The sequence below is a fragment of the Bos grunniens genome, chromosome 14, assembly GCF_055505025.1.
Source record: "Bos grunniens cultivar Pamir isolate PY7600 chromosome 14, Bosgru_T2T1.0, whole genome shotgun sequence".
Lineage (NCBI taxonomy): Eukaryota > Metazoa > Chordata > Mammalia > Artiodactyla > Bovidae > Bos > Bos grunniens.
This window is the reverse complement of record NC_141178.1, coordinates 79,952,423-80,518,857: the sequence shown is the minus strand read 5'-3', so window position 1 is coordinate 80,518,857 and position 566,435 is coordinate 79,952,423. Positions and strand designations below refer to the sequence as shown.

Below are 566,435 nucleotides of genomic sequence, written 5' to 3'. Positions count from 1 at the left end.
CACCTCCTGTGACCCCAGGACAGGTCAGACGTGGCCAGACTTAGGTCCCTGTTCCTCTGGGCAAGAGCAAGCCAGGCCCGGCCTTATCAAGACTGTGGACCCAGGACAGCCTTGCCCCCAAGCTCACCCGGCCCAGATTCCACTCTCAGGGATGGAAGCTCTGCTTTGCAGCTGCTTGATCCACATGCAAGCAGGAATGGCCCTGACACTTGCCACACCGGGTCTTATTAGTAACAGACCCTGAATAAGAAATGATGGGAATCCCTGGCTCCTTGGGCTGAAAGAGACCTGAGTGCTCAGGCTGGTTCACTCAGCATCGTTTTCCCTCATGAAGGCCAGAGAGACTCCAGAGCTGGGCCAAGCTGCTCCCAGCCCCTGGATGGTGCCCTTGCTGGACGTCCTGGGCGTGTGACGGGCGAGGGGCTCCGGGTGCTGGACCCGCCTTCACCTCCGTCACAGTCGCACCTGGAAACCAACGATGGGCACATCACCCTAGAGATAAAAAGGGCCCTCAGGACGCCAAGGGTCAAGTTATGGTCAGTGCCAGGAGGCAGGCACACGAGGCCACACGCTCCACGACTCCATCCACACGCCTGCTCTGCAAGGCTGGACCCAGAGAGCAGAGTAGCGGTTGCAGGGCTGGAGCGGGTGTTGCTGTGCACAGGGTTCCCGTCTGGGGCGCTGACAGAGTTCTGGGCCTAGACAGAGTGATGGGAGCACGACGTGATGAGTGGACTTAATGCCGCCGAACGTGTACTTTGAAGCGGTAGCTGTTACATTATGTGCATTGTGTGTTCCGTGCACTTTACCACAGTAAGAAAAAGAGAGCAAGTGCGGGGGACTGAGGCTCACGGTCGCGGGTGTCCCGTAGGGATTCACCTGGGAACCGACCCGTCTGCGTGGCCCAGACCGGGCCCCTTCTCTGTCCGCCACCATCTTGGAAGCGCTGGGCACAGCTGTCCCAGCCCTGTCCGGTCCTGTGGATAAAGTTGGAGGCAGAAACCTAGCAGTTAAATTTCCCGGATGTGGGTCGTCATAACACTCAAGTGCCCTCTTCGCATCTTGTGTGGGAGACACGGACCACAGTCCCTTCCAGCAGCGACGTGGGAATGGCTCGGAAGCCTGCGTCTTGTGCATGTGGCTCCCGCGTTTCCTGACCCGGGGAGCCTCGTGCAGTGTCTCCAGGGCATCGTTAGTCTGTGTCCCAAAACCTGGATGAACCACAGTCTCTGAGCTGGGGGATAGTGCTCTGAAGGCCCCTTCCCGAGGCTCCCCTTCCCCAGACTCTTCTCCCTGTGAAGAAGGAAAGCCCCTCACCAGCCCAGGTCCACCCCAGGCCTGGACTTGAACTCAGAAGACCGTTCACCACCAGGCCAGGACTGGGGGCCCTGGGATCCAGACTCTGACGTGTCCGGGTGCCCTGAATCCGGGGTGGTGGTGGAGTGGGGCTGGGGAGGGGTGACCTGGACTGTTGTCCTGGTGGCCCCAACATGCCCTGAGGGGCATCTCATGAAAGCAAAGCAAAGACATTGATAAGGAGTGTAAATGCCAAAAATGCCTTTGCAGATGTATGTCAGCAATTCTCTTTTTTTGCTAACCTGAGGACTCATCTCAGTTGGCATGTCCTTAGGTGGAAAGAGAAGCCCCTTCACAGAGCTGGGACAGTCTGTGATTAAGCTGGAGTATTTTCTGGAACTATCCCAGTTTTCAAGATCCACTGAGTAAAACCCACATAAGACGTCTGCACAGTCTCTTTCATCGTGAATGAGCATTAGTCCGTGAGGTAGCTAAAACCAATTTATTAAATCATTTCAAGAACTTCTCTAATTTTGATCAATCCTCATCTCGTTTCATTATCTCCAACCTTCCTATTTCCCATTTCCAACAGCAAAAAGAAAACACAGCACGTGAGCTGGTAAACTGATTGTTTTCAAGCAGTACATGCCTTTCTCTTTCTTTACATTCGTAAGAAAATCTGATTGTGATGTTTGACAAAATAAATGGATTTATTTCTGGTTTTTATACTCGATCCTCAATCTCAAAAGCCAAACAAACACATATCAGTATACACGTTCACACACATTTACCTGAAGAATGCCATGCTTCCTGTCAAGCTCCTTGCCTCATAAGTGCCTTATCATGCTAGGTACACGTCACATGGTATTATTATAAATTAAATAATATTAGAGAGCATATTGGGCTTCCCAAGTGGTGCTGGTGGTGAAGAAGCCACTGCCAGTGCAGGAGACATAAGAGACAGAGGTTTGATCCCTGGGCCGGGAGGAAGGCATGGCAGCCCACTCCACTCCAGCATTATCCACAAATCCACTCCAATATCCACAAAGAGCATATTGATCCATAACATAGACACATTAGTTATATTAGACCTTTATCAGTTTAATTTTGACTACTCTTAGTAATCTGTCTTACAAAATGCATTCCTTAATTTCATCCTCGGTGGGTTCTGTAATATTCCTGGAAACACGTATTAGCATTTGAATTGTGAAACGAACGAAGTCACCTTCTGACAGCAGCCTGCCTCTTTGGCCAACAGATCTAACAAGGAGGATGGGCTCTACCAATCAGATTCTACAGCAAATTTTTGCGTAAAATGAATACACTAAATCTCCAGCTCTGAGTTTGACAAAAAAATTTATTTAAAGAAGTGATAAAAATTGTTTAATTAAAAAACATTTTATTGGCAAAAGTGTAAATGAATGAACAGTATTGTATGCCCCTCAAACCTTGAGTTGAACTTGGTGCCTCTAAGAGAAAGAACAGTCATCTTCTGCCTGGGCCATGTCACCTGAATGACTGTCACTTTATAACCAGTGTTGAAGTTACTGGCGTGAGTCACCTAACCTTGTTCTTTTTTCCGGGTATCTCCCTCTGGCTCTTCTAACTCATGTTCAGTTATATATAAAATCTGAGGGCATTCTCTGGGAGTCCAGTGATCAGGACTCCGGGCTTTCACTGCCGAGAGCCCGGGTTCAGTCCCTGGTCAGGGAACTAAGATCCAGCAAGCCGCATGGTGTGGCCAAAAAATACGGAATCAGTTTGTCAGGTTCCCATTTTTAAAAAGCCCCTTGGGGGTTTGAGTTAGCTTTCATGGTGGAACCTCACTCAGGCAGTGCACAGCTCCACACCAGCTGGCGGCCAGCTGAGCCAGCTCCGCTTGGCCTGGAGGCTGCTCGGCCACCCAGGGGCCAGGACGAGGAGCAATCCTGGGCACGTGGTGGGGCGGGGGTCAAGCTCCGGGCCGGACCCCACAGCCGCACCTCAGGCCTCTTAGGACAGCTCTGCTGACATCCTGGTGGCCTAAGCGGGTCACGTGGTTGAGCCTGGCCTCCACGGAGCGAGAAACACGCCGTCCTGCAGGAGAAGGTCCGGGAGTGCTGACTTTGGTCGGTGTCCGGGCCCGCCAGGCCTTTTGTGCAGCCTCTGCTGACAGAGTCGTAAAGGCCCCCCGTGAAAGCCAGGTGCTTTCCAGCCCGGGGCTTTCCTCACCCTGAGGGCAGAGCTCACTGAAGGGCCAGCCGGGGACCGTCACACAGAACTGTCGCGGGGAGGTCGCTACTCGACTTCAGCATGTCACCTGTGAGGAGTCAGGGCCGCCACGCTGCTGAGAGAGTGCTCTCCACTCGCACCACTGACATGGACAGTGTCGGCACTGACCGCTCCAGAAACGAGCCTCGTCTCAGTCGGGCCAGCAGTCCTTCCTGGGTCCTGGAGCTATTCCCAAGGGAAGCCCCATTCGTTGCTTTAAAAGACGTGTTTCCATCAGGAGTGCACTTTTCATGGCTAAGAAATACTCCTCCAAATGTATGATATACTTGTGTTTTGATTGGTTGTGAACTGATAATTGTGATGATCAATAAATCCAGAAGAATTGTGTGTGTGTGTTTTTTAACACTTAGAGCCTCACAGGAACTAAAAAAAATTCAACATTTCAATTAATATACATGTTTGTGTTGTAGAGAAGTATGTCGTAGAGTGAGCCATATGACTCTCAAATGGTAGAGATGATTTCTGTGCGTAACAAAGATGTGGCAGGTCTCAGCGATGAAGAGGTTCCTCGTGTGCTGTTTGTAACGTATCGTGGTGAATGTCAAATCGATATGGTATTCATATCCCATCTGGTTACATTTAAAAGTGATACGACAGTTTTATTTTTAAGTGTCAATATTTACAGTATGCCAGAAATTGTATTCTTTGTAGCTATTTAAACTTATGCACTCTTTTAGGTGTCAACTTAATGTGTGAAGGGGATAAAACATATTTTAAATGACTTTAGGGAGTATGTGAACAAAACTGGGGACCAGTGCGTCAGTGAACCTCATGGTCAGAGGAGACCAGGAGACGGGCTACGGACCCCTTGGCGGGACAGCACCTCCACGGCTGCTGTCAAGGATCAGATGAAGCCGCTTAGTTCAAGTTTGGCCTGAGGACTGAAGGAGGAGATACACGTGGTGCCAAGAACAGACCCTGGGGCCGGAGGAAGCTCGCAAGGCCGGGAGGTGAACAACAGATCTTCGCTCAGCTCTGCTTTCTCAGGAAAGGCAGAACGAGACTCTTCTCCTCAACTCGAGAGCCCAGCAAGAAGGTGGATTGAGTCCCTGTCCTCTGTACTGCGTCCAGACGTGCCCCAGTTCTGGTCGGCCGGTGTGCACGGCCGTGGAGAGAGGAGGACACAGGGGCCCTCTGGTGGGTGCCGGGGGACGGACCATGACAGAGCGCCCACTGGCATTCCAGGCCCCACAGTAGGAACAAAATCGGTGTCCTCTCGCCATTGACCACACCAGCCCAGGAGGTCCCAATGGGGATGCCACGCTAATCCCACCAGGTTCAGGGTCCATGAGGCTCCACCCACGGCCTCTTTAGAGAAGACAGGCCATCTAGCTTCACCAGGATGACCTTCAGGAGACAGAAACCCGAGCACGGCTTGAAAGTGAAGGTGTTAGTAACTCAGTCGTGTCTGACTCCTTGCAACCCCATGAACTGTCGCCCACTGGGCTCCTCTGTCCATGGGATTCTCCAGGCAACAATACTGGAGTGGGTTGCCATTCCCTTCTCCAGGGGAATTTCCCAACGCAGGGATCGAACCCGGGTCTCCTGCATTGGCAGGCAGATTCTTTACCAATTCTTTACATTGACAAAGAGCCTGGTTCTAGTCAGAAGCAGAGGTGAGGTTCTAGATGTGGGCAGAAGACAAGCATGTGGGCCTGTGACTTCCTCCAGCATGAACACCCAGATTTACCTCTGGGCTCACTTTTCCTAACTCCCTCAAACCAGGCTAAGAGCAGCATGAGGGCAAGCGGTAAGGGCGGTCAGGATGGCCCCACACAGAGCAGGGTGGAGGGCTGAGGGATGTTCCCAAGGAGGCAGGCCACACCCGGCTGTGTCTTTACCCCCACCAGCAACAGGATGGCATGTGAAGCTTTTCACACTTTGAAAAGTGTGACGGCTGGATGAGGGCAGGCCCAGGGGCCTCGGGGGCCGATGTCAACAGGTAGGCCAGGAGTTCTCTGATGTTGAAGAGCTGACTTCTTCAGTCATAGAGATGGGTTGGCCAGTGATAGAGAAAAATGTCTCATATGAAACATTAAGGGAATTCCCTAGCGGTCCAGTGGTTAGCACACAGTCACTGCTGGGGGCTTGGATTTGTTCCCACTGTGATCTGTGGGAACAGACCACAAGCCGTGCGGTGTGGCCAAAAAAAAAAAAAAAGAAAGAAAATCTTTATCTACCCCATGAAAACAGCCTCCTGTGTTGCTGTGTCCGACTCTTTGTGACCCCATGGACTGCAGCACGCCAGGCTTCCCTGTCCTTCACCACCTCCCGGAGTTTGCTCAGACTCATGTCCATCGAGTCAGTGAGGCCATCCAACTTCACTGTACTGTCTTACAAAGTTGTTATTATTTCACCTTCCATGTGAGTCTGGAATGTCCCTGGAATTGAGTTGTGATGCATTTTTCCTTGTGGATCCCTAACTGTCCCAGCGCCGTTTATGAGAAAGCCATGGTCGCCCAGTGCTCCGTGGTGCCCGCTTCCTCATCAGTCAAGCCTGCTCACGTGCGGCTGCTCTCTGTCTTCTCCCATCCGTCTCTGTTGACAGGGCAGTGCCACTCTGTCTTAATCACTACGGCTTCATAGTAAGTCCTGACCTGAGAGAGCAAACCCTGCCACCTGGTTCTTCTTCTTAAGAGTGACGCGGCTGTTTTTGCCCTTAGTGTTTCCATACAAATTGCAAAATAAGCTTGTCAAGGCCCGTCCCCTGCCCCCACCCCAACAGCAACAACAGGAACAACCCACTGGGATTGTGGTGAATGTACAGATCGGTTTGGGGACAAGTGACATCTTTACGTTAGTGAGTCTAGGAAATGCTGTCTTTCTCTATTTATTTAGGTCTTACTAAATGTCTCAGTCACGTTTTACTGATTTCTGATGTATTTTGCACATCTTTTATTACATGAATTCCTAGATTTTTTGATGTTTCATTCTGCTTACATTTAATTTTAAAAATTGCCCCCAGTACATAGAATTGTGGTTAATCTAAAAATACTGACCTTACAGCCAAAAACCTTGGTGAATGAGATAGTTCATCAGTAGATTATTTCGAAGAAACATCACACTAAAGGATAAGAATGAGAGTCTAAAGCTGTTGTTGTGTTGAGTTAAAAATGTGTAGTTGTTAGCACTTTATGTGCTTTAATGTTTGCTAAATGGCTTCTCCCTATAGGAAAAATAGCTTGTATTTGTTTCTTTTGACTCCAGGAAACGCTACAGGTTGCATACACCACATCCGTGTTCACCCCCAAGGTCTTGGGAGAACATGCATCAGAAGTTGCAGCAGAAATGAGTCGGTGGCCTGGTGGGGACACGGTGGTCCTCTCCAGACACCTGGGCTGTCCTCAGGCTGGGACCAAGGGAGGCAGAGCCACCCACACCTGGCAGGTGGGACCCGGGCTCCTTCAGAGAGGACCTGGATCTTGCATTATGTTGAAGGGGTGTCAAGTAAGTGTGCCTGCTGGAAGGTGGAGATCAGTGGACATCAGCGAAGATCAATGTCCATGTCAAAAATGCAGCAGCTTAAGGAGAGACCGTCCATAAAGCCAAAAGGACTCACCTTGTCTGGGGAAGCAGAATGTGAGCTCACAGAGGGCAGAATGTGACGTGCAAGCCCTCTACCCGCTAGGCACCAGGCCGTCAGACCCCCAGAGCGTGGTGGTGGCAGGTCAGAAACAGGCCCTCAGCATGTCACCATGACACCAAGTGGTCACCTCCATGGTCTTCCTGCTGGTTCACCTCCAGGCTCTGTGGGGTGGACAGAGCTGAGGGCTCTAGAAGGCTCCCGTTGCCCAACCCTGGTCAGACAACGAGGCTATCTTTCGGCCGCTTCTGTTACCCTCCTAATAAAGGTGGCAGTCGGGAGAATACAGCCTGCACAGTGTACTAAGTAGCCGCGCGACACTTTGGGATGTCACGTATAAAGACATGCCAAACATCACCTGGGTCGCTGAACAGCTCAGCTACTAACTTAGTTCTTCCAGGAGAGCATGGCATCCCCGTGGCGTTTCAGCTCTTTTCAGATGATCAGCAGTTTGCACTCGATGGGTAATCCCATAAGACACCCAATGGGTCTGTTTAGTATTTCAGTGACAGATGAAGGAAACCAACAAATAAACAGGTAGAGCTCTGCCAGCGCATGTATGTTCCTGGTATTTTTTTTTCCGATAGTCCTTGATGGTAGGGATGGAACTGGCTACTTGAGCAGCGGGGAACGGGGGTTACAGAGAATGGGGGTGACAGGGTTGGTAGTTGACCTACAGCCCCCATCCTTGAACCTGAGGGGGACCACACAGGTGACATGCACACAGCTTCCGGGAAAATGACCTTGCTTGGGAGTTTGGCTTGTACTGTAACTCCCCAGAAAGTACTTTCAAACATCTTAGAAACTGTTTTTTTAGAGGTTTAAGTCTGGGACCTGACTTCTCCAGGCAGGAAAGAGACGTTTCTTGCAAGATGCACTGGCATTAATCTAATTCTGTCCTACGGTATCTGTGTGTGTTTGCAGGGGTGGGCTTCTAGCACACAAGAGTGTTTGTATTATTAACCTTTTTGCTTTGAGATTATTGTAGATTCACGTGCAGCTAAGTAAGAAATAAAATGGAGAGATCCCAGGTACCCTTTATCCATCTCCCCAAGGATAATAGCTTGCAAAACTACTGTACAATATCACAGCCAGCATATTAACCTTGACAAAGTCAAGATGCAGAACTTTTCGACCACCAGAAGGGTTCTTCATGGCACCGTTTCATAACCCACCATCTTCCCTACCACCCGTCCCTTTTCAGCTCCTAGCAACCACTAATCTGTTCTTCATTTCTGTTATTCTGTCATTTCAGGAGTGGCATATAAAAGCAATCATACAACATGTAAGCTTTTGGGATTGGCTTTTTCTCCCTCTACATAATTCTCGAGAGTCCTCCAAATGGTTGTGCATCATTTGCTCCTTTTTACTGCGCAAGAGTGTTCCATGGTGTGGACCAACCACAGTTAGTTTAGCCATTCATCCGCTGAAGGACATCTGGGTTGTTCCCAGTTTTAGGTTATACAAATAAAGCTGCTATAAATCTTCATATTACAGGTTTATGTTGTAAACACGAGTGGTCACGTCTCCGGGAGAAATGCCCAGGAGTTTGACTTGCTGGGTCATGTGGTAGCCGTATGTTTAATTTTTGAGAAACTGCCAGACTACTTTCCCTGAAGACCCTACCATTGGACGTTCCCACCAGCAAAGCAGGACTGATCCAGTTTCTCCAGGTTCTCCTTAGCTTTGTCGCCGTCACTGTTTTTTAATTCCGGCCATTCTGATAGGTGCATGCTGTTCCCTTATTGTGGTTTGAATTCCAATTTTTCTAGTGGTCAGTGATGTTGAGCCTCTTTTCGGGTGACTGTATGCACGGGCATCGCCTCTGTCGTGAGCATCTCTCCGTTTCTATCGCCCACGTTCCACGTGGATTGTTTGCTCCTCTACAGTGGAATTTTGAGAGTTCTTTCTATTTCTAGATCCTACCCTTTGTCAGATGTGCGCTGTGCAAGTATTTCCTCCTACTCTATAGCTTCTCTTTTTATGCTTTTAACAGAGGCTTTCATAGAGCTTTAATTTTGATGAAGTCTAGGGTATCCACAGTTGTTTTTATGGATTGTCCCTAAGAACTGTTTGGCTAGCCATAGAGCCCAAAGATTTTATCTCTCCATTATTTTTAAAGTTTTATAGCTTTATGTTTACATTTAAATCCTTCCTCTTACTTTGAGTGAGTTTTTTCGTGTCAGTGGCATCCTGGCTGCTCTTTCCTCATTATGTGGAGGAGCAGACACGCTCCGCAGTAAAGTTGTGTCTCCTGGACACAGATTAGGTCATAGATTAGGAAGCCCAGACTTCCGAGTTCCAGGGGAAGACAGCTGGCAGTGGGTGCTGCAAGGAGGTGGCCCTGCTCGTTTGTGTATTCAGGATTCTTGACTTAGCCTCTGTTGAGTGCATAAATGACAAAAGTGATTTATGTATTCACACTAACTGGTTTCCGTTTAATGTCGGGTTAGTGTGATGAAATTGCTTAGGAGTGTAAGCACATTTTTCCTGAAATGAAAAAATGTGTTTCATTTGTTCCTGAAATGTTTCATTTGTTCATTTTCCCCCCAAATGAAACAAATGTGTTTCACTTATTCCTGAAATGATAGGATTCAGGGAAATCCCTAGAATCAAAACTCAACACTGCATTCAACGCTCTGAGAAGGGCCGCAGCCAGTGCGCCTAGTCAGTGTTGCTTAACTCAGTGCTTCCCAGTTTATGTAACCTCCTAACCCCTCATTTATCACAGCAGAACATGTTTTTGGAAACTGTTTTATTTCAGTGCCCACGCTTTAGTCTTGAAGAGACAAAGGAACCCTGCATTGAGCGCCTATGGGCCTGATGACCACAGCAGCAAGCCTGGTGTTTACTGAGTGTCTTTTGCTTCCCTGCGGGGTTACTGCTCCAGATCCAGTGACTCCCACATGCAGACCTGGGGGATCCCTGGCTGTGACTACAGCCCTGCAGGTCTAGCCAGGCAGAGGGATCCATATAGGATTCAAGTATGTAGGGAGCAGTGAATTACATCAGGGAGAAAGACTGGGCCCCAGAAGACCCGCGAATCCACCCTGTGTGGTCAACACCCAAATGTTGGATGAAGACCTGGAGGAACAGAGATGGGCCTAGAAGCGTTTCACACACAGCTGAGTGGACTGGACTAAGTGGGTTAAGTAAACTCACTCCTCAGGGGAGAGGCAGAAGGCAGAGGGGCCTGGATTTTTTTTTCCCGTGGATGGTGAATACTGGCGTACTGGGGACACAGGAGAAAGAGCTGGGAGGAGGAGATAGGAGAGGGACGTGGCTTCACGAGGTAGGCCTGGAACTAGTGGGACACAAGGAGAGAGAAAGCAGCCGGATGCCTGCCACCCAGAGAGGTGGGCGAGGGGGTCCCCTCGAGGGGGAGTGGGAGTGGTGGGCAGACTTGCGCACTCTCTGCGGAGAAGGGCTCAGGAGACCTGGTCTGACTGGACTTTCAGAGGAGCCCTTGCAACAAAGTTACCGAACACAAGCCATCAAAGAAGCGGAAGGCAGAGCTCAAAGGAAGGGAGGCCGCAATTGTAGCAGAGTGGCGAGGCCTAGGAAGCTGAAAATAGTGCGGTGGGAACTCGAGGGAGCCGGGCGGAACCGAGCAGTACTAGGCGTGAAGGGTTCCTAACTAGAGTGACAACATTTATGATTATGATTTTTAAATGTCTTTATAGTGGAGAAGGCAATGGCACCCCACTCCAGTACTCTTGCCTGGCAAACCCCATGGACGGAGGAGCCTGGTAGGCTGCAGTCCATGGGGTCGCTAAGAGTCGGAAACGACTGAGAGACTTCACTTTCACTTTTCACTTTCATGCATTGGAGAAGGAAATGGCAACCCACTCCAGTATTCTTGCCTGGAGAATCCCAGGGACGGGGGAGCCTGATGGGCTGCTGTCTATGAGGTCACACAGAGTTGGACATGACTGAAGAGACTTAGCAGCAGCAGCAGTGAAATATAGCAAAGGTACAGAAAAGTATATACAAATAAATGGGCAGCTTAAGAGACTTGCATAATGAGCAGTGCTGTCAGGGGCAGGGCGGCTTCAGCCCACAGCCCCAGGCCTCTGGTGGTCTCAGCACCCCTACCCCTAGAAGGACCCCCGTTCTAACGCTTAGGTAACCACCTTTTCCTTACTTCAGCATTTTGCTGCTCAATGATGCTTCCCTGAACGATGTAGTTCGATTTGCCTAGTTTTAGAACTTTCATAAATGGACTCATGCAGTATCTTTTCTGGCTTCTTTCACTCAACCTTGGAGAGATTCATCCACTTTGTCCTACTTCGATGAAGGGTGTTCATTTCCATCGCTAGATTCCACCCGGTGAGCAAACATCACCTGTTTTAAGGCTGATGGCACATCTGGGTGGTACCCAGTCCCACCCTGGCGTGCCTTCTTACCCAGGCTACCTGGGCTCCTAAACACACATTCAGCTGAGCGAGTAGCTGCCTAGGGTCACCGTGGATTTGTGTTTCCACAGCATGACGGTCAGGTGGAGAGGTGGTCTGGGTCCCTATGAGGATGCGGGTGGTGGACAGAGGATTAGACAGGGAAGAATGGACACCTCTGAGGCTGATGCCATGGGACCCCTTCATTCATATCAATTATTTGGTGAAAATGGAAGCCCTTTTAAGTTTCTTTCTGGAGGACAGGTGGATTCTCTTGCATTTATTTAAGAATGTCCTTGAGCATTGCAGAGAGAGAAACAAACCTATTGGATGCTTGCAGGCACAACTCCTGTTCATCTTTGTACCATCCTAGGCCAGCGGAACACACGGTCACAGGCACTGGGTGTCAGATAATACTTGCTTACCCGAGGAAGAAAGGAGCAGGCAAGTATGTTAAAACGATGACAAGCAATTTCGGATTGTATTTCACCTTCCGGTTTCTAATCCCTCATCAAGCAGGGGAGAAAGGTGTTGACCTATGGCTGGCCTGCCTGGAAATGGCTCCGAAAAGCAGAAACTGGATGCAGGGGTTTGGCTGGAGGGAGAACATTTCTGCACGAGGGGGGCGAACACAGAGATGTACGGGGGAGCACGAGGGGGTCCGATATAGGGTCCCAAGTAAAGGAACAGGGGAGGCCCCGAGGGCTGGAATGAGGAGTTACAGTTTGATCTGATCACTGATAGCGGCTAAAATTGACCAAAACCTGAAGCTCTTTACAGGAATTCTCTAGGTAGGTTCTTCGCCGGGAGGTGGCGGTGTGGTAGTGTGCTAGGACCCGGGCGCGTTCAAGTTCAAGCTCCGGGTCCGGAGGAACCTTCGCGACATTCACATTTCCTTTATTGCATAAAAGAGCCCAGCTGCGATGCCAGGGCGCAGGGGTGCGGGCGGCACCGCGTCCACACGGGGCCCCAGCTCGCCCGGCGCGGCTGGGGCTCGGAACCGGGAAGGGTCGGCTCGCGCGCGCCGGGGAGGGGAGGGCTGTGTTTTCTTTTCTTTCTTCCCGGTCTCGGCAGCGGGGGTGGGGGGGGCAGCGCCGCGCCGCCCGCTCCGCCCAGTCGGAGAAGACGTCGCGCTTCTGAGTGGCTGCAGGGCACCCCCCCGGCCCCGCGTGCGCCCCTGCTGCGGGACCTCGCGCCACCCTCGCCGGCGTCCGCCCAGGCCGCCGCGCCCGCCGCGCCCGCCGCCCGCCTCGGCTGCCGCGCGGGCCCCGCCCTCCCGCTCCCGTGCCCCGCCCCCGCCGCGCGGGCCCCGCCCCTCCCGCACCTCCTCCTCTCCCGCCCCGCCCCCGGCCGCTCCCTCGCCCCTCCCCTCCCCATCCCCTCCCCTCCCCTCCCCTCCCCTCCCCTCCCCTCCCCTCCCCCTCCCCCGCCCGCCCGCCCGCCGCCGCCGCCGCCGCCTCCGCCCGCCGCCCCCTCCGCCCGCCGCCCCGGCCGCGTCGGGTAAACCTGTTTGGCGGCCGCGCCGGGGCGGATCGTGCGGCCGGCGGCTCCCTCGCGGCTCGCGGCGTCGGGGCCCGTGGCGCGCGCGCGGCCGCCCCTCGGCCCCGGAGCCCCTCGGCGGCGCCACCATGTACTCGGGAGCCGGCCCCGGTGAGTCCGCGCGCTCCTCCCCGCGGCGGTTGGCGGGCCGGGCGCGAGCGCGGCGCGGCGCGGGCGGGCGGGGGACCGCGGGCCGGGGGATCGGGGGTCGCGGGGGGCTGCCGGCCGTCCCCTCGGCCCCAGGGCGGACGCGCGGCCCCGGCCTCCTCCTCGGGCCCGAGTCGTCGGGGCGCCCCGCGCGGCCTGGGCCCTTCCCGCGCCTCGTCTCCGCCGCGGCCCGGCGGGCTGGGACCGGGCCGGAGCGCGGACTGGGCCGGGCGGCCCGCGTGTAGGCCCGAGGCCCGGGCGCCCGCCTGCCCGGCTTCCTGCGCCCGGCGCCCGGGCCCCTGCACCGCGCGGGGCCGGCGGGGCCGAGGCCGGGGCCGCGCTCCAAGCGCCCGGGGGCGGAGAGGCCCCGGCCAGGGGCGCCGAACTCGGGGTGCGGGCGGCGCGGGGAGGAGCGCGGCCGCTGGGCGCAGACCGAGCCGCGGCGAGCCTGGAGCGCTCTCAGTTTCGTTTTTCTTTTTGCCAGCACTTCTGCGGCCCCTTCTCCGAAGGAAAGTCTGGAAATGCTGAATTTTGGCCACTTCTTGCTGGTAGTTAGGACCGCGGACAGAGAGAGATAGGAAGGCGCCCTAAAACCCTAAACCTGCGCGCGTCTCATTTTCATTCCAGACACACAGGCTCCTTATTCAAGTGTTAATTGCCTTTTACAATTAACTAGAGGAAGGTGAGGAGATGTGCTGATTTCCTTAGCGTATTTTCTCACTAGCCGGCCTCCCTTTCTTTAGAAAAGTTCTGAAAAACTTAGAGCAGTAACACATTTTTTTAAGAACTTTTTTGGGGGGATGCAGAGTAGAAGGGCGATTAACTTTGCTGAGCCAAGAAAATGGTCAAATGTTGTTAAGCTTTTTCCCTTCTCCCGCCAGGCACGTGGCTTCTAAATTTCCCGCTGGCCCTGCCACTTGGACAGGGCATATCCTGTCCCCTTTGTCCACCAGGCTCCAGCGGGCTGCAGGCCCTGCCGGCTCGGTCCTGCCTTTTGGGGGTCCTGGCCCTCCCAAGCCTCCTGCTGCTGGGGCTTTGGCGGGACCCCTTCAGACTCTTCTGATCCATTTGGATCCCTTAACACTTTCTATTCACAAACAGTCCTGTGCCTTGTGAATACTCACTGTCCTGTTTTCTGATGTCACTTAGTTAGAAAGCTTCTCCAAGGCTGAGCCAGAGCAACTTTTAAATTGCTCTCAGCAATTTGATAGAAGAATGGTTTTAACTGTAATGGTTTTAACTGTAATCTGGAAGGTGACTCAGCCCTGGTGGGGAAAGGCCCAGGGCTCCAGTCACAGTCCTGGGGGCAGACAGACTTGGCTTCTTAGAACCCTGGGTGGGCAGCACCCATCCATGATGTGGCAGGGTAGCCCCCACACCTGGGTGAGTGCGAATCTCCCCGCCCATCCCTCTGAAGGAACCCAGCAAGTCTTAGCCACTACACTGAACATTTTTTCAGATTTTCAATGCAAAAGTTGGAGGCCCAGAAAAAGTGAAGAACCTTGGGGAAGGTCAACCTTTTGTGTTGTGTCTGACGTTAACTGATCCACTGGACAGCTTGCTAAGTTGCTGGTGGTCATTTTGAAGATGGACAGCAGAGGCACAGAGAGGCGATGAGGCTTTCAAAGGTCAGCCAGCCAGCGAGCAGGAGGACGATGTGTGTGATTCCAAGCAGACTCTCCATACACTCCCTTTAGAGAAGTGGCTCTGGGTTTTTTTGACCTTGATCCCCCAAGAAGAAACACCTGTTACATGTAGACTGGACCCAGTGCTCGGGTGTTAGAGTATAATTGAAACATGAGCTTCAGGAAGAACCGCTCGCCAGTGCTGTGTGCTCTGCACTGGGATATTTTCTTGTCTATTTTATTTTCCAAAAAGCTTTAGTTCTCTGCATCTCTAGGCTCGTTCCGGGTTCTCCATGGCTCTTGAAAGACTCTTGCTCTGATGTGGGCCTGTGCATCGTGGCCTGGTGGGGAGGGGGCCTCTCATTCACTGTTCGCAGATAAACCTGCTCTGAAATCAGACAGCTTTGGTTGAAAAAAATAAATGAGTCTATAGGATAGTTCTTAGCCAGTGAACGGCAGGATGGGAATGAACCCAAATTTCAGGCTCTACAAGCGTGCCGTAATTATAAGGCTGTGATGCAGTTCAGTTTTATTCTACACACTCAGGCTTTTAATTTTATTTAAGAAGGATATTTGGAATAGAGTCTCTTCGGTGAAACTCTTTTTAATGTATTTCCTAATTTAGAATAATAAAAAGACATTTGAACTGGATTGTAGAAAAAATTACAAATAGTTTTGCTACTTCCCATTTTAATACCCTTATTAAGTGACTAAGTAAATTAACTTAAAAAATAGAGTCTTGTTATGGACTGTGTTATGTCTGTTAGGAAATGCTATTATGTATGTGAATTGGTATCTGGACTCTAAAGTTAGGTAGTTACTATTAGTTTTTTGTTTTTGTTTATTTTTTTAATTATTCAAAAGAGTTAGTGGTTTAGGATGGGTGGATTCTCCAGTGACCCTGAACTTTCATAGATGAACAATTTTTTTCCCCCCCAAACCGCTTAGCGACCTTAAAAGGAATCTCAGTATTGCCTCCTGAAGGGGGCTAGTTGGTCCGTTTTTTCACTGTGCTCAGACTTCTGTGGGTTACATTCCTCACAGACCTGCTACAGAGTAACTTCTGCCACATGGAAGTCTTGTTGCAAAGTTGTCTGAACAGGATTGTGACTTTAAGAATGAGGGACTCTCACGGTGGTTTCTAGAGTCATTTCACTCCTCCTGCACCCTGCTGCTTCTCTCCCCCAACCCCAGTCATCTCAGAGAAGATCTGGGCCAGTCTCCCAGTAACCCTGCACCTTTGCCGAATAGCAGACGGCGCTTCGCCCTGGGGAGCTGCTGCAGGGCATGGCTGGCTAGCCGTCCAGTTTCCCTTGATGGCTCTGTTAAACCTTGAAGAAGGATTTAAAGTTAAGTGTGAAAGGAAAAAAAAAATGTGAAAGGTTCAGCTCCTAAAACTTATGCAGTTCAGAAGAATATTATTTCCTGTAACTTCAAGTTTGTGTCAGAGTTTTTAAAATGCCAGGAGGGTTTATTCTTTATAATCTGTTACGCAACACTACGGCAGAGTCCCAGTCTGATAAAATATATTTTTGTTTTGTGAATTGCTATCATGAACACTCAAAATGTATCGCTTGACTTTTAAAACAGTATCTATTGTGAAATAATCTAAGTACACAGAAGTAGAGTGACTGGTATCATATGCTCCCATTTATCCATCACCAGCCTCAGCAAATATCAAGATTTTCCACATTTGCCTCACATCTTCCCTTTCCCCCCTTTTCTCTGTGGAGATAGTCTAAAGTGGATTCCAGCCCTGTGGTTTCACTCTGAATGCTTAAGTACCGTGTCTGAAGGATGGGGGCATTTAAAACTCAATACTATTGCCACACTTAACAGTCCATAATCAATTTCTCTCATTATCTCAGAAGTGTGTTTACTTCCTGGTTGTTTTGGATCCTGAATTTTATTAAAAGTTCACACATGAATTTGGTTTTACGCCTTTGAGGATCTTTAGAGTCTCCCGCTACCCTCCACCCCACTGACTTGTAAGATCTCTTCTTCAGAGGATGACTTGTAAGATCTCTTCTTCAGAGGGTGTGTATCTTTTCCCCGTTTCCTTTAATTGTTTCTAGAAAGAAGCCAGCTGTTCAAGGTTCCTGGGCTTCCTTGGGGAAGGCTGATGAGACCCAGCCGCTTGTGACTTTAATTCAGACACACTTATCTTCAGCGACATTTTGGGGCCGGCCACTTGGCATCTTCAGCATTCATTGTGGTAGAGCCCACTTTTTACGCGGGGCTGTTTCCGCAGAAGGGCCGTGGGGTGAAGAGGGGAAGCGCTGCCTGTGCTGCAGCTTCGCTCCTCCTCATCCCCAGGAGGAGGGAAGGACCAGCCGGCTGTGTGGGGAGAACCACACGGCGAGTTTGCTCGCGTCGAGATTGAGGTTCTGGGCGGCTGAGGCAGTGCTGGAGGTGGAGGACGGGGTCTTGGGCTCAGGTGGACACGAGTTCATGGACTGGCCCACAGCCTGGGCTCGGTGAGTGGGACCTGGCGCCCTGGGGAGGGGGGTGCAGCCCAGCGCCCACCCGAAGGCTTTTCTCCACCTCTGCCCCTGAAAGTGAAAGTGAAAGTCTCTCATCGTGTCAGGCTCTTTGTGACCCCATGGACTATGCAATCCATGGAATTCTCTAGGCCAGAATCCTGGAGTGGAAAGCCTTTCCTTTCTCCAGGGGATCTTCCCAACCCTGGGATTGAACCCAGGTCTCCCATATTGCAGGCGGATTCTTTACTAGCTGAGCCACAGGGAAGCCCCTGAAGACCCAGGAAATTACATTTTGCAGATGTCCCAGCTGCTTGTTTTTTAGAAGGAGCTGGAGACCCATTGGTGCTGGGGGTCGGGGCGGGAGAGGACGTTGAGGTGAGCCTGGAGCAGCCCCCACGGAGCACCTTCACTGGGGATCAGCCCTGGGGAGGAGCCCACGACTGAAACACACCTTGGAGGTCAGCCTCCAGAGAGTGGGATTGCCGGCCGGGTGGGTGGGGCTTTGGGTGTGTGTCTAGGTGAGAGTGTGGGTGTGCTAAAGGGGCCTTTATGACGGACCATAAGCAGTTAAGTTTACCTGTGGTTCCCTGCTTGGTAAAGCTTAAAGGTCTGATTGAATGACAACCTCGCCTTTCATTAACTGTAGTTGTGGTTCATATTGCTGAGACTGCAGCTTAGAATTGGGGCAGAAGGAGGCTTCTATAGGTTGTTACTGGGGACTCCAGTGAATTCGCAGTGAAAATTGTTATGTATCCATCTTTAAGAACCCATAGCAACAAACAAACAGAACTGTGGCCGGGTTAAAACCAGCCACCTTAGGAATCCAGGTACTTTCTACCCGACTCTGTCTCATTGTATCTGAATCCTTCTTGTCTCTCGGAGCCTCCTGCCTCCCAGGCAGTCTCCCAAGGGGCATTGTTTTGGGGGTTTTTCAAGTTACTTCTCGGTGTTTCAGCTCTGAGCTCTAGTTCTTAGAGAGTTGCACATAAAAGGTCAAAATACTGAGGTTCATAGGTCAGAGTCATTTGAGATGTTCTGTCGGCTTTGACTCAAAGTAAAACAGTACAGCCTCTGAGAGTCGGTTCTCACAATGGCACGTTCATGTCGATGGAGGAGCTTGAGCCCGGCCGGCCATTCATGTGGTCGAGGGCTGGGTGGGGGCCTTTGTGTGTGAACTGGGGGTGGGGAGGCCCCTGCACTGGAAACTTGCTAAGCCCCTTCTCAGGCCCCCTGGCTCAGCCTTGCTTTAACTGAGCTTATGCAGGACGAGAAGGTGGCAGGGTGTTTGGCGTGACCAGGGTGCTTTGTGGCTGGGGCTCTGGGGGGCGCCTCCCTCTGAGTCTCAGAGTCTGGCTGATGCTCCTGACTCAGCAGCGCCCGTGTTTTTAGGGCCCTCGCCGCTGCTCTCGTGGGCCGTGGGCCCGTCCACGCGGCCGGCCGAGCAGGGCCAGGGAAAATGGAGGCCTCCTGGCCTTGCAGGTGGTGGCATCATCTGCTTTTTGTAGGAACAAAGGAGCAACAGAAGTACAAGTAAGAAGTGGAAAGAAAGCAAAGGAAGACGCTGAGCGGTGAAGAGCACAACTTTGGACAAAACCCAGGCCGTCGGTGCATCTGCTGGGAGCTTCTGGGAGCTAGGTGTCGTTGTGACGCAAGCCCAGAGCACGGGTCCAGGTCAGGCCGACCTCACTCGAGTCCTGGCTCCAGGACTGGGCGCGTGCTCAGCTTCCCTGGACCTCAGTCTCCTCCTCGTGCCGGGAAAGCGCCTGACGGTGGAGGTGTTCTGGTTGGGGAGAGGACGCGGGAGGTGCCTCCTAGTTATTGCGGTCCCCACGCCGCGGTCACTTTATCCTCGGGTCTCCTCTGCACACAGTGGCTTCTCCCACTCTGGTTCCGCCCAGTGACCGCTCCTCTCTGTGACCCTCCTGGCTGACCTCTGGGTCTTTACTTCGCAAGCCCTAAGAGCCACATCACTGATAAACGCCGCAGGTGCCGGGTGGCCACAGCTGCTTTGGAGGCTCAGTACCGGGGAAGTGGAAGGTTAGCCCTGATGCTCGAAGCTCATGTCCCTGGCAGAGTCATTCGGAGCAGACCCAGCTGTGCAGTGAAGCCTCTGCAGACAGGACTGGGCAGTGGATGGGCACGGCCTGTGGGGTGACGCTGAGGGAGCTCCAGGCTCTGTCTGCAGGTGGTGAGCTGGTGAGTCAGGGGACGTCGCTCTGCTCACAGCCGGGACCAGGGGACATTGCTGGGACCTTTGGTTCCCTCTGCGTTCCCCAAGCCGCCCCAACAAGTTGCGGCTTGTTAAATGTGAACGCGTGTGGCTCAGTCCACGAACCTCACATTAGACTTGGAGGGCATCTCAGGGCCAAGACTGGTAATTACAACTCAGCCTTGAGCTGGAGGCGTCGCAGGCTTTTGCGGGTGAATGGCAGGAGCTCATGTGAGGGGGAATGGAGACGCGAAGCAAGTCATGCACAAAAACGGTGGTTGTGAAGTGTGTCTGGGGCCCCTGCCCGGTGCGCTGCGTGGGGCCCTGTGGCACGGTGGCCAGTGCAGCTGCACTGAGAAGGCATCTTGGAGCAACCTGGGCCAGAAGAAGGGGAGAGACGAAAGTCAGGCTGAGCTCGGAGCCTTTGGGGGGACGTGGAGCCCAAGAGCGGCTGGACAGAGTTTTTTCAGTGATGGCTGTGGGCTGGTGGAGTCAGGGAGGTGGCCCTGAGGGGCTTGCACGGGGATGTTGAGCTGGGGTCAGCTGGAACGTCTGGGGAGGAGCCTGTGTGCCACCCCGCCCGCACCCAGGGGCAGCCCTGTCTCCCCAGGAGCCCTGGTCCCCATCCTGCCTCTTGGCTCGATACAGACCCCAGGTGTCTCAGGTCATTTCCAGCAGGCCAGAAGATTCCCGTGAGAGAAGGGGGTCTGTCTTCGCCTCCCCCGCCCCCTCCCATAACCCCTGGTTGCCAGTGTCCCGCACCACCTGCTCAGTGTCCAGATCTGTTCACAGTTGGTTGAACTGGGATCCAGGTGAGGCCCACATGTGACTGGCTGATGCGTCTCTTTGGTATCAGCTTCAGGGGAGAGCTTCATTGACATGGAACTCGTGTGCCTCTGTTGCTTAGTCGCTCAGTCACGTCCGACTCTTTGTGACCCCAAGGACTGCAGCCCACCAGGCTCCTCTGTCCATGAGATTTCCCAAGCAAGAATACTGGAGTGGGTTGCCACGTCCTCCTCCAGGGGATCTTCCCGACCCAGGGATCGAACCCATGTCCCCTGCGTTGGTAGGCAGATTCTTCACCACTGCGCCGCCTGGGAAGCTCAGTATAAAACGCAGGCTGTTTTATTTAGCACATTCAGACTTGTGCAGCCATCACCACAATCTGAGGATGTTTTTGTCTCCTGTCCCCAAAGAAAGGCAGTACGCGTTAGCTGTTGTTCCTCACTCCCCTACCCCCGGCCCTAAACAGTCACACTCTCAGTCTCTAGTCTTCGCCTTCCTCTTCCCCAGTGCTTACTATTGCTGGGGTGAAGACACTGGCTTGTGTGTGGTATCTTGACTCGCCGACTGGACTTGGCTGATGGGGTCTCCTTGGTGTAATTCAGTGTGTTTGTCCTGTGTGAATTTCCTGCAAGTTAGTGGTCAGATCCAAAGGCAGGTTCTACTTTTTTTGGGTTCTGGTGCTTTCTTTTTAGTGTGAATACTACCTGCTGTTGATTGTTAATCGTTAGGTTCCATTAATTCATTAGAGTTGGTACAACGCTGATGCTCTGTTTCCACAACAAAAGCTTCCCTGGCTGGCTGGCCGATCAGGTTGGCTCTGTCTTAAGGCAGAGAAGTGAGCAGCATGAATGAAGGCAGGGCAGCCTGCGGAGAAGAGAGGTGGTCCCGGTAGGTGGGCACTGGGTGTGACGTCAGAGGTTTGGGGGGGTGATGCTGTGGGTACCTAAGAGTGAGCTGAGCGTAGGGCTCTTTTGTTCTGTAGGCTCTGGGGCCCCTCTGGGAGCATTTGGCGGTTGTGTTGCAGGAAGGGGGTCTAGCCTGGTGGCAAGAGTCTTCGTCTGTGTCTGGTGGGGTCGTGGTCAGGTTCCCTGTTGGTGGCAGGGCAGTGCTGAGCAGGGCAGTGTGTATCTGGGGCGTGGCGAGGGCTGAAGACCACGCCCCCAGCTGACCTGCTGGCCTCTCAGTGCTGACCCCAGGGAGGAAGGAGCAGCAGGGGTCAGTTTTCTTTTATAGATATGCTAAATTTAAGGCGATTCTAAGAAATCCGGGAGATAAAAATCTGTGGCCTTCACTTTGCATCTTTATATAGCACCCAGTGCTATGGTGGGGGTCTTGTCCGGATGTCAGCTCCCTTTGCTTGCTGCCCAGGACGTCTTGGTTATCTTTTGTCTCTTTCTGGTGTCTACTGTAGTCTGCTTTCTTTTTACTCAATAAATCCTTATTGCAGTCAACTCTTGATTGTTCAAAAGTTAAACCTGTTGAATTGAAACTTGTGTACGCTCTGAAAACTCTGCCCGCAGCCCACCCTGGTGCTCTGCATCTGGAGTGGAGGGTGACCTCGCAGGGATGCTGTCGAGCTGTGTGGAGGGAAGTGGGTCACGGGGGCCACTTGCCAGTTGATTTGCTTAAATAGACAGTGGAAGCGGACATCCGCGCAAAGGTAGACGTGTAGCCTCTCAGAGGCAGGTGCTGGGTGGTCTTCCCTCCATGCCCCAACCTCTCCGCTCACCTCTGGTGATTAAGCCGGCTCCCAGTGTCGTGAGGGTCTCTGACGCTGAGCCACGCTGACCTGGCCAGTAGAGGCGAGGCAGTCGAGGTAACTGCCTCCCTCCTGGCTTCCTTAGATCTTGTCCAAAGCTGTGCCCTCAGGAGACAGGCCTGGAAGGCGCCCAGTTAGAAGCTCTGTGGGCACGTGGAGTGGGAGCCTGAGGAGGCACCCGCGCCTGGTTTTAGCCCAGTGTCTTCACGTGTAAACCAGGGCTGAGTGCCTCCCTTGCTGTGAGGGTGGAGTGCGTTAGGGCCTGTTCACGCCCAGGGCAGGGCTGGGCAGGGCTGGGCAGGTGTGGGATGTGGGTGGAGCTGTGGTTTCACCAGGTATGGGGTCCTGTGATGCAGGGCTGGTGAGCCACCTTCTCTCAGTGACGGGATTCTAGAGGTGCGTTAAGGAAAAGCGCATGTCTGGGTGAAAATTCTCCGAGAACTAGTGCTGTGAAGTAAATAGAAAAGATTGTGAGAAATTTGGTTGTAAAGCTACAGGAGCTCTGGGTGACATTTTCTTTTTTTTTTGTCTTTTGTCTTTAGAAGAAAAAGAAAGAACTGGCTTGGCTTTTTAAGGGATTTGAGTCTCATTTCAGCAGGAGGTATCTCACCTGAGATGGTGGTAGTCCTGGATGCTGGAGCATCGTGGCAAGAAAGGGGCTGAGCCCAGTCTGGGCTTATCACAGGAGGAGGGGGCGCCCAGATGGGTTTATCAGCGTCCACCACGGGAGCAGTGGGTAAGGGTGGTGCCCGCCCGGGTGGCCTGCAGGTTGACATCCCTGTGAGACGAGGCACACCCCGCTGAGCTATCTGATGGTTTCTGGTGTTTCAGCAAGCACTTATTTGAAGAGAAGTTTCTATTTTTTTTTGCGTGTTTTTCTGAAGTAAGATATTTTTAAGTCCGTGTTGTAGAGTGATGGCTGTTGATGAACTTTGCAGAGTTGCTTTCTGGGGTGGGGGTGGTGGTTCTCAGACTGGTGCTGCAGGGTGCTGGCTTGGCCTCCCCGCTCCAGGCCCCCTGGTCCCCTGCTCTGCACGCTCAGCACAGCTAGGAAGGTCTTCCCTAGCCTTAGCTTGGGGACGGGCCTGCAGCCCTTGTCCTCGGCTCTTTCTGTTGCTTGTGTGGTCTGCCCCAAGTGTGTCTGAATGTTAACAAAGGCAGAGAAAAAAGATCATCAGTGTTTCAGAGAGGCCGTGTTTTTCAGGATGTCATAGGCTCTTTTTTTGATTGAGAGGAGACGCACAGAACATGAGCCGTTTTAAAGTGGACCGTTCAGTGACGTCTGGTGCATTCAGCGTTAGGCACGCATCGCCTCTGTCTGGTTCCAAAGCATTCCCGTCACCCCAAAAGGAAACTCTGCCCATTAAGCGGTTCCTTCCCGTTCCCCACTCCCTCCAGCCCCAGGGACCACCAGGCCTCACTGCCTGTGGATCTGCCTCCGCTGGATATTTCACGTAAGTGGAGTCATGAAGCACGTGACCTTCTGCGGCTCTTCCCCGAGCGTTTTCAGGGCTCGTGTGTCTGTGTGTCGGCGCTTCGTGGCTGACCGGTCCCTTACGTGCTGTATCACAGTTTGTTTACCCGTTATCTGTGATCGATGGGCGTTTGGGTGGTTTCTGCCTCCTGGCTGTCGTGGCTACTGCTGCTGTGAACGTTCGCCTATGGGTTGGTGTGTGGCATATGTCTTCATTTCTCCTGGGCGCCTACCGGGAGTGGAATTGCTGGGTTTTACTCTGTGACTTTGAGAGGAACTGACGCACTGTTTCCATGGAGTGGTTTCGGGTTCTCTGCATCCTCACCAACACCGATTATTGTCATCACAGCCTCTTAGAAAGTGAAGTTAGTAGTGTAATATATCACGTCTGGCATATTTTATTACCAAAGTAGAAAAAAATATTAGATTTAGGTGCATTTTGCCCAGATCTACCTAATAGCTGTAAGGTAAATCCATTTCTTCGTGCTAGAGTTTAGAGGATGTTTGGAACCTGGACAACTAGATGAACGCAGTAAAGCTTCATAATGTAACAGGGTGGCAGAGCAGGTAAGGGTCCAGTACCCAGCTCCAGCCTGGAGCTGGAGTCAAAAGTGCTCACCTTCTGGGTACATACTGAGTGCCAGCTGTGTGCTGGGCGTCTTGCCCGGTGCCCAGGGAACAGTGCTGGGTGCAAACCGCGGCGCTCCTGCGTACCCCCACCCCCAGCTCACTGAGTCAGGAACACAGGGGAGCATCACCCAGTCACCAGTGATCCCTGGGGACGGTGGGAGGAGGGCACATTCCAGAGGGAACGTGATGGGCAGCCTGGCCTGTGGAGGGGTGGTGGCAGGAGACAGGGCCGGGGCAGAGGCTGCCCTGAGCACAGAGGTTTTCATCCAGAATGTTGGGGGCAAGCGTGAGAGACGCACAGCTGCCATGTGTGTTTCCCGGGAGCCCCTGGCTGCTGGTGGAAAACGGGGGGAGGGGGCTTGAAGATGCCCAAGACTGGCATGCTGGAGAGGCTCTGAGGGTGGCCGGCGGAGCACGTGGGGGTCAGGAGGCAGGTGGTCCGGAAGATGCCTGATTGCTTTGGGGCTTGGCTGGGCGGTGAGGCGGTGCACCAGTAGAGGTGGGCAGATTTAAGTTGAGTCTGCAGGCTTTGAGAAAAAATTTTGTGTATTTTTTTATTGGATTATAATTTTGAGAAAAAGTTTTAAAAGACTTTTTAATAAGGAAGAATTCAAATATTCAGAGGAGTAGAGACCACAGGAGGCCCGTGTCTCGGCACTCCGCCTGGCTGTGCGCTCAGCCTGGCATCAGCCCCGCCCGGCTCCCCTCCCTCGTTACCAGAAGCCTGGTGTCAGTGCGTTTGTCGGTATTCATTTACTGAGAGGCAGTGTCAGACTTAGGAAAGGAGCCAGAGATGCAGAAGTCCCACACCAGCGTCCCCGGTGTTACCCTTTTGTAGCGTTCGTGCGAGCGCCGTTACCAAAGTGGGGAAACTAGCTTCGGTCCGCTGCTGCGAGCTCGCCTGAAGGTCTTCCTCAGGCTTGGGGTCAGATGACTGCCCGCTTCCTGGCCAGCCCCTGGGCAGCCGGGGGCCGGCCTTGTTTGCCGTCCCGGCCCCTCACGCCTCTGCACTTGAGAAGGCTGGAGCCCCTCTCTGCCCCGTCTTTTGTGCCCTCCCCGTGGGCGCTCTCTCAGGCTGCGCTGTGTCTTCTCAGCTCACCCCCGCTGTTTTCTGGTGGCTTCCCTTCTGCACCTGCAGGACACTCCAGCCTCTGTTGTGGTTTTCCTGCCCCGCTTCTCAGTGGACATGGGATGTACATGTACTCACACGCCTGTACATACACATAGCTGTTTCTCTGTGTGTGCATCACAAACTGCATTCTCGCTGGCATTGCTGGTTTCAGTCTCGTGTCTCTGGGTTTACTCTAGCTGTCCTCTTTCCTTATTTACAGCTTCTTCATCAGATAGTTGGGTCTTCATCAGATAGTGAGAAGTCTAGGTCTCATTGCCCCCAGTGTATTTGCTCATTTGTTCAGGCTGAGCAGACATGGAAAGTAGTTTCAGAATTGCTGCCCGCCCCCGGGGAGAGACAAGCTGCTACCTGGAGAGCCGGTCTGCGTGTGGCCGCTCACTGTCTGGCCGGGGGCACTCGGTCAGTCCTCCTCCTGAGTTCTCTCTCTGCGCTCTTCTAGTAAATGAGAGATTCCGTTTAGGGGCTTTCCTGGTGGTCCAGTGGTTAAGACTCCAGGCTTTCACTGCTGAAGGTGTGGGTTCAATCCCTGATCAGGGGACAAGATCCACAGGCCACACAGTGTGGCCGAAAAGGGAATGAACTGGGCAGGCTCAGGGACCCCACTGTTGTAGGCGCTGCACTCGGAACCATCAGCGTGGTGACTGGGTGCCGCAGGTGGCCGCCGGGAGGGCCGGCCGTCCCCCAGGGAGGCGGAGGCGCTGCAGGAACAGTGAGGAGCCCGCACGCTGCCCGCTCACTGGCTCGCATGGACCCCGAGGGCCGGGGCGGCCTTCCTAGGCCAGGAGCGGCAGCACGCCCCCAGCAGGGCCCGCGCCCCGCCCCACCCGGGTCTGCCTCGGAGCTTTCTTACTGTTGGGAGGTGACCACAGGCGCTGCTGCCTTTTGGTTCTGTTTTGTTTTTTTTTTAATTATTTTATCTTTCATGATAAAAGGAATACATGCTTATTTCAGAGAATTTAGAAGATACTGAAACAAAAAGAGAAAAAAAATGCACGGGTAACGACCCTTGGAAGAAGTAGTGAATGTGTTTGCTTCCAGACGTTTTTTCCTGTACATACATAGATAGCTGGGGGCAGCCTACACTTAAAATTTTGCGTTTTCCCTTTTCACATAATACCATGAGCGCTTCCGAGGGCCATTTACATTTGTTGGAGGGTGTTTACAGTGATGTTTAAAAGATGACGGCAGGCGCTCGTGTGGGGCGGCGGCCTCCAGGGGCAGCCGCAGCTTGGTTCCTGTGGCTGCGTGCCCCCCGGCTGTGGGACCATCCTCACCACCGTCTCCCCTAGGGCGCCGTGCCAGCACTTCTGCAGAGACTTGGCAACGGTCTGGCGGGTCGGGGAGCTCGGGCACTCCGTGGCTGCAGGCCCCTCACCGTCCTGACACGCACTCGGAGCACACACCTCTCCTTCACCGTCCCCAGTGAAGTGCCGAGGGACGGCTGGGAGTCCCGTCTCTCGCCAACTGGAAGCTGCCAGAGGGCAGGACCACGTCTCCTGGCTGCATCCTCAGTGCTGTTGTTGGGAAGCAGGTCATTGGGGTCTATCTGGTGGATGGGTGTGTGTGTTGGAGACAGGCGGCTTAGCAGAAACGAAGTACAGGCTCTTAGCCGTGCCTACCCTCTGTGGTTAATTACAGACACCCTGTGTGTCAGGTGGGCTCCGGGACCCCTGTGAGTCCCCCTTAGTGGGCACTGGACCCCAAGGCTGAGAGCCGCTCCACTCCCCCAGGCCCTCCTCTTCTCAGGGGAGCCCCCTAGGAAGCGAGCAGGGCCCCTGCAGCTGCGTCCCAGTTCGCAGCATCTCGTTACTTCTGGTGCCTGTAAAATGGGGGTGATAACTATGTATTCACGTAGAATGATGTAGCAGAACATTTGCGACATACTGTATTATATTTTGTATGTAATATAGAGAGAGATTTAGTTCCAGCAAGTGTGGATTATGCATACTTACTCATAATTATCAACGTCATATAATTGTTTCCTTACGTGTGCTCAATGTGCCCGATTGTTACAGAGATCACATTTAACAGCCGTTTTATTGTGACGGTAAAATGAGTTAACATGCACAAGTGCCTGCTGGTGCCTGGGATGTGCTCAACGCATGTTACTTCTTATTACTGCGATGATTTTTTGTTTAGTTGCTAAGTCGTGTCTGATTCTTTGTGATCCCATTGAGTGTCACCCGCCAGGCTCCTCTGTCCATGGGGTTTCCCAGGCAGGAATACTGGAGTGGGCTGGTGATGCTGGCGGGTGGAAGAAATGTTGCAGCTTCTTTGAGGAACGTGCCCTTCTTAGGGGAATTTGAAAGTGACACTTAGAGATCCGCTTGTGCCAACGCTGCCTGGGGCTGCTGAGGGCTGCATGAGGTGGGTATGGCTGAGGAGGTGACGGGGTGGGCGGGAGGCTCCTCTCTGACCTGGACCCCAGGGGTGGATAAGTTGGACAGGGCTTGGTCACGGGGGTGCCTGTGCAAAGACACGGACCACCCAGTGCAGACCCCCAGAGCTCCCCCCCACTGCCCTGGTGAGCCCCACATCGCCGCACGTCCATCAGTCCATGGGATCGTCCGTTATGTTCCAGAAAGACTCGTCCACTGGGGGCGAGCTTCGATTTGGAGATTAGAGATTGCAAATCGGTATGGACGAGTGGTGTAGCCCGTGTCTCAGGAAGCGCCCTCTGGGGCCGGGAGCAGGTGCTCCTGTGCCTCTGCCTGGCTTTCCCGTCCTGGGCCCCAGTTGTTCGCTTGGACATTGTCAAAGCCATTTCTAAACAAAGCCCAGGAGAAGCAAAGCAGACCCGTTAGTGCTGCAACTCAATAGTGTGTTTTAATTTGAAGCAGACCTCCTTGTGGACGGCGGCCGTGGTGCACGGAAGGGGAGCGTCTCGGCGTGTCACCAAGCTGTGTGGGGAGCTGGAAACCGACCCTTGCAAGAAGCTCACCCCTTTTTCTAAATAAGCAAGACTGCTTCTACTCTAAGCGTGTTAAAGTTTCACCCAACCTGTGTTTACCTCCCCAAAATGTGCTGCGCTCCACAGAAAGCACTGTTCTAGCCTGGCGCGTGGTGCCCTCGTACCTGGTGCCGGCACGCCGGCTGCCGCTGCACTAGTGGACGGATCCCCGCTGCTTGGTCTCGGTTCTTGGATGGTGTTTCTGCCACTGCTCAGACGGTTGTTTCAGGGTCGTGCAAGGTGGGCCGTGTGCTTGGCGGCCCCCCGCCGGGGCCCAGGGCAGCACTGAAGGCCAGCTGTGGGGCCTGGGGACCCGGGTAGGTAGCTGGTGGAGGCTGAGCCCTGCTTGGCCACTCCTGGGCCGCCAGGACCTGAGTGCTGCGTGGTGGCCTGTCACCGTCCACTTTATTGCATTTTTGTTGATTTTAAAAGTGGTTTGTTTTCAGTGTTTGGCCAGTCGATACCTGTATCCTTACCACTGAGAGTGCTGTTCACAGCATGATCACAGGACTCAGGAAGCAGTTAATGGTGGACTGTGCTGAAAGCTATGAATGAGCGAATGGTGCTGGCCTGCAGGGAGTGGCCACAGGTCTGTGTGAGGAGGCGCTGTGAGAATCGCACCCGTGACGCGGCTTCAGCTGCCAGGTATGGACTGTGCAGTGCGGGAGGTCAGCCAGGTGAGTGCTGGCTGCAGCAGCTCGGTGGGCATCCTGCCAGCTGAGTACTGGGCACTCGGGTGCTTTTCGGGTGTGGACTCGACCCTAGTGGGACCTGTTAGCCGCCCCCACTGTTCTAGAGGAGAGGGAACAGAGGCACAAAAGTGCAGGCAGGGCACACGGTGGGAGGCGCCGGCCCCGGATTCGGGTCTGGGCAGCTCCCTGCAGGCCTAGGGCCTTGACCCCGAGGGCCCTGACAGGTGGCGAGGGCCCCGGGGTTGACGAGCACCCGGGAAGGCAGCCGCCTGGCTTCGCCGTAATTACGCGGATGTGCAGGAGGCTGTAAGGGCGTTCCGTGTAGTAGGGCAGACTTCATTACACAGTAAAAGGGGGAAATGGACTTAGCTTAGGTGGGTCTGCCTTTTCCAGTATTTTGATTAAAGAGCAGTTGGTTGGTTTGGGGGGTGGGGAGTGGAGGCGTGCTGTTTGGATTAGTGGATGCCGACTTGTGTTTTGCTTTCTTTGAAACCGTGGATTTCTGACTCTGGGCCGCGGTGCCCTGGTTTGCCCCAGAGGGAATCTCCGTTAACCACCCTTTACTGACATCTCAGGCTGTTTCTTTTTTCCTCGCACTGCCCCTGCTGCTCACCAGTCATTTTCATGTGCTTTGGTGGAGGGTGATGACCAGGATGGGGTGATGGGGGAGAGGCCTTATGAAAGCCCAGCTCCTGGATCTCAGCGCCTGTTTCCCCCACTTTTTACATCAGAACGAAGAGGACTATGCCTGGTGAGCCCCAGGGGCCCAGGTGCTGCTGCTCCCCTTGGCCTGCAAGACGGGCGCCACCCTTGGTATGTGTCATCTTAACGGGCCACTGTGCTGAGACCCGGTTCCACCGTGGGGCATGTTAGTGCAGAAGGTTGGGGGAGAGGGTGTGGGTTGATCTGAGGAACAGAAGGGCAGGCTGTGGCCCTTCTGAGAGTCCGAAGGGGCCTTCTCCTCTCTTCTGTGGTCTTGTGACCCATGGGGATCCCGAGCCTGGTGAGGAGCGCACTCCGGCCAGTGACCCTCCCATCTAGGTGCCCGTTGGGGATGCTGTTTGCTCCCTGAAAGTGGTGAAGAGAACCTGTTTGCTCCCTGAAAGTGGTGAAGAGAACCTGTTTGCTCCGATCTTGTCCTGGTGAAATGTTGTATATTTTGAAGTGGATGGTGTTTGTCTTTGACTTGCTGCTGCTGCTGCTAAGTCGCTTCAGTCATGTCCGACTCTGTGCAACCCCATAGACAGCAGCCCACCAGGCTCCCCTGTCCCTGGGATTCTCCAGGCAAGAATACTGGAGTGGGTTGCCATTTCCTTCTCCAATGCATGAAGGTGAAAAGTGAAAGTGAAGTCTCTCAGTCCTGTCCGACTCTGAGCGACCCCATGGACTGCAGTCTATCGGGCTCCTCCGTCCATGGGATTTTCCAGACAAGAGTGCTGGAGTGGGGTGCCATCGCCTTCTCTGGTCTTTGACTTGAGCACTTGATAAATAGTTGTTTAAACTGAAATAACTGGATACACTTGGAAGTAACGTGATGATTTGCCAAACCTCAAAAAAAAAAAAAAAGACAGGAAGTGTGCACACTGCATGCATTTCTATTACCGGATCCTGAGAGTTCACTGCCCACACAGACCGGTGCCCACCTTCCCTCTGGCCCAGGCTGTTGGCACTGGGAGAAAGCTAGCAGGGTTCATCCAACGACGTTTCTAAGTCGGTTAACCATTGAGGCCTCTCGTGTATCATTCCAGTTCCTCTGGAACAAGCGTGGACGGCGTACTTCTTTGTTTACTGGTGGTTGGTTCTGTGTTTACTCGGGTGACACTTTCTGTGTCCATTTCCCGTCTTGGTGGGTGATTTCCCAGAGAAGGGCTGTGGAGTGCTCAGCGCTCACATCAGGAAGACGCAGCACCGGTGGGGAAGCCGTCTCTGGTCGACGGTGCTGGTGGTGGGAGAGTGCAGCCGCCCCCGCTGGTCAGACCATGCAGTTTCCAGTGTTGCCCTTCTCCGCCTCTGCTGGGAGCCAGATCACACGTGGCCTGTCTGCAGTGCCTCCGTCTACACGGAGTCTCCGCTGTGTCACTGCCATGTGCTGCCCTTGGCTTTATTCCTGGAGAAGTGCAGGGTGGAGCCACCCGGGGGACAAGCCACACCCATAGAATGATCTGCTCAGGCCGTTCTGAAACCTTTTTGTTTCAGGACCTCTTTATATTCTCAACCTACCGGAGAGCCAAAAGACCCTTTGTTTACATGGGTTAGAGCCACCATTACTGTATAAGATATTAAAATTGAGGGCCTTAATTGATGGGCTGTAATGACCAACATTTAATGTATTGTGCTGAGAAGAAATCCGATATGTATTAATATATTTTTATGAAAGCATTGTTTAAAACTAAAAAAAAGAATGAGGAGTAGTATTGTTTCAGGCTTTTGTAAATCTCCTTTAGATTTAGCTTGATAAAAGCAGCAGTTAGTTTGTGGTTTGTGTCTGCTGGGATGTGATGTTTGGTTGAAGTATATGAAGAAAATCTGGCCTCACACTGATGTGTGGCTGGAAGGCAGGAGTGTTAGTGGTCTTCACAGGTGGTTTGCCACCACGCCAGAATGCAACAAGTCGTAGTTTCTTAAAAGCTAGTTGTCCTGCAGGGTCCAAAACTGGGCCAGGTGAAGCTGTCTGTAGCCGGTGGCCATGTGGCATCCGCCTTGTCACTGGAGGACATCGGGTCTCAAACACGCGGCCCCCAGACACAGGGAGGGGCCGTGCTCAGGGACATCACACCTCTGCTGCGCTCGCCACAGACCCCTAAGTGTTTGGGGGCTTTACGCTCACGGTGGCCAGCACATGTTTTCCACAATTCTAGTTTTCACTTTGAAGTTTGAATTTTATTATTGTAGCAAATACTGGCAACTGTTTTCCTGGAGGGACAGGTCCAGTTTTGAGAAAGCATCTGCCCAGCTCCCAGCTCCAGTCTCTGAGGAGAAAGGGGTCAGCCCACAGCTCGCCCTGGTGTGGTCACTCTTCCTCGAGATCCTGTTGTTCTTAGGGAGCAAGCGTTTCCTGTTTCTCTCTCAGAGTGAAAAGGCCTGAGTCAGCACTTGGTGAGGCACCTACTGCTCCTTTCAGCACATCGCCAGGTTAACCGCCTCCCTGCACCTCTCACCGGGAGCGTCTCTGCTGGGGGACCGGTGACAGTCCAGGTGGGGCGCTGCAGCTGTCCCTGCCAGCAGAGAGGGCGTATGACAGCTCAGAATTTGAGGGACAGAGCTTTAACCCCAGGAAGCCCCTCAGAAGGTCTTAGGGACCCCCCAGGAGTGCCCAGGAGCACTCGGGGAGAACTGCTGAGTCAGGAGAAGCCCGCGTTGCGTGGTCTCAGCCTCCCGAACCGTCTTATCCCTGAGCGTGTAGAGAGATGTTCCACTTTAATGAAGTGGTTTCCGACTTACAAGCATGTTTTCATAAAACTGCCCAAGAAGTCAGTCTGATTTGGAGTCTGAGTTCTTGTCTGTGTGGCCAGCTGGGACTGCAGCAGGGGTCTGGGGCTGGGACAGAGCTGGATGGCCTGTTCCGTGGAGCTGGTGTGGGTGGGAGGCCGCAGGAGTGACCGTCTCCGGCGTGGAAGGACACGGGTCATCCGTTGGTTCTTGGTGAAGGAGCGTGACTCTCCCTCAGGTCTCAGAGCTCTTTGTGAAAATAGGCAGCTCCTGTGAGTGGTGTCCTTAGTTCTCTGAATTCTGCTTGTGCTTTCTGAGCAGGTGTTCATGAAAGTTGTCTGTTATGAAAGCCCCTGTGTTTGCCAGCAGGTGCTGATGGTTTTTCCGACGCCCTGAGTACACGTTGCGTTTGGGTGTCCATCTGAGAGAGATCGTCAGTCTGGAAGTGCTACTGTTCCCGGCTGGCATGCAGACTGAGTTTAAAGCGTTTCTGTGGGCCTGGACAAAGAGCCTCCCCCTTCCTGCCACCGGTCTGCTTGCTCTTCATCACCTCTGTGTTTAAAAGTAAAGGATATTCGTAGGTGCAGACAAATGCGGTTCGACTCCACTTAAACGAGAATAGTCAAGTTCATAGAGTCAGAAAGTACACTGGTAGATGCTGGCTGGGGGAGATGGGACGTGAGTGTTTGATGGGGACAGAGTTTCGGTTTGGGAAGATGGAAAACTCCAGAGACGCGTGAGGGTGAGAGTTGTACCACCATGTGGACGTCCTGGGCACCACGGCCAGCTGCTGTGCGCTTAGATATGGTTAGAATAGTATGTTTCAAATTATGCGACTTTTACCACAATTAAAAAAAATTTTAAAAATATGCTTCCCAAAAATGAAAAAATGCTTTTCCATTAAAAAAAGCATGGTGTGTTTCCCCTCCCTCCTCAGGAAGCCGCCCGAGGTGCCCGGCCGGTGTCCTGGCGTGCGGCCCATTGCCTCGCTGCGTCTCACAGTGGTGGTTGCAGGCTTCTGCTCATGGCTTCTGACCTGCCCCAGGAGAAAATGGGCGTGAACGCTGCGACCTACATAGAGGACGCGTTGTAATTGATTGCTGACCAGTGGGCAGCCGCTCCGAGTGCATGAAAATTGCTGGTGAAGAGTTAATGCTGACGCACTGCCGCCTTGTCACAAGCCTGGCCCAGGGACAAGGGCAGGAACCTCGCTCTCAGTGGCCGAGGTCAGCACTGCCCCCTCCCCCAGCCACCCTCTGGGCTCCGGGTGGGGGCACCTGCTCTGGCCTGTCCCGGATGCCCAAGAGAGAGTGGACCAGAGCAGAGGGTTCCTGCTCTTAGGGAGCTTGCGATCTTGGAGGCAGATGGGTGAGCAGTCAGCGGGTAAAGGGTACAGGCTCATGGTCAGGAAAGAGCTCCAGACAGCAAGTCCCCGCGGGAGCCGGGAATGGCAGGTGCCCTGCTGGCGCAGTCCTGTGGGCCTGTGGCCGGGGCCCTGCTGTGGTCACACTGCTCTCTTGGACAGAACCAAAGGTTGCCGGCTATTTATGGAACTCGGTCTAACCCCTGGAGCGGCATCAGGACTGGGATGTCGCCCGGACCACCTGGCTGCTGGCTGCCCGCTGCTGGCGCAACCTCCCACCCCTCCTCCCGGCCCGGCACCTCCCCTCCACCACCGCCACCCCTGGAGCCGCCCCGCCTGCCCCCTGGAGCCGCCCCGCCTGCCCCCGGTCTCTGTGGTCTCAGTGTTGGTCCCGGCCCCCTTGCCTGTGGATGGAAATTCCTTCTTTTCAGGATCTGCTCAAAGCAGGTTTCCTATGAAACCCTGCCGAAACCATGAAACCTGGTTGGAATGTCCCGGTCTCCCGCACAGCCCACTGGCAACCGGCTTGTTTCCTAGTGTTTGTCTCCTTCCCGTCATGTCAGCCGTGACTTTGTAGGCCCGTCTCCCCCACGATGTGACTGGCCAGCCTGTCAGGGAGCCCATGATCCTGCTGAGCTGGTCAATGGGGTCTGGAGGGGTCGGTCCCAGGAGGTGGTGCAGGTGGGGCGTGGAGGGAGGCCCAGTGCAGCGCGAGGCGCCAGGTGGACAGGAGGGGCAGAGCGCTGGACGCGGGCAGACAGACAGGCCTGGTGCTGAATGTGGCTTCACGATCTGCATCTTGGCCACGCTGGTCCTGCGTGGGGGACCCTCCTTGAGGCCGTAAAGGCACCTGTTGAGGCGTCCAGGCCTTCAGGATGCTCTGCTCTCTGATTCTGCGGGTGACCCTGGGGTCACTCTGGAGCAGTAAGCCTCGCTCCTGCTCCCGTCCTGCCCCTTTAGTGTTTAGGACGCCTGGCGTTTTAGGGCTGGTAGATGGCGGGCTGAGAGTGCAGGACCTGCTGGTTTTCCTGGCACCCGTGCCTGCCTGGGTAGCTGCGAGCCACTCCGCTTGGTGAGGTTTCTGAGTGACCCTGTGTACCACCGGCCGTGACCTGCCCTCCGCCCGCGCCGCACCGCGCCCAGCCTGCGGGCAGCCAGCCAGGCCCAAGCCACTCCTGGGAGAGGGATGGAGGCCGTGTGTTGGGGTTTCCACTGACGACCGTGGGGACGACAATGAGAGGGGCTGCGGCTGTGTGCCCAGGGGTGAACGGGGCGGGCCCCGGAGGGGGCTGCAGGGAGGCAGGAGGCGGAGTCAGTATCATGAAAGAAACGGCTGAAAACCTGTGTTCTGACTGGCTATCTCTGTCCTATATGACACGGATATTCAAAAAGACAACAGGCTCGTTTTCTCAAGATGCAGCTTTCAGAGCCCCAGGTTAGCACTGTGCTTTTGCCTGTGGTTGTTGAAGATCTGAAGAACCTGCCAGAGCTGACGACCCTGCAGTGAGCGTGTCTCCACCAAAGACCCCGGAGCGGGGTGCTGCTCCTCTCCACGGGGCTCGGAGCTCGGTGCCGAGAAAATGTGCGTGTGTGTGTGTTATAAAGTATATACGACATAACATTTACCATTTTAAAGTGTATCGTTCGGGGCATTAACTGCAGTCAGAGTGTCTGCAAACCGTTGCCTCTCGCCTGGGTCCAGGACGTTCGCATCACCCCTAGCAGAAGCGCTGTGCCCACAGCCCATTCCGTGGTCCTCCAGCTGCTGGCAGCTGCTCCTCGGCCTTCTGTCTCAGGGTGTGTGCCTGAGTGGCCGTTCCATAGGAGTGGAACCAGCCGAGAGCTGGACTTCAGCATCTGGCTTCCTTCTAGGGTTCATCCAGGTTGTAGCAGGTGTCAGGCTTCATTCCTCCTTATGGCTGAACAGTATTTCACTAGGAATGGACCACCTTTTGTTCTATCCACTCATTTGTTGATGGAGATTTGGTGTTATTTCCAAACGTTACATTTTTTAATCATGTGATTCTTAGTTTGCCGTGCCTCTAAGCCTTGCCGTCCGTAAGTGTGCGTGGCTCCCGTCGGGCGCTCGTCTTGCCCGGGGCCGGGAGACTGCTGCCACCGGTCCCTGTTCTGAGCCTTGCCGTCCGTAAGCGTGCGTGGCTCCCCTCGGGGGCTCGCCCTGCTCGGGGCCGGGAGAGTGCTGCCACCGGTCCCTGTTCTGAGCCTTGCCGTCCGTAAGCGTGCGTGGCTCCCCTCGGGCGCTCGCCCTGCGCGGGGCCGGGAGACTGCTGCCACCGGTCCCTGTTTGCTCCGCGGGCGGGGTGGGCAGCTGCAGGTGCCTCCTGGTGGGCCCCCGAGCCCCTCCTCGGGGACTGGGAGCTGCCTGGTCCTTCAGGCTAATTAAAACGCGGTTCATGTTCTTCAGCGTTGTTCCTCTGTGTATTGCCAGGGGCAGTTGTAACCTTATTTTCAGTAAACCTTTCTGGGCTATAAGGTGTGTGTTTGCTTTTGTTTTGTTGCTCGCACCGCTTGGCATGTGGGATCTTAGTTCCCTTACGAGGGGTCAGACCCACGGCCCCTGCAGCAGAACCGCGGGGCCTTAAACACTGGGCCGCCAGGCAGGTTGCAGCTGTAAGGTTTAAGTCAAACTCCGTGAGCATGACTAAGCTATAAGCGCGAAAAAGCAACATATTCTGCCTAATTTGTTTATCATATTGGTCATAGTTAGTATATTTCAAGACCTGAAGGCCGGGGGTGTTAAACAGTGGGGAGAACAGTGACTTTTGACACTTGGCCGAGGACCTCCGCGGGCCTGGAGGTCTCCCTGGCCCGAGGGCTCCTAGCATGCCCACTCCCGCTCTGCTTCTGGGCCAGCCGGAGGCCTCTGAGCAGGCTTGCGGCTTCCGCCCCCTCCAGAAAGGTTCCCGTCGTTAAGCTTCACCGGCTGCATTGGTCACTCATCTGCCTGCTCACGCCTGCGGGCAGCTAACCCTGAGCCTGGACCGTGTGTGAGGTTGCTGTCGGCTGGTCCCAGGGTTCCCGCTGGCCTGGTGGCTCCACCACCACCATGTCACCCCAGGAAGGTCAGGGCAGGCTGCGCCCCTGAGGTGGGCGGGACCCCAGGTGCAGGCCATCAGACCCCCCTGCACGGCTCCGTGTGGAGACAGTTTGGCAAAACTGCCCTGAGCGAAGGTCTGCCCCGCGCTAGGACGCGCGGGTCCATTTGTGTGAAATGCCCTCGTAGGTGGAAGGCTGAGGTAGAGCCCATCAGTGGCCCCCAGGGGACAAGGGTAGGCGGGGCGGGAGGAGGCTGCTTGATGGGCGTGTGGCTTCTTCTTGGGGTGATGGAAGTGTTCTGGGAATGCGTGGTGATGGTTGCAGAACATTGTGGATGCGCTAAAAGCGGTAAATTGTACATTTTAAATGGTTAGGATGGTAAACTTTATGTTTCGTTAATTTTGATGTGGTTAAAAAACAAACCCCACCTTGATCATTTCGTGCACATTCATGACCCCAGATTTCCATATGTGGCCTTGAGCGCGAAAGCACCAGCACACTTGGCCTTGAAGGGTGCCTTTTTGATTCCTGACCAGCCAAAATGACATTTGGGGGTTCACCAGGATGCAGGAGACCCCGACCTTGCCTTGGCCAAGCTGCGGCCTGGCGTGGATGGGAGAAAGCTGTGGCTGTGTCATTTCAGGACGGGAGCCAGCACTCCGCACCTGGCACCGTCCACGGTCCAAGCCACGGGCCAGTGTCATTCAGCTTTTTTCAGTCTTCTGAAAAACGCAGAAACATATTTCTAGTATGTTATAAATTGTGAGCCTCTTTCTCTTATAGAAGAATTGATTAAAGAGACCCAACAGTCCTGTTTGATTTTCAACAAATTTACTCCTAGTTAATTATCCTGACTCAGAAAGACCGCGCCTCTCCAGGATGCCAGCATTTAGAAGTGAGGTCTCAGGTGTCTGGTTATGCAGATTGGGGGGGTTCCGATTTCTGTCATTTGGTGAGTTTGCTTTTACGTGTCCCCTCAGGGAGTTGTGTTGGCCCCAAGTGTGGGGATTACAGACGAATTAGTGCTCGGTTGAATTGGATTCAGCCGTGAGTATCAGCCACAGGAGCCTTGCTAAAGTGTGCAAGGAAATTTTATTTCTAAAGCTAAAGCTTATTTAGTCTTTTCAGATGCTCTTCTTGGTATAAGGACATTCTGGGATCTGTTTGGTAATAGCATTGTGATGCTTGCTATTCAACATGTGCTTTGTTTTATCAACATTCAAGTAACATTTCTTTTCGAAGTGTTGCGATTGTAAGTTAAAACAAACATCGGAGTATTCTTATAATAAAATCTGAGTTGAAACGCTTGGTTTCTAAATCTGTCACTAAGAAAGGAAGTATTCTTTTGCTGCATTACCATGGCAGTGTTGTAGACATGACCCTGTAGGTTACCCAGCCTGAGAATATTTTGATATATAACAAGAAACCATGTTTTATAGCAAAAAAAAAGATATAAAGAGAGGCTGAAGTTTTTCCTTCGTAATGTTTATTTTTAACCTTTGTTTTACTCTATTAAAAAGACTCGTGTTCATAGTAGAAAGTGCAGTGACAGTAGAAGGGTGTATTATTAGTTGGGGCACTTGAAGCCCTAAAGAGACCCCAGCATCACGGCTCCTGCAGGAATCCAAGCCTGTGTGTGAATTTCCAGGGGCATGTGGGCTTCCCGCTCTGTCCTGGGGGCCAGGCTCAGTGTGTCTCTACTCGGGGCAGACGAGGGGCCTGGAGGGGAGGTCCATGGAGTTCCCAGGGGTCCACCCACAGCTGACCTCCTGCCTACACACACCTAACCCTCTGCTGTCTGCACAGACCGTGTGGCTGGGCAGCATATGCCCACATGCCAGAGAGGAGCAGGCAGCCAGGCCGTGGCAGACAGCCAGCAGACTCTGCCATGGTGAGGGAGCGAGAAGGAAATGAGACTCTAAGTGAGCTGGTACATCAGGCCACTCCGGTCCTTCAGCCTGCTCTCCGCCACGTGTTGCCCTGAGTGCTGGGTGTGCCTCGTGCAGGGAGGACTCACGTGGAGCATGCCAGGCTGCGGATGCTGTAGAGGCCGCTTGAGCGGGAGCGGGTGGCGGAGCAGACAGTCCGCTGTTTCTAGTCAGGCGGTCAACAGTGTCCTCTCTTAAGAAGGAGAGAGCTAAACAAAGACCTGAAAGAGTGAGCAAGCCACAGGGATCACTGAGGAGAGAGGGTTTCCAACAGACGTGACGGGTGCAAAGGCCCGGGGGCAGGAGCCTGTGGGGCAAAGAGGGGAGAGGCCAGGGCAGCGACAGGCCAGCCCCTCTGGTTGAAGTGGGGGCCGTTGGGGCTTTGAGCAGCCGCACTGTTGGCCCTCCAGTCTGCAGCTGCTGCTTGGACACGGAGGGGGCCTGTTAGGACTTGTAGGGCCATCCGCCGGGAGATGACGCATGACGGCTGGGACCAGCGTGCCAGCAGCAGGGATGGTGAAGCTGAAGGCGTCTGCACGGTGCAGGTATGAGAGTGGAGGCTTCAGTCGTGGGCCAGGTGTGAGGGGCAGAGACGGGGCACCAGCACTCTGGCCTGGCCTCGCGACTGAGGTGAGGACGTGGGCTGGGGGTGGGTGTTTGTTAGTCATGCAGGGTTCTGGTGACCCTGCCAAGCGGGTTCAGAGGGCTTGGGGGAGGGCCAGCAGAGGTTCCTGGGGAGGGCGGGGTGGGCAGGTGCCGTCAGAGTCCAGGGGCCCGTCCGAGCAGAGGTGTTGCGAGGGCAGCAGGGGGCTTGGGCCGCATGGACCAGGGAGGGGCCTGGCGGAGATCAAAGTGCTGGCGGCCGCACGGCCAGCCGTGGTCGCGGGGTGCACTGTGGACGGACAGGGGGCCTGCGGGGCCGCAGGGGCCAGAGCAGCAGCGGGGAGGCAGGGAGGGGAGTGGGCGGAGAGCGCAGGGCTGTCGGGGGGTGGGGGCGGCCTGACTGGAGAGGGAGGTGAGGAACTGGGGGAGATGAGCCCGTGGGGCCAGCTAGTGGGCCGCGGGAGCGGGCAGTGGGCGCCAGAGACTGTTTCTGCCCCTGCCGTCTGTTGGGGCTCACTGAGAACGTCCTGAGCATCCTTCTTTAGAGGATGTTTCTCTGAGGCACGTCTGTAGGCTCAGGGCCATCCTCCGTTGATCTTCCTCTTCTCTGGCCGTCTGCTTGCCTCATCGCTGGTCTGTGTCTCTCTCCAGTGTCTTGCCTTTTATCTGTCTTGTTTAAGATGGGAGTGGGCACAGTGTGAGCTGGTGGGGGCGGGGGTGGGGGGTCATGGCTCCGAGAGGAGGAGGGCTGGGGGAGCACCCCGACTGTGGCCACTGGTCTGCGGGCTGGGGGTCGGGTGGTCCCGGTGAGCCTCCCCACTGCCCCGTCTTATCCTGATGGCAGGCAAGGGGCACAGCCTGGGATGGGGGTGCTGTTGGAGCCCCCTCCTGATGGCAGTTATTCCCTCTGAGGAACCAGGAGCTGGGGGCAGGTTGGGGGGCAGGGCGGAGGTGCCCGGATGTGGGCAGGCGTGGGCCGTGGGTGTGCACAGAGGGGTCCTGGGAGGCTGGCGGCCGCAAGGGGACCCTGGGACCAACTGACACGTGGTTTCTGTCCCCCCGCCCCAGGCCCAGTCAGGCTGGCGCTGCTTCAGCATCGGTCCTGGGCGGCAGGGACCCGCTTTCTGGGAGCTCACTGTGCCCTGGAGACGCCCTTCCTGGGTGCAGCCTCCCGGCCTTGCTTGCCTGGCAGAGGGGGCCCTCCTAGCGCCAGCTGTCTGTGCCGCCCACTGCTGTCCCGTGTCCCGATCAGGAAGGTGGCCGTCAGAGGACCCCCTCAGCTCCACGTGTGCTTGAAGACCTGCACATCCCCACGGATCTGAGGCGCGGGAGGTGCTGCTTGGAAGTCAGTGCTTGCCCCAGCGTCTGGTGCCGCAGATTCACTGGGTGGGGTCTAGACTGGGCACGGTGCGGGGGTCTCTGCTCTGCAAGGCCTCGGCTGTGGGGGGCAGTGCGGCGGCTCCTCACCAGGCTCCGGGGGGCCCGGTCCCCAGGGCCAGGACTGTCTGGGGACCTCCCCTCTCACATCTGGCTCCTGGGCCGGAGGGCTGACCTCCGCCTGGCTGCCCATGAGGGGCCTCTCCCCTGGACAGTGCATCAGGAGGAAGTGTCTGGATAGCCAACCTTTCCAGAGGGGGCGGGAGCTGCCCGGCCGTGGTGACCCGGCTTGTCGTCCCGGTATCGTTTCCGCTTCACTCCTCACAGCCAGCCCGGACACACAGGCTGGGAACATGGACCCCACCTGTACGTGCGGAGGGACTTGGCTGTTTTAAAACAGCTAGTGTGTTGTCCTTCCGAAAACTGCAGGCTTAAGCGGCGGCCTCGTCGTTGGCTGTGTTGTCGTTGGCTGTGTTATCGGCGATGGCCGTCGCATGCCGGGAATTCCTCAGTGATGGGGAGGCGCGCGGGGGGGGCCTGGTCCCTGTGCTGAATGGCAGCAGGAACGCCTCGCCCTCCCAGACGGCCCGGCCCCTGCAGTCCTGCCTTGCTGTGAGGTGCCTGCCCGCCAGGCCCTGGGAGCAGCCCCTGCCGGGCTCAGCGGGGCTCCTCGCAGAGGCTCAGGCCGCTGGCCTCTGCAGCGTCATCACGGGAGATGCCCCCCGAAAGCTGAACGAGGGGATGTTGCCCAGATCTTTTAGACACTGTGGTGTGTGCCGTGGGGGACTGAACACAGCTCCTCCATCACGACAAGGCCGGGTGGCGGCTGTTGCTGAGGGCAGGACTAATTAATTGAAATACCTTTCAAGTCTGATCATACCTGCTCCTCTTTTGTACCTTACGGGTGGTGCCTGTTTGTGAGTTAACTTCCCCAATCAGCAGGCGCTCACCTGTAGGGATGTAGTGGGTCCCTGCAGGCTTGTTTCCAGCAACGCTGCCGCGTTTTTAGTTCTAACGGCGTCTGTAGATTCCGTCTTGACTCGGTGTTGGTGGCCGTGTCACCTCGTGGGGCAGTTCTGTGTGTGTTGCGGTGACACTGTGTGTTTCCTTGTCTTTCGTTGCCGCACCTCCCAGCTCTGTTCACGTGGTGATTGCGGGCCTCGAGCTTTGGCTCTATCCTCAGAAGAGATGCTTTGCTGTGGGACTGTGTTCAGCAGGCTTTTTATTAAATGATTGTTACCGGGTCCAGGAAGTCCCACATGCTAAGTTGGAAGGCGCTTTTGTCTGTTTTGTTTGTTTTTATTTTCTAAATTGTGAGAAGATCTCGTTTTCAAACGAGTAAAAAGTTAAAATAAGCCATAGAGAGAACGTCTGCGTATGTGCCACCCAGTTCATCAAAGTAGCTCTTAAACGGTGTGAAGCGCTGGGGCCGCCTCTGTGTGTGTCAAACATCTCAGTTGGGGGCTGCTGCCCAGACCTTCTGGGCTGTGTGACCTCAGCACCCCGAAGCCGCCGATTCCCCGGGGAGAGGCAGCCCCGTGGCCGCACAGCTGTGAGTCTCCGTGCTCCTGGCTGACTGGGGTCTTCATTGTCAGCAGGGGTGTGAAGCCTCAGAATCACGCAGTCTTTTCCCTCAAACCCCAGTGCGTCTCCCTTCTAGCTGCGGGGCCCTGATCGTTCACTTCAACCCTTGCCATCTATAAAAGGGAGCCGGTGGTGGGGCGCTTCAATGAATTGTTAATTCCGGTTGAGAAAGGGAATCCAGTTCACTGTCGTACATCACGTGGCCGGTGTTCAGTAGGCAGCTCCTTCAGACAGGGTTCGCTCGTCAGTGGGAATACGGACGTCGTGACAGGGTGCCGAGCTATGGCTCAGGTCCAGTAGCTGTCACCTGGCATCTGCACGCAGGTCCGACAGCGTGCATCAGCCTGTGGGACGACAGGCAGCTCGGGCTGCGAAAAGCTCAAGTGCCGCGAAGGACGGACCTGGACTTGGACACACAGCGCGGGAGAAACATCCCGAGGGGAGAGGCGACCTGGGTGTGCAGGCGGAGCAGACGTGCAGTGGTGGGAGGTGTGCAGCCAGGGGGCTTGTGAGCCCTGGAGGTCTGTCTGCAGGGCTTCCGGTTCCAGGGGAAGAAGCAAGGAGCGGCTCACGAGAGGGTGAGGAGCAGAGCAGAGAGTCCACATGCTCTCCGCAGAGAGTGAGGAAGGGCTGGGCCGCGTGGTGGGTAAAGCAACCTAAAAAGGCAGTAGGTTGAAGAGGAAGGAATGTGAAATCACCCCACGTAGAGGTTTCAGTGGTGTTTGGTGTCATGCTTGATTAGAGGGAACTGTGTGTAACGTCACACCTCTGGGGACCAAGCCAAAATTCTGACCTGCCGAGTTCTGCTGCCTTGGTTCCAAGATAGTTCTTTTTGGTGCGGTGACTTCAGAACATCTGGCCATCACCCCTGAAGTCGCCTTCCAGGTAGGGATGGCGGGTCAGATGTGGAACCCTGGAGTTCATCCCTGCCCTGGTGTGGCCGCGTTGGGTGGCTGAGCCACGCCGCGGCACTTGGGGCTGTCCCTTCTTGTTCGTCTTCCTCCTCCTCCTGTGCTGGGCCTCGCAGAACAGTTGACTTGGTGGTGCAGCCTGAGCATCCAGGGCCACCCGTCAGTTCCCCAGATGGGCCGGTGGCCTGGCACCTTGGTTCTGAGTGACGGGCGTGTGTCAGCAGGCAAGGGGGCGGTGCTGACTGCTGGGTGGCAGAAACAGACATTGACTCTTTTCAAGGCAGCAAGGCTGAGACCTCACTCAGAAGCCCTGTGGGACACAACTGAAGCTTTTCATTCTCGATGCCATTTTTTCCTTCCTGGTGCTTTTTCTCTTAACATTCATCAGGCCTCACCGGGAGTGCTGAGAGATCGGGTTTTCGTGGCTTTGCATTATCTGGAGGTGTGCGGATGCTCCAAAATTGAAGTTAAGGCTTGATGTCAGGAGGCAGTTCCCAGGGAAGAGGCCCTGGCGCAGAAGCTGGTCAGCGGCCAGGCCCTCAGTGGGGTGGGAGGAGGGGCGGGGCGGGGACCGGCCCCTCAGCACTGCTGCTCACCTGTGTGTTTGCAGAAAGCAGTGCCACCCGTGGGCTGCCACCCGCCGGCCGTGTCGCCGTCCCAGCAGGCTGAGCGCTTCTCCTGGACCCAGCCCCTCCACGCCCCACCCCGCCCCGTACAGGTCATGGTCCCCAGGGCAGGCCTGCGGCGTGGGGATCCCCCGGTGCCACACGCAGACCTCAGATGATTTAGCCTCTGCGGCTGGAGAAGGGGGATCCCGGCCTGAGTCAGCAGAGCGCTGAGCAGGGAGCAGGCCTGCCCTGGGAGCTGCGAGCCACGTTCGCAGATGGGTAGTACCAGCTTCTGAGAGGCTTTTTTCTCATGTGCGGTTCCAGTATGGGTTCCGTATCTGGGCTGGAAAACCCAGACTGTGGCCTTAATCTTGTGTTTCAGATAACATGTGCGCAGGCAGCTTTGGGGCCCGGACGCCCCGGTTCCCACCCTGCCCCGGACAGTGGGTGTCCTTTGGCAGCTCCCCAGGCACTGCTCCCACCTGGGGTCCTGCCAGCCTCCTGGCTGCAGAGTGAGGCAGTGGTGGCCTGTCTTCCAGATGACGGAGCCAGGCACTTGCTGCCTCCCGTGGGCAAGGGGCTCCACCTGCCCGTCTCCCTCTGTCCATCTGTAAAACACAGATGGAAATCTTAACGGCCTGCCGCAAATTCTGAATTAGGGAAGTTTAGAATCAATGTGGACATCTATCAGATGGGGGTAATGATTGCCTACATCTTGTAATCAGTATTTTTCCAATAATAGATATAATGCATTAATGTACAAAATACAGAGGCGTGAAGACCAATCATAGTATGGCCGCTAGGGAATTATCACTGTTAGTATTTTATGATCCTTCCATAAGTTTTGGTGTTCATACCCCTGGGGTGTGTATATGCGTGTGTGTGTGCGTAAATAGAGGGCAAATGCAATTTATTACATCAGACACTGTTTTGGAACTTTCTCCCACTTGGGTGTTGTTCCAGGTAACAATCGTAGATGAGTGTGACAGGAAATTACCGTAGTGGTATTTTACGTCATTGTCAATTTTATGGTTTTGATTCTATGATAAATGCTCTTAGGTATAGACTTCCCTGGTGGCTCAGAGAGTAAAGCGTCTGTCTGCGACGCGGGAGACCGGGGTTCGATCCCTGGGTTGGGAAGATCCCCTGGAGAAGGAAATGGCAACCCGCTCCAGAACTCTTGTCTGGGAAATCCCATGGACAGAGGAGGATGATGGGCTACAGGGTCACAAAGAGCCGGACACGACTGAGTGACTTCACTTTCACTTTCATGAGTATTTTAGAATAAGTACCTAGATGTTGAGTTACTAGATCAAAAGGCACATGATTTTAAAAGATTTCTGAGACAGTCCTTCAAAATCACCGAGTTTGGATGACAGTGGTTTTTCCCCCCAAGTGCTAATAAATGCCAGATGGGCAAAAAATTACAGTTTTGTTTGTTTTCGTGTTTCTTTGACTAAAGGCTGAATATATTTTTCTATGCTTTTTGGCTGCTAGAGTTTTCTGTACACACTGTCCATTCATAGATGCTGCCCATTTTCCAGTTAGTCTTTAATCCTTAGAAATTTAAATTCTGTATCCAGGTTTATGCCTTCCCTGGTGACTCAGTGGTAAAGAACCCACCTGCCAAGCAGGAGACTCAGGTTTGATCCCTGGGTCGGGAAGATCCCCAAGAGTCGGACATGACTCAGCCACTAAGCAACAATCCAGGTTTATATTTTTAGGTTTGTGAATTTATCATGTCTAAATTTTGTGAGTCTATCCAGTGATTCCCTCATAGCTCAGTCGGTAAAGAGTCTGCCTGCATTGCAGGAGACCCAGGATTGATTCCTGGGTTGGGAAAATCCCCTGGAGAAGGAAATGGCAACGTGCTCCAGTATTCTCGCCTGGAGAATCCCACGGACAGAGGAGCCTGGCAGGCTACAGCCCGTGGGGTTGCAAGTCTGACATGACTTAGCGAATAAACTACCTACCTACCTAGCTAGTGATTCAGTTCAGTTCAGTCGCTCAGTCATGTCCGACTCTTTGCGACCCCATGAATCGCAGCACGCCAGGCCTCCCTGTCCATCACCAACTCCCAGAGTTCACCCAGACCCACGTCCATCGAGTCAGTGATGCCATCCAGCCACCTCATCCTCTGTCGTCCCCTTCTCCTCCTGCCCCCAATCCCTCCCAGCATCAGAGTCTTTTCCAATGAGTCAACTCTTCGCATGAGGTGACCAAAGTACTGGAGTTTCAGCTTTAGCATCATTCCTTCCAAAGAAATCCCAGGGCTGGTCTCCTTCAGAATGGACTGGTTGGATCTCCTTGCAGTCCAAGGGACTCTCAAGAGTCTTCTCCAACACCACAGTTCTAAAGTATCAATTCTTTGGCGCTCAGCTTTCTTCACAGTCCATACATGACCAGTGGAAAAACCATAGCCTTGACTAGACGGACCTTTATTGGCAAAGTAATGTCTCTGCTTTTGAATATGCTATCTAGGTTGGTCATAACTTTCCTTCCAAGGAGTAAGCATCTTTTAATTTCATGGCTGCAGTCACCATCTGCAGTGATTTTGGAGCCCAAAAAAATAAAGTCTGACATTGTTTCCACATCTATTTCCCGTGAAGTGATGGGACCAGATGCCATGATCTTTGTCTTCTGAATGTTGAGTTTTAAGCCAACTTTTTCACTCTCCTCTTTCACCTTCATCAAGAGGCTTTTTAGTTCCTCTTCACTTTCTGCCATAAGGGTGGTGTCATCTGCATATCTGAGGTTATTGATATTTCTCCTGGCAGTCTTGATTCCAGCTTGTGCTTCTTCCAGTCCAGCGTTTCTCATGATGTACTCTGCATATAAGTTAAATAAGCAGGGTGACAATATACAGCCTTGACGTACTCCTTTTCCTATTTGGAACCAGTCTGTTCCATGTCCAGTTCTAACTGTTGCTTCCTGACCTGCATACAAATTTCTCAAGAGGCAGGTCAGGTGGTCTGGTATTGCCATCTCTTTCAGAATTTTCCACAGTTTATTGTGATCCACACAGTCAAAGGCTTTGGCATAGTCAATAAAGCAAAAATAGATGTTTTTCTGTGATTAGAGAAATCGAAAAAATTTCATGTAGTCAAGCTTGCCTCTTGTGACCTCTGTCTCCCATCCTATAATTATAAAAGGTTATTCAATTTTAATATATGTCTTCAGATGTTTTTGTTTCACTTACAGATGTCTGTTTACAGTTGGTACCCATTTGGAACTTATTTTTAAAAATGTGTAGAAGCTTGCCTACGTTTTTTAACATCCAGGAAGCTGTTCTTGTCCTCCTGTCCACCTTGTGGACGTGCCACCTCCGCCCGCCCTGACCTGTCCTGGTGGTCTGCTTATAGCCTCTCTGTGCGTCCCCACCTGCCCTCCTTCTGAGGGCGACCGCCCAAGAACAGGGCCGTCAGGGTGCTCGGGAGACGCCCGGTGCGGGGGGCGCTGCTCTCGGGAAGGGCCACGAGCACTGTGCGTGGCCAGCTCACGCATCTCGTGTGGGTCACACACACCTGCCGTCTCGGGGGCCCGAGGCCGCACGCGGTGACAGTAGCGAGACCCGTGTCCGAGACCCGGCTTTGCCTTTTGTCACCCTCTGTCCCCTCGTTTCCCGTCTGTGCACCAGGGTTCTGCTCGCCTTCCCCCGTGAGGCCCGGAGGGGACCCAGCATCTGTGCCTGGGCCCTGCTGTGGCCATGGCTCCTGAGTCACTGTGGGGGCTTCGCGTGATGATATGCATGTTGCAGAGAAGTCGCGTGCTCCTTTCGGTGCTGAGAGGTGTTCTGAACTAGGACGGAGTGGTCAGTATGGAAGGGCAGGAAGCTGAGTTTTCTGAGCTTTCCCAGCTGCTTTACAGGGACGGTTGATTAGGTTCTTGTATGCTGCAGAGGATGAGAAGGATTTAGGTTCTTCGGAGAGAAAGACTTTCCCAAAGCATGAGAGGTGCCACATGGACTCCTCTGTGGGGGGCTCAGCGGGACCACTTGGGGTCAGCACGCAGCCTGTGACCTGGAGACGCCTGGTGTCAGAGCGGGTGGCTGTGAGGAGGACGTGCCGCGGTGCTTGGTCATCCCTGGCCTATGGAAGTGAGACGGGCAGGCTGCTGGCCGGAGATGGAATGATAATCTTCACCCTCATGAAGGCCTCGTGTTTTTGATCCAAAACACTTGACATCGAGTTATGCATCCATAAAGGCATCTCTACTAAGAGTTAGTGCTGCTGCTGCTGCTGAGTCGCTTCAGTCGTGTCCGGCTCTGTGCAACCGCATAGACGGCAGCCCACCAGGCTCCCCCGTCCCTGGGATTCTCCAGGCAAGAACGCTGGAGTGGGTTGCCAATTTCCTTCTCCAATGCATGAAAGTGAAAAGTGAAAGTGAAGTCACTCAGTCGTGTCTGACTCTTCGAGACCCCATGGACTGCAGCCCACCAGGCTCCTCCGCTCATGGGATTTTCCAGGCAAGAGTACTGGAGTGGGGTGCCGTTGTATATTCCCCTTTTCACCTGATCATTCGTTTGTTCATTTATTCATTGAACAGTTGCAGCAAGCCAGACGTAGTCTCTGCCCTGGTGATGCCAACATTGGTGGGAGAGGCAGTTACCAATCAGAGGATTACTGAGTAAATGTAAAATCAGAACTAGTCAGTGCTGCAGAGAAGTGTGTGGGAGAAAGGCACAGATAAGCCAGTGTTCACGTTTTTGTGGGTTTTTATGTAAAGAGCGTCTAAATGTTCTGACAAGCGCTTGAAAGAGCCGCTCGTCCACGCTACTGTCATAGCGGTCGTTTGGGGGGTGTTTCCATGGGAGGTAATTTACATTTTACAGGTGTTTCTTTAATCCTTCTTTGTATTTATTAGGGTATTTCTAACGTTGCTGAGTAGTAACAGATGGTGAATCAGAGGGGACAGTTTTAACTTAAGAGGGAAAGTTTATTAAAATACTTATTATGAGGGGAAAAACGTTTTCTTCTTACCGATCACAGAGGTGGTTTTGGGGACCATTCGTCAAAGAAGACTGTTTTAGATGCTGGTTGGAGTTTCAGGCTAAACCACACTAAAACCCACTGCCTCTTGCATTCTCCGAGTCTGCCGCAGACACAGAGGTGGCGGTCGGTGCGGGTACGAGGCAGCTGGCTGCTCGTCCTGTGGGCACCCCGAGCGCCCGTCTAGCTTGTGGCCCGCGGGACCTGCCCTCACCTGGACGCAGCTGCCTGTTGTCGGCTCTCTGCTCAGGCTGCCTGCGGGGCCCTCTCTTTGGGCTTCACCAGGAACCAGGCTGAGACAGGTGGGGATTTCCCCCGGGGGAGGAGGAAGTGAAGGGCTTACAGGAACTGTGGCTGTGCGAGGCTGACACATTTCCAGAGAACTGCCCTGTGCCCACGCTGGCTGCCTTTCTTGGGGGCTGTCCCCACCCCGTCTCTGGTCTGGGGAGGCCGCCCAGGGGGTCGCCAGGCTCTGCCCAGCTGCCCTTCCTCCTCATCCAGGCAGATGCTGACCAGACCTGCCCGAGGGAGGGAGGAGGAAGTGAAGGTGGGGGCGGCCAGGGTTGGGCCGGGGTAGGACCTGTGGGCCTGGGGGTATCGGGTGGAGGCCTGACAGTCAGCCTCTCCACCACGTGGTGTCCGTGGAGCCTCCCCCATGCCCCAGGCTGCTGCTCACCATCTGCTCAGAACCCTGGTGGCACCAGACGCTCCTGGTTTCCATGCTGCTGGGGGTGATTCCTCCCTCCAGCGACCGGGGCCAGGTTCTCCCTGCCCCGAGTGTCCCCTTTCCTTCATGCCCCCAGGCCTAGGGGGCACGAGCTGCCTCTGAGTCTGGAGGCGTCTGGGCCACAGCCTGGATCCCACCCTGCAGGGCGCCCGCTGGGTTTCTGTGCTCCCAGTGGGTGCGGGCGCCTGGGTCTGGGCCTGTGGTCCTGTAAACGGTGTGTGTTTGACTTGCCCTCCAGACGACAGTGTTCTGTCTGTGTTCTCAGAGCTTCGTCCCGAGGCCACTTCCACTTGCTCCACCAAGAAAGCTGATGTGATGATGTGACGCGGCTCAGCTCAGGCGACTGCAGGAGACCAGCCCGTGTGGGCAGGAGGTGGATTGCCCGGCGGCAGCCGCATGCCCTGGTTTTAGGGGAGAGTGCTGGTCTGACAGCCTCTGCCTTCTGGCCTGTGCCCTCGATGAGGCCTGGTGCGGGGGACGCACAGACCCTGGCGGTGGTCCTGCGTGGCCACTGCCTGACGAGGGACCCTACACGTCGCTCATTCCACGCGTCCGTGTCCTCCTTACAGTGACGTCCAGAAGCACAGAGGAGCTGATGTCCACCCCAGCTTGGCCCCAGGCACGGCATGGGAGGACTCAGTAGCTCTGAGCTGCTTTTATCACTTTCTCTTGCCCTCATGGTTTCTGGCTGTGATACCCAATATAACGAGCACAGAATTCTAAAAGGAAGGTAGAGGATGCGTGACTTTGAATGCTAATGCTCATTTTGAGATTCTGGAAAGAGCTTTACGATGGCTTCCTGGTGTTTAGGTGGCAGCTCTTTAATCCCAGCCCCACTGAAACACGGGTACCGGTGGGCTGGGCTTGTGTCCTGGAGGAGGGCCCTGCCCCCCAGCCTCCCACAAGGCTGTGACCAAGCGCAGGGAGCACAGAACAGCCAGTGAGTACAGCCCGAAACCTCGGTCCCCCTGCCAGTAGCCGAAGCTGCTTAGTTTAAGAGCCAGGATGTTCATTTGGTTATTGACTCTAATTTAGACCTTTCTTAAGGAACATTTCAGTCACCCGGGAGTGAACAGTCAGGCAGATCTTCTTGCTTTTGAAGGTCAGCTAACTCATAATAAGACGAGGCGGCAGGAACACCATGTGTGAGGGCGGGGCGGTGCAGGCAGCGCTGAGCCTCTTCTGGGAAGCCCTGGTGCCCGCCGCCTGATGGGTACTTCCTGTTTCCAGCCTTTCCCTAGACCAGCCCCCAGACCCGTCTCAACGTCACGGCCCCAGCACTTGCCCAGAGCCCCTCACTGTCCATGACTCAGAGCAGGGAGGTGGGAGGGGGGCTACTTTCTTTCTGTGACTCTAAGGTGACTCATGGCTCCAAGTTCTGTGATTTATTTCAAGTCGTGTGTGGTCAGGGATGCTGTTCTCAGCCTGATGGTGTTGGCTGGCCCCTGTTTGTAGCAGCAGACACCCCGTGAAGGCTGGAGTGAGGCTGCTGCGGGCCGTCTTCTCCCCATCAGATTCCAGGTCCAGTGCCTGACCTAGTGTAGTTTGCAGTTTTTGGAAAATTCAGTTCCACGGGCTTAAGTACTTGGAAAACGGCAGAAATGAAGAGCTTCTCTGAATGGTTGTGCTTGTCACCCTGCTCCCCAGGACACTTGCCTTGCTCTCGTGGCCCTGGGTGAGCTGCGGGCAGAGCCTCCAGGCCCTGGGGCGCTGCTGTCAGGCCTTATCAGAATGTCTGATTTCCAATTCCCGACTCTGCCGTATGGTAGGCGGCCTGTGTGATGAGCAGAAGCCTGGAGAGCCTGTTGTCATGGCAGCGGGTACATCGTGAGCTCACATCACATCAGGGATGGGTGATCACGGGGCAGCCATGGAGACAGAGGCCCCGTCGGCCCGTAGGGCTGTTCCCAGTGGAGGAACGTCAGACCTGCCCACCCTCCACGCCACCGCAGAAACCGCAGAGGCTTTGTGACGTAGTAGCCACCAAAACATCCTCTTCTCTGCTCAGAGACGAGGCCACCCTGTCCCCTTAGAGCAGGTGCTTCCCCGGAGTCTGTGGTCAGGAGCCCCTTTGTCAGCCTGGTGACACGTGTGATGAGTCCCTTTCCAGGGTAACGGTTTTTTAAGGCAAAAGCAGCACACGTAGGATGACAAAGGACACTGGTTGTATCGAAAGGTTTATCAGAACACCGGAAGCGACACCTAACACGTCACCACGTTTAATCACAGGCCCAGCAGCAGGTTGGAGCGCACCCGGCTTTGAAGTAGCACTGTGACTGCTGCCGCGTGACCGGCCAGCCTGCCTTTTCTGCTCGTCTGGGCGCACAGTCAGACCTCAGCAGGTGGCGGCTGTGATCGTGCTGCAAATGCTGACCGAGGGACCTCAGGGAGGCCGGAGGCGGCGCACGGCTGCTCTCCCTAAAGGGCTTGAGGTGGCGCGGCCTGGGGCAGAGCGCCCGTGCTCTTCTGGCAACAAGGCTGTGTCCAGGTCCCAGCTTGCCTGTTAGTCACCTTTCGGCACAATAGGTGATTGAAGTGTTCTTGTATTTTTCTACATCTTCTGTAATAAGTGTGTGTGTTGATAATCAGAGTGAAGACTACAGTACGGGAAGGATTCACCCAGTCCACCCACGTCTGCCATCACGGGCAGAGAAACGCGGCGGCTGCTTGAATGGAAATGATGCCGCACAGGGGCGTCCTGTGCTCTCGTCAGGAAAGGACCCCGCCGCCAGTCATCTGAGTGTTTGCAAGGAGGCAGACTTCCTTCTCCCGGATGGGGGCGGGGGCGGATCTTAGCTGACTGTGAGGTTGCCCGGTCGCTGTGCCCCCCGCAGGCTCTCCCTGGGCGGTGGGAAGAGCTCTGCTCCAGCCCATGCTGCTCCATGAAGTCAGTGGGCTCTGGGCACCTCCTCGGGCCTGTGACCCCGGCCCCCAGCTCCGGGTGGGGGTTGGGACCAGTGAAGCATTCCTGAGGGCTGGGGTGGGTCTGCCAGGAGGTGGTGAGGCGGCAGAGGTCCCTCGCCCTGCTCTGGGACCCTCCTCTAAACTCTGCGACAGCCCGGACCCTGGGGGCGGGTTTCTGTGGGAGGCCCAGCGTGGTGACAGGCTTGCTCCCTCGGGATCTGGGGAGAGCTCTCTGGTCTCTGTGACCCGGTTACTCACACAGGAAGTCGATTACTCACTAACTACACGCTTCCCTTTCACTGATTGAGCTGTGGCTCTAAAAATGGAGGCCTGAGACACGCGCGCTGGACCGTCAGCGGCCTTGCAGCACACTCCGGGTGCCCGCTTTGTCCCTGATGCTGACCCCTGCCCACCGCACCCTGGTCAGGAGTGGACACTGCAGGCTGAGTCACCCACGTGGCGGGGCTATGTTGGCAGCTTGCCCGCTGTGACAGCTGGTGCTCCTGGACGAGAACAGAGGACTCGCCCTCCTGGCCCCAAACGTGTGGCCCGTGCGGAGGCGAGCAGATCATTCCAGACCAAACCATCCGACTGGTTGCCGGATGGGAGATGTGCTGTGCGCATGGCCTGGGGTCGGCGAGGGGCGTGGGCTAGGGTGTCTGCCGGCAGCTTCACAGAGGGGTGAAGCTGCATTTCTCCATGAAGAGTGGAGGAGGTTTGAGAGAGGCTGGGAGCTGGGGACTTGTGTGCCCGGCTGGCATGGCAGGGCCCTCTTAGATGGAGATTGGCAGCGGGTGCCCTCTTGGGTGGCCAGAGCCGTGGCCACCTGGCTTAACGCTAGCTCGGTGGTGTCTCCTCCAGGAAGTCTGCCCAGGTGCCTGCTCCTCTCGGGCTGTTCCTTGGGCTTCCATTTATATGGATGTTTGGTGGTGCCCGCTCCTGGAGCCCTGGGCAAGAAGGTTGACCAGGGAGTTTGTGCTCCAGGGGGTGGGGGGCTGTGTCCCCTTCTCATCTGTTCTCTCTGGTTGCGGCCCCCGTTCCTGCTGTGGCCGTGGAGGGCAGACTTCGCAGAGCTCACCTGGGTGAGGCTGCGCTGGCTTCTCAGCTCCCCCGGGTCAGATGCTGCCCGTGCCCATGCGTCCCTCCTTCGGGGAGGTCGGCTGGCACCCCCTCCACCTCTCGAGCGTTGCTAGTGGATCCTCCTGCCCGTTTGGTGGTTTACACGCGGGACTCTCTGCGCCTCAGAACAATAGACCCATGGTGTCCTCGAGGGCCGAGGCTGTGCGGCTTTCACGTCCCTCGGCACGAGGGTTTCCTTCCCGAAGGTGCAAACACAGGTCCGCACCTGTTCCCTCAGCTCAGGGTTTACCCTGGGAGTTTATATTCCATACGCCTCCCCACGAATTGTCTGTGTTTTGGTTACTGAAGGCTCGAGGTGGGTAAGAAATGCCTTGCCCCGTTGCTTTTCTTAATACAGGTTAGCAGCGCACACTGGCTCCTTGCTTCATGGCTTCTCGCATCCAGGTGGTGGGTGTTGGGGCTGTAGGAGTGCTCAGCTCAGCCTGAGAGGGGGCACAGGCCGGCCATGTGCCGGTGGCTGAGCTGTGGGGTGAGGCGGGGGGCAGCCTGGGCGTGCGTGGTGTGGGCACATCGGCTGTGTCACTGTCCTGGCCTCGGATGGCTTCAGGGTTCCTAGGCGACCCCTTTACTGCGCAGCTGAGAGGCAAAGTCAGGAACCGCGAATTATCAGGGACCTACTGTGGAGCACAGGGGCCTGTACTCAGTGCTATATAATGACCTCTGTCCATGGGGATTCTCCAGGCAAGAACACTGGAGTGGGGACTCCCCTGAACCGGCCAGTGCTGAGGACACAGGCTTGATCCCTGGCCAGGGAAGAGTCCACAGGCCACGGAGCAACGAAGCCCGTGCTGCAGCTTCGTTGGGGAAAAGATTCTGAAAAAGGGTAGATATGTTTTTTTATATGGCTTTTTTTGATGGCTCAGGTGGTAAAGAATCTGCCCGCAATGCGGGAGACCTGGGTTCGATCCCTGGGTTGGGAAGATCCCTGAAGGAGGGCATTGCAACCCATTCCAGTATTCTTTTTTTTTTAATCGTAGGTGTCTGTTTAATTTTATTTGTGACTGTGCTGGGTCTTTACTGCTATGTGGGCTTTCTCGGGTTGCAGCCAGTGGAGACTGCTTTTCGCTGCAGTGCTCAGGCTTCTCCTTTTGGTGGCCTCTCTCGTTGCAGAGCACAGGCTCTGGGTGGGTGGGCTCAGTGGCTGCAGCGCGGGCTTCGTTGCTCCCTGGCCTGTGGACTCTTCCCTGGCCAGGGATCAAGCCTGTGTCCTCAGCACTGGCCGGTTCAGGGGAGTCCCCACTCCAGTGTTCTTGCCTGGAGAAGTGTGTGTGTGTGTGTGTGTGTGTGTGTGTGTGTGTGTGTGTGTGTAAAGGACTGAATTGCTGCACTGTATACCTGAAACTTACATGATCTTGTAAATCAACTATACTTCAGTTAAAAATAATTTTTTTAATTAAAAAAAACTGAAAGCGATTGGTAAGCTGGGACTCCCTTCCCTGAGGGTTGTGCTCTGGTTCCTGAAGTGCCCCGGGGCCAGATTTCTGTGGCTCTGTGGCTGGGCCTTGCCTGGGACACAAAGGTTTAACCTTGACTCCACACTCACCAGGTTCCTCTCCCCGGATAGAAGTCCACCTGAGAACGGGGGTCTCGTGCCCGTGGGCACTCAGTGCGGAGGGCGGAGAGTCTGTCTGTCCCCAGGGAGCTAGTGGGGGCCACTCCTTGGCATGGTGGGGACCCTCAGTGCGAGGGTCCGTGACCTGCTGAGTGTGGAGAAGTAGGCACAGTGATGCGCTGGGTGACCCGCACTCGGACGTGCTCCCGGGTGGCACGCGGGCCCTGTTCACCCTGTGCCCTCCGTCTCTGGGTCCTGGCACGCTGCGGCATGTGGGGCACACAGGCAGCTTGTTGCAGGGATGGGCTGTTGTGAAAGGCTGTGAGTGTGTCATCTGTGAAGTGACACTAGCCCATTGCAGAGACCGGAAGGTCTCCAGGTGGTTTGACTCAGAAAGATTTAATAACCCTTAGAGTATGTTTGTTTCCTCATAGAAAGAAACCCAAATAGAAAACAAGTAATTCAAGGACTCTCTGAGTTTTTTTATGTCAGAAATACAGTAAGAACAGCTTCTGTTATTTTTTGTAGAGTGTTTTTGTTTCCTGTGAACGTCAATAGGGACTGAACTACATGGAATTTTTTTTTTTTTTAATGAGGACTTTTTTGAAGCAAAGATATTTGAGTGAAAATTAAAGGTATTCTGTTATTGGAAATTTTTTTCATTGTTTTTTTTTTTCCCCCTAAAACCACAGCTTGAATTTTATTAATGGAATTACTGAAAATTTGAGTTGAGATGAAGTTTCTTTTATTTATTTATTAACTATCGGAGAAGGCAATGGTACCTCACTCCAGTACTCTTGCCTGGAAAATCCCATAGACAGAGGAGCCTGTAAGGCTGCAGTCCATGGGGTCGCTGAGGGTCGGACATGACTGAGCAACTTCACTCTAACTTTTCACTTTCATGCATTGGAGAAGGAAATGGCAACCCACTCCAGTGTTCTTGCCTGGAGAATCCCAGGGACGGGGCAGCCTGGTGGGCTGCCGTCTATGGGGTCACACAGAGTCGGACATGACTTAGGTGACGTAGTAGTAGTGTGGTGAGTGGGAGTACTCCTAAATTAATGCATTTAAGGGTCATGGAGGAGGGACACCACCATGAAGATCTTGGTCCCTTTAACGACCCTCTGGCCTTGTCTCCTTTGTTAATAATTCACATTGCTCCATCTTTAATCTCTCATCTGTAAAGAAAGAACCAAAATATACATAGCAAGTATGGTAACCAGAGAGGTATATAATGTGGTTTTTTTTTTTTAATTTTGGTGTATATGCTGCGTTTTTAAGTCATGAGCTGGCTTACTGTTGAGATGCCCCCTTTGTGGGGAGGTGGTCTTGGTCTGTGGTAGAGAAGGGGGTGATGAGCCTTGGCTTCCAGGCTGAGAGATGGCAGGTGTAGTCGAGTGCCGTGCTGACCCAAGCACAGCTGTCGGAAGCCCCTGGGAGAGGGGCGTCGTGGAGGAAGTGGTCCTTGGGATGTGGCATCACGGCATGTGCGTGAGTGTTGGTGTTGGGAGGCTTGGCTTTGTTGACTCGGTGTTGCGAACCCCCTCCTGCGTGACTCTGGTGGCCCGTCGCAGAGGACGCTGGCGAGCCTTCTCCGCCTGAGTTGGGCCTCCCCTGGTGTGAGTGCGGGGGTGGATCCGGTGTGTCTGGGCTCCTGTGCGTCAGGCGCTCTCAGACCAGATCCTCCAGCTGCTCGTGGTCCCGCTGGGGAGGCCAAGGGCCAAGGATACTGAGCACGCGTAGCAGACTCCTCTTGGAAATGGGACTCAGTGAGCTGCACACAGGCGCTGTGGGACTGAGCGAGCTGCTCAGGGCTCGTGGGCAGAGCCGGTGCATGCAGGGCTCGGAGGCGTGAGTTGGCTCTTGGGGGCGGGGTGGGGGTCTCTGCGGCAGGAGATGAGCCTGAGGCACCAATGCCTCAGTGTTGGGGCTGCGTGCTGGGGGCCAGAGAAGTGTCTGCACAGGGTGAGGGGGCCCCTGGATGACATGTCACCACCAGGATGACACGGGAACCCAAGCTGAGGCAGAGAGAGTGAAGTTGCTCAGTCGTGTCCAACTCTGCAACCCCATGGACTATAGCCTACCAGGTTCCTCCATCTATGGAATTCTCCAGGCAAGAATACCGGAGTGGGCTGCCATTTCCTTCTCCAGGAGATCTTCCCAACCCAGGGATTGAACCCGGTTCTCCTGCATTCTATGCAGGCACTTTACCGTCTGAGCCGAGGTGGATAGGAAAGGAGGCATTCAAGGGAAAAGCAGATGAAATTGATAGCACTGTTGAGCAGTCGGACGTGGAAAATGTGTGGGAAGGGTCTTGACAGCAGGCCGCAGCTCACTCACTGATGGAGGCTCAGGCCTGGGGAGGGTCTGAACTGCGAGGAGCCTGTCATCCTAAGAAGTGAGGAGGGCCGAGCGTGGTGTGCGGGAGGAAGGCACTGTGCAGTGTCGAGGCCGCCAGGGACGAGGAGCGGCGCGGCCCAGGGGGGCCTCGAGCCTGGTGCTTGGGGGGCTCTGCGACCAGGTGGACCCGGGCGGGAGTGGGGAGAGCTCCAGGAGGAGGTGGCGCCGTGGAGAGGGCGGGAGGGCGTGCCTGCAGGGCTGCGGACTGGCCCTGGGCGGGAGGCGGCGGGCAGCTGGGCCCTGGGTCACGGGCGTCCTCTTTGTGTTCCAGCGCTCGCACCTCCTGCTCCGCCACCGCCACCCATCCAAGGATATGCCTTCAAGCCTCCACCCAGACCCGACTTCGGGACCTCCGGGAGAACAATCAAGTTACAGGCCAACTTCTTTGAAATGGACATTCCAAAAATTGACATCTATCACTATGAGTTGGATATCAAGCCAGAGAAATGCCCGAGGAGAGTTAACAGGTATTCTGTTTTGTCTGTCTTTTAAGAGGGATCCACCCTTCAGCTCTCAGCAGATCCCTTGGGTCCTCTTTCCCTCGGGGGAGCTTGCATTGTGTTCTTTGCTCTTTAACGTGCTCGTGTTGAGATACAGTGAGTGCACGCCGTCGGTGTGCAGCTCAGTGAGGGTTCACCCCGGGAGGCTGCCCCGCGCCCCAGCCCTCCGCCCCCTACAGCATTCTGGCGTCTGCCCCTGGAGGCGCCCGGCGCGCGAGAGAGCCGCCTTCACCCTGCTTCTCTCACTCAGCGGGCTGTGAGCCTGATCTGTGGCTCTGTGTGAGTTAAGACCTTCTTGCTCTTGCTGCAGAGGAATGTGTAGTGAAGCGATTATTTCATCGTTCATTTACTCGTTCTTCCATTCGGTGCTCTGGCGCTCTGCTGTGATGAATGAAGCTCCCGGGAACATGCTCGTTCAAGCCTTTCTTGTGGACGTGCTTTCGCTTCTCTTGGATGAATACCTGGGGTGGAGTAGGTGGGTCAGAGGTAGTGCAGCTTTCGCTGCATGGGACGCGATTGCGCCGTCTCCCGCTCCTGGCAGCTGTGAGGCTTGCTGCTCCACCTGCCGCCGTCAGCGCTCAGCTGTTAGTCCTTGTGATTGTTGCTATTCCAGTGAGGGTGTAATGGTTTCTTCAGTTCAGTTTGGTCGCTCAGTCGTGTCCGACTCTTTGCGACCCCACGGACTGCAGCACGCCAGGCCTCCTTGTCCATCACCAACTTATTGTGGTTTAGTTTCCATTTCTTGATAACCAATGAACTGAGCACCTTTTCATGTGTTATTTTTTAGTAAAATATCTGTTGAGGTCTTCCCCCTATTTTATGGGTGGTATTTGTCTTGTTACTGATTTGTGGGCCTTTAACTGGTGTGTTCCAGGTTTGAGTCTATACTGGAAACGCTCTCACCTGGGCGAGGCTTATTTTCCTTTTGTCTAGTTACTGATTTGTGGGCCTTTGACTAGTGTGTTCCAGGTTTGAGTCTGTACTGGAAACACTCTCACCTGGGCGAGGCTTATTTTCCTTTTCACTTTCTGTTTCGGTTTCTTTCGCTGTCCAGTTGCTAAGTCGTGTCCAACCCTTTGCAGCCCCGTGAACTGCAGCAGCACATCAGGCTCCCTGGTCCTTCACTGTCTCTTAGAGTTTGCTTGGGGATACGCACCCACTGAGTCGGTGATGCCATCCAACCATCTCATCCTCTGTTGCCCCCTTCTCCTCCTGCCTTCAGTCCTCCCCGGCATCAGGGTCTTTTCCAATGAGTTGGCTCTTCTCATCAGGTGGCCAGAGTATCAGAGCTTCAGCATCAGTCCTTCCAATAAATATTCAGGGTTGATTTCCTTTAGGATTGACTGGTTTGGTCTCCTTGCAGTCCAAGGGACTCTCAAGAGTCTTCTACAGAAACAATTTGAGAGCATCAGTTCTTTGGCACTCAGCCTTCTTTATTGTCCAACTCCCACAATCATACATGACTACTGGAAAAATCATTGCTTTGACTATACTAATCACTGTCGGCAAGGTGATGTCTGTGCTTTTTAATACACTGCCTAGGTTTGTCATAGCTTTCCTTCCGAGGAGCAAGCCTCTTTTAATTTCATGGCTGCAGTCACCATCCACAGTGATTTTTGAAGCCCAAGAAAATAAAGTCTGTCACTGCTTCCACTTTTTCCCCCATCTTATTTGCCATGAAAGGAGGGGACCGGATGCCATGATCTTAAGTTGAGTTTTAAGCCAGCTTTTTCACTCTCCTCTTTCACCCTCAAGAGGCTCTTTAGTTCCTCTTCACTTTCTGCCATTAGAGTGGTATCATCTGCATATCTAAGGTTGTTTGGTATTTCTCTCAGCAGTCTTGATTCCAGCTTGTGATTCATCTACCCCAGCATTTCACATAATGTCCTCTGCATATAAGTTAAACAGTGGCAGTGTACGGGCTTGTCATACTCCTCTTCCAACTGGTTCCCGTTTTGAACCAGTTCCATGTAAGATCCTAATTGTTGCTTTTTGACTTGCATATAGATCTCTCAGGAGACAAATAAGGTGGTTTGGTATTCCCATCTCTAAAAATTTTCCAGTTTGTTGTGATCCACACAGCCAAAGGCTTTAGAGTAGTCAGTGAAGCAGAAGTAGACATGAGAGGTGTAGTAAACAGGATTCAAACCTGCCCTGGGAGAACCCCAAAGGATTTCCAGTCCATTTATCCTTGTGCAAACCTGCCAGTGATGAATCCTCCCAGCATTTTTTAAAATCTGAAAATATGCTTACTTTCTCCTCGTTTTTGAAAGATTTTTGCTGGATGTAGAATTTTAAACTGGCAGTTTCCCTACAGTACCTTAAATTAGATGTTATTACATTGACTTTTGGGCTTCCCTGGTGGCTCAGATGGTAAAGAATCTGCCTGCAGTGCAGGAAACCTGAGTTTGATCCCTGGGTTGGGAAGATCCCCTGGAGGAGGGCATGGCAACCCAGTCTAGTATTCTTGCCTGGAGAAGCCCCATGGACAGAGGAGCCTGGTGGGCTACAGTCCATGGGGTCTCAAAGAGTCGGACACGACTGAGGGACTGAGCATTGTCTTTTACTCCTCATTGTTTCTGATGAAACCTCAGGGATTTGTTTTGTTCTGTGTTTTTAATTGTAGTTCCCCAGTGTGTTTCTGCCTCCTTCCTCCAAATACTTTCTATTTAATTTTGCTTTTTAGCAATTTGACTGTGACCTACCTAGGTGGAGTTTTCTTTGTATTTTTCCTTCTTGGGATCCTTTAGTTTTTTACATTTGTATGCTTGTGTCTTTCATGTTGTTTGGGTGAAATACTGGCCGTCATTTCTTTAACTATTTCTCCAGTTCAGTTTCCTGTTCTCCTGCCAGGATTGCAGCTCTGTGTGTGTTAGACCATGTGATACTGTAACAGTTCCCCTTCTTTTCTCGGTTTGGGTAACCTTCATTGATCTCTCTTTAACATCACTTTATTCCTCCCCTCCTCTTTTTTGGTAATATCCGGTCTTCTGTGGTAACCGTCCAGTACATTTGTTTCATTTATATACTGTACTTTTTGGTCCTAGGATTCCCATTTGGTTCTTTTTCATAGTTTACTTTCTCTGCTATTTCTCATCTGTTCTTTCTCATCTTTTTTCTTGATGACTTTGAGTGTATTTGTAGTGATAGCATATTTATTATAGTAGCTCGTGTCTGCTAATTACAACATATGGGTCATCGCAGGGGTTGTTTCTATGGCAGGTTTTCCCTTAAATTACACGGCACCTCTCTTTGCTTACTCACTTGGATCGTGGATTTTTGTTCACTGAACATCATGTATTTGCTATTTTCTCTGGTACCCAGCTGCACAGATTCCTACCTCTTCTGCTCCTGTCTCCTCTGGACGAGACGGCTGCTGTCTATGCTCCTGTCTCATGCTGTGGTTTGGAAATTACTCCCGGCAGTGACCGTGTGATTCCCTCCCCCACTAGTCACAGTCCTAAACCGCCGGGTTTCCAGGGCCACAAATGCTCCTCACGTTTTCACTAGTTTTGTAGGATGGGAGGAAAAGTCTTCGTACTTTGTCATGGTCAGAAACAGCATTCTGAGTTGCAGTTTGAGAAGTCAGATTGGTTACCTGGTTTGTGCTGGTACCCTATAAAGTACTCTTGGCTGTAAATTTTTTCCTGATGAGTCTTTGTAAGAGAAAGAATGCTTGGGGGTTGTTTTCCTTTATCTGTAAAACTTAACAGTTGGATGCACTCAATGTGGCCGGTACACATTGGTTCACTTTTTAGAAAGTGACTTGGTGTACATGTTAAAATAAAAATAGTACACACCCTTTGACCCACCAATTCTATTTCTGTGTATTTATCCCCAAAAGACATGTCTCCAAAGAAACAATACTTGACAGTTATATGAGGTCCTTTAAATATGTGCTTACTAAGAAATGTGTGTGTAAACAGAATTTTGGGCACGACTGGTTGAGACGGCTTTGTTTACTAAAGGTCTTCTGGATCTTGAACGTGCCTTACATGCTTTGAGACGCTCTGTGAACGGGCTTGTCTGATTTTGAGTCTCCTTGGGACAGAATCCTGTGAGAATCTGTGATTTGGATGTACTCTTAGAGCCGGAACGAAGGCGTGGAAAAGCACGTTTCCTGAACTTTGGATTGGCGTGGCAGCAGTGGGCTCTTATTATGCCATCAACCACAGTTTACAGGAAGCTTTCTTTTATGAAAATAGGCGTGACTAAGGTTTTGTCATCTGGCAGCAGAAAAAGGCTGATGGTGATTAAAATGGGATGCTTTTACCTGACTGTACTCCCACAGACCTGTTGTCGTTATGACTGCAAGGTTCTGAAGTTGCCCCATGTCTGGAAATTGCCTTGAGTCAAGCAGGAAGTAGCCCAGATGAGTCTCAAGCTGCATTTTGTGGCCAGGCCCGCCCAGGTGCTGCGAGTGTGCCGTGCGGCTCCCCTGGGTTTAGAGCCACCTGGGAGTTGCTGCCTACTTCCATGTATGTGCCTTCAGCGTTCATTTTGCTGGTAATTCTGACGGACCTTGGCTCAGGTTCAATCTCAAAATTGTAATCAATCATAATAGCTTGGGAAAATGTCAGAAGTAAAGTTTTTGTATTAGAAGAACCCACGACATGCTAGCACTTTGACATAGTCCCGCTCTCCAACCATGCTACCATTGTGAAACCTCCACTGTGCCAGTGGGCTACTGTGGGGGCCGAGGGAGACGCGGCTCGTGTCCCCAGTGGGCAAGTGGACAGTGGCAAGGCTGCGCTGAAAGACGGGAGCCCGAAGTGGGAGGGAGTCAGACGCAGGAGGTCCGTGCCGCGGGCTGTCCCCCAGACTGACGCCGTTCAGGGAGTCCTCAGAATCCCATGTGCTTCCACGCTGCAGTCTGTGTTAAAGCACGTGTCAGTTCTGAGTTCCCGAAACTTGTGCAATGCACACAGTAGATAGTTAACATCCAACCCTGAGGCTTCATGCAGCCCTGGGAGGAAAATGCCGTCTACACACGTTCTGATGAGTCATGAATACTAGCCCAGTGCGCCCTCGTCCCTGGCAGCACAGTCACCGTCCTGAGTGGTGCTGTGGGAGGGGGTTCAGTATAAGGCAGGGCCCCTCAGGAGGCTTCCAGTGTCACTGTGGCTGCAGCTGGGCGCCGGCAGCAGCCAGTGCCCAGGGCTGGTCCAGGCCATGCAGGCCTTTCCGCCAGCACCGGAAACCTTGCCAGGAGGTCAGAATTAGTACTTCCGTTCTCAGACGCACAGGATGGGCGGCTTGAAGGAAGAAGGTGTGCTCCTGATCTCTGACTGTCCCTTCCCTCTTACTCCTCTTGAGCCCGGTCAAGTGGCTCCTGAAGAACACGGAGCAGGAGCTCAGTCTGTGCAGGGGAAGCGTGGGCGGTGCAGCCTGGCTGTGCGGTTTGCAGCCTGCTGCTCATGGGAGGAGATGTGCACCCGTCCAGACTTCTCAGAAGGTGGCTTAGTGCCCCATATACCTTTGACTCACCAATTCTGCTTCTAAGTGTTTATCCCAAAGAGATGTGTACAAGCACATCTAATATTGTCATGGCAAAAAGAGAGGGAAAAGAAATCGTTTCAAATCACCCACTGGGGATGGTTAAATAAACACACCGTAGAACACTGTGAAACCACGGACAGCAGGGAAATGGAGCTTCACAGCATGAATCCCACACCTGGAAACGGACAGCCATGTGGTTTGTCGTATTACGGTACAGAACGTGGTACAGCGGCGTTTCTGTCTCTCGGCTTGGTGCCCCTTTGTGTACGTAGCGACAAGGGAAGGTCTTACACACATACTGGGACAACAGCGAGCTCCAGAGCCATGTGTTTAAAAAAACAATACGTTGTTTGTTTTCTTTTTTTTTAATGTACCTATGTATTTATAGAAAATGCATAGGTTTGAAGATAATAAGGTTGCTTCCGAGAAGAGAACTGAAGTAGAGGTGGTCTGGGCAGACTTAGAGCATTATCCGTATTTGAAATTCACAATGAGAAGGTGTTAATGCAAAAATCTGTGTAATTAGAAATTAACCAAAGAATACATTAGAAGTGTTTAGCAACATGTATTTCTGTACCTGGGAGTTTGTATCGCTCTCAGCCTTCCTCACCTGTTTCACTCATCAGCCCTGAAGTCACATGTGTGTCTCCTGTCTCAGCGAGTCTTTCTGTTTTGTTAGGTCGCTTCATGCGTGCTCTGTCCTGTCTCTTGCTCCTTCTCTCAGAGGTGAAATGTCTGCATCTATGGCTCATTTTCTGGGTCCTCGAGCCTCTCCTGAGTTCAGCTTGTCTGTTCCTCCCTGCCTTAATCCTTCGTTATTTCCAAATACACTTTACAGTTTATTAAATCTTGTCAGATAAAAATTAGCCCCTCTGGATTTTTATTGAGATTGAAAGAGTGAATTTGTTTGGGAAATTGAATATTCCTGTCCATGAATATGGTTTGTCGGTTGGTGGTTTTGTTTTTAAACATCTTACAGTGTTTTCAGCGCCCCAATAAAAGAATCGTGTATGCCCCTCGGAACTAGCTGTCCCCTGTCCCTCATGCCCTGCACACTTGACTGTGGTGAAGTCCGCTCTTCATTGTAATAGACTTCATGCTCCCTTTAGGGAGGACCACATTGGTTTGACTGATTTACTCCAATCCTGGGGGAGAGAGGAGCCATGAAGGGTGGGGCTTTCTCTTATTTTGTTCTGTATCTGTGTTTATAAGTGAGGTTGTCCCATAATTGCCTCGTCGTGTTTAAGAGAAAAGTTGGGGGTTGTGCCCTCTTAATTCTGTTCACAATAAACTTGAATTCGGTTGGGTGATTTGTTCTTTGAATGTGGGTGGAACGTCCCAATAGAGCCATCTGGACCTTGAGTTGATGGTGAAGTCTTGACCAAGAAGATGGGGTCCTCGAAGCTTGGGGAGCAGTGGTCTGGAGACAGCGTGGAGGAAGTGGCCGCCTTGTCGTGGGTGGCCCAGGGTAGTCTGTGGAGCGGCAGGTGAGATTGCACCCCGGCTGCTGGTCAGGGCGGTGGGATGGGGGTCAGAGTGGCACCAGCTGTCCTGGTGGCTTCATACCTTCCGGGCTAGGCTCTCTCGGTGGGTGTCAGAGGCTTGGTGCGTTCCTCGTGAAGCCAGCGAAGCAGAGGCAGAGGCTTACAGCAAAGCTGAGCTCCGGTGCGCCTCCCCGTCCTCTGCCCTTGACAGAGTCAGGAGGTGGGCGTGCAGTGATGCTGTCCCGGGTGTGCAGAGAGGCTGGTGGGTGGACAGGTAGGCGAAGCAGGGCGAGGTGGGGTCACAGCCCGTTTGGTCCTCAAACCTCACAGCAGAACAGCTGCTTCGTGCCCACCAGGTTCCTGCTGCCCGAGGAGCTCACCGCCCCAGAATCTCTGTCGCTTACAACAGCAAACCTCCATGTCAGGTTCAGGGTTTTTGTTCCAGAGCCCAGACTGAAAAGGCAGCAGTACCCAGAGCGTGTTCTGCCACGGGTCACAGAAGCGCGAGGCCAGGCCGCGCCGGCCACCAGTGTCCGTGGGCCGGGGTGCTCTGTCAGAGGGCAGGGCCCTCAGCCTCAGGAGGGGGCGCACTGTCTGCTGGATGCGCATGCACAGTGAGGTCGTGGAAGGGGTTCTCCTGTGTTTGAGCCTCAGGGTGAGTGAGTGTAAACCACACAAGGGTCTAGTTTGGTTTCTTGTAGAAGTAAGTTGAAAGTCAGGTTATTAAAACAAGCCACAGGGCTTATCAAAATTGCTTAAAAACCATTGTCAAAAGAATGTCATCCTTGTATGCCCTTTGCCTGGTTTTGTTGACGTTTTGCTCCTATTCTGTCTTGTTTCAGGGAAATAGTGGAACATATGGTTCAGCACTTTAAAACACAGATCTTTGGGGATCGGAAACCAGTGTTTGACGGAAGGAAGAATCTCTACACAGCGATGCCCCTTCCGATCGGGAGGGATAAGGTGAGCTCATGGAGGCGGGTTGGATGGATCAGTGTGTGAGAGGTCAAGCCTGTTGTCCCTCTCGTCACATGCAGAGTCACTTCCCCCAGGGGCAGAGAGCCCCCAGCGGTCGTGTGCTTCATGGTAGGGTCCGAGGACGCCACCTTCTGTGGGCTGTGGTTTGCAGCGGCAGAGGGTGACATCATCTGAGTCCAGAGAGAGAAACTGAGAACATCCCGAAACCATGAAACTTTTAAATGTGAACCACACACGTGTGCGCATGCTCCAGGCCAACCCCAGATAGGAGCCTGCATCATGGGGTGGGTGTGTGAAGACCTAGAGAGAAGTGTGTTCGTGCAGGTGTAGACGAGTGCAATGTTGGCAGCAAAAGCAAGTGGTCACTCGGCTGTAACCAGCGATTCGTCCAAAGTGATACCACGATTCATCAACCTGGGAGTCGCGGTTGAGTTAATATGTCACCTCTCCTTATTGTCTTTATCCTTGCTGTGGCTTTATTTAAAAAGCAGTAACCCTTCTGCCTAGCAGCTGCCACTTCTTGGCACGTCTTCCAATCACTGGGCTGCCCTGCTTTGATGATAGGTGTTGTTTGTAAGAGAGGAAGACCAAAGAAGGCGTGGAAATCATTTTTACATGTACTGGGGGGCGGGGGGGGGAGAAGAACATCAAAACACAAACAAGTAATTGAACAATTATCCCAATAAGAATGTAAAAGCTGATTCCCTTAAGGAATGACCTATACAGTTAGCCTCTTACCAAGAGAGTCCCTGAGAAGAAAAATAGCTCAGAGCTTAGAGGATCTGAGATCTGAGGCTACTGCCTGTGACTTGCAAGTTCTCTGCAGACAGAACATTGTGGTTTTGCTTTTGCATTTTAATGATAATCTTAAAATGACTAAGCTCCTCTACTGGGCTGGATGGCCAGCAGGGCCGATTGTTTCAGCTCCCAGCAGCATGGCTAGAAATTGTGGTGCTCTGATAGGAGGCCTCCGTTAGGGCCGAGGCTGGGCGGGGCAGCGATGAGGACCCCTGGGATAACAACCTGCCTCTCACCAGCCCTGCCTGGTTCTGGGGACCTGATGCCAGCCAGTCAGCTGAGCAGAACCATCTCTTGCAAATGAACATGCTCTCTGCCTTTGAAATGGGGCTTCCCTCGTGCTCAAATGGGAAGGAATCTGCCTGCAATGTGGGGGACCCGAATTCTATCCCTGGAGAAGGCAATGGGTGGACCCATGCCAGTCTTCTTGCCTAGAGAATTCCATGCAATACATTCCATTTACAGTGTATTAGTTATAAAGTTTTGCGTCTAATTTGCATATTTGTTTTTCTTTAAGTTGTATAAGAAAGAAAAGCCTAAGGAGTTTACTCACAGTGTTGTCTGTTCGTATTTATAATTAGGGACTGGGGGGCCTGAGGAATATTTTCCTTGAGAAGGGATGGGGGAGGATGTGTGGTGGTCAGAGCTGAGACACGTCGTTGTCGACGTCGACACGGGCGCGGGGTGGTAGTGGGTGTGGGCCAAGTGCCGTCCTGTCCCTGAGTAGTGGTGGGGCCTCGGGTGAGCTGTCTCTCCTGCCACCCTGTAAAATGGAAGGTGGTGTGCTTGTGCCCCTGCCAGTGAGCAAATGCTCCCTGAGACGGCATCTCCGCTCTTCGTGTTTCCCCCATAGCCCTGGGGCCTCTGTTAAGTGCTGGTTCTGGTTCCGGATCTGCGGTGTCTTCAGCTTTAAGCAGCTCTCCTGAGTGATGCCCACCCAGGGCAGGGAGGGGCGTCAGGGTTTAAAGTACTTAGTTACAGCGCTGGGGACATAGCACATACTTAGCAGCTGCTAACAGTGACGGTTGCAGGTCTGAGGGTTTGCTTCTGTCGTCTTAACTGCTGCTCGTGTGGGGTGTCCGGTACCCACAGCAGCACTTTGGGCATCTCACCAGGTTTTGGTGGGCACTTTGCATGTGCGTGCACTCGTGTCCGAGTCTTTGCGACCCCATGGACTGTACCGCCAGGCTCCTCTGTCCATAGGATTCTCCAGGCGAGAAGACTGGAGTGGGTTGCCATTTCCTCCTCCAGGGGGTCTTCCTGACCCAGGGATCGAAGCTGCGTCTCCTGTGTTGGTAGGCCGATTCTTCACCATTGAGCCACTTGGTGTCTCCTAGCTTGAAGCCCACCCATCTTCATCCTTTCCTCAAGCGGGCTTAGAGAACCTGACCACAGCCTCAGGGTCTGGTTTGGGTGGAGTCTCCAGATTCCAGAGCCCTCCTTCCAGTCACCTGTAATGTCTGTCACATATTTGCAAGGTGCAGAAATTAATCTCTTCTTCCGTTTGGGAGCTCACGTGAGATGCTGCCCTTTTCTATTCCCATACGTTCACATCTTGAAGCAGTGTCGTCTTTTTTTTTTTTCCCTTTTATGTGTGCTTTTTTTTCCATACACTACTTTTTTTTGCATCACAGGCACTTGTGTAGTAAGAGGAAATCCTTTAATGTCCCCAGTTGCCCCTGGGGTGCGGCTGCCTGGGGTGTCCACACCATGCCTGGGTCCCGGACCCCTGGCGGGCAGCTGTTGTCCTCCACTCCTCATCTCTCTTGCCAGCCCTCCCTCCTCCGTGCCAACCCCGTGCTGGCTGAAAGCCCCTGCATGCCAGGTCCACCTTCCCTTCTCCGTGCAGGAGACCGAGGAGCTGTCTGGGCTGCTCGCCGTGCAGGTGTTGCTCCTGGCTTGTCGTCAGCAGGGATGCGATGTGAGTTGCGGCCAGGAGCGTGTTCGCTTGTTGCCCGTGGTGCCCTCCCTGCGGGTCTGTGGACATCTGGGTGAGCAGAGCCCGTGGCGAGCAATGCTCCCGGCCCTCTCTGCTGCTCCCTCCAGCCACACAGCGGCTCCAGGCGGGACTCTGCTCTGTCACCCCGGTGATGCTCAGACAGGAAGGACCCAGCGTGTGACTTGCGTCTGTCTGCAGAGGTCGGCCCTCGGGGCCGTCTTCCGTTTTCCAGGCCTGCTGTGATGCCTCTGCTGACGCTGCCCATGGTGAAAAGGTGGCAGGGGACGTCTTCCTGGTCACGGCTCCTGTGCGCTGGCGTCCTCGTGCGCTGACGTCCTCGTGTGCACGGTGTCTGTGACGCCGGGGGCTGCCCGCTGTCCTGCGTTAGAGACGATATCCCAGAGGAGCCGGCTGCAGAGGGCGGCCTCTTGAGGCGTGTCCGACGGAGAATGTCGCAGAGCCTGGAGCTTCTTCCTTTCCCTTTTTGCCGGGGACCGAGAGGAGGCTGGTCTGGACTACTTGAAAACAGGAGGACCTCTTCCTGAAGGGAAACGCCCCACCGAATCCCCACTTGGTGGGATTATGGAGGCATTTCTGAAGAATGACGTTAACAGGCATCTAATTTAGCACCGGTTCCCAAGCACGGCGGGCGTGACGTGCCCTCTGGAGTCAGTGTGTAAGGGGAGCGGGTGTGAGTCCCTGCCGCCTCCTGGCTGCGCTCTGCGGCCGCACTCACGCCTCCCCCACGCCTCCCCGGCTGCCCCCACAGCCCCCGTCCTGACGACTCCGGTTAAGCTGGTGCTCTCTTGACGGCTTTTGCCGGCTATGTGTGCACCCTTAACATGTCCTCTGTCTTGAGACGAATCTTCCGTCACTGCCCTCTGTGGCCAGCTTCTGTTGAGTGTTAGGTGCTTGAAATCCATCCCCTGGGAAGAACGGGCTCCTTTCTCACGCTCTGCTGATCCTTGGATGGAGCCTGGGCCGTGTCTGATTTGGGGCCTGCATGCGTCCTAGGCATGCAGGGCTCCACATGGTCTGGGTGCTGCTCTGGGGTGTCTGAGAGGGATAGCAGTGTAAGAGGCAGTGCTCCCTGAGGGCGGGGGGTGAGTGGGGGGTAGTGCAGGCGTTGGGGGCGGGGGCATGAGAGTGAGAGTGAGCCCCCCCTGAGGGCGGGGGTGAGTGAGGGTAGTGCAGGCATTGGGGGCGGGGGCATGAGAGTGAGAGTGAGAGTGAGCCCCGCCAGCCATCGGCAGGGCCTTTGACACTGGCCCCCGTCTGCCCTTTCGTGGTGGTGGTTGAAGCTGCTTTCTCTGCCTTCTTGGCCCTGGTGATGCTGGTCCCGTGGCACCTCTGTGCATGGGTGGGCACGGACAGCCCTGCAGCAGTGTTGCGGCCTGTTTGCCCGAGGCCGAGCCTGGGGTATGATGTCCCTGCTGTCCACATCCTCCACTGAGTGGCTATGGTCTCCCCGCGTCGTACTGGCGACAAGTCTAATCTGACAGAAAGGTTGGAAACGTCCGTCCATCTCGATCATTGTTAGTGTCTTGCTCTGTTTTGTCTCGAGTCTGTTCTGAGAAGGCTCATGCTCATGACTTATTCACTGTAAAACTAGCTTATGGACTCAGAGACCCAGGAAACAGGAACCCCCCACCCCAGATCCTCTGCAGTCTTCTCAGTCCCACCCGAGAAAGAATAACTGCCCAGGACCCCCAGAGAGCTGCCCACACCCCCTTCCTCCGTCCCAAGAGCAGCCTTGTTTGTGCCTGCGTCCCGCTTTCCCCGTCCTGGGGTTTCCTCCTTGTGGAAGCCACCCAGCCCCCAGCAGTGCTGGCCCCTGGCTCCGGCCGCCACTGTGTCTCTGCTCAGGCTTGGGAGGTCGGGGCCTCCGGGTGGGGGGCACGCCCGTCCCTGTGCCCTTGGGTGGAGGACTGGCTGAGTCTCGCTGACCTCGGGGGCTCTGGAAGACAGCTGGCCCCAGGAGGGGTGCGGAGCCTTCCACATGCAGACCCACCACCCCCAAGCCAGGCCTGAGCTCAGGGTCTCCCTCTCCGCCCTGTGGAGGAGCTGAGCAGGGCCGAGTGGGGAAACTTGTACGGAAACTGTGCTCTGCTGGCTTGGCCACGGGGAGGCGCCTTTCAGGGCCGTGGAAGCTCCCCACTCTGGCTTCCTCAGAAGAAAGCTTGAGTAGCCGTGTGCTCGGGTCCCCTCCCAGGTGGAGCTGGAGGTCACGCTGCCGGGAGAAGGGAAGGACCGCATCTTCAAGGTGTCCATCAAGTGGGTGTCCTGTGTGAGCTTACAGGCGTTACACGATGCACTTTCGGGGCGGCTGCCCAGCGTCCCCTTCGAGACGATCCAGGCCCTGGACGTGGTCATGAGGCATCTGCCGTCCATGAGGTGAGGACTGCCTGTGGGGTGGGGGCCGGAGGAGCAGGAGGGTCTGCCTCCAATGCCTCCGTTTCCTGAGAACGTGAATCTGCTCTCCCAGGATGCTCTGGGCCTGGGGGTCAGGGTGGTGGCACACACGGGTTTATAGGACGAGAGCAGCAGCAGTGCCTGTCAGGAAAACGCACTGGCGGAGTCTCAGTCGGGCACACACAGTCCCACTGGGGAAAGAAGAGCTGCCCAGGACCCCCAGGAGCTGCACTCACCCCCTTCCTGTGTCCCAAGACAGGCACACACACTCCCTGACTCCGGGCGCGTGGTCACTCCACCCGGCACGTGAGCTAGGTCCCGTCTCTTGGTCGCCCGTGCACCCGTGTTCCAGCGCTGTGCTCAGCTGGCCTGCGCCACGTGGGGGAGCCTTTGGGGGCCTTGGGGGTTTCCCACTTTGGCTCTGTCCTCTGGTGTTTTTCCCCCACTTATCACGGCATTTGAACCTGCTGGGACACTTGGACGGCTCGTAATTGACCACACAGAGGCTCGAGTTGCACAGGTGCCCGTGCGGAAGCTTGGGCTTCTCCTGGGGTCGCCTCTTCCTTCCACATGCGTCCCGCACAGTGGGACCTCAGGAACTGTGTGAATGATTAAGTATAAGAAAGAACACTTGAAACTGAAATGAACCTCCAAACTGCGCTTTCCCAACCCTGACCAGAACTCTGAGATGTGAGTGTAAGAGGAGGCGCCTTGAAGAGCCGGGTGGGTTTTCACAGGGGGCCCTGCTGTTCTGCAGACAGAGCAGGCTGTCCGTCAGGGCAGGGGTCCCCATCACCCCCAAATGTAGTCTGTCACTGCTCGGAACTGTTGCTGGGGGAGAAGGTAGGTAGGTGAAAGTAAAACAAAAACAACACCTAAGGGTTGTTGCCAAAGTGTCAAATCCATTTTTTAAGTGAGCAGCAGGAAGTGCTGTGATTGTTCCCCACCCCCCGAATCCCTCTGAATTAATCACCATTACCTTTATCATCAGGAAGAAAGTCTTTGGGAAAAGTGGAGAAAGAGGCAGGATGAGCACATCTGAGGGGAGGTCGAGAGCGGGCTGCATGTCCTGGGTGGTGGCTGCGTCTACAGGCAGCAGGGTCTTCCCTTGGGGACCCTCAGCCATACCGCAGCTGCTGACTGCTGCCCTGAGAGCGTGGGGGCCTCTAGCTCTGAGCTCTGGCGGGAACTGGCCCTGGGAGGGGTGTGGATCCTTCCACACGTAGACCCATCATCCCCAAGCGAGGTCTGAGTTCAGCGTCTCCCTCTCCGCCCTGTGGAGGAGCTGAGCTGAGGGAACGGGCGTGGCCCGGGGGCTTGGTCTACGAGAGGTCCTTGGCCTTCAGCTCCAGACGCCCTGAGGCCCGGGCAGGGCCTGTCCAGCTGGCCGACCGTGGCCACCTGCACTAGCACCCCAGCCCACTCCGCCCAAGAAAGGTGTGATGTGCTGGCTGCAGACAAGGCACCGAGGTGGGAGGGTCCTGTGGGAAACGGGAGGCAGGACCAGGCCACGTGCCCTCAGCTCTCAGGGGGACGTTCTCCCGCGTGTCCTCCACATGTTGGCCATCCTCAGGGTGTGTGCCCGCCAGCCCCCCTAGACGAGGCTCCTGTTCCAGGTACACCCCCGTGGGCCGCTCCTTCTTCACGGCATCTGAGGGCTGCTCCAACCCACTGGGCGGGGGCCGAGAGGTGTGGTTTGGCTTCCATCAGTCCGTCCGGCCTTCTCTCTGGAAGATGATGCTGAATATCGATGGTAAGCAGAGCCCCGGTGCCAGGGTGGGGTTCAGGAGCAGGGCCCCTGGGGCCAGTTCTGCATGCACCTGCTCGTGAGCAAGGGCAGCAGCGCTGAGGCTTGACCGTCAGAGCCTCTGCAGGGTCCCTTCCCCAGACAGTGGCTCGGTGCTGCGGGGGCTCCCAGCTGCCCTTGTGTTGGATAAACTTCAGCGAGATGGAGGCCAGGAGGTGGTCAGAAACTGCCAGAAAACCCACGACTTGTGGCTGTAAAGCCCAGTTTTACTCTCAGAGGTGACCTTAGCCTCTGTCAGCCCCTAGTGCTGCCCTGGCTAGAGTGGGCAGTGGCAGTCCGTGCCCCAGCGCAAGTCCCCACTGCCACACCCCCGTGCCGAGCCCGCTCCATGGTCAGGGGGTGCGGAGGCCAGGTGCCCTCCTGCCTGGCCCGGGGCTCGGCCGTGGAAGGGGCTGCACCAGGCAGACCCCGTCACGTCTGTGCTCTTCTCTTCCCGCCCACAGTCTCGGCAACAGCGTTCTATAAGGCACAGCCAGTCATTGAGTTTGTTTGTGAAGTCTTGGATTTTAAAAGTATTGAAGAACAACAGAAACCTCTGACAGATTCCCAAAGGGTCAAGTTTACCAAAGAAATCAAAGGTAAGCAGCTGCCTGCCTTAGACCCGAGGGGCACACGGCCAAGGGGGCCCACATTTCTCCTTGGAGGCAGGGTCAGTCAACGTCAGATTCGTCAACACAGGGACAGGGTGGCCCATGATGTCTGAGCGCGGAGCAGCCCAGGGCGGCAGCACGACTTAACCAGCGTCTCAGACGTTCCAGAACATTGGCTCCTCTCTACTTGGGGTGTCTGTACGCATCAAGCTTGGTCTCCACTCAAGGAAGTGCAGTCCAGGGCACCGTGGTCGGGCTGGGCCCTCCTGCCCGCCATCTGGTTGCTGAAACGCCCCGGAGCCTGGCCGTCAGCACCTGTGCTTCCCGGGGGTGTACAGAGGCCAGCAGCAGGGCTTTCTGCTAAAAATAGCCCCTCAGGAAGCACAGAAGGCCATGGGCGCGGACGCCACGCTCTCAGCGGAGCCCACGTCGTCCACTGTCTCTGAGCACAGTCCTCGGGCTTCGCCACCCCTGGGCCGGGGGCACCCCTGCGGGTGAGACAGCCCAGCCCCAGGCCCTGTGGGTCTGCGGGTGATGGTACCCTGAAATCCAGTGGTCTGTCAGTGGGGTGTGGTGACAGGCCAGGCCGAGTCTTGATGCTGAAGCCCAGCCGCTCTGTGTCCTCAGGTCTAAAGGTGGAGATAACGCACTGCGGGCAGATGAAGAGGAAGTACCGCGTGTGCAACGTGACCCGGAGGCCGGCCAGCCACCAGACGTGAGTGCCCCCAGCTCCCCCAGCCACCGCACGCGAGTCCCCCCAGGCTCCCCCCCAGCTCCCCCTAGCCACCACACGCGAGTCCCCCCAGGCTCCCCCCAGCCACCAGACGTAAGTGACCGTCCCTTCAGACTCCCCCCAGCCCCGGCCTCCTCTGTCACTCACAAGTCCAGACTCTGCATGGTGACTTCTGGAAGTGCGCCTTTGGCTTAGTCGATCCATACTTCACATCGTGGGATGAAATTATAAAATCCCACCTGTTGGAGGCAGTAGCGGGGATGAGATTGGATGTGATGGGGTGGGTGGGGACTCCTCGGGGTGGCTGGGGACTCCCCGGGGTGGCTGGGGACTCCCCGGGGTGGGTGGGGACTCCCCATCAGTTTTCCTGAATGTCACCAGTGCGACAAGGGCTGTGTGGGCTCACTGTCCAGTCCTCTGCAGTGAGCAGGGGCCGGGCAGGGTGGTGGGCGCGAGTGGACACTGCCTGGACTCGGCCTCTGCAGGGTGCCCTGTCACAGCACAGGCAGGCGGGGTCCCCGTCAAGGTAGCAGGTGTCCTGGCCACACGGGGGCCCTGCTGTCTAAGCCGTGTGGCCCCCTCACCCCACCTGGGGCCTCCTGGCTCTAGTGGGGACTTGTTAGTTTTATTTCGTGGTCATTCCAGGAGAAGCACCTGGTGTGTCGCTGGGCACTGGTTATAGCAGGGCACCCAGGGCCTCGTGCAGCAGGTGGCCAGGGTGAGCCTGTGTCCTGGTCCCCGTGCCCGGCACCCTTGGCCCCAGCCCAGCCTGTGTGACCGCAGAGGCCCGAGCAGACGCTGCTTATCCCTTTTGCCGTCCTGTCTGGAAGGTCTCAGATTGTCTGGGGCGGGCTCATGGAGCACGCAGCCTGTGAACAACTTTCAGAGTCGGTGCGAGGCGGGCTGGAATGCACACAGGCCGTTCTTCCTGGCTTTGTCTTTGTCCGGATCCTTTCCAAGTCCCCTAGATGTAGGTGTCTCTTGTGATTACTGCATATCGTGAGTGGGGGGGTATTTTTCCCTTTCTGACTCTGGAGATAAAACAAAAGTTTGGGACTTGGGTATGTTCCCAATGACCCAGAGGGCATGGTGTGGTTTTGACTGCTTTGGGTGGCCCTCCATCTCCTCCATCCCTGAGAAAGCAGACCCAGGAAGGCTGCGTGAGCAGGTGCGTGGGGCCCGCAGCGGGCTCTGGGCCTGAGCCGTCTCTCTCCCCTAGGTTCCCGCTGCAGCAGGAGAGCGGGCAGACGGTGGAGTGCACGGTGGCCCAGTACTTCAAGGACAGGCACAAGCTGGTTCTGCGCTACCCCCACCTCCCATGTTTACAAGTCGGACAGGAGCAGAAACACACCTACCTTCCCCTGGAGGCAAGCCCCCGCCCTCTGTCTCTGTGTGCTGGGCCCAAACTTTGTGACTCCCGCCACTGTGGGACCTCAGGCAGGTTCACAGACGTGGTCTAGCCTGTTTTCGCATTAATAATAAGATGGGTTTGGTAATTCATAGGATTTGTGTGAAGGTCAAGATCATGTGTATGTGTGCCCAGCAGACCCCTGGGACAGGAAGTGTAAAATCCACTACTTTGGATTTTGGAGTTTGAAGAATAATCGCCCGGGAAAAGATCAAATACTGAAATGGAGATCCGAGTTCTAACTATTTTCTGTTAGTGTTCTAAATTCTCAGTGCTTGTCCGGTTGCTTGAACATCTGGGCCATGGTTGGGTTTTTCCCGTCTGTGTCCAGAAGGTAGACAGCTTCCCTTCCCAGGAAGCTCTGCTAACGGTCCTGTCTGAGGACTGGGCCCACACAGCCGTGCTGAAGCCCCAGGCCCGCCCGCCCTGCAGCTGTGTCTCTTTCCCTGCGCAGTCCCCGGGCTCTGTCTGTGTTACACCGGGTTTTCTTCGGGGGTTCTGCTGTGGACCGGAGGGCCTCCTCGGGGCTGCCGTTCCTGGTGGATCTCAGGAACCAATCCCCGCCCCCGCCCCACCAGTGTCTGTGCTCAGCCCAGACCCGCCCGCTCCCCAGCCCCTGCTGACCCCAGCTCCCGTGTCTCCTCGCAGGTCTGCAACATAGTGGCAGGACAGAGATGCATAAAAAAGCTGACCGACAATCAGACCTCAACCATGATCAGAGCGACGGCCAGGTCGGCCCCCGACCGGCAGGAAGAGATTAGCAAGCTGGTGAGCGTCCCATCGTGGGTGCCGGCCTCGGGTGGGGACGGGGTCCCCGGGCATGGCACCCCGGTGCTCTGGACAGACGCGGCTTCTGGAAGGAAGCAAAGATCGCCCCCTGACCCTGAGCCTCTTCTCTCTTCCCTTTCAAGATGAGAAGTGCCAGTTTCAATACAGATCCATATGTTCGTGAATTTGGAATCATGGTGAAAGACGAGATGACAGACGTGACCGGACGGGTCCTCCAGCCGCCCTCCATCCTCTACGGGGGCAGGGTAGGTGGTGCGCTGGGCGGGGCCACTCTGCTGGTGCTGGGGGTATGTGCCGAATGCTGACGGTGAAGCAAGAGCGTCCAGCCCCCTTCCCCGCCCCTGGAGGTGCAGACCATGGTCAAGGAAGAGTTCTAACCCCCTTCCCTGCCCCCAGAGGCGTCGACCACGGTCAAGGTAGAGTCCTTCCTGCTCCTGTGTGAACCTGTAACAGCTGTTGGGCTTCGTAGAGGACTGGTTTCCTTGAACCTTTAAAGTTTCCTGAGTCCCCCTTTTGCTTTTCTAAAGGTAAACTTTATTACCCCACCAGACTTTTAAAGCCATCGTTCTTTGTGTGAGGGGGATGCGGTCAGTGATGAATTGTCCACAAGCTCCCTGCTGCCTCTCTGCTTTCTAACTGTTGTTGGGGTGGTATTTGGGCACAAGTACCTCAGTTTAGTTAATGCAAATGTTTGACCTCTGGCTCTGGTCAGTATGGTCCTGACCCTTGAGCCCCTTAGGGCTCCTGAGAAATTATTCTTTTCTCCTGGGCTTTTCTCCAGCAAGGTGGTGGGTAGGCGGGGGGAGGTGGAGCGCAACTTCAAAGGTCACAACTTTGGGAATTCCCTGGCGGTCCAGTGGTTGGGACTGGATACTTTCGCTGCCGGGACCTGGGTTTAATCCCTGGTCAGGGAACTGAGATCCTACACACTACGTGGCCCCCAAAAAGGAAGAAAACGCGGAAGTCACGGTGCTTGTCCATCAGGGAGCACCGTGGGAGCCTGCTTCCGCCTGACCTGACTGCTCCACCGGGGGGGCGGGGCCTGTAGCAGGCTTTCGTTTTGTTTTGTTTGCGGGTTTTTCCCTTTCTTATTTTAAAATGCAAGTTGTATTTATAAAAATGTTTAAAAGTTCAAAAAATGCAAAGAATTATAGGGGAAAATACCTCTTTTTTCCCCACATCCCAGTAGATCTCCCAGGAGGCAGTTCTCTTTGTAAAATCACCCTAGGGATTATCCATGTGTTTTTTTTACTCTTTCTTGTGTGCATAGCAACGTATTAAATACCCTTCTATACCTTGCCCCTTTTAACTTACTGTTTTCTCTTAGATCACAAGGAGGTCTTGGAGTGCGTATGACACGTGGCTCCCTCATTGTTCTAGAGTGTTGCTAGGTAGTCCCCTGTGGGGGGTATGCCCCCTGGGCCGTGGGTGTTTGGGGCTGCTCCCTGCTCTCTCCAGGAAGCCTCCTGGCTCCTCCTCAGCACCCTTGTGTGCCTGGGAGCCCAGACACTGCACCCAGGGCACCTTCCTACCTTCCTGCAGCCCAGTGGGGAGGCGAGTTCCCCTTTGCCTGCCAGAAGGAGTGAGTCCTGGTAAAGCCAGGACTGCAGGTCCTGCGTCTTTAGTGAAGGCAGGAGGCGTCTAGAGAACAAAACAGCTCTTTAACCTTGCAGGAATGTTAGAATCCTAAGGATTCGAAGTTTCTCATGCTTCTAAATGAACAAATTTTCCAAATCTCTTAACCATTATAGTGGGAGCAAACAAGTCTCATCACGGGCCCTACCCATTGTCCTGTCAGACAAAACATTAAATGTCCCCCAGCAACATTCGTTGATGTCTGGGGTCTGACAACAGCCCACCATGGTGGTGGCTCTCTCTCTTACAGAAGGAGGCTGGCCAGAGTAGGGTGCTAGTTTAGAAAAAAATATGAAACAAAAACATTCATTTCTGTAATGTTTGACTTTTACTGTATACTTGTATTACTTTAATAAGAAAAATAAAGTGTTTTCCATTAGAAAAACGGAGTAAATGAGCACAACTCAGACACACTGAGTCCTGCAGGGCCTTAGGCCCACAGGCTCTGCTCCCTCCAGCGGCCCTTCCTCCCGCTCCCTCGAACTCCAGCATCACTTGGAGGCAGCTAACAGATTCCTTAGGTGACAGTCAGTGTTGAGCCCTGGTCCTTTCTGGTGGAGAGATGACAGAATCAAGCAGACGCATCATCTGTTGTTTCTGTTCTCAAATGGGAGTAGCTTGAACAACGGCAGGCAGTGGGGAGCGGGGCACAGGGGGCTGTGACTCGGTCCCCACTGGCTTGTCCGCCCCCAGGCACGGGGCTAGGAGAAGCGCCCTGCTTCCGTGCCCTCCCTGGCTGCCCTGGCTGGTCCTGGAGGAGGGAAAATCCTTCTTTCTGAGACAGACGGCCTTCCTGTTCCTCCTGGCTACCTGTGAGGGTGGGTGGGGCTCTGGGCCCTCCCCGCTCCCCCTCCCGCCCCTCCATCCCTCTGCCCATTTTCCAGCCACCCTCCGCCCAGCTCACCTCCCCCATCCCACCTCTCCGTCCCTCCGTCCTTGGTCTGTGCATCCGTCCAGCCCTCCTGTGAGCACTGGTGGCCCCCGCAGGCCCCCACAGCGCAGACTGCTCAGCGCTGGAGGCTGCACACAGGCTCGGTCCTCAGCCTTAGGAGGCGCCCTCTGCTTGGGGACCAGCCACAGCGAGGACAGTGACAAAATCCAGGGTCAGAGGACTGTTTTCTTCTCACTCTGAACGTCTCGCCATTTGCAGAATAAGGCGATTGCCACCCCAGTCCAGGGCGTGTGGGACATGAGGAACAAGCAGTTCCACACGGGCATTGAGATCAAGGTGTGGGCCATCGCCTGCTTCGCCCCCCAGCGCCAGTGCACGGAGGTGCACCTCAAGTAAGGCTGCCGGCCGGGCCCGTGGTCCTGGGGGGCCGTGGGGAGGCCTGCTCCGAGGGGCTGGGGCAGGTCAGGCTCTGCGGGGAGGGCGGGGCTTGGCAGAGGACGTTGCTCGGGGTGGGCCGTCAGGAAGGGGGAGCTTTGCTTCTCAGACTTGTGGGAGTGAGTGTGCAGAGGTGCAGCAGGTTATGTGAGAAACAAAACAGTGAATGACGGCAAGTGTACGGTGAGCATGAAAGTCGCTCACTCATGTCCGACTCTGCACCCTGTGGCCTGTAGAGTCCAGGGGGTTCTCCAAGCCAGAATGCTAGAGTGGGTAGCCATTCTCTTCTCCAGGGGATCTTCCCCACCCACGAATAGAACTGGGGTCTCCTGCATTGCAGGCAGGTTCTTTACCAGCTGAGCCACCAGGGAAGCCCAAATATACTGGAGTGGGAACCTCTCTCTTCTCCAGTGGATCTTCCCTACCCAGGAATTGAACCTGGGTCTCCCATATTGCAGGCGGATTCTTTAGCAGCCAAGCCCGATAAGTGTACCAACTAGAGGCAAAGAAGAAAATTGTATTTACTGAACTAGCACTGTTTTTAAAAGCACTTTAGATTCACATTTCTATATCAGACCAACCTGACGCAGTGTCAGACACTTTGAAAGCAGCACCATAAACATGGAGTTTGGTTGCTCATGCTTCTGCAAGCAGCCAAGACCTAACAGGGAACAGAAGGCGCCTCCCACCTCCCTTGGGCGGGAGCAGGAGGGGCCCACGGAGCAGGGAGTCGCTGGTGGGCGTCTGAGTGGGCCTTGGTCCCAGGGAGCTGCGTCTCTCGGTGCTCTGGAGAGCTGGCATGAGGGACAGAGCCCTTTCTCCCACACCGCCGGCAGAGAGAGCGGGGCGAGTGGGGTGTACAGTCTGACCTCAGGCTGCCTCCCCCGCTCCTGTCTGGGGCCCTTGTGTCATTCTCCTGGCGCCAGATGGCCCCAGGGCAGGTGCACCCGTGGGCGTAGACGCAGAGACGCGCTCATGGGTTTCTTTAACTGCACTAACAGAGGTTGGGTGCTAACTGGCTGGGGTGGGTTGGCATATCCTTGCTTCATTGTAAAAGGCTGGGATGTTTCTATCCCTGCACTTAAAATAGAAGCTGTGGATCTGTCTCCCCAGCCCCGCCTGTAACGGGCGCAGCTGCTGGTGCTACTCTTAACTGTGGGCTGTCTTGTTTGCTCCCATGACCATGTCATCCGAGTCCAAGCTCTGTGCATGGGATAAACCAGGGGAATCCAAAGGGATAGTCAGTTCATGGCTCTCCTTGCCCTGACAGTGCTCGGCGTCTGCGGGCAAGTGGGCGGCAGCTGTTTGTGCCCGACTGTGAAAGAACAGCCCTGTCGCTGCCTGGGAGGGTCACAGCTGGTGGGGGTGGCGGGGCCACGATGTGGCATCTCCTGTTACATCGTGACTTTTCAGGCACCTGTGTGCTGAGCACATGGGCAGCCTCTGTGCGTTGTCTTGTTGAAACAGCCACATCTCGGGCTTCAGCAGGGACTCAGAGCTCAGTGAAAATGGCTTGGGGTCTGGATCTGTTAACACTGCCCTTTCTTGGGGCCTCTGGTGGGTCTGGATCATTGGCATTCTGGGTTCTTCTTCATGTAACGACCCTGCTCCTCCAGGTCCTTCACGGAGCAGCTCAGAAAGATCTCGAGAGACGCGGGCATGCCCATCCAGGGCCAGCCATGCTTCTGTAAATATGCCCAGGGGGCGGACAGTGTGGAGCCCATGTTCCGGCACTTGAAAAACACGTACGCTGGCCTGCAGCTGGTGGTGGTCATCCTGCCGGGGAAGACCCCCGTTTATGGTAGGTCTTGGTGCCGCCCCAGCCCCGGCCCTACGGATGCGTGGTGAGGCCTCCGCCACACCCAGGAGGAGCCTGTGTCTGAGCGAGACCAGGTGGTGTCTGATTGTGGCCACACATGTGCCCAGGGTCACCTTGGCAGTGTTATCTGAGGCCCCGGTTCCCCGAGATGGGCATCCCGAGGGGGTGCGGGATGCGGCAGGCGTGCGGTTACCTTGTCTGCTGCCGACACAGACTTCGACTGGATGAGAAATGGTCACGTGATGTGCACGCAGTAATCCCCTCGGGGGGGAAGGGGCAGTCCTCTTGTGAGCCGTGCCATCTCAGAATCCTCTGGGATTTGATCAGAGTCCTTTCTGCCAGAAGGCCGGTTGCACTTCCACCTGGCTCAGAGTTTCCAAGCCCTGGGATGGAGTCCCAGGCGCTGGTGGGGAAAGCTCCCGGGTGTAGACAAGCGATGGTGAGACGGGGAAGTGGGTGCATGTGCAGACGTCTGCTGGAAGCCCGGTGGGAACCGGAGGCCCTGTGCAGGAGGTGTGTGGGCACCACAGGGCAGAGGCAAGAGAGGCGCGGTTGACTCACTGACTGGCTTCCCCGTCTCCTATGGGCTCTGCATCCAGGAGCGGGAGGAAGCCCAGGTGACTCTTCTCGCAGGGTCTCCCGTCTCTGCTGGCCTGTCTAGGGAGCAGTTGCCCACTCGCTTCACAAGAGAACCCAGAATGGAGCGGGGTGTAGGCCTGGAGAGCGCTTTGGCATCAAGTTTCTATGGCCAGGGACTGAGGATTCACAGGTTTATATTTTTAACTACTCGAGCATTTGCTTGCTGTTTCGAGTGCCTGGGTTCCAACCTGGCCCTGTGCACACTGCCCTGTCAGCCTGGAGAAGTTGCAGAAACGCCCCTGACTGAGAGCGGGCCTCCCTGAGCCAATGGGGGACGCCCTGCAGCTGGCGCAGAGTTGGGTCCAGGCTTGGCCGCGTGTGCGGCAGGCGCGCGGGGTGGGCAGAGGAGCGCCAGGGAGCCGTGCTGAGCACCCCGTTCTCTCGGCAGCCGAGGTCAAGCGTGTGGGAGACACGGTGCTGGGCATGGCCACGCAGTGTGTGCAGATGAAGAACGTGCAGAGGACCACGCCGCAGACCCTGTCCAACCTCTGTCTGAAAATCAACGTCAAACTGGGCGGCGTGAACAACATCCTGCTGCCGCAGGGGAGGTGAGGCCGGTCCTCTGCCATGCATGGGGCACCTGTGGTGACGCCCTGGGCAGGGCGGTGCCGAGGCGGCTCTGCTCAGCTATGCTGAGCGCTGTCCCGGGCTTGGCAGGCGCAGGAAGTGAGTAGGACGAGGGTCTTGGCTGCTCCTGGTCTCGGGGTCCAGGTCCCCTGAGGACCGGTGCCAGCCCAAGGAGAAGGGCTTTCTAACCCCATCCAGAGGTGGGTCCCGCACGTGAGGTATGGCAGCTGTGTGGCCAGTGCCATGTAGACAGGAGGGCCACACCAGCGCCCCAGGTGCCCGACGGTCAGCTCCAGGACAGGGGGCTTCCAGAGCAGGAGGTGGCGCTGTTGGCCCCAGGCCAGGGCCGGGCACTGGGAGCTGAGCAGCCGTGATACAGTGGAAGGGGGCTCAGAGCGTGAGGGCCTCACGGGGGAGGTGACACGGTGCAGACTGGGCACTGGGGGCAGGGCTGTGTGGACACCGGGAGCAGCCTGCTCCAGAGGGTGCAGGCCGTGCAAGGGCCTTGGGGCAGCCTGCCTGCTGGGAACGTGGCGGTCATTCTGCTCAGAGACTGAGGGGCGAGCCTGTGGGGGCCTGGCACTCGCTCCAGGGGAACACAGCCGTGGGGGCAGGCTCACAAGTGCAGGTGTAGCCCCGCTGACCTTGTTCTGAAAGGCGACCCCAGCTCTGGCCCGCCGGCATTGTCCCAGGAGAGCTGCTGGTGGGAGCTAGGCCGGGGGCGCCCAGAGCCGTGAGTGGAAGAGGAGTCTAGATTGGCCCACCCTGGGCTGTGGGAGCGATGAGGTGACGCCAGCTGAGGCAGGGGTGCAGGGGCGGGTTGGGGGGAGCCTGTGCTGGAGAGCTTTGTTCAGGGCCCCTCACGTGCGGGTGGTATTAGAGCTTCTGGGCTGGAGAGCACCGCAGGGTGCAGTGTAGACAGGAAGGACGGCCAAGCCTGGGCCCTGCGGGGTTCAGGGTTGGAAGGTCGTGGAGGGAAGGGGAGCCCGTGCGTGGCCGCCACATGGCACCGACCAGCCAGGTGTGACAAGGTGTGAGGCTCTCGGCCACAGGGCTGGGGGACGTGTGCAGGTTGCAGGTGACCTTGCAGAGAGCAGTCCTGTTGCCATGGCAGCACAAGGCCCCGTCTGGAGGCAGGAGACGGGCTCAGCTAATCCCAGAGCTCTGCCACAAGGCGAGCCGGGGAGCCGGGGGCAGAGTGGACTGTCCAGTGGCTGGTGTGGTTGTGCCGGTTCAAGGTGTGAGTCAGAACTGCGTGTGTGGGTGCACCCGGGACCCGTCAGAGGAGGGGGAGGGCAAGAGGAAGAGCAGTGGGTACCTGGGGGGCTCAGCACAGGGCACCTGGGCAGCACGTGAGTCCGGGAGGAGAGAAGGATGAGGCATCAAGAAGGCTCCCGGTCGCACAGCCGGTGAGGCTGGGACCCGCCAGCTGTTGGAGAACCAGGCCCCCAACACCGCCTCTTTGGGGAGGTGACTGCTGGAGTGTGGCCAGCATTTAGAAGACCCTGGGAGAACAGCCTAGCTCCTTGCTTCCCTACTGGGACACATTCATCCCCCGAGAATATGTGGCTATGTCTGGAGACATTGGGGTGTTGGGTAGAGAGCAATGCGGCTGCCAGGCGCCCTGCAGTGTGGCCGCAGGTCCAAGGTTGGCTGCAGACCGTGGACTCTATGGACGCGATTATCTTGGAAACATTCAGTCATCTCCCCGAGGAGAACCCTCCTGTCCCTGGGCCCGGCCTCAGCGGCCGTCCACACCTGACCACCCTGGTGCAGTGTACACCTCCTGCAGCCTCTCCCGCTCCGGGTCGCTCTGAAGCAGGTCTCACCCTGAGCCTCTTTGTCCCCACAAGGTGTTCTCTGTCTGTGCCAGAGAGATGAGGAGTCTTTACAAGCAGAGCCCCAGAGTAGCGCTGGTGCCCGTGTCCTGAGAGGTCCGGGTGGCGTCCCCGAGCCGCGGCCCCTGACACTCGCTTCCCCCGCAGGCCTCCGGTGTTCCAGCAGCCCGTCATCTTTCTGGGGGCAGATGTCACTCACCCCCCCGCCGGGGACGGGAAGAAGCCGTCCATTGCTGCCGTGAGTATCGCTTCCCACGTCCCTCTGTCCATGTGTGTTCCTGCCTGCCCAGCATCTCTGTGATTGATTAGCGATGAAAGCGCAGTGGCTCGGCCCAGTGCAGCCCTGTGCCCAGCACGCTGACTGGGTCCCGCTGGTTGGCACCTGCAGGCAACTGCTTTCAGGCCGGCGTTCCTGAGGGACACTCCTCACTGCTGGTGCTGGGAGTCTTAGGGTGTCGCGTGTGGCTGTGCACCTGGCTTGGGGAAAACAACGTGCTTAGGAGAGTTTTGCACGCTGTCAGGCTCTCCAGGGGCCACCTCTGAGCTGATGTAATTCAGCCCCATCCGATACAAGCAGAAGAGGGGTTCTGAACAGTCGTGAGTTTTTTATTAGGTCCCTTGGGCAAACTTACATTCTTGGGGACGCATTCACATACCCCAGGGCCTTACACACAGACGCCACGTAAAGGTGGTGGGCTTGCCCGTGACGGGCCCTCGGCACCTGCTGACCCCGCTGCCCGCAGGTCGTGGGCAGCATGGACGCCCACCCAAACCGCTACTGTGCCACCGTGCGCGTGCAGCAGCACCGGCAGGAGATCATCCAGGACCTGGCGGCCATGGTGCGCGAGCTGCTCATCCAGTTCTACAAGTCCACGCGCTTCAAGCCCACCCGCATCATCTTCTACCGCGACGGCGTCTCCGAGGGGCAGTTCCAGCAGGTGGGCGCCACCGCGCTTCCTCCGCCCTGCTCTCCGTCCCTCTGCAGGAAGGCGTCTCGCATTTCTGTTCTGCCCCCAGGTTTATCTGGTCACTGTGTGGTAGGTGTGGGGGGTGCGGGGTGGTCAGGACCCTGCGGCAGGAGGGGAGGAGAGGCGGGGGCAGGGGCCAGAGTCGAGCGAGGCCAGTCCAGCAGGTTCGGTTCAGCACGCACCAGACAGGGCCTGTTCCGGCTCCACGCTTTGCCTCCTAGGCTGTGGGGAGTCTGGGCTGGGGGACTCGTTCTGGGGGCCAACTCTTCAGGGGAGGGGAGAGGAGAGACAGGGGCCAGTATCCTTGTACCCTAACCCCTGGTGCTACTCAGAGGATGGTAGGCATCACAGCAGGTTTCAAGGTGGGAATGCTTCTATTTTCAGTTCATTTCAGTCAATGAGTCACGTCTGACTCTCTGCAACCCCATGGATTGCAGCACACCAGGCTTCCCTGTCCATCACCAACTCCCTGAGCTTGCTCAAACTGATGTCCATCAAGTCAGTGATGCCATCCAACCATCTCACCCTCTGTCATCCCCTTCTCCTCCTGCATTCAACCTTTCCCAGCATTAGGGTCTTTTCCAATGAGTCAGTTCTTCGCATCAGGTGGCCAAAGTATTGGAGCTTCAGCATCAGTCCTTCCAATGGATATTCAGGCCTGATTTCTTTTTAGGATTGACTTGTTGGTTCTCCTTGCAGTCCAAGGGACTCTCAAGAGTCTTCTTCAGCACCACAGTTCAAAAGCATCAATTCTTCGGCACTCAGCTTTCTTTATGGTCCAACGCTCACATCCATACATGACTACTGGAAAAACCATAGCTTTGACTAGACAGATCTTTGTTGGCAAAGTAACAGCTCTGCTTTTTAATATGCTGCCTAGGTTGGTCATAGCTTTTCTTCTAAGGAGCAAGCATCTTTTAATTTCATGGCTGCAGTCACCATGTGCAGTGATTTTGGAGCCCCCAAAATAAAGTTTGTCACTGTTTCCATTGTTTCCCCTTCTCTCCGCCATGAAGTGATGGGACTGGAAGCCATGATATTTGATATTTGAATGTTGAGTCTTAAGCCAGCTTTTTCACTCTCTTCTTTCACTTTCATCAAGAGGCCCTTCAGTTCCTCTTTGGTTTCTGCCAAAAGCATGGTGTCATCTGCATATCTGAGGTTATTGATATTTCTCCCGGAAATCTTGATTCCAGCTTGTGCTTCATCCAGCCCAGCGTTTCTCATGATGTACTCTGCATTATAAGTTAAATAAGCAGGGTGACAATATACAGCCTTGACATATTCCTTTTCCTATTTGGAACCAGTCTATTGTTCCATGTGCAGTTCTAACTGTTGGTTCCTGACCTGCATACAGATTACTCAGGAGACAGGTCAGGTGGTCTGGTATTCCCATCTCTTTCAGAATTTTCCACAGTTTATTGTGATCCACATAGTCAAAGGCTTTGGTATAGTCAATAAAGCAGAAATAGATGTTTTTCTGGAACTCTCTTGCTTTTTCGATGATCCAGCAGATACTGGCAATTTGATCTCTGGTTCCTCTGCCTTTTCTAAAACCAGCTTGAACATCTGGAAGTTCACGATTCATGTATCGCTGAAGCCTGGCTTGGAGAAGTTTGAGCATTACTTTGCTAGTGTGTGAGGTGAATGCAATTGTGCAGTTGAACATTCTTTAGTATTGCCTTTCTTTGGGATTGGAATGAAAACTGACCTTTTCCAGTCCTGTGGCCACTGCCGAGTTTTCCAAATTTGCTGTCATATTGAATCCAGCACTTTCACAGCATCATCTTTTAGGATTTGAAATAGCTCAGCTGGAATTCTGTCACCTCCACTAGCTTTGTTCGTAGTGATGCTTCCTAAGGCCCACTTGACTTTGCACTCCAGGATGTCTGGCTCTAGGTGAGTGATCATACCATTGTGGTTATCTGGGTCATGAAGATCTTTTTTGTACAGTTCTTCTGTGTATTCTTGACACCTCTTCTTAGTATCTTCTGCTTCTGCTAGGTCCATACCATTTCTATTCTTTATTGTGCCAATCTTTGCATGAAGTGTTCCCTTGGTATCTCTAATTTTCTTGAAGAGATCTCTAGTCTTTTCCATTCTGTTGTTTTCCTCTATTTCTTTGCATTGATCGCTGAGGAAGGCTTTCTTATCTCTCTTTTCTATTCTTTGGAACTCTGCATTCAGAAGGGTACATCTTTCCTTTTCTCCTTTGCCTTTAACTTATCTTCTACTCCTAGCTATTTGTAAGGCCTCCTCAGACAGCCATTTTGCCTTTTTGCATTTCTTTTTCTTGGGGGTGGTGTTGATCACGGCCTCCTGTACAATGTCACGAACTTCCATCCATCGTTCTTCAGGCACTCTTATCAGATCTAATCCCTTGAATCTATTTATCACTTCCACTGATTTAGGTCATACCTGAATGGTCTGGTGGTTTTCCCTACTTTCTTCAATTTAAGTCTGAATTTGGCAATAAGGAGTTCATGATCTGAGCCACAGTCAGCTCCTGGTCTTGTTTTTGCTGACTTAATAGAGCTTCTCCATCTTCAGCTGCAAAGAATATAATCAGTCTGATTTTGGTATTGACCATCTGGTGATGTCCATGCGTAGAGTTGTCTCTTGTTTGTTGGAAGAGGGTATTTAGTATGACCAGAGCATTCTCTTGGCAAAACTCTGTTAGCCTTTGCCCTGCTTCATTTTGTACTCCAAGGCAAAAGTTGCCTATTACTCTAGGTATATCTTGACTTCCTACTTTTGCATTCCAGTCCCCTGTGACGAAAAGGACATCTTTTTTTGGTGTTAGTTCTCAAAGATCTTGTAGGTCATCTCATAACTGTTCAATTTCAGCTTCTTCAACATTCATGATTGGGGCATAGACTTGGATTACTGTGATGTTGAATGATTTGCCTTGGAAACGAACAGAAATCATTGTGTCATTTTTGAGAGTACATCCGAGTACTGCATTTTGGACTCTCTTGTTGACTATGAGGGCTACTCCATTTCTGCTAAGGGGTTCTTGCCCACAGTAGTAGATATAATGGTCATCTGAGTTAAATTCGCCCATTCCAGCCCATCTTAGTTCGCTGATTCCTAGAATGTCGACGTTCATTCTTGCCATCTCCTGTTTGATCACTTCCAATGTGCCTTGATTCATGGACCTAACATTCCAGGTTCCTATGCAATATTGTTCTTTACAGCATCGGACTTTACTTCCATCAGCAGCACATCCACAACTGGGTATTGTTCTGCTTTGGCTCTGTCTCTTCATTCTTTCTGGAGTTATTTCTCCACTGATCTCCAGTAGCATATTGGGCACCTACCAACCTGGGGAGGTAATCTTTCAGTGTCCTATCTTTTTACCTTTTCATACTGTTCATGGGGTTCTCAAAGCAAGAATACTGAAGTGGTTTGCCATTCCCTTCTGCAGTGGACCGCATTCTGTCAGAACTCTTCACCATGACCTGTCCAGCTTGGGTGGCCCCACACGGCATGGCTCATAGTTTCATTGAGGTAGACAAGGCTGTGGTCCATGTGATCAGTTCAGTTAGTTTTTCATGATTGTGGTTTTCATTCTGCCTGCCCTCTGATGAAGGATAAGAGGCTTATGGAAGCTTCCTGATGTGAGAAACTGACTGTGGGGAAAAACTCCGATTTTAAACCTGAGGAAACTGGGGATCAGACAGGTTTTGTGGCTTTGATAGCCACAGGCTTGCTTAGTGGTGGAGCTGGGTTTTGGACTCGGCTCAGCACCTAGGCTAGTAGAGTTTGTTTGCTTGTGTGTCTTTAAGTAGATTCTCTCCAATCCAGAAATAAGTTGTTGGATTGATTGGTTTGTGTGTGTGTTTCCCATCATGCCTTCAAGTCCACTGTGGATGGTAGCACTTAGAACATTCCAGACACCATGCTCTGCTTGTTTATGCATTATCTAACCTAAGCCATTTAACCACGAAACCTGGGAGCCATTTGCTCCATGATAGAAGTGAAGAAACAGGCTCAAAGAGACAGAATCACAACAGCTAACAGCAAGCTAGTGGAGCTATAAGACTTAAATATGTATCAAACGTACATGTGATAAAGGGAGTCATTTTAAGGTAACAAGAGGCCCCGAAACGTAGCAGTCCTCAAGCATGTCCTGCTTCCTTTCCTCAGGTTCTGCACCACGAGTTACTGGCCATCCGTGAGGCGTGCATTAAGCTAGAGAAGGACTACCAGCCAGGCATCACGTTCATCGTGGTCCAGAAGAGACACCACACGCGGCTCTTCTGCACCGACAAGAACGAGCGGGTGAGCGTCCCCGGGCCCCCCATCCAGCCTGCCGCACCGAGGGCCTGGTGACACGGGCGTCCCGGGCTCGTGGGGACCGGCCACAGGCACTGGAGCACGGTTCTCCTCAGCTTGGGGAACAGTTGGAACCTATAAACCCCACAGGTTGGGATGCGTCTAGGGGGGTGACTTTTATCCCATATAGAAATGACCAAAGGTGAAGCTGCAGAGCCAGTGAGCAGCTGTGGTCCTAGACAGCGTGGCGTAAAGGATGAGGTAGGATGTGGGGAGGTGGGAGCCCTCAGGGCAGCTGGGGTGAGCAGCTGTGGTCCTAGACAGCGTGGCGTAAAGGATGAGGTAGGATGTGGGGAAGTGGGAGCCCTCAGGGCAGCTGGGGTGCTCCTGGAAGGGGGCCTGGGACCTCTCCAGGGATCTAGTCTGGAGGAGCATCCAGACTCCCTTACGCTACCTGGCTTCTCCAGAGTAAGAACCGTGTGCGAGCAGGAGGCTCGAGACTTAAAGATGCGACTGCTGAGAATTGTCCACAGCTGGGGAGAGATAGGATTCCTTAGATTAAAACACTGTTCCTATTCCTAACAGGAGAATAAAAGTAAATCCACACCTAGACACATTGTCCTAAAGCTGCATGGTGTCCAAGTAGCTGCATAAGATAAAAGACCTCCCGGAAGGGAGGGACATTAGGTCAGACTGCCTACAGCAGGGCTGGACACTGGGGGTTGGTGTCCACGTGGAGCAGTCCCCTGAGGCCACCTGGCACCACAGTGCTGAACATGCTTCTGGCCTAAATGAAAGACATAATGCAAATTGAGAGTTAGTGGTGAGGAAAAGGGACGGATGGTCTCCTGAGAAGATACGACTGCTCTAAGCGCGGATGGATCTCATGCCATGGCCTAAAAATATGTAAAGGTTAAAAGGTGAAGCTCAACGGGCAGAATTTCAGCGAGAAATTGACAAACACACCACTAGAGAGGTCTGTGTTAACAGACCACTGTCAGAAAGTGAGAGAGGTACAAGTTAGTAAAGACTCAAAATGGGAAGAGTGGAGGAAACAAGCTGGGGCAGACAGAGCCCTGCCTGTGGTGGCCGAGCTCACGCCCAGAGCTGAAGCACGAGCTGGCCTCAGGCGGTCTCAGAAGATGGCCAGACCTCACCCTTCTACAAACCACATTTTCCGTTACACAGTTTTAAATCCGTAGTAGAAAAAAGCATAAGAAAGCTTAAATTTTTCAATTGATTATAAGGAGCACATGCACTAAAAAGGTGAAGAGAATAATCAATTGTGAAATGATCAGAAATGAACGAAAAGGAGAATTTCATATCAAACCCTGTGCAGTGCAGCTAACGCAGCACTTATGGGTGAGAGTATAGACACAGCTGCTGTGTTGTAAAACTAGAAAGACAGCCATCAGTAAGTCTGAATCCGCAGGAAGGATGTCAGCCCCAGGGGTCGAGGCACAGCTGAGGAGCTGGTGTGTGCAGCCCCCCTGCCACCTCAGCCTGCAGACCTCTCTTGCCAGGAGTCAGGGGGATCAAAGTCAGCTTTTTCCTGCACCCCACTTTCTCGAAATAGAAAATAGTGAACTAGAAAATGAATCGCCCATAGCACAGATTAACACAAGTGAGGCATACTGCGCTGAAGATTATATAAACCAATCAAGACTGAACAAAAGAGAGAATACTTGTGATGATGTTGGGAGCAGAGAGGGGGTGTTATTTGAATCATACTGGATAACAGCTTCATGATAGTACGTTGGAAAACAGGAGAAACAGATGCAAATACTCAGTTGTAGAACGACTTCAGTTACCAGAATCAGCTGAGGAGGACAGTCCCAGTCATCATCCCAAAGGCATCGGGCTCAGAGAGTTTTACGGGCAAACTGTACCAAGGCGTCACGAGTAAACCATCTTAATGTGTGGCACAGGCTGGGGAAAAAAGAGAAACTACTTGGCTTATTTGATGAAGTTCGTCCAGAGGTTTTTATAGGCAAGTTTTAATAAACCTTCAGAGAATAATCTTCTAGAAAGAATTTCAGAGGACAGAAAAAGTCTGGGGGATTCACATTAGGAGGTTAGCCTGATAAAATCACCAAACGTTGTCCAGGATGTGGGTGCTATGGTGAGGAGCACAGGGTCTGGAGCCAGAAACCCTGGCTCCAGTCCATCCCTGCAGCTTCCGGCTGCTTGACCACAAGCTGTCAGCGCCTCTGCCTGGACTGCCTCGTGAGAGTGCTGGGAGGGTGGCTGATCTGACACACAGCACTCAGCACAAGGTCAGTGCATCGTTAGGCCGAGGATTCTCCTGCCCTTTGGACAGGAGTGGAGACAGATAGCCAACTTGGAGCACAGTTTGGCAGTTCTAGAGATCTACCCTGGAGAAACCCACATGCTAGCATTCAGGGGGACATGTGTAAGAATATGCTGGCAGTGTTGTTTATAATAGTAACAAATCTGCCTGCTAACAGAAGAGTTTGTGGTGTGTTTATATACTGGCATTTACATACCAATGAAAAGTAGTAAAAAAACAAAACAGTAATAAACATTATCTGCCAAATGACTGTTTCTCAAAATTGCAATGTGGAACAAACACAGCAAGTAGCAAAATGCATAGGATACATGTATACAGGTTTTAAATGTGCAAAGTAACACAGTATAATGCTAATGGAGGCTCAAATATGTAACAAAAAGTGAGAGCTTGTGTGGGAGTAGTGAAGTCTAGATTTGAGACTGCAGCATTGAAGGGGGTGCAGAGGTAGGCACTCTTCTCAGATATTTCCTTTCTTTTTCACGTGTCTCTGAGGCATCGTGCACACATTCAGCAAGTGCTTGCAGAAGGTACACAGGGGTTATACGGGCGATTTTCTCTTGTATGTGATGTCTCTGCTTTTTAATATGCTGTCTAGGTTGGTCATAGCTTTTCTTCCAAGGAGCAAGTGTCTTTTAATTACATGGCTTCAGTCACCATCTGCAGTGATTTTGGAGCCCCCCAAAATAAAGTCTCTTAACTGTTTCCATTGTTTCCCCATCTATTTCCCATGAAGTGATGGGACCAGATGCCATGATCTTCATTTTCTGAATGTTGAGCTATAGTCCTGAGCAAATGCATAGTCCAGCTTAAGGCCTTAGGAATAGATGACAGTGTGGCTGAGTCTTGTTTGCTTGCTTGCATCACTTTGCCGTCCCCAGCCGCATCTAATGGGCTCTTGTGTTGCTCAAGGTTGGGAAAAGCGGAAACATTCCAGCAGGCACAACCGTGGACACGAAAATCACCCACCCAACTGAGTTTGACTTCTACCTGTGTAGTCATGCTGGCATCCAGGTGAGGACAGGGGGTGGACAGTCTCAGTGTGTCTGAGACGTCATGCATGCATTCAGCAAACGCTTGCAGAGCACAGGCCATGTGCCAGGCACTCGAGTGGGCACTGGGGACGTGGTGGTCAGCAGTGAGCCTGGGGCTCCGGCAGTCCTGAGGGGAGGCTGGCGGGTGATCACTGGACCGTGGGGGCTCAGCACCATGTGGTGCTATCAGGGGGCAGGAGAGATGAGGTCCGGTGGCGAGGGCAAAGGCCTGGCAGGCTCGACGGGACCAGGGGCGTCCCTGTGTGCCAGGGCTCGGCGAGCACTCGGGGGTCAGGGGACTAACTGAGGGGTGGGGTCGGCCTCGCATGCCCACCTCACAGGTGAACAGCAGGGCCACATGGGCATGCCTTGTCCCTCCCAGTTAAGAGACCCGCAGCCTGCCAGGAGCCATCCTGGGGGAGCGGTGCCCTGTGCGGCCATGCCTGCTGTCAGCACTGTGCCACCCCGATGCGAGGCTGTGCCCTGTGGGAGGGGGGCTCCTGGAGGAAGGGCTGAAGTCCCCTCCTGAGGGATCTGATCTAAACTTGGAGGATCACTGTGGACTCCGTACTTTGGACATTCCATGGGAACCACACACTGCCAAGGCCCTGGAACAGGGCATGGCCAACTGGCCGTGGGTGCGTCCAGCCTGCAGCCTGTGGGCACAGCCGAAGGCTGAGTGGGTTGTACATCTTTAAAGCGTTGTTGAAAAGGAGGAAGAGGAGTGTGGCTCAGAGAATGCGGAGACTCCCGTGGTGTTTCCTGTGGCAGCTTCCATGTCCGGCGGGCACCTCGCCCATACCGGCCACCCGGTGTCCATCACCATCTCTTTCCTGGCCTTCCGCCTCCGGGTGGTTCTCCGGCCCTCCACGGCCTCCAGTTCGGTTGCAACCAGCCTTCCCCCTTGCTTTCCTGCGCAGGCCGTCTCCACTGAGGGGATCTCACTTCTGAGACAATTCTGTGACAGGACGAGCCTCTGGGGCCCAGCCCCGCCCTGTCCTCAGCACAGCCTCTGACGCTGATGCCCCGCTGCCCGTGGGCCCCGTGACCACCCCGGGTTAAAAGTGGGTGCAGACTGTGGCTCCTCAGAGGACAAGCAGGCCTGACTCCCACTAGCTCTGGGAGCCTCAGCACAGACGGTGGAGGCAGCAGCACCCGAGTGGGGGCGTCAGGAAGGACCAGCCGGCTGGGTCATGTGGCAGCCGGAGAAAGCCCTTCCCCCTGCTGACCGGCCATGGGTGCCCTGCCAGGCAGGGCAGCGGCCCTCGGGCACCCCCACTTTGCGGGGGAGGAAGGGGGTAGGTGACCAGCCTACCTCCTTCAGTTTCAAATGTTTCCAGACTACACACACTGCACAAAATAAATACATGATCAAACTCCTATTTAAAAGGCAATAATGTATAACTTATTAGAGATTTTTTTCTTGTCTCTATAAATGAAACATCGTAGAGAACCTAAGGTATACAAATATTGTCCTCAGAACAGCTTCTTCTGTATTTTTGTCTTTCCTATGATTTCCTGTGCACAAGTGAATATGTGTGTGGTCTGTATTTTACCAGTAGGCGGTCATTTGATGATACACTGTAAGTAATAGAAACCTTTTCTCGTCACCGTGCGTCCTCCGTGACGCTTGCGCTGCGGGCGGAAGCACGGCTTCTCAGCACACCTGGGCAGGTGAGTCCTGGCCTCTCTGGTCCGTGTCTGCCTCTCACCCTCTGACCTGCTTTCAGGGAACAAGCAGGCCCTCGCACTACCACGTGCTCTGGGATGACAATCGCTTCTCTTCCGACGAGCTGCAGATCCTCACCTACCAGCTGTGTCACACCTACGTGCGCTGCACACGCTCTGTGTCCATCCCGGCGCCGGCATACTACGCTCACCTGGTGGCCTTCCGGGCCAGGTACCACCTGGTGGACAAGGAGCACGACAGGTGGGTGGCATGCCTCTCCTGCCAGGCTCGTTTCCGCAACAGGCTTCGGCAGCTGCTTTTCCAGAGTGGGACACGGGGTCCCCAGTGGCTGGAGCCGATTGTTACGCAGACACCCAAAAGCCAGCATCTTCGCCGCCACTCGCTAGCTGTGTGGCCGTCTTGCCAGAGGGCTGGTGTGTGGTCCTCACTTAGCTATCAGTGTGCTGCCTCGTGATGCATTAAAGGCTGCACTTTCTCTCTCTCTCTCTACCCCCCACCCCCGCAGTGCTGAAGGAAGCCATACCTCTGGGCAGAGTAACGGACGAGACCATCAAGCGCTGGCGAAGGCGGTGCAGGTCCACCAGGACACGCTGCGCACCATGTACTTTGCTTGACATGTTCAGTGTTTCCAACTGTGTACCGAGTAGGATTCACATGAGACCAGCTACACTCAGACCAACAAATGCCCAGCCCTTCCATGACAGCCAGCATCAAACATGACACGTCATCCATTTTAGTAGATTCTCCATTTTCCAGAATGCCTTCCGTCCCAGATTTCAAACTTGGATTTTGAACTGCAGACCTGTATGAGACCCCCATTGTCGTAGGAAATATGGTTTGCCAAAATCTTATAAGCTGCTTATTGAAATAGAGTCCCGTGTTTCCTAAAAATCTCCTAAAACCAGTCTATGAACTCAGGGCTTTAAAACATTTTTAATTTATTTGGTCATTCAATTTACTTATTTTTAACACATGATTCTCTATGAAATTGATGGGCTCAAACTAGCTGTGAACATTCTACAAGAGTGAAAGCAACACAAAACACGTTGTGGTTTTAAAGCCTTGAACATTCTGACGTTGTCACTAAAGTTTATTTCAGAATGATGCCGGCGTGCTCCTGATCTGGCTCCCACCAGCTGTCCGGGACCCAAGGGCAGGGGCCAGGCGAGACGCCCGGGGTCTCTCATTCTGCCACCGGCCGCCTTCCGCTCAGCTCGAAGGAGGGCGCGGTGGCAGAAGATGGGCCGTGTGTGTTTATAACATTTACAGGTCCAGAGAGATTGGCAGACAAGTGCCATTTTAATAAAAAAATTATTTAAAAAAAGAAAAAAGACAACATGCCGACAGTCTAATCATAAGAGCTGTCCTATAGGACTGTGACATTTATTTTCCAAAGTTTCTAAAGAATACGGGTCTGTGGTGATAAATACAGTACAATCCTTTTTCACTGTTATGTCTTTAATGTAAGAGAAAAAATATATATATCTGGTTTGCAGTATTAATGTGGTAGATAGATGCTGTTTTTCATTTTATTGACTACGGGGTGCTTCTTGTGATCTGTTCAGCATATCAAGAGAGTTCTGGAGCCCTGACCACCCCTTGTGGTTCTCAGTGCTGAAGTGCAGGAGTATGCGGTTGACTCTGAGTGCCCGCGGCCCGCCCCTGAGTGCTGAGTGCCCAGCCTGGACCCTCCGGGGGCCTGGGTGTGCTCCCAGCAGTCGCTCCCCCTCCCCCCCCCCCCCCCCCCCCGTGTGTCACTCAGCCGATTAAGCACAAATGGAATGTATGTGTCCTTCCACTCCCGGAACGAGTCCGTGCAGCAGCGTGCACCTCTCTGGGTGTGGTTTGTTAGCCAAGCGTCATAGGATCTATGCACTGAAACTAGAGAAGGCTGTTGGCGGTGGCCCTCTGCCGGACGCGAGGCCAGTGGTCTGCGCAGGAGCGCTGCCCTCCGGGGGTGGCGGGAGAGGCAGGCCCTTCTGCTAGGATTTGCGTCCTGGCCCCAGACGTGGTTTCGCCAATCGAGAGCCGTCGCACTAAGAGTAGTGTTGTGGGCGGCTCGACGAGCTCCGCTGCGCTAAGTTGGCTTTCTGTCCTCGCAGGCAGCTGTCACAGAAACCAAATCCACGATCAGTACAGAGTCCAAGGAGACGAGCCTTCCCCTAGCGCTGCGTCCTGTCTATAGGTTTCCTCGGGCCCTGCGATGGCCCCGTCCATCCAGGCCTGACACTGACCTCTGGCGCTGGGGTGTCTCCTGCTGGGCTGAGCGCCTGCCTCCGTCTTGTGCAGGGGCTCTGAGGGGCCAGGAGGGGTGGGGACACGCCGTGGGGGACGCTTGGCCTGGATTTTGGGGGCAGCGACAAAGGGATGACTATTTGTATCAGTATAGCTCAGAGTGGTGTGTGTGTGTGTGCGTGAACGCACACGTGTGTGCACATGTGGGTGTCTTATTAATGGCATTAGTCTCTTCTTGCTGTATCTTTTTTTTTTCTTTTTAAATGACAGAAGCCTCTGCTTAAAGAAATGTTGCAATTCCCTGTCATTTTATTATCAAGTGGCACTTTCTCCTATTCCGAGGGACACCAGTAAAGTACACTCTTGACTTAAATTACTGGGAGCATTCAAGCAAAGGAGGGTATCTTTTCACTAAAATATTTTTAAAGTCTTCAATGAGGTTAGTTTTCAGCCATGTTCAGTATCATGTAGAACTGTGTCTCTCCAAGGTATGTTTTACCACTTGCAACAGGATCTCGGGAGGTCGGGGCGGCGGTGGTAAAAAAAAACCTCAGTTTCCCGCGCTCGCTGCCGAGTCAGAGCCTCCAGGGCGGGTGGCTGGGCATTGAGTTTGTCACCATCAGCTAGGGGCTTGGGCTGCCTGGAGTCTGAGAACTTCTGATCTAGAACCTTCTGGAGAGGAAGCTCCCCCAGGCACCCCTTCTGGCAGTGCAGGAAGACGTCTTCCTGAGCTAATGCTTTGGGGAACACTACAGGCTGGCAGAAAATGAGACCTAAATTCTTAAAAAAAAAAAATCATTTTGAAGAAAAGTTTTCTTTCTAGAGGGCCAAAGTACTTTGAGAAGGGTACTTTTTACAGCCCTAGGCTTGTTTTATGAAGTTTTTACTAAAGAGCATTCGTAAACCAGACGTCTCCAGCTGGGGTAGCTATATACCTTGGTGCATGTCTGATGGCTCAGATTTCAAATGGCTGTAGTTACAGTTTCTCAGGTAAAGAACTGTTTCCCCAAATTCCTACCAATCCTCCCATTATTAAGATAAGTTCTGAGTCAGCGTGAAACCTCAGAGTACAGTAGAGTGAGTTCAAGCCCTGCTCACATGGAAGCCGAGAGGGGCCCCTGCCTGCCTGAGCAGGTCATGCCCACCCAACCCAGAGTGACCTCGAGGCCGCCCCGAGAGGGGCTCCGGGCACCTCCGGGCTCCGCCCATGTTTGAAGGGTTTCCTGAGGTCCGTGCAGGTTGCAGAGGTGTCCGCTCGCTGGCTTTGCCCCACCCCACTGTTAAGGAAGGTGTGCCTTGCTTTAAGCAGACTGAATGTGAAAATTGTGATGTAGAAATCTGGATTCATTTGCAAGGAAAACTGGGATTTATCTCATCTCTTTAGAAGAGGTGTCTGAATTAGATTCTTATCCTGGTACTCTTCCTAATGTATTTGGTAACATTCACCTGAAGAAAAGTTAATGTAGTCCCCTCCCTTCACCACTTCCTAGTCTGTTCGAGGGGCTCTCGCCCTGATTGCTAAGTGATGAAAGAAACCCAGGGAGCGATGTGGGTCGCCATGAGGAGAGCCCTCTGGCCCTGCTGAGATGCCATCCTGCTGCTGGTGTACTTCCTTTGATAAGCTCAGATGTCCCCGGTTCAGATAGATTTTGTAAAAACTGGGCATACCTGTACCTTTAGAAAGGGATTGTTTGGGTTTTGGTTTTCTGTTTTAAAAAGTCTTCACAGATACACTTGATACTACATTTTAGGGTCTGCCTCTTCTTTTCAAGATTGTGTTGCTTTTCGGTAGCATTCTCACACTCCGTGCATGGGTGTTTGCACCCTGGAACCACGAGACATCCCTGGCCACTTTGTGGCCTTCCCCGGGAGGGCCTGGTCAGAGGTCGAGTGATCTCTGTGTGCTGTGTGAAGTTGGCCGCAGTCAGTGCTGTGACTGATGTTTACCCCAGCGTGTGCTCCTTAAAAGAGACAATTCAAGTTCAGTTACTACAGCAGGGTTGTGGGGGGTGGGTATTGATATATATTGTACGTTACTGTTATTGTTGTTAAATGCAAATGTTGCTATTTATTTTTTTTTTCCTTTCTGCTCTGGTTTGATTTGCCTGATAATGGATATTCCCGTGCATGTGGTACCTGGTGAATATGATAGAAATTATTTCCCCTAACTTTTATAAATTACCTGATGTTTACCTTCGAGTTTGCTGGATGATTTATTTTTGAAAGCCACAAATGTAATTTTTCTGGATGAATTGTTTTTCTTATATATGCAGCGGTGTAATTTTGCATTGATCTGCAGGGTGATTTAAATTTTATTTTTACAAGGCAGTTTTTCAGGCAGATTATATATTTGATACAATACGTTAAGGGTAGGCCAGCCAAGCGTCCTGCAGCGGGGAGACCAGACTGCCTCGAGGAGGCCTCTGGAGGCCGGGGCGGCTTCTCTCGGCCGCTCGGTGCCAGGCAAGCGCTCGGCTTGCTTCATGGAGCCGTCCCTCGGGATCTGACGGAATCCTTGAGTGGGACTTTGATCTGTTGGACAGTTCAAAGGATTTTTTCATGGGCATTTTCCTACACCTAAGGCAGTTCCATTAGGAGGAGCTTTAGAAGCTGACATAATCCAGACAGTGGACAATCCCAGTGGCCCGGACAAGCCATAGAATTTCCCTGTGACCTCTAACTCATCTCTCACGCTCATGAGAAAAGGAATGTACAAATAAATAGAAACTTCCTCAGTGCTCATACACCTCACTTTCAGAATGCAGATACCTTATTTATATTTAAAGCCCTCCCCCAAAGCAACCAAGACTATTCTCTCCAGCTGCCGTGCCAGCAGTCGCGGCTGCAGTGACGTTTCTCAGTGTAGACACCGTGCACGTGTGACTATGTAATAGGGCTGTCCGTGTTACACACACATGCTGACTTTTTGTAAGGAAAATTTTCAACTCAAAATAATTGCACTGATTTTTTGACAGCTTCCTTTTTATTATGTCCAACTTTGCATCTGCTGTACTTGTTTGAAATGATTGTAAATAGACTTAGGATAGCAGAAATGGTGTGAGACAACGCGTTGCTTTGTTCAGTGACTCTGCCATGTTTTCCAGTGTTACGTGTTAGAGCTGTGTGGGCTGCCCGCTGCCCTGCCCCCTCTGCAGCCGTGTCTTTGTGTGCGTGTGTGTGTGTGCGTGTGTGTGTGTGTGCGCACATACGTGTTGACCATTCATGAAGGACAAGTTAGCCTCTTCGCCGTCTTTTTCTGGAAGGAAGTTTGTGGTCTATCGGAAGGAGAGTGTGCTCCCTCCTTGCGGTCTGAAGATTTAATTCTAAGAGGATTAGTTGTAAATCCCTTGAATACTTCTGGTCTGTTTAATTCCTTGTTATTTGCCATGACTCCCTAAAGCATTTGCTTCTACCTCCATCCAGCATTTGACAGCTTGGAGAGGAAGTGTCTGAACGGCCAATGTTATTAGCGAGTCACAGTCCCCTTGCTTCTCTTTGGTCAGCCGTCATTTGAAAGCCATGAGGTCGCTGTTGTGTCAGAACTGTCATCTGTGGCTTAATCTGTAGATGCCAGGCAGACCTGGACCCCAGTGCTGTCCGTTCCTCCAGGCCTCGTGCGTTGGCCAGGTGAGAAGTGTGGGCTCTAGCCCAGCATGTGATTCTACTTGTGGGCGGGCTCCCCAGTAGCAGACACACAGAGGAGCTTTCACACCCACGCAGCCAGTCACCTGAGTGTGTGTTCCCGTCACGTTGACGCCATCTCGGTGCCCTCATTTAACGCTTTTTTTTGGATGTTTTGCCATTTTGTTGTCTAAAGTGAATGTATTGGCTTAGCCATATCACTACAGAAGGTGGTTTCTCATAAGTACCTTTTAGTATAAAAATAAGTAAATTAACGCAGATAAAGGCTACCTCTGAATTCTTAACAGGTTCATGTTTGCTTTTAAGCTTAGCTGTCCACACTGAAAATAGCCAAAATGTTGCCTGAAAAAACAGAATCGTGAACACCTCTCTGTTCAGTTCTGGCTTGAACATTGCGTGCCATACTGTGACCCCCGGGCAGTCCCCTCCCCGCACCCGGCTGTCCGGGTGGACCAGGGACTCCTCAGGGCTGCCCGGCTCCGACGTGCTGGGACTCTCGGTGGCCGGCAGGAAGGAAGCGAGAGGGCCCTTCTGCGTCGCCCTCGGGTGCAGGGCCGTGGACGGTGGGACCTGGAAGGGACCCGCTGTCCTGGCATTTCCCTGTCCTATCTGATGTAAGGAAGCACTTTTTCTTTCCTGCTTTATTTATGAATGGGTTGAAAGTGGCTCCTTCTCTCTTCTCCCTTTTTGTACACTCTATAAAATCACAAAGGTGCTTAAACACCAACTCTCGTGCAAATAGTTCTTTTACAGCAGCTGCATGGTTTCAAAATGCAGTGCAGGTGTCAGTGACCTCTGACTTGGGAACCCTTGAGTGCTGTCACTCCATACTTTAAAATGAGCCAAGGTTCAAAAGCAAAATGTTCTGTTCAAATCCAAGGCCGTTTGTTGAGAGGAGCACAGGGGCCAGGGCAGCAGCATCCTGAATGGGCGGCGGTTCCCGCTGCCGGTGCCCCGGACCGGACGCCCCCTGCGGGGCGGCTGGCCTGGGAGAGCTTGACATCCCGTGTGATTTACCACTTTGCCGTCAGAAATGTGCTGTGCCCACACGCTGCTGTGGGATTATCAGGCTCACCCTCTGCTCCTTTGCATCTTTTCTTTAGGTTCCTCGTGTTCTCATCTTCAGAAGGTGAGCATTTGCTCCTAAGTCTGGAGGGACAGGCGTCTGGGTGGGAGGGGGCGGCTCCGAGCTCCTCTGGATGCACCTCAACCTTGACTTTGCCCCAGAGAGGTTCCAGGGGCACCATTAGGAGGAAGCCCTTGCCTTTAACGCCACATGCTGTGCTATAATTCCCAGAGCGCCAAGTGCCCTTTGCAGTCTTAAGAATGTGCAGTTCTGCAGTCGCGCTGTCCTACAGGCAGACCACCCCAAGGGGCATGGGCGTGGGGGGTGCCTATGGGGGTGCCCGCCGCGTCCACTGACCCACTTTAGCCCAGTGGTTGCTGGGCTCTTCAGTGACTCGGTTTGCAGCCAGAATCGCAGGCAGGGTTTTCCAGTGGCCCCCTGGGGTCCCAGCATGGGTCTGCTCCCTCCTCACCACTTTTGCGCTCATGAAAGGTCACTAAAGATGAGGGAACTGAAGGAGATTATTGGTGCTTTTGTTCACATGTTTCTGTCTTACTGGTTGATGTGAGAAATGCAGTGTGTTAGACCTTAGATGGCCCTGGTGGTGTGACTGAGGGTTGAGTCCTCACCTTCAGACAGTCAGAGGAGGCTAGTTACAACTTGCTTGGAACTAGTTACAACTTTCTAGTTACAACTTCCTTGGATGTGAGTAGTTCAGAGTTAAAGCTAAAACACCAAATACTGACTACCCCCCTCCCCATGTGTCTCTGGGAACTTCGTTCGTGTTCAGGCCAACCTCATTCAGTACTTCTGGAATCTTCAAGGTCCTCAGACCTGGGAGTCGATCCCAGGATCGACTTGACAGAACTGGGTGCGTGTAGGGAGCGCTGGGTTCCTCTGGGCTCCAGAGATGCTGGCAACAACCCTAGGTGTGGGTGAGGGCAGCCCCTCGCCCAGCAGGCAGGTGGTGCCCAGGCCTCCCTGGCCTCTGGTGGTGCCAAGTGGAGCACGTTCTGGAGACCCCATCTCAGCCTCTGTGCCTTTCGCGTCCAGTCCTCGGGGTCCTTTCGGAATTGCATCAGGCTGCGTTGTTGGAAGGAAGCTGGCCCTCTGCCCTAGAAGCTGCTTCTGCTCCTTGGCTCCCACGGACGGCCCCGTGCAGGAACCACTGGGTTCTGGCTGGGGGCTCCTTCCAGGCCCTGAGCACATCTGTCCACAGCACCTCTCTGTCAGTCAGGCGCTGACCGTGACCGCCAGCCAACCTGGGGGTTTTGCTCTCACAGTCACTCGTCGAGAATGTTGAGTGTTAACGGAACGAGACTGTTTTCAGGAAGGAACTGGAGCTGGCATTGTGTCTTTGTGAAATGCGTGTGAAGACTCGGAGGCCGGGTGCCGGAGCACTCATTGTGGTGGTTTGTAACGTGGGGGAGTGGTGTCACCTGGAGCTGTGCATGCAGGACTCAGGCTCTGCCGCCTCGAAGATGTAGGTTTTGGCTCTGACTTTTCCAAGCCAGGTATTGAGTTGAGCAGATTTCTTGGCTGATGGTCCAGTTAAAAGCCACCCTTCTCTGTCAGTGGATGGTTTTAAGTAGGGGAAATGACCCAATGTTATTTAAACTTAAAAGGCCTTCTTGGTGGCCATTCTTGGTCCTTCCCTCTCCCCTCACTCTCCCTCCTGAAAGGCAAAGGCGCCAGCCGGCATGGGGGCTGGACAGCAATGACTTTGGGTTCCTCTTCAAAGCCGGATACACATGTGACTAGAATCCTGGGAAGTCTGCAGTTTAGCACTAACTGAAAGTTGCCTCCTGAGTTTGATCGTGGATTTTAAATGTAGTTGTTCAAGATATCAACTCATGTTTTGTAATTATAGAGGCAAATGAGTTTTTACTTTTTAAAGAGTTTTAAGGGAATAATTGTGAGTTTCTGTGCAGCAAAGTGGCTAATTACTCATTAAACATAAGAATGTAGTGTCTAAATCCAGATTTTTTCTTACCTCTGGTACACTTTAGATTGCTTACCTAGTATGTATTGAGGGGTTTTTGACCCTGAGTTTTATCAACTTTTCTAGTTTTATTTTATTTTTATAAAATAATTGAAAAAAACCAAAAATGAATTCAAAAGTTCCATAGGTAGATCTTTCCCCTTAATTTCCCCCCATGCAAAAAAAAAAAAAAAAAAAATTTTAGAAAGACATTTTGAATCAAAATGTATTATGACCATGTAAAGTTTACTGTTTTCTAAGAAGCTGAGCAGCTAAAGGGCCTCATTCCAGGTGGTACTGTGTGTGCCGTCTGCGGACGCGGTTGCCTGTGCGGTGGGTCCACGTGGCAGTGTCTGTGCTTGGTGTAGAGACCGTGCAGTGCTGTTGTGTAAATGGACAGTTCCTGTATAAACTAGTGTTTATATGCATTGGCCTCTGTATAACTTTTCATTTGCTACATGAATTGTAAAATTAAATATGAAATTATAATACCTGCTAAATACGATTCTGAGGCTTCCTGTCCTTGTCTTTTAGTTTAATACCATTCTGTGTGTTTTGAGGATGTTCCATGCTTGCATGATGCTAGGTGGTAACGCCACTTTAAATTAAGCCTTAATCAGATATTAAATTTGTAAGTTTCAGAGTATGCAAAAATACTAGGCAGAATGAGTTTAAACTGTTCAGATCAAGATGCTATATCTTAATTCAGCAAGTCTTTTCTCCGGAGTTACAAAGGGAAACTTTCACTGATACAGCGCTCGCTCGCTCTCTGGTCTGGCTGCTGCCATTGCTTGATGAAAATGGACCATTGTGCATTTCTGTGGCAGTCAGTCAAAGACCTGTTCTGAAAGTCTTGAGACTTTGTCAGGGTTATTTTTAAATGTTTGATTTTTTTTTTTTTTTTCCCTCCAGTTTGAGATGTTTTTATGGCTGATGGAGAGTATGATTTGGGTATAAATCTTTGCAGACCTGCTCATGTTCTAAGCTTTCTTCAGGTAGTGCCACCTGTCATTGTTTCTGCTTACGATTAAATGGGTTTTTGTTTTTGTAAAAGCATCTTAAATTTAGACATAAAATGGAGGGGACCCAGCTTTCTTTACAATGTGGATCTACCTCAGTTAAACAGTTGGGTGCTATTTACTAAGCCTGTCAAACTAAATTGGAAAAAGTAACAAAACAGTGAAATATATAACTCCACACAAAGCTTGAAAACATAATTTCCGTTTATTTAATAATATTTTTATTTATTTTGTGCCTTTCGTGTTTAATCCTAATACATTGAAAAAATCAGTATGAAATTAAATATTTTATATTGTACATGGGGAGAAAAAGCCCAATTGGCCATGGAATCTGAGAGATCACCCCAGCTAACTACTAACACATATTGGAATCCCAACTGCCCTCTTGTGACAAGAAAAAAATTATGCCCAAGAGCAAATATGACGTTTTACAAGCAAATTTCAGACTCTTCTATGCATATATTTGTAGCTATCACTTCATTTTCTGTGCCAATGAAGGGGCGGCCAAAACAACTCACACACTCTTGTCCTTGCTTCTCTCATCGCGCAGGCCCCCACCCCCGCCCTGGGCGTATTTTATAAGTTCATTTCATAAGCAACGGATGGACTGTTGTCGACTGAGTCTCTCCCGACCTCCTGGTGGGGGTGCTGATAGCCATCGACCGAGGAAGGGAGAGCCCTTGGCTGTGGGGGAGGGGAGCAGGGGTGCTGTGCAGCACCCCAGGATTTCTGTGAGTTAGGAAAGCTTTCTGGCAGGTGAGAAAATAAGATAGGAGATCGATGACTTTCCATGCTTTTATATTTGGCAGTTTACAAGTCTAGACTTTTCCTACTATGGCAATCTTTTTTAATTCTTTGGAGGTAACACAATATTTTGGAGTCTTAAGAATTTGATTTTATACCAATAAGAAATAAAAATTAGGGATCTTTCCTGTAGTATATAGTTTTACTATTTTAAAGAGATCTCTGAATTTTACAAGAGAACCAACATTCCTTAGTGGCAAAACTCTGAAGGTTGATTTGGGAGGCTTTTTGCTGCAGGATCTCAAAAAAATTGGGATGATTCTAGTTAAATGTTTTTTAATTTTTAAACTTCCATCAGGTCAATACGTAAGCTATATTTTGTAAAGAGTAAATCATCCTTTAGTATGCTGCATGTAAAGATCAGCGTTGTTGCACTTTCTCAATAATAATAAATGCCCTACAATTGGCTCATCAGTAAGCATTTTGTTTTTTACCTAACAAGAGTACTTTGGGGCAGGTGATTAAATTTATATAGGTACCTCAAGAAAAAGAACCTGAATATGCTGCATTTTGTTTCTTTAGCTTGTATATGTAGCATTTTGTTCTGCTCTTATTTTTTTGTTTAGATATATGCTTTTTGGACCCCAACAGGCTGTTGAAGAGATCTTAAAGTTACTCTTGTAGGGTTACAGTATCTACAGTATCCTTTTTTTTTTTTTTTTAACTTACTGCAATATCTGGTTCAAAGGTTGCCCACCAGGAGATTAATACTTTACCCAAATACACCTGAGAAAAAGGATACCATGTTTATAAGCAGACAATAATGTTTCTAATCCTTTCTGTTCATGCTGCTTTCTTACTTTTCTCCATATCACCAAGAGGTTGGATGACTTACTTCTAAGGTCAGACTTAAACATCATGGCATCTTAATGTTTTCAACACAGACCTCACAAACTCGCCATTGAGTAAAGTAGCATGACCCTAAAGGTGTTGCTGGCGCTAAGCAGCCGCGTCCATCCGGGCTCTGAAGAGCCGGTCTCGACACTTCTGTGTTCCCAGCACTCACCCTAAACTGAACAGACGGGGAGTGGTCTTAATTGACAAAGACTAAACTGGTGAAGAAAGCTAAAGGCTGAGACACTGAGCATCTATGGTGGTGTTTAAGCTTAGCTGGGTCCTTTCGAGTTTGTTTTACAGCTTACTAGGTTAAGTAGTTTGCACTATTTTTGCAATAAATCCATGGAAAACCTAACAGTTATTTGTTTTGTTTCTTATTGTGTGTATATAAACTAATACTAAAAAGTTTGGCATAGTGTTTTTTTCACCTTACATAACCTTTAACATGCACAGAATGCTGTAAATCTGATAAAATATGATGTGAATGATATTTTATAAAGTTATTTTGTATGGTGTCAATTTTGTTTTGCCTCATACTATGTCAGCAAAAAAAAAAAATAAAATTCCTTGTATTTACAGCTGCCTCTCCCAAAGACCTTCTGTTACTCATGTGTTTATTTGGGGGTTTCCATCCACACAAGTTCAGATTCCAGGCCTCTGAGGTAGAAGCACCCCTTGGGTGACACAAGTCTAGGGCCTTATTTTATACGTTGGGCCCCTTGAGAACTGGGAGTCTGGGGATAAACCTAGGATTGAACCGGATGGAACAAATGTGGTATCCAGGATGAGGTGGGTGTTCCTCCTCTAGCAGCCGTGAGAAAGGGTGAAGTGAAAAGTCATTCAGCTAAACCCCAGTCAAGTGTGAACCCCTGAGCTCCATGCTGTGTGGGATACAGCTGACCGCATCTGGGGCCTGAGCCTGGTGGGTCACTCACCCTCTGCTCGGTGGCCTCCCTCTGGGCTGTCTGACTTCTGTCTGTACTGGAGAGAATATGTCGTGTTGAGAGATAAGGAAGGTAGGAATAAGAAAACAGGAAACTAGCTGAGAATCCCTAGGACAGACACTGAGCTAAAGCAGGCCAAAGTTTGTGTTTTAAAGCTATTTTTTTATTTTTAAGAACAATTAAATAATATGCGTTCACTATAGAGAATGTAAAAATTCAGATAAACATAGAAATGTTAAATTAACAGTAATCACAACACAAAATCACAACCACACAAAACCTGTACCAAATATTTATAGGGCTTTATTTCTAACAAAAAGGGAAATAAGAAAAAGTTTTTCAGATTTTTAAAAAGGAAAAAAAAACGGGGGGAGGGGCAAAGAACAGGAGCAACCCAAGTTGCGAAGTATCCATTCACCTGTGGAGTGGATAAACAAATGGTACATCCATACAAAGAAACCCTACTCAGCAGTAAAAAGGAATGGACTGCTGATACTGCAAGTGCACTACGCTAAAATAAAAAGTCCGATTCAAAGCCTACATACTATATGATTCCATTTATACGACATACGTGCTGGAAAGATGAGTGGGCAAACCATGGTCTGTGGGTGCAGTGTGGCCTGCTATGTTCTTGTATGGCATATAAACTATTGACTTTTACATTCTTAAGTGGTTGTAAAGAAGTCAAAAGATTCCATGAACCATGAAAATCATACAAAATTTAAATCTCAGTGTCCATAAGTTTTCTCAAGTACAGGCACGCTCATTCCTTTATGTGCTGTCTGTGGCTGCTTTTGAACTAGTAAGAGTTGTCTGGCAGTGAGAGATTCTGTAGCCCTTCCAGAAAAAGTCTGGGACTCCCTCTGCCAGGGCGTAGGAGGGGAGCACTGTGCCTCAGTGGCGGCGGTTACATGCTTGCCTCTGTGAGCGCTCAGGACTGCACGCTGGGGCTTCCCCGGGGGCTCAGTGCTAAAGCATTCACCTGCCAATGCAGGGGACACAGGTCTGACCCCCGGTCCAGGAGGATCCCACATGCCCATGTGCCACGACCATTGAGCCTTTGCTAGAGCCCGGGAGCCACAACTACTGAAGCCCCAACAGCCCAGAGCCCGTGCCCCGCAACACAAGAAGCCACTGCAGTGACTAGTCCATGCACCGCAGCTACAGAGTAGCGCCCCCGTTCGCCACGACTAGAGAAAAGCCTGTGCAGCAACGAAGACCCAGCACAGCCAAAAATAAATAAAATTATTTTTTTTTAAACCTGTACATTTAAAAAGTAGATTTTAAAATATTTTAATAAAATTTAAAAACAAGAGGGACAGAAAACAGGAGCGACTGCCTGGGGATAAGGTAAGGAACGAACTTCAGGGGGATACAGAGGAACATCTGGAGGGACGGAATTGTTCTGTATATATTGACTGCTGACACAACCAACAGAATGGACATTAAAGGATGATTTTACTGGATGAAAATTCAAACTCAGTTTTAAAAAAAGACTGAAAAGACACGAGCTAAAATATACCTTAAGTGAATAGAAATAGGGCTTATGGTTTTCTCTTGTGGATAGTAAAAACAATTACTATGAAGGAATAGTAAAAATGATGGAGATCTTCAATAATACAGAATGCTTTGTAATTCTTTTAAGAAAGACATGCTTAGGCAGAGGTAATATTTCTTAGTGTATTTCATTTAATAATGTGATATGAAATTTTTCTCCAGGAATAGAAGTATTAGAAAGTGCTTATTTTTGGACTTCAGTGGCTAAGACTGCATGCAGGCTTCCACTGCAGAAGGCTCAGGTTTGATCCCTGGTTGGGGAACTAAGATCCCACATGTTGGCCAGCCAACGCAGGAGACCCAGGTTCGGTCACTGGGGAATGATTCCACAAGGCTCGGGGCAACTAACCCTGTAAGCCATAGCTACTGAGCCCATATGCACCTAGAGCCCTGCTCTGCAGAGAAGTCACCACAATGAGAAGCCCACAGACCGCAATAGGAGTAGGCCCCTCTGGCCACAACCAGAGAAATCCTAAGCACAGCAACAAAGACTCAGGGCAGCCAAAACTACATTAATTAAAAAAATAGTAATAGAGGGTTCTAAAACTAGTTCCATAAAACAGTTTACTATAAAAATATATACAGCTTTTAAATCAGAACTACAATGAGGTATCATCTCACACGGATCAGAAAAAGTCTACAAACAATAAATGCTGGAGAGGGTGTGGAGAAAAGGGAACCCTCTTACACTGTTGGTGGGAATGAAAACTGATACAGCCACTATGCAGAATAGTATGGAGATTCCTTAAAAAACTAGGACTAAAACTACCATATGACCCAGCAATCCCACTATTGGGCATATATGCTGAGGGAACCATAACTGACATACACCCCAACGCTCACTGCAGCACTACTTACGATAGATAGGACACAGCAGCAACCTAGATGTCCACCAGCAGATGAATGGATAAACAAGCTGTAGTACATACACACAATGGAGTATTGCTCAGCTATAAAAAGGAACGCATTTGACTCAGTTTCAATGAGGTGGACAAACCTAGAGCCTATTATACAGAGTGAAGTAAGTCAGAAAAAGATAAATATTGTACATTAACACATAGATAAGGAATCTAGAAAGACAGTACTGAAGAACCAATCTACAGGGCAGCAATGGAGACGCAGACACACACAAGAGACTTGGACACAGCGGAGGAGGGAGAAGGTGGGATGATTTGAGAGAGTAGCACTGAAACATATACGTTACCATATGTAAAACAGATAGCGGGGATTTTCTGTATGTCACAGGAAATCCAAAGCTGGTGTTCTGGGATAACCTAGAGGGGTGCGATAGGGAGGGAGGTGGAAGGGAGGTTTAAGAGGGAGGGAACATATGTATACCTGATTCATCTTGATGTATGGCAGAAACCATCACAATACTGTAAAGTAATCTCCAATTAAAAATAAAATGCAAAAAAAATACAGCTTTTAATCAAGAAAAATTTATTTTACAGTTTAAAAAAATGCAGTATTTGGATGAATACAAAGTCAGATTGTCTTGAAATACAAAAATCCTACCTACAGACTACATATTTAGCTAAAACAGGATCTAGCTGTTTACAAGAACTAATTTCAAAATATACATATGTGAGTCGACACAACTGGTATTTTACAAGTTCTTGAAAATCTATCTTCAAACTAGAAAGTTAAGCAGAGTCCCTCTTCCTCTGGAGCTCAGCGCTGCAGATGGGCTGTGCCTTCCAGTACGCAGGCTGTTGGCAGTCCCCTCCCACTCCAGCAGCAGTGTGGGCTTGGGGAAGAGAGGCTGCTATCTGGGTTCCTTTCCTGTTGGCTATTTATGGCAGAGGTGCATTATGCTCCGTCTCAGCCAGGGAAGAACATAACGTAAGTGAAGTCTCTGAAGGGTGGACAGACTAACGCTTGCTTCACAGCCAAGGTGCTAATCCAGGAGGGTCCTCACCAGGCTCATCTTTGGGGTCAGGATTCCGCTTCGTCGTCATCAGTCTCATCGTTGTTATTCTCCTCCTCCTCTTCTCTCTTCTCTTTAAGCATTTTCAGATATTTACTAGCTAAAATCTTCTTTGGTAATATATCTTAAAAACATAAAGCTAACATCAGCAATGCAAATTTCAAAACGTGCTAGTCCCTGCTATGACCTCTAAAACAGGTTCCAAGACGAGACAAATTTCAGACTACACTTCTGGGGTGAAATAGCAGGAAACTAGCACTGCCTCCTGACTAATGCTAAATACCTGTTTCTATTTCACTGATTGCAAACTATGTTCTTCTCTGTGCTGGTAACTACTGGAAGCAACCCTGTCCAACCCACCTGACAAAGTGCTGGCCCCGAGGATCACCTTAAGCTCTTTTTGTTCCACAACAACAATGATGAGTTTCTGTTTCCCCATCCAAATAAGGAGGAGTCTGAGGGGTGGGCCTGCCTGGCTTGCCCAGCCACCCTGTGCAGGTTGCCAACTTAATTCGTGCTCTAGGTAAACCGCATTACAAACATACTCAAATAGACAAAACTAAACCTCTGGTCCTGTGCCAGGTAAACTGTGGCACCTGGAAAAAGCACCAAAATGTCTACTCCAGTGAAAGCAGAAAATAAGCGGAGGAAAAGCTGTAATTACTATTTTTTAACCAAAATATTTCAAAAGCAAAGTACCTGCAAGAAACTGAAAAGTTTCCGACTCTTCTGCAGTATTTGATAAGTCACTATAGGTGAGTGCTTTCTTTTCTTTTCCACTGCCATGTCTGTAGGAATAGGTGGCAAGATACTGAACAAAGAGTTCCTAAAACAAAATGAAAAAGTAAAATTAAAGGTGTGCTTTGAAAACCTACCACAGACCTCACTTTTTAATTACATTAAGTTTAGATGATTGCAGATTATCCTGGTTCATCAAATTATAGGAGAAATAAATGGAGAAAGGAGAAATATGAGGTCAGGAAGAGAGTAAGACTGAATTAAAGTTGGCAGGAAAACAGAGATTTCCTAAAAGTTTAGATTTCTAACTTACAAAAAATATATAAATATAACAATAAATCATAACTGTTTAATGCCCAACCTCTACAGTTAAAGAGGGGCAAGAGACCATTCAAAAATTCTCTGTGCTCAGGAACACACATTGTGTATAAATGTACATTGTGTAGGGTGGTCCCCCTACAACCCTAAGTCAACAACCTGAAGGTAAAAAATGATCAATTTCCTGTTCTACCCAGATACCTTCCCTAAGGCAACCACCTGAAATGAGCCTCTCTGTTTTTAGATCCATCTAATTGAGTTTTAGTAAGGGATTAAAGAAGTAATTGCAAAACTCTTAACTCCTTAATATCTACAGAATGAAATGGAACAAATATCCCCAAACTACTCAATTTCCTACTTCCTTTAGCTCCAGCTTTGACCAACATACCCTTGGGACACTATCTACCCAACTAACAGGGCTGGAAAATGGATTCCAAGGAAAGTTAAAGACTGAAGCAGAAACCTGGCCAAGGGTTAAAAACAGGAAGGTTCTGGCCTACCTAGACCAAATCAAGAGACAATTATTTGGGCCTAAAACTTTAATTCTGGCCCAGGGTCCCAATAGTCAAAGCTATGGTTTTTCCACTAGTCATGTATGGACCATAAAGAAAGCTGAGCATCGAAGAATTGATGCTTTCCAACTGTGGTGTTGGAGAAGGCTCTTGAGAGTCCCTTACTGCACAGCAAGAAGGTCTAACCAGTCGAACGTAAAGGAAATCGACCCTGAATATTCACTGGAAGGACTGACGCTAAAGATGAAGCTCCAATACTTTGGTCACCTGAGACGAAGAGCCGACTCTATTACAAAAGACCCTGATACTGGGAAAGACTGAAGGCAGAAGAAGGGGACGACAGAGGACGAGATGGCTGGATGGCATCGCCGACTCAACTACAGGGGACAGAGAAGGCTGGGGTCCCGCAGCCCACGCGGTCGCCAAGAGTCGGACACGACTCGTGGACTGTACAACAACTGGGCCCAGGAGACTCGGGACAGCGTGGGCAAGCGGCCAGGCCCGGCCGCACCTCCTGAGGAAGCCCTCTCCCTGAACTGTTTAAGGAGCTGGGGCCCAAAGCCACGAAAAAGACCGGAAGCGACAAAAGGAGGGGCGGTGGGGCCCCTAGTTCAGTGACGCTAGAGGAGGGGACATCAAAAACCGCCTACGCGCCAAAGCCTAGACCTCCCCCACGCGAGGGACGGCGGGAACGGGGTGGGCGTGGCGACAAGGGCGCGAAGGACGGCGGGAGCGGAAAGAGCGGGCGGCCAGGCGCGCGAAGGAGGGCGCGAGCGGAAAGAGCGGGCGGCTGGGCGCGCGAAGGAGGGCGGGAGCGGCACCGGGGGGCGGGGCGAAGGGCGCGCGCGGGAGCTGGGGCGCGCGCGATAGAAGAGGGGCGTAAGGCGGCCCTCAAAAGAAAAGGGGCCGCAGCGCAGGGGCCCGAAATGGACACGGCAGCGCGCAGGGCTCGGCGGGCAGGGCGGGGCGCAATGGTTTCGGGCGGCACCACCGCCGTCCCCGGCTCCTCAACTCCTCCCTGCGCGTCCCGCCTCACCGTGGCCTTGGCGGTGAGCACCAGCGCCTCCTGGTTGATGCTGGACACTTCGGGGGAGCTCTTCATGATGACCCGGATGCGGGACAGGGGCAGCGACACCAACCGCTGCTCCCCGCACTTATCCTTGCCCACGACCATGTCCGCCATCTCTGCGCCCCGCCCCCGCGGCGGCGGCGGCAGCCCCTACCAGCCGCAAGGTGGCCGGCCTACACGGTCGGTGTAGGAGAGCGACGTCCCACTGCCCCGTGGGAGTTGTAGTGTTGTGTGGTGCGGCGGCGGGGGCGGACTACAAATCCCGTGATGCCGCGCTCCCCCCGCGGCTGTGCGCGCGGAGCGGAAATGCGACCCGAAGCTCAGGCGGGGCGGGGGCGGCCGTGGGTGGGGAGTTCGGCCTTGGGAAGAAATTCCGTGAAGGAAAACAGCGTGAAAAGAGAGAAACTGGGGCAAAAAGGGAGAAGGCTGGGCAGTGAGGAGAGAAAACTGCCTTACTGATTAGAAAGCGCTACCGGGAAAAAGAGCCGCAAGGCAAAGGCCCTGAGGGAGGACCCTTTTAAGAAGGGTAAAATGACCGCTCTGTGGGCAGGTGTGCTAGGTGAAGTCCGAGAGGTAGCCAAGGCTAGGCCCTGTTGGATTTTACTCTAAGAAAAATGGGAAGTGCTTGAAAGATATCAGAGGGATGATGGGATGTGTCTTAAGTTTCAGAAAGATGCCTCTGACTTCTGAACGTGAATAGACCAGAGAGGAGTCACAAGGATAGATTGTAAAGGTGGAAGCAAAGAGATTGTAGAATTGAAGGTGATTGCAAGTGAGGAGTTGGATGCTAGTGTGACTGAAGGTGTCATGAGTTAGGAATGGTAGGAAATAGCCAGGGGCTAGATTAGACAGCAGGGACGGCATTGGCACCCCACTCCAGTACTCTTGCCTGGAAAATCCCATGGACCCAGGAACCTGGTAGGCTGCAGTCCATGGGGTCGCTAAGAGTCGGACACGACTGAGCAACTTCACTTTACCTTTTCACTTTCATGCATTGGAGAAGGAAATGGCAACCCACTCCAGTGTTCTTGCCTGGAGAATCCCAGGGACAGGGGAGCCTGGTGGGCTGCCATCTATGGGGTCACACAGAGTTGGACACGACTGAAGCGACTTAGCAGCAGCAGCAGATCAGATAGAGTCTTGTAAATCATGGAATTCTTTCCAGAAGAGTTGGGAGGCCCCACTTAAATTTTGCAAGGAATATTCAGGTGGCCATATGTGAATAGGCCACAGAGGAGTGAGAATGGAAGAGTGCAGGTAAGCTGTTACAGGGATGAAGAGAGGTGGTGGAAATAGTAGATTATAGTAGATTTGGGGGACCTAATTTGAAGATAGAGCCAACAGGTAATCTCTGGAAATTCAATTAACTATCAAGAAGAAAAAAGATTTTATTCAAGCCAGAGGATTATAACGGAGAAGCAGATTCTCAGAAAACTCTTGAGAGCCCTTAATACCTATTAGAAGTCAAAGGCATAGTAGGTACATTTTCAAGACAGAGAATTGTACATCAAAATGACATACTGATGTTTTACAGAGTTCACCAAGGATACACAACCCAGGTAAGCATGTGCAAAGCAAGTCACATGACCCCCTAAAGAGCTGAGAAAGCACAGTGTTCTTAGAAGAAGTTCCATTGCTAGCATCAAAAGAAAGGGAAAAAAAAGAGTTGATCTTCACAGTTGAGCAGGCATTCCTGCCTTTGAGGAGCTGTGGTGAATATGTAATGCAGGTACACACTGCACATCAGGGAGAGAAGGAGGAGGCCCAACAGAATTAAAAATTTAATTGTTTCCTTGTCTTGCCATAAAATGCAAATTCTACTTCATCATGGTCTTGCTAAGTGAAAGGATGGTGGTGAAAAGATTGCGTTAAAGGATGGTGGTGCTGTTTACTGATCTGGGGAAGCCTGCAGGAGGAGCACATTTGGCAGGGGTGTGGTTTAGAGCAAATTAAGTCTCAGTTTCGTTGAAACACTAGTGGCAGTGTTGACTGGCCGGTTGGCTATTCCAGCCTGGAGTTCAGGCTGGACCAGTGAAATACAGACCACCATTGTCCAGGTGGTAATTAAAACCAAGGACCTGAATGAATGTACCTGGGAGGAGAGTGTAGATAGAGTACAAAGATCTGAGGACCATAACCTGGGTTACCCCAACATTTTGAGATGAAAAAAAGATTCAGCAAAGGAAACTTGAAAGTGGCCATTGAGCAAAAGAAAAACCAACGGATTATGTATCCGTAAAGCCAAGTGAAAAATACTGTTTCAACGGGATTGAATACTGCTGGGAGGTGGAATAAGACTTGTCTTTCCACTCACAACAAAGGACTCTCTCCAAATCACTGTTTCCTTATTTGCAAAGATGAGACAGGAGAAGCGTACTCATCTTGGGTTAAAGGGTGTGAACATGCCTGGTGCGTAAAGATCAAAGCCATCCTCCCACCCATCCAGCACTACCTCCCTCTCAGGTCAGCCGTGAGCGTCAAAGGAGCTGAGAAGGAGGAAGTGCTTTGCCAACCGTGCAGCACTCTGCAGAAGCCTACACTACTGTGTGAATTTTCCGTGTTCCTGCTACAAGGTCCTTTCACCCCAAATCAAATTTGATTCCAAAATTCACATGAAAGGGGTCCGGAAGATTAAAAGTATACCTTGTTTAACCTTTTTGATTCAATTCTGCCTATCACTTAGGCAATGGTTACAAAATATAAAATGTGTACTCGCAGAGCGTTTTTCTGCAAATTTTCGTCGGCTCTGAAAACCACTGCCCTTCAGTCTTAATGAGAGGAGCCGAAGCCAGAGAACACAGATGCCCCAGATTACTGACGTCTGCAGTGCCAGAAGTCTTCACATCTCCCTTCAGCCGTGATGACCCAGCCGCCTTAGCACCTACTGTGTGCTTTGTGTCTAGAAGGAAAAAGCCAAGAACACAAGGACAGTGTCATCTTCACCACTGTGACCTCAGGTCTTGGGCAAGAGCCCCCAGTGCATGGCAGGCCCTTCTAGGCACAGAGGAAAGCTACAGGCAGTGAGCAAGACGGCTCTAGTCCCTGTTCTCACAGGGCATAGTTTCAAGTACAAGGAACATAAAAGTAACATCCCCTGTGGTAAATGCTATGAGAGTGATGGTATGGCGTGTCTGAGAAATGAAACTTAAGGTCAGACTTTTATGTTTATTTGTTTGGCTGCTCCCCATCCTAACTGGGGCCCTAGTTCCCAAACAAGGGATCCAACTCGGGGCCCCTGCTTTGGGTGGGCGGAGCCTTAGCCTCTGGACCACCAGCAGAGTCCCTAAGGTCAGATCTGGAGGCAGGAATGGAGCACTCTGACACGATAGCTCAGGTGGGAAAACACCTGAGCCGGAAGACGCCTTGGCAGATTTGAGGAACAAAAAGGCCAGTGTGGCTGGAGCTTAGCAAGTGAGGCAGAAAGTGCAGGAGACATGGTGAGCCAGGCAGGTGGGACCCACTCCAGTGGGCAGGTGAGAAGCTTGGCTTGCTTTCTGAGAATAGTGGAGAGCCTGAAGAGTCCTGAAGCTAGGGAGCAGACCCACCTTAAAAGCTCATCCTGATTGCCAAGGGGTGACTGACTGGCACCAAGCCCTGTGCCAAGCAGAGGCGAAGGCGCTGTTTCAGTCTGCAGGATTCAGCTCCAAGCCAAAGGAAAGCCTTCTCTCTGCAAACAGGCTACCCACAAGGGTCCTTGGTCCACACAGGAAGCAGACAGGCATCATTTTTAAGTTTTGTTTCTCTAGCAGGTTATTGTTTGTTAATCAGGTCTCAAGGAGAAAGAGGATTTCAGCATATTTGAGAGCAGGATGCGTTAAGTTTAGGAAGGAGGGTGGCAAGCATCTGGAGGATGAAGAGAGCCAGAATAATTCAAGGAGAAAAGGAGGGTGAGAAGCTCAGGTTGTGGAATTGGCAGGACACGTTGCTGTATTTGGCCATTTTGAGAAGTAAGGAGTGGGGCAAAGACAGAGATCTGCAGAAAGAGGGAATGTGCCCAGCATTTGTAAAAAAGGAAACAAGCTTGGAACCTAAGAGTGGGAGAAGGAAAGGATCTGTGATCCTCAGAACTTCCCTGCACGAGAAGCAGCACATGAGTTAGCAGATCATTCTGTTGTCGGTGCTCTCGTTCACCATGTATCCTCACAGCCTCTCAGGTGTGCCCGCTGCTTCTGCTGCCTCCCCACTGCACCTGCACCTGTACCCTGGGCACTAGGTAACTACGCTCCCCAGAACCCCCCACCAGCTGGCTTCTGGGAGACCCAGGTGAGAGGGTGCAGCACGGATGGAGGAGGAAGCATCGTTTATGGTTGTGTGAAGGTGTTGGCAGAAGGCAGGGATTTGGGGTGGGCGGTGGTTACAGGGAGTCACCTGCGCTGTGCATAGTGGGGTGGGGTTCCACTCTGTGGCAGCACCTCGGGCAGTCTATGGGGGAGTGTGGGCCCGGCCCCCAGCCAGGAGCAGCAGCAGCTTCCTCATCTCCAAGCTTCATCTCAGCGGTAGCTCCCTCATGCTCCAGCATATGCCCTTCCACACCCTCAAAGTCATTTCTCGGCTTTAAATCCCTCTCTCTCCCTGGAATATCTGAAGAAGTTTCTGCTTTCCTGATTGAACATTGAGACATACGTAGTTGGTACGGGAAACAGACCCACAGAAATGGGGATCTGGAGCTGATGATATGATTGTGCTAGAGCAGAGATGACCTCCCTGGCAGCAGGCACTGGCCAAACAGTCACTTAGGCTGTCACCTGCCACTGCCCCAAGGCAGTGGAGCCTTGTGAGATGCGCTTTTCCTGAGATGGGGGGATTTCAGAAAGAAAGTTGGAAGCTCTGACTGTAAACTCTCAGAACAAGCCCTCAGCCTTTCCTGATCTTTTGTAGCCTCAGGGCTGATGGGGCTAAAGGTCAGACCTGCCTATAGTCTTACCTGAGACATAATTACCACAGAAGTTGAAGTCATAAGTTCACCTGGGCTTTTCTGTGAAGTTAGGCTGTTTATTGGGAAGAGTGGGGTCGTGAGGCTTAGAAAAGGACAGTAGGGAGGATACTAGCAAAGCTTTAACCACCCCCACCCCTCTGAGCCTCTGTCACAGCAAACAGCCCCTCTGCCTGCCTGAGCTCACTCCCCCCTCATCCCCGAAGTCCTCTTAATGAGCTCACTGTGCTTACCTGGAGCAGGGATGCTGAGCCTTCTCAGGACACGCCTCTCATTAATAACAGTCCGTAATTGGAGTCAGATCCCAGCATGCCCCATGATGCATCAGCAAAGGCCAGAGATGTTGACACAACGAAAGAATTGCAGCATACTCACTGCTTTTATCATTGGAAACTTAAGGAGTGTGTGGGGAATGGATTCTAATGACATCAGTCCAGGTGGACAGAGCTTAATGTAATAGCTTAATTTAACAGCTTTGTCTGTTAAATCAATGTAATTTGATTGATCAGTTACATCAATGTAACTGATTTACCAGAGAGTCTGGATTCAGAAGAGATTGACAAACCACTTCAGTCTTCTTGCCTTGAGAACCCCATGAACAGTATGAAAGGGCAGAAAATTATGACACTGAAAGATGAACTCCCCAGGTCGCTGCTGCTGCTGCTACTGCTGCTAAGTCACTTCAGTCATGTCTGACTCTGTGCGACCCCATAGACGGCAGCCCACCAGGCTCTGCCGTCCCTGGGATTCTCCAGGCAAGAACACTGGAGTGGGTTGCCATTTCCTTCTCCAATGCGTGAAAGTGAGAAGTGAAAGTGAAGTCGTTCAGTCGTGTCTGACTCTTAGGGACCCCGTGGACTGCGGCCCACCAGGCTCCTCCGTCCATGGGATTTTCCAGGCAAGGTGCCCAATATGCTACTGGAGAAGAGTGGAGAAATAACTCCAGAGAGAATGAAGAGACAGACCCAAAGCAAAAACAACCCCCAGTTGTGGAAGTGACTGGTGATGGAAGTAAAGTCTGATGCTGTAAAGAGCAATACTGCATAGGAACCTGGAATGTTAGGTCCATGAATCAAGGTAAATTGAAAGTGGTCCAAGAGATGGAGATGGCAAGAGTTACCATCAACATTTCAGGAATCAGTGAACTAAAATGGACCAAAATGATGAATTTAATTCAGATGACCATTATAATCTACTACTGTGGGCAAGAATTCTTTGGAACAAATGAAGTAACCCTTATAGTCAATAAGAGTCTGAAATGCAGACTTGGGTGCAGTCTCAAAAATGACACAATGATCTCTGCTTCCAAGGCAAACCATTCAATATCACAGTAATTCAAGTCTATGCCCCAATCACTAATGCCAAAGAAGCTGAAGTTGAATGTTCTGTGATGACCTACAAGCCCTTCTAGAACTAACACCAAAAAAGATGTCCTTTTCATCATAGGGGAGTGGAGAATGTAAAAGTAGGAAGTCAAGATATACCTAGAGTAACAGGCAAGTTTTGCCTTGGAGTACAAAATGAAGCAGGGCAAAGGCTAACAGAGTTTTGCCAAGAGAATACACTGGTCATAACAAACACCCTCTTCCAACAACACAAGAGATGACTCTACACATGGACATCACCAGATGGTCAATACCAAAATCAGATTGATTATATTCTTTGCAGCTGAAGATGGAGAAGCTCTATACAGTCAGCAAAAACAAGACTGGGAGCTGACTATGGCTCAGATTATGAACTCCTTATTGCCAAATTCAGTCGTGAAGAAAGTAGGGAAAACCACTAGATCATTCAGGTATGACCTAAATCAAATCCCTTATGATTGTACAGTGGAAGTGATAAACAGATACAAAGGATTAGATCTGATAGAGTGCCTGAAGAACTATGGACAGAGGTTTGTGACATTGTACAGGAGGCAGTGATCAAGACCATTCCCAAGTAAAAGAAATGCAAAAAGGCAAAATGGTTGTCTGAGGAGGCCTTACAAATAGCTGAGAATAGAAGAGAAGCTAAAGGCAAAGGAGAAAAGGAAAGATGTACCCATCTGAATGCAGAGTTCCAAAGAATAGAAAGGAGAGAAAAGAAAGCCTTCCTCAGTGATCAATGCAAAGAAATAGAGAAAAACAACAGAATGGGAAAGACTAGAGATCTCTTCAAGAAAAAGAGTTACCAAGAGAACATTTCATGCAAAGATGGGCACAATAAAGAACAGAAATGGCATGGACCTAACAGAAGGAGATTATTAAGAAGAGGTGGCAAGAATACACAGAAGAACTTCTACAAAAAAGATCTCCATGACCCAGATAACCACAATGGTGTGATCACTGACCTAGAGCCAGACATCCTGGAGTGTGAAGTCAAGTGGGCCTTAGAAGCATCACTATGAACAAAGCTAGTGGAGGTGACAGAATTCCAGCTGAGCTATTTCACATTCTCAAAGATGATGCTGTGAAAGTGCTGCACTCAATATGCCGCCAAATTTGGCAAACTCAGCAGTGGCCACAGGACTGGAAAAGGTCAGTTTTCATTCCAATCCCAAAGAAAGGCAGTGCCAAAGAATGCTCAACTGCACAATTGCATTCACCTCACACGCTATCAAAATAATGCTCAAACTTCTCCAAGCAAGGCTCCAACAGTATGTGAACTGAGAACTTCCAGATGTTCAAGCTGAATTTAGAAAAGGCAGAGGAACCAAAGATCAAATTGCCAACATCCGTTGGATCATTGAAAAAGCAAAAGAGTTCCAGAAAAACATCTTCTGCTTTATTGACTATGCCAAAGTCTTTGTGTGGATCACAATAAACCGTGGAAAATTCTTCAAGAGATGGGAATACCAGACCACCTGACCTGCCTTCTGAAAATCTGTATGCAGGTCAAGAAGCAACAGTAAGAACTGGAAATAGAAAAATGGACTGATTCCAAATTGGGAAAGGAGTATGTCAAGGCTCTATATTGTCACCCTGCTTATTTAACTTATATGCAGAGTACATCATGTGAGATGCTGGACTGGATGAAGCTCGAGATGGAATCAAAATATCAGTAACCTCAGATATGCAGATGACACCACCCTTATGGCAAAAGCGAAGAGGAACTAAAGAGCCTCTTGATGAAAGTGAAAGAGGAGAGTGGCTTAGAACCAACATTCAAAAAAACAAAGATTATGGCATCTGGTCCCATCACTTCATGGCAAATAGATGGGAAAACAATGGAAACAGTGACAGACTTTATTTTCTTGGCTCCAAAATCACTGCAGGTGGTGACTGCAGCCATGAAATTAAAAGACACCTGCACCTTGGAAGAAAAGCTATGACCAACGTAGACAGCATATTAAAAAGCAGAGACGTTATTTTGCCGACAAAGATCTGTCTAGTCAAAGCTGTGGTTTTTCCAAAGTCATGTATGGATGTGAGAGTTCACTTAGTTCAATTCAGTCGCTCACTGGTGTCTGACTCTTTGTGACCCCATGGACTGCAGCATGCCAGGCTTCCCTTTCCATCACCAACTCCTGGAGTTTACTCGAACTGCCAGAGATGGACCATCAAGAAAGCTGTCACTGAAAAACTGATGCTTTTGAACTGGTGTTGGAGAAGACTCTTTTTTTTTTTTTTTTGGAGAAGACTCTTGAGACTGCAAAGAGATCAAACCAGTCATTCCTAAAGGGAATCAGTCCTGAGTATTTATTGGAAGGACTGATGCTGAAGCTCCAATATTTTGGCCACCTGATGCGAAGAACTGACTCATTGGAAAAGACTCTGATACTGGGAAAGATTGAAGGCAGGAGTGTTGCCCTAAAGGTCCAGGAGCAAGCGATGAGAATGAAAACAGAACACGACATCTGGCGCAATGGGTCAGGGGACCTGCAGCCTCTATTGGACTGAGGTGCAGAGTCCACTCTGAGTGCAGCTTTTATTCCTGATTGCAGACTACAAAAGTTTCTTTGATCCATCTTTCCCAAGACACTACACTGACATAGTCCAGATCTCCTTGTTTTTACCCCAGGCTGTTGCCTTCTAGTCTTGGGAACAGTCAGCAAGTGTGTAGGCAGTGTTCATACCTAACGCCAACCCGGTGTTCCAAGGTCCATACTTTCATGATCCCAGTCATACTCCCTTCTAGGTCTGGCCTTGGGGTTTGTAACAAGTCTATTAGTCTAAGAAAAATATGAAAAATAACCATCAAATCATGCTGTTTTTCCAGGTGCTATTTCTGTGTAATTTCTCAAGGCTGTGAAAGTACATTATTAGAAATTCCCACTACACAGGAGGAGAAGGGGATGACAGAGGAAGAGATTGTTGGATGGCATCACTGACTCAATGGACATGCATTTGAGTAAGCTCCAGGAGTTGGTGAAGGACAGGGAAGCCTGGCATGCTGCAGTCCATGGGTTTGCAAAGAGTTGGACATGACTGGATGACTGAACTGAACTGGACTCAGTGTGTATTCACTCCAACAGCTGGGAGGGGCTTGATCACTTTGCTTAGCTAAGCTGGAGGCTCTCTGACCTTAAAAGACTTCTTGAACCTCGTCTGAGTGTGCTTTTTTGACCCCTTCACCAGATAACCCCACAGATCTATGGCAGGGTGTCTGGGGGCAGATCCCAGGAAGAGAATCCTAGCACAGACTCTAAGGGGCAAGGAGCAAAGATACAGCTGCTGAAAATAACTATTCTCCATTTGAACAACAGCTCCAGATCTGCTGCTGGACACTGATAGAGACCAAATACCAGACCCCACGAGAGTATGTGAGCTGAGCTGCGTGCCTCACTGCACTGTCCAGGGGATGTTGATGAGGACAATGATGCCAGCCTTGAGCACATCTCTGGAGCACAAGGAAGTCACATGAATGTGTGGCTGAGACTCCAGGACACCTCCTCTGCCCCCCAAGCCCCCCACTCCCACAGCGATGGCCTCAGGAGATTCTCTGCGGGCAGAGGAGTGCCAACCTAGGACCCAGGTAAAAGACTGCTTTGTAAACGTGCTGGCACCAGGCACACTGGGAATGCTACACCAAGCAGCTTCACCCAGTGTGCCTGAAAGGTAGAGGTGAAGGGGCTCCTCTAGAAGGCCACCTGTCTGGGCAGAGAGAAACCAAAGGTCAGGATCCACACCAGTTCAGGGGCAGCAGCTAACAGATTGACAGGTGCTCTGGGACCTTGGAAAGAACAAGATTGGAGACTTACAGACAAAAGGGTCTGGGGAAGGGGTTTGTGGGTGAACTTGCCAGAATGAGGAGAGGTGTGAAGGTAAGTGTAGCCTGTATGCATGCCCACCTAAGGGCCCCTACATGGGAGGCTTCTGGTAAACAAGTGGCAAGGCGCCTCACTTGTGCACGTCAGATGTTCCCTGTCTGCAGCCACTCTGGCGTTGCCCAGTGCTTGCTCCGTTGAGCTTACATATAGTGGCCATGGCCCCATCTGGAGCTGATGCAGGAAGGATATCATTATGGACCTTCCGTTTTTCTGCTCTGTCATTCTTGGAACGTTGGTTTTAGTCTTCATGTTCATTGCCTCATGGTTCCAAAAGGGCTGCTGCTGTTGCAGACTTCACTGCATTAGACAGGAATGCGGGGAAAGGGCCACAAGCAAAAGGCTCTTTCCTCATTAGGTCTCAAGCCTTTGTCTTTTTCCAAAGGAAGAGAAGATCTCCTTAGGGGTCTTCTTCTTCAATCTATTTGTCATAATTGATTCACACTGAGACCAATTACTGTCTGAAGAGAAGGAGGCTGCTAGGATTGCTTTATACCAATTAAGATTTAACCCCTAGGGCTATCTTCCTGTGATCAAAGGATATCTGATCCCCACTGACAAAAATTGAGGGACTTGGGAGGTGAGGTTTGAGGCAAAGAATGATTGTAGATTAGAGAACAACCAGTATCTGCCAAAGTTGGCAACATTTAAAATTCTGGAGATTTCACTTGTACATCTATCTCGAAGAGTGGGAAAGTCAGGGGACATGACCCCACGTTGCTTCTCGGCAGAGTTGGCGGCTGTCATTAGATGAGTCACATGCTCTTGGGTTTGCCACAGTTCCCACCACTCTCTATCACTCACCTGTCTGCTTTATCATCTCCACTGCCTGCTTGATTCCTGGGAGCATTTGCCTTTGTGATCCCAGACTCAGGACATTGTTTTAGAGCCATCTGTTTGTGCATGTGTTTCTCCCACTGGACTGGCACAGTGTTTGGCTTGTAAGATGTAAATAAGTTGGAAAAGAAAGAAGCCCTTCCTAATAAGCCAAGCTATCACTATCACGTTGCGTGAGAGAAGTGGTAAGGCTTTCCCGTCACAAGGACCTAAATTACTAAATTACTAGCTCCCCCAGTCTGCCTGTCATGTTCCTCCCCTGTAAGCTAAGGGTGATCACACCTGCTCCCCGAGCATCACTGAGATGTCTGATATACAGAAAAGCTTGTATAATATAAACCTTATATGTGTAAAAAGCCCCAGGCAAAAAAAAACAAACAAACATAGAAGTTCCCTGGGCCTTCTCCAAGAAGGAGGAAAACTGAAGTTGAAATAAATTTGGAATGGGATTAGGCAGGAAGATTTTTTTAGAGCTGAAACTACATCTTATTTTGCTTTGCATGGCTGAAAGTGCTTAATAAATATTGAATAAAGATAATAATGATCATTTAGCTCAATAGAATATAATTATACAAATTGTAAAAATATAACTATGCCAGGCTGTCATTACAGATAATGGCCTGAATACAGGGCTAATGTGGGCAAACCAGAGCCCACCATGGTGACCGTTGCCAGCAGGCAGGCAGCTTGCAGAGCTGCTCCAGAGATTCCTGTGGGGAGCGGAGGGGAGGGGGCTGGCGTCTGGTGGTGGGGGGTGGGGGGCAGTCTGGGCCCAGAGGAGAGGCTGGCAGTCCAGCATAGAGTAGTGGGAAGTCATCAGAGAGTTTCCAGCAGGAAAGTGACAAGAGCTGACATATACTTTTTTGGGGATAAAATTTTTATTATGGCAAAATATAAAATTTACCTTTTGAACCTTTTTTAAGTGTACAGTTCAGTAGCATTAAGTGCATTCACCCTGTTGTGTAGCTGTCATCACCATCCATTTTCAGGACCTTTTCATCTTCCTGAAAAAAACTCTGTCCCCATCAAACACACACTCGCCACCCCGTCTCCCTTCAGCCCCTGCCCGCACCATGCTACTTTCTGTCTCTATGATCAAGCCTACACAAGGTCCCTTATATAAGTGGAATAACACAGCATTTGTCCTGTTGAGACTGGCTTAGTTCACTGAGCATAATGACCTCAAGACCCATCCATGTCAGAACTTCCCTCCTTTTTAAGACTGAGTAATATTCCATTGCATGGATGGAATTTGGTTTATCTGTCCAAGGGTGCCTGGGTGGATTTCACCTTTTGACTGTTGTAAATAATGCTGCTATGAGCATGGGTGTTCAAATATCAGTTCCAGTCTCTGTTTTTAACTCTTGAGTACCGAGAAGTCAAGTTGCTGGCTGTTGTTGTTTAGTCACTAAGTCATGTCTGACTCTTTCTGACCCTGTGGACTGCAGCACACCAGGCTTCCCTGTCCTTCACTGTCTCCTGGAGTTGCTCAAATTCATGTCCATTGAGCCACTGATGCTGTCTAACCATCTCATCCTCTGCTGCCCACTTCTTTTGTCTTCAATCTTTGCTAGCATTAGGGTCTTTTCCAATGAGTTGGCTCTTGGCAATGAGTGGCGAAAGTATTGGAGCTTTGGCTTTAGCATCAGATGTGGGTGGGGAAGAGAAAAGGAATCAAGAATGATTCCTTGATTGTGGATTAGAGCAAATGGTGGTGCCTGTTTCTGGGATGGAAAGAATGGAGAAGGGACAGGTTTGGAGGCAGGAATGTCCAGAGTTCCCTTGAGAGCACAGATACCTGGGAGACAGCCAGCAGGAAAGAATGGCAGCCACACCATGGACACCCAGGCTTGGGGCCCAGGGGAGACTGCAGGGCTTGGAGGAGGAATGAGTCTCAGGACTGGGTGGGTGACCTGTGGAGCCTGGAGACTGGCTGGGCAGTGAAGGTAAGAGAGTAGCTAGAGAAGAGAGGTCCAGGGAGTCAGCCCACCTGGTTATTTCATGCTTGGGGCCTGGAGGAGGAGGAGCTAGCAAAGGTGGCTGTAAGCTCCTGGGGAGATTATGCCCAAGCATGGAAATCTCAGCAAACCCAGGGGCTGGAGTGCACCCAGAGCTGGTGCCCTGCGGCTGCAGGAGGAGCCCATAAAATAATTTTTATTTATTTACTTTTCCGTTTATTTTTGGCCGTGCTGGGTCTTCGCTGTGGTGTGTGGCCTTTTCTGTAATTGCGGCAAGCAGGGGTTACTCTCTATTGCAGTGCACGGGCTTCTCATTGCTGTGGCTTCTCTTGTTGCTGAGCTCAGGCTCTAGGGCCTGTGGGTCCAGTAGTTGCAGCTCCCAGGCTCTCAAGCACAGGCTTAATAGTTGTGGCTCATGGGCTTAGTAGCTCCACGGCATGTGGGATCTTCCCAGACCAGGGATTGAACCCATGTCTCCTGCATTGGCAGGTGGATTCTTTACCACTGAGCCACCAGGGAAGCCCCCTGTCAGTGTGTTTAATTCATCTCTGTTTTCCCAGCGCCCAATATGGAGTCTGGAATGTGGATCTCTAGACAGACAGAAGAAGGGGTAATTTTAAGATTGTGTTTTTCATTACTGTTCTGTACCCTGATCCTGTACAATATGTGTGATTATTAAGAATAGCAAAAGATTTTAAAACACCCAGAGAAGTGGAAGTGGAATAAACATTGGCTTAGAATTGATAACAAAATGGCAAAAGCAAAATGCCTTCACACATGTATTGGATAGGGTGGAGGGGTGCCCTTGGTGAGCAGCACTGGGCCAGGGGCCGAGGATGCCGCTCTGCATGGAGAGGCACGGCCGTGGTCTCCAGTGTTGGAGAGAGTGTACAGTCACTGCTGCCCCCCCCGCCTCCCGCTGCTGCTGCTGAGTTGCATGGTACAGACTCTTTGGAGAACAGGTTGGCAGTTCTTAAAAAGTTATTACACGTGACCCAGCAGTTCCAGTCCCAATATTTACCCAAAGAAACGAATGCTTATGTCCACACAGATGATTGTCCCTGAATGTCCGTACCAGCTTTACTCATAATGACTAAAGATGGAAACACCCCAAATGTCCACGAACAGATGGAGTGTAACAAATGGTGGCACGTCCATGCAAGGGACTCAGCAACAAACAAAGAACCGCTAAGACACGCAGCAACCTGGACGAGTCTCGAAAGCATTATGCGGAAGAAAAGAAGCCAGACGCAGAAGGGGACATGCTGCATGCCTCCACCTATCTGAGATTCCAGGCCCGGCAAAGTGAATTTACGCTGACAGAAAACAGACCCTCAGTGGCCTGCCAGGGTGTGGACGGGGCTGACCGCAGGAGGCACGGTGGAAAGGAACTGTAATTTGATTGTGATGGTTGGTTACAAGGGTGTATACATTTGCCAAAATTCATTAAACTGCACACTTAAAATGGATGCCTTTTATCATATGAAATTATATCTTGATGAAGTTGGTTTTTTAAAAAAGGAAAGACTCTTATGGAGCCAGTGTGGGCAGAAGATGTAATTCAAGCAACGGCAGCTGTGTACACAGTCATGAACTGTGGTCAGGGTCCTGAGAAAAGTGCACCCCACAGAGGGAGCCCCAAAAAGCAAGAGGCTGAGACACCACACTTGGGGGAGGCAAAGTGAGTTTCACAGTAGGGATGACTCTGACCCAGAACTCGGCATCCTTCCTTTTTTTTGGCCATGTGTCACGCCGCACTGGATCTTAGTGCCTGACCCGGGATTGAAACTGTGCCCCCTGCAGTGGCAGCGCCGCACCTTAACCACTGGACCGCCAGCAAGTCCCACTCAGCATCCTTCTGGTCATCATCACAGGTAATCTTTTTCTTTCTCAAAAGCAACACTTCCTGAGTTTAGAGGAAAATGAGAGGAGGACCCACCCTGCTACCTCACACAGATCTTGGCCGCTGCCCCTCCAGACCTTCTGCCTGGAGCTGGGCCTTGAGGCAGAACGGAAAGGAGTTCCCCAGCTGCCTAGAGAGGGAAAGGCAAACTGGGCAGAAGGAACAGCCTATGTGAAGGCAGGGTGTGAAGTGTACTCCAGGCAGAAGCTCCACTAGGAGCCATGCTCCCGAGGCTGCCTGGGCTAAAGCCCACATTGGAGAGGACAGGTCAGGCTCTCAGCTGCGGTTGGGGCTGTAAAGAGGGAGTGGCCAGGACCCGAATTCCTGATGGTGGGAGGTGGGGAGGGGATGGAAAGGGGTTCAGGGTCTCGCTTTGATGTGGAAATCTTACCATCATCCCCATGGGTCCGTGCCCTCCCTCGGGCGTACAGAATTTACCTCTTGATTCACAAACCACAAAACTCTTCATTCCACCCATCAGCAATTAGGCTTAGAAATAATTGGGGGAATCATGTCCCCCAGGGCACTCATGTGTTGCCCACATGGCCTGATTCCTCTCCAGGCGGGCCTGCTGTCTCTGGGTCACTAACACCCCTATTGTCTCTCTCCTTTTTGTGTCTCTCAAGTGCAAGAAAGACCCAGCACTTTCCTGGGTCTGGGTTATGGGCAAGCTGGAAACAGCATGGCTTGTTTTGCTGGTGGGCCCTAGGTAGGCCAGAAGGAGACAGCTGGGGATCTGTCCTGCTGAGAGCTCGTGTGAGGTGGGGGGATTTCTCCTTCAGTGAGGGTTGCATGGAGCTTTCAGTCACTCACAGATCAGCCTGCACTGCGAACCTTCTACCCCAGCTCCTGGGAACTGAGCTCAGCCCAGCGGGAGGGATTTGCAAAGCTCTTGACCTCAGACCTAGAAACTTGCTCCAGGATCTGAATGCCTTTCAGTGCAGCGTTCTCAGGGGCCCTAGCCCTTCCTGACCCCACCAGTGGCCTCTGGGAGCACTTTTGAAAAATTTTTTTAATTAATTCATTTTTGGCCACACAGCTTATGTAATCTTAGTTCCCCCACCAGGGATTGAACCCAGGCCCCTGGCAGTGAAAGCCCAGAGTCTTAACCACTGGACTTCCAGGGAATTATCCGGGAATGCTTTTTGTCCTGCTGCTCATTTGGGTGCTCAGTTTTATTATTCCCCAGGAAGGAGTTTTTTGGAGAAGGAAATGGTAACTCACTCCAGTATTCTTGCCTGGAGAATTCCATGGACAGAGGAGCCTGGCAGGCTACAGTCCATGGAGTCCCAAAGAGTTGGACATGACTGAGCGACTATCACTCAGGGAGGGGTTTGCTGGTCTGTGAGGCAAGGGGCAGGTTGCTCTGGCTCTCTGCCCACTCCACCCCCCAGCCATAAAAGAACAGCCCCCACTGAAGCCTGGTATGAGGACATAGAGAGTCAGCCCCAGTGCCTGGCACAGAGCAGGCGGTAGATAAATATCTTACATTTTGCCCTGTGATTAAGCAGCTGAGTGTTTGCATATGTCCTGGTTTGTATAGAAGGTCCTGGTTTACATCTTTTGAGTCAGAGTGGTAATTAACAACTCCCCCCCCATCTCTCAAAAGTGTCCTAACTAGGCTGAAAAACAATATTGTTACCATTGCATGAGCCAACCACCTTGATCCTTTCTCATCTCAGAAGGAAAAGGAAGAGAGCTTGCTTTATGTCATTGTATAGACTGGAAGTGAGCCAGCATCCCACAGAGAGGGGTTCCAGATAGGTAGATGGCTTTCAGAGCTGGGCTGGGGTGCTAGAGGACACACCAATCAAGTTTACATTCCTTATGAGGCAAGATGCTTAAGCCTTTAGGGTAATCCTTGCTTTTTTTCCTTTTTAAAGAAGTCTTTTGAACAATATATATACATATATATATTGTATACATTGTAACAATATATATAATATATATTTTGTATAATATATAGTATATATTGTAACAATATATATACATATATATATAGTATATATTGTAACAATATATATACATATATAGTATATATTGTAACTATATATATATAATGTGTATATTGTAACTATATATATATACAACAATATATATATTGTGTATATTGTTACAATATACATCCATATATATAATATATATACATATATATACAATATATATCCATATATATGTATATATGGATATACATACACATATATGTACACATAACTATATATGTAATTTTTTTTTTTTTGGTAAGAATATCTCTCTTGGGACTCCTGTGCCTTAGTTTCAAGCAACAAGCAAACATGCAGGGAACTCCAGCTAACATGGTGAGCACGCTCAGGAAAAGCCAGTCGGGGGCAGAGGCGGCACTGTTGCCCCCTTAAGAGTTGGGAGGGCCATGTCAGCATCTCGGGCACCTGTATCATCAGGTTTGCCCATCTTCCCTTGGGGTCTGAAGGAGGCCTGAGCCCCAACACAGGGGATGTGAACGCCATGAGATGGCACAGAACTCCCTTCAGCCTAGAATCGTGTCGGCTCAGTGTGGTCACCCTGTGGGAGGTCCTGCTGATCAGAGGCTCTCAGGGTGATTTTCAGAGGGTTTCATTAATAAGGATGATGAGATGAAGCAGTGGTTCCTTAATGAGCAAGGCTTCCATAGAAAGGCTCTCAGACACACCTCGGGGGTTCAACTGCTCTGACTTACTGAATGGCTCTCTTGTGTTTGTATCTGAGGCCTCCAAAGGCCTTTGATCCAAGAACTCTACCCCTGGAAATGTCTCTAAGGAAATCACCTGAAGTTTTGAAGGATCACTGTGCACAAAGATGTTCATAACAGTATGGTTTATGACAGTGACAGTGGGACAGTTCAGCTGTCCAGTGATAGGTATTGGGTTAAGCACGCTGTGGTGTAGCCTTGACAGCTTCAAGTACTGTCATGCCCTCCACTACCTCTTCCCATTAATCTGGCTGAATTTGTTTTTAGGTGGGGTATGGGGGAGAAAATGGAATTATTAATGTCAGAAATAAAAACTTCATGTAAACTTTTTAGAAATGATGTGTACCCATAACTGGCAATAGCATGGGAAATGCTTTTGTTAAACAAGAGCAAGGCTATGACATCATATACACACTGTGATCATAACCAGGTTGGCTGGAAACTTGGGGCAGAAAAAGCTTTGGGGAAAAAATTTTCCATGATTATCCCCAAATTTCTGCATGAGTTCAATATTATTGAATTGTTAGGTAGTTAGAATAGGAAAAAGGAGTCCAGAATGGCAGTGGCTAAAAGACAAGGAAGGGAGAAGCCCGTGAAAATAGAACAAAGGAAGGTCCAAGGGCCGAGTGAGGACCTCAGGTAAAGCAAACAGCTCTCCTGGCCAGCCCAGTTTGCATAGGGCAGGCCCAGGGGGAGGAAAAACATAAAAAGAGGAGCCAAAATTGGGCCGGGGACCTCTTTTCTCTTCTCTCTTTTGGGTCGACATGCCCTCATGCCTCGAGGATGTATTTTCCTTTACTTTCTAAATGGAGCTGTAATACTGGTCTGTCCGAGGGCCATAACACTGGTCTGTCTGAGGGCTGTAATCCTGGTCCGTCCGTCGCTTCAAATTTTTATTGCAACAAGACAGAACCGAGGAAAATTACAAACTCCCCTGACAGAATTAACCGGACATATTAAAATTCTTTACTGCTATATATCATGGAGAACTATATTCAACATCCTATGATAAACCACAGTAGAAAAGAATGGTAAAAATGTGTATATATATATATATATGACTGAATCACTTTGCTGCACAGCAGTAATTAGCACAACATTGTAAACCAACTCTACTTCAATTTAAAAAAATAATAAAAATTTGCACATTTATAGTCATGTAATAGAAACTTCTAGTAATTTTGCATCATGGCTTTGAAAATGTCTTTAAAAGACAAATGAAATATGTTCAGTAAATGAAAAAAAAAAGAATATGTCTTTAAATTAAAACACACATGAGACAAAATTATGTATGGTGGTGATGAAAATGTGACAAGGGGTTCGCAGGAGCCTTGTCGCCTTGTGAGTTCCTGAGGAGCAACAGCCCAGGATTTGCTAATTCAGTGACTTAAAAAACTACCTCCAGTAACGAGTGTCAACTCTTGTTATAGCTTCCCAGGTGGCTCAGTGGTAAAAAGTCCACCTGCTAATGTAGGAGACTCAGGTTCAATCCCTGGGTTGGGAAGATCCCCCTAGAGAAGGAAGTGGCGACCTACTCCAATGTTCTTGCCTGAGAAATCCCATGGACAGAGGAACCTGGTGGGCTACAGTCCATAGGATCGAAAAAGAATCAGACGTGACTGAGTGACTAAACAAAAACAGTATCACAAAGCAAACAAAGCAGTCGTGCTCTAGCGGTGAGGTTGCCAAGCCCTACTCCAGGGCCCTTCTGTGAAATGGTGACATCCCTCGACCGCCACGTGGGATCCACTCGCCGACCCTGCAGCTGGCCGTGCCCCACCACATCCCTGGCGTGTTCCTGAACTCTGTTGCCTCTCTGTGTCCTCACCTGTAAAATGAGATTCACACGTCCCTAGTGGAGAGACAGCTGTGTAACCCCTACCCTCCAGGTGCCCAGCTCTTACCTGTGCTCAGCTGATGTGTCCCCTCCAGAAAGATGACCCTCTGTCTCTCACCAGCCCTGGGGACATGAAGGCACGGACACCTTGCCTGGAATCACGTGACACAGAACAGGCGGGATTAGGATTCAAATTCAGGGCTCCCTGACTCTGAAGACGGTTCCTTCTGCTAGGTGAGTCTTCTTGTTCTTTCTGCATCTTTTTTGGACTCACTCACAAGCTACAGTCTGTGTAAGTTGGCTCCTGGAACACCCCCTTCTCTTTTCTGAACTGCAGCCGTAAGGCCCACACCTTCACTGAGGAAAGTTTAGAAATTAAAAAAGGTTTTCTATATCCCTCCACTACCCCAGCCCCATGATTTTCACTTGTGTGAATTCTCTCCCAAGTGTTTACCACGTGCACATGTATTTTATGTGTTGCCTTCTTGCGCTTTGCCCAATTCGGCATCCTGCATGTTTGCTTGATATTAAAGTATTTCTCTTGCTCCTTTTGGACTTCCTCGTGGCTCAGATGGTAAAGAATCTTCCTGCAATACAGGAGACCTGGGTTCAGTCCCTGGTGGGGAAGATCCCCTGGAGAAGGGAATGGCTACCCATTCCAGTACTCTTGCCTGGAGAATTCTCTGGATAGAGGAACCTGGCAGGCTAGAGTTCATGGGGTTGCAAAGAGTCGGACACAACTGAGCACACACACACAGAAGTAGAGATCAGGGAAGAAACAGCTTTTAAAGCTGAAACTGTTTCTTTCAATCAACAATCATGTGAAAAATCCCAGGGCCACAGTGCCTGAGAACATTCTTCTTTGAGTTACTAAATTGATCCACCCAAGGCTGCCTTCAGAAACCATCTCCTCCCATCTTATGAAATGAACTACCTGCGTTTTAGTGAGAAACCCTTCATTATCGAGACAGAAGAACACAGGGTCCAGGCTTAGCTATGAATTTTCTGTGGAAATAACACTTTTTTTTTAGTGCTCTCTCTTGAATCTCTATTGAAGATATTGACTGAAGTAGATTTATTTCAGGAGTGGAAAAATAAGAGCATAAATCCACCCAGACCCAGGCTCTGGAGAGCTGCCGCCCAGCTGCTCCAGGAGGATGCAGGGCTGTCTGGGCATCAGGAGGCGCCTCTGGATAGAAGTGGATGTGTCTGCTGTATGTCTACTAGTTGTTCCTTACACGATGTGATCGACTGAGCTATGACCTCCAGAGAGACTGCTGCCCGATCCTGGGAACCTGTAAATACATGAGCCTGTGTGGCAAAGGGGAACTCTCACTGCAGATTAAGTCAGGCTTGCTCATCAACTGATATTAACATAGGGAGATTATCTGATATTAACCATGTGCCCAATGTAATCACAAGGGTCTTTAAAGGCGGAAGGAGGGCTCACGAGGCAGACCTCAGAGGGTTCAATTCAGTTCCACTCACTGTAGTCAAGCATGTGTGTGATAAAGTCAGTCACACGAATTTTTTGGTTTCCCAGTGCATATAAAAATTGTTTATACTGTAAAAGCCTATTAAGTGTACAGTAGTATTATGTCAAAAAGGGTACATATCTCAGTTTAGAAATGCTTTATTGCTGCTGCTGCTGCTGCTGCTAAGTCGCTTCAGTCGTGTCCGACTCTGTGCGACCCCATAGACGGCAGCCCACCAGGCTCCGCCATCCCTGGGATTCTCCAGGCAAGAACACTGGAGTGGGTTGCCATTTCCTTCTCCAGTGCATGAAAGTGAAAAGTGAAAGTGAAGTCGCTTAGTCGTGTCTGACTCTTAGCGACCCCATGGACTGCAGCCCACCAGGCTCCTCAAAAAGTGCTAAATATCATTCGAGTCTTCAGCAAGTCATCATCTGTTTTGCTGGTGCAGCTCACTGACCATGGTACTGGTGGCTGAAGGTTGGGGTGCCTGTGACCATTTTTTCCAACAAGACAGCAAAGAAGTTTGCTGCACTGATTGACTCTTCCTTTCACAAACAAGTTCTCTGTAGCAGGCAATGCTGCTTGAAGACTTTTACCCATAGTAGAGGTTCTTTCAAAACTGGAGCCAGTCCTCTCAAACCCTGCCATTGATTTATCAACTAAGTCTATGTCATATTCTAAATTCTTTGTTATCATTTCAATATCTCACTAAGTTAGCTGTCTTGTATGGGAGCAATTCGTGGTGCCCCAAAACAGTTATGGTCATAACGCCAAAGATCACTGATTGCAATCATAGTGAATGTAATAATAATGAAGAAGCTCAAAATATTTGGGGAATTACCAAAATGGGACACAGAGATACAAAGTGAGAAAATGCTGTTGGAAAAATGGTGCCAATAGACTTGCTCTATGCAGGGTTGCCACAGACCTTCAATCTGTAAAAAAAGAAAAAAAAAAGCAACATTTGCAAAGCATAATAAAGAGAAGCACACACACAAAAAGAAGTGTGCCTGTCAAGATCATAGAGGCAAGCTGAATGGTGTTTGCCAGCTGTGATGACCTTGAGGGGTGGGATTGGGGGCAGCCTCAAGAGGGTGGGGATATATATATATAATTATGACTGATTCAACGGACATGAATTTGAGCAAACTCCTGGAGATAGTGAAGGACAGGGAAGCCTGGAGTACTGCAGTCCATGATGTCACAAAGAGTCAGACAAGACTCTGACTGAACAACAGCAAATGATTGATTCACGTTGTTGTACGGTGAAAACCAACATAACAGTATAAAGCAATTATCCTGCAAAAAAAAAAAAAAGAATGGTGTTTGCCAGGGTAGGAGGCATGGGAAGTTAGTGTTTAATGAGTATGGAGTTTCAGGGTTGCAAGATGAAAAGAGTTGGGAGCTGGATGGTGGTGATGGCTGTACAACACTGAATATACCCAGTGCCTCGGAGCTGCACATTTAGAAATGGTTATATACTAAAAACTACTGACCTGCACACTTTAAAATGGTGCATTTTATTTCTTTATTTGCTGTCCTCCACGGCATGTGGGATCTTAGTTTCTGACTAGGGGCTGAGCCCCCTTTAATGGAAGTATGGTGTCCCAACTACTTGATCACTAGGAAAGTCCCACTACATTTTATTTATGTGAATCATAGCTCAATTTTTTTTTTTCTTAAAAAAAAGGGGGTCTGAGACAACAATCCCTTTTTCCTGTCTCTGGGTTTGCTATATAAGGATGTGATGCCTAGTGTTGCTGCAGCCATCTTGCAACCACAAGGGACACTGGTCTTGCAGACAGAAGCCAAGCACAAAAATGGGAGGCCCCTGAAATACTGACCTACACCCAACTTTTGTAATGTGATGTGGAGGTCCCGACTGTCAAAGCCGGTTGTAGGCTCTTCTGTTCCTTATAGCAGGGAGGATCCCTCCACAGAGTCCTGAGCACACCGTGCACCGCCAGGGGTCTCTCCCACCTCAGGAGCAAGTCTCACTGCCAGGGGCTGGGAGGAAGCAACATGCTCTCCTTGTTTTGCTCCTGCTGTGTCTCCTCTGTTGTTCCTCTTCCATCCACACCTTTACCCACCTTGAAGACAACACTGCCTTCTTGGTTGGCCTTTCTGGGGCCCAGGAATAGAGCTGACTAAGTGTCCCTCTCCCCCTTCCTGGGAGCATGGCCTGGGCCTGATTTGTTAGGCCTCCTTGCAGAGACTGGCTCAGGCCCTGGCACTTAACTTGTCCCCAGGAATTGCTTATTAAGAGCCCTAGTCAACATGCGCGTGATGAGATGAACTCAACCTTGTCAGCAGGTGGGAGAAGTTTGAGCCGGAGCATCTACTCCTCAGGCCTTAAGGGATTTTATCCCTATGCTGCCCCCCTGAGTTCACAGAAGCAGCAGGGCAGCTCAGACTCAGTGGAGCCTTGAGCCCAAGGTACGCAGCTGCTAGCGGGCAAACTGGGTTCAGACACAGCTCTTGCCAACTCTTGCCGACTCTGAGCTCTGCAAAATGAAAGTGACAGTACCTGCTATGCCGCGTGCATTCGTCCCTGCACGCTGAGCTCTGCTGTCCCTCTTCTGCTCTCCCTACAGCGCGGTGAGGCTGTGGTGTCAACTCCATCATACAGACCAGGAAATGGGGTCCCAGGAGAGTCAAAGTCACCCAGCAGGTAGGTGGCAGCGCCCAGCACTAGAGGCTGGTTGGGGCTCCAGAACTGCTGCCGTCCCCACCTGAAGAGTCCTGGCTCAGGACCTGGGACCTTCAGAGCCTGAGTGGGGGCTTACCACCAGGCCGCATGACGGGGGTGGGTTGTTGGCCAATCCTACGCTCTGGCCTCACTGAGGATTCGGGGGTGACTCGTGTTGACCTTACTGTTTGCTAACTGTAGGCTGACATGACATCTCTGGTCTTTGAAACCCGACAGACCTGGGCTCTGCCTCTAACCAGCTCTGGGGTGGGCCCTGGACACACTGCTTTGGGTCTCAGGGCGCAGCCTCCTGGAGGTGAGGATGATGGGTACATATAGGGTGCTGCGAGGGTCAGGAGTCAACAGGGACAGCCCCAAACCAGCTCCCTGATGGTGGCTGTCATCTTGTCACCAAATCGCTTCCTCCCCTCAGGGCTGGTATCTGCTTATTCCCTGTGCTGGGCTGGACAATGGGCCCCAAAGATGCCCCAATTCCCCCAGAATCCACAAATATGCTATTTTACACAACAAGAGGGACTTTGCAGACATGATAAAGTTACAGACCATACGTTGGAGAGATTATCCAGGATTATCCAGATGGGCCCATTGTAATCATGCTGAGCCCTTAGAAGAGGAGGAGGAAGGCAAAGAGTGTGGGAGAATTAGGAGGACAGAAAAGAGGCAGAAGCTTGCAAGAGGGAGACTGAGCCAGGCACTGCTGGCTTTGCTGATGGAGGAAGCAGCCTCGGGCCTGGCCGACAGCCAGCAAGGAAACGAGGCCTCAGTCCTACCATCGCGAGGAGCTGGATTCTGCCAACAAGCCGAATGAGCCAGGAAAGTGGATTCCACCTTGGAACCTACTGGACTTCCAACTACTGTGAACTGCGAGCTAATACATCCGTTCTGTTTTAAGCCCATAAACGTGTGGTCGTTTGTTATGGGAGCAGTAGAAAATGAGGCCCTCCCCCACCTCCTTTTCCACTGGGGATGAGGGTCGGCCCTCATCTCGGCCTTGAGTTGGTTCACAGCATGGGACTCCCACCCCTGCTGCCCTGGATCAGCGTGTATGCTCACTCTCCATGGTCTCCAGCTGGAAGACAGGCCAGCAGGACCATGGAGCCCTACAGAGGCCAGGCTCCCTTGGCTTTGTGCCCAAAACAAAGCTCTAGATATGAGTGTACTTAAAAGTCAAGTGCTGACCCACTTTTTCCTGACTGCTCTGGCTCAGACAGGTCCCTCTGAAAGGAAATTCACTTCCAGTACACACTGTTCCCAGGACTGACATCACCCACCTCAGCTGGGAGGAGCAGCAATACTTACGAGAGCTCTCAGGGGCTTGTGTCCAACATCTGATAATGTAGCAAAGTCCTGCAAAAAGCTGTTGCTTTTTTTTTTAAACTGCGTCAGCCTGGTGATGGCAGGGCTGGGAGTTTGGCCTGAGTTAGAATCTCCAGCAAAGAGAAATGCGTGTGGTGTTTGATCCCCAGCACTCCAGCCCTCCTGCACAAACCCCTGGGAGACCACAACTGTGGTCTGGCCTGGCTTCTGGCAGAAGTGACTACCCTTGCAGCCTGGCAGGGGGCTGCTTCAACGGTAGACAGCCTACTCTGGGAGACTGAGCCTTCCCAGTGACCACATGTCTCTGAGTTCTATCCAGGTTCTGGGTTCTATCCAGGGTAGCTCTGCTGGTTCCCTATCAGAGGCTGGCACTGGTGCTGGGATCCAGAGATGCACCAGCTAAGGTCAGGGAGAGGATGTGGACTTTGCAGTTGGCCGGCCCTCTGCTCACTACCTGGGGACCTGACAGTGAGCCTCAGGTGCCCCATCTGTAAAATGGGACTTATGTTAGTTTCTTAAGTTTAACAAATTACCACAAACTTGGTTGCTTAAACAACATGTTTTTTTCCTTAAAAGTTCTGGAGGACAGAAGTCCTGAAATCGGAGTGTTGACAGGGCTACGCTCCTCTGGGAGGTTCTAAGGGAGAATCATTCCTTGCTTTTTCCTGCTTTTACAAGCGCCTGCATTCCTTGGCTCACAGCCCTTTCCTCCATCTTCAAGGCCAACAATATTGGGTCCTCTCTCTGACCTCTGTTTTCATCATCACAGCTTCTGTGACTCTGACCCTCCCGGCTCCTTTTATAATGACTGTGATTCCATCAGGCCCATGCTGTCTAGTCTCCATCACAAGATTCTTAATTGAAGGACATCTGCAGAGTCTCTTCAGCTGTATAAAGCCACCTGCTCAGGAATTCTGGGAATTATGGTGTTGACACTTCTGATACCACTGTGCTGCCTCCCACAGGGATGATCACGCACATTTTGAAGGTTGTGAGGGGGGAGGGTTCATGACACATGGTCTACTAATTTGTTGGGATACCTTTTCTTAGTCCCCATTCACAAGTGGGAAGATCCCACTCTGAGTCTGGACCCCATGCCCTGGTTCTGTGTCCCAGGGCACATGGTGAACTGTTAACGCCTGTTCCCCTCCTGGGTTTTTAAGTCCCACCCTTCATCCAACCTCAGTCTTGTTTCTTCTGTCTCTGATCAAAAGAGTTATCTTGTTTTTTTTGTGCACTATTATTTTTATTCGTCGTTCAGTCACTAAGTCGTGTCCGACTCTTTGCAACCCCATGGACTGCAGCCGGGCAGCCTTCCCTGTCCTTCACTATCTCCCGGAGTTTGCTCAAAATCATGTCCATTGAGTTGGTGATGCCATCCAAGCATCTCAGTCTCTATTGTCCCCTTCTCCTCCTGCCCTTAGTCTTTCCTGGTATCAGGGTCTTTTCCGAAGAGCTTTGTCTTTGCATCAGGTGGCCTAAGTATTAGAGCTTCAGCATCAGTCCTTCCAATGAATATTATGGTTTGATTTCCTTTGGGATTGCCTGGTTTGATCTCCTTGCTGTCCAAGGGACTCTCAAGAGTCTTCTCTAGCACTACAGTTCGAAAGCATCAGTTCTTCACTGCTCAGCCTTCTTTACGGTCCAACTCTCACATCCGTATATGGAGAAACCCTAGCTTTGACTTTACAGACCTTTGTTGGCAAAGTGATATCTCTGCTTTTTAATGCACTGTGCACTATTGTATATATATAAAATAAGAAACATATATATAACTTAAAAAATTAAAAATAGAAATTATTGTCCCTGTTCAGGTGCCAAATATATGTGGCACCTATGTATATGCCTAAGCCTATTGGCTCTAAGAATTACAAATATTTTCTTTTTCATTGACTTATCATTAAAGTTACTATTGGTACACAATTGACTAAAACCTTATAAATGTTAAAGTTGATAACTATTAAATTAATATAAAGGTAAATTTTATTGGAAATTTATCAAAATAAATATTTTAAAGTTATTTTATGAACCTACAAATATTTATTGTTGCTTGAATGGGAGAGGTTATGCACCAATCATATCTCTAGTTTTATCTTCTGTATGTAAGTGTGAACTTTGTTCACATAAATGCATATGGGGATAGAGAAAATTGTTATAGCAGTGTCTTTCAATTCTCCACACTTTTGCAACAAAAATCAGGTGGTGATATAAGATGTCAAATCATTTTGAGTGATTTTCAGCTAACAACAGCTTTGATTTTGCTGAAAGAAAATAACTGAAACTATTAATTTGCAAAATGATTTGTTACCAGTAGTTAGAATCATTCATGTTCTTAATTTCTGGAAAGTGAAAGTGAAAGTCACTCAGTCCTGTCCGACTCTGTGATCCCATGGACTAGTCCATGGAATTCTCCAGGGCTGAATACTGGAGTGGGTAGCCTTTCCCTTCTCCAGGGATCTTCCCAACCCAGGAATCGAACCCAGGTCTCCCACATTACAGGTAGATTCTTAAGCAGCTGAGACACAAGGAAAGCCCAAGAATACTGGAGTGAGTAGCCTATCCCTTTTCCAGCAGATCTGCCCAACCCAGGAATTGAAACAGGGTCCTGCATTGCAGGTGGATTCTTTCCCAACTGAGCTATCAGGGAAGCCCAAAATTAATTTGGATATAAGATGTAGGGGAGGTCTAATTCCAGGGCAGTAATACCAAGAATTGGCACATGACTCTTAAATATACTTGTTCCTGTTTAGCTTAGAGGCACTTCGTTCAACCCAACATGCTCAGAAGAGGCTGGGAAAATGGAATTATTATTACTTCCAGTTCGCTTCTGCCAAGCTAAAAAAAATTAGTATAAATATACAATATCCAGTGATATTTAGGGAAACGTTAATGAAAATAATTGTCTAATGAGTCTGAATAACAGTCATGAAAATTTTCTTAAAGTGAAAGTACATATACCTAAAGGTAACATTGACCTGTCAAAAGCAAATGAAATCTTTTTTTTTTTTTCAAAAGGAAACTTTCGATTTCTTATCTCATTGAAATCGTATAAAGTATGCAACTGAGTTACAGACTGAGCTGCAGGAAATTGTAAGTACTCATGAATCCTTTCTTATATCCGAGAATGGTAAAAACGGAGAAGCTACATAGAAGGCTGGTTTTCCCCAGCATGCTTTTTTACATATCGCAAGAATTCTAATTGTAAGGAAAAATTCTCCAGAACTTAGAAATCAGGTAGGGAGATGACTGTGTCCTGCTGAGTATTTTGCAGGGCTAGGCTGGTGGTGTAATTTGGGGCTTTTTTAAAGTTGTAAGGGTGGGTGTTATATTTTAGAAAACTGATAATGATACAAGATTCTTCAGCGATAGCAAAGCAAGTGAATGCTGTCTTATAGAGATGCAAATGAGAAGATTACAATCCAAGCCTCACAGCTTTATTTTGTATTCATTTTACAGTCTTATTCCTGTGTTATTTCTTTCAGAGAATAATACATTCACTTCTCTCTCTCATATCCTTTCTTTTGGAAATGGTTTTATTAGCCTGCTGTTTCCTTTATTACGGAGTTAAGTTTGATGTGGGTTCATTTTATATGTTTGTTATCAATTTTATTGAATACATTATTGCATACCTAAAATGTATCCATTTTATCCACAGAATTCAGCTAGGTTTGATAAATGTATATACCCATATAACCATGCCATAAAGTATCAACCCAGCCACCATCAACCCGAAGTCCCTTACCTCTTCCCAGTCAGCTCCAATCTGGGCCCCAGGCAACACTTAATTAGATCTGCCTTTTCTAGAGTCTCATATAAATGAAGTCATGTACTCTTCTACATCAAACTTTGTTACCAGCACCTCTAGGGGAGTATCACAGCACATCTAGGGGAGTATCACACTGAATAAGAATATTCAGTGCTCTGTAGTATTCCAGATTTCCTACTGAGGAACTTGGGCTCATTTCCTCTTTGTAAGAATTACGAATGAAGTGCTGTAAACACTCCCAGACATATATTTCTGTTCCTCTTCCCAAGAGGGGGATTGCTGGGCTATACATTGCATGGACATGCAGAGTGGAAAATGCCAAACCTTATTCCAAAGCATTTATCCCACGTGATGCTCCCATTAAATCTTCTGTTGTGTGGAGGGCCCCAGTGGGGAACCTGGAATGGGAGGTCCTTTCCATGAGCACACGCAGGTGGGGAGCCAGGAGCTCACGCACAGCTTTGTGGGTTAGTCCCCCTACCCAGCTCTCTCCTTTTCAGTCCCTGTCTCTTCAACCCAGTGAACCTACTGGTCTTTGAGTGACCACTCCCCATGCCACAGACCAGACCTGGGCTCCCGACACAAAGCCCAGGTGGTTGCAGAGCTGACATCACTTGCTTCTCTTCTGTCAGGACACAGTCCTGAGCCGGCTATGGTCCAATGCCTGAAATCCATTTTCTTCTTCCTCCCAGTTTTGTAGTTGTTCACAGTTGGAGGGTCAGTATGGATGCTGTTCTTCTCCCTATGTATGTTATTCACCTTTTGAACATTATACTTTTATATAATTTTAAGGTAGATACATAGTTAAAGCATGGATGGGGCTTTGTCATGAAAAACGTGGGTAAAATTACTATCTCTTTTGATATTATCTGCAGTTTCTCCCTTGGCTCTTACAGACGCTTCCTTAGGTGGGTAAGGAGATTCTATGCTCCACTGCAAATGGACTCTAAAGTGGATCAGTTTTTTTTTTTAAGTTTTTTTTTCATGTGGACCATTTAAAAAGTCTTTATTGAATCTGTTACAATATTGCTTCTGTTTTATGTTTTGGTTTTCTGGCTTCGAGGCATGTGGGATCTAAGCTCTCTGACCAGCAATCAAACCCACACCCCTTGCACTGGAAAGTAAAGTCTTAACCACTGGACCATCAGAGAAGTCCCTCAAGTGGATCAATTTTAGGAAAGACTGTGGACACTGGGATTTTTGATGGAGGAACTGAGTTTCCTGGAGCAATGAGACAGTGCATACAGTTCTTAGAATAGTGTCTGTCATATGTTGAGGGCTTAATAAAAGATAACTGTTATTAGGTCAATACAGTAAAGGAGGTGAGTTTACACTGAAGCCTGCCTCCTTCATAGTAGCTACTTGATCCCTTGAGGTCCCTGGGATCCTTATGTTATCCTTGCCACTGCAAGGTTCTGACTGTGAGTGGGTCAGATAGGTGAATAGGGTAGAAAGTCTTAGGACAGAGAGATGCAGAGAGGGGGTTGAGGAAGCTCCAAGGACACAGGAACCCACTCTGTTTGGGGAGTTGGGTAGCTTTGTAGAGGATGAAGGACTGAAATGCAGATTCGAAGAGTGAGCAGAAATTTGCCAGATGGGCATGGTAGGGGAGAGAAAGGGAAGAGTGTCTGCGAAGTCGGAGGCATGGGAAGAATGAGGCTCAGAAAACGGCAGCAGTTAAGCCAGGCTCAACCACAGCAAGAGTGGGGTGGCAGCAGCAGGGGAGGCCGGACTGGCAGGCAGGGAGCAATTTTTAAAACAACTTCGTTGAACTGTAAGTTACACGGCACACAGCTCACCCATTTGAAGAGTACAAAGCACTGGCTTTTAGTATGTTCCGAGTTGCCTGCAATTTTTGAAGCCCTTGTACATCCTATTGAAGGTGGCTTTCTTGGGGCATCCTGAAGTGTCTTTTGGGGGTTGTGTGGGTGCATGAAGTCTAGGGGAAGCTGGAGCAGCAGTGGGTCCAGGCAGGAAAGAAAACAGGCAGCAGTCCTTGTGTGGGGCAAGGCCAAGCTCCATCAGGTTTCCTGTGGATTGTGAGGGAAGCAGAGGAGGACCCCGTAGAGCCCCCCACCACAGACCATGCTCCTATAACCTGGGGCCATGTCTTAATAGTCAAAGCAAAGGGAACCATGAAATGCCTGAGTATGACCCTGGACCAGGCTGAGGCTCCCAGAAGCCCTGCCTTCCTGACATACCACAAGGAGGCCAAGTGCCCACAGCTGATTTGAGAAGTGCACTGAAATGAACACTTTTTAAGAAGTTCTTAGCTTTCTTGTCAGAGGTGGTACTTTTTTTTTTAATTTTTTTTTCTTTTTTTATTATTATTATTTTTTTAATTTTATTTTATTTTTAAACTTTACATAATTGTATTAGTTTTGCCAAATATCAAAATGAATCCATCACAGGTATATATGTGCTCCCCATCCTGAACCCTCCTCCCTCCTCCCTCCCCATACCATCCCTCTGGGTCATCCCAGTGCACTAGCCCCAAGCATCCAGTATCGTGCATCGAACCTGGACTGGCATCTCGTTTCATACATGATATTTTACATGTTTCAATGCCATTCTCCCAAATCTTCCCACCCTCTCCCTCTCCCACAGAGTCCATAAGACTGTTCCATATATCAGTGTCTCTTTTGCTGTCTTGTACACAGGGTTATTGTTATCATCTTTCTAAATTCCATATATATGCGTTAATATACTGTATTGGTGTTTTTCCTTCTGGCTTACTTCACTCTGTATAATAGGCTCCAGTTTCATCCACCTCATTAGAACTGATTCAAATGAATTCTTTTTAATGGCTGAGTAATACTCCATTGTGTATATGTACCACAGCTTTCTTATCCATTCATCTGCTGATGGACATCTAGGTTGCTTCCATGTCCTGGCTATTATAAACAGTGCTGCGATGAACATTGGGGTACACGTGTCTCTTTCCCTTCTGGTTTCCTCAGTGTGTATGCCCAGCAGTGGGATTGCTAGATCATAAGGCAGTTCTATTTCCAGTTTTTTAAGGAATCTCCACACTGTTCTCCATAGTGGCTGTACTAGTTTGCATTCCCACCAACAGTGTAAGAGGGTTCCCTTTTCTCCACACCCTCTCCAGCATTTATTATTTGTAGACTTTTGGATCGCAGCCATTCTGACTGGTGTGAAATGGTACCTCATAGTGGTCTTGATTTGCATTTCTCTGATAATGAGTGATATTGAGCATCTTTTCATGTGTTTGTTAGCCATCTGTATGTCTTCTTTGGAGAAATGTCTATTTAGTTCTTTGGCCCATTTTTTGATTGGGTCATTTATTTTTCTGGAATTGAGCTGTAGGAGTTGCTTGTATATTTTTGAGATTAGTTGTTTGTCAGTTGCTTCATTTGCTATTATGTTCTCCCATTCTGAAGGCTGTCTTTTCACCTTGCTAATAGTTTCCTTTGATGTGCAGAAGCTTTTAAGGTTAATTAGGTCCCATTTGTTTATTTTTGCTTTTATTTCCAGTATTCTGGGAGGTGGGTCATAGAGGATCCTGCTGTGATGTATGTCAGAGAGTGTTTTGCCTATGTTCTCCTCTAGGAGTTTTATAGTTTCTGGTCTTATGTTTATATCTTTAATCCATTTTGAGTTTATTTTTGTGTATGGTGTTAGAAAGTGTTCTAGTTTCATTCTTTTACAAGTGGTTGACCAGTTTTCCCAGCACCACTTGTTAAAGAGAAGAGGTGGTACTTTTTTAAATGGAGGAGAAAGAGTCTCCAGTTTAATGTCAGGAGTGGAACACAGCTCAGAGATCCACGGAGGCTGATTTTGACCAAGCAGCTTGTGTGGAATGGTTTTTTTGAGCTGCCCCAGTGATGGGATGGAAGGATGAGAGGAAACAGGTCTGCATGAACGTACTGGCTGTTCTTCCTCTTCCCAAGCCACAGGAGTAGCTGCCTTCCAAACCTGGCAGTGTTTTCACAAACACTCATCACAAGGCCACACCTCCAGTGTTCTCATTCAGCACCTTTGAGTCAGGCCAGGAAATCGTGGTGCATTTTTAACTGCTTGGACTTTTTTGGGAACTCTCTGTGTGATGATTTTTAAACAACTACAAACTTAATTTTCAAGTACAGTATAAATACTTTATTTTCCTAAACTGTTTTACAGTAAGTGGCTGCCCAACATGCCTAGCTTAGTGTGGATTTTCCACAAACAAGGGCCTTCTGTTGTAGTCCACCACACAGCAATCCAAACCGGGAAATTAGTACATTATTACCACCTGATCCTCAAAGCTCCATTCAGGTTTCACTAGCTGTTCCATTTTTGTTTTTTTTTAAAGCAAAATGATCAAGTCCAGGGTCACAAGTGACCTTTAGTTGTCCTGTCTCGTCAGTCTTCTTTAATCTGGAACAGCTCCTCAGTCTTTCCATGATTTGCATGAACTGGACACCTGCTTTTGAAGACTGCAGACTAGTTACACTGTAACATGTCCCAAATTTTGGTTTCTTTCTTGTTTCTTAACAATTAAATCCCAGTTGTGCATCTTTGGCAGGAATATCACAGAACTGGTGCTTTGTCCTCTTGGTTACATCCTATCAGGTTGGGGGCGTGATGTAGATATGTCCGGTTACCATGGACTCAGTTTGGTCCAAATCCTTAAAAAAATTTTTTTGTAGATATAATATTGACATGTAACACTGTATAAATTTTAGGTGCACAACAAGTTGATTTGATACATTTCTATGTAAAAATAAGATAACCAGCTTAGTGTTAGCTAACACCTTCATCATTTCTTATTGGTGGTGAGCGCATTGAAGATCTGGTCTCTTGGGAATTTTGAGAATTGTTCACTATAGTCATGATGCTGTGCCCTAGATCCCCACTTCAGTTCAGTTCAGTCACTCAGTCGTGTCCGACTCTTTGCAACCCCATGAACCACAGCATGCCAGGCCTCTCTGTCCATCACCAACTCCCAGAGTCTACCCAAACTCATGTCCATTGAAATGGTGATATCATCCAACTATCTCATGCTTTGTCGTCCCCTTCTCCTCCTGCCTTCAATCTTTCCCAGCATCAGGGTCTTTTCAAATGAGTCAGTTCTTTGCGTGAGGTGGCCGAAGTATTGGAGTTTCAGCTTCAACATCAGTCCTTCCAATGAACACCCAGGACTGATCTCCTTTAGGATGGACTGGTTGGATCTCCTGGTAGTCCAAGGGACTCTCAAGAGTCTTCTCCAACACCAAGTTCAAAAGCATCAATTCTTCAGAAAGTGCTCGGCTTTCTTTATAGTCCAACTCTCACATCCATACGTGACTACTGGAAAAACCATAGTCTTGACTAGATGAAGCTTTGTTGGCAAAGTAATGTCTCTGCTTTTTAATACGCTAACATATTAAAAATTGCTAGCAAATTAAAAATTGCTAGGTTGGTCATAGCTTTTCTTCGAAGGAGCAAGCGTCTTTTAATTTCATGGCTGCAGTCACCATCTGCAGTGATTTTGGAGCCCCCCAAAATAAAGTTTCTCACTGTTTCCACTGTTTCTCCATTTGCCATGAAGTGATGGGACTGGATGCCATGATCTTAGTTTTCTGAATGTTGAGCTTTAAGCCAACTTTTTCACTCTCCTCTTTCACTTTCATCAAGAGGCTCTTTAGTTTTTCACTTTCTGTCATAAGGGTGGTGTCATCTGCATATCGGAGGTTATCGATATTTCTCCCCCCTTACTCATCTTCTGAAAGTTTTGTACCCTTTGGCCAAATCTCTCCTTTTCTCATACCTGCCAGCCCCTGGTAACCACTATTCTATTTTGCTTTTTGGGGGGTGATCTGAATCTTCTTTCTCTGTTTTAGAAAAAGGGAAGAAATGACAAAAGTATGGGTAATTGAGATTTTAAAAAACCCTTCTACTTAATTAGTTATTTGAATTATCTATGTTATTTGAATAATTCAAGTAAATCCTGTATTGAGTTGGCAGATACTGTCTCGGTCTTTCCTTTTAAAAATTAGCTTCAATACTGTAATATTTGGCACAAATGATATAAAGAATAACATAACTCGAATTGTAGTAACTTGATATGTAATATACAACATATATTTCCAATTGAATTATTTATTATTTTATATGTAGCATATAAAGCATATTATACAGTAAGTTTAAGTCTCAAGAATTGTCACTGCCCATTTAGCCAATTCTTTCTTGTAAATTCCTTCCTAACTTCAGTCTACGCTGAATTTGCCCAGGACTGACTGACCCAGGCTCACCCTGACAAAGTGACGAAAACTCAGGTCTTGGAGGCAGTTGTTGAGGCCATCCTCAACAATTCAGCAGTTCAGACCAGACACAACGTTTGCGTTCCTAAAGTAGCTACTTAGCTTGTTCCGGCATCTGGTGGTCAAACGTGGGATTGCAGCTACTCATACGTTGTTAATGCTTCTCGAGATTTTTCTTTTCTGTTTTGAATATTTTTCCTGGTTTAAACTTAACTTTGAAATGTAAAATCCATTTTTAAAAAATTTGGATATACTAAAACTTATAGTTACATGTTTTCTCTCTCTGTATGTCCCCACCATGCACCAGTGAGAACTCTTTTTAAGTACTGGCTGCTCACATTTATAATCTTTCAGTCTTTGATAGAGCTTCTTGGGGTGTGTATGTGTGTATGTATGTGTGTTTGGGGATGTTTTTCTTTCATTAATTCTAAAATTTTGTTGCTAATATATAGTAGGCACTGAGATTGATGCTGGTAGGAAATAGAATGGTAAATTAAGCCAGTGCTTCTGATTATACTCTATGAAACAGGAAACCTCTTTATTAAACGTTAAAGGGAGGAAACCTAATATTGTAAGTAATATTTAGTGACCACCTGTTATCTGCTAGATGAACACATTACTTCCCAGAAAATGTCACAGCACATGTGCATCATTCAAAATGCACTAAATAGTAAATTACAATCATTACTAGGCTGTTAGGTAATCATTTTTGAGATACTTGTGGATTTAAACTCACAGGTGAAAGTCTGATGAAGAACAGGTTATTTATGTGATCTTAAAGTATCTTCGGAGAAGGCAATGGCACCCCACTCCAGTACTCCTGCCTGGAAAACCCCATGGGTGAAGGAGCCTGGTAGGCTGTGGTCCATGGGGTTGCTGAGGGTCGGACACTACTGAGTGACTTCACTTTCACTTTTCACTTTCATGCATTGGAGAAGGAAATGGCAACCCACTCCTGTGTTCTTGCCTGGAGAATCCCAGGGACGGGTGGGCTAACGTCTATGGGGTCACACAGAGTCCGACACGACTTAAGTGACTTAGCAGCAGCAGCAGCAAAGTATCTTCAGAAGATCCACAAGTTACTTACTTATTACAATTAAAAAAAGAGTAACTTTTATAGTGGAGAAACTTGACCCACTGCACAGTAGCCAAATGTTCAGAGTTAACATCACAAACAAGACAGTCCAACCTCATGTGCCTTCTGAGGTGATACACTAAGGGTTCATGTCACTTCTGTGGTCTGTTTTGCAAAAAACACATAGCTTGAATCTAATCATGAGAAAACGTTAGACAGACTCAGAATGAGGAACGTTCTACAAAATAACTGGACAATATTCTTCCAACATATTAAAGTCATGAAAGACAAAGATTTGAGAAACTGTTCCAGATAAAAGGAAAGTAAGAGTGAAAAAGGTAACCCAAAAAGGTAACAAGTTCTTTGATGACAAAGAGCTGGTGTCTTTAAAAATGATTTATTTTTGAAATCAATGTATTTTGAATAATTTTGAAATCAATGTATGTATGCTTTCTAAAGGAGGAAAAATATGGCAAAGTTAAAGGAAGAAAAAGCATTTATCACCCACACATCTGTCACAGACCAAGGCTGCCTGGGGAGACTGAGAGGAGTGTCATTTCATGGTGCAGGGATGTGCTAGGTGGACGGCATTCTGAACTGAAAGAAACAATACAGAAAAGACAAGAATCGTGCAAAGGCACACCTCAGGGAAAAATAAGATAGCAGTGGTCTGCTTTGAGGTCGGGTGGCTGGAACTAGAAAACTGAGATGCATAGGTGGCGGCAGGACTTCGCAGGAGGGGGACCACTACTCTCTCCCACACGCCAGGGTCCGCAGACCCTAGCACGCGGCTCGGGAGTGAAGAAGGAAGTGCAGGCGAGGGCCGTTCCCGCCCAGTCGGGTCTCCTCACAGCGAAACCCCCACCTTCACACAGCCGGGCCTCCTCACACCCCGCCCCCTGGAGGCGGTTGACGCACTTGGGCTCGGTTTCCAGGGCAACCAGAGACGGGCCTCCGTCTTTCCGCTCGCCCTTGTGCGTCACTTCCGGCCACTAGCCGCCAGTCCCCGGGGACCGGGGGGGGGGGGGGGGGAGGGCCCTATTGGGACAGCCTTCGTTCCTCTGGGGCGTCGTGGTGGGGAGTGGCGTTAGTCGAAATGATTTTTCGGTTCTGCGGCGGGGAGGCAGGCGGAGCTTAGTTTCAGTCTCCCAGCCAATCGCTTTCAAATCCGCTCCCTGAGCGCCGCGGGAAAATGGACGTCTAGTCGCCGCCAGGCCTAGAGCAGAAGAACTCGCACCAAGGCGGCCGGGGGCGGGATCCGGCGCTCCGGGGTTTCCGGGTAGCTGGATGAGCGGGGGCGGGGCACCAGGGGGCGGGGCGGGCGAGCGAAGGCGTTGATTGGCCGCTTCGTAGCCTGCGGGGTAGCCGCCTGGACTCCTGCGGCCGGCTTGGGCGTTTCATTCACTCACTCACTGAATGGATTGGTTCGTTTGGCCTTCCCTGAGAGGACGGCGAGTCTGAGTTTGTGCTAGGCTCTGGGGGTTCAGTGAGGAGTCGATCTCCAGGACTCCAGGATTTGGTTGACAGTCTGCGGAATCCCCTCCTTTCTTCCTGTGCCACCTTAATCGCCTCTTTCCACCTAAAGCCTGGTGTGATGGGCTTCTTGGATAGGGAGGCGCCACCCGGCCTCGCTCAACTCCAGGGACTTTCCCTGAAGGGTCCCCATCCCTGAAGGCAGTCTCTGAGCAGTGGAAGGTGTAAGGTGGAGCCCTGGTTAACCGCTCAGTTACTGAGCCACGTCCATTACTTTACATTCACCTCTGAAAAAAACCGCTCAGTCGTGTCCGGCTCTTTGCAACTCCATGGACTGTGCCTGCCAGGCTGCTCTGTGCGTGGAATCCTTCAGGTCGAGAGTAGTAGAGTGGGTTGCCCTGAAAACAAAATATAGTTATTTTCCGGGGGTGGGGGTAGGGGGTGGGGGTAGGTTTGTGAGGTTTAAAATGACCTTTGCTGCTTAGTTTGGGTTTGAATCCCAGCTTTGTCCCTGATTAGCCTGTGTGACTCTGGGCCACTGAAGAGGCCTCTGACCAGCACTGGGTGATACTCAAGTCTGGCTAATTCTTTTTTTTTTTTTAACTGAAGTATAGCTGATTCACAATGCTATGTAAATTACTGCTCTAGAGCCAACTGATTCAGTTTTATATATATACACACACTCCCCTGGTGGCTCAGAGGGTAAAGCCTGCAATGCAGAAGACCTGGGTTCCCTGGGTCAGGAAGATCCCCTGGAGAAGGAAATGGCAACCCACTCCAGTATTCTTGCCTGGAGAATTCTGTGGACGGAGGAGCCTGGTAGGCTACAGTCCACAGGGTCGCAAAGAGTCGGACACGACTGAGCAACTTCACTTCATATATACACACACAGATTCTTTTTATACAATATTCTTTTCCATTATGTTTTACAATAGGATATTGAATATAATTCACTGTGCTATACTGTAGGGCCTTGTTGTTCATCCATTCTGTATTTAAAAGTTTAAATCTGCTAACCCTAACCTCCCATTCCATTTCTTCTCCAACCCCCTCTCATTGTGCTTCACTTTGTATGATAATCTCTGGTTGTGTCTCTGTTGCTGCAAAGGGCATTATTCTTTTTATGCCTGAGTAATATTCCGTTGTATATATGTACCATGTCTTCTTTATCCATTCCTTTGTTGATGGATGTTAAGTTGTTTCCACGTCTTGGCTATGGTGAATAGTGCTGCTGTGAGCATGGGGGATGTGAGAGTTGGACTGTGAAGAGGCTGAGCGCCAAGAATTGATGCTGTTGAACTGTGGTGTTGGAGAAGACTCTTGAGAGTCCCTTGGACTGCAAGGAGATCCAACCAGTCCATTCTGAAGGAGATCAGCCCTGGGATTTCTTTGGAAGGAATGATGCTAAAGCTGAAACTCCAGTACCTTGGCCACCTCATGCGAAGAGCTGACTCATTGGAAAAGACTGTGATGCTGGGAGGGATTGAGGGCAAGAGGAGAAGTGGACGACAGAGGATGAGATGGCTGGATGGCATCACTGACTCGATGGATGTGAGTCTGAGTGAACTCCGGGAGTTGGTGATGGACAGGGAGGCCTGGCGTGCTGCGACTCATGGGGTCGCAAAGAGTCGGACACGACTGAGTGACTGATCTGATCTGATGAGCATGGGGGTGCATGGATCTTTGAATTTTGGTTTTGTCTGGATATATGCCCAGGAGTGGGATTGCTGGGTCAATCATATGTTAATTCTAGTTTTAGTTTCCTAAGGACCCTCCATACTGTTTTCCACAGTGGCTGCACCATCATATATTCCCACCAACAATGTAGGAGGGTTCCCAAGGCTGGCTAATTCTAAGGTGAAGGATTTAGTAAATCCAAACCAAAATTTTGGCTCCAGGTCTATAGCATCCTCTTCAGCTGACATATTAGTAATAAAATTGACTTGTAAATATCCATTGTCTGATTCTTTTGTCTTATTTATCAATCCTTCCACACTCAGAAAGAGGAAAAAGAAGTGTTACTGCTTAGTCTCCGCATTAGAACAACCGGCCTTATAGAGCTATTGTGAGGTTATATGAGAAATTTGTACCAAGTGCATTGTACTTTCCCTGCTGGGTAAATGGTGGCTACCCTGACTGTGTTATTTTGATGGAGTAGATGTTGAAGTCCCACTCAAGTGGCTGATTGTTCATGGTGCTAAATAAACAAACATCCTTTTTCATGGCCTGGGCCCTAGAAAACCCAGGTGAGACATGGCCCTATGGGCAAATATTTGAGTGGACTGTATGGCAGAAGAGAGCCCTACAACTTAGAAAGGAGTAAGGAAACCCGGCACCCCACTCCAGTACTTTTGCCTGGAAAATCCCGTGGATGGAGGAGCCTGGTAGGCTGCAGTCCATGGGGTTGCTAAGAGTCGGACACGACTGAGTGACTTTGCTTTCACTTTTCACTTTCATGCATTGGAGAAGGAAATGGCAACCCACTCCAGTGTTCTTGCCTGGAGAATCCCTGGGACGGGGCAGCCTGGTGGGCTGCCGTCTCTGGGGTCGCACAGAGTCGGACACGACTGAAGTGACTTAGCATAGCATTTAGCAAGGAAACCTTTATCACACTGTCAGTGGATCAGAAAACCTGAGAGGTGATGGGCTTTGCGAAAGTGAGATGATCACATCACCTGACCAGAACGCTTTTAGCCAGGACAATAGCATAAACTGGGATTGTCCTAGGCAAATCAGGATATATGGTCACCCTATCCTAAGGCCATACAAGTAGCACATGAGAGAACTGGGACAGAACTGAGATCTATCCCACTCCTGAGAGTGACCTTATGACGTGATCACTCCCATTTTGTAGGTGAAGACACTGATGTTATATAGGTAGTAAGTAATGGAGTTTGTGCTCTGATCTTTGCTTTTGATGGGTTTCAGAGGTAATTCTTGGAGAAGGCAATGGCACTCCACTCCAGTACTCTTGCCTGGAAAATCCCATGGACAGAGGAGCCTGGTAGGCTGCAGTCCATGGGGTCGCCGAGAGTTGGACATGACTCAGTGACTTCGCTTTCACTTTTCACTTTCATGCATTGGAGAAGGAAATGGCAACCCACTCCAGTGTTCTTGCCTGGAGAATCCCAGGGACGGGGCAGCCTGGTGGGCTGCCGTCTATGGGGTCGCACAGAGTAGAATACGACTGAAGCGACTTAGCAGCAGCAGCAGATGCAGCAGAGGTAATTCTCAACTCCACCAAGCCTCACTGGGCATTGGTCTTCATCTTTGAGACCTTGTGACTGGGTATTTCAGGGAAGCAGACTTGCCTCATTTGAGAACTTTCTAACAGGGCTCTGTATCATTGCATGAAACTTTCCACCCCCATTAGGACTTCTGTTTCAAAGCCTTTGACTGTGTGGGTCAATACCAGACCACCTGATCTGCCTCCTGAGAAATCTGTATGCAGGTCAAGAAGCAACAGTTAGAACCAAACATGGAACAATGGACTGGTTCCAAATTGGGAAAGGAGTATGGCAAGGCTGCATATTGTCACCTGCTTATTTAACTTATACGCAGAGTACATCATGGGAAATGCCGGGCTGCGTGAAGCACAAGCTGGAATCAGGATTGCTGGGAGAAATATGAATAACCTCAGATATGCAGATGACACCACCCTTATGGCCGAAAGTGAAGAGGAACTAAGAGCCTCTTGATAAAGGTGAATGAGGAGAGTGAAAAAGTTGGCTTAAAACTCAACATTCAAAAAACTAAGATCATGGCATCTGGTCCCATCACTTCATGGCAAATAGATGGGGAAACAGTGGCTGGCTTTATTTTCTTGGGCTCCAAAACCACTGCAGATGGTGACTGCAGCTATGAAATTAAAAGACACTTGCTCCTTGGAAGGAAAATTATGACCAACCTAGACAGCATATTAAAAGGCAGAGATTACTGTTGACAAAGATCCATCTAGTGAAAGCTGTGGTTTTTCTAGTAGTCATGTATGGATGTGAGAGTTGGACCATCAAGAAAGCTGAGTTGATGCTTTTGAACTGTGGTGTTAGAGAAGACTCTTGAGAGTCCCTTGGACTACCAGGAGATCCAACCAGTCCATCCTAAAGGAGATCAGTCCTGGGTGTTCATTGGAAGGACTGATGCTGAAGCTGAAGCTCCAATACTTTGGCCACCTAATACGAAGAACTGATTGATTGGAAAAGATCCTGATGCTGGGAAAGATAGAAGGCAGGAGGAGAAGGGGACAACAGAGGATGAGATGGTTGGAATGGTTGGATGGCATCACTGATTTGATGGACATGAGTTTGAACAAGCTCTGGGAGTTGGTGATGGACAGGGAAGCCTGGCATGCTGCAGTGTATGGGGTTGCATATAGTTAGACATGACTGAGCGACTGAACTGAACTGAGGACTTCTGTGGAGGGGCTCTGGTGTGGCTGGTGAGGTTGCACTTGATTTCAGATGATCCTTCCAATCCAACTTTTAAGAGTCTAAAACTCCTTGAGAGCAGATTTGGTGTATTCTTTGAACTCTCAACGTTCAGAGGAGATGCTCAGGAAATGTTAAAACGGTGTAAGGACTATAACTGCAGAAGCAGGATATACCTGAAACAAGTCTAGGCACCTCCATTTGATGGCTGGGGTGCTGTGGCAAGCCTTTACAGTCTCTGAACTTTGGTTTTCTCATAAAAATGCAGAATAGTTTCCTTCCTCCCTCACAGATTTGATAGGACAATAAAATTAATGTGAGTACATCGAAAACAGAAACATTGTACTAAAATAGCAATGTTTCCTCTTGCCAGCATTCAATCTTGCTTTCCAAATTGCTTCTCTTATCCATTTATAGATAGAATGAGAACAGAGAAGGACTATGGGAAGAGCACAGATAATAGTCAGACAGCCTCAGATTTGAATCCTAAACATTACCAGCCACTTGTGTGCCAAGTAGAGTGTTCTTTCTGGACCTCAATGCTAAGAATAGCTACCTGGCATGGATTTTTTTTTTTTTTTTTTAAAGGAAAGGAAAGTGAAGTCGCTCAGTCATGTCCGACTCTTTGCGACCCCATGGAGGGTAGCCTACCAAGCTCCTCTGTCCATGGGATTTTCCAGGCAATAGTAACTGGAGTGGATTGCCATTTCCTTCTCCAGGCTGGCATGGATCTTATGAAGACATTGTGTGCTAAACATGGATTTCTATTCCTGGCACATAGACCTCCATTAAAAGGTGGCCTCTTTTAATGTCTGTTTTCTGTGTTCTATAACTGTCAACTTATGCTCTCAGGGCCAAGAAGAAGCCACTCTGGGTAGCTTTACGCAGGGTCCTGGAAACGTACTCTCAGCCTCTGGGCGCCTGTGTTGAAAATCCTTCCTGGCTGGTGTGCAGGAAATACACTCCACGGGTTTTGCCCTGAAGATGTGTTCTGTTTATAATTCATTCCCGCTCCTTGGAAAACAATTCAATAGAATGCAATTGGTTTTCCACTAGCCCAGGGCAGGGATGAGGAATAGCATATTATTATTTTTTAAAAATATATAAATAATAAGTCATAAAACAGCACTGGGCACACAGCAGAGTCAATAAATGCTTGTTTGGGTAAAGTAAAGTGATGGCTCTGTTATTCCATGGCTGCTGTACTGGCTGAACTATTTCTGTCCTCCATTACAGTTTTTTTTGTTGTTGTTGTTAAAAATAAACACATGCATACGGTAAAAAATTCAAACACAAAAAAACACAAGGGAAAGAAGGTCTCCCTCATCCTCTTTTCTCTCAAACCTACAAATTGTAGGTTTGAGAGAATTTCTTGTGTATTTTTCAATTATGCTATGCACATTCCAACCTACGTATGTAAACTCCTTTTAAAGTTTTGTTTATTTTTTAACCTAGAAGGGTTTAAGTTCTTAAGTGGCTTCTGCCCTACCTAGACAGCTGTGTGCAGCAACTATGACAGCCGTTCCACACCCGGGGGCTTATTCCGAGCCCTTGACCGGACCTCTAGAGTCTGGAGTGGTTTTCCCAGGACCGGTGGGGACCAGGCATCTGCCCTCGAGCAGTCTGCTCCAGGCTCCGGCTCTGACCTCCTCATCCCCGCCCAGCCCGTGTGTGTGACCAAGCAGTTAAGTCAGGCCCGGGAGGCACCCTGAATCGTCTCCCAGACAGTAAAAGGGGAACTTATTCTCGCCCCAAGGTAGCTCTAAGCATCGCTACCACGCCTGCTGGTGCTTGATCTCCGGAGCGACTGGAAGCCCGGCTCGGCGCGGGCGCTGGGATCGTGATCCGGTAGGGACTTTGCGGGGGGGGGGGGGGGGGGGGGGCTGCAAAGGGCTCCACTCTTGAGCTGAAATTTGAGCTGCGCGCCCTGAGAGCAGGGAAAGGGGCGCAGAGGCAGGACTTGGCGCTTCCTTTTGGGTGCGCCGCCCCAGGAGCCACAGTTCTCCTCTCCGTCGCAGCTGCTCCCCTCCCGCCCTTCTCCCTTCGTCTTCCTCCCCTCCCTGCCCCCCGCGACCACCTCACTCCTCCTCCCCTCCCCCGGCCGTCCCCCTCGCCCCTCCCTCGCGGGGTCCGCGTCGCCCCTAAAACCTGGCGCGGGCCTCCGGGCCCGGGACCGGCTTCGCGCATGCGCAGGGGCGGCGCCGGCCCGGCCGCCAGTCGGAAGCTCCAGCTCCGAGCCCGGGGAGCGGCCGTAGAGGCTGTCCGGCCCCGCCGCCCTTCCCGCTGTTGGCACCTGCTCCGGGCCCGGGGCCCCGGCTGCGTAAGTGCAATAAGGGGGTGCCCCTGGGCAGGGGACCGGGCCGGCCTCGGGAGGGCTGTCCGTGGGTCACGGCGCGCGCGGGGGCGCCGGGCAGCGTGTTTCCTGCGGAGGGGCTCGACTCCGCCCGCACCTGCCGCGGCCACCTGCCCCGGCCCAGTGGCCCGGCCTCCCCCGTCCGCGCCCGCGCCCGTCCCGCCCCGGCCCGCACCTGCCGCCTCTCGGGCCCGGCCCAGCCTCCCCTCCGCGGGCGCCGGCCGTCCCCGGCCCCTCCCCGGCCCCCGGCCCCGACAGGGGGTCTGCGGACGCGGCTGGGACCGCCTGGCTCTCGGTTTCCTCTCTTCCTCCATCTCCTCTGGGTTCTAAGTGGCTCAGATCCCCCGCGGCGGCGTCAGGCACAGTCTCCCGCGGTTGAGCTCCTGAAATTGTCAAGTCCAGCTTCACTCGGCCGAGTCTCGGAAATGCAGAGCCGGTGCCCGCCTGGGTCTCCGCCCCCAATCCATCTGCCCCGCGCGAACGCCTTTCCACGCTGAGTGTGCTGGTGTCAGGGTGGGGTGCTTGTGGATTCCACTTGTTCTTACAGAGGGATCCACAGTGCCGAACGCAGGCTCGGGTTAGTTAAAAATGAGCAGAAGGCTGTGACCTCCTCCTCCGTCTTGTCTGCTCCTCCCCACCCAGTTTAAAGGCAACTGGCGATTTTGAAAAGGTAGTTACAGTCTCTTCCTAGTCCGGCCCAGCTAGTGTTCCCTAGTATGAAATAACAGCACTAGAGACATGATGCTGGAGACCCAGGAATCTTGCAGTCCTTAAAAGATCCCTTGGCCAGGTTTTTTCTTAAATTGTAGGGCTGTCCAGTGGAATAGAGGGAAAAATAGTTAAGAAATATTTTATCAAGTAACAGCTTTATTGAGAGAATGTGAATACGGTAAAGTCCACCCATTTAAATTGTACACTTAAGTGGTTTTCAGTGTATTCCCAGTTGTGCAACCATTATTAATCCAGACCATTTTCATCACTTCAAATAGAAATTCCATACCCGTTGTCAGTCTCCCCTCCTGCACCCGCGACAGCCACAAACTTACTCTCTGTCTCCAAGGAGTTGCATATTTGGGGCATTTCATGTAAATAGAATCATGCAATTTGTGGTCTTTTGTGCCTGGCTTCTTTAACTCAGCATAATGTTTTCAGGGATCACCCATGTTGTAGCAATGTTAGTACTGTTTATGGCTGAGTAGGATTCTATTATACGGATAGACTGCATTTTGTTTATCCGTTTATCAGGTGATAGAAGTCTCTGTTGTTTCCACTTTTTGGCTATTATGAATAATACTGCCATGAATGTTCGTGTACTACTTTTTGTGTGGACGTGTATTTTCAAATCTCTTTGGTATATACCTAGGAGTGGAACTGCTGTTTATATGGCAACTCTATGTTTAACTTTTTGAGGAAATACCAAGTTGGAGAAATATATTCTTTTTTAAAATAAATATTTATTTATTTGGCTGCACTGGGTCTTAGTTGCCGCATGTGGAGTCCTAGATCTTCCTTGCAGCATGATCTGTAGTTACAGTGTGGAGCTCTTGGTTGCGGCATGTGGGATCTAATTCCCCAACCAGGGATCAGACCCAGGCTCCCTGCATTGGGAGTGCAGAGTCATAGCTACTGGACCACCGGGGAAGTCCCTGAAGAAATATATTCTTAATGTTTTAATATTCATATTAGATTAGTCTCAGACTAATTGGTGATGGACAGGGAAGCTCGGCGTGCTGCAGTCCATGGGGTCGCAAAGAGTCGGACACGACTGAGCGACTGGACTGAACTGGAGTCTCAGACACCAGAGCTGACTCAATGCCAGGGCTCATTTCATTAGATTCTTTCTCCCTTGAAGAAACCAGTGGAAAAACATGGACTCTGCAGCCAGTTTGCCACTTACAGATGAGGAGACCTTGAGCAAATGACTGAGCCTGGTTCTTTATCTGTAAGGCTGAAGATAGGAATGCTTGTTTCTTGATTGTTGGGGAGTCTGAATATGATCTGATAGATTGTAAAGTGCCTAGTGCAATTTCCTATTCCCACCTTATATGAGACAAATTTATTCCAGTGTTAGTTGCATATTTTGAATCTGTGGCAAAGGTGAACAAGAACTTTGCTGATAGTGAGCTCCTTCAGGGAAAACGTTCGTCAGTTTTTATTTTTGCCCAGATAGTATGATGGAAAACTGGTGCCAACTACTCTCGCTATTGTTTTATAAAAGCAAGAGTGTTTGGGAGTTTTTTGGTGGTCCAGTGGTTAAGGCTGGGTGCTTTCACTGCCCTGGCCCAGGTTCAGTTTCAGGTTGGGGAACTAAGATCCTACAAAGTCGTGTGGTTTGGCCATTTTGGGGAAAAAAAAAAAATCAGAACTTTTTTTTTTGGCTGCAGCCCGAGGCAAATGGGATCTTAGTTCCATAACCAGGGATCAAACCCACACCCCCTGCCTTGGAAGCGAGGAGTCTTAACTACTGGATCGCTAGGGAAGTCCCCTGACTCTCCCCAAAAAAGAATGTTTTAACAGCAAAAAAATGAGAAAGTTCGTAACCTAAGAATGTGCTTAGTCGCTCAGTCATGTCCGACTCTTTGCGACCCCAAGGACTACAGCCCACCAGGCTCCTCTGTCCATAGGATTCTCCAGGCAAGAATACTGGAGTGGGTTGCCATTTTCTTCTCCAAATCTAAGAATAAATAACAATAATAGTTAACATTCATAAGACACATACCAAGTTTAGTTTTATGGAACACTTAAACATTATTTGTATTTTTCTCATTTTACCTCAGACCAGAGAAATTGAACACCTCCTATCCTCAAACTGTGTCTGAGATCCACAGGCCACCTGTCTTCAGGCAGATCTACACCTGTAACTCACGTGCCTTTTTTGTGCAGCAACTTCTTTGCTCATAGAAGCAGGGTGTTTTGGGATCAGCAGAATCATCTCCTGATAGAGGAGAAGAGCTGGGGCCAGGCCCCGAAACTAGCCAACATGCTGAGATCCACTCTGTAAGCTTTTTGAAGTTGGATCTTCTTCCTTTTTAAAAAAAATTTTATTTATTTTGAGTTGAAGGATAATTGCTTTACAATATTGTGTTGGTTTCTGCCATACATCAATATGAATCAGCCACAGGTATAGATGTCCCCTCCCTCTTGAACCTCCCTCCCCATAGGATCTTCTTCCTTTTTTAACTCTTCTGTGAAACGTTGGACGTTTATGTACAGTTTAAAGAAGGGCAAGACGAGCACCCGTGGGTCTGCCATCCAGCTTAAGAGACAGAACACCACTGCTACTTCTGCAGCCCTGCGGCTTCGCTTTCAAATTGCATCCTCTTTGCACCCAAGTAACCACTGTCCACATTTATCTTTTTCTTTATAATTTTACCATATGTGTAAACAACACATTGTTTAGTGTTGCCTGCTAAACTTTACATAAGTGGAATGGTGTTGCCTGTATTAATCCATAACCTGCTTTGTTTGCCCATCATGTTTTTGAGACTCATCTTTGTTCCTCTAGGTCGTTCATTTTCACTGTTCGAAGTATTCTGTTGTGTTAAAAGACCACACTTTAGTTACCCAGCCTCCTAACAGTGGACAGCTTTGTTTTCTCCAGGTCTTGCTTCTATAAACCTGCCCACCACATGCCAGAGTTCCTTTAGCAAGGCAGTTGCCGGGCCCGGGACGTACCAGTCTACACGCCCACCTGTCAAATAGGAGTTACCTTTGCATCTACATCTATATCTACATCTTTGCAAATATGGTGGTTTTTATACTTAAAACATTTTGTCTGTATACCCATGTTTATAATAGTATTATTCATAGTAGCTCAAGTTAGGAACAACCCAAATGACTTTCAATGAATGAATAAATAAACTGTGTTATATACCTTTATACATAAATGTATATACTATTCCAGGGAATATTATTCAGCATTAAATAAGGACATTCTGATACATGCTACAACACAGATGAACCTTGAAGACATTGTGCTAAGTGAAATGAGCCAGTCACAGCACGGTTCCACTGAGATGACGTGCGTAGAACGGTCTGACTCATAGAGACAGGACGTAGATGGTGGGACTGGGACTGGGGTTGAAGGGATGGGAATTAGTGTTTAATGGGGACAGAGCTTCAGTTGGCAAAGGTGAACACATTCAGGAGATGGGTGCATAACAGTGTGAATGTTGAGAGAGCTTGTGGACCCTTTGCCCAGTTTCCCTTAATGGTACCGTCCTGCAGAGGATGAGATGGTTGATTGGCATCATTGACTCAATGGACACGAATCTGAGCAAACCAGGAGATAGTGAAGGACTGGGAAGTTGGGCGTGCTGCAGTCCATGGGGTGGAAAGAGTCACACACGACCTCGCGACTGAACAACAACCTCCATCTTGCAAAGTTACAGTACAGTATTGAAACCAGAGTACTGACTCACTAATCCGTTGAGGTTTGTCTTATTATCCACATTTTTATTCACGATTAAACTGGGGCTTAGAGAAGCACACAGGCTTGTCTGGGTCACTGACATGGCTAGTGTGGAGTTGGGGTGGCACGGGGATTCAGATTTCCAGGCAGTGGTATGATGATGCTCTGTGGACGGGGCAGCATTCATCTGCTTGTTTGACCATTCATTTAACAAACATTTATTAACTCTTATGGGCCAGATGCTTTCGTACGGGTTATCTAACTGAATTCCTCAACAGCACTGAGAATCAGGTAATATTGCTTTCTTTCTTCCTCTTTTAAAAAAATAATTACTGGAGTATAGTTGATGCTGTTTTCTTTTTATATCTGTCAAAATTGGCACAGCAAGGTTATAAAAACTCTCCCAAGGAAACTCGGTTTATGAAATAAGGGATGGTAACGGTGTGTAGTTCCTCCTTCTGTCTCACACTGTGCTTGGCACTTTGCAGTTTGCACCCTTCCTTAATCCAGATATCTTCTTAGAAGGCAAGTTTTATATTCCCCCCATTAGTTTTCAGCTCAGGAGCTCAGGTGGCCTGGAGTAGAGTCCTGCTCTTCTGATTCCACTGCGAAATCCTCATGATTTCTGCTGAGAGGCTGAGGAAGCAATTCCTTCCTTCCTTCATTTATTCACCCTTCTTTGAGCACTGACTCCACACCCATGTCTGCTGAGGTACCGGGAATGGAAAACCTGAGAGGCTCCTTTTAAACTGCAGGGGCTCCAAGCTTGCTCTAGGAGCAGGGTACTGTGGTAAGAACTATAGTAGCGGCACGCAGAACCCCCGAGGACAAACGGTACCTCGCCGCTTGGCTTGGGGCTCGGCCAGTCTTCCAGCTGGGGGACGCGGGCATCCCCGCGTGCCGGAGTGGGAGGCAGCCTGCAAAACCCGTGCGCAGCCTCAGAACCCCTTCTTCTCTCTGGGCAGGGTCTTCACCATGAGCGTCCCTGACTACATGCAGTGCGCCGAGGACCACCAGACTCTCCTCGTGGTGGTCCAGCCCGTGGGGATCGTCTCGGAGGAGAACTTCTTCAGGATCTACAAGAGGATCTCGTCGGTGAGCCAGATCAGCGTGCGCGACTCGCAGCGCGCGCTCTACATCCGCTACCGGCACCACTACCCGCCCGAAAACAGCGAGTGGGGCGACTTCCAGACCCACCGCAAGGTTGTGGGCCTCATCACCATCACCGATTGCTTCTCGGCCAAGGACTGGCCGCAGACTTTCGAGAAGTTCCACGTGCAGAAGGAAATCTATGGCTCCACGCTGTATGACTCGCGCCTCTTCGTGTTCGGGCTGCAAGGGGAGATCGCGGAGCAGCCGCGTACCGACGTGGCCTTCTACCCCAGCTACGAGGACTGCGCGACGGTGGAGAAGCGCATCGAGGACTTCGTGGAGTCGCTGTTCATCGTGCTCGAGTCCAAGCGCCTGGACAGGGCCACGGACAAGTCCGGGGACAAGATCCCGCTCCTCTGTGTCCCCTTCGAGAAGAAGGACTTCGTGGGGCTGGACACAGACAGTAGGTAAGTCGGCCTGGAGCCCAGGCTCCAGAAAGGGAGGAGCAAGTGGGAGGGTTCCCTGCAATGGTGGAGGGGGAAGGGTGCAGTCCACTGGGTTTCAGACTTTCTAAAATTGAGTGGGACAGACTTTGGTTGGGGGAGATCCTTTTAGGGTTAGTGTGACACTTAACTCCCCCTTTTTAGCCCAGACCCCCCGGTGGGACCCCTGGAGTGGCTGTCCAGAGGGTAGCCACTGTCACTAGGACAGTAGAGGAGGCTGAGCTGAGATGAGATGGGCTGAGGGTAAAAGGCAGGACAGGTGCTGAGACTTAGTCTGGGAAGAAGAATGTGGACTTAGTGTTTTTTTTTTTAATTGCACGTCAAAATGATAATGTTTTACATATATGAGATCAAACAAAGGCCATTATTAAAATCAGTTGCAAGTGTTTGTTTTTTACCTTTTTAAATGTGGCAGCTGGAAAGCTTCATTCATGTGGCTTGCATCTTATTCCTATCGGACAGCGCTGCCCCAGGACGCGTTGTGAAGACTGTTATTCAGCCTCACCCCTTCTGTGTGTAGAGTGGGTGCTGAGCCCCAGAGGCAGCAGAACTCCAGCCTGCTGGGCTGGAGCTGGGCCCATGCCTCCTGCCTCCCAGGCCAGGCCCCTCCTCCTGCCAGACGCCCCGGCGCCAGGTCCCCCACTTAGAATATCAGAACCACTGCAGAGACTCCTAAAAGAGCTCCTGGTGCAGAGGACAGCGTGTTCATGGTCTCTGCGTCACAGGGATCACTCAGTCCTCATGTTAGCCCTGTGCTGCAGTCATCAGAATCGCAGATGAGCTCTGCGGGGTCTCTGCTTGCCCTCTGCTCTGTTTCCCCGCGATGCTCCCACAGAAGAGAGCAGAGACGTGGTCCCCTCACTGGCAGGAGCACTGCCGCCTGGGGCGCTGAGCCTCTCCCGTCCTCTGCAGAGCTCACGTGCTGGTCCCGCAGGCGAGGATGGAGGGCATGATGTGGGCGCCGCTGTGTCCACTGCAGAGTAGGTGCTCAGGGTTTCCTGAACTCACGGAGGTCGAACCTGACTTTCTGGTTGTTGATAACTTAGAGGAAAAGATGTCAGAGAACCAAGGGAAGAAGTCCAGGCCAGCTCTGCGGGGAGAGGCCCATAGGCCCTGGGCTGCCCCTGGAGGTGGTGCCTGGCAGGGTCTGCAGGGGCCTCCCTCCCGCACCTGGACTCGTTGTGTGGCCTCAGGAAGGTCAGGGCGTGTCACACCTACAGCTGTACTTGCTGCTCGCATGACCCTGTTGTCACCATGCCCGCCCTGCCCTCCTGCTCCTTGCGCCCAGGTGGCAAGGTTTACGAGCCCGGGCACCACCAAGGAGCAGAGCTGCCTGCACCAGACCCTCCAGACCCTCCAGATCCACCAGACCCTCCAGACCCTCCAGATCCAGCAGACCCACTCAGACCCACCAGACCCACTCAGATCCACTCGGATCAGACCCACTCAGACCCACTCAGACCTATCAGACCCACTCAGACCCACCAGACCCACTCAGATCCACTCAGATCAGACCCACTCAGAGCCACTCAGACCCACCCAGAGCCACTCAGATCCACCAGACCCACTCAGACCCTCCAGACCCACTCAGACCCACTCAGACCCACCAGACCCACTCAGATCCACTCGGATCAGACCCACTCAGACCCACTCAGACCTATCAGACCCACTAAGATCCACTCAGACCCTCTCAGATCCACTCAGATCCACTCAGATCAGACCCACCCACACCCACCCAGACCCACCAGACCCACTCAGATCCACTCAGACCTACCAGACCCACTCAGACCCACTCAGACCCACCAGACCCACTCAGACCCACCAGACCCACTCAGACCTACCAGACCCACTCAGACCCACTCAGACCTACCAGACCCACTCAGACCCATTCAGACCCATTCAGACCCACTCAGACCCACCAGACCCACTCAGACCCACTCAGACCCACCAGACCCACTCAGACCCACCCAGACCCACCAGACCCACTCAGATCCACTCAGACCCACCAGACCCACCCAGACCCACTCAGACTTATCAGACCCACTAAGATCCACTCAGACCCTCTCAGATCCACTCAGATCCACTCAGATCAGACCCACTCAGACCCACTCAGACCCACTCAGACCCACCCAGACCCACTCAGATCCACCAGACCCACCAGACCCACTCAGATCCACTCAGACCCACCAGACCCACCAGACCCACTCAGAACCACTCAGACCCACTCAGACCCACCCAGACCCACCCAGACCCACCCAGACCCACTCAGATCCACCCAGACCCACCCAGACCCACTCAGACCCACCAGACCCACTCAGACCCACTCAGACCCACCAGACCCACTCAGACCCATTCAGACCCATTCAGACCCACTCAGACCCACCAGACCCACTCAGACCCACTCAGACCCACCAGACCCACTCAGACCCACCCAGACCCACCCAGACCCACCAGACCCACTCAGATCCTCCAGACCCACCAGACCCACTCAGACCCACCCAGACCCACCAGACCCACTCAGATCCACTCAGACCTACTCAGACCCACCAGACCCACTCAGACCCACTCAGACCCACCAGACCCGCTCAGACCCACCCAGACCCACCCAGACCCACCAGACCCACTCAGACCCACCCAGACCCACTCAGATCCACCAGACCCACCAGACCCACTCAGACCCACCCAGACCCACCAGACCCACTCAGATCCACCAGACCCACCAGACCCACTCAGATCCACCAGACCCACCAGACCCACTCAGACCCACCCAGACCCACCAGACCCACCCAGATCCACCCAGACCCACCAGACCCACTCAGACCCACTCAGACCCACCAGACCCACCAGACCCACTCAGACCCACCCAGACCCACCCAGACCCACCAGACCCACCCAGACCCACCAGACCCACTCAGACCCACTCAGACCCACTCAGACCCACCAGACCCACTCAGACCCACTCAGACCCACCAGACCCACTCAGACCCACTCAGACCCACTCAGACCCACTCAGACCCACCAGACCCACTCAGACCCACTCAGACCCACTCAGACCCACCAGACCCACTCAGACCCACCCAGACCCACCCAGACCCACCAGACCCACTCAGATCCACCAGACCCACCAGACCCACTCAGACCCACCCAGACCCACCAGACCCACTCAGATCCACTCAGACCCACTCAGACCCACCAGACCCACTCAGACCCACCCAGACCCACCCAGACCCACCAGACCCACCCAGACCCACCAGACCCACTCAGATCCACCAGACCCACCAGACCCACTCAGATCCACCAGACCCACCAGACCCACTCAGACCCACCCAGACCCACCAGACCCACCCAGACCCACCAGACCCACTCAGATCCACCAGACCCACCAGACCCACTCAGATCCACCAGACCCACCCGACCCACTCAGACCCACCCAGACCCACCAGACCCACTCAGATCCACTCAGACCCACCAGACCCACTCAGACCCATTCAGACCCACTCAGACCCACCCAGACCCACCAGACCCACTCAGATCCACCAGACCCACTCAGATCCACCAGACCCACCAGACCCACCCAGACCCACCAGACCCACTCAGATCCACCAGACCCACTCAGATCCACCAGACCCACCAGACCCACTCAGACCCACCCAGACCCACCAGACCCACTCAGACTCACTCAGACCTACCAGACCCACTCAGACCCACTAAGATCCACTCAGACCCACCAGACCCACTCAGACCCACCAGACCCACTCGGATGCACTCAGATCAGACCCACTCAGACCCACTCAGACCCTCCAGATCCACTCAGACCCACCAGATCCACTCAGACTCACTCAGATCTACTCAGGCCCACCAGACCCACTCGGACCCAACCAGACCCACCCAGACCCACTCACATCTACTCAGACCCACTCAGGCCCACCAGACCACTCAGACCCACTCAGACCCACCAGACCCACTCAGACCCACTTAGATCCATTCAGACCCACCAGACCTACTCCGGCCGGCCCCTCAACTCACCTGTCACCTCCTACTGAGCCCCAGGTGTCAGGTGGGGTCTGTGCCGAGGTAATGGTCCCTGACAAGGTGGGCCCGTGCGTGCACCTGCATTCCCCAAATCTTAGTGCCTGTGGCAACAGCAGGACAGACTCGTGGGTGAGCAACCAAAGCTGAGGGCCCCGACCCCTCGACCGCTGCCTTCTCCTTGTCACACGAGGCCCCAAGGGACATTTTTGATCATCAACTTCTTGAGGTTGTGGACCCAAAGGTCTGCAGGCCGAAATGTTGAGAATGCCTGTTTTGCCTCTTGGGATCTCTGCTCACAGTCTGGCGGGAGGAACTCGATTCAGGACACGTGCTTGGCACATGGTGGCCAATTCTGTCCCAAGGTGTTTACCCAGAGCCTCCGTGTGCCGGAAAGTCAGCAGCGAACGAAACCTCCCTCCCTCCCGGTGGGCCCATTCGGCTCTCACTGCCCCCATGAACACTCAGCCATCGTGTGGACTCCGGTGAGATCATGACGCCAGCGACCTCAGCGGAAGCGTTTGCCTCCAGGGTCACTGTGTGTCCCTTGTCGCCACCACGGGTCTCAGTTGTCTCATTTTCAAGACAGTGATTCAGTTCGGGAACAGAGCCTAGAGCCACAGTGTCTCCCGCAGCTCCCGGTAGGAGTGACAGGAAGAGCCCAGCCTGAAAGGGGATCGCATTTGTGGCTCGGGAGGAAACGTCCAAATGTAGGTGGAGTTTTGGTCTGAAGCGCGGACCTCTCTGACCACGTGGACGGGCTCCGCGGCAGGTGCCTCCAGCCGCAGGCCCAGCCTTCCCGGGAGCCGCGGGAGGGAGGGCGCGGGGGCGTTTACCGTCCGGCCACACGTGCCCCGGCCTCATCAGAGCCCATGTCGGTTCTTGAACGTGCTGTCAAAGTTGTTTTTGTTCTGGTGTGTTTCTAATTTTCGCTGTTCCTCTTTCTTTTCTTTTCCTTTGTTCTTTTTCTCTCATACCGCCCTGTGAGTGTGTTGTTGGGTCTGAAAAGGTAGGCTGTGCACGGGTTGCCCTGGAAATAGCCGGACTCCCCCTCTGCTGCCGCCTCACCGCCTGATCGCTTTAGAAAACTGAAACCTAACTGCTGCCTTGATCCATGTCTCATCCCGGTCATCGTTTTATTTTCGAATTCTTTTTGCTTTTTTAGCACATAACCCACTGGCCTTAGATAGCTGTACAAATTCTTGCTTTGGGGAACCTGTTTGGTCTCACATTTGGTGACAAATGAGCACTTTAATTTTTTTTTTGTTTTTGTTTTTTTTTGTTTGAGGAAGTGAGATGCTAGTTGATTTAAGTGGCTGCGAGGGGTTTTTCCTGGAATATTTTAACTTGGAAAGACAAAGTCTGCTGCACCTTGCTTGACCCTGGCTTTCAAACAAACGTGCCAGGCACGCGAATCTTGGCTGTCGCTGTGTATGCATGACGGTGCTTACTGGCCAGCGGTTGCCGGTGAAGACACGCCCGCCTTGGACGAAGCTGGCCGTGGAGGGATGCTGCTGGAGGGAGCAGTCACCAGGTCTTCTTTCACGCTCACGTTGCTTGTGCCATTTACTTTGTCCCAGTGACTTTCTGTCATAAAAGGGCAGAGGCTAGTCTGCTAAAGGGCATTTACCTTTATAAGGGCAGTTTTCCTGGGGATCGGGGAAATATGCCCTTCTCCTAAATCGCTAGCTGCTTTGGATCTGATGGGCACAAGGACCTGTACAGGTGACCATGGCTTCCTCTCTGCTTTAGCCAGGTCTGTGGTTTAGCTTAGCATACGGACAGGCCCTACCTGTACCAGCCTTTACTTTTAACCCATGTCGGTAAGAAGTAGCTGGTTGTGTATTTGTTGAGGCTCACGGCCACCCCTGATGGGCATGTCATTAACTGGTGGTGGTAGACCCCCAGCACACACAGTCAGCTGTGAAGGGAGATGCCTTGGCTGATTGAGGACCTTGCATTCTTGCCCTGGTCATCTCACCTCCTGGGGAGGGGTTTTGCTGCCATCGCTGTGCTGGCCAGGAGGCCTTGTTTCTCCTTCAAGGGTCTGGTCCAAATGTGGACACTTTCATTTTTTGTTGACTTTGTCTCACTTGAGAAAGGCCAGATTCCTGAAAGGGTCCAACCCATCCTGGGGTCGGGGGGCTGCAAAACAGAAGGAAGTGTGGTAAGGACAGGTCGAGGGCGTGTGGTTGGGAAACGCAGGGTGGGATCCTGTGATGGCTGGGCAGTGCCCTGGACGCAGGGCCTTTCCTGTGGCTCGCAGGGCCCGGGGATGGCAGTGACTGAAGCCTTGCCTCGATTCCTGCACTCTCACCTGCTCACTGGTGGATGTGTCCACTAACCCTTCAAAGTTCAGACCGTGGGAGAACCATGAGTCCTTTTTCCTGGGCCTCCTATAAGAGACTCAAGTGCCTTCCTACGTGGCTGGTGCCAGGGAACACGTCCCTCTTCAGGGAGCACCCTTTGGAGGACTGTGACTCAGCACACACTTGCTCTGAGCTGGCTGGGTCCGGGTCCCTTGGAACCAGAGCTGAAATATACTTTGAGATAGAAATGGCAGGACTGATGACAGCGCAGGGGTCGGGTGAGGGACAGGGGAAGTCAAATGTGACATCAGGGTTTTGACTCAGACAGCTGGGCGTGTCCTGGGGCTGTTAGCTAAAATGGAAGTTTGAGACCGTTACTGAAACTGGGAGTACCTGCTGGTGGTTGGGTTCCAGAGTAAGTGGTAAATGTGTTTTTCAGAAGCCAGTCAACATTCAAGTGATGGTTTCAAAGAGCCTGGGGCTCAGGTGACGGAGCTGGACTCGAGGCGTGCATCGGGGGTTGTCAGTTTCAGCATGTGCTCAAAACCGTGAATGGCGGGAGCGCGTCCAGAGAGTGTAGACTGAAGGTCCAGGGCTGAGACAAGGTTGGAGGGTCAAGGGTCATGGAGGTTTTGTGTGGTGGGCTTCCCTGGTGGCTCAGCTGGTAAAGAATCTGTCTGCAATGTGGGAGATCTGGGTTCAGTCCCTGGGTTGGGAAGATGCTCTAGAGAAGGGAACGGCTACCCACTCCAGTATTCTGGCCTGGAGAATTCTGTGGACTGTATAGTCTATGGGGTCACAAAGAGTCAGACATGGTTGAGCGACTTTCACTTTCACTTTCTTTTTGCGGTGTTTGGGGTTTTAGTAGCAGCTGCCATTTACCCTTAGGGCCTGGGAGGTGGGGCAGCCTCTTAAAAAAGTCAGAAGGGAAAGACAGATGTGCATCTTAGGAAGATGCTGTGGCAGCAGATGGAGGAAGCTGGAGCTGGAGTGGCATGGGAGGGCGGAGAAGGTGGGTCACGCTCACCCTTGAGGTCGGGGGGAAGGCCTGGAGAGGTGTAGAGCCCCCAGCGGGTTCAGTGGACACGAGCAGTTCACACCAGGGATCTGATGACAGAAAAGATGCATGCTGGGAGGAGGGGCTGCCGTGCGGAAAGATTGTGGGTAGTTCTGGAATAGTCTTTCCTCTCAAAATAGGCTTAAACCCAGATCTCCTAAGAACACTGATAGTTACTATGGAGGAAGCAGTTCTTTTTTGATCCTACTGTGGTGGATACAAAGATGAATAAGACAGTCTGTCCCAGAGGCTTGATACTTGTTAGGGGGAGTATGCCAGTTTAAAAGGGGAGAAGGGTGGGGGTGGGAAGCTAGCAAGGTTCTATGTCAGGCACTCCCCCGCCCCCATATTCCATTCACACCACATGGATGCCATCTGAGGTGGGGGTGGCAGCCCCCTTTTGCAGAGTGTGGAGCATTCTCAGAGAGGTGAAGCCACCAGCTCAGCATCACAGGGCTAGTGAATGCTAGAGCCGGATTCAGGCCTTTTCAGCCCGCAGGGTGTGCTCTCTCTCCTAATCCTGTTACCTCCCTGTTGTGTCTGGAGGGTCAAGTGGACCAGTTTGAGCCTCTCAGAGAAAGCCTCAGGCTTGGGGGCCGCAGGTCTGTCTCACGGAGCTCAGCCGTGTCTGATGGTTGGGCAGCACCTGTGTGCTTTGCACCCCAGAGCGAGTGTTGGCCCCGCTCCTCCGGTGGTGACATGCTTGCAGAGGACGCACAGGTGCAGTCATCCTTCGACCATTCTCAGTGTGTGGTGGAAGCTGTCCAGGCCTCCCTTGATCAGCTGTCCTCAAGAGAACCTAACTCTTCTGCAGGGTAGGCTGGGGCTCTCTTTATGGAGCGAGGGTTTAATATCCAGTGTTAGCATAAAAGAGTTCAGATGGAGAAAACCGGCGTTAACTATTGATGTTCAGATTTCGCAAGGTGAGATGCAGCGTCAGTTAGTGGCCCGTGCAGCATCTGAAATCCAGTACAGAACTCTGCCTTTCTCATGTTCTAGTTAGAGCTGTCCGTGGACAGAGGAGCCTGGCAGGCTGCAGTCCACGAGGTCGCACAGAGTCAGACACGACTAAAGCGGCTTAGCACGCACAGGGTAGAGTTGTCTACTTTGGAACTTCAGCTCCACCAAAGGGGCGCCTGCCAGTGTGTTGATGTGATTGCATTTACACAGTGCATGTAATCGAGGCTTTTTCAGCCCCTAATATTCTAGTCCAGAATCATGGGCTGTAGCGGTCACTTAATTATGCAAATACTTGTAAGACTACATAATACCAAAAGCAATAAGAGATTACCTTCATCAGAGTTCTTTTGGGTTTTAGTTGCAAAGTGTGGTTGAGCAACTCTGGTTTCTCTTTGGATTTGAATATGTAGTTTCTTTGCAAGTAAATTGGACTTTGGATTAGAATGTACCACGAGCCATGTAAGTAGTACCCAGATCACACAAATACGACACATTTTCTTCCTCTTTCTGATCATAAGTAATGGGAATCACTCGGTGTGTACTGAGTTGACTTGGCCTCAGTGTTCAGTGTGGTGTGAGCGTCTCCTTGGCAGTGTTTATAGCTATGTTAGGTGCCTCCAGAAAGGAAGCATCTCGCTTTATCTGGGGAGGCCAGCAGCTCTGTGGCTGTGCTTTAGCCATGATTGATTTGAGGCCTTTATGACTGAGGGCTTATTGGGTTGTTATTAATTTTTCTATCAATCCTCAATTCCAGTTCCTTTAGCCCTAGTGTTAATAACTCGTTAAGAATAAGGAAATAACATGAGTCGGTCTTTGGAGTATTTAGAGCATATTCACATTTTTGCCTAAGGTCTGTTGCTCATGGCTTTAAAAGTCACCATTAGTTTTAAAATTTACAACAAATTACAACCTGTTTTGAATGTTTGCATTTTGCATTGACTTTACATTTATTTGTTGCTGTGGCCTCATGTGGTTTTCTTTGTCATACTGTTTGCCCGTGTGTTTTGTTTTTCCATATCCATGAGCGGTGGCCACACAGTGTAACAATGCTAATAATGTGTTTGTAAGAACTCTGAACTTCCAGAGAGACTTAAAAAAAACCAAACCTGACATAATTTTCAAATGATCCATGAAGAAAGAAAGGATCCATGTCTTTTTGGAAGGAGAATTTATTGTAAATTCTGCCAAAATTGGCGTAAAATATTTTGGTTGCCCACAGCATAGCTGACTAGAAATAGAATTGTCTCAATTCCTTTCTGTGTTTCCCACTGTCTTTTCAAAGGATTATGAACAGGATTGCTTGTAATCTCGAGATGGCCCAGTCTTGGGGCGCACAGCACCCCAAGAGTGAAATAATTTATGTCCGTCTATGCTAGAATTTTATGGCATTTTGGAGACTTTCTCCCAAATATTAGGATTCATTCTATTTTTATATAATTCAAAATATTTTATATTGTTGTGTTGAATCATATAACCTTTATATGAAATACCATAAACATATTTAGATGACTTCTTTTTGCAAAAATCGTGTATTTTCAAAGCCAGCTCTTTCTGATCGCAGTGACTGCACCGTTTATTTTTGAAACTGTCCTGGGCTATATTTTGCTACAGCAGACATGCACCTTTGTAAGTTTCAGAGATGTAATGATTTACTTTGTTTAGAGAGGTAAGACAGGATGCTTTAAAGCAAATTTTAGTCTAACAGGAAAGGAGTAAAGTCTCTTAAGAAAAAGTGTAATTCAGAATCTGTTGAGTCAGTGTCGTGGTTGGGTCTGTAAGCTGCCTCGTGTTAGGAGCCCAGTCATGTGAGCGGAGGAGGCGAGTGTGCCTTTGCAGGCTGCATCCTTTTCTGTTTAGAACAGGAGACACCACGGGGAATGGGCCATGCGCTGCCCACCTTTGGGAGGGAGAGGCCCCACAGGTGCAGAGGCTGGAGGCAGGGAAGGCTTCCTTGAGAAACTGAGTCAGAATGAGCCCTATGGCCAGTGGGTAGTAGCTTGGCAGAAGAACCAGGCCCCTGGGGAAGCTCGGGAGGGCAGGGGGCAGGGGAGGGGGGCTGGAGCTGTACTGGGGAGCCTTGCAAGGCTTTGAAGTGGGGGGGGACCTAACCAGACGCATGCTTTGGTGAGGCCCCTCTAGGGGTGGGTGTGTGTATGTCACAGGCACGGAGGTGAGGCCCCTCTAGGGGGGTGTGTGTGTGTGTGTGTGTGTGTGTGTGTGTGTGTGTGTGTATAGCAGGGTGGAGGTGAGGCCCCTCTAGGGGTGGGTGTGTGTGTGTTGCAGGCACGGAGGTGAGGCCCCTCTAGGGGTGTGTGTGTGTGTGTGTGTGTGTGTGTAGCAGGGTGGAGGTGAGGGTGCTCCTGTGTGTGTGTGTGTGTGTGTGTAGCAGGGTGGAGGTGAGGCCCCTCTAGGGGTGGGTGTGTGTGTGTAGCAGGGTGGAGGTGAGGCCCCTCTAGGGGTGGGTGTGTGTGTGTGTGTGTGTGTGTGTGTGTAGCAGGGTGGAGGTGAGGCCCCTCTAGGGGTGTGTGTGTGTGTGTGTGTGTGTGTAGCAGGGTGGAGGTGAGGGTGCTCCGGAGTGGGAGGGGCGTTGGAACACAGGAGGGGCCGTTGAGGTGGCTGGTGGGGCGATGCGGGTCTGCTGGGGCTGGTGGGTGGGGTAGGTGTAGTGCCCTCCTTGGGGAGGCCTGTCCACGGGGGCTGTCCTGGCAGAAAGGTGGGGGTCAGGCTCACGTTCCTCTTCTCTCCTCTGCCTTATGTGGTGATCTTAGTTCAGCCAGTGTTGGGAACAGAAAAGCTCCATTCCAGAGTTAGGACGGGGTTTAAGTTTGTCCTGGGATCTGTACATTCATTTAGCCAGAAGCCTCACATCTTTTGGATTAACATAGGGGTTTTTAAGTTCTTGATCAGATTGCTTTCTTGGCGAGAGGAAATTTAATATAGCTGCTGTTTTGCTTGAAAAGAAATCTTACCTTTAAAGAAATTTAATATTCAAAAGAACAGGAATATTTAAAATGAAGAAGTGAGATATTGGTATGGTTTCTCTGGTTTCTGAGTTGATATGGAGTTAGAAGCTGTTGCATTATTTAGTAGCACATCCTTGCCAATATTTAAAGAGCTGTTAGCGAGTATTCTGGGTCCCACCACTCAAAGCAGCATTAAAGCTTGCTCTGAACTCGTGAAGATAAAGGTCTTGTTTGCAAAAGCCAAACAGTTGGCTTGTAATATGCAGCACAGCTCTCTCTATAAAATAATAATAGGTTTGAAGTTAAGAACGTGGAAGATAATTGATTTTTTTAAAAGGCCGAAACAAACTTTCTTGTGCTAATGTTGTGATTGGAAAATTTGAAAAGGAAAAGCCCCCTCTAATATTATCCACAGGAAATACATGAACTCTCTTGCGCTTAGAAAATAACTTGGCTTATATTACTGACAATGATGGTGGCTGGCTTTCAACCGTAGAGCGTAAAGTTGCCTTCTTAGCGCTTTTTTTTAGTGAGAGAGTTGAATAGTGCTTAGCCAGCGTGCTTTGGGGGCCGAATCCGGGCGTTGGCAGTGATACATTTCCGTTCACCTCACCTTTCAGACATTACAAGAAGCGGTGCCAGGGCCGCATGCGGAAGCACGTGGGGGACTTGTGCCTGCAGGCCGGGATGCTGCAGGACTCCCTGGTTCATTACCACATGTCGGTGGAGCTGCTCCGCTCGGTGAATGACTTCTTGTGGCTTGGAGGTAAGAGGACCTGGTGAAGATGATCACATACACCATGGTAGCAACTGATATTTGGGAAAAGAGAAAACCTTGGAAAAATGGCTCTAAAAACATAGGGTGAGGGCGGGGAAGCTGTCCACTGAGCTGACTGCAGTGGGGAATCTTCGGGGTGACCGCCTCACCTTTCCACTTGCCCTTTCCCACGTGCGGCTGCATTTCCGTCCTGCTGGATCCAGGATGGAAACTCTCCCTAAGATGCACTGAACTTGCTTGTTGCTTTGTTTTTTTTACTTTTTATTTATTTATTCTTTAAAACTTCCTTGGTGGCTCAGTGGTAAAGAGTCCTCCTGCCAGTGTAGGAGTTGCAGGAGACATGGGTTCTATCCCGGGGGCGGGAAGATCCCCTGGAGAAGGAAGTGGCAACCCACTCCAGTATTCTTGCCTGGAGAACCCCACGGACAGAGGGGCCTGGTGGGCTATAGTCCATGGGGTCGCAAAGAGTCAGACACGACTGAGTGACTAAACGACAGTTTTTTAAAGCACATCTTGCCCTCCGCTTAGAATGCCACTCCCCACGTTAGTCATCTCTTACACTCATTCTTCAAAACCTCATCTGTCAGCTGATGAATAGATGAACAAAATGCGGTGCTTGGATATAGTGGAACACCATTCAGACATAAACACCAGTGAGATAGTGTACCACCACAACACGGACGAACCCTGATAACATCATGTCGAGTAAAGGGAGCCATACACAAAAGGCTGCACAGTGTATGACTCTGATGACCTGGAATGTCTGCACAGGCAGACCTAGAGGCAGAGAGCAGATAACTGGTTGCCTGGGCCGGGAGCGGGGGAGGCGGGGGAGGTGGGAGATGGGGATGGGGAGGGTCTGCCAACGGGAGTGGGCTTTCTCTTCAGGAGATGGAAAGATTCTGGGATTAGGCAGGGCAAGCGTTGCACAGCAGTGAACGCACAGAACTGCTGAATTGTACGCTTTTGACTGGGGGAATTGTATCTCAACTAAAAAAACTTTAAAAGCTGCTTCAAAGGACAGCCTCTTCTGACCCCTCCACGCAGTGGGTGCAGTGGGTCTTGTACAGAATCCCGTCTGCATGGAGTTTACTTTCCATGCTGGGGCTGCCTGTTAGCATGTTTTTGTCCTTCAGGGACTGTCTCCTGCAGGCGGGAGTGGGAGGCGTGGTCTGTATGTGTCCATCAGCTAGCGAGTTGTAGGTGTTCCACAAATGCTTGTTAAATGAGTGCAGTGCCAGTGAGGACTGATACAGGGCTCTTTCCTGGAAGAGGCCAGCAGTTCAGAGGGCCCGTCAGCCACTTACAGTAAACACAAGTCAGAGGGAAGCTGTGAAGTTCTTCAATAGAAGATTAGTGGCGTCCCATAGGACACACGTGGAGAAGGGAATGGCAACCCACTCCAGTATTCTTGCCTGGAGAATCCCATGGGCGGAGGAGCCTGGCGGGCTACAGTCCATATAGGGTCGCACAGAATTGGATGACTGAGCAACTAACACAGGGATAGAACACACTAAATGTAAATTTTAAAATGGACTTGAATTTTGTAATTTGGCTTCTTAAAGGAGATAGGGAAAGAGAAGGAAGAGATGGGGAAAAATGAGAAACTGGTAGAGGACTAAGCAGGAGGGATGGCGAATGGGAGTCTTCCTGTCTCCTTGAAGGAGAGGTCTGTAACGAGTTGTCCCGGGCTGGTGGAGTAGGGCTGCAGCTTAGGCACTTGCCCCCGGAGAACGCCACTGGGCCCCCGACCCACCTAGTGAGGACGGCCGTTGGGTTCCGTGAAGGCGGCGTGAGTAGGGGCACCGCCACTGTGGCCTTTTTCATTCTGGGTCCCTCAGAAACACACAGGGGGGTGTCCCAGGGACCCCAGGACGTGTGACGTCACAGCAGATTGACCACAGAAGCAGGTGTGAGAATCCAGCACACTTGTCTCCAGTCAGACATTAAAGAATTTGTAAAAAATGCAAAACAGTGTCACCCTTCCAGCATGCAGTTTTGTTTTGAAACATAGTTATTGTTCATTGAAATTTAGCATGTAACGGGCTTATTCTTTTCTAAAAGGTTTGAACACGTAAATATTTAAATCTTTTTCTAGTTTTATTTTCAAACACGGTAATTATCTGTAGATGTAACCTGCAGAAAAAAAGCATCCAGGAGTTCTGAGACCAAAAAGTTTGAGAACCTCTGAGCTGCTGGATAAAGACGCTCACTGCACAGGACTTGTGGGGCGGGTGGCCCAGCCCAGGTTGTTGGGGTGTGACCTCCAGCGGTGGAAGGTGGGCACGTCACAGTGGCCCCGGCTGCCTCCGAGGAGGAGATGCCTGCAGGTGTTTGCTGCAGATGGGTCGGTGCTGTCAGGGTCAGGGATGCGGAGAGGTGTTCTTCTGCTCCTGCGGTACGGTCCACTGGTATGGTTTCAAGGATCCTTTTGGCGCGGGGCACTTCCTGCTCCGTCCATCTGCAGTGTCGTCCTCCAGCACAGCGCTTGCCACACAGTGTGAGCCGGACTGCTGGTTAAAGGAATGAATGAACGCCTGTTTGGCTTGTGTTCAGCCCCTCAGTGAGACCTTGAGCTTCACGAGAACTTTCTGTGCTGCCAGCCTCGACCCAGGCCTGCTAGACGTGATGGGGGCCCTGGTCCTGTTTGTAACAAAACCAGTCATCTGTAGGTTTGACCTATGTTTTGGGGAAACTGGCATTTTCCACATCATCAAATTGCTCACATCATTCTGCTAACTTTATTAACCAAACCCTTTGTTTAATGCCCAGCTGCCCTGGAAGGGTTGTGTTCGGCCTCGGTCATCTATCACTACCCTGGTGGAACTGGCGGTAAAGCTGGAGCTCGCAGGTTCCCGGGGAGCGCCCTTCCTGCAGAAGCGGCCAACAGACATCGTCCAGGTGAGCTCCGCTCCTGCCCTGTGCCGGGCCCTGTCACCGTCCTTAAGCAGGAGCAATCCACTCCAGTCCCCTCTGAGTGAAGCCTGCCTGCTGTTTGAATAAAGAGTAGAATCTGCTGAGTCAGAAATCCTGCACATGAGACCTTGTCTTCTGATCCTGTTAAAATATGTATTGATCTTATTGAGTCTTACTGAATGATATTAATGGATTGCGATGATGGGTTGATTTCTGGAGCAGCCGCATGAAATTTCATGGTAGACCGACTTTGAAGTTCTGTGTCTGGGTCCTTGTCATAGTTTCTGGGTATTTGGTGAAGCGAGTCCTCGATATCAATTTTAACAGCCAACTGAGGGACCAGGGGCTGTTTTTTTTTTTTTTCCTGGTTGATGGAGTTCTCTTAATCAGTGAAGTTTGATTTGCTGATGTTTTGTTAGCATCTAGAGAGAGTAAAAAATCGTCTTTGGAGGAGCAGACCCCCAGACGCTTGTTCTGTGAACTTGACCCTTCTGACTCCTAGTGAATGAATTTGCAATAAACATTGAGGATGTAGTTGTGCTACCTCACAGGTCACGAAGATAGTAACAGAATGCAGAGGTCAAGGCTATACATAAAGCTACTAGGCGTTTTTTGATCCGTGAGATTTTTATAAAATTTTTTTTTAACCCCCAAAGAGAAACCCCATGACAGCTGATGAGTATTGGAAGGGAAATGTCTTACATTTCTTTTTCCCCTCAGTTTTACCATTTTCCCCGACACCAGCAAAGACTGCGGAGACCACCTTTATGAGTCAGTCTGTGTAGCCACTTGGTCTGAATTCTGTGTCAAAATGCTTAGATAAAGCTCTGATGGCTCTCGAAGATGTTTTATCGTCCTTCACCAGACCGTTCTTAATGGGTCTAGTGGGGTCTCAGTTACTAGAGAGGAGGGTAAAGCAGGTGAAGTGATGAAATCTGAGGTCTAGAAGGCCTCTGCTCCCCACTTGCCTGTGTTCCGGTTCTGACCGGAGACGCCTCTGGTCGGTGCTCACCACCTATGTTTTTCCCGTGTTGTTATAACTGCTGCCTCTGTGACAAGATTTCGGCATTTCAACCAGTGGCCCAGTGCTTAAATCTCCAACCCAGGGGACAGCTGTCTTCTCTTCTCTGTGGAGAGTCTGCTCTCTCTGGGGATGCCTTTTGTTTTATTCTTTCCCTGAGATTTAAAGAGAAAATGTGGTACGACTGTGCCACTTGCGTGACTAGTGAGATTCCAGAGACCTTTTAGGGTAATGTTTCAGTCTCTCTTACTGCTGAATAAAGGTAAAAAAAATGTTTTAAACCTGAAAAGTGCTCTGTCTGCAGTAGAGAAAAGTCTTTATTTAGCCCTGCATGGTGTGCAGCACTTGAGAACTTTTTATTGTTGGAGGCAGTCCGAGGAGATCACCCAGTGAGGCTCGGATGAGAGCAGAAAAGCCACACTGCCCTTGTTTAGACAGGAGATGGTCTCACCGCCTTTCAGGTAGTAAAGGGCCCAGAGCTGTGCACGGATTTGATATCATGAGCATGCATGTCCATGCTGCTTCATCTTGGTTACAGATTTCAAGATTACTCAGTTTGTAGCCCCATCTTACACCGGGAGTTTACGGATCTACTCTTTGAGATGAAGATGAGACAGTGTGATTGTTTAACATTCTTCCTTGAATTCTGTCTCAGGTTCCTTCTTCACCAGCAAAGCAGCGAAAATACAGATGTCATTTAATGCCGATGTGACCTGGAGCCAGTTTAATCTCTGTGCCTCAGTTTCCCTGCCTGTGAGATGGGGGAGATGATAGTTGTATCTCCCTCAGCGGGTCCTTGTGAGTCTGAATGAGACACGAGACACGTGCAAAGGACCTGCCAGTCCGAGCCAGTCCTGGATGAATGTTGGGCTGTTATATATCAGGAGTATTATTGTTGATTGTCAAGTAGTTTTAAGACTTGGTGATATGAATCCATGAATAAAGTTAAAAGATTCTAGACATCTCAGATCCGCTTTATGTACTTTTCAAGATTTCACCTGAGAAAAGGGATTTTTTCCCCCCTTAAAATTGAGTTTAGTTTCAAAATGCATTCTGTAGTCCCTCTTTTCACTTTAATTCTCCTTCTGTTGCCTTTTTTTTTTTTTTGACAAAACTTCACTTTCTTGTATTCAGAGTTTAGAGGCCACTCATTGTTTTTCTGGAGACTTGTCCCTTTAAGCCTATAATTAATGGACAAAACTTGCTTTAAGCCTATAATTAATGGACAAAACTTGCTTTATTAAAAAATCAATAGGACATTGTACAATCAGTCCAAAAGGAAATGCTTATTGACTTACAAATATTCCTCCTTTTTGGACTAGCTTAAATTACTAACAGCAAGCATCATCACCAAAACAGCCAGGAATCATTTGGCACCTCCCCCCAGCCAGGCTGTGCTAACTGCTTCCTGAGGTTTTACCCCATAGCAGGTATTTGAAGGTAGTTATCAGTAACTCCTTTTTGCAGGCGAGGGACTGAGGTTTAAGCAGATTTGGTCACTTGGTCCGAATCACGCCGCTCTCAGGGGCAGACTCGCGGCTGGAACCAGGCTGGGCGACCACAGTGTGCGTCCTCAATTGCTCCTCTAATCCGCCTCCCATTGACTGGCTTCCCAGACTGCAGTGTGTTCATAAATGACTGGCTTTAGTGATCTCAGCCTGATGAGGCTTCAAAGAAGAGAGACCTGTGAGAACACGAGACGGAGCAGCATAGATTAAAATTGTGTATTTTCCCAAATGTCTTATTCTCAGCTAATGACCTAAAAAGTTAGGAATTTTTAACTCTGTAAGCACGAAAAAGTAAACATTGCAAGTGAATACAGTGCAAAAGAGAAGTGGGCTTTTGAACATGCAGACCTACCATTCGTTTTTCTTTAGTGAGGCTTGTTGAAAGGAAAAGTTCTGTTCAGTTCAGTTCAGTCAGTCAGGTCCAACTCTTTGCGACCCCATGAATCGCAGCACACCAGGTCTCCCTGTCCATCACCATCTCCCAGAGTTCACTCAGACTCACGTCCATCGAGTCAGTGATGCCATCCAGCCATCTCATCCTCTGTCGTCCCCTTCTCCTCCTGCCCCCAATCCCTCCCAGCATCAGAGTCTTTTCCAATGAGTCAACTCTTCGCATGAGGTGGCCAAAGTACTGGAGTTTCAGCTTTAGCATCATTCCTTCCAAAGAAATCCCAGGGCTGATCTCCTTCAGAATGGACTGGTTGGATCTCCTTGCAGTCCAAGGGACTCTCAAGAGTCTTCTCCAACACCACAGTTCAAAAGCATCAATTCTTTGGCGCTCAGCCTTCTTCACAGTCCAACTCTCACATCCATACATGACCACTGGAAAAACCATAGCCTTGGCTAGACGGACCTTTGTTGGCAAAGTAATGTCTCTGCTTTTGAATATGCTATCTAGGTTGGTCATAACTTTCCTTCCAAGGAGTAAGCGTCTTTTAATTTCATGGCTGCAGTCACCATCTGCAGAGATTTTGGAGCCTAAAAAAATAAAGTCTGACACTGTTTCCACTGTTTCCCCATCTATTTCCCATGAAGTGATGGGACCGGATGCCATGATCTTCGTTTTCTGAATGTTGAGCTTTAAGCCAACTTTTTCACTCTCCTCTTTCACTTTCATCAAGAGGCTTTTTAGTTCCTCTTCACTTTCTGCCATAAGGGTGGTGTCATCTGCATATCTGACGTTATTGATATTTCTTCCAGCAATCTTGATTCCAGCTAGTGAGGCTTGTTGAAAGGAAAAGTTGTAAAGACTGAATTGGTTTTATGTAGTCTGTAGTATGGAAGAAAGGATTAAACCACTGAGTGCTGAGGGAAAGTTAAATTTTTATTGTTTTCTCTCCTTATGATGAATATGCAAGATGGTTTTTTTTTTTATGGCTTAAGTATATTTCCTCATTTGTGAAATTTGAAGAATGTTATTTACCCTGTCTGACTGAGTCAGACACCTTGTACTAAGCACCCAAGAGATGTTCAGTAAAAACTTGCTGTCACAATGACAGATCATTTAGAAGGATCAACTGCATTACTGATGAATATTCACTGTGTATATACTTTATATGAATGTGACTTAAAGTGACAAGGATTCAGTTACTTCTTTTTTTAGTGCAGTAGGAAGTTTTGATGTAATGAGTGCCTTCCTTTAGCTAGGGACTAGCTAAATTGTCTAAAGCTGAAGAACTTGAAGATTATTTGTGCAGAACATACATTTTTTACACCTCATAATCCACATTGCTGTGTGATCATCCATTGCTGCTGCTAAGGCGCTTCAGTCGTGTCCGACTCTGTGTGACCACATAGACGGCAGCCACCAGGCTCCCCGTCCCTGGGATTCTCCAGGCAAGGACACTGGAGTGGGCTGCCATTTCCTTCTCCAGTGCATGAAAGTGAAAAGTGAAAGTGAAGTCGCTCAGTCGTGTCTGACTCTTAGCGACCCCATGGACTGCAGCCCACCAGGCTCCTCCGTCAATGGGATTTTCCAGGCAAGAGTACTGGAGTGGGGAAGTCGCTCACTAGAATCTCTTAATTGCTAGGAATTTGACCTCAGGCATTGACCCTTAGAAAATCATTATTGATTACTTTCAGAGAATAAGCTTAATTCTTTGGTAGTTAAAATTTTGATTTTTTTCCTGTACGCTTAATAGGTTTTAAGTAATCAAAATGTTGATTTGACATCGGTCATTTTTCTTTTATAGAGAGAATAAAAGTAGAGCTCATAGTGTTTTAATATATAAATAAATATTTGATTTATTTCAACAAAATTGTATGATTTGTAGCCACTCCTTGGGAGTGGCTTGGATGGTAAACAATCTGCCTGCAATGCAGGAGATCCAGGTTCAATCCTTGAGTCAGGAAGATCTCCTGGAGACGGGAATGGTAACCCACTCCAGTCTTCTTGTCTGGAGAATTCCATGGGCAGAGGATTCTGCTGGGTTGTAGTCCATGGAGTCGCAAAGAGTCAGACGTAACTGAGCGACTTTCACTATACTGCTGCTACTCTTTGGGAAGTGTTTTGCCAGACACTTAGATTACCAGCTTGTGGAAGCATGCAGACCTGCCTTTCATGAGTACAGAGCTGGTACAGCCAGCACGGGACGCGAGGACGCGCAGAGCTTTACAGCTGACCGCTGGAAGGACGGGCCTGGGTCTCAGCCAGCACGGGACGCGAGGACGCGCAGAGCTTTACAGCTGACCGCTGGAAGGACGGGCCTGGGTCTCAGCCAGCACGGGACGCGAGGACGCGCAGAGCTTTACAGCTGACCGCTGGAAGGACGGGTCAGGGTCTCAGCCAGCACGGGACGCGAGGACGCGCAGAGCTTTACAGCTGACTGCTGGAAGGACGGGCCTGGGTCTCAGTCTCCCCGCCTGTAAGGTGAAGAGGCCGGACTGGATTCCTTCTTCTTCAAAGATCAGTTTCCACGAGCCTGTGTCTTTTGTTTATGTTCAGGAATGTTAACAATTTTAGATTAAGTACTGAATTCCATTCCCTCCCCTGAAGCAGAGTTCAGTGTGTGCTATTAGTATCTAAGCTTTTAGTTATAGGCTCTGCGTCTCCTATTTTTGAAAACCTTTAATTAATCCTTTATTGTGCAGAAAGCCTTTCGGGCCATAGGTGGCGCTGCTGCACCTTTAAAAAGTCTTCACTTTCCTGTCTGGAAGATTTAACTGACAGTCCTTTAATCTGACTTTGTTTAGTGCTTCAGGATAGCACATTGTCCACTATATCTGGTTACCTGGAAGAATTATTCTAGTTATTTATACCTTATTTTTATTCTGTCATCTCAGTGTGAAAATTTCAGGCTTGCTGTGCAAACAATGGCAAAATTGGACTTTTCTTCCAATATTAGAAACCAGCGAGCCACGACTTTATAAACCAAGTGGTCCCTGGGAGCACCTTAAAGCAGAAAAATGTGTTGAGCTCCCCGAGTATTGAACCTGCTGCTGTGCGTTTATCAGTGGGAGGTGATTTGGTTGGTGTAGGAGGGAGGGTAGTTTTTTGACTTGGGTTGAATTCACATGCTACCCCTTTAGCCATGCCAACTTGAGTCAGTTCTTTCTGAGTTTCCCCCTTGTGTGTAAAATAGAGATGCTCCTGCCTGCTTTGTAGAATGGTGAGAGTTAGAAGTTATGTGAAGTGTTTAGCATGGTGGTTCTCTCAAAAGAGCACAAACCCTTAGCTCTTGCTGTATGAAGCCATCATTTTACAGTCTTTAGCAATTACGAAGGAATTAAAACAGGGAAAGCTGGTTTTATGATGAAAGATCCAATTAAGAAATGGGTAAAATATTTGAAGAAGGTCAGTAGTTCCTGTACTCATACTTTAGCAGCAGCATCGGAATGAGGTCGCTGTACAGTCACCCTGAACATTAAGCCGCGCCATTTTTGGCTAATTAATTCATGCTGGGGCTCCGGTGGACCCAGTAATTACACTCCTGTTTTCTCCACCAGCCAACTGAGAGATGGGGCGAAAGTGTAGGGGGTGGAGGAAATGTCCTCTTAGTTACTGATAAGGCCTCATTCTCCGTGCACTTCAGGGCTTCGGGGAAACGGGTGTCTTAATAGTGTGTCCTGGGGCTGGAGAGGCCGCTTCGGGTCACAGCGGGCACTCGTGAGGGGACCTGGCCCCGCCGTGCTCAGGACCGTCACGTCATGGAGCTGAGCATCCTGGGCGCTTCCCGAGCGTGGCCAGCACCTGGGCAAAGGAAGGTTTCCCGTGTCCCCCTTGTCTCCCAAACTCCCCGAGCCCACTCCTCGGCCCGTTTGTGTGAGGAGGGCTGGCCGTGGATCAGAGGTCGGGAGTGTGGAGGGCGAAGCCCATGGGGTCACGAAACAGTTGGATCCAGCTCAGCACGCATGCGCGGCACGCTTCATAGGCACCGCTTGTTGAGCACCTGACGTGCGCTACCTGCTTTTCTAAGCATTTTACAGACGCTACTTTAATTCTTTAATCCTCACAACAAACAAGTGGGGTGGGGTGGATTATGATCCCAATTTTACAGATGTGGGGATTGAGGCACAGAGAGCCAGGGTAAGTGATTTGACCAAGGTCACAGAGCTGGTAAGCGGCAGAGCTGGGACTCAAACCCCGGCAGTCTGGCTCCAGGCTCTCAGCGTTCAGCCCGTCCGTGGATCTGTACATGCGCCTGTCCATCGGCCAGCCTGGAAACAGTGGGAAAGGGAGAGTTACACGGGCGTTCACAGCTGCGTCTCAGCCAGGTCCATGCACCGTGACCCTCATTTTTCGTAGTCTAAGCAGCAGGTCTGTTCGAGTTTGGTTAATGTGAAACCTGTCCATTGGGGGTGGATGATGCTGATAATATAATTCCTGAGCACACTGAGGTACCCCTGGAGCTCTGGCTGGACGATGTCCTGTTTCTCATTGTGATTTCTTCAGACAGTGCCAATTATTATCTCCACACCCCCTCACACATGGACATAAGATGAGAAGCTTCTGAGTAGCCCAGATAATCAGTTAGCAGAGCCCACCAATCAGAAGACTGTCATGTACCTAGAAGTGGGCTTAATGAAAGGAAAGAGCTTCCAGGGAGTCCAGTTAAAGTCCAGCTGGTAGAAGGCAGTCCATTTTTTTGTGCTTGAGCTTCTTGTTTGAAAAGATCGGATTAGATGAATTAGCTTAAAAGACAGAAAAGGGTCATTTCAGGTGGTACATTCACACCAGTAAGAAGTGGTGGTTGACCGCCTGGGTGAGTCATGAGATAAAAAGATTTTTACAAACTTCATAAAACAGCCGGAAAAGCTCTGCAGTCTCAGTGCAGTTAGCATGGGACCCCCTTCATCCCTGGACGCCCTGAGGGGTTGAGTAATTGATGATTGTGATAATGACTCTGAGGCATCAAAAAAAAAAAAGGTCTCCTATTTAAAGGATGTGGCACAGGGTACTATATTTGATCAGAGTTTTCAGTGAACAGGACATTTTTAGCACCATGTTGAAATCCCAAACTCCCCGAGGTTCCCCGCAGCCAGTACCCTCTCGTTGCAGACCTGGTGGCACTTGTTGGGGGCTGCGATGGAGCAGCTCCCCTGGCTCCCCGTCCGTCCGTCAGTCCGTCTGCCCCGAAGGCTTTCTCATCCCCACCTGCCTTGTAGGGCTGCCCTGACAGTCACACGTGTTGGCGGTCAAGTGTTGTGTTTGGTGTATAGTCAGTGTCAACGATAGAAAGCACCTGTTTCTTATTATAATGGTGGCTTCTGGATTGCAGTGATTTTTAGTCTGCATTTAAAAATAAAGATTGCAATACACAAAGTGGCTATTAAGTAGTGTCCTGGGAGCTGTTCTCTGTGTGGACAGTTGAATACATGTGCTATTTCAGTACAACTATGTTATTGGGACACAGCTTTGTGAATCTTGTTAATGTGTTTAAAAACTGTCAGAGCTGATGATGGGCAGAATTCTTGGATCCAGTGCCTCTTAGGGTGTGACTCGCCATCGTGAGAAATTGCGTTCTATGGAGAAGGCTAACTGGGTCTCATTGATATTTGGATGATTCAGCAGATGATCAAGGCTTTCAAAGCCTTCTTGATAATTAATGAAGTTAACAGTTTCGTGTTGTAGACTAACTACAGAGCTGCCTTCTAGAAATTGGAAATCCTCAACTTGTGAAGTGTCCAGTAATTCAGTGTGTGTGTGAGAGTGTGTGTGTGTGTGTGTGTGTGTGTGTGTGATGTCAGCAAAGGAGAAATAAGTTCCATGTAGCCATCTGATACCTTTCTCTTCCAGACCAAGGTGTGGGCATTTATTTACACAAATAAATTGGTAGTTCACTTTCACATCTGTCATTTGGCCGATTTGAGGGAATAAATTGTCATGCTTGTTTCAGAAGAGTCGGGGAGCGTGCGGTTAGAAAGTGGGGCGGGAGGCAGACAGGGAGGTACGTTACAGTTTGTGCAGGGTATGAGAACCAGTAGCGTTCCTTTTTTCCTTCTAAAGCATAAAGGCATTGAATTGTAACATACTGTTACTCAGAATTGTTTTTCTGATCAGACACAAGTGTCTCAGATTTTTCGAGGGCATGTGAATTATGAAATGTGATTTAGTAGTTATCTTTAAAAGTGGCTTTGTTTTTCAGATAAAAGGTCATAATCTGTTCTTTCTTCCAGGGGCCCAGGAAGTCCTCATTGACCCAGGTACATGATCTATGTGCTTAGTCTCTCGGTAATTTTTTTTAAAGTGCTTGTTTCGTGGTGGTGTGAATGAATGGTTTCAGTTTCTGGATTGTGATCTTTGGAACGTGCTGATTTAAGTAACTTTAAATCAGTACAGTTACAAATGTGATTGCTGTTTGTTCCTTGTTTGATGGGGCACCCTATTGATTGATGTTGTCTGTCCGGGAGGGAAGCCCTTCCTCCAGCATGGTTAAGTGAATGATTTGCAGTGTGCCTTTAAAATCCTCTGAATGCCCTGAGCATGCCTGTCCAGTTAATTTTGAAGTCGTGATTCTGCTCTGATTCTGTGGCTTACGCTCCTCTCAGTGTGAATTTGAACTCTCTGTTGCATTTTGTGTGTGTATTAACAGGGAAAGACATTGTGCATTTTTTTTTTTTGCAGAGGTGGGTTTTTCTTTCCTCTCTTAATGTCTTCTTTAATTAATATAGCAAAAGTCTCTTTTATTGCAGTGCATAATTATTTCAAAATGAGATCTATTATTTTCTGGCTTAATTGGAAACGATGAACAAAGAGTCATAAAAAAAAAAAAAAGAAAGAAAACCCTCCCATCCTTTGAAGGCTAGAAATCAGGGGGTCATGCTTACACGTGCTTTGTGGCCAGCACACCTTCCCTCATCTCATTGCGTATCTTGCTTCTGAGATGAAAGTGCTTCAGGTTTGTTGATCTTTGTTTTAACATTTGTGTTGCATTCTTCCTCTAGGCTGATGTTCCCTGATGGAGTTTGTGGAAGTGTTTCCCTTCCTATGTGTAGGAAGGGAAGCAAATGCTTTGTGGTGTTTTCAGGAGACCCGAGGTGCTGATGAGAAAGCAGCTGAGGTTGGGCTCTGTAGCTGAAGGACACTCCTGCACCTCCTGGCTGAAATCGATGAACAATGAAATCAGTGTTAGATGTGTTGGTGTTTGACCAGTAGAAGTTATCGAGGCCACACCGGCTAGTTTTGCCTGACAGGAAGTCCTGGATTCACTTGTGGGAGAACCGGATGCTTTACTAGGTAGAAAGAGCTTAGCGATGTCAGAAAAATCAGTCACACGTTGAGATTAAAGGAACAATGTCATGTGTTTTACTTCTGCAACTTTTCAAGATAAGGTGGTATCAGGTTGAAACTCAGTCTTGAGTGCTGAGAGTGAAGTGGGGGTGTTTCTGTGGGCGCTGTTGTTCAGGCACATGTCAGGGTCCCGTGGGAGAGCTTGAGGCTGGCCGCAGAGCCGGGGTCTGGTGTCCCCAGGGCGCCCTCTGTCTTGGTTCCAGGCAAGAAGGACGCAGCCTGGGCCTCTCCTCCCCAGAAAGAGCGAGGAGAGATTGAGATTCTGCAGCAACTGCCACCCCCTCACGCTCCAGGCCACTCCAGTTCACCAGGAACCTTCTAGCCTCTGCTTGCGGGGCCTTTGTCCAGGGCTGGCTGCGCCCTCTCTTCACTCGCCAGCATCTCCTGTCTCAGACTTTAGGCTCATCTCTTCTGCCCGCTAAACCCTGGCACATGTGTGGGTGGGAAGCCTGCTGGTGGGGAGCCTTGCCCTGACTCTGCCTCTCGACGGCTGGTGTTCTCTTGTTTGGCTCCATAGAAAACCCAGCCTGAAACTGAATCACTATCTTTTAATTTTTGAGCTTTCAATGGGTGAGTTGTTTGAAGCAAACTGTCTCAGGGTTTTTGCTGCCCTCTTTCCGCACAGACATTTCACGGGCTGGAAGGAGCAGTTTGACAGCCCCTGGTTACTGGCTCCGGTGCTTGTTTGGTGGGGCGCACCAACACGAGCAAACCAGGCTTCTCCTCCAGCCATTTCTCACCGCTCAGCTTCCGAGCCCTTGATGGGCATTTGAAGCAGAATGCTTCGTGGGGTCACACTGTTATTTCTTGTCATTTCTGAGTGTTTTGTGAACGTTCAGCCCCTGTTTCCAGTGAAATGATTTTCTGTCCAATTCAGTTAACTCAAATTTGGTTTTCCCATTTTCATGTTGACGGAAGTTTCTTCCTCCTGTAATAAAAGTGAGCAGTTTGCACTTACAATGTCAGAGTACTGGTCCAAGGGGCTTTTTTACTCTTAACAGTTTCCCTACAGTTCACCCATTAAAACATACAGAGGCTCCACTGTATGCCCGAGTGGTGTGTCACCCTCAGTCTTGGAACTTTTCATCACCCCAGTCACCCCCCACTTTCCCTGACCTCCTGTACCCCACGCAGCAGCTCTTCTCTCTGGATTTGCCTGTTCTAGACACTTCAGAGAAGGCAATGGCACCCCACTCCAGTACTCTTGCCTGGGAAATCCCATGGACAGAGGAGCCTGGTGGGCTGCAGTCCATGGGGTCGCTAAGAGTCAGACACAACTGAGCGACTTCACTTTCACTTTTCACTTTCACTTTTCACTTTCACTTTTCACTTTCATGCATTGGAGAAGGACGTGGCAACCCACTCCAGTGTTCTTGCCTGGAGAATCCCAGGGACGGGGGAGCCTGGTGGGCTGCCATCTATGGGGTTGCACAGAGTCGGACATGACTGAAGCGACTTAGCAGCAGTAGCAGCAGCAGACATTTCGTGTAAATGGAATCCTACAACTGTGGTCTTTTGTGACTAACGTCCTTAGCTTGGCATAACGTCTGCAATGTCCATGTTGTAGCACGAGTCAGTACTTCATGTTTTGATTTTGCTGAATGACATTTCACCTTACGGATAGACTTTTGGGTTGTTTCTCCTTTTTGGCTGTTAAGGAGTAATGGTGCTATGAACATTCATGTATAATTTTTTACGTGGACATGTTTGCAGTTCTCGTACGTGCCTGGGAAGTAGAAGTACTGGGTCATGGGGTAGCTAAATGTTTAACTATTTGAGAAACTGCCAGATTGTTTTCCAAGGTGGTTGTGTTAGTTAACAATCTTAGCAGCCGTGTGTGAGAGTTTCAATTTCTCTATCCTCATCAATGCTTCTTGTTATCTTTCCTCTTTTTTTTTTTCAGTTCTATAACTTTATTTGACAATTACTGGTTAGTTTTCATCCACAGTAATCATCTGTAGCCTTTTGAGGATGGTGACAGATACGTAGGTAGCCAGCATACAGAGCTCGTGTGGTGAGTCTTCGTATGTCTTCTGACAACCTCACACAGCATGGGGCGTTCCTTGATCTTTGGCCCAGCAGCTTTGTTGGTTCTGGTGTCAGCGCACACGCCTGGAGCTCCCACCTCCTCCATGACAAAGTGCAGGATTCCTTTGAATACCCGAGGGGCACGCTTCTCGAAAGCCCCTCTGTGGAAGCTCTTGTGAAGGTTGATAGTGTATTTTCTGGTCATCACCTTGTTGATGGTGGACGGAGCCTTCTTCTTGCCACCCTTCTTGGCGGGAGCCACCTAAACCCAGGCGACAAGGAGGCTGCGAGTGGAGTGGGACAAACCCAAGTCCGGTCCTCTCTCCTGGCCAGCTTCGTGCAACCGTCCCCGGGGCTCTTGGAGTCCCAAGTCTGGGTGTTGTTATCTTTCTGATTATAGCTATTCTTATTAGTGTTAAGTGGATTCTCCTTGTACTTTTTTTTTTTTTTTGGCTTGTTTAAAATGTAAATGTGATTTTCATTTGTATTTGTAAATATTTGTGTACATTTAGTAATGGTAAAATATCATTAGTTTGCCATATTAGATGTATATATATATGGAGTATAGTTGATTTGCCATGCTGTGTTAGTTTCAGGTATACAGCGGAGTGAATCAGTTATACATATACTACATAAAGTCTGCTGTTTTTTAGATTCTTTTCCCATAACAGGCCATTATGGAGTGCAGTTCTCTGTGCTGTACAGTAGGTCTGTATTAGTTATCTGTTTTATTCTACTTCTGTTTTGGGGACAAGTTCATTTGCACCCTTTTTTAGGTTCTGTATCTAAGCTGCTGCTGCTGCTGCTGAGTCGCTTCAGTCGTGTCCGACTCTGTGCGACCCCATAGACGGCAGCCCACCAGGCTCCCGCGTCCCTGGGATTCTCCAGGCAAGGACACTGGAGTGGGTCGCATTTCCTTCTCCAGTGCGTGAAAGTGAAAAGTGAAAGTGAAGTCGCTCAGTTGTGTCCGACTCTGTGCGACCCCATGGACTGCAGCCCACCAGGCTCCTCCGTCCTTGGGGTTTCCCAGGCGAGAGCACTGGAGTGGGTGCCACACGTCCTCCGCTGTATGTGAGCAGTGCCCTTTATTCGTCTCTCTCGTGCCTCACTCACTCAGTGTGGGAATGCCCAGGTCCATCAGTGTCGCTGCAGGCGGTCTGGTCTTTTTTATGGCTGAGTGATACTCTGCTGTATGTGTACCACAGTCTTCTTTATCCATTTCTCCATTGATGGGCATTTAGGTTGCTTCCATGTCCTGGCTATTGTAAACCGTGCTGCAGTGAACATCGCAGGGCATGCATCTTTTTGAATTATAATTTTCTTCATCCTTGTAGTTTTGATTTGATTTCCTTTACAGCTAATGGTACCAAACATCTTTTCATTGTGCTTGTTGGCCATTTGTACATTTTGCTTGAAAAACGTCTTTTCAGAGCCTTTATTTTTTTTTCTAAAACATTTGTTTGTTTCTTTATTTGGCTGCTCAGGGTCTTAGTTGTGGCACGAGGCTCCTTGTTGCAGCGTGTGGGATCTAGCTCTGGCCAGGGAATGAACTGGGCCCTGCGTAAAGAACAGGGAGTCTCAGCCACTGGACCACCAGGGAAGCCCCAGATGCTTTATTTTTGGTTGGGTTATTTGTCTTTTTATTATTGAGTTGTAAGACTTCCTTTTATGTGGTAGATGCAAGTTCCTTATCAGATGGTTTGCAAAAATTTTCTCCTGTTCTGTGTGTTGCTCTTCCATTTTCTTGATGGTGTCCTTTGAAGCATAGAAGTTTTAAATTTTGATGCAGTCCACTTTATCTAAATTTTCTTTGTTGCTTGTGCTCTCAGTGTCATATCTAAGATCTGAGCTATTTTATGTGAACTTTATATTTAAAGCAGTTTAATTCTTACAGCGGATCTAGGAGAGAGGCACTGTTGTTATCCCGTCTGTAGATGAGGAGCCTGAGGTGCAGGGAAGTGCGTTGACGCAGCAGGGTCACAGCTGGTGAGCGGGGCTGCGGGAGCCCAGACCCACACGTCTGTCTCCGGAGCCTGTTCTCTTGGCCACAGTCCTCTGTTACTTTCTATGCTGCTGCTGCTGCTAAGTTGCTTCAGTCGTGTCCGACTCTGTGCGACCCCATAGAGGGCAGCCCATCAGGCTCCCCTGTCCCTGGGATTCTCCAGGCAAGAACACTGGAGTGGGTTGCCATTTCCTTCTCCAATGCATGAAAGTGAAAAGTGAAAGTGAAGTCGCTCAGTCGTATCCGACTCTTAGCGACCCCACGGATGGCAGCCCACCAGGCTCCTCCGTCCATGGGATTTTCCAGGCAAGAGTACTGGAGTGGGGTGCCATTGCCTTCTCTGGTTACTTTCTATAGGACTAGTTAATTAAGGTCTTTACTTCTTTGAGTTCTTATTAATTTTTTTTCCTCATTAGGCACCTCATCTCTTCATTTACCTTGCAGAGCTTGGTGTAGTTTTATTTTAGGTCTAATGTAGGTGGAAGCATTGCTATCAGTTAATTTTTGTACTAGCCTCCCGTGATAATTGTTGCTAATTGACCTAATAAAGTCCTACTTAAGTCTTTTCTGGTCATTACACTAGAAGTAGAGTCGTAGCTATAGAACACTTGAAGAAAGTATTTGATTTTATTTTGCTAACCAGTGAATAAAACCTCAGTGTTGACGTAGATTATAAATTTCCCAGAATAGGGTCCCTGTCTCCCTCGTGTTGCATTTTGTTTGGTCACGATGTGTCTGGATGGCGCCGTTGTCCAGCAGATGAGTTAGAGCATGGTGCTCGTGAACCATGGTAATGGTGGAATTCTGACAACGGCATCTGCTGTTTCTTTCCCAAGGAGAATCGGAATGTAGAGACACTGCTCAGATCTGTTTCAAAAGCCTGGACTTTTGAGAAGAGTTCCACAAGCCATAGAAAGATACTGTCACTAATTTTAAGTCTATCTTAGACACATTATGGTTACATAGCAGAGTAAATTTATTAACTAGATTTTACAAGAGAAGTATACTATTGATTATTTGTTTTAATTAAAATATTCTGCCTTGGATAAAGTAATTAGTGCTCATGAGTGAACAAGAATAAGTTTGCTTTTATATATGACATGGGGGCAGGCTTCCTCCATATATATACATGTTTTTATCTGTTTTTCAGAATATTTTTATAGCTTTTCAACTATGTTCTAACTTTAGAATTGTATTTAAGAAAATTATCACTGTGTGTGGTGCAGTGTGCACTGAGTTTATCCTGTCTTATGCACAGAATTCCACCATCTCCTGGGTAAAGATTTTCCTCTCATTATATTGAGTTAATGTCATACTTATAGGAACTGTGATTTCTAGGCCTTGCTCTCCATGCTTTTGAAGTTGGCTATCAAATATGACTTTCCCTTTGTTTCTTGGGTTTTCATTGTTCAATTAGAATTTTTGAAGATGAATGTATTTTAATATTTTGTACAGATTTCCTTAGAAACTTGATGTGTTTTCAGTTTATGAAAACTTAAATATACTCTTGTTTTTATTTTTTTAATTTAATTTTACTTTTAGCCACACTGCATGGCTTGTGGGATCTTGGTTCCCCAACCAGAGATTGAACCCAGGCCCCTGCCCTGAGAGTACCAGCGAGTCACTAAATCCTTGCCACTGGGTTGCCAGGCGATTTCCTACTCGTTTTTAAGTAGTTACTTTTCACTAGGTGTTTGTTTCTCTTTATAATAAAGAGTTTTCATTTATTTTGAAATTCATTTATTTTTAATTGAAGGATGATCGCTTCACAGTACTGTTGGCCTCTGCCGTAGACTAACATGAGATGGCCACGGGCATACACACGTCCCTCCGTCCTGGACCTCCTCCCACCTCCCACCCTTCCTGCCCGTCTAGGCGTTAGACGGCCCCAGTTTGGGTTCCCTGAGTCATACTGAAAGCCCCCACTGGTTATGTCTTTTACCTATGGTAGCGTACAGGCGTCCGTGGTGCTCTCTCAGTGAGACCCGCCCTCCCTTCCCCCCAGCCTGGGTCCACGAGTCTGTTCTCTGCTGCGTCTCTGCTGTTGCCCTGTAAGTAGATTCCTAGGTTGCCCTGTGAAAAAAGGTAGCATATTACATATACCTTTTACACTTGGCTTTTTTTGGTTTTTATTTTTAAATTTTATTTTACTGTGTCTGTTTTTACCATCTTTTTACGGACTGGAAATCAGTCCGTATCAGCTTGCGGACATCATCCTGCTTCCCTCCAGGGGATCTTCCTGACCCAGGGGTTGAACCTGGGTCTCCTGCACTGCAGGCAGATTCCTTACCATGGGGGCCACCCGGGAAGCCGCGTTCATTTTCTCTACATGTTCTTATCTGTTTTACTGTGTTTTATTTACCCAGCCTTCTAATGTGGACATTTTGGTTGTTTCCATACTCTGTAAATTACAGAGGACACTGTAGTGAATAAGCTCGTACGTGTGTGTTTTTGTGTTGTTGGAGTTGTGTCTTTGCGTAAATTCCTGCATAGGGCATCACTGGATCAAAAGGTAAGTATGTATGGCCTTCTGTTCAGTTTTGCCAAACTCTTCTCCGTCAGGGTCACACCGTTTGCCTTCTCAGGGGCTGTGCGTGAGAATGCCTTTCAGCACAAGCTCACTTGCAGAGCCTGGTGTTAGGCGTCTGCGTTTTTGCCAATTAGACAGTTGAGAAATGGTATCTCTTACTATTAGTGAATTTGAATTTATTTTTAATGTTTAAGGGCTATTTCTATGTTTTTTTTTAAATGAATCATCTGCTCATATCTTTTGCTCATTTTGTTCTTCTGGATTTTTAGATTTTTTTTTCTCTCAATTTTTATGGCCTGTTTATATATTAGGGATATTAGCCCTTGGTGATATATGTTGAAAATACTTTTCTCTTTGGTTGCTTCTGTTTTGGCTTTCTTTATAGTATTTTCCCTGTGTTTTTAAGTAATTGAGTTTATTAATTTTTAAAATTGCCTTTGGATTTGAATCATATTTGGGCTTCCCTGGTAGCTCAGCTGGTAAAGAATCTGCCTACAATGCAGGAGACCGTGGTTTGGTTCCTGGGTCGGGAAGATCCCCTGGAGAAGGGGTAGACTACCCACTCCAGTATTCTTGGGCTTTCCTGGTAGCTCAGACAGTAGATAATCCGCCTGCCATGTGAAAGACCTGGGTTCCATCCCTGGGTTGGAAAGATCCCTGGGTTGGGAAGATGCCTAGGCTGGGACAATCCCCTGGAAGCATCCTTAGAGGGCCTTTCCTTAATTCAGGTTTTAGATGAACTTACCCAAGGTTTTTGAGCTTCTTTTATGCTCTTCTGTTGTGATTTAGATCCTAGAGCATTTGGAGTGTGTTCTTGTGTTTGGTGTGAGGTGTGGGTCTGGCTGTATCTTCCCCAGTTTGGAGTGTGTTCTTGTGTTTGGCGTGAGGTGTGGGTCTACTGTATCTTCCCCCAGTTTGGAGTTTGTTCTTGTGTTTGGTGTGAGGTGTGGGTCTGGCTGTATCTTCCCCAGTTTGGAGTGTGTTCTTGTGTTTGGCGTGAGGTGTGGGTCTGGCTGTATCTCCCCCAGTTTGGAGTGTGCTCTTGTGTTTGGCGTGAGGTGTGGGTCTGGCTGCATCTCCCCCAGTTTGGAGTGTGTTCTTGTGTTTGGTGTGAGGTGTGGGTCTGGCTGCATCTCCCCCAGTGGCCTTGCGGCTGTCCCAGTGCTGTGTACTGACAAGTCCGTCTTTGCCCCGGTCACTGGTACCGGAGGAGTTTATCCCACACTTGTCCTGGTTAACATCAGACTCTCCAGCTGCCCTGTCTTCCTGCTGTTCCCCAGCAGGTCAGGGCCGGTGGTGCCCATGTGGCAGGGCTTGTCTCCTCATTAGGGAGCAGATGCACGTGAGCTCACGTCGTGCCAGCCTGCTGGTCGTTGCTGGCATCGCCGTCACACTGGTACCTGCCTGATCCAGGCCCTTGTTGTTTTTGTGGTTTTGCCTTTCTCTCTCTGCTGCTTCGCCAGGCTCTGCTTTATTCCCTCTGTTCCTGCTTCTCTTTGTCTGTCGAGTTTCCACCTTGGGCCTCCTGTACGCTCTTGCCTGTCCTAGGAACACAGTGACTCTCTCTTGACTGAATGATTAAACAGTTTTTGGGTTGATACTTGAGAGCCCTTGTGATGATTCCCCCCCAACTTTCCCATCCTTCTTAACTGCGCCCTCTCCTTTCCTTTGCTGTCGCCTGGGTCTTAGCCTGCCTGTGGCACTGATTTTCCTGTCTGTAGACTCTGTGTTTCACAGGTTCACAATAATGTTACATGTGGGCTGTCAAAACTTTATAGATGTCAAGAAAGATCAAACCCATTGGATACCAGTATTTTTAGAGGGTGTTATTCTTCTATTGAGTGAAATTAAATCATCGGCCTCACTAAGCTCTCCCGTGAGCTGTGTTCTTTTTATGTTCCTACAGATTATATTTTTTTGGTTGCTGTGTATGCCTTTTCCCCCAGCCTCACTCCTGGAGTTCAGTAAATCATTAAAGTTGAAGTAAAAGTCTCTCAGTCGTGTCTGACTCTTTGCAACTTCATGGACTATGTAGTCCATGGGATTCTCCAGGCAAGAATACTGGAGTGGGTAGCCTATCTCTTCTCCAGGGGATCTTCCCAACCCGGGGATCAAACTGGGGTCTCCTGCCTTGCAGGCAGATTCTTTACCAGCTGAGCCACCAGGAAAGCCCAAGAGTACTGGAGTGGGTAGCCTATCCCTTCTCCAGGGGATTTTCCTGACCCAGGAATTGAACCGGGGTCTTCTGCATTGCAGGCAGATTCTTTACCAGCTGAGCTACCAGGGAAGCCCCTAAATCATTAAGGGAACCCTCATTATCAGTGGTTCCCCCCCGCCTTTTTTTTAAAGGATAGGGGGACCGTTTGCTCCTTCTCCCTTGTTGGGAGCTTCTTGATGAGGTGAGTTTCCATAGGAGGAATGAAGACCCACCTCGTGCGGACCCCCACTCATCCCCTTCCTTTCTTCAAGGGAAAAGGGTCAAATTTGACAATGTAGAGACAAATGGTTAGAGCTGATGAGATGAAGACGACGACCTGTCACCTATGAAGTATTACTCCACGCCAGAACGCAGTGTGCCGTGACCGTGAGGAGCACACGCTGCAGGCTGAGCGCGGCAGCGAGAAGCGCAGGCCCGAGCCCACGCCCTGCGCTGGGGAGACGGCTCTGTGGTCTGCAGAGCTCGGCCTCTCCAGGACCGTTTCCTGTCCTGCAGAAACAGGGCTCACTAGGAGTCCCCCTTCGTAGACTTGCTGTGGCTTGTAAAAGAGGACTCGCGTGGACACCCCCACACAGGTTCCTCGTAAGTGCAGAATGACACAGGTTTCACTGGACGGAATCATGACCACCCACGGTGCCCCTCAGGGCTCCGAGGGTGCTGCGTGCTTTGGAGGTGGACTTCTCAACTCTGCAAGGCCCAGGGTCGTGTCATTGGGCCTTGCTGATTTGAATCTGTTCTTTAGAAAGTACAGATTTTAGGTATTTTTTCATGTGTGCATGCCCTCTTATTATTTATAGTTCTGCCCTCTCATCTCTTGCTGGGATTTTCACAAAATCTGTAGAAACACGAAATCTGAGGCCACCTGCCTCCTCCTGTCCCTTGTGTTTCTTTCTCCCCCGGTTGAAGGGACCTCTGTATAGGGAATGTTCTTGTTATTCTTTTCCTGGAATCTCTCTCTCCGTCTGCCCATCTTTCACCTGTCCTTCTATCGCTTACTCTTCCGTCTTGTTCCCAAAAGCATCAGAGGCAGCTTACAGAATACCAGAATACCAGATGAGCTGGTGAGAAACGGGGCCCGGTTTAGACAGCAAGGCGAGGAGATGAGCTTGCGTGAGGGGTGCGGGCCGTGTGAGGCGCACGCCTTTGCCCTGTGAGCTCCGAGATCGACAGCAAGCGTGTGCCTGAGGCCCCCAGCAGAAACACGAGGGAGACAGGATGCTCGCTGTCCGTGAAATAAACAAGGGGCTTAGGAGAAGCCAGCTTTTCCTGCTCTGAGGCTTAGGAGAATAATTTTTGCCTGTTCTCTGAAATCAAAGAGTATTTCACCTTTCTTTTTTTGTCAGAGTTCTCTGGGTCGTTGGTGACATTCTATAAATGGAAATGTCCCCGGAACTCTTCCCGCTGTGTGTGTGATGGCTAGGGAATTAGGTGGTTCTGCTTATTGACAGGGCTCGGCCAGAAATAGAAAAGGACAGCCTCGGAAAGGATGTCAGTATTTGCAAGTTATGTTTTCTTTTCGGTGCTCAGTTCAGGGAACATTTTCACCTAGTTTATCTCCGTTTGAGGGCGCAGTGTGGCCTCTCATAGCATTAAGAGCTTTAGTGCTCGGAGACGGTGCACGCTGACTGCATTGCCGTAGACAACTGAGCTAGCTATTGTAGATGTGTTACTTTTATATAAAGCATTTCATGTTCTTTAATAAAAAGTTTCGACAGGGAGGAAGGCTTTATTCTGAGTTAATTACCATGGAATACAATGCTTTGACTATTTAGACTATTAAAGGGAAGGTGTAAGCGGTGAAGACTTTTAAAAACGGTGTCATTATTTAAATTTCAGTCAGGACTTTTCAAGCTTTATCTTATCTGTGCCCGTCTTTTAAAGTAATAAAGCAACAAGACGGAAGGAGCGAAAGGTTATTTCTTGTCTTCCCCTCGGTGTGCAGGTGCGCTCACTACCAACGGCATCAACGCAGACACCAGCACGGAGATTGGACGGGCGAAGAACTGCCTGAGCCCCGAGGACATCATTGAGAAGTACAAGGAGGCCATCTCCTACTACAGCAAGGTGAAGCCTACCGCAGGCCCTTTATGTAGCCGCGCTGCTTTAGGCAGGGTCCCTGGTGTGCACGGGCAGTGCTGCCACGGGGTCTTCCAGTTAGTGGTCTCTGTAAGTACTCCTGCGTCGTTCCCGGGTGCATAATACCATATGCCTGAGAATGGGTTTTGTTGATTGAAAATGCTGTATATTTAATTTAGTGTCTGAGAAAAGGGGGGAAAGAGGCTACCATAGCCCCACTACTCAAGATAACATCTCAGTATCTATTTTTTGTCCTTTTTTGCCAGTGTATATTATCTGTATCATAAAAATGGTGAGATTCTGTATTTATTTACTGTGTAGAGACGTACATTTTTCATTTGGCATATTATGTGTGTTTCTACATTATCGAATTTTCTGTGACATGGTTTTTAATCAGCTGTATAGCAATCCATCTTGTGGATACACCATTTTTTTCTTTACTTTGGACTGAAGAAAAGTTTAAATTTTAAATACATTTAACTGAAATACTGGAAAAGGGCCTGGGGTTGTACAGAAGAGTGATAGCGAGTGAGAAGTGAATGTCCCCTGCTTCCCTCCCCTTATTCCCTAAGAGTAGCAACTGTTAACAACTGGCGCCCTCCAGGTGGCACTAGTGGTAAGGAACCCACCTGCCAATGCAGGAGACAGAAGAGACTCAGGTCTGATCCCTGGGTCGGGAAGATCCCCTGGAGAAGGAAACGGCAACCCACTCCAGTGTTCTTGCCTGGAGAATCCCAGGGATGGGGGAGCCTGGTGGGCTGCCTTCTATGGGGTTGAACAGAGTCGGACACGACTGAAGTGACTTAGCAGTCACTGGATATGACATTTACATATATCATTGGTTACTTTCAAGTTACTCTCCAAATTTGTTCTCCAACAGGGGATGAAAAGATGGAGAATTACTCATTTAACCAATTCTCTATTACTGAGTATTGTATACAGCCTGGACAACACCCGAAACATAGGGAACTCGAGGGCAAACTATAATAGTAAGGACTTTATAGCCAATAATGTCTTAGGTCTTGTTTACAAAGTGTCAGCAGATTGCCAGGAAAGCTCTGTAAGAGAGTATTCTAAGACAGTACCAAAGAGAAAACCCATCAGGAAAAGATTCACTGTATTAAAAACGGTTTGACCACAACCTAAATGAAAAACCACTTAAACAAAATGCAAGCAACATCAAGAAAAAGATCTGCAATGTGTGTCCATGACAGACACGAAGCTAACACCCACAGTTTACGAAGAGCTGTAGCAAAGCAGTAAGAAACGCTCCCTGATTTAAATGTGTGCAAAGGACAGGATGGTGGTAGTCTGTGGTGCTGGGCCTTCTCTGATGCAGCGGGATTTCCACCTTGGTTTTGGAGTCAGGCAGACCTGAGTTCACATCCTGCTAGCTTTGTGACCTGGGGCAAGATACTGTACTTTTGGGGGGCCCCATTTCCTTTATCTGTAAATAAGCTTAGTATTTATTTTAGGGTTTTGTATTAGAAGTGAATGAGATAATTCCCTCCTGTATTTCTAAAAGTATCAATCGCATGCTGCTGCTGCTAAGTCGCTTCAGTCGTGTTCTACTCTGTGCGACCCCATAGACGGCAGCCCACCAGGCTCCTCTGTCCCTGGGATTCTCCAGGCAAGAACACTGAAGTGGGTTGCCGTTTCCTTCTCCAATGCCTGAAAGTGAAAAGTGAAAGTGAAGTCGCTCAGTCGTGTCCGACTCTTCACGACCCCATGGACTGCAGCCCACCAAGCTCCTCCATCCGTGTGATTTTCCAGGCAAGAGTACTAGAGTGGGTTGTATAGTTCTGTGTTTACTGCTGGTGCCTTGGTAGGTGGTTACTAGGGAATCAACAGTGAAAAACAGGGGCATGGCCCCTCAGCAGAGAGCTTATGTCCCAGGACGATGCTTGTAAGCCCAGGTATGGAGCAGACTTCTGGGAAGTGTCCTGTTTGTTATGACTGAGTGTAAATCTCATGGTAATATTTAAAATGTCGTTGTTGTGCTCAATCATGTCTGACTCTTTGAGCCCCCATGGGCTGTAGCCCCTCCCCAGGCTCCTCTGTCCACGGAATTCTCCAGGCAAGAATACTGGAGTGGGTTGCCATTTACTTCTCCAGGGGATCTTCCCAACCAAGGGATTGAACCTACATCTCTTGCATCGCATGCATTGGCAGGCAGATTCTTTAGCATTGTGCCTCCTGAGAAACCAGTGTTCAAAATATGTAACTATAATCAAAATATGTGAAAAAACCCTGAGATGACCTTTTTTCCCTTCAGTAGTTTTCTTAAGAGTTTTGTAGGAAGGGAAATAATTTTATTTCAGTGGAAACAAGTCCCTGTTAGATTCTGTTGTGTTGTTAAATGGTCTATAAAACTGATATAATTTTTATATCCGTATTAATAGTTAGGTAAGCACAGTTCCTGCTTGTGCCGTCTTTGGTAAATTACCTGTAACTTATCACAGGTTCTGTGCATGTTATGTCTTAGAAATGAGGATGTAGTGGAGGCCTGCTCCTTCTGGCACAGTAATTTCTTTTTCTACCTTTTACAAATAATTTTAGTAAGGAGCACGAGCAACTGTGTGTTTCTGCTTCTTAATAATCCATAAGTGGGCAGACTGCATTTTTGTGAGTGGTTATACCAGGCAGGCCTTGGGGTCTCAGCTGACACTCGTTGGGGGTGGCCAACTCCGTGGCATGTTTGATGCCTTTCTGGGTGTGGACAGGGGTCTCCTGGCCTCAGGTTCTCTCCAGGCACCAGGATACATGGCTTTATTCACCTCGGGAAGCCTCTTCCCCAGCTGCAAGAAGTCTTCAGAAAACTTTTTGAAAAGTGCTCCAGCTCAGGACCACCAGGAAAGAGAAAAAAAGGGTAGAAGGACAGGGAGCAAGGTGGGTTCACGCTGGGCCTTGGGAAGAGGGGGGCACAGGAGGGGGCCTGGCCCCCACAGTGTCCCAGTGGCCAAGGGCAGCTCTCCTGGCCAGGTGCCACCTTAGGCAGAACCGGAAGAGCTGGAGGTGAGGCTGGAGGAGGACCATTACTGAGCAGCAGCCGAGGTCCGTCTGCCTCCTCTGGTTACGTGTCTTCACTTGCTCTTCCTCTCAAGGCCTGAGAAGCAGGAACAAGTAACTCAGGGAGAAAAGTAGACACACATCCAGCGCGCTGAGCGGACAGACACAGTGACACAGGGAGCCAGGACTTCTGCGACAGAGGACGTGAGCTGACAGCTCCTGCCTCAAAGCTGCAGCTGTGAGAGAGCCTAAGAGCACAGGAGCCAAGCGGAAACGAGCAGTGGAGTCTCCATGCACAGTGTTTTGAAATTCTGTAAAATAGCCAGCTAGTGTTGGTTGTATTACTCGAAGGAATGCTGACATATGTATATGTGCGTTTATAGGCTCACTCAATCCCTCCAGCCTCTTTTGCCCCCAGGAGTTAGGATAGCCTTTCTCAAGCACAAACTTGGCTGGGCTGTGCTGTGGGTCCTCGCGCTGGGGAGGTGCTGCTCAATGTCACCGAGTCCCCGGGTGCAGCCTGCACGACGCGACAGAAACCTCTCTCTTCTCTTTTGACCCTACAGTATAAGAACGCTGGGGTGATTGAGTTAGAAGCGTGTGTCAAGGCCGTTCGTGTCCTCGCCATTCAGAAGCGCAGCATGGAAGCCTCGGAATTTCTCCAGAACGCGGTTTACATTAACCTTCGGCAGGTGGGTGTGTGTCCGCCTCCACGTGGAGGGCTTAGCGCAGTTCTCCTGGAGCTTTTTCACAAGTCCGTCTGGTTTTGCTGTGCTAGGATTCAGTGTGGTCAAGACCCTGGAGTCAGAACTTGAAACCCTGATAAAGGGAGCTGTTTTACTTCTTTATATTATGGTCTTTTACTTTCAAAATTCAAAATTTTGTTCTTTTAAAACTTTTTTTTTGATTGGAGAGAGAACTGTGCCGTTAACAGCTTTGCAGCCTTGGCCAAGCTTTGATGCCTCTTTTTTGGTCACTTGACGCGATTGCAGTTGTGACCCTGTCTGGGTTGTTCATGTTATAAAATATGAAGTGTGTGAAAGGACTTCATACAGCTCGTTGTACACCGCAGGCCTCCCACACGTATGACCTGGCTCTGGGTGTGTTGTTGTACACCGCGGGCCTCCCACACGTATGACCTGGATCTGGGTGTGTTTTTAATGAGATAGGATCACCAGAATGTTTAGTTGCAGATTGCTAATGCAAAACCCCCAAATCAATAATGCAGCTAAACATCTATGGTCTTTCTAGTCCACTTTGGATTTTTATGGCCAGGGCCGCCAAGACGGAAAAGTGAAGCAGTTTGCTTAGGGGCCCACGGCTAGGGTGAGGACCCAGGTGGCTGTCCTCGAGCAGATCTCGCGCAGCCCGGCACCGTGCTCCGGGCACGCCTAGAGGTGGGGGGCAGAACCTGCTCTCACTGTGCCGACACTTCGTGGCAAAGGTGGATGCTCACCAGGTGAAGAACTTGGAGTTTATCCTAACAACAGTGGGTTTCAACAGAAAGGCCTTAAAAGCGCAGGGATGATGGGACCCCCACCTTTGTCTGGAGCAGGGTGAGCATGGTGGGGGAGACCAGCCTGGAGCTCTTGAGGGGATGTAGGGGATGTAGGTGGCTGCACTGGAGTGTGGTGGGGTGGTCAATGGGAAAAAGTCAACAGATTGAGGACGTGTTTCGGTGAAAGGAAGGAATTAGTGACCTATGTGAGGGCCAGACGGAGTACTGCCCAGGTTTCTGGCTTGATTAGTCAGGTAAGTGATGGCCATGCTGTGTTCAGAGAAGAGACTCTGCAGAGGGAGTTTGGGGGGCAAGCTGATGGAGTCAGGTGTGTAATTAAAAGGCTTAAACATGTGGGTCTGGGGGACTCAGGTGAGACAGAGGGGAGTCAGGGAGGGAAGGGAGAGAGACTTCAACATCATTTTGCATTCTGAACATGTAAGAGAGAACGGCAGGCCTCTGTCACAGAGGCTTAGCACGTTAATGTTTTGCCATATTGACTGCAGAGCTTCTTAATTTTTAAATAGAAATAAAATAGAAACAAAGCCGTGGAGTTAATGAACGTCTTAGAGTTGATATGTATTCTGCTCATGTGTATTTTGATACCTCACATATTTATAACTACAATCTATAAAACGTTGAATATTTTAGTGTAAGAGTTAAGCACAGGGACTGGGAATACACATGGCTGGGACCTGAGTCTGGGTTTTGTCCCCCGAGTGAATTACTCAGCCTCTCTGTCCCTTCTCAGAAAAGCTTGAGGTTTCTGGTAAAGACGGGCAGGAAAAGCGAAAACCCACCGCTTGATGGGGAAGGGTGGAAGCTAGCGGTCGGCAGCACCGGCAGATGAACGGACGTCTGGGTTGGGTGACCACTCACCGCGGTTTCTGGGTGACTGTGGGGCGTGAGCCCTGGGCCGGGCAGTGCGTTTGTAGGGATGAGCAGGCGTGATTCCTGGCTCTGAGGTTGCCGTCCAGGGAGCAGCCCTGGGCACACACAGCCCCAGTGGGACAGCTCAGGGTGCAGTCCTGGGACCTGTGCTGAGGGCAAGATGAGGGCTCTCCCGAGGGGTCTCCCTGTGAAGAGAGGAAGTGACCCATCCACAGCAGCCGAAGAGCCCCCGAGCAGGGTGCCAGGTGCAAAGGCATGACTGGGCTCGAGCTTGGAGCTTGGGGAGCCAGAAGTCCCTCTGTGGCCTGAGTGGCCTTCTTTCTGAAGGACAGTAGGTGGAAAAGATGCTTAAAAGGCAGACTGATCGTAGGTCATGAGCGAAAGTAAAGATGCGTAGATTCGTCAGGCAGGCACGAAGGAACCCTAAGGATGTGTGGACCCAGCTGGGGCATCGTGCTGGAGGACAGGGTCATGGGCTTGTGCATGGACCCCGCTTTGCACTTACAGCAGAATCCCTCCATATCTCTGTATTTTCATCTGTAAAATGATGGGATGGCAAACTCACGGTGACCTGAAGGAGCAGTTTGGCTCACACACTCTGTGTCCAGCCCTGTCCAGCGTCATCGTGCAGAGCTGCTCAGCAGCCACCCTTACACACTGCGGCTGGAGGCGGTGGAGGGATGTCTGTCGTGCCTGGTGGAGGAGGGGATGGGTGGTTTTGAATGGACACTGAGAGCAGGCTGCAGAGCTGCAGGCAGGCTGGTCGAGGGTCGGCTGTGGGGAGCACTTGGCAGACTTTGTGTCTTAAGACTTGCTTGCCCTTATGGACCTGAGTTGCCTTTGCAAATTCATGTTGTACATTTGGGCTCTCGGCGAGGCTCTTCCCACAAGTGGGTATAACACAGCGTGTCTTATAAGGTAACGTGCTTTTGTTTAGCATGTAGAAATTTGCACCTGCTGGGAACAGCCCTCCTCTATGGGCCTGGTCTTCGTAGAACACTAGGGGTCAGCAGAGCCGTGCAGAGGGCCAGCGGCCGGCCTTGCGGTGGCGGGCGTGGGCCTGTGGAGCTCTCCCCGGCTCGCCGCTTTGCTGGAGTTGGCTCATCTCCGTGTGTGGTTGCCTGATGAGCAGACAGCACAGTGGTGAGTTCTGGTGAGACTTTACAATGACAGTGACAAACAGGAGCGGCCTGGGTTTTCCTGAACCAGGGTGAGCTTTTGGTTCTCGATCAGGTGTCTCCTCCTGATGGGTCAGTCCTGCGACTCCTGTTGCCTGATGTGGACACTCTGAAAAGAACCGAGAGGGCATTATTGCAGGTGCCTTCTGCCTGAAGAAGCCCCATGCAGATGCGAAAACTGAAAATCCCTTTGGGTCTGCTGGTGTTGGGAAGGGTTTCTGCGTGTTCCAGGAGGGTTCTAGGCAGGATTCCTCTTTGTGAGCAGGAGCGTGGATCCACCTGTCTTGTCTTCAGTTGTTTACGGGAGTGGTTCATGGGCATTAGCATCGACAAAGAGCTGCGAGCTTGGAGTCTGAGAGCTGGCTACAGATTTGTGTAGCGGCCCTGTAGGTCTCACCTGCAGGTGTTCAGGGTGAAGGGAGAGAGGAGTGTGAACCTTACAGCCAGAGTCAGGTTCCAATTGCTGTTTCCTCTTCGTGTGACCCTGGACTGGGAGGTGGCTTCCTTTAGCCTGTTTGTGAATCTGTAAAATGGGTATGACTATATTCACTTCTTCCTGGATATACTGTGAATTGTCAATGGGATTATAACACATGTAGAGCGCTTCCCACCGCTGGGCGCTTAGGAAGCGTTCACTGTCTGCCCACCGGTGATGTGTCAGAGCAGGAAGGGCTGCTCCTGTTTGTGGAGGACCCACTAGCAGACTCTTGACTAGGCTGTGAATTTGGTTATTTCCTTCAGTCCTTGTAGCCGCTTGTGCTAAGTGTGTTTATTCTCATCGTTGGAAGAGGAGCCTCAGAGTAAAGAAGACTTGGTCATCTGTCCCAAGTCAGATCATAATTTCAGGTGCAGGGGCCTCGGTAAAGTGTGCTCATTTGGCTTTTCCCTTCCCTCCATTCTGTACTGGAGGCCAGGCACCAGGCTTGTCGCCTAAGAATATTCCATAGGTTTTATTTATATTCCGTAGGGTTTCTGTACTGCTCAAGCACAATGTCCATAGGGGGACATGGGTATTAATAGATAAACGTGAAAACAAATGAGCACGAACTGTCGTCAGTTCTGCAGAGAAAAAGAGCATACCTTGCCCTGCGGGGCTGGGGAACTTTCTAGTTGGGGTTGCTCTGGTGTTAATCTTAGTAAAACAAGTTCTGTTACCAGACAAAGACAGAAGGACAAAGCCTGTGTTACCAGAGCAGGCTTTGGTAGCTGTCACTCCGGCCTCTAGAGCAGGGGCTCAGTAGTTGTGGCTAACGGGCTCAGCTGCTGTGTGGCACGTGGGATCTTCCTGGACCAGGGATTGAACTCGTGTCTCCTGCATTGGCAGGTGGATTCTTCACCGCTGAGTTACCAGGGAGGCCCCCGAACCCTTTTAGAGAGGAGGAAATAAAGGCCAGGAGTTTGCATGCAGGCCTTGGCAGTGCCACCACTGGTCTTCTTCAAACCTAGTTTGCTGTGGCTGCAAAGTCCAGGCTCTGTGAACTGCATCCTGTAGCTTCTTCCAAACAACCCGATGACTGAAGATAATTTTCTTCATTAGTAGGAAACCTAAGTGACCACAAGAGAAAGAGGTGGTAAGGAATTGTTTGGAAAACTAGCGAGAAGCCCAGTCCCTTCCAGCCTTGGGAGCTTGCTCCCGGACCAGTGACACTCATCCCGGCACCTCCTGCAGGCCTGATGTTCAGGAACGACTGAGCCGTTTGAGAACATTTCAGCTCGTGACACTGTTGATTAGAACCTGTGGCCTCTTGGTCCCTGGTTAATTTTCTCTTCAAAGCCATTTGCATTTTCTGCGGGCTACTCCGCTCAGATGTAAGAATAGACTCTTTAAAGTTCTTGATGCAGTTTCTTAATGAGGCTGTTGCTAAGGAAACCTAGCAAAAACCCAGTAGATATGCACATAATGGTAACCTCGGAACTTTGTCGATTTAAGCTCAGAATCAGAGGGGTGGGAGGCTCAGGAAAGGCTTTCTGAGATAGAAGGGGGCCAGTGTAAGGATGCAGCTCAGGTTAGACGAAACAGCTCCGTCCCAGCCAGCAGGGCGCCTGGCCTCAGGACGTGTGTGCGGTCCTCACAGAGAAAGGAGGGGTTGCATGGGGAGGGAGGAAAGTCAGGGTCTTTGTTGGAGAAGGTGAAGAGAGAGGGAGCTAGAGTTTCTGCTTGAACAGGAGTTAGGAATATGGCTTGAGGTCCTCATATTTGGGAGAGAGGAGTTTTGTGGGGACCTGAGGAGGAGGGAGTCTGTCTTGGAGGGAAGTCCACACACTGGAGAAACGGGCAGGACCGGGGGGCCTGCCGGGTGAGCTGCCTGCAGGCTGGGGTGCGGGCTGCCTCCATCCTTACACTGGAACCCCAGGCCTCGGTATGCAGGCCGGAGCAGCGACGAGACGGGGAGACGGCTGGTGGGAAAGGAAAGCAGAGAGCAGTGCCCCGGGCTGTGCTTGCTATGTTCAGCACCACCAGGCCTGAGCCGCCGGGGGTCTGGGAGGGTGCTCGATGGGAGAAGGAGGGGTCGCACTTTCCCACGCGGGACGCACAGCAGCTGTGTACCCCACAGGCCCTCTGGCTCCTGCAGCTCGCCATCTTGCTTCTTGCTTCAGCCGCCGGGGTCCTCCGAGCTGCGTCTGCCGTCGCCTCTGTTAATTACCCCTGCTTCACCTGGCCCTCGTTTCATCTAAATATTAAGTCCCCATTTTCTCCTCACCTTCATTTTTGTCTTTTTGTCATTATTGTTGCTAAATTGTGTTTAAAAAAATTGATTTATATCCTTTTTGAGGATGAGGCCCAAAGTAAATAAATGTGTGCACAGACTCTCACAGACACTTACCGCTGTGAAAAGCTCTGAGCTGTTTACCTAGTGGTTACACTGCTGGCTTGTCGTCGTGCTTAAGAAACGGAGGCTGTCATCACTCCATCACAGGGTGGCTGGGTTAGGTGGTGCTTAGGTTAGGTCGTGGATGAAAGAAAACTTCTTGTAAGCCGTGCAGGCCAAAGTTGGTGTGGTTATTATTCACATTTCATTTTCTTTTTCTCTGGTTCTATATATCTTGTGTTTTGAGAAGTTATGTGTTTTAAAATTCCTGCCCAAATTCCAGTGTCTTTCCCTTTCTTTTTCTCTTTCCTTTCGCTGCGTCTTATGTTCTAAGTAGTAGATGCCTTTGTCCCAGAGAATATGGGCCTTCTTAGCAAGAGGACAGGGTGAGTGTGGAGACGTGGGGTGCAGAGAAGGCCTTGGCACTTCCGCATGGAGCCGCGTCTGTGCCTCTGCCTCCTACCGCGTCAGTGCGCTGACGCGGCTTCCCCTTGCCTTCATGTTTCATCGGGTCACTGTTTTATGAAAAATTGTCTGTTTCCCTTTTTCACCTGGAAGGCTCTCTAATGTGCTCTTTCCTTCCCTCTGATGCCTCAGCTCTCTGAGGAGGAGAAGATCCAGCGCTACAGCATCCTCTCCGAGCTCTACGAGTTGATCGGGTTCCACCGTAAGTCCGCCTTCTTCAAGCGCGTGGCTGCCATGCAGTGCGTGGCCCCAAGCATCTCGGAGCCTGGCTGGAGAGCCTGCTACAAGCTGCTCCTGGAGACACTTCCTGGCTACAGCCTGTCACTGGACCCACAGGACTTCAACAAAGGTACCGGAGCCGAGAGTTACTTCACCCCAATTAATGCGGAATGAAAAATTAAGCAGACCTGCTGTTTGTCTTGGATGGTGTTGGTGGTCAGGCTCATACTGTGGGTCGGGTAATTTTGAACCTGAACTCGGCCCCTGGCTTTGGTCCCGGCCATTGGTGGCGTGTTAAGTGCCAGGGGTTGGGTAGAACTGGAGGTCAGTTGCCAGCAGGCGTGTCTTGGTTCTTGCTTTGTGCTGGACACTGTGCCACGTGTTGAGGACACTCAGCCATGTCTGATTTCATCCATTGGCACTTTCTTCCAGATCTTTCACTATCTCACCCAAACAGAAATCACAACAGATGCTTTTCACCTGCCCTGTCACCTGCTCTTCCTCTGATTCCTTTTTCCTCTGTGTTCCCCCAAGAGGTGAGGTGGACTCGAAGGTTTGCGAGCGCGTGTGTCATGGTTGGCACTTTTGGATGGACCCTGAGTTCTGGATGCGTTGATGTGAGCTTGTGGTTTCAGCCCAGTGTGTCTCTTTGGCAGTGGAAACCTCAGGGTGGCGGCAGTCACCCCCACACTGTGGGCCCCTGACTGGCCTCCCAGGGCTGCTTCGACTCCCTCCACTGTGGTCACAGACTGTCCTTGGCCTGCCAGAGCCCCGAGACTGTGTGGTGTTGAACTGAATGTCATCTTGGAGCCCGAGGCTTGAAGGGACCCACAGCCAGAAGCCAGAACCTCCCTGTGGGGCCTGTCCCTGCTGACGGCCCCCTTGGCTGGCCCTCTGCGTGACCCGGTGCCCTGGGCTCTGAGCCTGTCGCCTCCTGGGCTGGGGCCGGGGGTGGGTGTGCGCTGAGACGGGGCCTGTGTGATGGAGGAGCCTCAGGTGATTCCGAGAAGGCCGATCTGGCTCCTCCTCTCTCCTTACAGATGGGGGACCGGGGTGGGCCCTGCTTGGTGGTCTTTGTACTGGGGGCTGTCCTCGCCCGTGGAGTCAGGAACGGGATGCTGAGAGGGGGCTGTGGGTCCTGGTGGCCCGGGAACCCCTTTCGTGTGCTTGTGGGAGGCTTCAGTACAGAGGGCAGGGGCTCTCCAGCGACTCCTGCTGTGATCCCTGCACATCCCTGCAGGCTGACTGTGGAGTGAGCACGCCCTGGGCTGCGTGCGGCGGCCGCTGTGGGCTCCCCCCGCCCTCCCTCCTCTGGACGCCCCTCTGCCCTCACCTGCCGGGCATCCTGCAGGTCTCCACTGAGTGTCCCCGTCGTCCCACACCTACACACAGTCCCTCTATTTTCCTCGTCACTGACTCCTGTTCCTCTTTTGCCGCGTTTCCCATGAATTGTAAGTACATTAAGACAGTGGGCAATGGTTTAGCACCCACCTCCCTCCCTAGGGTGTGTGCCCGTGAGGACGGAGACCTTGCCCCTCCCAGCGTCCCCCCGCAGGTGTCCCCGCAAACACGCGCACGGAGGGCACACAACTGGTGAGCGGCTTCCGTGACGTGTGCTTGTCGCCATCTATTGAGCAGAGTTTGTTTCTTGATCTTAATTTTTAAATCACTTGAACAAAACGTGTTTCTTTTGAAAAATGAAACAAACAAGCACACCTCCCTGTATTTGGTGCTTTTTATCTAGCCTTCTATTAATATTTTGGGAGGGGACATTCACCATCATTTTGTGAAAGAGGTTGGGGAGGTGAGGTAAGAGATTGAATAAAGTAAAAATGATAAAAATCAGCTGGCTGTATTTTTTTTTTTATAAGAAATAAGTTACTTTAAATCCCATCTTCACTGTTGCTCTGGACCACTTTAAACATTTCTCAGAGAATTAAGTGGAAATCTACTAACACCCTATACTTGCAAATAAAAGGGAGATTGTCTTTATTCTCAGCACCTGAAATGTTTTTCTGTTTCTTGAAGATTTTCCTTGGCTGGTATGAAAGTTGAGATAGGAACACAGAAGGGCACTGTGTATATTTGTCAGCTTAACAGCCTGCTTATTATCACTTTAATCTTATTTGTCTTCTGTGTACGAAGATTTTTTTGATCATACCTTCTGCTTAGCCTTTTCCTGAACGAGGGATTAAATTTTCCCCAGGAACTCTTAGGAAAGAGAGTGGCATACGAGTTTGCCTTAAAAGGCCGTAGTTGATGTAATAAACTCTCATATTGGTGAAATTTTTGAATACAAGAATGTTGAAAATTTTATCACTGGCTCATATGCTGCAAGTCTGACTTAAGGATAAAAAGATTCAGATTTTTATAGGACCAATTTGAATTGCATAGAAATTATGACGTATGCTATTTGGTGTTAAGAAAACTTATGCTCTTATCATAATTGCCTATGGTGGGAATTGGATCCTTATCTATTAAAAGAAAATCTACAAAGTGATATGTGCCCCATTATTGACATGATGTGCTAGAGGCGGGTTAAGTTGGGTCATTTATAAATCCGGGCTGGGTTAGTCGTGACGTGGATTTCAGCCTCTTCATCCTTTTCAGAATCTCTTTTGCATCAGCCTGTGGTCTCTGGTAACGTGGAAACACTGAGGGGGCTTGTCCTTCTCTCCTTCCCTCTTGTTGTTTGAAAGGTTTTCTGTGAGATGGAGTGGTAGGATATCAAGGTTTTTGTGTGTGGGTAGGTCTGCTCTGCTCTAAGAATCTCAATAATTATTGTTATTCAGCAACTTAAAAATTATTATGAAATAATTAAAATATACACAAATTAGAATAGTACAATGAGCCCATCACCCATATTTTAAAATAATTAGATTTGGCCATATCTGCTTTATTCATACCTTTCTTTTTCTTTTAAGAATTTGTTCTTAAATATTTCTTTGTCGAAATATTTTTACAGCAAATCCTAGAAATCATGTCCTTTTAGCCTATATACTTAAGTAGGCATGTATGAAAAACAGGCTTTCATCAGGCTTTCAACTTGACCCACGAGCCTGTTAAGTGCCAGCTGTGTGTCAGGCCTCTTACTGGGGTACCTGGATGAATACAGCGCCATCCTGGCTCCCGAGAAAGTTATGGACTGATGAAGGAAACCAAGACACGAACTTTAGGCACTCAGTGTACCTGCCAGAGAGTGCCCGTGGGACAAGATAGTGCAGGATTTGGTGGAAATCCACAGAAGGGGCCGGTCAGCCCTGTAGGCAGGGCTTGGGGCTAGGACAGGGGGTGTCCTTTGCTTAGAGTCTTAAGTCTCACCCCAGCCTTTCTGCTACCCCCCAGGCTCCCTGGACACACAACGCTGGGTGGCGACTGATTGTGATTCCTGTCCCTACATCTTCTTCATGAAGAAGTTTAAGGTGGAAAATATTTAAAAGCACTGACTGTTGCCAAAAGGGACACAAATAATTATCTCTGAAATCTTGTGTTTTTTGTTTTTTTTTATTTTAAACTTTTTGTTTTACATTGAAGCAGTGTAAAACATTAACAGATTAACGGGCTTCCCAGGTGGCTCACTGATAAAGAATCTGCCTGCCAGTGCAGGAGACCTGAGTTTGATCCCAGGGTCAGGAAGATCCCCTGGAGGAGGAAATGGCAACCCACTCCAGTATTCTTGCCAGGAGAACCCTATGGACAGAGGAGCCTGGCAGGCTACAGTCCATGGGGTCACAGAGTCGGACACGACTGAGTGACTGAGCATGCGTGCATGCGTAGGCAGTTGACAGTGTCGAGATAGTTTCGGGTGAACAGCATAGGCACTCAGCTGTACGTTAAGTCCTGGGAACCTAAAGAGATGCTTTTTGATGGCTGTGCAACCGATTTCTTCCACCTCTAATTTCAGATACACTAAGTTATTTTGGAGGGAGCGGGCACAGTTTGTTGGTAACCATTCTTTTCTCATTTAGCTTTCCACTTTTCTGTTTTTACACTTTAGAGAAATGTGATTTTTAAATTTTATGTGTTTGGTTGTTGTTAATGAAGCCTCGTCAAATAGTAGTATTTTCTTGGGGGAATTAAGTATGCTATAACTCAAATACATACCACTGAAAATATAATCTTTTGTCCTAACCTTATTATAAGTATTTAAGAATGGGTTGTTTTAGAGATTGTGTGTCTTTGTGGTGGCTCCCGAGGGGCCCTGGCGCTGCCCTGTGGCCCGTGCGCCTCGAGGCCCGCTCTGATGTCCCTTGGCTTCCCTCGTAGGCACGCACCGAGGCTGGGCTGCCGTCCAGATGCGTCTGCTGCACGAGCTGGTGTACGCGTCCCGGAGAATGGGGAACCCTGCCCTCTCTGTCAGGCACCTGTCCTTCCTGCTGCAGACTATGCTGGACTTCTTGTCAGACCAAGGTGAGTGGGCTCAGACTCTGGTTGTTTCCCAGGAGAGGGGGACGGGGCCATCTTGGTGCCAGCCCCGTCGGCACCAGCTCGGGAGATGGGGTGGGCGGTGTCCCTGGCTCTCCCCGTCTTCTGGGCCCGCTCCTCCCTGAGCACCTCTCACCGCCCCATGCTGCCGCTCTTTTTGCTGCGCTTGGCCTCTGGCATGGCCTTCCCTCGCCTTTTCCCGCGCCTTGTGAAACGTAAACATCAGAGTGTAACATTTACATGGAGAAGCGCACGATTCACAAGAACTCTGCTCAGTGAGTTTTCACAAAGTGACCACGTGGTACCTGGCACCCAGATGGGACACATGCCTGGAGCCCAGTGCCCCTCTGTGCCCCTCTGGTCGCTTCTCACCTTCTGGGCAGCATCTTTCCAGACTCCTGGGGGATTGTGGGTATCTTTGCCCACAGGTCAGGGCAGCTTTCTTCTTAGTCCTTTCCTCCAGCATCTTTTCATCTTACATGCTTCCTGGGGGTCACATGTGTTTTGGGTTTCGCGTGCAGTCATCTATCTCCAGCCCGGGTCCCACCCTGTCGCTGTCCCCAGGAAGTTGGTCCTGCCTGGAGTCAGTCCCCAGGGAGTCATCATTGTCTGCCACTGCACCGTCCTCTGTCCCAGGGGCCCCAGCGAGGCCTCAGGCGGCTCAGTTACTCAGTCTCTGCCAGCATCCCAGCGTCCTCACCTCCTTACAGAGAGTGGGGATGCTCCATGGGCACGCGGGGTGTGGGTGTCCTTCCCTCGGCTCCTGGAGCTGTGTCTCCCAGGTCCTGAGAGCGCTCAGCGTGCTCGGTGCTGTTTGTGCGTTTCTCCGCGTGGGGTAGCTCTCGATTTCCGTTTAGGACTTCAGGCGGCCCGAGGGGTCCCTGTGGACAGCCGCCCCTCGGGGCGTCCGTGGTCTCTGGTTGAGTGTTGTCCGTGGGTTGCGTGTATCGATGTGCTGTGGTGGGCTCGGCAGTATGGAGTGCCTGCACGTGGCCTCTCTGAAGTGGGAGGAGGAAGAGAGGCCGAGGCAGGGCCCTGGGGTCCTGGAGGCTGACGTGGGCTGGGTGGGCCTCTCTGTTGCTCGCGGGGGTGAGTTTTTGCTTGTTAAGGGCGCTGCTCCCCTGCCACTGGGCCCCTGCGGCTTCTGGAGCCTCCCGGGCCGGCAGCTCTGAAGACGTGTTGCCTGGTGCAGCCCGCAGGCTGAGCAGACCTTGCTCTCAGCCTCAGGGTTCTGAGCGGCCCCGGGACCAGGCCCCTCTCCCGCTCGTCCCGGTTCACTCGGTACCCTGCCCCCACAGTGCCCAGGGGGGTGGACGGTCTCCCACGCCGGGGGACCGTGAGCCGCGCTGTGTGGCCCCTGCGCTTTCCCTGAGCTGGCGGGTCTCTGTTCTCGCCCCCCCCCCCCCCCATCGCCCCGCCCCTCTCCTGTCAGCAAACTCCCCTGCGTCTGCGCTTCCCCTGGGCCGCCTTCTCACGTTCTGTCCTGTCCTGGGGGAACCGTCCTCCTGCAGTTGGTCTCCCCTTGTGTGCGGCCTTTGTCGCAGATCCCCAGGAGAGGAGGAGGTTGCTGACCATTTGAGGTCATGTTAATCAGTGATCTAAAGATGCTGGTCCAGGGCAGAGAAGCTCAGGACATTTGACCCCGGTGAACAGACTGCCACCTCCTGAGGCCTGTGGGTAGTGGTGTTAGACACGGCCTGAAGTCAGAGCGCCATGGGTTCTTCCCACTCAGCTGAACTCTAATTACCATGACCTCAGATCAGCAATTAAACTCTTTCTGAACCTTCATTTTCTCATTTGTACAACTCAGATGTTAGAAACCGTGGGGTAGTTTTTTACTGTTTTAATGGTAGATATTTTAATTGATTGGGTGACCTTCTAGAGCGCACATGGCACCATCCACTGAGTTGATAATTAACATTTCTAAAGATCACTGTGTTGAAATGGAATACGGGATGGAGGACTGGCCTCCTCCTTGTGTGTGGACCTGTCTGGGTGTTTACAGGTAGAGACGGCACAATCTGGGGTTCTCCCCCCGCCCCGCCCCTCACGGGTCCCCCTCCAGTCTGTGCTAGTGTTCCTGAACTCATAGGAGGAGTTCTGGGGCCAATGGTTCTTCTTTTTTAATGACAAATTTTATTCCAAAGTGTCCCTAATAGTACCAGAGACATTGATGTAGAGTTTGAATATTGTTTCAGGTAAAGTGAGGGTGCATACAAGTAGTATTTGTAATTAATATATTTTCAGATAATGTGATTTTAAATGTCTGTGTTAAAGATGTAATGAATGTTAATGAACTTGTTTATAAAATGAACAAACTCATAGACACAGAAAACAGCCTATGATTACCAAAAGGGAAAGGAAATGGGGATAAAGTTGATGAACTAGATAAACAACCAGGTCCTACCACATAAATAGCACAGGGTACTATATTCAATATCTTATAATAAACTATAATGAAAAAGAAAAGAATATAATAAATGTTAATAAATAAATGTCTTACTGTGTTATCTGTTTCGAAAGGTTTGTATGTTCCGATTTACAGGGTTTTTTATTTTTTCCTTAAGAAGAACCACTTTGAGTAATAAACAGAACTCCATTTATAACATAATAAACATTCTGTGAATTTCTTCACAGTCCAAAGGACAAAACCTCTGACTTTGTTAGAATTTACATTTAACCTTAAAATGCTAAAATCCATCCATGTCAGCTTTGAAATTTTAATCTTACCTGATACTATGAAATAGGTCAATGCTCAATGGGTGGTCAGATCCCTAATTTTTGCTCTTCAGTCACTTTTCTCGATCTTGCTCTGTGATTCTGTACGTTAGCGTGTTCAGTGCATCTGTAATAAACTTTTAAGATGAAGGGGAATTTCTTGCTCATTGTTTGCCTGAAACCCTGGCTTGTGTTCCTCTTTTTAAACAAAAACATGCTCCAAAAATCCACCCAAGTTCAAGTAGTAGACGATCCTTTAAGGATCGTCTTTGCCGGTGGATCCACAGTATAGGTCGTCCAAGGCGCGTACTCTGGGCGGTGCTGGGACCAGGGGTTGACGTGAGGAGCGTGGGATGTGGGAGGATGCTGTGCTTACGGCCCAGAGGAGTCCCTGTAAGTAAGGATGTAGGAGCATCTCAGAGGACTGGCAGTTCTTTTCAGAGGTGGAAGGGTGGTTTGGGTAGTGTTCCATGAAAAAGATGACCTTGACCTTGAGGAGCAAATTGGTGTTTGCCAGCGGCGATGGCACCCCACTCCAGTACTCTTGCCTAGAAAATCCCATGGATGGAGGAGCCTGGTGGGCTGCAGTCCGTGGGGTCGTGAAGAGTCGGACACAACTGAGCAACTTCCCTTTCACTTTTCACTTTTCATGCATTGGAGAAGGAAATGGCAACAACCCACTCCAGTGTTCTTGCCTGGAGAATCCCAGGGACGGGGGAGCTTTGTGGGCTGCCATCTCTGGGATCGCACAGAGTCGGACACGACTGAAGCGACTTAGCAGCAGCAGCAGCAGTGCAGACTGAGCAGAAGGAGTAGCTTCAGGTAGGAGGACTTTCTCCAGTTCTGGTGGAATTAGGATGTTGGGCTTTTTTGGGGAATGTAGGACACGGTGGTTTGGGTGATTCTGTTGCCTGGGATTCTGGGGAGGAAAGTGGGTCATGAGCAGTCGTGCCTCGTGCCCCTGCAGTTCTGCTCTTAGGCACGTGCTCCCGAGGTTTGGAAACACGTCTACACAGAGACAAGTGGGCACAGTGGCATCATCCCTCGGAGCCAAAGAGTGGGAACCGTCCGTTGATGCCCATTGACTAGCGGATGAAGGAAGCGTGGTGTGTCCACCTGGGTTTCTCGTCCTCCTCCTCTCCCTCGTGCTTCCCCACTTCCTGCTTTCCTTCTTCCCTTTGGCTGACATGCGCTCACCCTCCACAGCTCAGTGTGGCCACCACTTCTTGATGCCTTAAGACTAGCTCGCCTTCCTTCAGAGTGTCCTCACTGGAGTCGTGTGTGCCCAGCCACCGAGCACGTGTGCCCACTGTATTTCAATCACTTACTGACCTGGCAAGCTCCCCACCCAGGCTGTGGGGTTTACAGATGGCTCAGACAGTGAAGAATCTGCTGGTAATGCGGTCCCTGGGTGGGGAAGATCCCCTGGAGAAGGGCACGGCAACCCATTCCAGTATTCTTGCCTGGAGCATTCCATGGACAGAGGAGCCTGGTGGGCTATAGTCCATGGGGTCGAAAAGAGTTGGACACAGCTGAGCAACTAACACACACCACACAGGCTGCGGGCTCTCCGAAGGTAGGTATATGTCTGACTTGCTCTTTCTCTCGTCTCTAGTGGCTTGTACTGGCATCCATATATGGCTGAATGCATTACTGATGCACTTTTTTAAATGCGTAATTTTTTAAAAGGGAAAAGCAATAATAAATGCTTTTCCTTTTTAAAAAAATAACTGTTGAGACTTAATTTGAAGACCGCACAATTCATCCATTTAAAACGTGCACTTCAGCTTTTCTGTGTATTCACAGACGTGCACCCATCGTCATGGTCAATTTTAAAACATCTCATCACGTCGAAAAGAAGCCCTGTTAGTGGTTGTTTTAGCCCCTGGGGCTCGTGAGTGGCGTACTTCAGTGCTCACAGCCTGTTGAATGTGTTAAAAATAAACACTTTCATTTGCGTTCTTTCTCTTTTGGGTTGATTTTTGCTGTCATGGGGAATGCTGTGGTGAGCGTCTTCAGCTCTTTGAGCAGGAGAGAGAGTTTGTCAGGGGAGGGTGATTGGGTCCGCCGTCCTGAGCGTTTGCATCGCTGTTGAGGCGTGTCAGGGTTGCCTCCTGAGAGCTCTGCCCGCATTGTGCCGCCGGTGGCACTGTGCCAATTGAGCGTGTAGACGGCGTTGCCTCACTGTTTTAATTTCTGTTTTCTGGGCAACTTGCGAGGTTGGACGTTCGCTTCGTGTGCCCATTTACTAACTGTATCTCTTTTATGCAAGGCTCTTTTACAGCCCTGTCGCTTGCCTCATTTGCTTCTCATTTCTTGGGAGGCAGGTGGCGTCCAGCCGCTGTGCCGAGGTCTGTAACGCTTTGAGATGCTAATTAAGCCCTTTGCCTAAGGTCTCCCAGGTACTCAGGGCAAAGCCACACCCGGAAGCCAGCTCTTAGCTGCGGTCCAGAGGATGGCATCTGTGGCACATTGCCCTGTGCTGTAATGCACCGGGGTGGTGAACGCCTCCCGAGAGTGCTCCACCTATTTCTGAGGTAAAGCCGAGAGCAGTGGGCCGGTCTGCTGTGAGCGCTTTATGAATCTCCGTAGCATAGGATGAAGCTTGAAACTGTTGCTGAACTTTGAGAACATCTGACATCACAGAGGATCAGCTCAGCCTACCATGTGCGAGTTTAACAGTGAGTGTAAAGCTCACAGCATGTGACCCTCACTGGCCGTCCTTTGGTTTCTTGAACATGTCAAGGTTTTCATTTTTGTTTTTTTCCCTTGTCTCAGGACATCGCTCTCTTACCTGTCTTTTACATGGCCAGCCTTCCTGCCTTGGGTTCCAGGTGGGTCTGTGCTGGGACCTCCCCATCCCCACCATCTGTCACTTCCTGGTCATGTCCTGACTTTTCCTCAAGGTGGGCAGTTTCTATGGCTGACCCTCTAGTTCCCTTTCTGATAAATCCTCTCCAGGAGAGTCGGGTCCCTCAGGGCAGCAAGGCTGAGTTATGGGTGAGGGGCTGAGCTGCCGGGAAGAGGGAAAGTGAAAGTGAAGTCGCTCAGTCGTGTCTGACTCTTTGTGACCCCATGGACTGTAGCTTACCAGGTTCCACCATCCATGGGATTTTCCAGGCAAGAATACTGGAATGAGTTGCCATTTCCTTCTCCAGGAGATCTTCCCAACCCAGGGACTGAACCTGGGTCTCCCGCATTGTAGGCAGACACTTTACCGTCTGAGCCACCAGGGAAGTCCCTGGGAAGAGGGGGGTTTCCTCTTTACCCCTGGGAGGTGTCATTTGGGTTTTGTAGGAAGGAACAAGGCGGCTAAATGCAGCTGCTGTTCAGTTGCTCCATCATGTCTGACTCTTTGTGATCCCGTGGACTGTAGCCTGCCTGGCTTCCCTGTCCTTCACCATCTCTCAGAGCTTGCTCAAACTCATGTCCATTGAGTTGGTGATGCCATCCAACCATCTCACCCTCTGTCGCCCGCTCTTGCCCTGCATCTTTGCCAGCCTCAGGGCCTTTTCCAATGAGTCCGCTCTTTGCGTCATTCGGGTCAGTATAGCGCAATACAGCACCGTGCTGCTCAGATTACCAGGGGTGCCCCCACAGAGGCACACTGTGGGGTTGGGGGTTACCAGCTCTTTCCTGCAGGCCCTGCTTCCTCTGCGCCCCCCACAAGGCTGCCATGTTTTTCTCCTGAGCCCCAAGTACCTGGGGGCCTAGAGATGGGGGAGAAGTCCTTCCCAGGTGCTGCTCCAGGCAGCCCTCCTTCAATCCCCAGCTCCGTGCCTGGGGCGCGCCCCTCTGGTTATGGTCAGTGATGCCCCGGGGTCACTTCTCCTGCTCCGGGCTTTCCCTGTCCTGCGGCCATCCTCTGCCACTGTCTGCGTGCTGGTGGCTTTGTCCTTCCCATGGAGGTCAGCCAGCACCATCCTTCTCTTCTCTGTCCGTGCCTCTTGCTAGGGAGCCCTCAGGACCCGGGCTCCAGGAGCTCTCTGGAGATGAGCGCCGATCTCGGAGCAGGAGGCAGGCAGGCTGTGTCTCAGACAGAGACACAGGCCGGAAATGGCCTCACTGAGACCATGCTCCCACCAACAGTGTCTACTTGTCAAAGCCCGTTTCCCGCAGAGCACACTGGCCTCTGTGTAAAAGGCAGGCTCCCGGGCCACAGTGGGGCCCTGGAACCGGCCCCGTAAATTCTGCGGTAACTGTTGGCTGAGCGTCATCTTCTTTCAGGGTGTATCTCCCACAAGTTGTTGTTTTAGCCTCTCGGTCGTGTCCGACTCTTCGTGACCCCGTGGACAGTATAGCTCGCTCGCCAGGGCCGTCTGTCTGTGGGATTTCCCAGGCAAGAATACTGGAGTGGACTGCCATTTCCTTCTCCAAGCGTTATTTTCTTTCAAAATATATTTCCCACAAAGGCTAAGCCTTATTTGAACCAAATAGCCAAATCCACACCCAAGGACAAAGGTTGTAATTTTTGTATTGTTCCGGCGACAGATATTCCTCAGTTTCCTGCTTTCCATTCCTGACATGTTCATGCTCTTGCGTGTTCCCCCAGATGGTATATATGGTTTCTTCGGGGGTTTTGGGTTAATATGCTCCATTTTTCACCTGGGTGGAGGAGATGGGAGGCAGAGCACATGAATTGTTATGTCACCGAGGCCTGGTGGGAGCTCTTCAATAAAGGGCTGTAATTTGTTTCCATTGCAGTTTATACAGTCCCTTTTGTTTGTTCAGAAATGGGCAGAAGGAGTTGAACAAAAACCCAGAAGACATGAAGAGAAGCTTCTGACTTCATTTTAGTTGTGTGTTGAAGAGATAAATGCCGTGGAGGGCAGCATAATAAGTACCTGCTAATAAAATGCATTTTCAGTAGGAAAAAACCACACGTGTGAAATAATGAGGTGAAGAAAAACTATCAGTATGTCAAAAGCCCAAATATATTAGTGCATTTTTACTAGTTATGGGAAAAATACTAATTTGCCAAGTTTTAGGCGAAGCAAGATAGAACGTCCTGGGGTGGTGTTGAGAAGGGCCTTCTGTACCTTCTCAAAGCATTTTACTCCCGTGGGGTGTGGTGGTCTGCACAGTGCGTGCTCTCCAGCAGTGGAGTGCAGGCCTGCTTCCCCACCACCTGCCCCCCGTCTGCTGCATGAAGCGCCAGCGTGCACTCTCCGGGGCAGGCTGCCATCCTGGTCGGGGATGTGGCGACACATTCTACGGCATCTCTTTGCCTCTCAAGTCGCTCTCTCTCTTCTGTCTTCTACTCGGATCATAAGGTGATCTTCCCAAAACTGATGTTTATCCGTAGCGATCCACGTGTAAAGGCGGGACAGCTGGAATGGAGACTTTTTACCCCCCCAGGCCCCAGCCTAGCACAAGTCTGGCTCACAGGGGCTCAGTACCTGCTGGGTAAAGGGAATTGCTTGTTTTCTCTGCGTTGTGTCCTCATTAGGAAAGTGAGGATCACGTCTGCCTTGCTCTGCTGGTTTAGGCGGTGGAGACATGTTTATAAAAGCCTGAAACGTAATATATGCGCAGTACATCATAATTGTTATCACTTGTGTTGATTTGTTTCTGACTTCTGAAGTGTTTCAACATATGCAGGTCTTAAACTGGGAAACCATCCAGTTTACTGTCTTGAGGATTGTATGTGTATCGTCCATGGGGTAGTTGAGCGGCCTTGGACGAGATGCTGGTGTCCCTGGCCTGGACCACTCTGTGTGTAGGATGGGGATAGTACAGCCTTGTGTCCACAAGGGGCACAGTGCAGAGAGACGTCTGGGTCAAGATCCTTGGGTTGAGGCAGACCTGGGTTTGCCTCCTGTGTCTTCTATTGATTAAATGTAACCTTTGACAATTTACTTACATTACTAAGTAATGTAATTACATTACATTACTTTCAGTTGTAAGATTAAGAAGATAATGTCTGATTAGCTGGAGGATTATCGGAAATAATGTGCAGCAGCCACTTGGCATCCTGCCTGCAGTAGTAGAAGCTCGATAAACATTAGCCTTGTCCCTTACTTCACCTACTTGAGAAGTCGATGTTTCTCCCCATAAGGCTGTACTGTTCTTTCCAGCTTAAAGACCTTTGGGTGGATCTTATCAGGAGTTTTAGCAGCGGGGTAACCTGTTAAAGTATGGAGAAAGCAATGGTACCCAACTCCAGTACTCTTGCCTGGAAAATCCCATGGATGGAGGAGCCTGGTAGGCTGCAGTCCATGGGGTTGCTAAGAGTTGGACACAACTGAGCGACTTCACTTTGACTTTTCACTTTCATGCATTGGAGAAGGAAATGGCAACCCACTCCAGTGTTCTTGCCTGGAGAATCCCAGGGACAGGGGAGCCTGATGGGCTGCCCTCTATGGGGTCGCACAGAGTCGGACACGACTGAAGCAACTTAGCAGCAGCAGCAACCTGTTAAAGGTATAAAGAGAGAATTTCTCTGCAGGATTTTCATAGTTAGATGGAGACAGACGGGGGAGCCTTTGTCTCTGGCTGTGTTACGTTGGGGGTTTGAGACTATGCTGAGGCTGCGGTGTTGGATGGTGCCCACATGTGCTCCCAGCTGATGACCAAGCCTGGCCAGCTGTGGCCCCAGCACACCGGCGAGTCTGTGTTCCTCTCTGGTGTCCCGGTGTCCACAGCTCTCTTACATGTCGGTCATGCTTCATGCATGTAGGGGGATAATGTTAGTGGCACTTGGGAAGGTATAGAGGTCAAGGGGCCTATTGATCCTGAATCTCAAGGCTCTGCTGTCAGTCTGAATAACTCCTCTCCCCAGGGGGAGAAAGGACAGATCTGTGGGTGAGGGGAGGAGGGTGGTCTTTGTCGTGCTGTAGATGGATTCAGAGGAAGTAAGACGACTGCCCAGAGGGAATTCCCTGGTGATCCAGTGGGTAGGACTCGATGTTTTCACTGCCATGGTCCAGGTTCGATCCCTGGCTGGGGAACTAAGATCCCACAAGCCGTACTGGGGAGGGATGCTCAGCTCTGGCTGGGCTTTCTCACTCGTGGAGAGGAGCCTGGATGGGCGGGCGTGGCAGCAGAGGGAGCGGCAGGAGCAGAAGCAGCTCCACACCTGCTCTCAGGCTGACTTCATTCATCTCTCAGGCGGGAACAATTCAGGGATGGATTGAGACCCTCCATACCCAGCAGAGTGCCTGCGCTACCAGAAGGCAATTGTATCAACTCCTTCCTTGTTGCTTAGCTCAGGCTCCCTTTGTTCACATGTTGTGGATTTTGGCCACCTGATGCGAAGAGCTGACTGATTGGAAAAGACCCTGATGCTGGGAAAGATTGAGGGTGGGAGGACAAGGGGATGACAGAGGATGAGATGGTTGGATGGCATCACCGACTCGATGGACATGAGTCTGAGCAAACTCCAGGAGATGTGAAGGACAGGGAAGCCTGGCGTGCTGCAGTCCATGGGGTCGCGACGAGTCGGGCACGACTTAGCGACTCAGCAGCTAGTGAGACAAGTTACCATGTCACCAGCAGCGCCCTGCGTTTGGCAGCTGACCGCATGTCTGGTGCTCACGGCTCCTCCTGGGACCACTGAGGAAGTGGGCGCACACATGCCAGCAGGAGGCGGGGCAGAGGAGGTCCCGAGGTGGGTGTGTGAGGCTCCGACCCACCCTCCTGCTCCGATGGCTCCCGCATCCCTGGTGGCCCAGTCCTCAGTCTGAGCTCTGAGTTCTGCTTTCCAGGCGGGGGCGTCCTCACCTTCTCGTGAGCCTGTGCTCACGTGTTGCAATCCCGCACTCCCAAAGCTCAGTTGATTCATTTTCTCACTCTCTCAGCCAGTGTTTGTTTGTTTCTTTAGAGTGTCTGCCTCTTCCATCCTTGCTCAGTTTCAGCACCTTCCGGGTGCGGACGCGATGAGCAGGCCTTGCCCTGACGCAGGTTTCTTGGTCCTGAGTGTGCGGCGGTCGTGTGCACCTTCTGTATTCTGTGCCCTACGGGGAGGAGTTGCCTAATCCTCACAGTTTCCCACAAGGGTAGCTGCTGGGCTTGGGCTTATTTTACAGTGAGGAGATGGATACATAGGAGGGAGCTCATCCACGGCCATGCCTCCCTGAAGGCGCCCCATCTGCCCTGATCTCGGAAGCACACAGGGTCGGGCCCGGTTCGTACCCGGATGGGAGGAAGTGGGCTAATATGCCTGAGGGCTGCTTGCTGTGTGGTGTTTGGAGAAACTGGGGTTTGGACCCTGGCTGTGGGCTCTGGAGTCCATGCTGTTGTTCGCTGGCCTCAGCTGTCACCTGTTGGCTGAGTGCGCTGGGTGACTGATGACCTTGTTGGAGGTGACCCACCAGAGCCTGCATGGGGGCATGTCAGAGACCACACTTCTCGTTTGTTTCTGCACCAAGGGCATCTCTGAGCCCAGAAGCAGTTGTCATTTGCTTGAAAGACAAAGATGGGATGAGATAGGAAATGTCAGGCTCAACTTACTCAGTTTCTCCTTCATTTTATCGCCAGCTCATTGCTTTGCTGCTCAGCCCTAAGAAAATGCATGAGAAGATTTCCATTGCCGGTGTCAGTGTGGGTTGGGCCTTGGCCTGGAAAAAGCCTCTCCTTGGGGCTTCATCCTGATGGGATGGACCCTCAGGCCCACTTCCCTGTGTCCTGGGGCTGAGGGCGGGCAGGAAAGCAGAGGAGCTGGGCGTTTTGCAGACACTCCTGGTGGAGAGTTCCCATTCCCTCGTTTCCCTTGTTTTCCCCTTCCCGCCTCTGCCGTCAGCTCCGCATCAGCCCTCTGCTGCAGAGCGGACAGTGGGGTGGCCTGCAGCAGCCGGGACTGGGGGCCTCCTGCACTGTGGTGCATCGGACGCGTTAGGAGTGTCTGCAAAACGAAGTCTTCCGTTATGTTGTACCTGTGATCATATGTCATAAAATCCAAAAGGTTTTTTCTTTTTTTAGTTTCAGTGCTGGGATACAGAAGTGCGTTTGTTTCACACACTGCCCTTGGGGAAGAAACTGGAGCAGCTGGAAAAGAAATTTTCAGCTTAAAAACACTGTGTTCCCCCAAAAGTGATTATTTGAGTTGCGAAAAACAAGGTTTTTAAAAACTAGAAATGACAAAGTGGATCAAAGAAGGCATGCATTTGAAAGGTTCTGTGAAGATTTGTGGTGAGGCTTTAAAAGTTAAGCTCTCGGCGTACTTGTTTGCAAACTAACGTTTTGCTCTTGGTTTCACAAGTTGCACATCCGCTCCTGAGCTCTGAGCTTGTTTCCAGGTGAAGGCTGGTGTGTCCTTCGAATGGCGTGGGGGCGTCCATTGCATCAGTCGTCTCCCTGAGGGTGTTGCCGTTTTCTTACTCTCGGAGGCGTGAAGCTTGTTGGAGTCCTTCTCATGTCCTTCCATCTCTCCTGTGTCCTGTGTGTTGCCTGGAGGCGTTCCTTAGCTGTTCTAAATGCTTGACACTGTCTCCCATGGGATTCCTCTTCCCCCTTCCACCATCATTTCCCTGGTTCAGACTTTTATTTTTTAAAAATTTTGAATGTTTGTTTATTTCTTTTACATCTCTTATTGTTTGGCCTGTACTTTAAGTCAGTTTTTAAAAACTTGAAATATCATTGATTTACAATGCTGTGCTAATTTCTGCTGTATAGCAAAGTGACTCAGTTATACATAGACATACATTATAAAAATGTTCTTTTCATCATGATTTATCATAGGATATTGATTATAGTTTTCTGTGCTTTGTAGTGGGACCTTGTTGGTTCTCCAGTCTCTAAATAAAGGCTAGACTCTCAACACCTGTTTCTTGGATCGGCTCCTAACATCGAGTCCTATCCCTTACTCTGCTCTTGATCCACTCTTCACACTGAAGCCAGAATTATCTCCTTGAAACGCAAACTAAATCACGCCCTTCTCTTCCTTAGAACCTGCAGTGACTGCCCGTCCTCTGTCTATTAAAGGCCCAGCTCCATCTCAAGGATGCTCAGGGTTTGACTCAGGCCATCTTTTCAGCCTAATTTCATACTTTCTTCATTTACGTTATCTGTATTTCATATATTTTGGACCTTTGAAATCAAATTTTTTTTTTCTGTTCTTTTTATGGTAGCTTGCTTGGTCCTTGTACTTTTCCTGTTTCCAATGTTACTAAGAGTAATAATTCCTTCCTCTTCATCTCTTCATTACTTTACCTGATTCTCAATTAAGCACTGTTTCATTATGTCCTGAGATTAATTTCATCACTTGGTTCCCTCACTAGATTACTGGTTCCTTGGGGATCAGACCATGTCTTGCTTACTTACCTTTCATCATTTTGGACAATGTTTTTTACCAAGAAGATAGCCGACAAATACGGAACTGAATTAATTTAACGTTACCTTTCCCAAATTATTTCTTTGTATGTGTTCACTGAGACCCCACCAGGCACTGGAGGAGGCTGAGGATTTAGGAGATCTCGTGGTCCTTGAAGGTGAGGGGACCCAGCCGAGCGCTTTAAGGGAGGGCTTTTCCTTTCATAGGGCAGAGACTTGGTCTTTGTTAAAGGCACGTTGAATGAAATATGAAGTAGTTTTGGAAGGAAGGGAGATGGCTGAGCAGCTGATGGCTGATGACAAGTGAGAGCCTGCTGGGGAGGTAGAAGCACTCTGACCCAGATTAAGACCTTTCTAAGCTTCAGTTTGCTCATCTGTGAAGCCGGGAGAACAGTGGCGTCTCTTCCATGAGGTGCCAGGATGATTTAATGAGGTCACACGTGCGGGCTGCTGGCACAGTGCCTGCTGGACGGGGAGGCCTCATTCAGTGTCGCTTGCTGCACTGCTGTGGTTTCTGAGCATTTCCGAGAGCGGCAGCGGCCCTGGGAAGGGCTGTCGATGTCCTTACAGAAACCCCTCTGTCGGGGCGGGGACCCTCAGCATGCCTTCCTCCACTGCCGTTTTAGGGCGCTGTGTTCTTCACTGCTAGGGAACGTTGGTGAACGGGCGCTGACTTTCCTTCACAAGGCTCTCTGGAAACTCAAAGTAGTTTTGGAATTTTTTTGGCCATGCTGTGCATCAGGAGAGATTTTAGTTCCCCTATTAGGGATCAAAGCCATGTTCCCTGCATTAGGAGCACAGAGTCTTAACTACTGGACCGCCAGGGAAGTCCCAGAATAACTTTTACTATACAAATAGTATATGCTTCTTTTAGAAATCTTGAAAGATATAAACAGAAAGGAAAAATTGTATATAACCCTACATGGGCAAGTACACACACCATTAATATTTTATGTATTTCTTTTGTATTGTTTTCTATTTTTTTAAAATTTGGATTGATCTTTGAAGTTACAATTTTCCAAAAATATTATTTTGAATCCTGACTTTCTGTATATCATAAAATATTTTTCATGCTGCAGATTCTTTATAAATGCCATTTTTAATGATTGCGTACATTGCATTATGTTTTTGCACCATAGCTTATCTAACCGTTACCTCATAATTGGCTGTGAGTTTCTTGCTAATCATTTATTAAGTCTCGATTCTTAAGATCATCCTCCCTTCTGGGAGTTATGTTGAGATCTCTAGAGATATTTACACATTTTCTAGGTAGTGTTTTAAATGGCTGGTTGTGTAACAAGTTGACAGCTTCCCATCATTGCCTTTCGTTTTGGTAGAACATGTTTATAAATTTGAAAACAACGAGGGAAAATATTTGGTCTCTGGTGTACTTGAATGATTGCTTCTCAGGGCCTCCAACCCGTCACCACGTAAATTAAGTGAAAAGCAAGTAGAGAGGACCGCTGACGGGAAGCAGTTACCGTGGCTCAGCGCGGGTTGGTCTGAGTCAGTCAGCCTCACGTCACGGAGAGGCTTGTTTTCTCGGTGCACGACAGGACTTACTCTGCACTGCTGGCTTGGCGGATCATTCGTCTTGGTAGTGGCGGCACGTGAGTGTCGCGGCCTTCGTGGTTGGACCATGGTGCTTCCTGGATGTGTCTGTGGGGTGAGGGAAAGCCAAGTTCATTTTTCTTGCTTGTAAGACGCTTCACTGGCTGGATATCACGTTTCATGATACCTGTGTGTTCTCTGTAATGTCACTTACTGAGGCCGTCTGGGCAGGCTGTCTTTCTTGGGCTCAGAAGACCCCTGGACCTCTCTCATCCTGTGTTTGCCTCGTGCTCAGTGACCCTGACCTCCACCTGGACTCCGCAGCCCTTCCTCTTGGTCCCAGGCTTGAATCCCGCATCTTCTGCAGCTCCTAGGTCCTCTCTGACATCAAATCCCTTTTACTCTAAGTCAGAGATAATAAATAGATTAATTAGATTGTGGCATCCTTGGTCGTGTCTAAACATCTCTATCTCCAGGACCTTTAACTGTGCCCGGCACACAATGTTACTTTTTTCCTTGATTTTTAAAAATTGTGGTAAGATAAACATAAGATTTGCCATTCTGTCTTTGTTTAATATTTACTTTTGTTTATTTATTGATTTGGCTGCGCCGGGTCTTCATTGCGGCCTGCAGGATCCTCAGTTGCAGCCTGTAGGATCCTCAATTGTGGCCTGTGGGATCTGGTTCCCAGCCAGGGAATGAAGCTGTGCCCCTTGCATGGAGTCTCAGCCAGTAGACCACCAGGGAAGCCCCTGAGTGTACGATTCATTGGCGTTGAGGGCATTCATCATGTTGTGCAGTCATCACCACTCTCTACTTCTGGAACTTTTCTTTTTTATCAAACAGACCCACTCCAGTACTCTTGCCTGGAAAATCCCATGGACGGAGGAGCCTGGTAGGCTGCAGTCCATGGGGTCTCTGAGGGTCGGACACTACTGAGCGACTTCACTTTCACTTTTCACTTTCATGCATTGGAGGAGGAAATGGCAACCCACTCCAGTGTTCTTGCCTGGAGAATCCCAGGGACGGGGGAGCCTGGTGGGCTGCCGTCTGTGGGGTCGCACAGAGTTGGACATGACTGAAGTGACTTAGCAGCAGCAGCAGCCCTGGACCCACTAAACAATATTTCCGATCTCTGCTACCAGCTCCTGGTAACCTCTACTCTGCTGTCTCTCTGTGGGTTTGACCATTCTCGGTACCTTCTGTAAGTAGAATCATAGGTATTTTTCTTTTTGTGACTGGCTATTTCCCTTATCGTATTGTCCTTAAGGCGCATTTTTGTTGGAGCACAGATCGGAATGTTCCTCCTGTATGAGGCTGAGTCATGTTCCATTTTATGTATGTAGTGCACTTTGTTTATTCGTCCATCGACAGACCCTTGTGTTGTTTCTGCTTCTGGGCGGCTGTGAACAGCGCTGCTGTGAGCATGCTGTGCGGCTGTCCGCCTGAGTCCTTTCTTCTGGGTGGGTCCCTGGAGTGGAGCTGCTGGGTCCCATAGAAACTCAAGGCTTAGCTATTTGAGGGGCCCCACACTGTTTTCCGCAGTGGCTGCTTCGTTTGGCATCCCACCAGCAGTGCATGAGGGTCCTACAGTGGTCTTCAGCGTCACTCCATCATGTTTCTCTTTATGACCCAAAGAGAAGGCAAGCAATGCCCAGAGTCATCGTTAAGGGTGTTTTCTGAGTGAATGGAGAGAAGCTGCGATGTTAGCCTGTTAGCACCACCTTGCGTGGGTGTCAGAGTGTGGTGGGGGTGCTGGGGGGCAGGTGGTCCCCTGGCCACGGTGGGAGGGGGTGAAGCGCTTGGTGATCGTTGCTGCTTAGGAAGCTGGCAGGCCACCTCCGTGTCTGTGGCTGCTTCTGAGTCCGCACAGTGAAGACGACAGAGCTGGCGCCACGTGGAGGCCCTGGAATCGATCCTGAAAGCGTCGTTCAGACTGTTTCAGGCCATGTCTGTGCTTTTCCTCTGTATTCTCCCCTCTCCCCCACCTTCCTTCATCAGTTTTCTTAACTCAGATTTGGAAGAAAAGATACACTGGCTTGGCCAAAAAGTTTTTCCATAACATGTTACCGATTTTCCATATTATGGAAAAACCAGAACGAACTTTGTGGCCAATCCAATACTTCTTTCTCTTCTCTGCCTGTTTATAGTATCATAACTGACCCAATGCACACATAGTTGTCTCGGATCATTTCTTAGGAGAGACCAGAACAATCAAAGTGTGAAGTCCCGATGTGCTGGTTTTCATGTCAGTGTTGAGTCCTGAAATGGCAAATGGCCTGTGGCCAGAAGTCTTGATGATAGTATTTTCTACTCCTGTAAGGAACAGTCTGGTTAGGTGATAACTAGGCTTGTATTAAAAATGTTCTGTTCGGATGATTTCTTCAGTTTCTCGGATGGAAAAAGCTCTCAAGCTTATCAGTTGCTCCAGTTTGGCCGACGTGATCGTTGGATGTTCTGGTTGGAGCTGAGCAAGACCCGCTGATGCTGCTGCATGCTGGCGTCGCCCAGACTCACACGCTGCACACCTGCCTCCCAGAGTGGTGGTGCTGGGGGGGCAGTCTTTGGGAGGCGACTGGTTTAGATTAGGTCAAGGGGGGGCCCTTCCTCCCTCTGTGCCCATGCACCTGAGGAAGGGCCAGGTGAGGCCGTGATGAGAAGTGGATGTCTGCAAACCAGGAACTGGCACCTTTATCTTGGGCCTCCCAGTGTCCAGAACTGTGAGAAGTAAATGTTTACTGTTCAAGTTAGGATCGATGGTGCTTTGTCACGGCAGCCAGAGTAGGCTAAGATGGTTGATTTTTAGTGACATTCATTAAGGACTTGTCACGTCCCAGTGGCCCTGTCGTGTGGGTTAGGAGGACTTTCGGATTGATCCCAGGCTTCCTCGCGGCTTGGCATGTGGAACGGAGGTGAGCAGCCACCGTGGCCTTGACTTTCTGTGTCTGCCTCAGTAACACTGGGTCTCTGTTGTCAGGCCTAATCTGTGGGGACAGGAAGACTCAGCCAACTGGGGTTGAATCTCAAATCTGTTCCTGTCTGTATGACCTGGAGCAAATCATTTCACTGCATCAAGCTCATTAAATGTTTTTACCATGAAATAATTTCAATATAGTAGTGTAAAGAACAATTAAATGAATTTCCATGTAACAGTCTCCCAGATTCAGAAGTATCAAGATTTTTATATATTTACTTCATCTCTGGGCTTCCCTGGTGGCTCAGCTGGCAAAGAATCTGCTCACAATGCAGGAGACCTCTGTTCGATCCCTGGGTTGGGAAGATCCCCTGGAGAAGGAACGGCTACCCACTCCAGTATTCTGGCCTGGAGAATTCCATGGACCGTATGGTCCATGGGGTCACAGAGTGTTGGACACGACTGAGTGACTTTCAGTTTCTTCATCTCTGACTTTTCCTATTTGTTGAATTATTTTAAAGAAAAATCCCAGAGGCATCATTCCATTTCAAACCTTCATGCTTTAGTATGCATTGCTAAAAAAAACCGGACGTTTTCTAATAGAATCACAATGTTAATGTTATACCCCAATATTAATAATTATTTTTGGTAGCATTTAACACCAATCCACAATCAAATTTCCTAGATTGTCCCTGAGTTCATTTTTATCACCTTTCAAAAGGAGATGATAATGCCCAGACCCTCCCTCCAGGGCAGGAACTTTGTTTGTGGGAGGGTGTCTCATGCCTGTTTTGGGTGGCGAGGATTTGGAGTTCTGCTGTATACGCCAGGGCCTCACCTCTGAGGGGCCTAGTGTAGGATCTGGCCCAAAGCATGTGCTCTGTGCATGGAATCATCCTAGTGATGCACGTGTTTCCTGGCGCTTTGTGCTAAGAACAGCGCTGGCCCGTGGACCGTAGCGTGGACGTGCAGGCTGCCTCAGCAGATCTGAGCTTGCTCTGTCATTCTCCATCTCTGAGGTTTCTACAGTTCTTCCCCTGGACACGAAGCCTCCTTTTCTGCCCAGCAACCGTGTGTTCATCCTCTGTTGTCAGTTGTGAAGTTTCTACAGCAGATGTCATGTGTCTCTGAGGAACCGTGTCCCGGAGGGGGCCCCACATTGCAGATGCACATGAAGTTATGTGACAGTCCGTGTTCCTGGAAGCCAGCCCCATTCTCCCTGCCGCAGCCGTGTTGCCTTACCAGTGCAGATCACTTCAGGGAGAGTTAGCTGGAAAGCTCATGAGTTAGTGGTGTCCCTGTAGCCCCTGTTCTGCTCCAGAGGCAGGTGGCTGCCCGTCTGTCATCTCTAGAGAACAATAGGATTTTCCCTGACGGAGGAGAAGGCAAATGCACGTGGCTGGAGTCATGGGCTCGGCTGGAGAGCAGGGGTCTGTAGAGACCGAGGGAAATAAGTGAACATGTGTTCACCCTTTACCTGGCTTCCACAGCCGGCCTGATACCCCACGTGGGAAATCCTGCCCAGAAGAAGTGCCCAAAAGGAGAGGCTAAGACACAGACAGGGGAGGTTCCCAGCCGGAGACCCTGCAGTGAGGCCCACGGCCGTGCACGTCCCCACTGTGTCTGTCCTGTTAACTGCAGCCAGCCAGCAGGACAGCTGGGTACCATTCCTCCTTGGGTGACTTTGCAGGAGGCATTGAGCGTCACTCTCAGGTTCATACCTGTCTTATTTCAGCAGGGCTTACTGGGAGAGCATAGCTCCACCTAATCAGGTGCCTAACCCATGAGTGCTCTGCCCAACGTAATGCAAGTTAGGTCACTTAAGTGCTCTTAGTGGGAGCCTTTTGGGAGATTCTGTTGTTCAGTTGCCAAGTCATGTCCAACTCTTTGCGACCGCATGGACTGCAGCACACCAGGCTTCCCTGTCCTTCACTCCCTCCTGGAGTCTGCTCAGACTCACTTTCATCGAGTTGGTGATGCCATCCAACTGTCTCATCCTGTCGTCCCCTTCTCCTCCTGCCCTCAGTCTTTCCCAGCATCAAGGTCTTTTCCAGTGAGTTGACTTTTCACATCAAGTGGCCAAAGTGCTGGAACTTCAGCTTCAGCATCAGTCCCTCCAGTGAATATTCAGGACTGATTTCCTTTAGGATTGACTGGTTGGTTCTCCTTGCAGTCCAAGGGACTTCTTCTGCAACACCACTGTTCAAAAGCATCAGTTCTTCATTGCTCAGCCTTCTTTATGGTCCAACTCTCACATCCATACATGACTACAGGAAAAACCATAGCTTTGACTACACGGACTTTTGTCGGTTAAGTGATGTCTCTGCTTTTTAGTACACTGTCTTGGGAGATTTACTGCCTGTAAATTGAAGATGATTTGATTGTTTAAAGAATTTTGTTTGTGCTGCAGATTGGCATTACTGTATTATATCCAGGCTGATTCTGGTTGCTTTCCTGTCTTCCTGCTCCCTAAGGAATGATGCTTAGACTCAGAAAACCCCTTAACCCACTAATACACATGCCTGAGAACTGGGCTGTCCCTTTCTGGCCGTTGTTTTGTGCAGTCTCTGGTCTGGGAGCTTGTGGCCTCCCTGTGCGGCCCCGCGCGCTCTGTGCCAGCCTCCCGTGCCCGCAGGCCCCGTGACGGTGGTCACAGTGTCAGTGTTCCTCCGCATACAGCCTTGCGTCCACCAGCCTCTGTTTGTAATCCGTTATCTCGTTTCCCTCTTGGTCATTCTGTAGATGGCAGGACAGGGCTCCCGCTCAGGTGCTCACCCCACAGACGCGGAGGAACCAGACCGAGTCCTGGAACCTGGCCTCACTGCCTGGCCCGAAGCTCCACCCCTGTGCTGTGCTCCCCTGTTCCCCCCGAGTCCTCCACCCTCCCTGCCAGCCGGGACAGGAAGCAGGCAGGCGTGGACCTCTGAGTGCAGGAGTGAGGATGCCACAGGCTGAGGGGCAAACACGGGACTTTTTTTTAATATAATTTTATTTATGTATTTCTTTACTTTTGGTTCTTCTGAGTCTTCGTTGCTGCTCAAGCTTTTCTCTAGCTGTGGCGAGTGGGGGCTACTCTCTGGTTGTGGTGTGCAGGCTTCTCTTTGCGGTGGCTTCTCTTGTTGCAGAGCAGGGCTCTTGGACTTGTGGGCTCAGTAGAGGTGGTGCCCAGGCTCTGGAGCACAGGCTCAGAAGTTGGGGTGCACAGGCTCAGTTGCTCTGAGGCATGTGGAATCTTCCCAATCCAGAAATCAAACCCATGTCCTCTGAATTGGCAGGCAGTCTCTTTACCACTGAGCCACCAGGGAAGTCCCAAACTTTGGATTTTTGACATGGCCTTGACTTCCCTGGTGGCTCAGACGGTAAAGCGTCTGTCTACAATGTGGGAGACCTGGGTTTGATCCCTGGGTCGGGAAGATCCCCTGGAGAAGGAAATGGCAATCCACTCCAGTACTGCTGCTGAGTCACTTCAGTCGTGTCCAACTCTGTGCGACCCCATAGACGGCAGCCCACCAAGATGCCCTGTCCCTGGGATTCTCCAGGCAAGAACAGGCAAGAACTATTGCCTGGAAAATCCATGGTCAGGGGAGCCTGGTAGGCTACAGTCCATTGGGTCGCAGAGTTGGACACGACTGAGCGGCTTCACTTCACTTCATTTGGGCTCAGTTTTCTCATTTGCAAAATGGGAACAGCGATGCCTGCCTTCCGAGCTACCACGGGTTTTCCAGCAGGAAGCACTCCCGAGCTCCGAGGTGTCACAGAGTCTGTGAGCTTGTGTCTGGAGCCCCTTGTGGGTGACAAGCAAACTTCCTCTATTACCTGCATCCTCCCCTCCTCCCTCCTAGTGAAAGGCATGGGGGTGAGGTGTGGAAAACCACAAAGCTTGTCTCAAAAAGCTTTACTTTTAAATAAAAATATTGATTTGTAATTATTTGCTTAAATATCTGTTATACAGATGGACTGTGCACTCCTTGGGGACAGACCCTGGCATTTTGCTTGGTACCTAGTAATTGCTGGAAAAATATTTGTTAAGTAATAAAATGTACCAATTCTCTAGTCCTGCCTGCCCACCCATCGACTTTCTTGAAATTTGATAAGGGTTTATTCTCTTGGAAAATGAAATCTCCTAGGAGATGGTAGCTTAATTTCCTTTTTATCCACAGACCCTTATGTGGAGCAGCCACCAGTGATTATTTAAACAAATTGAATAAAGCTTCTGGATTCTTTTTGTCTCTTGTGGTTGCTGCCCCTTTATTTCTGTCAGAAGATTGGACTTATTGGACTGTCAAGTATTGGGTTAAGAATTTTATTTTTGCTCAAAAAAATAGAGCAAAAAAAAATCACTTTCTCCTCCTTTTTCTTTGGTTTAATTAACCTTTATTTTTATTTTCTCATCAGAAAAAAAGGATGTGACACAGAGCCTGGAGAACTATACCTCCAAGTGTCCCGGGACCATGGAACTCCTCACCCTCCCAGACGGGCTCACGCTGCCCCCAGTGCCCTTCACCAAGCTGCCCATCGTCAGGTAGGACAAGCTGGCCGGAGCGCAGGAGGCGAGCTCGCTCCTAGCGCCTGCTTTGTTCTGAGCAGGGATGTAGATCTGCAGCAGGGTTCCCGTTTGTGGCTGCTTATGTATTTGGTTTGTTGTCTCGTGAAGTCTCAGCTGCTGCCTGTGAAGCGTGTTTCATAGATGAGAGTCAGACCAGGGCCATCACAGAACAACTGTCGCCACGTTCCTTTCCACTGGCAGAGCCACTCTGGCCTGTGTCTGCCTGGTTCCGCAGCCAAGCCATGGCCTTTCTGCATGATGGAGACAGACCAGGCCTCGTGGCACTTACCCGTGTCCGGGTGCCACTGTGCACCCCGGCACACAGGCCTCAGAGCCCCTTCACTCCCTTGCTTTGTGGGGCTCACAGGACTGTCCATGGCTGCTCTGTCTCCCAACTGGCTGCAAGCCCTTCCTTATTCCTGCGGACCCCCAGCCCCATACACCCTCATGAAAATGCTGAGCAGGCCGATTGTATGGCAGGTTTCATTTCTGTGCTCAGCTCCGCCTCCTGCTTACAGGGCCTTTCCCTCCCTTGCTCTGGCTGGCGGCATTCAGTCATCTTCCAAGATTTAGTTTAAAGATTATCTCTTCCATAAAACCTTTTCCCTGAGCCCCTCAGATAGAAATAATTACACCTTCTGGATAATTACCAATTGTTTCAGTGGCAAAGAGCAGAAAACCTAGTAGTGGATAGGAAATAAGAGGTTATTTTTTTTTTATTTATTAAGAAGTTGGAAACAGGTGGCTTCTCTGTAATGCTGTCTTTACCTCATGATGACCAATCGGCTGTTGCAGCTCCAGATGACACATCTACATCCAGGATAGGATAAAGGAAGAAGGGCCAGGGCCAGGGCACCTATCTTTTGTTTACTAGCATAGCAAAAATGATCTTGACAGACTCACAGTGGACTTCTGCCCCAGTGTCCTTGACCAGGAGTGCATCTTCTGGCCACTGCTGGTTGTAAGAGAGGTTGAGGAAATAGGGTTTAACTCTCCCCATCTCTGTAATGCAGGTGGGGAAGGGAGAAGGGGACAGAGTGGTGCTGGGTTAGCCAGCCAGGAGCATCTTCCATGTCTTCTTCCATTTCATTTATGGAATGTGATTATACACCTTCGCTCTGTCTGCAAGCTCCCTGGAGAGACCTTTGTTTTTGCAACCCTTAGGTGCTCGTGTGTGTTGAGCAAATGAACGGATCCAGCCATCAGGATTCTTTGTAAGCAGTCCTCAGAACATCTGACCCAGATTGTCTTAGGCACAGGGGGGTTTATGGCACATATACCTACAGAATCCAGGAGAGGGATTCAGGCAGGGCTGGAGCCAGGCGTCAGACAGTCTCACCAGCACCTGCCTCTTTCCCCTCTTAGCTCTGCCCTCTGCAGCCAGGCTTTAGTCTCAGGTTCTTGGTAGCATCAGGCTGGCAGCTGCGGCTCCCCATCCTGCAGTGGCTGGGAGAAGAGAAGGTGCTGCCTGTGGAAGGAAGATAAAGCTTCCTTCTCCTGGGAGCTTCCACAGACACCCCTGCTCTCCGGCACTTCTGCTGAGTCATGGACTCAGATCCGAGTCCCTGCTCCTAGTCCCACATTGGCCGTTTCCTGCAAGAGCCCTGCTTCCTTTTGATGGAGTTGAAGTTAAGATCTGGGTGCTGTGTGTGCGCCTCACTGTCGGGTTGCTGCTGCTCACGGTGGACAGAGCTGGGCAGCGTCTATTTATAGATACACGTTGTTCACCGCATGTTCATGCCCATGGTTATTTCTGCATGTCTCTGTGTACTGGAAGCTGAGTTCATACTGATACCTAAAGCTCCAATTCCACCCAGCACCTAGGGGTCCTTCTAGTATCTGTAAGCCCTTCTCAGACAGGGGAAACCTGTCTCCCATTCACCTCAATCTGGTTGCTCATTTGGTCAGTTCCCCTACTGTACTGGTTACCATGGCTACCATGTTGCCCTCCCTCCCCTGGGGAGCTCTGCCCCAGCCCCATGGGCCCCATCACCCGACTTGGGCAGCTTTGACTGTTGCCCATCTGTGCAGAGATAGCCAGGAGATTCTCAGGTATGTCTCCCCTGTAAATAAGGTTGAGGAATTGAAAACCGAGAGAAAAGGTAAGCGGAGTTGTCCCATGGCTTTCTTACCAACATATTTTCTGTCATTTTCCTAATGAGTGTCCCACCTCTACTTTGCATCATCCTTATTAGCCACAGTATCCTGAGGTATCAGCTTTTAAAATACCAAACGTTTCCAAACGGAATCCCTAAAAATAATTCTTGTTCTGAAAGCGTCATCCCTGGACTTCTGCTTTACTGTTGGCCGCTCCATAGACCAAATACAATGTTATTAGTTTCACAGCAGTTTATGCTGAATGAGTTATGCTTTAGGTCACGTACCTTGAGTGACTTTTTCTGGGTACATTTTATGGGCAGACATTTGATGCTGGACTTTGAGTTACGAATGAATGCCATGGCTGGCTTGTTGGGTTTCTTTTCTGTCTGACCATGCCCTCGGAATCCCTCTGCAGTTTTTAAAAGCCTTTCATGTGATCTGAGGTTTCTGTGCTTGAGTCGATGATTACCAGGATGACAGGTGACACCTCGTTTTTAGGTGGTGACAGCGGCACCGAGTAGAGCTATCTGTGTTGCGAGGAGATGGTGTCGTTTATCGATGAGCACGCACAGACATGAGTCCATGCTGCCGGTCCAGGTTCAGCAGGGTGCTCGCAGTGGCGCTGGGCCCGGCGCTTCGTTCCCGTGCCTCCGCCCGCGGCTGTCGTCCTTCTTGCAGGGACTCGGCTCTCTGAGCCTGTAGGCGCGTGCTGTTTTAGGGAGGGAGGAGCAGGGCTCTTGTGCGCCTGCCGTGTGTCGGGTGTTGTCACAGGTGCTTTGTCTTGTTGTTTGGTCGTTCAGTCGTGTCCAGCTCTTTGCAACCCCATGGACTGTAGCCCACCAGGCTCCTCTGTCTCTGGGATTTCCCAGGAGTGAGTTGCCATGCATATCAACTCAGTTTTCAGAGTGAAGGTTTGAAGGTCTCTGCTTTAGACCACTCTCCCTTCTCTGCCCGAGTTTGGAATCAGCAGAAAGAAACATCTGTCTCAGGTGGACGGTGGAGCCCGTGCCCAGTGTGACTCAGGGCTGCCCAGATGTTCCCCAGCCTCTGGCAGAGCCCTAGGGCCGGCCCCATCCCGTCGCGCCAAGAGCCAGGCAGAATCCCTGCTCTCGCTCGGCAGGCAGGCCGCAGAAGGGCCTGAGCGGCGCACACGCTGGTTCTCCTGCCAGATCTGCCCTCTCCCTTAGGAGGGGTGAGGGGAGGGTGAGGTTGGGACCCTACCCTAGGCTGTCCCTCCTCCAGGAAGCATGGAGCCCGGGGGCACGTCCACGGGACCTCCTGGACAGCGTCGTCAGGTACTGATCATCTTTCCTATTTTGGGTGAGAGGCTGGAGATCTGGGGTGAAGCCCTCCTTGCTGTTGCCCAGCTGGTGGGTCCTTCACTGCGCTCAGGTCTGTGGCTCTTGCAGGCGTGTCCCCCCCGGGGTGGATGCAGTGGGTGTGAGACGCTCATTGGTCGTGGCACCTCGGCCAGCGTGAGGACTTGCACAGCACAGCACAGCCGGGTTTTTTGTGCACAGAGGGCTGGGATTTGCCGCTGTTGGTGATAAACTGCTTAGCCTTGAGGATACGGCTTTGAAAGATTTGGAAGCTGAGTTGGAAATCCAGCTTTTGGGAGTTTATTCATTCAACATTCACTGAGAGGTCCGCATTGGTGTGTTGCACCAGCACTGGACTCGAGACAAATGAGGCCCTGGGTGCCCCGTCCTCGGAAAGCTCACGGCCGAACAAACAGAAAACTGAGCGATTCTGATCCTGTACAAGAAAAGCACGCGGGAGGGGCTTGCAAAGGCGAGGAGGCAGAGAAAGTGCAGGATAGAGGCCTTTCTTGAAGAGCTGAGGCGGGTGAGCACCGCCTCTGCCTCGGGTCGTGGTGGGAACAGGTGAGGATCACATGTGTGACCTGGCCCTCCCCAGGGCCAGGCTCAGGAGCCGTCGGTGATGGCCGGAGCGGTGGGGGTGCTCGTGTGCAGGACAGGGTCACAGTGGAGGCCGGGAGAGCTGAGAAAGGCGTGATGTTGTGGATTCTCTGAGGCAGTCTCTAGTTTATAGACACACACACACACAGACATATATACGTAGTCAGCACAGATTAGCCTGTGCCGTGGCAGAAACATGGCCCCTAGAATCTCAGAGAGATCAGCCCTCAGCACGGCCCAGGTTGACGTCTCCTTCTCGTGGTGTCTGATGCAGATCGGGCAGGTAGCTTTCCAGGGTGGCTGACCTCCCTGAGGTCACTCAGCGATCCGGGCGCGTCCGTCTGCTCGTGTCCGGCCCCCAGGACTGCCTTGAGGAGGAGGCAGGGCGCCCCTGGGAGTGCTTTGTCTCCCAGGGACCCGCGTGGCTTCCCCTCCCGACCCTCCAGCCTTTCCTCCTGCAGAGGGGCTGTGGGTGGGGAGGGGCTCAGGGCCCCCCAACCTTCTGACCCACCCTCTCCCCTCACCGTGCCTTCAATCTCGCTGTCTTGCCCCCTGTCCCTCCAAAGGGCGGCCAGTGTGCCGGAACTGCAGGACGTGCTGTGTCCTCCTGGCCCGTTTCCAGCTGTGGGCGTCGGTCAACATGCTTCCTCTCCCCTGTGTCGGTTTCCTAGTTGAGGACTTGGAGGTGATGGTGATAGCACCGTGGCTCGGGAGGCGGAGGAGGTTTAGTTGGGATGGCGCGTGGGCAGCAGTGGGCACGGGCCTGAGGTCTGGCTCTGTGGACCGTGGGCCTTCAGTCCAGGCTGACTGGCATCACTAGCAGACATCCACAGCTGGAAAAGCAGTTTAGTGAGGCGCAGACCGCGCAAATGCAGAACCGGACGCGCACGTAAGCAGAGCCGACGGGGCTGCCGCCCTTCGCCCGAGGAAGGAAGGAGGGAGCAGCTTCTGCAGAGCAGTGGGTGTGGACCCGCCGCGCCTCCCTGAATCCTCTCAGCGGTTCGTGTGACAGCCCAGGAGCCTGAGCGCAGGGAAGGCAGGCCCGTGGCTGGTGGGTGCCGCCGTCCCAGTGGAGTCCCAGACAGTCCCGGGAGAGAGGACGTCTGTGGGCCGAGGGCCAGGCTCCGTCTGCCCACAGACGTCCTCTCTCCCGGGACTGTCTGGGGCTGGGGGGCGAGTTGTGCTGCCTTCTCTGCCGTGTCCTGCAAAGCTGAGTGCTTTTCCTCCCCTCAGTGTATCTGCTGTTTGATTTATTGTCCGTGTAACACCAGATATTTGGTCGTATTTATGCTGAAGCCAAGCTAACAAGGCAGTTGAAGTATTTTTGTTCCCTTTGAAATAACAGGCGTGTGAAACTGCTGGACCTTCCTGCCAGCCTCCGGCCACAGAAGATGAAGAGCTCGCTGGGCCCAAGCGTGTCGGCCAAGAGCCCCTTCATCTACTCCCCGATCATCGCCCACAGCCGCGGGGAGGAGCGCAGCAAGAAGATAGGTAGGCGGGCCGCCGGGCTTCCGGGCTGTGTTCAGCCACCCGACCCTGGGGGCTTGTCTGGACTTGAGATCGTGAGACTTGATGTGGTTCACGTGAGCCCGTGGGATATACCCTTACTCAGGTGTATTCCGCTTGCTGGCTTTGTCTGACCACTGCCTATAGGTCTGCCTTTTTAGTATCTGTTTCATAAAAGGAGGTTTTGTGAAAGTTCTAGAAGCCAGAAGACCTCTGTTATTCAAGACTTAGGTCAATTACAAAGGAGAGGTACTTGGAGATCAGGGTGATTTTCCAAGCCTGGAGTGACTTCTGAATCATCCACGGAGATTAAAGGTCGTCTTTGTTCAGGACTGAATGGGCATAAGGGCGTCCCATCACTGTCCCGTTTGAAGGCTGGCAGTGCTCGTTTTGTGTCTCGCTGACGGTCGTCGCCTCTCCTGAGAGGCCTGGCGGCTCTGCAGGGCGCCGTGGCCTTGTGTCTTGGGGGTGGGTGGGGCGGGGCAACTCACTGCTGAGGATCCTCACGGGCTTCTCTGTGCACTCAGCCTCCTGCCGTGTCCCAGGACATGGCCCCCCCTCTCTTTACTGTCCCCGTGACCCCCAGAGCTCTCCTGTGCCACCCCGTGCCTCCGTGCCCTCCCCCAAGCTGGCCGTGCCGCAGGCCTCATTCCTCACCGCTCCCCCTCCTCGGACCCTGCGCACTTGGGGATTGTGGTGCCTGCGAGTCGCAGTGACAAAGCTGCAGGGCTGAGAGGCGGGTCACTGGTTGGTCATTGCAGACTCTGTCCGAGAAGTTTCAGTGGAAGACCCGCAAAGCTTGTGCAACTCAGTGCTGGCTTCTCCTCTGTCTTCCTTTCTTCTTCTTTTTACACCCTGGCGTCCTGGCTTCTCGAGGCTCTTCTCTGCAGGGAGGCTCTTCTCTGCAGGGTGCAGCAGTCCGAGTGCGCTCACCCACCACTCACATCCGGAGCTGACCCTGCCCGCCGCACGCTGTCTGCCTTTCCGCTCACCTCCTCCCACCTTTCTGCCCCTGCTCTGTGGCCCCAGCCACACGACCACTCGCTGTTTTTTGAATGTGACCCCTTGTTCCAGTCTCAGGGCTCTGCTCTGGGTGAGTGACTGACTGCAGCAGTCTCCTGGCTCTTAGGGGAGCAGGGCCCCACCCAGCAGGCACTTGTGGTGTGAATATGAATCTTTGATGTTCTAGTTCTAGTCTGTGATTCCGAGAGACAGCTCTGGCCTCCTGACTGCTCCTCTGCCCTGGAGAAGATGCCAGAGAGGCTGGGAGCAGGGGGTGGGTGGACCTCGTGGTTGAGCAGTGGCGGAGCTGGTCCTGGGCATCTCCCGCACATGCCAGCGAGCAGTGCCCATCTGCCAGGGGACGCCCCCTTTGATCTCTTGGAGATGGGGGGCTTGGGTCCTGTTCACATCAGAGTCTCAGGGGTCTCTCAATGGTGGGGAGGCCACTTTCCAGGCCCCTTCCCCCGGGTGGACCTGGGCCCATCATTACAGAGTTAACAAGGTTTGTCTCCTGGACATTGTAGGAGTCTCTGGCTGTTCTTTTTGGGTCTCGTTCAGTTCAGTTCAGTCACTTAGTCGTGTCCAACTCTTTGTGACCCCATGGACTGCAGTACGCCAGGCTTCCCTGTCCATCACCAACTCCCAGAGCCTACTCAAACTCACGTCCATCGAATCAGTCATGCTATCCAACCATCTTAGCCTCTGTCGTCCCCTTCTCGTCCTGCCTTCAGTCTTCCCCAGCATCAGGGTCTTTTCGAATGAGTCAGTTGGCCACACTGTGGCCAAAGTATTGGCATTTCAGCTTCAGCATCAGTCCCTCCAATCAACACCCAGAACTGATCTCCTTTAGGATGGACTGGTTGGATCTACTTGCAGTCCAAGGGACTCTCAAGAGTCTTATCCAACACCACAGTTCAAAAGCATCAATTCTTTGGTGTTCAGCTTTCTTTAGGGTCCATCTCTCACATCCATACATGACCACTGGAAAAACCATAGCCTTGACTAGATGGACCTTTGTTGACAAAGTAATGTCCCTGCTTTTTAATATGTTGTCTAGGTTGCTCATAGCTTTTCTTCCAAGGAGCAAGCGTCTTTTAATTTCATGGCTGCAGTCACCATGTGCAGTGATTTTGGAGCCCCCAAAAATAAAGTCTCTCACTGTTTCCACTGTTTCTCCATCTATTTGCCATGAAGTGATGGGCCAGATGCCATGATCTTAGTTTTCTGAATGTTGAGTTTTAAGCCAGACTTTTAACTCTTCTCTTTCACTTTCATCAAGAGGCTCTTCAGTTCCTTTTGCTTTCTTCCATAAGGGTGGTGCCATCTGTATATCTGAGGTTATTGATATTGGGTCTCATTAGGGTTGATGGTAAGTTTTCTCTCTAAAGGACGTTTTAGGAAACTTTTACCCATTTTGTGTACAGAAGCTTCTTAAGGTGATCTGGGGGACTGGAGACATGAGACTCCTTCTGAGGACCAGCAGCATGATCTGTGGGGCCTCATGCAGAAGGAAGATGTGGGGCCCCTTTGTTCAAACATTAGGAAGACTCTGGAGACAGAGAAGGCCCTAAACAGAACGTGGGCCCCCCTGAGTCGGGCGCCATATGGCTGCTAGGTCCCAGCCCTCGAAGCTGGCGTTTCCTCCTTTCCTCTCTAATCTTTAGAAACTGCTGAGGCTTCCTTTTATGAAAAGAGTACTCTGTACTTGCTGCAGAGGGTTTTCACCTCATCCAGTGATGCAGGTGTCGTGTTCCCAATTTATCGATGAGAAAATTAAGATTGAGTGAATGTACATTGCTGCCCTAGGTCGGGAAGGAAGTGGCAGAGCTCAGGCTTTGTCCATGGTTTATGACTCAAAGCCCAGAGATATTTTCCTTTATTTATTTTTTATTTTTTTGGCCACACTGCGTGGCTTATGGGATCTCAGTTCCCCGACCAGGGATTGAACCCACACCCCTGGCAGTGAACTGTGGAGTCCTAACCACTGGACTGCCAGGGAATTCCCAGGGATTTCCTGGGAATTTTCCAGGAAAAAAAAAAAGTTTTTCCTTGAAGACAGTGAGAAGTTACTCTGAGCTGGGGATAAATTCAGTCGACGATGCAGGATTTTTTCCTGGATATAACAGAAACTTCAGCCAAAATGCATGTTATTTGTTGGAGACCCATGGGTAGGAAAGTGTAATTTATATTCCGTGGCTTCTAATACCTTTCTGGCAATTGACTCAGCAGCAAGTACCTGCCTGCATGTTTGAAGAATCACATGTCTTTAACCCAAAATCCCCATCTCTATAAATGAATCTCTGTCTGTAACTGGGGGGAGTTATCACAGTGAGGACACAGAGTATTAGAGGGGAAGAAACCCTGGGGGCCGCTCCTGGGACCATTTTCCGCGCTAACGTGGAGTAATTTACCAGTCTTTCCATCTAAACTCCACGTGCAGTGATGGCTGCGCACCTCCTGAGCGTGAGCACAGAGAGGTGACAGGTTTTGTGCCAGGACTTGGCATGGCCGGGCTTCGTGCCCAAGGTTGGCAGCTGCCTGGGAGGATGGACAGGCGGGAGCCGTCCCATGGCCTCGGTCAGTTGCCTGGCCTCCCCGGGCTGCAGTTGCGCTCTCTGCGGGGAGGGGGCGCTAGAAGCCCACTGCACGGCCTCCTCAGGGGTTGAGGGAGCCGCTAACACCACAGCATCCAGTGCTGTTCACTCAAGGCTCTGAGCAGCGTCGTGTGCGCTGTCCAAGGTGCTGGGGGTACAGTGAGAAATCAGGAGTGCCCTCTGCCAGATGGGTCCAGCCAGCGTGGTGGAAAGAGATGAGCTTGTCGACAGAAGCCCCCGAAAGAGGCTGTTAGTCCACAGCTGAGACCTGCCTGGGGGCCGTGTAGCACTGTAGGGGGGCCTGAGACAGAGGGGTGTTTAATAGCCTCCAGGGCTGGTCCTTTCCGAGGTTTCTGGGACAGACTGTAGCATGTCCTGTGGCACGCTAAGACCTGGGAAGGAGATGATCTCTTGTCAGACATTAAAACTGTTCCTGTAATAAAGATTTATCTTAGGTTTACCTTTAGCGACTCTGACTGTGTGAGTATAAACGATTCCTTTCAGCGCCCCAGGAAAATGAATTTTAAAATAATGGTCATTTGACCATGACAGAGAAGACAAACAGCTCCTTCACTATCAGGCAGCAACCTGTTAAAACAAATGACGTTTTCCTTGGCTGTGAGGAAGGGCTGGGTGTTGACTGCTGAGGCAGTGATGTGCTCGGGGTGCTGCTGAAGGCGGGTTGGGAGCCCTGTGCCCTGCAGCAGGAGTTCTCAGCCTGAGGCGGCTGAGGAGAGCTGGGTTTCTGGAGCCACCGGGGAATAGCAGTGTGAGAGCAGCCAAGTCTGTGGGGCCAGGCAGACGGGAGGTGGGCCCGGCGGCCTCATTTGTCAGGGCCGTGAATGATGGATGGTTCAGCCTGTCCGTGTCCTTGTTGGTGGATGAGGATGATCTGTGCCCTGCTGACCACTGCACCGTGTTGTTAAGACCGCATACAGGCACCTGCTTGCACAGGCATTTTAAAAGCCAGCTCGCCTGGTGGGCTGCTTCTTCACTGCGTGCAGTTTCAGGATGCCACAGGTTTGGCTCAGCCTCTCTTAGTCTCTGTGCGAGGGCCTGGTGCAAAGTGTTTGGGGGAAAATGGTGTCTTTATGAAAGCCTATGAAGCTGAAGAATGCTGGTCAGTAAATCTTAGTGTCTACTCTAGGAGAAGGCCTTTATCCACCACTGTCCATTCTAGACACTTCTCTGAGTTCAGAGACCTGGCTTGAATCCCTGCCACACCACTTCCTGGCTGTGTGATTCCCAGCACATTTGTTAACCTGCTTGGACCTTGGTCCCTGCCTTGTAACAATGGGATTGTGGTACCTCCCTCACCAGGGCATGATGCGGAGTCAGAGACAGCCTTCCAAGGGCTGGACAGTGGCTCCTGCCCTGCAGCTCGCTTGGTTGTCAAGTCCCTTCTGAATTGCCCCGTGGAGTATCTCAAAGGGAGGAGAGGGCAGTGGAGTGGGGGTGGGGACTGCACACAGATGACCACCGACTTTGTGGCTTAAAGAGCACAAATGCATTTTTCTCACTGTTTGCATCACGAGTGCAGTCTGTGTTAGCGTGGGCCTCTGCTCAGGGTCTTGCAGGCTGAGATCCAGGTCTCAGCTGGGGCTGTGTTCTCATCCGGAGGCTCGACTGGGCAGGGTCTGTTTCTCAGCTCCCTCGGGTTCTTGGTTCCTTGCGATTGTGGGGCTGAGGTCCCCGTCCACCTGCTGGGTGTTACCTGGACCACTTTCAGGTCATCGCGGCTGCTTTCAGACCCTGGCCACCAGGCCTCCTCCACACACCTGCTCACGTGTTGAGTCTTCTCACTCAGGGTGAGCAGGTTCCCTTCCAGGGCTCTTCTGAGAAGGCCAGGTTCTCCTGGGATAATCTCCCTTGGGTTAACTCAAAGCACACTGCTTTGAAGGCTTGGGGGCCCTCGTCACATATGAAAACCTCCTCCCCCTTTGTTACAGAACATAACCGATCCTTGTGTTCACACTTGGGGAAGAGGATTAGACAGCATATACACCAGGGGTCGGGGGTCCTGGGGGTCATCTCAGAATCCTACTTCCTGTACGTGCTGAGCTGCAGCTGGCCTGGGAGTGGTCAGGGAGGAGGCGCCACCGTCTGGTCTCACAGACTTCAGGAGGGGAGAGAGGAACCAGGCTCTGTGCCACTTAGAGTTGGCCACGGTGCCGTCTTCCTGAGTGCCAGCCTCTGGGCCTGAGAAGGCCTGTGTGACGAGTGGTGGCGCTCCACCGGGAGCTGTGCCGTCCGGTTACTGCCAGGTTCGGGAAGCTGCGTTTGGCACCAGCAAGAGAAGCATCAGTCACAGGCTGTCCAGGTGGCAGTGACAACGGGCTCGGCTTTGGAGAAAGCCAGCAGCAGCGTAGCTTTAAACTGCGTCTCTCAAGATGGCCATGATGCCACTGCTTCATTGGGAAGTAGCCAGAGGAGTGATCTGAAGCCACGGGAAGCGTGCAAGAACACCAGCTAACACATGGACTCCTCTGTGTGTGTGTATTTCTAGATTTCCAGTGGGTTCAAGGAGACGTGTGTGAAGTGCAGCTGATGGTGTATAACCCGATGCCGTTCGAGCTCCGAGTTGAAAACATGGTGCGTATCACCACTCACTTGCCCCTTTGGCCTAAACGTCAGTTCACTATTGATACGTGTTTCTTAGTATTTGAGTCATACTTCTTATGATATCTGTCTGTTTTTAAGATTTGTTTTGCCAAAGATTATAATCTTTTTGTGAATGAAGACCGCGTCCTGCATTCCCGTGTGTTTAGTGCTCGGTCCTCAGTACGTCTGTGAATCAGTGAACAAAAGATATCTCAGATTTGAATACACACAGACCTGAGTTGACTGAATGAAATATTTGAAATAATCATGTTGAAATTCGTATGAGATTAGCGAGGTTACAAAGTCTGTAGTGTGCCCCCCACTCAACCTCACTGCTGCTTCACTGCTCAAGATGACAAGATGACCAAGGCCTCTTTATTTATAAGGGAATAAACGACTGCAGCACTAATGTGAAATCTGCCTCGGGTTTGAAATCAGGTGTTCAGGCTGTGTGTCTGTGCACAGTGTTAAGTACCCCCTCTGCAATGGTGTCTGCTGAAACTCCTCCCCTAGTTCCGCAGTCGGGGAAAGGACGTTTGTGTGGTTCTCCTTGCTGGACCTTGTGTTCCCAGAGGAGAGCCCTGCATGCACTAGGTGGATTCCAGTCCTGCAAGTCTTCTCTGTGCTTAATCATTGTGTGGGACCCCTTTGTTACTTCCCTGTGATATGTGAAGGGTGCTGTTAGCCAGGTGATGCTTTCCTCTTGGGTTTTATGACTCGTGTTCAGAGCTTGCCGAGTGCCTAGGCCACGTGTCAGGCCAGGCCTCTGCCCCGTGGTCAGGGTGCAGGAGGGGCTGTGGGACCCACATGGAGGGTCGGGGAGGCCCCGCTGAGGACACAGGATGAGTGGGAGCTCGCAGGCAGACTGGTAGTTACTTAAGATGATGTTTGGGCCTCTGGCATGAGGCATGGTTTTTCCACGTTCCTTGGAGCTCTTAGAAATTCAGCTGAGTATTGAGTGGGCAACCTGAGGTCCCCCCATATGAGAGCCACCTATTAGGATGAGCATTCCCTCCTCCTCCTTTTGCACAAGAACATGCCAGCCTTGGGGCTTAGCTCTTGGTCAGGCCTTGCAGTGGCTTTGTCTCCTGGCCTAAGCCAGGAATAACATTGAGAGTTGTTCAGAGAATTTTCCCTAAAGTGGTTAAAGTATCATATGCCTATTGTTTCTTATACATTTTTTTTAGGTTTAATTTTAACTGGTTGAAAAGTAATAGCTGCATGTGGGACTTCCCTGGTGGTCCAGTGGTTAAGAATTTGCCTTGCAATGCAGGGGATATAGGTTCAATCCCTGGTCAGGAAACGAAGATGCCAACTAAGTCCCTGCTCCACAACTGGAGTCCATGTGCCACAACAAAGTCCTGACACACACAGATAAATTAATTTTAAAAAGTAATATGTACTTTTATCAAAAAATGAGGAAGAACAAAGAATAAAATTTACCACTAGGAGATAGCCCACAAATCATGTTCAGAATTAAAGAATCACATTACGAAATGTTTCAAGCGTGGGAAACGGCACAGGGAAGAGCCGCACCTCATGCATGCACCGTCACGTTTAAAAGAAGTCAAATGTGAGTGTGTTTTGCCTGGGGACAAGAGCCACCTAATTGTTTCTCCGCTTCCATTCTTGGCCACCTTGTTGTCTGTTTCTCACATAGTTAGATCATTTCAAGCTCCTGCCCAGACTCTGGGCACAGGTGTGCTCTTTGTCACTAAGGGAGCCTTGCTTCTGGGTGCTTTCTGCAGACAGAAACAGTGTGCATGCATGCACACATGGGCACGTGCTCATGCGTACCTACCACACTCATCCACACGTGTGTTTACAAACATGTATGGAAACTCTGGGCGCAGGTGTGCTCTTTGTCACTAAGGGAGCCTTGCTTCTGGGTGCTTTCCGCAGACAGAGTTAGAAACAGTGGGCATGCACGCACACATAGGCACGTGCTCACGCATACCTACCACATGCATCTGCACATGTGTGTACATACATGTACGTGTGCCCAAGTGCGCACACACACAGATGCAGACTTCACAGATCCCGACCTTGCAGTCATCACTTCAGGTCCGCTCCATCTCCAGAGGGCTCTCCTCGCCTCCTTCCACATCCGTGTCCTTGCCTCCCCCGTGAGAACGTGGCTCAGGGCAGCACCAGCGTCCCCTCACCTGCCCGCTCCTGAGATGGACTGTGGCACTCCCTCCTTCATGTAGGTCTTCTTTGCCCCTTTGCCATCTTCTGCAGGCTTCAGGGCAGGACTCTCACACCTCTCGGTAGGCTCACTCCAACATAGGGGGTGTTTTTGATCCCTTGTTAATGGTACTTAAAAGTATTTCTTTCTTTCTTTATTTGGCTATGCTACGTCTTAGTTTTGGAATGTGGGATCTAGTTCCTTGACCAGGGATCGAACCTGGGCCCCCTTCATTCTGAGTCTTAGCCACCGGACCAGCAGGGAAGCTCCCTGTTCGTGGTATTTTTACTGTTTTGTTTTATCATATGCTTATTGCTTGGTTATGGAGACACTTCTGGTTTGTAAATGCTGACTTTGTTACCGGGCTAAATGCTGTTGTTAGTTCAGGTTTCCTCGTAGGCACCACAGGCTTTTCTGCAGCTTTTGCATGTAGGTGATTGTCTCCATGCTGTTTCTTCTCTTGGCTGTTGTGCTGGCCGGGGCCTCCGTCACAGTGCCGAGGAGAGGGCCCGAGCGCTGGGAGGCCCTGCAGTCACGGGTGGCTCCCAGAGGCCACACAGCCTGTCTGCTCCACCATCAAGTGTAGGGCCCGGCTCTTAGAGAGATGGACTGATGGTTCACAGACGCACTGGAAGAAGACTCACTGATTCGCTTCCATGTGTCATATTCTTTTCATTTTGTTTGTAAGCAGGATATTTTATTTGTTCTTTCTGTTTATCTTCCAACTTGGTAAAACGGCAAAGCAGCACACACATTCATACTGTGTCAAGCGGGGCTAGTATTACAGATGGAATTGTTCAGGCGCCCCTGGGGCTGCCCCTTTCAAGACTGTTTTGTAACCACGCTTCTAGGCCATCATTTGTTCACATCACTAAGGGGTCCTTGTCTTCTGAGTCCCGGGCGTTCCTGCTGGCTGAGCGGGGGCTTTGGGTCAGGGTGGGGGCCGCACTCACGTGTCTCCTGCCGCCCGCTGCAGGGGCTGCTCACGAGCGGAGTGGAGTTCGAGTCTCTCCCCGCGGCACTGTCCCTCCCGGCCGAGTCTGGTCTTTACCCGGTGACGCTCGTCGGGGTCCCGCAGACGACGGGGACGATCACTGTGAACGGTAAGGACAGCGCCTTTCTGGCTGTGGTTCTGGGGGCCTCGGACTCCTGTGCCACCACGGACAGTTCGCCGCAGACGAACCGCACAGAGGGCGCAGGATGTGGGGTCAGCTGCTGTGCACCGGTCTGTCTTTCCCGGACCACAGGCGCGCTCCGAGTTTCTCCCCCTGGGGCTACGGCCCCGCCACCCTTCTCTCCTCTCCTTCCATCTCCGCCTACTGCCTCGGGCAGTCCGTCTGTCTACTGTCCCGTCCAGACCCCTCTCCTGGACCTGCCACTCTCCTTGGCTGTCTCCAGTGCACATCACATTCCGTGTGTCCCCACCCCCATCCCCACGTTGCCCCTGCCCCATGGTCCCATCCCAGGGACCCAGGACCCAGGCCCCGTCCCCGGACAGGCACCAGGGGTCATCCTGGACTGCTCCTGTCTCCCCCTCACTCCCCTACGTTACTGCCCGTGTCGTCAACACCCTCTGCCCCTCCGCCCTCTCTAGGGTTTTTCACCGAAGCATCAGTACTGGTCTTTCTGCCCTCATTCTTCCTGTGGTGCGGCCTTGTGACCTCTCCGCAGTGCAGGCCCCTGGGCTAGAAGTGGTCCTGCCTTCACTGGGCTCCCCGCCAGGGCTCCCTATCTCACTCTGGCTGTGTCGCTGGGTCCTGCACATCTGGGCAGGTGTAGAGGGCTCCCATCCTGGGCACGCGCCCTGCTTCCTGCCCCCTGCTCGTGCTGTCCCTCTGCTTGGGGGGCCTTGAGGCTCAGCTCAGGTGCCCCTGTGGTGCCCGCCCGGCCTTGCCCTCGTTCCACCGTGGCAGCCCCTCCTTCATGTCACGCCCACCATGGCCTGCGGGCCCACTCCTTGCCAGCCGCATCCGGCTTTCTTGGCTGGATCCTCACACCTGGCACATAGCAGGTCTTCAGTACCCATTTGGTGGCTGAAAGTCAACATTCACTGGGAAAGGAATCTGTTTAAAAGGCGGCTTTGAAGGACCATACTTTATTATTATTTTTTTTAATATTTTTTCTTTATAAGCCGCCTTTTAAACAGATTCCTTTCCCAGTGAATGTTGACTTTCAGCCACCAAATGGGTACTGAAGACCTGCTACGTGCCAGGTGTGAGGATATATTATTGAAGGACCATACTTTAAAAAGAAGGAAATGTGGGTGCCATGAATTGGAGCTCTTTTAAGTCGAGGGGCTGTATCAGGGCCCTGTTTATCCCCACGGTACCTCTTGCTTCTTGTTGAGTATGTAGACGTTTAATATGGATGCAGAGAAGTTGCCACCCTAGGTACTTACCATCAAGTGTTACTTGATTTTGTTACACTGTGAATGTTGTTTATAATAATTACCTCAAATTTCAAAAGCCGTTTCCAAGCTTTGCTTAAACAATTTCAAGTGCTTATCTAACCTGAGGAGTGTTTCTTAAATGAAAATTTTGCTAATCTTAAATTATAGTGTTTGTACACATTGAGCAGATTTGCCACATCACGTAACAGTTATGATAACAATGATTGACTCTTGAACTTTCATCTCTCAACACAAGATTTTGAATCACTTTCTTTCAAATACTTATTAACTCCCATTATGTCCTGGAAAGGAGTACAAGCTCTCCTTTTCATTTTAGGGATGGATAAATTTGAAAAGCAAATTATTGAAGGGATAAGACACTGATTGTGAACTTGTGTGACGTTTATGGTTTGTGCACCATTGGTTGGACGCAACCTGCCTTGGGCCCAACTCTCACCTCCGCTCGGGGACACGAGGCTGTGGACTTGAGCTCGGGAGCCGTGGGCCCACCGGGCAGCTGATGGGCCCTGAATCGCAACTCAGGTCAGAGGGGACCCTGCGCCCCTGTCACCCATGGGGCCCCCTTGGGCATGAGCTGTGAAGCCCTTCCAGGGGGTGAACCTTGGCCTTTCGTCCCCAGGCTACCACACCACGGTGTTTGGCGTCTTCAGCGACTGTCTGCTGGACAGCCTCCCGGGAATCAAGACCAGTGGCTCCACAGTGGAGGTCATCCCTGCGCTGCCCCGCCTGCAGATCAGCACGTCTCTGCCCAGGTAGCGCCCGCGGGCACTGGGCCTACTCGCCGACCCCAGGGCCCCTGGGAGTCCTGTGCTGTGCCCTGTGGCCGGAGCCTGGGAGCCGGAGTTACCCTATGACCTCGCGACCTCTGACCTCACGGCCAGAGTGTTAGTGTATCCAGGGGACCAACAGGCAGCGCTCTGCTTGCAGCAAACTGGAGCAGAGTTGAGGCGTTTCTTACTAAGATCAGAACAAAATGTGAAATTAGCCTTTGGAAACGTCATTTTTATGAGAAACAGTTGAGGCTTAAGAGAATTTAAGAAGTCTTATCTTCTAAAATAAAAACAGTCCTTTTTTTTTCTCTAGCATTATAGGAAAGGATAAAGAAGGAAGAGAAATCTCAGAGGGAATGACTTAATGCTTTCTGGTGTTTCCACTGTTTGCTCACTGAACAATATATGTATGTTTAGATCATACTGCATTTCATTTAGTATCATAGATTTCTCTTTGCATAAATATATAACATAAGCTAAAAGTTTTCTGTTTTAATTGCTTAAAAAAGTATGTCATGAAGCCATCTCAGAATCATATCCCCATTCATTTCCCTGCTGTTGGGATTTGGGACTGTCTCAGTTTTTGCTCATACAGATAATGCTTTATTGTTTATCCCTTGGGCTGTCTTTCTAAATGTGTCACGGCATTTTCTGGGATGTTTGGAAGGCTCAGTCGCCTACTCAGTGAGCCCCTCCTCAGTGCCAGCCTCGCCCACCTCCCCCGCACCCCCAGCTTGAGCCCGGCGTGTGGGACGCGGTCTTCGCGACCGCCTGCTCTGTGTGCTGCCCACCTTCTGCTTCCTCCCTGCTCTTTCCCCGCCGTGCCAGGGGCCAGCACCCTCTCTGCTTGTGTCAGCTGGGTTTCAGTTTTTCCAAATACGTTCCCTGCAAATCCAGACGGACTACAGTTCTCACTTGAGGAGGACTCTGTGATGAAATGTGGAAAGACGTCACTTACAGTGAGGACTGGAGTCAATTATCCTTACTTGACAGAGAAAATTTATTTCTTGACTCACAAACAGCTCTAAAGATATAAAATGCCAAGGAGTTCACGTTGATCCTCTATGCTGTTGTTTTTGGAGAACGGGCTTTGGATGTGCTTTTTGACTCCATCTGCCACACGCGCCTCCCCCGTTGATGGCTGGCATTTGTCCCCTTTCTGTCTCCAGAGCCTCCTCCCTGTGGTCACGGTGACCTCCTGGCCTGGAAGTGGCTTTGCCTCTTGGATTGGGAAGGGGACACCAGGGTGATGAGTGCTGTGGGCTGAGTGACGGTCAGTAGGACTCAGGCCAGAGTTTCAGACCAGGGCTGCAGTGCTGCAACCTCAGAGGTGCGTTGGGCAAGCCTCGGGGTCTCTGGCTGTACCCCGCGTGGTCCAGGGCCCTGCCTAGCCGGTGCCGAGGGCCCGCCAGCTGCCCCTGCTCCTGTCAGGGGTTTGCCAGCATCGCTTGTTGATTTTACTGGGATGTGGAGGCTGCTGTCTGTGCTTTCCACTTGTCTTTTCCTGCAGCTCCCACGTTATCATTTCAAAGGGTTCATTTGAGTTTTCTCCTTCAGTCTGTGGATTTTCCCAGGGCATTTCTGAGATTTAAAAATTTTTTGAGCAAGTAGCACGTTCAGGGATCATTTGAATTAATTCATTGTTTCACCTTTGCCCTCACCATGATGCAACAGTTAGTCTTACGGTTCATACACACATAAGCCAGTAAGGCCAGTGAGAGCCATCATGTGACCCAGGGCCATCTGTGTGTGGACAGTGCTCAGTGTGTAGCAACTCGCCCTGGAGTTCCTGGTTGCTGGGCACCAATTCTACGCTGAAGCCACGGCTCCCTAGTCTGTGTGTCTGGAGTGCTTAAGTGTGGTGATGTGCATGACTCTAAAATGCCATCAATTTTTTTTCTGTTTTTCTAAAATTGATCATAATTCTTACTCTTATTTTAGGTCCGCACATTCATTACAGCCTTCCTCTGGTGATGAAATATCTACTAACGTGTCTGTGCAGCTTTACAATGGGGAAACCCAGCAGCTTGTTGTGAGACTGGAGAACATTGGGATGGAGCCACTGGAGAAACTGGAAGTGACCTCAAAAATCCTCACCACCAAAGGTAGGGGCTTGTCGTAGGTTTGACTGCAGAAATGTGTATTTGCAGAAGAGACACCTTGCTTTTTTTTAAAATACGCACACCATTTGTATCGAGGTGAGCAGATTAACAGTATTGTGGTAGTTTCAGGTGAGCACCCGAGGCGCGCAGCCACAGCTGCACCTGTGTCCGCTCTCCCCAGACTCCCCTTCCATCCAGGCTGGCACTGAACGCTGAGCAGTTTCCCGTGCTGAATACAGTCGGTCTCTGTTGGCTATCCACTTTAAATGTAGCAGTGTGTTCACGACCTTCCCAAAGTCCTAACTATCCCTCCCTCGCACCAGCAACCATAACTTCATTTTGTAAGTCTGTGAGTCAGAAGAGACCCTATAGATAACCAGCGTCCCGAAAGTCTAAAAACCTCTCCCACTTTTAATTTGACACCTCTGTAAAGCTGTTATCTTAAGTGTGCATGAAGAGCTCACAGAGGAAGGTGACGGAGTGCAGAACACACCTCTGTATCGCCTGTGCTCTTCACACCGATCAGGTGCTCAGCAGGCGTGTCCTGGAATGAGCGAGCAAAGAAGAGCACGTGCAGGCTTGGAAGAGTACTATCTGGGACCCGTCCGCCCAGCCCAGTGCCTGCTGTGGGTTCAGCACTCAGAGCCTGTACACCCCTCTTCCAGTGATGCCGTTCCTAGTTCTAAGGCACACGTAGCTCGGGCTCACAAGACTGTGTTACATTTTGGATTCAGCATTTGCTCACTGTTTATCCTTCACATGCCTCAGCTCCCTCCTGGGTGAGCAGGGGAGGTGGTCCTGACATGTTCTAGGAGCAGAGGGAGGCCGCAGAGGGTGGTCAGTGAGGTGAGTGAGCAGTACTGGTCGAAGGGGGATACGCTGTGTAGGAGGAGGGCTGGGCGTTGAGAGTAGTAAGTGGAAATAAGATCAGCTCATCTAACGAAGTTAGAGAAATTGCACCGTCCGCGGAGACCAAAGACGAGCACAGCACAGGGAGAGCAAGCTGGTGGGACTCCGTGTTCAGCTGTTTTTGACTTAGGAGCCAGGTGAGCAGGTGTCCCCTGGGAGCCTGGGCACACCTGGCCCGTCGAGAGCGGTGCCCCGGCTCTGGCGGTGAGCCTGTCCTCTCCGAGAGTGTCTCCAGGGTCCGATGCCGGGCGGGGGGCTTCAGAACTGCTGTTCCAGAGGCCAGTGGCGCCGTCACCCTGGGGGAGTAGCAGCTGCCCCACGGGCCCTCTGCTCCAGGCCGTCGTCGTCATTTTATCCACGGTGTGGGCGGGGGAGGGGGAGAAATCTGCATTTCCCCGATGACCAGCGACGCTGAACGCCTCTGCTGTGGTCCTCCTCTGAGAGTCCACTCTTGTGCCGGCCCTCTGTCCTTTTCCCCAGTGGGTGTTCTGCCTTCTCTGTCTCTGTGTCTGTCTGTCTGCCCCTCTCTCCTGGCCCGCAGGCTGTCTCTGATCCTGAGTTTGAGTTCTGAGCTGGAACCCTGCGGTGTGAGTGCCTGCTCCTGCCCATGGCTGCCATCCCCCTCTCTGCCGGGCCTGCCCATGGCTGCTGTGCCTGCCCGTGGCTGCTGTCCCCTCCCCACTGCGCCCGCCCGTGGCTGCCGTCTCCTCCCCCTGCCCGTGGCTGCCGTCCCCTCTCCACGCGCCCGCCCGTGGCTGCCGTCCCCTCTCCGTGCGCCCGCCTGTGGCTGCTGTCCCCTCCCGCTGTGCCCGCCCATGGCTGCCGTCTCCTCCCCCTGCCTGTGGCTGCCGTCCCCTCTCCACGCGCCCGCCCGTGGCTGCCGTCCCCTCCTGCTGTGCCTGCCCGTGGCTGCCGTCCCCTCTCTGCTGCGCCCGCCCGTGGCTGCCATCCCCTCTCCATGCGCCCGCCTGTGGCTGCTGTCCCCTCCCGCTGTGCCCGCCTGTGGCTGCCGTCCCCTCTCTGCTGTGCCCACCCGTGGCTGCCGTCCCCTCCCCCTGCCCGTGGCTGCCGTCCCCTCCCCCGCCCGTGGCTGCCGTCCCCTCTCTGCTGTGCCCGCCCGTGGCTGCCATCCCCTCCCCGCCACGCCCGCCTGTGGCTGCTGTCCCTTCCCTGCCGTGCCTGCCCGTGGCTGCCGTCCCCTGTCCGTGCGCCCGCAGGTGCCTGGAGCTCTTCGTGGCAGCGCGGCTCTCCTCGTCCCTCTTTCGCTTTTGTGTCTCGGAGTCTTTGGAATTTTGGATGATCCTACCTTAATCTCATCCTTTCTTCCCTTTCTTTCCTCTTTTCAGGAGCAAGCACTTACGGATTAGGTAGAAAATGCCTCCCTGACATGAAATACCTTCATCTGGTATTCTGAATTTAATTAGTTGGTTATAGGAGTTGGTGGGTATTTGAACAAGTGCGCTAATATTGAATGACAGAAAATTGCAGAGTATATAATGGTAAAAATGTTCACATCTCCTGTAATTTTCCTTGGCTTCACAGCTTAGCCACTAGAAGATATCTTCCTTTTCTCAAATAAACCTAAACAGTCACCACATGTCCATTATTCATTGCAACCTGCTTCTCTCAGAAGCTCAGCTCCTCTCGTTTCTCCTTTGTGAACCCCTGGCGTCCGTGGCTCCGCAGGCCCCACATCGCCGGCTTCTGCCCCAAGCTTCAGTTTTTGTCACTTCTTCCCTTAAGCTCTCGTCACGTTTGTTGTCAGGAGCTAGTTTCAGCTTCTTGGATGTTGGTGCTGTCCGTGAACTTGAGGATAAACCCCCTCCTGTGCCTGGAAGCCGACCTGCTCACTTCTGTTCCCGCCTTTGCCTTCCTCCACGGGGTGACTGGGGTCCCCTTGTCTCAGAGGCTCCGGGAGACTTCTGAGGAGCCCTTCCACTCCATGGTTTTGCTCCTGCTGCGCTGGTCTCCCTCCAGCCAGCTGAGGGTCTCTCAAAGACAGCCAGTGTGTCTCCCCTTTAGTTCCAGGCCGGGTTCATGGGCAGTGCTCAGTCCTAGGGACTGTCCACGGAGAGGGACATGGTCGCTCAGTTGTGTCCGACTCTGTGTGACCCCATGGACTGTAGCCCACCAGGCTCCTCTGTCCATGGGATTCTCCAGGCAAGAATGCTGGAGTGGGTTGCCATTTCCTCCTCCAGGGGATCTTCCTGACCCAGGGATCAAACCCGCATATCCTGCTTTGGCAGGTGGATTCTTTACCTGCTGAGCCATTGGGGAAGCCCTGTTTAGGGAAAAAAAAATTCTCACCACAGTGGGAATAGAGGGGACATGTGGTCGGTTGGCCGGTTGTGTCTGAGAGGGGTTTTCTCCTTTCCAGGGTGGGTCTTGATGGGACCGAGCCAGTCTCGCTTGTCGGGTCGGGGGTCATGGGGGTGGAAGCGTGGGAATTGCCGTCAGGCCCCTCTCTATCCTTCTGTGCGCTTCTGCCCGTGCTCTCCTTTCACACCATCTCCCGGAAGCGCCATCAGCAGCTCAGTCGTCTCAGCGCTGCCTTTCTCGGGTCCCGCTTTCGGGGCTGCCCTGCCTGCGGTGTTCCTATGTTTTCCAACCCTTCTGGAGCTTACTCTCTGTATCAGCCATCCCCTCCCTCCCCAGCCTTTCACTCTAAAAATATTCAGGCAAATGGAGAAGTGGAGAGACTCTTACAGTGAACACTGCAAACCCGCCGTCTAGGTTCTGTAACATTTGACTGTATTTGATTTATCACGTCTGTCCAGCTTCCTGTCCATCCCTGATCTGTCTCGTTTTATTGTATCGTTCAAAATAAGTTGCAGATTACTGTGATTTTACCCACTGATCCTGTCGTGTGCATGTCATTAGGGTTCAGTGTTTGAACTCAGCTGAATGGTATTAATACTTCAGGTAGTTTTTTTTCTTTTTTTTCCTCATTAAATAATCACGACACTCATAAGAGGTCTTTTTTGGGGTAGGATGCTGGAGTCCCATCTTTCCCAGGGTTCCCAACTTTCCTTTGGAAAAAAGTATTAGGGGTGAAATACACAAGTCTTATGTTACCATTTGCTAAATTTTGACAAATACACATCTCCCCCAATTATTGTCAAAGTACATACATCACGGACCGTTGTCTTCCCCTCAGAAAGCCCTTTCCTGGCCCCTTGCCTGCTCAGCCCCAGGGCAGGCACTTACCTGGCCGGCCCCCGGCCAGTGCTTACCAACGCAGATGCCGGAGGGCGGGGACACTGGGGGATCCCGGCAGAATCAGGGAGGTTCCTCCGGTGCTGGGTCCACCCGACACCATCAGCATCACTGCTGGCCCAGCTCTCAGTTCGGTCTCTTGGAGGGCAGGGGGGCAATTACTATGACCCTCACTCTGTGGATGGGGAGGGAGTCTGGATCACACAGCTGGTTCCGTCCTGTGTGTTTCCAAATGGCCATTCGAACCAACGTTTGCAATTGAGAAATGTCAGCTGTCGTTCCTTTTTAATTCTCATCATAAGCTGCCACACATTTACACGTGGAATTAAACTAATGAAAATAAACCATCTGCTTCCAAAATACACAGAGGGAGGAACTCCTGTCCCTACACTCTCTGGCACCAACAAGCTGTCAGCACCAGTGAGTGACATAACATCAAAGGGAGGGCGGGAAAGTGTCCTAAACTGGAACCTCCGTTTTACTGGAGCTCCTCCACAGGGAGCTAAACGCTCCCTCTCCCAGTCCTGTGCTAGGTCTTGACAGCAATAGTAATTTTCACTATTTAGCACTACCGCACGCCAGCTGAGTGGTAGTAATACTTCAGGTTGTTTTTTTTTCTCTCTCTCTCACATTAAATAATCGCGACTCTCATAAGAGGTCTTTTTCGGGGTAGGATGCCGGCCTCCCAGGGGTCCCAGCTGTCATCTGGGTGCTCATGGCACGCGTGTGTCCTCCGATCACACACGCCTGACATGGGGCCGAGCATTGACCATCCATCCCAGCACGACAAGGATTACTGCCCACGTCATGTCTGATTCTAATTGCAGTCTGTTTGTGAGCAAGTCTTTATTTGTAGGTGATTAAAGAGGCACGCTTCTGCCTTGACTTAAGCAATCATAAATTTCATTATAATTAAGCCTAAATTAAGAATGAGTTGTATTTGCTTTTCTGCAGATATTCTGAGATTCGTGTCAGCATGTCTACAAACATAGATACACACGTACCTGAGTATATAAATACACATACGCATCCCTTAATTTCTTTACTCTTCTGGTTTAATTTTTTGACGAGAAGCAGCGACTCCACGTTGGTGTGCTGAGCAGTTCATGGGTGTTTTGACTGAGGGGCGTCCCTGCTGCTCTCTCGTGTCGTGAGTGTAGCGGCCGAGTCTCTGTAATTAGAAGGTCCTCAGACGTGGAAGGTCAGCACAGTAACGGCTCCTCTGTTACTGTCACTGTCAAATAACCCATTTCACGTGACTGCACAGAGCTAAACTCTAGCATTAAAATAATGACTGTTATTTCTGAAACTATTTAAATTCCACCGGGGAGAACATTAGTGATACACGCTCCACTCTTGATTTACGTTTATCTCGTTTCTGCTGACAGCTTATCATTGCGTAGGGTTTTGAAAAGCCCCCTGGACATTCCATTTTGTAGTCCAGTAATGAAGGGAAGGAGATCCAACCAGTCCATCCTAAAGGAGATCAGTCCTGGGTGTTCAGAACTTGGAAGGACTGATGTTGAAGCTGAAACTCCAATACTTTGGCCACCTGATGCGAAGAGCTGACTCATTTGAAAAGACCCTGATGCTGGGAAAGATTGAGGGCAGGAGAAGGGGACGACAGAGGATGAGATGGTTGGATGGCATCACCGACTCAATGGACGTGGATTTGGGTGGACTCCGAGAGTTGGTGATGGACAGGGAGGCCTGGAGTGCTGCGGTTCACGGGGTTGCAAAGAGTCGGACACGACTGAGCGACTGAACTGAACTGAATGAAGGGAAGAACCAGAAAGGCCCACCTTTGAGGCATAAAAGCTCATCAAACCCGACAGGGAAGCAGCTCAGCTTCGTGTACTGCTGCAGCTAGGAGGGTGGTGCGTGCACTGTGGCCCTCTGTGTCGTTACTGAGGTGTAAACACCTTGGTGGTTTGGCTGCAGAACGTGAATACGCCGTTCCCTGTGAGTGGGCCTGCTGTTGTGTGAACACGTCTCTCTTAGGACATGGAACTTAATGCAGAAACTGGCAGCTCAGTCAGCACCCTTTCTGAGGGCACCCTAAGCTTGCAGGCAGTGGGGGCTGAGGGTGTGGCAGGGCCTCAGCATCTTGGCCGGTATTGGCGTTTCAGAGAGAAGTTGGTCCGATTTGCTGTGGCTGGTGGAGAGGCGTTAGCGCACACGGCTGTAGTCCTGGGGCCTGGGATCCGGGCTTCCAGCACCCGGGGCCCACATGGAGGGGTTGTCCATGCTGGCTCCAGCTCGCCTGGTGTCTCTTACTCCCTTCCATCCTGAATTAATCTACGAGATAGGAAAGTAAAGACAAAGACTGCCTTAGCCCGGTTGACACACACTGTAGACTGTGCGTGACTGGGTCGTGGAGAGGACCTCGCTCCCACTAGTGCCTTGGGGGGACGCAGTCATTTGCATTGTGGAGTCAGGTGCGGGCCAAAATCCCAGAGACGAATACGTTCCAGCAGGTGGCTAGAGTTTCAGGACTGGAGGTCACGTCAGTTTGTAACTTAAATCAGTGTTTTCCAGAATAGGCTGCATACTCAAAAGTAAAACAGTTGCTGGCAAGTGTATAGAGTCTGTGTGTTCTGTACATTGCTCTGTAGTAGGAGGGTGCTCTTGAGAACAGAGTGCAGTGTTCTTGTCCAGGGTGGTGCTCACAGACGCAGGTGACGGCCTTGCCGCAGCCGCGATTCTGGAGTTTTCTGGCGCTTTGATCCATCACATTTTACAGGGTCTGCATCTTCCCTTCCTGTTGAAGATGCACTGGATTTTCCTGGGGGATTTCTGGGTCTCAGGCTGCCTCTGTCACATGAGCATTATCACCTTTGTTGCTGTCATTGTAGAAAAACTGTACGGCGACTTCTTGAGCTGGAAACTGGAAGACACCCTTGCCCAGTTCCCTTTGCAACCTGGAAAGGTGGCCACCTTCACCATCAGCATCAAAGTGAAGCTGGACTTCTCCTGCCAGGAGAATCTCCTCCAAGACCTCAGCGATGGTAAGCTCTCCCCGACCCTAATTAGCACGTGGCGGCCCCCAGACACATGGCAGCGATCCCCGTCCCCCCAACCCTGCTGTTGTGTCTCTGCCTCGTGCTTATCATGCATCAACTCAAGCAGCGTGAGACTTCTCCCGGGCACGCACTTAGTGAGTGAGTTACCGTGGACGTGGAAAGTAATAAAAGTACTTTTTAGTTGAATGGTTTCTTAATTTGCACTCTCTGCCATTTTGTGCTCATTTGCCAGGAGGTCATCCTGAATTAGTGGAATATAGGAATCACTGCGTTTTTTTTTCCAAGTATAACTGCTGTGATCCCTTAGACATATAATTAGCTGTGATTATAAAGTTCTCCTTCAAAGTCTGGTGATTTCTATAAAGAGATGGAGTGTGGAGAAAATGGAGCTTATTTTTGTCATAACATGAGGACTAGCTGATTAGGGGTAAGACTGGGTAGATTAATTGTGTCAGTTTATGAAGCATGGGGGCATCATGGGGTGTATCTGCTCAGGCTGCCAGAGAGAGCACCACAGCCGGCGTGGCTGCCGCACGCACTTGTCTCCTCGCGGTGCTGGGGGTCGGGGTCCAGGGGCCAGCGTGGCCAGGCTCTGTGAGAGCCTCCTTCCTGGCTTGCAGATGGTGCCTCCTCACCGTGTCCTTCCTTGGCAGAGAGTGAGCGAGCCCGGTGTCTCTTCCCCTGCCCACAGGGATGCCAGTTTTCTCAGACTAAGGCCCCACCCTGTGGCTCATTCGCCTTTCATCACCTCCTCAGGCCCAGCTTCAATTTTAGTCACACTGGAGGTTGGGGCTTCAACACATGGATTTGGGGGCCACTGCCAGTCCAAGGGTGGTGTTGGAGACAGTCACTGGATCCCGTTGCTAGCACTTAGGAACTATGTGACTTTGACTTCTCTCTCCTCAGCCTCCTAACTTATGAGATGACAGTAATCCCCCATTTGTGCAGTTGCTGGAGGATGTTCCCTTCACCTGGAATGTGGTGAGGGGTCAACAAGTGTTAGTTATATCATACCCCCTCTCCCCGCTTATGGGTTTACAGTATTACAAGGCACGTAACCACCTCTCATTAGGGACAGACACTCCACCGGGCTCTTGGAAAGCAGAGATGAATTCGTGATGGCCTGCCCCCTGGACAGCAGTAACAACGGCCGCCTGATGCAAAGAGCCGACTCACTGAAAAAGACCCCAGTGCTGGGAAAGATTAAGGGCAGGAAGAGAAGGGGCGACAGAGGATGAGATGGTTGTATGGCGTCACTAACTCAGTGGACGTGAGTTTGAGCAAACTCTGGGAGATAGTGAAGGACAGGGGAGCCTGGCGTGCTGCAGTCCATGGGGTTCCAAGAGTCAGACACATCTTAGCAACTGACCAACAACACACTAAGTCCGTGACACATTCATGACGTGTTCTCTCCTGCACTCTCTGGAGTATACCTATTAAAATTTTAAAATGTTAATGAAGATTGAAAAGTAAGTTTACTGTTGGACACACAAAAAACGGAAAATACCATGTAGATTTAACAATTCACAAGGACTTAAAAATGTCGGGTGAAATGGATACTTTCTCTCTGTAAATGACTTTATGCCGCTGGACTGCATCTTTCTGTAAGTAGACAGAGACTTCTTTTCCCCAAGAAGGGAGTTTGGCAGAGTCAGTGGTGCCCAGCACCTATCCTGGGAAGGCTTGATGAGCTGTCATCCCCAGGGGTGTGTCCAGGCAAGTGGATGTCCAGCTGAGGCCCTTGGATGTGAGAGCTGAGGGAGCGCACGGTGACCGTGCTGCTGCTCACTTGGGTGGGGTGCCCCTGGGAGCGAGAGAGCACAGACCCTTCGGGTGGAAACCAAAGCTGCTTCCGTTTTGGTGGCTCTTTGACTTTATGTGCTCAGCCTTTAGCTACAGAATTCTGGAGGACTGCCTCTGCCCTCCTAAGCTGAAAGTAAAGTTGCAGCTTGGGATTTATAGTCTGAAAATACCTTCTTCTCACTTTTAAAATAAAACCAAGTGGAAGAGAACTGGAGTTAGGATCACCCACTGGTCCCTCGGCGTAAGGCTGTCTGGTTTCCGGTCGGTTAGGTGAAGCACAGGTGTGCACTGGAGCATGGCTGTCACCAACGAGATGCCCTCTTTATTTATTTTTGTACTGATGTGTATTTATTTTTGTGATGCAGCATCATGGTTTATGGGCATTTATATTAACAGTAGAACAGAATTAGAATATAGTTTTTATTGTGTGTTAAAGTAATCTACTTTTACACAAATTTGTGTTAACGTATCTAGTGGTCTGGCAAATACAGTATTTGAAGTGAGATGCCCTCTCCATGGTCTCCCCAGGTGGCACAGTGATAAAGAATCTGCCTGCTAATGCAGGAGATGCAGGAGATGTGGGCTCAGTCCCTGGGTAAGGAAGATCCCCTGGAGGAGGAAATGGCAACCCACTCCAGTACTCTTGCCTGGAGAATCCCATGGGCAGAGGAGCCTGGGAGATGCCCCACAGGCGGTGCTTGGTCTGGCAGTTTCAGAACCTCTAGCTGGGGTTCTGGATTGGCTTTTCAGGCAGGCTCTCACATTAGCTGTGGTTTCTAAATCTATATGCCGTTTCATAAACTTGCAGAGGGACTTCCCCGCTGTCCAGTGGCTGAGACTCCAAGCTCCCAGTGCAGGAGGCCCAGGTTTGATCCCTGGTCAGAGAACTAGATCCCACATGCTGCAAAACGAAAGATGCTGCATGCTGCAACTAAGACCTGGAGCAGCCAAATAAACAAATATTTTAAAAACAACAAAAACCTGCAGCAGTAAATGCAGCTGCCATGCAGAGCAGGACACGGGACCCAGTGTGGGCTGTAGACACGTGGCAGAGAATTAATATTTGTTGACCATTGTTAGATATTGCATGTCAGATCTGGACCAGCCACTTTATTTGCATTATTTCTATTTAGTCTTCCCAACACCTCTATAAAGTAGATGATTCCATTTTGTTTAAAAAAAAAACAAGTGGGAGGATTGTTCTCCATTAGAGGAGGTGGAAGAGATCTAACACTCTGATGCTATCTATGTGCAATTCTTAATTGTGTCCTGGATTAAAAATAGACTCTGAAGACGTTTTTGGGCCTCAGCATTCTGGCCGAGGTGAGAGAGAAGCCCTGATCTTGGCACTTGTTCTGTGCAGCCGAGAAAGACGGCACCCCCTGCCCCGCTAGTCTCGACAATGCCCCTCAGGGAGGAGGCCTGGCTGACTTGGTCTCTCTGGGCACTGAACTGCTGCCTTCAGGGAGGGTGAGCTGGGTAGAGTTAGTGCGTCCAATCTCAGTGTGTACTGTGGCTTGTCTGCTGGGTCCCTGGGCCTCCACAGAGGCCCTCTCCTGTGTGCGTGATGGTCTAAATTAGTGTTCTTTGGGGAGAAGACAGCAGAAAACTCTTATTCTGCCAGGATAGTGAAACCACTCTCTGCAAGAGCAAGTTTAAACTGTCTTCAGTGATTGCTGTGGCGGACATAGGGTTGATCCTGGTATTCTGAAACTGTGTGTTAATGTAGAATCAAGTTAACGATCCGTTCTGTGGTAATCTAATTCTAGCACCTGACTCTGCTGCTGAATGCGGATTCTCACGTGGAAGAGGTAACTGATGTAAGGTGACAGAGATGAAGTAAAAACCCGTGGTCTAGAATTTAAATAAAAGGTAGCAGGAAGAAATGATGGGGTGTGTAAAGATCATCCATCTGCCATGTCTACTCCAAGGCCTAGACACCCAGCAGCTCAGCCGCAGTGGGCCTCCTGACGCCCGCGTCCCGGTGTTGAGAGAAGCCTGGGCTTCCTGGAGAAGTGGCCCCATCCGGGGCTGGGGCAGGAAGTGTCTGTGGTGAGGTGGTCTGGGAATATCCTGCGGAGCCTGCAGCAGGGAAGCTGTCAGAGCAAAGGTGCTAAAGAGGACCCGACGTGAAGGGGCTGCTGCCGGCAGTCCAGGCTTCCGCGGGCTGATGGCTGCACTTCAGTCAGGGCTTCTGAGTGCTTCCGGAGAGGGTCTCCCGCCTCAGAGTGATGGGGAGAGCGATGTCGTCCTGAAAGTGACAGGTAATGAGCACGTGTTCCGCCTCTCCGTTCAAACGTACGGTCGGACGGCCTGAGAGTTGATGACGGCAGTCTCTTCACAGAAGCATTCCAGCCAGCGCTTGAGAAGGGCGGGTAGAATTAGAAGCCCGCCACTTTGCAGTTCCTAACCAATTTTGGGTCGAGACCATGAGCATCCTCACAGCAAAATAAGAGACAGGCAGGCGTTATGTTCCTCCTGATGGGAGAACACACGCCGCCTGTGAGTTCGTGTCGCCCCACATCACACCTGAGACTGGCGGGCACTCCCGGCTCTCCCTGCCGATTCACGAGAACTCGGCCGACAGAGAAAACCTGAGGCTCCTCCGGTTCAGACGATGGTCAGCTCTGCAGGCAGCCTGGTTCCGTCAGCACGTCGATGCGAGGAAAGAAGGGGAGGCAGTCCTGGAGAGGGGCGCTGGGGACACGGCTGTCGGCAGGTCGTTCTGAGCCTGCCGCGCTGTTTCCCTGGTGTCTGTCCCTCCTCCGTCTGCCTGCTGAGCCCCACTTCTCCTGCCCGCCTCACGGCCCGCGTGTCCCTATGGCACCTCCAGATGCTGCCGCGGCTTCTCCCACACTGTGTCCCTTCACGTCTCTCTACTCCCAGCGCCCAGCGCAGGGCCCGCCTCAGGGAAGATCCCAGAAACGACTTCGCTGAGGAGATGAAAGGCATGCTGTGGACCCTGCGTTCAGGGAGGCGGGTGTGGCCTGGCAGGGCGGCCAGGCGCTGGGACGGCCTGACTCGGGGTGAGCCCGGCGGGTGGGTGGGACTGGAGGCTCAGGACAAGGAGGGGGTTTAGGTCGGGATGGTAGGTTCGGCGGCTGTGGAAGGCCTGAAACTCAGGGAACTAGCTCAGACTCTGTTGGCGAGTCCCTGAAAGTTCTCTGAGCAAAGGCTGGTGTGATGGAGACTGGGAAGAACGTGGGTGGGTGGCTTGGTGCCGAGAGTCTCCTGGTGCAGCAGGTGGCAGGTGTGAGGGCTCAAGGGTGCAGCACGTAGATGTGAAGCAAGAGAGTGCAGCGGGTGGGCGGGCGGCAGGGAAGGATTTGTCTCTACCTAGCGTGTCCGACAGTCACTGGGGGCCTGGGGTGTTTGCAGCATGGGGTTGAGGAGCTGGCCCAGCATTTGGTGAGCTGTTAGAATTTGTTCTTGCCTGAAATGTATAGTTTGTTAAGCTAAGACAAAATCTGCCTATGGTGTAAGTTCGAATCATTTCAGTTCTTTGTACAGAGTTGGAGATTTGGGTTAAAAAAAAGAAGGCATGTTTACCTTCAGCATTTCATTACGTTTGCATCTTCACAGTTTGAAGATTCGGCCTCTGACCGTTGCTGGGGAGTGGTTTTCTTTGCAGCCCTTGTATGGAACCCTGTGTGTTCCCATCCTTAAGCTGTCCCTCCCCGAGGACTGTACCTGAGACCTGGTGGCATCGAGCCCGCCTGCCCTGGTCTGCCGCTCTCCGCAAAAGCAGATACTCGTTCTGGGAAGATGCAGTCTCACTTTTTAAAGACCACTTTTAAAGTCATCTTGAATTACCCAGAAATCAAATATCAGTTGTAATCTTAATACCAAGAGATTTCTTGTTTTCTTAATTCCTAGATGCCTGAGGCTTTCATAAAGGTGTGATTTTCTTTTTACTTTTTTAGAAGATGTTCTTAACTTGGATTTTTTCTGAGGCCACAGAGTATGGAGGCTGGAAGCTGTACTGTGTCTCTCCCCTATTCCCCCTCACCTGCCCCCCGCCTACCCCGTCTCCCCTTCCCCACGTGAGAGCATGTGATGGAGGTGCTGGCTGCTCTCCCTAAAACCCCAGGAAGGAGCTGGACGGTGGCCTCAGAGCCTGGGCTCTGTGCCCGCAGCCTCTGGTCCCCGGGGCCACTCCGGCTCCCTGCTGCCACAGTCGTCTGCATTTCTGGTCTCGCTCACTACAGCGCCCCCAGACTGAGACGGGGCCAGGGCCATCTTTGTCTGTAATTCTAAAGTCTGCTCCCGGCCTGGAGGTCTCCTCCCTCTTGCTTCTCCGCTTCGCTCTCCGTCCGTTCCATGTGCTGCCTCTTCCCTTCTGTCTTGACCTTCACAGAGCAGAGTTGCTTGGAGCTCTATCCAGTGTCCTCTCCTTCCTTTCCAAGTGTGCTCTCTTGCCTCTGCTCAGATGGCTTTAGTGACCATCAACCCCACCCCACTGCACCGCCAGACCTCTTCTCTGCACTCCTGGTCTGACTGTGGGCTCCGAGGGCTCTGTTTCTGGGGGAGATGGGGCGGGTGAGGCCAGGGGGAGGCTTGCTTGGCAGTTGCCATTCCCCTCCCCCAGCCGTGGGGGTTTGCACCCCTGCCCTGCACTCTACTCTGTGCTGTTCCCCCGCAGACGAAGGCCTTGATCCCGTGGGGACAGGGGAGGGGCTGCTGTGGGGCAGTGGCTCTGGCCCCCTCCCCCCCAGCCCCAGTGGGTGTCCTCAGGTCCTTGCCCTGGTGGAAGATCATACGTGGTGTGCATGGCAGCCCTGGGGGCTTCCTGCTCCCCTCGCCCATGCCAGGCCTTCGCAGGCACTTGCAGTGTCCCGCTGAACCTGTGAACTGGTGGCCCGCAGAGGCACCTGTGCTGGGATCCTGCTTTTCTCTGGAGGTGCCTGCCCACAGATTTCAGGTTAGTTTTCTCTAGCACTTCATTTCTCTCATCAGTTCAGGACAAGTCAATTTCCAGCTTGTCAAGTGTCTTCTTGTCTTCAGGATGGAAGCGATGTTCCCCACCCCCCCCGCCCCAAGCTCTCAACATCTCCAAGCTGTAATCAGAAGCCCACACCCTTTCAATCAGGTCTCCAGTGATTTTCAGGTTGTGTTGGTCATTTGTCAGACTACACGCTGTTTTTGTTGTGTGTTCATCAGGTTCTCTGCTTTTGTTCTCAAGGAAAAGGTTAACAGTGCAGCGGATAGCTGGCCCCTTGTTATGTTCAGCTGGTGTTGCCCACCAGCCTTCTGACTCATAAGCCGTCATCTCACAGCTCGATGGCTCAGCCGAGGGAAAGGTCAGGCTGCTTCTGCTTCCTGGAGCTCCGGGGGCACCTCTGAGCGAGACAGAGAGCTGGGCTCTTGCCCCCGCCGTCTCATAACCTGGGGGTCCCCTGGTCCTCTGGTCCCTGTGAGCCCGCAAGAGGGACAGCTGACTCAGGTCTGAACTCAGGTTGGAAAATAACTCTCTGAACCACCAGGAGAGGATGAAATCCAGGTGTTTGTCATTCATCAGCAACAGGTGATCCTCCTGCGGGCACTGGGGCTGAGGTCTTCTGGAACATTTGCTCACATGACCACCATGGTGGTGGTGGTGATTCTCAGGAGACAGATTGGGTGTTCAGGAAAGGTGATTGAAGAGGATTTTTCCCCTTGAAAGATGAAAGAGGTGACCTCTGTGGATCCCTGCAGGCTGGCATGCTGTGAGCTCGCGACTGCACCAAGGCTTGTCAGTTCTGTGTTCTCAGTCTCTTCAGCTCATCTCTCCACGCCCACCATCAGCGCTCTGCTTCAGGCTCTGGTCACTGATCATCTGGACCTTGTTGGGAGCCTTCTGAGTGGTCTCCCAGCAGCTCACTCTGCCCTCTCTTCGCTGTTGTCCATGGTTTCCCTGCAGTCCTTTCTCCGAGTGGAACCTGTCCACGTCCCACTCCTGTCCCGCACCTTCCAAGGGCCCTCACCTCCAGGACGGTGGGCGTGGTCCTGCCCTGGATGCCTGTTTGGTCTCCTTGCCCACCTATCTCTTCTCCATCATTCGGTTTGTTTGCCAGAAACACTGAATTACTTATGTTTCTGACTTGCCATGTCTTCTTAGGCCTACTACCTTTAGTGTAGACCAGAGAGGGAGTCTGGAGAAAGCAATGGCACCCCACTCCAATACTCTTGCCAGGAAAATCCCATGGACGGAAGAGCCTGGTAGGCTGTAGTCCATGGGGTCGCGAAGAGTCAGACACAACTGAGTGACTTCGCTTTCACTTTTCACTTTCATGCATTGGAGAAGGAAATGGCAACCCACTCCAGTGTTCTTGCCTGGAGAATCCCAGGGATGGGGGAGCCTGGTGGGCTGCTGTCTATGGGGTCACACAGAGTCGGACGCGACTGAAGTGACTTAGCAGCAGTAGCAACAGAGAGGGGGTCAAACCCTGTTGCATGTTGGAATCAGCTGGGGATCTTTAAAAGCTCTGCCTGGCTCGTGCTCTGCTGCTGCTGCTGCTGCTGCTGCTGCTGCTAAGTCACTTCAATCATGTCCGACTCTGTGCAACCCCATAGATGGCAGCCCACCAGGCTCCCCCATGCCTGGGATTTTCCAGGCAAGAGTACTGGAGTGGATTGCCATTGCCTTCTCCGGCTCCTGCTCTAGACCTCATGATTTCATAGGCATAGAGTGTGACCTGGGCCTCAGGATGTTGTAAAGTGTCCCAAATGGTTCATGTAAACATCCAAGTTTGGGAACCATTTACAGAGACTCTCTTTCTTCCAGAAAAACTTACTCATTCTCCAGGTCAAGTGTTGTGTTCCCCCTCTCAATTTTTGGAAGAGTCTGAGGCGGATTGGTGTTAATTTTTTAAATGTTTGGTAGAATTCATCTGTCAAACCATTTTAATTATCTGCTTTAGTTTTTGAGGGAATCGTGTGTGTGTATGTGTATATATATATGTATATATATATAAGGGACTCATAAGTACTTGAATGGGAGTGGATATTATGGAATGTTTGACATTATAGAAGTGTAACAAAGTACTAGCATTCTGTTCTAATCAGAATACTAGTAATACATGGATCACAGGGAATAACAGGATGAGGTGGTTGGATGGCATCACCGACTTAGTGGACATGAGTTTGAGCAAGCTCCGGGAGATGGTGATGGGCAGGGAAGCCTGGCGTGCTGTAGTCCATGGGGTTGCAGAGAATCAGACACAACTGAGAGACTGAACTGTTCTAATTAAGTAACAAGACTTAACTTCTTTCTTGGTTTTTATAATGCAGTGTGTAGTTGAGTAAAGTAAGCAATTATGGCGTGTATTTTCCCCTCCACAAGTATTTCTGGAGTGTCTGTTCCATGCACAGGCACACCTTGGAGACACTGTGGATTCAGTTCCAGACAACCGCAAAAAGTGAACACTGCATACGGTGGGTCACAGGGTTGTTTGTGTCTCGGTTCTTATAAAAGTTATGTGTATACTGTGTTCTGTTCAGTGTGCAGTAGCATTGTGTCTGAGAAAATAATGCACATGACTTAGTTAAAGATGCTTTGTTGCTAAAAAATGCCAAAACAGCTATAATAGTAACATCAAATATCACTGATCAAAGATATAATAACAGATATAGCATAATAATATTGAAAAAGTTGGAAATACCGTGAGGAATACCGAAATGCAAGACAGACATGAAGTGAGAAAATGCTGCTGGAAAAATGTTCCCAGCAGGGTTTCCACAAACCTTGAGTTTGTAAAAAGTGCAGTCTCTGTGAAGTGCAGTAGACCGAGGTGTGTCTGTGCTCTGCTGCTCTCGGGATGGTCCTGAGATGTAAAACGAGATGTAGCCCCTGCCCACAAGGAGTCTCGCATCCCGGGCAGTGCTGTCTGTCAGAAGTCTGTGCCGGGGGAACTCCAGGAGGGTGACCAGGGGTCATGTGTGGCTTTGGTCGGCTGTGATGGGGACAGTGCGTCTAAAGATCCCAAGTGTTATTTGATTTTAATCACTTTGTTAATCACTCTGTTAAGACTGCACAGGTCTGATGAGAGAGACAGGCGGTTTCACATGTAAATGAAAAATTGCAGCTTTGCTAAGTGCTGGACAGGAGAGGTACCTGCTGCTATGACAGGAAGGGGGGCAAGACTTGTCTGCAGAGGTGATGATGGAGGCAAAACTCACAGGATGAGCAGGACCTGAGGGCATGAGAGGAGGAGGGCTGGGAAAATAGTTTTTCATGCATGTGTAAAAACTGTGGCAGAAAGCAAGTTTTGGGAACTTAATTTTTGAAAAGCGTGTGTGTGTGTGGTGAGAGAGAGAATTCTTACAGCTGTTCCACAAGAGAATTTGTATTAACAACCGATTTATTGGTGAGAAAAGGTTGCAGGGGATGATGCTAGGGTGAACCTTTCCTTTTGATAATTCCTAAAACTAATGTTCTGACTTGAAGCCGTCAGCTTTGTGATTTCTGTGGTGTGGCTAACTCTTTAATGAAGAAATAATGACTTTCCCGATCTTCCAGGGTTGTGCGGTGCTTGAGGACTGCTGTGAAGAGGGCTCAGACATTCAGGCTGTAATTTGAATTTCTTGTTTTTAAAAGAACAAGCATGTGTCATTATTTGGCCTGGGACTACTGCTCTCTCTTTATCATCTTGTGGAAAAGGCATTCTATTTCCAAATTGGCAGTACTCTGGTTTGGTTTTTTCTGAATCTTATCCTAAAATAACATGCCAATTGAGCTATTTCTGAGGCTTTCTTCAGAGAATTGATGTTCATTTATTCGTGTTTCTAAGTAGGAATGGAATAATACATGTAAACAAGGTATGAAAGATGTGTTAGACCAGAGCAAAAACGTGAGTGCAGTGCTTATGAGCACTGTTGAGAGCACTGCTGTTGATCAGTTATCAGTGTTGATCTTTGCCGAGGCTGGGGGCAGGGGCTTGGCAGGGCCTGGGCTCTGCCGTTGTGTCCAGTGCTCCTTGAGGCGATTGGTTCCGGACAGAGAAAGAAGGCTGAGCGCTGAAGAACTGATGCTTTCGAACTGTGGTGCTAGAGAAGTCTCTTGAGAGGCCCTTGGACTGCAAGGAGATCCAACCAGTCCATCCTAAAGGAAATCAGTCCTGGGTGTTCATTGGAAGGACTGACGCTGAAGCTGAAACTCCAGTACTTTGGTCACCTGATGCGAAGAGCTGACTCATTAAAAATACCCTAATACTGGGAAATTTGAAGGCAGGAGGAGAAGGGGGCAACAGAGGATGAGATGGTTGGATGGCATCACTGACTTGATGGACGTGAGTTTGAGCACACTCTGGGAGACGGTAAAGGACAGGGAAGCTGGGCGTGCTGCAGTCCATGGGGTCCCAAAGAGTCAGACACAATTTAGTGACTGAACAAGAGAAAGAGAACACACCTGGAATTTGAACACGTCCTCATGTGTCTTAACATTTTTTTTTATTGAAGTCTAGTTGATTTACAGTGTTAATTTCTGCTATACAGCAAAGTGATTCAGTTATACATATATATTCATATTCTTTTCCGTCATGGTTTATCATGGGATATTGATGATAGTTCCCTATGCTATACAGCATGCCCACTAGTCTCTCCATCCTTCACTTCTTTGAAGATTTCCTTTTTTTTTTTATTTTTAAACTTTACAGTATTGTATTGTTTTGCCATATATCAACATGAATCCGCCACAGGTATACACGTGTTCCCCATCCTGAACTCTCCTCCCTCCTCCCTCCCCGTACCATCCCTCTGAGTCGTCCCAGTGCACCAGCCCCAAGCATCCAGTATCATTCATCGAACTTGGACTGGCAACTCGTTTCATATATGATATTATTCATGTTTCAATGCCCTTCTCCCAAATCATCCCACCCTCTCCCTCTGCCACAGAGTCCACAAGACTGTTATATACAGCAGTGTCTCTTTTGCTGTCTCGTATACAGGGTTATTGTTACCATCTTTCTAAATTCCATATATATGCGTTAGTACACCGTATTGGTGTTTTTCTTTCTGGCTTGCTTCACTCTGTATAATAGGCTCCAGTTTCATCCACCTCATTAGAACTGATTCAAATGTATTCTTTTTAATGGCTGAGTAATGCTCCATTGTGTATAGGTGGCACTTTCAGGCTCCCATTTCAGAGCTCCATTACCAGGGGTGACTGGTGTCCTTATCTTTGAATAGGCGTCATCTGCTGTGGTATCACCTGATTCTTTTCCCCCTTAACCATCTTTAGAAGGGGAGAAACTCAGTAATGTCCTGAAGCTAACAGGACTGTCCAGTGGTTTAAAAGTCCACTGAAGTTCATTTCCTGTGTGGCCTGTGACTCAAATGGTGTCACTTTTCAGCAAAGGCAAGCATCGTCTTCAATGGGCTTCCAAACGTGATCTCCTAGGAAACTGGCTCTTGCAGCATGTCAGACACCTGGTCTGCCGTGAAGAGGTGTGGATTCGTGCTTCACCTTGGAGGTGACAGCCAGTCGTTGCAGTGAGGGTGCACCTCGTATCCACTGCACTGTGGATCTGTACCTGTGTTTCTTTTCTTACCTGGGACCCTGGAAGCAGGTCTTGCTCCTGGATTTCAGGGCTGCAGCTTCAAAGGACTTTGTGTGATGCCGCCTCGTTCACAGCAGACGCTGAGAGGTGGGGTGACTATGCTGAGAATAGGCTGACTTGACTCCAGCCCAGCGTTCAGATGTCTATGCACACATGTCCTTTATTACATGTTCACCGTCTCAGTCAGTGTTCAGACATCTATGTGCACATGCAATCTATTACATGTTCACTGTCTCAGTTGCTCTGCTTGTTTTACGACCGTCAGAACTCCCCTGATTGTATACTTGAAGTGTCTGCAGGTTATGATACGTTAGTCGTGTCTCAGTAACTATGTTAAGATGAGATGCTCTGGCACTGGGTGAGGGCACCTGGAATGAGAGCCTGTGGAGGAAGGAGAGGCCGTTGGTGGGCCGAGAGCAGTGAGCGCCGACGGGGCCCCGCGGGAGGGGCGCCACCCCCTGCTCTAGAGAGGCAGAAGGCCAGCGCCATCAGAGGCGTGGGCGTGGGCCGACGGCTGTTGCCTTGTGGACAGTATAGAAAGGCCACTGTTTCTACATGAATTATTTTTCTTCCTAAGCATTTCCCAAAGTTTCTGAATGAATGAACACACCACTTTCTCTGTGAAGACTGAGGCCGAGTGTTGCCTGATTCCTGAGCCAAATGTTTCTCCCGCTTCGGTTTTCCTGAGGATGTTTTATGATCACCAGATGGGCTTTTTGGCACCCATGGGCTTTATGAATAATTTAAAAAGCATCTTCAAAATACATTCCACCTGCAACAGCGTGCCCTGACAAGCTCCCACCAGGAGACGGCCATCTCCTTTGGCCTTTGTAGATGTATATTATCCTGCTTTAGTTTATTTTGCACACCTGGCATCAGTGAGAAAAATGTGCATTCAGCCTTTGGCATTAGTGTCTCTTTCAAAAGTATACAAAAATGGACACATTCCCTGAGCGGTCCTCCCCACCTCCCGCCGGAGACAGATGCTAAGCCACTGTGAGAGGCCTCCCAGGAGGTGCTGTGTAGGTTTTGGCCACAGAGCAGCCTGGCTGGGAGGTTTTCTGGAAGCTCACGGGAGGGTGGAAGTGTGCTGCTTGTCTGGCTGTGCTGGGTCTTCACGAATCCGACAGTCCTGACTTCTAGTTCTCGCCACACTGCTGATGAACTGCTAAGTTATTTATCTTCTCAGGCTCACCAGTCCCTCATCTACAGAGCCAATAAGATCATGCCCACCCCACCTCGTGGAGCGTGGGGAGCAGTCAGTGCCGTGTCTAAAGTACCCGGTGCCGCACTGAGACACAGGAGACACGCAGCCACCAGCCCCTCTTGGGGTAGCGTTTCTATCATGAGTGTGCTGTTTCTCCCCACCACACGCATCCCACTTCCAGCTGTCATCTCTCCCAGTTGTCACCATGCTTGGATACAGCCGGCTTCGAGAGACATGTTACTATTTTAGCATGTTAGACTGTATTTCTGAATTGCCCAGAGATGCTCTTAATAGAAAAATTGAGCACTATAAACAGTAACTCTGAAGTTCTCTCTAAACGCTCAGTTTGATTCACGATGATCTACCAGGCTCGTCCCATTCTTAAATACCCTCTGTCCTCATAAATCTGCCCAGCTCTGCGGCGGTCTTCCCACGAGGCTGCCTTCGTCTGTTAGTAACTTTTTTTGGTCTTGTCTTCCCATTAGTTGTCATTCCCGTCTGTTCTCTGTTCTATTTGTGGTAGCTTGGGTTGGCAGGAACACTGGCCGATAGCGGCTGAGCAGAGCTTCCTCTCTGTTTGCACCCGCCCGGCTGGGAGCGGCCCCTCCTTGCTCACCCAACTCCATCCAGCTTCTTGCTGCCCTCTCTTGCCTCCTCTCTGGCCCTGTCCCCACGCAGGCGAAGGGCTTCTCTGCCACCTTCCGGAGGGCCAGCTTCTGCCTCCCGTCCTAACTGCTGACCTCTGTCCCCATTTATCATTTATATGTCTCTTGTCTTTTCCATTCTTGATTGGATCAGGGGGCAGAATATTTTAGTCTATGAAGTCAGAGAGTAGCTTTCCTAGTGTATTTCTTCTGAGCTTGAAGATTACAGGTTTCTGAGGTTTCCCTGAGGTTTTGAGGTCTTTGTCAGAAAAGGAGGCAAATTTCAGGTCTAATTTTTAGCCTTTTTGGCTCAGGGCTGACATCTCAGAGCCCTTCAGTGCCACTTCTCACCAGTTCCCTTGCATTGGATCCCATTTTTGAATCAAGCACGCTGAGGTTGCAGGGTGCTGTGGCTTGCTCAGTCTCTGTGTGGTGGGAATGGTGGGTGCAGGAAGGCCCCAGCCTGTGTCCTGAGAGCCTGTGGCTTCGGGAAGAACCTCCCTGCCTGCCCTGCCCTTCCTAGATCAAGTCTCAGAAAGACTCTTCGAGACCCTGCCAGTGTCTCATGTCCGTCCTTTGGATCTGCTGCTGCTGATGAAAGGGCTCTGCCTCTCACCACGGCTGCATCAGGGCCACCCCCGGAACCACCTGGGGTGGAGAGGGAGCTGCTCTATGAGGAAGCACAAAACAGGCGCTCTGCTCAGGACATTGTCCGCTGCAGCACGGAGCCCTTGGACCCTGCAGAAAGGGCGTGTGCAGTGCGGTAACGGGTGTGAAACAAGGCAGACAAGAACCCCAGTCCTTTGGGAGCTAGCCGCCTGTGCATCACTAGTGATGGAAACTTTCCCAGTGAGGGGTGAGGTGTGCTGTACCCCAGGCTGCGTGTGGGGGAGCAAGGGGATGGCATTTAAATCCATTGGGCACCTCTCTTAACTCAGCAGGGACGACTGAGGTTGTCCCTTGGGGGCTCCCTGACAGGCCCCACTGGACCTAGTGTCTAGAGGCTCAAGAGTGTGGAGTTTGTGTTTTGCAAATGTCTGTGTTCATGATACTGCTACCATTCATAGCAGGCACTGTGGCGTAGTGGAGGGCTTTATAGATTATCCCCATGGTGCTGGGGGAAGGAGAAGAAGGAGAGAAAAAGCTCTTTCAAACCTCACGACTTTGGATTGACTTTTGCAAATGGGTCTTTGCACAGGGACACAGGACGAAACTTCAGTTAATGGAGAATCGAGTCGAGTACTGAATGTGACTTTGGGATGATGGAGTTTTCGTTGACCGTGGTGTGTAAACTGCTGAATTTGACCTGTGATTTTTTTCATTTACTAAATGTTCTGCTGTGGGTTTGTGACTTGCTGGAGCCTTTGCAGCTGCTGTGGGGGCATGGTAGTGAAATTGAGAAGAGCCTGGTCCTCAAGGAGTTTAGGTCATGTAAGGGATCTCGGGCATGCATATTGATTGTTGTAATAATCATAATAGCTATTTTTGTTGCACGTTCGCCAGGTCCCAGCCTCGTGACAGACGTTTCATGTTTTCTGGCCCATCCGAGTCCTCCAGGCCCTGCCTTGCAGCCAGTCTTCCTGGACACAGGGCCGTCTGGGGTTAGGGCAGTACTGGCATGCTGAGGAAGGAGCACCGTCCACCAGGGCAGCTGGGGACACATGATGACAAAGTGGGGTGTTAGGATCCACGGAGATGGTGGTCAGAGGCACACAGAGTGAGGAGGAGATGCAGGGCAGGGCACGGCCGACAGGGAACGTGTTTTGGCAGAAGAACCACCCAAGTCCGGCTGCACGTACGAATCTGGTGGAAGCTGGGTCTGGTCCTGGGGGCTGCGGTGTTTCCTTTCTGTGCTTCGCTCAGCATGTCGCCCTCTGGGGTCCCCACCCAGAGCTTCCAGGGCCCACTCCCCTCTGGAGCTGCAGGAAGTCCTTGTTTCCCCACCATGTCCAGGGAGTGTGAACGGCTCTCCTTGGACTGTCAGCCCCTCTATCCATTCTCCAGGAGCCGAAGGTGCCTTTGGGGAAGGCTGATGCCTGGATTGTGGACAGGAGCTCTTCCCGGTCTTGTTAGCCCTCCAGTACCTTGAAGAGATTTGAAAGCAGCTGTGTCCATGCCCTCTAGGGGTTCTCAGTGGCTGGGTTGGTATGACTGGTCTACCTGCTATGATCAGGAGGCTCTCCTGAAGTGCATTCGGTCCCTGTTGAGTCTGAGCTGCTTGTGGGGTTCGTGCTCCCCTGCTCGCTGGTTGGATGACACGTTGGTGCCTGGCTTGCTTGTCACTGAGTTTCGGTATACTGCTCTGCCGCTCTGTCGACTTTCTGTTGGGATCCTGAGCGATTCATGAACTGTTCTGCAGCCACTTCCTGAAATTGTGTCTTGGGTCTGCTTCTTCTCTGCTTAATACAAATCATTTAAAAACTAGCTTTTCATGGTGATGCTCCCAGCAAACGTTTCTTCACAACTGGCAGTCTGATTTAGAAGTGCCTCTAGTTGATAACTGAGTCAGTTTTTTGGGGGGCACAGAAGATACTTATCTGCACTGCTGTTAGTGTTTATGGTCTGGAAATGAGGGTGGGTGGCATTTTTCTTCAGCCTCGTGTGGCCATCGTGCTGTGCAGAGGGCCTTCGGGTAGCTCAGGGAGTCCGGGAGGGGCATGACCTGACTGACATTTCTGTGGACTGACTGCTGTGGGGGCACATGGACGGGCAACGTGATGGGCAGCCAAGGAGGCCTCCTCGGCTGTCCTGGAGGGAGGCGGTGGGACCCGGACTCAGGTGGTAGCCTTGAAGGCCGTTTCAGGAAGCACCTTGAGAGCTAACAAGACTTCCAGGAGGATGGGATGCAGGTGTGAGACCAAGGACTTGGTGGCGAGTCCTGGGTTAGGCTGACAGGTGATATCAGGGACTCGGAGAGACAGCCGGTGGTGGGTGCTCTACAGGGGTTCACACAATTCTGTGACCCAGTAGTGGCTCCTGGGACTGGGAGAGGAGGTGGCTTGCAGACTGAGTTAGGGGGCCGGGTGAATCCAGCCTCAGGAATGGAGGCTGCAGGAGCGGCTCATGCAGGCCGGTGATGGTGGGGGGCGTCGTCTAAGCACAGGCAGCCGGGCTGGGGCGGGCAGTGACGAGGGGCCGGGTGGTGGAAAGGCATCCAGCCCTTCTCAGAGGCGGCCTGTCCTCCGCTTTGATCTGTAGCGGCTTGTGACGCGTGCACGGCAGAGTCACCAGGTGGCTGGCCTTAACACGAGACGGAGAGGCAAGAACACACCGGAGCACTGCTCCAGATGCTAGTGATCTTTGAATAAAATCTCCTACATTAAAAAAAAGAAATCGAATCTACCTCCAACTCACGATTCTCTCTTCCTCTTTTCAGACGGCATCAGCGTGAGCGGCTTTCCGCTGTGCAGCCCCTTCCGCCAGGTGGTCAGGCCCCGGGTGGAGAGCAAGCCTGTGAACGCGGCTGAGGGCGGCCGGCCTGGGGAGCCGGGCCACGTGAAGGTGAGTCAGGCCCGGCAGCCCGCCGAGGCGCTCGGCGCTCCCGGCTTCTCCCGCGCTTTTTGGCAGCAAAGTTTGCGTGTTTTTCAGAAAGGAAAGAAAAGACGTGTTTGCCGACAGATGTGTGTTTGTGGGAAGCTGGTGTTTCTCCTTCCCCGTGAGGTTCGGGAGCCTCGAGGGCCTTGTTTGGTGCTGCTGCTGACGCGGGCTTCCTGAAGCTTCGAGAATGTGTGGGTTGAATGGAGGACTGTCCTGACGGAAGTAGGACATGGCCTGCCTTTTTCTTGTTTACTTGAAAACTGTATCTGTTGAGTCACTATTCTCAGTTCAGGTGTTTATCGCAGAAACGCTTCTTAATCCTGAGGCAGCTCTTTCCGCTCGTTGGTTTGTGGGCAACAAGGGAGGCAGAGGGAACACTCCTTACGGAGCAGGTGTTTGCACGAAGGCGCCGGGGGCAGAGACGAGCGGCCTCCTGAGTGCGGAGAGAGTCAGGGCCACGCGCGCGGCGTCATGCCGTCAGCGTCTGGGGGCGCGGTGCATGCGCCTGCGCAGGGAGAGCGTGTGGATCCCGGGCACCAGCGTCTCCGCGGCTATGACCCGGGTGCAGGCGCAGCGTCAGCCACAGTGATGTCAGGCAGGCCGCGTGCAGGCCCAGCCTCTCGGAGCGCTGCTCTCACTCTCCACGTCTAACAGGGGTGGTGCCTGGCTCAACCTGTCAGAGGAGCTTGGCCGCACTGGCCATGAGTCAGCGGGTCAACAGAACGTGAGCCACGGGGGCTGCTCCTGATGAAACGAGCCCACGCTGGAAGGGCCCCGAGGCCGCCTGCCCTGAAGCTGCGGCGAGTAGGGGGTGGGGACCACGCCCGCCTGGATGACAGTGGGTGCGTTTGTGGGTGAAGGGCTCAGGAGCTGGAATAGGGGGAGTCTCTCCACTCAGGGCCCTGCACGGAGGAGGAGGGAGGCTGATCCGGCCGGGGTCCCTTGTCACTTAGACCCTCGCTCAGAAGCTTGAGGGCTGTGCTCGGGCTCTCATGCCGGCCACATGCCCTGGGATATGGGAAGAAGATCCCAGCGGAGGGAGCAAAGGCACGGAGATCCACAGGCGCGGGAGGCATGGGACCAGGGGGCGTTGGGTGCTCTTGGTGGGCGGGGCTGTCGGCAGGGAGCCATGGAGGGGAAGCTGGAAGGGGCTTCCTCCCAGGGTCCCGGGTGTCTCTTCCCTGCTGTTTTGTGATGACTGCCGCAGTCTCCCTCCTCCCGGGTCAGGCCCCTCAGTGTCGTTCCATTTACCTCTGCGGTTGGCTGTGTGCCCCACTCACTTCCATCTGCCGTCGGTGGCGGCTGTGGCGTGATTGTCTTTTACCCACGTCACACACGTGGCTCTTCAAGCTGTCGGTGTGCTGACTCGCGGGAGCCTTCTTGATGAGAGGGGGCCTTCTTGATGAGAGGGAGCCGCCTGGCTTGTCCAAGGTCTGTGCTAGGCGCGGGGTGCGGTGAGTCCAAACTGTGGAATGTTGCACCTGTCCCCAGTGGTCCAGATGTGCCCCCATGAGGTTCGGCGGGGCAGAGGTGTCCGTGGGTATTCTGTGCTTCTGGGGCTGTCGTGCGGGGTCTCCTGGCACTGCTGAGCCTGTTGCATCCTCCTCCCCAAAGCAAGGACAGCTTTAATTGGGAACACGCTAAACGTGTAAAATCCTTGCTGAGGAACAGTGTAGTCATGGAAACAAGTCGTTCAGTGACAGCGGCTTCTGGGGAGCCCCTCTGGAAGTGGGAAGAGAGAACATGTGTTTCCTCAGACTCCCTCAGAGAGTCGCTCCCCGCTCAGCCACTCCATGCCCATCCACCAGCCCGAAGGATTCCTCGGATTGGAAGCAGATGGCGTGGAGTGGCTGCATGCGAGATGTCAGGTTGCTGTAAGCCAGACTTCTCAGCGTGGCCTCTCTGACCCTTGGCTGCTCCGTCTTCAGGGTAGCAGCTGGGTCCATGGGCAGCTCCCGGGGGAGCCAGTGATGCCAGCCTCTGCCCGGGCGGTGAGGGTCTGAGCTGAGGATGCTGGCACTCCCACCCCTGCCTGCAGGCCGCCCCCCGAAAACTGCCAAGCCCCAGTCCCCTCACCTGCAGCTGGGGAGAAAATCCTTTCTCATGAGGCTGTTAGTGAAGATCTGGTGAAACCACCCTTGGGCAGGTGTTTAATTAAAAGCAGTGCATAGGTTGGGGAGGAGGGACAGAACTGGGGGCTGCCTGGACGGGTGAGTCAAGGGGCCTGGTAAAGGTGTTTCCTGGTTACAGAGCGGGCGGAGCCAGGATGTGTCGCCCACCCTCCTGGACCCTGCCTGTCTGTGTCCTGCCGTGTGGATGTGCCGGTTTGGCCGTCGCCTCCTGCGCCTGTCTTGTCAAAAGGACAGGTTGTGACTGTGTCCACTAATACAGGCCTGTGAGCACAAAACTCAGAGGAACCTTCGAAATTAAGTAGTTAATCTTAAATCCAACAAGACTGTTCTCAGTAGCTGTTTAGGTTGTCTGTGAACAGAGAGCTTTACTTCTTCCTTTCCAGGCAAGATAGCATTCCTTTTCCTGCTTTATCGTACTAACCATGTGGGTGATTGTAGAGATAAACCATTCAGTCTTTCATCATTAAGTGTGATGTTAGCTGTAGCTTTTTCATACACACCCTTTATCATATTAAGGAAGTTCCCTACAACCATTGCAATAAACATGCAAAAAATTATAGCTAATAAACCAGTGAGGAAGATAGAAGTTGAATACAAAATAATATTTAATTAGTTCAAAAGAAGGAATAAAGAGAGGGCAAAGGAAGCAAAGGAAAATGGGACAGAAAACAAACAGCCCTTGAGCCACATCAGTAATAAACTTAACCACATCAGTAAGCAGATCGAAAGTAAGTGGTCTAAATACTCTAATTGTGGGTAGAGAGCATCAGATTGGATAAAAAACCAGGACCCACCTCCAGCTGTCTCCAAGTAATGAATTTTAAATATAAAGACAAAAATAGGTTGAAACTAAATGGCTGGAAAAAGATACCATTCTTACACCAATCTTGTGGCATTATGGGGAACAGAGAAAAGTAAACTTCAGAGCAAAGAATATTACCAAGGATAAAAGGTCTTTTCATTATGATGAAGGGCTCAATTTTTCAAGAAAGTTTAAGCCATAAATATTTATATACCTAATAACAGAGCTTCAAGATACAGGAGGCAAAAACTGATAGAATTGTAAGAAGAAATTAATCTAGAGCGTTCAATATCCTTCAATTATTGATAGAACAAGTAGACAGAAATGAGTAAAGATAGAGAAGATTTGAAGTATACCGTCAATCCGTTTGACCCAGCTGACATTTACAGAACACTCACCAGTTGAGTACAGAATATCTGTTCCCTCCGAGTGTACAGGGAACAGTTGCCAAAGCCCACCACACTGGGCTGCAATGGCTGGATTCTGTGTGCCAACTCTGCTAGGCCAAGGGGCCTGGTGGTTTGGTCAAACGTGAGTCTCGATGTGGCTGTAAAGGAATTTTGGAGATGTGACTAATATTTACAACCAGTTGATTTTAAATAAGAGATTATCCTTAATAGTATGAGTAGGGCCTCATCCAACCAGTTGAAATTGTTGTTGTTCAGCCGCTAAGTTGTGTCTGACTCTTTGTGACCCCATGGACTGCAGCACACCAGGCTGCTCTGACTTCCAGAGAAGGAATACTGCCTCAAGGCTTGACATAGTTCCTGAGTGAATTTGCAGCCTGCCCTGCACATCTCCAACTTGCCAGCCACCACAATCACAGTGGCCAGTTCCTTAAAGTAAACCTCTGTGTCCAGATGTACACACCAGAGCTGCCCACACCAGTGCCCCGTTGGTTTGTGGTTCTGTGTCTTCAGAGAGCCCTGACTGATACACAGGGGGCCACAGAGCAAATCTCAATAAATATACAAGGAGTCTCATTTTATAAATTATACCCTGACAGTAATAAAATTAAATTAGAAACCAGTAACAAAAAGTCTTCAAAAAGCCTTCAGACATTTGGAAACAAAATGACACACAAATAACCCATGGGCCAAAGAATAAATAAAAAGTTAGAAAGGGTTCTGAAATGAGTGAAAATGAAAGCACAACATATCATCTGTGAGAGGGCACTGAAGCAGTGTTTCTGGAGAAATTTATAGTACTTAATGCTTGTGGTGGAACAGAAGCCTGGCTTTCAGTCAGTAAGCCTCAGCCTCAACCAGAAGGAAGCAGAAAAATTGCGGAAGTTAAACCTAAAGTAGAAAAGGAAATAATAAAGACCCACAAACCCCCTACAGCCCAGTTTGTACTCACAGGTGAAAGCTGGGTGTGCTTTCCCCTGAGGTCAGCCACGTCGGCCACTTCCAGGTGGGCCCGCCGATTCTGCCCTGTTGGTGCTGGCTCTTTGATTAGAGGGTCTCTCTCAGTTCCTTTGCTTCCCTGGTGGCTCAGAGGTTAAAGCGTCTGCCTACAATGTGGGAGACCTGGGTTCGATCCCTGGGTTGGGAAGATTCCCCTGGAGAAGGAAATGGCAACCCACTCCAGTATTCTTGCCTGGAGAATCCCATAGACGGAGGAGCCTGGTAGGTAGCCTTTGATTCCTGGCACTGTCTCCAGTTCTCTTCCAGGGCCGAGTTCTGATGTCACCCTCTCTCCCAAGCCTTTCAAGGGTGCTGGTGCTCAGTTGCTGCCGAGTGGTGTCCGACTCTTTGGAACCCCATGGACTATAGCCTGCCAGGCTCCTCTGTCCATGGGATTTCCCAGGCCAGAATATCGGAGTGAGTAGCCATTCCCTTCTCCAAGGGATTTTCCCGACCCAGGGATTGAACCAGCATCTCCTGCTTGGCAGGCAGATTCTTCACCGCCGAGCCACCTGGGAAGCCACTGGCCCTGTGCTAATACCCCCGGGTTCCCTGTAACTGTGAGCTCCTTGTGGCCGTGCGTCCTTTGGGAGACCTTTCTGGATCCAGATATTTCAGAAAGCGAGGTCACATGTCCCCTCTCCATAGGAATCCTCTCTCTCCGTCAGTGAGGCAAAGCAGGGCAGTACGGTAAGTCTCTTCTCTCTTAGGGTAAAGTTGGAAATTCTTTAGAAGCCTGACAACATTCTGTCTTATATCCTGTGAAATATTTTATTTTACTTTAGCCTTTATAGTAAAGAACAATAGGATGTTCCTGAAGTTCTCATGTACTTTTATGTTTTAATAATGGTGTTTATAAATGGACTGACCAGAGAATCTGCTAAGAAAACTTAAGAGAAATGTATTCAAGAAAAAAACACAAAAAACCTATGTCATGCAACAGCATCTTTTCTTAATCAGTCTGTATTACGAGTGGAAATGGTCTCATGAGCCTTTTGGTGCCCGTGGGCAGCAGAGGATGGTTCTTGTTAGCCCAGAAAACAAAGTATGTTAAACCGTTTGTTCACGGATTGTTTATTAGTACACGCCCAAGGATGGCAAGCAGGCGCGGGCCCAGGCTGCAGACTATGTTGGCCAGAGAGGCTTGGCACGTGGCAGCAGAGAACTTTCAAACAGTGTTTACAGTTACTCCTCTTATGCAACTTCACAGTATTTGTGTGGGAATTACTGAACAGCCAAGAAAGATTAAACAACACGCCCAAGGTCAAGCAGTTTCAAAGTAGAAGCTAAAATTCAAACCCAGTTATGGCTAAATCCCAAAGCTTGTACTGCTCCCACAATATCGTGCCTCCTCTCTATGTATGCTTTGTAAGTTTCCAAACTTATTATGGGATACGAAACAGCCTCTATTGATTCAAGACATATTTATAGAGCAGTGAATATGAGCTTTCGCCTATCTGACCCTCACTTTTCAATCTGTAAAACGCAGATAATAAGCCTTCCTCCTGGGCTGTTGTAGGGAGGAAAGTGTCTGCTATTAGCCTGGTAGATAAGAAGAGCTTACAGAATGGCAAATCCAATCCAGTTCCAAATTATTTCTAATCTTTCCCAGGAACAGTTAAGGGAGGCAGTTTAAACTCGACAAAGTTTAACCATAAAAGTGTCAAAAAGAATCCTTTAATCTGCTCAACAATTTCAAAACTTAGTAAGAAACAGAGCAGAAGTGGAGAGGCCTCTGCTTGTGGAATTCTAAACAGATGTCATGGAGAGGGGCCAGAAGAGCGTGCCTCGAAGTCCATGAGATGGTGAAGGCCCTCGTCCACCAGGGAGACCCCTGTTGCTCTGAGCCCCCGTCACACTTCATCCCCTGTCTCCATCCAACAGGCCCCTGGCGAGGAACAGTTCAGTGCCAGGTTCGGAAAGCTGGGGCTCTAACGGAGCAGGACGATGTCCTGGAGTGTATCTTCTGTCAGAGGAGACGGCCGGTCAGCTTGTGAGACGTGCCGGGAGGTCGAGGAGGGAAGAGGACCCCCGGCCGTCTGTAGGAGACGCTCGCACACAGACTGTGTCCGATGGTTTTCTGCACTGAGGCGGGCAGGGCACGACTTAGAACATCACCAGCGGCTGCCAAAGTCCTGAACTATCTATGCGCCAAGTTTTTTCTTCCCATTGCTGCACGCTCTCTTATTAGTTCCTAATAAATCAGGAACTACGTTTGACCCCAGCAGGGCCTTCAGCACTGGATCCCGCACCGCGGCTGCTTCCGAATCACCTGGCGGCTTATTGGGACGCAGTGCCGAGCCCCCCTCAGGTTCTGACTCAGCAGGTCCTGGTCAGCACCCGGAGGGAGTTTCTAACATTCTCAGCTGCTGCTGCTGCTGGCGGTGGGGAGCACACTTTGAGGACCACTGCTGTAAGGCATGAGATGTTTTCAGTTTAGCTTTTTTTTTTTACCGCCTGCAGGACTGGACTGTAGGCAGTTGTGGACCTCTCTGATGTGCCTCGTGACCTGGGATTAGCTCACAGCCTGGCACATGGGAAGCTGGCTGATGTGAAGTCGCTGAGTCATGTCCGGCTCTTTGCGACCCCATGGACTGTAGCCTATCAGACTCCTCCATCCATGGGATTTTCCAGGCAAGAGTACTGAAGTGGGCTGCCATCTCCTTCTCCAGGGGATCTTCCCGACCCAGGGATCAAACCCACGTCTCTCCCTCGTTGTGCAGGCAGGTGCTTCACCGCCTGAGCCACCCGGGGAAGCTGGCTAAGGGGCTCACTTCCAAGTGCCTTGCGGACTGATTTGTAACACCTGGACTCCCGAAACGGCATTTTCACAGACATTTGTGGTGAAATCTTAACATAAAATACAATTAAAATTAAAGCTGGGCATCCACATGCTTATTTGGGGAAAGTCAAGGAACACCGGTCTAGGAATCCATAAACCCTGATGCAGCCCAGGCCCTTCTAGGGGATGAGACGGACCATGGTGGCACCTTGTGGGGTTCTTGGAAGCCCACCAGCCTGTGAGCTCCTGGTCGTCGTGAGAGAGCCTGATGGTTCACCGGCAGGACCCCCAAATTCCCAGGGAGACAGTGGAAGAAAAGGTGTACTTCCATTGTATTCTTGCCAAACAGGAAAGTTGAGTTAGATCGGCTTTTCAAAAGGACTGACAGAAAGCCAATGTGTTTGCTTTTGGTAAGGAAATGGGGAACTTCAGACCACAGACAGTGCAAGAGTCATTTCACAAAATGTACTGTCATACACATTTAGGTGATCTCATTAGTCCCTAAAAACCCAAAACTGTTTAAAGAGCAGATACATTAAACAAAAAAATTCTGCCCCTTCTCCCCACCTGGAAACATCTACACTATTAAAACAAGCAAAATGGGGAGAAGATTATTTTGGCATCAAACAGCCGTGGAATAGACAGTGTTGTCAGCGTTGTGGGTGGGTTACTTCCTGTAGTCCGTGAAATGGAGATAATCCTTCCTCTCTCAGCGGGCTTCTGAGGGGGAAGCAGGTCACAGAACCCAGTGTGGAGACCCCCCAGCTCCCTCTGCCCTCTGGCTGGCACTTGCCCTTGTCAGCTTATCATCGCTGGGTGGCGTTGTTGGCAGTTGGCTTGTCTGTCATCCCACATGACCCAGGAAGGCAGAAAACGCTCATCTTTCTTTATCCACGCTCTGCAGAATATCTAGCACATGCTGGGTGCCCAGCTGCTGACTGTTAGACTAGGAGAGTCACAGAAGGCTTGTGGAGGAGGCAGGCAAAAGGAGGAGCCTTGTTCTAGAGTGGGGAAATGGCGTTTGGAGCTGAGGGACCAGCCTAGACAAAAGCAAGGAAGCATAAGCTTCTTTTACATATTTGGAGCAATTCTGTTCCAATATGGCAATAAAAGATGAGCTGGGAGAAGGTTAGCGGAGACCACACGGTGCCCAGTCCTGAGTGCCTCTGGAAAGATCCAGCCTGCTTAATGGGGGCAATAGCAGCCACTTTGAGACCATAAGGGAGGAGCAACAGTATCACTGTGACCTACCCCAACCCAAAATTGTTGGCTTTGTAAAGCAAAACCTGCATGTGTGGGGTTTTCTTCTTAGCTCTGTCAGGAAGTCAGTGTGTGGAGAGTTAGCTGATGTACGTCTCAGAATAGGTATAGAGAGTGTGTGTATGTATGTATGTGTGTGTGTGTGTGTATATATATATATATATATATATATATGACAAAGAAAATCATTGCTTTATAAATAATAGTCCCTGAAGAAAATTGTGAGAAAAGGAAGCAACAAAGAAAGTATACAACTAAATATTAGGATAGTTATCAGCTGCTGTAGAACAGGCCTTGAGTGACTTTAAAAGCAGTTCCATGAGGTAGAGGACAATTATTTCACCTTTCTGACCCTTCTATTCCCATTTTTGTTGAGAGTTTTAAAAAAATCAGGAATGGATATTAGATTTTCTCAAATGCTTTTTGTATGTCCTGTGTGATGAATGTATGATTTTTCTTTTTTAGTTTGTTAATGAAGTGGTTTATACTGACGGATTTTAGAATGTTAAACCAGCCCTGCATTCTTGGAATAAACCCCACCTAGTCTTGCTGTAGCATCCTCTTTAGTCGTGAAACATATGAAGCATTCTTAAGAATAAATCTGGCAGAAGCTGTGTGTGGAGGACCTGTGCCCTGCATTAGCTCATAAGAGATGGTGGAGGTCCGACATACGGCGGTGGGGGCACGTGGTGGAAAGGTGCCTGTGTTTCAGAGGCTCCTGCGGGGATATCGGTGCTGCTCTGTGGTAAGAATCAGTGTTCAGAGTGTGAGGTGACACCTCACCGTCAGCGGGCTAAAACTCACTGCTGAGTAGAGTGGCGATGGCCTGAGCCCACCTTGCGTTTCCCCTTGCGACTAGAGAAGACTCCTTGTATCATCAGTACTTTAGCAGTATCACAGAGGCGTTGATCATGCGTCTCATGTTTTTTTTAAATCGGTTGATAATCCTCGCTTGATTCAAAAACATCATTAAAGTTTTATGAAATGATTTTCTGTGTCTATTATATCTTCTACTTTTATCAAGTGGCCTTCTCCTGCAAAGTAGCACTTTGGGCTCAACTGCTGGGCCTACTCAATTATCCAGAAATACAAAGCCTGCTAGAAAAACAGAAACAAATGCTTTTTTTCCCCCTTTGATTTCTAATTCCGCAGCAAGAAATTGTTTAAAAACTTCAAATGGTGAGAAATTAGGGTTGTTTTCACTCTTCTTTTTTGAGACCCGTTATGGTCTTGGGTTTTTATTGATTCAGTGTGTTTTGATCCCTTAAAATCGTTTTTCTCGTTGCTCCACTTGTCACGGGTTTGGCCACTGACAGCATTCTTGTGCCCTTTTGACATGACTCGTTAATCGTTGAAAGATGGATTGCTCTTTGTTACAAGCAGTTCCCCAGAGCTGGGGAATCGGACTTTCTTCTTGGGGAAGATGATTTTCTTCTTGGGGAAGATGAAGCCGGGGGAGTTGTGACACTGTGAGGTTGAGCTGCTGGGCGGCAGTGGAGGGGGTGCTTGTATCCCTGACTCTGTGCCCGGGGGGCTCCCCCTGGCCAGTCTGTGCTTCACTGGAGTGCTGAGTCATCACTGCTCCAGCCTGAATTCGCTCTCTCGTTTGGACCCTGCTTCCACCATGCTCCTCATTATTCCCTTAACGTGCAAGTGTCTGGAACGTGATTTCTCTGTGGTAAGCTTGCCCGATGCTGAGATCGATGTCTGCCTTCTGGTGCTGCACCGGATGCCACAGGGGAAGACGGAGGAGGCAGAACGTGTTTCTGGCCCTCCAAGAGCCGGCAGCATGGTGGGACACGCAGGTCCCCAGAAAGCGGGCCAGATCCGGGGAGGAGAGGAGAGCCGTATTGGCCGAGGGTGGTGTCAGCTCTTGGAGGTTCCAGATCAAAACCCTGAGGTCAAGGGGTGTGCATTTCGGATGTTAATTAAATTAAATTGGATGAAGTGGAAAGAGTAGGGGTTTTGGAGTCTTAAAGCCGGTTTGGGCCCGGGTCTTGCTCCTGATGCTGTGATCTTAGACATACTGCTTTCCTCTCTGTTTCTTTAAACTTCAGTGGGGGAGTTATCATATCGTTTCCCCTCTCTTTTTTCCCACCTGGTGTAGTTTTGAGAATGATGTGATGTGAGAGAACTTTGAGTTTAAGGTCTCACCAAGTGTAGTTAGTTGTTAATTTCTTTGTTATAGATACACATTTCATTGGGCTGCAGAGAAGCAGTGGTTAGGAGCATGGCCTTTAGCTCCGTAACTTACGAGCTATGCCGCCCAGGGCAGGTGACTTAGCCTCTCTGAGCCTTTTTCGTCTCCTCTACAAAAGGGGGACAACTAGCGCCAGTCTGGAGGACGACTGTGAGTTAAACGGAGAGCAGCACTTAGACACAGGATGTGCTCAGCTCACTCTCACCGCTCTGAAGCTCACCAGCAGCTCTGCCCATAGGCAGCCTCCTCCCTTTGCCCACCTCACCTCTCTGTAATTCCATTTTATTTAAAACCTCTCCCAGAGGAGAGCACCCATGCTTGCTCTGCCGGGCGACTCTCGGTCCCTGGAGCCCTAAAGGCTGCTCCTCACCAGCGGGGTATCTCTGAGCAGCACGGCCCAGGACACCTGTTTGCATCTCACTGCAAGTTAGCTTAACTGCAGGAGAAATTTGGACTTGCCTATGGAAGCAATAGAGCACCCCAGGGTTTTGGTGTGCTCTGACAGCAGGGACAAATCAGCTCCCTGACATTTCCAGACACCTTGGAGAGCAGTGGAGAAAAGGTCCTGTCTTTGAAGGTCGTTCCTGTCGTCGTCTCCCTGGGGAACCTCTAGCTGCCAGGTCGTGGGGAGTCGTTAAGCGCCAGTGGAAGACTGATTCAGCAAAGGCGTCGCGGCATGCTTCGCGCAGAGGCACTCTTGACATCTTGCCGAGAAGCCATAGCCCGTCAGCACCATATCTCCGTTTGAAATGGGGAAACTGAGGCGCAGAGCACTCGCTTCCTGACAGTTAATAGAGCCGGCAGTGGCTTGTCTGAGTCCTCAGTCTCACCCGTGGCCTTCCCTCAGTGCCCCCCGCCCCCCCAGCTCTGGCGGTGTGGAGGGTATGGTGCAGGGTTAGGTGTGTGGCCTCTGGCCCTCCCCCGGACCCCGAGCACCACTGTGGACCCGCACGAGGCTGTCATTCCCCTGGAGCCTCACCCCATCCCTAGCTGCTGCCCTTTTCTCTCCTCTTCCCCTTGGACACACTCCTGAGTGGGAGTCAGACGAAACGAGGAAAAAATGTTGCCAGCATCAAAATGACTCGGTTAAAGTATGACCGTGTTTTCACATTAAATATCAAGACCTGTCATCAGACCAAATGCATAAACGATGAGTTACAGCGTTGGAGATGAGAACTGTCCCGGGAGTCAGAGATGCTCTGTGACAGTGTCCGCAGTGGGCACTGAACAGCTGAATGGAAACTGACTCCAGTGTCAAGTATCAATTGAGTTCTCAGGAGAAACCAACTGGTGGGTGGCGTCCATGCAGGAATCCTGGAGCAGTTCTGTTCCCTGTCAGGCCAGACGGGTGGTCAGCAGTGTTTACCCGGGAACTGGGGGCAGGAGCCTGGTGAAATCCAGTCCTCGGGTCTCCTCCACTTTGTGACCACTCCTCCGTCTCCCCTTGTTTTTCACGACCTTGACACTTTTAAGAAGTGCTGGCCAGCTGTTTTGTAGGCTGTTCCTTCATCTGGGCTCCTTTGATCTTTTTCTTACAATGAGACAGACCTGACTTGGCCTTCTCATTGCTCCTGTCAGTGTTGCTGACTTTGATCGCTTGACTGGTGTAGTGTTTGCCAGAGTAGAGTCTGCATACTCAGGAGCAAGTCCCCAGGTGCAGCCCATGATCAGGGGGTGGGGTCAGGGAAGGGAGGGTGGGAATTAAGCTTGGGCTTCTGTTGAGGGAGGAGCTAGAAATGATCTGGAGTCCATGCCTCAGTGCTGGGTGCGTCATTGAAATGTAGTTTTCTGGGGGGAATAACCAAAATCTCCATTAGAAAGTCACTTTGGAATGCATTTTCAGGTTTGAGATTGTTGAGCCAGGGAGTTAAGATAGTGTTGTTAAGAAAGTTTTCTCCAGGTAGCTCAAGAATGGAGTCTGTGTGACATGGGCTGAGACCTATCTTTCCCCAGCAGAATACTGGGTGTCTCCCTGCTCGATTTAAAAAGCCATTTCTGGGAAGCCTGGGAAAAATACTAAGTAGTGGCCGCTAGTTACTCACCTTAGGGAAAATGGTTAATAATAGCCCCCTGTGTGGCAAAGCTTCCATTGAACACTCTGCGTCTTGTTTCTAGTACCTCCAGTGAACCTGGCTCGTCAGTTTTGCAAGGGCTGAGGCCATGTTCCACATGAACACATGAAGGCTTCAGTCTTCTGGACCCTCTTTCCCGGGCTTGGCGACATCTCTGGCCTGCTTGGCCTGCGTTGCCTGGGTCTGGGTTTGCAATCACAGCCCATCAAGGGAGCTGTGTGAAAGCCTGGGGTGGGAAACAAGCACTGCTGGCTTAGAGTCTCTTGATTAACCACAGCTTAAGGTGTAACATTTCTAAAGGGGACCAGGGGTATCTGGTCAGATGCCTGCTGTGTGTGGGCAGAGTTGGAAGGCTCAGGCTGGGGGTGATTTCCTCCTGGGGGGAGGTGGTGCGAGAGAGTAGGTTCAGACCCCGGCGCTCTCCCCGGTAGGCCTGTGCTCTTTGCACTGTGCCTGGGGCTGTGAGCCCAGTGCAGAGCCTTGGAGTTTGTTCCTCATGCGTGCTGCCTATCACAAAAGTAATGAAGCTCCTTGTAGGAGAAATCTGGAAAGTTAAGGACCGTGTAGAGGAGAAGGGCAGGGTGGGCCCCGCCGTCTCTCTACGCAGAGCTGAGGGCTGTGGTCACTGTGCTGCCCTTCCCTCCAGTGTCTCTCTGTTTCCTCTCACGTAGGTGAGGTCAGACCTTGCGGACAACTTAGTCTTCTGCCCATTGCACTGAAAATCGATCATACACTTTTCTCATTGCACGAAAGACTTTCTTGCAAGCTTATTTTTAAGTCACTGCCCGACAGAACTGCACCATGATTCACAGCTTGACTCTGCTGGTTTGACGCTCGGGTTGCTACTTTGTCACAACGGTCACACTTTGGCAGCAGCAGCTAATCTCATGGAATAGTGCGCCGGCAGAGCCTCGTGAGCAGGAGTTATGGACCGGCTCTTACTTCAGGGCCGTCTTCCCTGTGCAGCTGGGGAGCAAGGGTGGCAGGAGCAAAATGGCCCATTCTTCCTGTTTCCTCTCACATGCCAGGCATGTGTCAGGCTGTTTACGAGGCTACGGAAAAGCCCAGGGGTAGATGATTCTTACTGAGAGTAGAGGAGGGGATTGAAAACCAGTTCTCGTGTGTGTGTGTGGTGGGTTCTGCAAACAGTTGGGGAGTTGCCATGTGGCAGATGGAGATGGTGCGTCACCCCCCCCCCCAATAGTGACAGTTGGGAAGGACAGATTTCAGAGGGTGTTTGGGTGGCTAGAGGGCTGCCTGCTGGACATCCAGGTGGACGTGGTTTATTAAAGGAGTAAATTTCAACTGCAGCTCCAGGGGAGCTTCGGGCTGGTGAAGTCAGTTAGGGATGACCAGCCTGTGGATAGAGGCTGAATTGTGCTGATTCCTTGGGATGAATGAGAGACGTGAAGAGGAGCAAAGGTGGGTCCCTTTGCTGGGGACACCAGCATTTAAGGGCGTCAGGAAAGTGAATCGAGACTCGAAGGATAAACACATTTTTCTGGGGTTAAAGGAGTCATGGTACTTTTCCTGTTGTATGGTTTTCACTCCTTCATTGTAAATTAATTGACTGTAGATACTTGGACTGACCTGTGCGTCTTTTTTTTTTTTTGTAAACACGGTTCTATTTTGGTTACTATAGCTTTTTAATATAGTTTGAAACAAGGAAATATGGTCCTTCCACATCTGGTCTTGAGATTGCTTGGCCATTTTGGGCTCCACACAGATTTTAGGGTGTTTTGTATGTGTTTTACTTTGTAATAAAATAGTGCTTAAGAATTAGGTCATTTTAGTTATTTTAAAATAGGAACATGGCTCGAAAATGAGCACTGCTGTTGCCAGTCACACAACCTGTGTCAGACTGGGGGGAATTTTCTCCCAGTCCTTCCTCCCATATATTGCTTTTTAAAGAGCCTGTAGCCCTATGAAATAGAAAAAGAGCTACCTATTGTATGCTGGGGGTTCTTACAGAGGGGGCTCTCTCAGCTGCTGTCTGATGTCGCACCAGACTTGGGCGCTGCTTCTGTTCGCTGCCGTCCTGCTTCTTCCATGTGGTGGTGCTGTTGCCGCCACTGCTCAGGAGATGGAGTCCTCGGCCGTTTCTCCAGGCCGGGCAGGAGCAGGAAGGGTCCAGCCTTGTCACAGCGTTAAGAGCAGGGCCAGGTCAAGGTGGTCCCGATTGCCAACAGGATGTGCTTTTAGAATTTGAAATTTCTTACAGTCAGCTCTCAGGAGTCAATAGTCAAGAGGTACAAGGGTTTGTCCTGCCAGTTCCTGATGGTATTTATTGAGAACGAGATGAAAGTGCTGTCACTGCACGGGGGGTTGAGGATGCATTTACCAAAATGACATTTTTCAGGGGATCAGTGTACACTAAATCTTTTAGAAATGACCATGAAGGCAGAGCCATGCAGTTTGAGAATTAGCAGACCTTAGTGCATTAGTAGTGACGCTGTTTTCTGTCTGTTGAATAACAGCTTGGGCAAGTAGCCATTTTCAGAAATATTTGTGAAATTGAATCTAAAGTAGTGGGCAGTTATTTTTGGAAGCCAGTCTTTCTAAGCCGTATTCTTTTGATTTAGCTGAAATGTGTAGAAAATAGATTGGCAGTCTTCTGAAACACTCACCTGCTTCCACCCGGGGACTATAATTTAATATTTTTTGATATATGCATGCACTAGAAACCTAGAGAGTACAATTTCCAGCTTCCAGAACAGAAAGGAAGTTCACGCTAAAGCCAGATTGCCTACTTGTGTGGGGCTTCGCCCACCAGCACTGGGCTTCTGATGGCGACGTGGAGAAAGGGTTCCGGGCTGCAGGCCTGTGGTGTTGAGGCACAGAGGCTTCCCTGAAACTGGACTGGGAAAGTCTGCACCCAGATTGAGGGAGTGGCCAGGAAGCAAGCCATGGCCCAGCACCACGGGCGTGTAAAGAGTTAATTATAGGAAGTCAGTGCTTCACTGCAATCTGCAAGAAGCAACCAAGTCAGGTCTAAAACTGCTTTGTAGAGATTCAGCCAGAGACAATGAACTTTCCACATGAGATCATTTCTGCAGAGGATGAGCACAGTCAGAGACCACAGACTATAAGAGGAGACAGACTGTCATGAAGGGGAATCTACAGGTGCAACAGATTGGGAGAATCTGTGCCTCAAGACCCAGAAATAATAGGATAGACTGAAAGCAACTTTTAAATAGGCCTGTTGGAAATGAGCTGGATGGAAGCAGAAGAAATGAAGCCACAAGTATGAAACTAAAGCAGGCAGATTTGCAAAAGAACCAAATGGATATTATGAAAATTTTAAAATTAAAGAAACATAACTATTGAAGTAAAAAAGAATTAAAAGCATAGAGCAGATGGGTTAAAGAGAGGACTAGATGCAATTGAAGAATGAGGAGAGGATAAGTGAATTAGAAGATAGAGCTTAAGGAACTTCCCAGAATGTGTTTCCATAAGACAGATGGAAAATGTGAAAGAGGAGTTCAGTTCAGTTCAGTCGCTCAGTCGTGACCGACTCTTTGCGACCCCAAAATCACAGCACGCCAGGCCTCCCTGTCCATCACCAACTCCCGGAGTTCACTCAGACTCACGTCCATCGAGTCAGTGACGCCATCCAGCCATCTCATCCTCCGTCATCCCCTTCTCCTCTTGCCCCCAATCCCTCCCAGCATCAGAGTCTTTTCCAATGAGTCAACTCTTCGCATGAGGTGGCCAAAGTACTGGAGTTTCAGCTTTAGCATCTGGCAACCCACTCCAGTACTCTTGCCTGAGAATCCCATGGATGCAGGAGCCTGGTGGGCTGCAGTCCATGGGGTCGCTAAGAGTCGGACAGGACTGAGCGACTTCACTTTCACGCATTGGAGAAGGAAATGGCAACCCACTCCAGTGTTCTTGCCTGGAGAATCCCAGGGATGGCAGCGCCTGGTGGGCTGCCGTCTATGGCGTCAAACAGAGTCGGACACGACTGAAGCAACTTAGCAGCAGCAGCTTCCAAAGAAATCCCAGGGCTGATTTCCTTTAGAATGGACTAGTTGGATCTCCTTGCAGTCCAAGGGACTCTCAAGAGTCTTCTCCAACACCACAGTTCAAGAGTATCAATTCTTTGGTGCTCAGCCTTCTTCACAGTCCAACTCTCACATCCATACATGACCACTAGAAAAACCATAGCCTTGACTAGATGGACCTTTGTTGGCAAAGTAATGTCTCTGCTTTTGAATATGCTATCTAGGTTGGTCATAACTTTCCTTCCAAGGAGTAAGCGTCTTTTAATTTCATGGCTGCAGTCACCATCTGTAGTGATTTTGGAGCCCAGAAAAATAAAGTCTGACACTGTTTCCACTGTTTCCCCATCTATTTCCCATGAAGTGATGGGACTGGATGCCATGATCTTAGTTTTTTGAGTGTTGAGCTTTAAGCCAACTTTTTCACTCTCCTCTTTCACTTTCATCAAGAGGCTTTTTAGTTCCTCTTCTCTTTCTGCCATAAGGGTGGTATCATCTGCATATCTGAGGTTATTGATATTTCTCCCGGCAATCTTGATTCCAGCTCGTGTTTCTTCCAGCCCAGCGTTTCTCATGATGTACTCTGCATATAAGTTAAATAAGCAGGGTGACGATATACAGCCTTGACATACTCCTTTTCCTATTTGGAACCAGTCTGTTGAGAAAAGAGGAGTTAGGAGGGTCTAATATATGTCTGGGCTTCCCTGGTGGCTCAGACAGTAAAGTGTCTGCCTGCAGTGCGGGAGACCCAGGTTCGATTCCTGGGTCAGGAAGATTCCCTGGAGAAGGAAATGGTAATCCACTCCAGCACTCTTGCCTGGAAAATCCCATGGCTGGAGGAGCCTGATAGGCTACAGTCCATGGGGTCGCAAAGAGTCAGACACGACTGAGCGACTTCACAGAAAGCACAGAATATATGTCTAATAGGAGTTCCAGAAATAGTGAACAGGGAAAAATTCTGGAGAGAAAAGTATTCAGAGATTATGAATGATAGCTTAAGAAACAATGAACCCTTAATTGAATGAGTACATCAAGTTTTTAGTTTTCAAGTTTAATGAGAATGATAAATTCTCAGATCCAAGAAGCTTAACAAACCCCAATCAGAATAAAGACAGAGAGCGGCACATCATAATCAAATTGCTGTGAACAGGTTGTATTGAGGGAAACCTTTAAAGCATCCAGAGAAAAAGCATACACTCTATGGAAACAAAAGGAATGATTATAGACATTAGGTAATGTACTTAATGTAGACATCAAGTAATGGTTGTCAGAAAAGAATGCAGCCAGATACCGTGGAATGCTGCCTTTCACTTGGCAAAAGAAAATAACTGTCAACTTAGGATTTTATATCCAGCAAAAATATCCTCAAAGAAAGAAGATGAAATAAAGATCTAGGGGCAAATGTCCAGAGAGTTCATCTCTATTCAAGACTTGGTCTGCAAGAGTGCTTAAAGGAAGTGCTTCAGGTGGAAGATGTCAAGGATTCCTGTCTTGAAATGTGTTGAAACGAGTTAGGAATATGGGTAAATTAAAATGCTTATTCTTAGAAATTTGAAAACTTTGTTAGAAAATTAATCATATTGTAAGCAAAAACACCTGTTTTATGGTTTCAAAAGATATAAAAAATTATGACAAATAGAGTAGAAGGAAGAAATGGAAATATATGGTGTTAAATTCTTAAACTGTATATACAAATGCATAATAATATTATTTGAACATAGATTATGGTGAGTTCATAGATTGGAAATGAAGAAGTAAAGCTCTTTATTTCCCTGGAACATTTTTATGTACATAGAAAGCCCTAAGGAATTTACAGATAGTACACTAGAACTGTTAATTTAGCTGCATAATAGGATACAGGTCAATATAAAAAAGTCAATTTTATTTCTGTATAATACTAGACATTTAGAAAGTGAAATAAAAAATGCCATACCATTTACAGAAACAACCTAAAAATCATATACTTATGAATGATGTAAGAAAAGATGTGTAAGAACCGTGCGTTGAAATTTACAAGAATTTCTTTCAGAAAAATACTCAAATAAATAAAGATATTGAGTTGTACATATTCCTGGGTTCAGTTCAGTTTAGTCGCACAGTTGTGTCCAACTCTTTGTGACCCCATGGACTGCAGCACGCCAGGTCTCCCTGTCCATCACCGACTCCTGGAGTTTACCCAAACTCATGTCCACTGAGTCAGTGAGGCCATCCAACCATCTCATCCTCTGTTGTTCCCTTCTCCTCCTGCCTTCAGTCTTTCCCAGCATCAGGGTCTTTTCAAATGAGTCAGCTCTTCACATGCGGTGGGCAGAGTATTGGAGTTTCAGCTTCAGCATGGGTCCTTCCAATGAACACCCAGGACTGATCTCCTTTAGGATGGACTGGTTGGATCTCCTTGCAGTCCAAGGGACTCTCAAGAGTCTTCTCCAACACCACAGTTGAAAAGCATCAATTTTTCTGCGCTCAGCCTTCTTGACAGTCCAACTCTCACATCCATACATGACCACTAGAAAAACCATAGCCTTGACTAGATGGACGTTTGTTGGCAAAGTAATGTCTCTGCTTATTCCTGAGTGGTAATACCGAATATTAAGATGACGGTTCTTTCCAAATTGATCCTTAAATTCCAGCAGGCTTATTTTATAAAGAAATTAATAACTTGATTCTAAAATTTATGTGAAAGTGCATTGGACCTGACACACCCCAGACAGCAAAGCCACAGCAATCAAGACAGTGTGGTGTTGGCATAAGATTAAGCAGACAGATTAATGGGAACAAAATACGGAGTCTAGCAATAGACCTGTATATACATAAATTCAGTTGATTTTGGACACATGTGCCAGGGTAATTGAAAGGGGGAAATGATGACCTTTTTCAACAAATGATACTTGAAACAGTTAATTAACCCATATAGTAGCTCAGCTGGTAAAGAATCCGCTTGCAATGCAGGAGACCCTGGTTTGATTCCTGGGTCAGGAAGATTCACTGGAGAAGGGATAGTCTGCCCACTCCAGTATCCTTGGGCTTCCCTTGTGGCTCAGCTGGTAAAGAATCCGCCTGCAATGCAGGAGACCCTGGTTTGATTCCTGGCTCAGGAAGATTCACTGGAGAAGGGATAGTCTGCTAACTCCATTATCCTTGGGCTTCCCTTGTGGCTCAGCTGGTAAAGAATCTGCTTGCAATGCGGGAGACTTGGGTTTGATCCCTGGGTTGAGAAGATCCCTTGGAGAAGGGAAAGGCTACCCACTCCAGTATTCTGGCCAGAAGAATTCCTTGGACTATATAGTCCATGGGGTCGCAAAGAGTCAGACACGACTGAGTGACTTTCACTTTCACATGCCGAAAAGCAACTTTGAGACTTAGACCCCAAAGATATAAAAGTTGAATCGAACTGGATCATAGATCTGGAATATAAATGGTAAAGTGGTAAGGTTTATCAAAGAAAACATCAGAGAAAATCTTTGATCTTGGGGTGTGCAAAAATTTCTCGGCACAAAGCATGAAATGTGAAGGACAAAATGATAAGTTAGACTTCATGAAAATTGAAAATTCCTACCCTTCTAAAATCACTTTTATGGAAATGAAAACAGAAGCTTTATCCTTGGAGTTAAGTATTTGTAAAACATAACATCTGTTAAAGCACTTGTGTCCAGAATATATTAAACAAGCAAGACTCTTCAACTCAACAATAAGGAGACGAAGAAGCTGATTTTAAAATAGGAAAGAAACTGAGCAGCTAATGCGTCAGAGAAGATGCATGGATGGCGGATCCTCATGTGGAGGCCTTGGGACCGTGTGCCCGGTAGGGAGATGCAGACCAGCGCTGTGCTGGGCACGCTGTCGCCTGTTAGAGGCCGAGGTGGGGACCAGTGACCACTCCCAGTGCTGGTGAGGGTCCTGGCGGGGGAGCCGGGGCTCTCCACCCTTATTAGTGAGAATGTTAAACTGTATGCCTGCTTTGGAGGGCTCTCTAACCATTTCTTACAAAGTTACCTTTGTGACGCGGGAGTTCTAGATATTTTCCCTCAAAAAGTGAAAACATAGGTTCACGTAGAGACTTGACTGGGTTTAGAGCAGCTTCATTCATAATAACCCCAAACTGGAGAAAAATACCCAAATGTCTGTGACCAGATAAATGAGGGAACAAACCGTGATATATCCATACAGTGGACTATCACGTGCTGTAAAATGATATAAACTGCCGATAGTCCCAGCAAGACAGGTGAATCTCAGAAACATTCCAAACACAAGAATGCACGTGTGTGAGTAAGGAATTCAGGAGTGTGTAAAACTAAACTGTCACGACAGGAGGCAGCATGGAGACCATGGGCTGGACAGGCACTGGTGTTGCCAGGAGGCGAGGACTCAGAGGGGACCTGGAAATATTCTACGTGTGAATCGTGCTGGTAGTCACACCAGCAGTTTCATTTATTAAAGCTGTTGTTCTGTCTGCTTAATGTGGCAGCGTTTTATTGCCCGTTAATTGACTCATTGGAAAAGACTCTGATGCTGGGAGGGATTGGGGGCAGGAGGAGAAGGGGACGACAGAGGATGAGATGGTTGGATGGCATCACTGACTCGATGGACTTGAGTCTGAGTGAACTCCGGGAGTTTGTGATAGACAGGGAGGCCTGGCGTGCTGCGATTCATGGGGTTGCAAAGAGTTGGACATGACTGAGCGACTGAACTGAACTGAACTGAACTGAATTCTTCTCAGTAAAATTGATTAAAACAACTTTCCTGCGCTCAGAGAAGTCCTCTTTGACTTGGTTCTCTCCCCATTCATCCCGCTGATGTGTTTAGGAGTGCCCTGCGTTTTTATTTATGGAATCACTCAGCTCCCAGTGAGTTGTAATTGCCTCCTTCCCTGCCTCCCGCATCAGGCTTCCAACTTCTTGAGAGCAGGAATGACTTTTGTGCACTCGCCTCCAGAGCACAGCCCAGCAGTGCCTGGCGCCGCCGCTCGCTGCCTGGTTTAAGTGTGTGTTTAGTCTCATAGTTGCAGTTTATTGATTACCTCCCGTGTGCCAGTGATGGTACTAAATGCTTTTCACTTATTATTTCTGACCTTTAGTAAATGTCTGCTGTGCACATGAAGAATCCTTAATACCTTCCAGAAATTATAGTCTCATGGTCTACTAGAAGTTACAGTTGCATGGTCTCACACTGAGAAGTGATAAGTGTGTCTCACAAAAAGGCTGAAGCTCAGTCAGTTCAGTTGCTCAGTCGTGTCCGACTCTTTGCAACTCCATGGACTGCAGCATGCCAGGCTTCCCTGTCCATCACCAACTCCCGGAGCCTGCTCAAACTCACGTCCATCGAGTCTGTGATGCCATCCAACCATCTCATCCTCTGTCGTCCCCTTCTTCTCCTGCCTTCTATGTTTCTCAGCATCAGGATCTTTTCTAGTGAGTCAAGTCTTTGCATCGGGTGGCCAAAGTGTTGGAGTTTCAGCTTCAGCATCAGTCTTTCCAATGAATGAACACCCAGGACTGATTTCCTTTAGAATTGACTGGTTTTATCTCCTTACAGTCCAAGGGACTCTCAAGAGTCTTCTTCAACACCATAGTTCAAAAGCATCAATTCTTTGGTGCTCAGCTATTATAGTCCAACTCTCACATCCATACATGACTACTGGAAAAACCATAGCTTTGACTAGACGGACCTTTGTTGGCAAAGTAGTGACTCTGCTTTTTAATACGCTGCCTAGGTTGGTCATAGCTTTTCTTCCAAGGAGCAAGCGTCTTTTAATTTCATGGCTGCAGTCACCATGTGCAGTGATTTTGGAGCCCCCAAAAATAAAGTCTGTCACTGTTTCCATTGTTTCCCCATCTATTTGCCATGAAGTGATGGGACTGGATGCCATGATCTTAGTTTTTTGAATGTTGAGTTTTACCAGCTTTTTCACTCTCCTCTTTCATCATCAAGAGGCTCTTCAGTTCCTCTTTGCTTTCTGCCATAAAGGTGGTATCATCTGCATATCTGAGGTTATTGATATTTCTCCCAGCAATCTTGATTCCAGCTTGTGCTTCATCTAGCCCGGCGTTTCACATGATATACTCTGCATATAAGTTAAATAAGCAAGGTGACAATATACAGCCTTGATACATTCCTTTCCGATTTGGAGCCAGTCCATTGTTCCAAGCATGTCCAGTTCTTACTGTTGTTTCTCGACCTGCATACAGATTTCTCAGGAGGCAGATAAGGTGGTCTGGCATTCCCATTTCTTTAAGAATTTTCCACAGTTTATTGTGATCCACACAGTCAAAGGCTTTGACAGTCAATAAAGCAGAAGTAGATGTTTTTCTGGAACTCTCTTGCTTTTTCTGTGGTCCAACAGATGTTGACAATTTGATCTCTGGTTCCTCTGCCTTTTCTAAATCCATCTTGAACATCTGAAAGTTCTGAGTTCAAGTACTGTTGAAGCCTCGCTGGAGAATTTTATATATTACTTTGCTACTGTGTGAGATGAGTGCCGTTGTGTGGTAGTTTAAGCATTCTTTGGCATTGCCTTTCTTTGGGATTGGAATGAGAACTGACCTTTTCCAGTCCTATGGCCACTGCTGAGTTTTCCAAATTTGCTGGCATATTGAGTGCAGCACTTTCACAACATCATCTTTTAGGATTTGAAATACCTCAGCTGGAATTCCATCACTTCCACTGGCTTTGTTCGTAGTGATGCTTCCTAAGGCCCACTTGACTTCAAACTCCAGGAGGTCTGGCTCTAGGTCAGTGATCACACCATCATGGTTATCTGGGTCATTAAGATCTTTTTTGTATAGTTCTTCTGTGTATTCTTGCCACCACTTCTTCATATCTTGTGCTTCTGTTAGATCCATACTGTTTCTGTCCTTTATTGTGCCCATCTTTGCATGAAATGTCCCCTTGGTATCTCTGATTTTCTTGACGAGATCTCTAGTCTTTCCCATTCTATTGTTTGCCTCTATTTCTTTGCATTGATCACTGAGGATGGCTTTCTTATCTCTCCTTCCTATTCTTTGGAACTCTGCATTCAAATGGATATATCTTTCCTTTTCTCCTTTGCTTTTCACTTCTCTTCATTCTCAGCTATCTGTAAGGCCTCCTCAGAGAGCCATTTTGCTTTTCTGCATTTTTTTTCTCTTGGAGATGGTCTTGATCCCTGTCTCCTGTACAGTGTCATGAACCTCCATCCATAGTTCATCAGGCACTCTGTCTATCAGATCTAGTCCCTTGAATTATCTATTTGTCACTTCCACTGTATAATCATACAGGATTTGATTTAGGTCATATCTGAAAGGTCTAGTGGTTTTCCCCACTTTCTTCAATTTCTGTCTGAATTTGGCAATAAGGAGTTCATGATCTAAGCCACAGTTAGCTCCCAGTCTTGTTTTTTCTGACTTTTATAGAGCTTCTTCATCTTTGGCTGCAAAAAATATAATCAATCTGATTTCTGTATTGACCATCTGGTGCTGTCCACGTGTAGAGTCTGTTTGGGCGATGGATTTAAAGTAGGAGATATGCTGGAACCTCCTTTCATCAGAGGCCAAACTGACATTTAAGTTGAGCAATATTCAGATCAGATCAGATCAGATCAGTCACTCAGTCGTGTCCGACTCTTTGCGACCCCATGAATCGCAGCACGCCAGGCCTCCCTGTCCATCACCAACTCCTGGAGTTCACTGAAACTCACGTCCATGGAGTCGGTGATGCCATCCAGCCATCTCATCCTCTGTCGTCCCCTTCTCCTCCTGCCCCCAATCCCTCCCAGCATCAGAGTCTTTTCCAATGAGTCAACTCTTCGCATGAGGTGGCCAAAATACTGGAGTTTCAGCTTCAGCATCATTCCTTCCAAAGAAATCCCAGGGCTGATCTCCTTCAGAATGGACTGGTTGGATCTCCTTGCAGTCCAAGGGACTCTCAAGAGTCTTCTCCAACACCACAGTTCAAAAGCATCAATTCTTCGGCGCTCAGCTTTCTTCACAGTCCAACTCTCACATCCATACATGACCACAGGAAAAACCATAGCCTTGACTAGATGAACCTTTGTTGGCAAAGTAATGTCTCTGCTTTTGAATATGCTATCTAGGTTGGTCATAACTTTCCTTCCAAGGAGTAAGCATCTTTTAATTTGATGGCTGCAGTCACCATCTGCAGTGATTTTGGAGCCCAGAAAAATAAAGTCTGACATTGTTTCCACTGTTTCCCCATCTATTTCCCATGAAGTGATAGGACCAGATGCCATGATCTTCGTTTTCTGAATGTTGAGCTTTAAGCCAACTTTTTCACTCTCCACTTTCACTTTCATCAAGAGGCTTTTTAGTTCCTCTTCACTTTCTGCCATAAGGGTAGTGTCATCTGCATATCTGAGGTTATTGATATTTCTCCCGGCAATCTTGATTCCAGCTTGAGCAACATTACTGCTTGCTTAATTGCATAAGGAATGAATTAATTATGCTATGTAAGTGTAAAACCTATCGTGACAACTCTGGTGCCAATTTGCTTGCTCCGTTCCTCTCAAGGAAAAGAAAAAACACCTTACTGTCAGCATAATAGAAATCCATGATTCAAACACCAGTTACTTTGGAAACTGTTAGATAAACTCCCTCCGGCGTCCCTTTGTTGACTGATTTTTCTGCTAGTTGTGTGTGCTTTTTCCAGGACTCAAGAAAAGTGGGTATCTACTGGGAAGTGTGTTGGGTGGACCCTGCGATTTGGTGATTGAAACCAGACAACACCAGAATTATTACTGCTGCATTTTTCTTCTTCTATTAAATATTGCATTCTAAAGAGATTTTAAAATATCACAGACTTTAGATTACAGTCAAAAACAACCCCTAGCAGCATTAGACAACAGTTTGACAGTTACTTCAAAAACTAAACATAAATCATCGTGTGACCCAGCAGCCCCGCCCCCAGGAATATGCCCAAGAGAACTGGAAGCATGTGTCCACACACAGACTTGTCCATGGATGTTCACCGCAGCATTGTTCATGGTAGCCGAGTAGTGGAGACAACCCAGATGTCCTTTAGCTGATGAGCAGAGGACTGGACTGTTGGGCATCCGTGAGATGGAATGTTACTCAGCCGTAAGAGAAGTTCTGATGCATACTGTGACGTCATGAGTCTTGAACATATTTGCTCAGTGAGAGAAGTCAATGCCCAAATGTCACATGCCGTCTGATTTCATTTATAGGAGATGTCCAGGCTCTGCAAGTCCTTAGAGACGGCAGGCATGTGGCTGCCAGGGGTTTGGGGCAGGGAGGGGGAGCTTGGACCGGTCACTTACTGGGTAGAGGATCTCTTCTGGGGGTGATGATGGTACCCTGAAGTTAGGTAGTGCTGACGGTGGCACGTTCTGTGAATCCACTAAGAGCGGCTGGATTGTCCGGCACTTCTGAAGGGTGGTCGTGTGTCATCTGAATTACATCTCAGTTTAAAAAAATCCTCGCGCTAAACCTTTTCTCCCCTCTCTCTTCTCGCCCACTGTTGCATGCCCCCAACATCTTCTGAATGGTAATTACAGCGGTGGGCTGCGTTACCATGTCATCTGCTGCGCCAGGTGCTTCATAGCTGTATTTCACTAATGCACCCCCTAACTCCCCATCACGGGTGCTCATCCTCTCAGAAGCCCAGAGATGCCGAATCCCTTACAGTGTCACATGAGTAAGCGACAGAGCCAGGGTCTGAAGCGTGTTCTCTCCCCCAGCCCCCTATTCTGTCTCAGTCAGACATTTCTTCCTGGTGTATGTTCTCAGCGAGGGTAGCTGAGGTTAAGCCCTGATCTGTAGACACACTGTGGACCAGGGCTAGCCAGTGCTGCGGGACCGGCAGGTGTCCCACTGCAGCTGAGCAGGAGACTGGAAGGCTTATGTTCTGATGATGGTGCTTCAATCTGTGATAAGACAGGAGAGGTCTAAATAGGAGGTGGCTTTAATCCAAGTGTTCTAGTTTGTGGTTCTCCCGATACATCTGTTTCCTCCCTGCTCCCTTCCTTCTGCGATTGTGAAGTATTCATCAGAAGTCTTATTAGTTAGTTGGTGGTGTATGCAGGTCAGTATAAGTGTAATAAAACTGCAGACTCCGTAGAATGTCACGTTGTCTTTGCTTGTCCAGGGCGGGTGGTGACTTCTCAGTCTGTCTGTCTCCACAGCTGCTGTCTCGCATGTTAGGACCCCACGATCTTTGGCTGTAACGATTGTGAGCCTTTTCCTTGTCCCTCTGGCCCATTCACTGCCCTGCTGCCAGCGGGCATTGTGGTTTGGAGGCAGTGTCTGTAGTCAGACTGTTGTACCCAACCACTTCATAGCTGTTGACCTTGGTCTATAGTGTCAATCTCCCCGAACCTCAGTTCAGTTGTCTGCAGAATTGGGAGTGGTAGTGCTTTCCTTGTCCATCTTTAAAGGGTGTTGGTTGTGACAACAGCAGGCGCTGACTTTGTTGCCTGCTTGCTGTGGGCTGGAGACTTCCTAAACTCATGGAGAACAGTTAGCATGGCGTTTAGCTAAGTGCCCAGAAAATGTCAACTGCTGTTATTATTATTGTATCTCTTATAAAACTAAAATCCAATTAGGGGACTCTTTTCTTAAATCTCCTTCCATTGTCTGCCAGAGACAGTTCAGACGAGCATCGAGGTCTTTGTAAATCTGACGTGATTCTGGCGTTATGTGCTGCGGCCGTCTTCTCCTCTCTCCTCCATGGAATCCTCCTCATCTCGGAGCGCTCCACTGTGTTCTGCAGACGGACTCACACGTCCAGGCCCAGCCCAGTGGCACTTCCTCGGCCTGCCCTTCCTTTCCTGAGCAAGGAAACACTTCTTCCTTGGTTCCTCCCACAGCACCCATTGCCCTGAATCCCCATTATTTGTCTACTTGTCCTTGAAGGTAGCTCAACTTTTCTCTGAGTTCAAGCCCTTTCCACACAGCACCTGCAGCAGCTGTCATTTCTGTTAATTTTCAGCCCTTCCCGCTCAGCCAGGCTCCTCTCGGAGACGAGACCTGCCGTTCTGTACCTTTGATCCTCGGGTCAGCGGGGCCGTGGTCCACACCCGATCCTCACGTCTAATGTGTCAGCAGGTGTGGCTACTTCTCCTGCATCAGGACACGGCGCAGGTGATGTCCCAGCTGGTTCCTGCGGCTCCCGGGGCCCCTCTGCCCCCCCAGGGGTGGCCAGGGTCAGGAGTGCGTGTGAGGGGCATTGTAGCCGGTGGGAGAGCCTTTGTGGCAGGGACCTCTGCTTGCTCACGTGCTGTGACTCTGTGGTTACTTTGCTGTCTGCCTCTTTATGGTCCTCAGTGTTAAATAACTCTTATATGATTTTATAGGCCCAGCTGTCAGCATAGATAATCACCGTCACCTTCAGTGACTTGTAAGTAAAGGTTTTTAGATCTGTTCCTCCAGAGGGATTAATCTTCAGTAGCTGTCTACTTAATTTCATACGTACATATATATGAATATATACGTGCATAGAGTAGCGCGTCACTGTTTTCAGTGGGTGGGTGAATCAGTGAATAATGTCACAGCATTTATGTGGTGTTTTTCTTTGAAAAGTATGCCCTCCCTCCCATACTGCCACCTGTCTGTTTACGACGCCGCTGTATTTGTTCCTGTAACATTTACGTGTACGAATATTACCTGCCTTCCCAGGTGGCTCAGTGGTACAGAACCCGCCCGCCAATGCAGGACATGCAGGAGACACAGGTTCCATCCCTGGGTCAGGAAGATCCCCTGGAGGAGGGCATGGCAACCCCACTCCAGTATTCCAGCCTGGAGAACCCCATGGACAGAGGAGCCTGGTGGGCTGCAGTCCGTGGGGTCGCACAGAGTGGGGCACGACTGAGCACGCGTGCATGAGCTATGAGCAGAATGCTGCGACTGAGGAGGGGTCTTGACTGAACACCTGGAAGTGCCCAGATGACCCGCCGATGGCTTCTCCCTCCCTGCTTGAGGTCCCGAGGGGGCTGTGGGAGAATGAGGGTCCCTTTGAAGCCGTGGGAAGGCCCTAAGCCGCAGGATTGGCCTCTGGTAAACAGGCTTGGGCTCCTTCCCTCTGTGGCCTGTTCTTGTATACTTCCACCATTATGTCCTTTGCTGCTGCCTTTGTTGCTCTGCTGAAAAGATCCGAAGTGCTGGTCTTCGCACCCGTTCGCCATGATGGACATGCACCCACGGGGGCGGGCTCCCACAGAGGGATGGGCGGCCCCGTCCGCCTCAGACCAGGGGCCCTTGGAGTTGTTGGAGTTGCCGCTGCGCAGAGGGCTCGTGGACAGCCGCTGTCTGTCCTTGGAGCGGAGTCATTCCTCCTTGCGGCGTCTCACTCTCATGCCGTGCTCCTCCTAAAGCCAGGACAGTGGACTGAGGCCAGGAGAGGAGGTGCTGCCCGCGGGGCCAGTGTGCCGAGGACCCAGCCCGGGGCCCCCGGGGGTCTGTCCTGCTTTGCCCCTGCCCCGAAGGAGGCAGCTGAGACCTGGACTGGCGTGTGGTTGGTTGAGTGGCCTGTCTTTTATCTCGAGCGGGAGGGGGAGAGAGGGCGGGTTTTGGACTCACACCAGCTTGAACAGCAACTGTTGCAGTTGGGGGATTTCGGATGAACGGCTCTCTGGAAGGTTCACCTGTTGAGTGTGGGTGATGGCAGCTAACGGCTGAATGGAGAGGGGCGTGGAAGCGTGTCCAGCCCAGGAGTTGCACCTGCAGACACCCTGAGGCCTGGTGCACAGAAGCGGCTGGTGCAGACGAGTCCATGGCTCAGGATGGGTCTGAGCCAGAGATGAGAGGCCCAGCGGGGGGCACAGGCGGAGAAATGGACGCCTGCTCGGAGTGTGACCTGCGGGGGTGCTGGGCCGTGCTGCGTTCTGCCCCAGCAGTGTCTGAGGCATGGGGTGACGGGGAGGGGTTCACGGAAGAGGGAGAAGAGGAAGCAGGAGGAAGGGAGGGCCACAGGGACCAAGGGGCATCAAACCAGAGAAACTTGGATCGACTGCAGGGAGGTCAAGGGGGGAGAGTGTGGACAGTGTCCCCTGAACCTGGCCACCTGGGAGCTGTGGATGACCTCAGGAGGCGAGGGGGAGGCTTTGGTAGTGGCTGTGGGCGGGAGCAGCCTCTGATGAGCTGCAGAGCCCTGGGGTGAAGGGGCAGCTCATGGAGTTGCTTCACGAAGTCCGTCTGTAACACTCATGAAAGGCGAGTCAGGGCTGAGAAGCAGGTCTCACGCACCTCCTGTCCCCAAGCCACCAGGCAGCAAACGCGTCCCCTGCATCTCACGCACAGAATGAGGGACATGATGGTTTCCTCTTTCTCAGTTCTGCGTGTCGTCACTCATGATTCAAGTTAGCAGCTCTTTTATTATTTGAGACAATTTTATTAGGTGAGATGGTTTCAGTTTCTCAGAAAACATTTTTATTAATGCTTCCGGGATCTTCTTTTAAACATGATTTCTGAGTTCTCTTTTCATAAGCCTCTTCTTGGACCCGAGCCAACAGGCTCTTGGCTTAACCTTTCCGTTCCTTGACGCCTGAACTGGTACTTGTACTCTGAGCTCCGTCTCCTTCCCCGCCTCCTTCTCCCTCTACTGTTGATTTTCCCTTTAAAATGCAGTTTGCTGAAACAGAGGCAGTGGGTTCGTGGACAGTGTTGGTGTGTTATATAAGAGGAGTGAGACTGATATGATTTTAGGACTTGGTTCCCACTGGCGTGGGCTTCTGGATGAGGCCTCGGCACAGCTCTGTCAGCCCCTCTGGCCCCGCTGCCTGGGCCCCTCCATGTCTTACCGGAGTCATTCATTCAGCACTGCAGCCGTTCATGTGGCGGGTCATTCAGCCCCGCGGCGGCATCATCAGGCTTGGATCTGATTCTCCTTATCTGTGAACAGCAACAGTAGCGTCCAGGAACCTGACACCCCATCCCTGTTCTGTGGCCGGCAGCGGCTACCTACTTGATGGAGTGTTCCCGAGTGCAGGCACTGGAAAGAGGCTGCTGCTGCTGCTGCTAAGTCGCTTCAGTCGTGTCTGACTCTGTGCAATCCCATAGACGGCAGCCCGCCAGGTTCCGCCATCCCTGGGATTCTCCAGGCAAGAACACTGGAGTGGGTTGCCATTTCCTTCTCCAATGCATGAAAGTAAAGAGTGAAAGTGAAGTTGCTCAGTCGTGTCCGACTCTTAGCGACCCCATGGACTGCAGCCTACCAGGCTCCTCTGTCCATGGGATTTTCCAAGCAAGAGTACTGGAGTGGGGTGCTACTGCCTCCTCTGGGAAAGAGGCTAGTCCGTCTCTTTAAGGAGCTCACAGCCCAAGTTATGTGCTGGACTGATTTGATTTTGCTGCTCATTGTGAAGTTGACCCACCTGGTGTGCAGCGGGGAGGCCGGACCTGTTGAGAGTCCTGGGTGCGGAGTGGCTGCAGCCCCACTGGGCACGGGGCTCCTTCCTCGTCCTGAAGCCCTGCCTCCCTGCAGGGAGCAGGCGGCTTTGCTGAGTGTGGAGCATGTTCCTAAAAACAAGAATTGAGTTTATAAATTGCGCTGCAATATATGTAACATAAGATTGACCGTCTCAGTCACTTATAAGTGTGCAGTTCCGAAGCTTGAAGTGCGTTCACGTGTTGTTCCCGCATCACCCCATCCAGCCCCAGAGCTGCATGTTTAGACTCTGCTCTCCTCCCACAGCTGAATTATTTTGAAGTGCTGGCCGGGCTCCATAGCGTTTATTGATTGTTCCTTCCTTCATTCGTTAAATATTTATTGAACGCCTACTGTGTCTTATGCCCCGGGCTTAGTCCTGGGAAGACAAAGCATGGACCAGTACTGTCTCTGTGGAACTCAGAAGGGTTTGTGTTTCGTGCACAAGTCACTCTTGTCTGACTCTTGCAACCCCATGGACTGTAGACCGCCAGGCTTCTCTGTCCATGGGATTCTCCAGGCAAGAATAGTGGAGTGAGTTGCCATTTCCTCCTCCAGGAGATCTTCCTGACCCAGGAATCAAACCCACCGTCCCCTGCGTCTCCTGCATTGGCAGGCAGATTCTTTACCACTAGTGCCACCTGGGAAGCGTCTCTGGACCTTGGACTAAGACGGAGCCCAGGGATACACACCAGACACAGGCTGGGTTGGAGTGCATGGAGAAGCCTTCCGGGCCGCTCACACAGCGTGTGAGCACCACAGAGGACTGGGAATTGCAGACCCGTCTTGGGAAGTGCTGAGGCATTTAGTGCAGCTGGCCCCCAGGGTGCGCCGTGGAGCGCCAGTGCACTGAGTGGGGGCAGGTGAGGCTGGAGGCAGGTGACAGACTGGGGCTCCTGCCTGCTTCATTTGGGTCTTTCCTGTAGCATCAAACTGAATATTTCAATCACTGCCAGTTTCACATGGGCCCTGTAGGTACAGTAGAGAGCAGTGAACAGTCTGTACTCAGCCGCAGGCCATGAGCTCGAGGTGGGTGGGATGTCCGTCTGTCGGTGGGGCCGGCGTGGTGATGGAGGGCTGGTGGGCAGTGCTGTGCAGAGCAGGGACGTGGCGGCATGGAGGGCAGCCTCTGCAGGGAGAGATGCCTTGGGACTCCATGCCACCGGAGCCCCGGGCTGGCCTTGGGAGGCTGTTACGTATTGGGAGTCAGGCTTCCTGGGTTGGCATCTCTGTGTGGCGGGTTGCTCTGGGCCCCTCGTGGCCTGTTCAGCTGGACTCACGCCCGAATCCGCCTGCTCCCTCCCTCTGCCCACCAGCCATGCTTCTCTTGGGTCTGGAGCTTGAGCCCTTTGTCAAGCTTCTGTTGAGGCCACGTGACGTCACTGAAGGACCAGTTGGGTCTGGAGCAGCAGGTCAGGGGTGGGTCCTGTGCTCCCCGCCAGCTGTATCGTCAGGCAGAGCCGCCTCACCTCCTGGAGCTGCAGCTGCTGTGTCTGTGAAACGAGGATGAGATTTACCCTGAGTGTGTGCAGAGGAGAGACCGTGCTTGCGAGGTCATGGAGCACAGCCAGGGCCCCAAGACGTAGACAGTTTTTTCTTCTGTGTCACGAGAGGGGAGAGTAGGGCAGGGGCCAGGCCTGCTTGCTCCTGATGAGGTCCTTCCAGGCTCCAGGGAGTTCTGGGGGTCCTCAGTTTTTAGCTCTGACTTCCCAGCAAGTCACTACCTCCTCCAGGTCTCAACATCCTCACCTGTAAAATGGGATGATAGCTACGTATGTGGTATCCACTCACAGCCAGTGATTTACACCCCAGACACGTTAAAAAGGGCACATCCTGAGCGCTCAGTGAGTGAGGGCTGCTTCTAACTTGTTTTTGCAGCGACAGGACTTGCTCTTGTCTCAGCCCTCAGGGTGGTCTGGTCTCCTGGCAGCCGCGCCCCATCTTGACTAGTGAATGGGGCAGCAGCTTCTAGAAAAGAGGCCGGGAGCCAGGGCGACGCACAGCGTTGCAGTTCCTCGGTCTTGCCACATGGGGCCACCCTTTCTCAGTGACGGCGGAGCTGCTCCGCTGTCTGTGGGCTCCCAGACCCCAAGAGGATGCTTTCAGAAATAGTACCAAGAGTTTGATTGGGGTTTTCATGTAACACTTGGTTTTCTTTGGCGTTGCTGAGTGAGGGACCTGATTTCCTTCTGAAGCTGAGCGGCTCGGATGAGATTCAGAGCTTCTGGTGTCACCCGTGGGTTTCTGCTCCGTCTCACCGGCAGTCCTAATGAGCTCTCCCTGTGGACGCTGCCGGGAGGCAGAGCTGTGCAGGGGAGGCACCTGCTGATCCTGTGTTAACCAGCGGGGGTGGGGAACTGGCTCCCCCCTGGCTCCCTGCCTCCTGGCCCCTGCCTGCTGGGAGGGCAGCTCCTCTGAGGGCAGGGGCTCACTGACTCACTCCAGTGCCCCTGAGAGTAGGTGTTCTTCAATATTCATTGGATACTTAATCAGTGCATCTGGGGAAGTCACTCGGCCTTCCTGAGGGCTGGTTGTTGAGCTGCAAGCCCACATGAAGTGGGTCCTTGCTTCTGAGCTCAGGGGCACAGTACATGGAACACAGCCGGGGGGAGAGGGGTCCCGGGCTCCCTCATTCCGAGCCCCAGTGCTTTTCATCTCTCCACAGTTTTCCTCGTTTAGGCCATGAGCAAAGGCATTGCCTGGTTGAATTTGCAACGTGGTGGCTCTCAGATAAGTTATTTTCAGGGTTTGCAAGTATCTCCCAAAATAGCGAGATGTCTTTTTCTTGTTGTCATTATTAGAACACAGCCCCTTTTCCTGTTGGGCATTGCCAATCAATCTGGCAACTGTTGCAAGAACCAAATTATACACTCAATTGGTTTAGCTTGCCTGCTTTTTTGGGCAGTGATTGACACTCAGGGGTCACATGTCAGTAGATTCACATGTTTATCTTTTTGACTGAAGGATCACTGATTAAAACAAATGGGACTGGACTGTCCTTATAGTTGTTGTTATTTCCCGGGATCTAACAGGCAGACGTGAGCAGGACAGTCGCCTGCAGGCTCCCCAGGTTGCTGGGTGGGTCCTCTCTGGATCTGTTTCTCTTGTTCTGAGTGTTCATGTAATAGCTGTTCAAAAGACACTTAATGTATTTTAAGTTAAATAAATTGAATTTAAAAAAAGAATTTTAGTTCAGTCTCTACCAAGCACAGGGATTTTTATTCCTGTGGCATGTGAGCGGTGGCCACGGGCTCTCTGGTCGTGTCCAGTGACTGCAGCTGAGGTTCTTCCTGACGTCAGTCACCCACAGGTCCTGCTGCCAGAGCCTCCAACTTAGAGACTGCTGGCAGGAAAGGGGGTCTTCTCTTTTTTGGAGCTTTTTACCCTCGACTCAACAGCCCCAGTTTGGAAACCCATCAGATCTCTTGCCCTTGTGTTTGCCACTGAGAAGTTTTTGCCCTTTCGAATGGTGGCACCCAGGTCTGCTAGTCCAAGGAGTGAGCCCTTTCATCGTGAGATATTTGTTGAGCGTCAGTCAGGTGTCAGGGGTCGTAATGAAAGAGCTTCCTCCAGCAGGGAGCACACGGTCCAGCAGGGAGAGACGCATCAATACCACGTCCTGCTGGCACAGAGGTCTCGCAGCCCAGCTCCGTGTTGTGCCAGCCTCCCACCAGGAGCTGTGGAGCCCACGGGAGGGGCGAGGCCACTTCTACCGGGGAGTTGTGATGAGCGAACAAACACTCCATGAGTGTTTAACTCACATAACAAATACTCAACTGAGTGCCGTCTCTGGGCCTGCCAGGTGCTGGATCACAGGGTATAATGACATGGTCCTTCTCTCATGGGATTTATAATCTGTACACACAGCCCTCTGATTCAAATAATGGAACAAAAGCTATGAAGAAAAGGAATGCGGTTCTTTGAGGTCATAGACTGACCTGGACTGCAAGGGTGTCGGAGGAGACTTCCTGGGGAGCTGCAGAGATCCGAAGGACTGGGAGCTGGCAGGGGGAGGTGGGTAGTGAGCATTGAAAGTGGAGGAAACCGGGAAGCGTGGTAGTCAGAGGAGCCTGGGCATGCAGGCTTGGGGTGTGGTGAGGTTTGGTGTTTGTTGTCAGGGGAGCAGGAAGCCTTTGGAGGATTGCAGGTGGGGAGGGGAAGAGAGGTGTGAGATGTTAGATCTTCACCCCAGTCCCCCTTGGGCAGCGGTGTTGAAGCGGGGGCTGGCGTGGAAACAGGCCAGTCAGATCACTGTCACGCTAGTCCAAGAGAAACGCGGCGATGGCTTGGATCAGATGACGGCATAGAGCCAGAGAGCGCTGGGTGGATCTCGGAGCTATTTGGAGATGGAGAAGGCTGGTACTCCGTGGTAGAGGACGTGGAGAAAGGCAATGGGGTTTCTGCCACAGGCGTTTGGATCGACAGTGGAGTCGCAGCCGAGCAGGAAAGTGTGGGACAGGAAAGGAGTTCTCTTCCTTGGCAGGAGCAGAGTGGGCCTGGTCACAGGTTCATGCTCACATTTGGGGCATGTAGGTGCCTTTGAAATAGCCAAGCCAAGCAGACAGCTGTGTAAACAGATCTGGGGCTCGGAGGCAGTGTTTGAGCTGACTCTTGAGAAAGGGGCTGGCTGGTCTCCAGGTGAGCAGTGGAGAAGGACATTCAGGGCAGCCCAGCGTGGAGGGTGTGCCGGCTCTGGTGTGATGGGGTTGTGATGGTTATCGCGGCTCAGGGAGCGGGGTGTGTAGCGGAAGACAGGAATAGAGAGGTGTGGTGCTGGGCAGGTCGAGGAGAACCTTTTATGTGACGAAGGAAGTTTGGACGTCATCCTGATGGCTGTCAGCAGCTATTGAAAGGGATTTAGTTCTGCATATTATGATCAGATTTGCACTTTAGAAAAACCACTGTGCCAGGAAAGGGGAGGATGGATGGATGAGTCATTCCTGTCATTGATTCATTCATTCGTCCACCAGGGCCACATACTACACGCCCGTGCTGAGCTCTGCGTCAGATGCTGGGGGGACAGAGGTCAGTAAGGCCGAGAGCGTGTTTTCAAGGGCTGACTGTCGGGGAAGACAGGCCTGGAAACACAGTGGTACTTGGTCATCGTAAGGACACACATGTACACAAAATTATTGGCGGTGTGGAACACGGGAACTCATCTAGACTCTGCTTAGAGAAGCTTTCTAAGATGAAATAAGAGAGTTTTAAATGAATTGGAGAGGAAATAGGTGGTCACAGAAGCTGCATTCAAAACGGAAGGAAGAGAGAACAAAGTGATGGAGGAAAGAAGTAGCAGAGTGTGTTAGGAAATCCCCTAGAAATCAGAGAGCACAGTGAGAGCAGTGAGATGTGGGTGGACACTCAAGGGAGAAATGTGCCCGGGTCAGAGGAGGGGCCGTGTGGGACGAGCTCTGCGCTTGGCAGGGTCACCCTGACGTCTGTTTTGAGAGGACAGCCCCCCTGTTGGGAGAGGTGGTGGGGACTCTTCACCACGCAGAGCAGCCCGCAGAGGGGTGAAGGGCGGCCGTGAAAACCCACCACCCCACAGCTGTCTCAGCACCCCCAGCCCCCTCTCTCCCAGGCCCTTAAACGCGAGGTGCCTGGGGTTTGATCCCTCAGAGGGGTGAAGGGCGGCCGTGAAAACCCACCGCCCCACAGCCGTTCAGCACCCCAGCCCCCCTCTCCCAGGCCCTTAAACGCGAGGTGCCTGGGGTTTGATCCCTCAGAGGGTTAAGGGCGGCCGTGAAAACCCACCGCCCCACAGCCGTTCAGCACCCCAGCCCCCTCTCCCAGGCCCTTAAACGTGAGGGTGCCTGGCGTTTGATCCCTCAGAGGGGTGAAGGGCGGCCGTGAAAACCCACCGCCCCACAGCCGTCTCAGCACCCCAGCCTCCTCTCCCAGGCCCTTAAACGCGAGGTGCCTGGGGTTTGATTCCTCAGAGGGTGAAGGGCGGCTGTGAAAACCCACCGCCCCACAGCCGTCTCAGCACCCCAGCCCCATCTCCCAGGCCCTTAAACGCGAGGTGCCTGGGGTTTGATCGCCGCCCAGTTGGTTTATACATTTCGGTCTCTGTCTTGATGGTCTCGTCTCCTCTTCTGGTTCCAGTTACCACCTGAAGCTACGGGTAATTTTGGGGGCCAGCTCCTTTGACCTGGCTCATGTCCACCCCAGTGAACTCTTGGGCTTCATTTTTTCTCATCTAAAAATGAGGGCAGCAACAATAATATTGATAAATTCACATGAGGTCATTGTGATGCTTGAGGTAATGGGATGGAGAGCTTGGCAGTGGTGCCTGGTACTACCCGCCCGCCCCCGCCTGGGCTCATCTTCCTCATCACGCACAGCCCGCTGTGCGTGTGGCATGTCACGGCTTGGTGGGCTCTCCTGCTTCCTCCTCTCATCCTCTGGGATTTAGATACTGTTATACATGTGTGCGTGCATATGAAGTCACTCAGTCGTGTCCGACTCTTTGTGACCCCGTGGACTGTAGTCCGCCAGGCTCCTCTGTCTATGGGATTCTCCAGGGAAGCATACTGGAGTGGGTTTCCATTTCCTTCTCCAGGGGATCTTCCTGATTCAGGGATTGAACCTGTGTCTCTCGCGTCTTCTGCATTGGCAGGTGGGTTCTTTACCACTAGCGCCACCTGGGCAGCCCCCATTGTGCATACATACCTGCTTATATACATGCATACTTACGTGTGTCCGGTATAATACATATGTGTGCATATGCACGCACGTGTGTGTGATATAGCATCCTTTCATAGGTTTCTTAGGCCTCCCGGGGTTCATACTTGTGCTTCACACACTGGTTCAAGTTGAGCAAAAACTTGGCTGAGATGAGCAAGAATTAATAAACGTTTGCCAGGCACCTTGGAAGAAGATGGTTGAGATACATTTTAATCAACATGGCAACCCTGTGTGTAGATATTTTATTTTGTCCCCACTTCACAAATAAGCAATGTGAAGCCAGGCACTAATCTGAGAGAGTAATATTCTTAATCCTATTTAAGAGCCTCAGGAGTCTGCAGTTGTTGTTAACCTTCCTGGTCTGTTTGGGATTGGCTGGCCATCTGGGATTCGCTCACCTTGTCAGGGGCCCCAGCTCGTCTTCGAGGGCTCCTTTGCTCTCAGGAGTGGAATAATAATAATAGTAATTCCTGCCTCTTGGGGAGTGTTTTCATATATATTACTTATTCAGCTTTATCAGACAACTGGTTTAGTTCAGCCAAGTACAGATCGAAAATGTAAGAGACTTACCTGTGCCCTTTTTCTGTTTTGGAGATCACGAATTTAACAAGAAAACCACTGCCACACAGGTCAGCTGCTTCAGAAAACATAACCAAGAGAATGTGGCTATAAATATTATCTGTAGATCAACAAGTTGCAGTCCTCATAAAGCATGAAAGCTTTATGCTTCTAAAACATAGGAAGACCGAGTCCACAGTGAGAACAGCCCCGTTCACAGCTGTTCATTCTGCTGTTCGTCTCAGGCTCAGGACTGTGAACGTGCCGGTTCCCAGAACCTTCCCAGGCCTCCTGTTGCAAGGTGAGCGTAAGTACTGTTGGATGCGAGTCTCTAAGTGAGGCTCCTGGAGTTTTCTCTAAATTGCCGCAAGATCATTGGAAGGCACAGGCCTGCAAGGAGAGCCGTTTGGAGGAACCCCGCGAGGGAGGTGGGGTGGCAGGTGCCCTGTGCATGTGCTGTCCTGAGCCGTCTTGTGGGTGGTTTGTGGCACTGCGGTACGTTGAAACGACCCTGGGCGGTATGACGGAGATGCTGAATGGACCATCCTCAAGTTTGTTCCCAGGTAGTGAGGTCCTGACACTCACTGGGGCTTCTTTTCTCTGGCCACAGAAAGCTTGCTGCAGCAGAGAACGCAGGGTGAGTGGGCAGAGTCCTGGATCCAGGTGCGACAGTCACGTGGCAGTGTGCTGGGTGGCTGTGCGTGGTGGAAGGACAGCACCGTGACCCGGGGTGGCACTCTTATTAGACGGCCGGCAGGGCTGCCTGAGCTGGCGTCCCGGAGCCCCCAGAGCGGTCTGAGCGCGCCCCTCCTCCTGCGCACCCTGCCCTGTACCTGCCGCTCGCGTGTATGACTGCTGATGTACCTCCCTGTGGGCAGGGCTTTCGCCACCTTGTTCGTCGCGTGCCCCGGGACCCGAGCCAGCACTCGGCACAGGGCACTCTCTCAGTAAATACTCGCTGATGAACGGAACGGACGCGCAGCTGCTCTTCTTCGGTGTCGAGCGTGCTATACGAGAGGCTGCGTGCACCTCCTCCCGCAGCCCTGCAGCCCGGGGCTGGGCACAGGGTGCGTGTCCGGGCCAGGCGGCCTGTGCTTTTCCTGGGTGATGGCGTCACTGTGCACGTTCCAGTCTCTCTATCCTCTTCTGAGAATGAACTCACTGTGGCTTGAGAATCAAGTGAAGTGATACGTATAAAACGCTTTTTAAAAGCAGGAAGCACCGTTGGTGATTGAGTTGTGTCTGTCTGTCTGTCTCATCGATCATTGTAATTATGCTCATTTAGGCCAGAGCCTGAGAGGGATGCTCACACTTAAGATAAAAATAACTGCAATAATGTTGGTAAGTTGGGCTTTATTCTTTGATTTCCCATCTTCCTGCCATGAAGTTATCCAGCTATAAATAAATATTATGACTCTTTTATGACAAAGGAATTGAAATGCGCTGTTTCTCTGACACAGCCAACTTATCTCAACAGCGTCAACCCAGTCAACTCTGGGCCGCGTCTAGTTATTGATCATGCTCTGCTGTCTCAGGCTTGGAATAAGGCATCATCTTCATGAGCCGTGAACGCACGCCTGTGTGCCAAAACCATACGTGATATGTGCTGCCCCACTAAGGGGAAGAACCCACTGCATGTACAGCGAGCAAGACGGACCGCACTGTGGCTGGAGCAGGGGAGGGAGGCTGATGTGGGAGATTCTTGCCGGTGGAGCGCTTATGCGGCATTGGGTTTTCTGCTTAGGTTCCTGCTTGACTGGGTAGGAAGGAGTAAGGAAGTAGTAGCTGTCTACTGTTGACACGGCATGGACCCCAAAAAGGGAGACAGGAAGGCAGTCAATCAGAAAGAAAAGAAGTGGGTATTTGAGTAGACACGGAAGGGAACTAGTCCTTACGGAGCACCTGTGTTACCTGACGGCTAATTTCACATACTTTAGTGCATTTAGATACCAAAATTATACTGCAGAATGAGTGCTCTTCCCCCGGTTTTAATCCTCTAAGAAAACTGAGGCATGTAGCTGTTAAGAACTTGCCCAAGGTGATAGAGATGATGAATGACAGGGCAGGTCTTTTCAGAGCCTGCTGTGTGATGAGCTATAAGGAAGCTGCTTTGTGATTATCTGTCATAAAGTATAAGAGGCAGAGTAACGTAGGAGAGGCTGGCAGGATCCATATTATCAAGGTGGAGGTAACATTTAAAAGCTGAATTAATGATTAAATATCACAGTGTAGGTCTTAAGAGAAAAGTCTTAAATAGAGTTGGTTTCTAGGAGCTTCTTTTTTAATGGGGATCCTTTCATTGGCTTGAATACCAGTTGAGGGGGAAAGCGGGTACTGTGTACACCCTCGTGAGCACTCCGCCCCGCCCCTCCTGCACTCACGGCGCCTGGTGACACCTATTCTAGGAGGCTGAGTGTAGAGTTTAGTCCTGCACCAAACCCCTGGAGCCCGCCCTGGGAGGAGCACGCAGATAGGTGCCTGCTGCGGTGAACGGCATACCTGTGTCGTGGCCCACGCAGCTGCCCTGCATGGTCAGTGTGGTGCGATGCAGAGAAGGGATTTAGGAAGTCTAGGACGTAGAAGAATTGAGTAGCTGGTGAAGAATTTGCTAAGTGTATCCTCATAAATTCCTTAAATATGTAACATTTCCAAATGATTTTTTTTTGAAGAAAGTTGGTTTTGAAAATTCAGCTAGTGTATTGAGCATTTAGCAGTTTGTTAATTGGATACCAGGGCCTTTTATAGACTTGTCCCATTTAAGGGAATCAGTGCTGAATTTAGGTAAAGGTTGAGCAAAGGAGAGCCAGGAAAGATGGACTTGCAGACAGGGAGTTGGTGTGGAATTCCAGGCTTGGTCAGGTCCTGCTTTGATTCATCCTTGTCAGGAAAAGAGCTTCGGTAAGAACAGAAAAGAAAAAAACAATTGAAAGGAGAAAAGCAGAATTACCACTATGAGTTAAAATAAAGATCAACATAAAAAAAAGTACTAAACAGTTAGTTGTGTTTTGGGCCGCGAAGTTTCAGTGGTGGCAAGGATTTTAGCACAGTGCAGAAAAAAAGAATAAAATAAACCCAGATAAAACATTACCAAAGCAAATCCTGCTGGGTATAAAAGGAATAAAAAGTCATGACCAGGTAGACTTTGTCTTAAAAATACAAGGATGGTTCCATGTCAGAAAATCTCTCAATGTTATGGGCCATACTAGCAGATTAATTGAGGGAAAAAGTATGTAAATAGACACAGAAAATTCAATAAAATCCAACATATATTTCTAACAGCCGTTAGTAAAATAAGACTTCACGGGAGCATTGTTAGGTTAATAAAAGGTATCTATGAGAAATGCATAAGAAACTGCAGAACTTTCGACGCGTTACCTGTGTGTGTTCATCGCTTCTTTGTTTGGCGGCCTCGGGTCGCGGCTCCAGCACGTGGGATCGTTTCTATTGTGCTGCCGGGCTCTCTGGCCGTGGCGCGGGCTCGGGAGTTGTGCCACGTGGACCTGTTTGCTCCTAGGCGTGTGGGATCTTAATTCCCCAGCCAGGGGTTGAACCTCTGCTCCCTGCATTGCAGGGCAGATTCGCAACCACTGCACCACCGACAAAATCCCTTGGCACATTACCTTTAAATCAAAGTCGGAAATGAGACAGGGCTGTCTGCTGTCAGCGCTTCCGCTGGAGATTGTCTCAATGCTGATGCATAAGGAAACGTAAAGCACGAGATCCTAGTTCGTATTAGAACGGAAGAAACAAAACTGTCTTTATTTGTGGATGATCAGATCATTTATAAGGAAAATTCAAGAGAACCTGCAGACATCTGCTAGAATTGATGAGTATTCAATAAGCTTTCTTGATTCAGGATTAAAAAAATTAATAGCATATCTATGAAAATTAGAAAATGCAATTTAAATTATTCCCATTCACGAGATCCATAGATACTTCAATGTACTTAGAAAAAAAAAATCTGACAATGTAAGTGTGATCTTTATGAAGAGGATTACAAACCTCAGAAGCAGACCTGGTGAAATCCTGAACTATTTTCCATGTTTGTGGTTGGGAAGACTCAGTGTTGTGAAGATGTCAACTCAATCCCAGGTTTATCTGTGAATCACGTATCACTCCTAACAGAATTCCAAAAGGAGTTTTCAGATCAGCCTGACAAGCTAATGTTAGAATTTCTAATGAAAGGAGAATGAGCCAGGAATATCCAGGGCAGCTGAAAAATGTGAGCAAGTCAAGGAATCTTGCCCTGTAAAGTATTAAGGCTTATGAAACGAGTAATTAAAACATCTGATAAATGTACAGAAACACACATTTTGTAAAAGGGAACAGAAGGGTCCACATCAGACCCCCCACAGGTATCGGGAAATCTGACAGCCCCAATCTCATTAATTCTAGGATGTATCTTTGTGTTGTCTCTGAAATACACATTCATCTTACAACACATGATGTTTTATAATTGTTGTCAGCCAGATGGCAGACCTAACATAGTTTTATAAAAATGTCCTGATGAGAATTTTAGAGTTGATGGGCTATGGAATGATGGGGGTCACCGTACATCAATGGGAGAAAGTCAGGACCTTTTCAAAAATGATACTGGAACATTTGATCAGACATGTGGAGCAAAAAGAGAATTGGAATACGACAAACAAAATTGGTACCAGACAGTTAAGCACACAGAGAGGGAGGTGTGACCAGCACGCATCACCAACAGAGGACTGGTACCCAGCCTGGACGGGGGATGTTCATGGATGTGGGAATCAGTAAGAAGTTAAGAGAATGGTCTGTGTGCGGAGTGGGGTGGGGTGGGGGAGCTGGCACTTCCTGGGCGAGGAATGGTATTACCAGAGCCTTCTGGGAGCTGCTGGAAGCACAGCTGGGCAGGGCTGTGGGCACCCAGCCCCACTGGGCTGGGTGGCCAGACCCTAGCCTCTCCTCCCACTGTGCCTGGGTTTCCTGTCTTTCCTTCTTTGGCGGAGCCCGGCCAGAGAGAAGGGTCCTAGGGATTCGGCCCAAGGGTCGGAGGAAGCAGACCCAGCACCTTCTGCGCTGCGGTATCTCAGACAGCTTCCCCACACCTCTGTGAGGCAGACCCTGTGTCTCCTGGGAGAGGAGACCGAGGCTTACGCACCAGGTAAGTGAGACCTGCTGGGCTGAGAGCCCGCACGTGGGTCCCCGTCTGCGGGCAGATGTGGGGCAGGGCCCTCAGGGCCAGAGCTCCGCGCGGGGCGCCCGCTGCTCTTCCACGGCTGTGGTGCATGTCCGTGCGCCTCTTTGTGATATCTCTTCCTTCTTGCGTGCGTTCTATTGCCCGTCTCCTTTAGGACTGCCGCTGGAATGTGGTTTCATCTCTTTTCTGACTGCTGGGATGGTGGAGGAATCGTGATGGTTGGCACGGAGGGCAGGCAGCTGCGTGGCGGTGCCTCTCTGTGCCCATGTCCCGGGGCAGGATGGGCTGCGGTGACTCCCTCATTCGTTTCCCAGGCAGCTGCCCCCGCTCTGGTCATCAGGCTGTGGGGACGCAGAGCTGCGGGGACGTGGTCCCTGTCTTCTGTGTGAGTAGGGGAGAGAGGGGCACACAGGAGGAAAACTCCTGAGCTGTGTGCCCCCAGATGCTGGGCATCTTTCTCTCCTGCTCTGATTTATTCCATAGATCTCCGGTAGGCATCTCATGATGTCTTTTCATAAATGAAGAAATGAAGTTTTGGAGAGACTAATTTATTTATGCAAGTCAACTAACAATGTGGCTGAGCTGAAATGCAAGCCTGCAGCTCTCCAGTTCTGAGCTCCCTGCACCTACATGGAAAATAACCCATGTTTTAGGAAGAGCGTGGGTGAGATGTCCCTCCAGGTAGAAGTAGCAGAAATCAGGGAAGACTGTGCAGACATGGCCTCTGAACCTGGCATGGAGCAAGGGCGGGGATGGGCACCCCTTCTCAGGAGCTGCTGTCCACCCCGGCCTGCCCCCACTTCACGCGGGGTCACTGTAGGGGCGGCTCTCCTGGCAAGAGTGACCCGTGGGGCCTGCTGGGGAGCCGCCCGCTCACGAGGCGCTGGGGCAGTGGCTCCAGTCAGTTGTGAAGCTGGACCCTCTTTGTGCTCGGGGGGCTGGCTTTACGGAACGTTACAGTGACAGCCGAAGGGCAAGTGTCGCGTATTCTATTGTGCTCCTCCGGCGTTCACTTCTCGGCACGCTGGAGGAAGAAAATGAAAGCTCGTTGTGTTCGTGTGTGAGCCTGTGCACGAGACGCAGTGTTTCTGAGGACACGTCTTCAAATGCAATCGTGTGGAGCTATTTTTAGGCATCCCTTCTCCCAACGGTGCTGTTTAAAGATTCAGCTCAGGCTGCTAATAGGTATATTTATAACCATCCTGTCGACTGGCCCAGCGTGAATGCTGCTGCAGATGATGCTATTCCTGGAGACGGTTGCCATAGTTACCATTAACCCTTTTGCCTTGGAAGAGTCTCCCGGTCGGTATGCTTTGCTCCCCCTGGGTGCTCAGCAGCGTTTGAATGCATCCACGTGCTCTGAAATGGAGACAAAAACGGAGTGCACTTTATGCTTAAGCAGTGAATAAACTCGATGAATGAATGGGAGCGCGAGTGATCGATATTAGCGGCTCCTCCCTTGCCCTTAAAAAAAAGCAGCCCAATAAAGTTGGTTTTGTAGCCATTGCTGAGCACCAGGGTGTTAAAATCATCTTCTAAATGTGAATATGGACTCTCACATGAGGAGAAAGAAGCCTCAGTGCCTTAAGACCCATCTTTCCTGCTTCGCTACCTGTGATTTCTCCGGCTTTGCAACTTACCCATTTAAACAATGCAAGCATCTCTTTATTAATACTCATTCATTAACTGGAACACCACAATGACAAGCCCTAAAACTGGCGTTGCTTGGGATGTAATTTCAGTCCTGATTTGCCTGGAAGGATTCATCTGTCACTGAGTTCAAAGGAAGCAGAGACATAATCAGATAAGTAGACTTATTCCCACGCCACCCCCATTTTAACCAACCCTCATTGTGCTGTGTTAGAAATGGGGTTGGTTCTCCTACCCACAGGTAGCTTAGAGTTGGAAGAGGAAGCAAGCAATTAATTACTCTGGAGTGAAGAACAAAATCAGCGTTACAGAAAGAGCAGAAGTGCTCTATAGAAACATAAAAGTTGCCACGTGGGCCGAGCCTCGGGTATTAACGGTGATCAGGATGGGTGGGGTGGAGTCTTGGCTGAGGGGAATGTGTGGCCGCGCTCGGCCTACGGGGGCAGAGACTGTAGCACGAGCCGGTCCTTGGAGGCAGTCTAGTGGGCGCTGAGGCTGGAAGGATCCCACGGGCTGGACCAAGGGGGACAGAGAGTGCCAAGCTGAGGAATTACCTGTGACTAAGGGGAAAAATTGACTTGGTCTGTCTCCTTCTTTATAAAGGCAGCTATGTGAATATTGTGGCAGGATTCTGGAGGCAGAAAGATAGTGGGCGCTGCAGTATTGCTGGGGGGATTCTGAGATGCATTGAATTTTTTTTTAAATTGGTATGTAAGAGCGTCGTTTAGTCAAAGCGAATTGTCTTTCACGTTTCTGTGCTCTGGTTAAACGCCAGGCATTGTTGGGGAGCAAGGTGTTAAGCAGACATGAACATACACACACCAGCAGAAAAATAGAGGTGATCCTGCTAATTAGAACTCGTGACTTAATTGCAAGATGTGTCCCTCTGGAGGGAACTGGTTCGGTGCAGTGGCTTTTGGAAGCCTGGGATGAGATGTTTGTGGCTCTAGTAGGAGGACCAGTGCTGGTAGCTGGGATGTCGGAATTCCAGGCCACGCTGTTTGGCTTTCATTTGCTTGGATAAAATGGAGAAAGAACAGCTCTGGGTTCCACGAGTGGTCCACGTGAGAGGACGGGTCTGCTTCCAGGAGGTCCTCTGTGCCCACCTCCCCACCTGCCCAGCGCTGAGTTGGTTACCTGTCCCTGCCTGTGAGCGCCCCCTGCGATGCTGCCTCCACCAGGCACGGTCCTGACCCTTGGCGGTCCCGCTCTCATCCTCCCCAGACACTTCCTGGCCTCCTCTCCCAGTGCCCCGCCATCAGGCTCTGAGCTCCTGCGGGGCTGGAACTGATCTGAGGATCTTGGCTTATAATAGGTGCCGAGAGTGCTGAATGAATGAACAGATGAAAATGAAGTTAAGAAATCATTGATTTTTTTTCCTTTGGTGGAGTGGGTTTTTTAAAACATTAGTAACTACTTGAGATACACCAAAAAGATACCGAGAATAATACAATGAGCTATCCTACATCTGCCATCCAGCTTCTAAGGGGTAGTCCACCCTTTTGATGCCTTTGAACTCTTATATACAAGGACCCAACCAGAGCCGCGCACCCCCGTCCTCCCAGGCAGGGAGAAGCATAGTCCCACGCAGGTACCATCCACTCTCGGTGGGCTTGCACTCTAGGTAGTGAGGTCCACAGATACACGGATGCTGACTGGGGTCCACAGTCCAGTGAAAATACAAACAGTCTTTATTGTGAAAAACCCCTTGGTTTAAATTCTCCTTCCTGAGTGCCAGAGGCCACCCGTCACAGTGGCTCCGAGCCCAATGCCCTCCTGGGAAACGATCGGAAGGCCCTCCTCGCGGGGCTCTGCCCGGTCACCACCCCTGCCCCGCGGTCACCCTGCTCTGGAGTCTCATGCCGTCGGTCATCTGGTCTGTGAGCTTTACGTAAATTACATCATAAAACCTGCACTTTTTCCAGAATCTGACTCATTCATTCTACTGTTGATGGGCCTTCGGGTTATTTCCTGTTCAGGACTATTATGTAAGAGTGCAGGATGGATGTTCTTGGGTCTTTTTGCTTCACATATTTACATGTTTTTGCTGGACATTAACCTCAGAGTGGAAATACTGGATCCTAAGCCCCGTAGCTGTTTTTAGGAGAAAATTGTTAGGAGCTCAGTGTAGTCAAGGTGAAACTTTTACTACAAGGCAGGGCAATACCTACCATCTTGGGAGGGTGTTAAGAAAAGTGTCACGGAGTCGGAATGGGCCTTATGTCTGGGTGGGAGGGTGCCAGGAAGGGCGAGGCTGGACCACCCCGGCAGAGGGAACGGGGCCACCGGCACCCACCGGTCCTTGACTTGTTGTCCTCCCCAAGACCTCTGGGCCTGTTGGAGTCACGGGTCTGGGATGCTCGAGCTGCGCTGGCCTTTGCTTCCGGAGCCCTTCCTCTGGCTGCCCTCTCTAGGACGCATGCAGTGTGGGCGTCTGTGCCTGTCTCCTGTCCCCAGGCGTCCTGTGTGGCTGCTCCCAGGCTGTGATGCCATCGAGGAGTGAGCCCGCCGGGCACCGACCGGGGTCTGCGCCTCCAGCCAGTGCGCCTGGCCCATGACCTCGGCTACAGCCGTCGCCACCCACCTGGGTCGGGCTTGACTGCTGCTGAGCCTGAAGCCAGACCTCCTCTCTCCCCTCCTTTTTCCTGCGAATTTTTTTTTTTTTTTTTGGTGTGTTTTATAACCACTTGTCTCTTTCTCATTAAGGCATAGCACACTGGCTACATTCCTGTCAGTCTGTATTTCTGCTGGTTTAGACCCTGAGCAGACAAGGCGGGATGCGCTTATTGTTCTGAGCTCCTGTTCCCATTCGGGGGCAGCGTCGGCCCAGGGGGAGAAGCCGGCCCCTCGCCCTCTGAAATAAGCGCGGCCTGAACTGAAGGTCACCATTAATTCCAGCAAGTGTGGAGAGGGACGCGGAGGTGCACCGAGAGAACGTCGGGCCGATCACAGAGCGGGCAGAGGCAGCTTCTGGAAAGGGCCTTAGGGTGTGCTGCGCCCTTCTGGCCTCTCCCAAGCTTTCTTAAAATAGCAGAGAGAGGCTGTGTGTCCAAGTGGAGAAACGGCGCCTCCCGCATCGATCTTTGCTGCCCAAGCGTCAGCTGCTGTTTGAATCATTGCCTCCGTGGTATGGCAGTGACATTGCCACGTGTGTGCCAACACTCAGGGAGACCCCGCATGATATGCTTAAAGCCCAAATTCCAGAATCAGACACACATGGATTTGGAAGTCAACTTACTTACCATCTTGGACAAAATACGTAATGTCAGCCTCCGTTTTTCCTGTTCAGGGTAGAGCTGCCAGTACCTGCTTCACAGGCTGAGTGAGACGCAGCACTGAGGCAGGTTCTCTCCAGATGTCACGGGGCACGACTCCTCTGAGGGGCTGTGCCCAGCGGGCGGGAGACGCCGGTCGGGGATGTGTGGGGCCGAGGCTGGAGACCTGCATCTCTCACTGCAGATCCTGTGCTCAGGGCGTGGCGTGGCCTGGGGGGAGGCACAGGCACGTCTGTGTGCAGTAGGTGCCCAGCAAGTGTCCCGATGCACCTGGATCCGAGGGTGTGCCCTGCACACACCCGCACAGCCACAACCAGGATCCGAGTGTGGACCGTGCGCCCTGCACTGCCAACCCCGGATCTGAGGGTGGCCCTGGTGCTCCCCAGCGGCCCCTTCCTGGCCGTCGCTGTGCTTCCTGCCGCTGGTCATGCTCCCTTTCACCTGCGCCCTGGGGTCCAATCGCCCTTCTAGACTTAGCTCAGATACTACTTCTTCCTGAAGCCTTGACCACTGTTCCTCCTCCTCCCCCACCTCCCCTGGAATTCCTCCCAGGCCCTCAGCTCTAAGTTCCTGGAGTCCAGGATTAGGGCTCTCGATCCTTCTGGTCGTTTCCAGGGTGTCTCACCAGTCCTTGCCCGCAGGTCCCAAGCACGAGGTGTGCAGTAGGGAGTGTGATGGAGCCGTGCGGGACGCTGAGCAGCCCCCTCCCTGCCCACCCGGCAGGCAGCCCGATCCGCCCAGTCCTCCCCGTGGGCCCCGCTGGCCACTTGGTTTTGTGCTCCTGCTCAGTCCTGTCCGACTCTTTGCGACCCCATGGAGTGTAGCCCGCCAGGCTTCTCTGTCCTTGGGATTTCCCAGGCAAGAATACTGGAGTGGGGTGCCATTTCCTCCTCCAGGGGATCTTCCCGACCCCGGGATCGAACCTGCATCTCATGTTCTCCTGCATTGCAGGCAGGTTCTTTACCCATTGAGCTGTCAGGGAAGCCTCAGGGCTTTTTCTGGGGGGAACCTGATTTTCCCAGACCAGGTCCCTCTGTCTATTCTCCCTTCCAACCCTGCCCCCCAGGCCCCCCAGTACCAACTCCCCTTCTTTTAGGGCCTGGTGGGCGTCCCTGCCTTCCTCTCCACGTTACAGAAACCTCACAGGAAGGCGGGGAATGTGGCCTGTCTCCCCCTTCCCCCACAGTAGTTGATCGTCTTCCTGGTTGAAATCTCGTAGTGCATCCCTTTTGTTTTATTGTCGTGGTGGGTCTCTCTAAGACAGCTGCTTCTGCCACTCTTAAGCCCTTGCTTGCCCGTGAAAGCTGCTCCCCACCTTCCAGACCCTGCCCGCCCGCCCTCCCCTCTCCCCGGCTCCCAGTGCAGTGGCTGGAGTCCTGTCCGTGTGTGCCTGTACAGATGCGTTTTCTTTGAAGAAGCCGCAGATTGTGCTCTACAGTAGTTGTACCGTTTTAATTCCCACCAGCAACATAAAAGCGTTCCGGTTTCTCCACACCCCCGTCGGCGTTTGTTATTTGTTGTTTCTAGTACAGCCATCCCAGTAGGTGTGAAGCTGTATCTCACTGCGGTTATAATTTCCCTCATGACCAACAGTATTGATCATCTTTTCATGGACTTACATCTTCTTTGGAGAAATAGTTATTTAAGTCCTTTGGCCATTTTTTTAGTTGGGTTGTCTTTGTTTTTGAGTTCTTCATATATTCTAAGCATGAAACCCTTATCACCTATGATTTTCAAATATTTCCTCCCATTCTGTAGGTGGTCTTTCTGCTTTCTTGATTTAAGTCCTTCGACGCACAAGAGTTTTTATTTTTATTAATTTTGCTTATGCTTTTGGTGTGGAATCTGACGCCACTGCCAAATTCCAGGTCAGGAGATGCTGCTGAGCACGTGTGCAGAGGCCAGTGGTTACCTGTGACTCCTGGAATATGTGGCTGCAGAGGACCATGTGGGCAGCTGAGTCTGGGCGACTCAGCCTCTAGACCGTTTCCTGAAGACGTCTGTGAAGGAGCAGGTCTCGGGTCTCATTTGCTGTGAGAAGACGTAGTCCGTTGGCCAGGAGACAAAGCTGGCTAGGAGGAAGGGCATTCGATCTCTACTGCAGGGACTGAAATCCCACGTAGCTCCAGCCCTTGTGAGCTCCGAGGCGCTCCGAGGCCCAGGGCAAAGCACTTGACCCACGGAGCTTGACTTCTTCAATATGTAGTCAGAGGTTCGCACGATTTCCTTTCCGTCCTCAGGGCGTTGTTCAGAGGCTGGAAGAGCTCTGTGTGTCTGTAAGGAGGCCTGCTAAGCAGCTCAGTGCTGGGCAGATGGTGATTCTGTGAAAACCCAGAGCAGTTTTTAGTGGCGACGTCTCAATATAGCTTGTGTAGTATATATAGTTCGGAATAATGTTTCAGTGGGCAGTTTGGCAGCCCTGTGTGAGTCAAACCCTCCACAAAGTCCATATTCTACTACCCAGTACTTCTAATACACCCTAAGGAGAGAAAAAATCTAATACGCAAAAGGCTTTGCATGCAAAGAGGGTTATTTATAACAAAGGAAAAATTGGAAACAATCTGAGTGTGGTACAACAGAGGATTGATTAATTGAATTATTGAACAGCTTTATAATGGAAGAATGGGCAGCCACTAAAAAAAGCTGTAAAGTACATTATAAAATATTTTTACAGTGTAATTTCAGTTTATTAAAAATCTATGCATAGAAAAAAAAGACTAAAAGGCTGCATGTGGAATTCATGGCTATTACCTTAGTGATGGAATAATAGGCCATTTAAATTTTCTGTCTTATTTTATCCTATTTTAATGATGAACGTTTATGGGGCTCCACCAGCCAGGGCAGACCAGCCCTCCCGCCGGAGCCCCTCAGACTCCAAGCCTGCCCCACCAGTGTCCTTCTCAGCTCTTTTGGGCTTTGACTCCCTGTGGTGAGGGCCCCTCCCTTGGTGCCCAGCTCGCTGGGCTCAGCCATCCCACACCCAGCCTCCCCTCCTCATGGTGCCTGCCATGCCCACCTCACCCAATAATGCCAGGACTAAATTGCTCAGAGGGAGATGGGAGGCCAACTGTTGCTGTTGCTCATGAAACTGATGTATTTAGAGGACTGGAATGAGATTTAGTGGTGACTTGGGACTAAGGATGGAGGAGTTTGCCTTCTGTTAACTGAAAAGCCCGTGAAAATTCACTTCATTGGCAGAGCGACGGCGATCTCCATGGAGAGGTCTTCTTAACGGGGAGCTGTGGGTTCAATCCCTGGGTTGATCCCCTGGAGATCATCCCCCTCCAAGATCCCCTGGAGAAGGAAATGGCAACCCAATCCAGTATGCATGCCTGGAGAATCCCATGGACGGAGGAGCCTGGCGGGCTACGGGTCCATGGGGCAGCAAAGAGTTGGACACGACCAGAGCGACTTAGCACGACGGCTGTGCGATTGCCCGCTTTCAGAACCAGCTGGCCCCCGAGTGCAGAGTTCACGGGGCAGCGTGGACTCATCATCAGGAGGACTTGTTGGGGCAGTGGACAGGCGGAAAGAGTGATGGACTCGAGACCTGTTTGCAAGGCCGCGCGCCCGTGCCTTGCTAACTCCCGTTGGCCCCTTCGGCAGGTCACCCCATCTCCGCGAGCCTCCGTGTCCTCCTGTGGACAGTGGTCTGGGTGCTGTGACGGGTGTGGTGCCCGCGGTCCCTGCCTCAGGATGGTTCTGAGGATCCGCAGCACGTGTCCACGGCTTCAGTTGGTGCTGGCTCCCTCCTTTCACTGCCTTCGGAGAGGATGAACTTGCCTCCCCCGACTTTCCAGCTTGTCTTCTTTTGGGTGCAGGGGCTGGGGCTTGTGGTGAGAGCTGCTGTAGGGCGAGGGCGGAGGCTGCCCTTCCCCGAGATGCTGCCTCGGCTCCCTCGGCTCAGAGGCTGCCGGCCCGCGGCCCTGTCTCTGGCGTGAAGCTGAACAACCTCAGGCCCTTGTGCGCCGTTTCCTGCACCCCAGCCGCCCGGCCTGGGTGGGGTTGGGTGGCGCAAGGCGGAATCCCCCTGAAGACCCAGCCGTCTCCTTTTGGATTGCATGCTGACTAACACTGGAGCTGGGAGTGGTTTCCCTGAAAACTTCTGTGTGTGTGTGTGTGTGTGTTTCCCTTTTTCAAAGTAAATGAAGCCATCTTTAGGCTGTCTCAGTATCAAGCCTAATCTTGACTGAACTGAGCTTCTGTGATCGGAAATAAGCCATGACTGAGGACCACAAAAGAGTGAGGGGAGTGCTTCCTACCTTTGCTCTTGACGAAAACAAATTAAACAAACTGTGAAGGCTTATGTTTTCTGCACATCGTGGTCTGTCTCATCTTTCTTTTTGGCTGAAAAGCCAATTTAGATCTCCACTGTGAATCATTTTAGTGAGTCGGGTAGATGCTGTCTTTGTTGGTTTATTACTCACCCTGCAAAAGGTGCAGCGTTGCCCACACTTTTTTAAAGGTGAGTTTGGGCTTTAGCATCTGTGACTTCCGGCTAACCCAGACCAACTGCCTTATGTCATATTCGGGGCCTTCATTTTCGACAAGACCCTGGTGGAGCAACAGACGTAAAAATCTGTAAACTTGTTATTCAGTTGCTGTGTCGTGTCTGACCCTTTGTGACCCTGTGGACTGCAGCATGCCAGGCTTCCCTGTCCTTCACTATCTCCTGGAGTTTGCTCAGATTCATGTCCATTGAATTGATGATGTGATGGATCACAGCCTTTTTGTGGTGAAGGGGCTTGCATAACTCAATGGAGTTATGAGCCACGCTGTGCAGGGCCACCCAAGATGGACAGGTCATGGTGGAGGACCCTGACGAAACTCCACCGGAGGAGGGAGTGGCAGAGCACTCCAGTACTCTTGCTTCGAGAACCCCATGAACAGGATGAAAGGCAAAAACAAACAAACAAAGAAAAAACCCTAAAAACCTTGGACTTTTACTATCATCATTTTAGACTTTTTCTGGTTTATGTGTGGGAGTGATACTTGTGGATGTGGTATATCTCTCTCTAATGGGATCGCTTTTGCCATCAAGCATGTATCTCTCTTAAATGTTTACTGATCAAAGGAAATGATTTCTGGAATATACATATTTTTTATCATCAGTGAAACCTATGGCTTACATAAAAAGTACCCAACATTGTTAAAAAAGCTCTTTAAATGGAGGCTTAAAGATTCTCGGTTATTCACCTCTTTAGGTATTTATTGAGCGCCTGCTGTATGCCAGGTCCTAGTCTGCCTGCCCGGCATGTGGCCAAGCATAGAGCGTGGCCTCTGCCTCCGGGGGCTTGCTGTCTAATTGGAGAGAGCTGTGCGGTGGTGAGCCCTGTCGGGTAGGCAGGTCGCTATGGAACTGAGATTTTTCCTTCCAGTAGCTAACTCACTGAGGATCATTTTAGTTCTGCTTCTTCGCTTTGTACTGTATGTGGTGGTGTGTGTGCACGCGCACCACACATTTCATTTGTGTGCTTGTTGGTTTTAAATCCACAAATGCGTACGTGTTGAGCCTCGGTCCATCTCGCCGGGCAGCCAGCCACCCTGACTCACCGTGCCCTCAAGGAGCTTTTGTGTAGCCTCTCGTTTGTTCTGAAGAAACACCTCTGACATCTGCTTTGAGAAAAGCAGCATACTAAATGGTCTTTTTTTTTTTTTTGGCCCAGGACCGTCTTTCATTCTGTTGCAAAGGGACGTCTCTGTTCAGTGGTTTCCGAGTAGAGGACTGGTGGCCCAGATGCACTTGCTAGGGAGGGAGGCCCCGACGTGGCTGTGGAAGAAGGTGGGCTCTGCTCCAGACTCGGCGCTCTGCCCACCTACACGGACCAGGGCTCCCACCCGGCCCATGGGCCCCGGGGTGCGGAGCTGGTCCCTGATGCTGCAGGGCTCCCCTGCGTCCCGGCGGGTGTCAGGCTGAGAGGCGAGCTTTGGCCAAGTTCGCCAGGCTGGGCCACTTCTCTTCGCTGCTTCTGCTCTGGCTAAATACATTGTCCTGATTGAATGTTGCTTTTTCATTTAAAATACCACTGCTGGAGTTCCGATGAGAAAGCTATGATGTCAACAAATAATGTCATTTAATTTTAGGATCATCATCCTTCCTGTGTTCCACCACAGACTGAATTGAACCCTATCTTGGAGCTTTTATTTATCACAGAATGTCCCATTTTGACGACTGTCTGATCAGCAAGGGGCGCTGGTGTTCCCTGAGAGACCCCCTCTTCCTGCAGGCTGGGGCTAGATCACTTCATTTGCTTGTCTGGAGCTGGCACCTCGAGAGTCCAGTGCCGAGGTGGGCCCTTAAGTGGCTGCCTGTCTGGTGGCTGCGGGCCTTCTCATGCTGGAGATGCCCCCTGTGGCCCCCTGGGGCCCCTTTTCTGTGAGCCGCCTTCTTGCACCTGCTGTCTGCTGGCCTCTCTCCTCTTCCCAGCCAACGGCCTCGAGTCCTCCTGACGGGCTCTCTTAAATCTCCTTCACTGTGGTGTAAGTTACATGCAATAAAGTGCTGGTTTAGTTGTCCGGAGGATGGCTTATGACAGGTGTACACATTTCTGCCACCCCAGCCCCAAAGCTATGGTTTTCCCAGGAGTCATGTATGGATGTGAGAGTTGGACTACAAAGAAGGCTGAGCGCTGAAGAATTGATGCTTTTGAACTGTGGTGTTGGAGAAGACTCTTGAGAGTCCTTGGACTGCAAGGAGATAAAACCAGTCTATCCTAAAGGAAATCAGTCCTGAATATTCATTGGAAGGACTGATGCTGAAGCTGAAACTCCAATACTTTGGCCACCTGATGTGAAGAACTGACTCATTGGAAAACACCCTGATGCTGGGAAAGATTGAGGGCAGGAGGAGAAGGGGACGACAGAGAATGAGATGGTTGGATGGCATCACCGACTCAATGGAGATAAGTTTGCACAAGTTCCGGGAGTTGGTGATGGACAGGGAGGCCTGGCCTGCTGCAGTCCATGGTGTCGCAGAGTCGGACACGACTGAGGGACTGAACTCAACTGAGCCCTTTCCCACCACTCCGAGCCCTCCTCCTCTGACCGCTGTCATTCTGTGTAACCCCAGGTTAGATTGGCCTTCTCTGGAGCTCCATATGCAGGAGCGATGACCTTTCTCAAACCTGTTTGGACCCTCACGTCTCTGCTCCAGTCCTGGAGGTGGGGTTCTTGGTGTTTCTTGCTGGGTCTCCTGAGCTGCCCCCTCACCTGTGCTCCCCGCACGGCCTCTAGGGGGAGCTTCGTCCCCAGCAACGCAGCCTTGTGTCCTCTCTCTGGACCCTCTGGGCAGCTGCCTGTTCAGCCTCGGGGGGCGCGGCGTCCCCTGCACTCTCCGTGGTCCCACCCCTGTGTCAGCATCCTTCCCGGCCTCCTGCCCGCCCCTGCCCTGGTCTGGAAGCAGCAGAGGGCTTGTTGTCACCTAAGATGAGAACAGCAGGCTCAGGGGTGAGCTAAGGCCAGCCTGCTGGGCAGCGGCGAGGCCTCACAGTTTCATCCGGAGCTGCCTGCAGTGCACTTTTGCCCTAAGAATGGCAGGATTCAAACCTGAGGATTCTGAACATCCTCCCTTCCAGCTCTGCAAAACACGAAACTGTGTGTTCCCTAGAGCCAGACAACAGGGACGCTTTTCTCCAGGAGGTCGTCCACCCTGTGGACAGCAGGCTTCGGCCTTCCCTAGAGCCAGACAACAGGGACGCTTTTCTCCAAGAGGTCGTCCACCCTGTGGACAGCAGGCTTCAGCCTCCGCAAGTGCGCGGGGCACGAGGCAGAGGGGATGGTGTCCCACTGAGACGCCCAGCCCTGACCCCCAGTCCTGTGACGTGCTCCCTCACATGGCAGAGGAGTGTGCAGTGTGGTGAGGTTAGGGAGCCCGCAATGGGTGGGTTGTCCAGGACCGTCTGGCTGGGCCCAGGACGACTGTCAAAGGGTCCTTATCAGAGGGAGGCCGGGCCATGGAAACAGGACGTTGGGGTGATGCCGAGAAGGGGCCCTGAGCCAAGGAGCACAGTTGGCTCTGGGAACGGCCAGGAGCCAGAGTGCCCTGAAGCTCCTGGAGGAACCTGCCCTGCCAGCACCTTGAACCCAGGACTGGCGACCTCCACGAGTTTCAGCAGGTGTGTTTCGAGCCACTGAGTTTGTGGTTGTCTGCCACAGCCATCCCGGGATCTAACACAGGGCAGGTGCTGCTCCTGTGCAGATGTGGAAAGAGCCGTCACTGGCTGCGGCCGCTTCCCTCTGCCCCTGCAGGAGTGGCGTTCCGGGCCGCGGTGCTTCAGCCAAGGTGCAGCATGCAGGCCGACCCCAGGTGGCGGCTTGCCTCCCCAAAGACATGAGGGAGGGGAAAAGGGAGGGGAAAGAGGGGCACAGGGGGAGGGCCTGCAGCAGGACAGGAGCCACAGTCTCCGTGATGCGGTCACCCACAGCCCGTCCCCTCTACCATGCTGTGCCACACCCTGGGGGTCTGAGCTCTGGGAGGTGGGGTCACGGAGCCACCGGGATAGTCTCACCAGGGGCTCTCTCGCTGATGGAGGACCTTGTCTTGTTTATGGCTGTAGCCCTGCTGGGAGGAGCTCAGAGGGTATGGAGGAGGCCTCGGTGAGTGTTGGCAGGAGCGAAGCCATTGGTTTCCCATCAGAAAACTTACAGACGAGACTACGGGAAGAGTGGCACGAGGCTTGGCCTTTGGTGATAGCTTCAGCGTGCCCACAAATAGAACATGGGAGAAAACCGGGTCGACTCCCTGGACTCCATTCTGTGCTGCCGTTGCTGCTCTGACGGGCCCTCTGCCTCTTCCTGGGCCACGGCGACACGTTCCACTGTGGGCCGCCGCCCGCCTTTGCTCAGGCCCGGCCAGCCCAGCTCTCCCTGCCAGGGTCCCCTCCTTCCGGGAGGGTCTGACTGCGGCTTCCGCAGCCCGTGGGTTACCACGTCCTCGCGATCTGCCCATCCTCTCCTCTGTGCCTGTGTCTCGACACCATCTGTGTCCCAAGGTCCCGCAACTCTGGAGCCCCACCGTGCCCACAAAAAGTGAAGTGAAGGGCAAGTTGCTCGTTCATGTCCAACTCTTTGCGTCCAGGCCAGAATACTGGAGTGGGTGGCCTGTGCCTTCTCCAGCGGATCTTCCCGACTCAAGAATCGAACCAGGGTCTCCCGCATTGTGGGCAGATAGGGAAGCTCTGTGCCCGCAAAGGCGCAATGCACAGCTTTCTCCTCCCTGGTGGCTCCCCGACGCCCTGGGGACGGCCCGCCCCTTCTCGACCGCGCGGTGCCATGTAGACCCCGTCCAGGTTGCCACGTGTCGGTCTCATCCCCGGACTTTAACAGTCTGCCCTCGGCGTGTTCAGAATGCCGAGGGTGTTTGTTGTGCGTCATCAGTTTTGATTGCGTGAATGAAGAGGACGAATGAGCGAGTGGTGAAAGCAAAGCGTTAATAGTGCAGTGAAGCTGGCGGGACCGAAAATCTTAAAGGCGAGGCCTATTTAACATGCCTTTCTGCGAGAGGCTCTCGTATTGTATTAATTGACTCAGAAGCTTGCGAATCAGGGCAGTGCTAACGATCTCTCTTTCTGGTCACTGAAGACAGGAGCTGGCGGTGTCGCCGCGCTGTTCATCACAAGCTCAGGTCCGGCTGGGCTCGTTGTCCTGGTAAATGAAGAAAAGGAGTCACACCGTGGTTTGAGTTGCAGGGAGCGTTGGAGCCCAAGTTTGCCTGATTTCTGTTTCGTGGGTGTGGATGGAAGTTGCCCAGTTCAGGGTGGGGCCATGCCGACTCCTCTCATGGAACCTGTGGTCCCACCCAGACCAGGGCCAAACTTCCACGTGCTGCAGACCTGGGGTTTCCTCGAGAAACATCCGCGGTGATCGTCACCCCCCTCCCAGTGTTTGCTGAGCACTTGCTACGTGAAACTAGGAGCCCGAGTAAGACGCGCGTCACGGGGTTGAGTCCTGCAGGTGCTAAGGTGGGTGTGGGCAGAGGCACAGGTGGAGCTGGCAGGGCGGGCACGTAATTCTGCAGGTGCCCAGGCGAGAGGAGGGGGAGTTCCCTTCCGGCTTAAACTAATCTGCAAGGACGTGACATGTGGGAGGCCTCGTGGCAGGAGGTGGAAGTTTGGAGTCAACGTGTGTGTGTGCACGCCTGCTCAGTCGTGTCCAGTTCTTTGTGACCCCATGGACTGTAGCCCGCCAGGCTTCTTTGTCCATGGAATTCTCCAGGCAAGAATACTGGAGTAGATAGCCATTTCCTCCTATAAGGCATCCTGGGGTGAACTCACGTGCCTTAAGGTCTCCTGCATTGGTAGGCAGATTCTTTAGCACTGAGCCACCTGGGAAGTCCCTTTGGAATCAAAAGACCTGGCTAAACTCCTGGCTTCATCTCTCAGCTGAGTGCCCCTGAAGAAGTTACTGATGTCTTCTCACTGCACTTTCTTAGCCTCTAAGCTGGGAATATTCGTGTCAGCTGAGATGTGTCTGTGTGGTGACCGAATGATGTCACCGAATGATGTCTGAGGGGATTGCATTCACGTAGATGATGTTGCTGGAGCTGGAGACCAGAGGAATGTGGGGGGGCACCGCACTTGAAGAAGGACGGATGTGCCAGGCAGCCGTGGGGCGGGGGACGGGGCTGGTCTGGGCTGGGGCGGCTGAGAGCGTGCAGTGTGGCCTAGGCTGGGTGGCGGGACGCAGGTGGAGGGGGGCCTGGGAGGAGCCATTCTCGGGGTGATCCTGAATGGACTCTGGTTTTGCTTCATCATGTGTTGCATCTTGTTTGGCCGATTCATCCTCCTGATGAGTCTTCTCAGGCTGCGGATAAAATTAGCTTCGGTTTCCTGAACTAAATTCCAAACCACAGGCCTCCTGCCATGTGCTGGCTGGCTACAGGCTGAGGTGCTGGCAGGGGGTGGGGGCTGGCCTCCTTCCCCGCCCCCCCGCCCCCACCCCCGGCCCCCCTCGCCCGGCCGCTGAGCCCTTGCCCCCTGATGTGTGCTTTGGCTCCTTGCCTGTCTCTTCCAACACAGCTGTGGCCTGGGGTCTCCCGGAGCCCCTTAAACTTCAGGCAGCTTTGGAGTGACTACACCCGGAAGGGGCCTGTCTCAGTTAAGACTCTTGATCATCGTTGGCAGAATCGCTCAAGCTGTCCTAAGCGCAAGAGGGCGTGCACTGGGGGAGAGGCTGGGTGGCCCCCGGAACCCAGGGCAGGTCCACTGTGGAGCCAGGCTGCCGCTGGGACCGGGCGGAAAGGCCCCGAGGGCCCGGCTCCCGCCCTTGCTCTCCTGGTGGTCTCTCATCCCTCCTTGATTTTTCTCCTTTCACCGTCTCCTCAGCGTCTCTAAATGCGTGGTCCCTGCAGTAGCCATCTACCACAGCCCCAGGTGGCACGGCAGCTCCAGCTGACCGTAGCCTCTGCCCCGACCCCATACTTCAAGGAGGAAGTGTCTTCTGGGCTCAGCGTCTCTTTGCTGTCCTCCCCCGGCCCTGCCGCCTGGGCCCATGGGGCGAAAGTCCGATAGTGACGACCCGGCTCCTGGTGGTGTTGCCCGTTAGTGATAGGAGCACGGGTTCCCAAGAAAGGGGTGATTGGGGCTGGGCAGACAGTTATCAATGAAGGGCGTGGAGATGATGGACTCCTCGCCCGCCCAGCTGGGACCCCAGGACCCCTCTGGGGCCGTAACAGTTGTGTGAAGTGAACACTGGTTCACTTCAGACTCACTCATGGCGTCCGGCGTCGGGTGCTGGCTGGATTCTGAGGGTGCAGTGTGTGTGTTTCTCTGCAACTCTCCAGAAGGCCGGGGGAGAGCTGGCTCTCCCTGTCCTGAAGCTTGGTTTCCGTTCCAGCTTGAACTTCATGTCCTGTACCCGCTCCTGGCTCCTCTGGGACCCTTGAGCCCTCGGGGTTCTGCTTCTGGGGAGAGGAGGGCACCCCAGTGCACTGCACAGGGCTTCACCCCTGCGAACCTCAGTGCCTGATTGCTGAAGCAAGATTAATGGTAACCATCTCATGGGATTTTTTTGAGAAAGTAGGTTTTTGTGAATTTTGTAAGCTCGGAAATTATCATGCAGATGGGATTTCAAATTACCAGTGATTTCCGGAAAGTACTGTGCTTGGAGCACAGGAGGTGAGTTACCAGTGCACCGTGGGTCTTTGCAGGTCTTATGTTTGGGAGGGTTCTCTTTCTCCCCGTGCAGACAATGCCCATTTGATGTTGTGTTTCTTAGCACAAGTCTTAAGTGCAGAATCAGAGTCTAGTTTCCAAATTCTTCTGAAGAGAGAAGGGCTCAAGCCTGCCTTTGCTGCTCGCTCAGGCCTGTGAAGCAGCATGTTGGAGGCTGTTTCGCTTCCTGTAGGGTTAGGTTTTCGCCGCTTGGTGCACAGTAAAGCTGCCATCCTGCTCTGGCCATGTGCCCAGCGCACTGTGTGCATCATCGCGACCTGTCCTGACACTGGCAGCGTGCAAGAACACGTTGTCATCCCCCTTTACAGACGAGGGAACTGGTCCGAGTGAGAAAAAAGGACGTGTGTGGGGTAAGTTAGCAAGACTCTCAGACTCCAAAGATCCCCTTCTCCCGCGGTGCCGCACTCCTCTTGGTGCAGAACGAGGGCGCAGGGCGGCTTCTCTGCATGTGGACTCTGGCAGCACCTGAGTGACATGCGACAGCCCGAGTCCACGCCAGCCAGCCCTGCCCTGAGGGCCATCACACTTGTCAGCTGTCGCCAGAAGGGTGCACCCCACATCTGAGCACAGCCTGGGGTAGCTTACCCTCACAGTCACAGCAGGCGTTTACTGTCTTTAAAGAACAATAGCGTCATGAATCAATTTTAGAGCCTGAGAGAGAGCTGCGGCTGGGTGTAATGGCTCCCAAATTTGTAAATTGCAGCCATCAGCGTCAATGAAATAATGACAGCACCAAAGCAGTGACTCACCCCTCCCTCGTGTTCTGTACGCTTCCTACCTCCTCTCAAAGGAGGAAAAATGGGCCTTTAGTTGAGTGCTCAACTGGATTGTTCTGAAAGCATCACAAGAAGAGAACATGTCACGTGTAGACCAGCCTGCCCCAAGGGAGTGACGATCGCTTTTAGGCGTGAATTTCCTGCCTCCGAGAGTCGGCCACAGTGTCTCCCGAGAGGTGCAGAATGCACCCTCTACACTTCGCTCTGTGGCTGGCGTGGTCTTCCTAAAAGGCAGATGGGGTAGGACTTCCCCGCTCTCAGCCCTTCCGTAGTCCTCGTGGCCTCTGGGATAGAAGCCCACCCTTGCCTCGCACAGCAGGCATGCGTTCTGCCCCTGCCTCTTCACCCCATCCACTGCCAACTCACGCTGTCTTGTCACCCGTCTTGACCTGGTGCCCCCTGCTGCTCTGCTCGGGACCACCTTACCCACCTCATGCACCCCGGGGCTCCTTCAGGCTCCAGCTCGGGTCCTCACTTCCCTGCGCTCTGTCCTTGCCCCTCATAGCATTCATAGTCTCATTTCCTGAGGGTCTCCCAGATGGTGCTAAAGAACCCATCTGTCAGTGCAGCACACATAAGAGATGTGAGTTCAATCCCTGGGTCGGGAAGATCCCCTAGAGGAGGGCATGGCAACCCCCTCCAGTATTCTCGCTGGAGAGTCCCATGGACAGAGGAGCCTGGTGGGCTACAGTCTTTGGGGTCCCACAGAGTCAGACATGACTGAAGAGACTTAGAACACACGCACTCAAGTTTCTTGAACACCCGCTCTGTGCCCAGAGGGGTGCTTGTAGATGTGTCCAGATACTGCCTCATCCAGCAGCTCACCCCCACCCCGAGGGTGTTCTCTGCAGGGGAATGTGGGAGTAGGGATGGGGCAGCGCACCCACGTCTCATGGCCCGGAAAGGTGGGGCTGGCTTTTAAACCATGTCCGTGTGGTTTCCACGTTGGTGCTTTCCTCCTCGCTACAGTTGCGTTTCTAAGATGAGTAACTCGTGCCTTCCCTGCGCTGTGCGCACACTTCCTGTTGCTACAGTTAGCACGCCGCCATGTTGTAATCTCCTTTCAGATCGGTGCCCCGGGTTAGAGTGTGAGCTTCCTGCGATCAGGGACAGCCTCATCATTCGTCTCTTTCCCTCCACTCCTAGCACGTGTCTAGCTCCACGGAGGCGGTCAAAAGGCTCGTGGCTGAACGTAACTGAGCATGTTGTGCGATGGTTGTTACCTCTTGCTCTTTAAGCCCTGTGTGTACGGTCGCCTTGCCTGGAAAACAGTCTTATGTCTGGGTCGTCAGCAGTCCTCCCTGGTCTTCTTGCCTCTTCCCTACTTCTACCTCCTTCCTGTTTCAGAAACTTCTTCTGTGTCCCCAGGTTTCTGGGGAACTGGTGATGGACACGGTTCTCCATGCCCCTCCCGTGTGCCTTCCCGCCCGGGCCTCTTATTTCTCTCCTAATCATGACGCTTCACCGCTTTCTTCCTCCTTGGTCTTTCAGTCTTAAATGTAATGACCCAGAGCTTAGAAGCAATTATGAAAGGATTATATCGGTGATGGATGGTCCCGTTGTGATCGCAGCCTGTGCTGGATTGAAGATCTTACTGTGAAGTGCCACGAACGACTACATTAATGTCATCTTCTTGATCAAGCTTAACTCAGATTTTTGTCAATGGGAGTAGTCAAATTAATGACACTATGATAACAGATTTCTACTTCAGGGTGCGGGGCCCCAAAATCTCATGTGTTTTCTGCAGTGTCAGCTGCTGGTGTTCAAAATATCTTCTTTTGGAAAGGTTTTTTTTAATCTTTTTCATCCTTTGAAACCCAATGCCAGGCATATTTTGGACACCCAGAGTTGACTGGCTTGCTGGGTACACGAGTTGGGGTAGCGTTCAGGTTACTCCACGTGCAGTCACGGGGGCATCCTTCCGCCGCTGTGCTGGGCCTGGCAACGGGACACGAGCAGGAGTGAAGCACAGCCCTTGCTCCAAAGGGGGATGCGTTCTGCAGGCCCGTGGATGAGTTAGCAGCAGTACCTGCTGAGGACTGCGAGGGTGCTGTCTGAGGGCACCAAGGGCTGCTGAGCTTGGGGCAGGTCAGGGAAGCAATGTCAAAAGTGATGATCACACCTGGAGACTTCAGGGCGGGCCTGTGGTCCATATGCCCAAATCAGCCAGTTTGCAGACAGACCAGAAATTGTGGATGTGGTGGAAAATATGGACAGTGGCCTCCTGAGGGTCTCTGGGGTGGGGTCTGGGTTTAAGCACATTCAAGGGTAGAAATCGGTCAGGATGAAAACAGCACCTACATTACTGATCAAGTTGGAAATGGAGGTTTGGCTCAGTCCTACCCACCATGTGGCCTTGCAAAGCCACCCCTGCCCTGAGTTGAACTTATCCCCAAGGCCTCCCCCAGGGGCCCTGCCTCTTCTTGATGACTTATGGCAGAGGATATAAATGTGTACCTCCTACCATCAGAGCTCCTGGGGACTGGTGGGGTCTGTGCCGAGCTGGGCAGCCTTCCTCCTCTGCTCGCCGCCCACGGGGCTTGGCCAGTACACCTCTGTGGAACCGCCTCCACCACCTCTAGGTGGGATGACTTGTCTGAAGATGGCTAACACGCAAGGAAGTTGCTTCCAGGTTGAGGATGGAGAAGAGATAGACCTTCCCGGCTGCAGGCTATCCGAGAAAGCGGTGAACACACGTGTTGGGCTGGCTCAGCTGTGGACCCTGGCCGCCTGGAGAACCCCCATTGCCAAGCTTGCCGCCCTCCCCACGTCCAGCCTCTGCGCAGTGGTCCTCTCTGCAGGCACACCCTGAACCAGGATTCCCAGCCCCGCCCGTCCTCAAAGGCCTGCCTTCCACGCACCAGCTCCTGGTGTTCTCCGGCCGTCCCTCTGGAAGTGCCCTCCCCTTTGTCCTGTGCGGCCAAAGGTGGGCGTCAGCCTCTACCCGACACAGAGCGCACTGCCCGGGATGCTGCTGCTGGCCTCTTTATTCCTGAGACCAAGCTCCTCCTGGCAGGGACCACGTGCTGTGTCTCCATGGGTCATACTCAGCACCGGCTCGTGGTGCAGCCTCTCCTGCCCTCCTCTCTGCTCCTCGGGTGACACTGGGCTTCCTCTCTGCTTGCAGCAGCTGCGTGTAAAACGTGTACTGGCTGCTCAGTAAATATTGCATGAATAAATGGCTAGTGCGTACTAAGTCAGTGAGCGAAAAATGATATGGAAGGGTAGAGATTTTTATTAGATAATCAACAAAAGAGGACCTTGAACACCGAGGGTGTGTCTAAGCTTTAGCCCAAGCTTTAGCAGAGTGGAGTGGTAAAGAGAAGGCTTTAGAGTCAGATGCCTCCTCAGGGGCACAGTGGTAAAGAACCCGCCTGCCAGTGCAGGAGACGCAAGAGACGCTGGTTCAGTCCCTGGGTCAGGAAGATCCCCTGGAGGAGGAAATGGCAACCTACTCCAATATCCTTGCCTGGGAAACCCCATGGACAGAGGAGCCGGGCAGACTGCTGTCCATGGGCTTGCAAAGAGTCAGACGGGGGATCGGCCGCGGCTCATAGCTGCTGGGGGGTGGGGGGTCCCCGAGGCAGGATGTCTGTGCCTGCAAGTGGGAGCGTGGGGTCCCAGCTGCTCCCCAGGCTCACAGTTCCTGATGTGAGGACCAGGACAGCCCAGGCCTGCTGAGAGGGTCCCGGGTGCTGTGTGAGGGCGTCTCGACCAGGCCCGGCGTGAAGCGGAGAGTGGCAGCTACGCAACATCCAGAATTCTCCAGTCCCTCGTGCCTTCGGATGGAAACGGCCGGAGCTCCCTGTGGCCACACCAGTTTTATTACTTCTCTGTCTGTAAAAACGGGCAGCTCGAGGAAGGGGAGCGCTGCCCGGCTGTGACTGTTTCATGAAACAGCCCCGTGTCCTCCGCGCCCCCCGCCCCCTGCGGGAGGCAGCTTATTTAAGCGTCCCCTCTATGGTGCGTCCTGCGAGCACGGGAAAGCGTGCTCCCTCCCAGCCGCTCGAAGTCATAACTGCATGGAGGAGCTCAGTCCGCTTGCTCACTCTGCATCCGCCCATCAAACGGGTCACTCCTGGGACAGAGCGCCTTGGCCTTTGTTCTTACTGGGGCGCCACAGATACTGCTGTCGGTCTCCTTCCTCCTCTTTCTGTTTTCGCTGCTGTTTGGAAGAGAGTCTCCGTGCTGTCCTCGTCAGCATGTCTATGACCTTTGGGGAGTTCCTGCTGTCCTGAGAGGGTGTGAGTGCGGCTGGTGAGGTGCATCTTGGGCCCAGGCCCGCCTCCCTCCCCTGCTCATTAGGTCAGTTCTGTGCTGCTAAGGGCCTGCGGCTCCCAGGTGCCGTCTTGGGGTGGGCAGGGGGGCGGGCTGTGCTCTAGGTGCCCCCCTCAATCCCCAGAGTCCCCAAGGCGGCAGCGAGGCAGGGATGCGGCTGGGGCTCGGCCCTGGACCCCAGCCCGGCCTGGGGCGGACGGCCCAAGAGGAGGCGGGGTGGCCTCGGTGGAGGTGGGCACCTCTGGCTTGCAGACCTGTCTGGTGCCCAGCTCCCCGCCGTGTGCCGGACTGAGAGGAGGTCGGCGGTTACCTTGTTCACAGGCGCTGGCACAGGGCAAGCCGGGCCAGGCTTCCCGAGGATGCACCATCCTCAGGGCCCCACGGCCCACGTCTGGGGGCTGGGGGAGGAGCTGAGAGGCCCTCGGGGAGGCAACAGGAGCCTTGCCTTTGTTCTGGAGGCTGTTTCTGTTTGATCTGAGCAGCAGACTTTAAAAAAGATTCATCCTCACAAAGCGTGCGTTCTGCTCGGTGACTGACTTTTCGCTGCTTTCTGTTGCTCCTTCGCTCCACTCCTGCTTCCAAGGGGAGGTGAGGTACGCGCTCTTGCGTGTCCCGTGTCTGCTGTCACGGGCAGCTCAGTCCTCGGGGGACGCCGCCTGCTGGCTCTCTGTCCCTGGGGAGCTGGGCCTCATGGGGGTCTCGGTCTCAGATCGCGTCCCGTCTGGCTATTCAGGGCCAGCTCGGTGGCTGAGACGGGCTGGAGGGCGGAGGTGGGATGGGGAAGGCCACGGAGAGAAGGGAGACCGGGAGGGACTGTCGAGCTGGCGTCTGGCAGGAGCTTGGCGCGCTTAGCAGGCGGGCGATGGGGGAGCAGGTCCCAGGAGGGGGCAGGAGGTTGGTGCGGGGGCAGATGCGGACAGAGTGTCAGGAGCGTGTCCATGCGTGGCTGTCTGTCTCTGCCGAGCTTGTCTCTCTCTCAAGCGTTGGTATGTCCTCTCTGTAAGTGAGGAAGCCAAATCATCCCAAAGAAGGAAGGGCTTGTGCCAAGAACAGGAAGGATTGGGCCGGTGGGCGTGGGCATCAGGCCCAGGAACGGGGCGGGGCAGCGGATCCAGTACTGTTAGAGAAGAGCTGACTGTCGAGAGTAGGTGGCCAATTCTCCAGTACTGTTAGAGAAGAGCTGGCCGTCGAGAGTAGGTGGCCAATTCTCCAGTACTGTTAGAGAAGAGCTGCCCGTCGAGAGTAGGTGGCCAATTCTCCAGTACCGTTAGAGAAGAGCTGCCCGTCGAGAGTAGGTGGCCAATGCGCTTGTCAGATCACCGCGTCTTCAGAGCGTTGATGACACGCCAGGCACTGTTTCAGCACAGCCTTGATGCAGAGTCTCTGGGTGAGCCTCGTCCCTCTTTGCGTAGCTCGTCCTTGTCTCCTCCCGTCCTGCCGGCTGCTGCTTGCGTGTTCCTGCTGTGACCTATCAGAGTGTCCGTCTGTGTGTGACTGTCCCCTAGGTGGTGCGTGTCTCAAGGGGCCTGGGTCTAAGTCCCCTTAGTTCCAGATGCCCCCCAGGCTGCTCAGGGCACCCCCTTCCGGGGACCCACTTGTCCTTTGTCTCTCTTGGAAACTCCTCGGGCTTTGAGGCCTGGCTCCACGGGGACATTCGGGTCCTTTCTCTGCCGAGCCCCGCGCCCGCGTGACTTCCAGCTTTGGCCTTGCACTTGAGTTAGGCCGTCCATCTCTCGTTTGCAGAGCTGCCTTCCCCGGACGATTTCACTCCCGTGTTTCCAGCTCGATAACGGTGCTCGGTATGTGGGAGACGTGCTCCGTAAACGCTGAAAGATAAGCACACAGAGCAGAGGGACGGCCCGGAGCCCGAGTGCAGCAAGCCAAGCGGTTGGATGCTTTGTTCCGAGAGCGCGTCCGCGTGCGGAGAAGCACGGTCTCTGTGGCCGAGGCGTCGGGGGCCGGTGTGCACCGCACCCCTCCCCCGACGGGAGGCGCGGGCGGCAGGAACCTTGCTGACCCTGCACTTGGCTGCCCCGGTTGAGTCCTGGTTCTGTCGCTTACTCGGCAGGCCGAGTTGCCTTCGGGAGCTCCAGGACCTTCATCTGTGGAGGAGTTGCCGCGCACGTCTCCCCGCGGCGCGCTGGGCTCCAGGCGCCGTCCATGCTGGTGTGCCGGCCCGCCCTGCTGCTCCTGGCAGGTCCGGGGGCGACGCTTTGCGTCAGACTTTCTCAGCAGCAGCCCTGCTGACTGTCTCTTCCGGGGGGTAGTGGGGGCATCCTGGCTCCTGCCCTCAGCCCTGACGGCCCAACGTCCCCTGGGGACGGCCCCAGCCCCACTGGGTCCTCTCCTGCGTCCTCTGCAGGTCCCTGGGGTGGGTCCCAGTACTAGTCCTGGTCTGCGGAGCGGGAGATGGAGGCGCAGGGAGGTGCTATTGGGAAAGCTTCCGCAGAAGGGCTCCCGAGGACGCTTCTTGCAGCTCCCCCCAACTCTTCTGCTGCTGGGCTGGCCCCCTGCCTGCCCCACCACCCCGGGGCTCGGCCAGGCCCTGCTGCCAGGGGCCTGGCCTGTAGCTTTGTCTCGTCTCTCCCTGGCTCTCTGCCCCCCTTGCCGGGGTGGCGCTCCATCCCGGCAAGTCACACACAGTCCCAGCTCCTGGGACGCGTCCAGCACAGTCACTCTGTGAAAGGAGGCGCTGCCGTCCAGCCCAGGCTGTCTCTGCAGGCCAACAGCGGGGCACAGAGGCCCAGGGCTTTGCCGGTGGCGTCAGGGGCAACCCTGCCCGGCGCCCTGCGTCCATACCTGCACCCCCGTGTCGCAGCCGCCCCCTAAATGGCAGCTCTGCTTCCCATCTCTAGTTCCTCTCCTTCCAGCCTCCCGTCTGTGAAGTAGGCAGGAAAAAACCCCCAAACCCACCCAAGCTTGCGTGTTTGAAAGACAATGAAGCAGGAAAAAGGACGAGACACAGGGCCCCAACTTGGTCTTGACTTCCTAGTGTGGGAGCGTTCCAGGCAGGCCTGGTCCTCTGCCCCGTCTGCAGCCGGGGCTTTGGTGGGCTCATCCACCCACCGCTTTGGAGGGAGTGGGGGTAAGACGTGGGCTGCCAGGAGGGGCCGTTCGAGGCCCAGGTCAGTGGGGAGCCCGCGCCGGGCGCTTGGTGGTCTGTGTAGACGTGGACTCCCGGAGGGAGGGCAGGCCTGGCGAGGCTGCCCCAGGGGCGGGACGTGCTGGGGTCATGGCCGACCGCGTGGAGCAGGCCTCCTGAGGACGCGGCGTCCAGCCCTGCTCGGTGAGCAGGCGGGGCTGGCCTCCCAGGTCCGTGCAGCTTTAGCTCTTCCCTCCGAAGCCTGGTCACTGGCTGCTGGGCTGGTTCTGCAGGTGAAGTCCTGAGCTGGTGAGGAGGGTGGGCAAGGCTGGGCCCGACGGCACCCAGACCCCCTTCTCAGGGAGCGAGAAAGACACGGGTCAGCTGCCACACGGACTGGGGGGCACGCTCCTCGCACAGACTTGGTGGGTGCGGGAGGCAGGCTGTGCAGGGTCTGGGCGTGGCTTGCGTGTTGCTGACGAGAGACAAAGGTGAGCACGGGGACGTTTGGAACAGCTTATTGTCTCCATGACGAAAGCACCCGACAGATGCTGCACCAGGCGAGGTAATAAGCATTATCTACACACCACCTAATTGTTCCCTGATAATCTCGAGGCAAATGTTGTAATCCCATTTAACAGATTAGGGAAATAAGGCTTAGGAGTTTAAGTAATTTGCCCAAGTTCTCGCAGCTACTAAGTGGCAGAGCCAAGAATTTTTTTTGCTCTAAATCCCTTAGCTTGTGTGTTCCTATACAAGTCCCAGAACGCGGAAAGTACAGAAGTATGTTGCAAAGTCAGCATTGTTTCCAGCAGCCAGATAGGATCACACGTCGGGTATTTGCTCTTTGTCAGTGTGGCCACCCCCGCCCACCGCCCGGCTTTGCTGAAAGGCCGCTCGCTGGTGGTCACTTTGGGTCGTGGATGGTGGGATGGGGGGAGGGCATGCTCGTGATGCTGCTGGGGGCCATGGGGGGTTGGATGGGGCAGGGCAGGCTCATGATACTGCAGGGGAGCTCGGCCTCTCGGAGGGCGCGCATGGAGATGGGGGTGAGCAAGGAGACGGGGGTGCTCTGGCTGGCCGGGCCCCGCAGAGCAGCTGGCGCGGGGACTGTGGTCTGCCGGTCCCTGCCGCAGGCTTGTGCTCCCGAGTGGTGCGCCCGGGATTATTGTGGTAAGGAGGGCGCTTGCCAGGGCCGGGGCCTGGCAGGGGGCCTGTTCCGGATCTGGCACAGGGCCCCTCGTGGGTCGCAGGGCCCCTCGTGGGGCTGGCAGGAGGCAGATCTGTGAGACAGGGTAGGCCAGACCCCGGAAGGCCTTGAAAGCCACTCTGGGTGGTCGGCCTCTGTCCCAAGGCTGCGGGGGGCCGCTGACCGCCGAGATGAGACTGCTGGGCTGAGTTCCCCTGTTCCCGGGCTGAGAACATGTTTAATCCTCCATTATTTTTGTGACTGAGCCACAGCGGGCGGGACGGCAGATCAGAACTCTTTGAAGCTGGCTTCAGAGGCCCCCGCGCCCCGCTTGACTGCTGACTGCCCCGCGTCTTTCATCTTCGCTTTCATCTGGATCGGGGCAGTTAATTGTCTCCCCCAATATTAGCTCTACCCGTGACTTTGTAATGAAGCTTCCCATCACGTTCCATGGAGAGCCTTCTGGTTTCCGCAGGAGATGCCCCTGTAGTAATATTTTGGCGCCCAAAAGCAGAGTCACTGCCCAGACGCAAGCGACACTGAGGGGCCCCGTGAGCAAACTTGGCGAGGACTCGGGTGGGCTGCCTGCCTCTGTCCCAAGCTAGGCGCCGGGGCTCCTCCAGCCCACTCGGCCTCGTGTGTCCATCCTGCTGGCGCGTCTTCTGTGGTTGTCCAACCTCGGGGTCGTGAAGCCACGGGGCTGTCCCATGTGATGGGCGCCGGCGCGTGGACAGACCTCGCAGGGCGGCGGGGGTGAGTGACAGGAGAGGGGCGCCCGGAGTGGAGGGCTGAGGGCGGGGGCCGGGCGCCAGGCCTGGCCTTCCCTAAGAAGCATGTCGGCGCCCACCTGGCCTTTCAGCCTCCGTGACTTAGCCTTGTGTGTTCTCGCTTCACACTTTCTCCCTCTGTCCCGTGTCTTTTGTCCAGCCTTGCAGACTGGCTCAGCTTCTCGGGTTCTGAGACTCCATCCTGGCCACACTGGGCGTGCTGGCGTCTCTGGGCAAACCCGCACCATCCCGGCTCCCAGAGGCGAGCAGGTTAACGGGTTGCACAGGGAGGTTTTGTATCCACACAACCTGCCCACAGCCTGCGGGGCCTGCCCCCCACGAGCAGATGGCCTGGGGACCACCTTGAGAGCCGAGCTGGGCCCGTGTGAGGCCTGGCTGTGGGTCCCTGTGGGGGACCATCTACCGCGCCTTGTTCTGAGTGGACCAGACCCCTGGGGGTGGTGCTGAGACAGGGCTGGGAGAGGTGCTCTGGGGGCGGGGATGGTGACTGGGCTTCAGAAGCTGGGCAGTCCCATTTGGGATTAGCTGTTTTAATCTTTAAAGAAAGCCACCTTGACTCAAGCAGGGTGAACTGTGTCTGCTCGGGTGCACTTCCTGTACCGCAGCCTTGCGTGTCTCAGTTTGGGTGCATCCGGGGTTAGGGCACAGCTAAGTCTCACTGCATCCTTTAATCTGAAAGAGGAGGGGAGCTCTCATGGCCCGCCAGGTCGTCGTGGGTGGAAACAGGAGCCTGAGGGTCGTCCCTGTGATGGCTTCCTCTGTGCCTCCTCCCTCCAGCCTTCTGGAAGCTGCAGCCTTGTGGGGAGGGAGCTGTGATGCAGTAGCTTTAGGAGAGAGCTCTGGCAGCACTTTGAAAAAGATATGTTTATTTTTTAACAATGAATCAGAGGGACTAAAGGCAGTTCATTGACAGCCAGGCGGGGCTCCCAGGTGGAGAGCGCCGTCAACTCCCTGTTGCCCAGGGCAGGCTCTCCTCTCCTCTCCTCCACCGCGGGGCCTCGTGGTGGGGGACGTGCCCACCTCCTCTCTAAGCCGACGGGGAACAGTAGAGAGATGTGTGCTTCAGATCAGAGCAGAGGTGTCGCCTGGTGAAATCACAGCCCCGTGCTCTCCTGCGTGCGTGTGTGTCTGTGGGGAGCTCAGCTGTGAGCCCACTGCACTGCCTGGCACTTTGGTTCAAGGGACCCGGTGATTCTCACTCACAGCAGAAAGACCTGCTGCCTGGAAGAGGAAGGATGGTTTACCTTCAAAGGCTTTCTCAGGACATTGAAGATAGAGGTTGTAATTTATATTTGGTGGTGTAGTCAAGTGGGTTTCATACTTTAAAAAGGTCTAAACAGCAGCATCCTTTCTGTAAACAAAATCATGCAGAGGGAACCCAAGGTGTGGCTAGCACAACTGGTGTTGCCCCCTAGAGGTGAGCGTGTGGGCTGCGTGGGGTAGGGGGGGGTCCCCTCACATTCTGAGGCTGCGCCAGCAAACCCCGAGCAAGGGGAGCCCCAGCTTCTCGAAGTCATGGCCTCAAAGAGAAGCAAGGCTCAGTCTCTCCCTGTCTCTCTGTCCGCATTTCCTGGGGGACGAGTAATACTTCTGTTACCTTATCCATTTAGGACTTTTAATGGACAGTTTTACATTTACAGAGGTTTGTTTTCTTTATAACAGCATAACATGTTTATTATAGAAGATGCTAAACATATAAAAATTTTGGGGGAAAGCTCAACCGTGGTTCTACTGCCCGGATCAATCACTTTTTTTTTTTTTTTTAATTAAACTTTTTATGTTGAGACATTTGTAGACCCATGTGCAGTTGTGAGGAATGATACAAAGAGACCCCTGCGTCCTTTACCCAGTCTCCCCCAGGGGTGACCTCTCACTGAGCTAGGGCAGCATCACAGCCTGGACAGTGCCGTGGTGACGTCTGGAGGCTGCAGACCACCGCCCCAGGAACCCCCCTTGGTGTCCTCTTAGAGCCGCACCCCCGGCTTCTCCTTCAGCCCTAGCATCCCCTAGTCTGTCTCCAGTTCTGTATTTTTTCATTTCAAGAGTGTTATGTAAATACACCATACACGCCTTTTGGACTGATGTTTTACACTCGCGCGGCTCTCTGCAGAGTCATCCGGGTTGCTGGGCTCACTCCTTTTCGTGGCTGACGGTTGTTCCGCAGGACACATGCTGCAGTGTTAGTTTAGCCGCTCACCCACTGAAGGACAGGTAGGTGTTTACGGTTTGGGGCTCTTGTGAATAAAGTTTGTAAAAAACAAATTTCATGTACAAGTGTGAGCGTAGGTCCTCATTACTCTGGAGTGAGCAGTTGCTGGAGAATATGGCAGTGGCCTCTTCTTGTTTTCTCAGCCCCCTCAAATTCTTTAGTAAAATAACACACATGCACAGAAATTAATTATATATAATTAAGCATATGTGGAAATTTCCATCCTTGTTGATAATCAAAGTTAACAAATTATTGCTTGTGTCTATGGAGGGGCGTCCAGGTGGTGCTAGTGGTAAAGAATCCTCCTACCTAAGAGACACAGGTTCTATCTCTGGGTCGGGAAGATCCCCTGGAGGAGGGCATGGCAACCCACCCCAGTATTCTTGCCTGGAGAAGCCCATGGACAGAGGGGCCTGGTGGGCTCTAGGGTCACAAGGAGTCGGACACGACTGAGCGACTTAGCACATGCACGCACGCAGTGTCTGTGGAACCCGCTCCGTGCCAGGTGCTGAGCTTTGCATATGTTATTGTTCATCTTCACACTAGCTCGTGAGTGGATTGCAGTCACCCCTGATTTACAGCTGGGAGACCAAGACTTGAAAAGGTCAACCTAGGCGCCCAAGTTTGCCCGGGTAATGTTAGAGCAAGGATTTTCACTCTGCCTGCCTGAGGCTAGATTCTCAAAAACAAGGAGGAAATCCCCCAAATTAGCAAAGATATAGACTTAAGAATCTCAGGAATGTCAGGAATCTCTCTGGGATCTAGCATTCAATTCCTGATCCCCTAGCCTTAGAAAATTATCTTAACTATGGAATCGATTTATTTAATGCACACAGATCTTCTTTGCAAACTTACTTACTTATAATAAGGAAAAAATTGGAAACTAAATGATGAACAATAGAGGAACCGTCGCATAAACTCTGGTACATCCATAAAATGGAGTATTATTCAACCACTAAAACTGTTATGTATATATAGCGTTTATAACAACTTGGGGAACTGTTTATGTTATATGGAATAAAAAGTAGCAATATTCAAAAAATAAATATGCATTACAATCTCTCCAAGAAAGAAAGATGCAAAGAAAGATAACCGGAAGTTCAGTTCAGTCGCTGAATTGTGTCCAACTCTTTGCAACCCCATGGACTGTAGCACGCCAGGCTTCTCTGTCCATCACCAACTCCCGGAGCTTGCTCAAACTCACGTCCATTGAGTCAGTGATGCCATCCAACCATCTCACCCTCTGTTGTCCCTTTCTTCTCTCGTCTTCAGTCTTTCCCAGCATCAGGGTGTTTTCCAGTGAGTCAGTTCTTCACATCAGGTGGCCAAAAGTATTGGAGTTTCAGCTTCAGCATCAGTCCTTCCAATGAATATTTAGGACTGATTTCCTTTAGGATGGACTGGTTGAATCTCACTGCTGTCCAAGGGACTCCCAAGAGTCTTCTCCAACACCACAGTTCAAAAGCATCAATTCTTCAGCACTCAGCTTTCTTTATGGTCCTGCTCTCACATCCATACATAACTACTGGAAAAACAGCCTTAACTAGACGGACCTTTGTTGGCAAAGTAATGTCTCTGCTTTTTAATATGCTGTCTAGGTTGGTCATAGCTTTTTTCCCTAGGAGCAAGCATCTTTTAATTTCATGGCTGCAGTCACCATCTGCAGTGATTTAGGAGCCCAAGAAAAGAAAATCTGTCACTGTTTCCGGCAGTGGGCTCTTTAGTTTACCAGCAAAAAAACTGGCAATATTTTCCAGAATGGCTGCACCATTTTACATTCCCCCAAGTAGCTCAGTGGTAAAGAATCCACCTGCAATGGAGGAAACCCTGGTTCAATCTCTGGGTCGGGAAGATCCCCTGGAGGAGGGATAGACTACCCACTCCAGTGTTCTTACCTGGAGAATTCCATGGACGGAGGAGCCTGGCGGGTCGCAAAGAGTCGGACGTGACTGAGCCACTAACACTCTGACTTCACTCTCAGCAAGCTCTGAGTGACCCAGTGTCTCCTCTCCTCTTCAACATTTGATTCCATCTCTGTTTTTATTCTCTTTTCCACTCACTGTTGTAACAGTCACAGCCACCATTGAACCAGTGCCTGTCATAGGACAAAATGCTATTCTGAGTTTTTCATTAGAGTAACTCCTAGGGAAGGCTTACTTTCCCCCTTGAATACGCGTGGAATCTGAAGATCAGACGAGTTGGGAAGTTGGACCAAGCCTGCGCCGCTCATAGCTGGGAGAGGTCAGATGTGAGCCCTGCCTGTCTGATGCCAGGGGCCCTGTGCTTCCCGTTTACCAAGCTGTAGATGTTTTGTACCCTGGCTTCTTCAGTCAGTGATCATACCTTTCAGTCAGCATCATTGTCTATGTACTTTCAGTGGCTCTATGATATTCCATTGCACAGTGTTACCAGGATATTCTAATTATTTTCCCAAGTGTTAGACATTTAGGTACTACCATTTTCACTAATTTTTTAAATTGAAATGTAACTGGTTTACAATGCTGTGTTAGCTTCTGGTGTATGGCAGCGTGAATCGGTTGTGCGTGTGTTTGGTGTGTGTGCATCCTATTTCAGATTCTTTTCCATTACAGGTTATTATGAGATACACGGTCGGACCATGTTGTTTATGTTTTTTATATATAGTAATGTGTATCTGTTAATCCCCAATTCCTGGTTTATCCTCCCACACTTTCTTCTTTGGTAGCCGTAAGTTTATCAAAGTTATTACCTTTAATAAGTTGCCATTCATTGTTAACTTAATACACACTGTTGTGATAAACATTTATCTCCTTGGAAAGATTTTGTCTGAATTCCAGATCCTGTTCTTAAGAGAGGTTCCCAGAAGTAGAATTGCTTTGTCGAGCGGTGTGAACAGCGGAAGTCCCTTGTTGCTGGCCGTCAAATTGCTCTCCTGCAGGGCTGGCCCAGCTCATCAGCACCGGCGGTGCTGGCGGGCTGTCCGCCTCCCTCCACACTCCACAGCAGCGGACTTTGTCGTTCTGACCTCAAACAAACGTGAACTTGGATGAAACACATTTTGACCTGCACTCATGTGATCTCAAACCGAATCAGACCATTTTGATTTCTTTTGTTTAACAAATCCATTCTTTTTTTCCCTTTTAGCAATCTTTTGCAAAACCTTTATTTCTAGCAGAAAAGTTAATTTGAACGTCAGGCTGGAAAGATATGAAGTTAATAACAGTTTGTCAGGGACTGGCCTACTCAACGCTGTGTGTTCAAGTAGAGGAGTTTATAATTCTTAGCTTCTTAGCCCCTCTCTTTGTGTCTCTGTCATCACCTTAATGTTAATTAGGTTGTTAAAATGCATTAAATTATCAAGCTGTGGTGGCACTCTCCTCTTGGTCTCTCCTGTCTTCATTATTTGGCAAATCAGAGCATTTTCTCTCTGCTAGCGTCCTCGGGGCGTCTTGTCCCCACCCAGGCTGGGACTGAGACTCCACTAAAGCTCCCCCCCATTGGGGAGGACGAAGAAGCATTGGTTCATTCAGCGTGTCTTTCGTCTCCAGAACACACACTGCTGTGTCATGCAACGTGTTGGGTTCTTTCTTCCTCTGAATTCGGAGGAAAAGGTTGCTGCTGGGCCCCGGCCATAAGAACATGTAATCTTCACATGGCTGCTGGGTCTGATGACAGACACGGGAGGCTTTTGTGTGGGCTGGATAAAAATTCACATTTCAGATGAGGAAATGTGTCACCAGATTGTAAGGCTTTTCCTTCCACCCACTGGCATCCTTGTCTGGTTAAGCATCCGCAGTTTTGTTTAGTCCCCACCTTGTGAGGACGTGCTGTGTGTTAGAGAAGGCGGGGCCCCAAGAAGTGCCAGGTGACCCCCGGGGAGAGGCAGAGCTCTTGCTGGACCTGGTCAGTTCAGTAAGTGCCGTAAGAAACCCTGGTGGAGCTCCTCCTCTGGCCAGGCTCGGCTTGGAGGACGAGGATGGAGAGGAGCACTGGGGTGTGCCTGGACTGTGGCGGGGTGGTGGGGCAGCTAGTCTGGCCAGTCTGATGACCGTCTATGACCTTGACCATTCAAGATGTTTGTAATGGGCGGCTTTGTGTTTGTTTTCATTATCACAGGGACTGAACACATGCGTGTGACCATCTTTCCCAAACCAAAAAAATAAAAGGCGGGGGTGACCCCATGAAGGCATTTTCCCTGCTTTGTGTCTTTTATGGAATTTCTTGTAGCGGCATCAAGTGTACAGGTCTGGATGTGTTGATTTAACTCTTCACCTTGACTCTTCCCGAGTGAGCACACAGTAAGGCAGACGAGGGCAGACGGTCTTCTTTGAGGAGGGCACCCATCCGGGATTTGAAGGAGGGGGTGATGTGGGGGCGGGTGGAAGGGGAGAGCAGCGGCGGTGGAGGGGTGTGTCCTGGGGGAGGTGGGCGGGTCTGTCTGCTGGCGGACCTTCTCTGAGAAGCCCCCAATCGCACTTGCAGAGCCAGCACGGGCCTTCCTGGAGGAAGCGGCTTCCTGGCTGGTGCACATGGGGTCTGGGATCTAACCGAGGACGCAGTGGGCCATCTCAGCACCTTCTCCGTAGCCCAACATGAGGACCGCAGGAGGTACTGGTCAAGAAGCATCTTGAACTTTCTGGCTTGGTGCCTGTTTTCTTCTCTTGTGGACCCTTGGGGCTCTTTGCAGCGTCAATAGTCACATGCCCGTGACTTGTCTGTCTCTGGTCACGCACCCTCGCTGGCCCTGTCTTCCAAGTCCTACATTTGTTTTAGTGATTCTAATAGGTATGTGCTTTTAATCTGTCATTTCCCAGTTACTGATAAGTGTTAAACACCTTTTCATTTGCTTATTTACTGCCAGTATGTCTTCTTTGGCAAGGGGTAGGTTACTTATTTTCATATTTTTGAGTTTTAAGAGTTTTTTTTTAAATATACTTTGGACACAAAATCTTTACCAGATTTGTGCTTTACAAATACCACCTTCCTTCTGTTATTTGGTGTTCTGATTTTCTTGTGTCTTTTAAAGATGAGAAATCTAATATATTGATGGAGTAAAATTTACCAATTTTTTTTTCTTTTATGGATCATGATTTGGGGGTTGTATTCAACAAGTTCAGTCGCTAAGTCATGTCCAACTCTTTGTGACCCTATGGGCTGCAACCTTTGCCCAATCCAAGGTAATAAATATTTTCTCTCCTGTTCCCTTCTGAAACTTTCATGGTTCTAGGTTTTACATTATCTCCATTATTAATTTTGGTTTTATTTTTTTCTTATGGTGCAAGGTATATGGTAGATGATTGATTGTTACACAGATGTCCGGTTGCTCCAGCAGTGTCTGTTGATCTGCCTGTACACTTTTGTTGAGAAGCAATTGGCCAGTGTGCATAATCTATTTCTGGATGTTCTTCTGTTGATTTCAGCGTCTCTTTCACCATGTGTCCTGATCGTAGCAGCTTTGTAGTAAATCTGGAAATCAGGTAGCATGAGTCTTCCAACTTCTTTCTCAACACGCTTTTCTATTCTCATCGCTTTGCTTTTCTATATTATTTTTAGAATCGACTCATTGATTCCTCCCAAGGATCCTGCTGGAATTGTGACTGGGATTGCAGGCATCTATAGATAAATTTAGGGAAAACCAATGTCTTTTCCTATACGGAGTCTGTCAGTGAAAAAGGATTCTGCTTTTCCCATTGAATCGCCTTGTTGTTTTCTAAAAACATGATGAATTTGAATCTGGCTCCGTCACTTAGTAACGATACTGGCTTAGAAAAGCTGCACCATCCAAGTCTCAATTTCTTCATCTGTCAGTTGGAGAGCAAAAAGCCTTACCTTTTAGGATGGTTGTGAGGTTTGAGTGGGATAATACAGGCACGGCGGCTGGTGCGGAAGCTGTGTGCTGGGAGCTGCTCTAGGGCAGAAGTGCTGTTCACGTTTCTCCAATGTATTTGCCAACGAGGCCCGTCATTTTTCATTCTCATCACAGTTACCAGTTGTTTTGATTATTCACAGAAAAATTCACGTACCTTTGAGCCATCATTATGTACATACGTATGTGTGTATTATGGATGTGTCTGTGTATGTATGATGCGTGTATTGTTCATGTGTGTGTGTGTATGAGGCATGTATGTAAGTACACATGTGAGGCACATGTATATGTGTGCTTATTGTCTATGCATGTGTGTGTATGATGTATGCATTAGGTACGTATATGTATTTTGTACGTATGCACGTGTGTATGTATGTATGGTTTTTAAAATGTAAGGTCAGTGCTGGCAATAGTAAGTGGAGACTGGTATATGAACATGTTTCTGTTGACAGTGTAAGTTGGTACAGTCTCTTAAGGCGGCCGTGTGTCATTGCGTATATAATTCGTGCTGTGATAACCATTCTGTCTCTAGCCTGTATCTTCATATAATTCAAGAACAAGGGAAAAGGAAGATGTTGTTCCAGGCTTTACCTGTATTGTCAAATATGAGAACAACTTGAATGCCCACTGACAGGGAACATTTTTGGTGGCTTATGGTCCATTTAAGTAATGGTGTATGACGTGGGCATTAGAAGGTATGTATGTGTGAGTTACCTAGGTTCACTGAGATTGTGTCCATTTATGAACTGTGTGCATGTGGACACGGCCCAAAGGGGGCTGCCTGCAGGAGGGATTAGTGAGGCCATCTCAGACCTCTTTGCTGAGTCCAGTGCTCCGCCCACGTCTACCAGATGCCCCAACCCCAGCCCTTCAAGGTGGATAAGGAGGAACGGAGGCGAATAAGAGGAGTAGATGGAGGCCTTCGGTTGTTACTGTGCCCAGACTGTGTGGGCCGTGGACCCTGATGATGAGGTCTGACTTTGAGTTCTGGCCCCTCTGCATGGTGCTAGCCTGGGTGGTGCTGATAGGACAGCAAGATTGGGCTGAAGTTTCATTTCTTCTTTACGGTGAAGTCATTCTGCTGTTATGCTCACATTCTTTGAAAGTCAGGTGAGCACAGTGCCTCCAGGAGGGGAGTGGGGTGCTCTTTGTTACAGGCAGACCTGTGTTCAGAGCTTGGGGCTGGAGGGCACATTCCATGTGTGCCGGGTCTGGACTCGGCAGTGGCCAGTTGGCTTGAGAACTTAGAAAGTGATTTTGGTTTTTTTTTTTGCCATCATTTTAAAATCTCGTTTTCCTTCTAGTATTTTAAAAATCCTTAACATATTGTGAATGCAAGGGAAATTCAAGGATGAGTTACTTAATATAGTAACACAGATAAAATAATCATATTTGCATTGACAGTGGAAAGGTTCATGCATAATTCAGGTAGTTAATACTTGCTGATTTAATTTATTAGGCAATGTGAAATCACTGCACCCAATGAAGCATCATTATTTGTTATGAATGAGGATTGAACAAGTGTCCAGAGCAGTGTTGTTTGTGGTAAACTGATTAGGCTTTGATGGCTGCCTGCAAAATACAAATGGACTAATTAAGCTGTTTTAAGAATTTCATAAAACAGGTGATTATCCAGTCTTGTTTTATCCACCAGCCCGTTTCCATTAGGAGGTCAGCTGAGTTTGAATTGTTCTTTTGAATGAGGAATATTGTTGATGGAAATGTCCTTGAGAGTGAAAATTATTTAATTCACAATTCTGTACAATCTCCCAGTGGAAGTCTCCCTCACATGTTAGGTTCGTCACTCGCGCTCCTGCCCAGCGGGCTTGGCCGCGGTGTGCAGCGACCACAGCACCTCCTGTGCTCCCCGAGGGGGTTTGATCATGTGCCCGTGCCTTCTGGGAGCATTTGGTGTCCGCGACCAGGGCTGCCTGCGAGCACAGCGCATGGCCTGTGTGCCCTCACTCGCGCTGTCTCTCTCGCCGAGAAAGACGTCCGTCCTCTCTCCATGCCCCGAGACACCACCGTTTCTTTCTTAAATGACTCAAATGCCATTCCTCTGTGAAGCCTTGCCTCCTTCCAGGCGGCTCTGTTCTGTGACCGAGTGCCAAGTGCAGCACTGTAGGCGTAAGGATGAGCCTCTTGTAATCCTTGCTTGCAGGGAGCTGAGACATCGAAGGAGGCTGACAGTTCCCATACAAGGTAGTGCGTGCACACACACGCACACACACACGCGCACGCACGCACATGCAGAGCTTCGGTCAGTGCCAGGTACAGGCAACCAAAACAATAAATGAAGAGTGCGTAAACCCACATCTTATTAGCCTGACGAGAAAGCCCTTTCCTACGTGTGCACGAGCATGCCTTCTGAGACATGTATCTCCCTGGTTCTGCTACTTGGTCCATGTGATCCATGCCTCCTTCCTCTTCCTACAATCCTTTAAAGCTTTGAAGATGGCATCTCAGCTTCCCTGGAATTCCCTCCCTCCTTTGTGTCCGCTCTTGCTGTTATCACATGGGTTCAGCTGCTCACGATTCTGTCCTTTCTCTGCATGGGTTCCCATTGGTCTGTGTCCGTTGCATCTGTGTATTGAAAGAACAAAGAACTTTTTCATTTTATACTTGCCTCCTTTAATGCACTTGGACTGTCCATTTACTTACCCCGTGACCTTAGCAAAGACATACTCTTCTCTGGATTTTCATCTGCAGATTTAAGCAGTTGGAAAGGATGCCTCCGCATTGCCTTCTAGCTCTTCCCTCTGCTCACACTTACCCCATGGCCACACCCTGTCCCCAGCTCAGTGGACTGCTGATGGCAGTTCTCCCATGGAACGCGGGAGATAGCAGATGGGTGGTCTATTGCCAAGAGCCAGGTTTACTATTAACAAAACTTAGCAGGTTGAATAAGAAGAAAAAGGTCTTTCCTAAGCTACTGCTTTTCTCTGAATGATGCCTACATTCTGTTGAAAGGATCTGTGACTAAAATGCTTCGTGGAGAGGAAATACATTTACACTCTGCAGGGTTCCTCTCACCTGTCCTTGTAGATACGTATTCCCCAAACTCCCACCTGGAGCCATGCAGCAGGTGCCTGTCACCAGGCAGCTTGGGTTTCCTGTGCAGGGGCCTTTCTTTCTCCAGTGTCTTCTTACAAGTGCTCCACGGAGATGGCAGAGCATCCCGTTGCCCGGGGAGCCTGTGCTGGAAGTCATCAGAGGTTGTGAGCCCCCGTCACCACTCCCTTAGGGTCTGTATTCCCTGTGTTGGGATCAGGGAGTTTTGATCTCTGTCTCTGTTTTCATATTAAAAGCAAAACAAAATGGCTGTTTTAGATGTTGGTTTTAGCAGCTATACATAGTAGGTCTTAAGTAAATCTTGGGTAGTTTAGTTGAGAATTACATTGTACACATAATTACTGATTCATCACCCGTACCTTGACCATTTCAGAATAAAAACATTCTGGTGGTCGGTGTTCTGTGACAGCCTAGAGGGCTGCGGGGGTCAGAGCAAGGGGATTCACGCTGTTGCATGGCAGAAACCAGCACAACATTGTAAAGCAGTTATCCTCCACTTAAACTTTAAAAATTCCGGTGGTAATTTTCTCATGGAGGCTGCCTGATTTTGGAAACTCATGGGTCTCGCCTCCCCCATGTCCGTTCAGCTCAGCCCCTGCAGGTAAGCACGTGCCCTTTGCGCTGACGGCGAGGACTCACACTGAACACGGTGCATCCCTCCACTGAGGAGCCCACAGCCATCGGGGCCACGCCTGCCTCTCTGGTCGGTCCTTGCCAGCGCTCCCACGGCTTCAGAAGCGGTCCCGGCAGGCTGCCGCCTTGCTGCCTCTCTGGTCTGTCCTCGCCAGCACTCTCATGGCTTCAGAAGCGGTCCCGGCAGGCCGCCGCCTTGCTTGCTGCTCCCATCCCCTCCCCTCTTTGTCAGGAGCTGCACTTCATCAGCAACGGTCGGGCCTTGGTTGACAGTGAATCTAAACCAAGAGCAAGTGTTCAGGAACAAGAGGAGTCCTGGATTCCCGGGGAAAGGCACGGATCACGAATGGTTTTGACCGATGGCAGACACACCACAAACACAGTCACACGCTGTGTGCTGAGTGCAGTGGTGGCGGGGGTCAGACGTGTCTCGGGAAAGGAGATGCTCAGGCGGAGCGCGCAGGAGATGAGCAGGTACGAGGGGGAAGGGGACCCGCGAGCTGCAGGTGTCCTCAGCTGTCACCTGCTCTGCCGTCGTTGTTTTAGAGACCTGGAAGCCCGCCCCCACCCCAAAAGGCAGGGCTCTGATGGGCCCCTGCCAGCCCAGTGACACACAGGGGACTCTGTTTCTGCCTTGCCACCTGTACCCACTGTCTCTCCGTGAATGCTCTCATTTTACACGTGCTTTCTCGATTTGATAAGGAGCCACAAGCAATAAAAAAGCAGGACAAGTAATCAAATGGCAAAGGCTATTAATTCAAGATGTCTTAACCATTCGTATAGCACCTCCTTCTTCTTATCACAGAGGGACAGTATCTGACTGCTGAAATCATGAACCATTGCCTTGGCGCAAAGGTGTGCTCGTTAGGAGAGAGAGACCACAGTCACGTGAACTAACAGTTTGATTCCGTCCCCGTGTGGGGAAGACGTGCTGGCACTTTACATGCCGGGGCAGAGCTCTCAGGGGTCCCGTGGGTAGGGGTCTTTACAGCCCTATGGAGAGGGGGGCGTCTTCTAGGTACCAGCAGGCACATCCAGACCGTGAAACTGTCCCTCCATACTCAGCTCCCTGCAGGTCAGCATGTGCTCTCTACACTGACCGCGAGAAATCGCACAGGTTCCAAACCAGTCCCACTGAAACACTTTGGGTGTAGCCTGTTACCAGGACACACAGACTGGTGTTTGCAAGTCTGCAGGACAAGAATCTCCGGCTTCTCCCCGCTCACGGCTTCCTGCCATCCGCTCAGCCCTCTGGCGTCCAGGCCTCTAGAACGTGAGCACCAACATCTCTGTGATCTCTCGTGTTTCCCTTTACTGAGACCCTGTGCTGAGCACGGGGGACGCTGCCAGGTCGGACGTGGCACTTGGCCTCCCAGAGCCTGGCAGGCCGCGTGCAGAGCCCTCTGCCCCCGTAGCCTGTCGGCCCACGTCTTGTTTCTCTGAGCCCTCACTCTGCATCAGCTCAAAAATGTCTTCTTGTCCCTCCATGTTTTTCCACTCTCTTTTTTTTTCCAGTAGAATTGAGATCTGCAACTCATACAGAATCCTAGGTGTGTATCAATAAATGTCACTGAGTGAAACAGGAGAAAGTGAAAGCAATGCCAGCCGTTTCACGCACCCCATTATTGTGCAAACGCGATGACATGCTGTTTTTCAGGAAAGGGCGGCGGGGTGTCGTGTGTAACTGGCCTAGGAGTTTGTCACTCCTGCCAGATGCGTCAGTCAGGTTGGGACAGCGGGCTGTTTGATGATGTCGTGGAGAGGCCTGCTGTTGGGGATGTGCAGAGTCACAGAACCGTCCTAGAGGAATGTCTGCTGAATCACAGGGAGGCGGTGTAGATAGCGGCGACTGCATGGAGAAACGGGAGTTCATCACCCCAGGATCGGCCTCGCTGAAGGGCTGCCGTTTCACCGCCATTTCTCTTCGAAGGAGAGGAGGGTTTTGGCTGGTAGAGGAGAGGGACATGGCATTAAGGAGGCTCAGGGGCAGGAGTGAGCTCAGGGTGTGGGGGTGCGCCCTGAGGCAGGGTGAGCGAGGCTGACCCCGAGGAGCCCAGTGACACCCCAACCCCAGGCTGCCTCCTTTTACCAAGATGTGAGTGAACCCTTCAAAAGCAGCAGCGGTTTTAGTTCCTGTTAGTTCGGGAAATGGCAACCCACTCCAGTGTCCTTGCCTAGAGAATCCCAGGGACGGGGGAGCCTGGTGGGCTGCCGTCTATGGGGTCGCACGACTGAAGCGACTTAGCAGCAGCAGTTCAGCATCCCACTGAGAGAACTCTTTCCCGAAGAAAGCGTGCGCTGAGGGGTCCGAATACTATTTAGGCATCTTTTTTTTGTTCAGTATCAAAATCTGAGTGTCCTTTCTTGCCACTCTGCTTGTTCTGTGCTCCCGTCCGCTCAGTGAACACTTTCCTGGGCCGCTCAGGCCGGTGGGGTAGCTTCCCAGGGTTGGTGCCACTGTCACCGACGCATGAGGGGTCTGTAGGAATTTCCCAGATGGACGTGCGAGGTGACTGCCTGAGGAGCAGAGGGCCTCACGTGTGAAAGAGTGCGAGTCACAAATGCCACGTGTGGTGACGTGGAGGTACCCTGTAATGACCGAGTGCCTGGGCGTACGTGACGCTGAGTTAGGAAGCACAGTGAGTACCACTGCATGCCGGGCACCATTGTGAGTGTTCCTTGAGCACCACTGTGTACCAGGCACCCACAGGTGTGTGTTGGGGACGTGGCAGTAAACAGATGAGGTCCGTGTCCCCAGGGGGCTCGGCGCTTGCTGCACAACACAGCTCTTGGCCAGCGCCCTCTTCCCCACCCTCCCGTGCAGGCCCCTGGCCGGCGCCCTTTTCCTAGCCCTCCCGTGCAGGCTCCTGGTCTAGTCGCTCTGCTTCTCTTGCTTTGGGCTGAGAGCTCCTGCTTCCTCTGCCCCCCCTCATGCCACCTGATCCTTGATAACCTGGCTCACACACCTGTCTTCCCAGACCCGATGGCTTCCTTGTGGGTTTTGAAATCCTCCAGTGGCTCCCCAGTGCCTACAGGTCTGTTTCTCAGTTCCGGCTTCCCATTAGATCCGAATCATCTGAGGGTATTTAAAAGAAATGCCTGAGTGCCATGCTGGGCTGGCCAAGTCAGAACCTGAGGTCGGGTCTGTCCCGTCTCCCCAGGCAGTTTTAATGTGAGTGACAAACGCTGGCCTGTTCCGTCTGATCTCTCCCTCCTTAAGCCCCGTTTCTCAGACTGGCTGAACATTTGCATCACCTGGTGACCTATAAACTTGCCGATGCAGGGAGCTTCCTGTAAATTCTGATTCGGTTGATCGGGAATGTGGCCCACGCATTGATTTTTCTCTGAAGGCCCTCCAGGTGAAATGCCAGCTTCTGACATGATGGAGCGATTGATGGCAGGCCTGTCCTCCTCCGGTAAACCACTAGAAAATTGGGGGAAAATAATTGAAACGATAGTTGTCAGGCCACGGAAAGAAAACAAGAAGCATGGCGCTGTGTGATCCCCGAGAGAAGAGAAACGAGCGCGGTGAGCCCCGTGATCGCCGTGCCTTTCTGCCAGGGTGTGCGGGCAGAAGGAACCAGGCTGGAGCCCCCAGGGGGTGTGAGCTGGGTGATGCCAAGGGCACACGCGTGCCTGGGAGGCGGTCACAGTGAGCGCTGCGGCCTCTGCAGATGCAGCCGCCTTCATTTAGACGGTCACACCTCAGGACTCAGGCCAGCCTGGCTCCAGGGGAGAGGCGGCTCTAGACTCGCCCTGAAAGAGCTGAGAAACAAGCCTGGAAGGGGCATGCCGAGCCCTGGGGCCCTTAACCACTAGAGGAAAGTAGCTCCAACACGCTTAAATGGAAGACAGGAAATCCAGACATCGGACGACTCGAAGCCCACCGACCCTTGAAAAGAAGGAGGAACACGGGAACGATCACGTGGAGAAGAGAGTCCGTTCATTGAAACAGACTCGGCCACAGTCATGGTGTGAGGGCGTTGGCACACCGGTATTAGAACTGTGCTCAAGGATTTAATGAAAAGTAGAAACAGAATGAGGAAAGAAAGGGCAAATGGGAACGTTTGTTGCTTAAAATACAACTGGAGTTGTTTTTGGAATAAATGAAGAAGTATATAACTTAATATGTTTGCCCAATGAAAGACAAAAATTTGGTCAACCAAAGGAAGATACATGAATGTGAAAAGATAAAGAAGATCATAAATTCTCAGAGTAACTAAAGGCAAACCACAGTGAGGTGGTTCTGCAGGCCCACTGCCCGGACGGCCAGGGCAGAGTGGAGGACACGGCACCCGCGGGTGGCCGGTGACAGCGTAAGGCAACCCGGCCACTTTGCAGGGTGGATGGCCGTTTCTTTGCAAGTTAAGCCTATAGTTCCCAACCAAGGAAGCAATTTTCTTACTTGGTTCTTACCCAAGAAACATGAAAACCTGTATCTCTGCAAGACTTATACACGAATGTTCATTGCAACTTTGTTCAGAATAGCCCCAAGCTGGAAATAATCCTTGTGTCCAACAACAGGTAAATCAATGGTTGTAGGTTCGTGGAGTGCTCCTGGCAATAACAAGGAACAAACCATGACGTACTTCAAAACAGGAATGGATTTCAAAACGTTATGCTGCCAGACACGGAAAGTGCATAGTGTGTGATTCTATTTGTGTGAGTTCTAGAATAACCAGGCTCATCTAGGATGACAGAAAGCGAATCTGTTTTCCTGAGGGCTGGGAGACTGGGGCAGACTGACAGGGCAGAAAGGAGCTGCAGGAGGTGGGGTGACGGACAAGCTTTATCTCTTTTGCTGTGTCAGTTATCTGGGTATTCATTTGTCAAAACTCTTTGAACTTGACACTTAAGTGGGTATATAATTTATCTTACAGAAATTTTTGCTTTGCTACTGTAGATTGGGAAAGATCGAGGGCAGGAGGAGAAAGGGGCAACAGAGGATGGGATGCCTCAAAGGACCCGAGTTTGAGCAAACTCCGGGAGACAGTGAAGGACAGGGAAGCCTGGCATGCTGCAGTCCATGGGGTCGCAAAGAGTCGGACAGGACTTAGCGACTGCTCAACCACAGCAACTGTAGGTTTAAAAAATGACACCACCGCCACCACAAAACCCTCCAGAAGTTTTCAGTCCATAGCAGAGTCTGAGAACTGCCGCCTCTTCAGGCCCTTTGTAATTTGGCCTCTGCCTGCCTCTTCATCTCAGTTCCTCCCTCTTTCTCTGTCACTCTTTCTGCTCAGGCTGGAAGCCCACAGGGAATTACATCAGTTCAGTCGCTCAGTCGTGTCCGACGCTTTGTGACCACATGAATCACAGCACGCCAGGACTCCCTGTCCATCACCAACTCCCAGAGTTCACTCAAACTCATGTCCATCGAGTCGGTGATGCCATCCAGCCATCTCATCCTCTGTCGTCCCCTTCTCCTGTCTCCAATCCCTCCCAGCATCAGGGTCTTTTCCAATGAGTCAACTCTTTGCATGAGGTGGCCAAAGTACTGGAGTTTCAGCTACAGCATCAGTCTTTCCAAAGAACACCCAGAACTGATCTCCTTTAGGGTGGACTGGTTGGATCTCCTTGCAGTCCAAGGGACTCTCAGGAGTCTTCTCCAACACCACAGTTCAAAAGCATCAATTCTTCGGCGCTGAGCTTTCTTCACAGTCCAACTCCCACATCCATACATGACCACTGGAAAAACCATAGCCTTGACTAGGCGGACCTTTGTTGGCAAAGTAATATCTCTGCTTTTGAATATGCTATCTAGGTTGGTCATAACTTTCCTTCCAAGGAGTAAGAGTCTTTTAATTTCATGGCTGCAGTCACCATCTGCTGTGATTTTGGAGCCCCCCAAAATAAAGTCTGATACTGTTTCCTCTGTTTCCCCATCTATTTCCCATGAAGTGATGGGACCAGATGCCATGATCTTCGTTTTCTGAATGTTGAGCTTTAAGCCAACTTTTTCACTCTCCTCTTTCACTTTCATCAAGAGACTTTTTAGTTCCTCTTTACTTTCTGCCATAAGGGTGGTGTCATCTGCATATCTGAGGTTATTGATATTTCTTCCGGCAATCTTGATTCCAGCTTGTGCTTCCTCCAGCCCAGCTTTTCTCATAATGTACTCTGCATATAAGTTAAATAAGCAGGGTGACAATATACAGCCTTGACGTACTCCTTTTCCTATTTGGAACCAGTCTGTTGTTCCGTGTCCAGTTCTAACTATTGCTTCCTGACCTGCATATAGGTTTCTCAAGAGGCAGATCAGGTGGTCTGGTATTCCCATCTCTTTCAGAATGTTCCACAGTTTATTGTGATCCACACAGTCGAAGGCTTTGGCATAGTCAATAAAGCAGAAATAGATGTTTTTCTGGAACATCTCTTGCTTTTTCCGTGATCCAGTGGATGTTGGCATTTTGATCTCTGGTTCTTCTGCCTTTTCTAAAACCAGCTTGAACATCTGGAAGTTCACGGTTCACGTATTGCTGAAGCCTGGCTTGGAGAATTTTGAGCATTACTTTACTAGCATGTGAGATGAGTGCAATTGTGCGGTAGTTTGAGCATTCTTTGGGATTGGAATGAAAACTGACCTTTTCCAGTCCTGTGGCCACTGCTGAGTTTTCCAAATTTGCTGGCATGTTGAGCGCAACACTTCCACAGCATCATCTTTCAGGATTTGAGATAGCTCAACTGAAATTCTATCACTTCCACTAGCTTTGTTCGTAGTGATGCTTGGGTTTCAGCTGTGGCCCTGCCCTCCCTTAACGGGTCGTGTGACCTCTGGGCTTTTTCTTCTGCGTGCTGGGCCTCGGTTTCCACGTTCGTCACCCCTGTCTTCCCCAGCAGCTCAGGGGACTGCTCCCTGAGTCCATTCCTCTCCTGCCCTTTGTGGCCTTGCCTCCCCAGGGCACTGAGGTCCCGCGTCCCTGCTCGGAGCCGAGGGATGAGGGGGGCTGTGCGCCACCCTTACTGCCGGAGTCGCCTCGTGCTGGAGGTGCTGGTGCGGCCCAGTAGGCGGGGTGTGACTCACGTGTCTTATGAGCTTGGGACGAAGGCCGGGCACCCAGCAGGGCAAGGAGAGAAGGGGTGCAGTAGCTGTGAGGCGTGCAGGGAGTCCCCTTCCACACCCCCGTGAGGAGTCGAGTCGTGGGGGGCTCTCAGTCCGCCCACACCCGTCTTCCAGCCTGAGGGTGTCTTCTCCGGTGTCCTTAGTTAGAAGGTGGGCTCACCTCATCCCCTCGTCTGGATCCAGCCCTGGATTGAATGTAAAAACAGTCCCCTAGTTCCTGTTACTTCTCATTAAAATCCCACCATTGTTTTGAGAAGGGCCACTGACTCTCTGGAATTCCAAGCCAGCCAGCTAGAGTATCGTTAAAGTGTTAGTTGCTCAGTCGTGTCTGACTCCGAGACCCCATGGACTGTAGCCCGCCAGGCTCCTCTGTCCACAGGATTCTCCAGACAAGAATACTGGAGTGGGTTGCCATGCCCTCCTCCAGGGGATCTTCCAGAGTCAGACGTGACTGACACACACGCCAGAGTGCTAACTACATTCACATCGTCGTCTTGGTGATAACGGCTTTTCGCTTCTCTTGGTGAAGTAGCATGACGCTGACTCGGCGCGGCTGTCTGGAGGACAGGAGTCAGGGCCCCAGTGGGCCTGGCCCCCAGTGGCCGCGTCCTCGCACGGTGGTCTCATCTCCCCAGAGGCTTCCTTTCGTCAGGCGGGAGGAGTCCCACCCCGTGGCAGCATAGGGAGCAGAGGCTTGTTGACCCCCGTCCCCCCTTTACCATCCTTTGCTCACGGCTGCCCCGCAGGCGGGGCCCTCCCCGCCACAGGAGCCTGGAGCTGGAGCGGGGCTTTGGTCTGGCCCACGGCGCTGTCTGCCGCGGGCTCCTTGCGCCCCTGGCCGCCGCCTTTCTCTCCTCGCTGTGCTGGTGGTGGTAACCAGAGGCAGGGACTCAAGTGAGGCAGGAGATCAGTGCCTCGGTGGCGGCTTGGTTCTCTTTCTGGGGGTGAAGGTCTCTGCCCTCATTCCACATCTGTTTTGTTTTTAACATAATGATGCTTTGTGATGACTTACTGACTGTTCGCTAATCCCGGCTTAATGTTTTCAGCTGACCCAGAATGTTAGTCCTTTGTAATTTATATTATTTAGCTATTCTTAACCTTGAGAGTGAAGCATTTTAGGTAAGTGTAATTAGAAATGCATATTTAGCACACAAGGAGTAATTTTCTTTATGCAGCTGTGCATTTGGGGGAAAAAAAACCCATCTGCGGGACTCTAAGGTTTCCATTTATAATAGAGATTTATTTTCCCAGAGGCCAGGAAGCCATAATCCTCCGAAAGCTCTTAATATCAATGCCGAAGGTAGTCCTCCCATTCATTCATTTATTCAGTGAGCGATGATTGAACCACTCTGTCTGACAGAGTGCCAGGCTGCCAGCCAGCCCCGGGGGCACCGCTGTGCCTGGAGGGACTCCCAGGGGAGCGACCTGACATTTAAGTGGGCGATAATGACTTCCCACAGCGGTGCCGCGGCTGTCTATGCCGGACGTTGGAGCGGGGCGGGTGTGGGATTCAGTCCTGCCTTGGACAGGCTTTGGGACTGGCCAGACGGATCCCTGTCAAGGTGCAGTTTCTTCATGGGAGCGTGGGCAGCTCTGGAGGCCAGCAGTCTTGGGAGGCGAGGTCTTGAGAGTCAGTGGCTGCGTGTGCAGCCGCGTCCCGGTCTGTTGTGACTCGTTCCTGCCGTCTTGGTTCCGCCGCTGCGGCTTGCCTGCCTGGGGGCCCTGCTTGCCTCGACTGGCTTCTTCCCGTCTCGCCTGCCTTCATGCAGCCGGGCTCACATTCACAACGGGATGGGGCAGCCTGGCTTCTTGTCTCCAGCCTCTTCCGGAGCAGCCTGGCCTTCTCCTCGAGCTCTTGGCAGGGCAGTGCCCAGCCCGGGGCGGGGCTCAGTGAGTGTCCATGGACTGTCGAGGTGGCAGCTCTCCCTGGCCTGCCAAGAAGCCGTGGAAGGACAGGGCCGTTGGGCTGTCTTCACGTGTGTGACGGGGTCTGAGAGGAGCCCGGCCAGCACCCTGCCTGCACCATCTAAGTTTGGAGCAGCTGAGGTGCGTGCCGGAGGGGCCTGGTTTGCTCACCTACCTGGAACAGCTGGGTGGGAGGGCTGGCCTCGCCGTGGCCGCGTGGGCTCCCCCAGCGCCTCCCCGTGGACTTAGCATGTCCATGCAGTCAAGGACGGAACCGAAGTCCACTGTTCTCCTCCGAGGGACAGCTCTGAGACTTGGGTGAGCTGGCAGGGCCTGTGGAGGACAGGGGGTGGGTAGGGCGCACACAGCCCATCCTCCCCCGACTCACCAGTTAGGGAGGCTGGCCTCTGCTCCCCGACTGCAGGGGTGGCTCCCAGAGTGTGATCTCCGGACCAGTAGCGTCAGCATCCTGGGGTCTTCTCAGAAAGGCAGATTCTCAAGCCCCACCTGGACCCACAAAGCAGAAACACCAGTGTGGGCCAGCCCTCTGGTTAAATGAGCTCTCCAGGTGACTCTGATGAGCGCAAGGGCGGAGTTCCTGTGTCAGGGGACGTGCTGGAGGAGACAGGCTATCAAATTCAACTGGAGGCCCCCATGTTGGTCTCTCAGGCCTCCAAGTGTCCAGTGGGGGTCAGGGTAGCTGGTGTTTTCTGTGTGAAGCAGGGCCTGGAACCAGGTGGGAGGGGAGTCCTTGGGGAAGGTCCTTCGTGTGGAAGTTGAAAAATGGAGAACCAGTTCTCTCTAGAGGGCGGTGGGGAGCATGCCGCTTGCTCCTCCTCGAGCCTCCCCTCACCTGCAAAATGGGGCTAATCAGCTCTTCTCTGAAGGGTTTTGAGGTTTAAACTACACCATGAAGAGAGAAAATGGAATTCAATATATAATAGTAGATGGCCATTAAAATGCAGTCTTAGGTTCTTATCCTCTCTTCCTATTGGCCAGGATGTTCGGGAGGATCTCAGAAAGACGAGAGCAGATTACAGACCAGAAGAAGAAATTCTGAGTGCCAGAGTCAGTCTTGGCTGTTGGGGACAGAAGGCCAACCCGGGGGGCTCACAAAAGCGCCCCTGAGTCTCAGCTGCTCAGCCTTTGTCCTGAGGGTGGAGCTGCTGAAGTCTGGGCAGGACAGGAGGCTCTCGTGTTGGCCTGTTATACCCACCGAGCTGGAAAAGCACTCGGTAAAGCAGCCGGTGAATTGATTACCCTTGTGAAGATGAAGGGTGGAGGTCCCCAGAGAGGTGGAGTTTACCAGGGTCACTCGCTCCAAGGGCAGAGAAGTACCACTGCCAGCCAAGCAGGCAGAAAGTTTGTTTTCTCTTTAAAAGAGAGGAGTCTGCTGGAGTGAGAAAGAGGCAGAGGCCACAGGCTAGAAGAGTCGTTGAATAACTGAAGGCACCAGCAGAAGTAAATCAGGAGCAGCCGAGCTCCAGAGAAGTCAGGGCCTTGTGAGGTGCCGGCTTTGCAAGTGGTCAGTGTCTCGCGTCCCGAGTAGCCTCGTGGGGCTTCGGCCGCCCCGAGTGTTTCCTTTCTGGAGGAAAGCTGTTAGTGGTGTGTCAGCTGTGTGAGGAAGTGAGATCCGTGTGTCTGGCCCTGGTTAACAGACCAGGGGGCCCCAGGCCTGTCGCAGAGGCCACACGCGGCGAAGGTGAGCCCAGCTGTGGTGACCGTGGTGCCACACCGGGGCTGGAACGCTGTTGGCGCAGATGAGAGGCAGACCTGACGTCGGATGGAGTCGCCGTGCACTAGGCGCTGGGCCAGCAGGCTTGGGGTGGACTCCGGGGCTTCGTCCTGTTCCCCCACACCCGTGTAAGCCCATCCCAGGAGACTGAGGGTGGGGCTCGGGGCGCCCTGCCCCTGTGGGTCCACGGCTGTGGGGGGCAGGCCCCGGGAGCGAGGGCGAGGGCGGAGGCTGCCTGCTGCCGAGGAGGAGGCCGTCCTGTCCCCAGCCGTGACGGGGAACAGTCTGGTCACGCGGGTCTGACAGGCGGCGCAGATACTGGCACACTGCCTCTCCTGCCGAAACCTCCGCCCGCCTCTCTCTCTCCTTTGTCTGTGTTGTCCTCACACTGCCCTGACCACCGCCACGCGTGGTGCTGGGCGTTCTTGAGCGAGCACAGGCCGCCGCCTCTGGCGGGCTGCTGTGCGGCCTGCCGCATGCTCACTGTAGCCACTCACCTAGAGGGCCGTGCGCCCGAGCAGTGCCAGCGTCTGTCCAGCGTTCACCGGAGGCGTTCTCCATGCACACTCTTGGCGACACTGACATAGTGCCTGCTGGAAACACAGATTCGTGCCACCGTGAGATATGCACCTACTGGGATGACTTAGCTTAAAAAAGCTCAACAACACGCACGATGCTGGTGATGATGCAGAGCAACTGGAACTCCCTTACCTTATTGGTGGGAGTCTAACACCTAATTTGGAAAACTGCAGATTCTTAGTAAATTAAACAGATGTTTGCCATAATGACCCAGTAATTTCACCCTTAGGTATTATCCAAGACAAAAGCAAATATTCGCACATTCACAAAAAAAGACTTGCACAAGAGTTTGTTTATAGCAGCTTGATTTTTTAACGTGCTCCAATTGAAAACAGCTCAATGTCTATGGATTGGAGATGGGATAGATTGTGGTACGAGAGAGGTGTGTATGTGTAGCTGTCACATATGTCCTGTACACATAATAACATGGATGAATCCCACAAACATTATGTTGTGCTCAGGAAGCCAGCTATCATGAGAGCATGCTGGATGAGTCCACATATGTAAAGAAGGCGCAAATCTAATCTGTGGTGGAACTTTCCGGAAAAGTGGTTGTTCACAGGAGTGTGTGTCTGATTAGCAGGGGCTCCAGGGGAACTTTCTCATTTGGTGGAAGTGTTCCATATCTTTATTAGGCTGACAGTTACACGGGGAGTCGTTGAATTGTATACTTAGCTATATTCTTTCACTTTAAGTAACGTTTTAGTCAGTCCAGTTGCTCAGTCGTGTCCGACTCTTTGCAACCCCATGAATCCCAGCACGCCAGGCCTCCCTGTCCATCACCAACTCCTGGAGTTCACCCAGACTCAGGTCCATCGAGTCAGTGATGCCATCCAGCCATCTCATCCTCTGTCGTCCCCTTTTCCTCCTGCCCCCAATCCCTCCCAGCATCAGAGTCTTTTCCAATGAGTCAACTCTTCGCATGAGGTGGCCAAAGTACTGGAGTTTCAGCTTTAGCATCATTCCTTCCAAAGAAATCCTAGGGCTGATCTCCTTCAGAATGGACTGGTTGGATCTCCTTGCAGTCCAAGGGACTCTCAAGAGTCTTCTCCAACACCACAGTTCAAAAGCATCAATTCTTCGGCGCTCCTCACACCAAAAAGGAAACATTAACAGATAATCAAACTCTCATAGGTAGATTTGCTTTTTACAGTGGCATATATTAGCAGTTACGAAACTCTCTCTGTGTATTTCGTGTGTGAGCAGTTGAGTAAATATATTGAGAATGATGAAAGTTAGGTCTCTCACATTAGAGAGCGTTGTTGCAGATGTGGGAAGGGGAAATGGGAATGAATTTTGTGGTATCAATTTGAAACTTGAGCTATCACCCTGAACTTCCTGTCCTGTTTGTGTTTATTTCTGTATCTTTGTCCATATATGTACTTATATCCATATCTGTCTATGGTGAGATGCCAGTATTTGTGTGTATGTATATACAGACACAGGTGTGCACATATGAATGTACATATTTTTCAGGTTTGTTCACTGAAAAAGCCTTGAAGCAAGCATCTTAGTAGTAATGAGTGATGTTGTTAGAAAATTGTCAATGAATGCAAAACTAGTGCGTGAAAATTTAATGAGGAATAAGGTGTTTATCAACTCTCAAAGCATCTCCACACTAATTACTTGTTAATTACTAAGGAAAAACAGGCATGGTACAAAGGAGAAGCCTTGCAGACACCATATCGTCATTATCTATCTATCTGTCTCTCCATATATGGAAGAGAGAGGATTAAAATATATGGCAAAACCATCACAATATTGTAAATTATCCTCTGATTTAAAAATAACATTAAAAAATAATGGGAGAAACTGTGAGCAGTCTTTAAATTGGGTAATGGGGTGATGTCTTGTACTTTCAAATTTTGTGTCACTTTGAAATAATATTGAAGTGAAAAGTTTAAAAGATAGACCTTAAAGTCATAGAAGAAAATGGGGGAGAATTATATTTTATGACTGTGGAGTGTGGAGAGGGTATCTAATCATGATTCAGGAACCATGAACAATGGGCAAGAGATGTAAGGTAAAAGATTGATGCATTAACTGCAAAAAATTAAACATTTCTTCCAAGCAAAGAACATCCTATACTAAGTCGCTTCAGTTGTGTCTGACTCTCTGTGATCCTATGGACTGTAGCCCTCCAGGCTCTTCTGTCCATGGGATTCTCCAGGCAAGAATACCAGAGTGGGTTGCCGTTTCCTTCTCCAAAAGAGCATCCTAAATAAATCCAAAGACACTGTCCCACTGTGAAAAAATATTTGCAGCTTGTATCACAGATAAGGAGTAAATATATTGATAATGATGAAAGTTAGGTAAATATATTGAGAATGATGAAAGTTAGTTAATAATCTCCTAGATATGTGGAAGAAAAAAACTGACAGGTCAGTTTAAAAAAATGGTAAAACGATGTGAACCTGTATTTCACATCAGAAAAAGATGAATTGGCTCCTTTTTTTGGTACCGGAAATCAGATTTTTGACATAGCCTTTTAACAGTCCCCAGACACATCCCTCGGAGAAGGCAATGGCACTCCACTCCAGTCCTCTTGCCTGGAAAATCGCATGGACAGAGGAGCCTGGTAGACTGCAGTCCATGGGGTCTTGAAGAGTCAGACACGACTGAGCGACTTCACTTTCACTTTTCACTTTCGTGCATTGGAGAAGGAAATGGCAACCCACTCCAGTGTTCTTGCCTGGAGAATCCCAGGGACGGGGGAGCCTGGTGGGCTGACGTCTATGGGGTCACACAGAGTCGGACACCACTGAAGCGACTTAGCAGCAGCAGCAGACACATCCCTCTCCATCTAGACCTCATGTCCTAGGCCTTCTCAGTCCCTAAGGTACTTCGGGGCCTCTTGAATAGAAGCTGTTCTAATGGCTGGTACTGCTAAGATCCATTCCTGCATTATTGTGGATGTACCATTTAATTTGTAGTCACTTGGCATTTTTAAGGCATAATTAGCGCTGAAGAAAGACTTTGGCCAGAAGTGCTAATTAACTGGAAAGTGATGGTAATGCTTTCATTTCTGTGTTTCATTGACCTTAAGTTAACAGCAGGACTGGCCTCCTGGGGTATGAACCTCAGCTGGGCCCTGAGGTCCTTGGCTTATTAAGTGAATAACATCACGGCTGTTAATCTTGTGTCATATCACAGAAATAGGGAAGAGGCGAACCTGTGGCAACAGGTCCATCTGAGGTCTTTAAAAATCAGAGATCAATTTCTTAGACATATAAATTAGTTAGGGTGTTGCTCAGGCTGATTGTTTTTCTCTGGCTCTGGCCTTAGTTAGATTAGAAGTCATGGAACATTAGATTAGCATTACGAAATGAACAGTAACGATTCACATGAGAATGGTGGGAAGACTCAGATTTTACAGATGTGTGTACCGAGGACTGGAGAAGGAACGTGACATTTCCAAGGTCGTGTGAGGTTCTAAGAGTGAACCGAAACCTTGCTTCTTGACCCTGGCTCCGGCCAGAACCTGGGATTCCTGAGGCTCCACGCTCATCCTCGGACACGGGTGGCGCTCCATCAGCGTGCCCCACACGATGGCTCTGGAGTCCTCTGTTTGAGTGTCTGCAAGTGATCACCTGAGATCAGGATCAGTTTCTAAAATCACCTTTATTGAGTGTAATTTGCATTCTGTAAATGCAGCCATACTAACTATATAAAAGTTTTATAAAATGTAAAAAAGTTTTATAAGAACCGTATAAAAAGCTCAGTCGTGTCTGACTCTTGGCGACCCCATGGACTGTTGCCCTCCAGGCTCCTCCATCCATAGGATTCTTGAGGCAAGAATACTGGAGTGGGTTGCCATTTCCTTATCCAGGGGGTCTTCTAGACCCAGGGATCTTACCAGGGTCTCCCACACTGCAAGCAAGACTCTCTACCGTCTGAGCTACCAGGGAAGTCCATCAAGATACAGAATATTCTTACTGCCGCAAGCTTCCCTGACCCCTTTATAACCAGTCCTCTCCTGCCCCGCAGCCCCGGAGACGCTGATCTGCTTTTTGTCCTAAAGAGTAACCTTTTCTAGCATCTCCCATACATGCACGCCTACAGTATGTACTCTTTTCTTTCTGGCCTCTTTCACTCAGAATGATGATTTGGAGATTTTCTCGTGCTGTGTCTGTCAGTAGTTGGCTCCATTTCGTCGCTCAGCAGTATTCCATAAAATTTGTTCATCTAGTCACCTACCTCCTGTTGGACATTGAGACTACATTAAACTTGTACTATGAATAAAGTTCCCAGGGACATTTACACGTGTTCTTGGTATGGATATATGTTTTTATTTTTCTTGGTAGGAGTTTCATTATTGAATAATTTATTAACTCTATACTTAAGTTTATGAGGAATTGCTTTTTTGTTTTCCAAAGTGATTGTAAATTTTACCTTAACCACTAGCAATTTCTGAGAGTTCTAGTAGATAATTTAGGATTTTTTTTTTTTTGTGGATACATGACTGTGTCATCTATGAAAAGACAGTTTTATTTCTTCCTTTCTGACATATATGATTTTAATTTCATGCTTTATTGGCTTCCCTAGGATCTCTATTACATTGTTGATTGAAGTAATGACAGCTATGTCCTTGCCTTACTCTAGATTTTAGAGGCAAAACATTGTTTATGATTAAGTTGGTTTTAACTGCAAGTTTTTCACGGGTGCACTTTGTGGATTGAAGCCGTTCCTTTTTATGCCTATTTTGCTGAGATTTTTAAAGAAATCATAAATTGGTTTTGAATTTTTTCAATTGCATTCTTTGCAGCTATTGAGATAATCATATGGCTCTTCTGTTTTGTCTGTTAATGGTCTGTTAATATGGTGAATGACATTGATTGATTTCTAATGTTAAACCAAACCTTCGATCGTTAAGTTTACTTGATCATGATGTATTACTCATTTTAAATATTACTGTATTTGACTCAGTAATAATTGACGATTTTTACATCTAAATTCACGAGGAATATAGGCCTGTGCTTTCTTTGCTTTTAGCATTTGGATAATACTGGCCTCATAAAAAGAATGGGAACTTTTTCTCCCTTTTTTCCTGAATGTGTGTGTATAAACTGGTGTTGTATCTAAAATTAGGTTTTGATAGAATTCAGCTGGGAAGCCATCTGAGTTTGGGGTTTCTTTTAGGAGGGTGTGTAATTTATAAATCTCATGCTCACTTATAAATCCTGTGTTAATTTATGAATCCTGTCTTCAGTTGGCAGGTGGCTCTTTGAGTCTGCTTCTCGTTGGTTCCATTCGGTAACGTGCGCCCGTCACCTGAGTTGCTCAGTCTGTTGGCGTGAAGTTGCTTTCCCTCTTTCTTTATCGTCCCTTCATGTGCCTGTGCTCTGCGCTGATGGGCATTTTCATTCCTGACATCAGTAACCAGTTTCTCACTTCTTGTTTCCTTGATCAGCCTAACTTAGAGGGTTGTCGCTTTAATTGGTACTTTCATGAAATGAGTTTTAGTTTAATTGATTTTTTCTTTCATCATTTGTCCAATTTCTATTTAATAATCGCCCAATCCTCTCTTCCTTGCTGGGTTGTGGTCTCTTCTTCTACAACTCTACCCTAGACACACACCGTCCTCTTTTCTCCTGTATCCTCGTATATCCAGGGCCCTTCTCTGTGACATAGTGTAGCACAGCTGTCTTAGGGGTCTGGGGCTTGTGTCTTTGGCTAGACCTGAGCCCACAGGGATGGCATCGTGTCTTCTGCCACAGTCCCTCACACTAGTGCACACCCATCCAGGGTGAGTGAGTGAGTGAGTGGGTGGAAGGATGGGTGAGCACTGCTCTGGGCAGTCCCGTACACGGAAGACCGTGGGCTGTGCAGCCGTGCAGCTCTGCACCTGAGCCTGGGCCCGTGGCCTCGGCCACTCACTGAGCTGCTCATTTATGCTGGACTCTCCTTGGAGGGCTCTTCATGTTAGAGCCCGTGTGTGAGGCTCAGGTAGCACAGCATCTGGCACTTAGTAGGTGCTCAGTAAAAGGCAGCTCTTGAAAGACCTTTCATTTCAGCTCAAATAACAAATTATTATACAGCTAGAAAAGAAATACTTTTTCTGTAATTCTTTGCCCATTTCTGATTTGTATAATAAATCTTCCCTGAAATTGAGACCGTCACGTGTCTGAAGAAGGAGAAGTCTTACGGCATAGTGGTGCATTGTCTCCCCTTACATTCTCATTGAAATAAAGCTTGGGCATCCCATGTCTTTTCCCTTATCAGCCCACATTATGGCTTTATTAAAATACTCTACTTTTATGGAGCTGAGAAGGCATTTTTTTAAATCAAGGAAGGAAGGCAGTAGTATGCAATAATTTCACAGAATCTTTTCTGTGTTTTCATAAATTACATATTTTCCCCCGTAATTATATCTTTTGCTTGCTTTTCTACAGAGTAAGGAAATAGCCAATTCCAAGAAAATAGAAATACGGTTCCTTCTTTGCTATCTGGTACTTGTTGGTTACCTCTCTATGTGTAGTTTTTGCTTATTTCCCAGGTGGTTTCTACTATATCACTCCCTGGGGACAACTTGTAAGTTTACTTTAAAGAACAGAAAATCCAGCATGAATTTTTTTTTATTCCTTCACAGATTTTGGCTTTTCAAGGCCATTGTTGAGAATCTGTTGATTTCCTTGACCCGCATGCCTGCATTTGCAGAGGCTGCCGTGAATATAGTGGGTGGTGGGTTGGCGGTTCATTTATCAGTTAATTTACTCAGACATCCGTTGACTCGACACCGAGCTCTCTGAGGTCAGGGACCCTCCTGTATTCACTGTTCTAAGCACAGGTCCGGGTGCTCAGAAAGTACCCAGGAAGTGATTGGAAAGATGAATGAAAGGAGAGGCCAAACAGATGGAAGTCTGTTGGATTAAAAAAGTCATTACAGAAAGGATGGTTGGGATGTGTGTATGAGGGGGTCTCACCTTCTCCTGACACGGGTTTTCAAAAGTTTAGCTTATAAACTTGGCCGTCCTTTTGAGATTACAGTGCAGTGCTGTATGCTGTGGAAAAAGAATTTCGGATTGTGGTGAGACCAAAATATGATGCCTGAGTATTTTTTTTTTTAATCTGTATTTTGTTGAGTCCTTTTAAAGTAAGGCAGTACAGCCATCTTACTGGAAACGGGGCGGGGTGGGGCCGTGAAGGAGGAGCAACATTTATACAGGTTCAGAGAATCAGTAGCACCAAAGTTCAGAGGAGCCTGTAAACACGTCCACCTTGAAGAGTGGTGGGAGACAAGTTGGAACAATGAGCTTTTAAAATGGGGCTGAAGGACTTGAGTAGGCATTTTCCCAATGATATGCAAATGGCCAGTAAGCATATAAAAAGATGCTCAACACCGTTAGTCATTAGGGAAATGCAGATCAAAACCAAAATGAGATACCACTTCACCCCCATTACGATGGTGATTATTAAAAACAACCCATCAACCAGGAAAAAATAAGTATTGCTGAGGATGTGGAGAAATTGGAATCCCTATGCATGGCTGTTAGGGATGTAAACTAGTTCTGTCGCAGTGGGACGTGGTATGGTGGTTCTTTAAAGAGGTTAGATACAGGATTTCTTCTGATCCAGCAGTTCCACTTCTGGGGGATACACCCAAAGGAATTGAAAGCAGAGATTCAGACGGGTGTGTGCATACGCATGTCCACAGCAGCGTTAGTCACGATAGCCAATAAGTGAAGGCAACCCGAGTGTCTGTTGGCGAGTGAATGGATGAACAGAACGTGGCACATCCATTCAGTGGAATATTATTCACTTTAAAAAGGAATTATTTTCTGAAACGACACTGCTGAACCGTGGAAACACTAGTCGCAACAGGACAAAAGAGCTGCGATTCCACCTCCATGAGGCCTCTAGAGCAGCCAGATTCGTGGAGACAGGAGAACAGTGGCTGCCAGAGGCCGGGCAGGGCGCAGGAGGGATTTTTGTGTGGTGTGTGTAGCGTTTCAGTTTGGGAAGATGAAAGAGTTCTGGAAATGGATGGTGGTGATGTTTATACAACAATGGGGAAGTGCCTAATGCCAAATAACTGTACACTAAACAATGGTTAAAATGGTAAGTTTTATGTGTATTTTACCACGCTACAAAAAATGTTAAATGGCATTAGAATCCATTTCCCCTTTCTTCCTATTTTAAGCCACGTTGTCTTCAGGTATCGAGTGGTCAGGGTGCAGAGGGAGAAAGGAGTCTATTTAACGAGTGCCTGCTTGAGCTTATACTTCACTTTCTCACTGAGTCTTCATTAAAATCCAGTGAGATAGGTGTTAATTATTAGCCCCATTTAACAGTTGAGAAACTGAGGCTGAGTGGTGGGATAACACGCTCAAGATCTCACTTAGCCAGAGCATCAAGCCAAGCTTAACTGGCCTCCCTCCCTGCTCCCTACCCGCTGTACCAGGCTGCTTGTCTCTGGGATTTTTGTCCGTGTCCTTCCCAGAGGAGATCCGTCCTCCAGCTGGGATGGCGCCTGACAGCACGCACATATGGTGGTTTTCTTTCATTTTAAGCACTTTCGTAGCTGTGCCTGCCTTTCCTTTGGAGAGGAGGAATGGGTCAATGAAAGCAGTTGCTGCTGCTGCTGCTAAGTCACTTCAGTCATGTCCAACTCTTCGCGACCCCATGGACTGCAGCCCACCAGGCTCCTCCGTTCATGGGATTTTCCAGGCAAGAGTACTGGAGTGGGTTGCCATTGCCTGAGGGCTAAGCGCTGTGTCTCGCATGGACAGCTTATTGAGTCGTGACTGGTGGAGCGCAGGGAGGAGGCCAGGCAGGTGGGCCTATCCTGCGGTTGGGACCCGTGGCTTCCCACAGCTCTCGCGGGTGGGCATGTGCTCGAATCCCCACCCTGAACACGTGGCTTTGAGGCCCCATCAGCACTGTCAGCCCCGACAGTGCTCCCAGCTCACCCTCCCTCTTTCTTTTCTGGGAAATGCCCGTACTAGGGTCATCGGAGCCCAGCCAGTCTCCAGATGTGGTGGACACTTTCTCAGGCCCTGTTTACCTGGCTTGGCTGCAGCAGTGGGTATTCCATCCCTTCTCCCCAAAGCTCTGCCCTCCTTGGGTTTCCACGACCCCAGCCGTTTGTCTCTTGGTGTGTTATCTCTGGAATTATTCCTAATCCAAGGTCCCCATGATTGATGGCTATGTTTGCTTCTTAAGAGTTTTATTAGTCAACTTCTTCTGTGAAGGAGCATCTGATAAATATTTCAGCTGTGCTGGCCGCCTGTGGTCTCTGTTGCATATTCTTCTTTGGTTTTGTCATTTATTTTGTTGTGCAGCCCTTTAAAAATGTAAAAGGCTGTTCTCAGCTCCAGGGCACGCAGAGCCAGGCTACAGGCCAGGTGTGGCCCATGGGCCGCAGTGTGCTGTTGCCTGTTTTAGGACCTTACTGGGGAAGGCTGAGTCATTTTAGTGAGGAGCTGAGCTGGGGTTGAGATTTCCTGTTGCCATGGTTACTGTTGGTGCGGCACAGGCTCTGGATCGTGCTGGGGGAGGGGGAGGAAGGTGGTAGGGGCTGCTGAGGTTCCAGGCATTTTTCCCATAAAGGTCCTCTCTCCTTGGCCCTGAGCCCTCCCTGTCTGCCAGCACCTGGACGGAGGTCTCTGCACACCTTCCTTCCTACCCTAGGGGCTTCCTCCTGGGGGCCTGCAGGAGCAGAGGGGCACGCTGTTGTCCTCCCGCTGCCGCCATCCCTGGTTGGAGCTGCACCCCGCATCGCGGGCGGCGTGGGCTCTCGGAGTCCCTGGCCCTCTCCCTGTAGCACCAGCCTCTGCCTGGTCTAGAGGTGGGCGCTCTGAACGGGCTTCCCGCTCTGTCTCTCGTGGCGTCGCTCTAGGATCCTGGCCCTCCTGTCCTCGCCTCACTAGGATGGATATTTACCCCTGCCTGTGTGCCCTTGGCATTGGTCACCCCTCCTCCAGAAGCTAAAGATTTTGCTTTGGAGGAGAGAAGGGTGTGGATGGGGGCGGGATGGGGCCAAGGGGTTGGAGCTGGGGTTTTCGTTTCGTGTTTTTCCCCTGGTGGCTGCTGACCACATCCTCCAGGCCTGTACTACCCAGGGAGGCTCCCCTGCACCTCTGCCCCTGCCAGTCCCCCAGGGGAGGTCCTTGGAGAAGAGCCTGGCATGGGCGGGAACTGTCGTCGCATCTGGAGGATGTCCACTATCTGTAGAGCCCCTCCTCAGCCCTCAGAAGTTCATGGACTGACTGACTTCGTGAACTGACTCCTTGCCGGCTTGTGTGGGGGCCGGCTCTGCCCCTGGTCGGGTGTCCCCACCATGTCCCTCCTGGAAGGAACTTGTTCCTGCTTGGCCTTCTGGCTCTATGGCTGCCCCATGACCTTATCTGCATGAGTCTGGGGCTCATCAGCCTTACTCACTGTTAGCCTAGGAGCCATGCTCCAGCTCCCTCATGGAAGCCCCCACCCACCCCCACAACCTGATCTGTGTGTTTAAATGATGCTGACTGAAATGCACTTGTCTCTCTGAAATGCTAGATCCCATCACAGAATCATCCTCGAGTTTCTCTCCATTCGTGTTTGCAGGCTGAGAATCGTGCATGTTGTTAGCTGCGGGGCATTGTTGGAGGAAAGATGGTACCAGGATCAGGTGCCAGTGGCCACCCTGGTGGAGCTGCCCAGTGCCCATTGCTTCACCAGCCGGGGTCACCTTCCCCTCACCTGAGGGAGGCCGGCCACGTGGCTGGATGGTGGTCGGCTCAGGGAGTAGTAAGTGACCTTTTTTTTTTTTTTCTTTCCGTCTTTTTAGACCCTGGAAGCTGTCCTGAACTTCAAATACTCCGGAGGCCCAGGCCACGTTGAAGGGTATTACAGGAACCTGGCCCTGGGGCTGCACGTGGAGGTGGAGCCGTCTGTGTTCTTCACGCGGGTCAGTACCCTGCCGGCCACCAGGTACGTGCACCTCAGCTCTTGGCCAGCCTTGCTCTCGCGGCTGACGGCGCTGCACCCACAGTTCTGGCCGTGGTGTTCATCTTGGTCCCACCGCCCAGAGTGCCAGGGTGGTCAGCCTCCCCGGGTCTTCATCAGATGAACAGGCAGTGCAGGGAAATGCCTCTTCGGGGAGACGGGGTGGGCGGGCTTCCCTCTTGGCCCATGCTGTGGTGATCGCGTCCTCCCTGCAGCGTGCTTGCTTGTCGTCGTGGAGGCCCGCTCCTTGTCCCGAGCCCAGGCCTCACTCCGGTCCGGTGCAGGTGTCCATTAGCAGGGACTCGGTACATGGCTCTGTGCCTTGGACGCTCCTGGAGGAGTCCAGCCTATCTCTGTCCCACTGTCCTCCTAGGAGGACTGTGCAGGGCCCGGCCATCCAGCATCTCGGCCCGCGCTTCCTGGAGTCCCCAGCCATCGGGAGGGTGGGCCGTGCTGCCCAGAGCGCCCTCCCTGGGGAGGCTTTTCCTCCTGTTTGGTTCTCCCGGACTAGCCTTCCTTCAGGGAGGAAGAAATCAGTTTGTCTCCTTCAGATCCATTAGAGGCCAGAGATACTAGAGGTTGTTCCTCCCTTAGGTGAGAGAATGACAGTTTCTCAACCCAAACTTTGACCTGTGTGACCTGGGGATAGTGCTGGGTGGGGCTGCAGACACCTGGAGACCCTGTGGGGTTGGATTCCTGCCCAGGTGGTGAGCAGCCTTTGGAAGGCAGGTCCTGACCCCCCGGGTCGTTCCACATCCCGCTGTCCAGGGACACCTTACCTCTCCGGTAGCATGGACTGGCCTAGTGGTACTTATGCTTAATGGAGTTAAGGCTGTCTTTACCTGTCCGTCCTTGACCATGAGGGGAGAGACCGTTATGTACAGCAGCCCCCTTCACCCGTGGGCTCTGTCGTCCACAGAGTATAACGGGGGGATGTTAATGTCGATAGAAAACTCTCTTTAGAGTGATACAGCGCTCCCCCGCCAAAAGTAAGTGCAGTTTGAGTTCATAGGAAAGACTGCTTTTCTCCCAGCCCCGGGGAATGGCCTCAGTGAGAATCAATGGCTGAGCTTGAGCTTTTCAGCATCTCATTTCATCATCTATCACTTTTTCAATCCACAGAGTAATGGTCTCTCTTGCCAGCGCTCACCTCTGTTTTGAATTTGTAAAAGGCATCAAAGCACTTGCCGGCAGGGAGCTTTGGCCGGGACGCCTGCCAGATGCTGTTCGAGTTTCTCAGGCCCTTCCCGTGCGTTCAGTCCGCTCCACCATCACCCTGGCGTGCACCTCTTTCTCGTCCCCTCATCTCCTGCTGCCACCGCTCACATAATTAGGTCTGAGAAGCAGCGCAGATTGTCACCAAGTTGGATTCGTTCCCCGCTGTTGCTCTCTGGCTTCCGTGTCATGGCCCCTGCAGCTCCTAATGACGATTTAAGATGAGAAGCATCGCTGCCTTGTGGTTTGGTGCGGAGCACTGGAGGAGCTGGTGGTGGGCTGACGCGCTGTTTGGCTCCTGGTCGCCGGCCTCACTCTCTTCCTTTTGGCCCACGTGTTTCTTTTCCCTGCTCTTGGGTTGATGTGGGTTGACGTTTGATCTCCTCTAATCCCTCTCCTTTCTTGCTCAGTCTCACTGAGCTCTGATCCTGTGGCTTGAGGTTTGCCATCTTCCCTTAGGACTCTAGAAATACTCCCTTGCCTCCAGCCTGCTCCTGTGTCGTCTCGTAAAGACAAATGTTCCCACATCACCGTCTGGCTTGAAGACTTTCCCAGTGCATACTGGACAGAGTTCAGAGTGCCCGCTCTGATATTTCTGCTCCAGTTTCTGTAGAGATCTGGATAAATCGTTGGCCTGAAATACAGCAGAATTATCATTCATTTTATCTATACTCTGTTCCGGTTGACATGACACGGTTTTCTGTGGACACTGGTTTTCATCTCGCTCCCAGGTGAGAATTGTCTTGTCGTCTCAGGCCGTTTTAGAGTCAGGCATCCCCAGCGATGGCCAGGCGCCACACATTTGCATCACAAGTGAGGCCCAGAGAAGGCCTGTGGTTTTCCCAGTCTCACAGCTTGCCCGTGACAGACTGGCTTCCAGATACCCTGACTGCAAGGTGCTGCAGACACAGATGCACAGCTAGATGACCGAATCCATGTTAGCTGGAGCCTTTATGGGCATTCAAGCTGACTTTGATGCAAAAAGAAGCTATACATTCATCAAAAGACAGCCTTATTGCTGGCATAAAGACTCACGTAACCCTGTTCTGAAACCAGAATAGCAAAGGTTATCACATCTTGCTCCTGGGCTCCTCTCATCAGCGGCGGTGCTATAGCCGCTCAGTTATCACATCTTGCTCCTGGGCTCCTCTCATCAGCGGCGGTGGTATAGCCGCTCAGTTATCACATCTCGCTCCTGGGCTCCTCTCATCAGCAGTGGTGGTATAGCCGCTCAGTTATCACATCTCGCTCCTGGGCTCCTCTCATCAGCGGCGGTGGTATAGTCGCTCAGTTGTGTCCAACTCTTGTGGTCCCATAGACTGTAGCTTGCCAGGCTCCTCCGTCCATGGAGTTCTCTAGGCAAGAATACTGGGGTGGGTTGCCATTCCCTACTCCAGAGGACCTTCCCCACCCAGAGATAGAAACCAGGTCTCCTGCATTGCAGGCAGACTCTTTACCAGCTGAGCCACCAGTGCCCCTCTCATTAATACTGATGATTTATGCCGTTTTTCTCATTGGTAGTTTTTTACTGATAGAGTTCTAGAAGTCAGGGTAGGGAAATCCCATTTATTCAGGACCCACCCTATTCCTAGTCATGCCCTCGGTCCACTGTGCAGTGTCCCATTTAAACTCCCGAGAACCCTTTGAAGTCAGTGTTGCTGTATGCAGATGTTAAATAACTCACCCCAGGTTGCACATTAATGAACAAAAGAGATGCATTTGAATGTTGGTCTTCTCTCCAGCAAAACCCATGCTTCCCATCACAGTGCTCTGAAGTGGGCTTCCAGAAGCCTGGGCCCCCCTTACCCACTCTGTCTGTGGAAGTGTCTCTGGATCTCTCCCAGCCTCAGCCCTCTGTCCCCACTGCTGTGGTCACCAGCTCTGCCCCTTCATGGGGGATGAAAGAATGAAAGTGAACAGTGGAGGGGCCAGTGTTTTCCCGGAGCCAAAGCACAGCATAGATGGCAGGTGGAATTCTCTTTGCCTTTTTTTTTTTTTTAAACCATCCTCCTTCAGGGGTGTACCTGGGTTTCAGCTAACTTTTATTTAGGAGATCAATTACCTTTGAGATTCGCTTTTTACACTGAGCCGCCTGCTAATGTTGTTGGGGACGGACTGAAATGGATGGGGCCACCCTGCCTTCCCCTCCTCAGGAGCAATTTCTTCCCAGACCGTCAGGATAAATGATCCAATCTTACACATCGCTGCTCTGAGCTCTGTGGGAAATGCACTCCCCTGAGCCAGGGTGTAAGGTGTGGGAGTTATTACATTATTAACAGAAATCACACAGCCTGATGCACCACGGTGCTTCTCCCCGGCCAGTTAGAAAAATCCCATTTCCCCCCATGGGGTGGGACTGTTCCACGCCGTGGGCGGCCCGTGCTCACAGACATGTAATAAAGGCACTTTCAGTGATAGATTTTATCACGGTCGATCTTTCCCAGGTTGCTGTGTTGATTTGAATGGGTTTTTAATTTAACAAGAATTAGGATTTTAACAAGCGCAGGATTCAGAACCCAGTGTACCTGCCTCTGATTTCAGATTCTGATTCTCCCACTCATCTGCTCTGTGGTCCTGAGCAAGTCATTTCCTATTTCTTTAGTCATCAGTTTTCCTTCACGTGGTCTTGACGAGCACATCATTTCCTCTGTGCTTTACTGTCTGGTTTGTGCTCGTAACAGACCACGTGTAACAGGGACAAGAAGAGAACCATGAAGGCCATATGTTAAGAGGGGCACAAAAATGACTGAACATCAGGAAGACTCTTGTGCCTCAAAACCCAGGGCTGCTCTTTGCCCCGCGCCCCTGCCCCAGGGTTGCCTCTCCTTCTGTTCCACTCACAGAGCCCCCAGTTGGAAGGAGATGAATGACTTACTGCATTTGCTTCATCCTCTCCTGCTCCTGTCGGTGTGTGTTCACTGAAGTGACGAGCACACTTCTCATCCTCTTTGCAGGTGTTAAATAGTGTAGATCCGTACAGGCAGGAGCTGCGACCCCCCACCCCCACCCCCAACGCCGGCCGTGGCAGGAGCCGCTGGACATGTCATCCAGGTTGACGTGGCAGTGAGCTTCCTCTGGTCCCCAGTGTCGTCACTGAGGGGCTGTCCAGGCCATGAATCACCCCTCATTGTTCTGTTCCCACTCACAGCTGTACCTCAAAGGGTCCTATTTTATGTCTTAATTGTATACATTATTAAATTATTACTGTCGATTATTTTAATTTTGTTTTGAACCATTATATTATTGAATGTTATGTCTCAACATTCATTTTAAAACACTATCAATATTCTTTGCTTAAAGACAGATTTAAAGAATGTTTCTATTTAACAGGTAACTTACAACTACTTGACATGAGTTTGAGCAAACTCATGGAGATAGTGAAGGACAGGGAAGCCTGGGCGTGCTGCAGTCCATGGGGTTCACCAAGAGTCAGCCACAGCTTAGCAAGTATGGTTTATAAACATCAATTAAAAAGGCCCATGTCATACCTGCTTTAGGGATTGAGTGTATGTTAAAACGTAGTTTGTCTGTCATCAATAACTGGCCAGAGCTGTTTGTGACCTTCCACTTGGAATTTTTGCATTTGGCATTTTCAGAGTTTTAATCATCATAATGTCAAATGCCAGTCCCACGAACCATGATTTCAGGTTGTTGTTTGTAAGCACGTTTCCGCCCTTTTTGAGCTGGGCTTGTATTCCTTCCAGAGAATGAGAGGCTGGCTGTGCCCAGAGAATGAGAGGCTGGCTGTGCCCTCGCTGTCAGGCTGCGTCACCTTTTTGCCTTGGGTTTGGGGCCCAGGTGTCCCAGCATTCGTTTTCATGCCCCTCTTAACGTGTGGGCTTTGTGGTTCTTCTCCTGTTCCTGTGGTCCGTTACGAATGCCCAGCAGATGCTGTAATGGAGTAGAGAGCGTGTGTGTCAAGACCACAGCGATGCTGAGCGCTGGGCCCTGGTGAGGTGCAGCAGCCGTGGGGCTGAGCTGCGAGCCTGCAGAGCCCGTCTCCAGCACCCCTGTGCTCTCGCTGCCTGCACGCCCGAGCTTTATGGAAGCGTCGTTTGGATACCGCCCAGCTCACCCACTTAAGCTGTGTAATTCTGAGTTTTGGGTTTAGTCGCGGAGTTGTTCAGCCATCACCACCGTCTGATTTTAGAGCTTTTCATTCTCCCAGCAGAAGCCCCGTGCCCGTCGGCAGTGCCTCCTGTCTCCCTCCTCCCTGCCACCCCGCACCACCTCAGTCTACTTTCTGTCTCAGTAGCTTGGCCTGTTTTAGCAATTTATAAAACGTGACTGGCTTTCTTCACTTAGCATCGCGTTGTCCAGGTTCACCCACAAGCAGGCCTCAGTATGTCGTTTGTTTTTATGTGGGACAGCATTTCATTGTGCGGATGTGTGGCATTTCATTTTCCGTTCGTTAGTCCTGGGTTGGTTCCACCTTTTGGCTGGTGAGAATGATGCTGCTACGATCATTCATGTACCAGTTTTTGTGTGGGCTTGCATTTTCATTTCTCTTGGGTATCCCTCAGAGTGGAATTACCAGGTCATATGGTAACTGTTTAACCATTTAGGGAGTTGCCCGACTGTTTTCCTGCTCGGCTGTGCCACTGCACGTTCCCAACAGCAGGGTACGAAGGTTCCAGTTTTCTACACGTCCTTGCCGACACTGGTTATCCCGTGTCTTTTTGATTCTCACCATTTCAAAATTTTTTCCTTTTACTACAGGGAACATCTTAAAACTTACTAACTAAAAGCTCAGAAACAGAGGCTCTTCCTGCCTTCAGTAATGTGCAGCCCTGAGATCCTCCCCAGGGGCCGGGTTGCGTGTCAGCCGACCACAGGGAAATGTTCCCGTGTTTCCACCGGTCGCCAGATCTGTCCTTTCCACTTCAGTAGCCCTGGACTGACTCAGGCGTATCACCTGTCTCCCTCAGGCCAGCCTCCTCTCCCCTTTCTGGGATAGTTGCAACAGCCTTTCAGAGTCTCTTTGCTTTCAGTTTCTCCCTTTCCAACTCTTTCTCCAGGCGATGCTGAAGTGTTCATTCCAAAACACAGGCACGAGTCTGTCCCTTCCTCAGGGCATGAGTCCCCTTTGGGAAAGGGGACATCATATCACTCTTTGGGAAACTCGGTTCTAATGGACAGTAAATCTACTATCAGAGTCTTCAGCAAGATTTGGAAGCTCCGTAATCTGTGTGGCAGGAGTGAAGGTGAGATCATATCATCAGAAAAACATTCCGATGATTTGTTCTGTTTTTGGGTCACTTTAGATTGAAGGTCTCCCTTGTGGCTCAGCTGGTTAAGAATCCACCTGCAATGCAGGAGACCTGGTTTCGATCCCTGGTTTGGGAAGATCCCCTGGAGAAGGGAAAGACTACCCACTCCAGTATTCTGGCCTGGAGAATTCCATGGACTCTACAGTTCATGGGGTCACAGCGTCGGACATGACTGAGTGACTTTCACATTAGATTGAATAAGCTTCCTGGCTTTCTTAAGACTTACAAGAAAGCTCTCCATCCTCTCCACCCATATGGACAGAAGAGCCCGGTGGGCTACAGTCCATGGGGTCACAAAGCATTGGACACGACTGAGCACACACATATATGGTCTCTAACGAAGAGGAACTAAAGAGCCCCTTGATGAAAGGGAAAGAGGAGAGTGAAAAAGTTGGCTTAAAACTCAACATTCAGAAAACTAAGATCATGGCATCACTTCATGGCAAATAGATGGGGAAACAATGGAAGCAGTGAGAGACTTTATTATTGGGGGCTCCAAAATCACTACAGATGGTGACTGCAGCCATGAAATTAAAAGACGCTTGCTCCTTGGAGGAAAGCTATGACCAACCTAGACAGCACATTAAAAAGCAGAGACATTACTTTGCCAACAAAGGTCTGTCTAGTCAAAGCTGTGGTTTTTCCAGTAGTCATGTATGGATGTGAGAGTTGGACTATAAAAAAAGCTGACTGCCGAAGAATTGATGCTTTTGAACTGTGGTGTTGGAGAAGACTCTTGAGAGTCCCTTGGATTGCAAGGAAATCAGTCCTGAATATTCATTGGAAGTACTGATGATGAAGGTGAAACTCCAATATTTTGCCCACCTGATGGCGAAGAACCGACTCATTGGAAAAGACTCTGATGTGGGAAAGGTTGAAGGCAGGAGGAGAAGGGGATGACAGAGGATAAGATGACTGGATGGCATCACTAACTCAATGGACATGAGTTTGAGTAAGCTCTGGGAGTTGGTGATGGATAGAGAGGCCTGGCGTGCTGCAGTCCATGGGGTCACAAAGAGTAGGACACGATTGAGCGACTAAACAAACTAACTACCTGTTATCAATCAGTCTTTCCTGAAAAATTAGTAGCCAATTTCAGGATGGAGAAAGAGAAGTATCAGTCTCTCAGTCGTGTCCAGCTCCTGACAGCTCCTGCCTGGTTCCTCTGTCCACGTGGGTTTGGCCAAAGGTCTGCGTGGCTATCACTACCAGCCTGGCTGTGTCTTCACTCACATACTGCACCCCTAGGATCGATGGAATGGTGACGTGTGGACCCTGGAGGCCTAGAAGAGTTCAGCCAGACTTGGGGAGAAAGCACCACTTAACTTTCTGGGAGTGGGGCCATGTTTTTAGACAGACTCAGACCTTGGCATAGGAGTTTCTCCTGTTCACTTTTTGCTGAGTCAGTATCGAATCATTAGCTGGGATTGTGTTGCTGGCAGGGTTGTGTGTGTTTCCTCTTGCTGCCCCACTGACTGCAACCAAGTTAATCACAGTCACCACCCCTCCTGTTTATGCAGTATTCTGCTTGTACTTTTACAAAGTTCCTTCATTTTTCTTCTTTTTGTTGTCATTGTTTTTTTCTGTTGAAGCCTCTTAATAATTCCACGACATAGGCATTCTTGTCTTTACTGAGGAAACCGAGGTTCAGAGAAATTAAATGACTTACTTAAGATATTACACCCTTTAAGTGACCAAACTGGAATGCTGATAAGACATCTTCAGACTCTGAATTTCTCCTCCTGTGCCAAGTGTGGTGTTCACTCAGGCTGCTTTCAGGTGACTTCTTGCTGAAGACTTTTTTCCTTTTGCTTTTTTAAAGTTTAGCTTGGTTAGGATGTTTCTGGATATAGAAAATTAAAAATTTATATGGCTTGGGGTTTGTTGAGCTTCCTGAATCTGTACATTGATGTGTTTTTTTTTTTTTTTGGCCAAATTTGGGGAATTTTCAGCCATAATTTTTTCAAAAACTGTGTGCGTTTTGTTTTGTTTCATCTCAAACTCCTATGACATGACTTTTAGAGATTTTCTTGTCTCATAGGACTGTTTTTATCCCCTTTTTTCCCTCCAGTGTTTCCATTGGATATATTATTAATCTATCTTCAAGTATGCTTGTTTAATTCCTTTGTGGTTCAAAAAAATGTTTGCGTGATTTTTATTCTTTCAAAGTCGCTAGAGATGTTTCCCTGCATGGCCTAGAAATGGTTTAATTTGGTAAATGTTGGGTATAACCTGACAAGTGTGGATATCCTGCCATTTTGATGGTGGAATGTTCGCTAAGTATCAGGTACTTGCTGTTTATTCTGTATCCTTTCTTATTCCACAGCAGATCATCCCCTCAGTTCCTCAGGTAATTCACCACCTGGTGAAACTTTCAGTTCAGGTTTTTCCTCAGGTTTCTCCTTGCTTTTTCTTTGCATCTCCTGTTTCTTTGCTGAGATTTTATCTTTTCATTTGTTTCAAGTGTGTCTGCCCTTACTTTGCAGAACATGGTTAAAGTCTTTTTGTGATAAGACTGTCATCTTGAAGTTGTAGTCTATTGATTTTTATTTTCCATTGCAAATTGGCTTTTTCCTGGGTTCTTCCTATGCTGCGTGATTGCTGTGAGATGTTGGGGCCCTGCTTGCGTCCTGAAGGGAACGTGGGTATTTTTGTTTTGGTGGGTGGTCTGCACCACGGCTCTGTGGCATCTGCTGTGGACCGGGCTGCACTGCTGGTTTCTGAGTCTGCGGTGCTCCTTGGGCCATCCCGTGGGTGCCTTCCTGGAGCTCAGTTGCTGGAGCCCATGGCTTGCCGCTCAGGATCTGTCCCTCCATGCTCGTTCCACAGAGAGCCCAGGTCAAGTACCACTTCAGCAAGCCACTGTCTTCCCCTCTGTCCTTTCTACAGTCTCCCCAGCACTGTCCAGGGGCCTGCCTTCCCTGTTTCTCCACAGCAAAGCCAGGGTTTGAGTTCCCTGCTGTGTGTCTGTGTATGGGACTGTTGGTCAGAGGACAGAGAGGGGGAATCAAAGTGATGGGGACTGGCCCTGTGCTTGTGGGACTGGCCGCTTGGGTCCCTTGGTGTCCTGGTCTTGAATGACTGCCGTCATGGTGCTGTTTCATAGAGGTACTGCCCGGGGGCTGGGGGCTGGGAGAAAGGAGAAAAAAGAACAAGCCCAGAGGACCTCCTCTCCCACCCTTTCATGATGTTCAGAGGAACTTGGATTTCAGATCTCCTTCCCAAATCCACCTTCTATAATTTACTTTTCAGACCATTAGATAGCTGCTGCCTGCCTTGTATGTAGGATTTATAGTTGGATTCAGTAGGGGTGACAGGGGATGGGTTATTTGTGCTTACTCCATCTTTTCCAGAATAAGAACTCCTCATGTTTTTAAAAAGCATAAACCAATTCATGTCAGTCATCTGCTCAAGTCAAGTCAAGTCATCCTGAACTTTTTGCATGACCTTTACTCTGGCATTAATTTTGCACCTCTCTGCTCTTGGCTCATTCTGTCCGTTGATTCCACCCTGCTCTAAGATTTGGCCTTAACTGCCTTCTCTGGAAAGCACTCCTCCAAGACCTTCAGACGATTGCCTTCTTACTGTGTGGGTCTGAAGTGAAATGCTATTTCAGAGAGGCCCTCCTTCGCCCTTACCTCTGAGGTCAGTTGTTGTCTCTATTTATGATTTCAGGTTGCTGTTCAGTTGCTAAGTCGTGTCTGACTCTTGCGACCCCATGGGCTGTCACCTGCCATTCTCCTCTGTCCGTGGGATTTCCCAGGTGAGAGTGCTCTTCGTAGCTCGGTCGGTGGAGTCTGCCGGCAGTGCAGGAGACCCGGGTTCAACCCCTGGGTCGGGAAGATCCCCTGGAGAAGGGAATGGCCACACACTCCAGTGTTCTTGCCTGGAGAATCCCACGGACAGAGGAGCCTGGTGGGCTACAGTCTATGGGGTTGCAAGAGTTGGACACGACTGAGCGACTAAGCACACACCCAGCACAATACTGGAGTGGGTTTTCATTTCCTTCTCCAGGGGACCTTCCTGACCCAGGGATCAAACACACATTTCCTGCATTGGCATGCAGGTTCTTTACCACTGAGCCACCTGGGAAGCCCAAGATTTCAGGAGATGCACTTAATTAAAAAAAAAAATTGTTATCATGCGTGTCTTGTTCTCTGCCTCAAGTCCTAGCCCACATCCCACACTAGCCATCTCTGTGGCAGCCAGATTTATGCAGGGTGACTTGACGGCACCTCAGCTTAACTCTGCTGGGTAGCTCTTGATTTCTGGAATGTTCTGAGGGTCTTCTCTGAGGCTGAAGCATGGGTGCTCACCCTGCCCAGGGCCTGCAGCGAGTGTGGGGTGTTGACTTTTTGCAGGGAAGCCTGAGCTGGGCGGTGGGGGCTGCTCGACAAGTAACCCCTGTCCTCCGCTGACCTGCTCCCCTCGGTGTCCCCTCCCCAGACGCCCACTCCCACCCCACCCTCTTCTCAGTCTCAGCTTCCTGGGCGGTGGGGGCCCAGGCTGAGGCAACATTCTAAGTGACTTTAAAAAGATCTCTTAGAAAACACGTTAAATGTAAGCAACATGTACAGAAAGGCTAAAGCAGAGACATCACTTTGCCAACAAAGGTGCGTCTAGTCAAAGCTCTGGTTTTCCCTGTAGTCATGTATGAATGTGAGGGTTGGACTATAAAGAAGGCTGAGTGCCAAAGAATTGACGTTTTCGAACTTTGGTGCTGGAAAAGAAGACTCTTGAGAGTCCCTTGGACTGCACGGAGATCCAACCAGTCAGTCGTAAAGGAAATCAGTCCTGAATACTCATTGGAAGGACTGATGCTGAAGCTGAAGCTATAATACTTTGGCCACCTGATGCGAAGAGCCGACTCATTGGAAAAGACCCTGATCTGGGAAAGACTGAGGGCAAGAGGAGAAGGGGGTGACAGAGGATGAGATGATGGGATGGCATCACTGACTCAGTGGACCTGAGTCTGAGCACACTCTGGGAGATGGTGAAGGACAGGGAAGCCTGGAGTGCTGCAGTCCATAGGATCACAGAGTTGGACATGACTTAGCAAACCAACCACACAGGTTTGTCAAAGCTTTACATTTTGCTGTATTTGCTTCTGTTTTTCTAATTTAAAGAAAGAAAAATGAAACTGTTAAAGCTGTGCATGCTCCTCTGTGACCCTATTCTCTTTCTCCCTCACGGAGAGTGACTACTACCATCCAGTTGACTATTATCAGCAGTACCGAGTAATTTTAAGTATTTTAAACTTGATATAAATGTATACTGTAATTTCCTCCTGCCATGAGCTGTTCGCTCAGCCTTGTTAACGTGAGACCTAGCCTGCAGTGAGGTCTGGAGTTCTTAATTCATCCTCACTTACATATGTATATGCTTCCAGTGTGTGGCTGTTACAGATTTACTCACTGTTACTTTACATTCGTGGATCTGCTTCTGGGTTGGTTTTCCTTCCCTGATGTGTTTATCTCTCCTCCACTGCTGTGGGCCTTCATTATTACAGCTTTATGGCAGTTCTTGATATCTGGCTGGTCAGATCCCTTCCAAAACCTTTCTCGTTGTTTCACATGTTCTCGGCCTTTGATCTTATATATGGATTTTAGAAGCAGTGTATCAAGTTTGACCAAAACCAGAACTCTGTTGAGATTTTTTACTGAGTTGCATTAAATTTGTATAAACCAGGAAAGAAGTGTGTGTGTGCTGAGTTGCTTTAGTCGCGTCTGATTCTTTGTGACCCTGTGAACTGTAGCCTGCCAGTCTGTGCCATCCATGGGATTTTGCAGGCAAGACTACTGGAATGGAAAAGGAATGAGTCCTTTAAAAATACCAAGCTTTCCTACTCTTGAACATAAAACATCTCTTTAATGTCATTCCATAAAACTTTAGAATTTTTTCCATTAATGTCCTGTATACATTTTGTTAGAGTTACCCCTAGGTGCATTGCTATTGTGGATATATTTTTAAAAAAATGTATTCTATTATTGTTTTTAGTTGATATATAGGAATACTATTATTGATTTTGTGTGTGGATATATGTCTTAAATCTGTATTCAGCAACCTTTTTGAACCCATTTTTCCTTATTTTATGAAATATGACTAAATTTTTTTTTTCACTTTTAATTCCCCTTATCTTTCCCGGCTTACTCCCCCTCATAGGAATTTGGGGTCCGTGAAAGCGGAGACCCTGCTTCTCTTGTTGATTTCCGTATCCCAAGTGCTTAGAATAGCACCTGACACGGGACAGGGACTCAGTAGGTATTTATATGAATTAAAAAGTAGAGCTGTCCTTCTCGTGGACAGTGGAAATGGTGCATCCTCAGTCTGTAGACGTGGCCGCGCCCGTGTTGCTCGCTGTGTGGGCCGTGCTGCTCTTTCCGCCTGGCAGCCTCATCCGGCCCTCGACTGCACTTCAGCTTCCTCTCGGCTGCTGGGCCTTTGCTGCCCAACCCCTCTCCCCGTGCCCTGACCAGGCAGATGGATCTAAAGCTCTGCTCTGATCTCAGTTCTTCCAGGTAGCTTTCCTGGGCTTCCTTGTACTCCAGAAAGATGGATTCCGAAAAATGAACAGCAAACCAACAAACAAAGGAAAAATAAAACCAAAAAGCACACAAGAGTTAACAGTGAATTATACACTCAAGCCCCAGGTTAAAGCTTAAGAGAATCATCCACAGTGATACAGGAAGATACACAGAGTAAGTGACATGATGGTGGAACACAGCACTGTGGCAGTTTGGGAAAGGGAATTAATTTATGAGTAAAAGATAGAAAACGAAGATCCACCAACATCTCATACTGCCAACAGTTAGGAGGAACAGAAACCCTGGATCAAGCCGCCCCCGCAATCAGACACTGAGTCAGAAAAAAATAGAGGCCAAAAAAAGTGTTATATTCTGACATCCATCATTTCTGTGCAGTTATATCTAACAACTATATTCTACAAGTGAAAACAACACAGATTTGAGTCTTGTCTTTTCTGCTTAAAAAGAAAAATAATCACTTGAGTTTTCCACCTCTGATAAATGTTTTATGAATTCCCCTTTCTGATGAAAGATTTTGCTGTGATTAAAGATTTTATGAAGTTATGACAAGGGTGGAATAGATCTTCATTCTCGAAAGCGCAATTTTCCTGTGGGCTGAGTGAAGAGCCCTCTCGTAGGCAGCTGTCAGAGCTCATGAACATTTTTCCAAGTGCTGCACCTCTGGGAGGACATCCCCACCCACAGAACCCACAACCAACCGCAGCCACGTCGGGTGACATCTCCTGGTGCACGGCTGGATGATCCAGCCGCTGCTGCCCTTCTTCCCGTGAGAGTAGCTGCACGCAGTTGGTGTGTATTTTGAAAATGTGGTGTTTCACCCGTGCCAGGTGGCCTTTGGGTGATGCCAGTCTCTGTGTGTGTGTGTGTGTGTGAACCGCTGGGCAAGTCACGGCGCCCTCGCCACCTCAGTTCCCTTCTCTGGGAAGGACGGAGGTCGCGGCCTGGACAGGAACACACGTCTTGGTCTGCTGTGAGCTCTGCAGGATTTCCAGCTCTAGGTGTGGACGGTCTCAGCCACCCGCCAGCATCTCTTGCCATCTCCTGAGCCGCCCTCCCCTCTCCCCTCAGTGGGTCTCGGGAGGACGACCTCCCCGGGCTCTTGTACGAGATAACCACGTGCGGGCAGCCCGGCACCTGTGGCTGTGCGTCCTGTCTCCCCTTCGCTTAACCACCAGCGAAACCTTACATCACCACACTTGGAGAAGCACCTCTGAGAGTTCCGATGCCCTTTGGAAGGTCACATGTTGAAGTAAGGCTCAGCTGAAAATGACCCGGAGCACAGATCCTTTTCCGAGTCTTCTCTTTTTTTCCTTCTGTGAAAATCCAGCTGCCCTTTTCCTCCAGGAGGGAGAACGGCCCAGCCTCTGTTGCTGGCTACCCTATCTGCTCCTGTCTCGGGCCTGGGTGTCCCGGATTCCATGAGCGGATGCTTCTCGATCAGCTGTCACACGCCAGCTGTGACACTTGGCATTTGAGATGCTGTGTTAGTTTTAAGCAAGCATTCGACCATAACGGGGCCCTGACAAATGGAAGCCAACACAAACCGCAGCGTGCGTGGCTGGACTTCTCTTTTACGCATGTAGCTAGTGAGCATGTACCGTCATTTCCCAGACCCCCAGGCCCCACCCGACCCCCCCATACCATGGTGATTGTCCCCATTGTCCCCGAAAGCCCCGAGCTTTCTGGGTCCTGCTCCTCCCTGAGTGGGAAGGAAGCGAGTCAGTAGACGGAAGGGAGACATCATCCCCTTCCAGGGCTCGTCGTCTTATTTGGGATGGGAAGTCTCTAGAAGCCGATCACTTGGTGGACCTTCGTCCAGTGGCCACCCCCCTCGGGGCCTAGGGTGGTCGGCACCTGGTTTCTGCAGCTTTACCATCTGTAGTAGTGAAAGCAGGAAGGTTTCAGGTGGGTGGTGAGTGACCTCATGGTGTCATCCACAGTTCTGGAGGGACTGAGGGACGGTCCCCGTGAGGACTCTTGGTCAATGTGTGTGCAGCGTGGACACGGTTCTCTGTGGACATGGCTCTCTGTGTACCCCTGCTCAGTACCCAACCTGGCACCCACAGAAATCCCGGACCATGACGCTGTGGTCGTTTATTGACCACCACCATATGCCGAGTGCTTTCCCGTTGGGTCAGGCGTCTTGGTGGTCATGTGTGAGGCTTGGAGAACTCAAGGTCCCTTCCCAAGGTCACCTGATGTGTAAAGGGCACAGGTGGGTTATAAGCATGTGCCCCAGGATCAAGGAGGCCTCCTGTGCAGACCCACTGTGTAGAATTCACAGTCAGTTCAGAATGAGTCTTCTCCGTAAGCCTTTGTGTCTGGGGGGCACGACGTTTTGATAAACCGCACCTCTGACGTGCCCCAGAACCGTCAGATCTTTGGGGAGGGGAGGCAGAGTCACTGTGCTCTTTGTCAGAAGATGCTGACCTGGGCTCTGTCTCTCGCTGCAGCACCCGGCAATGCCACCTGCTCCTGGACGTCTTCAACGCCACGGAGCACGAGCTGAGCGTCCGCGCCCGGAGCGACGAGGAGCTCATCCTGCACGCAGGCGAGTGCCAGCGGTAAGTGTCCCCCGGGCCCCCGGCCCTGCTGTCACCACCCGTGGGGGAGCAGAGTCAGGCTGGCCCCTGAGACCCTGGGGCTGGGCAGTCTGGTCCCCCTCTCAGAGACACTGTGGTCCTTATTCAGGTTCAGGGAAAGGACGGGAGTGGTCGTAAGGTCAAGGGAGAGCCGGCCGATGTCCATCAAGCACCATGTCTAAGGACACCCAGACTCTGGGCAAGACCTTTCACTTTCAAATCCTTAGGAGAGCTGTATCGGGGGCACTGGGTGTCGATCTCAGGGATGTATATCAGCATCACTGGGAAGCTCCTCGGAGGACTTAATGCTGCAGCAGCCAGGCCAGGCTCAGGCCTTTGGGAGAGAGGCACCGCCACCCAAGCTCAGCCCACGGAGGCCAGTTTCTTACAAAAGTAAATGTGCACATACTCCACCTAGCTATCCCAACGCTAGTTGTTCAAGAAAAGTTAAAAAAAAAAAAAAATGTTTACAAAAGACCTGTAAAGAATGTCCCAAGCCAAAAGCTAGAAAGAGCTTGGGTGTCCATATCCTTGGAGCAGGACTACCCAATGGTGGCATTTCCCTGGTGCAATATTACTCAGCAGGCAAAACCAGCGCACTCCTGACACAGCACCACAGTCGGGGTCAGGAAGCTCATGCTGAGCGCAGGTGCCTGACCCAGCATGGTTCCAGGCATCTGAGACCCCGGGACCAGCAAGACTCTGCTGAGATGACGGTAAAAGCAGAGCGTTGCTTCCGGAGAAGACGGGGTGGGCTTTGACCAGGAAGGGGCGCAGGGCATAGTCTGGGTGATGGTCGTGTTGTGTGACTCGATATTTGGGTGTGGGTTACACAGGTGTTTTGCCATTGTTAAGATTTAGCCAATGTGCACTTAAGATTTGTGCGTCCCACCGTTAAGTTGGTTTTGTATCAAAAGGAAAACTGTCGGCACGCGTGGAACTCTGCTGCTCGGAGGACTTGGGTGGTGTCTCGCGATAGCTGCGCTAGTCTCGGGAATGCCTAAAAAGTTAGATTCCCGGCAGAGGGCTGGGCAGGCGGACGCGGTGAGCTGATCAGAGTGAAGTGTTAGTTACGGGATATGTCATACAATGGGTGGAGAATGTTCTCTGAGGAATTCTTTCAACTCATAAGAAAACACTGGGAAGAAACGAGCAAACGAACGAGCAGCGGAGCCTGACGCTCCTCATCCCACCTCCCTTCCTCTTCCTCCTGTGGGGGTCTCCGTGTCTCCAGGACGTGGCATCGTCATGCCGCCCTTCACTACCGCGTCATCGTGTTTATTTACGGCCCCAGGAAGCACTGTTTTCAGAGGCGTCTGTTGATGACGTAAGTGGTTGCGCGTCGTGTATCTCTTTCTGTGTGCCCTTTAGTTGCTCTCGACAGCGTCATGCTTTGGAGCTGAGGTCCCGCCCTCCGCCGGGTCCCGCCCTCCGACGGCGCCTTGTGCCCGGTTCCCACGAGCGCCCGTTCAACCATCTCGTGCTGATCCACACGAGGTCGCTCCCAGGGTGCGGCCGTCTGATGCCCCTATTGATGACCCAGGAATGCCCAGTCGTGTTCGCCGTCCGGGGCTGGTAGTCGGGAGGGCTTTACCGCCTAACCCTCGGGAGGAAGGACCCGCCCCGCCCGACAGCTCCTGTTCTCAGGGGTTCTTGCCGTGTGGCTCCGTGCGGGGACCAGGTGCTGCTGTGTGGAGGCTGTGGCGGTGAATGCTCTGGCTCTGGAGCGTAAGTACAGCTCTTTCCTGGGGCGCTGCCCCATCCTTGGGGTCAAGGCCACCAGCAGCCGCCTGGGCCACGTGCTGGTCTCCAAGTGGGGCAGGAGACCGTCTGCCTCGTCTAGACCTTTAGATGCGACCTGAGATCCCAGAGGGCACCATTCAGGTCGTCTCACGACACCAATAATAAGATCTGCTTTTAAAAAATGTACAGATCGCCTAGCCTGTTCTAAGGTTGACTCACGCCTGGCGGCGCCGGAAGTCTCAGCACTGTTAACGAGCCCATTCACAAACCAGCACAGTTCGTTCTTGTGCTTCCGGCTTCTTCCTTGTTAAGCTTTGTGCTTAAGTCCTCATTTCTCAATGCTCCTAACTCACACATTCTTTATTCATTCATAAAATATTCATTCAATAAATATCAGTGCTTCCAGAACATGCTCCGTGGAGCCTGCATCGGGATGAGTAAGTCAGGACCCTCCCTGGCCGGGGAATGATGACAGCTTGGCGAGGGTCTCGGGCAGCCAGGCTGTTTGGGGGTGGGGTATAGCCAAGCTCACGATGCCCTGTCTGTCTGGGGAGTCAGCTTGCCCCGGACCCACCAGCCCATGGGCGTCCTGTGTTGGCGGGACGCAGGAGTCCCCGTGCCTCCTCTCTAGAACTCTCCAGCCTTGCCTGGTTCTGACATGTGCTCCGTCTCCGTGGAGGGGTCCCGGGCCATTGGTCTGATGGAGCTGGTCTGGGGGAGGAAGCAGTGGTGGGTGGACCTTGCCTGGCAGCCGTGGGACACCCTGAGACTGAGCTGCGGTCCTCGTCCCTCCAGGCTGTATCTCCTCGGAGCCCCATACTCCCCCCATCCCCTGGAGTCCTGAGCTCAACCCCCGCCAGGCTCTTCCTGCATCGTGCAGAGCCAGCTCCAGCACAGCTCAGCGTCCTCGGGCACTGACACATGCTGCCCTTGGACAGGCTCGGCCACCCTGGGGTGGGCAGGGCAGGCCACCCGCTCCCCAGCGGTGAGCGGTCCTCAGACTCTGGTGTGATCGTTGAGCGTGGCACAGCCTCCCCTTCAGCAAGAAGCTGCCCCTGAAAGCCGTGTAGCCGTGAGGCTGCCCTTGGTGGAGCCCTGGCATCCTGGGGCACCTGGGGCATTGCACAGGAGAGGGGCCAGCTCCAGTTGGGCTGTGGGGGTGCCTGGGTCTCTCCCTTCTGGGTAGGAAGGTGTGCCCAGGACAAGCGTAACGCGTCCTCTTGAGTGCGGAGTGCAGTGTCCGAGCCCCGGCTGTTTGGAGCAGTTTCGGTGCTCTGTCCTCTTAGTACCCTCTCGCGAGAATGTCTGTCCACGGGTTACAGACAAGCAGGCTGAATCAGATCAGAGGGGACTCAGGTCTGCCTGACCGCGGCCGAGCGCTAGGATGGCTGCAGGAGTAAGGGAGCGGGTTTTGTCCCTGTGTCCTCCTTCTCTCTGTGCAGCCTGAGGCAAGCCGTGAGCAGCACTGATCCACTGTCCCGTCCAGGCGGGGAGGAGGGCCGGGGAGGGGCCATCTGGGCTCCGTCTTCCAGGGTGTTCAGGGTTCAAGCGTTTCCTGAGTGTCCGGTGAGGGGCATGAGGGACTGCCTCATAGGCTGAATATTTGAGCTTCTAAACTGGAAATAACACTCTTAATCCCTGTATTTCTTAGAGAGATCTCTTTTCATCGTGTCATTTAAAAGACAGCATTCTAGCAAACGGATGGAGCAAGTACCTTTCACCTTCCTCATCTCTTCCTGGGAAAGGTCCTTTGGAAATCGGTGACTCATCTCTGGTTCTGTGGCCTGGTTGATACATTAATTCTGTAATTAAGGGCCATTTGTTCACCTCACTTCCGCCTGACACGATTTGTGATGCTTGGTCTGCACCGATTACATTTCCTGGGGCTCCACGCGATCGGTCATGACCTTGAGAGTGTCCTCAGGACTTGGAGCTAGGTAGGTGCCTATAGTAACGTTCACTTCTCCCTGAGGGGTGTTGGAAAGAGGATCCCATTTTCACAGGCACTCTTGCCTTCTATCCTCATGCTCAGGGTTCAGGCACTGTGCTTGTTTCTGCCTCCTGTGAGCGCGGTCACGGCCATGCTGTTGGTGGAAGCTGGAGCCCAGAGCTTCCCAGTTGACCTCTCCTCGGGAGTCACCTACTCCTCTTTACGCTGTATCCCCAAGCCTGGGCGTCCCTCCGCCTCCAGTTTCAAAAGATGGCCAGAAACCATGGAACGCTTTCTGACTGAAACATCGTAAACTTCCTTAAGAAAATACAGTGTCCCCAGCAGCAAATTTACTGGAAGAATTAAGATATGATAATTATTGTGTTTTTGTTTAATTATCAAACCATTAAAATTAAATTTCATGACAACCCTCGTTTACTCATAAATCTATTTACCATGGCAGATGTTTTCTCAGCTCCCTCCCCAACCCCCCATCTCGTCCCACCCTCCCTTGCAGGGAACCTCCGCCTGCTCAGCAGCCCGGCATCGGCTAGTCTGGGCATCGCCTCCCTGGGGGCCCCACCGCTGTGTCTCTGGGAACAGATGAGCCCGTCACATGTCTGGACAGCACACCACGTGGGTCCTAGAGCGGCTTTCCTGCCAAAGGGGCGGAAGAAGCCCAGCAGGGTCCCCTGGGCCACTTCAGTGATGGAGCTGCAGGGAAGGGGCGTGTCCTTATTCTTTCTTTTAGTGGGAAACTTTCCTGTGGACACTTTGAACATATGCAGAAGGTGGCCATAAGAGGACCTCTCACCCTGCTTCTACACCAGGGACTCATGGGCAGTCTTCCCTGTCTCTCCCTCATCAGCTTCCCCATGTTCTTGTGTTATTTTGAAGCAGATTCAAGGCAACCTCTTATTTCATCTCTAAACATTTTAATTGTCAGCACTGGAGCGCTTTTTAAAATCCTAACTGCAATGACTTGGACTGTGAAGAAAGCTGAGTGCCGAAGAATTGATGCTTTTGAACTGTGGTGTTGGAGAAGACTCTTGAGAGTCCCTTGGACTGCAAGGAGATCCAAGCAGTCCATTCTGAAGGAGATCAGCCCTGGGATTTCTTTGGAAGGACTGATGCTAAAGCTGAAACTCCAGTACTTTGGCCACCTCATGCGAGGAGTTGACTCATTGGAAAAGACTCTGATGCTGGGTGGGATTGGGGGCAGGAGGAGAAGGGGACAACAGAGGATGAGATGGCTGGATGGCACCACTGACTCGATGGATGTGAGTTTGGGTGAACTCCGTGAGATGGTGATGGACAGGGAGGCCTGGCGTGCTGGGATTCATGGGGTCGCAAAGAGTCGGACACGACTGAGTGACTCAACTGAACTGAACTGAATGCCATACCATGTTTTAAAATGAACATCGTCAACCTTGGAGCCTTTTTTAAAAAACGTAACTGCAGTGCCGCCCCATGTTTAAAGACAAACAGTTCCTTCATACGAATGTGTACATTTCTAGTGACCTTGGTGTCATTTGCTTTTTAAACCTGCAATCAGAATTCACGAGGTCCATTAGCGTCCAGTCCGTTTTGAGTCTGTAGGTCCCTGTGCACCTCTCTCTCTCACTGTCCATGGGCCACATCAGGGCCCCCAGGTGGGGACGTGGCCGCTTGGGTGCCTCTGGTGGTGGTGACCTTGCTCCTGTGACTGACTTCTTTTTCTTTATTCCTCATTAAATCGGTAGTAAGCTCTAGAGGTTTCATCATATTGCGTGATTTTTTTTTTTTTTGCAAAGAATCTCCATCAGAAGGCATTGGTGTCTGGCTTATCTGCTTTCTGTGATGGAACCATTATTATTAGATCTTTTCCTCGTATCTCACCTTGCACCCCACACGCATGCCTTTTCATCCCCAGCAGATCAGTCAACATTAAGAAAACTCACTGACTCTTTTTCATAAGCTCAGGATGAAACACATAAGCATTTTTTGTCTGGGGTTTGGAAAATGACCAGATGAAGCAGTGCAGCGTTTTCTGTGTCTGTGTCTCTGTGCTCTAAGTCACCCCGCTCGTCGGATAATTAAGGCTCAGCAGCTGCTCAGGCAGACACATCGGGGGAACGCTGGTGCCGTTTGGGGCTCTCAGCGGCCCGGCGGGATGGGGAAGCCTTGCTGCCGCCTCTGGGAGCTGGCGTGGCCCTGGACCTGAGTGGCTCGGGGTCTGGCAGGACCAGGCTGCAGCCCCCAGGGGCGAGGCAGCGTCCTGGATGTCCACGGGAGCTGACGGGAGTGGAGGGAGTCCGGATCAGCCGGAGCAGCGTCTGTGTGTGTTTGCTGTACTCTGTGCTGCCCCCTCCAAAACCAGTGGAAGCTGGTCACTGTTTGTGTTTTTCCAGGGCAAGGCTTATTTTTCCCATCCGATTAACAGCTCACTGGAGCTTAGGATGGGAGAGGTGGGTGTTTCCTGTGCCCAAGTGCGGAGGGAGGTGGGAGTGGACTCGTCTGGGCCGGAACTTAGTGGACCTTGGATGCCAGGGTGGAAGGAAATGAGTCTTAGTACATTTTTAACGATGGACACATTTGAAGATGTCTGTGTCATTTGGGCTTTCCAGTTTTAACCTGCAGGACAAATGACAGCTTTACTGCTGGCTCAAAATCCTCCTGTGCGAGTCACGGTCAAAGCCACGTCTGTCCTTGGAGGGGAAGGGATGGTCACAAGAGAGTTCAAGGCACGAGAGTGTCAGATTGACCTTTTAGGAAGTATCTGGAAGAGGTGGTGGCTGGTGAGAGTCTGGGTGTGGGCAGGTGTCTGAGCTAGGGTTTGCACCAGGTCGTAGGAGGCCTGCTGCTGTGAGCACCCCCAACCCTCCGCCCTCTGCCGGCTCCATGGGTGGTTCTGCCTGTGAGTCGAGAGCTTCCGTCCTCTCCAGGCACTGGAGATGCAGGTGTTACAGGACAATGGCTCAGAGAACCCAGAGGGTGTTGGGAGGGAAAGGCCAGTCAGTGACTAGACAATCAAATAGGTCAAGGGCAAGGCTGAATGCTAGACCAGTGCAGAGGGGGCACCAGAGGAGGGTCAGAGCAGCCAACGGGAACCCGAGAGGTGGGGGCAGTCGGGTCACGGGGCAAAGGCTGCGAGTCTCTCAGTTGAGTGTAAAGAGAAGAGCACGTGCGCACGCCGTCTGTGCCCCCACCCCCCAGACCGGCTCCTCACCGGAGGCTGTTTTATTTGTTTCCTGCTTGCTGCCGTGTGTTCTGTGGGTGTGGACCAAGGTAGAAGGAAGTGTATCCATCACTGCAAAGTCCCCTGGGCTCCCCTGTTCATCCCTCCCTCCCCGCTGACCCCTGGTAACCAGTGGTCCTCTTCCTGCCTCCTTAGTTTTGCCTCTTCCAGAAGGTCACAGAGTGGGGAGCATACAGGATGTCGCCTTTTTGAGCTGACTTCTGTTGTTCAGTGACAACGCGCTGAAGGTTCTTCTCCACGTGTTTTCATGGCTTGATAGCTCATTTCTTTTTAGCACTGAGTGTCCATGAGCAGGGTTTTGTGTGGACATAAGTTTTCAGCTCCTTTGGGTGGATACCAAGAAGCATGACTGATGAGCATATACGGTTAAGAGTGTTTATTTTTGCCAGAATTGTCGTGCATTTTTAAAAGCCAAAAACAAAGCACCCCTTTCTGCCTCTTTCATCACCCAGTTCCCAATTGATGTGCTATAGAAGAAGGGAAAAAAAGAGAAAGAGGAAGTGCTGGAGGGAAACAGCACAGGGCCTGGCGGGGGCTTGGGGCGCCCTGCTGTGTTTGGGAGGGCCCCTCTGGACCCAGCCTGCGCATCTGCTCCTCATCCTGGGAGCTTCGGGCTTCCCTGCCCCCCTGCTGCTTCTCCACGTGTCCTCTGCATCTCGTGCTGTGACAGCCCTATTCCCTGGCACGTCTGTCTGCCCTGGGAGCCACCTCTGGGCGGGGGTCACGTTCTCATTGTCACCCTGCTGGCTCCCCGCCTAGGGCCTAGGAACTGAATTGGATCACTTTCTGTATCATTCAGTTTAGGCTGTTTCTCTGCAGTAACAAAAGACCTCGAATCTTAGTTGTTTAGTAAACAGAAAGGTTTGTTCCTGGTTCAGGTTCTGTGAGCACCACAGTTTAGCTTTGCTCCATTTTGCTTTCACTCGTGAGCCATGTGCTGGTTTGGAGGAGAGAAATAGGGAAAGGGACAGGCCACACAGCAGCTGGGGAGCTCTCTGCTTGGATGTGGCCCGTGTCTCTTCTGCATATTGCGTTAGTCAAGCGAGTCACAGGACAGCCTGGAGTCAAAGAGGGATTGGTGGGCAGTGCTGCAGGAAGGGCGCTGAGATGTGGACGGGGCTGCGGTCCAAGTATGTCCTCGGTGTCTAAGGGGAATGACCGCGCTTCTTTGTCTTCATCTTTGATTTTTGCTGTCTGTAAAAGATGGCTGCTTTTGTCCCATATGAACGTATAACGTGACGGTTGACTCTGCATTCTTTTGTTCTCCACATCGTTTCAGAAGGTGTTACCAGAATCCCCATCATGTCCTAAGCGCCACACTGGTGCCTTGCGGGAAGGGGCACACAGACATACCCACGCTGCCTGGCGTGATGCGCATGTGTGCTCGGCGTGGAAATAAACCCCTGGTTGTCTCAGTCGGGCTTAACTGGGCAGCTGTGGTCAGACTCAGGCCACTGGCTGAGAGCCCAGCCTCTGCGCTCAGGCTTCGGGAACACGGGGACCAGAAAGGGATGGGTGTGTGAAACCTGGCGGGCGCTGGGCATCACACTGCCAGCCTTACACACTTGCTTATGGAGCCGCAGCAGCCTGCAGTGAGGGCACCCCGAGTCCATCTGATAAAGAGGGGGCTGAAACCATGGCCGCCCTGTCCCCCATTGGAGAAGTTCGGGCAGGTAGGGCCAGAGGCCTCGCATGTCCTGCCCCATGCGCAGGCGTCCAGTGAGGACTGGATGCGGGGCACCTGGTGTCTGGTCTGCTGCTCTGGCGTCACCTGGCACGACCTCGCCCCATGTTCAGCTCCCCTCTAGGACGAGATGGTCAAGCCAGGGCCCGCATCCCTCTGCCCTGGAACCCTCGCCTCTTAATGCGGAGCCTGGCCTGGAGGGAGCGCTTCTGTGTACTGGCCAGAGTCAGCCTCTTATTAGCATCCTGTTCAGTTCATTCGTTTTTTGTTTTTTTTTTTTTTCTTTCTCCTAGAATTGATATGTTCCAGGGACCTTTTTCTCTTTAAAAATGTCCATCCAGGATAACTCAGGCTGTCGTGCTGGGAGGCCCCCAGGACGCTGGGCAGCCTTGCTTCCTTCGTGGCTGTGTGACAGTGGTTAGGTTAGAGGAAATTTTTTCATTTCCAATTAATCATTTTCCGTGAACCTGTTCTGCATTCGGCACACAGCAGGCTCCCTGCTTAGCATGTAGCTGCCTCGCTCCCCCCTGGACTCCTCTCTCTTTTCTGTAAGTGATTGCATTGTTTGTGTTTGCACCGTGTGTTTTGGAGATGCTTCTGGAAGAAGGAGCAGAGATTCTGGTTGCTGAATGCTAATGGACACCTTGTGAGGGGCAGGGGGCACAGCTCCTGGAGATCAGGAGGCCAAGCTGCTTTGCTCTGGGAACCTTTGTTTTTGATGAGTAGTTCTGACAATAAAAAATCTGTAGAGGCCCTGTCTCTGCTAAACGGGACCTGAGGCCCGCCTTGTTAGCTCATGTTCCGCAGCTCTGGACCTGAGAAGCGTGTGCCTGTCCCAGTCTGTTCAGAGGAGACGGGGCGCGGAGGACCTGATGTCTCTCCAGGTGTTTTGCCCGAGAAAAGCAATTTTCCACAGTATCACGTGGGGGAGAATCTGCAAACTCAGGGAGCAGAACAGGCTAGCATTGGCAGCTGCGGAAGGCGTGTTTCAGACCACACAGGAGTGTTCTTAACTGCCCTTTGTACAGGCCCTGTGCCGGGTGCTGAGGGTCTGCAGACGAAAAAACCGTATGCTCTGAGCAACTGAACTGAACTGAGAGTCACAGGGGGTGCAGGAGGGAGCCCTCCAGGGAACAAAGACAGACAGACTGACAGTCCTGTCTCCTGGGCAGCTCAGTGCAGATGCAGCCTGCAGTGAGGGGTGTGGAGCAGAGGCTGTGAGCGCCCCGCCCTGCGCCGCTGGGATCAGCATAACCCAAAGCGTTCTGTGCTCTGTCCTGGGGAGGAAGCCCGTCACTGTTCGGATAGTGTCATGGACGGCTTTTCTCTGCCTCCTTCTCTGAGTCATCTTCTCAAGTGCGCCTATTAATAGCACGAGGGGCAGAGTTCCTTGGTAGAAGTGTCTAAGTATTTTAGGGAAATTAAAAATCTAGCCTCTGTCAAACATTGTTTTTCCCCAGAATTTGCTGAGTGCCTGAAGTTACACAGTCTTGCCTTGTTTGTTTGTTTTTTTTTCCCCTTATTTAATCTCTTAGTGTTTTCTTAAATACTCTTAGTATTCTTTTGGAGATGCAGTTCTTCTGAGTATTTGTAATGATTGTTGTGAAAAATACCTCTTAACAAACTTTGGAACCTGGAAGTTGGAAGGGGGCACTCTGAGATCCTCAGAGCCCTGACCCCTCCACGCAGGTGGGGACCGGGAGGCCTCCGAGAAGGCACCGTGGCCTCTCCGCGGTCTCACCGCCACCTGCAGGGAGAGACAGGCGGGCTCCCGCCTCTAGGTCCCAGGGCCCCCGGTTCCTGACGGGCGTGGAGCCGGGGTGTCTGACAGAGAGAGAGTGCCACAGAGTCAAGTGTGGGCTGGTGCTCTGCCCTCTCCCCGGGGAACGGATTTCTCCCTTCTGTCCTCCTGGGGAGCGTGTCCGCCCTCCCAGGCTGGTCCAGACGTCCTCTCTGCTGGAGGCTGCCTGACCCTCGAGACACCTCCTCCTCCTCCGTGTCCCGCGGTTCTCAGCACCGGGCGCTGTTACAGTCCACTGCTCCGGGACCAGGTCCGCGGGTGTCTCTCCCCAGCAGGTGGCGACTCTGGGGGCCACGCCTTCCTCGTCGTCCCTCTTCCCCCAGGGCCCAGTGCAGGACCAGGTGGTTAACAAGGGTGGGGGGCAGAGACGTCCATGTTCCAGTCCCCGGGACCTGGACACGTGTTTGCTTATGTGGCGGAAGGAACTCTGCGGATGTGTTGCATTAAAGACCCTGAGATGGGGAGATGACCTCGGTGTCTTTGGGCCGCCATAATGAAGTACAGCAGGCCAGAGGGCTTGGAAACAATAAAAGTTTCTCGTAGTCCTGGAGGCTGCAGTCTGAGCTCAGCTGTTGGTCCGGGGGTTTGCACCCAGGCCTCTGTGCCTCCGCTGCCTGCCCTTGCCCTGCACCTGGAGCTTCCAGGTGCTCCTGTCGGTCCTTACGTTGCTGGAGGGGGCGCCTTACCAAGTGGGCTTTGGGGGCACTGGTCAGAGTCAGCTTTTGTCCCATGTCCTCCTTGTCCCGGGGAGGGCAGGACTCCCTGTGGTCCATGGGCAGCATCTGGAGGAATGGGTCCTAGTCCTGTGGGTGCCCCGCCCTCCCGTGTCCGATCTCCTCCCTGAAGTGCCAGGGTGTCTGTGAACATCAAGGCACCACGTGCCGCAGCCTCAATGCAGGGCCGTTTGAGATCCTGTAACAAAGAGCACTGAAAGCTTCCGAGCCAGGGAGCGAGTGCCTCCTGGGAAGCTGTCCGGATGAAAATAAATCTCAACTGCAGAGTGAGGGCGAGCACAAGGATGTTTATGTCCGTGTTATTTTTAGAAACCGGAATGTCCGACAGTAGGGCGTGGTTAGTGAATTACGGTACGTTTGTGTAATTGACAGTCATGCAGCCATCACAGATGGTGTTTCTGTAGAATTTGTAATGCTGAGCTCCGTTGTCACAATGAGGATTGTGATGCCAGCAGACTCGGGCAGGGGAGACAGGCTCCCTAGATGAGCGTGAAGGCAGCGCCCTGCCTGGAGTGGGAGGCCCTGGGGCCTGGCTCTGCGAGGCTGGGACGTCCCTGAGCTGCTGCTGAGACCCGGGCTTGGGAGGGGGCCGGGCCAGGTTCTTGCCAAGGCTCTTGGGCCATCCACAGCTCACAGCCGTCCAGGGCTGTGGGCCCTCCTGCCCTGGTCACTGTCCCTGACCCCCTGGCTCTGTGTCTGCCTGCTCACCACAGGGTGGACACTCATCGATGCCTCCAGAGGCTGGGAGGATGTGGAGTCCGTGACCTGGGATCAGGAGTGAGCACCCCCTGCCAGGCCCAGTCCTGCCATGCGGACAGTGTCCACTGCTTCACGGGTGGAGGTGGTGGGGCGTAAGCTGGGGTCTGTAACGTGACACACGGAGCGTGCAGATCAACGGACAGACGTGAGACCGGCTCGTAAGGCCACGTGACTGGAGGGAACTGCTGCAGTGCTCACAGGAAGAGAATCGCGGGGGAATCTTCTGCGTTTCTTGTTTTTATGTGCACTTGGTATTATTATTTGAAATATGTACAGGTTGTTTTTTTTTTTTTTTTTTGCGTTTTGTGGCCAGGTGTGTTTCAGCTTTCTGAAGCCGTGGTGTTCACCTGTCCGTGTTTCTTGTTCTGTGTGTCCATTTGGATGTGCTCTTTGCCCACAAGGAGTGCAGTGTCATCTCTGGGGACACGGTGGCCTCATCTTTCTCTGGGGTGGATTTGGACTTGACACTTTGGACCCTCACCTCATCTCCCGTTGCCGACCTGGGCACCTCCCAGAGTTCGCTGTCCCTCCAGGGCCCTCTGTACCGAGGGAGTCTTTGTTAGAGGTGCAGACGGCCTGTTCCCAACCACAAAAGAAAATCAAGTGAGAAGCATCTTTGGGGTCAGTGCTCCCTTGAGGGAAGGCTGCAGTGCTGAGATGATCACTGGGTGCAGCTGTCGAGCTCGCTTTTTCACTGCACTTATTCCCTCTTGGCAGCTGTAGAGTCCTTTTCAGTTACTTGTGCTCAGCCACCAAAGCCGCCTCCAGCATCCCAGTAAGAGTGTTGACCGGCTTCCTGTGTGTCATCTCCTGAGGCGACGAGGATGGGTTAGCTGACGGACGGCTCCCAGCAGCCCCTTTGGGGCATGTAGGTAGCTTTCTTGAGTGGTCTCCGGGCAGCCCTCCAGCTGGTGGCTGGCACCCTGCCTCACCTTTCGCTGCTGCACTGGCCTTTGGGTTATCCTCTGTCTCCAGCTTTCTTCCCAGACAGAGTGCTCATCTTTAGGCTCCTTCCTTCTGTTGACTTCACAGGACGCTCCTCCACGCAGTCTGCCCTCCCATTTCAGGATCGTCATGTAGATATGCCATTGGTTTCCCACTTGAAATACTTGAAGCAAGCCTCTCCGCCTGTGCAGGGAAGTCTAAACACCTTCGTGTGCTCACAGACTCTCCACCTTCCTTCCCTCCTGCTGGTAGGGGTGGGTTGAGGCCAGATGTTGGGTGACGGGGTGGAAGGGTCCCCCGGCTTTGTCTCTCACATCGTCTTCCTTGATTCGTTCCTCGTTGGGTTGGAAGAGGAGAACTTGCCAGATGGGCAGGGCCGTGGATGCAGATGCTCAGAGGGCAGAGTGTGAAGTGGGAACGTGAACGTAAATGTCACGTGTTGTTTCCGCTGCTGCTGCCCTTGGGTGGCTGTGGAGCGGGGCTCTGGAGCCTCTGACCGCAGGTGACAGAGCCAGTGCTGCGGCAGCCCCGCGGGCCTGCGCCTGACTCAGTGCCCGCGTGGCTCAGAAAGCCCGCGGGCCTGCGCCTGACTCAGTGCCTGCGCGGCTCAGAAAGCCCGCGGGCCTGCGCCTGACTCAGTGCCTGCGCGGCTCAGAAAGCCCGCGGGCCTGCGCCTGACTCAGTGCCCGCACGGCTCAGAAAGCCGATAAGGCGAAGATACGTTGAAAAGACGCAGGAAGAGAGGTGGGCTTCCTGAACCCCTGTGGGTCTTTGGGGATTTGAAAACAGAATTCAGCCTTGCGGAAGATCGATTCATCTAGAAAAATCTTTCAGGGATTTTTATTGGCTTCATGTTGAAAATGCCACAACCATTAAAATATGAAAAGGAGAAAGTCCTTAACAATGTGGAATTGGCAACTAGGCGCAAAAAAGAAATTCCAGAAAGAAAATGATAAAGCGGGAGCCAGGCCCCCACCTCACACCGCCTGAGCAGAGCAAAGCTGCCCACCTTGATCCAGTGGTTCCTCCACGGAAATCCTATGAGAACAGCAAAAAGGGCCGGTCATTTCACACAGTCCGCTTTCGCGGGAAGGCCCTTAGATGCTTGATCACTTGAGACATGGAGTGTTACCTCACAGTACATTTTGGAGCCAAAGGAGAAATAAAACAGTTGAGCAAAGTATGTCTCCCAGACTGACCTCTCCTCCCTCCCTGCAGCCTCTTTTTAAAAGCTTTGTGTTTTATATCGGAGTATAGCCCGCTAACAGTCATGTGGTAGTTTCAGGTGAACAACAGAGACTCAGCCATGCAAATCCATGCAGCCATTCTCCCCCGAACTCCCCTCCCACCCAGGCTGCCCAGCAGCATCGAGCAGAGTTCCCTGTGCTCTACAGCACGACCTTATCGGTTGTCCATTGTAAATATCACGCTGAGTACATGTTCATCCCAGACTCCCTCACTGTCCCTTCCCCTCGTCCTTCTCCCCTCACCCCTGGAACCACAAGTTCATTCTCTAAAGTCTGTTAGTTTCTTTCTGCTTTGTACGTGCACTTGTACCGTTTCTGTTTGGATTCCACGTATGAGGGGTGTCATTCGGTGTTCCTCCTCCTCTGCCTGACGTCACTCAGTGCGCGCTCTTTTGCATTCTTTTCCGTTACGGTTTATCATAGAATACTGACTGCGGCTCCCTGTGCTGTGCAGTAGGACCTTGTCGTTTATCCATCCTGTATATGATAGTTTGCACCTGCTCGTCTCAAACTTCCACTCCTTCCCTGCCCCCTGCCCTTGGCAACCTCCAGCCTCTGGATACAGGTGAGGAGGAGAATCCCCTTTTCTCAGGGTCCCAGGACAGAGGCCAATAAAACATGGTCTCTACACTCAGAGGACTGGGAGAGGGAGATGGACAGGCGGACAGGTGACTGCCACGCTGTGCTCACTGCTCTCTTTGGGGGACATATCCCGGAAGCTGGAGGATGAGCCCAGCCTGGAAGGAGGCCTGGCAGAGGTGCCGCCGGGGCTGGGCACCGAGCGTGGACGGCTGTCACAGCTCGGTGCAGCTCGGCAGGCAGCGGGGAGGGATGTCCCGGGGGCCAGGCAGGAGCAGCCACAGGGGCAGGGGGCGAGCAGGATGCCTGGGGGTGCCGCGGGAACCCTCACGAGCCTCCCAGGCCCCTTGCTGGGCAGGCCTGCCCCGTCCACACTGGGCCTGTGGGTGGGATGGGGAGAGGCCCCTACCCTGAGGCTGGTGTGCATGCCCACGGCTGTCCATCCATCCCACGTCACCCCAACCGTGTGGGGTGGCCAGCCCAGTGCTCACACGTTCTGATTCCACATCCATCTGATCACATCTAATAACTGTTCATGTGGTACCGCCAACATGCTTTCAAATCCTAAACCCTAGGACCATGAAGAAACCTCTTAAGTTTAGAGGGGGTGACAACGATGCCCCAGGAGGCAGGGTCACAGCGAGGGGCGGGCTGTGGGTGGTGGCTGCTGCACGGACTCCACCTCTGTGGGGAGCTGGGAGGAGACAGGAGGCAGGAGGGGGCTGGCCATCTGCGGCTGGCCCACAGGGGCCTGCAGGACGCGGCCCGTGCGGCGTGATCATCTGACTTGTCGAGAGATTCACAAACTCGACTGAATATCCAAAATGTTCCTGTATTTGAAACAGTGACTTGAGATTTTTTAAGAGGAGGCAGGCCAGATGTGTCTGTGAGCTGGGCGAGGCCGGCCAGCCCTCTGCGGACTCCCGGGCGGTTCTCTTGGCTGGCATGCGACCTCCTTGGTGGATCCGCCCTGGCACTGGGTCTCGTTACTGACCGGAAGTCTCTCATCTGAACAGCTCTTCCAGCCGAGCTTTTCTTAACTCATCTCCTCTCCACCTCTCTCTGCATCGACACAAATTACTGGACAGTGAAATGGGAAAGAAACTGAAGCTAAAATTTATTTTAATTGGGGAACTTCTGCCGTTATCCCTTCCAACCACCATTATCATCTTCATCATCTTCCTTTTACAGTTTCATGCCGTGCAAACCTCATAGTGCCAGATGGGAGGAAATGAAGCATCATGATGAAACGGGGGAAAATAAATAAAAATGCGAATGAATCAGACGATGCCCAAGGAGAGCCCGGACTCAGAGGAGCTGCCGGCCTGTGTTCAGGCGAGCCGGGGAGCCGTGCCCACCTGTGCCGTGGCACATGGCCAGTGGGGACGTGGCAGGATCGCACTCCAGCCAGGCCCCCCATGCCCAGGGCAGGGGACACAGTTCCCTTGTCGCCCAGGAGGCCACACTGCCCAGAGGGAGTGTGGGCACCTTGGCAAGGCCACAACTTGGCAAGGCTGCCCTAGCCTTATAGCTCCAGGGAGCCTCTCCCTCCAGGCTGTAGGGTGCTTTAGGCACTTGCTCCCAAGCCACATCCCTGGAGGCCGCCTCCCAGCAGAGGAGTCAGGCTGAAGGAGTTAGGGACAGGGCCGAGGCTGTGGCTGCCCCCATGCACACACTGCAGCGTGTTCACGGCAAGTGAAGGGGCCCTGGGGAGGCACTTCCCATCCCCATGCTCACCAGGAGATGACAGACACGGGCCTCCCATCACTGGCTTTCTGGCAGGCCCAGCCACTCGGCAGGAGAACAGCTGATGAGAACATCCCTCTGGGCCTCGCCCCAGGAGCAGTGCAGCAGGGTGCAGAGGCCAGCACAGTGCCTGGGGTGGGGTGCAGTGGGGTGTGCTATCAGTGTGTCCCCAGGGAGGGGCGGGGTTCCCCGTGCCCCTCAGCCCTTCTTAGGGCTGCCAGCTGAGACAGGGCAGGCCTGGGACCCCCCATGATGGGACCCCAGGGATAGAGACCTGGCAGGTGAAGATCATCAGGCTGGTAGTCCCAGCTGTGGCCAAGTAGGACTACCTCAGTGACAGTCACAGGGCAGAGCAGCCAGGCAGACAGCAGACGTGGGCAGAATGCGGCTCTGCAGTGCCAGGCTCGACTCTGGCCACCTGGGCTCAGGGCCCGGGTGTCTCTGCCCTACCTGGGCTCAGGGCCCGGGTGTCTCTGCCCCACCTGGGCTCAGGGCCCGGGTGTCTCTGCCCCACCTGGGCTCAGGCCCCGGGTGTCTCTGCCCCACCTGGGCTCAGGGCCTGGGTTTGTCATACACTCAGCAAACAACAACAAAAGACTACAGAGAAATACCCATTTAAATCACTACTAGTTTCTCATCATAAACTATGGAAGCCAGAACCCATGCTGAACAATACTTTTAAAGTACAGAGAGGGAAGAGCTGTCAGCTGAAGTTCTTATAGCCAGTGAAAACATCCTTCAGGATGAAGGCGAAATAAAAACATTTCGATGAAGGAAAACTAAGAAACTGCCACCTCTTCTTCAAGAAATGCTTCAGCAAGTTCTTCAGGTTAAAGGCAGACAGAGCCAGGTGGAACTGGTTATTCAGGTAAAAGTGAGCACCACCAGAAATCCTAAACATTTGGGCAAACATTACGTACTTTTTTCTCTTCTTTCTTTTAAATACATAGGAATTCTTTTTAAAAAATTTAAAAATATGTGGTTAACAATGTGTATGAGTTTAATATGTTTGACAAGAACAGCAGAAAGAATAGAGGTGGGGCAAGTGAAGCCACGTGAGTTCATTTTATATGAAATGATATGATCTTTTAAGTAGATTATAAAAAATTAAAATTATATTTTAATCCCTTAGGTTACACTAAAAAATGTAAAGAAATGTAGGTAAAATGCCAACAGGTCAATTTAACTTACATATGTGGTGTGTGCATATATATAGAGAGAGAAAGCACAAGAGAAAGATAATAGCCAGAGACTGTTACAAGAGACAAAAAAGCAAAATTCAAGTGTATTTGGTCTAGAAGGGATGCAGTTTATGTAGGTGGGCTCAAATGAATGAACTTGAAAGCCTCCCCTGCAAACAGTGCGCTTACATTACCATAGTGGAGTGGTTGTATAACTATCGCTCAGTCCAGTTCAGTCGCTCAGTCGTGTCCGACTCTTTGTGACCCCATGAATCGCAGCACGCCAGGCCTCCCTGTCCATCACCAACTCCCGGAGTTCACTCAGACCCACGTCCATTGAGTCAGTGAGTCCATCCAGCCATCTCATCCTCTGTCGTCCCCTTCTTCTCCTGCCCCCAATCCCTCCCAGCATCAGAGTCTTTTCCAATGAGTCAACTCTTCGCAGGAGGTGGCCAAAGTACTGGAGTTTCAGCTTCAGCATCATTCCTTCCAAAGAAATCCCAGGGCTGATCTCCTTCAGAATGGACTCGTTGGATCTCCTTGCAGTCCAAGGGACTCTCAAGAGTCTTCTCTAACACCACAGTTCAAAAGCATCAATTCTTCGGTGCTCAGCTTTCTTCACAGTCCAACTCTCACATCCATACATGACCACAGGAAAAACTATAGCCTTGACTAGACGAACCTTTGTTGGCAAAGTAATGTCTCTGCTTTTGAATATGCTATCTAGGTTGGTCATAACTTTCCTTCCAAGGAGTAAGCGTCTTTTAATTTCATGGCTGCAGTCACCATCTGCAGTGATTTTGGAGGCCCCCAAAATAAAGTCTGACATTGTTTCCACTGTTTCCCCATCTATTTCCCATGAAATGATGGGACCAGATGCCCTGATCTTCATTTTCTGAATGTTGGGTTTTAAGCCAACTTTTTCACTCTCCTCTTAAATACCCTTCAAGATGGAGTATTACCAAAGATAAAGAAGGAAGTCCGTGATGACGAAGCAGTCAGTCCATGAGCAGGGCATTGTCATCGTAAGTGTGCGGGTGTGTAATAACAGAGCTTCAAAGTACACAAGACAAAACCTACCTTCAACTGGAAGTGGTTACAGATAATACCATAGTCATAACTGGGCATTTTAAGATCTTTCAGAAGTGATGAAAGTATTAGACCAAAAAACAAAAAAATTTAGTAAAGAAGTGAGTGGCACAGAGCTATTCACCACCTAACTGTATTTAGAGGACACTGCAGCAAACAGCTTCAGCATACACATCCTTTCCAAGTGTACAGCTGCGTTCACCAAGGTGAACTGTATGTTGGGCCGCAGAAGCAAGACATGGTATATTCGAAATGACTGAAATCACACAGAGAATCTGTGTGTATTAGACTCTAGTTAATGGTATATGTGTCAAGGTTTTTAGGGGAAAGTATACTGATGTTTGCAATTTACTTTAAAATGCATGAACAGAACATGAATTAATAGGTGGGTAAATACATAAATATGTTAATGATATGCAATAAAACAAATATAGCTAACTATTAATAGTAGGTGGTGGGTTTACCAGTCCTTATTGTAAAATTTTTTAACTTTACTATATGTTTGAAAATGTTCATAGTAACAATGGGAAAAAAATTCCATTATTTTTTAAATGGAAGTCTCAGAATACTTAAGACACCACTGTACATTGTAAATATCTTAGAGGGGGAATTGGCTATGTATTCAATAATATTTCCCCAACTTATCCATCCCGGGAAACCCCCCACCCCATACCCTTTTAAGGAACATCTCAAGGAAACAGAAATCCAAGAATCTATTGGTATAGCAGAATGGACCCAACCAAAATTTGCATCAGATAGCCCTGATCCGAGGTGGCTCAGTGGTGAAGACCTGGCCTGCCAATGCAGGAGACGTGAGTTCAGGCCCTGGGTCCGGAAGATCTCCCAGAGAAGGAAATGGGAACCCACTCCAGTATCCTTGCCTGGGGAATTCCATGGACAGAGGAGCCTGGTGGGCTATAGTCCCCGTAGTTGCAAAAGGGTCAGACACGACTTAGCGACTAAACAACAGCAACAACACGATAAGATGTTTATTCTAATCTCTCTGATTCCTCGCTGTGCAATTCCTGTATCTTTCTGTTCCAGCACCTGTAGAATGGGGCCGATAGTTGCATCTGCTTGAGGGATTATTTGGGGATGAAATGGGACCAGAGGTGTGGAAACCCTCCTTCGGTGTCTGGCATCTTGTCGGCAGTGGGTAATTGCTAGTGACGGCCTCCTTCCCCCCTGACCCGGGAGCGGCGTGCCTGGAGCTCTGCCTCTCTGCCCCGTCTTTGGCAGCGCTGTTGTAATAGATGGGCCAGGGGCAAGGAGGAGGAACCGCGAGCGCTTCTCAGTGCGTTCCAGCGTCCCGACGGCCAGGCAGCTTCCGTGTCACCAAGAGTGGTTCCAGCACAAGGGGAGAGGCGGGTGCGTGGGCTAGGCTTTGCTGTGGGAGAGCCCGTAGGATCTTGCATGGAAAAGGCAGGCCTGGCAGAGAAGGGTTTTCACACCCTGCATGAGCAAATGGACAGAAATGAGTTTGTGATTAGATTGCAGGCTCTCCAAGCCCCCCTTGGCACCTCACCAGCCAGCATGTTGCGGGGAAGCATGGTGACGTCATTACTGGGACATTGGTACCACAGGCCCCAGAGGAGACGAGCCATGTGCGACTCAGGTCGCCCCAGATATTCTGATGCTTCGGACTGAATTAAAGGGGATGCCACCATTTTCATAAAGCACCATGTACTCAGGCCCGTCAGCACCCCAGTAGCATGTACCGGGTGATGACGTGGATCTGGCGCCGTGAGAGGCACCGGGCAAAACCATGACAGGTGTTTCTCAGCCTGGGCCGGGGGCAGAGGTGTGAGAACAGCAGAGCAACGAGGGTAACACACCCCAAACCGCTCTCGCTTTAAACTATGTGTTGTCTTGTCCTTCTTGAAAAAGAGAATAAAGTGCTGATTATTCCCCTTAAAAGCCTTCCTCAAAGGACACAATGTTTCACCAACGAAATGGGTAGGTTCTGGGGCTCTGATTTCAGCACAGTGACCACAGTGATGAGTACTCGATCACACACTTGAGGTCTGCTGAGAGGGCAGGTCTGAAATAGTCTCATTACACCAAAAACAACAAAAAAAGCACAGGCCAACACAATATTGTAAAGCAAATATCCTCCAGTAAAAAATTAGAAATATGTTAAAAAATATTTATGAAACCATTATGTAGATTCCAAAAGAGAAAAAACGTGTGTGAAGAGATGGACATGGAGTAACTTGATTGTAGCAATCATTCCACAGTGTATACATGTATCAAAACTTCCCACTGTACACTTTATGTAGATACAGCTTTTACTTGTTAGTTCCACCTCAGTAGTGTGTGTGTGTGTGCGTGCGCGTGTGTGTGTGCGCGCGCGCGCTGACTGGTGTCTGACTCTGTGTGACCCCATGGACTGTAGCCCACCAGGCTCCTCTGTCGCTGAGATTCTCCAGGCAAGAATACTGGAGTGGGTTGCCATTTCCTCCTCCAGGGATCTTCCTCTGCTGCCTCCGTAAAGGTGGACGGAAAAAAGGACAGAGGGAAGAGCAAGCTGAGTCTTGTCAGTTCATGATTATTCCCCCCAGCTGAAGGGTGATGTCACCAAGTCCAGCATGGTGAAGGACGAGTCCAGAGTGGGACTGCTGGTTTCACAGCTGGAAACTAGCACTGAAACCAAATCTACTGCTTAAAGACAGGCAGCTTCCCAAGACAGTCAGCAGGCCAAGGGCTGGGGGCCAACCGTTAACAGCTGGCTGCAAACCCAGGGAGGCTGGTTTTACCACGCGGTGGCTGGCTGCAAGGTCACACTCCAAGTCTGCACCAAAGGGCTCTGACAGCACAGAAGAGGGGCACAGGCAGACCATCTAAGGCCCAGAGCATTAATACCGACTCATCAGTCCTTTCAACGGCAATGCAGTTGGACAGAAACGAGCCCTGGGAGCTCTTCGGGCCGAGTGGCAAGAGAGACCCTGCGTCCCCGATGCGGCACCTATTAAGCCATCAGGGAGGGAGCTGGTCCCACCACTCAGAGGCCCCACTGCAAGAACTCCTTCATCAGACTCGCCCCAAACTGTGCTTTAACAAAGCGCATTCTTTCCTGATTTCCTCTCTCTGAGGAATGAGGAGCAGGAAGTGAGCCGTGTCTTCAGGCTTAGAATCGGGGACACACTGTGTTTTCTCTCTAGTCCACAACTTCAGCTGGCACCGAATTCACGCTCGAATGGCTCCTGCTCTTCGTTTTGCACCCCTAGGCCTAAAGCCCTGCTCTGTTACTCTCCAGATGTGTGACTAGTAAGTGTGCCACCGTGTGCCCGGCACCATGCCAGGGGCCCTGCACCCAGCGACCCATCCCGTCTTCACCCAAGTCCCACGAGATCATTCTTTTCTTCTTGCTGCAGAAGCAGCAGCACCTCGGGGGGTTGCAGTGACTTACCATGCCAAACGTAGGTGACAAGAGCATGGAAGGCTTGAGTCGAGCAAGCACAACCCAACCCCACGCGATGAGCTTCCACAGGCGCCCAGCAGCGGGCTTACGTGAGGACTCTCCCCGGGAACAGAGAACCAAGAACATGCTAAGGAAGCACAGCAGGGGCGGGGGGACAACATGCCAAGAAAATGGAACAAGAGGAAATAGAGTCGTGAACGTTCAGGGGTGCCTGCATTGAGGACAGGGCAGGCAAGGACACTGGACAGGGACTGAGGGCCGCTGGGACAGTGGACGTGCAGGGCGATGGCACACGTAAGAGCCTCACCTCTGCTGTTAACTGAGCATTTCCCGGGAACCAGGCCCTGTGCCAAGAGCGTCGGATATAAGAGCAGCGTTGTCGGCCCTGACAAGTACACTCTGTTGTTAACCATGCTTCGGATGCGAAGTGGAAGGCTGAGAGGGCTCGCTTCTTCCCTGTGGGTAGTTCCCCAGGTCGCTTGGTCCCCCGTATGTTCCCCCATCACCTCATTGAGCACCTGGAGTCGAGGGCAGGTCTGAGGTCTCCTGACTCCCCTCTCGCTCCTCCTGCTTCCTGGCACCAGGGAAGGCGCTGGAGAGGGCAGGTGAGGCCTGCTGTCTGTTGCAGGGCCAGGAAAGATCGTGTGGGACCCCAGGGCCCCAGCGTCCCTGCACCAGAACTTGCAGGCTGGCCTGGCTCAGAGGTGCAGCCTCGGGGGGCGGGAGCGTGGGCCCCCCACCCCAGGAGGAGAGCGCCTCGCCTTCAGGCTGGCACAGGCCGGGCGGGGCAAGGTGTGCCACATCACTGTAGAATCATCTCATCTTCTAACCAAACCAGTGATGGTGTGGGGGGGCTTCAGAGCTAAGAGAGCTGGAGAAAGGGGGAGAGGGGATGCAGGGGCACTTCTGGAGGGCTCCTCTGAGGGCGAGGGGAGGTGGCAACACGAGCCCGCCTCCTTGGGGACAGACTCGCCCCAGCCCAGGGTGCTGGTGCGCTCCAGACACAGGCTGTCCTGTAACGTCGCTCAGTCAACAGGGTCCCCCCCCAGGAGCTAAAATAGCCCAGGCAATTAGTTCCGACAGCAACCAACACCTCTGTCTGCAGGAACCAGAGTTGCCATAGAAACAGCACAGCTCAGGAGGTGAGTGGACAGGGAAGGCTGGGCCCCTCCACCTGCGAGGCCCCCGGGGATGCGGGCCATCTGGGGGCTGGACTCGGGGGCAGGAGGGGACTAAGGCTGTCTGACGGATGCTTCCGCCAGACCCCTGCCCAGGTGAACAGCACGCACCTAACGCTTTAGCCTCTAGATTGGCCTGTCCCTGTCGAACCGAGTGAGGGGATGGTGCGAGGCAGCAAAGGGACCCCTGGAGGCTGGCAGCTGGGGTCACGGCCTCCCCAACAGCGACCACGCAGACCCCGCCACGGTTCCTCAGGAGCAAACAGGTGTCATGTGCCCGCAGGCCACGCCACCGGTGGCCTCTGCTCAGGGGGAGGATGAAGCCGGGCTGGCAGCCGCTCCTCAGGGCAGCTCAGTCCCGGGGAGGCAGCCCCCTCGCTCGCTCACTCTCCAGGCCGGACGGAGCGGCCGGAGGCCCGGCCGGACGGGCCCTGCACACCTCTCCGCTCCACGCGGGCTGAAGCGTCTGCAGACAGAGCCCTCCTGGCGCCCGGGGCCCCCGCCAGCTGTCTCAGCCCAGTGTCTCTGGCTGTCCCTTCCAAAGGCCCTGTGGTCCAGTCAAAGGGACCTGCTTTTTCAACTGAACCTGTCGTTTCCCCCAGTTTTCCAGCTCCACTGGGTTGGACGGACGCCCTTGTGGGGCTGGAGCAGGCCTGTGGTGGCCACAGATCCCCTCAGGCCAGGGTGGGGGTCAGTGAAGGAGCTGCAGGCGGGCAGGGACCCAGTGCAGGGAGAGCACAGCAGGTGTGAAGAAGGCGACTGGGGCGGGGTGCCCGAGGCAGGGGGCAGAGAGGGGCCGTCACGGGCCCCCACACCTCCCAGGTTCCAGAAGCCTCCTCATGACGCCCTTTTCCTGACCGTAAACCTCATACTTTTTTTTTTTTGGCCACAACACTGGACATGTGGGATCTTTGTTCCCTGACCAGGGATCGAACCCGTGCCCCCTGGAGTGGATGCGTGGAGTTCTCACCACTGGACAGCCTGGGAAGCCCCCGACCTCATGCTTCTTGAGCCAGTGTGAGTGTGTCTTTGCAGCGTGCCTGTAGTCCTGCGGCTGAACGTTTCCATCTGTGTTAACCACGGTGCCTTATCTCCATGTTCCCCCCATCGTCTCCACGTGGTGAAAGCTGGCCAGTGCAGGAGTCCTTGCTCAGGTGCCCCCACAGGGCTCTCTCTCGGAGCCCAGGGTCCCTGCCTACACCAGTGTCCAGGCCTCTCTGCTGCTGTGTGTCTTGTCTTGTCTCCTAGACACACGCTTTGTAGGGACAGGGCCAACTCCCGATGAGTGTCTGACACCCGATAGCACCCAGCACCTCACAGTTTTCAGTTCAGTCCGTTGGAAGGAAAGGGACGTGTACCCCTTCTTGGAAAGGGTTGCTCCCATCAGAGACACACGGGTTCTGAGGAGCCCACGCCTGCAAAGAGGGCCAGTTCACACGGCCACAGATGCGGTTCTGAATGGGAGCCACTACTCGGCACACGGACCCACCTTCAGGGAAGGGAGAGACTGGAGGGGGACCATTGTCACCCCCTGAGGACGCACCGACTCCCCTCTGCAAGGACATACTGCCCTAGGAGCATGTGCCTGACGGAAAAGACGAGCAGACTCCAGACAACCCGCTGGCCAGCGCCCCGAGGGGCCAGACGCCCGTCTGAGAGGTGGAGGAGCATGCTCCCGCGGAGGCACCTTCTGGGTGGGCGACCAGGGGTTGGGGGCCTTGAGAGGAGAAAGACAGCCCGTGGCTGGGGATCAGGAAAGGCTTAGGAGAGCGGCGGCCTTGGCACTGGCCCCTGAAGCTCAGCGCTCGGCCGCTGTGGGAGAGGGCACGGGCATCCCAGGGAGATCAGCTGGCCATCTCTCAATGAAACTGCCCTGAGTGTCAGGGAGTCAGAGCTGGGCCTGCCAGGCACGCTCACACCCCACGGTGGCGCAGAGGTTGGCCGAGGCCCCTGGGTGCTGCCCGCAGGCCTTTCCTGCTGCGGGGGTCAGGGTGGCCAACCCTACCTGTGCTTGCGGCTGGGAACGAGGACCAGCCAGCCATGCTGTGGTCCTGGAAGCCCCTGTCCCGGCCTGGGGGTGTCACTGTGCACAGGCCTCGTGGCTGGGCCTGTTGGTGTTCAGGGTCCCCTGTGAAGGCCCAGGGCTGCCCTTGGAGCAGCTCCCTGGCTCCCACGCCCTCACACGTCCAGGGCCCTAGCTCTAGGGTCGCCTCAGACCCAGGCTGTGTGCTCAGCCGTCCCCAGCCTTTTCTTTCCTTCTGAATCCTATCGCCGCTCTTCGGTGCTCCTGTGACGCTTGACAGATTCTCTGTGAATAAAGGGAAAAAATTGCAGCATAAATCATCTGGAGAGTAGCATTTTCTAATTTGGATGGGAGGCAAAACAACTCCGGATGGTTTTTTCCTCCTTCGTTTTCAGCAGGGTTTCTCTGTCGGGCCCTTGTCGTCTGCCGTGGAGCTGTAAGTCACAGTCCTGTTTCCAGGGGGAGGCAGGTTTGATTCCTCATCCTCGTGTTCGCGTTTCCCCTCCTCCCCCACTTCCTGGGACTTGTCATCCTTAATGACTCCGTGACAAGAGGCGACGGTCGGAGCCTCAGTCTTATCAGCGTGGGTGGACAAGCGACAGAGATCACAGCGCCTTCCGTGGGTGGCCTGGCCCGAGGCCGTTGGAGGCGGTTCTGGTTTTGCCGCCAACGGGACCGTCCCGAGTCGACTGCCCCACCGGGACGAGCAGGCTCGGGCCCCGAGGCTCAGGCCGGGCTCTGTGCAGCCTCGTGGAAGCTGGGGCTCAGGCGCGTTTAGTCTGTGCAGAGAGGAGGGTGTGCTTGTTCCCTTCCAGCTGTGCCGGGCTGAAGGCGGGGTCCGGGGGCCCCGCCGCCTGAGCCGCGGGTGTGAGCCAGACCGTCGGAGGGGCGGCCGACCTTTCCGGGGCTCCAGGTGGGAACAGTGTTTGGGAGCTGCAGTTGTGACTGTTAGCCCAGCCATTCCCCCCGGTGCCCCTCACTCTCCTGGTCTGTGAAGTGGGGTGTGTTGGAGGCAAAGCTGTCCGGTGTGACTGGCGGCCAGTACCTGGCAGTTATGACTGAAATCCTCGCCTTCAGGTCAGAAGGCCGAGCCCTTCAAGTCGCAGTGGCCTCCCGTCACCCCATGCTTGAAATTGTAGACGTGGAGTTGGAGTCGCCTCCTGGCTCTTGCCCTCACCCCCACGGGGTGTGCATGATGAGGGGCAGGACCGCGGGCTCGCTTGCCGCGAGGGGCAGTGGAGCCATGGAGGGAGCATGGGCTGATCCTGCCAGAGCCTCGGTTTCCGCATCTGTGAAAGGGGCACGTTAGCGAGGCAGCGGGGGTGCTGCCGTGTCCGCGATGGCTTTATTTCACGTAACCCTGTGTGGCCCCCCTGCTCCTCCTTCCTGTGCAGGCCCCCCGAGGAGGTCGGGGTCTCCCAGGGACAGCCAGTTTCTGTGGTGGGTTGGAAAGGAAGCCCAAGTTCCCTCCTCCGTGGGGCCTAACACCGGAGGGCCTCTCCCTGGACCTGATGGGTCTAGAGGGGCTGAAATTGCCTTTGAATGTTCATCTCGGCACTGTTACCTTTTTGTCCTTTTGACGTCTTGACTGGAAGGAGAGAGATTATAAATAGCTCTCATCCGTTGCCTTAAAGGCCTGGGCTGCGTTTGCCGCTTGAATGCAAAGCAGGAGCTGTTTCCGAAGCCTCGGTCTAGCCACTAGCTGCCTGTTCCCCACTGTGTCCCCTGCCAGCATCCATCCGGCCTGCTGTGGCCGAGGCTGCTGGGGAGCACTTTGGGAGCGCGCCTAACCGAGTCCTGCACTCGTGAACGCCGATTCTGGGGCGGCTCCTGCCCTGGCCCGTCCTGGGGGTCGGAGCGGAAGGCAAACTCGGGTCTGGGCAGCAGGCTCTGTGCGGCCAGCCCCCCGTAAGTACGACCTCTCCCCTGCATCCACAACATCCAGGTGGTCCCGGAGATGAGGGAAACGAAGGTGTACCCCTTACCTGCCACCCACACCCTAAGTGTTTGTCTTTGTTGCCCGTGCGTCCTGGAGAGGTGCGCGTGGACACACGGGGCCCGCTCACGGCACTGTTCACGCCCACGGCTGAGTCGAGGACTGTCCCAGGGCTGGGGAAAGCCTCACCCACCAGGAGGTGGTGGTTACCCCGTTTTACAGGTGAGTATGCTGAGGTTTAGACCCTCGAGGAGGTCGGAGTGCGTGGACTGGAGACGAGGCTGGGAAGGCAGCGAGGGGGTCCCAGAGCCTGGTCCCCAGCTCAGCCCACTTGCAGACATGCCCTGCTGAACTGAGCAGCCTAGCTGGGGCTGTGGTTACAGCAATAGCCCCCTCCGCCTCCCATGCCCGGGTGCCAGGCTGTAGCTTTGTGTTCCTGGAGTTCCAGGCCACCTGCCGAAGCCCAGTTGCAGAAGAGGAGCAGAATTATGCAGGGCTGTGGGGACCCACAAATCTGGAAGAGAAGCAGGCAGCCTGATGCTCTGTAAGGAGAGAGGCAGGGGCTGCTGGAGGCGTGGGGAGGGCCGAGCGGCCTTTCTTTGTTTTTCCCCCTCAGATGTGAGACCAGCACTGTGTCTGAGGCTGGCCGTGTTATGAAGTTACTTGGAAGCCCCTATCTCAGCTCACGTCCCTGGACGTCCTGCTGTGTTCTGGGGGCTCTAGGTTTTAGGCTCGGGCAGTACTGGCAGTTGGTTCCGCCATGTGGATGGGCTTGGGCTTGGCATCACTGCTTCTGAGAGCGGGTCACGTTTTCCTGTTCTCTTGCGCGGCAGGTGTGACTTTGTTTTGGACACTGCAGACTCTGACTCTGTTCTTTATGGGCCTCTGGAGAGAGCTGATGTTTTGTTCTGGCAGGCAGCCTGTCCAGTGAGGCTCCCTGTGTAAACCCTGCCTCGCCTTCCTGGGCTGGGCGCCGAGATCTCCGCTCCTCCAGCTCAGTCCCCCAAGCCTGCGCTCCGCTGGTCTGGGTCTGTCCAGTGTGACCTGCTAAACCGTTAACAGCTCACCCTGGGTGGTAGTGCTCGCCAACTTCTGTGGTGCAAATACCTCCCCGTGGCCAGATTCCAGGTCCCAGTGTGATCTCAGGGGACACGGGGGCAGCACAGCCAGCAGTCCCCCTGGGCCCCTCAGGGTCAGGCCAAGATGCTCGTGTCTGTGCTCAGAGCCCCAGCCAGGCAGCCTGGCTTCTGCCCCGGCGGACAGTGGTGTCCTGTGCGGCCTCGGCTCAGGGCCGAGCAGAACCTGAGACTCAGCTGTGGCGCTGAGGGGTCAGGTCCCAGTTCTGTTCTCGAAGCCTCTGCTCTGTTGAGCTAGGGGGTCCCATTCTCTGGCCCCTCCCCTCTGAGGTTGCCCCCCGATGCATACTCTGCCTCCTCCAGGGACCCCTTTTCCTGCACAGAAAGACGGCATCCCCTTTGGAGTTGGGCCCACGGTGCTGCTGCCTGGCGGTCCATACAGTGGCCGCGGCCGCTCTGGGGAGGAGGCGGGCGGGGCGGCCCCCACCCCACAGTGGCCCCCTGCCATGCCCTCCCTCCACGCGGCGTCCTGCTCTGCCTGCAGCACCCCCCGTGCCACCGCGCCCCCGCGGGGCCCTTGGGGGCTGCCCCTGTTGCCAGTCCAGACTTCTCCTCGCAGTCAGTGGGCCGGGTGGGCTGGCACGTGAGGGCTCAGGGGTCTGGGCGTGATTTCAGCCTTCGGTCTCACCCCCCTGGGCTCCTCATCCTCATCGCATCATTCAGGTTCTCAGAGGCAGTTTTTAGTAACTCATTCAGCAAACTCTTGTGGAGCACCTAAGTTCTAGGTCTATGAGAGACGTGAGACAGCTTCCTCCCTCTGTGAATTCATGGTGGGGTGTGTGTGTGTAACAGGCATGTGTGTCTGTGTGTGTGTGTAACAGGCATGTGAACCAAGCAGGGTCATGAGTGTGCTTAACCGTTAGATAGCAGGCACAGGGGTCAGGGGTCGGGGTAGGGAGGGTGCACTTCTCGTGGGGAGGAGGGGGAGCAGGTCAGAGTGGGCGTCACGGAGCTGGGCCCTGGGCTCTGGGCTCTGGGCTAAGGCGCAGCAGGCCCCGGGGCAGGGGGGTTGGTGAACCAATGACGGTGCGTGGGCCTGGACCGTGGGGCCCTGCACACCCTCCTGAGGAGCTCGCATGCTCTGTGCCCCCCCCCGGTGCCCTCTGCTCCCTGTGGCCCGATCAGCACCAGGGGGTGCTGTCCCTGGCGGGATGTGTCTCCAGGAAGCCGTTCTGCCTGGAGAGCATCCTGGCTGCTCAGCATGAGGCCCGAGACCTTTTAAACAACAGTGATTCACCCCGATGTTGCCCTCCGTGTCCTCATTTTTACAGCAAGAAAAGGCTGCAAAAGGCCAGATCGTTTCCTGGGATGGCCCTGACATGGGCAGAGGTGGGGCGCGAGCCCAGTTCTCTGTGTCTCCGAGGCCCGAGGGCCCTGTCGGCCCCCTGCACTGACTCGGGGGGTGAGAGGCTGGCCACCCCGCAGTGCTCTTCCCAAGCTGGACACATGCGCGGAAATCTGAACTCCTTCCTTTCCTGTTTGCTCTCCTCATCGCATCTAGGAAGTAGGGCATTCAGATCAGGATCGATGAAACGTGTCATTAGGTGTGAAAGCACCTTTTTGCTAATGGCAGCTGGCTTAGTAATGACTGAGGCGTTCTGTTAGGAAAACGGAGATGTTTCACTGCCTTAAAATCAATCAGCTCCTGGCCCCCTCGGGGAGGTGGTGCTTCAGCCACATGAAAGGCTTTTGGGTGACTCCCAGTTGGGCCTGCGTTTTCTTCCAGGGAGGCGAGGACCGGCAGGCTGTGTCTGTCCCCGAGCACTGCCAGGTGGGGAGGTCTCTTTTCCAGGGTGGCTGCGGGGAGCACAGGGGCCCCAGGGGAGGCGGGCCGAGGGTGAGCTTAGCTGGGGGAGGCTGGGGTGTGGAGAGCGGTGTGCAGTGTGGGCACAGACTGGGAACGGCAAGATCGTTGTGGTGCTGGCGGCAGGAGGCGGGGGGGGCCCCACGAGAGCAAGCCACAGAAACAGGTGTGGTCCACAGTGCCCGGACAGGCCACGGAGAAATCCACGCCAAGGCCTTCCGTGGTGTCGGGGCGGGAGGGGCACTGTCTTGCTGTCGGCTTTGGCGCAGTCACGTGAAGAGGTTAATCAGAAGAGCTGGTTGTTGACATAATGAGGGCTCATGTGGGTGTCTCTGGAGTGAAGGCCTGGGCCTGGGCCCCCACTTTCTCCCTGCTCCAGCATCACCCCGACTTCACTAGGTTGAAGCTCACGGGCTGCCACCCTCGCCCCCTGACCGAGCCCGGGGGCGGCTGGGGAGCCTCAGTTTCCCCACCAGAGCAGACAGGAGCGACAGCGCTGTGCTCGGGCTGCCTGGGGTCAAGTGGGAGTGAGGGCTCAGCTCAGCTCAGCTCAGCAGGTGGCCTGAGGGCAGTGCCCGGCCCAGGAGAGGGCCAGCGCGTGGTAGGGATTGCTGCCCAGCACCTGGGCCTCAGAAAGAGTTTTGACCTTCCGCAGACGTACTCCAGTTTTTGCTTCGTCAAGGAGTCTCCCCTGATGATATCTCAGTGTCTGTACACGCGTTGTGTGTGTGCACTATCTGTTGGTGCTGTTTGCACATACATGATAACTACGCAGTCTCCAACTTGTAAATCCCTCTGGGAATCCCGTGCCCTAGACCTTCCGCTGTTCTGATGGCAAGTATGGTTTGCATTTGGGCCACCACACTAGCCTCCGATCAGGTCTCTTCCCTGTCTCCAGCACCGCTCCCCTCCCTACCCCTCCCCTGGCTGCTGCCTTCCTTCTGGTAAACCTCCTTGGCCCCTTTGTCTAAAGAAATCTCTGGAAGCTCTAGGAGACCACTAGGCAGGACATCAAGGGTCGAATCCACTTTTCTTAGACTTCGTCAGTGCTCACCACCCCCACTTCCAGTTCTGTTTTCCGGATAAGCTGCAGCCCTTCAGAACCACGGCCACTGACATATACCGAGATCCGAGTCCTGCACATGGGGTGCGGGGGGCTGAGGGGAGGCCGGGGTAGAGTGACGTCATCAGGTCGTCAAAACTAGAGCCGGGGAGCCGGCAGGGTCGGTCCACACAGCCTGCTGCCCAGGCCTGGAGGGCAGGGGAAGAGGGTCACAGGCCTGGGGTGTGGGGAGACAGGGAGGGAGACATGCTGGAGGGGAGCAGCTGGGAGCTGGCCTGCATCTGGTTTGGGGTGCCCAGCAGAAAGAATCGTGTAATAATAGCGATGCGAGAACTAGGATTTCTGAAAGACTTTCTTATGAAGAATACGCTGTCCAGATTAATCCACAAATCACCTCTTGTAGCCCAGTCACGTGCTCATACAGGTGACAAACCGGAGGGTTACAGCGTTCAGGACACTCCCCGGGGGCTACCCCGCCTGCTGGCCGGAGAGCAGAGCCCAGCAGAGACACTCCCCGGGGCTACCCCGCCTGCTGGCCGGAGAGCAGAGCCCAGCAGAGACACTCCCCGGGGCTACCCCGCCTGCTGGCCGGAGAGCAGAGCCCAGCAGAGACACTCCCCGGGGGCTACCCCGCCTGCTGGCCGGAAAGCAGAGCCCAGCAGAGGAGGCTCGCAGCCATCGGGACCCCACTGTGGGGACTGGTTGGCATCTGCCGGGCACCCGTGAGCCTTCCTGGACAGGGTGTGAGGGGAGAAGGCTGGGCTCCACGGGCACAGGGCTGCGTCCCCCTGCCTCCCAGAGTGCCTTCCCTCCATCCTCTGCGGCCATGTGTGCGCCGCCGAGGGAGCCCCAGGTTCCTCTTCTGTAGGATTCGGACGCTGACAGCGATAACGTTTATCAGCAGGCTGGTTGTGAGAATTAGAGAGAGGTGATTGTTGAGAACCCCGCAGACAGCCTGCCCTCAGGAAGGTCTCAGTGGTGAGGAGACCCCCCCCGCCAGGCCCTGCCTGACCCCCTCCCTTCCGTGTTCCCCAGCTTAGGGAAGGGCAGGCACACACCCTGTAGAAGGCCGGATATCTGCATCCCGACGCAGAAGGATTCCTGGTCCACAGACACCAATTGCGCATGGTCTTGAAGGTTCAGCTCCACTTAACAGGGGCATTTTTATCAAAGGGAGCTTTTATTTCCCCGGAGGCTAATTGAAGACTGTTGGCCTTCAGCAAACGCAGTGAATTTCATTTACCTTTGAGACTGGCGGGGTACCAGGGTCCTCGCACCGCGCTCTGATGGCTGTAGCTGTCTGATCCATCTGTAACCGTTCCACAGAAGCTATTTCAGGGCTCTCTACCTGCTGGTTCTCGTGCTTCTGATTAGCTTGATGAGGGAAACTGCCGTGGTCTGTCTTAAATCCAGATGTCAAAACACTTCCATGGGTTTCTCCCGAGTTCTTTCTTCAGCAGCATGCCAGGGGAAAGTCTGCCAGAGATGGGTCTGTTTCCCTCTTGCTCTTCGCCTCCCTAGAGGTGGGGCTGGGCCTGCGAGCTCTGCACCGCTGTTGGCCAAGTGGGTTTCGACCACCCCCCGCCTCTGCCGCAGCCTGCACGCCTTGTCCGACCCGCGTGAGGGCCCGGGGAAGCCTGCCTTCTCCCTTCGGGCTCTTGGACGGAGGCCCTGGGCTTTTGCTTCCAGGCAGCATCCCTGCCAGGTTTCACCTGGGCGGGAGGTGCAGCGCCTCCCCTGCGGATGCTCTGCGCACACAGGGGGCCCCTGGCCGCCAGCCCCACCGCTCTGCCTCAGTTTCCCCATCCGCTCTGTGAAGGCAGTGAGGCCGCTGGAAGGGTGGCGTGTGTGCCAAGAGCAGGCTCTCAGTAAAGTTCTCCCTCTGGGGCTTCCTTCTCCTTTGTCTCCTCTGGTGTTTAAAACAATGTCCCTCTCTTCTTAAAACACACTTCTGATCTCGCTTTCCGCATGGGTCCACCTGCCCAGCAGAGCAGGGGATGTCCCCCGTGAGCCTCCGTGGGATGGCTCTGCTTACCCCTCCAGCCGCATCCCTGGAGCAGCCGGCCCGGTGTCCCCCCTGGAGCAGCCAGCCCAGTGTCCAGGGTGCGGAGTTGGGAGGGTTCACGCTCTACCACATCACGCCCTGTGCCATGTGTGACAGTCTGAGGACCCAGGAAGCTCCCTCCTCACCTCCGCTTGACTCCCAGCCTGAGCAGTCTCAGGGACGTGGGCAGCGCTGGGCGCCCCCTCTCTAGGCCACGCTGCACCGAGGTCCTCGGGTCCTAACCCTTGGCACACTCACCGCAGCCCTCCCAGCCCATCTCCCCCTGGTCTACTCTCCCCCAGGATCCTGCAGCTCCCGGGGAGGGGCCCTGCTTCAGGTTCACCTGCCTCCCTGCATGCCGAGCAGGGCGTGGGTCCCACAACGTGCTGGCTGCTCTCTGAGCACCATTGTCCCGGTGTGGCTGGTCCCACATCTGCCCTGGGTCTGACCCGGGCAGCACCCCGCTGAACCCCAAGGCTGCCCTCAGCATGTTCTGTCCTTGCACCCCGGGTGGAGCTGCGGGGTAAGGCAACGAGGGGGCAACGGCGAGCATCCCGTCAGCGCGGGTCCCTTGGGCACAGACGCTGACCCGCAGCGGCCGTGCAGGACCCTGACGTGGTCGGGATGACGGGGCTGCCGACCAGGACCCCGCCGGTGCCCTCGCCCTTAGGTTTAGGTGCGTCCTCTGCACGGGTGATGGGAGAGAAGCGGGCACCCGACGGGGACGCTGCTGCTTCAGCAGTCCCTCCCTGGCCAGCACGTCACTCCGGAGGACTCAGAGGAGCCCGAGAGGGTGTCATGCGCCTGCTTTTCACTTAAGGCTGTGTGGTGGCCATGGCCCGGCTGAGCCCACAGAGGCTGCCGCCCTAATTCAGCTCCCCGGGGTTTTCCCAGCCCATGTGGGCTGGGCACGGGCTGTGGGGAGAAGCCAGGACTTGCAAGCAGCTCGTTTCCTTTTCCAGTTGGCAGCGGGCAGGCACAAACCCTGAGGGTGCCCTGCGGCCGGGTCCTCACTGGGGTTAACGTGTGTCCCCTCCCAGGAAGCCCCAGGCTCCTCTCACAGCTTCCCAGGGTGGGGGCTCCCAGTGGGTGACCCGTCACAGGCACCCCTGGTGCAGAAGGCAGAGGTGGGCAAAACCAGGCCTTTCAGACTTCTGGGAAAGCGTCTGATTGGTCTTTTGATCTCAGTATAGACCTCCCCAGAGTTGTCAGGAGCGTTGGAGGAAACCCCAAGCTCACCCTTAGAGACCCAGAGGTCCAGGGGACTGCTGACATGGCTCCTGGCGCTCACCAGAGAGGGGGCCTTGCCTGGGGCGAGCTCGTGCCAAGCCAGGGGCACGGTGGGCTCTGTGAGCAGGGCAGTGCAGGGAGCGAAGAGAGGGGGTACGGGAAGCTGGGCCAGCACTGGGGGGCCTCTGGGAGCGGGGGGCCGTGAAGGACGCAGGCTGAGGACGCAGTGGCTTGCTTGCACATTGGTCTTGGGGGAACGTTCTCTGTGATCGCAGGAGAGTGAAAAGAATAAATAAAATACCAGTGCCTAGCATTTATCTTACATTTTAGTTTTCGTAAAGTGTCTCTATAAACGCTTTCCTGTTTGGACCTCAATCCATTCTAGCAACATTTTTTTAACCACCCCCCAGAGTAATTGCTATAATTTTGAGCATTAATGATATGCCAAGTGGTCCGTGTTCCCCACAATCCTGACTGACCCCAGCCTCACGTGCTCATTTCACACGTGAAGAAGCGGAGGCCTGGAGACACCGGTCTAACCTGCCTCTGGCCGCCAAGCTCCCAGGTGACCAAGGTGGGCTTAGAATCCAGCTCTGGGCGGCTGCAGAGCCTCAGCTCCTTCGTCCACACAGTCTTCTGTCCTGGAGGAGGCTCTTCAGTCAGTGACCCGCCCTGGGCCCCACGTCCCGTCAAGAGCAGAGTTAGGCTTGAATTCCCCGCCTGCTGGGGAGTTCATCCCTCCCCTTCCCGCTGCATGGCAGGGATCCGGCGGGCCAGCCAGCCCTGCTTAGATGGAAGGCTCCTCCTGGAGAAGGCCCAGCAGAGAGAAATCAATTAAAGGCGACCCCGGGAGGCAGGGATCCAGGCCTCACTCTGCTTCCCGCGGGTTGTGGGGGGCAGCCGGCAGCTCGATGGCATTAAGAGTAAATCTCACTTTATTAAGCGCTGTCTTCTGAGCGGAGGACACTACTTACAGGCCCCCAAGTAGTCGTTCATCTGCAGAAATGCAAGGAAAGGGGGTTGTGCTTCCACCGAAACGTTGGCTGAGACGGAAGGAGGTGCTGCTGACACATGAGGCTGGTGTCTCTGGACATGAGACATGTCACTTCGTTTGTGGTCCTCTAATACAGGATAAACACATATCAGTTTTACGCAGGAGGTGTCGGGTTCACGGAAGGACTCGGAGGCTGCGTGTCTGGCTGTGGTGGAAGCAGCCATGGGCTAGAGGGGGCTCAGCGGAGTCCGGCTGCCCTCAGGGAGGAGGTGGACAGGGCGCTGGGGATATCAGGGCGTGGTGACAGAGGGAGGTATCCCAGCCAGCCTGGAAGGTGGGTGGGAGGCAGAGAGACTGGGTCTTGGGGGTGCCTTGGAGTCAGGGTTCCCTGGAGGAAGTTGTGAGAACTGGCCAGGGCAGCCTTTGAGCCTTTTGAGGGCCCTGGGAGAGCAGGTCCTCGTGGGTAAGAGGTCTGTTCTCCCTCAGCTCACCCCTCTGGAAGGCAGGTGCCGGGCCCTGGGGTCCCCTCGTGGATGGCCAGGGAGCACGGGCACAGGGGGAGTGTGACGGGCGCCACGCGGGCCTCTGGTCCTGTCCTCCTGCAGAACTGGCTGGCCCCTTGCCCGCGATCACACCATGCGGTCACTCTTTGGAGAAGCTGTCTCCGTAGCAAGAGGCCGTGGCTGCCTGGCAGCCCCTCGAGCCCCCACCCTGGCCTTGGCTGAACTCACAGAAAGCCCATCAAGAGGTGGGTGGGCCCTTAACCACCTCCAGCTCGCAGGTGAGGAACTGGAGACCCAGACAAACGGAGCACCCGAGACAGAGTGAAGGGGGCTGGGACCTGTCAGACGCTGGCGTCGGCTCAGCCTTCCCCCTATGAGTGGACCCCCGCCTGGGTGGGGGCCCCTGGGCGCCCGCCGTGTCTGAGCTTCCCCGACCCTGTCCAGTGCCTGGCACTTAGCTACATCTGCCAGGTGTGTGCCTGGAGCTTGTGGGGCAGGGACGCCTCTACGGACCCCCATCTCCATGCTCGCCTGCTGCGGGACCCCCAGGCCGGGTTAGGAGTCCTCTGCCCTGTCAGCTGTCCCTGTGGCCTTGGGCAGGTGGTGGGTATGAGGATGGCGGGAGACGGTGACGGTGAGGCACGTGCCGGGTGCCCGTGGGTGCTGCCAGTCTCACGTTTGGCGTGATCCCCGATGGCGCTTTGATTCTTATAATACAGTGTATCTTCTCTTCAATTAAAAATGATAACAAGGAAGCTTTCTTTGAAAACATAACTGGTCTACGAGGCTTAACGAGAAAATGATCGTCTTGGGTGTGAGCCAGGAGTCAGGTTGATGCCATTTTCCTGTCTGCCCCAAGTTCTTCTCATTGAGGATGAATGACTCCGGAAGGCCAGCCTCCTCCCTTCCACTTGGCTAGTACTTCATTATAAACCAGAGACTAGGCTGGTGTTCTGCATAGTCAAACAGACTCCCGAAGGATGCACTACATAAATTTAGAATACCGTCTTATAACTATCAATTATCTCCCAATGAAAGTTCAATTTAATTATACATGGATAGTCCTTCTAAATCCGACTCCTTGATTTGTATTTAAATGTCATCATTATGACTTCCCTGGCGAGGTTATCAGCTGTTCAAAGGCTGAATCATATGATATGGTATTTTTTTTTTAAAAAAAAACCACCACTTTTTTAATAGACTCTTCAGAAATCACAGCACCTTTTTTTAGTGCCAACTCTTAACTATTATTGTCACATTTGGCCATAAAATTAAACATGAAAATTGGCATTCCATAGTAGTATTAGTTTTATTTCCCTCCGACTCGGCAAAGATGAACAGACTCAAATAGCGGTGGGGACTGTCTGGAGCGGAGGCTGCAGAATGCACTGGGGTGCTGGGCCAGTATCAGAACCGCATTCAGGTCTGAAGCTCTTGCGTGAGCGGCTCGGGTCACTTCTTAACTGCCTGGCCCCTCAGCCTCCCTGCCTCCACGTATGGGATGCTGCGTGTGCCCGGGCCTGGCTTCCAGCCCCTTCCTGGAGGACATGAAGAACGGTGGTGAGGCTCAGGGCCGTGCCCAACGTCCAGGTCGACAGAGATGTAGAGTAGTCTTCGGGTCCTAGAGTTGCCATCCTGGTTCCAGGATTCTAGGCTAGGTGCCCCCTAGGCGAGTCACTCAACTTCTGGTACCTCGATTCCATCATCTGTGCAGAAGGAGGGTGCTGCCTTTGAGACATTCGCTGCATGGTGTGCCCTGGGGCTGCTGGAGGGGGAGCGATGTTGTAAATTTGGGGAGTGGGGTGGCCTGTGGCTGGCGGGCTCTGCAGTCACCAGGTCTGTGTCTTCCACCAGCTCTGAAAACCAGAGGAGCAAAGATCATTTCCTTTTAGGTCCTTGGCCTAAGCAAGGGAGAGCCAGAGAAAGCAAAAATCAGGGCGGCTCCGTCTAAGCACAGGCTCCCAGTGGGGCTGCCAGCTCTGTGCCTTTGGGCAGGTGGCTTTCGCTCACAGAGCTTCATCGCATCTGTGAAAGGAAGCATATCACAGCATCCTTAGGCTGCCGTCATAAAAAGATGAATACGTATTGAAAACACCTAGCCCAGGCTGGGCACGTGGTAAGCGTTTGTTGCATTTCATTTTTCCTCTTCTCCTCTTTTGTGGGCACACCTGGCTGTGCATTTCTTAAGGGTGGTGGTGGGTGATGTAATGTGATGCTTAGGCTCAGTCCGAAATTGTTTGAAAGAGCCCACCCCTCCTGCCCCACTGGCCCAGGCAGTCACAAATATAATCCCAGTGGTCAGTATGCATTCTGATCTATTCTGATCGCAAGTCTTCTGAGAGCGGGCCTCTCTTTCCACTTTGCATTTGGCCAGAAGAGAGCCGGGTGTCGGGACGTGTCCACACCCACCTGCCAGGTAACAGTTACTGGTTCCTTTTGAGTTACCAGATGAGGAGACTGAGTTTGGCCCCTTTAGTGAAACTTAGGATGTATTCTGACCTTTGGTTTGAAGAGAGCACTAGTTTGCTTCAGGCCACCTTGGAAGTGAGGGGGGTAGGAAGCAGTTCTACTCGGTAGGCATTTGAGGCGCTCCAGCTATACCCACAGGGGAGAAAGAGACGACTGGGCAATTCCTGAAGAAGTGTTCAGCCTCAGGAGTAGTTCAGACCTGCAGACTGAAACATCAGCGAAGCAGCAGCTTGCCTCTTACTGGCATAGATTTGAAACTCGATCGTCATCAGTATCGGCCAGGATGCAGAGAGGGCCGCCCCCATCCCGCCCCCGGCTCTGTTGAGGGCACGTGCTCGGGGAGAACCTCCTTGAGAAGGGACTTGTTCCCTGCCTCTGGGCCTAAAAGGCTTTCATACCCCCACATCAGTTAATTCCACCTCTAGAGGTGTACTCTCACAGATAGCCGTAAATGCAGCGAGGAAATTTAAGCAGAAAGATGGTGGTTATGTCTTTTTTTTTCACCAATATTTTTTTTAAAGAATGCAAAATACCTGAAAAGTATGAAAAATAGGGGAGCTGTTAAAATTATGATACAGCCGTGTGATAGAATCTTCTGCAGACTGATCTTCAACAGTGTGGAGTTGTTCATCTCATATTAACAGAATAAAGCGAGCCTTAAAATTGTGTGTATATGTATGTGTGTATGCATATATTTAACACTTTTATGACTTACACATACACTTATGTAATGATTTGTTACATTAAAATAGGAACACTTAGGGAAAAAAGACTATAGAATCCATATATCAATCATAAGGGTATAAGATTCTGAGTACTTTTCCTTTTGCATGCTATTCTCTGTTTTCTAGCTTTTTGCAGTAAGCGTATCTACTTTTGTAATCAGAAAAGAATGGTAAAAGGGTAATTTTTTGAACGTGGTCCTTGCCCTGAAGTGCACTGTTTCTGTGCTTACGCTGAAGTGCCCCTAACTCTGGCGGCCAACCCTTAATCGTCACGCTCTCGGCCAAATGCTGCACATTGACCGGTAATTCTTTCCAAGCGCTCGAGGCCTCTTCCTTAGGTTTACTTTGCTGTCTATACGCCCTGAATACCAGCTCCTGCTTGTTAAAGACAGAAATCGCCAAAGGCCCATTAGTGCCTGCTGGAGTTCAGGCGAATATTTCGGCCACTGCACAGACTATGAATTAAAAGAAAATGCCTGCTGTTATCTGTTGACTGGCAGTCATCTTGAGGGCCTGACACGAAGGAGCCGCCCTTTCTCCCCTTCTCTCTACATCCCTTCATGTAGCACATTTTTGTTGAGTACCTACTCTGTGCCTGACTTTGTGCTAACAGGTAGGATTTCAAACATCAGTGAGACCCAGCCAGCTCCCGGCTGTGTGCATGTCAGGACCATGGGCAAGGGAGGGGGGGGCAGCAGGCGGTTAGAGCCTGACCGCCTCCTACGGACCAGGCACTGTCTCACCAGGAGACACAGCTGAACGTGGATGCAGGTATGGGGCAGGCAGCAGTGGCCTGGGTATTGCTGTTCAGTCGCTCAGTCATGTCTGACTCTGTCACTCCATGGACTGCAGCACAACAGGCTTCCCGTCCTTCACTGTCTTCCAGAGTTTGCTCACTCATGTCCATTGAGTCGATGATGCCATCCAACCATCTCATCCTCTGCAGCCCCCTTCTCCTGCTGTCAGTCTTGCAGAGCATCAGGGTCTTTTCCAGTGAGTCAGCTCTTCGCATCAGGTGGCCAAAGTATTGGAGCTTTAGGTTCAGCATCAGTGCTTCCAATGCACATTCAGGGTTGACTTCCTTTAGGGTATTAGGGAGGATCTTAATTCACTGTTCATTTCTTCTTTGAACTGGTTCCTGCAGTGTGTCAGGCAGGCACAACTCTGGGCCCGGGAACACTGCTAAATAAGACAAGAACATCTCTGCCCTCAGGGAGCCGAATTCTGATAGGATTGATAGACAGCTCACAAATCCAGAAGTAAATATTTGCAGCTCGTGGTACATGGTGTAGCAGAAATAGATTGAATACCGCCCTGGAGAAGGTGAGGGCGGGTGAGAGAGAAAGCTGCTGTGGAGAGGTGATCTAGGAAGGCCTTTCTGAAGGTCTGATCTAAAGGATGAAAGACTCCAGCCGTGCCACGGGTCAGGTGAAGAGCATTCCCACATGGGGAGCTGTGGCACAGAGGCTGAGTCACGGGATGGAAATTGCCCTAGGGTTAAGAGTGTGGGCATCCAGGGTGTGAGACTTGGCAGAAACTTGAAGGTGGGGGGGATCCTGGGCGCAGGGGCTGCAAGTGGGCAGGTGGGGTGCCGTGTGGCTGGTGGGGCGCAGCATGTGGCTGGCTGGGTGCGGCATGTGTGAACAAGCCAGTCTGGCGGAGGATGAAGTTTGAGGTGACAGGCAGGGCTCTGTGTTGAGTCTGCAGTTCCCACTGGGCTCTGGGTCCTCAGGGCTGAGTAATTGCCAGCCTGCTCTGCGATTCTCCCTTTGGTTCCTGTCCGCTTTATCCTGTTCCAGAATCCAGATTTCTTTCTGGGATTGGACTCTCTGACTCTGTCTTTTGTGCTAAACTGTGTTGAACCAGCTCTGAAGCCAATGCTACCCTGGGAATCAATTATTTCATTTTCTTGGAGCGACTCCGTTATGAATTACTAACGATAACGATTCATTCTCCTGTTTCACGCTGGCATGTGCTGATTCCCCGAGAGCCCGCAGAAGAAATTGCCGTCCTGATTCACCCTCTGCTGTGTTTCCCCTTCTCTTAGAATGGCCATTCAAGTGGACAAGTTCAACTTTGAGAGTTTCCCAGAATCCCCTGCGGATAAGGGGCAGTTTGCAAATTCCAAACATCTGGAGGAGGAGAGGCAGGAAGCCCGAGGCCTGGAGATCAACAGCAAGCTGGACATCCACTGGACCATCATATCCTTTTCCCAGACCCGAGGAGCCCAGAGGGGTCAGCTAGTGAGTGCTGGGCACAGGTAACTCAGGAGTGGCCTGGCAGGGAGATCTGGACAGAGAGCAGACATTTTCTCACCTCTCACCGTGTCCAGGGCCCCAGGAGGGAAGATGAGGAAGGGCCTGCTTGGGGCGGGGGCTGCTCTTGGCTTGGGTTGCCTGTTTCTTGTCAGCATTCAGATCTGTGATAGTGACAAGTACTAACGGCTACCTGCCATGGCTGGGCTGGAGGGCTTCCACTCACTGATGGTCGAATACAGGATGCGGTTGTCAGGGAAACTGAAATTGGGTTGAACAGCTTAGCCAGGCGTAGAGATGCCATTTTGAAAAACCTGGGATGGGAGCAGTTTAGGAGGCTGTGTTACAAAGGTCAGTTTCATAAAACAGCTGGCCCTGCCCTGAGCTTCAGAGCAATGCCTGGCTCATGGTTGACACCCAGTTGGATGAGTGGGAATCTGGAGGAACCCCAGGTTCCCTAGGTTCTGTGTTTCTTCAGCAGTCTTCACCGAGTGCCTGCTTTGGGTCAGGTGTACGGTGAGCCACCTGAGAGGTGGAGATGCAGAGATGAGGCCTCACGTGGTTGCGTGGTCTTGAAAGGGGTGGAAGTGCTCTGAGGATTAGATGCACGGCAAATCCCATGGACAGAGGAGCCTGGTGTGCTGCGGTACGTGGGATGGCAAGAGTTGGACACTACGTAGGGACTCAACAGCAACAACAGGGACAGAGCATTGGGCCAAGTGCTTCATCAGAGGAGCTGCTGGGGGCAGCGCAGTCAGGGAAGGCTTCATAGAGGAGGTGACGTTAGCGTGGACTTTTTAAAGATAAGTAGAAGCTTGTCAAGGGGAAAAGGGTGGAAAGTGCCCTGCAGTGCTCAGGATGCGAGAGGATGGTTCTCCTAGAGCGTCTTCCCAGGAAGAGGCAACTCTGAGGGGACTGTCTGTTATTTATCGGTATCTCGTTCACATGCTGATTCTGTGGAAATGGGTTGGCTGCAGCCTGTCATGTGGTCTCGGATCATTCCAGACCATCTTCCTGGTTTCTGGAAACATCCTCGGGCTGCAGGAGGCACGGTTTCCAGGACGGAGGCCACTTCCTTCACGCCAGCTCACGTGAATTTGAGCTTGGGAGACCAGACCTCTGTCTCCAAGGAGCTTGTGAAAAAGCACTGCAGATGGATGGCTTGGGAACCAGACGCTAAAAATAGAGCGTCCAGGGACTCATGGAGGGAACCGGGTGCACGTCGTGGGGTTAGGCGTTTGTCTCCTGTGGAGAGAGAAGTAAAACAGCCGGGACCACAGCGTTGCCCTTCCTGAGGTGCCCTGCATCTCAGCAGAGTCGGGGTCAGTCAGCTGGCATGTTTGAGTGAGCAGGGCCAACTCAGCCTGAGTCCAGCCAAGGACCTGCTTGGGCGGGGTGGCCAGAGCAGTGCTCACCTGCCCACCAGGGGGCCCTGAAAGCGCTCCTGACCCCTTGAGGGGATGGAGGCGCAGGGAGGAAGGAGGCGGTCAGCGGTCAGCTCTCGTGTCTGCGTCCTGACGCTGGAGCCAGGAGAGGCCCCCCTGTGTTGTGGAGGCTCCACGCCTCCTGTGTGGGGTCCTCGTGGGGTCCCCATGTGAGCAGGGGGGCCCTGCTCCTTCTCAGAGCCTTAGCTTTCCCCAGGAGCTGCTGCAGAGCCTGGCCCACTGGGCTGTGGGTGATCCAGTCTGCACCCGGGGAGGAGGGCGCAGTGTGCTTGGGGGACCCAGAGGGAAGGGGGTCTCATCACGGAACCCACAGAGACTGGGCCTTGCTGGGAGCAAGGACATACAGCAGCACCTGTGAGCGTGGCTTCCTGGGTGCTGACCCGGGGGCCCACCTGGTCCTGGATGCCCACCCCCCAGCTCCCAGGGCACGTCTCACCCGTCTTGCTGATGCAGCTGCCTCCGCATTCCTGCGGAGAAACAAGGGGAGCTGGTACTGAACCGTCAGCCCCACTCTAGCCTGTGGCCCTTGCCTCCTAGTAGGATTATGGTGACCATCAAAACACTCACATTGTTTTATTGAAAACGTACTGAAATGTTTTGGGGTTTCTCTCCTTTCAGCCTTGATTCTTTAAAGAAGCTGACTTCCCTATTTTGCGTTTTGATTAATAATTCATGCAAGCAAATCCTTATTGGATGCCCACCAGGTGCCAGGCACACCCGTCTCCTAGCTTTACTGATTGGAAGCCCGTCCCCACAGGGGATTCGAGTGACGAGAATTAACACTGTGGACATCTCTTCCCTCTGCGCTCCCCTCCTGTCTGGTAATGACATCTGGCATGGGACGAAGAGCAGACTTTCGCTATTGTAAACCTAAATCCAAGCAGATGGGAAGACCAAAGATGGAATTGCCTAAGTATTTCATTATGCATTTTGATATTTTCTCAATATTTAGACTTCATAAAAAAGTCGAGCCTAATTTGACACCCATCCACGGTGATAAAAATGGCCCGTATGTAAGCCTGTACGGCTGGATAGACGCGTTTTAAAGGAAACTGGCTCTCGCGGTAGGTGTGTGCACACCTGTCTAGAGAATACCTGCTATACTCAGAAGAGCCCAGCGGACTCTGGGAGCTCGCTCTCTGCACGCGGCTCACCGTCTGTGTGCCTTGTTTCTGCGCCTGGGGGCGGGCAGACGCAGAGGTGGGCGCTCAAGGCGCAGCCCTCGTGGGGTAAGACGGAGCTTTCCTGTGGTGGGACTGACCTGCCTCGGTGTTCCAGACCCGCCGTGCACCGTGGACCCGAGTTGCCCCCTGCGGCAGGTTGTACAGAGCGCAGGCTGGAGCAGCGGGTCGCCCGGGCGGTGCTGAGGTGCTGGCCTGCCTGCCGGCCTTTCTCCCGCTCCCCTACTCCCCTCCCCGCCCCCAAAGGCAAAGGTCGAGCTCTGGGGCCGCCTCCTCTGTGTCCTGCCCCCCGCAGCCTGGGCGCCTGGGCTCCCGAAGAGAGACGGGGTAGAGGGTGGAGAGTAGGCGTTGTCCGTCCCACCCAGGAAACCGCAGCCCTGCTTCCTCTGACCGCACCCTTGCTTTGTGAAACACGCAGGGCAGGTGTCAGTGCTGATTTTTTTTTTAAATTTTTGTTGAAGTCTAGTTGATCTATAATGTCACATTTGATCTCTGTAGATTAATCTCTCAATCACTTTGCTGTAGAGCAAAGTGACTCAGGTATATCCATATATACATTTTTTCTTGTATCTTTGGCATTCTGGTTTATCCCAGGACACCACATACAGTTCCCTGTGGTGAACAGGAGGACCTTCTTGTTCATCCATTCTCTCTGTGTGATAGTTTGCATCTTCCAGCCCCAAACTCCATCCCTCCCCCCGACCCACCCCGGGTGCTGCAGGTCCAGGCAGGCTTTCCCACATGGAGCCTGGAGCCTGCTAACTGGCCAAGAGCCAGCACGGCTCAAGGGTCCCCGCAGGCTGCCTGGGGCGTCGTCGGGAGACCGCCCTCTGCAGGGACAGGGTGGCCTCATGCGGAGCAGGGGGTGGGGGGCAGTCGTCCATCGGGGCCGTGAGCACCAGGAGCTTCTCGGTGTTTTCAGCCCTGAAGCTCCCTGGTTCAGCGGTTCACGCGCTGGCCCTGGGCCCGGGCAAGTGAGCTAACATTGAATACTGCTCTTTTAGATTTATGATCCCGCTCTCTCTTCTGAAACCCTGTGTATCATTTCCATTATTACCCGCGCTGTGCAAACCACCACGTGCGCGGCTCCCGTGTGTCGAGTTTCTTGGTGTGTGGTCCACGGGGCTGGGGAAGGGACACTGGGCAGCGGGGCAGACGCTGACCAGCGGGCGCTGTCGCCCAGCTCGCCCGCCCCCTCCCCTGGGCCTCCGTGTAGCCTCTCTGCTCCCCTTTCCTCCTCATCTGGTGACGGTGGTGATGGCAGCCCAGGGCGGACATGTGCTCTGGGGCGCTGCTGGGATCAGTCCTAACCATTATATCCGCCCTTCTGATCCCCTGGGAAAGTGAAAGCGTTGGTTGCTCAGTCATGTCCGATTTCTCTGTGACCCCGTGGACTGTAGCCCACTAGCCTCCTCTGTCCATGGATTCTCCAGGCAAGAATATTCGAGTGGGTTGCCATTTCCTCCTCTAGGGGATCTTCTTCATCCAGGGCTTGAACCCGGGTCTCCCGCGTTGCAGCCAGACCTGATCCCTACCTGGTGCTGGACAGGATACTAGCATTTTTCTTACAACCTACAAGCTGGGTAGTACCTACCCCTTTTAAAAAATAGATACTTATTCTGGAAGTTGAATAACTCTCCTGACATGTGTCCCGGAGCTGGATGGCCAGGATCCGAGACCTCACGTTCTTTCCTGTTGCCTGAGGTCAGCCTGAAGTGACGGCCCACCCTCGAGGCACAGCCGTGCTTCCTGACCCTGGAAGGTGTCAGCACAGCTGAGCCCCCGCTTCCCGCTCTCCTCGGGGCCCGGCCCCAGGTGAGGCTCCTCCCAGACGGAGGGCGCTGGGCTGGGCCTCCCCAACGGCCGGCTCCTGGCGTCCCTGCCTTCATGTCTGCGGGGGTGCCTGAATGGGGTCAGGTCCCCCAGAATGTCTAGTTTGAGAGCTTTGGAAGCTGACTGTATCTTCCTTCACTCTCCATGTGGCATTCGGAGGAGGAGAGACAAGCGTCACGCAGGTGCAGGTGGGGGTCACCCTTTATGATTGGCCTCCCATGTCCGCTCTTCTCCGGGACCCTCTCTGCCGCCTCTCCCATCAAGCTCCAGCTGGAACTGCCCCCCTCTGGGCCCCTGAAACCCTCAGTGCTCAACTCCTGTTTGGGATAGTGCTTCCAGAGCACAGGAAAGTTTCTCCTCCCAAGACTGTCTCCCAGGCCCGGCTGTGCTGTTCTTGAGGTCAGGTCCTGTCAGCAGCTGTCCCCTGATGACCTCCGCCTGCTGGGGTTTGTGCCAAGTGCTGGGACACTGCGGTGAGCAAGAACTCAGCCTGGAGTGGACTCTGCCTGATGGAGCCCGGGCGTGTGCTCCCTGCCCACCCCAGTGCCATGTGTAATCCTTAGCACTGAGGGATGGAAACCATTTGGTGAATGGATGGTTTCTGTTTCATTGATGGAGCTGAACAGCCACCAGCTTGCTTGCATGACGCCGAGTGCTGTGAACGTAGGAAGGGAGTTTGCAGCCAGTGTGACTCGTCTAGCTGAAGCCTGGCTCCCTTTCCAGGGGCAGCGCTGCACAGACAGTCTGCAAGGGAGGCAGCTGCGGGAGGCGCTTGGGGTGAGCTCGGTGTCAGCACCCCTTCTCATTTTCCTGTTTTTGTTGCAAACCTCCCTTCGGAGAGCATTTCAGGGTTGGTGAGATGCCTACTGACCTAGCAGAATCCAAGCCTGGGTAGGTTTTCTGACAAGACCTGGGTGCCCGCTCCGCTGATCCCCACGAGGCTGGTGGCCTGGACCATCTGGGCTGGGTCTCTGCCAGGTGGGCTGATAAGCACATGTCTTCCGTCTTCTGTCTAGAGGTTATTTGTAACCATCTGGCTGCTTGAGGGTGAGGCAGAGGCTTAAGGAGCCCAGTGGCAAACTGGGCTTTAGGTGCCTAAGAATCAGTAGCAGGCGAGGGGCTGGAATGCCTCTGTGGGATTCTCAGGGTACGTAGGCTTAAGTAATGGGAAGCAGAGGTGTATGGAGCAGGGTCGTGCGCCCAGAGGGGCTGTCTTCTCGGGGCTGGCCCCAGGCCATGCCGCTGACGGTGGCCATGTTTGGTCACCCTCTATAAATCCCAGAAGTGGCTTTGACATTTGTCATCAGTTTTTACTAGTCCGTCCTAAAGGAAATTAACCCTGAATATTCATTGCAAGGACTGATGTTGAAGCTCCAATACTTTGGCCATCTGATGTGAAGAGCCAACTCATTGGAAAAGACCCTGATGCTGGGAATGGTTGAAGACAGAAGGGGACGACAGAGGATGAGATGGTTGGATGGCATCACTGACTCAGTGGACATGAATTTGAGCAAACTCCAGGAGATAGTGGAGGAGAGAGGATTCTGGTGTGTCGCAGTCCATGGGGTCGAAGAGTCAGACATGACGTAGCGACTGAACAACAACAGTCACACCCCTGTACGGCTCGAAGCACAACGTCTTCAGTGTAGTCGGTCATCACCAGGACAGGTGACCTGGCACACAGCCATCCTCAGCTTCTCAATTTCCAATACAGTGTTCCCACCAGTGAGGAAAACCTGTCAATACGTGAGCCCTCCTTACTTTAAAGACAGAGGCAGGTGAGACTTGCCTGGTGGTCCAGCGGCTAAGACTCTGAATGCCCAAAGCAAGGGGCCCAGGTTCAATCCCTGGTCAGGGAACTAGGTCCCACATGACGCAACTGAAGATCTCGCATGCTGCAGCTAAGACCCAGTGCAGCCAAATACATAAAGTATTTATGATAAATAAAGACGCAGGAAGGTTAAGCTGTTTGCGCTGATTTGCCTGAGATAGCCCCTCAGCCTCCCTGATTGACTCCTAGCTAACTCTCACAGACGCTTTTATCGGAGCTCTGTCTTCTCATCACCCAAGAGAAATTAGGTATTTTTAGATAAGACTCCTTTAAAACAGTGCACTAGGTTTTCCTACTAGTCACGTTAGGAGAGACAGTTTTATCTAAATGGATTCTAAAACAGGCAGCTCCTGTCCTCAGCGCAGCCGATTCCTTGATCGTCTTCAGTCAAGTGCGGGCTTGCATCATGTCTCTGTCCTAAGGGAATCGGTGTTTATGGCTGTGGGTGATCACGGCTTCAGAGGCTTGATCCTCGTTGTGGGGACGCTGGGCCAGCCAGAGAAAAGCACCGCTCCTGACCTTCCTTTGAGGCTGTAAAGTTGCCCTGGCTGTTTAGCCTTCAGTGGACGGCGGGAGGGATGGGGCAGGGACACGTGTTTGATCCTTGACACCCCCCACTTCCAATCTGGATATGCACGCCTTGAAGTTACTTTGAAAGGAACCAGGGTTAGGCGCAGGGAGAGAGTGCACGGATGTGAGGTTTGGCCGGCTGGGAGAGTGGGGAAGGGCTCCGGCCCCGGAGTGCACAGAAGAGTTCCCCGAGTGTGCGTGAGCGGGCACACGAATCCACGCGCCCTGTGCTCACGTGATTGGCCACCTGTTGGGCTTGTGCACGTTCTGTGTGCTTGTGGCGTGACAATGATTGTGAGCATCTAATAGCATAAAATTACTTACGGAGCTTACGTAATAGCTAATACCTGTATGGCCCTCACTAGACGCCAGCACCGTTCTGAGCAATTTACATAGATTTACCCAATTTTTACAAAACGCCAGTGAAGCGGTCTTTATCCGCGTTCCACAGATGAGAGAAGCTTGGTCCTGTGAGGTGACCTACCTTGTGCCGGGTCACCTGGCTACTAAGTGGCGGAGCTGGGACTCGTGCCTGGCCGTCTGGCTCCAGAGTCTGCGCTCTCGCCAGCTCTGTGCTGGGAAGAAGAACAGAAGGCGCCTGGTCTCCGCCACGATGGCCTCCATCTTCCGGATGAAGCTGGAGAGATGAGCATCCCTCGGGCACGCTGCTGGCTGCAGGGCTCCCTCCTTTCTGCCAACCCTCTGCCCCGAGACTCCCCTTTCCTCGCCCAGCAGGACCGCGGCCCTGAATCACTTTCAGACTCTCCCCAGCAGTTCGTGGGCCATCCAGGGAGCTGAGCCCAGACACCACCAGCGCCCCTGCTGGGACAACACCCGGCATCAGCATTCTCAAAGTTCGCGATGCAAATTGGAAAACAAAGTCATGGGAAAGAGGCTCATTAATCACCTAGAGCAGTCTTTCCATTAGCGTAATCCCTAGTTATGACAATTTGCTAATTCATTGGAGCTGAAGTGTGGCGGCTAAGTCCCTGCACCTGTGGGTATCTCTCCAGAGCAGGTGCGTGGGGCACAGGCAGCGTGTCTTCCTGGGAGGGGGCGAGGTGCAGGCCTGCTTTCCACGGGGCTCCCCACTCTGGGATCCTCATCTCAGAGCCAGTGTGGGGATGCCTTCGTCAGCTGCTCTTGAGGGCTGGTCTCTGTGGACCACGTGTGACAGCCAGGTGTTCAGAGTCCGGTGCTTCCCTCTCTTGGGAGAGACCCAGGCCTCCACCTGCTGGCTGCACCTTCCCCACGGGAGGAGCTGATGGAATGAACAGTTGTTTTTCTAAAGTGTCAGACTGGCTCGTGGTAAACTTCAGTCCTATACGCACAGGCAGGATCTCAAAAACTGCTCTGTGGTTTTGAGGCATCCTCTGCAGCCCGTGCCCAAATGTTTCACGCTAATGGGCTGGCAGAAAATGAGAGGGAAGATATTTTATTAAGTTTCTGCACCTTCCTTGCCTCTGGATCTGTTTTTCCAAGATTTGACCGCAAATTTCCATTGTCCCCGGGCTTCTCTGGTGGCTCCAAGGTGAAGAATCCGCTTGCTAATGCAGGAGACGCAGGAGACACAAGTTCAGTCCCTGGATTGGGAGGATCCCCTAAAGAAGAAAGTGGCAACCCCTCCCCCACAGTATTCTTGCCTGGAAAACTACCATGGACAGAGGAGCCTGGTGGGCAGCAGTCCATGGGGTCGCAGAGAGTCAGACAGGACTTAGTGACAAAACACACACACATCCATGGTTCCCATGACACACAGAAGGTTAACCAAGACAACATGTGTGGAGACATTTGTAAGCAAAACAGTTCTGCACAGGTATAGACTAGGTGTAATTAACAATGATGTGTCACTAACAGTCCTAAGATATGATCATTGTGTGATAGACGGGGTTTCTTAAAGTAGGGAAGACCTCACCTTGGTCAGTCTTCTCATCCCCAGCAGCTCCTGCAGCCCACATCATAGGTGTTGACGTGCTGGCATGGATCCAGGCCCGCCCACTGGCAGGAAGGCTCTTGGGGGCACTTGTACCCCCACGGGTGCAAGCACAGTGTCCATTCATAGCGGTCTGGCTGGGGTGATGGCTGGAGTGGAGATGGATTCTAGAGGATGTCCCAGATGACATGAAGTTCAAGCTTGAGATGGGTGGTGGTCACCAGGAGGCCAAGGCCGAAGAGGGTTCCAGGCTGGGGGGTGCGGGAGTCAGGGCCCCGAGGCAGCAAACAGCCTGTTGTCACCGGTCCCAGTGGTTTGGCTTGGCTGGTGCACACCGAGTCCTCCAGGTCTGCGGGGGAGAGATCAGCCTGGGAAAACTTGCGGAGAAGTTGTGTAGCCTCCATGGGAGCTGGGATTTTATCCCTAGGGTGCTTGAAGGGCTCCTGGCTAGGGGCAGTGTGGTTGCACTCGATTTAGGAGGCTGGAATGACCACTCCCCTTGTCTCCGCCCCCTGGTTTGGTGTGGGACGTCCATGATGTCCCTGCTGCAGGATCGTACCCCCCGGTCCTGGAAGTGAGGCGGGAGGGCCTGTGAGGCCAGGGTGTACAGGTCCTGCTTCTCGGTTCTCGGCCAGGCCGCTGAAGGGTGTGGAGTTGAAGTGGAGAACCCGCCAGCGTTGGGGTTCCCGTTGGGCTACGGGCTGCCTGACCCCATCTATGCTCTGTGGGTTTACTGGGGAACCAGCGCGGGGGCCCCACTCTGAGCCTGGTGTGTGAGGGACGCGGGACAAGGCCTCTCAGAGCCAGGGAATCACCCTTCCCAAGTGATGGTGTCCTGGTTGTTCCTCGTTTTCTGGTTTTGAAGCATGTAAGCCTTTCTCTTCTAGCAGATTTTAGGCTTGAAGAAGGGACTGGGAGATGCTACCATCGGAGAGCTGGGCTGAGTCACTTCTGCCACCTCCATGCCATCTCTCTGTCCCCAAAGAGCCGTGTCCTCTGCCTCTCGCCAGTCGGGGAGGGCCGCGAGGTGCAGGCCGGCGTTCAGTGCAGGGCTCCCTAACCCGAGGGTGCGGCAGTGAGTGGTCATAAGCTGTGGCCCAGGGTCGTCGTCACTTAAAGCCGCTGCATCACTCCTGGAGAAGCTCTCGTCCAGTTGACTTTTACAGCCTCCCAGCCCTGCGGCTCTGAATTAGGGACTTGGAGACGGGAAGCCTGGCCTTGGCCCCAGGCGCTCACCGCGGCCTTGTCCGGGAACAGTTGTGGCCATAAATACCCATGGCCCGGAGTGGCCGGTGCTACCTGGGGAGTTAGGCAGGGAGCCCAGTGCTGAGCAGTGGCCCGCGGGCTTCCTGCTGGTGCTCGAAGCTGGCCGCTCTGGGGCTGCCTGCTCATCAGCCTGGCAAGTTTGAGTACAGGGTAGCAGTGGAAGCTTAAACTGAGCCAGGGCCAGCCTGGGCCTCTTGGCTCCCCGCCTCTGAGACGTGAGTGAACTGAGGTGGCTCCAGGGAACTCAGCTGTGGCTGAGGCAGGAAGCTGCAGGCTCAGAGGGCACTGTGAAGGGGCCATGTGGCTCCTTGGAAGAGCCAGAAGTCGCCTGTGGGAGGCCTCAGAGGCAGAATGAACGTGTGTTGGGTGAACTGAGCAGGGCGCTTGGGGTTTCTTATGTTCCAGGTGCACAGGGTTTGTTGATGGGTTTGTGCTCGTGGGTGTGGCTGGGAGACTTGGAAAGCCTGACTGGCACCAGCAGTGGCCTACAGTCCCCCTGCTGCAAGAGTAGATCGTGGGGACAAGAAAACATCCACTGACTTGGAATCTTAATTGCAGTCTCCCAAGTGAGTGTTGCTGTTTTAGTCGCTAAGTTGTGTCCAACTCTTTTGTGACCCCATGCACCATAGCCTGCCAGGCTCTTTCATACATGGAATTCTCCAGGCAAGAATACTGGAGTGGGTTGCCATGCTCTTCTCCAGGGGATCTTCCTGACCCAGGGATTGAACCTGCCTATCCTGTATTGCAGGCAGAGTCTTCACCAGGGAGCCAGAGGGGAAGCCCTTCCCAGGTGACTGCTGCTGCTAAGTCGCTTCAGTCGTGTCCGACTCTGTGCGACCCCATAGATGGCAGCCAACCAGGCTCCGCCGTCCCTGGGATTCCCCAGGCAAGAACGCTGGAGTGGGTTGCCCTTTCCTTCTCCAGTGCATGAAAGTGAAAAGTGAAAGTGAAGTCGCTCAGTCGTGTCGGACTCTTCGCGACCACGGCTTAAAGGGAAGTCAGGCTCTTCAGCACCACGAACAGTGCCCTCTGTGTGGGAGGAAGGCGGCTGGCTGGCCGCGCTCCTGCTGGGAGCAGACAGGGTCCTGGCCCTGTGCACTGGTGTCCTTATTTATCAAGTGGGAGTCACAGGTCCCTGCTTCCAGTTTACTGTGAGGAGTCCGTGCAGTGTTTATAGCAAAGTATCTGAAAGTGGGAGCCGTATCATGGGCTCCGGGGTGGGATGGACTCAATCCTGCCACTTCCTAGCTGTGTTCTCTTTTCTCCTTATCCCCATGGGCCTGAGGTTTGTTTGTTTGTTTGTTTGCTTAAATCTCTGAGATGGAAATAATAGTCCCTGTCTTATACCCACCACATTCTCAGGTTTTAATTTGAAAATAGCAAGTATTTTTAAACTGAGAAGATCCATGCTAAACACTTAGCGCTGGGCCTCCCTCATGGGACTCACTTTGGAAATGCTCTCTTTGCAGCAGTAGTAGTGATGGGAATTACCGTCTATCATCATCATTCTTTTCTGACCTCTTGCCCTGAACGCCAGAGTCCGGGTATTTAAGAAAGAGCAGCCACTGCCGCATCCACCGTCCTCACTATAGCATTGTCATCCAGGCTGTGAGAGTGGCTGATTAGGGTCTCGGTAGCCAGGGTTGTGTTCTTGTGTCCAGGCTCAGACACAAGGCTGTTTTGGTGGCTTATGGGGCCGAAGGGGAGGGGGATGCCCATGCAGGTAATTGGCTTTATTAGCTCAGCTGTATAATTTTATGGCTCATGTCCGAGAGCAAATTAATACAGAAATATGCTATTAGAATGGCTTCCAAAGCCCCAGTGCCACTTGGCAACTTTGTGATTACTCACTGGCTCACTCGCTCTTCTAACTGATCATTTCAGAGCTCTGCATCCTGGCTGTGCTCGTCAGGCACTATTTCTGTTCTTCAAGCGCCATGTGTGATCAGCCTCAAAAGCCTGCCATGATTTTTTTTTTAAACAAGAGGCAGTAAGCTGCCATATTCTGAAGTCTTAATTTCATATAAGTGAAAATAACCCCCAGAGAGTCAGGAAAGAAGACAGGAAAAAGCGAGCACACGCACGTGGCCCCTGCACCACCTACCTGGGGTGCTGACTCATGCCAGCGTGCATTTAGTCCTCAGTGTTCATGGAGCAGCCACGGTGACTGGGGCACTGGTCCAGACACCACTAGGAGGGCTCTGCCCTTGCACGGCTGACAGGCCAGGGGTGGAGCCAGACAGCAGGAGACACACACATCTGGTGGGGTCGCTGAGGGTCTCTGGAGCAGAGGCAGCTCAGGGAAGCCTTCCTGGAGGAGGTGAGGTCTGGGAAGAGAGTTAAAGGATGAGTATAGTGAGGAGGCAGAAAAGGGCAGGGAGCAGCATTTCCAGGCAAAGAGCATAGAATGTGGAGACTGGAGTTCCAAGAAAGCACATGGTGTTTTGGAAGAAAGGAAACAGGGTCAAGGTAGCCAGAGAAGGGCCTGGGTGGAGGTGGCAGGCCTGGAGAGGTAGGCAGGGGCTCCTGCGTGCTCTGGGCTCCGACAGCTTGGCCCGAGCTCCTGTCTCAGACCCCCTGCCGTGTGTGGCTAGCTGGCCCTCTTGGGCCCTGGCAGGAGGGACCCCGGAACTCTGGTCTCCGTTCCCTCCAGGCCTTGGCGCCCCTTGCTGCCCGCCCTGGCCTGTTCTGCTCCGCCAGCCTGGCTCCATCCTGGCACGGCTGTCCTCCGGCTGGACAGGCGCAGTGGCCTGTTCCTGCGTTGTCGTCCTTCTTGGAGTGTGAGCCTCCCGAGTTTCAGGCTCATGTGCGGTCATTTCAGCGTGCTCAGTGCTTCTCACCACGCCTCGCTCGCTTCAGACACACTCGGTGTGTTCGTTGAGTGCCGTTAACTTGCTAAAGGAGGAAAGTAACAGGATTCTCCCCACTTTCCCGGTCACTAGAGAGTGTCAGAGCTATAGTCTTCCCTTTTGATTGGGGCTTAAATGCTGCGGCTTTCATTTATGTAGGAAAAGGTAAAGCAGTTTACAGCTGTGTTTCTGAGGACCACACGGGCTGTTTAATATTAGCACCTTGGAGACATCTATTTTCTGCACTTCTAAACCCAATTTCTTCATCCACTGATACTTGCTGAGAGGCAGTATGACTTCCTCAATTATGAACTTGCCTGAGTGAGCACGTTCGTAATAATATGTGTAATTACATCAAGATGTATAACGCGACAGACGTGGAAGCAGCATGAAACCGACACGTGTAGAGAAACACGTTGGGCTGTATTGAACAGTGAGCCACAGTTTGCACGCTCTTTAGGAAAAACAACCTTCCCTCTTCTTTATTTCCCCCAGCAAGAATGGCTGCTGGATTGAACCTATCTGGGTGGATTTCCCTTCTTCACACAACAGCTCAATTTATCAGATTTGGTGGTGGAGAGTGGGGGGAGAGGCCCTTGACACATCTTCATACCTGTTTCCCACATATCTGACCAACCCTTGAGAGGAGGAGGCCGTTCAACCACTGTGTAGGGTTTCCTGTCTGTCAAGAAACTTGTAGAACTTCTCCTCCGGGCCCTGGGCTTGGCGATCACAGAGTTTTCCTTAACGACGCTCACCCATCTCTGAAGCGCACGGGCGAGGCGAGTGTGGAGGGCCTCCTGAACCAGCTGGTCTTGGAGCACCTGCAGCTGGCTCCTCTGCTGTGGGGTGAGTACTGCCCGTCACCTCTGGGTGTGCGCGCTCCTTTGTTCAGAACTCGCGGGCTCGCGTTTGGTGCTGCTGTGTGCCGAGGTCTTCAGGGAACTGGGCAGGGAGGTCTGTGTCTCTCCCGAGCTTGGTCTGCGGGTGTCCGGTCAGCACAGCCTTATGGCCGGGCTGCTGCCCTCTGAGCTCAGGCGTGGTGACAGTGCGGATCCCCTTGCTGCAGAACCCGCATCCTCCGTGGTGCATTTACGGTGTCTGCATGGATGTGACTTCTGCAGACACTTGTGCTCCTCGAGTGATGAGTGAAGACGTGGTGGGCAGGAGCGAGGGGGTGGTTCCTCCTGGCTCCTGGATGAGCTGAGTTTGTTTGGTAAACGCCGTAACTTACCCCAGTACTTGGCCCAAGAGAGCGCTGGAAGGTGGCGCTTAGAGCAAGGTGTTTGAACGCTTGTTGCCTGTCACACCTGCAACGTTCACCCCAGTCTGTGCCTTCCTAAATAGCAGTGGAAATTTTTGTTGAGAAACAAGCTCAAATGTAGAATTGTTGTTGAAATGAGAGTCTGTATTATTCTCTGGAAATGATCCCGACATGTAATCTGTGCTGGGTCAGATGCAGACAATCATGGATGTGCCTTCTTTCTCTGCTTTAACCCAGAAACTGTTGTGAGTCAGTAGCTGGTCTTTCCTCCAGTTAATTCATTAGTTTGACCTCCTGGTTTTGCACTCTAGAGACACAGGAGAATTACCCCAGGGGCTGGAGGAGAAAGACACACCTCTCCCCCTGATGTTCCCTCACTGGTCTTCAGTTTGTGAGAACCCCTCGAGCTGCCCGGGACTGCCCACTCTCCTGGGCTCCCCACTCCCATGGGTGAAGGTTGTTGGGGGTCCGGTGAGCAGTGCCGACGTGGCAGCTGTGAGTGGACTGAGCCTGACACCCGGGGGCTCCTTCCTCGGAATCTGCCTGCCTCGCTGGTCCAGCCCAAGTGAGAGGAGGTGGATGGTTGTTTCTGCAGAACGTGTCTCAGTTTGCACCTCTCAGGGTGTCCCTCCCTTTCCTAGCTCAGAAAACTTTGTCTCTCGGCGGCCTGGGCTCAGACAGCGACTTCCACCGGACACGCTGGCCGAGGAGGGTCGGACACCCAGCCCTCCTGCCCCCGGGGCTGGGCAGGCCCCAGGAATCCAGCCCTAGGAAACAGTGACACAAAGTGTGTACCCAGGCATCGAGTCAGTCAAAAGAAGGGAGTGCTCCAAGGCACCGGCCGATGGGGAGTGAGCCCCGTGGGATCAGACTCCTTCCGGAGATGGGGTGGGGGGCACCCTGCTGGGTTTGCGCTGGTCTCCCTATAGGTGTTTTCCTTGTCGTATGTCATGTGCACACCAGTGCCGGTATTAAGGATTGTATCCTGGAGGAGATGCATGAGTTGTTACACCACAGGATCAGGACTCAAAGGCGTTTCCTCCAGGAGGTCTCGTGGGCCCAGCACCTTCAGGCCCCCAGCAGCATTCAGTGCGGCCTGGGTCTTGTCTCCGAGGGTCCACACGCCCCAGAAACACCGCGTGATATCTCTCTGTTCCGTGTCATGATTAATTTAACTGTCGCCACGTCTGGCAGTTTCCAGGGAATATCCGTCTGCATGCATTTTTCTCTGATTTTCCTCAGCTTGCTCGTTTTGGAGTTATGAAGTCAAAAGACGTGGGATTTTTAAGGCTTTGGGGCTGTTTCGTGGAGTGGACGTGTGACTCTTGACTGTTGATGGTGCCGTGGGCGTTGTGGGAGCCCGAGTTTTTGCGGTGACTTTCCCACCCCATAGAGCGTAGTTCCAGGTCAGGGGCCGAGAGGTGAGACCGTGAGTTTTGTCTGCCCACCTGCTGCCCCGGGCTGGCCTCCCCGGCCCACCGTCTGTCTGCACTGGGCTGGGGCTTCATCCCCGGCCCCAGTGCACACCACCTGCCCCGTCCCTGTCACCTGTGCCGTAGAGCCAACATCTCAGGGTCACTGGCTCCTTTCCGCATCACTCAGGCTGTCCTGGTTTTTCAGAGGCAAGGTTCCTTACCCTGGAACCTTGACCTTCCCATTCATTCGCTTCACAAAAGCAATATATTCTTGTTATAGAAAAGCAGGGCAAATCAGAAAAATTCAATGGAGAAAAATTATCTTTTTCCACTCTTGCACCCCCAAAACCAGTCTCTATTTCGTCTCATTTTTGTGCCTTTCTAAGTCTTTCTGCTGTCCCCCAGTTCACATTTTGTTCGCCGAGATGATCATACCACTCTTGTACTCTGTGTCCTTTTTTTTTTTAATACTTGAGAAAACAAGTATTTCTCACGTTATGAGCACGTCTTACACTTGCCGTTCAGGTCCTCGTTATCCTTTCATCACGTTGACGCAGGCTGATTTACTGCTTGTCCTGGTGTCCGGGTGCCTCTGCTCTTTGGAGGTGTTTGCTGTTATGTAAGTTGCTCGCACCGGCTGCGCACAGAGCCTTTCTGTGTCTCGGGGCCATGGCCCCCGTGGGAAGGCCCTGACATGACTCCTGCCCTGCGGGCCGGTGCCAGAGACCACAGCGCCTGTGCCAGCACTGCCGCTCACCGGGCCTCTGATGGGGCCCACTGGGACTGATGTCGTGTGGGGGTCCCGGAGGAGAGGAAGCCAGGTTCTGGGCTGGCTCCAAGACTGTGTGCGTTCCTTCTGCAGAGCGTCTCAGGGCAAGGTGGGACAGAGGGCAGGGCAGAGCCCCGGCAGGGCTGGGGAGGGGCCTGGGGCAGGACCCCTACTCAGCTGCCTCCTGTCTCTGTTCGTCTGGGAGCAGAACCGCGGGCTGGGGGAGGCTACATTCCCACAAGGGTGGGAGCCTGGCAGAGCCTAGCAGGCCTCCTGACGGCCTGAGTCGAGGGCCGGTCCAGCTGTTTCCATGGATACCGGGTGGTGGTGACTAGCAGACCGAGCAGTTTCTCACACTGATTTGACTGTCCCACGGCGCTGCCCCGTCTCCCTCCCCAGCTGACAGCACTGTCCTCGTCCCGGCCTCTCAGATGCACAGCGCCTGGTCTGCGCTGGCGAGCCCTGGTCAGGTGTCGGCTACACCGTGGACAGCATGCTTTCAGTGCACATCCTCCAGATAATTGCCGAGCAGACCCCCGCCACACTGCTGAGCTGTGATGTGCAGGAAGCTCTTGTGGGCACGAGGGCAATGCCCGTCTGGGAGACAGTGGCCAGGTGGTGCCTTGTGTGGGGTCACCCACTGCTGTGCCCCAGAGAACCACATACCCTCATATTGGGGAACAAGACGCTGTGCCTAAACTCTCTATGCAGTTTGTCTGACCCGTGCAAGTCTTCAGGTCATAATTACCATCCCCCTGTTACAAATTGGGTGCTAGTTTTAGCAGGTCTTGTAAGGTCTTCATAGAACCGTTCAGCTTCAGCTTCTTGCGCGTTACTGGTTGGGTCTTAGACTTGGATTATGCCTTGGAAATGAACAGAGATCATTCTTTTGTTTTTGAGATTGCACCCAAGTACTGCATTTTGGACTCTTTTGTTGACTATCAGGGCTATTCCATTTCTTCTAAGGGATTCTTGCCCACAGTAGTAGGTATAATGGTTATCTGAGTTAAATTCTCTTCTTCTCAGAGCTATTTGTAAGGCCTCCTCAGACAGCCATTTTGCTTTTTTGCATTTCTTTTTCCTGGGGATGGTCTTGATCGCTGCCTCCTGTACAATGTCACGAACCTCTGTCCATAGTTCATCAGGCACTCTGTCTATCAGATCTGGTTCCTTAAATCTATTTGTCACTTCCACTATATAATCATAAGGGATTTGATTTAGGTCATACCTGAATGATTTAGTGGTTTTCCTCACTTTCTTCAATTTAAATCTGAATTTGGCAATAAGGAGTTCATGATCTGAGCCACAGTCAGCTCCTGGTCTTGTTTTTGCTGACTGTATACAGCTTCTCTATCTTTGTCTGCACAGAATATAATCAGTCTGATTTCAGTGTTGGCCATCTGGTGATGTCCACGTGTAGAGTCTTCTCTTGTGTTGTTGGAAGAGGGTGTTTGTTATGACCAGTGCGTTCTCTTGGCAAAACTCTATTAGCCTTTGCCCTGCTTCATTCTGTACTCCAAGGCCAAATTCCAATCACAAAGAAAGGAAATGCCAAAGAATGCTCAAACTACCACACAATTGCACTCATCTCACATGGTAGTAAAGTAATGCTCAAAATTCTCCAGCCAGGCTTCAGCAATACATGAACCGTGAACTTCCAGACGTTCAAGCTGGTTTTAGAAAAGGCAGAGGAACCAGAGATCAAATTGCCAAAATCCGCTGGATCATCAAAAAAGCAAGAGAGGTCCAGAAAAATATCCATTTCTGCTTTATTCACTATGCTAAAGCCTTTGACTGTGTGGATCACAATAAACTGTGGAAAATTCTGAAGGAGATGGGAATACCAGACCACCTGACCAGCCTCTTGAGAAACTTGTATGCAGGTCAGGAAGCAACAGTTAGAACTGGACAGGGAACAACAGACTGGTTCCAAATAGGAAAAGGAGTACGTCAAGGCTGTATATTGTCACTCTGCTTATTTAACTTATATGCAGTGTACATCATGAGAAACGCTGGGCTGGATGAAGCACAAGCTGGAATCAAGATTGCTGGGAGAAATATCAATAACCTCAGATATGCAGATGACATGACCCTTATGGCAGAAAGTGAAGAAGAACTAAAGAGCCTCTTGATGAAAGTGAAAGAGGAGAGTGAAAAAATTGGCTTAAAGCTCAACATTCAGAAAACTAATATCATGGCATCTGGTCCCATCACTTCATGGCAAATAGATGGGGAAGCAGTGGAAACAGTTTTTTTCAGTTATTTTTATGGGCTCCAAAATCACTGCAGATAGAGACTATGGCCATGAAATTAAAAGACACTTGTTCCTTGGAAGAAAAGCTATGACCCACCTAGACAGCATATTAAAAAGCAAGAGTCATTAGTTTGCCAACAAAGGTCCGTCTAGTCAAAGCTATGGTTTTTTCAGTAGTCATGTGTGAATGTGAGAGTTGGACCATAAAGAAAGCTGAGCACTGAAGAATTGAAGCTTTTGAACTGTGGTGTTGGAGAAAACTCTTGAGAGTCCCTTGGACTGCAAGGAGATCCAACCAATCCATCCTAAAGGAGACCAGTCCTGAATATTCATTGGAAGGACTGATACTGAAGCTGAAACTCTGATACTTTGGCCACCTGGTGCAAATAATTGACTCATTGGAAAAGACGCTGATCCTGGGAAAGATTGAAGGCAGGAGGAGAAGGGGACGGCAGAGGATAAGATGGTGGGGTGACATCACCAACTTGATGGACGTGAGTTTGAGCACGCTGCGGGAGTTGGTGATGGATAGGGAAGCCTGGCGTGCTGCAGTCTTTGGGGTTGCAAAGAGTCAGACATGACTGAGCGACTGAACTGAACTGTTACAAATTAGGAAACAGACTTGTGGGATGTTTGTTGCATGAAGTTACAGGGAATACACAGATTCTTGGATGGGTGAATCCATCCATCTGCACCCAGGTGCTGGGGACCCAGAGGTAAATTAGACTTGATCCCTGCCACTGCTGGTCTGATGCAGGTAGAGGATCCCAGGTCGGTTGACAGACCATCCCCACGCAGCCTGGTGTGCTTGCCAGCTGTCCTGGAAGCAGCAGCCAGAGGCAGCCCTGGACCCTGACACCTGCAGTCACCTGTCTCAAAGGAGTGCGCTTGGGACGAAGCACAGCCCACAGCCCTGACGAGGCTCACAGGCCTCCCTGGGGACAGAACCACTGCAGGGTGCTGTGGGTTCGTCGTGTCTGAATGTTGCTTCGTCTGCCTCAGTGGCCCCTCGTGCATTGTCCACCTCCGCCCAGGAGTCTGGACCCAGGCGCTCCAGGCAGCCAGCCTGTCCTGTGCCAGAACTCCGGCTGCTCCCGCCCTCCCGGGGCTCTCGGGGAGACGCATCCCAAGTCCTGCAGAACGTCCTCTCATCGAGCTGGTACCTGGAGGCCTCAGTGGGGGATCGTCAGTTTGTTTATGTCATGAGATTCGTGGGCGAAAGGCCACACTTGTGTCTTTGGACACACACGGCTGTGTGTGGCCCAGGCTTCCCTGGCAGCTGAGCTGCCCGCTGACCTCCATCTCCTTAGCTTAGCGATGTTGAGGTAGCTTAGCGATGGTGCTGGGCTGTGCGTTCTCCCCCACAGCCCACGTTCCAAAGAACTGTGCCTGGGAAGAGTGCCAGCACTCAGGCCCCCTGACCAGGCCAGGTGTATAGGGCCAGGTTAGCCAGACTTTGGTGAGTCCCAGATGCCAGAAACCCAGATATGATCCTTGGGTTGGGGAGATTCCCCTGGAGAAGGAAATGACCACCCACTCCAGTATTGTTGCCTGGAGAATCCCTTGGGCAGAGGAGCCTGGGGGGCTGTAGTCCCTGGGGTCACGCAGAGTCAGACCCGATGAAGTGCTTGTCAGCAGCAGCAGAGGCTGACGGGCTGAGGACCCCTCCCCGACGCTGGGCAGTGGCGAGTGGTCATCTGGTCTGAAGCCCGGCTGGCCCGGGGGTGGGTGCAGGGAAGCCAAGGGGCTGAGTCATTGTCTCTTTGGCCCCTTTGCCAAATATAATTATGTAAATTGATTTTTAAAAGGGGAGAAAATTTATAAAAGAAGATAAAACATCCAGAGTGTGTGTACCTCCCTGGGTACCTTGGGAGAACTTTCTGCCACTCTCCTTTCTTTCTTAATGACACAGGCTGGGTCTCCTTCCATATGGAGATACTCACACATGTAGGTGGAGCTGCAACAGTCTTTTTAATGGCAGGCAAGATGTATGTAATTTATTTACTCTGTATCTTTTGATGGACCTTTAGCATCTTTTGCTATTATCAACATTGTTGCAACAAATATCCTTGCAAGTAGCCTAGTGCTCCCAGGAGTGAGTCAAGCTGGAAATTACTCTTTTAAATTTAGCAATCTCTTAAAAAAAAAAAAACCTTATATTTTTATATCATACTTAGAAAGACTTTCCTCATTTAGCTTATATTAAAAAAAATCTAATACTTTCATGGACTCAGTTGTTTTAACATTGAAATCTTTTATTTATCTGGAATTTTTTAAGGCGTGAGTAGTGAGGCATGGAGCCACCTTTTCTTTTTCCGGAAAACTGGCTAGTTATCCACAAGTTACTTAATGAATAATTTGTCTTCTCCTTGGAGAAGGAAATGGCAATCCACTCTGGTATTATTGCCTGGAAAATCCCATGGATGGAGGAGCCTGGTAGGCTACAGTCCATGGGGTCGCAAAGAGTCGGACGCGACTGAGCGACTTCACTTTTTTCTTTCTTCATAAATAAGCAATGCCATTTTCACATATGCGTAGGAAAATCTTTGAATTCTCTTCCATTAACCTGTCTGTCCACTAGCCAGTGCCACCCTTGTGCGTGTAAGTTCACAGTGTACTTGAATATTGGCTTGGGTAATCCTCTTCCGTCTTTTTCTTGCATTTGTTCCTTTGTTTATTTAAATATTGTGGCGAGAAAACACATAATACAAATTTGCCATCTTAATCTTCCTTAAGGGTGCCGTTAAGGCTAGTGTTAATTGTATTTTTGTTATTATGCCAAAGATCTGTAGAATTTTTTCGTTTTGTAAAATCAACCCTATACCCGTTGAACATCTTTCATATGTATTTTTCTGACTTCAGTAAGAGCTTACGTAGCTCACTTTTTAAAAAAGAAAATTTCTGTAGGTCTTTAACTGCCTTTTTGAGGTTTTTTTTCCCCCTATTTTTGCTTCTTTTATATAATTTTGCTTCCTCTTTTTTTTTTTTTTTTCTTGATTGAGCAAGCTAACACATGATCTACTTTCTTGATTAATTATATCCGCTGTCTCTTTTCTAATTCAATAATTCTTCTATCTTTACTAATTTTTTTTCTGCCTGATTTGAGCTTATATTATTTTCCCCTCACTTACTGGGTTGGACATCATTCATTTAAAATTTCCTATTATTAGTCTAGTTTTATGGGGCTATGAATTTTCCTATGATTCTATTTCCTATGATTTCCATTTCTGCTTCCTGTAGTATGGCTCTAACCATATTCTGGTATTAAAATTTCTCATATTGGGTATTTTCAGGCATCCTTTGATTTTAGTTTGCTTCATCTTCATCTTTATCTGAGCCTTTTTGTCTTCTCCTTTTGTTGTGAATTTGTAGTGTAACAGCACTGCGATCAGTTTAATACTATTCTCACCTCTTAGAATTTACTGAGATTTCTTTGTGGATGGTTTTTTGTGTCTGACTACTCCATGGACATTTAAAAGGAAGGCTTATTCCTTGTTTTAAGTGTGTTGAGTTGAAATGTGTCACCCGGCTCTACCTTACCAATTTGCTTAGGGTTTTAAGATCCTTCCTTATTTGATCTCACTTGGACTTTGAGAAGTGAATTACAATTACTGCTAACATGGATCGTCTTCACCCTGATGGCCTTCTGTCCATCAATGTAATTCTGTCTTGTAATATGTGCAGGATGAAAGCTGATGGGCTTTAGTGCATAGAAGTCATAATTCTTCTCACTTTGTTGTGCCTTTTACCATTTTAAGTGTCTTTGTCTGTCTCCTCTAATGTTTTTGCCCTTTATTCAATCTGGTATGATCCTATAATTCCCATCCTTGCTTTGTTTTTGTTTGGTTGATGTATCTTTGCCTCTTGTTTTGGTTTAAACATTTGAGAATTACTTTTTTCCCCCCATGTGGTTCTCTTAGATCAAGCGTCGAGCTGAGTTTTGTTTGTGATCTAACTTCAGTGTCTTTTTGATTAATAAGTGAATTTAGACCACTTACATTCTTTGGTATGGCACATGTGTTTGGTCTTAACTGTCATAGATTCTGTTATGCTTTATTTTCTAGTAGTAGTTACTCATCTTGACTTTTGTGATCTGTGTCTTCTTGGTTTTGTTTTGTGTGATGATTTTTTTTTCTTCCTCTCCAAGCTCTCTTCTCTTGTTTCCCCATTCCCCCATCACGTTCTAAGGCCATGCCTGCCTTATTTTTCTCCACAGTTCTTATTATTCTCTGAAAGTTCATTACCAATGCAGGTTTCCCCCTCCTTGTCTCTCCACCCCTGCTGGAGTATAAGCTCCAGAGAGAGAGCCTGGTCTTTGCCACACTCTCAGAACCTGAAACGGTTGCTGGGACGTTTCAGTGACGGCGGAACGTATCAGCTGGGTAAATATTTGCTGAAGGGATTAATAATGTAACCTTCACAGTCTATCTCAGAAGCAGATAGTGTTATTTTTGTGCTTTAGGGGGACGGAAATGCAAAGCATCCGCGGGGTCATTCAGCCAGTGAGTGGCAGAGTGAAGACTGGAGCTCAGTCGCTGTGACTCCAGAGTCCATGTTTTCCCCACTTTTATGCCTCCTGGAATCATGATGAGCTGGTGACCTACAGCTGGATTTCACACCTAGGTCTACTGACTTCTAGCCAGAATTTCCTTAGGCTTTTAGAAGTAAAAGTAAGGAAAAAGAAAAAAAGGAGGGAGCAATTGTGTTATTTTTGACAGCCTGCAGAAAACTTGCAAGCACAGTGGTTAGAATTGTTTTCTGAGCTGCTTTAGAGTCCGTGGCTGGCTTGGTGCACCGTCATCCCAAACTCTGCATTTCCTACGCACAAGGAGTGTCCTTTGTTCCTGAAGGTTCCGGGTGGGGCTCAGAGCCACGGCCGCCTTCAGTCCGCATGTCTCTGGTCTCCAGCGGGCTGGGACAGTTCCTCAGGCTTTGCCTTTTTTTGTTTAACCTTGGTGCTTCCCTATATCACCAACCAGCCACGTGTGGATGCCCCCCACCTGGGTCCATGTGACGTGTCCTCGTGGTTAGAGTCAGTGCCCGCGTCCCTGGCAGGGGTCACACCTCTCAGATGACCCATGAGCTCTGTTGTCCCGCCGAGACAAAGGTGTTGGCCGCCTTGCTCCGCTGACAGGGCGCTGCCCACTGGCGTTCCCTCCTCTCAGGCTCCTTTATAATCACTAAGCATTCTGTGGGAAGGTGCTTTGAAACTTCGTAAACACCAACTACTCATCATACTACTCTTTGTCCCTTTACTCTGCATGGAGTCACCCTCCTCTACTTTACTACTCAGTGGATTAAGCATGTTACCATCATTATTCATTTTGACGCCCCGTGGGCACTCTGTCGGGCTGATTCCTGTTCCTGTCGACACGTCTCCATCATCCTCTGAACACGCCCTTGCTTCCTGGCACCAGGGGTCCCAGGTTCGCTGTCGGGTACTGCTCTGACAGCATACATTTTCCCCAGAGGCCTCAATTCCCGTGAGTGAAGACCAGTGTTTAGAAACCGAGATGCAGACAGGAGAATAGCTGTCTGTCCCAGGGAGTTGCTACTCCCCAGCCTTCTCGGAGGGCAGAGCCCAGGGTATGCGTGGACACGTAAGGACAGACTTGCCTATGCACGCTCAGTGTCTCCTATCTGTACCGACGGCCACCAGATCACCCTGACACTCGCATTCCAGTCCAGCACAGCAAGGCCCCTTCTGGTCTGTCCCCTTTCCCCACTTCCTGGGCGACGAGCAGTTGGCATCCATTCTCTCTTGTGGAAATGCCAACCCGCCAGTACCCCCGCTGCAACCAGGTTCCCACCTCTGCCCCAGCCCTGCCCCCCTCTCAGCGTCTCAACTTCTTGACCTGCATGGGCGGATCCCAGTGGGGTGCAGATGCCCTCCACACCCCCCTGGCCCCCCGTTCCCCCTGCCCTGGGCCCCTCCCTGCTGCCCATGCCACCCTTCCCCCACCCCGTCTCTGCTCCCCTTCCCCCCACCCCGTGGGGGGCTCTCAGCTAGCAGCTTCCCTGCATCCCAGCTCCATCTCTTGCCGATGGCCCAGCCTCCTCCCTCCCCGTCCCCTGTGCCCCTTCTGCTGCTCCTCAATCACTGCCTTCTGTGCTGCTGCCCAGGGTGTCCTACTGGCAGTGGTCCTCCCTGCCTCAGGTTGTCCTGCCAGCCCCTGTCACCAGGGACAGCCCCGCAAGGCCAGCATTTGGGTTGCAGACTCCTCCTGGACTCATGTGGCTTCCTTGTGTCGTGCAGAGCACCCAAGGCTGCTGCCCATCCGGAGGGGCTGTCGCGCCCACTGCCCTGGTGGCCCTGCCTTTCCTCCTCCAAGGCCCAGGTCCCCTGTGGCCCTGCCCCCATGCGGCCTGGCCCCATCGCCTCCCCTGCGCCGGCCATCCTCAGCACAGTCGCAGTGAGCACCGGCCCGTATGGGTGCCCCATGCTCTGTCAGTCGGCCGTGCCAGCTTCGCGCCCTCGGGCCAGCGGTGCCTCCATATTCTTCTTAAGTTGCCCCCGTCTCGCCATCTGAGGTGGAAGCCCTTTGAGTACAGACACAGGATCAGCCTCTTATTTCCCCGGCTTCACTGGGGAAGATGCTGAAGAGTGTATATGCCTGGTTTTCAGTCTGCAAGATGCTCACAGGTCCATGTGGCCTCAGAGCCTGGAAGATGCCCTGTGGGGGAGATGGCCCGGTCGTGCCGGCTCACAGAGGACAGCTGGGGGCGTGCGGCCAGGAGGGCGCCTTGCCTGAGGTCTCCCTCCCAGGACACCGAGCCTAGGCCTCTGACTCCCTCTGTGCTGCTGCCCTGAGACCTGGAACCCGGCGTCAGGTCAGTGATGGAAGTGCGGGCAGCTTTCGGGGGCGTGAGGAGGGGCCTGTGCCAGAATCTGGGCCCAGTTCCCCCAAGAAGAGCAGGCACTGGTCAGGAGGCTTGAGCCGTCTTCTTGAGCAGCCAGGGAGGGGCTGCAGGGGGAGTGGGGTGAGACCAGGGGCATCCGCTTCTCCTCAGCCTTGGTTCCAGCTCACTCACCTCCACTTCCGGGTGGACTTGGGAGGCAGCTGCCCTGGGCTGGAGTCCTGGCTTCATGACCCCAGTGACTGTCTTGACCTAAGGCCTGGGAGATGGCCGTGAGGCTCAGCAGTCAACCAATAATAAACGTGAGCCTGCTCCACAAGGAGTCTCTTAGGGCACTCGGGCCTGCCCCTGAGTAGTTAAAATTCCAGCCCTGTGCCCCTGCCCCACCCAGACTGCCTGGGCAGACGGGTGACCCAGGCGGGACCCGCGTTTGAACCCCCAGTGGCAGGCAGTGCCGACCCCTAGGCCCTCGATGCCTGAGTCCTGGCCGGGAACCGCTGGGCTTTCTGGCCATCCCGGGGCGTGTCGCCGTTGCCCCAAATCCCAGCTTCTATTTCCAGCCCTCCACAGGGAGAAGGCTGCTCACTGCCCGCGCCGGCAGGCCCTCCGTGTCTCACCAGTGGGTGCGTATTTTTAGCTGCAGCATTCAGAGCAAGGCTGCCAGTGAGACGGTGCGTGCGGGGTGCATGTGGTGGTGGTGGTGATGGAGGGGGTGCCTCCGCCTTCCCCATGTGGGCAAGTCTGCCATCTCAGCCTTTCTCAAAGGCCAAAGCATCTTTTCTAGACGTGGCAGGGAAGGCCCGGCCAGTGTGGGCCTGCTGCCGGAGGCTTGGGCGAGGGAGCAGTAGGATGCCCGAGTGGGGAGCTGGCGCCTGGTCCTGCCCATGGGCACAGCAGCTCAGCCACCTCCCCACCACCAGAAGGAGGGGCCTCACTGGCCATCTGGCCCCACCTGGGGGCTGGCCCCAGACGTCCGGGGGCAGCAGCCCAGAGGCTGCTGGGGTGGCCGAAGGGGAGCCTGGTCAGTTACAGCACAGCCAACACCCGGGGACTGTGCCGGGTTCCTGCAGGGGGGTCGTCTGCAGAGGGAAGCACCCCCCACCCCTGCAGGGGACTGCAGGGGACGCTGCTCCTGTCGCACTGGAGAGTGGCAGGGCTGGCTCCCGTCTTGTTTTCCCCAGCCTGGCGGGGCACTCTGCCTGAGGCCCACCCTCCCTGGCTGCAGCGGGATCCAGGCCGTACGGTGGCCCCTATCCGTCTGCTCACTCCTCCCTCGTTCATTTCTTCACAGGGAGCCATGTCCTTGGCAAGTTCTTTGGCTCTCCAGGTGCTGAGCCAAGCCCCAGACTCTGCAGGAGCCGAAAGGGGCCTTGGGAAGCATCTCATGTATTTGTTCTCCCACTTGGCATTAAGTTTAACCAATTCCTGTTGGCTTTTTCTCGTGGAGAAGATGAGCCAGATGACCTTCCATGCGTATTTTTGGAAGTACCTGCTGAGATAAAGGCCCAGGCCTCGGGTGGGGTTTCTGGTTTCCCAATCAGAGGAGGGGCCCTGGGGCTGTGCCACCGGCTTCCGTGCCAGGACGTGGGGGCGGGCCCCTGGCAGCCCATCCCTGCTCAGTGGTGTCTCAGCCTAGACCAGACGGACTTAGGCCTGCTAAGCACAAGGCCGAGCAGGGGCAAAGGGCCACAGTGCGCGTGTTTGCGTCTCAGGAGGCCCGAGGGACGTGGTGGGGCTGTGCAGAGCTTGGGTCTTCCTGATGGAGGTGTGGCCAGGAGGCAGGGGCGGGAGGGGGCAGGCACTGGCCTTCCCCTTGCCCTCGAGGCCTGGCCTTTGGGGCGTGCTCAGGGGCACAGGCATCTCCATTTGGTGCGTGGAGAAACAGCTCACAGTTCTGACCACTCACCCAAGATTGAGCATCTGGAAGTTGGGCTGGGTCAGGGCCCCGGGCTCGCCATCCCAGGGTTCCTTGTGCCCCTGAGATCAGCCAGCAGAGGGGAAGACATGCCTTTTCCTGGTTCAGGGACAGCTGCGTGCCCTACACTGACGGCCTCCACGGCCTCGCCCAGAGCTGCCCTCTGGCCCCTGTGAACAGCTGAGCAGACAGGTCCTGACAGGAGGGGCGGCCTGACTGGGTCTCCTTCAAGTCGCCCAGGGTGGTGGTGTCCGAGCCGAGCCCCCTGCAGCCCAGGCTGGGAGGGGCGCATGTCTGGACGCAGAAGCTCTGGCTTTAGTCGTGGGCCCGAGTGACTGTGGATTGGTGATTCTGCCCGAGTGCTCACTCCCTCCTCCCCTGACAGTCCTTCCCTTGGGTGGACGGCAGCTGGAGTGACGGACCACGTGCACGGCCATGACCGTGGAGACGCCCTCGGCGGGGAGCTCACGGGAGGTGGGTGTGGACGGGTCCGCTCCCTCGGGGTCCTGTGTTCGCAGAAGTAGAGCTGGTCTTCCTCCTGTGGTCTGTCCCTCTCGCTCAGCCGCCACCAGACAGGGCTCCTGGCTCCCCTCGATTTTACCCTCCGTTTCTGTGTCTCACCCACGTTATTTGAAATGTGCTAAATAAGCACTGAACAGATGCTTAAGAGAGAGTGTTTGAAATTAAGCTGTTTAATTTCTTAGGAAGGAAAGGAGGTCTGGAAGCAAATGTGGGTCAGCTCAAGCTGCAATGCTAAGAGGTTTGGGGGGTGAAATATCTCCTTCCCATTTGAGGCATGGACAAAGGAAGCCATCCTTTAAAAGGCTCTGGCTTCAGGGCCACTTTGAAGCCAGACCTTGAGCCTGACAAGGCAGCTTCAAAGACTCCGCTGCTGACCTTTTCCAGGCGGCTCCTGACAACATCCTTCTCCCTGAGGCCTTGGCCAGTGCTTCGTCACCGGACGGTTGATCGAGTCCAGCAGCTGGAAAAAACAAGCCGAGCGACCTTCGCTCTCAGAGATGTCAGTTTTCTCAGAGGGTCGGCCCCATGGCTCGAAACGCCTTTCCCCAGCCTCCCTTGGTGGTGGGAGATGTTCAGATCCTGGTGGAACAGAGAAATGCAGGGCAGCGCGCTATCTGCCGGAACCACAGCAGAAGCCGCATGCCCGGGTCCTCCTCCTCAGGTCCGAGGCGTCTCCTCACAGAACCGCAGTCTCTGGGTCTAAATGGACCACGGTCCCGGTTTGTGGGGCTGAGTGGGAGGGTAATGGACACAGTGTGTCCCCGGCCTCTGTCTAGCCGGGGTGTGTGGTGCACGTTACCTTCTCAGCAGTAGGAGCTGATCAGACTCACGGATCGGCTGAGCTTGGCCATTGTGTCGAGGGCTGCTGGATCCTCTGTGTTCCCCTTTGCAGACAGCTGACCACTTCCTGCAGGTGTTTCTTCCCTGTCCACCCAAAGTGCACTCTTTCTAGTGGAGGAAGCCCTGTTTTTTGAGGGTGGGGCAAAGTTCATCACAACAAGGCACCAAGGGCAGGATGGCAAGGCAGACGTGATCGCTGTGCTTTGTCACAGAGGGGAGCCGGGCCAGAGACTCGGAGCACCGGCCACAGTCCCCCCCCTGCAGGTTCCACAGCTCGTCCCCTGTCTAGGTTGGATGGGCAGCGGCAGCCGCTCCAGGCACGCGTGGAAGCCCGTTCCTCCTGACGGCGTATGTGGCCCTGATGGAACGTCCATGAGTTCAGCCATGGGAAGGTGCCAGAGAGCCACTTCCTGCCAGCCTGTGAGATACCCGCTCAGCCAGGGCCACACGGTTCCTGGGATCTGCAGGCTGCATTGTCTGCTTATTTCAGCCTTGTCAAGAAGCAGCTGTGTTCAGGGGCCCAGTGGGGGCAGGAACCCTCGACTCTGCCAGAGGCCTGGAGAGAGGCCACCCTGGGGTCGGGGGAAGGGACCAGTCAGCACCTGCTTCCTGGGCACACACCGTGAACCCCGCTGAGGGCCTGGAACGGGGGTCCGGGAGGCTGGCTGGTAGGAGATGCTGAGGGCAGTGTAGCCTGGCCTGGTGGAAGGACCTGGGCCTCGGGTGTCCTGAGCCTGGGTCCTGGCTTATCCGAGGACCTTGAGCATGTCGTGAGGACTGTTGAAACCACCCTGTGCTCGGGGCTCGGGACACGGCATCAGAGAGGCTCAGAGCCTGGTTTCAGGGAGCGCTTGCCACCACCCGCCCTGCCCCACCACCACCCGTGGCCCTCAGTGGCATGACAGCATTGAGGCGGTGCGGCAAGCAGGGAGCAGGGTGGGCAGGCAGTAGCGGTGGGTTTCCTGGGGAGCGGCCGGAGGAGGTGGCGTGGGCAGAGATAAGAGGAGGTGGGGGCAGTGCGGGCCTGCGGATGCTGTGTGTCAGGGTGGGGCTCTCCATGGGGCCGAGTGCCTGGAGCCCAGACTGTGAGGGGCAGCTGAGTCGGGCGAGCACCAGCTCCTGTGGCCTTGGCAGGGGGCGGGGCGGATTGTTATCCCTTTCCAACCTTGGCTAAGTCCCCAGTCCAGCGAGTGATGAGGCATCTAGAGAGTCCAGATGCGTGTGTTTCACAGCAGGAAGACGCGGGGGCCCCACCTGTGGCCTGTGCTCTTTGTGAGACAGGAGGGGAGATCGAGTCATGGGACTAGGGACACCGTGGATGCTGGAGGGCTGAGGTGTAGGGAGGCGTCAGGAGCTTGGCCGCAGTCAGAGCTCATTAGACACATGCTGAGTTAGTGCAGGAGGAGGCCAGGAGGGATGCGGTCAACAAAGGGGCAGATTCAGTTCCCAGATGAAATAGGGAAGGGGGAGGGAGGCGGTCACCCTGGAGCGGAGGCTGGTAGGTGCCACGCCCAACAGACGGACGGAAGCTTCTCTGTCCACCCACCCACGCTTCCGGAGAGTATGGGCTGGGCCCCATGGGACGGGGGAGCAGGTGGGGCCTGGAGCAGAGGATTGTTCCGGGACTGCGTTTCTGGCTGGGGTGGGGGAGGGTACTGTGGCCCTTGCGCAATTCTATTCCCCATCCCCCGCCCCTCGCCAACCTGAAACCCGGGGGAGGACATGGATGGGTCGCACAGCCTTGTCGGGGAGGCCTGGGCGATGGCTGGGAGCGAGACCGCCCTTGGTCGTCTCCTTCTCAGACACAGAAGCTGCCCGGCCGCCATTAGGAGGAAGCGTGCATTTGCCCTGCTTCCCGAAGCTGTGGTGCGTGGTCAGCTACACGCCTTTTGTTTCTGGAAGCACAAACCATTATGCAGAAATCCAGCCTTGCTTAGTAAGCACCGGAAAGCCCCAAGTTCACTAGATGTCTCGGGGTCACGGGGTCCCCGGGGTCATGGGGTCACAGGGTGGGCGAGCAACCCCGATGGCTGCTCCTGCGTTGGGCACACAGGACGGGGTGCCACGCCAGGGAGGGGGCGGTTGCAGGCCCCTGTGAGCCCTGAGCTGGGGCGCGGGGCTCAGACCACACAGCTGCCTGGGCCTCCAGGGCTTGGATTCAAGTCAGTGCTCCCCCTTGAGTGGTGGCTTGGGCCAGTGCTTGGGGGATGGGGCAGGGGGCCCTGAAGTTCTCATGGGGTGCTGAGAACAGGGCACCGCACCTTGCCTGGGCGCCATGAGAGAGGAGGCTGAAAGTAGCCATGGGATTGCAATGTGCAAAGCAGGAGGAGAGGTTTCTAGGAGACAGTGGGGTGAGCAGGGCCGAGGGGCGGGGCCTGCAAGGTGCTGACCCGCGTCCAAGACCCCAAAGACCACCCCCACGCCTTCTCCAACCCCGACGACCATGCCATGCCTTCTCCAACCCCAGCGACCACCCCCATGCCTTCTCCAACCCCGACGACCTCCCCACACATCTTGCCTCCTGCGGACAGCACCCGCGTCTTCCTGCTCTTCTGTGAGCACACAGCGCCTCCTGTCAGACCCCCCGCCTGCTGGGTTCCGGAGCACCCCACTGCCCCGCTTCCCCTCAGAGACACACACCCCCCTGGAGAGCAGAGGGTGGCCGAATCTCGTCTGTGTCCCCACACCGGGCACAGCGCCGGAGCCGTGACAGGCGCCCGGAGACCATCTGAACGGAAGATGGGAGCACGAGCAGACCACGGGGCGTCTGAATGGACGGACGTGTGAGTGTGAGTGTGGACACGTGTTCCCTGCTACCTGGTCCGGTCCTGCCGGTCTCTCCCTCGGTCTCCTCCCCCTGCCTCAGTCAGTACTTTCGGGCCGGTGCCGGGTTGTGACTCGGGGAGAAATCGCTTCTGCAAGCAAGCCTGTCTCATTTACAAGTGGAGCCAGTGCTCAGATAGTTAGTGCCGTTGCTCTTGAGAAAAGCTGGTGAGTCGTTTGCTTGCCGCCCCCTGCCCCCCCAATCTGGTGCCTTTGCTGTTGGCCTGCGTTCCAGGTGAGCCTGGGGAGGGCTGGTGGTATCTGCACAGCGTCTCCTGCCAGAGCTCAGGCGCCTCCTGGTCGGGGGCGGCGGGAGGCAGCGCCCACGGCCCTCTGCGGTCGTCTCTGGGGGCGCCGGTGGCCCCGGGAGAGCTGGCGCTGATCCTAGGGTGTCCCAGGTGGAGGTGGGGGTTGGAGGAGGTGCATCAAGATGAGGCTCCAGGCACACAGCTGCCCGCAGGTGAGACCCCCAGCCCGATGTGCAGCCTTGCCCAGTGTCCGCGGCCCTTCCTACGGACCCCTGCCCCCAAAGCCCGGATCCTCGTGATGGGAGAGTGTGGTGGAGCGGGCTCCCGGAGTGAGGGGGCGCATCAGACTGAGAAGCGGAGGGGCCTGCACCGGGCTGTCACTCCTCCAGCAGGGCCTTGTTTCATCTCCGATGTGACCCAGGGAGGCGGGGAGAGCAGTCCACTCTGCACGTGGAGGGACTGAGGGACGGGGACTCGAGGAGCTGGGCTTGAGGTCAGAGGCGCGTCTGGGCTCCCACCGAGCACACAGCCCCCCAGTCCCCTGCGCTGCCAGGGCCTGGCGACGGGCCGGGGATACTGGGCGGTCACCTCAGGGACTCGCCCGTCTCCCAGGCTGTGGAAACCGTGCATCCGACGGTGGCCCCAGGCACAGGGTCAGGCTGGCCTTCCAGGAGGAGGCTGCTGTTTTCCGGGCAGCTTCCCAATGCCTGCACCTGACGGAGCTTCCTGGGTCCAGGCCCCAGGCGGGCCACTTGAGACTCACCAGAAGAGCTTATAGGAGGGCATTCCTGACCCCTGTAGCATAAGCATCCTTACGCAGAGGCTCAGGAGTGGGGCCCAAGTCCGCACATCTAACAGGCAGCCAATGCAACAATTCCCAGGAGCCGAGCCCCTCCTGTCCTGGGTCTCATGCAACCTGTGGCTTTGGGGATGCCACTGCTGTGTGAAGCTGCTGAATCCGAAGCTCAGGGAAGTGACATGACTTGGTGAGGCGCTGGAGCCGGGACGCAGGTGCCATCAGGGCCCAGAGCCGAGCGCCAGGCACCCCGTGACCCAAAGGGCTGTGCGGTCACAGCCTGAGGTTCTCAGCAGGAGACCGGAAGGCCCGAACGAGAGCCAGTACCGAGCGGCTTCAGCATCCTGGTTCAGGACCTTTGGGCCTGATTATTTATTTGCCCTTCGATCTGCGGCCTAGGTCCTGGGTACAGGGTCACCAGGTAGGCCTGGTTGTCTTTCCGGCGTTTTCGTGGAGGAGGCAGTCTCCTGCCTCTTGGGGACGTGAACAAATAGAGGTTTAATAATTGACGCTTGCATCTCAGGAGCACCGAGCCAGCTGCATCTGCAGGGGATTGATCGCCCCACGGAAGGAGTGGGCATCCCACCCAGAGCCCGGGGGCCCTGCTGGCTCAGGCTTCAGGCTGGCAGGAGGGGCGAGGTTGGTGTGACTTACGGGGGCGGGGGTGCCGGTGTGTCCTTGGTGCCCACTCTGTGGGGCTCGATCAAGACCCAGCCCCGCCAGCCAGTGTTCTGAGAGGTCTGAGCAGGGGAGGATGGAGGGAGGAGGTCATCAGAGCCGCCCTGTGCCCACCTGACCGAGTGCCGGCCTCGAGCCGAGCCCTGCTTGTGAAGGAGCTGCCGCCCTCACTGGGCTCTCATCCCGCCAGGGCTCAGAGAGGCCACACTCCCTCCCCAGAGCCGCGCGCTGCACTTGACTCCAGGTGCCTGGCTGGGCCCCCCTTACCAGGGCATTCTGGACACCGGACACCGTGCCTGGGGCTCCCACACGTCCTCCCACCCGCCCCAGCAGCAAAGGAGACCCTCCATGAGCAGCCCCGCCCAGGTACAGGGCGCAGGCCAGGCCGCACGGGACCCCAGCCAGGCCTGCGCACGCCAAGCTCTTAGCACCCTTCCAGCACCAGAAGCGTTGTGAACGGAGGCATCCGCGACCTAGGGCTCCGGGGAGCAGAGCCGGCCCTTTGAGCCTGACTCAGAGAGAGCGAGATGATTTCGGTTCTTGATGTTCCACAGCCGTCAGGGGAGTGGAGGGATTTTTCATGTGTTGGAAGAGCTCAGCCGACAGAGACTTCTGAGCACAGTGAGCCTCTCAAAACCCTCCGATGCATCTCCTTCCCCAGAATGCTCGAAGACACAGCACAGCCAAATGTGTGCATTTTCCTGGTTTTCTTGTTTTAACTGCAGTGAGACCATTTGCTCTGAAAATTAAAACTAAACAAAAATATTAAACAAAACCCCAAATAACATTTACGTGTTTTGCATATTCGATGTGTAAGTTATATGTAATCAGTCTATGTGAGGTTTACCTGTAATTATAATAATTGGATGCTATATGCAATATTAAAATATTAAACATCCCCATATTTATTTAGAAGTAGAGATAACAAACCCAGAGCGAGGCCCCAGCCTCCCGTTTGAGGTCATCCCTGTGGGGCTCTCTCACTCTGCCCCTGTGCTCCCTAACCACAGGAGACCGCGTTCCTGTCTCCAGGAAGGGCCCCTGCACACCCGCGTTCCCACTCGGGGGGTGGGGCGCCGTTGGCGGGTGCTGAGCCTGGGGCTCGCTGACCACACAGGCTGTGACCGGCAGGCCTTCCCCGGATAGAGGCGGCACCTCAAGGTGCTGACGGGACGGAGTGTCAGCTCGGGGCCATCCATGACAACCTAGGTGGTGGGAGGGAGCTTCAGGACAGAGGGGACATACGTATACTACTGCTGATTCACGTGGATACACGGCTGGAACCAACACGGTATTGCAAAGCAGTTATCCTCCAATTAAAAAGAAATTTTTAAAAAGAATTGTCCATGAGATGCCTAGATCAGGACCATTCCCAGGAAAGAAGCTGCAGAGAATGTTTTGGAGCTAAGAACACGTGTGGCCTGTTGAGCTGCTGGCACGGACGCTCGGCAGGTGGCAGAGGGCAGGGGTCTGCGGACAGCCATGTCTCTGCTGTCTCAGAGGGCCCCGCCCCACCGCTGGGTCCACCCGCATTTTGAAGGATTGTGGCCCAGCCTGTTCAGTGAAGGGTGATGAACTCATCTTCTCGTCTCATTAATCAAAACCACAGACCTGCCAGCCAGAGCTGCTGCCAGAGTGCGGTAACTGGTGTCACTGCGCAGAGCGGTGTGTGCTCTAGCTGCGGGGAGGAGGCGTGCTGTTTTCTTAGGTTTGTGCTGCCCGATGCGGGGCAACCGTACGATTTCCAGTGGGCTGTTTGAATGTTGAAAATCATCACCATTAATCCTATCAGTGCCTCCGGGAACACTCCTAGCTGGGAGCAGCCACTAGCTAGGAGCTGGGCCTTGGGGGTCGCTGGGGAAGGACCCAGGATGCAGAGAGAAAACTGTCAGAGGCTCAGGCAGTAGGCACTCACCCTCCTGGAGATACACGACCACGACTGTGCTCACTCGTACATCAGGTTGTTGAACACCATGTACCATAGCATATAACCAAGCCTGTGTTATCTATTTAATATGGCAAATAATGCAGCCGTATTATACAGTCAGAACAGTTCCGAGGCCGTTCCCTCACGATTATGAAGACGTTCTTAACGAGGAGTGTAACGGAGTTGCAGACCCGATCAGAGCAGTGTGCGAGGAGGCGGTGCGCCGTGCTCCTCCCCTCCCCTCCCTGCTCCCTGGCGCGCTTCTCCCACAGCTGAGCAAACAGGGCCAGCCGAGCCGAGGGCTCCTGGTCAGCATGCAGCTCTGCCCATGACAGGAGCTGCGTCCTGGGCACAGCTGGGCGTCGTCCGCTTCCCACATGCTCTGTGCTCCGTGAGGGGTCTCGGGCCTCAGGAGAGCTGTCTTTTCCTTGGGTATCTGGACAAGCATAGAGGAGAGAGGCCCTCCAGGAATCTCCTGCCCGAGATGGGCTCTGGGGACCAGTGGGCAGGGGCAGGTGTGCCCTGCAGTCACCTGGATCGAAAGTTATGGATGGAGCAGAGGCCTGATCCAACATGATCACGTTCAGTGTTGGATGTCCATGGAGCCCCCTGCCTTGAGCAGACCTGCCTCCAGCTGAGACACGTGGTCAGTCTGGACCTTCAGGCTGCGTGGGGCCGAAGTTGCCTCACCAGAGAGGGAGATGTACGTGCTGAGCCAAGGCAAGGCTGCTTCAGAAAAGGAGACAGCTCAGGACATGGTTGGCCTGGAGCACAGGCCCCGGGGTCTGGAGTCTCTCTTCTGAAACCCGCTAATTCATCTAAGCCTGTAGATCTCTATTTCAGGGCCTTGGAGATATAGAAGCACACATACACATTTATATGGAGAGGGCTGAGTCTGTGCATTTCTTGTGTCTTTGTATAGAGAGGTCCAACTTTAGACATGCATTCGTATGTGGATGTTGCATGGATACATGTACGTGTGTGTGTAGTCTATGCAGCGTATCCTGGTTGTCACATCAGTGGAGGGTTTTCTTCTCCAGTTTATTTACCAGGTCATCCATCCATGTGTCATTGCCCCTCTGGTGCGTGTGGCTCTGTGTGCACACCTGCACGCGTGTTTCACTCACCTATCATCATGAGCCGTGACACGGGCTTCAGGTCAGGGAGGCCAGATGACGACGTTTCCTGGGCAGGTGGGCGGGTGGCTATGGAGTGAGTTCCACGCCCATCCTCCTGTGACGCCCGCACGGTGCTCCAGCACTGCTGGTGGGTGGGCTAGCAGGGTCTGCCTGGTGCCCCAGGGGCCCAGCTGTCTGAGTGAGGCTGTCAGCTGCCACATTCCCATCGCCTGTCTCTGTTCGCAGCCCCCTCCCTCAAAGCCTGCTGAGAAAGCCCTTTCCATTGAGCGATGCCCACCAGCTTCCCAGCGAGGCCCTGCAGAGCGTCTGAAATTCTCCATCGGGGACCTTGCTCTGTCCCTGGAGACCAAAGTCCAGGCCCCAGTGTCCCAGGGCCCCTGCTCAGCAACAGGAGTCCCCTGCTGTGGGTCAGGAGGGGTGGTGGTCCTTGGTGCTGGAGGGTCTTGAAGGGGCTCGTCTCCCCAGGCCTTCCAAGGGGCACATGGATGCTCAGCCTCGTCCCCGGGCGCGTCCGAGGCTGTCGTTTCTGTTTCTCGTGTTTGTCTGGAAGGGTGACGCAGGGCTGAGCGAGCGTGCTCGCTGGGCGCAGGGCCCGTGTGTCTGTGTGCGTCCTCTGGATGGAATGGATAGATTGACCCCATTTCCCCGCCAGGATGAACGCGGTCCCGTCCTTTCCTCGCTCGGCACTTCCGGGTGATCACGGAAGAGTGTGTGTAGTGCGTGTGCTTCCCCTTCTCAGAAATCACTTCTTTTTTTTCTGTTCACCATGAGTCACAGTCAGCTTTCTTGGCAGAAGCCTTGTCTTTGGAACACAGGCATGCGTGCTCCTGCGGGCCCTCCCTGGCCCACTCTGAGCGGTCTGCAGCATCGTCCTTCCCGGCTGGAGACTTGTCCTCCTGTGTGCCCACAGTGATGGGGTTTGGGGGCCCCGTGGGGCTGGGACAGCGGCGGGTCCGGATCCTGGCACAGAGTCACCTCTTGATGGGTAATCGTTGAATGGATGATTGAAGGAATGAATGTTTTGATTGACTTGACCAGATAGTTTCAATCACTTCTTAATGAATTTGGAGAATCAATCTGTCTGATTAAAAAAAGGATGCCGATTTGATGTTGTGTTGGATTCACAGACCGCACCGTGTGATCAGAACCCTGACTGGTGGTGCCCACCCCCGGCCTCCCCGGCCCGAAGGGCAGGCGGCCTTGGCAGCCTGGAGCGCTGAGTAGCAGCGGAGCTGAGAAGCTGCCGTGCAGGTGCGGCCCCGAGCCGGTCCCCGGGGCTTGGTCCCCTCGAGTTCTCAGACATCTGAACGCAGCAGCCAGCTTCCAGCGTGTCTGAAGTCCTGTTTCTTACCCAGAGTAACTAGAACTCAGTGAAATGGTTACATTTTCTTTCCAAGACCATTAGGTGTGTGCGTGCGAGAGTTCATTTCTTTTTTAAAAATTAATTAGCTTTTGACTACACTGGTTGTTTAATGGACTTCCCTGGTAGCTCAGACGGTTAAGCGTCTGCCTACAATGCGGAAGACCTGGGTTCGATTCCTGGGTTGGGAAGATCCTCTGGAGAAGGAAATGGCACCCAACTCCGGTACTCTTGCCTGGAAAATCCCATGGACAGAGCAGCATGGTAGGGTACAGTCCATAGGGTCGCAAAGAGTCGGACACGACCGAGTGACGTCACTCACTCACTCACGCTGGGTCTTTGCTGCTATGCGTGGGCTTTCTCTAGTGGTGGTGAGCAGGGAGGGGCTGCTCTAGTTGCGACGCTCAGGCTTCTCTTCGTGGCGCCTTCTCCTGGTGCAGATTCTGGAACACATGGGCTCAGTAGTTGTGGCACATGGGTTTGGTTGCTCCACAGCATGTGGGATCTTAGTTCCCAGACCAGGGATCGAACCCATGTTCCCTGCATTGGTAGGTGGACTGTTAACCTCTGGACCACCAGGGATATCCCCAAGAGCTAATTTCCTTAAATGTTTTGTAAATATCTTCATTTTCACTCTTTTCCCACAAAGATGGATTCATTGCACTTGCTTTGCTGATCTTGGATGTGGCTCAGCTTGTCCCACCAGAGTCGTGGGGACCTGAGGTTTGCAGGCTGGTGAGGACTGCGGGTGGGGCTGGAGCTGGGCCGTTGGTTGGAAATACAGCAGAAGAGACTAGCAAATAGCATCCAGGTCATCACCCTCCCGCACAGCTGGCTGCTGTCACGGGGTAAGACTAGGAGCTCCGTCCAGTCTAGGGCTGGTGGTTGGCTTCTGTGGGGGGCCCAGGTCCATATCCCTTCCTTCCAGGCCTCCACTGGTCTTCTCCAGCTTCAGGCCTTGACAGACTTTGCTGAACTCTCCTTGTGACTCTGGGGGCCCAGCCCAGCCACTTCCTCCAGGTCTCTCTGTTGCCTGGGTCCCAGGTAGGTGATGCTCCTGGTTGCCACAACCCTGCCCTGCCTCTCCCTGCCTTCCCTGCTTGCGCTTGGAGCTGCCGCCGCCTCCAGGAAGCCTTCCGCGTCCCCTGTCCTTGATTTGCCCTTGTCCTAGCACTCCTTCCCCCGGGATGAGACTCAGGGGCTGACTCAGCTTCCCACAGGCCAGGCCACGAGCCCCTGAACATGGGGACCAAATCTGTGATGGACAGAGGCTGCAGGTCGTATCTTGTAGTCTGAGGTGTGGCTTCTGCAGCAGAAAGCCCAAAATAATGGGTGAAATAAAGTTGAGACGTCTCTGTCACACGGAAGCTGGTGGCAGGCAGATCCAGGGTGGTGTGACGTGCCCGGTGCCAGGGGCCTGGATCTCCCCGTGCCCCCACCACCACCCAACTGGCTGTAGCCAAGAATTTCAAAGGAAGGAGGAAGGAGGGGGAGGAGCACTGGCGGGCCCCGTCGGGAGGCTTCCTGGAGTCTGCACAGATCCCCTCTCTCTACGTAGCACCAGCCAATATTTAGTTTAGTCCCAGTGCCCCTCCTGCCCACAGCTGCCAGTCCCAGGGCTGGGGGTGGCTGGACCGGCCAGGAACACCTGGCACAGCCGGCCCCGCCCATCCTGCCAAACACCTGTCTCTTGCCCTCCCGGGCCTCGGTGTCCTCATCTGTAAAACAAAGAGTGTGCTCACGCTCACCTGCTGGGTTTCAGGGCGTTAGATTGGACACGCCTGTCCTGGGGCCTGGACACTAGATTGCAGAGCATCACCCAGTGACTAGCACACGGTTCCAGAGCAGAGAGACGAGCGCTCTGAAGCCCATCGCCCCCAGGGCAGGGAGGAGGTGGTGATGCCTGCCGCGCTGTGCTGCGAGGTCCCGGCTGCACCCCCCGCCCCCTTGCCAGGGTCAGCCCTGCGCCCCGAGCCCTCCCCTGCTAGTCTCCTCCCGCCTCCCTGAGCTTCAGGACCTGTGATCATAGCCCTGGGCAAGAAAGCAAGAGAAAGCGTTGACTCCGCTGACCACTGTGATGGAGCACCTGCCGATTGTGTTTATTTGTCGGGGCTGCGGCGAGGCTGTGTTCGTGGGGGGGGGGTACCGGCTCTGGCAGGAGGGGGTGGGGGTCCACTCTGCCCTCCAGTGCCCCCTGCTCACTGTGGGTGGGGCAGGCAGGGGGAGGCCTGGCTGGAGGGCTCCTCCTAGGACAGAGCTGGACAGGAGCAGCTTATAAAGCATCTTGCCCCAGGCAGGATGCCCACCCTGGTGGGAGCACTTAAAACGGAGAAGGCGGCGCAGCCCCAAGGCCAAGAAGGAGCGGGATTTCAGCAGCCCGGAAAGTACCTACCCCCCAGCTGTCCAGCTTTCAGACAATCTTTTAAACGCACAGCATGGAGCTTGGGGTTTAGAAGACCCCCAGGAAGTGGTGGTTGCATTTGATTTCATCTGTGAGCGTCTGGGCTCTGGATGAAGTTGATCTGTGTTTCCCTGACCCTCCTGCTTCCCAGGTGGCGCCAATGGTAAAGAACCCGCCTGCCAGTGCAGGAGACTTAAGAGACTCGAGTTCAGTCCCTGGGTCAGGAAGATCCCCCTGGAGGAGGGCATGGCCATCCACTCCAGTATTGCCTGGAGAATCCCATGGGCAGAGGAGCCTGGCGGGCTACAGTCCATGGGGTCACAAAGAGTGGGACACGACTGAAGAGACTTAGCATGCACGCCCATGACACCCTGCTCACCAGGGTGACCCCAGGATCCCACGCTGGATGAGGATGCTGGCATGTCAACCATGCCTCTGGGTAAGAGGCTGAGGGGATGAGGGCTCTGGACTGTGGGTGGTAGAGGAAGGCACTGCTGTACCCCAGGCTCACCCGGGGCCTATCTCCAAACTACAGGCCTAGAGAACCCCCGCGATGCCCCCAGGACCACCTGCCTAGTCGGGAGCACAGCCAGCAGCCGGAGGGAGACTGGTTCCAGCTCATGTTCCCTGCGCTCCCGGTCAGAGCAGGAGGTGGCCAGGGGTCCTTCTGCAGGAAGCAGGGTGTCAGCAGGGCCTAGATGACCCCCACACGACCTGGCCGAGGTCACCCAGGAATGGTGGTTGCTATGAATTCTTGCCCCAAGGGCCCTTCTGGCCCAAGACCAAGGGCAAATGAGGGTCGTTGTCAGCTCCCTGCTGGCTCCCCCGCTTGCCTCGGGCCTGCAGGCTCGCACCAGGAGGGCCCTTGGGGATTCCTGGGTTGGCTGGCAGCACCTGGGCCCCTCGCATTCCTGGGGAGCCGTGCCAGGTTGGCCCAGCAATTGTAAAAAGCTGCATTCAGCTTTGCCTCAGTGCCATGACTACCACGTCATGTGCCGTTAAAGCACCTGGTAAATGATGACCAACATTCACTAAATTATTCATTCAGCAAATATTTATCTGTGCTCTTTGCCAAGCCCTGGGTGTGTAGTGTGCCGGGTCCCATGGCATTTCCAGGCCCCTGGCCTGAGGTCCTCCAGGTGCGGGGTCAGGGCTGGGGACCACTCCCGGGGCCTTGCCGTGTGCACGTGCCTGGGGCTCAGGCGGCCAGGCCAGCTGAGCTTTGTCTCCCTTGCCTTCGGTAGGAAGCAGACCCTGCTGGGGCGGCAGAGTAATTGTTAAGAGCCCCACTTCCTTCGGTGCCTGCGTCTCAGAAAGCAGAGCCCGTTGGATCCAGCACAGGGCAGGCTGTGGAAGCCGCGGGTCCTGGGAGGGAGAGGCCACCAGTTTTTACCCCATGTCCCCAGGCCTGGCCGGGGGCTGCCCTTCCCGTCTTAGGAAGGCACCCTCATTCCCCTGGGAATACTCCTTCCTTCCTCCTAACTGTGTTAACTAAATTGGGGAGACACCTAGCAGAGCCGGCAGCTTCCTGGAGGAAGTGGCATTTCAGGGGTGCCCTGGAGGAGCAAGGGGTGCAGAGAACACTTGAGGGGTGCAGCTGACTTCAGGGGTGTGGGGTGAGGGTCCTCCGACGCCACTGTCCAGCAGACACACGCGGCTCCTGTCGGCTCAGGGCCTTGGTCTGCTCACTGACCACTCTCCCAGTGTCAGCCCTTGTCGCCTGTGGTGGTGGCCCGTCTGGTTCCCTCTCTCGGCGTGGACGTCACTTGTTGAGAGCTGTCCCTGGCCCCCGGGGGTGATCGGGACGCACCCCACCCAGACCCTGCTCTTGCTGTACCCACTGCTCAGCCGGGTGTCCCACGGGGGCAGGACCATGACGTTCACGTCCTCTAAGTATATCCCCAATCCCTGGAGCAGTATCAGGCATGTGGCAGGCATTCCATGTTTGCTGGACGCACAGAGGAGCCAGACCCCGAGGCTTTACCTGTGGGAGTCGCAGGGACCCAGGCAGACAAGGATGGCAGAACGTCTTTAGGCCAAGATAACAGCGTGAGCAGAGACCACTGTGGGCCACCCCTCTTGTGGTGCATTAGGTGTTATTTGGTAGGTGATGGTACCACACAGGCCTCCTGTTATGGTCAATCAGCCCCCGGAGAACGTGGCTGTGTGTATTCTCACCAGCCTGGTGTTGGCTCCCAGTCGCTACAAGGCTGGCTGACCCGGGGCTGCAGCTGCTCGCCCGCCTGCCCACCAGCTGACAAAGGCCCTGAGCTCCCCTTAGCAGGGCTGGAAAGAGGGAGGGGTAAGAGGACGGAAATCGAAGGTCAAGCTCCCAGGCAGCCCCTGGACGTCCAGCCTCATCTACAAGAGCCGTCTGTCCAAGGCAGCTGTAAACGTGCGTTTGAGGGCCGAGACTGTCCAGTGGGCTCTAGCGGGGCAGCCACCCCGAGGCACAGGTCACTGTGGCTGCCGAGGGCCGGGGGATGTGTCTGTCATCATGGCCAACAGCCTGGTTCTGGGGTACCGCAGCCCCCGGAAGGAAGTAGGCTGACGGGACGCCGGCCCCGGGAGGCTCCGAGGCCCCAGGCCCAGCAGCAGTGGGGAAAGGACGCTCTTCCCCTTGGCATCTCCGAGCAGTCGGCGGGAGGGCGTCTCGCCCGGCACAGGCCCTTGGGCTCGGTCCCCAGGGCTGCTCCGCATGCTCACGTGCCTAGTTGCCCGTCCCTGTCTGTCCCTGCCCGCTGAGCCAGTGTTTGGGGGCTGAGCGGGGCAGAGGTGGACCCTGTGCTCACAACCTCCCGGCCCACAGGGCAGAAAAGCCCCCAAGTACCTAGGATGTCAGCCAACCAAGGTAAGGTCTGAATCGGGGAGCAGGTCGAGCCCATGCAAGGCCCCAGACACCTTGTGTGGGGCGGGGGTTTGGGCGGGGCCTGGGGTGGCTGCACGCAAGGAGCAGTCCCACGTCCCACGTCCCACCCCGGCCCGCCGTCTGGAGACGGTGACGGGACCCCTTCTTCCCCTGCCCAGCCAGGGGCTGTCTCGGGGCTCCGTGCGTGTGGAGTGTGATCCAGCCCTTCCCGCGGTCACCGTGCACTCCATCGTGGCGATAATAAGGACCACAATCTGGCCGGCAAGCTTGAACGGCCTTTCTGTTCCATGCAGATGTGTTGTCTTGGGCTTTAAAGCTTATAAAGTATTTTTTTTTTCTGTTCACTTTCTCACTGGTTCCCCATCCAAACCCCGCTGTTGGGAGACCCTCGGGGTCCCACCATGAACCGTCATCCAAGTCTCACAGCTGAACCTGGACTTGAACCTAGATCTCTGGGCTCCAAGTCCTCATCATTGTTTTTCTTTCTAAGAGGAAAAAAAAAAATTACAGAAGGAGAAGGCGTTCCTGTCAGACTTTCTGACTCCCTGGAGGTGGTGTGGCCCCCTCACAGCTTCCTGTTCTCAACAACAGGAGCAAACATTCGGGGTTTAGACGATCGTCTTCTCTAGTTTACAAAATAAAACACCTCCATGTAGAAGCGCCTTCCTCAAAGAGCATTTGTTCCTTCTCAGAACAAGTCACGCGTGTGCTGAGATTTCCAAGCCTTGGTCTCTCCTGGGGAATTCATCAGAATGTTCCAGGCCTCCGGGAAGCCCTGCTTGTTTATCTCCCGGCGTCCGGACCAATTGGGAGTTTGCGGTCCTTAGCTGAGTTGTCCGTCCCGCAGTCTGCAGCATCCCACCTGTGGGAGTGATGGAAAGCTCTGGGATCAGATGGGCTGGGCCCCGGGCTGGCCCGAGCCCCCTGTCCTCCACGTCTGTCTGCCAGAGGCGCCTGGCGGGCTCTGGGACGTCTGGACTTGCGGAGGCTCCCAGGAGCAGGTGCACAGCCAGCCCAGGGGTCAGCACCAGAACAGTGTCCTCCAGAGTCGGAGAAGGGTGAGCGATTCTTTGTCTAGGCGCCCGTCCCTTCCCTTGGTGAGAAGTACCATTTGTCCAAAAATAAGTACAGATTGTCCAAGTGGCTGGCAATCAGGCCGCCCTGCCGCCCCACTGGAGCCTGGGGAATGGGGTTAATTCTCGAGCGTCACCAGGCTTCTTCTGCTGTCCACTGAGCCCCGTCCTCCCTGTCACTGCTTCTGTAGGCTTTCTAGGGAAACTCTCATCGTATTTTTAATCTTCAGCTTCGCCTCTTGTGTCTCAGCAAACCAAGTGGCTTGGATCCTCTCCATCCCACTCTGACAGTTCTTATCAATCTCCTCCTTAATTAAAGATGGCAGATTTGGCCTCTGTGCCTCTTACCTGCCATCAGCTGGGGCCCGATCAGGTACAGCAGTGGGGACTGGCCTCTCGTGCTGCCGCGACGGCCGCCGTCCCCGGGGCTACGAGGTGGGATGGGTGAGTGGGTGGATACACACAGACAGACAGACAGACAGCGCTCCCAAAGCATCGGCCCACAGGAGAGGGGGGGTGATAAGGACGCGTGCTACCCAGCCGTGGTGAGCAGGGCCAGGACAGGCCTGCAGGATTTTGCTCAGTGCTTTTCAGAATTTATTAGCTAGATGCAGCGTATCTGCAGCCCAACAGATAAAACAAATGAAGGGCAGCTAAGCTCTGGTTCTAGGCTGTGAGGAGGCCAGAGAGGCCGATCGGGTGGGTGAAGTCTTGCCCCCCCCACCCCAGTTTAAAAAAAAATTGGTGCTTGGGACTACCCTGATGGTCCAGTGGCTAGAACTCCATGCTTCTGAGGCAGGGGGCCCCAGGTTTTGTCCCTGGTTGGGGAACTAGAGCCCCACGTGCCCCAAGTAAGACTTGGTGCAGCCAAAGAAATAAATTTTAAAAATTGGTGCTCTAGTGGGTGTAGGGCTCTGAGAGGGGAGACGGGTGCTTATGGGTCTTGTTCACAGCAGCAAACCCCCATCCGCAGAAGAGCCTGAACACCACCGGGCGGACGGCAGGCTTCCCCTCACAGGGGTACCTTCTTCTTTAAACTCTTCCCCTCAGCCTTCAGTCACCCTGTGCAAGTGAGTCACCCCAGCAGTGAGAACCCACAGCACCCGGCATGGAAACGCCCCAGTTTGAGGACTGCTGGGGGCCCGGACCCCCGTGGAGCCGGCCTCACCTAGTAGTACCTCTCCTCCGGCCTGTGACCGACCTCGTCAGAGCGTCACATCTTCAGACAGGGACACTCATGGCCGAGCCCATGTGTCTCAGGTGTGATCCGGTTTGAGTTTCTGTTGCACAGACCGCTGGGGAGGCCTGCGTGTGTGGAACTGGTCACACCAAGGACGGGTGGGGAAACATGCCACTCTGCAGCCTGTGGACCTGCGCCCACATTCAGGCTGTTCTGCCCGAGCTCTGGGTCAGCCAGACCAGCAGACCCCTCTGGGTCCCACTCCCTCGGCTGGAAGCAGCGGCGACGGTAGTACCTGCTGCTCCAGGCAGTCCCCGGGGCGAAGAGTCACAGAGCTCAGGGGTTCCCGGCACGGGCCAGGTGGCTGACAGGTCCCCACATGTGGCCCTGTCTTCATAAAGGAGCCACCCCGCACACTCAGTGTGCACAGCGCTTAGTGAGCGCACACACAGTCCTTGGTCACAGACTCTTGGCCCAGTTATTCCCCAAGGAGCCCTCCACTGTCCCTGGGACGTTTCCCTGGATATGAGTGTGCAGCATGGATTTTCCCAGGTTTCTGCTACCTGTAGATGCCGGTGTACCAGGAGAGGAGTAATGCCTCTTTGTGGGAGGTTCTGCTTCATAGGAAGAGAATTCTTTGCTCTGCTGGGCACACACGTGGCCGACCTCTGCAGCTGAGCAGCTCGTTCCGTGCCAGAGGGGTGGAGGTCTGAGTTGGGAAGGGGAGGGGTCAGCTGCCTGTCCGGGAGTGCACCATGCTCAGCCCAGAAGGAGAATTCTCTGAAGAAGGTAACTGCCAGTGGCAGAATCTTGAAAGCTAAGGAGAAGTCAGCTGGGGCAGGGGAGCTTCCAGAAGATTCTCTACTCAGGGTATCACCAGGCTAAAACCGGGGTGTTTCTTGGGTGGAATTCTTCCCTGAAGGCCCTGGAAAAAGTCCACTTCCATGCTCTTTCTTATTGTTGGCAGAATTCAGGTCCTTATGGCCGTAGGACTGAGGTCCCTGGATCCTTGCTGGCAGTCAGCAGGGGTGACTATCAGCTCCTAAGGCTGCTCCCCGTTGGTTGATATGTGTCCCCTCCATCCCAAGCCTGCAGTGGCATAGAGAATCCTTTTCACTCTCCTCTGACTTCCTCTTCTGAGCACAGCTGGAGAAAATTCTCTGCATTAAAGGGTTCCCCAGTTAGGTCAGGCCCACTTAGAACATCTGCCTTTCACCAGATGGGCCTTCCCTGATGGCTCAGTTGGTAAAGAATCCACCTGCAATGCAGGAGACCTGGGTTTGATCCCTGGATTGGGAAGATCCCCCTGGAGAAGGGAATGGCTACCCATTCCAGTATTCTGGCCTGGAGGATTCCATGGACTGTATAGTCCATGGGGTCACAAAGAGTTGGACACGACTGAGCGACTTTCACTTTTCACCAGATGACGTAACATAATCACAGCAGTGATAGCGTCATATTCACGGGGTTCTACCCACACGCAAGAGGAGATTATATAGGCGTGGAGGGAGAAAGGGCAGCTGATCCGACCTGGAGGCCAGCCTGCTTCCTAGAGGAGGCTGCCCTGGGCAGAGTTGTGAACACTGAACAGAGTTCCAAGCAGGGAACAGACCCTCTCTTCGCTCACTCTGGTGGGCCTCAGGAGCCTTCCCCTAGAGTATTAGGGCCACCCTTAGCCTAGACCTCAAGTCCTTGGTGAATCCAAGGACCAAGGAATATCGTCATAAATGTTTGAGGTCAGAGTCCCAGGCCCCGCCTGGCCTTCTGCCCACCAGATCTGACCAGCAGTGGCCCCTGGGTGGGCACGGCAGGTCTCGCTGGCTGCTCACGGCCCAGAATTCCGAGCCCCTCCTCTCTCTGTGTCGCACGTGTCCATCAGACTTGGAGCCCAGTGGCAGTCGGATAGTACCATGTACATGCTGCTGGTTTCACAGGAAGGCCAAAGAAGAAAGAGGCTATTTTGCACTTAGATTAGAAAATGCGTCCAGGAGGCAGCAGAGTCCATCTTGAGAGACCAGGAGTCTGGCGGGGCAGTGACAGCTTTGCCCCAGAAGCTCTCGAGCCCAGTGACCCCACCCTCACCCCTTTCATAACCTGTTACTGGTGGGGATGCCCGTGACAGCCTGATGGAAGGGTGCCAGGGATGGGGGGAAGTGTAGCCGGTACGGCCAGGGCCTTTGTCAGAAACCTGTGCAGCATGCAGAGCTGTCACAGAGGCTTCTGCAGGCGAGCTGAGCACGGGCCCCGGGGCCACACCACCTGTGCCAAGACCCCTCCAGCAGATGATGTCTGTCACTCACCTGCATTGCAAGCTGCTTTGCATAAAAATGAGCCTGTTTAAAGCACTTCCTCTGTCCCGCCAGCCCCTCGTCTGGTGGCTGTCATCTGAGGGCTCCTGGTGGGTGAGAATCCCTGCCGTGAGGGCATGGGTGACAGGTGGGGGGTGCTGTGCATGGAGAGGCATGGGATGTGGTGTGCCCACAGGCTGCAGGGGTCCCAGAGGGGGTGTGGCTGAGCATGGGCACAAATCCAGGGTTATGCAGTTCCCTATGGAGGGCAGAATTAAAGGTAATCATTCAAATTGAGGTGATCTGTGTGTGTGTGTGTGTGTTCACAGGTGGTGTGCATACATGTGAGAGGGCATGCGTGTGCATGTGCCTTTCTTCCTATAGCCCCTGTTAGGATTGAGTAGGAAGAAAGCCTACTTTCAGAAGTGGTTCTTCTGACTCATGTCTGCATCCGTCTCTGATCACTTCCTGTAAATTGTACTTATGGGATCGCTCTAGCACCTGCCACCTTTTCCCATTTTCTGTGGAGTAGCCCCAGAGCCTCACCTATTGAGCCTGGGCCATCCCGATCATCAGCCCCTCCCTGCCATGTGCGTGGGAACCTTTCTCTGGGCTCCCAGGACCCAGACCTCCCACCATCACCATCACCTTCTCACCCTGATACGCAGCTGACTCCCATATCCGTGAGACTTCCAAGTAAGATCAGGTCTGAGCAGGTGCCTGGCCCTTAGAGGAAGCTCAGAAGATATTTCGGTAATGAATGCACCTCCCATCTGACCCTCAGGTCCACCCTCCTGCCCCAGGGCTTGGCGTCCGGCCCCCTTAGCTCTCACAGCTGCCCCGTCCTCCTGGGCACAGGGACAGCCCTCCCCCAGGCCCCTGCCCTCCCGGCAGGGAGGACACCCTGGCTCCAGCCGCTCCCCCCTTCTCTGCAGGCAGGTGGCCTGAGCTACCCTCCCCCCTTCGTCCCCAGAGCCTGGCACAGTGCTTGCACCATGGGTACTTGGGCCGGGGAGTGACCGGAGCCCTTCAGCTTGAGACCTCCTTCTCTAGAGCTGCAGCTGCCCGGGTCAGGGGCCAGTGGCCCCCTAGGACCCTCCACGGGGCGTGTGTCGCCAGCCCTGTCCTGCAGAGCAGCGGGCTGAAAACAAGCCGGGAAACTTCATCTCCTGGGGGTGGAAGTGACGTTTTCCTCAGAACTTACTATGGAAATGAAATCTCCATTTTTATTGGGAACGGTAATTGATCCCATAGGGATTGGGGCAGCAATTCTCAGGTCCGAGTCGCTGAGGGGACCCATGCAGCCCCTCCCGGGTCCCACTGCTCGGCCTCCACGGCCATGGCCATCCTGCGAGCAGTGCTGCTCTGAGCGATGCTGGCTGGGACAGCAGCCTCGAGGGGCTCGGTGCCGCCCACGACAGCAGCGCCCCGCCCCGTCCCTCGCTGTCTCGGGGCAGTCTTGCCTCTGGTCCTTCGGAGACCTGGGCCCTCGGTGACATCTTCCCAGTCCCTTCTCTGTTAGACTCCTCCCCCCAGTCCCTTCTCTGTTAGACTCCTCTCTGGTCCGGGTACAGGATGCTCCATGTGCGCGAGGCCCCCTGCCTCAGAGGGCCTGCCTGCAAGAGGTTGGTGCCCACCTGTCTGCGTCCTCCTGTTTCACCCTGATGGGGAAAACAGACCACTGTCTCTCTGGCTTGCTTCTCCCTGATGGCTGGCAAGCTTGGGGATCTCCTCTGTTGACCCCATAGACCCCTCCCCTTGAATCCCCTGGTGCGCCCTCTGCCCCTCCGCCTGGGAGATGCTGTGTCTTTTTCTCACCCACCTGCAGGAAGTCATAACCTGGGCAGAAGAGCCGATTGTCCGCTGAGCAAGCCGTGGGTACAGCTTCCTCGCCTCCTGTTTCCTGTGACTTTGTGCCTTTGCCATAAAGAGTCCCTTCTTTTTCCTGCAGTTCAGTGTCCTCTGAGGAATGTCTCCCCCACTTCCTATTTTATCCATGTTCTTTTCGTTTCCTTCTTCATTTAGAACGTTAATCTATCTGGAATTTATTTGCGCACGTAGAACGAGGTGGATCCTGGCCTGTCGTCCTAGAGATGTTTAGTCAGTTATGCCAGAGCCAATTTACTTTGAAAACCACACTTTCTCCTCTGAATTAGCATGCCATCTATGTAATATATTTAGTTCCCGTGTAAACATGGATCTGCTTCTGGATTCTCTGATCTGTGATGTTGAAAACATTTGTCTGCTTCTGCACTCGCACCGTGCCCTTTAGATTAAGTCTTAACATCTGGCAACGCAAGCCCCCTGCTGCTTTTGCTGTTCTTCTTTTACACTTTTCTTAGTTGTATGAATTAGAAGGACATTTTTATCCAGTTAAAAGTTACATTCTAATTAGAAATGTAACAAATTCATATATGTATATATATTCGAATATGTAAAATATTTTCTTTAAAAATAGTTCTTACAATTTCATTTTCTTCTATCTCAAGAGCTGTTTATTTGGGGAGAGGTCTTCTAAATCTTTTCTGTGAAGTCACTTTGGGCATTTATTAATGTAATCCTGATTTTTCTCCCCTTTAAAGTGCTGTGGTGAGCTAGGCTGATTGGTTTCTTGGTGCGAGCCATCCTGAGGATAAACCGTTCTTGGTCGTGGTGAGCAGTTCTGTGACGTACTGATGTGTTTGGCTCATAGTTTATCTCTATTCTTTGCATCTCTTGTCATAAGTGGAACTTATCTGCAGTTGTCTCTGAAATGCTGTCTCCAGATGTCACCTCTGCACGCCGACGAGGTGGTCCCCGTCTCGGGGAGGGGGGCGCCCCCCAGGAGCAGTGCGCCGTTAGGGAGTAAGTGCTGCGGTTGAGATGTGTGTGAGGGGCTGAGAGGGGAAAGGCAGTCTGGGGGGCTGTGCCCGAGGAGGGCAGGGTGTTGACATAGGAGCTGATCCTTTTCGAACGACTGAATCGGTGCCAAGTGGCGGGCAGCCGGTACCGGGCCCCCGGGACGGTCCAGAGGGTGGCCGGGTGAGGAACGCGAGCAGGGCACAGGGTGGTCCTCGTGATCTGCGTGTGGAGAGGACGTGAGCCTCAGGTCAGCTGCGTGACCTTGAGCAAGTGACTTACCACTCCTGCACCCCAATCTCGTCCCTGACACAGTGGTAACACGTGCCTTCTATGCTGGAAACGCAAGGACCCCGGGACCCCAGGGGCCGGCCATCTGAGGACGGGAGACTTGGGCTGGGGCCGCTGTTTCTCCCGCACCCGCCCTCCCACAGCTTCCTCCCTACTTTATCGGAGGGAAGATAAAGCCAGTTGGCAGCCTGACTTTGGAGCTGCCCCAGGCCAAGTAGGGGAGCCACCCATGGCAGCCGGAGCACGCGGGCCTTGGGGGCAGGGGTGGCCCGCCCGAGCCCCCGCAGACGCCCTGCTGATGCTCCTGAGGCCGCGCCCGCAGTCTGTCCACCATGGGCATCCTTCCAGGCATCTCTCAGGACAGGAGCTCCCACTGTTCTCAGCGACCAGCCCTTCCTTCTAGGCCAGCTAGAAGGGCTCAGGGGGAAGAGGAGTTTGGATTCAGATGTGGATTCAGTCTAGCTCGGCCACCTGTTAGCAGCAAACCCAAGAAAAGTGAGTGTTCTGAGCCTCCGTCTCGCGTCTGCCTGGACCGAGACATGAGAACCCAGCCTGGGTGTCAGCTCCGCTCCTAGTGAGACTCCAAAGTCAGCTTTTGTTGCTGTTTTAGTCACTCAGCCGTGTCTGACCCTGCAACCCCTTGGACTGTAGCACACCAGGCTCTCTGTCCATAGGGTTCTCCAGAAGAGAACACTGGAGTAGGTTGCCGTTTCCTATTCCAGGGGATCTTCCTGACTCAGGAATTGAACCCAGTCTCCTGCATTGGCGCGTGGATTCTTTACCACTGAGCCACCTGGGAAGCTGCTAATGTTGACTTGCCCAAGGTCAAATAGGTGTGAAATGTCACCTGCGTGAGTCACCAGCACGCAGGCCCGCTAAGCCTCCTCCCTCGCTCCTCCGGCCAGCAGGGAGAGGGGCTCGTGCTGGTCCCGTTTCACAGGTCAGAACAGCGATGGAGGTGACCCTGGGGGCAGAGCTCCCTTAGGGATGCAGACGGCAGGCTCTGGTTCGTGTGTTCTTCGGCTCGCAGAGCAGCACCCCTGCCGTGGGCCTCAGGCTGCATTGCCCTTGTGCCCTGTTCACAGGCTCTTCCGCCTGTCCCCCCGACACTGGGCCCACTGACCCCTCGCCTGCTGGCCGCTGCGCCTTTGTCCTTGGTATCCACTGAGCTCCGCCCATCACTCTTCACCTCTTCCCAGGATGGCCTCTCTCCTCGTGGGCACACCTGTGTCTGTTTCATCACTCTCCTCTCTGGGGGTTTCCGGAGGCAGCGGACAGTCACACGGGTGCCTCGGCCCATCTGCATGGCTCTCCCACCACCCGTCTTTCCAGTTGCCCACTGACTCCACTCGGGGCAGGTGTGCTCAGGTGCCAGGTGTACCCGTGGGAACATTGGCTGTGGGAGCACTCAGGGGGACTTGGGGAGGGGGCGGGGTGTGGGGAGGCGGGAGGGGCTGGCAGGATGCTCGGCGGTGTCTGCTCGGGGAAGCCACGGTCAGCCTCTGGGCTGGCTGTAGGTGTGGGGTTGATTATCTGTGGCTGTGCGGTGGAGTGAGCATAATCGTATCGGCTCCTGGTGTGTGCTGGGCACGCTTGTGGTCTCGGATGTGATGCTAGTGGGGGCAGGGCTGCTGCCCCCTCGGGCTTGGAACGGCAGGTGGGCAGGTTTGCGGAGGACCCCGGGTGCCGGCGGGTGAACCCAGGCTTGGCCAAGACAGAGGAAGGGCGTCACGGTGGGCAGGGACAGAACGTAGGGCAGCTGCCCGGGTTCGTCCCCAGCGAGATCTCCACCCAGCCGCCCACGCGCCGGTGTGTTTCAGGGCCCGCCTCCCTCTGAGGCAGCCTGTTGCCTGGGGCATTCGGGGCGTTGGGTGCTGCTGCTCGGCGGCCGCCCTGACGCTGCCAGCCTGTTGTCACGCTGGCAGGATGGCCTCGCTCCCGGCACTGCGCCCATTTAGTCCAAATGCTGCCGACGCGGCAACCCAGGGCAAAGTGCTGAGTCTGTCTTTGGGCGAGGCTGTACTGCAAAGTACATTTTAGCAGCAGCTTCTGTACAAGTCGAGCTAACAACTTTTTTTGCTCTGGGGGTACATGCTAAGTGGGACAAGATAAATGGATTATCCGAGCTTTGCATTCGTCTCCCTCTAGGGGGTTATCAAGTTAGATGTTTTTAGGGATGAGATATTATAGTCTCTAGAGATATATCCTTGTTTTGAACTAGGTTGGGTACAGGAACTCAGGGTCTAAGTCAAGCACATCCCCTCCTTGGCAAAGAGAAGTGAAAACCTACGAAGGACCAGCCAGACCTGGGTGTGAGTTGTAACAGAAGCTGAAAGTGGAAACGACCAAGCTAGGTGTCCCCCAGCTGGGGTCTCGGCGACTCGGGGTCTACCCTTTGATGGCACGTTGCTCAGACATTGAAAGGAATGGAGTGCCGAGATGTGCTGAAATGTGGGTGCGTGTTTAACATATCACGTGAGGTGAAAGAAGCCAGACGTTAAAAGCTACACACCATCCGATTCCATTTGTTTGAAGCATCTGGAGCAGGTAAATCTATAGAGACGGGAAGTAGATCAGTGGTTGTTGGGGGCGAGGAGGTGGGTGAGACAGCCCCTAGGTGCAGGGTTCCTGCTTAGTGGGTGACCTGCTCTGACTGAGGTGGTGGTGATGGGTGCACACTGTGAACGTGCTGGAAGCTCTGGATTATATACCTTAAGGCGGCACGCTATGCTGTGTATGAGGTACATCTCAAAGATGTTAAAAAATAGTAAGCTTTTTAAAAAACCAGGCAGAACCCTGCCTCAGCCACCCTCAGGCTCTGCAACCTTAGCTAAGCTCCTTAAGCTTTCTGCCTCTTGCCCTCTCCTGTGTTAAATGAGACTCATGACACCCATCTGTGCAGAGGGACGTCCCATCCCACCAAGACAGAGCCACCCAACCCGTGCCAGCACGTCCCCCACCCCGCCGTTCTACACTGCCCACCATCAGAGGCTTTCTGGGGCATCAGACAGAGAGCCCTGGGAGACGGGAGCCCTGTTGGGCACTTCACACACCCTGCAGAGCCCATTTCAGTCTCTGGAACATTCTCTCTCCAAGCTTCTGCACGGCCTGGAGTTCTCAAATACCCAGGAAAGAAGGCAGCATGAGCACCCCCATCAGATCCACATCCCCCAGACCTGCAGACACTCCCAAGGGAACGCACGTCTCAGTCTCGGGGCATCTGCCCTTTATCTGGGCTGAAAGCCAGGGCCCCGCCCACCTGGCAAGGCCTGGGGAGTTCAGTGAGAATAAGAGAGCTTAAAGGAGGCAGGCAGAGAGCTTGATCTGGTTTTCACCAACTGCCCAAGTGGGTGCCCCATTAGGAGGTGCCTCTGGACCCCTAACGTGAGAGAAGCCCTCCCCAGCCGGGGTGGGGGCCTATGATGGCGTGTGATGAGTGATTTGAAAGTCCCATCGGGAGACACGCTGGGAGCATTACTGCTCCAGACAGCAGAGAAAACTGGCTGCAGACCCAGCTCTTCCGTGGTCCAGCCAGTGGGGGCTGGCTGGGCCCCTGGCTGGTTGAACTTCAGGCTCCAACCCTGCTGGAGGTGTGTGAGCCGAAGGCTGGAGCCGCTGCTGCCCCCATGGGCTCATGTGCTCTGTTTGCAGACCCGGGCGCCCTGGGGACTGGCGCACGGGCACTTCCTGGCTTCACAGAGCAAACTCACAGACCGTCCAGACCACACATTTGGATGCCATTCCCTTCAGATCGTTGCCAAGGTGACCGAGATATAGATCCCCACTGTGGAGCATCCCGCCACTGGCTGAGCACACAGCCAGGCGAGGAGGGGAGCCCTGCCCTGCACCCCCACCCCATACCCACCCCCTCCTCCAGCTGCTTATCTGGCCTCCCAGAGACACGACTTCTAAATGTGAGGCTTAACTATCTGACGGCAAATCAAACCCTCTATGACTTTTATGCTGTGTTCTTTCCCCGAGAATAACTGTGCACTGAACTTTTCATCTCAACGGTAAACCCCTCCCTCACACGGCGGCCAGGAGCCAGCCCCCACTGCGAGTCATCCGCACACGGGTCCCCACGGGACCATTCATTTGATTCGTTTGTTCGACACACATTAAATACCTACTGCATGCCAGGGATAGAGCAGGGAGCACGGTGGCACCATCCCACCCTCCAGCGCCCACTTTCTATCAGTCAGTTCAGTTGCTCAGTAGTGTCTGACTCTGTGACCCCATGGACTGCAGCACGCCAGGCCTCCCTGTCCATCACCAACTCCCGGAGCTTACTCAAACTCATGTCCATCGCATCGGTGATGCCATCCAACCATCTCATCCTCTGTTGTCCCCTTCTCTTCCTGCCTTCAATCTCTCCCAGCATCATGGTCTTTTCAAGTGAGTCAGTTCTTCTCATCGGGTGGCCAAAGTATTGGAGCTTCAGTATCAGTCCTTCCAATGAAGAGTCAGGGCTGATTTCCTTTAGGATGGGCTGGTTGGACCGCCTTGCTGTCCAAGGAACTCTCACTTTCTGTAGGTGAGACAAGTGTCTGGTAGTGGCTGGAGACAGGGAGGGCAGGGAAGGCCTTGCCGAGGGGGCCACATCAGCAAAGACCCCAAGGAAGGTGGGCCAAGCCAGGGAGTATTAAGGAGGGACACTCGAGGCCAAGGAAGGGGCAGGGCCAAGGGTCTAGGGGGAAACAGCCGACCATGTACAGGAGCTAGCAGGGGACCCCAGGGCCCGAGCAGAGTGACAGGGGTTGGGGAGAGGGCAGGCCACCAGGGGGTGTCCGGGGATGTGTTAGCTTTTGGGCTTCTGCTGTAGTACCACAGTTTTCCTTCAACAAATCTCTAAGAGAAGAAGAAGGGCCTTGGGAGCAGGTGCTGAGAAAGCTCAGCCGGCTGGTGCTGAGGGCCTACTGTGTGCGTCAGGCTAGGGCCTCCGCGTGCGGGAGAGCTCAGATGCTTCTGGGAAGGAGAAAGAAATCGAGAGACAGTGAAACGGCACGCGGGCCCCGGGAGCCCAGAGAGGGTCACTGGGAAGGCCTTTCAGCAGGTCCTCTCGGCTGCAAGGGTGGAGGTCATGTGGACTAAAGGAGAGGGTTTTCCCAGAAGTCCTGTGTAGGGATGGGAGCTCCAGAAGGCCCTGGGGCATGTTCCTGCCAGTTGGTGCTGACCACCCAGTCCACGGACAGCAGGGCAGGGTTACGAGAGGATGGAGGTGACGAGTGACATGTGTAAGGCCCCTCGGTTCGTGGCAGTGCATGTGGCAGAGGGTGCTGGGTGCTTGGGGCTGTGCCTTGATGACGTTCTGTGGCCAGCACTCTGCCAGTCAGTAAACATCTGACGAGTGACTGAGCCCCAGCCGTGGAGCTCCCAGGCCTTCAGAGGCCGCCTGGCCCCCCACTTCTGCGCCAGTCCCTGCAGGAGGTCTGGCAGCTGCTTTAGGGAGGTGCTCACGGGAGCCCCGCCCCTCCCTGGGGCCCTTGTCCAGGGGCTCAGAGTAGGGGATGGAGACTGGGTGGAGTTGCCATGGTGATGACGGAACAAGGGGCAGGTTCTGACAGAGCCCCCGAGAGTGGGCAGAAAGTGCCGTTGTGGGGACATGGCCCCTTTCGGAAGCCAGTGAAGGGGGTGGTTCCGGCAGGTTGTGACTTAGCGCTTGATGCATGAGGTTATGGGGATTACACTTGTCTGCACGCAGAGCCAGGGGGAGGCCAAGAAGTGGCTCTCCAGGGAATTTCCTGGTGATCCTGTGGTTGGGTTGGTGCTCTCACTGCCGGGGCCCAGGTTCAACTCCTGGTCAGGGGACTAAGATCCTGCAAGCCATGGAGTGCAGCCAAAAAAAAAAAAACCAAGTCTTTCCAAAGGAGAGCCAAGCCTTCCTTCCTGGGAACTTGTGACTCTGACTGTATGTGGCCAAAGGGGGTTTCTGTAGGTGTGAGTTAAGGGACTTGAGGTTATCCCAGATAACATGCATGCATGCATGCTAAATTGCTTTAGTCGTGTCCAACTCTTTGTGAGCCTGTGGACTATAGCCCGCCAGGCTCCTCTGTCCATGGGATTCTCCAGGCAAGAAAACTGGAGTGGGTTTCCTTGTCCTCCTCCAGGGGATCTTCCTGACCCAGGGATTGAACCTGCATTTCCTGTCTCCTGCATTGGCAGGCGGGTTCTTTACCACTAGCGCCATCTGGGAAGCCTGTCCCAGATAACACGCATGGGCCCTAAATGCAGCAGCGTGTTGTTATAGGAGGGAGGCCGAAGAAGGGTCACCGCACAGGAGAGAAGGCCGTGTGACCCCAGAGGCAGAGGCTGGAGCAGTGCAGCTACAAGCCAGGGAAAGCCAGCAGCCAGCAAGGCTGGGAGAACGAGGAACAGAGTCTCCCAGGGCTCTGACGGGAGTGCGGCTCTGCCAGCACCTCGGTTCAGCCCAGCGATGCTGATTTCAGACTTCTGGCTCCTGAGCGGTACGAGAATAGATGGCTGTGGTTTTCAGCCACTCAGTTTGCGGTAATTTGTTAAAGCAGCCCAGGAACCTCTTCCAAGCAGCACTGCTTGGATCCCATTGTGTGTTCCCATACTGGCTTATTGAAGTGATGGCCAGCATCCAGAGTTTAGAAGATAACCATTTGGAGCAGTGGCTCACAGTCTCCAGTGGATTGGAGTCAATTATACCCTTGTATCCGGAGCCAGTCCTTGCAAAGCACAGATCCCGATGTAGCCACACCTCGGGCAGCACCCTCCACGCCTCCCCTCCACCCCCTCCTTTAAGAAGGCAGACACAGAAGCAATCAGAAGCATCTGTCACTATCGTTCCGGCTCTCATCTTCTCCCAGCTTAGCTGCTGTACCCTCGCCCAGCCCCCACATCTTCAGAAGCTTCTCTTTAGGACGATAAGGTCATATTTCTAAATCCTAGATCCAATTAAAAGTGTCTGTTTCCATGCAAGATTGGTATATCAATTGTATTTCTATACACTAGCAATGAACACAAATAAAATTAAGAGCACAACTCCATCTACATTGGCAGAACAAAGGAATAAACCTAAGAAGTATATATGCTGAAAATTACAAAATATCCTTGAAAGAAATTAAAATGTTTAAAAACGTAACTAATTAGAAATCTTTTGTTCGTGGATCAGATGACTTAATTTTGTTAAGATCAATCCTCCCCAAACTGATCTACAGATTCAATACAATCCTTATCAGAATTCCAGCTGGTCTCTTGGCAGAAATTGGCAAGCTGAGCCTAGAATTCAAATTCAAGGGACCCAGAATAGCCAAAATAATATTGAAGGGAAAAAAAAAGGAATAAAGTTGGATGACTCACACTTCCTAATTTCAAACTTATTATGAAGTCATACCTATTTATTGAAGAAAATCCATGTGTAAGTGGACACGTTCAAGTCAAACCCGTGTTATTCAAGAGTCGGCTATGTATTCAACAAATTGCTGGGACAACTGGATATCCATATGCAAAAGAATGAAGCTGGACCCCTTCTTTACGCCATATGTCAAAATTAAGTCCAAATGAATCAAATACCTAAAAATAAAAGCTAAAACTACAAAGCACTTAGAAGAAATCATAGGGATAAATCCTCATCGCCTTGGACTTGGCACCCTTTCCCTAGACAGGATACCATTGTTATTGTCCAACAACAAAAGGATAACTTGCACTTCATTGAATGCAAGTCGCAGTCACAATACGTGGCCACTTGTCCCCTGCTAGGATGATGTGGGGAGCTGGAACCACGTACTCTGCTAGTATGAATGTAAAACGGTGCAGCTGCTTTAGAAAGTTAAATGTAAGTGTCCTATATGACCCAGCAGTTCCACTCTGAGATGCATATATACCCAAGAGAATTGAAAACTTGTTCACACAAAAACTTTTACACAAATGTTCATGGCAGCATCTTCATAGCAGCCAAGCAGTGGAGACAGCACAAGCGTCTGTCAACTGACGAACAGATAAGTGTGAGTCATCCACGTTGTGGAATGTTACTCGGCTGAGAAAAGGAACTGGGGGTTCCTGATCCATGCTGCTGCTGCATGGGTGAGCCTCGAGAACATCGTGCTAATGAAAGAAGCCAGACACACAAGCTCACCTACTGGCTGATTGCTTTCACGTGAGATGTCCAGAACAGGCACATCTATAGAGACAGAAGTAGATGAGTGTTGCCCGGCCGGGAGGTGGGGGTGGGGGACAGTGTGGGGAGTGACTGAGTCACCCAGCTCCTGAACGTGCGCCCCAGAATAAGGGTCCGGGGGCTGGGACAGACCTCCCAGGTGACTGGGGCGGGCTCCGCTCCCTGAGCCGCAGCACCGCTGGGTGACCTGCATGCGCCCCCCACCCCCCAGCGCAGAGCTGGGCTCTTGAGCCCCTGGAGAAGCCCAGGGCTCTGCCCGCAGACTGACTTTGTGAACAGCACCGGGAGCAGGGCAGCAAGGAGAGGGAGCGTCCTGAGCAGGCCTCCTCCCCACTCCATCTCTGCTTGTGCTGAGAACCAGTCTCCTACTGATGCCGGCGGAGCCGCTCCGCCTCCTCCTGCATTGGCTTTGCTTAGTGACTGTTCACCACAGCTGGTGACCCCGAGCATCACACGCTGGGGTCCCTGTCCCTTCCCACTGCTGTTCGGCAGAGGGGGGGTCTCAGGCTGGTAATTGGTTTGTGCTTGGCTGGTTTTCAATTCCAAAGCTCTGCCTCCCACCTCTCTCGTCTCCCCGGCCGGTCTTGCATCGTGATCCTGATGGCTTCCCAACACTCCAGCTGTGTACTCAGGGTTTCAGGTTAGCCTTGGGCTCTTTGTCAGATAATTGAAAAGGATGCTTTCAGATGCTAAGTGGTGGCTCTAAGTGCTCATCAAAGTGTCCGCTTGCTGATGACTTCACCTCTCCCACCGCCCCCACCGCACTCCTACCCTGCGTTGATTACAGATCCCATCAGCTGCACTGCCTGGCAATTAAGCCCTGTGAGCCCCAGGGGAGAGCTGTGTCTGAATCATGGAAGCTCAGGCTGGAAGGGTCCTTGGGGGCTGTCTGGCCAGCTCCCCCATCTTCCTGGTAGTGCTCTGAGATCTCCGTGTCCAGGTGTCTCACTGAAGCGCCTGCGGAGAGGGCCCTGGTGACGCAGGGTGGCACCTGGCTCTTACAGCTCATCAGCAGTGGCCTTTCTTCCTCCAGAGGTGTCTGGTGGATGGGTCCTGTACACGATGCAGGCGCGGCAAAGCAGAGTGGGCTCTGTGCTGGAGCAGGACAGCTGGGCCTGTCCCTCTTTCACCGTGGCCTCTGGGGACCTGGACGAGACCCTGAGTCCTGGGTGTAGAGTCCAACACGGAGCAAAGAATCCTCTCTCGTGCCTGTCCCTGCTGCTGCTGCTGCTAAGTCGCTTTAGTTGTGTCTGACTCTGTGCGACCCCATAGACGGCAGCCCACCAGGCTCCTCTGTCCTTGATATTCTCCAGGCAAGAACACTGGAGTGGGTTGCCATTTCCTTCTCCAGTGCCTGATGTCTCCCCAAGAACCCAGTGCATTATTTCTTCCCAGGGCTCCGAGAGTCCTAAGGGAGTTAGGGTCGAGACGTGCCCAGCACACAGTAGGGCCTGCACGAACCCTGGTTCCTGTCTTTCGCTCCCTGACTGTCCTTCCCCAGGCTTAAGAAAGGAACAATAGGCTTTCTTGGTTGTGGGCCTGCTCTCAGGTCCTCTCCATGACAGACACGGCGATCGTCACATGAACAGATTTAACGTGTGATGAAGTCGTTTGGGACTCGAGGCTGCAGGTAGTGTGCGGGTCCTTATTTAGCACCCGTCCCTGCCGGACCTTCCAAGGCTCAGCCGGGGGAGCCCCAGGCAGAAGCAGCGTCCACCTGGTGACGTGCACAAGCGCGTCCTCTGCTGTGCGGCCGTGGACCCAACAGAAATGACAGGGTGAGCACGGTCTGTGGGCCACGGGCCAGGAACAGGGCTGGAGAGGACGGCCGGGTCACTGTCCTGCTCCTGGGGGTGCATGATCGCCAGGCAGGGTTCACACCTGGGTTCCTAGAGCTTGCCCCCCAGGGGTGCCTGGCGTGAAGAGCTGTGTTAGGGATGCTGCCCGGTCCCCCAGGTGGCCAGGGTCACCACTTGGCCTGGGTCCCCTCTTCTCCCAGACGCCTGTCCGACAGCCACGTTGGGCAGCCCTCCTGAGTCATGCGATAGTTTGGAGCCTCCTTGGACAGCGCGAACCCCGTGGCAGTCATGTGGTGCACGTTGGGGGTGGTAAGGAGGGCAGTATGGGCTGTGCACAGTGCCCAGTGCCAGGGGGGCAAGATGGGGTCCCAGACCAGTCTGTGAGCTCCTGGGCGCCCCTCCAGAGGGTGGGCTCCCAGTCTCCATGGCTGCATGAGGAGCTCACGGCCCCTCCCCTTGGCTGCTGCCTCCCTAAACAAGCTGACCGTCCGCTGGGGGACAGCCGTAGAATGACAGGCTTGGCCGCAGAAGGGGCAGGCTGGGCGGGAGCCAGCCCCCCCCACCCCCGCTGGGTGTGGGGTGCCCTGCAGAGGGGAGCACACCTCCATGGGCGTGGTCGGGATGGAGCAGAGTCAGGGTTTCCTTTTGAAAGCTCCTCTGACTTGGAACCAACTCTGGGCCAGGCGTGTCACCCTCCATGAGATGGCCCCTCTGTACAGGGCCCCCAGAGCCATCACCTCACTTACCGAGGAGGTGGGGATCGTGTCCCGTTTAAGAGGGCAGGAAACGGAGGCTCGGAGAAGTTAAGCGTCTCTCCCAGGGCACACTGCCTAGTAAGTGGCCCAGGCTGGTTTTGAACGTGGCTCCTTTGCACCTGGCTGCCTTGGCCCCTGGCTGGATGAGCAGTTCCCTTCACAGCCAGACCCAGTGAGTCACTCGGCCAGCAAGCCTGGCCCTTGGCTCTGAGACTGCCCCACCGGCAGCCAGCTCCTGTCCCCTGACACACGGCAGCCCGAGGAAGCCCTTTGTCATTCTGCTTCCCTGTGAATGATGGTTCCGTTCACCTGCTGTCAGCTCTGGGCAAACAGGATTTAAAGTCCAGCCGAGCAGTGTGCTTTGCCCCAGAGGTGGCACAGGCCCAGGCCTGGACGTCAGCTCCACAGGGCGCCGTGCTGCGGGAGGTGGGTGCCCAGACCTGGACCCGCCGAGCCCAGCGCCACCCGAGGGGGCGCTGACCTGCTGAACATTGGCTCCTCCCGGGGCTGGAGGGGGGCGTCTTCACAGAAGTGGGGCCCTGTGGTCAGGCCCCAGCTGTCTCTCAAGCCCCAAGTCCGGGTTCCTACTAACAGGCTGCGTGTGTTCCTGTATGCGTGTACGTGTGTGTGTGTGCACACACGCAGACTGCAGGGGGCCTGTGTGTGGGTGTGTGTGCTTGTGTGTGTGTGTAGTGTGTGTGTGTGCACACGCAGACTGCAGGGGGCCTGTGTGTGGGGTGTGTGGTGGGGGTGGGTATGTGTGTGTACACAGGTTGAGGGGGCCTGTGTGTGTGGGGGGGTGTGTGGGTGTGTGTGCTTGTGTGTATGTGTGGTGTATGTATGTGTACACGCAGGCTGCAGGGGGCCTGTGTGTGTGGGGGTGTGTGTGGGGTGTGTGTGCTTGTGTGGGTGTGTGTACACGCAGGCTGCAGGGGGCCTGTGTGTGTGGGGGTGTGTGGGGGGTGTGTGTGTGCTTGTGTGGGTGTGTGTACACGCAGGCTGCAGGGGGCCTGTGTGTGTGGGGGTGTGTGTGGGGGTGTGTGTGTGCTTGTGTGGGTGTGTGTACACGCAGGCTGCAGGGGGCCTGTGGCTGGCCAGTGGAGGACCAACAGGGTGGTCTGAGACCCCTTCTTGCAAGGCGTGAGGTTGCCCCCTCCAAGCCCCTCGTCCGTCCCTGGCAGTGCGGGCTGCCCCCGGGTGCTGTGGACACGTGGGGCCATGTGGTCTGTTGGTCATCCCGCCTCTGTGCACTGGATGCCGGTGCCCCTCCCCCAGGCGTGATGACCAGACTGTCTCCAGACCTCGTCCCGGGTCCCGGGGTTGGGGGGCAGAGTCACCCCTCGTCTAGAACCCTTGCTTTGTGCTCTGAGCGCCAGTCCCGGGGGGGGGGACCGCCCTCGTCCCCTGCGGCGAGTGTGGGCCCCTGGGTCTGCGCCCCCCACCCCTCCACCACGTGGCACCTCTCGCTGGAGAACAAAGCCAGCCTCCCAGTGTCATTTATTCTCCGGTCACAGTTTTGAAAATCTAGGCGGTCGATTCGGAACGCCTGAATTTGATTAGCGGAGCCGAGCTCTCTGGCGTCAGCATTTGCAGAGCACTTGGGCTCCCAGTTCAAACAGGGCTAACCTTATCTTTGGGAAAATAGAGTGTGTTTGAGGCCTGATCACAGGCATTAAAGCCATTAATTAGTAATGAGATTCAATTTCCCGGTGTCCTTGCCCGTGTGTGTCCCAATGCAGAGATGGTGCTGCGAGCGTTTTCTGCAGATGCATGGACACACACCTGCTGTCCCAGTTCAGTGGCCACACGTCGTAACGTTCCCCAGCCCGGCCAGGCCCCACGTAACCCCATTACTGAGAAAGATGAGCCCCGGCCGGGCGGGGCGGAGGGAGGAAGCAGGAGAGGCCCTCCTTAATGAGATTAGCGATGTCAGTGTTCCAGTCGAGGCCTGTTAATAAAATGGATGAGAGCTCACTCAATGAGGCTCCCTTTCCACTCTCCTGCGTTAACACAGTTGTCTCTCTCTTGGTTTTGCTAACCTCTGCCTCCTGCCCCCGCCTGCCTCCCTCTGGTTCAGGGTCAAAGGCGTGCTTACCTTTTATCCCAGCCCAGGACCCCAGAGAACTGGTAGCCAGGAGCACGTGCTGCGTCCAGCCAGACTGGAAGGCCACGTGGATGAGGGACAGTGGGAGGTGTGGGTGTCCAGGCCGATGAGCCCCAGCACTGCCCACCCCCCCCACCGGCCGGGTGAGCTTCAGCATTGTTTTGACTCACCCCCCGCCTCCAGCTCCGGCCGCCGAGGCTGGACAGGAAGATACCGATCACTCAGATGTGTTTCCAGGTTGTGTGAGATGATGGACACACAGATTGGGGCCTCTAGGAAGTCTGCAGGGAGACGCACAGCCCCTCCCATTCTGAAGTGTGGCTGAGCTGGGCTGAAATTCAAGCATCGTGGACGAAGGAGGCCAAGTCACAACAGGTGCCTGAGGGCAGGGCAGACGCGGGCCTGTGGACCAGACAGCCTGGGAGGCGGGCGGCGGGCCTGTGGCCTCGCCCGGGTCAGCGCGGCTCGGGGTGGCGCCACGCACCTGCGTCCTGCCCGGGCTCTGCGTTCCCATCTGTGGGTCCACCCGCCAGGCGCCCACCTGGAGGGGAGGCCGCAGGGGCCGTGGCGTGTGAGTGCCAAGCGTGCTGTGCTTGCCCCGCCGAGAGCTGCAGGCCTCTTGTTCCTGGCACGTTTTTTTTTTTAATCATCTCACGACGTTTGGATGAATGTCTGTGCCGACGGTCTTCGCTGCACTGTCCTCTTAACTCCCAGGAGGTATTTGCATCTTAGCGTCCAGCCGGTTTCTCACGTCAGAGAGACTTGAGTGTATGTGCTTCGGCTCTTCTAAAACAAGGCCCCTTTCATTGGGACTTTTCTTCCAAACTCTCCGGTCTGACCAGGACACTGTCGGCAGAGGGGCCCCGGGTCTGGTTGTGTCCCCTGAGAGCCCTGGGGTTGGCACAGCCGGAGAGCAGGCAGCCTGGCTGTGACTGGTGGGGTCGTCTGCTCAGACAGGTGGTGGGCCGACCATGTGCTGGGTGAGGCCGTGGGCCCTAGGGCCGGTGGTGCGACGCTGCCCTGGTTTCCTGCCGTCTCTTCCCACCCACTCTCTGCCGGGTCTGTTCTTTCCCTGGAAAGGAAGGTGGGGAGCAGACGGAGTCCAGACCCAGGCTGGGGTGTCCGCAGCCATCACCCCTGTGTGTGGATGGCCACCCCAGAAAGAACCTGTTTCCACGAACTCCAGGGACCCCGGTACATGGAGGCATCAGGACCCTTGACCACAGACCTCACAGATGGGCTGGATTTTGGTCACTCGTCTGGCTGGGGTCCACGCTGCCCCAACCTCTCCAAGCCTCAGTCTGCTCCCGTGAGGGCGGGGTCCTTGTAGGTCTGTGTGGGAGGGGAGTGGGAGAGTGTAAAGCCTGCACCCCCAGAGCAGGCAGCCCTGGGGGAGCAGTGTGTGACATGGTAGGTGGTCCTGGCCATTCCCTGCACGGGGGTGGCTGTGGGGAAGTGCCCTGGGGGGTCCCCGGCCCCTCTGAGGGCCGGTCTCTGCCGGGGGCGGCGCTGCCTGCTGACCAGCGAGCCCAGCAGGTGCTGGGAGCGGGAGGCCCTGGACCAGGACTCCTGGCTGCTCCCTCCCTGGCGGCCGGCATCTCCGCCCGGCCTGACGGTTAACAGTTCTGACAGGCCAGGCTATTTTTAGAAACCTGTTCCCACATCTTTTCCCTATGGGAAAAGGAAAGCAAGTTAAAATTTCAAATTAACCCACCAGCCCACCCTCCTGCAGCACACACTCACTCACAGTGGCCGCTTGGGGCGCGGGCTGTGCAGGAGGGGCTGGGGGGCGTCTGTGGAGGGTCCTCTGCACGCCAGGCTCTGTGAGGGGCGCTTACGTCTGAGATGGGGGTGTGAGGGGGAAGCCGACATCACAGAGGGACCCAGCAGAGACCCCGTCGGGGACGGGGGCAGCTTGTTGGGGTCACCCCGCCAGGAGGGCCAGGCCTGGCGCCCCGTGTCATACCTGGGAGTGGGCTGGCGACAGAGGGGTGCCTCGCGGGGGTGGGGGTGAGTGCCCGGCAGGTGGTCCCCCCCTCACTTCCCAGCTGCCCTCTCTGCCTCCCAGTGCTCTTCTGCTCCCAACTAAGGTGGTGCTGGCAGTTGTCCTGGAGCGACGCAGCATGTCACCCCCCCCACCCCTGTTACCAGGCAACCTGAGGCCCAGCCACACAGTCACAGGTCACTCCAAGTCACACCTCTCAGCAGCTTTCCCATGGGGCCTGGCCGATACACAGTGGTCCCTGGGCAGAAGCTGGCCCAGGTGCCAGTGGGCAGGGACACTTGGCCCAAGGCTTGAAATACCAACGGGGTTGATTTGAAAAATAAAAAGGACATTAAGCAGTCACTAGTTTTAAAAATATTAACCTGATAAAGGTTTTAGTATTGGGAAAAAAAAAAACCCTGATCCTGGGAAAGACTGAAGGCAGAAAGGAGAAGAGGGCGTCAGAGGATGAGATGGTTAGATAGCATCACTGACTCCATGGACATGCTGCTGCTGCTAAGTTGCTTCAGTCGTGTCCGACTCTGTGCGACCCCAGAGACAGCAGCCCACCAGGCTCCCCCGTCCCTGGGATTCTCCAGGCCAGAACACTGGAGTGGGTTGCCATTTCCTTCTCCAATGCATGAAAGTGAAAAGTGAAAGGAAAGTCGCTCAGTCATGTCTGACTCTTAGCGACCCCATGGACTGCAGCCTACCAGGCTCGTCTGTCTCCATGGACATGAGTTTGAACAAACTCTGAGAGATGGCGATGGACAGGGAAGCCTGGAATTCTGCAGTCCACGGCATCGCAGAGTTGGACGTGACTGGGCAACTGAACAACAACAACTGATAAAGATTTAGGAAAAAACTTAAACATATATCACTGTCTTTGACTTGCTCATTTACAATGACATTTCCGGCAAGGCCCCTTCCTGTTTTGGGGGTTGACAGTGAGACGCCCCCTGGGCAGAAGTCAGCTCGGAACCGAGGTCCTCATCCTCAGAGCGGGCCCAGCAGCCGTCCTTCCAGGCTGTGATGAGAGCAAAGATGCTCCTGTCTGCCACGGGCCTGGCGGGGCCCAGCCAGTGTAGGCACCCCCGACCGCCCCCACTGTCTGCTTGGGCCTCGGCATAGATGTGAAGCAGCTCAGTCACCCTGAACCGGAGTTTTCCTCCTCCAGTTTAAATTAAGCAGTGACTAGACGTTCCCCCAGGCAAAGGCTGTACTCCTCATCCGTCACCTGGGTGTTGTTCATGGAAGAGGCCTGGCCTTCCTGGTAGTAAAGCAAGCCCCTCACGCCCTGGTTGACTCAGTTTCCGGAGGTTTAGCAGCTTTGTCGGAGGTCTGGTTAACACACAGTAAACTCAGCATATCCAAAGGGTACGACCTGATACATCTGGACGAATGTGTACCCTGGTGAAGGGCTTCCCAGGTGACCCAAGGTAAAGAACCTGCCTGCCAACAAAGGAGACACAGGAGACGCGGGTTTGATCCCTGGGTTGGGAAGATCCCCTGGAGCAGGGCATGGCACCCCACTCTGGTGTTCTTGCCTGGGGAATCCCGTGGACATAGGAGCCTGGCGGGCTACAGTCCACGGTGTCGCAAAGAGTGGGACGCGAGTAAGTGACTGAGCATACATACCCTGGGCCAGACATACCCTGATAAAGCCTTCTCCACCCAAGCTTCCTCTTGCCCTGCAGTAATGCCCTCTTTCTGGCCCCCCAGCGCCGCCCCGCGCCCAGCACCAGTCGGCTTTCCGTCAGTGTAGGTTAGCCTGTCTCTCTGGCCCCGGCGCCGCCCCGCGCCCAGCACCAGTCGGCTTTCCGTCAGCGTAGGTTAGTTTTGTATCAGTGGGCTCTTGGACTGTGTACTCTCCTGTGACCGGCTTCTTCCATTCGGGATGACCGTTTTGAGATGCCTTCCTGCTGTGCGTCTCAGCGGTCTGCCCCTTCCCGTTGCCAGGCGGCGCCCCGTCAGAGGTGCCCACCTTGTACTCCTCACCCGCTCCCTCCAGAGACACTTGGCTTGCTTCCAGCTTGGGGCCGTTAGAAAGCAGCACGGCCGTTCGTGTAAAAGTCTTTGCACGGAGGTGCACATTCGTTTCTTTGGCATCACTCTCTAGGCGTGGCGTCTTTGGGTCCCGTGGTAGATGTTTGTTCCTCTTCCTGACATCGCCCCTCTCATTCCTGATACCCATCACTTGCATGCGCTCGTTTTTCCTGATCAGGGCGGCTGGAGGTTTACTAATTCTACTGAGCTTCCCAAAGAACCGGCTTTTGGCTTCATTGATTTTCTCTATTGATTTTCTGTTTTCCATTTCATTAATTTCCACTTTGCTGTTTATTTCCTTCCTTTTTTAAAAAACATCAGATTTAATCTGTTCTTCTGTTGCTAATTTCTTAGTGTAGAAGCTGAAATCATAAATTTGAGATTTTCCCTCTCCTCTAGTAGATGTTTAGTGCCATAAATTCCCCAGGAAGCATTACTTTATTGGCATCTCACAGATCTCGATACGTTTTCATTTTCACTCAGCTCAAAATAATTTCTAATTTCCCATTTAATTTCTTTTCTGACCAGAGGGTTATTTGGAAGTGTATTGTCTAGTTTCTAAATATTTGGGGATTTTCCAGATCTCTTTCTGTTATTAAATGCTAATATAACACCATCGTTGTCAGAATGTGCTTGGTATGACGATCTTTGTAAGCTTCCGGTTGAGAGTGTGGTCTGTGTTGATGAATGTCTTGTACACTTGAAAGAGACGTGCTCTACAGTCCCGCCCTGCAAGCGTTAACCAGGCAGGTCGTTTGACAGGATTGTTCAAGTCCTTTATGTCCTGACTGATTTTCTGTTTGCTTGTTGTTATTATTGAGAGTAAGAAATGCACACCCCAAAACTGTGTTTTGCCATTTCTTTTGGTTGCTCTATCAGATTTAGCTTCACAAATCTTGAACTTCCGTTACAATATATACATAGCCATTTAGGATTCTTGGGTCATTTTGATGAACTGATTGCTTTATCATTATGAAATAACATTCAAAACTTCACAATATCACTTGCGCTGATGTTAATATAGCCATACCAGTCACTTTTGCATTAGTGATTGCCTGATATACCTTTTCCCATACTTGCAATTTTAGTGTTTCTTTATAAAGTGCATTTCTTTTTAGCAACATATGGTCAGATCCTGTTTAGTTTTATTTTGCTTTTATCCTGACGATGTCTGCCTTTTATTTGGGTCCATTTAATGTTAACATTTGATGTGATTGTTAAGTTTATCTCTGTCTTTAAGTCTATGATATTCTCTTTTCTGTCTGTTCCAACTGTTCTTTGTTCCATTTTCCTATTTTACTGCCTTCTTCCTTTGGACTTGTTAAGTATTTTTATAATTCCATTTTTAAAAATAGCCTTTATTCTTTACAATAGTTTTGGGCTCACAGCAGCCTTGAGTGGACAGTACAGAGAGCTCCTGTTCGCCTGCTGCCCTGCCGCCTCCCCGTTGGCAGCATCCCCACCAGAGTGGACGTGCAGGCTCGCCATCAGTGAGCCTACCTTGTTGAGTGTTACCCAGAATCTACAGTTTACATTAGGATTCATTTCTGGTGTGGTTCCTTCTATGAATTTTGACAAATGTAAGCGTATGTGCAGCGTTAAGAGTATTGTGCAGAATAATTTCGGTGCCTAAAAACCTTCAGTGCTCCACCTCTTCATCTCCCCAAGGTCCCTGACAACCACTGATCTTTTCACAGTCTCTGCAGTTCTGCCTTTTCCAAAATGCATATAGTTGGAATCATACAGTATGTAACATTTTCGGTTTGGCTTCTTTCACTTAGTAATATTCATTTAAAGTTCCCCCGTGTCTTTTCATGGCATGACAGCTCTTTTTTTTTTTTTTTTTTTGTAGTTTTGAATAATATTCCATTGTCTGGATGTACCATGGTGTATTCATCCATTCACTCACTAAAGGGCATCTTGGTTACTTCCAAGTTTTGCATTTGTGAATAAAGCATCTGTATGCAGGTTTTCTTTGGACATAAGTTTTCAGATGATCTGGGTAAATAGCAGAGGGCATGATTATTGGATCATATGGAAAGAGTTTGGTTTTGTAAGAAATCCCCAAACTGTCTTTGCAAATGCTTGTTCCCTTTTGCACACCCATCAGCAATGAGTGAGAGTTCCAGTTGCTCCTTACTACCATCATCTGCTGTTGTCAGTGCTTTAGAATTTGGGTGTTTAGAATACAGGTGAGTAGTTGTATCTTATTTTAAACTACAGTTCCCTAATTACATATGATGTTGAGCATCTCTTTATAAAATGCTTATTTGACATAAGTTATCTTTTTTTGGTGAGGTGTGAATTCAGGTCTTCAGCACATTTTTTGAGTTGTTTTCTTATCACTGAGTTTTAAGAGTTCTTTGTATGTTTTAGATAACACTCTTCTACCAGACATGTGTTTTGCAAATATTTCCTCCCAGGCTTGTCTTCTTATTCCCTTGATGAGTGTCTTCTTATTCCCTTGATGGTGTCTTCTGCAGAGAGGAGTTTTTAATTTTAATTCTTTCCACCTTACCAATTCTTTACTTTATGGATAGTGCCTTTGATGTATTTTAAAACTCATCACTATACCAAGGTCATGTAGACTTTTCTCTTAGGTTATCTCCTAGACATTGTATACTTTGCTCTTTACGCTTACGTGACCCATTTTAATCCAGTTTCTGTGATGGGTGTGAGGTCTAGATGCGTTTTTAATTTTTCCGGCGGTGGACGTCCTGTCGTTCCAACACTGTTTGTTGAAGACGTTGTCATGTTCCCGCTGTCTCACTTTTGTTTCTTTATCAAGGGTTGTTGGATTGTATTACCTGGCTCTGCCTCTGGGCTCTCGTTGTGTTGATCTGTTTGCCTGTTCTTTTACCAATGCTGCACTGTCGTAACCACTGTGCCTTTTAGGAAGTCTCGAAGTCAGCTCGTCTCAGCTCTTCACCTCTGCTCGTTCCTGTCAGTGCAGCATTGGCTGCTCTGGTGTTTGGGTTGGGCGGTTTAATTGCGCCACTCCAGATGAACTTTAGAAGCTGTTTGCCAGTGTCCATAAAGTCACCTTCTGGGGTTTTGATTTTGATTTAAGTGACTATAAATAAGGTTGGGAAAAACTGACATCTTGACAATATTGAGTCTATTCACAAGCATGGAATATCTCTTTCTATATTTTAATTATTTCTTTGATTATTTTCATCAGAGTTTGCTTGATTTCCTCACATATCTTAAACATATTTTGTTAGATTTTTACCTAAGTATTTCATTTTGGGGGGAGCTAACTACCTTTAAAAAGAGTACTCATTTATGTGTTTGGCTGCACTGGCTCCTAGTTGTGGCCTGCGGGGTTTCCCTCCTTGCTGTGGCCTGCGGGGTTTCCCTCCTTGCTGTGGCCTGCGGGGTCTTCCCTCCTTGCTGCGGCCTGCAGGGTCTTTACTTGCAGCACGTGGCCTCTTCGCTGTCAGGCGTGGGGTCGGGCTCCCTGACCAAGAATGGAGCCCAGGCAACCTGCCTTTGGAGCATGGAGCCTTGGCCACTGGGCCATCAGGAAAGTCCCGTTGATTAATGTTGTGTATTTATTATCCCTCGTATCGTTCAGCCTAGCTATAATCACTTAGTTGCAAGAGGATTTTTAGTTAGCTTTTTGTGTTTTTTACATAGACAATCATGTCATCTGTGAACAAAGACAATTTATCTTCCTTTTGGCTAAAACTATGACTTTTTTTTTTAAACTGTATTACGTTAGTGCCTGTTTTAAGTTTATACATTTTTAAGTTAAAGTGACATTGTAAACTTGATGTTTATACCTTCTTCTCCCCGAGTGCTATCACTGTTATCATGCATCTTATTTGTGTGAAAATTATAAACCACAAAAAAATCTTTATTATTTTATAGAGTTTTCAACAAGAACAAAACCTTATATATTCACCCATGTAGTCACCATTTCCTGTGCCTTTGTTTCTTCTTACCTGCGTCTCCTGCTGCTGCCGCCAAGTCACTCAGTCACGTCCGACTCTGTGAGACCCCATAGACTGCAGCCCACCAGGCTCCCCCGTCCCTCGGATTCTCCAGGCAAGAGCGCTGGAGTGGGGTGCCATCGCCTTCTCCGCCTGTGTCTTCATCTGGTGTTGTTTTCTTTGTACCCGAAAGACTTTATTTTCACCTTTCTGAAAATGCAGGTCTGTTTCTGCTAAATTCTTTCTGCTTTTGTAATTCTGAAAAAGTCTTTATTTCACTTTATTTTTGGGAAGAGTTGTTTTCAGCCTGGTTTCAAATCCTGGTCAGCGGTTCTGCACCCCACCCTGCCAACACTTACACAGTCTCTGTACGTGTTTCTGATGAGAAACCACTGTCATTCTTCCCTTTGTTCCTCTGTGAGCGATATTTGCTTTCTGGCTGCTTTAGGGATTGTCTTCATCATCACTGGGCTTGATGGTAGTGTGCCCTGCTGTAGTTTACTTCTTATGTTTGGGGTTTGTTTAGCTTCTTGGACCTTGGAGTTTATAGTTGTGTTTTTTTAATCAATTCTGGGGGGGAAATGGCCGTTATTTCTCAGTTATTTTTTTCTGTGTCTCTCCACGCTCCTCTCCTTCAGGGCACTCCAACTGCAGGTGGGTCTGGCCACTTGAAATTGTCTAAGAACTTAACTATATTCTTCTTGTAAAGTTTTTAATCTGCATATTTTATTTTGGATCTTTTGTATTGCTGTGTCTTCAAGTACACTTATTTTGCCTTCTGCAGTGTAGTCTGCTATTAACCCCATCCCACTTATTTCTATCTCAAATACCATACAATTCATTGATAGAAGTTTGGATCGAGTCTTTTTTGTACCTTCCCTGTCATTGCTTAACTTTTTGAACACCTGAGATTATTACAGTTGCTTTAATGTTCTCATTTGCTAATTCAGTGTTACTTCTAGACCTGTTTTGATTGTTGGCTTTTTTCCCCTCCTCATCGTGAGTCATATTTTTCTGTTTCTTTGAATGCCTAGTAGTCTTCCATTGGATGGCAGACATGATCAATTTTGCCTTGTTGGGTGCTGGATATAAATATGCTCGAGATTCTGGGACACAGTTCTATTGCTTAGAAAAGGTTATGTCATTTTGGTTTTTGCTTTCAAGATCTTTTAAGCAAGACCAGAGCATCTTTTAGTCTAGAGCAAATTCTTTCCCACTGCAGAACTAAGAGCTTCCCAGCTAGGCCACCACTTTCTGAATTCTGATGTTCTTTCGTCTTGCTGGTGGGAGCGGGTTCTGTGCCTGGGTCTGTGTGAGCAGCAACTTCTCCCTGCGACCCTGCAGGTGGCCCTCCCCAGCCCTGCCTATGTGCCGGATGGTGCTGACTCCTGTGGGACCCCTCTGGGTCTCCAAGGTCTCCCTCTCTTGTCCTGGCTCTTTTCTCCAGCATTCTCTCCTATAAGCTCTGGTGGCCTTCACCTCCCTGGACTCACAGGTCCAGCCACTCACCTCACAGAGCCTTTGGGCTCCCCCTAAGCTCCCCATTCCCTGTGTCATGACCCAGAAATGTCTCAAGGCAGGAAGCTGACGTACTGTGGGCTCACGTCATCTCTCAGGGGTCACTGTACCTTGTTGCATAACGACCAGTATGTTGAAACCCATGGTTTTGAGTCTTCTGCCCAGGCTCTGCTGTGCTGTGCTGCAGTGAGCTCCACTCAGTTCAGTTCAGTTCAGTTCAGTCGCTCAGTCGTGTCCGACTCTTTGTGACCCCATGAATCGCAGCATGCCAGGCCTCCCTGTCCATCACCAACTCCTGGAGTTCAGTCAGACTCATGTCCATCGAGTCAGTGATGCCATCCAGCCATCTCATCCTCTGTCGTCCCCTTCTCCTCCTGCCCCCAATCCCTCCCAGCATCAGAGTCTTTTCCAATGAGTCAACTCTTCGCATGAGGTGGCCAAAGTACTGGAGTTTCAGCTTTAGCATCATTCCTTCCAAAGAAATCCCAGGGCTGATCTCCTTCAGAATGCACTGGTTGGATCTCCTTGCAGTCCAAGGGACTCGCAAGAGTCTTCTCCAACACCACAGTTCAAAAGCATCAACTCTTCGGTGCTCAGCCTTCTTCACAGTCCAACTCTCACATCCATACATGACCACAGGAAAAACCATAGCCTTGACTAGATGGACCTTTGTTGGCAAAGTAATGTCTCTGCTTTTGAATATGCTATCTAGGTTGGTCATAACTTTCCTTCCAAGGAGTAAGCGTCTTTTAATTTCATGGCTGCAGTCACCATCTGCAGTGATTTTGGAGCCCAGAAAAATAAAGTCTGACACTGTTTCCACTGTTTCCCCATCTATTTCCCATGAAGTGATGGGACCGGATGCCATGATCTTCGTTTTCTGAATGTTGAGCTTTAAGCCAACTTTTTCACTCTCCACTTTCACTTTCATCAAGAGGCTTTTGAGTTCCTCTTCACTTTCTGCCATAAGGGTGGTATCATCTGCATATCTGAGGTTATTGATACTCCTCCTGGCAATCTTGATTCCAGTTTGTGTTTCTTCCAGTCCAGCGTTTCTCATGATGTACTCTGCATATAAGTTAAATAATCAGGGTGACAATATACAGCCTTGATGTCCTCCTTTTCCTATTTGGAACCAGTCTGTTGTTCCATGTCCAGTTCTGACTGTTGCTTCGGACTTGTCCCCACTATTCCTGGGCTGGAATGAAAGTCTCTTTCACCCTAGTTGTTTCCATGTGGTTCCATTTCACCAAAGTGCACGTTAGTTTGCAAGCAGTCTCTGGCAAGCATGAGTAACTTACTTGTTACTGTCAAGGAGAAAGTCATTCATTTGTTCATTTGCTCATTCAGGAAATGCTGGCCTGGCCCCCGCAAGGCCGGGAGGAGAACACGGGAGTAAACCAGGCACAGCTGTGGGGCTTTTTGGGAGCCGGGTCCAAGGGCTTCTAATAGCTCCTTTGGGGAAGCCTCCATCCTTCATCCAGCTGACAGTCACTAAGTGCCTGGCGTGTGCCAGGCCGTCTCGGCACAGCCCCAGGGAGCACGCAGGCCGAGTGCTAGGTATGTGGTCCTAAAGCGACCACTGAACGCTGAGACTGGAATCCAGAGAACAGATAATGTGCTGGTTTTGACCACGAGGTAGAAAGAGGACCCTTCCCAGAAAAGGTAGCCATGGAACTGAACTTTGAGAGATTATCAAGGCAGGAGCCACAGCATTTGGGGCTCCAAGACGAGGCTGGCAGGGGCGCTCCATACGGGGTTCACATGCAGGCTGGGGGTGTGGAGCTGCGGGAGACGCAGAGGGTTTAAGGCACATCAGATCTGTGCTATCATTTGATAAGGATTCAAAGGCATGATGGACTTTTGGTTTTATTGCCAAAACCAAATCATTTTTGGTTTCCCTGAAGGAACTTCATGGTGGTTTCTGAAGTAAAATGTCTAATTACTTCTGTTGGCGTGGGAGCATATTCTACACCAGACTTTTGAAGGTTGCACCACCCGGGCCTTTCCGTGACACACATGCGTGCCTTTCCCCGCGTGCATGCATGCACACGGGCAGACCACTGGAGGGGCAGGCGGGCCCACCTAACAGAAGTGCCCCTGGAGGCCAGGTCCAGGGAGGAATCACAGGCAGAGAGCCTGGCTGCTGCATGGGCAGCTTTCTGATCAGGTGATCGATCTGGTGACTAAGGTCCTGTTTCCTGAGTGCGTTGTCACGCATCCTCATTCTACAAACAGGGCATGCTGCCATCCTTACCTCTGTGCCACCCGCCCTTTCCGGTTAGCCCACCTCTCCTTGGGCCGCAGGGGACAGACTGGTTGGCACTGTGTTGTGAAAAATGGGGTGATGTCAGTGGGCAGTTGAGCTCCCCTGCTGGCCCCGGGGAGCAGGCTCTGCCCATGCCCCTGGGTGGTCGTCTGGCAGCACCAGGCCTGGCATTCACGTGCTTACAGCCTCGTAGGGTAGAGAACACGCCACCTGAGAGCCAAGGACATACACCTGGATCCTGAGTGCCGCCAGAACTAACCGTAGTCCCGATGGGTCTGCCCAGCATGGTCTTCTCATCCTTGGTAAGGCAGTGGCCAGGCTGGTGGCCAACACCCAAGTCCTCTGAGAGTGCCTGGTGAGGTTAGGGGTAGAGCACTGTGACTTGAGGGGCAGGGACTGGGGTGGCCACATGTCGGGTGCATGCCCCGAGTCACAGTTGCAGGGAGGAGTTAAGAAGGGAGCTGCCTTTGAGTGGGCCCCAGAAAGTGAAAGTCAAAGTTGCTCAGTCGTGTCCCACTCTTTGCGACCCCATGGACTATACAGTCCATGGAATTCTCCAGGCCAGAATACTGGAGTGGGTAGCCTTTCCCTTCTCCAGGACATCTTCCCAACCCAGGGATCAAACCCAGGTCTCCAGCATAGCTGGCAGATTCTTTACCAGCTGAGCCACCAGGGAAGCCCAAGAATACTGGAGTGGGTAGCCTATCTCTTCTCCAGTGGATCTTCCCGACCCAGGAATCAAACCGGGACCCCAGCAACAGACTTAAATTCAGTGACCTAAATGGAGAGGACGTTCTGCGTGGGCCCCACCATGTGGAGCTCCAGGTGCCAGGGCCAGAAGGACAGATAGCTGTAGAGGGTAGGACAGAGAGCTTGGTCCTGACCAGGGGCTTCACCTGGCCCCACACGGGGGCAGGGGGACCCAGCTGTGCTCACAGTCGGCTGAGGCCAGGCCTCCCTGCCCAGGGTGACCCCTGCCCCTGCCCATGCCCCCTCCCTCCAGGGTGTGACCCCAGCCCTCGAACTCCCTGCCCCTGTGACAGCACCTGCTCATTTCCAGTCTTGGTGCCCAGCCTAGGCCAAAGGCTCGCTTCTCAGTTTCTGGGAAAAGCAAATTTATCAGCTCGTGAAAAGGGGAAATGTTTACAGGAAAGGAAGGCACAAAACGAATGAATAATTGCAGCCCCGTTCTCGGTCCCCAGAGACCAATATTCTAGGCTCTTGCTTTTATTAGGAAAGTGAGCCAGAGTGAGCCCCACTAGGGAACTGGGAGCCGCCTCCTGCTGCGTCCCTCCCTGAGTAGGATGCTGAGTGTGGAGAGCTCGGGAGTTCAGCCCCAGGCTGGCGGCTGCCAGCAGGCCTCTGGGCCACTCTGCCCATGGGTGGCATGAAGGCCCTGCTGGCCCCCGAATCACAGCCTTCAGCCTGCTTCTTCACCAGCGTCACCTTGATATTGCACAGTGCCATTGGGTCACTTCCCTCGAGCCCCGCAGACTTTCTTGTTAACAGCAAGTTCTCCGTGGCTCCCTGGGCCCCCGAGTGGGTGCAGTGATGATGGAAGGGATGGGGTTGGGCTTGAGCAGCTGAGGTCCCTTCCCAGCTCTGTCCCTCACCCATCAGTTAAGTGAATTCCCCTCACCTTACCGGGCCCTGAGTGGGAACCGTCGTCTCAATAATTAATGGTGATGAGCTACTCTGGGGGTGACAGAAGACACCGTTCCTGCAGTAAGTGTGCTGAAGCTCGTCCCCGCCTGTTTCTGGCCGGGTCACGAAGGACACAGTGCCTTCCTGGGATGGGCACGGCTGGGGCCTGGGAGGCGGTAGCACCCCTTGCTGATGGCCCCGGGGGGCGGTGGCGGCCAGCTGGATGGTGACATCGAAGGTCACGCTGGGTGAGCCGTGTGCAGATAGAGCCACCTGTTGTGCACACACGTGTGTACTTGTGCGTGAATGCAGCCCCAAGGCTGGCTGCTTTCCCAGCACCCCCCCCACCCAGTCCAGGCCACCAGCATCCTGCTTCCCCGGGGCCCATTTCGGGGCCCCCACCTCTCCTCTCTGTCACCATCACGTCTCTCTTCACGCAGTCCAGGAGACCCTCTGCACCCGTGCCCTCCGGCTGTCTCTCCTCTGCCAAAACCCCAGTCACTGCCCATCTCCCTCCAGCTCCCCCGACCATGAGGGCCACCTCTCCCCCTCCTCTGTCCTGCCCGCCCAGGCGAGCCCTCGCTTGCCCGTCCACCAGCCTGGGAAGCTGTGCTCACACCCCACACCTGCCCACCCCCCACCGCCTTTCCAGCCAGCCCACGTCTCTCCCACCCCCGCCCCATTTCCTTCCCCCACCAGCCCCTCAGCACCGTGTGGTGTGCCAGTCGAGTGCTTCTGCCTTCCGCACGAGAACCCGGGCTTCGGGAAAGCAGGCCCTTGTTTGCCTATTTTATTTCTTTGTAGAAATCTGTCTTCTTTCTAGAAGGATGCCTGACACGTAGGAGGAGCTGGTGAAGGGTCATTGGAAGAAGGAATGCAGTAACCAGCCGGTTGGTTTCAGGCAGCAGGGCTGCGTGGCCAAAGGCCCACAGAGAGGGCAGGCATCCAGCCCAGTGGGTGTGACGGGCACCTGGGGGACGCTGGCATGGCTGGGCATGGAAAGGGCAGCATGGGGCAGGGGTCTATGTGAGCGGGAGGCCACTGCTCCATCAATGCCGAGGCCCCTCTGCGGTGGCCCTCCCCAACCCCGCCTCATTTTCCATGATGGGCTGCCTCCATCTGCTGCTTTGCCCGGTACCAGGGGGCGATTGAGCCTTAGGACGAGCTCCTCCATTGTAGCCAGGGCCTCTGGCTTCCCTGGGGAAGCTTCATCTCCACATACTGTAATTCTAATGATCCCAGTTAGCACTAGTGTTTACTCTGGATTTTCGTTAAAAACCTATTGAAGCCACCGGCATGTGGAAAGACAGAGGCAAGAAAACCCGGGTATGCCAGGCGTTGGTCTGGCGGGACTGACCTTACCATGCTGCCTGCCAGGTGGGCACGGAGGTTGGTGCTGCGGAGGGAGCCGGGCCTCCCTGTCCCCGTGCGTGCAGACCTGCCCTGGCCGTGCCCACCTGTGCTCGTGCACGTGGGCCATTTGGCTTGATTCACGGTCACTCCCCATTTGGACCCCAGGAGATTCTGTAGGCAGGCTACATACAGGCCCCAGAGATTGGCAGGACGGATCGACAGCCACTGGCCACGTGTAGCAGCGGGCGCCCCTGCCGTCCCTGCAGGCCGGGCTGCAGTAGAATCACGCTCCCACCGACGGTGCGGCCACCGGCCGCCGAGTCGTCTCACTGCCCATCCCACCTGAGCAGCTGTACGGATCCCTGCCGAGGGGCGTGTTCTCTGAGCCCCCGCTCTGAGCAGGCGCAGGGGCTGCGGGACCTGTGTCCCAGGACACACCTGACCTGGATGTGGGTGCTGTGCAGGGGCGGTTGGGGGGCGGCATGTGCACACGTCACGGCTGTCCTGGGGTCCGAATCAGGAGACGTGTGTCCTCGGCCGCCGCTCCTGCAGGGTTTGCTTTGAGCCAGTCACTGCGCCCCCCAGGGGCAGTGGGTGCAGGCGGCCAGCGGGGCTCCTCACAGCTGCACGGTCCAGTCCTCAGTGGCCTGGGCAGAGTCTTCTGTCCGTGTACATTTTTTATTTGAAAGTGTGCAGTTAGGTCCCTGTTTCGGAAGAGTGGGCACACAAGGATGGCTGCCGGGCGTCCGCTGAAGTTGGTTACATCCTGCCCAAGGCAGGGCCTGGGGGCTGAGGCTCAGAGGAAGGGTGCTGGAAAGCCCCGGGACCAGCGGGGCCCCTGACTTCAGCACCCGCTGCGGCTCCAGCATGACCCACTTTCACTGGCCACACTGGACTGGGGCCCACCCTGAGGAGCCCCTTTTAGTTTAATCACCTCTTTAAGGGCCAGCTCTCCAAATACTTCCCTAGTGGGCATCCTGAGTGGCTCAGATGGTGAACAATCCGCCTGCAATGCAGGAAAACTGGGTTCCATCCCTGGGTGGCGAAGATCCCCTGGAGAAGGGAATGGCCACCCACTCCAGTATTCTTGCCTGGAGAATCCCATGGACAGAGGAGCCTGGTGGGCTACAGTCCACAGGGTTGCACAGAGCCGGACACGATTGAGTGACTTAACACTTTCAACACTCCAAATGCAGTCATGTTCTGAGCTGCAGATGGTAGCGTTTTAGTAAATGAATCTGACAACTTAGCCCCAGCTTTAGACATGACATACACTAGTGTCCATATAATACACGTGTTCACAAAGAAGTTAGGCATAGCAGCAATCCCATAATCCAGAAGTGGTGACCATGAGCAAAGAGGCTTATCATCGTCTATATTAGCTCCTGTGTACATCTTTTATAAAAACGAGATGTAACGGGAAACAAAGGTGTATAACTATCCTTCTTCTTCACGCACACAGTCAAGTGTCTTTCCGTAGCAGCTGTACATCTACAACATGATGTTTCGTGACTGCATAGCGTTCTTTCATACGCTAACCTATGTAATGTGTGTTTCCTAATCTATGTAGCCTGTCCCCTCCGTTTTTGGACCGTAGGCAGTTTCCGGTCTCTTCGTGTTATAATCCAAATGCACCCACATCAGTAACCTCCTTGAAGTGAAATCACCCACTTACTGTGTCTGTTTCTCGAGGCTGTTTGCTGCTTATTTTGAGATTGCCCTGCATACACACTATAGCGTCTAGATGCTAACCAGCCGTGTCTGTAGATATCCATTTCCCTTGACGCTTGCCAGCAGTGGCTCATATTTTCCTTAGAAACCAGTGCCAGTCCACTGGGTCAGCACAGAAAAGCACGGCCTCCTCTCTGCTTTCTCTGCCTGCTGCCCGGGCTTGGCTTCTCGCCACGTGGGCATCAGCTTTCTGTGCTTCTCCCTGGACGCAGCCCCGGCATGTCTGCTGGGTTCCTGCCTCTGTTCGGAGTGTGGGCCCGGCCAGCTCCCACCCCGTTCCCATCTCTGCCCTCGGCTCCTGCGTCTCCTGCATCTGGTAGCTTCTCCCTGCCCTCCCACCTTCTTCTGCCCAAACCCCTCACCTGGGTCCGTCTCTGTCTCAGGCTTCGTCTGCTGGCGCCTTGCTTTTCTCACTGCGTGGAGCTGACCGACCACCTGCTTCAGAACACGTGGCTGGAGCGAGGAAAGCGGGGCTTTGCGATCAGACGGGGCAGGTGGTGTGCTCCCGGAGCCTCGGAGGCTGCCCGCCACCTGTGATCTGAGGGATCGCCCTTCCCACCTGGCACGGCTGTTGTGAGCAGTGAGACAGGGGTTGTGTGAAGGCCGTGGTCATCACTGTGGGCCTCGCAGCCTCAGGAGGGGGCAGCAGCAGGTACAGCACTGTGACTGTCAGTGGGCTTGTGCCCGGGCTCGCAGTCATGTGGGGGGCACACACAGGTCCTGACTCGTGTAGGGAGTCAGGACCTGTGACGAAACTATAGCAGCGAGCTCATGGACGCCCAGACCAGTGATCCCCTCTGGAGAACAGACGCTCGCAGGGGATGCGATGTGGGCCTGGCTTTTCCCTTGAGGAAGGTGCTTGGGAGGAGCCAGGTTCGGACGCTGGTGCAGGCAGACCCCAGCCCTGAGACCCCGCTGTGGTCTTCTCTGGTGGGGAGCTTGGAATTGGAGACCCTAAGGGCAAATACCTTGGGCTGAGTGCGTTTTCAGGGACTAGCTTGCACGTCCCCACACGATGCCAGGTTAGCATGTCACAGAGAAGGAATCAGAAGTGCCCCAAAGTGGCCTGACCCCTCCGAAGTCCAGGGGGCGGTAAGCCTGAAAGCCCTGATGTGAGTGGGTATCTGATATCAGAGACCTTGGTGCAGGGGTCAGTGCCTGTGTTTTGAGGGAAGGCTGCAGACAGGGCCGCAGTGTTCATTTGCAGAAAAGCAGTCTGTCACCTTGGGGGCTTATGAGCATACAGCCGTCATGCTCACCCTGGGGATGGAGGCTTAGAGGTGGGCAGGGGCCTCTGGGCGCTGCAGAGGACCGGTCCCAGGGTGGTGGGGCAGGGCCTTAGGACTCTGGCTGTCTCTGTTCCCAGGTTGGGGCGGAGCTGAGAGGCCACCCGCCCAGGAACAAGTCTCCGCCCCCACAAGGCAGGGAAGCTCCTCCTCCTTCCCGTGGCTGTTCCTTGATATTTGGGGCCAAGAGGGGTTGGCAGGTCCCCTTGGGGCCTTGTGAAAAGGGGGAAAAAAGAAAAACACCCCACTATTGAGTCGCTTTGTGTGTTAGCTGTTGTGTCTATGAAAATTGTTCCATGATTATTTTTGTACTTGTAGCCCTTTTGGGGATAAAGAGTTCTGCGTCCTTAAAGGGGCCACTGCCAGTTTCCAAGCTCCGGATCGGGTGCCAGAGAACCTGGCTGAGTGAGTCTCCCACTCCCAGCCCCACCGAGGTCCCTGGTGGGAGGGGTGCCAGGGGCATGTGGTCTGGGTGCATTGTCCTCGCCCTGTGGGTGCAAACCCACTTGTGGGAGAGGGACTCTCTTGGGTGTAACTCACGAGCAGAGTGGAGTGGGCCTTGCATTCCGAGAACACGGGTCTCGCACACCCACGCCTGCTGCTCTTGCTTTCAGCCTCCAAAGTCTCCCCTGACTCAGCATGTGGGGCCTGCCCTTATCCCCGGACCCCGGCTCCGTAGCCTGTCCGAGGGACTTCAGAATCCGCCTTCTCTTGTCAGCCCTTGATGGGGACTCTGAGGTGTGCATGGATCTTGGACCCGCCTTCATTCTCCTTCCTGTCTCCTCCTCTTAACTCAGTCTCTTTCCCTCACCTCTCCTCCTCCTGCTTGGGCCCAACCATCCTTCAAGACACTGGCCGCTAACCACTCGGGGCCCCAGGCTATCTCAAGGATCAGATGGAAACTTTGCACAGTCTGTCCAGGAAGGCGCAGACTCGCATAAGTCCACACCGCATGCCTGTCCTTCCAGGGGGGCGGCCAGGACCCTGTGGAGGTGGGCTGAGCTTTCAGAGCCCCCACCCGCCGTAGACTCTCCCCAGCTCTGCCTGGTCCTCCCTCCTCCTGCCCCCAGAACTCCAGCATCTACCCAGACCTCTTCTGAGCATGGTCTGTAAGCAAGGAACAATAGGGTGGAGGACAGACGAACCAGCCAGGGGCAGGGAGGGCTGGCAGGGTGCCTGGACGTGGGGTGAGACCCTCCCCTCAGCTCTGGGCAGCCCAGAGAAGTGCTCAGTATTCCTCCGGGGGAGCCCAATATCTGCTGACTGAGACTGACCACAGAATGCCTTTAATGACCATTGGTCTTGCGGTGCTGAAGACCCTCTGTGTGCCAGGTGCTAGGCCTGAGCGGGGAGAGAAGACAGAAGCCCTGGAGGGGCAGCGTCTCATGGGGTGGGGTCGGGGTGGGGTGGGGTGGCAGAGACATGCAGCCGTGGGACCAGAGCACACACACTGTCCGCCCCGCATTGGCGTCTCCTTCACCCCGAGGCGCTTGGAACCCACTGGCGGGATCTGACGCCCAAAGCCCACCTGGGTGAGGGGACTCAGATCCCCTGGGCCTGGCTGGGTCAGATCCGGCCGTCCTTCCCTTGGTCCGCACAGAACCCCCGGGGACGAGGGCTCCCCCACGATGGTGGCTGTGGGACTGGTGTGTCTAGGCATTCACACTCTGGAAGTGCACTCGCTGGAGGGATAAGCAACTCGGCTGAGTGGGTGTCCAACCTGGTGCTGGGAAAGCGGGGGCGGCCGCCCCAAGACAAGGGCCGTGCTGGAGCCTAGTGTGAGGTGCGGCCAGGGGCGTGGGCCGTGGGCGTCCTCCCTGGGGCCTCCCCAGGGCCCTCCCTCTGCAATGGGCTCTGTCCTGCTCTCACCGCCATCTCCCATCCCCGCCTCCCTCCAGGATAGCTCTCAATGGCACAGACACTGTGACCCCCGTCCTCCTCCTTTGCAGCCGCAGCTGCAGTGAGTGCTCCCACCCGCTCCTCCCCGCCCAGGCCCTCTTGAGCCCCCTCCTTCCCCTCGCTCACCTCCTGGGGCCCCAGCCCCGTCACCATCAATCACATCGTCCTCCTCACGCCTTGTCCACTCGGCTCCTGGGACACGTTTCTCTCTGGGGTCACGCCGTCCACTCCTCTGCCATCTCTCCTCATCCCCGACCTCCAGGTGTCCCGGGGTCCCTGGGCTCTGACCTGCGCCCGGATTCCCATCCAGTGCAGCTCTGCTTCCACCGCTGCCCTCATCTCCTTTCTTAATGTGGAGACGTGGCTTATGTGTCACAGGGTTTGCCCCTCTGGTCCTGGTGTCTTCACAGAGCCACGCAGCCAGCACCGAGGTCTGGTTTCGGAGCAGTCTCCTGGCCCCACCATGAAAGTCCGTACCCACTAGTTGTCACTCCCTGCCTCCCCCCGGGGCCCCTGGCGACCACCCATCTGCTTCCTCTCTCACCACCTGCCTGTTCTGGACAGTCCGTATCAGTGCATCGCACGGCACGTAGCTTTGCACCCATCTCTCATGGAGTGCAGTGTTTCCGAGGTGCTTGCGTACTAGGACACGTGTCTGTGTCCACGCCTGTCCTCAGCCCCTCACACACCTCCCTGGGTGTCTAAGGGGCCCTGTGGCTCACCACGCCCAAATCACGTTATGCTTACTCCAGACTCCCAAGTGGCCCCCTCCCTAAGCAGCTCACGGGGTGGCTCAGGCTCCACCCCTGGGTGCCTTCCACACCAGCGATGCGCTCACGAAGCCTCCAGAACACCGTAGGGTCTGACTGCACCTTCCATCACTGCCGCCGCTCCATCGCTCCCCAGTCACTCGCGGGAGCCCCCTGACTGGCTCAGCTCCCATCCCGCACTGCCGGCTCCTGCAGCCCCGGTGAGCCCGCAAGGCCAGGGTCCCCTGTGTTTTCCACCTCACCTGATGGAAGGACCACACCCTTCTGCCTGGTCCCTGGAGCCTCCGTACCCACTCTTCCTTTTCCAGCACCCTTTCTCCGGGTGTCTGTCTGTACGTCCAGCCCCTGCTCACAGACAACGTCCCTGACAGCCAGTGTATATCAGCCTCCCACCCGGCCCTCCTCCTCCACTCCTCAGGTCTGCCCGCCCGGCCAGCTGAGACGTGTGTGTGTGTGTGTGTGTTCACTTGTCTGCTGCTTTCCTGTGGGCTCAGTGAGAACACCTGAGCCGGGTGAACAGATGGACGGAAGGACAGACCTAAAGGGCTCTCTGCAGGGGAAGACGGACCACAGCTTTCCCCAGGTCCTGTTTCTCTAGGACTAGATAAAGGCATTTCAGTAGAGAGTCGTTTTCCTAGATGAGTCCACGGTACGTCTCATTCTTCCAGAAGGCCAGGCCTTAGTGTGGTTTTGGTGAGAGGCCCCGAGCCGTGCGTTCAGACAGAGCCACGCTTTAACCCCAGCACTGCCCGAGGGTACAATCACATCACTTAGCCTCTCCGAGCCTGGGTATTTTTCTTTCTCTTAACCCTCACTTACTAGGCTACTGAGAAGACAGAGAGTCATTTGAAACGTGCCTGCTGCTGTATCTGCATCCGGCTAGTGTCAAGCCAAGTCCCTCAGTAAATACTCCTCTCTGTCCTGTTTGATGAGAGAATGTAGAAGTTTCCACCAGCCCTGTTACTAAGACCTGTCCACTTCCAGGAAGCCGGGTGGTGGTGTGGCTAGTGGTGGGCTCAGGGTTCCACCCCGGCTGTGCAGCCCTCTGACCCCTGGAGCCTGGGCCTGAGTTTCCACCCTCACTTTCCAGGTGAGTTGCAGTGAAGAGGGGCTGCCCAAGGCTTCTGGCCCCATGGAGCCTGGCCTGACTGGCTCACCCGCTTCCTAAGCAAACAGGCGCTGCTTGGAAGGAGGTGGTGGTGATGATGATGAAATTGTTCTGGAGAACAAACTGTTTCCAGCGTCCTGATTTGCATTCCGGCTCCTGACATGCTCATTACAGCCTTTCTTCAGGGGTCTCTAAAGCAGCAGCTCTCCCTCCAGCCAGCCTCGAGGCGGGGGCGGGCTGCCCTGTGTGTAGCAGCGGGCACCGCCGAGGTACCGTCAGCTGTGATCCAGCCTGTTCAGACTTGGGCCACCCCCTGACCGGCGTGTGTGAGGGTGTGGCCAGGAGCCCCTGGTCCCCTGCGGAGGGCCGTCTGTGCTCCTTACGGCTTTGTGTGCTGCGGAGCGTGTCAGTCAGGAATCTGCATCTGAACTTGGTACCAGAGCCGGGGGGCGGGGGCTGCGTAGGGAGGGGGGACAGCAGAGGTGCAGGGACAAGGCGGGCAGCCAGACCGGGCATGAGGGGCGCTGGAGCTGGGAACAGGCACGGCAACCCACTCCAGCGTTCCTGCCCAGAGAATCCCACGGACAGAGGAACCTACAGACCATGGGGTTGCGCAGAGTCGGACATGACTGAAGCGGCTGAGCACGCACCCCGGATGCAGAGGGAGGGGACCGCCCGGCCCCAGTGCTCACACCGTACCCTGTCCCAGCCCCGGACTCCGAGGGCCATGCTGGCAAACCTGGGCTCGGGCTCCCAGCCACGACGGAGGTGTGTGTGTCAGGCTAGGAGGGTGAAGCGCCTTCCGTCCTGGCTGGCCAGCCTGGTTTAGAGCTGCTGAACATCCGGCCCCGGGGGAGGCAGTCCCCACCTGTGCTCCTGCCCTGAGCTCAGCTGGCAGTGTGGCGGGCCCAGCCTGGCGGGTCTCTTCCCCAGCCCTTGGCAGCAAAGGCCTCGGCAGCCTGCCCCCACATGTCAGAAGCCTTGGACCCCTGTCCAGGGTGCTGCTCTGGGGCCAAAATGGCTTTCCTGTTAATTAAGCAGACAACACAGCATGCAGTCAGCATCCACATTGCTTTTAAACATTCCCTTTTTCTCCTGGAAGCAGTGCTGTGCTGGCCCAGAGAGGTACGGGCTGCCTCTCACATGACGGTAGGAGGCTGATCGGTCAAACCAGGAGGGCGCGAGGGTGGGGCAGAGAGGCTGAATAATCACCCCGTCCTCTCCAGCTCAGCGATTCAAGGTCCCCACACCTGCTCCTTCACAAGCTTCTCCGAGCTGGGCATCACCTCCTCTGTGCTTCTCCGAAAACCACCCCAAGCCCTCCCTCCAGGGACCCTCGCCCTGCACACCTCTCTCTCTGCCCTCACCCCTACACTGCCCTGACCCCCAGCCTGGGAGCTGCACTCACCCCCCAACACTCACCCCATCCTCGGGGCCTCTCTTTGAAGCGGGGGTAGAGTGGCGTTGCTGGAGGTGGGAGTGAAAAGGAGCATCTGGTGGCGTCTGCAGGGTCCATCTGACGCCACGTGGGGCAGCCAGGGGCCTGGTCTGCTGTGTGCACTGGGGCAGAATGGGGGGCCTGGAAGGAGCTTGGCGTCGGGGCCAGGTTTCAGAGGGGAGGGGGCATGGGCTCACAGCCCAGAGGAGGCGGTTCTGGGAGGAAAGGGCAGCTGTAACGCTGTCTGGGGGTCAGGTGAGGATGGAGAGCTTGGCCTGGAGCCCAGGTCAGACTTCTCGGAGGGGCGAGGAGTCTGATGGGTCGCCAGGACTGTCAAGTTGTCCCAGGCACAAGCATGGGTGTGGGGCAGCCCAGGTGATACCAAGCCTTTCCTTAACTTCCCTGGGCTTCAGCCTTCTCATCCACAAAACGGCAACACTGATACCTTCTCTGCAGCAGGGGGGCGGGGTGCTGGGGGGCACAAGGGTTAAAAGAGTCTCTGACCAGTGCCCACCCCAGCAGCAGTGAGCGGTGAACCCACCGTCTTACAACCCAGAGTGTTGTCACACTAGGAGGAACTCTAGGGTGCCTGGCACATGCCCCGGGGACTTCCAGAACCCAGTGAGCCCAGCAGCGCCCCCACCCCCTGATGAATCCCCAGGGCTCCAGGGTTCCCCAGCCATCAGGGCTGAGTGAACTCATCTCTCAAGATGTTTCCTGGCCTCTGGCCCTTTAGACAGTTCGCTGAGCCAGAAGGACAGGGAGCTCCTTGTCTCTGGGCTTTGGGGCTGGGGGGCTGCGAGTCCGCAGACCCGCTGGAGTTCCTGGCCTGTTCGGGGCTGAGGGGCTTGGCCTCTGACTGTGGGCCTGGCCCGAGAGATGCCATCGACCATCTATGGGGAGGCAAGGCTCTGGGTCACGTGGGAAGAAGTGGGGGGCTGCTGGGGGTGGAGGGGAGGTGAAAGAGGCAGAGGGTTTGTTTCATGGATGTGGCGGGGGCAGGCGGGGCAGCGGCAGCACAGGGTTAGGGCTAGGACTTAGGATTTAGGTTTACGGTTAGGCTTAGGGTTTAGGTTAGGGTTAGGGGCTGAGTTTAGGGGTTGGGGTTGGGTTTAGGGTTAGGTTTAGGCTTAGGGTTGGGTTTAGGGTTAGGGGTTAGGGTTGGGTTTAGGGTTAGGGGTTGGGGTTAGGGTTAGGGTTTAGGGTTAGGGTTTGGGTTACAGTTACGGGTTGGGGTTAGGGTTAGGGGTTAGGGTTATTATTTGAGGTTAGGGGTTAGTGTCAGGGTTAGGCATTAGGTTTGGGGTTAGGGTTAGGGGTTAGGATTTGTCGTTGGGGATTGGGTTTGGGTGTTAGGATTAGTGTTGGGGATTATGATTAGGGGTTAGGGTTTGGGGTTTTGGGTTAGGGGTTAGGGTTAGGATTAGGGGTTAGGATTTAGGATTTGGATTATGGTTTGGTCAGCCTCCGCAGCCTCTCCTCAGGTCTTGGCCGGGCCCCATGGCTGTCGTGTACCATTCACATGCTCCAGCACAGAGACACAGGCTTTAGATACCCATCGGCATGGGTTTGAACTCAGGCCTGGAGTATCGAGGCCTCCACACCTTTGGTGTGGTTTGGGTGAGATTTAGGCCACAGATGCCACGGGCCTGGTGACGAGCTGTTAGGGGGAATGCAAGTGACCCGGGTTTCTTTTGTACCAGCCTTCGGGTGCCGGGCCCACTCACTGAGCCACGAACATGGTGTTCCCCAAGCTCAGCCAGGGCTCTCAGATGGGCCTTCTGGCTCCTAGACCAGAGACCCCACCCCACCAGGACACCGGGGTCTGATAGTCCCCGAGGGTGGGCAGGGGTCACGTGCGCCCCCCAGAGCTCGGTGCCCTAATGACATCGTGCTGCCGTCCCCCCAGCTCCCCAGGGAAGAGGTGGCCCCACACACCGCTGCCTGTCTCCTGAGCCCCGTGGGAGGACCCAGTGGCCCTGGGCAGGTGGCGGCCCTGGCGCTCCTGCTGCTGCAGGACGTTGGTGGGGGGGGGGGCGGGTCACTGTGTGTCCTGAGCATTTGCTGGGGACACAGGAGCAGGCGGATCCCTCCTGGCCTCGCTCAGAGTTTGCTGGCAGGTCATGAAGGCTGCAGAGACATGGCCTGGTTTCGCGGGGGGTCTGGTGAGGTCACATGGGCTTGGCCTCACCCCAGCTCTGCCACACCCCAGCTGTGGACCCCACAACAGGGTCCAGGGAGGTGACTGTGTTCTGGGGAGTGGTGGAGGCCCAGTTCCCCAGGGTCATCCATGAGCCCCTGCATCTCTGGGGACTTTTTGTCTTTAATTTTTCATTTTCAGTTAATGAGAAACCACTGGGCAAACAACAGTGCGGCCCGCATCAGCTTCCAACTGTGGCTCGACCCCGTTTACAGGAGAGGAGGGTGGACGCAGCCCCTGAGCCAAGAGGCCTGCTCATAGGGGTCCCCAGCCAAGGGGGTTTCGTCCTCTGCAAACTTAAATGCAGGCCCTGAGGCTGGGGGTCAGGGGGACAGGCCTGCTGTTTTCTGTAGCAGAGCCAGACATGCGGAAGTCACCACCAAAAAAGATGGGAGGTGCCGTGACCCGGAAGAGATTTAAGAGCTCACCCGTTCCATCAACTGGCACTGAGGGGCTGCCGGGGGGTCTGAGCAGGGACTGAGGGCCTGGAGCCTCCCCACTGGGGGCTACGGAGCCCTGGTGACCTTGGAGGAGCTCACGCCCTGCTTGGTGCTGAGAAAGAAGCAGTCGCAGCTCAGAGCTTTAAGCTCAGAGACAGACAGGGTCAGGAATTGGCGGGGTGGGGGGCGGGGCAGGAGCTTTAGGGGCTCCTTGCTCTATTGGGGCAGGTGCAGGAGGGCTTCTCAGAGGAGGGAGCAAGGGCTCAGAGGCCCTCAGGGAGAGGGGGAAACCTTCTTGGCTGTGGGGCCTCTGGGGACACCAAGTGCATCAGAGAAGCCAGCAGTCCTTCCAGAGTGGCGCAAGGCCCGTCTGGGAGCAGAGGGCCACGAGTCAGCCGTGGGCCCCTGGGCAAGGGTCTTCTCTTCCGGCTCAGGGCTCCCCAGGCGGCCCCGGAGCCTTTCACAGCGCACTGTGCCGGACAGGGGTGCGGCCTGGCCCCCGCTCCTCCTCTGCACACAGAGGGCCCGGCCGGTAGGAGAGGCGGTGGCCCCCGGACACCTGTCCTCCGCCGGGCGCGGCTCCAGTGGAGGGGGCACGGAGGGCAGCAGATGGGAGCTGGTGTGGGCCCCTGGGATCCGGGCCCCTTGGAGCCGGTTGGCCCGCAGTCATTTTCAGGGGGCCCGCCTTAGTCCAAGAAAGTCTGGACCCTCATGTGTGTCAGCCCCCCGGAGCCTCTGGGATGGTCAGGGCCCCGTCTGAGAAGCCAGGCCAGGGCTTCCGTCCACAGGGTCGCCTCTGGTGAGGGTGCTTAGGCCCAACACAAGGTCCTCGCCACGTGGACAGCCGGCCGGGCCCATCGTCTGCAAGCTGGTCTGCTCTGGAGTCTCCCTGCCCTGTCTGACCCCTGTGCCCTGGGTCGGGACAGGAGCAGTGGGTTTGTGCAGGCCTCAGCCCCACCCCCACCCCCAACACACACACACTGAGAGCTCCACCAAGGGGCTTTCTGCGGTGCTGCCCACCCTGGCTTGGGCAGAGGGTCCGGGGGGGTCCCCTTTACCGCCTCCTCCTGAGCCCTTAGCCCACCTGCCAAAGGGCTGGTGGCCAAGTCTTGGCAGGGCAGTGCCCTGGGGGCTCAACAGGTGCCCCTTCTCATGGCCAGGAGTGGCCCGACCCCGATCCCAGTGGTTCTCTTGTGGTAGGTTCTCTTGTGGCCTGTGTCCTTCCTGAATGATCTGTGTGCTCTGGGACGCTACGTGTCTATGGGAGGCTTTGGCTGTCACTGCTTAAAGAGTCCGTTTGACATGATAAATGTTGATCGAGCACCAGGCAGGGGTCAGGCCCTGGGCCGTGTGCAAAAAGGCTGAGACTGGGGCTGGGGAGTGTGGGGGGACAGTCCTGGCACAGCAACTAGATGCCAAGTGAGCCCACATGCCACCCTGGCTCAGTAGAGAGAATGGTCTGAAGTGGACCTGGAGGGCTGAGCCCAGGCCTGGGCACCATGAAGCCTGTCTTGAAGCCATCCGGTTCATTCCTCCCATGTAGTATATAGATGAGCAAGCAGAGGCTCAGAGAAGTTAAGTGATTTCCCTAAGGTCACATGGCAAGCCATAGGCAGGCCTTGTTCATTCATCAGTTCAGTGACTGAACCCTGAGCCCTGCCTTCAAAAAGCTCACCTTCAATGAGCTTCAAATCAATGAGACATCGTGTCAACGGAAAACCCTGGCATGAGGCTATACATGATATAGCCTAGTGCAAAGCTGGGTGTGGTTCAGGAAGTCTTCCTGGAGAGAGTGCTGCTCGACCTGAGTTTTGGAAAGGGCCAGAGGAGCTGGCAAGGCAGAGAGTATCGGGGGTCCTGTGAGGAGGTGATGGATGGCAGGAGGGGTGTCACAGGGCGCTGGGGAAGGGCAAGCAGAGGAGGAGCGGCAGGCGGCCTTCAGCTTGGTCTAGAACACTCCCAAGGCCATCAAGCCTGTATCAACACCCTTTTCATCTTCTCAATGGAAACCCTTTCTCTTCTTGGCTGTCTCCCCCTCACCCTCCGACCCTCTGGACTGACCCAGGAATCCAGAGACCTGGCTTCTAGGCCTGGCCCCACTATCAGACAGCAGAAGGTCTGCAAATCCTGCGGAGACCCAAGGTGCCCAGGCCCTGCTGGGCACCGGGGGATGGAGGGAAGCGTGCGTACGTTTTTGTGCAGGCAGGACTCCAGGTAGATGCTGAGTGCTGAGCGCAGCACAGGTGAGGCTGAGCTGGACAGGCAGACAGGGCAGCTTTAACAGCCTGTGCAAAGGCCCAGTGGCATGAAACCAGCTGCACAGCCCCTTCCCATGCCCGCTGGGATGACCCCCGCCCTCCAGCCCTCAGCTCTCTCATCTGGGAAGGAAGGTCTTAGATTCCTCCCTATCCTCCTGGCGCCAGCAGCCGCCTGTGCAGTCTGACCCTGCAGGGGAGATGGTCCGGGGCTGGGGTGACCTTGTGTGGGGAGGACCAGGCTGGACGCAGAGCCACGGGAGCCATGGAGGGGCCTGCCTGGGTGGCAGTGATCGCTGCTTTATTGAGGAAGTCTTGAGAGAAGATGAAAAACGAGAGATTGAAAAGGTAGGGACGCTGCTCGGGGACAGTGGAGTCATTTTAAATTCTCTGCTGTCCTCAGAATGATGTCTTTGCATAATGCCACCAGCCAGCAGGCACAGCATTCATTCTTTTGTCCTGTTGTTTCCCCTGGTTTATCGTCGGTTGAGGTGCTTGTCCAGAAAGAGAAGGTTGAAGGCAGAGGACTTAATGGAGGCCCTGTCTCTAGCCTGCAGTGGTGGTGTTCACTGTGCAAAAGGCAGTTCTGTTCCAGAGAGGAAGGGAGGGGCCCCCCGGATTCCAGGACCCACCCAGCATCGGATTCGAAGCCCGGCCCTGGGCGCACTGGCTCCGTACGGGTCCCAGCGTCCCTTCTGAAAGGAGACGGTTTGGATAGACGAGCCCTGGAAGGCCTGGAAGCTGCACAGCTATAACAAACAGCCCCAAATTTCAGGGGCCCAACACAGCAGCCTTACTTTATGTCTTGTGGTGTGGGTGGTGGGGTCTGTCTGGGGCTCATGGGGGGGGGGTCCATGGCCCCGCCCACCCATGGCCCCGCCCACCACACCGCTGCCCTTATCCTGTGGCTCCTCCCCGGACCTGGCTCAATATCTTTAGTTCTGTCACTTGGCCGAGCAGGGACTGCAGGAGGGATGAGTTTGTGGGCCAGCTTTGCAGGGCGTGTGTCATTGTACCCCTTACTACCCCCTGGCCCCTACGCAGGCCCGCGTCCTCGCCTGCTGTGGGCGCTGCGCCCTGGGGGAAAGGGACTGGTTTGGTGAGCACCCAGCCAGCCTCCGCCCGCCAGAAAGTCTCAAGGGCAAGTGTTCCCTGAGGGAAGGGCCAGCCTGCGGGCCAACCGCAAGGGTTCCCTGCAGACGGGGCCAGTGGGCAGGGCCTTGAGCCCCCCGGGGGCTGGGGCGCGCTGCCAGGGAGGAGACAGAGGGCCGGCCCGCAGCGCAGCACCCTCCAGCAAGACCCTGCCCCGAACGCAGGCTCTTCACCCACCCGGCCTTGAGCTGCGTGCACTGCTGCCTGTGGTCCCCGCCGTCTCCCCTCAAGCCTGTTGGGCACGTCTCTGCCCCTGTTTGGAGCTCAGCCGTCTCCCGGCTCACCTGTGGTCCCCGCCGTCACCCCTCGAGCCCTTCGGGCATGTCTCTGCCCCGGGTTGGAGCTCAGCCGTCTCCCGGCTCACCCGTGGTCCCCACTGTCACCCCTCGAGCCTTGTTTGGCACGTCTCTGCCCCTGTTTGGAGCTCAGCCGTCTCTCGGCTCCGCACCCCAGCCCTCTGGCTGCATCAGGGGAGGCAGAAGCTCTGGCTCTCCCGAAACCAGGACGTGGTCTGAGCTCTGCCACCCTGCTCGCCTGGCCCAACAGCCCGGGGAAACCACGGGCAAGGGGACCCCTGACCCGGTGGGTGGTGTGGGCCGAGTGTGTTTCTCCCCGTCACTGAAGCAGGTTCACAGGGTCCCCAGCAGCCACGGTCCACGTGGGCCACGCCGCCTGGGGCTCCCCACCAACCGGCCCTTGCGCGGACGTGTTCAGGAAGCCTGAGAACATCTCCACGAGCCAGCTCCCAGCCTCAAGCGTCCCCCTCCAACTCCAGCTCGCCTTAATTTTAATTTAATTCCCTTTAATCTTTAATGAAAAGTTGTAAAAGTAAATTATTTACCCAAGAGAGCCAAACGGCTCCTCAGGAGCTGTTCTCAACTGGAGGGTAATTACACGTGCGGGTCTGGAGCGGTCTCCCTCCCCGGGTGCTGGGGAGGAGGCATTCTGGTTTATGAACTAATTAGCTACTTCAGTGACTGTTAAAAACACACGACGTTTGGCGCCTTGAGAGCAGGGCCCTGGGCTCACGCGGTGCCCACCTTGATGAGCGCCCAAGGGCAGGACGAGCCCGTGACCCTGGGGCCCGGGCAGCCCGAGCTGAGCTCCCGGGAGCAGTCCTGCCCCTGGTGCATCCCTCCCATCACGTCGCCCTGCCTGAGCCCCGCACAGCGGACAGAAGGACCCACCCTCTTTCCCTCAGGGAGGGAGGCTGAGGGCCGGGTAGGTGCCGGGGGACTGCGTGGTTTCACACGTCCTCCCCAGATGCCACTGCCTGTTTCTGTGTAAGATCCTCTCCCAGAACACCGTCACCCCCACCTGCAGGGCATTTCTGCGCTTCTAACCTCTTTCACCAACTCTTTCAGGAAAGGAGCAAAACAACATTGGAAACTTCTGGACTAAGGGAAACCATATTTGTCCCGTTGGTCAAGACTTGGAGGAGTGGGCATGCTAGGAGAGGCTGTGTGTGCGTGCATGCGTGTGCGTGTGAGCTGAAATGTGGGTGCTGAGGGCCCACATGGTACCCTAGGTCAATACACTCTTGTCTCTGAGCTTCCTAATAGCCACAGAGAGTAGGTCAGTGACTTGGCTCTCATTGGTACCCAGGGAAGACTTACTGCCTTGGTTGTGTACAGAGCAACTTGCTACATTTGCAGTAGAGGAAGTTCACCGCTTTTTACTGCATTGTTGGAAATTACAGGGTTTTCTGCTACGTCTGCCTGTGCTTTCTCCCAAGGACAGCTGGTGTTGAGGAGGGTGAAGCAAAACTCACTGGCCAGGGGCTTTGCCTTGGTTCTCAGCCCACGTCCCAAGGCTCAGCTACTGTTCTTTTCTCATTTGAGGGTTTTTTTTTTTGCTCTTTTTTTGCACTTCATTTAAAGGGTGACAAACTTGATTAATTCTCAAACCTAGCCTGGCCTGAATCAAATTTGGCTCTAAAATCTAGGCCCATCCAAGATTTATGTCAACTAGAAAAATGTGTGTGCCTTGTGAAATTTGAAATTCAAATACATCTTAGCTGAAGCCCATTTGGTAGATTGTTGAGAACCTGACTCTCTCCGGCTCCTCTCGGGCCTTCCTCTCACTCATTCTTCCTGTGTCTCTAAAGATTCTGTTGTGTCCAGAATCAGACCGTAAGTCTGCTTAGCCATCCAGTTTTGTCAAAGAAACCAAAACCCCAGAAAGAAAGGTGAGCCTGGAACAGCATCCTTGTTGGGAGTCTGGGCGCCAGGGGAAGAACAGGCCTCCACCACTGACTGTGGGAGCCAGGCCCTAAGGAAGGAATGAGCGGACCATTAGATGAATCGGTTGAACACGAAATCCACGAGCCCCCCTCTTCGCCACTGAAAAGTGACTTGCCTCTGACCTTGGGGCCTGCTGATGTTTTCTGTGTCTCCTTCGGCCCCCAGGGGAACATGCTGTGTAGGCTCCACCCAGAGTCCCACCCTGCCCATTGTCCATGCCTCAGAGTGCCCGTGGTCCTGGACACACACACACACTCACACGCACACGCCAGAACAGACCTAGGAAGCGCAACTCCAGGGAGCCGCCAGGCAGGTCTTTTCTTTTGAAAAGTCCACAGTGGTTTAGAACTGCCGGACTGTTCGCAGCCATTTGGCAAGTGTCTCTCAAGTGCCAGGAGCGTCTGCCCACCCCTAGCCTTCACACCCACCCGCTCCGTGGACCGTATGGAGAGACGCCGTGGACACTGTAGGGCCAGCCTGACCACTGGCCTGTCCCTGACTTGCCATCCTCAGGCTCCAGTCTCCACCCAGCCCTCCTCTTGGTTCTGGAGCCCCTGCTCCCAGCTGCCTTTCTGGAGTCCGGGTCCTGACATGCTGTGCTGGCCTTGGATCTGCCAAGCCCTCTGTCCTTTGCCGTGCTTACAGGGAGAGGGGCCCAGTCTACATCCCAGCCCTCAGCCCGGCCCCAGGCCCCAGAGGATGAGTGGGGTTAAGGGATTGGAATTCCAGAAGGTTCCCAGCCAGGGAGAGATGAGTGAATAAGACCAGAAAGAAGGCCTTTGCAAACCTGTGTTTGGGTCAGAGGGCAGAGACGCACGTCCACCCTGCGGACCATGAGGGCCACAGCAGCCTGGCCAGGCACAGTTTTGGCAGGAGATGCCACTGTGCCATGTGCTGGGATGGCTGGACAGAAAAGGTGGGTGGGGCAAGTGCCGGGAGCAACATGGAGAATCTGAACACTGCGGGTCATGCCACTGCTGCACAGCACAGCCTGGTGATCCCTCAGCCGGTTAAATGCCAGCCCCCCCCACAACTCCAACCAGCAATTCCGCTCCGAGGTGTGTGCCCTCGAGGACCGGAGAACTGTGTCCACACAGACACTGTCCTCGAGCGTCCGCAGCGGCATTGTTCACAATAGACAAGGGCGGAGGCACCCGGGTGCCCATTCACAAACACGTGGACGACCAGCTGTGGTGTGTCCATGATGAGAAGGAGCAAGGCATAGACGCCCACAGACTGAGCCCCAACAGCATCACACTCGGGGAGAGAGGCCTGCTCTTAAAGACCAAATATGTGTGGTTATGGGGGCTTCCCTGGTGGCTCAGACAGTAAAGAATCTGCCTGCAATGCAGGAGACCCAGGTTTGATCCCTGGGTCGGGAAGATCGCCTGGAGAAGGGAGTGGTTCCCCACTCTGGTGCGACAGTCCATAGAACTGGGGTGTTCTGTAGAACTGGAAGCATGAATCCTGGTTGTTCGGGGGTGGGGGACATGTGGGATGGAGAAGGGGTAGGGGGTTGCTTTTGGAGGTGATGAAAACACTCTCATGTTGCCTGTAGTGATGGTTGCTCAGATCTGGTAATAGATGAAAAGCCATGGAATTGTGCACTTCAGTGGGTGAGCTGTGGTTTGTGAACTAAATCTCAATAAAGCTGTATGAAAAATAACGCATGCTCTGGCCATCAGGGTTCCTGAGGGAGCTGAGTGCTCAGCTGTGTACCTGGATGGCCACGGGCCTCTCCCCACCGGGACAGGGTGCCCTGTAAGTGAGGCCGTGTCCGTGCCACCTGGTGGGCTTGGACTGGAGACTGCGTGAGATGATGAAACCTTAGGACAGTGGCCAGGGTGCTCTCAGGAGCTCCTGTCATCCCCAAGAACGGTAATGGTGAGATGAGAGGCGGTAATGGTGAGATGAGAGGCGGGCAGTGCCTGTGGGGGGAGGTGGGGAGGGAGAGGGGCCTGGGTGCAAAGGCCGAGCCCGGACACCCCCTCCCCTCGGGCCCTGCCCCTGCTGCTAGGCTGCTCTGAGCCAGGAACCCTCTGCAGTGAGTGTTGTGCCCCATGTCTCCTGGGCACCAGGAAGGCCAGCTCCCTCCAGGCACAGAGTGCAGCAGAGGCTGCGTTCGGTGAGGCTGGGCGGGGGTCTAAAACTGGCCCCACCTGGGGAAGCAGAGCTCTTCCCACCCCTCCTGGGAGAGAGGGGAAGCCGAGGCAGAAAGACCTGGCCCCCGCCCCTGGGTGGCAGACCCTCCGTCAGGGCCCTGGCAGCCCCATCTCCTCTCTACACCTCAGCACCCCTGCTCAAAACCCGTGGAAACCACGCCTGTGCCCTGTGCCCTCCAGGAGCCCGTGAGGCTGCTGGGGGAGGCTTCTTGGCCTTGGGTGAGGCTCTGGATGGGGGGTCGGGGGGACAACGTCATCGTGCTCACTCTGCCTCCAGGTGTAGCCTCGGGGTGCAGGCAGCTCCCCGACCCTCCGCGCGCTCTCCCCGTGTGAACCCCGCCCCGCATCCCCACAGTGGCCGCCCTTGGCTGGCACTGGCCAGCTGCTTTTCTCCCCGTGCCTCCCTCGTCGGAGTGGGCCCCGCAGGCCCTTCCCTCCTCTCGCCTTCTATTTATAGCCGTGTTCCTGCCAGAGCCTGGCGACGTGCTGTAGCATAAACTCGGCAGCCGCTTCGGGAGGGATCCTGGGCCGGATAGAATGAAGTCCGTGATGCTGGCTGGTATTAAAAGTGAAGGAGAAGCGGGCTGGGGGCGGCGGGAGGAGATGGACTGCGGCCCGATTTAATGCTCCAAGGGAAGAGGCTAATCCGCTCCCAGGAGGTTTCTTACAACATGAGCTGCTCCTGCACGAAGAATCTCCTCCACAAAAGCCTGGTGTGCGAGTCAGGATCAGAGCTGGGAGGCAGCAGCTTGGTTCTGAGGTCCCTTCTACGGGACATTCAAGGGGCTGGCCCAGTGTCTTTGAGCTCCAGGGGGGTCCAAGGGTCCTTTGAGCCCCTTGAGAGGGATTTGAGCCTCTTGAGAGTCCCTTGGACTGCAAGGAGATCCAACCAGTCCATCCTAAAGGAAATCAGTCCTGAATATTCATTGGAAGGACTGATGCTGACGCTGAAGCTCCAATACCTGATGCGAAGAACTGACTCATTTGAAAAGACCCTGATGCTGGGAAAAATTGAAGGCGGGAGGAGAAGGGGACGACAGAGGATGAGATGGTTGGATGGCATCACTGACTCAGTGGACATGGGTTTGGGTGGACTCCGGGAGTTGGTAATGGACAGGGAGACCTGGCGTGCTTCCGTCCATGCGGTCGCAAAGAGTCAGACATGACTGAGCGACTAAACTGAGCTGAACTGACCCCAGCCCCAAAGCCCACTTATCCACTCTCTGATTCATCCATTGATTTGGTCAACAAAGATGAAATAGAAGGGCGCCTGCCCAGCCCAGGTGCTGGGGCAAGAAGAGAAGAACACAGACAGTGAACAAACAGGTGGGCAAACAAGGGAACTTGAGAGAAGATGCCGAGGGCCAGGAGATGCAGCGTGAGGGAGTGCTGGGTAGGACGGCACTGTGCTGCGCGGAAAGAGGCCGCCTCTCCCAGGGGGGCCCAGGTGCAGAGACCCCGGGGCCGGGCTGGGCTGGGCCTGCAGGACTTGGGTGGAGAGGCAGTGTGATTGGAAACACAGGGAGGGGGGATCCTGGATTAGGGCCGAGCAGGGCCCTGGAGACCAGTGTCAGTGGCCACCCTGTGGTCAAAGCTCCCTTTTATTCTGAGTGTCTTCCACCTCCCTGGCCACACAGCCTCCCCGGGCTCTCTCCTGCCCCTCCTGCCCTTACAAGGACCTCGGAGATGATGACATCGGACTCCCGGATGCTCCGAGCTACTCGGCTTCTCAGGGTCCTTGCCATGTTGGGGAACAGCCTGCTCAGGCTCCAGGGGGTAGGGCATGGACATCTTTGGGGGTGTCACTCTGTCTCCCACACCCCCACTTGGGTGGCACAGGCCCAGGGTTCCGGGGGTCTCTCAGGAAGAAGGCTGAGTTCTGTGTGTCCCACCCACCGCTCCCAAGGAACCCCCAGGTCGAGGTCTCTGGTGCATGGCTCCCCCACAGCCTGAGGGTCAGGAGACAGGCCTCCAGGCCGGGACACCCCTCCTGACCTCTCTAGGGGGCCCCCTCCCTGGGGCTGGGACCCTCCGGGTTCTGCATGTGGCCTGCCAGCAGGTAGGCTGTGGTCTACGGCCCTCCTGCACACAGCGGCCCAGGAGAGGCTGGCAGGACTGGGTCCCGGGCGCTCTCTGTGCATTGCGTCGGCGCCGCGCTGGCTCACCTGCCCCCATCCGCATTCATCGCCAGCCGAGGTGAGGAAGGGCCTGGAAGAGCTGTATGAATGCCAGTTGTCCCTGTGGGCTGGGGATTACAGCCAGGCCGGGACCTGGCCCGCCCGCACAGTCTCCGCCGCCCAGGGTGGGTGTGGGCGCAGGTGATAAGATCCGGCAGGGTGGCCATGCGTCCCAGCCCCACTGCTTTCAGGTTTCTGGTTCTCGCAAAACCTCTGTGAAGTAGACTTTCCTCTTACCTCCTAAAGAAGAGGACGCCGGGGCCCAGGGAGGGCGAGTGGGAGGACTTGGGAGAAGCTGCTCAGCTCCTCCCTCCTCTGCCTGTTTTCAGGACACTCGTCCCTCTGACCTCCCAGCCTGTGCCTTGTGCCCAGGCCAGAGAGCAGTCCTCCGGCCAGCCTGCTCGGGGGTCACAGCTTGGCCTCTCCCGTCTGCCTGCCCGACCCCCCCACCCCACGCAGCCCCTTGTTCCCTGTCCCCTGCCCGACAGTGCTCAGCCTGCTCCGTGACCCCCAGGCCTCCCCCCAGCTGCTGGCACGTCTCCCTGGTGCCCCCAGGGCCAGCCCAGCCCTCACGGGGTCCTCTAGGCAGGTCACCCTGCAGGTGACTCCATAAAGGCCCACCTGGCCTGGCCCCTGCCTGGTCCTTGGCCTGCACATGGTCCCCTCCAGGTCCAAGTCCCTCTCCTGGCTGCTTGCCACCTGCAGGAGCCCCTGGGGGTCAGGGCCAGAGCTTAGCTCTTCCAGCCGGGGGCATCTAGGAGGCCCCCTGGGACCCTCCAGCCTGCAGATCAGGAGAGCAGGCGCTGGGCCCTGCAGGTGTCCCGCCCCAGGCTGGCACAGCGCGGGCGGCAGCCCTGGCGGGTGGAGGAGCCCGTGAACAGGGGAGGCGGGCAGGGGGCGGACGGGGCCCTGACGCTCTGGCGCCCTGTTTCCCTGCAGACGTGCTGGTGGACGGACAGCCCTGTGACTGCCAGGCGGCGGCCTGCCGGGTGGGCGACCCGGTGCGCCTGGAGGTGCGGCTGACCAACCGGAGCCCGCGCAGCGTGGGCCCCTTTGCCCTCAGCGTGGTGCCCTTCCAGGACCACCAGAACGGCGTGCACAGCTATGACCTGCGCCACGCCGTGTCCTTCGTGGGCTCCGGCACCTTCTACCTGGACAAGGTGCGTGGGGCCCTCCCCTGGGGCGGCAGACGCAGAGGGTCCGCATCGACCCTCGTCCGCCTGACTCTCCTGGAGACCCCAGACAGTTCACGCCTCCATACGCGAGTCCCGGGAGCAGGGCCACGATGGCGAGGCGGGGCTGTTGAGGAGCTGGGGTGGGGTATCCAGGGCACCATTGGCCTGCCCGCTGCGGGCAGCTCCCCCTTGCTCAGCGGTCACTGTGCCCAGAGGAGCAGATGAGGTCACGAGGCACGGTCCTCCCGCTCCGCTCACGGGTGGACATGCGTCTTTGGCCCCAAACACTCCCCAGCTCACTGACCCCCAGGCAGCCCAGGGAGGGATGTGCTGTCAGCTCCTTCCCGGGACAGGAGCTGAGGCGCAGAGAGGTTCAGGGACTTGCCGGGGGCAGCACCGCAGAGAAGCCCTGGAGGGTCATGGAGCCAGGCCTGGGGGCCCTCCCCCACCCCCACGCCCGGTCGGCCCTGGGTCTACCCGGGCTTCACGGGCCCCGTGGCTCCCGGTCGGCCCCGGGTCTCCCCAGGCTTTGGGCCCCATGGCTCCTGGCTCTCACCTCCACCTCCTCTCTCAGGTTCAGCCGTCGGGCCAGGCGGCCTGCCTCGGGGCGCTCCTCTTCCTCTACACGGGCGACTTCTTCCTCCACATCCGGTTCCACGAGGACGGCCCCAGCAAGGAGCTGCCCCCATCCTGGTTCTGCCTGCCCAGCGTGCACGTGCGCGCCCTGGAGGCTCAAGCCTGAGCACCCCACCCCGTCCTGGGTCCCTGATCCTGCAGGAAGAGACAACCAGAGGCCCCCCTCCCCGGGGATGGGGCCACGGCTGCTGCTGTGACACCCATCCCCTCCTTCCGGCTACCCGGCCCCCAGCCCGCAGCCCCCACATCTGCCCGCCGCGTCCTCTCTGGACTCGCAGGGGCCCCTGCACGCAGCAGCCTCGCCCCTTCCCACCCTGCCCGTTGGGACCCCCCTGCGAGTTTGGGCTAAGGCAGATGCTGACCCAGACCCCAGAGTGTGGCCCATCCACCCAGCCCAGGCCTGGGGTCCCTGCACCTGTTCCCATGACCTGGGGTTCACAACCTAGCCGGTAGGAAGAGAAGGCAAGCATGAGGGAGGGACCCTTCCCGGGCGGGTCTGGGGAGCCTCCCCCGGCCCCCTCGGCCCTTGGAATCCCCGAGGGCTGGCTCTTCTCCTGGGGACCCTGAGGCAGCAGAGCTGGGAGAGACGGCACTGTGGGTGACACCGGGAGTTTCCTGCTGCCCCCGGGGAGCGGACACCCCTGCGTCAGCTGTCCTGGGCCCTGGGCTGGTTCCAGGCCGGGCTCAGGGGTGTGGCCTGTGTGTGTCTGTGTATCAGTGACAGATTCTCCAATAAAGGGCCTGCCTTGCTTCTCTGCTGGTCACCTGCATCCTTGCCTCTGCTTGTCCAGTGCGGTCAGGCGGCCGCCCCCTCAGCTCATCAGCCCCCAGCTCAGGTAGGGATTCCTGCAACCCCCCACGGCACACATGGCCAGTGGCCAGCAGGGTTGGAGCCATGTCCGTCTGTCCCTGTGAACCCCAGCCCCTCCCCAAGCATGTTCTCGTCTCTCTGTAAACACCGTCTCGAGTCCTGACACTGTGGCCCCCAGCCCCCAGGATGGCTCTGGCCTCCCCAGCCTTTCACTTCCTCTCCTGAGATACACATGGGCTTCCCTGGTAGCTCAGCTGGTAGAGAATCCACCTGCAATGCGGGAGATCTGGTTCAATCCCTGGATTGGGAAGATCCCCTGGAGAAGGGAAAGGCTACCCACTCCAGTATTCGGGCCTGGAGAATTCCATGGATTGTATAGTTCATGGGGTCACAAAGAGTTAGACAGGACTGAGCGACTCAGCACACACCTGAAATACACACACACTTGGGAAGGTGTTTGGGGGTGACACTGGCCTCCAGAAGTCGAGGTGAAGCTTGGAGGTGGGTGTCCTGTAACCAGCCTTGGACCCACCCCCGCTGTGACGGTTGCCTTCACAGCCTACTCCCCCTCACAGCTCCCGGGGTCACCCAGCGCCCCCACCCTGGGCACCCGCCCCCTGCCTGCAGCCCTCACTCCAGGTGGGCTCCAAGCCCCTACCCCCATCCAGGCACCCTCAGGCAGGCCTTGTCCAGCAAACTGCCCGTCCTGAGCAGTGTCCTGGGGCCCAAGAGAGGGTGAGGGTCCCAAGGCACAGAGTGGGGCTAGGGAGAAGCCAGAGGTGTCTGAGGCTCCCGGGTCTCCCCGTGTCCTCACGGCAGCAGGGTCATGGCTGACCCACTCGTGGAGCAGAGCGGCAGGTGCAGGGAGCAGGCCGTCGTGGGCCTGGGGCATGAGGCCGCTGGAAGCCCCGAGATTTCAGAGACGGGCACCCCTTCACGGGGACTGGTGCACCCTGGCTAGAAAACCTCTCAAGCAGAGCTACAGGCTCAGGGCAGCAGAGAGCTCCTGGGCCTACCTCCATGGGCTGCACGTGTCTCCTGGTCAGCGCCTCCCAGAGCCAGGTGTGGCGGGGACCCGGCCCTGCTGGGCAGTCCCCGAACACTCTGGGCCCCTGGGTGCTGCCTCATGCAGACGGGGAGACTGATACACACACACTTGGGAAGGTGTTTGGGGTGACACTGGCCTCCAGAAGTCGAGGTGAAGCTTGGAGGTGGGAGTCCTGTAACCAGCCTTGGATCCACCCCCCGTGACGGTTGCCTTCGCCTACTCCGGGGGGACGGAGCTCAGGGCCACGGGTGGGCTGAGCCGGGTCTCAGTCTGTCTCTCTGGCGGGATCACCGGTGGAGAAGGCGGGAACTCGCAGCTCTATCTCAGGGCCTAAGCCCGCACCTCATGGGCCAGGCTGCCCCTGGTGGTTTTGCAGGCAGCTTGTCGTCTGCCAGGAGCTGGGCTGAGCGCGGGCATCCTGACTTGCCCCGAGCGGGGCTGAGCTGCCCTGCGGTGGCAGGGAGGAAGCACTGGCGCAAACGCAGAGCTGCCGCGAGGCCCGTGCGCCCGTCCCCCCCACTGCACCGGCCTCCACCCTCTTGGGCCTTGCTGCCGCGAGGCCCGTGGCGCCCGTCCCCCCACTGCACCGGCCTCCACCCTCTTGGGCCTTGCTTTTTCTGAGGCCTGCCCCGGGCACGCAGCTGGCTGCTTGTACAGGCCAGCCCAGGGAGGGGCTTCGCTTGAGGGCCCTGGGGCACATAAGCGCGTCTGGGAGGTGGGGGACCCCCAAGGGGGAATGAGGGGTCAGGGCAGGGACAAGCCAGTGCAGAAGGACCTGCGGGTCCCCAGGGCTGACATCCCCAAGGAGCCTGGGGGGAGTGAGAAGGCAGCCTCCACCCCGGCCCGCCCCCAGCGGCATGAGCTGGCCGGTGTGTGTCCATCCTGCAGGGGGTCATCCCTGAACACCACCCGTCCTCAGTTGTGAACAGATCAGACACTGGCCTTGGGAGCTCTGGGAGCACTGGGAACTCCAGGGAACCTTGGGGGCCAAGAGTGGGGACTTGCCACAGCCATTTTCCAGGATCAGCTGAGTGTGACGTAGTAGACACTGGGTCTCTGCCCTCAGCCTCCGATACAGCTCTTTCACCCCCTTGGAATTTCTTGGATGACAGGAGCAACTTTTGTTCTGAAGAGGCTGCTCTGGATGGGCTCCTGGGTGGCTTCAGCGTGGTCACGAGAAAGGCCTAGTGAGACCAGAAACTTGGACCTTCCTGTCTCACCCCCACTGTCCAGGAGGGGAGAAGGGGCTAGAGGGTAAGTTAATTGATCAAGCCTGCAGGATGGAGCCCTCTTAGAACGCCCTCCACGGTGGGTGTGGAGAGCTTCCTGGTCGGTGAACACGTCCACGAGCCAGAGGCCGTCCGTGCCAGCTCCACAGGGACAGAAGTGCCTGCACCCGGAACCCTCCCAGACCTCGCCCTGGGCGCCTCCTCATCTGTATCCTTTGTAATGTCACTTATAATCAACTGGTCGACATAAGTTACGTGTTTTCCTGAATTCTCTGGGCTGTTCTAGCAGACTATCAAACCTGAAGAGGGTCATGGGAACCGCGAGTGTTTTCTAGTTTCCCAAACAAATACAGCAGTTATCAGAGAAGTTACCGGATGCTCCAAGAGAGAAGTCGCAAGGCTTCCTGGAGGAGTGGGTGCTGGAATGAACCCAGGCACCCCGAAGGGTGACCCAGCTGAGGCCTGTGTCGCGAATGCCTCCCACAGTGGAGGAGGTGAACTGAGTCGAGCCTGAGGGCAGCCCTGCGTGGACCGTGAATATCTGGAGCTCCGTCGTGGGGCCAGCAGGAGCCAGGGAAGCGTGTAGAGCAGGGGTGGGGCGTTTTTGTGGCTGGGGCGTTCCAGCTGTGTGGCTGAGGCAGCAGACCCAGGTGCTGCCGTCTGGACGATGCATCCTGGTTCTCAGGTCCCAGACTGCCGGCTCCTGGGCCCTGCAGTGCTACAGCTTCCGTGTCTGGACCCCTCCTCCCTCCGAGGGCCAGAGGCGGCTAAGCCAGGAATAGCCCGTGTCCTTTTCATCCCACCAGCTGAGCCGGCTTGGCCTTGCCCTCCTGACATTTGGTCCCTTCAGGCAGGACAGGCCTGCAACGACCCTAAAATCACCCCACCGTCAGACTCTGTCATCCGAAATTCACCGAGCAGAGTCTGGGTCCATGGGAAGATGCCCCAGGTACTGAACTCTGACTCAGCCATTTGTCAACTCTGTGACCTCAGACACGTCACTTTGGACTCGATTTTTTTTTTTTTTCCATCTGAATAAATGGAGATGAAAATACTTATTTCATGGGAACTTTCATGTTAAGAGTTCTGTTTGATCTCCAACCTTTCTACACGTGACAGCAACTCCTTGTGAATACTGGTTCCCACTTGGCCCCCCTCCCGTTGCCTGCATGTCCTCCCGTCCACACCCTGGCGTGTGCCCGGAATCGCAGAGCTGAGCATGTGAGTTCACTGTCCTCCACTAGGCCTCTGCACGGGTTCATTGATGAGGTGAAGTGAGAGAACACGAGGCAGGCGTTTCTAATGCAGGTGCTCACCTGGGAAAGGGGTTCCTTAGCAAAGGAGTGAGCTCCATGACTGTGTAGTCCAGTGAAAGCCGCAAGTGTGGGTGGTTTCACACAACGCAGTCGTTGTTTGAGGGCTCTGAGGTCTGAAGAGCCAGCCTGGTCCCAGTAAGCAGGAAGAGGCTGAGCTATGCCTGTCAACCCCTGGTTCCTGGGGCCTCTGAACAGTGACTTAAGGGATTAAGACAGATGATAGGGAAAGATCAAAAGAGGGTGTCACCATGATGGAGCAGAGGCCCAGACCAAGCTCCTATTGAAAACAACTGAAAACGGTGGTAATTGTGTAAAAACATGTTTGCGAGTGCACCCACAAGCTGGCAGGAAAGTAAGAGATACTCAGCCTGGTACCTGTGTGTAGGCAGAATCCAAAAAGGCTAGCGATGAACTGACGCCAACTTTCATTTGGAGGGTTTTGCCAAAGCAGGAGCATCAGTTTTTGCAGCCTCATGAAACAGGAAGGAGGAAGACAAACCCCAGAGCCCACCAGGCAAGAAATCTAATAGAAGACCACTCCCCAGTAATTTGGGAGCCCTACCAAACTCAGAGAATGGAAATGAAACTGTCCTGACTCAACCCGTTGATTCCATCCCAAATTGGCCCTCCGAGGCACAGTCCTGGAAAGCCACCCCCAAACTTCAAGTTGTTCATTAATTTGAAAATGATCCTAGATATGTACACACATCAGACATCTTACAGAAGAGAATGTATCCTTTCTGGAGGAATCTACTCTTGTCCCAAATCTCTGAGGATTTCTACAAGGAACATGAATAATTCAGAGTTATAAAAGAAAGAAAGTCATTAAATATACAAGGAAACAATGCATCATGTGTGAGCGCCAGAAGAAATAAAAGCAGCAAACTCAGGCCTGAAGAGGGATAGGATATTGGATTTATCAGACACAGGCTACAAAATAAGTATGCTTTATATGTTATGAGAAATGAGAAGATTATAATGGGTCTAGAACATCATAAAATAATAATCAAATGGACCACCTCCTATACTTGAAAAAGAGAGCTGAAATTAAATACTTAACGAATAGGTTGGAGAGTATATTAAACCCAGCTTGGGGCAGAGCTAGTAAATGAAAGAGCTGAAGACGTTATAAGTGCAGCCCAGAAAGACCAAAAAATATGAAAGAGACTTAAGGAAGCACAGCAGACAGAGTGAGACACCTTCATATACATCTAATCAAGTTCCTAGAGAAGTGGTTGCAGAGGATGGAGAAAAGTCAGTATTTGAAAGCTTAATGACTGAGAACTTCTCAGAACTGATAAAGACACAAGTCCACATGTGTAACAAGCCCAATAAATTCCAAGTCGCATAACATTTTAAAGATGTAATAAACATATAATAATACAGTTTCAAAGACCAGATGCAAAGGGATGATTTAAAAGGAGCTAGAAAGACAAAGACAAATTGCCTTCAGAGAAGTGGCAATTTGATTGACAACTGAGTTCTCATCAGCAAAAACAAAGTCCAGAAGTCAGTGGTATAGAGAATGAGAATGCGCTGAGTGGTACAAGTATTTTTCAACAGGTGAAATGATTATACTTTCAACAAAAATAGGGTTTTCCACCACTGAAACCTCACAACAGGAATTCTGAAGAATGAATCTCAAGCAGAAAGAAATTGATGCCAGATAGAAAGTCAGAGACACAAGAAAGAAGGAACAACGGATTGAGGGGCACACGTGTGGATAAATCTAAATCAGACATTCACTGTATGATAATGATTAAAACAATTGACATGTATAGAAAAATAACAGGTTTTGGTAAGGGGATGATTGGAATCAATGTTTTCTAAAAACTGCTTTAATTTCAATTATAAAGATTCAGGAGGAGGATAAAGATGTTGAGTAACATAGACTTAGGCTTTGGTGCTGGGTTTATGGAACTTTCAATTTCTGGGATCAGCATTAAGAGAATGAGAAATAGTACGAACAACTTCTAAACAAGTTTCTCCAAAAAAATTGAATAAGGAAAACTAATTATTCAATCAAAAAGAAGAAGGAAAAGAAAAAGGACCAAAGAAATAAATAGAAATGACAGAACAAATAAAATGGCAATCATAATGATACTACTGTCCCCCATATTACAGTTGAAAAACATGGGGCACAGAGCAGTAAAGTAACACCTAGAAGTGGTTATAAAATAAGTTATAGAAGTAAACATATCAGTACTTGGAATAAACTAAATATCCCAGATAAAAGACTAGATATAAAACCCACAAATTCATGTTTATGATGTTTACAAGGGACACTAAAACATAAGGATATAGTAGGTTGGAATAAAATATTGGAAAAAATGTACCAGCAAAAATCCTAATAAACTGTGAGTCTAAAGTAAAAAATAAAGTACTTCAAGTGATAAAAATAATAACCTCATGATGACAAGAGTAATAACATCAGGACACCTATAATAACTCCAGTTATGTGTGCAACCAATAACACAACTTTAAATCCACAAAGAAAACCAGGTAGAACCGCAAGGAGACACGGACAAATCTCACAGTAACTCAAGGACGGAGAAGACAGAAATCGTTAAAGATATAAAGGGTTTGTAAAACTCCATCATTCAATTTGATTTAAGGCATTTACACTGAATACTCAGCAGCCTAGAAAAATATATCAAGCACATGCAAGATTTGCTTTATGGCCGTGTAAATAGTTGAATCAAGATTGCCGGGAGAAGAATCAGCAACCTCAGACATGTAAATGGTACCACTCTAATGGCAGAAAGTGAAGAACTAAAGAGTCTCTTGATGAGGCTGAAAGAGGAGAGTGAAAAAGCTGGCTTAAAAGTCAACATTCAGAAAACGAAGGACGGAAGCCTGGCGTGTTGCAGCCCAGGGGGTCGCAAAGAGCTGGACACAGCTGAACAGTAACACATAGTCGGAGGACTGTTACCATAGGGATGCTTTATCTGAACCCCGTATACCTAAGTTAGAAATGTATCACCAAAAGATAATTATAAAGCTCTCATGTAGTTGAAATTTAGTAAATACCTCTAGATACCTCAGAGTTGAGAGAAGAAATCACCATGGAAAGTAGGAGATACTGAAATTGAACAGCAACAAAAGTATATCAGAACTTGTATGACGCAGATAAATCAGTATTTAGAGGAATGTTTTATAAACTTAAATGCTTATATTCAAAAGAGAAAAGTGTGAAAGTTAATGAACAAAGCACCATCTCTAGGAGCTAAAAGAGATGGCAGAGGAGATCAAAGAAAACAGAAGAATATAATAAAGATAAGATCATAACTTAATAAAATAAGAAAGAGAGCCACAATAGCAAAAAGCCAAAGGTTGTTTCTTGAAAAGGCTAATAAAATTGAGAAAACTCTGAGTAGATTAATAAAGGAAAAAGAAAAGGCACAAATAGCCACATTACAAATAAAGAGGGAACATCAGATCTTATAACAATAGAATATTGTTGAGGAATAAGAGGAAATTATGGTGACATTCATAACAATAAGCTTGAAAGTATAAATGAAATATAAAATTTCTAATAAATATAATACAAATTAAAATCTCTGGTAATAAATAGGATGAATAATCCTAAAACCATTAAAGAAATCAAATCCATTGTTAAAAATCTTAAAAACTTTTCAAAAATAAAATTCCAGGTCCAGATGGTTTTTACCAGTGAATTCTAATTCAAGGAACAAAAAACTCCAGTGCCACACAAAATATTTATGAACATGGCAAAAGATGGTAAAGCACTCAGATATATTTTATGAGGCTGGTATAACCTTGATATCAAAATCTAACAAATATAGCATAAGAAAAGAAAATTTTAGGCTAAATCCTACATCAATGTAGATGCAAAAATTTGAATCTAAATATTAGCAAACAGATTCAGTAATGTGTAAAAGAAGACCACGATCAAGCTGTATTCATCCAGAGAACGCAAGGTTGGTTTTACATTGGAAAAGATATTAATGAATCCACCACACTAGTAAATTAAAGAAGAAAAAGCATATAATTCTTACAGACATGGGGAAAGTCTTTGATAAGAGTCAACATCCTTTTATGACTTTTAAAAAAACCAACCCTCCCACAAAAGCCTCTTAGTAATCTAGGTCTAGAAGAGTTTCTTTAACCTAATAAAAGGATATCTATAAAGAATATATATAGAGCAAACATTATTCTTAATGTTGAAATGTAGGCACTCTCTTTAAGATGGAGAACACAACAAGGGGTCTCATTATCCCCACTTTCATTCAACATTGTATAACCGGTCCATGCCAACAGGGAAACTTAGGTAGGAGAGCAAATAAAAGGCATAAGAGCTGGAAACAAAGAAACAAAACTGTCATTATTTGCACATTTTATCATCAGTTATACTTAAAAGTTCCGTCTAGTCAAGGCTATGGTTTTTCCAGTGGTCATGTATGGATGTGAGAGTTGGACTGTGAAGAAGGCTGAGCGCCGAAGAATTGATGCTTTTGAAGTGTGGTGTTGGAGAAGACTCTTCAGAGTCCCTTGGACTGCAAGGAGATCCAACCAGTCCATTCTGAAGATCAGCCCTGGGATTTCTTTGGAAGGAATGATGCTAAAGCTGAAACTCCAGTACTTTGGCCACCTCATGCGAAGAGTTGACTCATTGGAAAAGACCCTGATGCTGGGAGGGATTGGGTGCAGGAGGAGAACGGGACGACAGAGGATGAGATGGCTGGATGGCATTACCGACTCAATGGACATGGGTTTGTGTAAACTCTGGGAGTTGGTGATGGACAGGGAGGCCTGGCGTGCTGCGATTCATGAGGTCGCAAAGAGTCAGACACGACTGAGCGACTGAACTGAACTGATACTTAAATCCTAGAGAATCTTCAGGTTTATTAGAATTAATAAGTGCTCAGCAATGTTGGGGCTTCCCTGGTGGCTCAGAGGGTAAAGTGTCTGCCTGCAATGCAGGAGACCCGGGTTCGATCCCTGGGTTGGGAAGATCCCCTGGAGAAGGAAATGGCAACCCACTCCAGTATTCTTACCTGGAAAATCCCATGGACAGAGGAACCTGGTGGGTGTGTGTAGTCCATGGATCACCAAGAGTTGGACACAACTGAGCGACTTCACTTTCACTTTCTTTAGCAATGTTGTTGGATACAAAATCAGTATAGAAAATCCACAGCATTTTGTGCCACAACCAAAACCATCTAGAAAATAGTTGTAAACATTACCTTTTATAGAACTACAAAAAGTATAAAGAATTCATGGTAGGCAGAATAACGAGATTCCAAATATGTCCATGTCCTGATTCCTAGAACCTGTGAGAATGATGGGTTCATGGCAAAGAGTAATTATGGGTACAGAGAAAGTTGCTGATAGCTTGACTTTAGGGAGATTATTCTGGATTATCCATGTGGGTCCAGTGTATTCACAAGGTTCCTTAAAAGGGAAAGAGGGAAACAAAAGAAAACTCGAGAGATGGCAGTGTGAGAAGAATTTAGCCTGAAGTTGCCGGCTTTGAAGATGTAGGAAGGGGCCTTGAGCCTCAACCTCGAGAAGCTGGAAAAGGCTTCTCCACTAGCCTAGTGGAAACAGATTCTCCACTAGCGCTTTCGCTCACACGGACGAAGCCCTGGGCACATCTTGACTTTTGCCCAGAGAGACTCATTTTGGACTCTGACTTCAAGAACTCCAAGATAAGCAACTTGTGCTATTTAAGCCACCAAGTTTGCAGTAACTTGTTACAGAAACAAAAGGACAATAGAATCCAGGAATAAATCTTTTCTCTAATGTGCAAGACCATTATGGAGAATGTTATAAAAAATTTATGGGAAGACATTAAAGGAGATCTAAATAAATAGTTGGAAGACTCTCTCATAAAGATGTAAATTCTCACTAAATTGATCTATCAGTTCAACACAACACCAATAAAAATCTTAACAGTTTTTAGTGAAGCTTGGCAAACTGATTCTAAAATTCATATATAAAACGCAAAGGCCCAATAATAGCCAACATACTCTTAAAGAATAAGTCAAAATGTATCATAATGTTAAACAAGTACACAATGTGGAATAGAAAAACGGACCAAAGGAAAGTCCAGAAACAGAGGCATGCATATAGGGACATGTGACGTGTGAAATATTGCTGTCACATATCGGTGGAAGAGGGTGGACTTTTCCCTAAATGGTCTCAGAAAGTAAGCGAGTAGCCATAGGGAAAGAGATATTGGGCCCTAGTACACACCACACGAAAAAACCTACTGTAGGTTAAGACCTAAATGTAAAAGGCAAAGTGTAAAACATTTACAAGATATTAAAGATATCTTCTGATCCCAGGGTAGGGATAGATGTCCTAAATAAGACACAAGAAGCACAAGCCATAAAAAATGATAAATGTCACTGTATTAAAACTAAGAATTTCTTTTCATCAAAAGATACCTAAAGAAGATGGAAAGACAAGTCACAAACTAGGAGAAACTTGAGGAGAGTCTCCCACTGTTATACAGTTATTTAGCCTAGAAATAATGTAGGTCACTCATGCTCAGAATCCATGGAAAAGAACAAGTCAGCGACTGAAGATGTGTGGCCTGTGCCTTATAGTGAGGAGAGTATGAGCAGCAGAAGCTTCTTCCACCCCTAGTGAGGTTGAACTGGTCATCTGCCGTGACCCAGTGACTTAACTGCCAGGTACATACCACAGTGAATACACACATGGCGTGTGTAATGTGAGCTGGGCGCCAGAATAGTTGTTCATAGCAGGGGGAAAAAAAGGACATCAGCTCACATTCCATAGAAAGGATGGAATGTGCAGATCCATTTTAGCATATCTGTATAGCAGAATAATGTACAATGATGAATATGCAACAATGTGGATCCATTTCCAAAACATAACATTGATGGGAGAAAGCGGCCAACAGAAAAGCACATGCAATATGATTCCAATTACATGAAGTCCCCAAAGCAAAAAGTTGTTGTTGTTGTTTTTTTTTTAAAGCAATAAGGATAAGCAAATGAGTTACTTATACAAAATTTAGCATAGATTCCCTGTGGAGCAGAGAAAAAGGATGGGATTTGAGAGGGAAAATTGGACTCTGGGAATCAAATGATGTTCCATTTATTCACCTGGGTAGTGAGAACTTAGTTCTGTGCTTCTCTCTAAAAATTGAGATGTTCAATTCAGGCCCAGGTGATGAGAACTGTCAAAGACATGGCTTTTGGTTAAAAAAAAAAGAAAGAAAGAAAGCTCCTTTGGCGCAGATTCAGCAAACCAATAAAGAAATTCCTTTTTCCACCTTTAGAATTCGGTTTGCCATTTCAAACCTGCTGATTAATCACAGTGTGTTCCTGGCAGCTGCCCAGGCCAGCTCCTCTGAAAATAGGTGAAGTGGAAGCCCTAGGGCAGGAGCACCTTCAGCACCACGGACAGCAACCCACTGTTGGCCCTTCAGAGACCAGCTGCAAAGGGATTCAGAGAATTGCCTAAGGGCAGAGGCTTTCACAGTCTTGGCCCAAGCCACCAGCAGGCAGAGGATGAAACAGAACCCATGTCTCCTGATACCTGATCCACTCTATGTTCCATTGCTCCTGGCTTTGGCTAAATGGACTGGAACTCCTCCCTGAACCAGGAAGTCACTAGGAGACTTCCACGTGTAAGTCTTCCACATGGAAAGCTTGGGCTTTGCAGTGAGTGTCAGCAGGGTTGAGATCTGGACTCTGCCCCCACCCTCTGAGTGCTCTCGGAAGTCTCTGCCCCTCGCCAAGCCTCAGTGTCAATCATATCCACTCCCCACAGAGTTGCTGTGAGAATTCAATAATATTAGATCTTGTGCTCTGGTACACAATTAAAACCAAGAAAATTCCCTTTCCCTCAGTGTATTTCAAACAGGGGGAAAAAAATCCTTTGGAACATTTAAAAGAAGCTGAAACAATTAGAGTCTGTTTTAGAAATAAACCCCACAAAATTTCCGTATAAAATGTTGGCATTTGCTAACAGATATTAAGGTTCCTTTGGATGTCCTAGTTCTGGTCACTCTGGTTCATTTCAGCCCCCTGACCATTGCCTACTGTGTCTATACTCTGCTATGCCAAGAGATACTCAGAGAAGGGGGTGACGATATGCTCACAAAATGTCCCAGGGCTAAGGGTCCTCGACCACACAGTCCTTCCCCACAACGAACCTGAAGGGTGATATATTGTTCTTTTAATTAGTCACTGGATTCCATTTGCTAGGATTTTATTTAGAAATTTTCATCTATATTCGTAAGTGCCGTTGGTCTACAATTCCTCTTTTGTTGTCACTGTTCAGTCACTAAGTCATGTCTGACTCTGCGACCCCATGGACTGCAGCATGCCAGGCTTCCCTGTCCATCACCATCTCCCGGAGCTTGCTCAAACTCATGTCCATCACGTTGGTGACGCCATCCAACCATCTCCTCCTCTGTCATCCCCTTCTTCCCCTGCCTTCAATCTTTCCCAGCACCAGGGTCTTTTCTAATGAGTTGACTCTTCACCTTATTTTGTATTAAAAGATATTCTAGATGCACAGAATGAATAAGGGAATTTCTCTTCTATCCTTTTCCATGGCCCTAAATAGTTTAAACAGTGTTAAAATGATTAGTTCTTTAGAAATTAGATAAAATTCAGCGGTAAGCCTGTCTGATTCTGCAGTCTTTTCACTGACAGATCTCCAATCACCTTCTAATCTCTTCTATGGTAATTGGTCTATTAAAATTTTCCATTTTTTCTTGGACTGATTTTGGTAATTTACTTTTACTAGGAAATCATCCATTTCCCTGAGGTTTTCAATTTGTTATCACAGAGTTGCATATAATATTCTCTCATAATTATTTTTATCTCCCCTGTATCTGTAGTTATATTGGTATGTCTGCCTTCTCATTCCTAATCTTGTCTAATTTTACTCTCTCTCTCCATTCTCCATAATTGGACTCACGAGGGTTTTTTTCCTATTTTATTAGCCATTTCAAAGAACAAGCTTTTACATTTATATATTCTTCCCACTATTTAAAAATGTTTTCTATTCCATCAATTTCAGGTCTTAACCTTATGAATTCCCTTTTTATTGATTCTTTTGTTGTTTCTTTTCCTAATTGCTTGAAACAAGCACTAAAAATGATGCCATGTTTAGTCTTTGCCCCTCTAATGGAAGTATGTCAGGCTGTGTGTTTCTAAGCTGTGTTAACTTTAGCATGTATGTATATATACATACATACGTACATATTTGATGTGGACTGTTTTAAAAGTCTTTATTGAATTTGTTCCAATATTGCTTCTGTTTTTTGTTTGTTTTGGTGGCAAGGCATGTGGGATCTTAGCTGCCCGACCAGCGATCGAACCCACATGCCCTCCATTGGAACGTGAAACCTTCACCCCTAATAAGGGAGCCAAACACACTTTGTTTGCAAATGTAAAACAGTCCTGCATAACTCTCGGATTGAAGAGGAAAATCAAAAGAGAAATTACATACTACCTGGGAAAAGAAACAAGGAAAAAAATGTCAGAACATGTACTAGGGACTTCCCTGGCGGTCCAGGGGTTAAGATTCCACCTTGCAATGCACGGCTTCCCTGGTGGCTCAGACGGTGAAGAATCCGCCTGCAACGTGGGAGACCCAGGTTCGGTCCCTGGGTCGGAAGTTCTCCTGGAGAAGGGCATGGCAAGCCACTCCTGTATTCTTGCCTGGAGACTCTGGTAAGTCACTCCAGTGTTCTTGCTTGGAGAATCCCATGGACAGAGGAATCTGGTAGGCTATACAGTCCATGGGGTCACAGAGTCAGACACGATTGACTAACACTTTCCCTCTATTGAATATGGCTGGAGCATGAGGCCTGTGAAAACTTCACTCTTATGTTCTTTAATCTGATAATATTTTCTTGTGAGCCTATTATATCCTGATTTTCTTCAGTGACCTTTGGGCACATAAACAGGGATTCACTATTTGATTTAAAATGTATATATATATATATACATATATATAAATGTATAAAACTGTATGTTATATATCCATTCACAGTTATGATTTGCATTATTCAATTCTGTTATTACTTTGTTGTTTTTTAATTTTAAATATACATAAAAGCAGAGAGATAACACATAAAAGCATCCATCACCAAGATTCAATAGCTGTACATTTTGCTATGTTTGTTTTTACTGCGGTATTTAGAATTAAATTATAGGCTTCATTTCACCCCTAGACACTAGTTTGCCTCTTCCCTACTTAACCATGAAACTGTTGCTGTACCTGAGAAAATAACGATGATGTTCTATAATATAGAACTCCATCCATAGTCAAATTTCCCTAATTGTTCCTGAAATGACTTTTAAAAACCTGATTTGTTCAAACTAAGATCGAGTCGATGGCCATGCAATATATTTGATTGCCTCGTAACTTCCAATTGCTTCCTAATTTCTAACACTCTTGTCCATTTCTCACAAAAAGGTGCAGTTTTTTCTCACTATGATTTTACCTGTCTCAGGTTCTCCTTCCTTTACTAGTAGGTTTCACTTGGATAAGTAGTTGTTTGTTGTTGTTTTTAAATACAGGCTTATGACCGCATAGCACTTCACTGTATAACATTCTAACGTATCATATACAATTATTTTAAACCATGTTGAAATTAATATCTGCCAGTCCTACTTGATACTTTGTTTTCATCTGCTTTATCCTTGTAGATGTTTTCCCAGAAATGGATCTTATCTTTTAATATTTATTTGGCTGTGTCGAGTCTCCCTTGCATCATGCGGGATCTTTCATTGTGGCACGTGTACTCAGTTGCTGTGTGGGATGTGGGATCCTAGTTCACGACCCGGGATCCAGCCTGCACGTTGCAAGCCAGATTCTAAACCACTGGACCACCAGGGAGGTCCCTCTCAGCAATTTATTTTAAATATATAAAATATTACTTTGTTTCAAGTGTGTTTCTAATAAACAGCTGACAACTGGCCTGCCTTCCTGTTGTGTGTTGAACCCAGTGTGACAGGGTCTATCCTTCCACGGGAGAACTCGATGCTTTCCACTGAAGGTCCGAACACTTACATATATAATGTAGCTCCTGTGAGATGCTGTTGTTGATTATTTTGTATCATTGTTTCTTCCTCACTTTTGATGACTTGATCAAGTTGCTGTTCCTTCCATCTTCCCCTTTCTTAATCTGGAAGTCCCCAAGTAGGCCCTTCTCTCACGTGTCTCCCCCAAATTCATATGTTGAAGCAGTCACTCTCAGAGTAGCTGTTTTGGGGATGGAGCTTCTTGGGGGTAATTAAGGTTAAATGATGTCATAAGGATGGGTCCCAGATCCAGGAGGATTAGTGCCCTTCTAGGAAGAGACACCAGAACTCTCTCTCTCTCTCCTGCCCCTCCTTCCAGCACTGCCCAAAGAAGAGGTCATGTGAGTACCCAGCAAGATGGCAGCCGTCGCAAACTGAGAGGCAAGACTTCAGAACAAAACCTGTCTTGCAGGCCCCTTGATCCTGGACTTCCAGCCTCCAGAAACAAGTATGTGTTGTGCAAGCCTGTGGCAAGACTGGTATTTTGTTATGCTCACCCAAGCGGATAGACCCTAAGATTCCTTCCATTGCGTTGATGGTTCCGTTTCCCACATCTCTCTGCTTTGAAAATAAGACACCAACTATTCTACACAATAAGATGTTCTATTTTTCTGCTAATTATTCCCCCTCAGTCTAAGAAGATGACCCTTCCAGACATCTTTTATTTTCTTCCTTTCCCCTTCCCCTCCAAGATGAGATCCTTGCAAAGTTTATCATTTGCGCCCCCCCCTCCCCCGGCCATAACTCATAGCTACTGCTGAGCTATGACTTTTGTAAATAGACTATCATTAGAATTTTTCCTCCCAGTACAGACCTTCAATTTCAGGAACCCTTACTTAGCACTTAGATGGCACAGTCTGAGACAGGTCTATCCTGATTCATTTTTGTTTAATTTACCCGCATATCAAGGTCTGCTGCTCACTATGTCTTTCCCTTTTCATTTTTCTTCATTCTCTGGGCTCTGTCCTGTCTCTTTTATTTCCAGATTTGAGTCTTCTCTTGAGTCTTTTTTTTTTTTTTTTTTTCAGAAGGGGCAGGGAATAGACGAGAATTTGGAAAGTGTCATCGCAGAATCTTCCTTCGGCTTCACAGGTGAGCGGGAACTTACCTGGGAACAGGATGCTCAGGGGAAGGTCTATGCTGGGCATGATAGTGGACAGAAGTCCACTGGCGTGGCCTCCAGATGTGATAGAGGAGGTTTCTGGGCAGAAGCCTTTGGGACCGTGGTGAGATCTGCCAGGTTCCCTCTCCCTGTCAGGGATCATGGGAGCCTAGGGCAGGCGAGTGTCTGCCAGCCTGGGTCTCAGTGGACCAGTGCGAAGAGCTACTGTCAACTCAACATGAGCAGGATGAGCCTTTGTGATCTGAATGACTGATTTTGTTTTTCATTTAAAAATTGTTCTGGTACTGATGTGTCTTAGTCAGCTCAGGCTGCTGTAAGGAAATACCGCAGACAGTGAGGGTGACACCAGACACTTAGCCCTCACAGCTCTGGAGGCTGGGGAGCCCAGGCTCAGTGCCTGGCAGGGGCCCTCTTCCTGGTTTGCAGATGGCCCGTTCTCATCCTGTCCTCACGTGGCTGAGGCGGCCATAGGGGAGGTGGTTTCTGGTCTCCTCCTCTTTCTGTAAGAACTCTAATCCCGTTGGGGGCCCCACTCCTGGGACCTCATCTAAACCTGTTACCCCCCACAAATGCCCCACAACCAAGTGCCATCACGCTGAGGGTTAGGGTTTCAGCAAATGAATCTGGTGGGAGGGTCACAAGCACTCAGTCCATAACTTGCTGGATAACCCACCCTATCTGACTCATTCAGAAGCCATTTGGATATGGGATGCTCTCACTCTCCAGGTATAATTCTCTCCCTCCTGTCGGGCTCTGGCCCCTCCCCCCACCTCTCCCACCCAGGTGGTATGATTTTTCTTTATCAGCAAAATACCCCCATGTTTGTCTGGGTCCCCCAGGAAGCAGATGTTGCAATGCAACTAATTACACAAGAAATTTACTAGGGAGGACGCTTAAGTGAGGGGTTTCTCAAGTGGCTCAGTGGTAAAGAATCCGCCTGCCAATGCAGGAGACACAGGAGATGAGGGTTTGATCCCTGGGTCGGGAAGATCCTCTGGAGGAGGAAATGGCAACTCACTCCAGTATTCTTGCCTGGAGAATCCCACGGGCAGAGGAGCCTGGCGGGCACAGTCCAGGGGATGCAGAGTCGACATGACTGAATACGCACAGTGCTCAGTCACTTTGAGAGGAAACGGGGAGGGAGCTGGGAGAGCCATCATACCGTGGTCCCACTTAAGTGAAAGAGAGAGGGAAGGAAGGATGGCAGGTGGAAACCGAATACTCAGTCAAATCCTGCTGCCAAAGATGCGTGCTCAGAAAAGGCAGATGGACAGGAGATGAAGCGAGGCCTGGCCCCAGAGGCTGGCCTGACCCTTCTCCCGATGCTCTCCACAACGGCTGAGACGCCTGCCGTGCAGGCCAGACCACGGGTCAGTATGGCCAAGCACGGCTGCACAGGGGAGGGCGCAGGGTGGGTGCGCTGAGCTGTAGACAGCACTGTGGATGCGGGATCAGAGGTGAGCACGTACACGGCGCCTTGGGCTGTGACGTGTAAGCTTCCTGACCGCACCTCTGTGCCTCCAGGGCCTGGACCAGGAACCGGCCGAGTAGATGCTTAACAGACACTTGTGTCAAGAAAGAATGAACACCGGTAGCTCTATTCTGGCCTCAGATTCTAAAATGAAGTCTGGGAGAGAGACAGAGACACTGGGGTGGGAACACCAAAGAGGAGTTCATCTGGACCGAAGTCAGGGACACTTACCCCAATAGTATCAGCCCTGCCCAGCATCTCCCCGCTTCTTTCTGATCTGCCCCCACCCCCACCCCTTTGATTCCTGTATCTCCCCTTCTTCTCTCTGATGCCCCCAGGCTCTCTAGCCTTCTCTCTGGTCCTCCACTCCCCAGCCCTTCCTTTCTGATGTCATGATCCTCCTGTTCCAGCCCCTGCTCTGCTGGGTTCAAAATCGTAGGACAGTCATGCAGGAGTCAACAGTGCCCCTGCACTTAGAGAAGAAACAGTAGCCCATGAGAGTGAAAAAAAGTGAAAGTGTTAGTCATTTGGTTGTCTGCCTCTTTGAGATCCTATGGACTGTAGCTTGCCAGGCTCCTCTGTTCATGGGATTCTCCAGGCAAGAATCCTGGAGTGGGTTGCCAGTCCCTTCTCCAGGGCATCTTCCTGACCCAGTGATAGAACCCGGGTCTCCTACATTGCAGGCAGATTCTTTACCATCTGAGCTTCCAGGGAAGTCCAGCTTATGAGAGAGTGAAGTTCAAAGCTGGAGACAGAGACAAACACGACCAGCTCGGCTTCCTTCACTGCTTGCCTGTGCCACTGACTCTGCTAAGGGCAAAACATACCATGTCCCCATTTCACAGATGAGGAAACTGAGACTCAGGTGAAGTAACAGGCCCAAGGTCAACCTAGGACCATCCGACTCTGTAGCCAAGCAGCTTGCACTACCCCTACCCCAAGCTCAGAGACTGCTGGTGTGGTGCCTGGCTCACCTTATGGCTTTTGATCCTCGCCCCCACCTCCAGGCTGGAGAGCTCCCCAGGCACACTGAGGGGCTGATACTGCAGGAAGGGGCTGCCCCACACCATCCAATGAGGGGGTGTGCCTAAGCTCCCTCCCTACGCAGTGCACACATAGACTTCCGTGAGTGCACCGGTGAAATCCATCTTCCTCCCATAGCCTCAGAGAACCTTCATGATCTGGTCCGGCCTCCCGTCCCCCTGGAGGCTCAGAGCCCTGCCCTCTGAACTTACCTTGTGCCAACTTCCCCCAGGCTTACATCCCAGTCACATCTGCCTTCTGGCTCTTCCCTGAAGAAGCCAAGACCCCTCCCCTGGCCCCAGGGCCTTTGCACAGGCTGCTCCCTGTGCTTAGATGCCCTTTCCTGGATCTGAACATGTCGTTCACGCCTCTGTTTCAGTGCCATCCCTGAATTGTTCTTCAGTTGCCGAGTCGTGTCTGACTCTTTGTGACCCCATGGACTGCAGCATGCCAGGCCTTCCTGTCCCTCATATTCCCTAGGAGTTTGCCCAAATTCATGTCCATTGAGTCGGTGATGCCATCCAACCATCTCATCCTATGTCACCCTCTTCTGCCCTCAATCTTTCCCAGCATCAGGGTCTTTTCCAATGAGTCAGCTATTTGCATCAGGTGGCCAAAGTATTGGAGCTTCAGCTTCAGCATCAGTCCTTGCAATGAACATTCAGGTTTGATCTCCTTTAGGATGGACTGGTTTGATCTCCTTGTGGTCCAAGGGACTCTCAAGAGTCTCCTCCAGCACCGCAGTTCAAAAGCATCAGTTCTTTGGTGCTCCATCTCTGACTACCACCCCCACTAACGTCCCTCCGTCCAGCCCACATTTCACCGTCCCAGTCACCCACTCCTGGCTTTACCCTGATGGTTAACTGGTTCACTGTTTATTCTCCCAGCAGGACAACTGTTCCTTGACAGCAGGGACCTTGCTACTGGCTCCCTAACACCCCTGGAGGCAACAGCTGGATTGTCAAACTGTGTAGACCCCCTGGAGACCCTCCAGGGGATGGGAGCCAGACCTGACCTTGGGGGCCTGATAGGTGCATGGTGTCCCAGCCCTGGTGACGATGACGACTCTGTGATCTCCCATAAGTGCCTGGACTTCTCTGGGCTGCCACCTCCTGACTTGTCAAATCCCTTCCGGCACCGTGGGAAGAGAATCAAGCCCTGAACAGTGCTCTACAACACGTGTATCCTCAAAGCGTTCGCTGTGCCTGCTCCACGCTCAGAACCAGGGAGGACCATCAGCCTGTCCCGCAGCCTGGGGACTGGCAGGCAAAGTCCCCTCTGCCAGGAAGCCCTCTGAGGGCCAGAGTTGAGGCTAGTCTGGGTGCCCACACCCCCACGTGACCCACAGGTCTCCAACTCCAGACCTGCCATCTCCTGTTCACTTTGCATCACAAACTCCCAATCCTCTCCTGGCATGGAGGCCCCCAGGCTGGCAAGTGCTGTCAGGACAGAGAGCAGCTCAGGGGCAGAGAAAGCCCCTCTGAAGCGCCAGACCCTGCAGAGCCCCCCGGGTGGTAATTAAACTCTGTGGATGTTTCCTGAGCCCTACTCTGCTGGGACTCAGGTCAGACAAGCCCTTGCCTGGGATTCTTCGCGGCCTGGAGCAAAGCAGAGGATGGAGTAACCGTGCTGAGGTCAGGACTGTTACAGGGGCACACGGGCCGTGCCCTAGACCTGGCCTGAGCCAGGAGGGCTCCCTGGAGGAGGCACCCTGCCCTCTCTCCCCTCCCTTGAAGGGTGACGAGCCCTGTAATGATATACAGGATACACCTGCAAGTCCCCAAATAGCAGCGGTGCGTACAGGGACGCCGCATTCTTGCTGCGAAATTGCTGCCACCTTGGCTGCGTTTGCAAAAATACCTTCTGCCACACAAAGGTGAAAATGGCAGAGGCGAGAACCAGGCTTCGGAAAAGGAAAAATATTTAAACACCTTCCTCAGGGACCTGTAAGCTCTCGGCACGGGGACAGTGATGGCGCCGTGTGACTGGGCTAAAGTTAGCTCCCACCGGGGTAGCTGGCTGTGAGCAGCGTCTCCACCGCAAGCGTGTGGTGGCTGGCACAGCTCCTCGGCCGGCGGGCAGGGCGGTGCAGAGAGGAGGGCAGTGGACTCACACTGCGTGCCCCCCGCCCCCCACGGGCACCGCACAAGCCTGCCTGCACTGCATCTGGACGGATGGGGGCACCTCTGCCCTTGCCAACCAACCCGGGGGTGCACAGAGGGGGTCACTCACTGGCCTGGGGTCACTCACTGGCCCGCGGTCACAGCAGGTGGAGACGACAAACCTGGAATTGGGATCCCAGCCACCGAACTCAGAAGGCTGTTCCACATCGAGTACCATTAGGGTCCACCTGGGAGAATTGCAAATGAGGGAGAGAGCTGGTCACACTGCGTGTGCACCTTGCAGACAGGCTGCTTCCGTGGAGATGGTCCCCAGCTGGACTTCCACACCCCGGCTCTGTCCCTTCCCCATGCTGGACAATTTTTGGGTGTTCCTGTCCAACGACAGCAATTACCGCATCAAATGATCCTGTCTCACACCCAAGTTCAGGCTTTCTCAACGTCCTTGGTTAGAGCATTCTCCATAAACTATTGTTTCTGTTTATTCTTAACAGCAGGAGATTTTTCTAGATTTCTTATTTTTATTTATATTATCATTTTTATTATGAAGGAGAAGAGCTGGGTTCAACAAATGTTGAACGTCTCTCTATGGGTGTTTAACCATTAGTTCAGGCCCTGGGTGATGAGGAGGTGACTGAGAAAGGTCACCGATGCCATTTCCTGGCCACCGCTATGTCGTTCTCAAATCCATTTCATTAATCTAGTCAGCAAACGCCCAGGAGCCTCTGCTCTGCCAAGCGCTGGGTACCCAGCAGCGGAGGTCGGGGACAGGATGCCCCTCCCCCTGCCCAGGAGCCCCGCTGTGGGCGTGGACACGCGCCCTCCCATCTCCTGGGCCTGGTTTGGGAACAGCCTCTTGCAGGTACTGGCCCTGCTGCCCTGGCCTCAGTTAATGAGACCCTCCTGGTGGGCACAGGGTTTGGGCTCCTCCATCTGTCCCCCTCGGGAGCTGTCAGCTGGTGAAGCTTCTGCCGATGGCCTGATTGATCCTGGCAGTGCTGAGGCTCCGTGGGGAAAGCGATGGAGCTATTTATGGATCAGGTATGGAGCTGGGCAGTTGTTCAGGCCGCATTAAGAAGCCTGAAATCCATTAATCACGTTTCCTCCAGTAAAGCAAGGGCATGTGAGTGCGGCGGGCACTGGGGGCCGTCCTTGGTTTGAAGGAAGGGGCCTTGGCCTGGCCTTGCCTCCGCCCTCATTCGCATGTCAGCCCAAGTCCCAGGGAGCGTTGGCCGGCTCCTCATTGACTAGATGAAATTCCCACTCTTAAAAGTCTTCTGACTCTGGGGGCACATCCGGAGCTCTGATTCCGCACACCGATTGTTCCTGCAACAGTTTATAGAGTGTGATCTCCTAGGCGTCTTTGCCCACACAGCCGCAATTTGAGACCCCACTGCACACGGAGAACGCTGGGGCTCAGAAACCTCATGTGAGACCTCCTAGGGCCCACGTCTCAAGGAGGAGCCCTGCCCAGTTTGGGGCGCACGTCCTCACATCACCTGCTGATCAATATTCAGGGAAGCTGGAAGTCCAACAACCAGAAGCTCATGGGCTGTGACAGTTCACTCTCTGAACAACCTCCCTGGCCCCCGATATGACCTCCTGGAACCCTCTGGGCACACTGAGCCAGGCCCAGCCTCAGTTTCCCTTTTGTGTCATGGCTCTGCCTCTTGTGTCTCAAACCCTGGGCCCCTTTCCTGCCCTCCTTCCCCAACTCTCGCCACATCAGCCCTGCGGCTGGCCCTGGCCTCTCTGGGTCTAATCACAGAGCCAGTGAAGTCACTGTGAGCCCTTCCTGGGTACCAAGGACTGGGCTGACCCTCCCTCTTCCTTCGCAGCCTTGCGGCCTGGGCTGGAAGAGAAGGGCATGGCCTCCCAGCTCCTAGCACGTTCCACCAAGCACTTGCAGTCATGGTCACTGCCCCAAGTGTGGAGCCTTGGCCTTATCACCAGCCAATGGGATGCCGGTGGCCTCACAGGGTCAACATGAGTACTTGGTGCCCCAGCTCAAGCTGAACACCCAGCAGGTGCTCGAGAAAGACTCCCTCGGGACCATCACAGCAGGGGCCATACACCATTATCGTGGTGCCACTCTCAATCAAGAGCTTCTCATGGCCCCCTCTGTCCTCCTACAATGGGTGTAAACTCTCCTTTGCCATGGGGCCAGATTGGTGATGGCCCTGAAAGGAAACAGGGGAGTACTGAGCCCAGAATGAACCCTGTGTGTGCACCTGTGTTCAAGATTCTCAGGCTGTAACAACAGATCCTGACCTAAGACAGGGCTGGGGTTGATTAATAATGTCTGCCGCAGGCCCAGGTCAAGGGAAGGCAGCCCGTATGCTAACATCAGTGAGCTCAGCCTTGGCGCCACTCCCCTCTCCGAGCTCACTGCTTCCTGCTTGAGCTCCTGTTCCCTCCTGCCCTCTCTTCCACCTTTGTCTTTTGTGTTCTTTCTCCTTCACTGCACTGGACCCCCAGGGGCATCAGGGTCACGCCTAAACCTTGGGCACTTTGGG

General features: G+C 52.2%; 3 protein-coding genes and 3 long non-coding RNA genes across 21 annotated transcripts; 4 read left to right on the top strand and 2 right to left on the bottom strand.

Annotated features, from left to right (window-relative positions):
• Positions 1-12,974: 12,974 nt before the first annotated feature.
• Positions 12,975-96,079, top strand: AGO2 (argonaute RISC catalytic component 2). 6 transcript variants are annotated; one of them, XM_086337452.1, is made up of 19 exons: positions 12,975-13,194; positions 57,813-58,008; positions 65,867-65,987; positions 70,952-71,133; positions 72,768-72,904; positions 73,402-73,536; positions 74,176-74,263; positions 75,501-75,648; positions 76,338-76,457; positions 76,601-76,723; positions 79,264-79,397; positions 81,057-81,241; positions 82,287-82,446; positions 84,451-84,541; positions 85,047-85,241; positions 89,421-89,555; positions 92,770-92,871; positions 94,622-94,821; positions 95,087-96,079. In XM_086337452.1, exons 1-19 carry the CDS (start codon positions 13,173-13,175, stop codon positions 95,193-95,195), a joined length of 2,583 nt encoding a protein of 860 aa, XP_086193578.1. In that variant the 5' UTR covers positions 12,975-13,172; the 3' UTR covers positions 95,196-96,079. The 6 variants fall into 6 exon arrangements, with proteins under 6 accessions (XP_086193578.1, XP_086193580.1, XP_086193579.1 ...); XM_086337451.1 differs by lacking the exon at positions 12,975-13,194 and adding an exon at positions 18,844-19,534; XM_086337450.1 differs by lacking the exon at positions 12,975-13,194 and adding an exon at positions 18,956-19,009.
• Positions 96,080-110,089: 14,010 nt separating this feature from the next.
• Positions 110,090-113,366, bottom strand: CHRAC1 (chromatin accessibility complex subunit 1). 2 transcript variants are annotated; one of them, XM_086337456.1, is made up of 3 exons: positions 113,198-113,366; positions 111,293-111,419; positions 110,090-110,732 (listed from the first exon to the last, which is right to left on the bottom strand). In XM_086337456.1, the coding sequence occupies exons 1-3, from the start codon at positions 113,342-113,344 to the stop codon at positions 110,719-110,721; spliced, it is 288 nt and encodes a 95-aa protein (XP_086193582.1). In that variant the 5' UTR covers positions 113,345-113,366; the 3' UTR covers positions 110,090-110,718. The 2 variants fall into 2 exon arrangements, with proteins under 2 accessions (XP_086193582.1, XP_086193581.1); XM_086337455.1 differs by having other exon boundaries at positions 110,090-110,717.
• Positions 113,367-136,688: 23,322 nt separating this feature from the next.
• On the top strand, positions 136,689-543,503 carry TRAPPC9 (trafficking protein particle complex subunit 9). Of its 8 annotated transcripts, XM_086337447.1 has the most exons (25): positions 136,689-136,796; positions 141,168-141,242; positions 162,868-163,461; positions 175,436-175,581; positions 178,366-178,494; positions 187,654-187,680; positions 199,488-199,609; positions 203,197-203,322; positions 209,605-209,821; positions 213,958-214,101; positions 235,964-236,090; positions 241,479-241,624; positions 247,742-247,827; positions 251,001-251,127; positions 253,054-253,186; positions 255,146-255,309; positions 262,287-262,439; positions 280,020-280,144; positions 384,635-384,777; positions 400,276-400,386; positions 401,639-401,731; positions 441,654-441,807; positions 455,528-455,618; positions 541,868-542,088; positions 542,678-543,503. In XM_086337447.1, exons 2-25 carry the CDS (start codon positions 141,208-141,210, stop codon positions 542,843-542,845), a joined length of 3,582 nt encoding a protein of 1,193 aa, XP_086193573.1. In that variant the 5' UTR covers positions 136,689-136,796; positions 141,168-141,207; the 3' UTR covers positions 542,846-543,503. The 8 variants fall into 8 exon arrangements, with proteins under 8 accessions (XP_086193573.1, XP_086193566.1, XP_086193567.1 ...); XM_086337440.1 differs by lacking the exon at positions 401,639-401,731 and having other exon boundaries at positions 136,691-136,796; XM_086337441.1 differs by lacking the exons at positions 187,654-187,680; positions 401,639-401,731 and having other exon boundaries at positions 136,691-136,796.
• On the bottom strand, positions 363,794-372,235 carry LOC147359723 (uncharacterized). 3 transcript variants are annotated; one of them, XR_015141158.1, is made up of 3 exons: positions 365,840-366,008; positions 365,551-365,660; positions 363,794-364,530 (listed from the first exon to the last, which is right to left on the bottom strand). It is a non-coding gene; the product is annotated as an uncharacterized LOC147359723 (long non-coding RNA). The 3 variants fall into 3 exon arrangements; XR_015141157.1 differs by lacking the exon at positions 365,551-365,660 and adding an exon at positions 371,941-372,235 and having other exon boundaries at positions 364,116-364,530; XR_015141159.1 differs by lacking the exon at positions 363,794-364,530 and adding an exon at positions 364,972-365,101 and having other exon boundaries at positions 365,840-365,978.
• On the top strand, positions 403,799-404,505 carry LOC147359722 (uncharacterized). The gene is made up of 2 exons (XR_015141161.1): positions 403,799-404,084; positions 404,180-404,505. It is a non-coding gene; the product is annotated as an uncharacterized LOC147359722 (long non-coding RNA).
• A 12,931-nt stretch (positions 543,504-556,434) lies between the features above and the next one.
• On the top strand, positions 556,435-564,410 carry LOC147359720 (uncharacterized). The gene is made up of 4 exons (XR_015141160.1): positions 556,435-556,826; positions 558,502-558,630; positions 559,211-559,274; positions 562,687-564,410. It is a non-coding gene; the product is annotated as an uncharacterized LOC147359720 (long non-coding RNA).
• Positions 564,411-566,435: the final 2,025 nt, after the last annotated feature.

Bases quoted from the DNA above. Each gene is read 5' to 3' on its own strand.
- CHRAC1 (XM_086337455.1), bottom strand. From the start codon at position 113,344: ATGGCGGACATGGTCGTGGGCAAGGATAAGTGCGGGGAGCAGCGGTTG. The intron at 111,420-113,197 runs GTGAGGCGGGAC...ATTTTGTTTTAG, and splicing joins TGCTCACCGCCAAGGCCACG to GAACTCTTTGTTCAGTATCT. The intron at 110,718-111,292 runs GTACTTTGCTTT...TATGTTTTTAAG, and splicing joins AACTTTTCAGTTTCTTGCAG to ATATATTACCAAAGAAGATT.
- AGO2 (XM_086337452.1), top strand. From the start codon at position 13,173: ATGTACTCGGGAGCCGGCCCCG. The intron at 85,242-89,420 runs GTGGGCGCCACC...TCCTTTCCTCAG, and splicing joins CCGAGGGGCAGTTCCAGCAG to GTTCTGCACCACGAGTTACT. The intron at 89,556-92,769 runs GTGAGCGTCCCC...GTGTTGCTCAAG, and splicing joins GCACCGACAAGAACGAGCGG to GTTGGGAAAAGCGGAAACAT.
- TRAPPC9 (XM_086337447.1), top strand. From the start codon at position 141,208: ATGCAACTGAGTTACAGACTGAGCTGCAGGAAATT. The intron at 175,582-178,365 runs GTAAGAGGACCT...TTTAATGCCCAG, and splicing joins TGACTTCTTGTGGCTTGGAG to CTGCCCTGGAAGGGTTGTGT. The intron at 542,089-542,677 runs GTGCGTGGGGCC...CTCCTCTCTCAG, and splicing joins GCACCTTCTACCTGGACAAG to GTTCAGCCGTCGGGCCAGGC.